The 487,587-nt window shown below is 37.2% G+C and overlaps 1 protein-coding gene, 3 long non-coding RNA genes and 2 pseudogenes across 23 annotated transcripts; 2 read left to right on the top strand and 4 right to left on the bottom strand.

The window, feature by feature from the left end:
* Positions 1-14,119: 14,119 nt before the first annotated feature.
* Positions 14,120-257,691, bottom strand: CFAP20DC (CFAP20 domain containing). 18 transcript variants are annotated; one of them, XR_005374854.1, is made up of 19 exons: positions 256,933-257,080; positions 254,809-254,898; positions 252,041-252,134; positions 243,625-243,697; positions 171,163-171,277; positions 143,026-143,182; positions 127,023-127,187; positions 111,807-111,943; positions 110,967-111,129; positions 109,089-109,205; positions 107,836-107,958; positions 104,884-105,218; positions 94,612-94,986; positions 80,050-80,094; positions 78,324-78,527; positions 69,060-69,121; positions 27,235-27,329; positions 15,027-15,201; positions 14,120-14,382 (listed from the first exon to the last, which is right to left on the bottom strand). XR_005374854.1 is itself a non-coding variant. In XM_038565979.1 (19 exons), exons 5-18 carry the CDS (start codon positions 171,178-171,180, stop codon positions 15,089-15,091), a joined length of 2,109 nt encoding a protein of 702 aa, XP_038421907.1. In that variant the 5' UTR covers positions 171,181-171,277; positions 243,625-243,697; positions 252,041-252,134; positions 254,809-254,898; positions 256,933-257,080; the 3' UTR covers positions 14,120-14,382; positions 15,051-15,088. The 18 variants fall into 18 exon arrangements, 16 of the variants coding, with proteins under 16 accessions (XP_038421907.1, XP_038421914.1, XP_038421918.1 ...); XM_038565979.1 differs by having other exon boundaries at positions 15,051-15,201; XM_038565986.1 differs by lacking the exons at positions 14,120-14,382; positions 256,933-257,080 and adding exons at positions 234,571-234,675; positions 257,410-257,685 and having other exon boundaries at positions 14,691-15,201.
* LOC119877319 lies at positions 70,097-76,925 on the bottom strand. Its single transcript, XR_005374857.1, has 5 exons — positions 76,327-76,925; positions 73,557-73,713; positions 71,877-71,957; positions 70,774-70,886; positions 70,097-70,149 (listed from the first exon to the last, which is right to left on the bottom strand). It is a non-coding gene; the product is annotated as an uncharacterized LOC119877319 (long non-coding RNA).
* On the top strand, positions 75,299-76,925 carry LOC111091301. Its single transcript, XR_005374856.1, has 2 exons — positions 75,299-75,451; positions 76,541-76,925. It is a non-coding gene; the product is annotated as an uncharacterized LOC111091301 (long non-coding RNA).
* On the bottom strand, positions 231,094-231,225 carry LOC119864809 (annotated as a pseudogene).
* A 49,259-nt stretch (positions 257,692-306,950) lies between the features above and the next one.
* On the bottom strand, positions 306,951-307,904 carry LOC102152445 (annotated as a pseudogene).
* Positions 307,905-355,038: 47,134 nt separating this feature from the next.
* On the top strand, positions 355,039-428,754 carry LOC111091299. Of its 3 annotated transcripts, none has more exons than XR_005374852.1 (5): positions 355,039-355,087; positions 361,298-361,340; positions 412,758-412,903; positions 415,278-415,610; positions 428,055-428,754. It is a non-coding gene; the product is annotated as an uncharacterized LOC111091299 (long non-coding RNA). The 3 variants fall into 3 exon arrangements; XR_005374851.1 differs by lacking the exon at positions 428,055-428,754 and adding an exon at positions 426,078-426,129; XR_005374853.1 differs by lacking the exons at positions 355,039-355,087; positions 361,298-361,340; positions 412,758-412,903; positions 415,278-415,610 and adding an exon at positions 426,169-426,230.
* Positions 428,755-487,587: the final 58,833 nt, after the last annotated feature.

Raw genomic sequence — 487,587 nt, 5'->3', positions numbered from 1 at the left:
AAGAAAACGCTCAGGAGGATGGTGACACATCACTTGCACTCACAACTCATCAGTCAGAAGAGATCACTTGGCTTCTCCTAACCCCAAGGAGGCCGGAAGTAGAAACCTACCACGTTCTGGGAGGCAAAGAGCTGGAAGTTTGGTAAACAGCATTCGTGATAGCCACAGTCCACTCTTCCTGCCCACCAGGTGTTTGGTCTCTGTCACTTCCTGCAGATAAAATACCCTCACCCTCTCCCTAGGAGAGCAGTCCCCAGATCCCGTCCTGTCATGATGTCTAGCTTGAATAGTGGGATCTTGGCGTAATGGACCAAGGTGTCTACATCAGGTCTAGATACGGTTTCTGTTAGTTCAGAGATCATGAATCTAAAGGACAAGTTACATAGAATACCCAGAATGCAGTAGTGGACGAAGGACAGAATAACTATGATGACGATGGGGTGGCCTTCAGTTCATGGCAATTCTGAATTTGGCTCCTTGGTTAGGGCTGGTTTCTGAAGCTTCCCAGCCCATCTGGCTCCATCTTCTGGGTGTTTTCCCCTTACCTTTAATCTCCTTTGCCACATCTGAAGTAAGCATTGGAGAACAGGTCTTCTTGGGGACCAAACAGCTTTCTCAGCCTGCTTCCTTCCTGAGGGAGATTGGAGGTCCAAAGGTCATTTTAAATCTTGAACAGTCGTCAACATTTTTAGTCCAGATTCCTGGTTTCTCTGGCTATACCACTCTCTCAGAAACTTAATTGTATTCTTATCTATTTGATTCTGATCAGCTTTGTGTGCCCATAGATATAGATTTTTTTCAAGACATGCCTCTCTCTTGACTGGAATCTATTGGACTTGACAGGAAAGTCATGTTCTCAGTTTCTTTCCCCAAGACCACTTCGATCTCCTCATTCCAGCAGCCAGGCTGATGGGGAAGCCAACACTCTGAACATTGCAGTTACCAGACAGAGGGGAAAAAGCAAGTGGCAAAGTGGGCCAACTCTTCGTCTCCTACCTGGAAGTTGTGCATTTCACTTCTGCTCACATTTTATTGACTAAAGTGAGTTGTGTAGCCATTCTTCACTTCAAGTGGGCAGCAGAATGCAGTCAGAGTGCAGAGAGCTGGAATATTTGTGAACAGTTCATGTGACCACACATTTTTGCATTTTGATGAGCATGTTGCTGTGTAACCAGAAAGTAGGAAGTGAGATTAACAGTAAAAGCCATTGATTATTCTGGTAAGGAGGCCAAGTCCAAAGTAGCATGTTTATGAAACATATAAAGTACCCTGTTTATGAAACATACAAAGAGAACCAGGTACCTGTCTTAAGGGTTTTACATGGGAAATACCTATGATTGCTCTAGTGTGGAGGTAGTTGAAAGAGGGTTCAAGTCCTCATCGTAGAGAAACAACTGCTTAGAAGGAAGGATTCTTGAAATTTGGTTGTTTCATGGAATTTATGTCCATCACTAAAATTTTTTGTGTTTCTTTGTATTATTCAGAGCTTCTAAGTGGATTATAAAGACTTCTTCACATGGTATGTGAGAAAAGATGCCCTCCAAGATATTATTTGGGCTAATGAGGAAATTGGATATGATCTTGGGATGAAATGAAAGAAAGGCACATACTTCTAATTTTTGCTGAATTCACACAGAACTAAATCAGTAATTAAAAAAAAAAAGAACAAGTGGCAGCATTCCATTGATTTTAGACTTCCGATGGTAGAGGAAATTGCATGCCAAAGTTTTGATAAACATGTTGACTTTACACATCATGTTGGAGAGAACTGACATCGTTATGATATTGAAATTTCCAATCCATGAACATGGAACATCCTTTCAATTATTTAGGTCTTTGTTATATCCAGCCTCCTGAAGTTTATACCCTTTTGGAGTCTCTACCCACAATGACTCAGAGGTGGTTTGTGTGACCAATAGAATATGGCAAGATGATGGTGTGGGACATCTGAGGCTCGGTCATAAAAGGCATAGTGGCTTTTGCCTTGGCTGATTACATCATTTCTTGGGGAGAAGCTAACTTCAGTGTTCCAAGATCACCTAAGCAGCCATACGGAAAGGCTCATTAGCCTTCAGATGACTGCAGCCTGAGATGAAATAATTTTTTAAAGATTTATTTGAGAGAAAGAGAGAGAGAGAGAGAGAGAGAGCAAGCACATGCCCAGTCACATGAGCAGAAGTGAAGGGCAGAGAGAGAGAGAGAGGGAGAGAGAATCCCAAGCAGACTCTCCACTGATCATGGAGCCTGGCATGGGGCTAGACTTCATGACTCTGAGATCACGACCAGAATCTGGGCAGAAACCAAGAGTGGGATGCCCAACCAACTATGCCACCTAGGGGCCCAAGCCTGAGATGAAATCTTGACTGCATCTTCATGAGAGCACCCAAGCCTGAACACTTTAGGTAATCCACTTCTGAATTCCTGACCTATAGAAATTGTGAGAGATAATATTTAATCTTATTTTAAGTGACTAAATTTTAGGGGAATTTGTTATGCATTAAGAGATAACTAATGTAGTTTTTAAATTAACACCAATAAATGTTTATCATTTTCTGTGATTTTTTATTAGATTTATTCCTAGGTATTTGATATTTTTTTGTGTCCTATAAATAGTTGTATATTTTATATTTATATTTAGTTTTCCATTTTTCGTGTTATATAGGAAAACACTATATAACAGAATCAGTACTGTTGATTTTGTAGCCAACAACAGTAGTAATTAATTCTCACAATTTTAAATAATTTATCTATAAATTAAGACACTATAAATTTGTTAATTTTAGTAATTTTTCTGTAGATTCCTTGTATTTTCTATGACTACAACAGTGTTATCTGCAAATAATGACAAAGTTGTATCTTCCTTTCCAACATATATGGCTTTTATTTCTTTTTCTGGTTCAGACTACCAGGACTACCAGGACAATGTTGAATAGAAGTGATAATACTGGGCATTCTTGTGACACTCTCAATATCAAGGGGAAATCTTTCTATATTTCAACACTGAGAGTTTTGCTGCTTTTTGTTTGTTTTGTATATCAGATTATAGAAATTCTATCTCTAGTTTCTAAGAGATTTTATCATCAATGAATGTTGAATTCTATCAAATGCATTTTTGTATCAAAGTGATTAGATCATTTTTTCTTGTTAATATACTTAAACTGATTGATTTTTGAATATTAAACCAAACTCACATTCTTTGAGTAACTCTGACTTCATCATGATGTTGGGTTTATTCCTTTTTATATATATCACTGAATTTATTTGTTTTTTTGCAATGGACTAAATGTTTGTGTCTTCCCCAAATCCACAAGTGTGAAGCCCTAATTTCCAGTGTGATGATACTGGAGGTGCGGCCTTTAGAAGGGATAAGGTCATGGGGGTAAGATTGGTATCATGAGGCCTTATGATAAGAGGATGGAGGGGTCACTGGTCTTTCTCTGCTGTGAGAATTACAGAAAGAAGATAGTTGTGGGTGGACCAGGAAGAGCTCTCAAAAGGCACTGAATCTGCCAGTATCCTGATCTCATCCCAGCTTCCAGAACTATAAGAAATAAATGCTTGTTGTTCTAGTCACCCATTCTATGGTATTCTGGTATAGCAGCCTGAATTGAATAAGGCAAAAGAAAAAAAAATTTTTGGAGGCTCCTTGGTGGTTTCCAATGGGAAGCTTGGTCTGTACCAAATTAGTCCACCATTATTAGAAATAAAATTCCCTGGAAAGTTTTGAGCAGATGACCTGATATGTCATATTTCTAGGGGCTGACTCTGGCTGCCATGTTGAGAATAAATTGATGGTGGGGTGCTGGGGCATGGTTGAAGAAAGCAGAACAGTAAGAGAGGATAATGGTATTGGTCCAGGGTGATAGTGGTGAGCATGGTGAGAAGTAGTTGGATTCTGGATATATTGGAGATAAGACCTGTGGGATTCCTGATGGTCCAAAAGTGGAGTGTGAGAGAAAGGGGAGAAGCAAGTTTGCTTCTAGGTTTTCTGGTCTCAGCAACCAGAAGGATGGGTTTATTATTGGTTGAGCTAAAGGAGAATATGGCTGGAGAAAGATTACGAATGGAGCTGGTTTGGTGAATTTTGAATGTTTACGTTTCATGTATTAACTCTTTCAATCTTCCCAAATGACAAATGCAATGTAACTGAGATATTCATAGAATGTAGTTTATGTTTTAAAAAGTAATTCACCATACACTGTAACTGAGGTGGTTCAGTAGTGTGAGTTCATTTTGAAGATGAAGGATGACCACTTTCTTTGCTGGAGGCTGTGGGGTGTCCTTGCGAGCGTGTGTCTAACCCCACTTGGAGATGATGCAAATGCCTTTGTGATCATGCAGCCCAGCTCAGAGGGGCTCTTCTGCTTCTGTCATGACAAGTCCTGAATATAGACTTTATTTGATTGTTAATGTGTCAAAAAAGCCTTGTCAATCCGGTTCTGGAGAAGCGAGAACTAGAGGCTTTTTAGGAAACAAACAAACCAACCCCAAAGACTGACTTTAGAAAAGATAAGTTTCTGAAACTTTCCTTTCTGGGATGTGATTGTATCCCTGGTCAGTTACAGTTTTCATCATGAAAGAAGCAGAAGGTAACGGGCACGAAGGACCCTAGGTTGACTCCCCAGATCCCAACTTGGTTCTTTTTATTAGTTGTGAAGCTGAAAGCTGAATCCTACAACACCACATTTCCTGAGATTTTCTCTCCTCTGAACATGTGAGTTTAACTCAAGATAAGAAATGCTTCGGGTCCTGTTAAACTTACACACTATCTGCTGTGCTATGAATTAGAGGGTGCATTTCAGAAAAAGCGGAGGACTGACTATAAATGATCTTTGAGTGCCAACAGAAAGGTGGTAGCTGAGGGTGCCAGGTTACTATAGAAACACCAGGGGGACGAGAAGAATGAGAAGAATGCCTTGTGGAGAAGAAGCAGATTTTTGAAGTGATACCTTCATGCCTTGGCTAACATTTTCCTTTACAAAACGTGTAAATAACAGGAAGGACTGCTTCTACTGTGCAAAACTATTGCTAATCTTAAAATGCATATATATTAAATTTCTCACAGACCTAGAAAATTTTTTTTAGCATAGACTTTTTTTTTTTTTTTTTTTTTAAGTATACAATGCAACGGATAAACAGGAAAACTGTTTCTCAAGCTGCAACCGTGGAGGTAGCCACTAAGCAGGGTCAGGATGAACAACTTTCCTCTCCTTTTTTTTTTTTGAATTTTTTTAAAATTAAAAAAAATTTTTTATTGGAGTTCAATTTGCCAACATATAGCATAACACCCAGTGCTCATCCCACCAAGTGCCCCCCTCAGTGCCCATCACCCAGTCACCCCAACACCCCGCCCACTTCCCCTTCCACTACCCCTTGTTCATTTCCCAGAGTTAGGTGTCTCTCATATTTTGTCACCCTCACTGATATTTTCACTCATTTTCTCTCCTTTCCCTTTATTATTCCCTTTCACTAACTTTCCTCTCCTCACGAGCCATACAGAGTGCGGCCCTGGCAAAACTGACCGCCTACAGTTGGGTCATGGGCTGTGACTTCAGAGGACTGTCCCCCTCTCCCCCACCACACACACACCTGAGAGATCCCTGCATCCTCGCTCTGGGCAGTTCGCCAACCTGTGGGGCCTCAGTTTCCTAATTTACAAAGTGGACTAATGCCTATTTCAAAGAGCTGTTCTGAGCCTTAAATGAGATGCTTGGGAACACAGTGAGAGCTCGAGAAATCGTTGTAGTGATGACGATCCAGGTGATGAGGACAATTGCCAAGAGAGTTGTTTGCACCCCGTGATAATGGAATTTCTGGGGCAGAACAAAGCACTGAGCAGGTCACAGTCCAAAGCCTACCCGAATGAATCCTTAGGTTAGATGAAAAAAAGAAAGGATAATTTTCCCTTTGATATGGAATCTGATGGTATTTGTCTAGTTCAGGTCAGTAGAAATGCTATAAGAATACCATAAGAATGCATTTTAAAAACCATTGAGTTTTGCATATAAACCTGAAGCGGTACTTGTTTGATAAAGATGTAGATGGTTATGGAATGTGACCATGTGGCAGAGAGACACCAGAGCTTCGGGTGGCCTAGGATGAATCAAAGGATGCTTTAAATGCCCTTTATCACTTTATGCGGATGACATGATAACTTCCAGAAAGCATGAGAAATTTACAGTGTTTTAGACTGTGCAGTGTTTTAGAAGCTGATGGATAACTTTTCTTTTCTTTTCTTTTCTTTTCTTTTCTTTTCTTTTCTTTTCTTTTCTTTTCTTTTTTCTTTTCTTTACAGCTTGATATTGGAAATGGCAATAAAACCTGATGGTGCTGGAATTAACAGGAGAGTAAAGAGAGGAGGAAAAAGTCTTCTCTAACAGGTTTCTAACACCCAACGTGGTATGAAAGCCGTGGGGAAAACAGCCACGGCAGGGGGTAAGGGTTGTGAATTTCCCTCCTCTTCTCCTTCATTGTTGTGGAAGGCAGCAAATGCCACCAAAAGGAATGGGACCCTGGGCTTTGAAGGTGTTGCTATTTCTTTGGTGGACTGTTCTGGGTCTATAGTTTGTGATGAAGTTCTCGACAGAAATATGGGGAGAGACATTTGTGGATGATGGCTGACCTTCCAAAAGAGTAATGAGAGGCACAATGGGAACCAATGATTTCTTTTACTTCTTTACAGAATTTACCCAAATATTAGAAAAACCTCATTAATTTAGCCTAAGGAGAAGAAAGCCAAACTGAAATTGTACAAAATCTGGATTACAGACTCTGTTGAAACAAATGTGATTTATTACCTCAAATTCTTTTCACATGCCCTAAGATAAAATGTATATTGACAGGTGAAATGAGATGAGCTAGAAAAACAGCTTGGAATAATCCACACCACATTATGAAGAGTACAAGTAAAAACCTTTAAGATATATGAGCTGCTTGGCTTGAAATTGATCATTCCTGAAGTTTTGTTTTGAAAAGGAGCCGTTGATTTGGAAGGGAGGAAGGAGGAAGGCTGAAAATTCATAGTAGAGTCGATAATTTCTATATGGGTCAGATCCAAGTTATTACAAATATTGAATAAATACAGCTTTGAAGAATTTCTGGAGTGTCCATTTTCTAACTACAGGAACATAGCCCCGGGCATTAAATCTCTAATCAGTGTCAACGGTGTTTCCTCCAATTCTTAGATAGTTTTCTTTATGGCTTATTGCATGAAATTGATACTCCTATTCTTTCAGAGTACTGAGAAAATTTTTTAAACCTTGTCTTATATGAAATTCTAGCTTACACAGATAAAAGTATATAGGTACCATTCATACTGTTGGGCATAATGCCACAGACATGTATATCACCAGAGGTCCAAATCTGAGAGCCTGTTGTTGACTAGGCCCAGGTATACATAATAATCACAACAGCAAACATTTACTGAATGCTCACTTTGTACTAAGTGCTTTTCCATAGGTACCTCATTTATCTGCATCTTGTATGTCTCTATGTTTGCCGGAATGCTGGGGTCAAACTGTCCCCAGATTAAACAAATAAATAAATAGTCTCAAAAAACTAAGCCACAGTCTCACTCCATTTACATTCTGCAAAGATCCTGGGGCAGGAGTTCCTCCAAATCCCCTCTGACTTGGTAGGAAGGCTTTCTGGTTTCTTAACCTGCTTTCTTACAGTCCCCTCCCCTTCTCTCCCTCTCTGTTCTGCACTTATCATCCCACTAGTCAGTAGTTGTCTTAATTCCTTTATAGCACAAAATACCTCCCATTCAAAGCTGTGTACAAACAGACTTTACAAAAGGCTTATGACTCTTAAGGGAGTGATTTAAGCACATTTTTAAATTCCCAGGGCCTCTCCTGTAGTCTCATATTTAGAAGTATGCCATATATACAGGAAAATTGAAAGGCACTGCTCTACATCTTTGCTCAGTTTGGGAAAAAATTCTATTTTTATATGAAAGAAAAATACATCTGACTCACTGAGAGCTACTATAAATGGAAAGACTCCAAAAGTTCTTAACAGTATTTAACTTGATGATACCAATTCATCAATGGTTTTGTGAACTGATGGACTGCAGTTATAAAATACACACTCAGACACATGCACACATGTAACTGTTTTCCAATAGCCTAAGACAGGAGCTCTAATCACTTACACAGTTGCTTGATATTCTTCCTTTGTTGGCTTGGAAGTTGGAACCCAGATATGTTCATTAACATAACATATAATCTGAGCCAGGAAAGAGGAATGAGTGGTTTAGCTTGAAATGTACACTAGATAGCATGAAGCAAAACAAAACAAAACAAGCCATATTTTCCATTCTAGTGTTCGTCAACCACGTGAAGCTAAAGCAAGTTGTTAGAACATTATTGGATGGCCCACAGATGAAATCCATCAAATGATGGTTTGTTGATTGAAACTATTAAATGTCACTGACACTGTATGCCCTTGGGAATTTTCATACTGCTCAATCTGGCACCACAGGAAGTAAAGGAGAGAGGTTAGAAGCAAGAAATGAGAATGAGTTAGGGCCAGAGGTTCTCAGCCTTGGCTTCTCTGAAACTGCCATGCCCAAGTCACAACCCAGGCTAGGAAGGTAGGAATGCCTGGGGCTGGACCCTGGTAGCAGCATTTTTTATACTCCCAAAACGATGTAACATGAAGCTGGTTGAGTTTTCAGATGTCATGGAAAGTTGACAATTGGTAAAACATGGAAAGGAATCTCAGAAATTATAAGAGAAATGCAAGCAGTGATATCCTTTTTGAATTAAGGCTATAGGTATTAACAGGGAAATGCACTTACTGATCAGAGCAAATTATAACAGGAATCTCTGGAATTAATTCTTTCTTTTTAAAAGATTTTATTTATTTGAGAGAATGCATGAGAGAGCAGGAGGAGGGCTGAGAGGGAAGCGGACTTCCCGCTGAGCAGGGAGCCTGGACATGGGGCTGGATCTCAGTACACCAGGATCATGACCTGGGCTGATGGCAGCTGCCTAGCTGACTGAGCCACCCAGGCACCCCAGTTCTTTTTCTGTTTATCTGGACTTTGAAGCATCCATAGGTCCTTACTGTTAGCTAACAAAAGAAGCTATGATTTTTTTCTTAAATCAAATTTCTTTTGAAAATGGCAGATGTTCTTGAAAACTACCTGACCTAAAAGAATTAAAATGTTTTGAAATCAGTGACCTGAAAGGCATTAGAAGTATATTGTGAGACCTAACACCTACATGAATTTTAGAAATATTTAGATATCAAAGGTCAAAGAGAAGACAAGAATTAAGGGTGAAAAGATATTCTGCTTACTAGAATTCACCCACAATAAGATGCTATTAATTTCTTTGACCAGCCAAAAGGTTTTTTTTTATTTTTTTTATTTTTATTTTTATTTTATTTATTTATTTATTTATTTATTTATTTATTTATTTTTTTTCAGCCAAAAGGTTTTAAAGGAAAAAGAAAATTCTTTTCAATTGTGTTGGCTAAAAAGTTTGTAAATTTCCAGGTTTTGAAATGTATGAAGCACTTCTGCATGTAGCCGGATAAACAGAGAGTGGGATTTTGATTGATTTTCTTTAATTAAGATAATCTTGAGTTTAGGAAGCTCTAAAGCAAAACTGGAAATGGTTTTAATCCCATCTCATGATTTATTTATGGATTATTAAAACTCCATCATTAATTGAAATTATAATTCAGAATGGCCCATTACCAGAAATAAACAAAGAATGATTTTCCCTCCTGGATTTCGTAAGCCAAATACGTCTAGATGATTGGGCTTATCTCAATTATTAAGGTCCCAGGGGCACCCTCCCTCCTACCGCCATGCCTTTGCAAGTACCCTTTACAGGAAATTAAAGATAATTTCCCCCTGATCTACAGGTTGAAATATCAGCAATACTTATTACTACCAGGAGCGAGTTTATATGCTTACATGTTGCCAGGTTCAGTACCAACATTGACAATGATAAGTTGGACTGATGAAAATCGATCGATACCATTTCCCACACTTCACTTCTGTAATGCTTCCCAGGGTTACAGGTGATTAACTACAGAAGAATATGTCATCAGTAAAAATTAGTGTTATCTGTGGCCCGTGTTTATTGGTTATTTAATTCTTATAAGTCAAATAACTTTGACTTAATGTGATTTTAAATTATATTAAAACCACCCAAACCAGAACCAAAATATTTGTTAAGATCTAAAGCTCCAATATTCATGATGAATGAACTTTAGCTTAGATTTATCCTTTGTCTAAGTTAACTGTATTACCTACAGTCATAAGTTTGTAGGATTTAAAACATGAGAAAAGAAATTTCTCCATCTTAGGTGACCAAAGTCTCTGACTTAAGGAAGTTCAGGTGCCAGCATACCCTGTTTTAGATGAACAGTGGGTGTGAAGAATAATAATAGTGTGGTCAGGGATCAGTGAAATATCTGGGCAAAACAAAAACAAAAAGCAAAAAACCCACTGCCATCACCAAACAGTATACACGTACTCTCCCAACCAACTCACCAACTTGGGGACACACATTTCTGGGAGTTGTGGTGGAGGTCAGGGCTCACACGCCTGCAGAGGTGGAAGGTCATCTTCTGTAGCATTTCTTAAAGGAGCTTCTGTGGGTGGATAAGGCCCTTGAGATGTTCTATTGCAAAGGGGTTCTGAGGACAAAGAAATTTAAGACGTGCTATATATTCCACTCCTGCTTGGACATTCTTTCTTCATGTTAATTTATTTTAAAGCCATTGAGAACTTACTTCTCCAGATAAGACAAATGACCATTTCTGCTTCTCCAGTATTACCCAACATTGTTTGACCATGAGCTTCTTCCCCAAGCTCATAAAGCTTATTGACATTGAATAGCATTTGTTTCTTGAAACACATTTTGGGAAACGCTGATCCTCGAAGTGTAAAGGCTGACAATGGAGGGAAGAAAGAATCTGTACAGAGCAACGGAGAAGGAGTCAGAGGGCCCAAGCTTCTGAGAGGGCGCCAGTGTCCTCCGGAGACCACTGTACAGTGTCTGTGATATCCACCTGATTCTGTCATTTGAATCTTCACTTTAATTTCCCCAGGGTGGGAACAGAACTGGGTTGGAAGTGAGGAGTCATGGATTCCATTTTCCCTTCTGCAGCTGAGAACCTTTGGACAATTAACTTCCTAAACTGAATCTCACTTTTCTCCATTATAAAATCAGAGTTTAAAGAAATAATCTTGATTGTCCTTTCTAGGCCCAACTAGATGATTCTACCTCAACTTTTATAATGGGAGAAAAAGGGAAGATAAGATTTGCTTGAATTCTCTTCATGACCAACTTCTCTGGAGTGCAAAAGGAATGATGTATGAAATAGAAATCCTGTAATGCAACCGTGTGTGGATCGGTGATTTCTAAATCCTCATTATTCTGGCCCCTCTGATTGAAGGTTGAGAGTCACAGGGGCAATCTGGATTAAAGCTGGTTTTAGTACTGTATTTGCTGTCACTCAACTGTCTCCCCCCACCCCCAGTAGTCCAGAAACTTTCAGCAGCTAGATCTTTAATTAAAGCCAAAGGGCAACTTTAAAATTAGTTCTTTTAATTAATTGTCCTGCAGGTTGAACAATCTGTGATTGCACTATCCTTGGTTATTAAACACAGTTTGCACTTCAAAAAAAAAAAAGTCAAGATATAGTTGAAATGACGGATTTAAATGAAGCTAATCTAAAAATATGGAGAAACACAATAGGGCAAATTATTATGCAAAAGTGCCTGTGTATTTTGCATATGCCAGTATTTTCCTTTAATATAATATAAAATTAAATTAATTGGAGAGAGCAATTATAATTGCCAGGGAAGCTAAATCATTGATCTGATGTCACATATTAGCTGACTGTTGTTTTTCCATGATTCTCATTACCTAGGTTCAGTAATTAAATAATAATTTAGAGACTAAAGACTTAAAGTCACTTGTTAAGTTGCATCCCAATATATATGAAACAAACTGAGTCAGTCCCAAAACGGACACCAAATTATCTTTAAAATATATTCTCATAGTGCATCAGCCTATTTTTCCAGGATCCATCTGTAATGGTTTCAGATATGACATTCCATACACATTTAATTGGAAAGGTAGAAATCAAGGTCCTGAAAGTGGAAACTAATCAACTCTTCCCTACCGATACATCTGCCATCAGACAAATCTTCTGTCCTCTCATCACGTTGGATCTGATCTCTAGCAGTGGTTCTCAAGCATTATGGCACATTAGAATTGCCAGGGGGTTTAAAAAATTTCCAATGCCCAGGTTGCACCTGAGACCTATTAAATCAGACTCTCTGGGGATGCAACCTAGGCATCGATAGTTTTATAAACTTCCCAGGAGATTCTAATATGCAGCAAAATTTGATGACCAGTGAAGCAGTACAGCCCAGTCAATGAATTGCTAAGTTAATTGGCTGTTCCATTTTGGTTTAAAATTATGTATGAAGCATATCTATTTTTAGTTTTCAACTCTTCAGTAGAAATAGCCTTAAGGGGATCCCTGGGTGGCGCAGCGGTTTGGCGCCTGCCTTTGGCCCAGGGCGCGATCCTGGAGACCCAGGATCGAATCCCACGTCGGGCTCCCGGTGCATGGAGCCTGCTTCTCCCTCTGCCTATGTCTCTGCCTCTCTCTCTCACTGTGTGACTATCATTAAAAAAAAAAAAAAAAAAAAAAAGGCCTTAAGATAGGGACACCTGGATGGCTCAGTCAGTTAAGCACCTGACTCTTGATTTTGGCTCAGGTCATGACCTCAGGGTTGTGAGACTGAGCCCTGCATTGGGCTCCATGCTTAGTGTGGAGTCTGCTTAAGATTTTCTTTCCCTCTCCATCTGCCCCTATCTGACTTGTGTGTGCTCTCTCTCTCTCTAATAAATAAATCTTAAAAAAAAATCACCTCAACAGAAATGAAGCTACTCCTTTAAAAAAGGACAAATATAATGTAAGAAGTGGATAATAAGAGGCCATGGTAGATACCTTTGGGAGTGTTTACTTGGTTCATGAGAAACCCATCCACATCAGAGGGTTCTGGTGATCATTGGACCAAAGTGGTCAAACAGAATGCCAAGTCTGGGATTTTTGAATTGAAATCCAGAATTCATATTTCTTCATGGTTGGATATATGGGTGTGGAATGGCTGAATGTATTGGCAGGTAGACTAAGTAGCTGAGAATTATGGGGGAGATAATTCATTTTGTAGACAAATCAGAGGTGAGTGGCAGAAACAATGCTTCTAGACTCCCAAAGTAGACATCTGTTGTTTTTGCTTGCTTGGCATCCCTCCTCATTTTGTTAGCCGTGCCTTATTCTTCAGGGACTATCTCACTCCCATTCCATGTGGTCCTGGGAATAACTGACAAGTCAAGCCTACCAGCCTTGCTCCTTGAGCAGAGACTCAAGGCAGAAAAGGTGGCACTGTCATTTTGGTGACCACTGTTGGGAGAAACTATGAGTTTCTGCTATAGGATCCCTGGGCTGGCTAGATTGCTGTGCCTTCTGGGGTCTGATTGTTCAACAAGTTTTTGAATTCTGAGATCAAGGGTGTTTGCTATTTGCAATTTAAGAATCCAAACACATTTTTCTAAGGTCCTAGCTCAAATCCACATGGAGGCTTGTAGCATTCTGTTTTGGGGCTCATGAGGTACTCTTGTATCAAGTATTTTTAGCTCACGGTGTTTTTGATATTTGTGGCTACACGTCTTAACTAGCACAGACCTATAGTCAACTCCCCTATTTATGTGGATGGTCCTGAGATGGACTAAAGCAGGTTCAAGGCTCTCTAGGTCCTACTCCAATCTTCAAGGTCATAACCAAGATAGTCTATTTTATCATTCTATAGCTTTCTGAAACATCCATTATTTGTTTGCATTTTGTAAGTATGAACATCTTGGGGAAAAATTCCTAACAAAGGTACGCTCTGTGAACAGTAGGATTAAAAGCTTATCAAACAGACACATGGTTCTAAATAATGTATGATCCCTTGAACAGGAGCCCAAATCTATTCCTGAAAAAAGAGCTCTTATTTCCTCTATCAAGCAACATTAAATGAAATTATAGTACTGCCATTAAATCCAATTGTACACCAGTAATTTTTCATTTCCAATGGTACTCTTCTTTATTAAAAAATCTTTATTAAATAACAAAATATTCCAGCTAATATAAGTACTTCCTTGAGCTCAATATTAATACACTTGGCACACAATTCAAGGCCATCTCCTCGAACTCAGGAAGTGCATGATTTTTTCCTTGTGACGCAGCAAGTAGAGTTACAATGACAGCCTCCTCCATTTCTCCGGTCAAGTCACAGAAGTGGTGAGGTGTGTGGGGTGTTCAAATGGGTAACTTCTTAAATCTGGATCCATGGAGCTAGATCTGGATCACATTATTAGAATTCAGAGATAATTGGTAAAAACAAAAAAACACAAACGCAACAACCCCCAAACAAAAAAAGCACAGCACAGTACTAAGCAGCTTAAGTGATTAGCAATATTGTGATCCTTGGCAAACTCTGGATGAACCTTAATGAAACAGAACAGTGGGGCCTGTGCTAACAAAAATGCAATCAAAGTCTGACCAGTCCACAGTGTTTCCTTTTCTAAGAGTCTAAGGAAGGTAAGTATTATCTTGGAATATTCTCGTAAGGAATGCAAGGTAAATAAACGGAGGCAGTTTAAAAAGTATTCTTTTGCCCATCATACTTTATTTTTAATACAAATAGGTAATAAAGGTACCCAGATATCTTATTAAACAAGAATACATTTCTGTGTATCAAGCCATCATTTACAGATTAACACTGCAAAAAGTTTGAATTAATAACTCTTAATTTGCTTCCATAAGATAAAGGCAATAAAAAAAAGATAGGGTGAGAACTAAGCAGTAAGAACCAATGCAAAGTCCTAAAATCTTGTCTCTGTATTAATTCCTTCACTGCCAAAAAATCACACGCATCTACAAAAAAAAAATGGAGGTATCCTTAACATTGAATGTTATTTACAAAATAACTTCATTTCTCTCACTTGCTTTGGATCCTGTGGGCCCACCTGGACATGGCCATTCTGGGCCCTGAAGCGGGGTCACCTCACACCAGCTCGTAGTATTTCCCCGTCTGGGGATCAAAGTAACAGTTCAGACACGGATCATACAGCAGAGTCAGCACTTCCTCATCCTCCTCCACACTTGGGTCGTCTTCACCTGCGGGGAGGGGAACCACAGACACATTAGCTGCCTGTCAGGCCTGGAGCTCCTGAATCGTGCAAGAGCAGGAAGGGCAAGGAGGCAGGAACCTCCAGCCCTCCTGGGAGAGGCTCACTCTGAGGGTGAACATCGAGGCCAGGATGGAGGAGCACTGCAGATGTGTGGACTCCGTACACGGCCTGCTTCACTGGAAAGGGACAAGAAAAGCTGAGTGTGGGAATGGGCAGGGAGGGCCAGAAGGAAGGGGCAGGGCCCAGGGATGAACAGGATCAGGGATATAGGAGTGGGATTCAAGACTTGAGGGTGACAGCTGCAGACTTCGTTGTGGGCCAGAGCTGTATGAGTGCACCCTAAAAATGCTACCAAGTAAACCAGAATTAAAATGATAATGTTTAGGAACACAAGTGCACAAAGCATAGAACACCAATGGAAAACCATCAGGTGATGCGATGTGCAATTTTATTAGAGGTAGGAAGTTTTGTCAAGTTTGCTAGTAACATGGACATGGCTTCATTTTTCTCTTGTGACCATGATTTAGACAGTTTGGAGGAACTCCTGCTGCCTGAGTGCTCAGCGAGTTTCCAACACATGGTTTCCAACACGTGGCATGGAATGAAAAAAAAAAAACCTGTTCTACTAAGATCTTTCTACTAAGATCTTTCTGTGCCCAGTGTTGTGCTAAGTGCTTGTGTGCTTGATGCTATCACCAGCAAGCCAGTGCCTCTTGAGTACTTCTGAAAACCACGTAATAGGAGCCCAGAAGCCAGGAGGGTAAGACTTTCCTGAGTGGAAAGGATCAGAGTAGGCTCAGGAAGGAGGGTGATTAGGCTAACACCCCTCCCTCCTCCTTAGCCAGGCTACGAAGGACTAGAGAAAACCCAATCCCTGGGGCTATGAGCTCACCAGGGTTACTTTCACAAGGGTTTGGGTGGTGGGCTTGGGACAGGGCTGGCACGAAACAGAGGCTCAGTCAATACTGAATATGTCTGGAAAGGGTGATCGTGGAACAAAGTCTATGATTAAAAGGGTGACCGCCCAGAGTAAGGGAAGGTGGTGGGACTCCATCTTTTCCAAATCAGAGCAAGCTGGTGCATGGACCCTGTCGGGACAGTGACAAACCCGAGTTAAGTCCCACGGAGCGGGGCCAAGATGGTGAAGTCGGGGTCTGAGATTCTACCACAGCCATTCCTCTGACCACCCAAAGACCTACAACTCGATCGCCCCTGCACCAGGCACTGAGTGAGGCACTGGGGATGAGCTGGTCAAAGAAGCAGGCCCTGTTCTCAAGGAGCGTGCAGGGACTGGGGAAAAACACAAAAGCAGCTGACTCTCTCACGGGCTGCATGCAGGGCCAGCAGTCCTTAAAAAGTGGAGCTAATGGAGGAATGGTACACCTCTGCCTTGTTTGCCAACATCTCAACTGGTGGAGACCCCGATGGCGTAGAAGGCAATTCCCCTGGGAGCCCCGGAGGTTCAACTGGTGAAGCACCTGCCTTCTGCTCAGGTCATGATCCGGGAGTTCTGGGATTGAGCCCCCCAGCGGCCTCCCCACTCAGTGAGGAGCCTGCTTCTCCCTCTGGCCCTCACCGTGCTCGTGCTCTCTCTCAAATAAATAAATAAATAAAATCTTAAAAAAAAAACTCATTTAAAAAAAAGAAAAGAAAGAAAGCACTTCCCCATGCAGTAGCTCACTTGAGCCTCTGTTGAAAGAGGAAGGAATTATAGGGCCTGTTTGACAGATGAGGGAAGCAAAGTATGCAGGGTTAACCAGCTCATCTGAGGTCACTTGCTGAGTCAGTCAGGGATGACCTTGGGTTTCCAGACTCTCAGTTCTGTGTTCTCTCTACCATACTGGTGCCCTGCTTTTGTTAAGAAGGTGGTGGAAGGAACACATTCAGTCGGGATCTCTGATATTATGGGAATTTAAACGCAGAAGAGGGTGAAAAAAATTGTCCTACATTTGAAAAAACTCAGGCTTGGAAACAAAAGAAATTTCATTTCTCATGCTTCAAAAATCAAAGATGAGAGAAAGAGAGTCCATGTGGGAGGGCAGAGGCAAAATCTGGGCTTATTAACTCCAGAAAAGACAAAGCTTTGAGGTGACAGCAGCCCTCCTGGCTGCAGGTACATAAAGGGTGATAAATGAAGAGAGAAGCTAAAGAAGATTCTATGGGGTTCCAGGAGGAAGCAAGAGGATTGGTGAGGGAAAGTTCCAAGGAGCCAGGTTTTGGCTCAGCTCAAGGAAGAAATTTCTAAACAGTAGAGCTGACCAGGAAATGGGACGTGGCCCTTGAGGAGGGTGAAGCGGGAGGGGGGGCGCTGGGCCACCACTTGTGTGAGATTTTATTGTGCAGGGCCAGATCCAATGATCCCTGCTGTGCCTTTGATGAGTTCCTGAAACTCTTGGCTGCAGTGGCTTATGTCCTTGAAGTGTGACAGGACTTTGCTAATGACCACGTTAATGGTGGTGGCTGACCTGAGCACCCTGCAAGGTTTCTAATTAAGAACACAAAATCAGAGAAGGCAGGCTGCCTCTCCTTTCCTTTCTATTGTTACCTTAAGAGCAGTCCCTAGGGTCCTGCCTCCACTTTCTTCCTTTAGGTAGGAGAGGTTGGGAATGCTTTTCAAGAGGCTGTTCCTCATGGAAGATGACCCCCTTTAGGTCACTTCTGCACATTAAAAGGAGGGTGTGCATGTCCTTTACCTTCACATATCCAATCCATCATCCCTTTCTTATTTGGGCTACTTCAGAGAACAGAATCAGTAAGTAACTAATGTGTGCCTGCTATGTGACGATGCTGTCTATTAAATCCGTCCTATGTCTAGGTGTGGATGTGACATTCACACATGAAACAAAAGCAGCTACTGAAGACTAATGAGGCGGGGGTGGGGGTGGGGAATGGGAGTTGCAACTGCAGAGTGGCCAAGAGAACCGTGGGCCCTCAGATCCCGCAGACGGGATGCAGGGGAGCTCAGTCACTGCCTACCCGAGCGACCTCCGGGCAGTTAGGGTTATTTTGCTTCACTGGAGCCTCATTTCCTTATTTATCAAATGCAAATAACAATGTCTATTTCATAGGGTTTTGTGGAAGATGAAATTGGACACTGGATAATATGCATAGCACAGTGCACATAGTAGTTGTTCGATAAATGATCGTTACTGTTACTATTAAGGATAATGACAGTATTGAAATCAATCATGAACTAAAGGGTATAAATTGTTTAGTCACTCAGGATAGAAACACTGACAAAGCTGAGAGTCCTAAGATAAGGCTTTATAGAGAGAGATGGGTAGCATGACATCGAGACAATGAAGTCAGACAGATCTGGGTCCAAATCCCATTCCACCACTTCGTAGCTGTGGGACAGGGGGATAATTCAGGACTCTGAGCCTTAGCCGTCTTACATGCAAAGATAGTAAAACTACCCATTATAGTACCTCGGAGAACTAAGTAAGATACTCTGTAACACTCCACACAGAGAATATTCAATAAATGTTGTTATAAATGTCATCACGAAAAACGTAAGATACCGGAGTTAGACACAAGAGGGGTATGTTTGCTTGTATCTTATTCCCTATCCCCAAACTGCGCCTGTTTGATTTTTTGCTACCAAAAGAAGAAATAGTGGATTTGAACAAAATACAAAGCCCCCAATTCGTTTTATAAAGGACATGGCAATTAATGCTTCTTTAAATAAAAAGATTTCTTACAACCAAAAGTCATGTATTTTTCAAAAAGTAAAAAGAATTTTTCCATCAGGTGTAATGTTAAAATCGCATATCACAGAGGTAAATGATCATGAGTCTACATATCTCAGGGGTCTGCTGTCCGATGCTTCCTTTTTACTCCATCCACACATTGGGGGAAATCCACACATTCTGACCTCTGGCAGGTAAGTTCCTTGCCATGTAACTGCTTAGCACACTCTGCGCTGGTACTTTCCAAAAAGATAAAACTTTAAGCTGGCGCTATTAAGTTAGAAGACTCAATACATTTTACGACCAGTTAGGAATCTTTCGAGATGAAAATAACAGTTGTAATGGGCCATGGGTCTTTATCACTGAACTGCAAGGGGATCGAGGTGGATCCAATTCATTAGTAGGCGTTTTGCTACATAATGCATATAAACCGAAGCAGTAACTGCTATATAAATGCATTCGTTCCAATACATATCACTATAAAACTGGAACCTCATGCATTATAACCATGGGACTAAAGCAGGTTTCGTGGCTTTTAGTACTAAAGCTTTAAACGGGTGAATTTTAAAACTCTACCAACAATGATACTCATACAAAAATTGGGTGACATTATGTATAATTTTACATTGAAATAAGTGCTTTAAACTTGCATAAAAGGTTTTGTTTTCATTATAACTTAATTTTCAAAGCTTCCAATTTACATCACTTAAGCCATTGTAATTCCTACGTAATGAAATTATAATATCATTAAGCAATTACCACTATGATGTCAAGCAATGGGAAATGTTTTGAAAGGTAATTATTGTGCATGGGTATGGGGTAATTTTCAATTATATTCTTGGATGGTACAGAGTTTGTTTTTCCCCAAAATGCTAAATTGCTCTATTTAAAGACTGGCTACAGAAACTCTAAAAGGACAAATTAACAAATAAAACCATTCTCTGCTACAAGACTAAGAGCATCTGGACAGGGGTCCAAATTACATTTTTACTCTTCTCCACATAATAAAGTCATTTCCAGTGAAATAAAATTGCCTTTCAGATAATAATCTATTTACAAACTTCCAGCTTTATCCACTTTGAAATTGGTTAACAGCAATAACAGAAGAAGAACCAACGGAGCCAAACCAGATTCAGCAAATTTAGCTGCCCTCCCCTCTGTTAGATTAGCTCAGGCAAATAATCCCTTCAGTTCACCTTTTGAAAGTCTATTAATATAAATGCTTAATTATCTATATTTATTGCATTTTAACCATAGATAATAGAAAACCTATATGCACAGGCTGAGTCTTCAAGCTTGAAAACAAATAACACGGCATCGGTTTATCAGATTTAAAATCTCTGAATCAAGACACTGCACTTGATTTTCGATTTTCTGACGCTGCTATCCAGAATTTTTTTTATAAAAGTTAATGCATTTTCTCTCTTATAGATCTTGAGAAATGATTGACTGTATTTTTATGTGCATACTAATACACTACTGTTTAAACAATTCAATGGTGAGGGATCACCATTCCAAACAGTCAGCCTTAGGATCAATAAAGATGACATTTTAGATAAGATTCTGCTGAGCCCCATGTGCTTGCAGACTTTTCCACTAATACCGCTCACAGTAGGGCAAAATTAACTTGCACAAAACCCCGAGAAAGTCTCCCATGAACTGCTGAATTTTGGGTTTTCAGCAAATATGTGTCCTCAAATGAGGGAAAGATAAATGACCAAGGATGGGATAAAAAGGATGAAAAGATACTTTCTTCTATTAGAAAACTATATTGTTTCTTGGAAGGCAAATAACATGCCATGATTATAGTTCAGGTTTCATTTGGGAAATGAGTACGTCACCTCTTTTGCAAAAACACTGGGTATATTTTACCTGGAAAATGCCACTGAAGATAACATGGTGAAGGATTTGGATGACAGACTGGGAATTTGTGCAATTTCCTTCCTTCCAGGTAGTCTCTACTTACAAATGTGCTGTGATTCAAATGTGGGCTTGTGTATATCAAAGCATCCAGTGAAACTTACACAGTGCCACATCTGAGACTTACACAATGTTACATGTTAATTTTATCTCAATAAAGCTGGGAAAAGAACCTACAAAATAATTGTGCACTTGGAAATACATGGCTTACAACTCTGAATGCATTTTGTTAACACACCCAGAGAAGTCCCTAAACAGACTACTGAGCTCTGACGGCTACAGAGCCCATAATGTCTCAATGGCCTGATTTCAGGCAAGGGAACAGTGCATCTAGGGGAAAGTGCATCCCAATTCCAGCAAGGGAAGCTGAAATCACACCCTGGACTAGGACCCTTTCTGAGGTGTTTCTGGGGAATAAATAGGTGGGGATGGTTTTAGAATAAGAGAGAGAGCTCCTCAGATACCAGCAATGTGTTTACTTCTCTACTACTGGGCTCATTTCTAGTACTCCCAGAAGGAAGGCATCTCTTTATACTAGTGAGAACGTTGATTACCAGCCCCCTACCTCGCAACCACTTTTGTGCAGAGAAGATACCCCTGAGACTGATAGCTGCATTAAGAAAAGATCTCCCTTCCCCAAGGTTAATCTGAGAGCTTTTAAAGGCAACTCCTTGCCTAACAGGGGAAGGGGTGGGGACTCTGGATTCAAGTCTGTCATGAATACTAATAAATCATCATAGGAGCTGAGCACTGAGGTGGGGATGCTGTGGGCTGAAAGAGAGTACTATTTTATCCAGAAAGCTTCAAGAAAGAGAACTCCTAAATTAAAAAAGTTGCAGTGGACACTTCAGTTGTATGGTTCTAATTGACCTAAATGGGAATTCTGTGGTCCCATAGCAGAGTGGGGGTTAAGGGTACAGACTGCCAGGTTGGACAGGCCTGGGTCAGAGTCCTGCTCCACACTCAGTGGGTCCGTGACCCAGGCTGTGACTTTAACTTTGCCTGTACAGGAGGACATAACATAGCCTCACGCCTGGGAGTTTTGGGAAAAGCCATTATGAGGTAATACAGGAAAACTTGACCTTGTCGTGGGCACACGGCCGGTGCTGGCATCTGTTAATACTGCCAGTATTACTTTTGGGGGGAAGGTATCCTTTGCACCTTAAATAAATCTTGAAAATATAAGGACGATCCAAAGAGTAGACCAAATCATCTGTTTTCCACATGCAGATGACTCATGCATTCACTCACTAAATATTTCTGAAGCCTGTACTGTGTCCTACGTGCCAAGTCAAGCACTGGAGGATACCACGGTTTTTCAGGGAGGCATAGTATCTGTAAGGCGATTACAGAAGAGTGCTTTCAGATTCAGAGTATTAGGTGAATGTCGAGTAACTGTGTGGCAGGAGCTAAGACTCTGGGAGAACTCTGTTGGATCCAGAGCACACAGCCAGATTCCCCTCCCTTTGCTTAGCTTCAAAGAGCCATGAGGTTCTCCTAATTTCTCGACTAGTAATTTGGATATTACAGCTTTAAAATCAGCATCTGCTGCCTATTTCTTTTTTTATTTTTTTTATATTTTATTTTATTATATTTTATTTTATTCTATTCTATTCATGAGAGACACTCACAGAGAGAGAGGCAGAGACACAGGCAGAGGGAGAAGCAGGCTCCATGCAGGAAGCCAGATGTGGGACTCGATCCCGGGTCTCCAGGACCACGCCCTGGGCCAAAGGCAGACACTAAACCGCTGAGCCATCCAGGGATCCCCTCTGCTGCCTATTTCTGTCTCGTGGGAGATTAACTGGTGCTCATGAAGGAATAGCCTGTGTGACCTTGCCATCAAAAAGGTACAAGGATGTTATTTCTCTGCAATTCTGGCAACTCCACAAGCACCTCTGAATGTCTTTCTTACTCAGAATCTATGTAAACTGCTTGAGAGGTTTTGCAGGGCCGACGAGAGAAGTCATTATTATTCCATTTTGGACCCGGTAAGCATGAATAATTGAAGGGTCATATCTGTAAAGGAACAAATGTCAAAAACAAATTGACAACTACTCTTCCAGCCAAGTCGGCTTTATTTTTCAAAGGTCAGTTTGTTAGTTCTCTTGAGTAAGTTCTGAAATCATAACTTCCCATTTTTATATTTCACGTGCGCTACAGGAGACCACATATTTGGTATGTGTCAAGGGCTCCCTTGCCCCTGGCAACTGGCAATGAGCAAGTGCACCGGAGGAAGTGCAGAGAGCTGCCTGTGTGTCTCTCCAGGCGAGTGGCACAGAGTGCAGCGCTGCTTCTGCCCCTGCCGGGGGACTGGCTCTGCAGGAAGACGGGCTGTTCTACTTTGAGGTGGCATCTATGCGATTGAGGTGCTCTGTCTTAGTAGACACTGTGGTTGGGACACAAACTTGCACTGAATAAGGTGGGGACTCAAAGGCTAGTAGAATGCATGTGTGAAAACTAACAGAGGGAGACCTCGATTGACATGGGGCCGGGAAGCCCTGAAGAGGGAGTGCTCACATACAAGCTTCCTGTTGCAGCCTACACCACATGCCTGGGCAGCAAGAAGTTCACTTTACTGCCCCAGCAGAAGGCAGGAAAGTTTTTCTCCCTGACAGGCAACAGCCTAGGTGATGAGAAACGTCGCCACCTTGAACTCTTGCTTTAGACTTTGACTCTAACAGACTTTCCTTCAAAGCAGCCTCTCCCAATGTCCTCCTTTTTCCCTACCAAGTAATATTCCTCTCCTTTGTTCTCCAGGCTTGCCTATGCTTTGCTGTAGCCTGTGTGTCCCAAGCTTGCCATTCCTCATTTTGCTGGTAAAATAACTTGCTCTATTGTTTTTAAGGTTAACACAGGCACTCACTCTCGTATGGCCTGGGGTAATTTTTTTTTAAGATTTCATTTATTTATTCATGAGAGACATAGAGAGGTAGAGACATAGGCAGAGGGGAGCCCTGCAGGGAGCCCTATGCAGGACTCGATCCTAGGACCTGATCCTAGGACCCTGGAATCATGCTCTGATCCAAAAGGCAGATGAGTTCAACCACTGAGCCAGCAGGTGCCCCTGGGGCAAGTTTTCTAGAACTATGCATTGATCAGGCCATCTTTCCCTGCTGTTCAAGTGCAGTCATGCCTCTAGCTCTATAGATGCATCTCGGCCTCTCCACCTCTGCTGGAGCTGTGGGGGTTCAGTACGTCACTTCCTGGCCCTGGCCCTAAGTCCCGGTGTCCATGTGTAAAAGGTGGATAATATCAAGAGTATCTACACCTCAGGAGGCTATTATGAGAAGTAAAGGGCACTTGCAGGTGTGGGTCACAGGAAGATGAAATAAATATAAGCCATTATAATTTTTATTCTAGAAGTCTAAAGATGGGGGATCTCCCTTCCAGCTAGCCTTCAAAAGCACCTTAACAGTTTTGCAGAAAGACACACATGTGGAGGAAGGCAGGGTCCTAATCCTAGCTGGGGCTCTGACTGGGGATTCAACCTCAAGCAAGGTCAAGTTGAGCACGTTGGGATTGCATCAGGGTTCTCAGCTGGTTCATCAGAGCCCCAAGGCAGAGTTCTGAGACCCTCACCTCCCCTTGAGCCAGAGCAATTCTGCTTTGATCTCTTTTATATGTTGGAATTTCATATGAAATTCATTTGAAAGAAAAGTTTTCAGTGAAAATAAATACAGTTTAACAGCCACTGCATAAGGTGACATATCTCTGCTTTAGTTGCTAAAGTGCAAAGGTCTAGGTTCAATATTCTCATTGTCAAATTTTAGAAATATCCCTAATATACTAAAACATTGGAATGAGGAATAACTGAAAGTAAGACTTCAGTGAATTACTCATTAGGTATAAAAATGACCAGCTGAAGAACATTTCTCTCCCTCTTTTTCCCCCTTTCTCCCTTCCAGTTTTCCTCCTCACAAAAATTTAGAGAATACCCAATAGCCTACAGAAATCACATAGGGTACTTGGGATCCAGTAGTGAGCAAGCTGACGAAGTCTCTGTTTTTAAAAACTCACAGGCTAGGAAGAAAGACATGACACCAGCAAACAAATCATGAATTACAAACTGTGAAAAGGGCACGAAGATAATGTGCAAGGTGGAGGGAGACTGGCCTACTTAGATAAGACTGGAAAGGCCTTCGAGTAGGTAGGTGACAAGTAAACACCCAGGCCTGGCAGCTGGGTGACCCAGGGATCTTGTCTCTCAGTAACCCTGTTGCTCCCTCAGAGCTGGTCAACTTGGCAACTTCACCTGAGTCCCTCACTTCTGCGGAGAAAATGTACCACTTGTCATTCCTGATGAGCATGGATGGGTGGGGGAGGCAGGGCAGGGCTGAAACAGGGGACCAGATGTCTGCCTTTTTTTTTTTTTTTTTTCCCCTTTTCTCCCTTAAAGAACTTAGCTACTTAGCACTTGAAATGTTTTAATTTGTGTGTTTTTTTCCTCTGTAAATCAAGAACTCTCAGTAGAAAAATAAAATTTCAATTCCTGATTTTACATGTATTATTTTTGGAGTAGGTAATCTAGGTACTTGTTTCAAAAATCAAGAGTGGCTGGGATCTGGGGCTCGGCTGTTTAGATTCACATCCCAGCTCTGCTGACGACTAGTTGTGGGACCCTGGGCAAGGCATTCAAAAACTCTGTAACTTGGTTTTCTCAGCTGTAAAGGACAACGATTACACACCCACACAAACAGTACCTTCCTCATGGTGTTGCTGTGACAGTTAATGTCACAACTTAGCTCAGTGCCCTAAATTCACGGTATTGTGCAATAGAAGCCCAGGAAGAGGTCTGGACTGCCCACAACCACATCTTTTTGCTTCTGGTGATACAAACTGGATACTTAAGCCAATAACTTTTCTTTGACAAACACTTTATTAAGAACACTATCTTGGCATATTGGTATGTTGTCTAAAACTAAACCAGTAACATGTAAAGATAACCAAATAGGAAACACTAATTTTTGATGACATTAATTAGCTACAAACCACTCAAGTATATCAGAAAAGGGGAAACAGAGAGCTGATACAAAACCTAAGCTGACATGCAGGAGGGGAGCCAGGTCTGGTTAACATCAGCCAGAACATTTCTACAATCTTCTGAATTTCATTTGTTAATTTGCTCTCGATGGAAGTTCTGTTTACCTTCAACATAACTGAGCTCCTGCTGTCAAAACATCACTTTGCAATGGTGACTTGAAGCCATCCTTTCAACTACTTATCACTAATATATATCTTGGGTGCCTTTGCTCAAGGACCACACTCTCTGTTCCTGTGGTTTATTTAGGACACTTAACATAACGTATTATTTGTTCTTTCACAGCAAGGTCTCCTCCTGACAGCCAAGATTCTATTTTTCTGTCATAAGTAATTATGAATGTACACCTCTAAAAAGATTCCCAATTTGAGGGGCATAATCTATTTCAGATAGTAAATCACAGAGACATCTCCATCCCTTGGGCGGCCCAAACGTACAACTCAGATGTATGAGCTCTCACTCTGAATTTTCCATACCTGGAGAAAAATGAGATGTTCCACTTTCTCCCTGGGGCAGTTAGGGGAAAAAAAAAACCTGGCACCTTTGTTGGAGCAATTTATATTGGCTTCAGTTCCTTTATTATTTTTTTAACTTCCGATGTAGTACTTCCATCTTCAAAGTCCCAGTTCCAAAAACCATCTCAGGGAGTCCCACTCCGAGGTTATTTGTCACTCCAATTATGTACTTTAGACTTTCCTTTACCCCTTCCATCCCACTCCCTCTGTTTCTACCAAAGGGTCTCTTCCCTTCCTCCTCTATGTACTTCTGACAATCATGTTCCCTGCTCACAACCAAAAACTAATAGTTCATTTCTCTAACTCATTAGCAAAGGGAACCTCCAGCAAATTTTCATTCCTGCTTCTTTCCCATTCCGCATTGCTAACATTACTTGCTGTAACTCGGTGCCAGCCTTATCTTTATTTATTTATTTTTCAGCCTTATCTTTAAAGACAAGTATCCCTGTATTAATAAAAGCATGTATCTAGTGATGTAGGAGTATTGGGTCTGCTTTATAATAATATGAACAGCTAGTATTCTAAGTGCTTTGTATACAGTACATCTTACTGAATCTTCATGGAAAGCTTTCAGGCAGACACTATCTATTATCAATCTTGCTTTACAAATGCAATAACCAAAAGTCATAAAGGCCACATGGCAGAAATTGGTAGAGCCAAAGTCCAGATGAAGGTCATTTTGATACCAAAGGACTTATCAGCCTACAAAATGAGGCACAGCTTATCTCATTTTGGGGGTATGAGCCTAGATGATTAGCATTTAATAAAAACGGTGGCATCTCAAAGTGACCAATTTTCTCTATTTGTAGTTAATGATTTTTATTTTGTTGTGTATAACATTTTCCATTTCCCACCTTGGGCACTCAAGCTTCCAGAAGAATCCGGATGCTGGTCTGTTGGCTGTCGACTGGAAGGAACAATCGGTGGGCTCAACATATTTAACCAGTCCCTAAAAAGGAATGAAGAAAGGAAATAAACAGGTGTGCAATTTCATATGTAAATTTTACCTCTCCCTTGGATTTATAATTTCCTGGGGCTTTTACAAAGAAACATTTTTTTCCCTCTCCTTCATATTTCAGAAAGACAGAATGTCCAGAGTTAATAATCAGTTCTATAAATGGATTAATATAATGCTAATCATTGAACTAGTTGTCCCACAAATACATCTAGATTAAAGACAACTATTTCTTTTGGAAGTTTATTATTATTATTTTTTAAAAGATTTTGTGTATTCATGAGACACACAGAGAGAGAGGCAGAGACATAGGCAGAGGGAAAAGTAGGCTCTCTGCAAGGAGCCCAATGTGGGACTTGAGGCCAGAACCCCAGGATCATGCCCTGAACTGGTCAGACACTCAACCACTGAGCCACCCAGGCGTCTCTCCTCTTGGAAGTTTATTATTGTGACTATTAAACTGTACACTGTTCCTCTCACATAAGAGAGTTATTTCGGTAACTCAGAAGAATGCAGCAGAGACAACGTTCCTTAGGATTTTTTGGGTAAGGAAGCCTGGCAAAGTCACATGTCACCTCTGTGACAACATTCCAAATGTGATCCAAAACAAAAGTTGGTCTTAGAGCAGTCAGGGACCAGCCTCAATGGAGGGGTCAGCACTCAGAGCATTAGAGCAGCAGAAGGCAAAAGAAAGAAGAGTGAGGGGAGCCAGGCCCCCGAGTGACTATTCCTTCTGTTCTTCCGTTAAGAATGGGGGCAAAACCACTCCTACATTCCCTGCTCCTTTGCCTCCAAATGCCAACCTAATTTCCCGAGTTCTTTACTCTCCTTCTTCCTCTATTCTTTTCAGGTCTTCCCAGTCCCTCTAGGAGGTACCTGCATGGGTGTGACACAAGAGAGTCATGCAGAGGGCATGAGTGACTGTGTGCTCTACTTCCAGCCTTTCTCAACTCTAGACTTGTTAGTGAGTTTCTTCAGGGGAGGGAGCAGGAAGGGAAAGTGCAGGCTGTTCCAACGGAAACTCTCTTGCTTGCATTGATATCAGCACCTGTTTTGTTTGCCTTATTCTTCTCAACAGGAGTATGTCCTCGTGACTAAACAGCTTCTTTCTAAATTTCTGTGTTTATTACTGTCTTTATCAATGATGGGAGACAGTCCCAGCAGGAAGTAAGAGTACTGGCTCTCCAGGTCAATCCTGGCTCCATGTTTCCCCATGCAAGAGCTTGGCCATGCCACTTACATCATACACCTCTTCCACAAAGAGGAGATAAGGACTGTACCTCAGAGTTTGGTTGTTAGAATTAAATGAAAAAAAAAAATAAAAGGATGAACAACATTTAGCATGGATCTGGTTAATCACATTCAATAAATTTCAGCTAGGACCACCATCATCTTCATTATTGGTGAAAATCATTGCGTGGCTTTCCCTACAGTGATAAACCAAGGTAGGAGGAATTGGATTTTGTTGGAATTAAACCAATCAAGGATGGTAGCCTGGTTACAAGTCTCTATAGTCAAGATCTTCCACGAAAGTCATTCACTCTTCCTGCAAAAAAATAAGTATCTCAACATAAAATATCATTTAAAGTATCATTTGTGATATTTTAAGAGACTGTCAGCTCCTCCTCACCTTAGCTCTCACTAGATTATGACTAGTGAAATAAGCCAGGTGAACGTGCTGTATAAGTGGATTTCATAATAATACATTAAGAACACCAGAAAGGAATTATCGCAGACGTCCAAGCTAATGGGAAATTTTCTGATAAGTACTTTTCATTTAGTCCATTTCATTAGTCTAGACCCCAAGTTCCCACATTATAGAAAATTACAAGATCACATACAAATTACCAGCCCTGGTGACCTCATTACTCAATAAGAGTATTGGAGAGCAACAAGGAGCACCAACAACAGAGAGCATGTGATCATAGGATGACATCCCCAGTGACCAATCAGAAACTCTGAACACAGGCAGAAGTAGCTCCTACTCATGGTCCATGGGCAAGGGAAAAATAGACGTGGGGGCTGTATGACTGTTATGAAAGGCAAGACATTCACCTCTTAGGCCAATGACTTGATTACTGTTTTTCCTTCTCTGCAGTAGCTATGAAAAGTGCAGTGTTCTTCCTTTTGTGACTTTTTTGGTTGTTTTAAAATAATTTCAGACTTACAGCTTTTCTGTAAGAAAAGCACAAAGAGTACTTCTTTGCAAGAAGAGTACAAGCACTCCTACATATCCTTCATCCAGATTCCCTAACTGAAACACTTGATCACATTTGTTATCTATCATCATTTCTCTACCAAGTGGGATTGGCAAACTCTGGCTTGTGGGCAAAGTCTGGCTCACTGCCTGCTTTTGCACAGCCTGCAAAATGAGAATTATTTTTACATTTTTAAGTGGTTGAAAAAAATAAAATAATAATGTTTCATGACAGATGATAATTATATAAAATTCAAATGTGTCTATATATAAAGTTTTATTGGAATAAAGCCATGTTCACTTGTTATGTATTGTCTATGGATGTTTCTGTATTACAATGACAGAGTTAAGTATTCATTATTTGGCCCTTTACAGAAAAGTCTGATGATCCCTGGTCAATAACTGCAGGCTCATTTCTCCAATACTAATACAATACCACAGATTCATTCTCATCTCTCCTCTTTCTATATTTGTAACTCCTTTAGACAGTGAGGAACCCGGCTCCCATTATCTTCAGTAAATTTACTTATTTTTTGAACTATAGAATATGTCAAAAGTATTTCAGAATTGCCATGCAAACAAAACAACCGTAGAAAACCCCAAACTTACTCTCTAGAGTTCTTTTTATTCCTTCATTAATATTGTATAAAATGGTAAAACAGTATATTCTAAATTTACACGAGTTAGTTTTTCTCTCTGCTCTTCAGTGTGGTTGTATTATTTGTCTGAAATAAGAGTTATAGTCATCTACTTCTGTTTGTATTTTATTTGAGGTATTTTTTTCTCCATTAACTGGTGATTTTTATTACTCTTGTTGAGTACATAAAATGTTAACAGTTCAAAAGTCAAAATACCTAGAAACTCATATTCAGGTAAGTTACATTTCCGCCATACCTCTCAGTCTGTTCCTCCCTCATCATTTCCATGCCATCCCATCGACCTCTCTATAGGAAATAAATTTCATTAGTTCTGGTATCTACTATGTTTCTTTTTGCAAAAAATAAGCAGGCATGTGTCTAATGCAAAAGGTAGATTACAATAACTCTCACACTTTCATTTTTCAATTTAAAATATAACCTGGAAATCATTCACCTCAGTTCATAGAGAACATTTCATTCTTCTTCACAACTGCGTGGTACTCCATGCATGGCCATACCATAATGTATTTCACCATACTCCTAGGTTTGGGCATGTTTTCAGTACTGTGCAATTACTGAAATTAACGCTGAAGTGGATAACCTTGAACTACATATTTTTGTACAGTTGAAGATATACCTTTTAAGGTAAATTCCCAGAAGTGGAATCCCTGGGACAAAAGGTAAATAGATACTTGGTTTTGTTAGATACTAACAAATTCCCTCCACAAGGGTTGTGCCATCTGCATTCCCACCAGCCATTGTGGGTCAGTGCTAGTTTCTCACCAGCCATGTCATAAGAGTATGTTGTAAAGTTTTTCATGCTTTCCAATTTGAGAGATAAAAACTGGTATCTTAAAGTAATTCTGATTTGCATTTGTTCTCAATATGAGCATTATGAATGGAGTCGACTGTCTTTTCAAGTGGCTAAGGCCACGTACTTAACATGTAGGTATATGTATATATGCATTTTATATCTATGTTTTTTTTGTGTATTCATGTCTTTGCTCTTTCTTCTATCAGATTTTTTGTCTTTTCCCCTCACTTTGTTGTATGTCTTTGCTTACACCTTTTTTGCCATGCAAAAGTTTAAAAAAATTTTCTGTAATCAAATGTATTAATTTTTTAATTACCTCTGTACTTTGAGTTATAGTATATATGGTGTGAATATATTTTGGTATAAGGTGGATCTAATTTTATCTTTAAAAAATGACTACAGGTTGGTGGGGTAAGATGGCGGAAGAGTAGGGTCCCCAAGTCAACTCTCCCCACCAACTTACCTAGATAACTTTCAAGTCATCCTGAAAACCTACATATTCAGCCTGAGATTTAAAGAGAGAACAGCTGGAATGCTACAGAGAGAAGAGTTTGTGCTTCTAACAAGTACAACTTGTTTTTAGTCCACTCTGCACTGAGCAAAATGACTAGAAAGAAGAACTCACTACAAAAGAAAGAATCAGAAATAGTACTCTCTCCCACAGAGTTACAGAATTTGAATTACAATTCGATGTCAGAAAGCCAATTCAGAAGCACAATTATAAAGCTACCGGTGGCTCTGGAAAAAAGCATAAAGGATTCAAGAGACTTCATGACTGCAGAATTTCTATGTAATCAGGCCTAAATTAAAAATCAATTAAATGAGATGCAATCCAAACTGGAGGTCCTAACGACGAGGGTTAATGAGGTAGAAGAACGAGTGAGTGACATAGAAGACAAGTTGATGGCAAGGAAGGAAGCTGAGGAAAAAAGAGAAAAGCAATTAAAAGATCATGAGGAAAGGTTAAGGGAAATAAATGACTGCCTCAGAAGGAAAAAAATCTATGTTTATTTGGGGTTCCAGAGGGTGCTGAAAGGGACAGAGGACCAGAAAGTGTATTTGAAAAAATCATAGCTGAGAACTTCCCTAACTTGGGGAAGGAAACAGGCATTCAGATCCAGGAGATAGAGAGATCCCTCCTGCCCCACACCCCTCGCCCGCAAAATCAATAAAAACCGGTCAACACCCTGACATTTAATAGTGAAACTTACAAATTCCAAAGATAAAGAGAAGATCCTTAAAGCAGCAAGAAACAAGAAATCCCTAACCTTTATGGAGAGAAGTTATAGGTTAACAGCAGACCTCTCCACAGAGACCTGGCAGGCCAGAAGGGGCTGGCAGGATATATTCAGGGTCCTAAATGAGAAGAACACACAGCCAAGAATACTTTATCCAGCAAGGCTCTCATTCACAATAGAAGGAGTGATAAAGAGCTTCCAAGATAGGCAGAAACTGAAAGAATATGTGACCACCAAACCAGCTCTGCAGGAAATATTAAGGGGGACTCTGTAAAACAAAGAGGAAGTCCAAAGAAACAATCCACAAAAACAGGGACTGGATAGGTATCATGATGACACTAAATTCTTATCTTTGAATAGTAACTCTGAACGTGAATGGGATTAATGATCCCATCAAAAGGTGCAGGGTTTCAGACTGGATAAAAAAGCAAGACCCATCTATTTGCTGTCTACAAGAGACTCATTTTATTTTTTATTTTTTTATTTATTTATTTTTTTATTTATTTATGATAGTCACAGAGAGAGAAAGAGAGAGAGGCAGAGACATAGGCAGAGGGAGAAGCAGGCTCCATGCACCGGGAGCCTGATGTGGGATTCGATCCCGGGTCTCCAGGATCGCGCCCTGGGCCAAAGGCAGGCGCCAAACCGCTGCGCCACCCAGGGATCCCGAGACTCATTTTAGACCTAAGGACACCTACAGCCTGAAAATAAAAGGTTGGAGAACCATTTACCATTCAAATGGTCCTCAAAAGAAAGCTGGGGTAACCATCCTCATATCAGATAAATTGAGCTTTATTCCAAAGACTGTAAAAGAGATGAAGAGGGACACTATATCATATGTAAAGGATCTAGCCAACAAGAGGACTTAACAATCATGAATATTTATGCCCCTAATGTGGGAGCTGCCAAGTATAACAATCAATTAATAACCAAAGTTAAGACATACTTAGATAATAATACACTTATACTGGGGGACTTCAACACCGCGCTTTCTGTAAATGACAGATATTCTAAGCACAACATCTCCAAAGAAACAAGAGCTTTAAATGATACACTGGACCAGATGGATTTCACAGATATTTACAGAACTTTACATCCAAACACAACTGAATACACATTCTTCTCAAGTGCACATGGAACTTTCTCCAGAATAGACCACATACTGGGTCACAAATCAGGTCTCAACCGATCTCAAAAGATTGAGATTGTCCCCTGCATATTTTCAGACCATAATGCTTTGAAACTTGAACTCAATCACAAGAAGAAATTTGGAAGAAACTCAAACACGTGGAGGTTAAAGACCATCCTGCTAAAAGATGAAAGGGTCAACCAGAAAATTAAAGAAGAATTAAAAAAAAGATTCATGGAAACTAATGAGAATGAAGATACAACCATTCAAAATCTTTGGGATACAGCAAAAGCAGTCCTGAGAGGGAAATACATTGCAATACAAGCATCCCTCAAAAAATTGGAAAAAAACCCTCAAATACAAAAGCTAACCTTGCACCTAGAGGAATGGAGAAAGAACAGCAAATAAAACCTACACCAAGCAGAAGAAGAGAGTTAATAAAGATTCGAGCAGAATTCAATGAAATAGAGACCAGAAGAACTGTAGAAGAGATCAACAAAACCAGGAATTGGTTCTTTGAAAGAATTAATAAGATAGATAAACCATTAACCAGCTTTATTAAAAACAAAAAAGACTCAAATTAATAAAATCACAAATGAAAAAGAAGATATCACCACCCAATATCACGGAAATACAAACGATTTTAAATACATATTATGAGCATCCATATGCCAATAAATTAGGCAATCTAGAAGAAATGAATGCATTTCTGGAAAATCACAGACTACCAAAACTGCAACAGGAAGAAATAGAAAACCCGAACAGGCCAATAACCAGGGAGGAAATTGAAGCAGTCATCAAAAACTTCCCAAGACACAAAAGTCCAGGGCCAAATGGCTTCCCAGGGGAATTCTATCAAACGTTTAAAGAAGAAACAATACCAATTCTACTAAAGCTGTTCTGAAAGATAGAATACTTCGAAACTCGTTTTATGAGGTCAGCATCACCTTAATTCCAAAACCAGACAAAGACCCCACAAAAAAGGAGAAATAGAGACCAATATCCTGGATGCACACAGAATACAAAAATTCTTAACAAGATACTAGCCAATAGGGTCCAACAGTACATTAAGAAGATTATTCACCATGACCAAGTGGGATTTATCCCAGGGATGCAAGGCTAGTTCAACATTCGTAAAGCAATCAATGTGATAGATCATATCAACAAGAGAAAAAACAAGAACCATATGATGTTTCTCAATAGATGCAGAGAAAGCATTTAGCAAAACACAGTACCCATTCCTGATCAAAACTCTTCAGAGTGTAGGGATAGAGGGAACATTCCTCAGCATCTTAAAAGCCATCTATGAAAGCCCACAGCAAATATCATTATCAATGGGGAAACACTGGGAGCTTTTCCCCTAAGATCAGGAACACAGCACGGATGTCCACTCTCACCACTGCTATTCAACATAGTACTAGAAGTCCTAGCCTCAGCAATCAGACAACAAAAAGAAATCAAAGGCATTCAAATTGGCAAAGAAGAAATCAAACTCTCCCTCCTTGCAGATGACATGATACTGTACATAGAAAACCCAAAAGACTCCACCCCAAGATTGCTAGAACTCATACAGCAATTCGGCAGTGTGGCAGGATACAAAATCAATGCCCAGAAATCAGTGGCATTTCTATACACTAACAATGAGACTGAAGAAAGAGAAATTAAGGAGTCAATTCCATTTACAATTGCACCCAAAAGCATAAGTTACCTAGGAATAAACCTAACCAAAGAGGTAAAGGATCTTTACCCTAAAAACTGCAGAACACTTCTGAGAGAAACTGAGGAAGACACAAAGAGATGGAAAAATATTCCATGCTCATGGATTGGAAGAATTAATATTGTGAAAATGTCTATGCTACCGAGGGCAATTTACACATCTCATGCAATCTCTATCAAAATACCATGGACTTTCTTCAGAGAGTTGGAACAAATCATCTTAAGATTTGTGTGGAATCAGAAAAGACCCTGAATAGCCAGGGGAATACTGAAAAAGAAAACTCGAGTCGGGGGCATCACAATGCTGGAGATTTCAAGCTGTACTACAAAGCTGTGATCATGGGACGCCTGGGTGGCTCAGCTGTTGAGCGTCCGCTCAAGGCATGATCCCAGGGTCCTGGGATCGAGTTCCACGTCGGGCTCCCCACATGGAGCCTGCTTCTCCCTCTGCCTATGTTTCTGCCTCTCTCTGTCTCTCATGAATAAATAAATAAATATTAAAAAAAAAACAAAGCTGTGATCATCAAGACAGTGTGGTACTAGCACAAAAACAGACACATAGATCAATGGAACAGAATAGAGAACCCAGAAATGGGCCCTCAACTCTATGGTCAACTAATATTTGACAAACCAGGAAAGACTATCCACTGGAAAAATGACAGTCTCTTCAATAAATGGTGCTGGAAAAATTGGATAGCCATGTGCAGAAGAATGAAACTAGACCATTTTCTTGCACCATACACAAAGATAAACTCAAAATGGATGGAAGATCTAAATGTGAGCAAGAATCCACCAAAATCCTAGAGAACACAGGCAACACCCTTTTTGAACTTGGCCACAGCAACTTCTTGCAAGATACACCTATGAAGGCAAGGGAAACAAAAGCAAAAATGAACTATTGGGACTTCATCAAGATAAAAAGCTTCTGCACAGCAAAAGAAACAGTCAACAGAACTAAAAGACAGCCTACAGAATGGGAAAAGATATTTGCAAATGACATATCAGATAAAGGGCTAGTATCCAAGATCTAGAAAGAACATGAAACTCAACACCAAAGAAACAAACAATCCAATCATGAAATAGGCAAAAGACATGAACAGAAATGTCACAGAGGAAGACATAGACATGGCCAACAAGCACATGAGAAAATGCTCCACATCCCTTGCCATCAGGGAAATACAAATGAAATCCACAATGAGATCCCGCCTTACACCAGTGAGAATGGTGAAAATTAACAAGGCAGGAAACCACAAATGTTGGAGAGGATGTGGAGAAAGGGGAACCCTCTTGCACTGTGGGTGGGAATGTGAACTGGTGCAGCCACTCTGGAAAAACAGTGTGGAGGTTCCTCAAAGAGTTAAAAATAGATCTGCCCTACAACCCAGCAATTGCACTACTGGGGATTTACCCCAAAGATACAGATGCAGTGAAATGGCAGACACCTGCACCCCAATGTTCATAGCAGCAATGTCCACAATAGCCAAACTGTGGAAGGAGCCTCGGTGTCCACTGAAAGACGAATGGATAAAGAAGCTGTGGTCTATATATACAATGGAATATTACTCAGCCATTAGAAACGACAAATACCCACCATTTGCTTTGACGTGCATGGAACTGGAGGGTATTATGCAGAGTGAAGTAAGTCAATCGGAGAAGGACAAACATTATATGGTCTCATTCATTTGGGGAATATAAGAAATAGTGAAAGGGAATAAAGGGGAAAGGAGAGAAAATGAGTGGGAAATATCAGAGAGGGTGACAGAACATGAGAGACTCCTAACTCTGGGAAACGAACAAGGGGTAGTGGGAGGGGAGGTGGGTGGTTGGATGGGGGGATTGGGTGATGGGCACTGAGGGGGGCACTTGACGGGATGAGCACTGGGTGATATGCTATATGTTGGCAAACTGAACTCTAATGATTAATAAAAAGTAATTAAAAAATACATCTGAAAAAAATGACTACAGAATTCTCTTGACAAGTGATGCTATTTTAACTTAAGATTCAGAAGATTTTATACAATTAAGAAATTTTGATCAAAGCATCGTGTTTGTCTGGCTTTTTACTAAGTATCCATTTACAAACATACAAAGTATGTTTTGAAAAAAAGGAGTTCTATGTAACCTGTAAAATATGGAAAATATCAGGTTAAATACAGGACTTTTTCTTGCAGAGCTTTTGAGAGCTTCTAAAACACCTGAGAGGAGGATAGCCCCCATGCGTGCATCTGGAAGTGTCACATTTTTGGGGAACGTAAGTCCAAAAAGCACACCTTGAGAAATGTTGCTTCAGGTTATAATATTTTCCCATCCTGGTGACATCGTTTTTGTGCATTTGGTTTTTATTTTACTTTGTATATGTTTAACAATTTCATTTTCTCAAGAGCATATTTTTGGTGACTTGTTAAGAAGCACAGGTGCATAGTGTAGCACCTGTATCCTCTATGTTCACATTTTCAGACGTGATATGTAGTGCCAATAGACTTGACCCTTGATCAGCTTCTTTAAAACCCATGCCTTCCTAACTCAGGAAGCAGCAACCATCAAACAAAATGGGAGTTTAGCTGAGGCACACTCAGAGCATGCCAGCCCTGGCCAGAGTTCTGAACCTCTCCCTGGGCTGCTTTTCCCCTCACTTTGAATTTGATCTTGTTCTTTATTCCACCATTTTCATATTCACCTTGTCCTTTGCACGTGACATTTGGTTGCTTTCCTCAGCTCTGATTATAATCCTTTTCTCCCAAGCACTGATTCCATCTACCTGTTAAGAAAGCCTCTAACTCCTTTGGTGGATGAGCACCCTCTTCCATCCCTCCTGCTCTCTGAGATTTTTTTTTAAAGATTTTATTTATTTATTCATGAGAGGCACAGAGAAAGAGAGGCAGAGACACAGGCAGAGGGAGAAGCAGGCTCCATGCAGGGAGCCCGATGTGGGACTCGATGCCGGGACTCCAGGATCACGCCCTGGGCTGAAGGCAGATGCTAAACCGCTGAGCCACCCAGGGATCCCCCTCTGAGATGTTTTGGGTGGTGCAGTGTCCTCCCATTCTTTTCATGGACTCAAGCCGGCCCCCGCCCCTGCCTCTCCTCTTCAAACTAGACAAAGGACCTCCCGGCACACCTATGTATGCTGAATACTGTCACCGATGTCTTTTATTTAAAATTCAAGACAATTGATTCACATTAAATACCACATATAAAAATATAGGACAGATGAAGAATACATACCATCTTGTGAATTTTCACAATGGCCAGATTTATCTGATATTAAAATCTTGGCCAAAATAAGAATACCTTACTGTTTTCCTCCCACTCGCATGGTAGAGTTTTTGAAGCGAGGCACTGAGCATTAAAACTAAACCAGATATTTTTACAACTGGGGAGGATATCCTCAGTTAAGATAGACTATGGTTTCAGGTTCTTCATTTAAAAGCAAGATTTTGTTTCCAAAAACAGTTTTACACACATTTATTTCTTTAATGTGTTTCCTATAAGTATATTATGTCTGTACATACATATATATCTATATACAAATACATGATATGAGGCCAACAGTTAGCTTAATCAGCTCTCTACATACTTAGTAACCATTTACTGAACTTCTGTGTGTCAGGTCCTGAGGAATCAGAGCACTCATAGTTGGATGGAAGAAGCATTCTAGCTAGCAGAAAATGAACTAAAACATGGGTTATACACAAAGGCTGCTGTGGGCCAATCACATCATCTGCTTGTTCTCTTCAAAGACCTTCCTTGTAATGAAACCATCTACAATCTTGTATATTCTGATTGAATTTATTTTTTTTGGGGGGGGGTTAATTATTTGAGAAATCTATAAAAATCTAATAAATCTGGAGGAATTATTCATCTAGTTCTCATTTACAGCCCTGAGCTACCTGGTATCCCAAAGCTCTGGATTAAAAGAGGCAGCCAGTCAAATCTGGCTATGGGACATCTTATTTTAGGAATTTAAGAATATGCAGCAATTTCTATCCAATACGTAATGATACTTATCATTTGGTGCCAGTGCGCATTTCTTATTCAATGAGAGAAATGTGGGTTTTAAAAATATCAGATGGCCAGGCAACAAGATAGGGAGAGGCCTGGGAAATATCTTCCTCTGGGGGAATTCACAGATTCATTTTAAAAGCTGATGAATATTGTTTTCCCAGAAAAACATACATAAGTACCAAATTTTATTTCTAATTTCAGGAGGTCAGAGAACATCTAAAGCCCATTCATGGACTTTTAGATGCCCATCTCAGGCACGTCTACACCTTGGAATACTGTGGAGGTGCTGTTTTGAGCAGTGTAAATTCCCTGGTTGGCAAAGTTTTTCTGTGAAGAGCCAGACAGAGAATACACTCAGCTTTACAAGCCATGGAAGTCTCTGTTTTAACTATTCAACTCTGCTGCTGTAGTGTGAAAGCACGCATAAACAATAAGTAAATGAATGGGTATGGCTGCCTTCCAATAAAAATCTTAAAAAAGAATCTCACAATGAACAGGATTTGACTTACAGGCTAAGGCTGAATGACCTCCATCATAGAGGAAGGAAATGTGAAACGAAACATTCTTAGGGCTCTTATGAAAATCCCTGTCAATTTTCCTCCTAAATGTGTGTGTGTGTGTGTGTGTGTGTGTGTGTTTAAACATTTTATTTATTTATTCATGAGAGACAGAGAGAGGCAGAGGCATAGACAGAGGGAAAAGCAGGCTCCTTGCAGGGAGCCTGATGCGGGGCTTGATCCCTAGACTCAGGATCCTGCCCTGAGCTGAAGGCAGATGCTCAACCACTGGGCAACCCAGGCATCCTATAAATGTGTTTTGAATCCACCTTTCACACCAACTCTACTTCCACCACCAAAGCCCAACGATCACCTTGCCTCTTGTTATCTGTAGCAAAAACCCTCATCACCATTTATTCTTGCTTCACTTCTCTACTGTCCACACTGTAGCCAAATTTCAATTTGATTATGTCAACCTTTTGTTTAAATCCCCTCAGTATCATTGGGAAGATATTGCACTTGAGAGTAACACCAGAATCCTTATGCTGGCCTTTGAGGCTTTGCATGAACTAATCTCTATATATTTTTCCAACCTCGTCTTGCATTATTCTCCCTCTCATTACGTTCCAGTCATACTGATCTTCTCTCAAATTCTGGAATATGCCATGCTCCCTACTATCATGGTGCCTTTGCCCAGGCTGTGCTCCCTTGTCTATAGCACACCCTCCTTCCCTGTTCCTACCTGTCCTTGGCCTGGTAAAGTCATACCCAACCCTCCTGATTTTAGCTCAATCATCACTCTCTTGGGAAGTCTTCTGTAACATACCCTCTCCAATCTAGCTGAGTTCCTTTGTTATACTTAATAGAGCAACTGTGATCTTCTCCTTAAGAGCTCTTGTCTCAGTTCATAATTATATCCTCATGTGTTAGATCATTTGATGTATGTAGTCTCCCCCATTGCCTCTTACCCAGCAGAGTGCCTGGCACAGAGTAGGCACTTCCTCCATATTTATCAAATGCATGACTATTGAGTCTCCTTGTCAGTCCAGAAGATTACTGAAAGTTTCCCTAACAATCAGTAATGCTGTCATTGCCACCCACTCTGTTATTTTCCCTCCATATTGCTTTCTCCACCTGCCAGGGGTATGCTATTGTTTATTCATCATGTGCTTGGTACATAGAATTTGGGGTATGGAGACATACAACTTGCTTCTTTATAACCATGACAGAAAAATTTAATTTTCTGCCTCAGAAAACAGAATGCAAGTTCAGAAATATGTTTAACTAGTATAAGAAAAGCTAAGAAAATATCTTTTTTTAAAAAAACTTAAATAGCTTTTCTTCATAGGATTCATCTCCCATTTTATGTATCTCTTCAGATGGACTGGAATAAGTATTAAGATGCTGTTGTTTAATTTTGGTTGGTTTTCCACAAGAGTACTCTGACCTCACTGCTGGATTCTCAAGGTTTGAGGTTTGCCTCCTACAATGTTACCACCGAGTGATTATCTAATCTGTACCTGAGTATCAGTAACTGTGTGTGTACTTCCTTCAAAGACCACATTTCATCCTCAAATAACTTTATTAGAAGTTTTTTCTCATGTTGAGGAAAAATCCGTTTTCTCTTCATCTTCACCTATTTCTCCTTTCTTTACCCTTGGCACTTCCAAGGAACAACTAACTGTAATCTCTCTTCAGGAGAGTAGAAGAGAGCTAATGGACTGTCCAGGACTCCTTACCCTTTTCTTTGAATAGCAACCTGTAACCGCAAGGTTTTCTGGGTGTTCCTAGTAAGCCTACACCTCAATTGATTGGTCTATATGTGGACACTTGACCTAATCTGGGCCAATCGTTGTGCTTCCCTAAAACTTTTGAAACTGGATCTGAAAATGAGAGACAGTTTCCAGTAAAAATGGAAGCCAAAATAAGTAAAATTCAGATGCCACTGGTTACCTTATTTCCTATCATACAGAGGAAGCTAGTCTGAAGAGAGAATGAAGAAGCTTAGAGTCTGGATTCTGGAAATGAAACAGTGTTGGTATCACTGAATGACTTGGGAGCCTGGGGGGAGGAAATTGGTTTGGGATCCAGGAGTTTGGTTTAACACATGAGGAATCTGAGGTCTTTGTAGTTTCTCTAAGGTAAGATGTACTGGAAATATTTAGGGATCCATTACTAGGTCCTAATCTCAGCTCCTATATATGCCACCATCTTAGTCTATGCTTCTAGAATTTCTCCCTTGTTCTTCCCCTAGCCAATTTGGATTTCATCTAACCCAATCCAGAGTGAGTTTTAAAAAATTTGCTCTTAGGAAAAATTCAAAATCACTACATTGGCTTGAAGTTTTTTTTTTAAACAGATATTGAGTGAGCAAGCGAGAGTAAGAGAGACAGTGAGTGCGCACACACAGCGTGGGGAGGGGCAGAGGGAGAGAGTGAATCTCTTTGACGTAGGGCTCAGTCTCATGTCTCCGAGATCATGACCTGAGCCAAAATCAAGAGTTGGATACCTATCTGATTGAGCCACAGGTGCCACCACTGGCTTAAAGTTTTCCATAGTCTGGTCCTTACTATTTCTACAGAATATTTTTGTGCTTTTCCCTCACTCTTACCACCACACTAACTCTAGGTTTCAGAGAGACACATCCTTAGACTCTTTTCTCATAATCGTCTAGTGCTATAGAGTGAATCTTTGTATCCTCCCAAAGTTCTTATGAATTCTAAACGAATCCCCAGTGTGATGGTGTTTGGAGGTTGAGGCTTTGGAAAGTGCTTAGGTTATGAGGGTAGAGCCCTCATAAATGAGATTAGTGCCTTTATAAAGTGAAACCAGAGAGCTCCCTTGCCCCTTTTGCCATGTGAGGACACAGTGAGAATATAACTGTCTATGAACCAGGAAGACAAACTGTGACCAGATTAAAAAACTCCATCAGGGAGGCAATCATGTCTGTTTTCTTCACCTCGGGTTTAACACATAATAGATGCTCAACAAATGTTTGTTGAATGATTATACTGAAATTAAAATTTAAAAAATGTTGAATGAATACTTGTAGGAAGGAAGGTCAGGGCTATAAAAGAAAGACCTACAGGTGAGAGTGAAAAGATTAAGAAATGGATGAATTCCTGGGAAAGATCTGGTAGAGAGGAGGGCAGAAGAACATGCTCTGAGAGCAGTGGGAGCAACAGCAAGGGCCAGGAAAGGCAGCTAGTTGAGAACAATACAGGAATTATTCTTCCCAGATATTTCTTCTTCTCTCCTCCTAAAAGTGCTCAGAGTATGTTTACATTATGGTGTGATCTGGTATAGGATTGCATTTCTTCCATAGCAAAAGCTGGGAGGCACACTGCTTAAAGAAGCACTGTATTTTCGTTTCACATCAATCTATGTTTATTTGGAGACATGCAACAAACACTCACACAAAACAGAAATCATACTCTTTCTTCTTCTGGCCTCTACAAAATCATCTCTCCTACCCATGCCTTTGTCAGAAAATCCATAAAATGGAGAGGACCCAGCTCTCTCCAAGTGCTCAATGCTCCAACAAATCACAGAAATCATTAATTCCTCTTACTCTATTAAATATACTTTGTATGTTTTCTGTAGAGCTGAATATCTTTCCTCTTTGGCAGTATTTTCCCTCAGGCTAAAAAAATATTAATGACATAGCATCTTGGGACCATTTTACAGACATGGACTTATTAGATATGGCAGATAATTCAACTCTGGAGGCAAAAATCCAGGCATCAGCCATCAAATTAAACTACAACATGTGAACAGTAATAGTCCATCTCCTTAAGACAGCATGGAGAAAGGCTGGCCCCTTCCTTGCCTTCTCTCTACTGTTACCAGCATAGCTGCTTTATGATTTCACATTGAATAGATGTTTATTGAGCCCTTGTAAGGTCTCAGACTTTATGCTGAGTACTGAGGAGTAAGACATGATTCTACTCTTGAGGAATTCATGCATTTTCATTAGACCAACATTTAGAAGAAGGTGAAATAAGTATTATTAGATAAAGTTAAGCCCAGGGAACTTTTACATTTAGGAGAAGGTTTCAGATAGGAGTTTCAGCAAAAGTGATGAGTTGTTCCTGAGGATGAGAATGAAGGAGCAAGACAGAGAAAAGATAGGACATTTTAGAAAAATACAGCGTTCACTACAGCAGAAAGGTGTAGAGAGCCAGGAGCACCCCTCACAGTGTGAAATGATGGGCACTGGGCATATCTATGTGTTGGATGACTGGAGTATAGTCAACTGCTAAAGAAGACAGGGGTCTTAAGTGGCAAACTAAAAAGTTCTTACTTCATTCTGAAGGCCCTGAAGATCTTTTGAAGGATTTTAAGATACAAGAATCTTGGATTTGCCTTTTTTTATTTTATTTTTTAACTATTTTTTAAAAAATTTATTTATGATAGTCACAGAGAGAGAGAGAGAGAGAGAGAGAGGCAGAGACACAGGCAGAGGGAGAAGCAGGCTCCATGCACCGGGAGCCCGACGTGGGATTCGATCCCGGGTCTCCAGGATTGCGCCCTGGGCCAAAGGCAGGCGCCAAACTGCTGCGCCACCCAGGGATCCCTTGGATTTGCCTTTTAGAAAGATTGCAGTAGCAGCTGTGTGGAGAATGGATTGATGGGGCATAAGAAGGCGGCTAGAAAGATGAATTAGGATTTCAGTGCTGTATGATTTAGGCAAGAACTAATGGTATTATTTTGGAAATTTAGTACATGTGGGAATGAAAATACACATGAGGAACACAGAACCTTCCCTTTGACAAAACTGATTTCTCATTGAATCAAAATAAGGTCATACTGTACAGAAGGTCTCCTAAGACATCTTGTTTTTGTCATCCTATGAGAGTGAAAGGCTCTAGAGATGGTAGTGTGCCTCAAGTATCTTACAATCTAATTAGGACTGTTTTGATTCTTTCTGTGTGTCCCATATATTATCTAAGTAATATTCAAACAGTTATTGAGGGTCCATGTGCCCAATGCTGTGTTGGGTATATAAGGATACTGAACAAACCTAAGACATGGTCTTAGAAAAGTAGGCAAAGATATGAATGGGCAGGTCAGAAGAAAACACATATAAATACACACCCCTCAATATGGAAAGATGTTGACCATGTATATAATTATAGAAATGCAAATTAAAATAATGAGATACCACTAACACACAGCAGCTTGGCAAAGTTCTGAAGTTTCATGAAACTCAGTGTGAGCTGGTAGGAATGCAAACTGATGAACAGTTTGGGAATATCTATCAAAGTTACCTTTCAACCAAATAATTTTACTGCTAGGAATTTATTGTTGCCCAAACTTACAAAGATATGTGCACAAGGATGTTTATTACAGCAGTGTTTCCAGTAACAAAAAGCTAGAAACCACCTAAATGTCCATTAGCAGAGTACTGGCTAAATAAATTATGGTACATTCAAACAATGAAATAACATCTGGCAGTTAATGAAGAATTTGTACATCTATATGTGCAAAGTCCAAAATCTATTCTGTAAAAATCTAAAAAGCAAGTATAAAACAGTGTAGATTCTTATCTCATTTCTGTTGAAAAAAACATATAAATAAAACATGTATTTCCTTGTAATACACACAGAAAGTTTCTGAAGGATGCCCAAGAAATTGCTAACCATCAGCATACCTGGGAGTAGAAATGTGGGCTTCGGGTTGGGAGGAGTAAGATCTGTTTCTCACTTTCTATCTTTCTGCTCTGACTGAATTTTTTTCCTTTTTAAAGGCAGATTCTCTCTCTTTAGGGCTTTCAGCTTGATGACATCTATAAGAAAACCTCCCTGACACAGCTTCAAAGTATCTTTTAAAAAGTACTTTAAGTGATGAGTGCTTACTGGAAACAGGGGTCTAGATTGGTTTCTCAACCAATAGGGGAGGAGAAGGGAAACAGTGCCGCCTTCCTCATGCCAACATGCACCATCTGAGCTGATCCTAGCAGCCTTCCCCATTGGAAATACCAACTTCAATGATGAAAGCAGAACATTTTGGGTCTTTATAAGTGTTGGTAATGTTCCTGGAAATTGTCAAGTCTTCATTTGCATAAACAACAGCTGCCTTATCTAATGCTGTAGATACGACTAGAAAAATAGGTGGTGGCTTTTTATTATTATGTTTTTTTAACATATCATCCATGAGCCTGATTATTAAAACAAAATGGTTCTGGGCTGAAATCTGCACTGTTAGGCCTGACAACTCAATGATATAACTTGCTAAAGAGTGATTACAATGAGAAAGTTCGAAGATGTTCTGCAATAGGCCTAAAAGCTCAGTGGGAACACACAGACTTCTTCATTCTAAAAGATGTATTCACGAGAATATGGAAAAAGAAGCTTAATATTATGTTTTAATCTGTTTTTCAAAGTCTTTCATTCTGTTTGTTTGTTCATTGCTGGAAGATAAAAGGTCTCGGCACCATGGAAAACTCAGCAGTGACTCTCTTATCCTTTACCTTTCACTGGAGGGGAATCATTTTGGGGTGAAAATTCTCAAGGAAGTCAGTTTATCTCCTCAAAACAGAAAAAACTAATCAAGCATTGTCTGATTAATTAGAGACACTTGAAAAAAAAAGCTATCAAGGCCTACAGCTGTAATCAATTTAATCAACATGCAGAGAGCCAATCTGGTTTCCTTGATTAACAAAGCTGAATGTTAAACAGAGAAGTGTGACATTGTAGTGCCATTAGCTAAGGCTACAAATTGAGCATTTTCCCTAAATGTTCAAAGTCAGGTCAGGATAAAGTGAAAACTCTTTTGTGATGAGGACCAGGGCATAAGCACTGTGATTCTTACTCTTGATATTTCCATGACAGAAGAACAAGTTTCATTTAAGGAGTAGAAATGGGTAATAGCTTCAGAACGCTTCAAGGAAGACACACACAAAATCAACTACTTAAAAAGATCATACAATAATAAACTGAAGACAAAAAAAGTGATGTGAGATTTTTCTCAGTTTAGTGTCACCCAAGTTGGTTATGAAATTCATCAGGAACAGACATGCCAGACATAAAGAGATAAAATTTTTCTTATTACATTTTTAAGATGTGGATGTGAAATGCATCCACATAGTGTCTGAGGAGTAAATTGGAAAATTCAATTTGCTTATTTTATTTGCATGAAGTCAATTTAAATGTCAAGATGTCTAATGCAAGATTGGTTTATTAATGGTTTGTTTCTTGCTCTTAAAAATCACAGTTATAACGATAAAGTGATGATTATATTTTGTGTAGTCGACCTTCTGCAATACAGTCTGGAATTCTGTCCGTGAAAGCAGCAATTCTCAATCTTTTGGGGATAAAGAATTCTTTTTTTATGCTTGGAATTCAGTGAGAGCACAAATAAATACTTGCTAACTAATGTGTTGCAATCAGACACTACATTCGTTGCATGTAATGGTATCAAAATAGTGTAATTATGGCAATACATAAATAATTTACCTAAAAAATAGATTGGAAAGAATTCAAGGTAATTTCTTATTTTTTTATTTTTTTGATTTTTATTTATTTATGATAGTCACAGAGAGAGAGAGAGAGAGAGAGAGAGGCAGAGACACAGGCAGAGGGAGAAGCAGACTCCATGCACCAGGAGCCCGACGTGGGATTCAATCCCGGGTCTCCAGGATTGCGCCCTGGGCCAAAGGCAGGCGCCAAACCGCTGCGCCACCCAGGGATCCCAGGTAATTTCAATATCATTCCCATTCACATGTTTTCTTGAAGAGAGGTGGAAAGGAAAGAGTATGCATAGCACATAGAAATCACTTCATGGGACGCCTGGGTGGCTCAGCAGTTGAGTGTTTGATTTCCGCCCAGGGCGTGATACTGGAGTCCCAGGATCAAGTCCCACATCGGGCTCCCTGCATAGAGCCTGCTTCTCCTTCTGCCTGTGTCTCTGCCTCTCTCTCTCTGTCTCTCATGAATAAATAAATAAAATATTAAAAAAAAATCACGATAGTTCAAGCCTGCCCACTATTAATACATCATAGTACTTTTGATTTTGGTTGGCCACTTTTCCTCTTCCTCTTCTGAGAATGTAGCCCATCTTCCTTCCCTCCTTCCTTCCTTCCTCCCTCTTTTTTTTCTTTTCTCTTTTCTTTCCTTTTCATTCTTTCTTTCTTCTTTCCTTTCACTTTTTTCTTTTTCTTTCTTCTCCTTCCTCCCTCCCTCCCTTCCTCCTCCCTCCCCTCCTGCCTTAACATTTATTTTAAAGATGTGGTGGGGCAGAGGGACAGGGAGAGAGAGAACCAAGCAGACTCTGTGCTGATTGTGGAGCCCAATCCAGGGCTTGATTTCATAACCCTGATACTACCACCTGAGCTGAAACCAGGAATCAGATGTCTAACCAACTGTGCAACCCAGGTGCCCTTGTAGTTATTCTTTCTTATGGGCAACCCACTTCCTGTGGTTTAGAGGGGTGCTAAGCCTTCCTTCTCTCTCAGTATGGAGGCAGACATGAGACCCAAGGTAGGCCAGAGTCTACTCTTGGACTTTTGCTGGGCTTATGAGCAGGACCCTGACTCACGTCCACAAAAATGTGCACATGGGAATTATATTTATTGAGTACACTTTCCCAGCAGAAAATAAAAGATTTAGAAAAACTTTGAAGCTGTGATATTTTAAAAGAGGTCCCTTCAGGAACGTTACATTTCTATGGGAGACAAATACTGTTTTATCTAGCAGAAGGATGCTCACAGAATGAGGACTTCTCATTCAAAATAAACATGACATCTTTGAAGTTGCAGGGCAAACTACTGTCTCCTGAAATAAAGGTTTTTATCTTCCTATCTTTGAAAGAACACTAAAAAAATATCTGAATACCTGCTTTTGCCAATTTATACTTTTATTCTAAGTATTGGTAATAGAATGGTGACCAAGCCACAGTCCCTGCTCATAAGGAGCTGACTGTCTAGAGGTGGAGACAGATAATAAATAAGTATACAAAGAAGTGAAGGGGTTTAGACTATATGGCCCAAAAATGTGCCAATTAGGCATAAGGATTATTTTGAGCTGAAGGCAATGAGAAGTAGACACAAGAAAAAGTCTTTGCCCTCCCTTTCTCTACCAGGAAGGGGTGGACAATTTTCAATCACTAGAGACAACTCTAGACTTACTGGACATGACACCAGAGGTGCTTAATAACTTGCTCTTATTTTCCATTAATTCCCACATATATATATTTAGGCATATATATATATATATATACACACACACACACACACATATATATAGGACTCTACTACCTCTAGAAACTCAAAGTCCCTTTCCTTTGCCTTGTCACTTTTCTACAAAATTTATTGTTTTTTTTTTTTTCTTTAGATGCTGTATGAGCCCAAGTTCTAACCACTCCTTTGAGTCACTCATCACTGAGTACTTCTGTGTGTATGCACATTGCAGTTGTTCATAAATCTGTTTTTCTTGTTGTCTTTTGCCACTTTAATTTTCACGAGAGATAGGGAAGAAAGGTAGAGGGAATAAGTTTTCACACACACACACACACACACACACACACACACACAAAACCAAAAAAAAAAAAATCACAGTTAAGCCATGTTTACCAAGGAAGTCCTATCACTGAGAATTCATAGATCTTTTCAATGAATATGTAATTAAATATGTAGTTACAAGAAGGAATGGGGAGGCAAAGGGGAATCAGAGGGAAGAAGTTCATGATTTAGACTGACTATCTCAACTTCTAGGACTGATTTCCTAAAACCCAGCAAGGTTTGGTTGATCATAAAATGTAATGCTGATGTATTCCCATGCTGCATGTCTGGATGAACAAGTGGCTATTGGGAGTTGGCGTGGAGGGAGACTGTAGCAAAAACAAAAACTATCCCCACCACAACAGAAAACACCTTGAAAATCCAGTGTGGAGCTGGACAATAGACACATATTTGGGGATAGCAACATACCATATTATTTAAATTGCACAGTTTTTGATTTGAGTTTAAATGTCTTTTTTGGCTTGCAACCTTTGAGTTAAACTCTGTGCCTTTCTTACCTGGAATACAGGAATAACAGAACTCACCACAACAGGTTGTGGCAAGGATTAAATGAAGCAATAGAGCCTATGGAAACTCTCACCACTCAGAACCTATTTCAGAGAGGGAGGCAGTAAGTGGCAGATATAGTAATAGTATTAGTAGTTACTCTTATCTGAAATTACAGAAAAAGATTCACTGTCAAAAAACTTTATATAACACTTTTTCCAGAATTCTAAGACAACTATGTGTTAAATGTATATTATAAGTAAATCATTAGCAAATCAAGAGCAGAAAACTTTGCAGCCTTCTCTAACTTTAACTAGAGAATAATTACCTTAAAATTAGAATACAAAATAAAACCATCTAAGCCTTTCTATGGAATGATGGGACTTAATGTTGCAGAAAGAGTAGGTGGGGTTTAATTTAATGCTCTAATTTAGCTCTCTGGGCTTTTGTAAAGAATACCTACAGGGTATCATTTTCATCATTAAGTGTGTCAGATTATCAGATGCCATATTTATGTACTGATTTCCATTTTCCTTTCAAAGTTTGGTTATCCTTTTATGTTCAGTAGTCAAATAAAACAATGATATGCTGAAAAGAAGGCTCTGTGAGGTGAATGACAATTTAATTTTTCCCCAGTGCTGGCTGGTTGCACAAGAAAATAAAGAACTGGGGAAAGTTGACAGGATCTTTAGTTGACTAGATTTATTCCCTAGCAGTTGCAGGGTGTATTAATTGTAACATTTTGGTTAATGAAAAATATTGTGATTGAACACTGAAATGGGTGATAAATGGGCTTTTGAACAGATATGATGGTAAAATGCTATTTTTAAAACACTGGGAGGAAATAATCAGAATTCTTTTGTTGCTTGGACTATTCTAGTGAGTAAACTGGGTTTGCCAGAAAGGACAATTCTTTTGCATCATGAAACTACCGTTATCACCATGATTATTCATGGTGTTACTAGAGCTGTTACTTAACCTAAGTATGGTCCTTGTTCTAAAGAAAGCTTACATGGTAAACTGTAAAAAAAAGGAAGATACAGAGAAATTAAAATACCAGAAAGAGCAAACTGACTATATTAGACTGAGAGTTGTACTAATGGTTCTTATTGAGAGATTCTTTTATTCAAGTGTAATGTACACATAGAAAAGTTCACAGATAATAAATGTACAACTCAATGAATGGTCCCAAAGTGGCGATAACCACCACCTGGACCAAGAATAGAAACTTTCCTCACTCCACCTCCTCATCATTACATTCCCTGCTCCCCAAATGTAGCCCAGATGGTGACTTCTAACATTACCAACTAATTGGCCCGTGTTTAAATTTTATATGAATGGAATCAAACAACATGTATTTGTAAGGTGTCTAGATTCTTTCCCTGAATATTACATGTGTAAAATTCATCCATGTTTTTGAGTGTAAATAGTATTCCATTGTGTAAATATTACCCACATTACTTAGAACTTTTACTATTGCAGGGGACTGGGTTGTTTACAATTTGGGGCTATCGTGAATGTGTTTATAGTGGGAGAAAAAACTTTCCAATTCCAACTTGGGTACAGTGGCTGGGGGCCTGCAGATGAACAGACAATGGCCAGTGGAACAGGGAAAAGTTTATTCCCATGTGCACATGGGAACTGCCCAAAAGTAACTCACTAAATAGCCAGAGATAAAAGTTTGTATGTCAAGTTAACAAAGAGGGTGGATTTAGATCTTCAACAGGCAAGTATGGAAGGTTCTATCAGATTTTTTGTGTCAACAGGAATGGGCAGTCTGTCTTCAAGGCAGCTGTATTTTCAGGAGGCTCTGTTTTAGTGAGAGAAGGGGAGTTCAGATATGATTTCTTTCTGAATCTCCTGTAGTTCACATGTTTTCACTATAAAATAATCCTTATATCAACTCTGGGAGTCTGACTGGGTCTCCACGGTTTATATGCCTTTGGATGCACATATGTATGCATTCTACTGGCCATATCTCTAGGAGGGTAACTGTTGGGTTAAAGAGCATGGTTGTGTTCAGCTTATGTAGTTGCAGCCAAAACAATTTTCCTAGTTGTATCAGTTTTTATTCCCATCAGCATTGTGTGAGAGTTCTAGTTCCTCCAAATCCTCACCAAAATTATTGATATTTTGTATTTTAGCCATTGTGATGAGGTATAGTGGAATCAGTGTTTAAATTGTGTTTCTCTCATTTCTTTTAATGACTGCATACATTTTTGTCTTTGTCATTTGGATACTTTTTTTTTGGAAATGCCTGTTCGAGTCTCTTGGTCATTTTTGTTTTCTTTTGGAATGCCTCTTTTTTCTTACTGATTTGGGGTTCTTTGTATATTCTGGACTTATATATATTTTGAAGCCCTTCCTGTGTTGCAAGTATTTTCTTCTACTCTGTGGCATTCCTTTTCATCTTAAGTAGTGTCCTTAATAAGTTCCTAATTTGGGCAGCCTGGGTGGCTCAGTGGTTTAGTGCCACCTTCAGCTCAGATCATGATTCTGGGGTACTGGGATTGAGTCCTGCGTCAGGCTCCCTGCATGGAGCCTACTTCTCCCTCTGCCTGTGTCTCTGCCTCTCTCTCTCTGTCTCTCATGAATAAATAAAAAAAAAAATCTTAAAAAAAAGTTCCTAATTTTAATATGGTCAATTATCAGTATTTTTTTCATGGTTACTGAAATTTGAGACCTATCCTAAGACCATGAAGCTATTTTTGAAGTTGCTTTCTAGAATTTTATTATTCAATATGGTAATTACCAGTTAAGTCATAAGTGGTTACTGAGTACTTGAAATGGATCTAATCTGAATTGAGATGGGCAGTAAATAAAACACACACTGGTTGTCAGGGACTTATGACAAAAAGAATGTAAAGTATCTCATTAATACAATATTTTATACCAATTATGAAGGGACCAATAACCAACCAGAACGATATAAAAACTCCTTTAAGCTGAAAACATTTGGGCAAATAGCATACGCAGAAAGAAATCTTGTGTGAACTTCCCTTATCTGACTAGAGCAGAGTTTTTCAAGAGTCAGTTGCTGCAAATCCCCCACTCTGGGGAAGTCTTCAATCAGAGAGGTGACTGACCTTTAGTGCCTGGATATTCCAAGAAATTCTGCAAACAAGCCTTATCAGAACCTCCCATCCTTTCCCACTGAAGCCCTAACCTCTCCCCTCCACCCCCGTTTATTAAGCTGATATATAAACCTTTACCCCTGGCTGTTTGGGGGGGGGGGGCTTTCCTTATAAAATGCTTCCACATGCATTTGTATAAAACTTTTCTCTTGTTCAGCTGTCAACAAATTCATAGCTCCCATCTCTCACCAATCACTCAAACCTAAATTGGTAGAGAAAAAGCTTTCTTCCCCCAAATTATAATTGAAATGATAGTATTTTGGATATACTGTGCTAAATAATTTAACAAAATTAATTTTATTTATTAATTTTTAAATGTTACTAGAAAATTTTAAGTTAAATATGTGGCTCACATTCTATTTCAACCAGACAGCAGCTCTGGATGCTGTTTTATTCCTCTAGATGTGATTCTTTTGCTTCTGGCAGGCAATTATGGTAGGGTCAGAGAGCTATCAACAATTACAACAATTCAAAATAAATGTGTCTTAAGTCTCCAGAAAGCTGGTCTATTTCTGGTTAACTTGTTTATCTAAGGTGTAGCATCCTGGGGTTTACTATAGCCTCTTCTCTTCATAGACCCAGAAACTCCAATTTTTGTCCCCTGAGCTCATGAGGCTGTTAGACGCTATGCTAGGCTCCTTAGCTTCCCAGCTGCTGCTTTGTGGAGCAGAATTTTTCCTGAGAAAAGTGGCACAGCATGTAGACCCCTTCCCTTCTCTTCTGGAGCAAGGCCTCATAAATTCTCACTGCTCTGGAAGCTCTCCAATGACTTCAATCAGATGATTCTCATAGTTTTTCTGGTGTTTCTGGTTGTTTTCAGAAGGAAGTTCAGTGTGAAACGACCAAGTCTACTATTGCCAGAGGCAGAACTCATATTAACTAATTAAAAAATATATTATGCCTGTCACTAATGTGGTAGGATTTTAATCATGGTTGATGTGGAGCACTGAGTCAGGGTTCTGAAGAAGGGGCATTCCTAATTTCACTTTAGTCAAGGAAGGTTTTACAGAAGAGTGGGGATGACTTTTAGAACAGGAGATATAGAGAGTGAAGTGATAGTTCCAGAGTTAGGGAGTGTCATGTAGGGCTAGGAATAGATTCTATTTGATAACCTAGATGACTAAATGGACAATATAAATTCTAGCTCAAAGAAGTCAAAATGGATTATAAATCACATGCTAATTCTGATTGGTAGGATTGCTTGGAGTATGTTATTGAGAAGGATTTTAAGTTTGCAGTGGGGCTCAGTGGGCAAGAGGATTACAGTCTACTGGTAGTGTCTGCATGGGACAAAGGATGAGGGATAGCTGCACATGAGTGTGAATCATAACACCCCAGAAATCATAAGCAATGACTGAATTATCATGCACGAGTATACGCTTGAACTGTATGTAAATGAAAGTAATTTAGATTTATCTTTCTGAACATGCCACCCCAAAATATACTGCTTTAGACCATTGATTATTTTGAGCTAAAGATCCTTGAGAAACAAATTCAGGAAGGACTCCCTAACCTTCCTCTTTCAACCTACAAGCAGGGCATAAAATTTCCCAGGAACAAGGTGCCCCTTCCGGTACTTGGTACAATTCAGTCACCAGGGATACCACTGACAGACACCTTATTAACACAACCCTTATCTTCCATTAGTTTCTCCTATATATTTACCCATCCCACGGTTTGTCACCCTAAAAGCCAAAATCCCTTTTCCTTTGTCATGTCACTTCTCTGCAAATATACTGTTTAGTGTTAAGATACTGTATAAACTTTAAGTTCTAACCACTTGTTTGAGTTACCCATCACTGAGTTTCTCCCATGTGTATGTGGTTTGCACACGTAAACAAAATTTGTATCCTTTTCTCTAGTTAATCTTGTCTGTGTAATTTTCAGGGCCCAGATGCAGAACCCAGGAGGGTAAAGAAAAAAAAATAATGTTTTTTTCCGTCCTCTATAATCACATTACTTCAAATTGGCTCTTGATCAATATCAACATGATGGACGATCTTTAATGGAGGACCAAAGGGCTTTATATTCAGCTACAACCTATTTAAGGTTATAATAAATGTCCTGCAGAAACAGTGAGCATACTTTGCACATTTATGGGAAATATTTGGCTGAGAGAGAGAATAGGTTGGGTGACAAAACTGAGATTCAGAATGATCTTGATAGTCAAAAAAATTGGTTCAAACACCAATATTTATTCCACAAGTATCTACTAAGATCCAGTTTCGTGTCAGATTCTAGCACAGAATACAAAAATAGAGTTCCTGTCCTTTAGAACTTACAGCATAGTATGGAGGGTGAGATCAACATCATTCATATAATCACACAAATATGAATACACATAGTGAAGTTAAATGATGCTGTGAGAACACATGAATAGGGACAGGGGATTACCTAGGGGGAGTAATACTTGAGAGGAAATCTAACGGATGAATAGGTTAACTAGTTAAGGTGGAAGGCAATGTAGGGAAAAACAACCTAGGAATGAGCAACAATAGGCAAAGGCCCTGAGGTAGGCAGGTTGGGGAAGGAAAGGCAGCTAGTGTGGCTAACAAATTTCCAGAGGGGAAATGATGCAAAATAAGGTTGGCTCAGGAGGCATGCACCAAACTACTCAAGCCTGGCAGGCCACTGAAAGATTTTGGTCTTTAGCCTATGAACAATGAGAAGCCACTGAAGAGTTTTAATATGGGGGTGTCACAGTCAGATGTGTGTTTAGAAAAGGGTGCTCTTGCTGCTTTGTTGGGAATGGGTATAGGTTGTGATGAAAAGGCACATGTGAATGCTCAGAGATAATTTAGGGGATTATAGCAATGGTCCAGAAGAAAGATGGTGATAGTTTTAGGTGACCAAAAGCCAGAGATAAACCATTAGTGGGACATGGTGCTAAAAAAAAAAAAAAGAAATTAATGTGACTTGAGTTATACTAATATATACAGTGTCCCAGTCAGTAGTCTAACTGTAGTCTGAACTGTTGGATTAGCCTGTTCAATTTAGAAAACCCCAATCTGATAAACTCAAAGGAGTCCAAAACTATACTGAGACCAGGAATAGCAAAGTAGACTTGAGGGTAGAGAAATGAAAGACAGGAGGAGAAAATGGAACACTCAAAAAGCAATATACAAAATTCAAAGAGTATTATGTGAAAGAGTGATGATTCAAATTATTGTTCTGGAAAGAGAACCAGGACCCACAGAGGGGAGGCTATTGGGAAACCTATGTCAGCTCATTCTAAGGGGGATACTCAACAATGGAAGGGGCTACTTTATGCTTTCCTCTCTGTCAAAGATGTGCAGAGGAGATTTTTGAAGAGATGCTGGGTTAAATCATCTCTGTAATCTCTTCAAACTCTCCAGGATTCTCTGATTCTCTCAGAATGTGATCTCTTTTTTGAAAACTTTATATTCCTAATATTCCTATTAATACCCATACCACCACTACCATCCCTTTCTACCATTTAATGAAAATACATATGCTAGGCCCTGTGCAAAAACACTTTAACATATATGTCATTTAATCTTTATAAAAACACTATAAAGAAAGTAGTAAAACACCATCCTTATTTTTTAGATAATTTAATTGAAGTTTAGAGAAGTAATTTTACCATACAAACCTAGCATTTTGATTCCAGAGACAGTGCTTTTAACTAGTGCACTATATCACTTCCTAAAACCACTTATTTTACTATATTCCAATGAATCCCTAAAACCACTTATTTTACTTGGATTCCTAAAACCACTTATTCCTAAAACCACTTATTTTACTATATTCCAATGAATCCCATACTGAGCTCAATGATTTTAACCCATTTCTAAATCTTCAAATATGAGAATATATGAAATGCCATATTTCCTCTTGCAAAATATATTCAATGTCATAGCTAGTGACTGTGTCAGTAAGGTAGAATAAGGTTGTTATGCTTAGTAACAAACAACCTCCAAATTACAGTGTCTTAAAAACAAGAAAGGTTTATTTTGTGCTCATGCTAAATATCCATAGCAGATGAAGCAGGGGACTGTTTATCAAAGTCATTCAGTAACTAGGCTGGCATAAACAACCACTATCTTGAAGGTTGCTGGTAGGTGTCAGAGGGAAAAAGAACTCTGCAGGATCTTATACCTGCAATCAAATGTTTCAGCTAAGCAACAACATAGGCTACTGTGCCCACAATGTGTTGGTTAGAACTGGTTGCGTTAATTGGCTCCATCCAAACCAAGTGGACTTAGAAATGCAATCCAACAATGTGCTTGGCATTGAGAGATCTGGGAATAGCTGGCAAAGCTTGTTAGTAACTGTTGCAGACAGTAAACATGCAAAGAAGCCAGAAAACATGCAAACTGCTTTTGTTGCATACATTTCAGAGTTTCTATCAAGAAGAATTTTTATTATCTCTACATTAGCTTGATTACTTACCCCAAGTTGAGAGTATTACCATATTAGAAGAGGAGAAATATACAAAACATGCTGAATTCTTGTAGAAGTCTTCACTGTATTTGTAAAACACAGTTTGAACCATAATCATGTCGGGAATTCAAGTCCTTGGCATGCCATATTAGTAATTTGTACTTGGGTTAGATACAAGTGTTTAGACAGAAAATGTAAGATTTTACAATCTTATGAGTTTCATTGTACCTAACTGTGTCAAGCCATCATTGGTAAACTGAGAGAAGATATGAAATAACTCAAGCCTTATATTAGGTTTTGAATATTAAAATGTTAGAATAAAAATCATTTAAATGCATTATAGAAATTTTATTCTGAAAATTCTTGGCAATGCCAGTCCATCATTGTCAAATTAACTAAAAGTGTGCTCTTCAAATTCCAATTTTATTTATATAAAAATGCAAACCTCTTAAAAAAGTTTGCCTTCTGGTAAGTATTTGTAATAATATAAAATAAAACAAGTAATTCATCTTATTTTTTGCTGTGACTCAGAGTACTCAATTAAAATTGGAATGGTTTTTATCCTCCATCTGTGGGAAAATACGGTAGTTTTATTCATAAGCCGTCCATGATCTCAACTACAAAACTAAAAACTTGCAAAGAAAATATGAAGACAAATCAGAAACGTCTATGAAGCATTTCATTGGAAATAGTTCTTAAGGAGATAACAATTTCTTGTTGTGAGTGATCTAAATGCCCAAAGAGAAAGTACGTGTGGTGTTTGTATACTTAAAACATAATTAAAATTTGTATTACAAATTCTAGTTTAGGAAAGAACTGGCTTTAAAAGGCAATTTCCTGTAAGGTCATCACTGTGATATTTCAGATGGTACCTTTTTCTAATTTGAAAGCTACATGTTTTAATAGAGAATGGTCCAAAATGTTTTTAAGGTCAAACTGGAAATATGTTGATGATTTAAAAATGCAAGCAAAGTGCTTTATTATATTATACTACCAGAGTGTTATTGTAGTTTAAAAATATCATTAAATCAGCACAAACCCGCACTTATCATTTCCTGCACATTTTTCACACTGAGCTGCCTTCTGACTATGAGTAATCTGTTAATCTGCTCTTCGCCTCACAATCCGTCAAAGTGACAGATTCATTCCTTCTCTAATACATAATATCTTCATTTACTGTATGCCTTGCTGCAACTTGCTTTTTTGCTAGCACTGAAATTTAGAAAATCACAAGCAAATTTAGAGAATGTTACATGGGTGGTTGTTCGTGTTTGTTTCCCATTTCTTCCATTATTCCAGCAGTTAAAACTAAAACTTTTCCTTACTTTTAATGTGAATTAGTAAAGTTTAGAAATGAAAGCAGTTTCAGGTTTCAATAAAGTGTTAAAGAGGTCGGGGTGTGTGTGTGTGTGTGTGTGTGTGTGTGTGGGTGCACCTGGGTAGCTCAGTAGTTGAAAGTCTGCCTTTGGCTCAGCTCATGATCCTGGGGTCCTGGGATCGGGTCCCTGAAGGGAGCCTACTTCTCTCTCTGCCTATGTCTCTGCCTCTCTCTTTGTGTCTCTCATGAATAAATAAATAAATAAAATCTTTTTAAAAAAATAAAGAGATCGGAAGAGGGCAAATGGTAAACACAAAGGAAGTGCGCCCTTCACCACATCAAAACACTGACCATAGTAGAATTTTCTTCCAATGCTGGTGGTCAACAAATAGATTCTCACCCTTCACCCCTACCCCTAGGTGTAAAGAAAAAAAGATCATTAAAAAAAAAAAATCTATCCAGTAGTTTAGGGATGAATTGCTTCCCGCAAAAGACAGGGCTTAATTATCATAAATACCACCATTGGATTGAAAGCTACATTGTGATTTTATTTAAGCTGAGATCTTCACTTTTATCATGATGTTCGTTGACCATTAGGCCAGGCCAGATCTCAGGTTTCTTGCTCATTGTTACTTTTTTTTTTTCCTCATTGTTACTTTGATAATACAAATGGTTCTGTGGTTTAAAATTTGTCCACTGTTTTTTTTTTTTAAACTTTTTTTTTTAAGATTGATTGATTGATTTATGAGAGAGAGAGAGAGTGAGAGAGAGAGAGGCAGAGACACAGGAGGAGGGAGAAGCAGGCTCCACGCGGGGAGCCCAATGTGGGACTTGATCTCGGGACTCTAGGATTGCGCCCTGGGCCAAAGGCAGGTGCTAAACCGCTGAGCCACCCAGGGATCCCCTAAAATTTGTCCACTGTTAATTCAACAGAATATATTCTCTGATCTTGTTTCTTGCTTTGGTTCAGTTGCTTATTAGTCTATAGATTCTGCAAATGAAGAGAATGAAGTCCTGAAAGACAGGAGAACATGGATCTTCTAGCTAGTTTCTTTTCACTTTAAATAAGAGATAAAATACGTCTTCTACAAATCACCATTGGGCTTCACTTGTTACTGATCCAGGTGTTCACATACTAAAACAAAGGTCCTTATTGTGAACCTCAAAAGTCAAAAGCAGGGAAGTTGTTTACAGCAAAACATGCACTGTCTTTCTAATCACCCCAGTTTCAGCACATAAGCAATTTTTTTTTTTTTCTATGCGTACACCCAACACCCAACAGCACTGTCTTGTCCCAGGCACCAAATTGCATCTGATTTGTCTTAATGGATGGCAAGGGAGCTAAAGGCTTTTAAAAATCAATGGACAAGAAAGAGTCAATAGAACAATAATGTTAGTGTTAATTCAATCAAATCAACTAAAAGTTGTTTGCCTTTTCTCCTTTAAGTCATTTTCAATGGGGTGGACGTTTGACTTGTGTGGTATTTATCATACTGAGTGAGTTTTTATATGGTAATGAACAGCAAAATATGAAGCTTGTAAACTCAGGTAAACATAATATATTGTCAGAGTGAAGAAGTATGCATTTTAACATTAATCTATTTCCAAATGTAATGTTTTTCATTAACAAGTGAAACAAAATAATTCCTGGGAAGAAACAACCAATTGCCAACAAAAACAGCGTTTTTGAGTGGGCACAGGTTTGGAAGGGCTGCGATTTCTCTGTGACAGGCTAGGGACTTCCTCCCACGCCACTCAGCACCTTCCCTAAAACATTCACACCCTGCCTAGGGCGGACTGTGAGGTGCCAGCGGGCCTGGAGCTCATAGAAGGCCCGGGGAAGTCACCTATCCAAAGCACTCGGCATGTACTAGGTGCTTCAAGAATACTCAGGGAGCGTTGCTGGAGGCCTGAGCTGCACAGACTTTCAATCATTTCATGCAGGAGTGGTTCCTTGTTTAAATAACAAGGGAAGCTCTTCTGCGTTGGGTTACAAAATGAATGATGAGGCAGTGTGTCTATGCATGTGACTGGCTCTGGCCATTTAACCATAATTACGGTCTTCCATTCCTTAGGTTCATTATCCTGGACCTCAACCTACAAAACCCTCCCTTCCCCCTCAGAATAGAGGTGAATGTTATAAACTCGAATTAGTACTTCGACTTTTTAAAGGTGCTCATTACTCTAGAAGGAAAAGCTGAATCTTTTAATTAAAAGCTGAAACGGTAACATGTTAGGAAGGTAAATAATTGCTTTGGTAATTACCTTCTTTACATTGGACCCTGGGCCAAAGGTAATCTGAGTTCATCATGTGGATGACTAACAGGGGCTAGGGAAGCCTGGGTAATCTCAATCTCGGGAGTTCTTCATTCTGCTAGTTAGAAATGCTAAGAGTTTTCAGGGATCCATCGTTTCAGACACAGCAGCTTTGGGGTGTGTGTGTAGGGGGGAAAGAGGGTGCAATCTGTTCTATAATTCTTATGGAAATGAGTTTCTTGAGTCTGCAATTTTGGAAAATATGACAACTAAAATATTGGTGAGTATTTCCCCCGCCCTGACAGCTTCAGATTCTCTTGTGGAGTACAACTGACAAAAACAGGAGGCTCAGGTTGAAATGCTGAGTCCCAGGGGCCCAAGAGATATCTAGTCAGAGAGCAGGAGGACATCTCAACTGAGAAACTGAAGAGTGGGGCCAGCCGATGCCCAGACTGGCAGGGCCAGTATGGACAAGCCGAGCAAATGAAGAAAAAGAAGTATTGTTCAGGTGTGCAGGGGTGCCGGCCAGTTAGGCCCTGGGACAGGGTGACTGAAACAGGTGTGCAATCTGAGCTAACTGGCTCTGGTAGATAAATGGTCAGAACCAGAACCCAAAGTGGGTCAGCCAGCCAACTACCAAGAGCAGAGGAGGAAGGAAAAGTAATGGGGCAGCAGACCACCAGTTGCCCACCTCTGCTGGTGAACTGCTGGAACCCGACGGGAAGGATACCCTCGAAGTCATCCCTAGACATGGTCCTAGGTTCAGAGCGGTCAGAGAAAAGAAGCAGGATGATTACTGAGGGGTTTGGCTGCCTTTAGCTTGAGTTTTCTCTAACACAGGGCTAAAGAAACTAGAGAAGCCCACTCTAAGCCTGGACTTTGCTTGTAGACCTAGGAGGGAAGGGGCCCAGCTGGGTCTCTTTGTATCAAGTGTTCTTAAAATCTGTTGTAAAGCTTGGGCTAAGGACTAAGGACCTCTTCGGGAACAGGAGGAACAGGGAGTCACTTGAATTTAAAGGACACTGGTACCACAAGCTCAGATCCTCTCTCTGTCTCTCCCTCTCTCTATGCCTTTTTTTGCCTCTTTTCCATTTACCTGTCCAGATTCTGTTAGCCTGAGGGTTAGTTACCCCTCTGCCACAGTGGCAACTCAAGCAGATTTCTAGCAAGTGGCACCTGAGTCCTCTAAATCAGCATGCATAGGCAAGTACAGATAAGCAGTTTCCACTAAGAAACAATAAAAACACAGAAGTTCAATTTCAGAAAACCTGTCTCTTTTGAAAGGTTTAAAATGATACTTTGCCGGAGACTTTAGATTGCGGCTATCTTCTAAGGGATCATTTAAAACAACGTCACGAGAGAGATTTTATTTACTACATATAGTAATAGAACCTGGGCCAGTATAGAACCTGGGCCAGGTTCCAGACACCCTCAAAGGAGAAAAGTAGGCAGGTGCTTCTGGGTTCCTGCTAGCAGTTAAATCTATGGTGAGGTAGCTGGTATAGGGAGATAGGGAAAATTGATTTTTGTGAGTGAGGGTCAATGAGTTCAACACATATTTCCTGAGTGTCTCTTTTGTGCTTGGTGCTGTTTGAGGAGCCAGGGATATAGTGAGCAAGAGAGATAAAGTCCCTAGGGTCAGGCAGTTTACATTTCTAGTGTATTTTGGAGGCGTGTGTGTGACATTAGGCAAACAAGCAAGAAGATATCAGGTAGTGAGGAGTACTGTAGTAAAAACAAAATAGATCACGTAATGAGGCTGACAGGAGCTATTTTAGGTTGGATGCTAAGGAAGGGCCTCTCTGAGGTGATGACATATAGGTGGAGCCCTGAATGAAAGGAGGAAGCTGATATCTAGAGTCTTTTCTAGGGTGAGGGGACTCCCAGCAGAGGGCCCTCTCTTCTAGTGGAACCAAGCCCAGAGTGTCCAGGAAAAAGGGACATGACCTTGGTGTTTGATATTCAGTGAGCAGGGTGCACAGCAGTATAAAACACCATCTGGGTGGTGGGCATTCAGGATAAGGAGCACTATTTGATCCTAGAACAGTGGGTAACCTTTGAGAGGTTTTCCATTGGGCCATGCTTGGCTCTAGTTTAGGTCTAATAACATTACTCTAGGTTCCTGAGTGCAGAACAGACTGTGGTGGTCAAAGGTGCAGAGAAAGCAAGTGGGAAGCTATGGCATTAGTCCAGATAAGGGATGATGGCAATGTGAGCTGGGATTGCAGCAGTGGAAAGAGTGGCTGGATGGGTTGGAGGGCGTATGCTTTGATTGGAGGGAGCACCAGCACAACTTGTGGAGGAAGGACATGGCATGGGTCCCAGTGAGGAAGCGGGAGCACTCTTGGTTTCTGCCTTGAGTAAAAGGGGGGTGATGGTGGCATTTTCTGAGATGGAGAAGACTGAAAGATAAACAAATGTGTATAGGGAAAGAAAACCAAGTTGCTTTGAATGCTTGGGTATCTGTCAAGTTGGCAGCTTGGATAGAGGAGTCTGGAATTCAGGGGAGAGTCAGGACTGGACATATGATTTTCAGGGTCATAGAGTATTGAAGGTATTGGAAGCTATTATTCAATAGCTTGTATAAATAATACATATATTATATTATGTATTAAAGATTAGGGCCATTCTAATGGTTATCAGTGTCCAGGGATCTCTGGTTGGCAGGGAGTGGAACATGCATGGATATAAGATTTAAACTCTATAAATAAGAGGCTCTCATAAAAACACAGTGTTATCCTGCTTATGAATAAAGCAATACCATTGTTATCCTATTTTCAGGAAAGGAATGGTAACTTTTGCAAAGATGTAGGGAAAAAAATTGACATTTAACTGCTTAACATTCAGGATGAAGACTTTAATTTCTCAGTGTTATATGGGCATACTTCTACTTTCCCTCTCTCAGTTCAAATTCTGATGGAGCTCCTACCCATGCCAGGCCAGCTGAACATCACTGGAGGAGAGAAAACATGATGCCATCCTGCCTGCCAGGGAACTCAGAGCTCGAGAACAGCAATGGCGGTCGAAGAGCATGAACCCGACTGGAGGCTCTGAGTATGGAGAATCACAGCCCTCAGATGAGCAGGTGTGAATTTCTGGGAATGGGAGTATGAAATGAGAGGCAGCAATATGGACAGATTTTTTTAAGCTAATGAGAGACATGATGAAAGTAAAAACTGGCATCTTTGGTTTTATGAACAGATCATTAAGATGTAATACAAAAATATAGATAATCGAAAACAACAATAACACAACGTTTAGAGAAACTGTTTGCATAGCTAATCAGGAAATCTTTTGTTGTGCTTTGGTCTGAAGGAGGATTATTTGTTAAAAATCTGACTTGTTTAAAAATGATCCAAATTTAATCATTTGAGGAGAAACATGACATCCAAGTTCTGTATTTAATTTTATTTATACATTTTTCTCTCTTTTGCGTTGGTGGGAAAAAAAGCTTAAGCAAAAGAGAAGCCCATCAGGCTGAGTCTTGACAACTGGGGAGAAAAGAAAAATGAAGCCACAGTGATCAGTCCAGAGCAGAACTTGTAGGTTACGATGACAGGCCAGTTGCCTCAGTCAGGCTGGCTGAGCCAGCGTGAACCGAGGTCAGTGGTTATTAATCACTTGTCAAAGTCTGCAGGGCTTTATCATCTAATTATAGTTATAAGTATGTTTATATCACACAAACATGTGGCAAAGCTGCAAAGGATGCAAGCCTTCATGCAATCGGCGGTGACATTTGAAAAATCTACAGATAAGTGATAAATCATAAAACAAACACTTCAGAAAACCATGCCATTCATTACTGTTTGGGCATTTGGGAATTATTTTCTCCACTGTTTATTTCCATAAACATTTAGAACCTGACGGAGCCTTGGACTGCCTTCCCTCTTCCCCTAATTTTCCAATGAGTTGTAAAAATAGCAAGTATAATCATCATTTGAAATGAAAGACTGGTTATCGACTTCATCCATATGAACAGACAACCAGAATGTAATCACAGCTTATTTTATAAAACCCATTTCTGAATAAAAATATCTTGAGCTGTTCTGAAGAATCTCCATAAACACATAAATGGAGGTGCCTAAGGGACAGCTCTAAACCCCACAAACCAATAGATGGCATTTTCAAATAAATGACTTACGGCTGCAAACAGCATCCATTTTGCTCTATTTGGCAGCATGTACGTTTACATGCTAGGAAACATTTCTCAACATGAATGAACTGTGAAATTGTTTCCTCCTACCCAACACGCCTCTAAATTGTATTAGATTATGTTAGCCATTTCTGCACCTTGTCATAGAGGCTGTCAGTGCCCCAAGAGGCAGCATGGGTGGACACTGGAGGCAAGGGCCCCAGAATGTGAGATGCTGCCGAAATATCAGTCAGCATGTTCCACAAAAATAATAAGAAATATCAGACTCATGCCTAACGATGCGAAGGGAAATGGCTTTGTGGCAAATCTAGACACCAGGGGATATGATTACCATGTATCCCATCTCCATCCAATGTCAAGCATTGCCCTATAAGTGCAAGTGGATGCTTTTACTCTGAGGAAAATAATCTATGAATATATGCAGTGTTTTAGCTATTGGCATCCTGGAGTCAACTCTTCAAAATCCAAATTTGCCTGCTTTGTGAATTGCATGTTATCTTTAACTTTAATCATAAACACATATAACTAAGAAGGTAATTATGTTGCAGAGATAAAAATCTTTCCAGAGCAAAATGTAAACAGAAGACTGTGGGGATAGTGGTTGCTCTGTGACATTAATTAAGTTAATTGAGAACTGACTCTCCAAACATATATGTGTGTGGGCATGAGTATGGGTAGGACTATGAGTGTGGGTACAAATCTTAGGTTCTTAGTTCTCTGGAGTAGTTGTAGATATTTCACTGAAGCTAACGTGGCCACTTCTGCTCCCACAGGGCACCAGCATGTTCTCTCGATGGATCTGCATCCGCACATGTCCTCAACCCCATCATGTCCTCAACCTCAATGCAGATTACTCTGATCACAATTACACTTAATTCAGGAAACCAAGAGACTACCTGCCTCTCATGTGTTGTTCAGAGCCCCCACACGCAGAACTTTCAATCCAGAATTCAGGTTAGATGCTTGTTTATCCAAGGGGTAGACTTACTTGTCGTTTCATCTCTTATATAGTTTTTTTCATATTCATTAGCAGTATCTTTTAAATTTAAATTTTAGTGTACTGTGTTTTAGAGTCTAGATGTGAGATAGTTGTAAGAAATATAAAAAATACAAATTTTAAAAGAATCACAGTTTTCAATTTTAGGTTAACTGACATGTATTATATGATTCAATTTATCCCATTTTTATATGATGATCTTTGCTGACCTAATAATTTTATCATTGTCTTTATTTATGGCCCAATAATGTCTTTCTGCCAATTCTTTCAAGCTGCTGGATTTATGGAGCCAAGAGCCAAACCACATAATCCACAAGTTTTCTGAACAGCTAAATAATAATTTTCTAAGAAACTGTGTGGATAATCTGCTGGCAAAAGGGATTGACAGCATTTTAATTTTTGCTTTGAAAATTGGCTTTTTACTTTATTATGTAAAAATGTAAATTAATTTTCCCTAAATGAATGAACATTTAATTGGCTAAATAAAATATGATGTCTACTTGTCTGGTGAATTTTCTCATATTCTATCTTTGGGAATCAAATATTAAAAGAGATAGTTAAAGTTACACAGTACTACATCTGAACATTAATTAATTAATCCAACATTATGAGATTTGTTTTCTATGTAGGACAATACTCCTTCTGATGGTGGAATTGGGTTTCATATGTAAAGTCCATAATGAGTCTCAATAAAATCACAGAATCATGAAGCTAGAGGTCACCTGAGAGAGCATGTGACTCAAATCCTTTCCTTTACACATGAGGGTGTTCATATTATTGGTGATGTCTGAGATCAGATACTGGGTTACTAGCAGAATTAGGATGAGAATTAGGTCCTCTTTCTCCTTTTATTGAAACAAAAGGCTCATTTGACAGTAATTGGGTGGCTAACATATCTTAACTATATAATATATCTTAACTATCACATTCATTTGTTTCAGATTATAAATACTGATTTTGTTATAATTTGGACCAAAGTTGGATTTTCAGTTACCTTAAAAGTTTACTCATACATGATAAAAAGAGTTTATGAGCTGAAAGATTCTAAGAGATGTATTTACATGTCAAGAGACAATTGATTTTAAGAATGTTGAAACACCTTTTTATGTACTCTGAAATTACAAACTCAATTTGAACTCATTTTTTTTTTTTATGATAGTGGCAGTTCCCCCTACTAGATAATGACCAGATCGTGTGTATAGACCAGGAATACTAAGAAGTGATTACTTCTGATTAATAAAGTGATAATAAGTGATTAATAAAGAACATATACTCTACCTATGTCATAACATTCTGGGCCCCCTTAAAAGTCCTGTAAACCATGTAGGTGGTTTCCTGGGCAGTCATGTTAGTTTTACATGGCTCTGTTGGCTGTTCATTGCTGAGTGGACCGAAAGTGGATACTCGGCCCAACCTAGGCCAATCACATTCTCTCTCCTGGAAAGTAGGAACTGGAATTCAGACATAACCTGTCAAGTTCGGCATGTACTTTGAACTATAATACATAAACTCAAGAGCTGTCAGACAGCCATATGTGACTGGAAATAGAAAGCTGGTGCTTAGAGAGAAGAATGAACAGACAGGAAGAAGCAAGTAGAGATGGACTGAGGATATGCCTGGATGCCCTTGGGTTTCAGGGAACAGCCCTGTATTCTTTTTTTTTTTTTAATTTTTAAAATTTTTAATATTTAATTTTTACATTTTTAAATTTTTTTAAAAATTTGGGTTCAAAAATTCATCAGTTGGGCATAAGATCCAGTGCTCATCAAATCACATGCCCTCCTTAATCTCATCACCCAATTACTCTATCCCTCAACCCACCTCCCCTCTGGTGACTTTCAGTTTGTTTCCTAGAGTTAAGAGTCTCTCATGGTTTGTCTCCCTCTCTGACTTCTTATTCAGTTCCCCCCCCCCCTTTCCCTCTGATCCTCTGCGCTGTTTCCTATATTCCATGTATGACTGAAACCATATGGTAACTCTTTCTCGGACTTATTTTGCTCAGCATAATACTCTTCCATTCCATCCATGTTGATGTAAATGATAAGTATTCATCTTTTCTGATCAGCCCTATATTCTTATTTAACAAATCCTTCCTGTCTCTCTGTTTCTCTTTTAAGACCAGCTAAGTTGTTTTTTATATATTCAACCAATGAGTCTTAATTCAGATACTGTCACAAATATCACACTCTAGGGGTGCCTGGGTGGCTCAGGTCCTGGGGTCAAGCTCAGTGGGGAGTCTGTTTCTCTCTCTCTCTCTCTGCCCCTCCCCTTGCTCGTGCTCTGTCTCTCTCAAATAAATAAAATCTTAAAAAAAAAAAAAAAGGAAGTGACATGCTAGAGTCAGAGCTACACTGGTATGATACAATACTATCACTGGTATTCTTGTCCATTTTATGGGATAATTCACAGTATAGGTGAGAAAGCTGGACAATGAGAAGCACTCTAATAACTGAGATCCTGCAGATAGAGCTCAAGGTGGACTGATTTTTAATAAATTCCTAGCATTTAATAAATAGTTAATAAAATATATTGATTTGTGCTGATAAATGAATTTATTTTTTAGAAAACCATATAATATGACATATGTTTCAAGACACAAACTCCAATTTCCTTGTCTTTATTAGTGAGGTTAAAATGATAAGATTTTTCTATATTGACAAATGATTCATAATGCTAGTGACATTTTTGAAATAATGAAATAATTTTGAGATCAGCTTTTGAAATTTTGGAAAAAAGAGAATGGCTTTTGAACTAATATAAGCTATCATGATAAGTTTAAAGGGATCCGATAATACTAAACAATTCATGCTGAAATGTACTAAACATCACATATTGATTAAAATATCTATGCAAATAGAATATGAAATAAATTAACACTTAAAGAAAGCTTGCCATGTGCCAGAAACTGTGCTATGAGTTTTTCATGTATTCATTCATATGATTATCCCAAAAGAGCATTATGCCTGCATGACCCTGAGTTAAATGGTTTGTTCAAAGTCCTACAGCTAGGAAAAGGCAAAGGTATCATATAAACCTAGGTAGACTGTTAACCACATCATAGTAGTCTAAATAAGAAAAATAGCCTGAATTAAACCTTCTAAGGAAAAGAACTTTGGAAGCTCTTTGGAAGTTTTGGAAAACAATTTTGTGACATGAAGAAAAATGCACAGTCTTTTAAATAATAATAATAAAAAAGACACTTAGCTTATTAATGATTCTTACCGGGGGTTAGAAGGAGAAGGTGGATTCATTTCTTTCTGATAGTGGCGACCCTGGTTGACAGGCTGTAAAAGACAAAATGTTTGTGAGGTACTAATCAGGATAATGTTCTTTTCATACACTGTCCTAAGACTCTCATTGCTGTCATTTTTCTTGAGAAATGATCTGCAAGAAGGGGCTGTTTATTTTACTGAAGACCCAAAGGCTGTTTGGGAGATCCAGCAAAGAACAAGGTGGCACACCTGAGAAAGAGCAGGTTATTTTAATGGCTGGTCACTGCATGAGATAGCATCTATGGTGCAATTAAAGTTCATGTGTGGACTCTTCCTCCTTGTGGAGTTTTTACACTGTTAACATTCATTGATATTTCCAGCTACAGTAAAATAAAAAATATCTCATGGATCTAATGCTGCACAGCAGGTATCAACAATAACTCAGAGATCCAGAGATAAGGATTATATATTTATGTCTTAACGTTAGTAAGTCTGCAAGGATAACTTGCATTTTCGCTAATGGAATTACACGTGTAAATCTTAGGTCAAAGTGGTCATTTCCCCAAGTGTATAATAAAGCTCCAAGCATTATGAAGTGAACTGAAAAAAATGGTGCCAGTACCTAACAAAAATGTGAAATCTCAACTTTTTCCTCTGCGAGAAATGTTTAAATGTTACTATTTCAAAACATCGCTAAACAACTACATCCCCAAAAAAGCTTTCAACTGTTGTCTCCAAAGGAATTTGTTTTTCTTTGTTCTATAAAGAGAGAAAATTCCATTATATCTGATACAAATTCTCTTTTTGAACATCAGCATGCAGTATTTTTCTTATGTGGTTAACAACCATGGAATTCTAATATGAAAATCATTTTTAACATTCTCATTTTATTACAAGGTGGAATTTGGAATACATTCTTGAATTGCATTTAAAGGATTTCCATTACTTCCTTACCCAAAAGGGTTTGTGTTAAGCTTTTCCTAACCTATAATGTGGTCTTATAGTGCTGACTCTAACAGAGGAAAACAGTATAGCAATGGTACCTGTACACATAGAGCACATATTCCTTATTTTCCACATACTCCTTATTTTCACAGGCCCTAAAATATTAAAGATGTGGGTCATGAGAATTCTTTAGAGTAAACTGTCTTCCTCTATAAATAATCTCTTGGAAGTGTTCCTTTAATTTAAATCAAACACACTGTCTGATAATCACAGTCACTTAGCCTGACTCTCTGTGATGCACCATGAATTTAAATGTACTCAGATACTTTGGTAATTGAACCGATATCAATGCATCACCATTTCAGTAATAAGAAACAACAGCTGGGAGAACAGAGGAAGGAAAAACATGTCATAAGACATATTTGATCTCACTGGAGAAATAAGACTTCCAGCAATTTGCAAGTGAAATTTGGTTTTATGATTTAGGCTTTATTATTTCACAGCAAGAAAGGAATTAGCAAGCAAAGGGTCTAACGGGTTCTCTAGAGCATCTCACACTGGTGCAGAAATACTCCCGATAATATGTTCATTGGTATTCGTCCAGTAGTTCAGCTATACTCGGGCCTCCAGTGAATGGGCCTCTGCCGATACACTTCCAGAGGCATTTCCATAGCTCTACACATCACAGTTCTGGCATTCAGGAAATTTCCATTTTCTTAATTTTACATCATTAATTCTATTTACACCTGTCTCCAACCCCCTTATTCCAAATGACTTACTCCATCCTCTGCAGAATAGAAATAGTTACAGAATCCTGTCTTGTTTGTGACTCAGCTCTCAGACTACACAGACTGACCCTTTCCGCATTTGCTCATGTCTATATAAAACAGATCTGGTGATGCAAGGAGTAAAAAAGAACACAGTCAACAAAAGATTCACATTTATAGTGGTTTCTAAGTGTTAGAAAATAAAAAAAAATAACCAGTGGAAATGTTTCAAAATAGTAAAGAGTGTTAACATGAGGGAACAGAAAGGTAAAAGAAAAAAATCCCATTAAAATAATCATAGGTTAATGGAACTCAGTCTGAAGAACCTGGTTCCTTAATTTCATTTTTAGTATTGAAAGCTAATTATCAAGTTGTTGCCCCCAAATATTTTATTCAATAACCAACTTTGATTTAAAAACAGGGTATCATGGCAGAGCATTCTGACTTGCACACATAAGTGGTATAAATAGACTTACATGCCCTAGCTGCTAGTGACTCAGTCAGTGAAGGATGCAAGTCTTTTTTGGAATGGGTATGTACAAAACTGGGTGGCCCCAATTCCCTTTCTCTGTATATGTCTCCTAATTTCATAGTCAGACTCAGAGACAGGAAGGGATTATGGGAATGATGGTGCTAAAAAGCTCCTTCAAGGTATTTCAGTTCCCATAACTTTGCTTTGATGCTTTGAAAGGGCAGACAGAGCTTTCACTTGGATGAGGTCTTTCTGTTTTCCTAGACCCAAATCAGAATGAATGAGAAATGTGCCTAATGGTTTCTAAAAGCTCTCTGAACATGGTGGGGTGGGGCTGGGGTGGGGGAATTGATGGGCTGTCTGAAGCCAGATGTCCCCATTCACAAATGGAAACAGATCTGTTTCGAGATATATGTAGCAGTAAACCTATTTGTACTGTTTCTAGGTAGGTAATATATAATGAAAGCACCAGGTAAAAAAAAAAAAATTGTTTTTGACTTTGGAATTCAGCCATATTCAGGGAATACCTTAAGAAGCAATAGAAGAAGAGCAACCAATACCTACTTTGTAGGTAGGTATATGACAATAATCAAATAACTATGACAATAATCATAGTACTAGTTGACATTTAATCAGCACATACTCTGTGTTAAATCCTTGGTAGATATTATCTCATTTGTTCCTCACAGCAATTCTGTGAATCAGATAGGATTAACAACTCCACCTAACAGAAGAGGAAATTCAGACAATGGGTGTTAATCCAAGGTCATGCCAGCCAACAACAGTGGAACCAGACTTTGAACCCAGTTCACTACAGTTTACCCTCTACTAGATTGTAGTGCTTAATCCAGCTCAGAGTCTCACCTATAGTGGTGAATACTGAAGTTCTTGAAAACACAGGTGACAAACTCAGTTCAGGTTATGGGAGTAAGAAAAAAAAGTGGTCTGAAATATTTATTTGAAATCTATATGACGACCTCCCTACCATAAATTAAATTAATTTGATTTCATTCTTCTGACATGTCTCTATATATTTAAAATTAAGTTTTGCCACATTGCTAAATTTGGGACAAACAAGGTGTAATAGATAATACTCTGAGAATGAGGAAGGTTTATTTCACGGGGTGACTTTCATAGTCACTAAACACAGAACAACTCACATGTTTCAGTATTATACTGACTCTAATATCAGTTTTCATATATCATGTCTATAGTGGTGTAAGAACATCTGCTCATCTGATTTATCTGCAGCTTAGCACAATCAACTAGTTACCTTTCTGGTTCAGGAGAATTAAAAGAAAATTCATTACACCCAAAGAGAGCTTCAAAGTTAATGAATCTGTAGATCAGAACAAATTAAGACCTATTAACTATAAAGAACCTGAAATGCCAATATATTATATATTGGAGATGTAGCAGCCAGTAATCATCCTGTAAAACACTGATATGCTGATGAGCAAAGAAATGGAACAGATTCTAGAAACTGAGGACCTTGTCCTTTTGGTGGCGCTGTTGCTATGCACTAGTGTCAGGAAAACGGAACTCCTAAAATTTGCTACTGAGCACAAGAAGCTTTGCTTTTTCCGTGATCAAGCTGCTAGAAATTTTGGGGTGAGGGAGAGAAGTGAAGGCTAAATAAAAGAACAGGAGATAAGATAATCCTGCCATGTTAAAAGGTAAAGACAATATTTTCATGGTGTTATGTTAAAACCGATGAAAATGGCAAAAATGTTGCAAGGTTAATCAAGACCATAAATAACTTGTCTGAGAACCTCACCATATGCTTGTAATTTTATTAAGTGCATTTTTGCCTCGTTTTTCTCCAAATATTATGCTCTGCAATTGCCATGTTGATGGATGCATGCAATGAGCATTTTTTTTTTTCAAACAAGCTAAGGAGACTTATGTGCTTGATATTAGATTATGGGAATTCTTAACTTGAAGGAATGATGGTTTTAGGGATTCTGCTTACAGGGTAGCATGCACATGAGGCATGCTTTTCTTAAATCACAGGTAAAGGCAGGACAGAGAAATAACGAAATATTGAAATAATAAAATAACAAAAGGGCTTATTTGTAAAGCTCTAAGAGGTTAAGTCTGAATTTTCATGGTTAAGCTCAAATCAAAACAAGCATAACAGAACCTCTACCTATCCTTATAGCCCTCAGTAGTCACAAAAAGGGGAAATATCCTAGAAATCTTTTCTGATCATTCAAGTGGCCCTTTGAGGAGAATAACTTTGGGGGAAGCAGCGGGTAACAGCTATGAGTTTACTCTGCTAGGCACTGGGCACATGCATTCCCTGCACGCATTCAATTCTCACCATGTCAATATGAGGAAGGCCTTTTATTATTCCCATTTTATAGGCGATTGTGCTGGTAAATGGCTGAACTGGGATTTGAGTTCAGGTAGGCTGAAGCAGAGTCTATATTCTTTTGGGCACCACAAAAAGCTGTTTCCATTAATAGCTACATTTTTTCCTTAAAAAGAAAACACACACACACACACACACACACACACACACACACACGACATGGTTTTATGCTATTGTCAATCAAAAGCCCTTACCAAAATAAAATTCACTTAAGAATACATTATAAGCATCTCCTAGCTCCCTTCCTAAGGCTGCCTGGAGCTGAGTTTTTGAATAAATCTCATGAGGGCTACTCCTAACAGAAACCCTCCAAAATTGATTACTTGTAGCCTGGTTTCCACAGAAGTTGTAAAGTATTGTTTTAATTGAATTTGGTTCTAAGTTAGAAACTTTGAAAAATCTGTCTGTCAAAGGCCAATGGATTTCTCAGTAGGTTTGATTTATTTAGCAAGAGATGCCTACAAAAGCCAATTTGCTATGAGAAATATGGTTACATTTAATTACACTTTTAAATGACTAATTTATTATATCTAAACACCTTTTAAACAGTACATATTACTCTAAACTGTACAGATGCTGAGGAAAGCTGAGGAATCAAAACTTGTAGTAAACACAATAGATTTTGCTAAAGACTCTTCATTTTACTCTGCACGGGCTTCCTGGTTTCAGACTGCAGCGTGTGTGAAGTCCTCCGGTGAAGATACTAAATTGAACGTGACCTGCTTAAATCTCCTTTTAAACCACTGGTCATCAAGCCCCGTCTGTATTTTCCTTTGTCTGTATATTTAATATCCACTTATCAAATCTTGAATGTAAAATATTACCTGCATCATTCAGGGTTTATTTAAGCAAAGCAAAGCTGATGTTTATTTTGGATTTTTTTTTTTTTTTTTTTTTTTTAAGATTTTACCCATTTATTCATGAGAGACACAGAGAGAAGGCAGAGACATAGGCAGAGGGAGATGCAGGCTCCGGGACCACGCCCTGAGCTGAAGGCAGATACCCAACCGCTGAGCCATTCAGGCGTCCCTATTTTGGAATTCTGATGAAAACTACCTTATCGTAGAATAAAAAAAGGAATCTTTTCAATATTACTGATTGATTCATTCAATCCATGACTAACAATCAGTGACTGAAAGTGACCTCATGCCAGGCATTGGTACTGCCTTCAAGGAGCTCATAACCAGGCCTGGGGCACATTGCTAACCATGGTTCCCTCATGTGGTAAACGCTAACGTTGAGATTGAAGATAATGGGAACCCACAGAAGGAAGAAATAATTCTGCGCAGGGTGGTTGAGAGTCAGAGAGGGTTTCATGAAGCAGTGACATGTGAGTTGGGTCTTGGAAAAACAAGGGAATGTTCCAGGTAGAGAAGAGGGATGGAGGGTCTTTCTAGGCAGAGGGAAGAGCAAGATGAGCAGTGACACGATTGACATGATCTGGGTACAGGGCATAGCAGTGACAGGTAAGCTGCACGGTGTAGCTTGGATATGGGGGCGTTTGTTCTATGTTGGCTAGGGGTGGGTAATGATGGCAAGACAAGCAAAGATTCATTTCAAGTTCTGTTCAAGGTGATGGAGAAACAAGTAGGCTATCTTGTGAAAGGAGAGACTCTACTCTCACTTCCATGGATTTAATTCTGTTCCTTTTCGGAACTTGGAATTCCTTTTCCCTTTCTTTCCACATGATGAGCTTGCACTCATTCTGGAACACTGGCTTAACTGTAGTTTTCTTTCTCTGTGAAAGTATTCCTGAAACCAACAGATAGGAACAATTGCTTTCTTTGATGTGGGCCTCTCTTCTATATCAATTTGACCTCAGAGCAGATGATCCTCACCACCAGGTGCTCAGATGGGAGGTACAGAGGTACTGGGAGACTGAGGGAATGCAGATGAAAAATCAAGTGCTAAGGTTATGGTGTTAAGTAGGGAGGGCTAAAATCCTGAGGTTTCTTTGGATTTGGAAATGAAGGTGTGGGAGCAGTGAGATGTCTTCCATATTTCTGGGAGTGTGCCACTGTGGATGGCAGCGCCATTGAGATCCACAAAAAGCAGGATACCATTGTGATAAATTTATAAGTTCGTTCCTTTCTTCTTTTTCACTCTCCCTACACAACTTCTAAAGAGAAAGGCATAAGCTCTCAGAAAGACCACAATGGTTCTTGTAAATTGCTCTATTTAAACTCTATATGAGCAACAAGATGCAGAGTTCATTAAGAAATGCAATTTTCCATTTGGTGCTAGTTCCAGTATTGAAATAGACTGAATTTGATGCAATAATAAACATATCTTATGAATACCAAAGGTGGGCTTTTCAATTATTTTCTCAGTCTAAAAAATAGACTGTTTTCTATTTCTCATTTGTTCAAATGGAAGGGTTATCAAGTTCATTACCAGTGGTGTTATTTTTGGCTATATACTTTTAGAGCAGAGTAGTTGTTGTGCATGAGGACTGTAGTCCTTGCCAGCACAGGACAGTGATGAGAACACGGTATCCAGGGCAACCAAGAGCTCAGCCTTTTCAGTCCATAAATAATCATTCCTTAGTTTGCCCTTTGTCACGTTGGTCTCCAAGCTACTTCATGACAGAATGAGCTCGTTCAGGAGGCCACTGTTCTCTTTCTTACTTTCCGTTTAAATGACTGCTGAGGAATATTTTATAAGAAAGGCAATATTTCAATTCCCTTGTAAACTGCATTTGCAAAAATCTGCAACTTACCTTTATGTTCTTAGATCTGGCTACAAGAATACTCTGGCACAGGATATTTTTTTGGTTGGGTAGATAATCTTTGGCACCAAGCTTGCTGGAGGCCTTGTGCATACTTGATCATTTAGTTTAATGAAAAAGTAAGGCAAGAGAAGCCTGGAGGGTGGCAAAGTAGGGATAAAAAACACTCATGAAAACATCATTCTTCTCCTACATCTCCTTAAAGCCAATCTGAATTCTTCCATAAAGACATGTATGTACTCTCCAGAGCAGAAATGACACCATCCACTGGATATCGCGGGCACACATGTGGCAAATTAAGTCACACATTGAGAAGTCACCCTGTCACGGTGGTGAGAAGTTCAGACTCAGGAGTCATGCCAAGCTAAGTCTGAATCACTACACTCAAGAGTCTCCATTTTCTCACCTGGAGAAACAGCACTTACCACCTAAGACAGCAGTAAGGCCTGAGTTAGATGACAATGGGAGTCCTAGTGCCAGAGCCTCTGAGATTTCTAACATCTACAAAGATTCTGGAGACGTGGAAAAAAAAATTCTTGGGAGAGAAAATTGTAAAATTAGTAAATATTTAATTAAATACTTAAAACATATGTTATCCACTGTCAACTACATTTGAATTCAGCCTTTACATAATTTTATATAAATATAGTTACTCAATTTCATATTTCCTTTCACAAATTGTATAGCAAAAAGTGATATTTACTGTTGGATGAAAGTGCATTTTAATATGTTTGATTTGATGTTGAATGTGGGCCTTATAAGTAAGTATAAGTAAATTATAAGTAAATTTCCTATAAGTAAGGCCTATGGAGGTCTTAAAAAGTCTCTAGGTACTTAAGGAAATGGTAGCTCTAATTACCACTATTTTTTTTAAAGATTTATTTATTTATTTATGATAGACATAGAGAGAGAGAGAGAGAGAGAGAGAGAGAGAGGCAGAGACACAGGCAGAGGGAGAAGCAGGCTCCATGCTGGGAGCCTGACGTGGGACTCGATCCCAGGACCCCAGGATCGTGCCCTGGGCCAAAGGCAGGCGCTAAACCGTTGAGCCACCCAGGGATTCCCCCTCCCCCCTTTTTTTATTACCACTATTAAAATACTGATTCTACCATACTGCCTTATGACATTTTTAAAGCTGTATGGGACTGTTCTATCAACGTTTCCACTTTGTCTTTCCAACTCAGCCATAACATCCCCAAGGACAGAAGTGAAGAAAACAGACTGAATCAAAACACTGGGCTCTACTCTGGGCTCTACCACTGACCAGATGTGATGGCTTGGGCCCAGGATAGTTTAGTTTCTTCACCTGAAAGACTTTGACCTGATCCAGGTCCTCTGCTGGTCTATAGTGAGGAGGATGGGCCATATATAAAAGTGCTTTAACTGTAGAAACATATGGGGAAAATATAAGCTGCTGAAGCATCTGCAGTGCCTACCACGGCCCTCAGACACAGGGAGGAGACAACATCTTTTCTGTTCATTCATTTAACAAATACTGAGCCTTCTCTATGTGCCATGGCCTGAGTTAGAAGCTATGGATGCTGTCAGACACCCAGAATTGAAAGTAAAATTATTCCTTTTTGCTTTCATTGTATGTTTATATATATATTATCCCACAATTAACATACATTATTTGAAGGTAAGAAAGACAATTTAAGAAAAGACAATGCCCTCAGATTTAAAACACTATTTCACAATGGGGCCCTGAATATTTCTTTCTTTTTTTTCTTTTTTTAAAATATTTCTTTAGTTTACTTTTAAGTAACCTCTACACCCAATGTGGAGCTTGGAGTTACAACCTCAAGATTAAGAGTCGCATGCTCTACCAACTGAGCCAACCAAGTACTTCTGAATGGGCTCTCAAGATTTCTCATGGAGAGTGTTCTCATGCTGGCTCTAGTTTTCCCAGGCAAGGCTGGGCTTTGTTAGAAAGGCTTTGTCTGACCTTTATTAAGGCAATAAACAAATACCCAATGTCTTGGACTCACAGGTGGCAGGCAGGAGTTCCAAGTGGTTGTATCATCACTGCTGGTACTGATGCTGACGTTACAGTTGTCCACCTGGGATGCACTCAGGCCGTGGGAAGCCCCTGTGTCCTCCAGTTCTTCATTCTGTTGCCGACGCAGGCTTGCCAGCATTTGCAACTCAGATTCACTCATCTGGCTGGGCTGATAGTTTCTCCAATCATATTCCTGATCAAAACAGAAGAAAGTGACATAGTACAGGGTCACTTGATCGTTCTTAATAGACAACCAACAAATGTTACTCTAGAGCCTTCACCCCTTCAGTGGCTCTCCACTGACCGAGGCCCAGACCCCAATGTGCCCTTATACAATGCCTGCCTCACCTGACTCACCTAGTCTTTTTGCTTCTGGCATATCAGCCACACTGTCACTCAGTAAGGTCCTGAAGAGCATCAAGGTCATGTCTGCCTTAGTGCCTGAGCAAATGCTAGCCCTCTAGGCCCATGTGTCCCACATGCTGGCTAATGCCTAGGGACCTTTTAGGTCCCAAATTATGTCATCTCTCTGGGAAGCCTTTCTTGACAATCACAAACTGGGTGGCCCCTCCACTAAGTGCTCTCAGAAGGTGTTCATAAATCAGAAGGTGTTCATTTTTCGTATTTATCACAATTGGAGTTATGTAATGGTTTTTGGCATTCATAGGTAGTCTACAAGCTCTACAAAGGCAAACACAACGACTGCATTATACTCACTGTATTTCCCATGTCTGGTACTTGACCAGTAGTTGATGAAACAAAAATTCAAAAGGTTCTCTTTTTTTAAAAAAGAAAAATTACTTTCCATATAAAAGTCCAGTTTATAAGAATACTGATGAATTTCATCACTGTGAACATTATGACCAAACACATTCAAGTTATAGTAAGATTGAGAATGACTAATGCTGATAAAAGCCATCAAATAAAATCTAATCTTAAAATGGGAACATGTAAGTTTTGAAAGCCAGAAAGACCTCACAGCTATTATAAACACTTATGCTGATATGGACTTTACTATACATGTAGTCTGTCAGGCATTTTTCCCCCAAGAATATTACTACAAATATTTAGAGGGTAACATAAATATTCTTTCAATGTACAGGGAAGAAATTGTCATATAGAATTTTTAAAGCCTTTTCTTTCTCTGTGGTCTAAACCAAATTTGACAGCAAAGGTTAATTTCAACATCACTAAAGTTAGCAAGCATCACATCTGAGTATTGATTTACATCTAGGACTGCCATATAACTTAAAAACAACCTTGAAATTTTCTTATCCATCTGCAAACATTGGTTATGCTCAAAAAGGTTTGTTTCTTTTTTTTAAGATTTTATTTATTTATGAGAGAGAGACAGAGAGACAGAGATAGTGACAGAGATATCAAGAGAACACGAGCGGGGAGGAAATGGAGAAGCAGGCTCTCCGCTGAGCAGGGAGCTCAACATGGGGTGGACTGAGCCACTCAGGTGCCCCTCAAAAAGGTTTGTTTCATGGGGCACTTGGGTGGCTCATTCAATTAAGCATCTGGCTCTTGATTTTGGGTCAGGTCATGATCTCAGGGTCATGGGATTGAGCACTGCATTGGGCTCCACATTGGGCATGGAATCTGCTTGGGATTCTCTCTCTTCCTCCTCAACCCCCACATTCTTCTCTTAAATAAGGGTTTTGTTTCATGACACACTAGAATATTTTAGATACTCAAATCTTTACACTTACTTTCTCGGAGGACCCTTTGATACAGCTGCTGCCTTCTCTTCTTTCCTGCCTCATAGGGATGTAAAAAGTTAAGAAAATATTAATTAAAAAAAAGTCCTGGTGTTCTTATGAAGTTTTAAATAAAGACTATCATTATCATAATTTGGAGTTTATGAAAGCTTGTGATCTAATAATGTGATGTAGAGATTTTCTGGAAAGTTGCTAGTGGAAACTCATTTAAAATTTTAAAACTCATGGCTCCAGTGGCCTGGCACCCTCAGAGGCTATGCAATCTCTAATAGGAGATTTCAGGAGTATTTAATATGTTTTGAGAGTTCCTGGGACAAAAGAGATATCACAAGAAGAACAAAATTTATATTCTAATGAAAGACACTTAAAAGAAAAACATAAATTCATTAATTTACTCTACAAATACTGAGACCCTATTATGGGCTAGGAACTGTAGATGCTAAGTCTGCTCAGAACTCTGAATTTTCATGAATTTATTTCCTACAATAGTAAAATGTATTCTGACAACATGTTGGAAGAGGCAGGCAAAAATGAGCCGAGAGAAAGAACTGACTTTCTTCAGGGTCTGGTGGCAGAGACAGGTAATTAACTTAGTCCCCTGATACATTCTTGATTTGTAATCTTTTAAACCATTTCAAAATCACTGGAAAGGCTAAATCACTTAATATTATATAGTTTTTAAAAGAACGTTTGTAAGAACGTCTTCACATGAAAGGGGACTCTAGCACAAGATGGCATCTAACTAAACTATACAGCTCAGGAAAGGCAAGTGCCTTATCTAATTCTATCTCCAAAAGGCCCAAAATGTTACATACAACCCAATTTTGTCTCAAAATATCCTTATAGGAAAGAAAGGAGACATTATCAGTTGGATTTGTTTTAGGAAGGAGGTAATGGGCTCAAGGCTATACAATTCAGCTGTGCTCAGATTCCCAGGCAAGTCCTTCCCTCATGAAGCCAGTTGAGCTACTCATTTTCTTTGATCTTCAGACATTTTTAGAAGCCTAATACAGTGAAGTCACAAAGACAAGTGAGATGTGGCTCCTGCTTTCACAGGCTTTACAATCTAGTAGGACAATCAAGAAATAGAAAGAAAGGAGCATAAAATAAGGTAGCATGGGGGTGCCTGGGTGGCTCAGTTGGTTAAGTGTCCGACTCTTAATCTCAGCTCAGGTCTTGATCTCAGGGTTGTGAGTTCAAACCCTGCACTGGGTTCCATGTTGGGCGTAGAGTCTATTTAAAAAAAAAAAAGTAGTACATATTTGGGTATAGTACTAGTTAATCATGCAGTGTCTTGATCATGATTAAAAGGAAAGGAAAACTGATAATTCCAGCAAAATGATAAAACACAACAAACAAAAGTAACCTTATAACTTGATGCCCTTCGCCTCTCAAACTCTCAAGATATTAAGGCAGAATAGCTTAATCCATCAAACATGTGCCTATAGAATGTTGTGAGCCCCAGATAAGAACTGGTTTTACTAAGTTCTAAGGCTAAGTTCACAATGGTGGTGTAGAGTCAAAATGAGACACGGGCATGAGTTAGTAAGATCAGGTGAAGAAACTCATTTCATTCTATATGGATGGGAGAGTAATAAAATTGGGAGGAAATTAGGCTGTTATTCTCATTCTGGAACCTAGAAAATCTCTGAGACTCTCTTTCTGAATCAGATTTGCATTGTGACAGTGGCTGACATTCCAGCATAGGGGACATCATGCAAAAAAACCTCTTCATAGAAGTCTACCATACTAACCCTGACTCTTTGTATTCTTTTAAGTTACACCAAGATACAGAAACTGCTACTACAAAGGGGATGGTGGCTGTTAGACCAGAACATAATGTGAAAGGCATGTGAGAAAAGGGAGATAAACCATAGTCTGGCATTTCAGAAAAGAGAGAGGTCACCTCTTGTAGCATCAGTCAAGCCTCCTGGAGGAGACGGTCTCTAAGCTGGACCTCAAAGGATAAGAAGGGTGATATGGCAGCACATTTTTAAAGTTTTTTTTTTAAAGATTTTATTTATTCATGAGAGACACAGGCAGAGGGAGAAGCAGGCTCCATGCAGGGAGCCCGACGTGAGACTCGATCCCAGGTCTCCAGGATCATGCTCTGGGCTGAAGGCAGATGCTCAACCTCTGAGCCACCAAGGGATCCCTCATATTCTTTTTTTTAAGGCATTTTAAAAAAGATTTTATTTATTCATGAAAGACACACACACACACACACACACACAGAGAGAGAGAGAGAGAGAGAGAGAGAGAGAGAGAGGCAGAGGGAGAAGCAGGCTCCATGCAGGGAGCCCGAGGCGGGACTTCATCATGGGACCCCAAGATCATGCCCTGAGTCAAAGGCAGACGCTCAACTGCTGAGCCACCTAGGCATCCAATGGCTGCATATTTTAACCATCAGAACATGGGACAAGCTAGCAGTATGGAGCTTATATTCATAGAAAGCATTAAGTACACTAGAAATACTTATACATACTGTTTCAGAAATGAAATCAGCAATAGAGTTCCAAAATAACAAGGATGAAAATACCTAGAATTTCATCTATAGCTTTTGGCTTCCACTTCCCTGGCCAAGTCTTATTAAAAGCCTATGATTCTGTCAAAAGATATATTCTTATTGCATCATATGATATCTCTATTTTTTATTTTTTGAGTAACCTCTATACTGATCTCTACCCAAAGAAAACAAAAATATTAATTTGAAAAGATATATGTGCCCCTATGTTTATTGCAGTATTATTTACAATAGCCAAGATATGGAAGCAGTCCAAGTGTCCATCGACAGATGAATGGATAAAGATGTGGTGTACACACACACACACACACACACACACACACACACACAAATATTAGCCATAAAGAAGAATGAAATCTTGCCATTTGCAACAACATGGATATATCTAGAGGGTATTAATAATGCTAAGCGAAATAAGTCAGACAAAGACAAATACCATATGAGTTCACTTAAATGTGGAATCTGAAAAAGAAAACAAATGAACAAACAAGCAGATTATTTAATTATTATTAATTGCTGCCACTTTACTCTGGACCTACTTAGTAGGGGCAAAGAAGGCATTTTCTAAAGCTGGGGAGTCAGTTTCAATGCTAGTTTCAAATTTGTATTATTAAGAGTTTTGAATCCGTAATTAGAAAGTTTTGGAAGTTTTTTAAACTCCAACACAATAGCAAGAAAAGTAGCAGAAGTCCATTTTCCAATGCTAATTTTAAACCTCAACTGGCATTTTAATATGAAGACTAATCTCCTCTCTATTGCTGTTTGCAGATAGTGTTTAATTTCTACATTGACATTTTAAATACAAGCTGATGGTAAATTAGTATTGCAGGGTATCTCTTCACCAACTAGTACCCCTTGAAGATTTGTTTCAAATTTCTAAGCATGTATCTCACAGGAGAGTTGGCCCTCATTCACTGGTGACACAGGCCCACAGAAGATAAGAAAGAAGACAGAAATCTCAGGCATGAGTCTCAAGTGACACATGATTGAGCAAATAACTCATTCGCAATGTATGGTAGATTTCAGCATATCTCTTCACAATGCAGAGAGGTAAATCGTATGAAGACCAAGCTGCAGTACAACTTGAAAAACTCTGCTACATTAAAGGGATGCTATGTCAACCTAACAGCAGAAATCAGGAGGCACACTATACGAAAGAAACAACTGGTCAGAATCTAGACTGCATTTTACATCAACGGTATTCGTGTTGACCTAGTATTACTTAACCAGACCCAATGCCACCTCTGAAATGTCTGTCACAAACATTTTGGCTTGTAACCTGGAGACACTTCACAACTCCTGACTCAATTCACACTTCATCATCTATGTATACTAACCCCTTAAGAATGTCTCAGTAGAGAATTCTTGAGTAATTTAAATCCAATAGTAGCAAAAGTCCTTGCAAAGAGGTAGCTTTCTATCTCACAGATATAGCTCTCTTTTTGAGGAGGAAGACCATGAAAGTATTTTTTAAAAAAGATTCTTATTTTGATGTGCCGTATTTGTTTACCCTTTTCAATAATGGCTTCCACACAACATACTTCCGTACGTTTTGTCTCAGTAGTCAGCCTGCTAATTTTCAGAAAGAATTCTCCGACAACCACAGCTCAATTCTTATAAACCTTAAAGGGATTTGATAAACAATTTGTAATTTCCCAGCATCTATCTACCGAGTTCAGGGTACTTCTTGAGTTTAACAATCAACTACAGACGAAAGGAATCTAGTAAAACCAAATGGAACAGGTTTTATATTACATTCAAGGATATGGCATCTCTAAGATGACTGTAGCCTTGTATATGGGATAAGCAGAGTAGTCATTCAATACATGGTAGTTTAAAATATTATTTAAGGAACCAAGAGGAAAACAATTACTGAACCTGCTTATAGAAATGGAAATAGCAGAGGTAAGCCAACTGACGTTTCTGGAGTGGGAAGATAACTTTAAGTTCAGATTGTTTTAGAATGTAGAATAGTTTGGTTGTAATACAGTAATGACAGATATACCAACAACTGTGCATCCTTCTGCATATTAAAATACTGTGAAGTGGGGTGCCTGGGTGGCTCAGGTTAAGTATCTGCCTTTGGCTCAGGTCATGATCTCAGGGTCCTGTGATTGAGTCTTGCAATGGGCTCCCTGCTCAAGGGGGATCTGTTTCTCCTTCTTCTGCTCCCCCCACCCCAGCTTGTGTGAGCTCTCTCTCTCTCTCTCTCTCAAATAAATAGATAAAAATAACGTGAAGCTTAAAGTGGCAATGGAAGTTAAATTGCCACATGATCATAGGATTTTTTAAAAAAGATTTATTTATTTATTTATTTATTTATTTATTTATTTATTTATTCATTATAGACCTAGAAAGAGAGAGAGAGAGAGAAGAGAGAGAGGCAGAGACACGGGAGGAGGGAGAATCAGGCTTCATGCTGGGAGCCCGACATGGGACTCGATCCCGGGACTCCAGGATCGTGCCCTGGGCCAAAGGCAGGTGCCAAACCGCTGAGCCACCCAGGGATCCCTGATCAGGATTTTTTATTTTGAGAGGCAGAGATGGTGCACACGTCCGTGAGTGAGTTTGGGGTGGAGGGGTGGGGGGTGGGAAGGGCAAAGGGAGAGGGAGAGAGAGAATCTCAAGCAGGCTCCACACTGAGGCTTGCTTTCAAGACCCTGAGACCACAACCCCAGTCAAAATCAAGAGTCAGACGCCTAACCAACTGAGCCACCCAGGTGCCCTGATCCCAGAACTTTTTCAGTGACCTTTAATGGGGTCGTGGACTAGGGTAGTAGAAGGTGAACCAACTTTTCTGGCCAAACTCTCTTGAGTTTGACACTCCGCTTTGTCACTTACTAGATGTGAACTATCTAAAGCCTCCCTGCTTCCTGGTCTGTCAAACAGAAATAAGTGAGGCCTCTTATGAGGACCAGACATGGATACTGGATGGAAAGCACTGGGCACCTTGTAGAGGACTTGGCATGTGGCAAGTGCCCTAAATTCTTAAAGTCACAAACAAGGTTCTTGAATCAAAGACCCCAATCTCAATGGGTCAGCAAATATTGTCTGCCTAAGGCCTCTTCCATAAAATAGGAAAATGGCAAGTATGATTTGCTCCTTTAAAATTAGGAAAACCATTGTATATACAGACGAATACCCACCATTTGTTCTGACATGGATGGAACTGGAGGATATTATACTGAGTGAAGTAAGTTAATTGGAGGACAATCATTATATGGTTTCACTCATATGGGGAATATAAAAAATTATGAAAGGGATTATAGGGGAAAGGAGAATGAGTGGGAAGAATCAGAGAGGGTGACAAAACAGGAGAGACTCCTAACTCTGGGAAATGAACAAGGGGTGGTGGAAAGGGAGGTGGGTGGGGGGATGGAGTGACTGGGTGATGGGCACTGAGGGGGGCACTTGACAGGATGAGCACTGGATGTTCTACTATTTTGGCAAATTGAACTCCAATAAAAAAATATACAAAAAAATAAAATAAAATTAGGAAAACCAAGACATCAAAGCGATGGATTTCTGCAATAAACATTTGACTAGTAGGATGCTAACCTTTAAAATACTGGAGAACCGACAGTAAGAAGTTATAGTGTGTTAGCTAAACAACTAATCTGTTTCAATTGCTTCATACTTCTGATAGTCTCAGTTTTTTGTCAAGTCTTTCTATGTACAATTTCTGAAACTTCTGAGAATCTGAAACTGCTCCTTTTCATTAGAGGAACTGGCACATTGTTTGGAGATATGAAAATGTCCTAATGACTTCTGCAGTTCCATATCATCACCCAAAATTTGGACCGTAATTCCATTTTTAAATATTTTAAGATACTTCTACTCTGGACCATTTTGCTTTGGTCAATAACTAAATTAGACACTAGATGCAAAGAGTTTGTTTTACTCAAAGGAGTAAGTTTGGACTGAAAACAAAATTGAAGCAAATTCCACCTGGAAAATTTCTATGCTTAATGCAAATCCTTTTACTGGTAGCACCAATGTTATTTAATCACCAAACTCTGTAGCTCCAGCGATATCCCCAGCAGTGCACTGACAGATAAAATTCAGGTAATGACTCTGTTTTTTTTTTTTTTTTTCCAGAGGCAAGGAAAGAGTATAGTTTTGACAAAACATGAAATCACAAACTCTTCCCCAAAGGCAACTCATTGGTAGGAGTGTCCAATGTAATAAATGACACATTCTCTCCATGGTTAACACTATGGTTTATAGTGTTAAGTGCTACTAGTCTTTCTGTGTTTCATTCACCCCATCAGCCATGAAGGGGTGATCTATAATTTAGCTCTGGGAATAAGGCAGACACACAGAGGGTACTCTCTGGGGAATGACTGGAGAAACACCAGGTCCTGCTTCTAAATATTTTTCTCTCTTCAGTGAACATTGAGAAAATACCAACACGCTACCTGACCATTAATTCATTCTTATGTCAGCATTTGATTCAATTATTAACAGAGGGCAAGAAATGCATATAGCTATCACTTATTGAACAATACCAATAATTAGCTTCTGGAATTTTATTGAATTTGAAAAAGTTTGCTTTAGAATGCTAGGCACACTGGTTTGTATTTCTAACTACTCAGACATGAGTAGAAGAAAATAACTTGTTGGATTATGAACCTATTTCATTTAATACTCATTATGACCCTATGGAATAAGTTTTATTATTTTCTCCAAGGTGATAGATGAGTTAACTGAGGTTCAAGGAAGTTAAGAAATGTGTCCAAGGTCACGTAAGTAAAGAGAAGCAAAGCCAAAATTAAAATCCAGGTCTGTCTGATTTGAGTTGGTGCTCTGAGCCATGGTGTCCACTGCTCTTGACCTCTCAGAAGAATGAAAATGTAGATAGACATGATCTTTTGGGAAGGTCCTGAAGGTAGCAAAGGTGAAGGCCATCTATCAGGTGGCCCAGGAAAGCATGAGGCCAGTGAGCACTTGTAGTAGTAGTCTTGGAATGAGGGAGAGTCACTGGGTGAACTTGCATAGTTGGGCCAGGATGATTGACATATGTATAGCACACAGGGCAACCTAACCCCCAAACAGGTGTTTTGCAACAATGGAATACTGTTGTAATCGAAGGAAGTCAGGGGTCAGAAAGACATTTATGAATTCTTCAAACAATGGGGTATTTTTTGGAAAGACAGCTGCAAATGGCATACTTGCGTGGCAAATTCAAAGAGAGACAGATGGTTTCCCTTCGAATACAGAGTATTATATATCCTAGAAAATGCAGAACTTTATGTAATGGAACAATGCCTTTAGAACTCTAAGATAATTTACAAACTCATTTTCCTCCAAGTTTGTAGAGTACAAACTGCATAGAATAGTAAACCTCTATTATTTAAAAAAAAATATGGGCTCATATTCATCAGGGAGGCAGTCAAACTAATCCTTTTTTCATTATCCAAAGGAAAAGGCTTGACAATTAAAAAAATTATACCATGGCTTAAAACACTTTTAACAGCGTCCTTCCATAATTTAGTTTTTATTTTTTAAAAATAAAAATGTGAAAATTAAACTCAAAAGTCATATGGGATTCATTCTATAGTTTTTTTTTTTCTATAAAAAGTCAAGTCTTATTTTTGCTAAGGAGAATACATGAATTTGTAACTGGTAGCATATTTTGTCTTTCTTTTGAAAATAACCATTCTTTAGTAAGTTCAAACTTTTTCTAGAACCACAAAGCCTGTTATATAGGCCTTTTTGTTTGTTTGTTTAAAAATGCACATAATGACACTTATGGGTTTAAAATGATTCATTCAAAACTGTTTGAATGCAGTCATACATGTGGAAAAGTTTAATTACCAGCTATCTACATGGTTACGATATTACCCAGAGGGCTGTACTTGTTTCTTAATTAAAAATATTTGAACTTAATAATAGGGAACTCTATTTAAAAATGAATAAAACATTGCAAGGAGGAAGTTTACCAAGTAGTTAGCAAATCGATTTCTGTAAGTGTTCCTTAAGAATTACTAGTCCTCTGGCATACCAGGGGATTAGGAAAATAGTTCTCCTGCATCTCCTTTTGTAAAAGCCTTTAATTAATTGTCCTTTGTCATAAAGTCACTTCATGTTGGCACTTTGTGAGAGCAGATTTTATTTTTAAAGACTTATTTATTTATTTGAGAAAGCACACACATGCTCAAGCACAGGGGAGGCGGAGGATGAGGTGAGGAGGCAAAGGGAGAGGGAGAGAGAATCTCAAGTAGACTCCCTGCTGAGTGTGTAGCCTGCTGCAGGGCTCCATCTCACGACCCCTGAGATCATGACCTGAGCCCAAATCAAGAGTCAGACACTTAACCAACTGAGCCACCCAGGAGCCCCATGTGAGAGCAGATTTTTAATGGGGTGTGTCCACTTATAATTCCTGATTGCAGTACCTTGATGGCTGAGTTGATGGCTCAGGTCTGCTCAGTCTTCCAGAACCCAGAGAATTACATAACCATCCTCCTTGTTGCTCAGATCCCAAATCTGAGAGTCATCGTTAATTCTACCCATTTCCTCTTCCCTATATCCTGTCTGTCCTAGCTCCCAGTTATTCCTGGGATCTACTACTTTTCTTCATCTCCACTCTGATCTATCAGAGTAATGCCTCAACTGCTTTCCCTGCATCCACCCTTGACACAGCAAGAGGGAAGTTTTTGAATGTAAATGTTGTTGCGTTGTTTCAAACCTTACAAAGACTTATCATTGCATTTGAAGTAAAGGCCATCCTTCTCACCGTGGCCATCCTGATCTTACATGATCTGGACCCTGTGTGCTGCTCTGACCTCATCCTTCACTACTTTCCCCTTCTTCTATGTCCCAGCTACGTGGATCTTCTCTATTTCCCAAAGATGCCCATTTCAGAAGCTTTGTACCTCCTGTTCCTAATACCTGAAACATTATTCCCAGGTTCTTTGCATGACTGGCTTCATATTAAACTTTAGATCTCAGATCAAATGTTATCTACTCCATCAGATAATATCTAAAGTACCCACCACTCTAGCCAATCCTGTTCTCTATTACATCACCTTGTTTTTGTCTTCCTGCACCACTTATCATAGTTTATAATCACTTTATGTACTTCCTTGTATGTCTTTATTGTCTTAAGCCCCCCAAGGAGACAGGCCTCATCTGTTTTGGTTGATGTATCTCTAGTTCCTGGGAGGAATACCTGGCCTGACAAGCACTGAGCAGAAGAGGAGATGCTCTCACTAATCCAGAAGTAGAACCACAACAGCCATAACTCATCACCTAGAAGTCCTTTATATTAATTAATTAATTAATTAATTAATTAATTAATTTTAGAGGGGAAAGTGGGGGGAAGGGCAGAGGGAGAGGAAGGGAGAGAATATTATGCAGGCTCCATGCAGCACAGGGCTCCATCTCACAACCCTGATATCATGACCTAAGCTGAAATCAAGAGGCAGATGCTTGACTGAGCCACTCAGGCACCCTTAGAAGTCCTTTATTTTAGGAACCCAGCTTAGTGGTAAAACCCTCATACATGTCAGTGCTTTACATATGTGGACTACAATGCCAGCAAAGGTAATTTCGTATCTGCATTCATATAATATTAGACAGACTTCTAGTCCCAGGATAATCATCAAAATTTTCCTCTTGCATCAAGTACATTTCCTATGAGTCATACCAATAGAATCTTTCCAGGCCTGACTAAGTTCATCATGTCTGTGTTAGATTGGAAAGGAAGTAGAACTATCTCTATTTGTAATGACACGATCTTGTATTCTAAGAAAATCCTAAAGAATTCACAGAAACAGTATTAGAACTAATTAATAGCAAGGTTGCAAATTATAGAATCAATATAAAAATAAATTGCATTTCTATGAACACTAGCAATGAACAAATAAAAGATAAAATTAAGAAAAACAATTCTATTCACAATAGCATAAAAAATGTACTTAGGAATAAATTTAATAAAAGAAATGCAAGACTTACATGCTGAAAATTATGAAACATTCCTGAAAGAAAGACACAAATAAATGGAAAGATATCCATGGACTGGAAGGCTTAATACTGTTAAGATGTTAAGATATATCCCCCAAATTGATTTCTAGAAGCAATGCAATCTCAGCTGCCCTTTTTGCATAAACAGACAAGTTGATCCTCAAATTTCTATGGAGATGCATAAACAATCCAGAAAAGGAAGAATGAAGTTGAAGGAGTCACATTTCTGATTTTAAAGCCTACTACAATACTATAGTAATCAAGACAGTGTGATACTGCACAAGGATAGACGTATATATATATAGAACACAACTGGGAAGTCAGAAATAAGCTTTTACATGTATGGTCAACTGATTTTCAAAAATGGTGACAAGACAATTCAATGGGAAAAGAATACTCTTTCAACCAATAGTGCCGGTATAAGTAAATATCCATATGTAAAAAAAATGCAGTTGAACCCCTACTTTCCATTAGAGACAGAAATTAGCTAGAAATGGATCACAGAACAAAATTTAAGAGTTAAACTATAAAATTCTTTAAGGAAAATATTGGAATAAATCTCTGTGATGTTGGATTAGGCAATGGCTCTGACAAATGACATGAAAAGCAAAAACAATAGAAGAAAAACATTGATAGACTGGACTTTACAAGATGACAAACTTCCAGGCTTCAAAAGATAGCCTCATGAAATGAAAAGACAATTTACAGAATGGGAGAATATATTTACATATCATGTATCTGACAAGAAACTTGTATCCAAACCCTTACAACTGGACAATAAAAAGACCAATAATCCAAAGGAAAAATCAGGCCAAAGATTTGATAGGCATTTCTCTGAAGGAGAGGCTAATAAGCATATGAAGAGATGCTCAACATCTTTAGTCATTGGGGAAATGCAAACCAAAACTACAGTGAGATAGACTTCACACACACTAGGACACACTAGGACGGCTTAAAACAAAAAGACAATAACAAGTGTTGACTAAGATGTGGAGAAATCCCCTCAACTCGCCTTGCCCGTGGAAATGTAATACGGTGCAGCTGCTTTGGAAGACAGTTGGGCAGTTTCTGGCAAGTTAAATGTAAAGTTCCATATGACCCAACAATTCCACTCCTAGGTATATAGCCAAGAGGACTGAAAACATATGTCCACACGAAAATGTGCATATGAATGTTCATAGCACCATCTTTTATAATAGCCCAAAAGTAGAAACAACCAACTAATAAACAGATATGATGATGATGAATAAACAGGTATGATGATGATGAATATGAATAAACAGATATGATGATGATGAATAAACAGATATGGCATATCCAGATAATGGAATACTGTTCAGGCATAAAAAGACATGACATGCTACAACATGGATGGAATTTGAAAACATTATGCTAAATGAAAGAAGTCGGACCCAAAAGGCCATATACTGTCTGATTTCATTTATATGAACTGTCCAGGATAGGCAAATCCATAGACAGAAAGCAGATTAGTGGCTTCTGGGAGTTTAGGGGAAGCAGGGAATGGGGAATGTCTACTAATGGGGATGGAATTCTTTTGGGATGATAAAAATGATCTAATATGAGCAGTGATGGTTGTACAACTCCATGAATGCACTAAAAAAGGCAGAATTCTATATTGTGTGAATTAAATATTAGTAAATTATTAAAAGTCACTGCCATGGGTTTCTGGGATCTGGGGGAAAAATCCCATTGTGGAGTTACCAAGCACATAGCACTCTTTTGAGGAAACTGGTTTCAGATTCTTAGCTGCAGTTATTAAATGGAGAGAATGTCAAGTATTAGCACCCTTTCAGTATGATCATGAATTTCTTTTTTAAATGGTGTCTCTGGAAGAACACTACATTCCCCCTATACATTCATTCTGAAATGGGGTAAAGTGCCAATGCCTTCAATAAGTTTACATCCTATTAAACTGAGGTTATCACATTCACAAATGTGAGCGACACAGATTGTAGTGATCACGTGGGTTATTAGAGATCACATTTTATTAGCATGAATTTTGACACTGGGGTCAAAACCTCTCTGCACAAATGGTAAGCAGTGCCTTTGTGCGTTTATCCCCTCAACACAGATAAAACTCCTTCCCTCTTTCATCCTTTTGAAGAGATTGCTCTGTCAATCTTCTCAGCTGTAAAATGGATGAGTGAAAATGGCATATGCTGCCCAGGAGCCCCTGTGCAGAAGGCACCTGGGTCAGTCTGGGCTTGGCAATTGACAGCAATAAGCTGTGAGAAAGATCCTCTTGGAGCAACTGGAATAGTCTCTGTGAACTGGCTTATCCTCAAAGCCTCTCAAATGAAGAGGATGGTGTAAGGGAAAGTTGCCTACTCTCTCTCCAACCTTTCATTTTCCCCTGCTATCATCGGAGAGCACTATTTTTCAGGCAGTGTACTTGGCACAACGGCCAATTCTAAAAAGTTCATTTGTGCCTCAAGCTTCCAAGCTGATTTTCATGCTCTGGCTTTATTTCTATAGAAAGATGGAATGATTCAAAATAAACAATCTTTTGGATATATTAGGATGACAGATTTTACCTAATAGAAGGGTGGTGGCAAAAAAAATTAGCAGGGGCAGGGGTGGGGGGAATGGAGTGGAAGGCTTCTTAGAGACTTGCTTTGGCTCTGTTTTTGGCAGCCCAGTTTTGGCTGCAGTCATATAAAGCAGTGTTGTAGAATAGATCTCTAAGGTTCATTTATTACCTGCATTCCACTTATTAGCACACCAAAGAAAAAATTACAGATAGGTATTAGGTAGAACATCTGTTTTAGAAATATTTCCAAAAAAAAGGATAACATGCAAAAATATTACTGACCACTTTCATCCTAAATCACCATAAAACAAATCCATTTTCATGATGTTAGATGATTCATGCATGCATACACACATGCATACGAACATGAGAAATAAGGGGAACACACATTCCAGTTGTATCTGGGTCTTTCTTGTGGAGGGGTCACCATTCCCATAAGAGCTGGTACATGTTTATGGAGCTCAGAGTGGTGGATCCAGGTAGCAGGTCTCGACTCAGACAATCTCCATTCAAGTTCTAACTCTTCAACTAGCCAGCTGTTGTCCTTGAACACTGTGCATAACCACTCTGAACCTCAGTCTCCTCATCTGAAAAACGAGGATCAAGGTGTCTACCTCTCAGGGTCCCTGTGAGGATTAAATGAAATGTTCCACAGAAAAAGGCTTGGCTGAGTGACTGGCACATGGCAAATATTTAAGACATATCAGCTAATTCTAGTTTGTTAATGATGATGCATATGTCTGTGACTTGTGCAAGGGAAAAATCCACCCTGAATTGCTTAGAACATAATTGAACCAAAGCTTTACACTGTAACACATAGAAAATACTTAGGACATGACAAATAAAGAAAGCTTTCAATGTTTTAAAGAAATGGATGAATATAAGTTCATTTGTTCTGCATGGCTTCATTTGTTCTCTGGTGTTTAAGTATAGGTATGGAGGGACTTAAGGAAGAAACATACCAACACAGGAAGGAAGAAAATCAATCTGATGAACATGAATATAGCCACCAAACTAGCCTAGGGATTTACTCAATGACACTACTTTACTGTTAACCTTCACTCATGCCATTTATTATTTAGGAAACTGCTGCAAAGAGACCAGAAAGTGAATAGAATAATGATGTTTTTACGGCTCCTAATGTAGATTGTTATTGAAAATCTGTCAATTTCACTGGCAAGCCTTTGGCTCAGAAATAAGATCTTCATTTATAATTTGCAGGCAGTGATAACTAGAATTATGAGAAGTAACCGGGAAATAAAAAAAAAAACTATTATGATAATTATCTTTCTCATTAAAAACATGAGGCATTCTATTATCACTGGGATGTGCAATATACTCTTTAACAGCTGCTGCTACTGAGCTAAAACACATCTGAATAGGAAGGCAAATACATTACTGATCACCTAAATGATGAAAAATAGGTCCTGCTGAAAATGCGTGCGAAGTGGAACAGAACAGAACACAGCAGGACGTACTGTCCGCCTATGCAAACCAGAGGGATACCACTTACAGATACTTCAGGAATCAGTCTCAACTTTTCCCCTGAGATCTCCTTGAGCAAGGTTTTATTTATTGAAGCTGGTACTTGATGGGTTGGCCGGTCCTTTGCTTTGATAAGAGGATCTGGAATTTTCTGAGAGGATTCACTTCTTCCAGGGGGAGAAAGGCATGGCGTAGGCACCATGCTCCTTTGAAAGTCTTTTCTATCTATCTGCTTTGCCAAGGAATTCTGGCTTTCTGATGTTCCTGCTTCTGCGTAGGCACTTTTTAGAGGTCCTTTATCTGTTCGCCTTGCAGCCTTCCCCAACGTGCTCTCTAACGTTAACTGAGTTAACCCTGAAGGACTAGCTGCTGGACTCGGGGAGCCCTGGATACTGTTGTTATCCTACATAGGGGAACAAAGTGAAACCATGTTGAGTCAAAATCTGTGGTGAATAAACTACTGATAACAGTTCTTAATAAGTTCATGTATTCTCTGAATAAAAAGCAAAAAAAAATATATATATATACTATTTTATTCTGCAATAAAAATATGAGCAACTAAAACCAGCAACGTAAGTAGGTATATAAACCGTTTGCTAAGGTGCCCTACTATGGTATCTGGTCTTGGTAAGGCATATATTTTTTTTCTTACCATTGAGTTACAAAAGAACCATTTAAGAAGAGGTCACTAAAAATATAGTCCTTTCAAAAAAGCATGTGGAAGAAGAGATCTATAGGAAGTTATCTAAGATTTGTAGACTTTGAATTCCCAATGAGCTGACTCTGTGAGAAGAGAAAGAGCTAGAACTTATAATGTTTAGCTTATTTAAGCCGGGAAATGCTACCTTAAAAAGAAGTGGGCCTATCAAAGTATTTTTGTCTTAAATTATTGTAGGGAAGTTTTATTGTTGAAGAGCAATAGATAGTAGACATGTTTTGTGAAATACTTTTCTTACATGAAAATTTCAATTATAGAAAGTATTTTTTTCCATAAAACATGAGCATCATGAAATATAATTATTTGGAAAGCTACATGAATTTTTCAAGTACATAGTTCTGAGATTATCCCTAGGAAAGCAAAAGTTTTAATTTTTAAATCTGAGAAAGGAGGAAGTACAAACATAAAATCAATGGCTGTGAAAGTAAATAATGAAAATGAGAAATACAGTACTTTTTTAGTAGGTGGATTTTTCTGCTATAAAATAAGAAATTTAAAAAACAAACTAATGTGATCACTGCTTATTCTTGCCAGGGTAGATTTTTCCAACTTGTCTTATTTAAATATATAATAAATAAATGGATATTAAAATGATAAACTCAGGACAGAAAAAAAATCATAAAAGCAGAGTATATATATCTATATAGATTTAAAGATTTTATTTATTTATTTTTGAGAAAGAGAGAGCATGCATGCAAGCCAGTGGAGGGGCAGGGGAGAAGGAGAGGGACAAGAGGACTCCCACTGAGCATGGAACCTGACCCAGAGCTCCATCTCATAATCTTAAGATCATGACCTGAGCCAAAATCAAGAGTTCAATGCTTAACCAACTGAGCCACCCAGGTTCCCCAAAAAGCAGATTGTATTTTAGAGACATTATTTGATGCCTGAGAATATATATCTTACATTCAGTTTCAGAAAGCTATTTCCTATCCTTCCATTTGTAGCCACAGAGAACCAAATATCTAGTTATTCCCCAAATTTGGTTTTTTATTTTTAATTAAAAATTTTTTTAGAGTGAGCGAGAGAGAAAGAATGCATTCAGGATCAAGGTGGAGGTGCAGAGGAATAGGGAAAGAGAGAATCTCAAGCTGACTTCATGCTCAGCAGGAAGCCTGATGGGGCTGGATCTCAAGACACTCATGACCTGAGCCAAAAATCAAGAGTTGGATGCCTAACAAACTGGGTCACCCAGGTGTTCCCCCCGAATTTGGTATTTTTATTTTTTTTAAGATATTATTTATTCATTCATGAGAGACACACAGAGACGGGCAGAGACCTAGAGGGAGAAGCAGGCTCCTTGTAGGGAGCCCGATGTGGGACTTGATCCCTGGAAAGGGATCATGCCCTGAGGTGAAGGCAGACGCTCAAGTGCTGAGCCACCCAGGTGTCTCAATTTTGGTATTTTTAAACAAAATATTTGAGTGACTGATTGAACTTTTCAGTTTCTTCCTGAGTGTTTGGTCATCATCACACTCAACACACAGATTACTATCTGAGGTGAGACTGCCGTTTTAGCATAAGTGAAGCATATGTAAAGGCAAGAAAGCCTGCTCTAGATTGCATACAGGCCAGAAGAATTTATTATGCCTTTTAATGAGAAGGGATCTATCCGCCTGTGTGTCTGTCATTGTTCTGCCAATCTTCCTTTCTTCCTAATCCTATCTAGGGTTATTGCCATAGGCGCTGTGGGTGCTGAGGATATAATGGGTGCCCAGAACTGAATCTCTGTCATCCAGGGCCTTTGAAGGGTCCTTGAGTGATGTGACTCAGGAGAATCAGAGATGTCACATGATAGAAGGCATGGGTGTGAGTTCATGTGGTGTCTGCAGCGTCTGTGGAGATAGCAGAGAGGGAGGCCAATCAGGAGACTGTTGAGCTGTCATGATTAAAAGTGCTGGGGTGACTGGTTGAGACACTGGTAGTGGGGATGGATAGGCTGGGCCGATAGGAGAGTTCTGTAGAAGGCAGAGTATGCTATACTTAAGACTCTGGAAATCTCTAAAATGTAGTTGGCAATCCCTAATCCTGTCATAAAATGATTTTCCCTTGTGGAAAGTAGTTGGGATTAGCAGGTAACTGTACTCTCAAGGAAGGTCCTAGAACACTCGGGTCTCAGAACATCTAAGAAACAGCTTGCCTGTCTGAATAAGGAATGAGAATTGCAGGGTGTCTAAGGATCTTCTTCTTGGTATTTGTCCTGGGCCTAAACTTGCTTTGTCTATGCTGGCTTGATCTTCTCATTCATATATTTCTTTATATGGAGAAATTTACTTTCCAGAGCCCCAGGTAAAGAAAAGATAGTGACTGAATATCGATCCATGGGCCCTTACTTTATGTCCCACGTGAAAAAAATAAGAAAGTTGGGATATTTTCATCCTTGAAACCGTATCGTACAGCCTCAGCTGCAGGCACTGGACACACCTTTCCGCTGTACGCCACTTGCTCAATGAGCTCATCCTTCATTGCCACTCTGAGACCCCTTAGGCTGTTCACATGTTTGAAGAACCCCGCCTTCAGGTAGAAAACTGGAAAGAATGCCAGGGACTCGAAAAATGCCTAGTGTCCTAAATTACTAAGGAATGGAGTGGTGACTCTTGCAACTTTTGTTTCATAGAGACAAAAGGAGAATAAAAGTTTAGCCTTGTCTAGAGAAAGTAAACAGAGAATATAGCAAACATCCCTCAGACCCTAGTTCTAAGAAGGTACTGGTGGGAAGTAGGATATATTTCTTGTTAATTCAGTCTGGCTGTTAGATAGTAATATCTTTTCTCCAGCTTTCAAAAAAAACTCTAGTTTAATTTTCTATAATTGTTGTATATACTGGGCAGTGGGTTTTCTGTGACCAAAAGACTCTCTACTCATTCACTTCCATCATATTTTCATTAATAAAAACTAAACATATGTTGTGTATTTAAAACAGACAGGCCCTAAAAATAGATTCGTTAAAAGCAAGAAAGATATAATTATGAACCTTTGGGCCAAAACCTTTGATCACTCTGGGATTCCATTTTGTATATCACATAGGCAGAAATTAACTTTTGCAATAAAAATTAGTTCAGTAAATATTTACTAAGCTCCTGCTATGTGTAAGGCATTTTGTAGGCACTATAGAAGACACACAAGTAAGAAGGACACAGGCATTGCCCTTGAGAGGCACAAAGTCTCAAAGGCAAAAAAAAGTATAAAGCAGAGAGACATAGATACCTACAAAGGTCACAATTTCATATGGGAGAAGGCAGCAAATAGCATTTCAAAAGTTTTAGATGTAATATTGGAGGGGTGCCTATAAAGCCAGATGTTTGCTACATCATTTTAAAAAAACCTTAAAAATCAAATTATTTTTTGCACTTCTGGGAGAGGGGGTCAGAGGACAGCCTTTTTTTCCTTGTAGTAGTTTACTCAGGTGTAAAATTATTTCTTTTTGCTTGGCATGAGCAGTAATTATACACACAAAAATATTCATGAGATGTATATGGACATTCATCTCACATTTTTCCTAAGATACACCCTGGTTTGGAGATGGGCCGAGGAGGACAGATTTAGCTGTGTTCCCTGTGAGCATTCTCTTGGTTGTACTGCATTTCTGCACTAACACGTTTCTGCGCTATTTTAAATATATGGAAAAGATAAATAACTGGAGAATCTGGACAGAGTATAAAAGGCTTGCTTATTTTGGTTGCCCTAGAACCAATTCTGGTTTATCCCAGATTCTGAAAGGGGAATTATGATAAATGAGAAAGGCAAGAGATACACGAGACCAGTATTTTGACTGGAGTTGAGTTGGCTTCTTTTTCCAAGGGAAAAAAATAGAGAGTAAAACTAGTATTATATTTTCTAAGAGTGGTACAATGGCAAAACTTTATTCCTTTCTTATTTTAAAAAATATTTATTTATTTATTTATTTGAGAGAGAGAGAGAGAGAGAGAGAGAGAGAGAGAGAGAGGCAGAGACACTGGAGGAGGGAGAAGCAGGCTCCATGCTGGAAGCCTGACGCAGGACTTGATCCCAGGACTCCAGGATCACGCCCTGGGCCAAAGGCAGGCGCTAAATGCCGAGCCCCCCAGGGATCCCTCTATTCCTTTCTTAGGCAACACTTTTGACTTACTAAAATAGGTGATATACGTATAGATGATGGTTACTGATTTCACACATACAACACCTTTGGGCTTAATAAGCTCTTGGCTTAATTTTTTTCTTATATAACATGCATTTGTTATGTGCATTAAAACTTAGCTTACTACGACCTGATTGAAAAACAACGTTTTCCCTTTTGGTTTATCATTTAGCTACTGAAAACCTGTACAGCAATTGAATATAATTTGTCAGAGTGGTAAAGAAATTGTCATGCCATTTTCACATTCTGATAGTCTGTTCATCTGTTTCTCAGAAGAACAAATGCAAAATGCTTTTGATTTAACTTAATATATTTTTTTTAAATGTCCCAAATCTCTTGAACCATTTGTCTTCTGGGCTCAGAGGCATTTGTTTGTTAAATATTCAATCACGCCCCAGTGCTGGAAACATCAATAGAGTTTGCCTGATTAACTGTAGCACAGCATATGTACGCTGAAGATGAGAATGATTTCCCCAAGGAGCCAGGACTTCCTCTGTTGAACTACGTTTCTTAAAAGGACATGCAGATGGGCATTTGGACAATAATTTCTGGATGCACAAAATGGATTGCTCTTGCTGAGCTATAATTTTAAAAAGATAATTTTAATGACTCTTGAGGGCCACCTACTTGGAGCAGATGGGACCCAAGCTCTTTGTATCACAACTTTAATGTTGAGCGAGTCAGGGTAGAGCTCTGTTTTAGCCTTTGTAAAAGCAGATGATCATATTTATTTATATTTCAATTGATTTTTTTTAATTCAGTCCACTGTGAAATGAAGTCTTGTATAACATTTTTAAAAGTTCTGTAAAAACACATGTCTGCAAATATTCCAAACATACTTTTGATAACAGTTTTGAAATCTGTAATTGAGACTGAGTCAGCAGGAGTCTTTACTCTTGTCCAATGTTTTAGTGACTAAATGCACGCATTGGCAGCATCCTGAAGCTGGATCTGAGCACCAGCAGACAATAGGGATGATATAGGTATATACTTCTGCTGTCAACTAAAAAGCATAGTTATTTGCATAGATATAGCTAAAGACATTGGTCATAAAGGAATGAGAAAAATCATTTCTTCTTTGATGATAACGAGATTGGCCACTCAAATATATCTTAAATGTCTTCACTAGCAACCATCCCCAAGAAATAGTTCTACTTCCACCTCTTGAATTTTATAGGAAACTGTTAAAGTAATACAGTTCTCTCTGGGTGGAAAAGATAATTGATAGTGGTATCTTATAATGCATTTGACTAGTTTATAAAAAAGTAATGAAAGGAAGACGTAACTGCTTCTAACAAGTAACTAACCTGCAGTAGGCTTGATATTAAAAGGGGTTGGACAAATTTTTAAAAATATCTTTACCTAAAGCCAATGATGCTTCATAGACAAATAGCAGAAGTTAGAAGGACTCTATAGGATGGGTAAACACCATCACATGAATATTTGGGGAAAATGATGAGCCTCCATTAATTGTATAACATATCTTTCTAGAAGTTAAGACTTCATGCTCTTTTAGCTGATAACATTTTAAAGATTTCTTTTGGAAACCTCTATGTACAAAAAACTATTTATCTGTATGATGTTTATCTGATAGCAAAAGTGGTAGAATTATAGTCTAAGCAGACAAGAGTTTTATAATTTTTGTTACTTGCCTATAACAATGAAGAGCCAAGTCATAAGAACCATGGAGCCTGTGACTTTTGCAGAGAGGAACAGAGCTTTATAAGAGAGTAATAAAGACCTAGAGCTGTGAACGGCTTTAAAAAATTTCTCACACACAGTAAATATTAAATTTGCCTGGTGGGTTTAGAGAATATGTTATGTTGTAATCCATAATATACAGGAACAAAAATGCAAGGCAACATATTCAAAATAGTCCTTCCATTTTTTTTCCCAACACAGACATCAACATTTAAACGTTTTAAAAGGTTACACAGAAATATAAACAGGCTCAAGAGTAGTAAATATTCTATTATGTGTATGTACATGTGAGAATGTAATTCAAATTCATTAATCAATTACACAAGGATGAGTGGTTTATAGACTAAAACCAGAAAAATAAACTATGAAGAAAAAAAATGCCATGAAACAGTTTAACTCTGAGGACCAAAAAAATATCTTCAAAGCAACAATATGGGGAAAGCTGAGGAGGAGGACCAAAAGGGTCCTTTTACTCTGTTGTTGGTAAATTCGTCTGCCACAGCCCTCTCTGGAGCTAGATGGGGAAAAGACCTGGAAGCTTCCTAGCTAATTTGAATGCTCTAAGTACTTGGTCCACATAAATCATCTCCAACTAGGGATAATTTTTTGGCTTAATGTTCCAATTTAGATTGTGATACAGGACAAATTACCTGGCCTTGCAAGTATCTACTTTAGTATGTGATACACAGCCAGAGTTTTGGGGAAAAAAAATGACAGTATTTCTAGATGAAAAATTAAATTAGGGAAGTAATAAAATATTAATATAAAGCTAACTATTTCAAGTTGTAAACCAGGTGTATACTCAAAGCCACACTGGAAATAATGGCATAAAATACAAAATAGAGATGATAATAGAAACAGGCTTTTTTTTTTTTTTCTTTTAGATGCTGCAATAGTGGGAAAGGCACTCTGTTTTAATAGCTTTTCTAGGGTAATTCATTTTACATGGTAGTCTTGATTTTATAGCTATCTATTTCCATAGTGTGCTTTTCAAATACGAACTACAAACTCAAAATTAATTGAGTATCAGGAATATTAGTATACATGGCTGTCTGGGGAATAAAATATATAGTAAAGCAAAGACTAAGACCAGAGTATATGCAAAAAAAGAAAATTCATACTTTTGAGGCTCTGCACTGATGAAGATTGCAGATGTGAATTAATGATTAGAAACTTAAATTACAAAATCAATATTACCGAAAGTTGATTTTAATTAGCTTTTACTATTGTATGTATACTTTTCCTCTAGCTATCATGGTAACATGATTTGATTTTACTTAGTTTACATGCTACTGAATATATATAATTTCCCTTTAAAAATACTCAATGGTCTACCATCAAATAGGTCTTTTAACTACAAGTTATAAACTTCAAACATAGTATGTAATGTAATTAGCCTCATTCATCCACCATCATTTATGACATGACACTGTTTTCCTCAAGTATAATTACGTTACTCTAAAGGATATAACATTCTAAAATAATACAACGAATAGTAAGGATGCCTAAATTAACTAAACTGATTTTTCTTCAAAGACTATATGTAAATAAACATTTTAAATATCTAATCCAATTTCCCAATGACTTACATACTTAATCAATTGGAGAAGTAATCCTAAGGAAAAGAAATTACCAAAAACCCCCCAAACAAACAAATTTGATCACCACAGATTATAGAACTTGTTTAAATATAACCCAGCAATTTTGTTTGTCATGTTTTCTATTTTATAGTTTGTATCTTGTTATTGCCTCTACCAAGTATACAAGCTTGTACATTATGGTGAGGCTTCTGCCCTCCTATCTGGCAGCCATTCTTAGCCAGCTCCAACTAAAGGTGGGTCAGGACAGGTATTAGCAATGAGATGGTCCTGATATAGACTCTAGCCAAATGCTACTAGTCATTTTGATGGTTGTGGCATGGGGGTGACCAAATAGCTATGCCACTCAGAGCTTGGGTGATGCATGATACATTTATTTTCAATTTCATGTAATTGGTAATTAGTTTATGTTTGCAATAATAAATGATGAAGGATGTCAGATGTGCAGTAGCTAGTAGCAAAAGAAAGCACATCAAATGATAACAAAATAAAATATTCAGAACTAGTATTGTTCATTTTCTCATGAAGTTCTATTGCTTCCTGTCAAGGCTTATTGTTCTTGTAGACAGAAGTTAAGTTCCCCATGTCATGATATTTAAAGGGCAGTTTTCCACAAAACTTCTCTCAAAGTTTTCCAGGGAAGGAACTAACATGTCCCATCTGCCTTGAAATTTCCACCATTACAGGAATTCTTTTGGTTTAGGTAAGAAAGATGGTGCTGTGCTTATGGGAAGGGGAATGGGCTATCCCATTAATGAAAAAGTACAGATTATTTATCAGATTAGTCAATTAATACTGTAAAAGAATTGACAACTGGGATGGGGGCAGTACTAGACGCTGAGGGTGAATGTCTATTTTAGTTTTTATATCTTAATGTTATTCAGGGTGAAAAGGACAAAGATATCCAGAACCTTTAAAATGTTGGCATCATGTGTACTATTCAAGCATTAAGGGATTTACAGTAGGTTTATGTTTGGTATGACTAGTAGTTTCACCATGCTCAGAAGCAAGGATATTATAAAAAAAGGATTTCCCCATGTACTTTGCAATGGAAACTCATTAAAAGTTGCAAAAACCCGTAATTACTGCCTGAACAATTTCATCATATTCTCAACTGGCTCTGAAGGTAGGAGCAATAATCTACATCCTGCAGTCCAAAGGGGGATCCTTGATCAATCATAATTCTTAAAAAAATGTTTGTAAGCATATACAGTTTTTCTAATTATTATTACATAATATATTATACATATAACCTAATATATAACTGGCTATATTTATAAATATATTATGTATATTTTAACATATAACAAAGTTATATATAATTTTGACAAAGAAATGATTTGTATAACTTAATGAAAACATAACTTGACTGTAATCTGCTTTTGTGATAATTATTTTTCACAGGAAATATGGATGCTTATCATTGAACAAAGCTGAAGGAATTTCACAAATATTAATTCATTTCATATGGAGAAAAGAGTCATCATAATGTATTAAGCTTTAAACAAATGTTTCAGAACTACTTTATGTTTGGTTTATAACAAGTCTTTTTTAAACTTTATGTGAATTTACTAATTTATAAGATATATTTGTATTCTAAATAATTACAAACCGAAACCTTGGGTAAGGCAAATCCTAGCACTAATCCATGATTCTTTATCTAAACTTTAATTGGCACAACTCTTGAAATTCTGGGACCATATGGAAAATAATGAGTCCTAATAGGTCTAAGGTGGAGAGATGGCAGGAGAGTAAGGAAGCCAGAAAACCGTCAATTCAGAAGGCTTAGCCACTGCAGCACAATTTCCCCAGAGAGCTAGAACAATGTGTTCTTAATGTTTTACTGGTCTCACCATCATAACTAAACTAACTAAAGTGCATGTTATTTCTCATGCTGTGAGACAAAAATTAAAATAAAAAAAAAAACAAAAACAACCCCAAAACTGGTTTCCATAATTAAAAATGAAATTGGCTGACTGTTAATAAAAAAGGCAGCAATTTAGAGTTACCATAACAACCTGAGGCAACTGTTGACTGACACTGCAATCTGCTGCACTTTTATAAATAGCAGTTGATTTCCCCTCTTTCATTTCAACTGGTTTTCATGCTTATCAGAGCTAATGGAACAACTGTGCTTAAAACGACTTCACTCATCAAGCAGTGTACCTCTTCGCTGCTGTCACTGCCATAAAAGTCATCCTCTGATTCAGTGTCTCTTCTTGTCATGCTGATATCCTCTTTTAGATCCAAAATAAATGGGCATCCCTCTGGGGACATATTCTGAGTTTTTCCATGAGGTGCTGACCGTGGTCTTGATGAAAAAGTGAAAATGTCCTTTAGAACAACCTGAGTTTCCTCTGCCAGTTGGCCATGTTCACTTTCCCTGTTGGCTTCTAGCCACAGGTGTGAAGTGTGGCAGGAGTCATCATCTGGAAGGAGAGACTGTCTCCTGGACGCCAAATGGGAAATACGATCATGGTTTTCAGGAAATATCCACTCATCTGACATTTGGGAAAGATGACAAAAATTAGAAGAGTGTTCCATCAGTGTCACATTAAAGCAGGGTAATCAGGTTAAAATTTCTGTGTTGAAACAGATTTATCAAATAATGCAGAAGCCAAGGAATGCAATTTATCCACCATCTTGTGACCTGCTAAACATTTAACCTATAGATCAGTGCCTATAGCTACAGGCATCTCATTTGCACTTCCTCTCCATCTGAGTTTCAACACTGGCCAGGAAATTTATAAGTCTGAAATCATTATCACCTATCTTGCAGCAAATTCTTTATAGCACAGTCTCATTAATTTGACATTCCAGGTGGGGAGGAAATCTTCCAAATTTAAACGGGTTTGAGTTACTAATATCTTCTTTCAACTGCAGGAGAACAGAATATTTAACAATTTTTTTTAAATAAAAATTTGGGCATTGTTTGGATTACAAATCATGGAGGAGAGGCAACCATGAAAAGTTAAGAGGCTTTTCCTTTCCATTCTACAGACTGAAATAGGACAATTCATAGACTAAACTGAGTAGACTTTTCCAGTAATAAAATCCACAGAAATACTTGCTAATGTGAGTGGTGAAAAAGATCTGTATGTTAAATTGTAGGAGAGAATGTTTTGATTCAAAAATCTTTTGTGCATCATTATTTGTTTCAGTTAAAAATACTGTATACTACCACTAGGACACATATTAATCAAAACTTAAAAAAATTTTAAACTTTAAAAATTTTTTTGAGACATAGTTGGTACACAATGTTACATAAGTTTCAGGCGTACAACATAGTGAAAAGATTTTAATCTTTTGGGATGCCTGGGTGGCTCAGCGGTTGAGCGTCTGCCTTTGGCTCAGGGTATGATCCTGGAGTCCCGGAATCGAGTCTCACGTCGAGCTCCCTGCATGGAGCCTGCTTCTCTCTCTGCCTATATCTCTGCCCTTTTCTCTCTGTCTCTCATGAGTAAATAAATAAAATCTTTAAAAATAAATTTCAATCTTTTATGTAACATTGAGATAGATTTTTATAACTGCGATCCAGACAAATTGTAACAAATACTTATAATGAGTATCATTAAAAGCATGTTTACTTTCTTCTTTAAAATGACAGCAGGGAAAAGTTGCATTTTCTCAACTTAGTCTATTTTCCTTCAAATTTACTGTTTTTGCTGCATTATGTCAATGGTGAAAATCTTAATAAAAATCTGTGTTCAGCAGAACCAAACCATGGACATGGTAATTTTACCCTGATCTTGAATCCTGCTATATTTATCTTCACAGGAACAGTAACCAAGAGATATCTAAGATTTGTTGATTTGAAACTCTAAAGCCTACAGTACAAAAGCAACAAACAAAAAGACCTTAATGGTACAAATAAAGACATTAATGGTACAAATAAAATCATATTCATCATAATGTATTCATTTCTTAAGACTATCATTATATGACTTGCCTATAAAAAGGGTAGCAGATGTACATTTCTTTAGAGAAAATCTGTAAGGGACAAGGCTTTAACATTTTCAGTAGGTTAGTGGCTAAGAGCAGGCTGAATCTACTTCATTGGACCACCTTCAAAGGTGATGTGGAGGTCAGGTCAGTATACAGTGAGCAGGTGAAATAAACAGATTCACTGGGCTGTCCTCTTTTGGAGAGCAAATCCTTTTGCATGGTGCTAACCATGTAGCAGATGCTTTGTAAACACAGTAGATGCTTTATTAATAAATAAATTTTGAAAAGGATGATAAAAACCAATGTGTTGCATTACGTACATGGATATGTAGAAGAAAACTGGAGGCACAGATACTGGGAATCTTCATTACGCAATTCAACAACTTGCATGACCTGGCAACCAGGTCATGGCAACCATATTATTAACTGTCAAAAAGTCAAAGTAAAAGGAGTGTTTCTACACCAAATGAACTCTAATTATCTCAACACCACATGCTTTTTTGGAATTTGTAGTTTTACCTCAAGTATTTCCATATCAATTGTAATGAATAATTTGGTGTGTTTTCTTAGGAAAATATGTAAATTACTGTGTAATCACAATATTGCAGCAAACAAGATAAATGCAAGAATGATCACCTAAACATCTAATTAGTTTTTCTACACAGTCAGATTTATGCTAGAGACACTAATTGCGCCTAACATTTTAATGAAGGTTTCAACATTGCATAAATAAGACTGACAAACTACAAACAATTTTCATTTATTTTCCCTTTTCCCTTGCTCAAAAACAATTCGCCTTTGTAAAAGTACACACACCTGCTAGGCAAGATATGTTGATGGGTTCAATGCTCTACACTCCAACCACCTCCATTATAAAGAGGACTCTAGACTTGCAACAATAGGTAATCTTTGGGGACAGTGACAATGTCCTGTGAAAACTTCAAAGTTTCAAACTTTCCTTCTGAACACAACAACTGATGCATTGAAACTTGGAAATAAAAGTGTCCTTTTCATCCATTAAAGTCAGACAGGCAGTTGGGGTTAAGAGGAGATTTACCAAAAAATGATAGATTTTAGCAAATCACAACTTCTCAAAATGACCAGGGTTTGAAATGCTAAACATATGGATATTTCATTAGTTATTAATGATTATGGTGGACTAAAGATGCCAACCTGTTTGATCAGGAGATGGCGGTGCTGGAGAGCTGGAATTCATCTCCGTGCTTTGTTGGGACCCGCTGTTCAACAGGGTAGCTGTTGCTTTATCTTCATTCCTGTTATTTCCTGAAGAACTGCCTTTATTAGAATAAATATTTTCCATGAAGTTATCTCTTTTAATTTTTATAAAAGTTCATTTCAAAGAATGCTATAAATGTGGTGTGCTTTTCTAAATGATTATTGAAAAGCATGTTAGAGGTGACAATACAGATTATCTGCAGTTCTTTTCTTTTCCACTAGAATGTTTCAAAGATGAACTCAGCTGCATTTTTGTAGAGGTTCATCTTTAAATTCCTTGATATTTGCATGGGAGCATTTTAGATTTAAGTTTTACAATATATAATAAAAGGAATTCCAAAACTCATTATTTTTAAAGAGTCCTATATTTTTCTCTTTGGTTCCACATAAAATGGAGTGTGTTTTCTTTAAAGTACAATTCTTATACAACCTGACTTTTTAAACCAAGTGCTTTCCTTCAACATCTTAGGAAAACGGACACAGAATTAACTTTTCTATATACTATTTTATAAAAATAACATGAATCCTAAGAAGCTGAATTTCAGCCCATCTAAAATTTTGAGAAATTATGCTAACAGATGCATACAAGATATACTCTGGGCTTGACTCAGGATACACTAATGCATGTGCAGACAAGATTTACATGCCTCATATCCAATATTCAAAGGGGTAATTATAACAGCCACTTATATTTATCTAATGCTTTATTGGTTGCAAAGAGTTGAAGTTTTAACCTATATTCTATTGGATGGCATGAAGTCCAAAGGGAGAGAAAGCAAATGTAAAAAATATATGTATCTGAAAAAGGCCCAATTTAAAAAGAAGAGATATAAATGAAACATGAAAAATTATGAGTTAAGTTCAATTTTAGTAAAGACTGCAGGCAGAAACTTCCTCTATCAAATTTGGGCCATTTCTAAAAAACAATAATTTAAGCTTATTCAGCCTTTGAGAGTAGAAGTAGGAAGTCCTTTACTTCTGTGGTACTGTCTATTTAATCCAGCAAATCTCTGTGAGGGCTCTAGAGCAATTCTTTTGCAGAAAATTTGATTTCCATAATCCCTGTAGAAAAGACATTTATATTTTAAATGAATTGGTTCGTAATCCTTTGAAATTTACAACCTGCAGAGAGAGATTCCATTGCTCTGAATAATATACAGATATAAGATAGTATTGAATTAGTGCCGTACCGCTGTGTGCTTCTGTCCTTTCTCTGCTGGTGCTTTTTAACCGTAATCTTCTCCTGTTATTATTCTTATCTGCTGATGGTTCTTGAGGGGGATGTGGATGCATAACATGCAGATCAGCTGGTACATTTTCATATCAAAGAACAAAAAGCCAGAACAGAAAGTGCTATATGGTTTGAAATGACTCAATAAATATAATTGTAGCTATAATGTTCATGTATCATTGTGACATCATATAAAGCTGTATCAAAACCACAATTTATTCCTTCATGGAAAATAGGTATTTATTCCTATTCCACTATTGGGATTGTATCAGGCTTTCAAAATTACTGAGACATTTTCTTCATGTAATATAACCTTACAGAGAGCTACAGGTAATTTGGTTGTTTATCATACAACATGCTATATTAAAAAGCATAAAAAATGAAGTTGATAGCTAATAACAGAAAAATAATTTCTTCCTTTGAAAGAAGTAGAAAAGAATGATTCATCAACAGCTTAAAAGTAGTTTTCAAAAGAGCCCTGGAGAACTGCAGTCAAACCTGAAAAAGAATTCTTACGTTTAACTTAACTGTGTAATAATCATCATCATAACAACAGCATTTATAGCAGCATCTAATATTTACTGAATGCTTAATTTCTTGGCACAATATGATGTGCTTGACTGGCTTTTTTCGTTGAATCCTCACAATGACCCTTTGAGAGGTAGTCATGGTTTATTACTACTAGTTCCAGTAGTAATTTTATCCCCATTTTACAGATGAGGAAACTGAGACCCGCAAGGTTTAGGAATTTTGATCAAGGTCTTACACACAGTGGTAGAGCCAGGACTGAATATCTATAGTATCTATTTCCTTTTCTCAGTTTTGTACTCTACGGAAAATATAATCTGCAAAAGTGATCATATATCTCCAAATCAAATAAAATAAACCCAAATGCCTTCTTTTTCAACTCTAACAAAAGTCAGACATGCAAGAATGGAAAAACTACAGCGAGTGGTAAGCCTTTGGTCCTGGTCTCAATTCTTTCCAAAGATTACAAATTGCAAATCACTTTACCTCTCTGCTAGCCATGAACTCTCAATATATAAAATGGGACAAGAGTCTGTTCTTCATCAACAGGGTTCTTTTTGCATCAGTGGGAGAAAATAAAAAGCACTTTACAAATGGAAGAGATTAACTAAAAGATAAAATTAAGAAAACTTAAAATGGGGCAGCCCTGGTGGCTCAGCGGTTTAGTGCCGCCTTCAGCCCAGGGCCTGATCCTGGAGACCTGGGATCGAGTCCCACATCAGGCTCCCTGCATGGAGCCTGCTTCTCCCTCTGCCTATGTCTCTGCCCCCCTCCCCGTGTCTCTCATGAATAACTAAATAAAATATTAAAAAAAAAAAGAAAACTTAAATGCACATGGAGTTCCCAAAATGTAGTGATAATAGAATGCTATGTTATTTCCTTACCAGTCATCATAAAATAAAAACACAGGGTATTATGGCGATTTGAAATAATGGAATAAAGAGAATGATAGGTGGGATGACTGGGTGGCTCAGTAGGTTAAGGATGTGACTCTTGATCTGAGCTCAGGTCTTGATCTCAGGGTCATGAGTTTGAGCCCCTTGAAGCCTACTTGAAAGAAAGGAAGAAAGAAAGAAAAAAAAGGGAAGGAAGGAAGAAAGAATTTTAAAATAAGAGACAGAATGATAGGTTTCAGAAGAGAATATATATATAAGAACCTGAAACATATTTCAATATCTGCCATCTTTTTTATTTCTGAATGATAATTCTCTGGACGTTAAGATATAGTCAAGAATATAACTTCAAATTTATCTTTGCAAGAACATTTCTATTTTCCCCTAGTTATCAAAACTTTATGCATGATTCTTACCATGAACAGGTACAGTTTGCTTTATTTGGCAAATATTTTCTTTATCTGCTTGCTCTTCAAACTGAGGCCTCAGTGAGGCTGCCATCTCTGTACTGCTAGCACAGTTATCGGCCACAGACTGTTGGCATGATCGAGTATTTCTGGACCCAACGGATCTTATTGTCTGTAAGGGAGAGGAATTAATCTGCACATTTTAAAATATGGGAGTTGCACTTATTTTCTATAGAATTTACAGAGACTAATAATATTTGGACAAATAAAAAGTGAGAAACAAACTAGAGGGAATGAAAAGGTTAGAAAGGGAAGGATAGAGAGGGAAATCACAGCAGAAAGTCAGCGAGAAATGGAAGGAGAAATATGTGAGACAAAATAGAAGACAAACAAGTCTTCCAGACACATAAATTAAAATGTGCTTATTTGCTACACTCCATCTTTACTAGGTAAGAGTTTTACTGAAAGTCACTATGTGTTAGAAATTCATAGGAAATTAAAAATAAAAATGTAACATTTGAGAATCTGTTCCTTATAAGGTATCTGGTGATGATCCAAATCCTTTTTGAAGAAGACCACAAAATGTGCTCACATATATTTGCCTTTAAGTTTTGTGAACATATTTAATCAAAAGAATACTCAGAAATGTTAATTGTGTTGACATGACAAAAATAAAACAGTTTTGAGGTCTTTTAAAATCCAGAATCTCTGTTCCAAATTTATTCAAGCCTTCTGTTTTTGGCATGTCATCTCTCTCCCTCTTTCCCCAGCCACTCATGCACTGGGAAAAAAACCCTTCTCTTCCCATGCTCCTCATGCTTAGACAAGCTCTTCAAACCTCGTTCCTACCTCACTGGATATCCTCATGTTATTCCTCCTGCCAGAGAGTGGAGGTGGTCCCAGAACTCTGGATCCGAAAGCGATATGACAAACATCTTGGTGTTTGCTGTTCCGCGTACTACCTGTTCCCCTGTTAATGAACTGATCTGTTTTGTTCAAAGAAGGTAATAATAATCTATTAATAGGCATAATGACAAATACCCTGCTGCAATGTTTCTGAAAGTACAACCCAGGTGTCATATAATCTGAATCCCCCCTTCCTACTACAGGGTACTTATAAATAAAGCAAAAAGCAGATACTTGAGCCCAACATCAGATCTCCCAGATCTGTAGAATTAGAATCATGGGGAGAAGCGGCAGAAATGTATGAGTTTAATAAGTTCCCCCAAATGGCTCTTATGTTTGAGAATCACTACCACAAATATTTTACCTCAGAGAGAGAGAAAGAGAGAGAGAGAGAGAGAGAGAGAGCAAGTCAGAGAGAGAAGAGAAAAGAAAGCAAGCTACTAAAAATACATCTTATTTTTTCTTTAAGGAAATAAATAAAACTAACTCAATTGAACAAATATTTGATTGAGCACTCTCGAGAATTCCCCAGAGGTTGTGAGTGACACAAAATAGATAAGACCTATCTCTTGCCTTCAAGGGAGGTGACAGTACAAGTAAACAGGTAACATAGAGCAGACCAGTGGAAATGAAGAACAAATGATCTCTTGTTCCTCACAAACGTTAAAACAGAATTACCCTGCAAACCAGTAATCACATTCCTGGGTATTTACCCACCCCCCAAAATGCAAAAATACTAATTCGAAGGGATGTTTATTGCAGCATTAGCCAAACTACAGAAGCAGCCCAAGTGTTCACTGACAGATGAACAGATAAAGAAGATGTGGTGTATATATACAATGGGATATTATTCAACCATAAAAAAAATGAAATCTTGCCATTTGCAACAACATGGAGCTAGAGAGTATAATGCTAAGTGAAATAAGTCAGTGAGGGACAAATACTGTTTGATCTCACTCATATGTGGAATCAAAGAAGCAAAACAAATGACTGAAGTGGTGGTGGGGGGGGGAAGGAAGGGACAACCAAGAAACAGACTCTTCACTCTGGAGAACAAACTGATGGTTGGCAGAGGGGAGGTGGGTTGGGGTATGGGTGAAATAGGGGATGGGGATTAAAGAGTACACTTATAATGATGGGGGAAAAAAAAGAGTAAGTGACCTCTTGAATGGATTTTGAATGACTGATAAGATTTCAAGAATAAAAGATGAAAGGTGCCCTAGACAGAAGAGAGTATCTAAATAAAGACATGGAAGAGTGAACTGGTCGAGTATGCTTGAGGAACAATGAAATTACCAGTTTAGCTAGGAAGACGGGTTTGGGTTACACATTGCTAAGAGCCTAGTTAGCTAGGTGGTCTTTTTAGCCTCTTCTGCAGAGCTGTAACTTTACTTATGGTGGAGTTAAAAACCACTCCTCTGCAATGGCATGAGAAAAGGCACAAGAGTTTGTGAAAACACACCATGCTTGGGAAGCTCCAAGTGTTTAGATCTGAGTGTAAGTACTACTTTGTGTGGGTAAATGGGTGTTTTCTAGATCTGGTTTTATATTTTCAATAGATGAGGCTGAAGAAACGGGCTAGACTGCTGACAGGATCTGAAAGAATGTTTGATAGAAGATCTAAGGTGGGTGGCTGGCTGGTAAAGCAGTGAGGAGATACACCATTCCAGTTTTCTTCAAATTCTGAAGCCTTGTTAGATAGAAGAGAGATTTCATTTGTTCAAAGGGCAGAATCAGAAGTGATAACAATTTACTTCAAGTGTATAGTCCAACATAAGGAACATCTTTCTTTAACTAACCATGTCTGCTCATGGTGGTGGAGAATTTTCTGTCATTTTGAAGGTGTCCAAGCAGAAGTCTGGGAAGCTATTCCGGCTGTTGTAAAGTGGATTCAGATACCAGAGAACTCCCTACTTTCTATTTCTGGCCTACTCCTCTCTTCTGAGCTCCACGCCTTATATCCAGCGGCTTTCTTGCTCAGTTCTTCTTTGATGTCTCAAAGATGCTTCAAATGGAAAATGTGGTTCAGTGACTGGCACCACACAATCCACTGAGTTTGAAGAGTTAGGATCTGGGTGTCATCCTTGACTTCTCTCTCAACCTTCTCCACAGCCAACCCATACCTACTTCTCTCCACCTCTTCCATCAGTACTGCAGTCAGGTGACCATCAGCCCTCTCTTGGATGATCACAAAGCCTCTCAAGGGATGTCCCATGTCCACTCTGGCTCCCTGTCCCATGCCCTCTCCAAAACGCAGCCAGAGTGGTCTTACGAAAGCATACATCTGATCATGTCATTCCTTTTCCTCACTTACAACTTTTCAATGTCTTCTTTGCTGCATTTAGGATTAGGAAGAAAGCCCTTAACAGTGGCTGCAAAAACCTATGTGTTTTGGCTTCAGTTCACACCTTTTATCCCTCATTTTCTGCTCTCTCAACAGATTGGCCTCCTCAGTTCTTCCTGCCTACCAGAGCATTTGTGAGTGCTATTCTCCATGGATAGCTATTCTTCCAGTATAGGTACTCCCATTACCTTTCCTTCACATAACTTGTCAAAACTGTACTTAAATTTTTTTTTAAATTCCATTTAGTTAACATACAGTGACTTATTATCAGTTTCAGGAGTAGAATTTAGTGATTGATTGGTTGCATATAACACCTGTGCTCATTACATCATGTGCCCTCCTTAATGTATATCACCCAATTACATCATCCCCCCCCCACCCAATTACATCATCCCCCCACCCAACCTCCCTTCCAGCAACCCTCAGTTTCCTATAGTTGAGTCTTATGATTTGCCTCTCTCTCTGTTTTTATCTTATTTTATTTTTCTTCCCTTCCTCCATATTCATCTGTTTTGTCTCTTAAATTCCACATATGAGTGAAATCATATGGTATATTTCTTTCTTTGACTGACTTATTTTGCTTAGCATAATACCCTCTAAGTCCATCCACATTGTTGCAAATGGCAAGATTTCACTCTTTCAAAATTGCACTTTTACATGTGTTTGTGGGATTCTCTGATAATGTGTGCTTCAGTAGATATAAACTCAGTAGCCTAGCTTGTTACCCCTGAATTGCTAGCCTAATGCCTGACACGGAGTTATAGGTCCTTGCTCAGCAAAATGAATGAATCATTAAATATAATAAGTCAAAAGGGATGTTGGATTAAATGACTAAATATTTCTAACTATGGCTAGAATTTCATTTTTCATTTTAAGAAAAATCCATCTGTGGGTTTTATGTGTGAATTGTGGAAGACTGGGCAGGGATGGATAACTGCTGGGATATGGGGGAATGAGGGAAGAGTCCACAATGACTAAGACATTGATAGGTAAATGAGTGGTATGGCTTTCAACATCAGTAGTATTATGGCACCACGTTCAGATGCCTACTTAGGTTATGTGTGAAATGTTCTAGTGTTAGCAAATAGGCTTGGTTGTGTGTGGTATCTGTATTTTTTTTTAGTCGTTATAAATATCTATATGGCATAAACAAAACACTATTAGTCTCTCAGAATCAATAACGGAAAGAAATGACACTCAAATCCCAGGCCAATTGGAAAAATGTATTATAGAATCTATCATCATTTGTACCTTTTGTGACCAAGTAGAAAAAGAATTCTAGATTATTGGTTTTTCCCAAACGTGGATTTTCCCAGAAAGAAAGACCCACTGAAGGGCCTAAAGGGCATGGAATATGGCTTGGGCCTACATGGGAATTTTCACTATCAGATTAGGAGCCTTTTTTTTTTTTTTTTAAAACTTCTAGTCATGGCTATGGACATATATTTTGCATATCTTTCTGTCCAAACATCTTATGGAACAATTTCCTTAACTTTTTTTCATATTCTCTCTCTCTCTCTATGGACATTCCCCTCAACTAATTTAAGCCCCTTTGAGTGGAAAGACCATTTATTTGGTACTGTATGTACCTCCATCTGTGGAGCCCAGTACAGTACATGGTAGACAATGGATAAAGTTCACCACAGTTAGTAGTATTCAAAATTAGCAGAAGGGTTTTTTAGGGGAGATAGTATTTTAAAATCACATGGTATAGTTTGAGCTATATTTTCAACAACATGTACACATTAACTAGTTTGGAGCTATTTAAAAGTATTAAAATTCCTAAATACCTTGAATTTTTTAGAGGAATCTCTTACTTAGCAGTGGATATCCAGGGACCATTTTTTTTTTTAAAGATTGTATTTATTTATCCATGAGACACACACACACACACACACACACACACACACACACACACACACAGGCAGAGACACAGGCAGAGGGAGAAGCAGGCTCCATGTCGGGAGCCCGACGTGGGACTCCATTCTGGGACTCCAGGATCACGCCCTGAGCTGAAGGCAGGTGCTAAACCGCTGAGCCACTAGGGACCACTAAAGATACACCTAAATCTCACATAACATAATCTTCTAAATCACAGAAAATTAGATATAATTTATATATATATATATATTTTTTTTTAAAAGATTTTATTTATTTGAGAGAGAGAGCAGGTGTATGAGGGAATATGAGACAGAGAGCACAGGGGTGGGGGTCCCACAGACGGAAAGGGAAAAGCTGACTCCCTACTGAGCAGGGAGCCCAATGACATGGGACTTGATCCTGGGACTCTGGGATCATGACCTGAGTAGAAGGCAGATGCCTGAGCCACCCAGGTATCCCCCATGATTCTATATTTTATAAGAGCATTTATCATAGGATTTCTTTGACTAAGTAGTTAAATCTTCTTTTTTTAATTTACATATGTTAGTACACTTTATTCACAAACCAAAGTATACCAATACTTCACCATTAAGTATCTCTTTAATTAACAGATTTCTTTAAATTTCTTGGTACAATTAACATATACACATTCGTAAAGACTGTTTCATTTTAGTAGTTCTGCTTATAATCATTAATTGTCACAATTATCTTTATAAACATGTATCAAGCTATTCATCTAGTATAACGAGAATCCTAATTAAACTTACAAGGAGCAGCACCTGGGTGGCTCCGTGGTTGAGCATCTGTCTCTGGCTCAGGTGGTGATCCCGGGGTCCTGGAATCGAGTTCTGTATTGGGCTCCCTGCAGATAGCCTACTTCTCCCTCTGCCTATGTCTCTGCCCCTCTCCCTGTGTCTCTCATGAATAAATAAATATAATCTTAAAAAAAAAAACCTACAAGGAAATGTAATTCAGACTTTTGGTTTCTAAAATAAAAAGTAAAAGGGATAAAGTTTCTATAATGAGAAAAACCTTTATTAAAGAAAACTACAAGCAGAAACACATGCCTTTTGAATTCTAAAGGGAGCTCTTTTAAGAGCTGATATCAATATGCACAATATAAGGTTAAAAATCAAGATTAGATTAAAGTCATACTCTAGGCGTTTCATTTTCTTGAGTTTGCGGAAAATGAACTTGGTGTAGGTCAGAGATGTTACCATTAATTATTTTGCTATTTTATGAGGGGTACATGCCTCTGTAGTGAGAATATAAAACCTGAGGGTCTGCTCTCTAATTGTCTTTTAGAAAAATAAACATTCATTTTTGTCTCAAGATACAATGTTCTAATTATGATAGTCATTTAAGTTTGCAGGGCTTTCAAAGCTTAACCAGAAAAACCTGCTAAATTTTCAACTCTAATCATTGACGGGTCATGCTCAAGACTTACATCTATTATCTGGCAATCAAATCAGAATTAAACTTGCTACCAGAATCCAGACCTTGAATTGGATTAATTTTTATTTTATTATATGTGCACTGCTATAAAGAATGTCAAAAATACAAAAAAGGCTGATCTAGTAGAGCAATATTATTTTAGACAAGGTACTTAACCTTTCTAAGCCTCACTTCCTTTCAAAAGATTAGGATAATAATAGTACTTGAGTCACAGTGTTTTTGTTGGATCGCATGAAACAATGTATATAACATGCCAAATACTGTGCTTAGTAGGGACTAAATGCCCAGTAAATATGTTAATATCTTCCATCTTGAATAGCATTTTACACTTTACAAAGTCCATTCATAATCAGTTATTCCTTCATTCATCCATCCTTTCAGTAGTGAATGGGCACCTGGTCTAGATGGCCACTGCTCTAGGCACTGAGGAAGACTGGGAATAAGGTGAACATGTACCTCCTTCAGGGCGCTCAGTTTCATGGGGGACACAGATGGTAGGGCCAGTCATTCATAAATAGCTACATGATTACCAGTGTGACAAGAGCTATGAATGAAAAGTTCAAAAGATTATTAAGTGTATTTCACTGGGGCTCGAGGTTAAGGGAGAGACATTCAACTTGGAATGTAAAAGATGATGGATGTGATGATGCGTACACGACCTCTATGCAAGTTCTAGTCACTTCGTGTGATATTATCCTATCCCAAAGATGAAGAAATCGAGGCTCCTGATGTTCAGAGATCTGTCCACACAGAGCAGGGGCTCAGAACCCCAGTGTCTCAAGGGTTACCACCCACATAGGATGTTGCCCTCGGTGGGCCAGGGGATCCTTCCCAGGTCCACTATTTATTTTCTGCGCAGTCCTGTCAAGACATCAGATGAAACACTTATCATTCTGCTGTCTGAAAAGTGGGTCTGTGAATGGCTGTATAGATAAGTACCAGAATTTCATGAATATAGTTATGTATGTGATGAAGACAAATGAGGTTTATGAGGAATCTAGTATAGAATATAATGCTGTAATATCCTTTTTCGGAGGTGGGGTGTGGGAGGACAAATTGAAGTGGTTTCAATGCCAAAAAGGTAACACATGCGAAAGGCACGTATTAAATGTGGGCTAGGGGTAAATGGGGCTAACCTGAGTGTTTGTTCTATGAAGAACATTTTAATTCAAAACTTTTTTAGACCAGTTGGAGGATGGTCAGTCTGTAAATTCTAGAAGCATAATGAAAAGACAAGGAGGTGAACGATGAAGGCAGGGAAGGCCCTAGGTGACTAAAATCACTCTTGAACTTTTGCAAAGAATTAAATAAAACCAGTACTTATCTGTAGCTCATTAAGAAAAATTTAAAGATGTTTTTGAAAGTCAATAAAACATATTAGGAACTAAAATTAGAATATTGCTTTCTCCTCTAAACTTGAGTACAACCTTAGACAACATCATCTATGGGTAAAGTTAGGATATGGCAACTTCAAGATAAAAAGTAATAAAGCATAAGATATTACTTTTTCTTCACAGACTCTTAATTTATTAAAAAGCATTCAAAAGCCTAGTTTTTGGTCTTTACTATTAATGAGTAAAGAAACCTTTTCAGGGAAACAATTTTATTATCTCAAGAAAACTTTCCATTTTGAATAGAGTGGAGCTTAAGTATAATATAGGCCTTGGTAGATGATTTCCATCATTCGGTTTTAGAAATAGGGCAGTTTCCTAGAACGTGAGAAGGTTCCGCAAAATAAATCCTTAACACCAGCAGTGAGAAATTGCTTACTGGGAACAAGCAGTTAATGCATCTCTGAAACCAGACCTAGGTCACATTCTAGGTCTACCATTCACTAATTATCTTTTCTCTTTGAGCCTCAGTTTTCTTACCTACAAAATGGTGATTATGATTTCTACACAAAAAGGTATATGAAAGTATTAAATGGGATAAATGATGTATGATAGCTAACTTTATGTATCAACTGGACTAGGCCACAGGGTGCCCAGATTAAACATTGCTCTGAATATAGCCCTAAGGGCATTTCTGTATGAAATTAACATCTAAATCGGTAAATTCCACCCCATGGAGGGCCTGAATAGAACACAAAGGGGGAGGGAGAATTTGATCTCTCTGTCTGACCCTTTAAGGTAGGATATTGGTCTTTGGCCACCCTCAGACTGGCACTTTCACTATCAGCTCTCCTAGATTTGGACAAGAACTACACCATTGGCTCGTCTGGGTCTCCAGTTTGACCACTGCAGATCCTGCAACTTCTCAGTCTCCATAAGTGCCTGACCCAATTACTTATGATAGGTCTCTCTCTCTCTCTGTCTCTCTCTGTCTCTCTCTCTCTCTATATATATATACACCTACACTATAAAAATATCTATCGAGACCTGTATTACATGTAAGTTGTATATATGTGTGTTTTGTTTTTCTGGAGAAACTTGACTAATACACTACGTAAAGGATACAGCAAAAAGTCACTAAACATTAATGGTGGTGATGATGATGATGATTTGCTGCTTAATATACTTACCTGCTCAAATTATATGGCTAGCATTTCATTCACTCATTTGATCACTTAATTAACAAATATCTATTTAGTTCCTGGTAAGTGTTAAAGTGTTAAAGATTGAGCTAGGTGCTAGGGATACAACAATAAACAGGACCCCTGCAGTTCTGAAGCTCACAATCCCCTGGGGAGACATCAATAAGCATACTATTAAGTAAAAAGAAAATATCACCTAAGGATAAGTGCTGTGATAGAAATAAAAGTAGGGTGATGTTACAGAGAGGGTATCTTGGGGGTTACTGGATGAGTATAGCCACTAGTATGTGAACTGTGTGTAAAATGTATGTGAGCATAATTGACACTAGTACAGTACAGATTGTCACATATATATTTTCCAATTATATCATAAATAAACAAGCTTAGTATGCAACTATATACTTAAAAGATTTTCCTTTGTCATTAATTTTGGATTTCCTTCCCATTATATATTTTAAATGAGAATACTGACATTAAGTAAAGAAATGTATTTTAATTTTATAGCAATTCTCTGGGCTTTTCAAAAGACAGAAGAAAAGTATACAGAAGAAACTACAAAAGAAACTAAGTTATACGTTGTGTTGCTCAAACATTATCTATTAACATCACAAATTGTGAATAGATACAGGAAGTTACAAATCTCTAGCAGATGAAGATATGAGAAATGAAAGTCTTATTTTCCTGCTCCTGCCTCTACTAGTCCCTGTTCCTAAAGGTTATTACTAATTTTCTTGTATTTCCTTAAAAAAGGTACATCTACACCATCATCCCTAGGTAACTATCTTGTTTATTTACTATGCCAGTGGGCTCATACAGAGACAACACCCTAGCTTTCAATGTGTTACTGACAGAGACATAGAGCTTTGAGACCTTTCCAGATCATCACAAGCAGATCAGATCAGTGTAGAGCCGCACCTATAATATCTTATTTCTGGGTATTTAATCAACTCCCTATTATGCACAAGTAATTTGTCTCCAGTTTTGTCATTATAAGCCATGCTATAATAGACATGTAAAGGAGAAATGTAAAGGCTGGAACAAGTCAGTTCTGTAAAAGTAGCACAACTATGCAACAGATTAGATGTGTTTTTCACATTTACTATTATATTAATATTTATATATCAAAATCTTCAATATTTGGTGGCAATATCACAGAAAAATTGAAATTCACTCTATATATGGTCTGTGACATCTTTGCTGTAACAAATTTCACAGATACTGATCAATATCCACACTAAATTCCTTTCATATTAAAAAAATTTTAATGAAGGAATGTGACTAGATATGCCTTATTTTTACTAAAGTAGATAATTCAAATGTAAGGGACAGTCAAGTTCACTCTGATTTATTATTGGACACTGGGCAAATTGTGGCATCTTTTTAAACCAACAAGGATTTGCCAAAAGTGTGAGTTCAGAAAAGTGTTTTGTTGGAGGCGTCTAGGTAGCTCAGTCGGTTAAGGGTCTAACTCTTAATTGTGGCTCAGGTCATGATCTCAGGGTTGTGACATGGAGCCCCACATCAGGCTCCATGCTGAGCGAGGAGCCTTCTTAAGATTCTCTTTCTTGTCTCTCCCTCTCCCTCTGTGCCTCCACCTCTACCCCCTTCACACACTCTCTCCCTCAAAAAAAAAAAAAAAAAAAAAAAAAAAAAAAAAAAAGAGGAGAAAAGCGTTTTTTTTTTTTCCTGAAGTCACAATCTAATCCTTTTTCCTTTAGATTCTCCTTTACAGTGGATTTTGTTACTTGAATTGAATTTTGCTTTCATAATGTGAAACCCAAAGAAGAAATTCTAATAAGATCTCACCAGTACCAACTGTAGTTAGATGATTATTTCATTGTTTTGCAAAATGCATTAACTAACCTATTTGCAATTGTACTACGAGATAAGGATGCCAGTCTCTTCTTACTGAAAAAGGAGAAGCCCAATAACACTGCTACTGTGGAAAAGAGGCACTTGGGAAAACTGCCTCCTTATTTTTAAGCAAATCACTAGTTTTGATTTGTGTTTAGTGGACCATTGCATCTTGCCATTAGTAGCCGAATGCTCAACTTCAACGAGACTTGATCTCTGGTTCAATTAAACTGGGATCCCATTAATGAAAATAAGATCATCAGATACCCTGCTGTTCTCTGCAGACTAATAGTCATTAGCTAATGTGCAGTGGGAACTGACAAAATGAACAGGGTAGAAGTGTGGTAACACTGGCTTCTTGGAAACACAATTATCTTATTAATTTTATTAAATGCTTTCAATCAAGTTACATGACATTCAACAAAATGCACTCTAAAATGGAAGTTTCAAGGTTTCCTTTTTTTTGCTCAAATGAACATACCCCCATAGGAAGCAACTACTTCTTTTTGTGGTAGCTTCATTGGGATCTCAGTGTGTGCATTTCTAACAAAGTACCGCAATTTACATAAATATACTGTACAGTCAATTTTAAGAGTGCACAGTCATTTCCTCATGCAATTCAAAAATTCTCATCATGGGGAGTCCATTTCTCAGACACACACAAAAACAAATAGTTAAAATGAAGTAATATCTCCTGGCTTTTCCAAGATTAGCAAGTCTGCCCTTGGGCATTATTCATTAGCTACACCTTGCAAATAAAATATCTCATACAAAGAACAATTACTATTATGTTAATTTATAGTAAGTTTCAAAAACCCACAAATGATGAAATTAGCAACTGAAAAGTCTTTGTAGCAAGAGAACTACAAAATTCAATGTATACTAGCTTCCTCCTATCCCTGTAGGATATGTTCCAAGGCCTCCAATGGATGCCTGAAAATGGATAAGTACCAAAACACATATAAGCTGTTTTTTCCTATACATACACACCTCTGATAAAGTTTAATTTATAAATCAGGCACAGTAAGAGATTAACAACTAATAATAAAATAGAACAATTATAACAATATATTGTAATAAAAGTTAAAGGCTCCCTTGTACATGTAAAATATTAATAAAATGTGTATGCTTTCCTCCTGAAGTAAAAGTTATGTGAATGTGCCCTCTCTCTCAAAATATCTTCTTGTGCTGCACTCACTGTTCTTGTAATGATGTGAGATGATAAAATTACTATGAGACAAGATGAAGGGAGGTGAATGATGTAGGTGTGTGACCTAGTGTTAGGCTACTACTGACTTTCTGATCATCTGCTTTTGAACCACAGTTGACCACAGGTAACTGAAACCTCAGAAGAGGGAGGACTACTGTATTTTCATGTAATCTTATCATAAACCTTATGGTTATCATGGAATAGAAATAAAATTGGGATCCACAGAGCAGATGAAGTATTCTATTAAGTGATGATTATTAATTTTTTCTTTTTTTAAATAGGTTCCATCCCCAGTGTGGAGCCCAATGCAGGGCTTGAACTCATGAACCTGCGATCAAGACCTGAGCTGAGATCAAGAGTCAGATGCTTAACTGAGTCACCCAGGCACCCCTGATTTTTAATTTTCTGTATATGTGACTCAAGTCGACTATTAATATATATTAAGATCCCATTTACGGAATTTGCAAGATATATACTAATATTCTCTACTACAAGTTGGGATCAAATATGGCCTATGAGAAAGTTTCTCTTTAATTATAATATATGGAGTTAATGATGCAATTAATATTTATTCAAATTCCTCTTTAATCTCAAGCATCATACATGTCCTTGAACTTTAAATTAAAAAAAGACACTTAAAATATCTACTTACAGACTTATATTTTCATTTAAAGACATAATTAATTCTTAAAATATTAAGCTAGAGAGAGAAAAGAAGAGCATTCACAATTGCTCTTTGAGTTATATGATGGACTTTACAGCTTAGTCATTTCTATTAATAAAAGCATTCACAGCCTATTAGATACAGATAGAGTGTTTGGTTATCAAAAATATGCTTGCTCCTTTCATTCTTTGGTGAATTTTCCATTGAGATTGATTTGTGACCCAAGGTGTTTACAGTGGTTGCCTGTGGAGTGAGATCTTTTTCATCCTCCTGTATATTTTCTAAAGGTTCTTTAATGAACATAGGCTACATATATTCTCTCTCTCTCAATATAGTATATATATAATAAATATTCAAATTCTCATTACCTGTGCCCTGTGCTACTAAAATGTCCTGCCTAAAGTTGGCAATTGTGGAAACAGGTGACAAGGACATGAGGATCCAATGTCTTCTCTTTACTTTACCGGAAGCTTGAAAATTTTGTAATAAAGAGTTTAGAAATATAGTATTTACTGACACATAGGCCCCTGCCAGGGTTTATATTGAAGAAGTTACAAGACAGATCCCAATTTTCTAGGAATATGCAATTTAGGACATGTAATGCTGATGAAGATTGAGATATGCAAAATACACCAAGAGGGACACCTGGGTGGCTCAGTGGGTTAAGTGTCCAACTCTTGGTTTTGACTCAGGTCGTGATCTTAGGATCATAAGATCAAGCCCTACTTGGGCTTTGTGCTCAGTGGGGAGTCTGCTTGAGATTCTCTCCCTCTCCCTCTTGGTCCGCCCCTCCCCTCACTCATGCTCCCTCTCTCTCTCAAATAAATAAATAAATAAATAAATAAATAAATAAATAAAATCTTAAAAAAATACATCAAGAATAAATGAATACAGGATAAATATAGAGAGCTAAACACTCCATTTCTCATTCATTTGATCATGGCTGTCTCTTTTCTCCAGCTTCTACTTTGACCTCTCTCAAACTTTGAGACTGCTCTCTTCTCCATTTGTTATCTGAGAATCAAGTCCTGCCTGTGTTTCTGCTGCAGCATCTCTTAAGTTCAACACTTACCACATTGCCAGTGACATTTTATGCCCAGATGGCTGCAAAGACACCTGAGTTGTAATTCTTAATCTCTGGTCTTGATTTAAAAATTCATCTTGAATTCCAATGTCAAATTCATCTTCCTAAAAAAGGCATTATTGTGTCTCTACTTTAGAAGTAGGAGGCACATTCTTCTCATATTCTTCTGACCCAGCCATTCTGGCTACTGAGGCCATTCCTTTTACTAATCCCTCAGAAAACTCATCCATGCATTTTGCTGTCTCCTTGTCTTTGCTCAGACTTCTGTACCACCTTATACTTCCATAAATCTTACATTTATAATAAAAACTTACACAAGTATTTACTGAATACTTTCAAGACCTACTCCTTCCTTCATAAGGGCTTTTTACAACCATCACTTTACCTTCCTTGGGGTTACTTTTGTGTTTCTGAGTGCCATCTGAGCCATAGGACTTTTGTTTGGGTAAGTGATCCAGTGGTTCTCAAACCAGGCTGCACATTAGAATCACTGAAGACATTTAAAAAATATCCATACAAGGTCAGTTAAATCAGAATCTCTGAAGATGAAGCAGAGACATTAGGAAAAAATATTTTTTACATAAATTATTTATAATATATCCCCGGTGATTCTAACAAACAGGAAGTTGAGATCCACTCATCTAAATAATGTTAGGTTTCTTGATTTGTATGCACTATTCATTCATTTGGTCAAGAGCTACAGGTGTCTATTACAAAGGTTCAAAACTGGTAGCCCTGGCATGGCTCATTAGGCTCATAGAGTGTTTTCAAAAAATTTTAGAACTTAGACAATATTTTAAAACTGGAAGATTTAGCATTAACATTGAACTACCTAGCACCTCTTGGGGAAAAAAAAAAAAAGGAAGACCTGGTGAGATTGTAAATGAATTCTTCAAGGCAACACGTGGCTAGAATGGAATTGCAGTATCCTTTCTAGATGGAGAATGAGCTTATAATTTGCTATAGTCCTCACCACTCCCTAATGCTCCCTCACAAGGGCTGAGTATTAACTAACATTTATTCTATCATTTGCATAGTTGTTAATGTTACTGTTTGAACAGTTGAACAGTAGAGAACAATTTCTTTGAAGCACTAGCTGACTCCTTTCCCCTAATGACCCCCTCTACTCCCAATAAGGTTCACTGAAGAGTAGAATAGGTTTCTATATGTCAAATATCCAGGCATCCAGCCCACTTTATTCATTTATGTAATCTGACTGGTCTCCATAATAATTTGAATCTGCAGCCCGTGGCATGAAAACATTGTGGCAAATACTGTGTTCGATGCTAGGGATATAGAAGAATGAGGTACAGCATTCTTCTTGGAGGAAGTCACACTTTATTGGGAAAAGCAGAGATATTAAAAAGTATTGTAAAAAAATGAAAAGAAAGGAAAAAAGTCATAGAAGAGAACAGTCCTTGTTAGAATTAGGAAAGACTATACAGAAGAGGTAGCATTTGAGTTGGACCTAGAAAAATGAATTGGGAGTTTTTCCAGGCAGAAAGACAAAGAAGTTGTTTTAGGCAAAGAAACAGTGATTCCCAAATATGAATGTGTGCAAACCCACAGAGGGGTCAGAAAATTGCATATGGGGAAGGAGAGATGAAACTCTGGAGTAAGCTGGGATAGAGGAGGTTGGCTTTGTGTAAGTTCCCAAGGGTTTTCTCATTTTGCCTTCTAAGATAGTAGGAAAGGCATTAAAGGGTCTTTAAATGAAGAGAGGCATGATCATATTTCTATTTCTATTATCAGAAAGATAATTCAACAGTGATATGGAGATTAACTGGGAGGCTAAGATGAGCAATGGTGGGGACTTCATCAATGAAAGCAGCAATAGGATAGAGGAGCAGAGAGATTGGAGAGATGTTTCAGAAGTATAATTGGCTGGGTTTGGAAGCATACAGGAAAAGGAGAAGACTAATTTAGGATGTTTTGATTGGGTATGTATAAACCCAGAAAATATTTTAGCTGCTAAAGAGAAATTTAAAATGATTATCACAGACATGAATTGATGTTAGAGTGACTTAATATTTAATTTTAAGCTATAAAACGTCATTGCAGTGGTTTTTTTTTTTTAACCCTTTTTTTGGTCTTTCAAATAAATAGGATTATAATTTAAGTCCCTGATGCATACCTGATTCTGCGGAACTTAGAGGATGACCACCAAATTTTATTTCAGTTTGGCGGAGTTTAGTCATGTTTAGCAGCTGTGTGACTTGTGGAACATCTGTCGTTAGTTGGCAACTCCGTGGAATAATGTCTGTAGGTTCATCTGTTGGAAAGGGAACAGCTTTCCCAGCTGAAAATAAAGACAAACATTCATTCCCTAAATGTAAGTCATTTCTGCCAAATGGACATATCTTATAAATGAAACCAATTAAAATAAAACATTTTAGAGTATGAGTTTGAATGAGTTACTCAATCTTACAGCCTCGGCTTTCTCATCTGTAAAATGAGCATTGTAATTTTGTAGGGCTTACTTTGTAGGGCTTTAGGAAACAATTAAGATAAAGTATATAACAAACAGCAGGTTCAGAGACTTGTGCAATAAATGAGAGCATTCATTGGATATATTTTACACTTATTTTTCAATACCAGAATGTGACTCAAGAAAACAGCTAGTTAGGTATGCTCTGATGCAGATTTCTGGAAGTATGGTGGCTCATTTATGTGAGATCAATACACACAAAGATGTATTTCAACAAGCACCTAGAGCCATTATATGAGTAATTTTTTAACTTTTTATTTTGAAATAGTTTTAGATCTACAGAAATTATAAAAATAGTACAGAATCCCTAGTACCTTTTACCTAGCTTCCCCTGTTAACATCTTACCTTTGAATACTTTCAAAGAAAGGAACAGTTTATTATAATTAAAATAGTATTTTTATTAGTATAGTTTATATTCTTAATGAGATTTGATATCATTCATATATACTTACACGGATATAATGGATATACAAATTTCCAGCTTAGTAAATTTTCTGTTCATGTTCTGAACCTATTTTCGTGTTAGAACATTATTTTCTTATTTATTTGTATGACCCTCTCTTATGGCAAAGATATTAAGCCTTGTCATATGTATTAAGCAGGAATTAAATCAGTATTAGTATTTCAAAAAGCAATTTTACTATATGTATCAAAGTCTTAAAAATGTATATGCCATTTTACTCAGTAATTTCACTCTACAAATCTTTTTTTCTTTTTTTTAAGATTTTTAAATTTATTTGAGAGAGCGCATGCACGCGTGCATGCAAGTGGGTTGGGGCGGAGGGAGAGGAGGAGATAGTCTTAAGCAGACTCTGCTCTGAGCATCAATGGGGCTCCACAGTGGGATTGATTTGAAGACCCTGAAATCATGACTTGAGTGGAAACCAAAAGTCGGCTGCTTAACCCACTGCGCCACCTAGGCATCTGAGTCCTTTCTAAAGTAAAAAAAAAAAAAAAAAAAAAAAAAAATCAGAAACTCAGATGGATATTTATGTAAATAAGTGTTTATAATTTCTGAAAAATAAACAACTTGATTTATCAGTAAAGAGTCACAAGAAATTCTATTTATGAAGATGGCTTAATGATATGGGAAAGACTCATGATAGAAAGTTAAGTGAAAATAATATAAACAAAACTCTAACTCTACTGTAGAAAATCAGTAAATAAAATGTGTGAGTGACAAAAAGACTAAAATGAAATACATCAAAGTGTAAAACAACTTTTGATGGTTAGCTTAAGCATAGGCTTTATTTTCTTCTACATAAAAATGTGTGTATGTTTTCAATTTTTATAAGTAAAATTTCTAATTTTAGAATCTAGTGGAAAAAATTTGTGAGTGTGTATGTGAATGTGCATAGTAACAAAAATTCAACCAATCATTCCTTGAAAAACATCCTATTCAAGTATAAACTCTAACCACGTTTATAAAGGAAAATGATGTTAGGCTTATATGTACCCAAGTCATGGCAGTTTCCTAATTAGATCCTAATATCCTAATCTTGAAGAGGAAATGAATCATTTAACTAAAAACTTAAATACTCATCAGCAATGTAATGGTTTCTAAGTGTCCTAATGCTCCAGGCATTGAAAATGCAGTAGCTTTACAAATCTTAGTTTTCAGGTGTTCTTTCTTGGTCCATTTCTTATTTGTCATGAGCATTTAGAAAATCATACAAAGTAGTTGAGTAAATAAACTCTCAAAATAGAAAATATTTGGAAAAATAAGTAAACTAACTCCAAATATATCTGACATATTATTTCAAACTCTTCTAAGGTACAAAAAGATAATTTCCACATTAATCCTAATACGGATAAACTAAAGATTTTATATTGAAAGAGAGAATTCTTTTTTTTTTTTTTTTTTTAAGATTTTGCTTATTTATTCATGAGAGAGAGAGAGAGAGGGGGGGGAGAGAGAGAGAGAGAGAGAGACAGGCAGGGGGAGAAGCAGGCTCCATGCAGGACAACGTGGGACTCGATTGCTGGTCTCCAGGACCAGGCCCTGGGCTGAAGGCAGCGCTAAACCACTGAGCCACTCGGTCTGCCCAAAACAGAGAATTCTGTAGGCTATAAGACCCTGAAATAAAATGCTGTATTCTCAATCACATGAAGACAAATCATGGAATTTTTAGCTTATAGGGACTGAATGGATGGTACAGGGTACAATGCCATACAAAGCCTGAAATGTATCCAAAACAAAACCTGAGTTTCAAGTAACAAGAAATACCCAGAAAATCCCTGGTAACCCAAAATCCAAGGCAGAGACTATTACAAAACTCTAATCTGAATTTTATAGGATTGTGGCTGACATGCAAATCAGATTTCACAGTAAAAGGATAAATCCCTTCTGTGCCATTTTTCCTTTCTATACATCTACTCTCCTTTGCACCCACAGCTGTTTCACTAACTCATTAGATTATTCATCAAGGGAGACTGTGAGCAGTATAAAGCCTACAATAAAAGGAGAAATCAAAGAAAAAAGCTATTGGTTTATTATTTTTAAAATAAAGAGGAATTAGTAAGCCCATTTAGCAGCTATTGACTTTCTAAGTGTAGAATACATGGAGAGGATCTTTTGCCTCATTTTTGTGAAACCAAACTATGAAAGAGCTTATGACCTCGTACTTGGATGTTTTGATAGACCGAAGTGGAAGTTAACTCAGCTCCCCACCAGCACCCACCTCACCAATAAACACTCTCTTCTCCATATCCAGTATCTACGTCACTTTATTTTTTAGCATTCATGGCTTAATTAAAAAATAAGAATTCTGAACACAGCATGGATCCTATATAATAAATAAACAGGGCTAATCTTTGAGTACATAGAGGGTATGGTCTACCTTCATGCATTCATTTACTCATTTTATCATTCAGCAAATATTTATTGAGCCTCTACTAGATGCCAGGGAATCTAGTGGTGAGCCAGGGTGACCCAGTTCTGGTCTTAAAGTTTACACCTAGCAGAGAATATGAAACAAATTATATTACAAATAACTAATTATAATTTTGTTAAGTGCTCTGAAGGAAAAGTTCAAGGTGTTATGAGGGAGGTAATATCCAGAAAGTCTATCAGAAAGTCTCTTCTGGGATCCCTGGGTGGCGCAGCGGTTTAGCACCTGCCTTTGACCCAGGGCGCGATCCTGGAGACCCGGGATCGAATCCCACATCGGGCTCCCGGTGCATGGAGCCTGCTTCTCCCTCTGCCTATGTCTCTGCCTCTCTCTCTCTCTCTCTCTCTCTCATAAATAAATTTAAAAAAAAAAAAAAAAAAAAAAAAGAAAGTCTCTTCTGATAAAGCGGCATTTAAGCTGAGTCATAAAAGATAAGCAGAAGGTGGCTTGGTGAAATGAATGGAAGGGATCATTCAGGTGGAGGGAACACAGCATTCGAAGTCTCTAAAGGCAGGAAGACTCTGGTGTATTCTAGGAACTGAAAGAAGACAGTTCTGCCAAAGGGCTGCTAGTGTGGGAGAGAATAGTGAGAGACTCCCAACAATATATTTAGTATAGCATCTGGTTCAGAGGGGATGCTCAATAAATGGTCATGGATGAAGGCCCCTTATTAACAGCTGACCTAGATTAAAAGCAGCTGCCAATTCTTCCACTTTCCTTCTTTAGTGGCTCTTTGCTCTGCCATATGCTGACAAGTATTCCATGCACATTTTATTTGGATATCACATATTTCTTCTCAGATGGCAAATAACAAATCAAGCTGATAATCAGATACTAAGGGACCAGGGCCTATCTGCATTATTCTTCCAGACAAGCTCTATCTTTTGTAAGAGACTGTGTATGGAAACATGCAGATTGCTCGATTAACGTCGGAAAATGACACAGTTGAATTTAAAGTGCTTTTGCTAACAAATCTGAAAGAACACAATGTTGGCTGGAATGGTCAGCTCAGAATGGCAAAATGGTACATGGAGGAAACGGCTAAGAGAAAACCAACAACAACAAAAAAAACCCCAAAAAAACCACAAAAACACCAATAGATTTGCTCATGTAGCATTAAAACACAACCAAATGGTGTTTTTTTGTTTGTTTGTTTGTTTTTTTCTGTTTTTGCTCCCAGTATGAGTTAATATATTAGAATGTTTGAGTGAATGACTTTGTAATCCTGTTCCGCTTTCTTTGGCTATAACACCATCATAAAATGAAGCATTCTGTAGGTGTTGAGTATCTCTGATGAGGATCTTAACTAGCTTTAAAAGTTAAATCACTGGGCACCTGGGTTGCTCATTCGGGTAAGAGTCTGACTCTTGATTTTGTCTCAGGTCATGATCTCAGGATCGTGAGATTGAGTCCTTCATCAGGCTCCGTGCTCAGTGGGAGTCTGCTGCACATTCTTTCTCTCTCCCTCTGGCCCTCCTCCTGCTTGTTCTCTCTCTGTCTCTCAAATAAATAAATCTTTAAAAAAATTAAGTCATCAATTTTAAAACATATATAGAACATTTTATGCATTAGAATATCACTCATTAGCTGTGTGACTTTGGCGTGGTAATTTACCTTGCCATGCCCTGGTTTTCTTATCCTGTAAAACAGGAATTAAAAAAGTAATACCTTATAGTATTGTTGTGATGATTAAATAAGTTAATGTGTGTAAGGGCCTAAGTAAAGTTCCTGATACATAGCAAGTACCATATAAGTGTTTATTATTAATAACAAATACTTATGTCAATTATTTCATTATAATGGAAACAAAACCACTGTATCTTAGTATGTGCTTTTTTTAATAATAAAAGGTCTTGATATTTAAAGGGGCAAATAAGCCTGAGATACATCAAACACTTGGCTATCCTGAAATGAATCATGCCCTTAGTTTTTAAAAAAATATTTTGAGGAGAAATTCACATTTATATCTTAATAAAAATTAAGCATTTCAAAGTGAACAATTCATTGGCACATAGTACATTCACAATGCTGTGCAACCACCACTTTATCTAGTTCCTAAACATTTCCATCATTCCAAAGCAAAATCCTTTATCCATTAGCCAGTTTCTGTCCATCCCTCCAACCCCCAGTCCCTGGCAACCATAAATCTGCATTCTATCATTATGGATTTATCTATTCTGGATATTTCATATAAATGGAATCATGCAGTATGTGACTTTCTGTGTGTATAATATATATCATGTTTGGTTTATCCATTCATCTGATGAACATTTGGGCTGTTTTCACATTTTGGTTATTGTGAATAACACTACAATGAACATGCATGTACATGTATCTGTTTTCCATTCTTTTGGGTATATACCCAGGACTGGTACTGCAGGTTCATATGGTAATTCTGTGTTTAACATTTTCAGGAACTGCCAAACTGTCTCCCATAGAGGGTGAACCATTTTGCATTCCCATTAACAATGTATAAGGATTCCAATTTCTCCATACCCTTGCTAACACTTCTTTTCTATTAAAAAAATTATAGCCATCCTAGTGAGTGTGAAGTGGTATCTCATTGTGGTTTTGATTTGTATTTCCCTAATGACTAACTCTGTTAAGCAATTTTTCATACATTTGTCAACTATTTGTATATCTTCTTTGGAGAAATATCTATAACAGTTAATTCCTTCAACCATTTTTAAATTGGATTGTGTGTTGTTGAGTTTTAAGAGTCCTTTACATATTCCAGATACTGGAAGATATCAGAATATTCTATATATATACTCTTTATATGTAGAATCAGAATATTTATCCTATCAGAGATATGATTTGCAAATATTTTCTCTCATTATGTAGGCTGTCTTTTTAATTTCTTTTAAAAAATGTTTTTTTAAATTTTTTACTTATGATAGTCACATAGAGAGAGAGAGAGAGAGAGAGAGAGAGAGAGAGGCAGAGACACAGGCAGAGGGAGAAGCAGGCTCCATGCACCGGGAGCCCGATGTGGGATTCGATCCCGGGTCTCCAGGATCGCGCCCTGGGCCAAAGGCAGGCGCTAAACCGCTGCGCCACCCAGGGATCCCTGTCTTTTTAATTTCTTAATAGTGTCCTCTGATACACAAAAGTTTTAAGTATTAATGTCCAATTTATCAATTTTTAAGATTTTGTTGCTGTACTTTGGGGTAATACCTAGGAATCCATTGCCAAATCTAAGGTCATGAAGACTAAGCTCTATTTTTTCCTAAGAGTTTTATTTAGCTCTTATATTTAGGTTGTTGATCCATTTGAGTTAGTTTTTATACATGGTGTGAGGTATCCATTCTTTTGCATATGGATATCCAATTGTCCCAGAACCATTTGTTGAAGAGTCTCTTCTCTCCTTAATGAATGTTCTTGGCACCCCTGTCAAAATTAGATATATGGGTTCATTTCTGGACTCAATTCTATTCCATTGGTATATATGTCCATTCTAACTGTATCAAACTGTTTTGATTACTGCAACTCTTGCTCTTGAATTAAGTTTTGAAATTGGGAAGTGTGACTCCTCCAACTTTGTTCTTCTTTTTTTCAAGGTTGTTTTTGGCTGTTTGGATCCCTTGCATTCCATATGAATTTGAGATTGGCTTTTTCATTTCTGCAAAAAGGCCATCAAAATTTGATAGATTGCACTGAATCCCTAGATCTCTTTGGGTCATGCTGACATCTTAACAATTTCAACTCTTTTGGGATCCCTGGGTGGCTCAGTGGTTTAGGGCCTGCCTTTGGCCCAGGGCGTGATCCTGGAGCCCCAGGATCAAGTCCCACATCAGGTTCCCTGAAGAAGCCTGCTTCTCCGCCTCTCTCTCTCTCTTTCTCATGAATAAATAAATAAAATCTTAAAAAAAGAAAAACAAACCCAAGAATTTCAAGTCCTTCAATCCAGATATATTTCCATTTACTTAGGTATTCTCTAACTTCCTTTAGCAATATTTTATAGTTTTCAATGAACAAGTTTTTCATCTTCTTGATTAAATTTATTCCAGGTATTTAATTATTTGGGATGACATTATAACTGAATTGTTATCCTTAAGAGTTTTTAAGATATGAAGTTCTGTTATAAATAATGCTTATAGGGATCCCTGGGTAGTAGTGCAGCGGTTTGGCGCCTGCCTTTGGCCCAGGGCGTGATCCTGGAGACCCGGGATCGAATCCCACGTCGGGCTCCCGGGGCATGGAGCCTGCTTCTCCCTCTGCCTATGTCTCTGCCTCTCTCTCTCTCTGTGTGACTATCATAAATAAATAAAAATTTAAAAAATAAATAAATAATGCTTATAATATCTACAATTGGGATTTTAATCAGAATAAGTCTGTGTCTTAATATATAGATATTCATAACCTATTTTTTTGGGATCTACTATTGGTCCAAAAATAGGCACCTCAGCTATGCTGAGTTCTTACCCCCCTTTTTCTTGCCCTATGGTGGTTTACTAGGCAAGGGCAATCTAAGTTCAGCTTCACTGCAGAAAGGAGTGGGAATGCAGCCTTAAACTAATGAGAGCTGAATTTGATGTGCCTGACCTAGATGGAGATAGAGAGGCAGGAAAATACTCAATAATGATGATTATTAAAAACTCTAAAGGATTCCAGTTATTGAGAAAGGTAAATTTGTATACTGTTGAGGAAGGAATAGGCAGAGGCCTGGCCTAGAGTTCCACCTTCTGTGACCTCAGCACAAGATGCCTTATTTCCATGGGCCTTACTTTCCTCTCTGTATAATTAAGACATTGTATTAGATGATCTCTAAGGCCCTTTCCAGCTCAATTGAGTCTATTAAGGCAATACATCAGTATTTCTAGTTTTTTCTGTGGCCTTTGAAGGGATAATCTTCTTCACATTATTTGACATTCAATAAAGACTTACCGAATACAGAGAGTAAATGAATGAATAATTGAACGAACAATTAGCGAACTCTTACTTCATTAATTCATCAAACATATAAGACAGATTACCAGTGCCAGGTCATGTGCTAGAGGTAAAAATATGGACACTTAACCTATACCCTCAAGGGACTCTCAGTCTGAAATCATACTTTTAATTATTCTCTTCTTCTTGCATTTCTGAACACAGAACACATATGCCCAAGTGCTGATATTTTAGAAAGCACTGAAATGGGGTGTCAGGAGACCTGTAAAATCATCACTGGCAGAGCATAAGTCCACGCCTAGTGGATAATAACATGCTCTTTCCTCTCTTCTTTTTTCTTTCTTCTTGTCTTTCTTATCTAACTATTTATACATATGTTGTTTTTTTTTTAATGTAGAATGATACAAGTTAATCAATAATTCAATCAAACAGATGCCTAAAAATGCCAGTCCGTGTTCCCTCAGGAACCATACAAGTCATAGATTCAATTGAATCAGTGTGCTTTACTACTTGTCCAACATAAGCCATTCCTCTGGACAAATGAAAAACTGGTTAATTTCTTCTTTTAGGGTCCCAATAATTCACTTTCAATTATATCCCACTGTGTAAACAGAACAGCAATGGAATTAGGCAACATTTCCTAGCTTGGGTGAGTTTAAGAGATTCTAGAGTGAAATGCAGCAGCTTAAATAAGCCAGGGACAACAGAGTACTGAGCTTAAGGAAGCATTTTATACAGTATCTTTATTTTATTTTATTTTATTTATTTAATTTATTTATTTATTTATTTATTTTTAAAGATTTTATTTATTTATTGACACACACACACACACACACACACACACACACACACAGAGGCAGAGACACAGGCAGAGAGAGAAGCAGGCTCCATGCTGGAAGCCCGATGTGGGACTCGATCCCGGGTCTCCAGGATCACACCCCTGGCTGCAGGCAGCGCTAAACCGCTGTGCCACAGGGGCTGCCCTATACAGTATCTTTAAATCGAATCTCAGAATGAAATGTAAGAAACAAGTAAATGAGTTTCCTATGATAAAAGTCTCAACACTATGACTAACAGATCTGTCTTTGCAGAAGAAAATACCCTTCCCCCTACCCTCAGTATGAAAGACAAAGGGACATCCATTACTTATTGAACACAGATAGCCTCAACACCTCCAGGCACCAAATCCTGCCATTCTTATTCCATGACATGTCTTGCCTTTTTTTTTTTTTTTTTAAATAATTTCCCTCCCATCCATCCTCCCAAGAGAGGCAGTACACTGTAGTAAGTAGGAGTATAAACTTGAGTCCTATTGTCAGGGTTCAAAACCTGCATTTACTACCTAAGAGTTGTGTGACACTGGGCATCTGACTACTCTGTGTCTAAGTTTCCCTAACTGTAAAGTGGGGATGATAGTAACATCTACTTTACAGAGTCTGTATGAGCATTAAGGTAATATATTCAAAGGGTTGAGAATACCTACTGCTTCTATTAGCATTATTGTCATCACTGTTATCACTTCTGCTGCCAACCTCGTTGACCAGGGACACTCAATTTATCCCATACTATGTTATCCTTTGTCCCCTTTTATAAAATTGTCTTGACAATGAACTCTTGCAGTGTTTACTTTTCCAGTATCTAAAATTATACAGAGAACTCTAAGGATAGGAAACTTGCTCTACCTCTTTATATCGACACAAAGTATGCAGCCAGTAATAAAATATTATTAAATCAAACCTCCCAATCCTGCCACATATCATACTGAATTCCCATGTATCATACTGAACCCTGGTCCTTGAATCCATCAGATCTATTCATGATGCCATGCCTTTATACATACACACTGTTTCCTTTTCCTGAAAGTGCTTTCCTTTCTTGTCCACTTTCATTACTTGAGAAATTATTTTTTTCCTTCAGGATGTAGTTTAGAAAATTTATTTCTCTAGGTAAGTATAGACCAAACACTGCTCTATGAATAGATACTGACCCGTGAAGTCATTTTTACTGATCTGTGGTGAAAATGTCAGCCTTTATTTTGAAATTAATACTTTCCTAATGTGTGTGTGTTTAAATGTCTTTTCGACTAATGAACGGATCAGAACAATTATAGTTTTCCTTGTCTGTTTAAATGCTCTGATTTGGCAAATTCAAAAGTTGGCAACCTTATGTTAGTCAAGTTTTTCCTAACTTGGCAAGTCTGTGAAATTCAAGTGCCTCTCCAAGTGGCTCTCAAGTACGACATAAGTGGTCCAGACTCTCCTCCCAGTGCTTGTTAAAGCCCATTAGGTAAGTTTCCTCCAGGAATAATGATCTACATGTACATGTAAATTTCCCTGAGAAATGTCAAGCTCCTTGAAGCAAAGGCTGTGTCATCTCAGTGCATGATTATAGAAAGCAGATAAATGGTTAGCATCTACATAATGAATTAGTTTATGTATTTTCACATATATTTTTATATTTCATTGGGTCTTCACAATAACCTTATAGTAATTAATGAGGAAACAACACTCAGAGATGTTCAGAACTCACAAAAAGCACAAAGTTGGTATGTGATTACAGCAATGGATTATGGGACCATTAATCTGTATCTTTAGTGTCTACAATACAATTTAACTTCTCCAAGATGTTCTTGGTTTACACACTTTATTCCTTCAGAGGTAAAGTAATAGTATTTTACTTAACCAAGAAACAATTATCCTCATTTTACTGACGCAGAAACTGAAGCATAGAGACAGGGTGAGCACTTGTGCAAGTTTAAGTCCTGACAGTTAAGTGAGGAATACGGGGTTATATTCCACAGCACCCTGACCACAGCATGCTTCCCCAGGCCTATTCAGAACATTTTAGGCAATCTGAGATGCCACACACATGAGGCTTTTTTCAGGCCTTCTGAAAACCTAAGAAGAAATCATACCAATGTTTTTTCTTGGAATTTTTTGGATTATCCATTCACTTAAAAAATTAATTATAGGGACACCTGGGTGGCTCAGTGGTTAAGCATCTGCCTTTGACTTAAGGCGTGATCCCAGAGTCCCGGGATTGAGTCCCATATCAGGCTTCCTGCATGGAACCTGCTTCTCCCTCTGCCTATGTCTCTGCCTCTCTCTCTCTCTTATGAATAAACAAATAAAATTTTAAAAAATTAATTATAAAACAAAATATATGTATGTTGTTAAAAAATACAAATGGTACTATAAAATTATAAGAAAAAGTCATCAATCCCTAACTGCTGCCCTCCCACCTCACTCATCCCCTCGTCCTGCAATGCAGAGGCAACTATTCTCAAGCCTTTCAGCCATAGCTTCTAAATCTGATACTTAATTTCTGTGTTTGGAAAAAATATGGAACCACAAAAGACCTGAATAGCCAAAGCAATCTTGAAAAAGAAAATCTTGTTCCGGTCCAAAGCCGTAACATCACGATTTGGTACTTCAAGCTATGTTAGTGTAGTCATCAAGACAATGGTACTGGCATAAAAACAGACACACAGATCAATGAAACAGAATAGAGAACCCAGAAATGGATCCTCAACTCTATGGTCAACTCATCTTTGACAAAGGAGGAAAGAATATCCAACGGAAAAAAAAAAAGGCAATCTCTTCAACAAAAATGGTCCTGGGAAAACTGGACAGCCACACGAAGAAGAATGAAACTGGACCACTTTCTTATACCATATACAAAGATAAACTCAAAATTGATTAGAGAACTAAATGTAAGACAGGAATCTATCAAAATCCTAGAAGAGAACACAGGCAGCAACCTCTTTTACCTAGGCCATAGCAACTCCTTACTAGGTATATCACTAGAGGGCAGGGGAAGAAAAGCAGGAAACAACAGATGTTGGTGAGGATACATAGAGAGAGGAACCCTCTTATACTGTTGATGGGAATGCAAACAGGTGCAGCCACTCTGGAAAACAGTATGGAGGTTCTTCAAAAAGTTAAAAATAGAACTACCCTACAATCCAGAAATTATAGTAGTAGGTATTTACTCAAAGGATACAAAAATTCAGATTTGAAGGAGGTGCATTCAGCCCAATGTTTATATAATCAAAATATGACTATATTACTGTAGTTATCAAGAACCATCAACAAGAATGAAATCTTTCCATTTGCAGTGATGTGGATGGAGCTAGACTGTATTATCCTAAGTCAGTCAGAGAAAGATAAAGACAAATACCATATTATTTCACTCATATGTGGAATTTAGGAAACAAAACTGATGAACACATGAGAAGGGAAAAGAAAAAGAGAGAAGGAGAGGGGAGGCAAACCATAAGACACTCTTAATGATAGCAAACTGAGGGTTGATGGAAAGAGGTGGGTAGGGGGATGGGCTAAATGGGTGATGGGTATTATTAAGGAGTGCACTTGTTAGGATTAGCACTGGGTATTAATATGTAAGGGATGAAGCACTAAATTATACTCCTGAAACCAATGTTACACTCTATAATAACTAACTAGAATTTAAATAAATATTTGGAAGACAAAAACAATTGACTAGATGGGATAGAATTCTAAGTTGAAAATAATTTTTCCTTAGACTTTTGAAGATATAATTTTAAGGTCTTCTACCATCTAACGTTGTTTTATGAAGTCAGACATCATTATTCTTATTCCTATCCCCTTGTATGCAACTTGAATTAAAAAAAAATCTGGAATCTTAGACCATCCTTTTTTTCCTCCTATTCTGAAATCACACAATGGTGACTCTTCTTTTCTTTCTTTTTCTTTTTCTGTTTTTGATGAGCTATGTCAATGTGAAAACACCTGGCCTTCCTATATATCACCTTCCTATTTTCTCTAGTCTCTCATTTTAGAATCTTAATACTTTACTAGTGGTCCTCTTGGACTACTTCTAATATTCTTAACATTTTGATCCTATTTTCAGTCTCTTGGGATTTTTCTTTTAAAATTTTTGTTTGAATCTAAATCTCTGGAGAAAGTACAATTCAGAGCTTCAAAATAGTTGTACAGGTTCTAAGTTGAAATGTCCAGTATTCACCCAAAACTAATTAGACCTATCAGGATACAAGGACAAGAGAAAACAGGAGAGACAGATACTAGAATTATGAGCCAAGGCTTTTAAAATAACTTTGATTAATGTATTTGAGAAATTAGATAATAAAATAGAGAATTTCAGCTGAGAAATGGAAATTCTAAGAAAGAATCTAATGGAAGTTCTAGGATAAAAAAATATAACTGAAATTAAGAATGCTTAAATATGTTCATTCAGCTCCTTAATATCCAAAGAAAGCCTACCTAGATGCTCCAAAAGAAATGTAGAATGATTCCAGCAGCACTATTTAAAATAGCCAAAAATAGACAAACAGTGGTACCCTCACACAATGACATACTGCACAGTAATTAAATTAGCAATACAGATGAATCTCACACAGTATTTTGTTAAAGAATGTATATATGAAAGAATATGTATTGTATGATTTTATTTAAATAAACTTCAAAAATAGATAAAGTTAATTTATAGTGTTAGAAGTTGGAAGAGTGCTACCTCTCAGAAGAAGAGAGAGGGTCATGATTGGGAGGGGATTATAAATAGGGTTTCTAAGATATTTGTAATGTTCTATTTCTTGATCTGGGTGGTGGTTACAGAAATGTGTTTACTCTGTGTTAATTCCCAAAACTGAATACCTATGATTTGTAAATGTTTCTAAATTATATAAAAAGCTTATAATATGGGGATCCCTGGGTGGCTCAGTGGTTTAGCGCCTGCCTTTGGCCTAGGGCATGATCCTGGAGTCCCGGGATCGAGTCCCACGTCGGGCTCCCTGCATGAAGCCTGCTTCTCCCTCTGCCTGTGTCTCTTCCTCTCTCTTTTCCCTTACACTTATTTAAAAATATTAATCAGGTTATGATTCACCTCCTATGATCTGATATAGAATGCACATATATTTCTATATATTTTGAGGTTTTTTTATTAGATGGGTGGTTTTTTTTTTTTTTTTTTTAAATGAAGGCTTTCACTTTCTTGTATAGCCGCCTTTAAATGCTACATAAGATGAGTGGCTGCACTTCCTGGCTTGTAATCTCTCTGAGGAGCTGTTAATGCACTGCTGTGTTTTATTATCAAATGAAATTTACAGGCACAGTGTCCTGTTCCACAGAGTGAACCACACAAGGATTTCTCAGACGCTTATCCAGATGGAGCATAAGTCTGAAGTCTACTTTATACAAACTTCTAAGACATCACCTTTGCCGTCTTATGTGCTGCCCTGTTTCCTGGGCTTCTAGAAAAATTGATTTTGTTAAAAATAATCCCAGACGAAAATCAAAAGGAAGCATCAGTATTCTTTCAATACTTTCAGTTGCTTAAGACTGTCTTAGCTTAGCAGGTGAATTTATGCCATCTTATAAATTCTAGATGGTTCTGTTGTCTGTAGAGTATTTATTGATCATATAATGAAAAATTAATGTGTATATTTCCTATCTTTCTAGAAATAATATGAGGAGTTACTCATTTACTATTTTACCATGATAGTTAGAAAGTTAATATATAAATGTAATTTATCTCAAATGACTTCATGAAATGTATACAGAGTAATGAAATAGTATGTCCTGGACAATGGTGGAGACCTTTGAATGCTGACTTTTTTTTTTTTAAGATTTTATTTATGAAAGAGAGAGAGAGTCAGAGAGAGACAGAGAGAGACACGATGGGGGTAGAGTCAGAGAGAAAGGAAGAAGTAGACTCCCTCTGCCTAGCTGGGAGCCTGATGCGGAGCTGATCCCAGGACCCCTGGGTCACAACCTGAGCTGGAAGCAGATACTCAACTTGAGCTACCCAGGTGTCCTGAATGTTGAGATCTTTTGAACACCCTTATTAATTTGGTGACTTTGATACACAGTAAGTCCCATCTCCTTAGTCAGGAATCAGATATTCACTTTGCTAGCCACTCTTGCAGCATGTAATCTAGGCTCTACAAATTAGATACAGCCATATCTGACTTCATACAGTACAGAGAAACATGAAAAAGTCTACTTCTGAACAGTGTAGTGAGGAAGAAGACATCCAGTTTTCCAGAGCAGCAATAACAGAAATTCTGGAACCTAGAGCCCAGCATTATGCTGTGTCTTATGGAGTCTTTCTCCAGTTTCAGTAGCTATTAGGGGTCTTCCTTGCGGCAGTCTTGTGGTAGGGGTTGCATTTGTTCTTGGCTGTAGCCCCCAAGCCTGACTTTCTGGATATCCTTGAGATTCTATGAAGGCTAATTTCCTTAAATAAATTCTTTTTTTCTGTTTCAACTACTTAGAGAGGATTCTATTGCTTGCAACTAAAAATCTTGACTAATTCACATGGTAAATGATATCATAAACAACAAAGAAAAATAACCCACACAAAAACATATCTTTGTGACATTCAGCTACAATAAAAATAAACATGATTCAGAGTAAAGAATGACATATGCTACAATTTGGATGAACCATAAGGACTTACGCTAAGTGAAATAAGCCAACGACAGAGAGACAAGTACTATATGCTTTTACTTACATAAGGTATCAAAAATAGTTAAATTCATGGAATCAGAGTGGAATGGTGGTTGTTAGTGGTTGAGGAGAAGGGGAAATGGGGAGTTACTAATCACTGGGTTTTGGTCAAAATTAAGAAGCACTCTCTAGTGTGTACAGCATTACATCTGCTGTACAGCATTACACCTATAGTCACTAATAACATATAGTACACTTAAAAATTTGTTAAGAGGATAGATCTAATGTTCGATCTATCTAACAGTGAAATAAAACAAATTTAGAAAAACCACTACTATGTACTAATACTATCCAAAGGTATGTCTATTTTTAAAAACATATTGGGGATTTAAAAAATCTTGATAGTAGCAACTTCAACATACCATCTTTATCAGCAGTGTCTTGAGGCTTGCATTTTAAAGTGAAGATCTTCCGTAGCTTACAGTTAGCTGAGACAATAATTCCATCCAATGACTGGAACACTGCTCCCTTGAATATTTCACTGGTAAATGCTACCAAGTCTATGCACAGATTGCACCACTAAAATAAAGAAAAGAAGAGTAAGTACTTTCTATAATCACATAGATGAACATGTCATCTACATTTGGATAATTCAGAGAATTGAGGCAATTGTCTGGATCAATCAGACCTAAACCAATATCCTCCCTGAAGCAAAACTCTATTTTGGCTTCAGTTTTCTTAAAAATTGCCTTGATTCTTCCAAAGAAGTCACCATAATCTAAACCAGTCACTGGTCATCTGGCTGTAGAGTTATCATCATGAGGCAAGATTTTGACAACTTTGGGAAATAACTCTGAATCTGTAGGCAGTATGCTAGTGGGAAGCTAATTGCAGGTGCGTTAGACCACTTAAATCCTGAAAATCAGGGATAAGTAGCCAATTGTTACTTCAAGGGGACTAATTTGATCATAATTAGCCACTTATATTTGTTAAAAAAAAATCGTAGATGAAATCGGAAGCTGGGTTTAAATGGTGGCCAGTGCTGCCTACTTATAGCCAATTAACCTATTGTACAGAAATAGATTCTTCCAAAGAATTTGTAATTATGCCTAGTATTTGCCAGTTTTTAAAGTACTCTTGCAGGGACTAATTTCTGCCCATTAAACAATTAGACTCCTCAATACTTCATCAAATGAATTCTCTAAATGGTCTGCCTGAGTTAAAGAAAAGGAGAAAGTAATCATTTAGTAAGAAATTAAGACATATTGAAGACTGCAGGACAACAACAGGAAAAATAATTTTTGAAATTGAAAGAAAGGTAGTATTTAAGGTTGTCTGTACTTCTTTTAAAATATCAGGCTCTTACATTATTTGATTAGAAGAACAGTTTACATAAGATTCATTTTATTAATCTGTCAAAATTGAAAGTTATATTTATTGATAAAGGAAATAATGATGTTATTCCTAAAGGCAAATTCTATTTAGGAAGGTTGATTTTATTATGAAGGAAAAGCCAAAGTGTTTTCCATAGTAGAAAAGTAAGAGAAATTGCAATAAGTTATTAATTAAATACATAAAGATTATTTGTAGGTGTCCCAACAATAAAATTATATTCCCAGACCACGGGAATGCTCTGGTCTTTTGGGTGAAAAGAAGTCTGGCATAACAAAAAGTGGGAAGGGGGGTTCAGTGTGATGCAATAATGAAGACTGGCTTGGCCTGCAGGGTGGTGAGCTCTGGGAAGGTGTTGGGGGGTAATGTGGGATGGGGCAGCAAGGCCAGGTTCTGGAAGTGCTCAAAGATCAGGAGAACCTTAAACTCCAGAGGGTAAGGTGTAGAGAATGTGACAAGAGTGGAGTACTGGGAAGTCTGAACAAACCCTGATACAGGACTATTTGGGGGTGGAAGGAAAGCTGAGAGACAAGACTAAGGCACAGAAAGACCAGTCAGTCATTCAGTCAGTCATTTAAGTATGAAGTGAGGAGGGTCTGGTAGAGGGCTAGTATAGGAGGTGGGATGTAAGGGGCAAATTCAGTAGGCATGCCCTATGCTGAATGAAACATCAGGGCTTGTTGGTAAAACCCAGGTTAGAGGGGATAGAGGTATTGGGGTTTCCAGAAATCCAATAATAATAATTATTATTTTATTCGCATCACTATCATTGTTATGTGGTTCCTATTCCTAAAAGACCTGGTTAAGATTATGTCTCAATTGCAATTATTCAGCTGGTTTGCAATTATTCAACTGTATTCATCCACTCTTCCCCACAGTTGCTAAGCAATTCTCAGGTGTTAGACACTGGGCATGACTCTGACATACAGCGAATAAGAGAGTCCTTCCAGTCTGAGAAGGGAGGCAGACATGTTGCATCTGTTCTATGTGGTTAGTGCAGAAGGGGCTCAATGCAGGAGGATGGGGAAGTTCAAGAAAGGCTTCTTTAAAAAAACATTTTAAAAATGCCCTGATATATGCAAATATAAGCCCAAACATGCCAAATTTTATACAAAATATAGTTCTTGTCACTACTCCTCTAATCAACTGTCAACTCTTAACTATTCTTCTCTCTGCATTTTTAAATAACATCTTTTGATTTATCAATTTTAGACATTATCTATTGTCTTTCTATTTTTAAAAATATTTATTTATTCATGAGAGACACAGAGAAAAGCACAAACATAGACAGAGGGAGAAGCAGCCTCCTTGCAGGGAACTCAATGTGGAACTTGATCCCTGGACTAGGATCACGCCCTGAGCTGAAGGCAGACACTCAACTGCTGAGCCAACCCAGCTGTCCCTACTGTCTTCCTAATATAGATAAGACTTGTAGTTCACTTACACATCCTACTTCTTCCACTGCATCTTCCCTAGGTAATTGTCTCTCATTCATTCTTTTCACCTTTTTCCTCAAAATCCATGTTCTGTGTTTTCCTTACTGTGACTATGTAAATACTGTACACTGCTAAGTCAGGTGATACTCTATGATTACTTGTTATACAACTTCTTTATATTTCTAGAGTTAATGATTGCTTTGAAAATTATCTGCTTTCTTGTACTTGAGAATCCAAGTTTTCCTGTATCTAGGAAAGGCTTGGAGGCCACATCTAAATTTGGTTTTGATTAAGGAATAATAGTTTCCAGATCCAGGGAAGCATGGGAACATGCTGGGTATTTTTTCTCAGGGCCTTTCCCTGTATTCCCTACCTCGATGAACCCTTCAGTGGGCTACATCAGTACACCCCATTACACTCCATAGGCTTGGCTTGGGAATTGCTGTTCACTTCCTTCAAAAGCTCTGAGTCCTGGGCCAGGAAACCAGGCCCTTACCTACTACATACTTTTCTTATCTGTCATAGTCAAGCTGCCATTATTCCCTCTGTTCAGATTCATGCATTATGGAAAGTGTTCAACAAATAATGATCCACATGTGTGTATTTATGACGTACAATGACATACATATATGTACATGCAAATATACATACTTTCAATCTTTCCTTTTATTTTTTTTAAGTTTTATTTTGATTCCAGCTAGCTAACATACAGCATTTTATCAGTTCCAGGTATACAATATAGTGATTCAATACTTTCATACATCATCTAGTGTTCATCATGACACATGCACTCCTAAATTCCCATCACCTATATAACCTACTCCCTCACCCACCTCCCCTCTGGTAACCATCAGTTTGTTCTATATAGTCAAGAATCTGTTTCTTGGTTTGCCTCTCTCTTTTTCTCTTTGTTTTGACTGACTTAATTTCATTTAGTATTATACTCTCTAGCTCCATCCAGGTCATTGCAAATGATAAGATTTCATTCTTTTTTATGGTTCAGTAATATTCCATTGTATTTTTATCCATTACTATTTTTCTATTCATCAGTCAATGGACACTTGGGCAGTTTCCATAATTTGGCTATTGTAGATAATGCTGCTAGAAACATTGGGGTGCATGTATCCCTTTGAATTATTTTGAAGTATTTTTGTATTCTTTGGGTAAATACCTAGTGGTGCAATTGCTAGATTATAGGGTAGTTTTAAAATTCTTTTTGAGGAATCTCCATACTGTTTTCTACAGTGGCTGCACCTGTTTGCATTTCCACCAACAGTGTAAGAAGGTTTCTTTTTCTTCACCTCACCAAAATCTGTTGCTGCTTGTGTTGCTGATTTTAGGATTCTGACAGGTGTAGACTGATATCTCACTGTAGTTTTGATTTGAACTTCCCTGATAATATGTGATGTTGAGCATCTTTTCATGTATCTATTGGCCATCTGTATGTCTTCTTTGGAAGAATGTCTATGCATGTCTTCTGCCCATTCTTTAATTTGATCGTTTTTTTTTTTTTTGGAGGTGTTGAGTTGTGTAATTTCTTTATGTATTTTGGATACAAAGTCTTTATTGGAAATGTCATTTCCAAGTAGCTTCTCCTATTCTGTAGGTTGATTTTTAGTTTGGTTGATTGTTTTCTTTATTGTGCAGAAGGCTTTTGTTTTGATGTAGTCCCAATAATTTTTTTTTTTCTTTTTGTTTCCCTTGCCTCGGGAGACATACCCCAAGGAAGTTGCTACAACTTACGTCAAAAAAGTTACTGCCTGTGTTCTCTTCTAGGATTTTGATGGTTTCAGGTCTCACATTTAGATCTTTAATCCAGTTTTAAAATTTATTTTTGTGTATGGTACAAGAAAGTGGTCCAGTTTCATTCTTTTCCATGTTGCTGTCCAATTTTCCCAACACTTTTTGTTGAAAAGATAGTCTTTTTCCCATTGAATATTCTTTCCTGCTTTGTCAAAGCAGGAAACTATATTGACCATACAGCTGTGGGTTCATTTCTGGTTTTCTATTTTGTTCTGTTGATCTATTTGGCTATTTTTGTGCCAATACCATACTATTTTGATGACCATAGCTTTGCAATAAAACTTGAAGTCCAGAATTGGGATGACTCCAGCTTTGCTTTTCTTTTTCAAGAATGCTTTGGCTATTGGGATCTTTTGTGGTTCCATACAAATTTTAATATTCTTTGTTCTAGTTCTGTGAAAAATGCTATTGGTATTTTGACAGGAATTGCATTTAATGTGTAGAATGGGGTACTATAGACATTTTAATAATATTTGTTCTTTCAATCCATGAGCATGGAATATCTTTCCATTTCTTTGTGTCATCTTCAATTTCTTTCATCAGTGTTTCCTAGTTTTAAAGGTATAGGTCTTTTCATCTCTTTGCTTAGGTTTATTGCTAGGTATCTTATTTTTTGTACAAAGAGAATGATTCCTTAATTTCTCTTTCTGCTGCTTCATTATTGGTATATAGAAATGCAACAGATTTCTGTCTGTTTACTTTGTATTCTGTGACTTCACTGAATTCATTTATCTTTACTGAAGTAGTTTTTTGGTGGAGTCTTTTGGGATTTTTCTCTCCAGCATGGCATCTGCAAATAGTGAAAGTCTTACTTCTTCCTTGCTGATCTGGATGCCTTTTATTTCTTTTTGTTGTCTGACTGCTGTGACTAGAACTTTCAGTACTGTGTTGAATAAAAGTGGTAAGAGTGGACAATCCTGCCTTGATCCTGACCAGAGAGGAAAAGCTTTCAGCCATACCCATATTGGCTATGAGTTTTTCATATATGGCTTTTATTATGTTGAGGTATGCTCCCTCTAAACCTACTTTGTTGAGGGCTGTTATCATGAATGGATGTTGTACTTTGTCAAATGCTTTTTCTGCATCTATTTAAATGATCATATTTATAATTGTTAAATTTTCTTGTTGGATTGTCCTTTTTTATTATGATATAGTGCCCTTGTCTGGGGTTGGTCTTTATTTTAAAGTCTATCCTTTCTTTTATTAATGTGATATATCATATTGATTGATTTGCAAATATTAAACTACCTTGCAACCGAGGAATAAATGCCACTTGATCGTGGTAAATGATTTTTAAAATATATTGTTAGATTCAGTATGCTAGTATTTTATTTTATTTTATTTTATTATTTTATTTTATTTTATTTCATTTATTTATTTATTTATTTTTGTGGTGTCCTTATCTAGTTTTGGTATTACCAGAGTAATGCTGACCTCACATAATGAATTTTGAAGTTTTCCTTCATTTTTTGGAATGGTTTGAGAAAAATAGGCATTAACTCTTCTCCAAATGTTTGGTAGAATTCACCTGTGAAGCCATCTACTCCTGGACTTTTGTTTCTTGGGAGTTTTTGATATTTGATTGAACTTTTTTGCTGGCTATTGGTCTGTTCAAGTTTTCTATTTCTTCCTTTTTAAAAAAATTATTTTTTTAAAAATTTAAGATTTTATTTATTCATTCATGATACACACAGAGAGAGAGGCAGAGACACAGGCAGAGGGAGAAGCAGGCTCCATGTAGGGAGCCCAAAGTGGGATTCGATCCCAGGACTCCAAGATCATGCCCTGAGCCAAAGGCAGATGCTCAACTGCTGAGCCACCCAGGCATCCCTTTCTATTTCTTCCTGTTCTAGTTTTGGTAGTTTATATGTTTCTAGGAATTTATCCATTTCTTCCAGGTTATCCAATTTGTTGGCATATAGTTTTTCATAATACTCTGTTATGATTGTATTTCTGTGGTTTTGGTTGCTATTTCTCCTCTCTCATATGTGATTTTATTTATTTCAGTCCTTTCTCTTTTCTTTTTATAAGTCTGGCTAGAGGTTTATCAATTTTATTGATTTCTTTCCCAAAGAACCAACTCCAGCTTTCATTGATCTATTGCTTCACTGTTGTTGTTATTATTTCTGTATCATTTATCTCTGTTTTTATCTCTATTATTTCATTCCTTGTGCTGGCTTTGTGTTTTGTTTGTTGTGCTTTTTCTAGCTCATCCAGGTGTAAGGTTAGGTTGTTTTATATGAGATTTTTCTTGTTTCTTGAGGTAGGCCTATGTTGCTATATACTTCCTTCTTAGGACTTTTGTTACATCCCAAAGGTTTTGGACTTTTGTATTTTCATTTTCATTTGTTTCCATGTACTCTTTTATTTCCTGGTTGACCCATTCATTGTTTAGTAGTATACTATTTAACCTCCATTTATTTGCGGTCTTTTCAGATTTTTTTCTGTAGTTTCATAGTGTTGTGGTTATTAGAAAAGGTACATGGTATAACTTCAGTCTTCTTATATTTGTCGAGGCCTACTTTGTGCCTTAATATGTGATCTCTTTCAGAAAATGTCTGATGTGCACTTGAAAAGAATGTGTATTCTGCTGTTTTAGGGTGCAATGCTCTGAATATATCTGTTAAGTCCACCTGGTCCAGTGTGTCATTCAAAGCCATTGTTTACTTGTTGATTTTGTGTAGGTGATCTGCCCACTTATGTAAGTGGGTTGTTAAAGTCCCTTGCTATTATTGTATTATCAATTAGTTCCTTTATGCTTGTTATTGTTTTATAAATTTGGGTGCTCCCATGTTGGGTGCATGAATATTTGTAATTGTTAGATCTCCTTGTTGGACTATCCTTTTTATTGGTGCCCTTCTTTGTCTCTTATTACTGTCTTTGTTTTAAAGTCTAGTTTGTCCGATATAAGAATTACTACTCCAGCTTTCTTTTGACATCTATTTGAGTAATAAATGTTTCTTTATCCACCCTTTCAATGTGCAGGTGTCTTTAGGTCTAAATTCTGCACAGCATATTGATGGGTATGTTTTTTTTGTTTTTTTTGTTTTTTTTCTTTTTTATTTATTCATTTATTTTTATTGGTGTTCAATTTACTAACATACAGAATAACACCCAGTGCCCGTCACCCATTCACTCCCACCCCCCGCCCTCCTCCCCTTCTACCACCCCTAGTTCGTTTCCCAGAGTTAGCAGTCTTAACGTTCTGTCTCCCTTTCTGATATTTCCCACACATTTCTTCTCCCTTCCCTTATTTTCCCTTTCACTATTATTTATATTCCCCAAATGAATGAGAACATATAATGTTTGTCCTTCTCCGACTGACTTACTTCACTCAGCATAATACCCTCCAGTTCCATCCACGTTGAAGCAAATGGTGGGTATTTGTCATTTCTAATAGCTGAGTAATATTCCATTGTATACATAAACCACATCTTCTTTATCCATTCATCTTTCGTTGGACACCGAGGCTCCTTCCACAGTTTGGCTATCGTGGCCATTGCTGCTAGAAACATCGGGGTGCAGGTGTCCCGGCGTTTCATTGCATTTGTATCTTTGGGGTAAATCCCCAACAGTGCAATTGCTGGGTCGTAGGGCAGGTCTATTTTTAACTCTTTGAGGAACCTCCACACAGTTTTCCAGAGTGGCTGCACCAGTTCACATTCCCACCAACAGTGTAAGAGGGTTCCCTTTTCTCCGCATCCTCTCCAACATTTGTTGTTTCCTGCCTTGTTAATTTTCCCCATTCTCACTGGTGTGAGGTGGTATCTCATTGTAGTTTTGATTTGTATTTCCCTGATGGCAAGTGATGCAGAGCATTTTCTCATATGCATGTTGGCCATGTCTATGTCTTCCTCTGTGAGATTTCTGTTCATGTCTTTTGCCCATTTCATGATTGGATTGTTTGTTTCTTTGGTGTTGAGTTTAATAAGTTCTTTATAGATCTTGGAAACTAGCCCTTTATCTGATATGTCATTTGCAAATATCTTCTCCCATTCTGTAGGTTGTCTTTGAGTTTTGTTGACTGTATCCTTTGCTGTGCAAAAGCTTCTTATCTTGATGAAGTCCCAATAGTTCATTTTTGCTTTTGTTTCTTTTGCCTTCGTGGATGTATCTTGCAAGAAGTTACTGTGGCCGAGTTCAAAAAGGGTGTTGCCTGTGTTCTTCTCTAGGATTTTGATGGAATCTTGTCTCACATTTAGATCTTTCATCCATTTTGAGTTTATCTTTGTGTATGGTGAAAGAGAGTGGTCTAGTTTCATTCTTCTGCATGTGGATGTCCAATTTTCCCAGCACCATTTATTGAAGAGACTTTCTTCCAATGGATAGTCTTTCCTCCTTTATCGAATATTAGTTGCCCATAAAGTTCAGGGTCCACTTCTGGATTCTCTATTCTGTTCCACTGATCTATGTGTCTGTTTTTGTGCCAGTACCACACTGTCTTGATGACCACAGCTTTGTAGTACAACCTGAAATCTGGCATTGTGATGCCCCCAGCTATGGTTTTCTTTTTTAAAATTCCCCTGGCTATTCGGGGTCTTTTCTGATTCCACACAAATCTTAAAATAATTTGTTCTAACTCTCTGAAGAAAGTCCATGGTATTTTGATAGGGATTGCATTAAACGTGTATATTGCCCTGGGTAACATTGACATTTTCACAATATTAATTCTGCCAATCCATGAGCATGGAATATTTTTCCAGTCTCTTTGTGTCTTCCTCAATTTCTTTCAGAAGTGTTCTATAGTTTTGAGGGTATAGATCCTTTACATCTTTGGTGAGGTTTATTCCTAGGTATCTTATGCTTTTGGGTGCAATTGTAAATGGGATTGACTCCTTAATTTCTCTTTCTTCAGTCTCATTGTTAGTGTATAGAAATGCCACTGACTTCTGGGCATTGATTTTGTATCCTGCCACGCTACCGAATTGCTGTATGAGTTCTAGCAATCTTGGGGTGGAGACTTTTGGGTTTTCTATGTAGAGTATCATGTCATCGGCGAAGAGGGAGAGTTTGACTTCTTCTTTGCCAATTTGAATGCCTTTAATGTCTTTTTGTTGTCTGATTGCTGAGGCTAGGACTTCCAGTACTATGTTGAATAGCAGTGGTGAGAGTGGACATCCCTGTCTTGTTCCTGATCTTAGGGGAAAGGTTCCCAGTGCTTCCCCATTGAGAATGATATTTGCTGTGGGCTTTTCATAGATGGCTTTTAAGATGTCGAGGAATGTTCCCTCTATCCCTACACTCTGAAGAGTTTTGATCAGGAATGGATGCTGTATTTTGTCAAATGCTTTCTCTGCATCCAATGAGAGGATCATATGGTTCTTGGTTTTTCTCTTGCTGATATGATGAATCACATTGATTGTTTTACAGGGTGTTGAACCAGCCTTGTGTCCCAGGGATAAATCCTACTTGGTCATGGTGAATAATTTTCTTAATGTACTGTTGGATCCTATTGGCCAGTATCTTGTTGAGAATTTTTGCATCCATGTTCATCAGGGATATTGGTCTGTAATTCTCCTTTTTGGCGGGGTCTTTGTCTGGCTTTGGAATTAAGGTGATGCTGGCTTCATAGAACGAATTTGGAAGTACTCCATCTCTTTCTATCTTTCCAAACAGCTTTAGGAGAATAGGTATGATTTCTTCTTTAAACGTTTGATAAAATTCTCCTGGGAAGCCATCTGGCCCTGGACTCTTGTGTCTTGGGAGGTTTTTGATGACTGCTTCAATTTCCTCCCTGGTTATTGGCCTGTTCAGGTTTTCTATTTCTTCCTGTTCCAGTTTTGGTAGTTTGTGGCTTTCCAGGAATGCGTCCATTTCTTCTAGATTGCCTAATTTATTGGCGTATAGCTGTTCATAATATGTTTTTAAAATCGTTTGTATTTCCTTGGTGTTGGTAGTGATCTCTCCTTTCTCATTCATGATTTTATTAATTTGAGTCTTCTCTCTCTTCTTTTTAATAAGGCTGGCTAATGGTTTATCTATCTTATTAATTCTTTCAAAGAACCAACTCCTGGTTCTGTTGATCTGTTCCACAGTTCTTCTGGTCTCGATTTCGTTGAGTTCTGCTCGAATCTTTATTAACTCCCTTCAGTTTTTTTTTTTTTTTTTTTTTTTGTATATCCAGTCTGTCGCTCTATGTCTTTTGATTGGAGCATTTAGTACATTTACATTCAAAGTAATTATTAATTGATATGTATTATATTATTTTATTACTTATTTTGTGGTTGTTTCTGGAGATTTTCTCTGATTCTTGACTTTCATGTTTTGATTTTCTTTAGTAGATATATTTGGATTTCTTTCTCTTTATTCTTTGCATGCTTATTAGTGGTATTTTATGTATGGTTACCATTAGGTTTGTACATAACCTCTTTTGCATATAGAAGTCTATATTAAGTTGAAGGTCATTTAGTATGAACCCATTCTTTTCTCCTCTACTCCCCACATTTTAGGTATATGTTATTATATTTTATATCCTTTTTTTTTTAAATCCTTGACTGATGTTTTTATAGAAACAACTGATTTTTACTTAGGCTTTTGTGTTTCCTACCTTTATACTGTCATTTTTGGTCTCTCCTTTCCTGTCAGAGTCCCCTTTAATATTTCTCACAGGGTTTGTTTAGTGGTCACAAACTCCTTTAGTTTTTGTTCGGGAAATTCTTCATCTCTACTATTCTGGATGATAGCCTTCCTGGATAGAGTATTTTCCCATTGCAGATTTTTCCCATTCAGCACTTTGAATACATCACGACACTACCTTCTAGCTTGCAAAGTTTCTGGAGAAAAATCTCCTGCTTGCCTTTTGGGTTTTCCCTGGTAAGTTAATGACTTCTTTGTCTTGCTGCTTTTAAGATTCTTTTATCACTATATTTTGCAAGTTTAATAACATTATGTCATGGTGTCAGTCTGCTTTTGTTGATTTTGATGGGAGTTTTCTGTGCTTCCTGGATCTGGATATCTGTTTCCTTCCCCAGATTAGGGAAGTTTTCAGATATTATTTCTTCAATTAAGTTTTCTGTCCCCTTTTCTCTCCTCTTCTTCTTCTGGGAATCTTAACAATACAAACGTTATTACATTTGATAGAGTCACTGAGTTCCCTGTTCTAGTTTTGTGTAATTTTTCTCTCTCTTGTTCAGCTTGATTACTTTCCATTACTCTGTCTCCTATGTCACTAATTTGTTCCTCTGCTTCTTTCATCCTGCTATTCATTCCATTAAGTGTGTTTCTCATTTCATTTGATGAGTGCTTTATCTCTGTTATGGTATTCCTAATTTCTGTGTTAAGGGTCTCATTCATGTCTTCTACTCTTTTCTCAAGTCTAGTGAATATCCTATGATCACTGTTTAAAATTCTCTATCAGGCATGTTATTTATGTTTCACTTAGATCTCTGGCTTTGGCCTTGTCCTATTCTTTCATTTGTAACAAATTTCTCTGTCTCCTCTGTCTGCTTCTCTATGTCTGTTTCTGTATGCTAAGAAAGTCAGCTATGCCTTCTGCTCTTGGAAGTAGTGACTTTTGGAAGAGGTTCTGTGATACCCTGTAGTGCAGTGTCCCCTGTTCACCAAATCTGGCACTTTAGGAGAGCATCTTGTGTGTGTTGTTTACATCTTGCCGTTGTGACTGAGTCACTTTTCCTTTTGGTGCAGTTGTCTGCACTGACTCTCCACCTGTTGTGGGCTGTGCTTGCTCTCCGTGGTGTTAGCAGGATCCAGGTAGGCCAGCTCTGATGGGGCATGCCTACTGCAGAATTTGGAAGCAGGGTGGCAGTATTAACAAAATTTGTACTAAGCCACTCCAAAATGCCATGGTGGCTGGGAGATGCATGAGCTGGGCACAGCAAGCAAACATGGCTGGGCAAGGCTAGGCCCAGCACATGGGGGTGTTGGGGGCATGTGGTTGGTGCAGTGCAGCGCAGTGACTAGGCCTGGTGGGGTGATGATACACAGTGCGCAGTCACAGCTGTGCACCTGATGGTGGATGGGATGCACTCTCATGTATGGGGGTAACTAGCCGGGTGCAGCCCAGCAGATGTGTGCAGTACAGTGCAGTGGCCATGCACCCAATGGCTGGTCAGGGCACATGTGCGGCTTTAATAAAATTTGTCCTGAGCACAGGGCCAAAGCCAGCAGACTTGGGAGTGTGCTCGTACATAGGAGAGATTGTGGGCATGGCACATTTGCTAGTGGGTCAGGCAGAAGTGTCTATGTAGTACTGCCTCTCAAATGTGCCTCTGTGTTTATGCTGGGGATGGGGGAAGAGAATGGCACCTGCCAGTTCCATTGCTTTTGGAGACATCCCCTTAGCATGCTTCAAAATCAGGATGAAGAGGTCTGTCTCCTGTTTTCAGGACAGGAGATTGTGATTGTGCAAATTGCTGGGTATTTTTTGTTGTTGTTGTTGCCTCTCCATGCAGACTGCTGTCTTTTTAAGGGCGATGACCCAGCTATCACTCATCTTCCCAGTCTGCCCAGTTTGCCTAGTGCTGGGTCAGCTGACTGGTTCCAAGTACCACCGATCTTATAAACTGACAGAATTTAGCTCCCACTGTTTTTTGTTTTGTTTTGTTTTTTTAAGTAAATTCTACACTCCACGTGGGGCTCAAACTCAGAACTCCGAGATCGAGAGTTGTATGCTCTACCAACGGAGCCAGCCAGGTACTCCAGCCCCTCTGATTTTTAAAGCCAAATTTCATGGGGATTAGTTTTCCCCATTTGAGCTCCCTGGGACGAAGGCCCATTTCACTGCCTTCTCCACATGCAGCTCCCTCCATCCTACAGGCAGCTTCCCTCTGCCTTTCTGACCTTCCTAAACTTTTAGCTGCAGCTTTGTCTCTGGATTTAGTTGTGGAGTTTTGTTCTTCCATTCTTCAGATGGCTTTCCAGTTTCCATACAAGTCGGATGTGGATGATATCTAGTTGAAAATATGGGATGGGGTGAGCTCAGGGTCCTCCTGCTCCACCATCTTCCTAAGATCCCCCTCAAGCAAAATCCTCAGTCTTTTATTTTATAATCACTCAACTAGTCCCATAAATGTGTGGGAACTGATAACTTTTAGTGAATCCATCTCTTATGAGTACAGATGGGAGTTGTTCTGAGAAAGGGAATAACTTTCACAAATCTCCTTTGGCTAGAGGAAATAGAAATTATTTTTTGGTTTAACTGGTATTTATAAAGGTTCCACTTTTCATAATGTCCAACAAATAATCATTCATATAAATGCTGTGACATACTTTCTGAAGTTTCAGAAAAGAGTATGAACTCTCTACTCTCAAAATGCGGATTCCCTGAATTACAGCTGATCTTTATAACATATTATTTTCATTATTCTTGGTGATCAACCATTCTTAAAATCCCTTTTTTGAGTTCTCTTGATCTCTAATCACTTTATTCCTACATGTAAATGTCCAGGAGGGAAGAACTCTTGATTTAAAATATTCCTAATTATGAATTATGTACTAGGAAGATAGCAATATGACAGAGAAAAGACAGTTTTGCTTAGGTGTTGCCTGGATTAAAAAGAGAGTTTATGCTATTTAGTTCCAGCATGGAATTCTGCATAAAGAAACTAACCGGCAAAGGGTAAGAGAATAATTTAAAGCATGAATTTCTAGTTTTTACTGACTCATGTTTTGGTCCTATGGCTTTATTATATTGGTAAAAGGCCAGCAGATGGTGTGAACACACACATACACACACACACACAACTTAAATGCATGCAATAACAAGTTCTTGGCCATCCAGCACTTTTTGATCTTCCTTGCCATTACTGCAGCAAAGATGTGACAATAATTGAATTCATTCTGCCAGTAGAGAAAGAGCCTGAGTCACTGACAGTGCACAGCTCTAGCTAGTGAGTGTTGCCAGTGAGTGTTGCATTTCTAAAAGGAAATCACAAACAAGAAACCACAATTGCATAACCCAGCAATCCTAAAGTACATCTCTTCTCACAATTTTAGGAACTCCTTCTGTTTTTGTGCTTCTAAAATGATGACAAAGAAAAAAAGAAAATGATGACAAAGAATGGGGTTTTAGAGCCCCATTTTATTCTTGTGCCTTTTACAATAATTTTTCACATGTTAGCTTTACTATCTCAATAGACAATCTGCTTACAATGACCTTATTCATCTCAATCCACCATCATATTGTTTATTAAATGATGTAAGCAGAGATCAAAATAGTAATTTTATATCTGAATGGTCAAGAGAAGCAATTACCTATTACTACCTTTTTAAAAAGCAATTTCCTCAGGAAAAGCAAATCATGACAAGTCCCTACATGGAGAGAGAGGATATGAGGAGAGGTTAGGGCTACTAGTGCTACATGCAGCTCCTGGCTGAACCACAGACAGGCAAGTTCTGTATAAAGAATCATGATACCTATTTAGTAACTGGCCCCACCTCCCATCCCGACCTGCATTGAGCAAGCAGTTTCTTCCTTAAATAGCAGCCCATCTTCTCTTGCTAATTCTCATGTCACCTTTCACTGTGCTCTCTGAAATCCTTACTACTGAAAAGTACTTTCTTCCTTTGTATTTTTCTAAGGGTCCTACCAACCTTACTTTTACTGAAACTTGGATTTTCTCTGAAATATTACCTCCCCCTCAACTCTGGAATTGAAGTTCAGAAAGGTGGTTCATATGTGCTTCTACAGCCTCCAATTTTGAGGCCATGGGGTAAGATGGCATTGGGAGCAGGCTTGCACTTCTATCTGGGAACCCTATCTTTTTTGAAGCTGGAGGCATTGCATTGACAGGCTCTCCTGCCCTTTTAGCTTCACTGATCTTCAAATCACTCCCTGGTCACTTCTGCTTCTGCAGACACACCCTTGCCAGCCTATATACACATTTCTGAAAAAATACTGGCTGGGACCAGATTCTTCTTACCTTCTAAGATACCATCCAATATCCTACATCCCTTAAATCCTTTCCTTCAAAAGCCTTCTATTCACTCAGCAATCTACTCACATGGTCATATTCTTTTTTTTTTTTTTAATATTTTATTTATTTACTCATGAGAGACACACAGAGAGAGGCAGAGACACAGGCAGAGGGAGAAGCAGGCTCTGTGGGGAGCCCGATGTGGGACTTGATCTCAGGATCCTGGAATCATGACCTGAGCCAAAGACAGACGCCCAACCACTGAGCCACCCAGGTGCCCCACATGGTTACATTCTGACACTTAACTTCCTTTCTCTGAAACACTTAACTTTTATAAAATTTGGAATTAGAAATTATTTTCTATTATCTAATTGTAGTATTTTATTATTTAACCTATCTGGAAATTCCCTCCAGTTAACCCTACTGGCAGCTGCTTTTAAATATATTCCTCCTAGGGATGCAAGATCATGGGCTCTGGAGTCCATCTGCTTGGGTTTGGGTTCCAGCTCCACCATTTACCAGTTAGATAAGCTTTGAAGTTACTTAACCTCTCTGTGCTTCGTTTTCCTCATTTGTAAGATGGTGGTAATAATAATAAATCATCTGAGTTGTTAGGATTAAATGTTTAAAAACATGTAAGCATTTATAATAGTACCTAACATATATGTGCTTGATATATGTTAACCACATCATCTTTTTGATTTTCAAAGCATGAAATGCACAGACCTGACCTTACAGGTACAGTTGGATGATTCTGACCATTTCATTCACGGGCATGCCACAGCCCATCAAAAGGTATAGGACATTTCAATCACCTCAGAAAGATCTTTTGTGCTGCTCCTAGTCAGTCTTAGATTCACCCTTCTCAAGGGCAATCACTAATTTCTTTCATCTTAGATTAGTTTTGCCTGTTCTATTAATTTATATAAATGGAATCACAGTAAGTGGCTTCTTTCACTTGGCATACTACTCGAGGTTCATCCATGTTGTTGCATGGAACACAGTAGTCCATTCTTGTTTTGTTGAGTAGTACCCTACTCTGTGACTGTATCACAACTTAACTGTTCAATATTCTGTTGTAGGGTATATGGGTTATTTCAAGGTTTTCACTTTTATAAATCAAGCAGTTATGAAATTCCCATCCAACGTTTTTTTGTGTAATGTACTTACACATCTGTGGATAGACACCAAGGAGTGTAGCTTTTGGATCAATGGGTAAATGTTTAACTTTATCAGAAACTTCCAAAGGTATTTCCAAAGTGGTTATGCTGGAAATTCTCTGTATGTGTTCAGAATGTATGATAATTGCTTTATATCTCACCAACATTTAGTATTTCCTGTCTCTTTTATTTTTGCTATTATAGTGGGTGAAGTAGAAACAATTGTGTTTTTCATTTGAATTCCCCTGACTGATGTTATGGAGCTCTTCACATGCTTACTTGATTGTACAATCTCTGTGATGTGCTTATTCAATTGTTTTTGCCTTAAAAAAAGTTATTTTTTTAAATTATACAGTTGGAAAATATATTCTGAATATGTCTTTTGTCAAATATATATATTAGGAATATTTTCTTCCTGCCGTGGCTTGCTTGTTCATTTTCTTAAAAATGTCTTTTGATGAGTGGTTTTAATCTTTAAAAAATTTTTGAGAGAGAGTGCACATAAGCTAAGTAGGGGAGCAAGATGTAGAGAGAGAGGGAGAAGCAGACCCTCTGCTGAGCATCAAGCCCAACTCCGGGCTTGAACCCAAGACTCTGGGATCAAAACCTGAGTCGAAAGCAGACACCAAATGGACTGAGCCACCCAGGTGCCCTGAGTAGTTTTAAGTTTTGTTGAAGCTCTTTTTGTCAACTTATTCTTTATTAGGGTTAATGTTTTCTGGGTCTTAAGAAATCTCTTCAACTTGTGTGTATTTTTAGTATTTACATTTATGATTCATCTTTAACTTTTGTAAATGCTATGAAGTATAGGCTGATGTACACTTTTTTCTCCCATATGAAACATATGGGAGAACTCAGAAGTTCTAGGCCTGAAAAAAGAAGCTTCTACCTTTACTGAATTCTGGTGCTTTGGTTGAAGATCAACTGACTATACACATGTGTGTGTCCATTTATAAACTTTTTATTGATATCTATGCCAAGAACACATTGTCCTGATTACTGTAGCTTTATAACATGACTTGAAATCATGAGGCACAATTTTTACATTTTGAAAATTGTTTTGTATCCTAAGTCCTTTGAATTCCCATAAATATTTTAGAATTTGTTTATAAATTTTGCAAAAAATATTTTTAAAAAAGCCTGCTGGAATTCTGATTGGGATTAGACCGAATATAGTTTTTGGATCCAAAAACAACATGTCTCCATTTATTTAGGTCTTCTTCAATTTCTCTCAGCAATGTTTTATAGTTTTCAGTGTAAAGGTCGAGCATGTTTTATTAAATTTATTCCTGAGTATTATATATTTTTGATGCTATTGTAAATATTTTTAAAATTAAAAATAGAATTGTTGAATTACCATACTGTACATCTAAAACTAATATAACACTATGTTAACTATACTGGAATAAAAAAAAAACTTAAAATACTTAAATTATCTTTGGGTATGGTGCAAGAGAGTGGTCTAGTTTCATTCTTCCGCATGTGGATGTCCAATTTTCCCAGCACCATTTATTGAAGAGACTGTCTTTTTTCCAGAGGATAGTCTTTCCTCCTTTGTCGAATTATTAGTTGACCATAAAGTTGAGGGTCCACTTCTGAATTCTCTATTCTGTTCCATTGATCTATGTGTCTGTTTTTGTGCCAGTACCACACTGTCTTGATGACCACAGCTTTGTAGTACAACCTGAAATCTGGCATTGTGATGCCCCCAGCTATGGTTTTCTTTTTTAAAATTCCCCTGGCTATTCGGGGTCTTTTCTAATTCCACACAAATCTTAAAATAATTTGTTCCAACTCTCTGAAGAAAGTCCATGGTATTTTGATAGGGATTGCATTAAACGTGTATATTGCCCTGGGTAACATTGACATTTTCACAATATTAATTCTTCCAATCCATGAGCATGGAATATATTTCCATCTCTGTGTCTTCCTCAATTTCTTTCAGAAGTGTTCTATAGTTTTTAGGGTATAGATCCTTTACCTCTTTGGTTAGGTTTATTCTTAGGTATCTTATGCTTTTGGGTGCAATTGTAAATGGGATTGACTCCTTAATTTCTCTTTCTTCAGTCTCGTTGTTAGTGTATAGAAATACCACTGACTTCTGGGCATTGATTTTGTATCCTGCCACACTGCCAAATTGCTGTATGAGTTCTAGCAATCTTGGGGTGGAGTCTTTTGGGTTTTCTATGTAGAGTATCATGTCATTGGCGAAGAGGGAGAGTTTGACTTCTTCTTTGCCCATTTGAATGCCTTTTATTTCTTTTTGTTGTCCGATTGCTGAGGCTAGGACTTCTAGTACTATGTTGATTAGCAGTGGTGAGAGTGGACATCCCTGTCTTGTTCCTGATTTTAGGGGAAAGGCTTCCAGTGCTTCCTCATTGAGAATGGATGAAAGATCTTAATGTGAGACAAGACTCCATCAAAATCCTAGAGGAGAACACAGGCAACACCCTTTTTGAACTTGGCCAAAGTAACTTCTTGCAAGATTCATCCATGAAGGCAAGAGAAACAAAAGCAAAACTGAACTCTTGGGACTTCATCAAGATAAGAAGCTTTTGCACAGCAAAAGATACTGTCAACAAAACTCAAAGACAATCTACAGAATGGGAGAAGATATTTGCAAATGACATATCAGATAAAGGGCTAGTTTTCAAGATCTATAAAGAACTTATTAAACTCCACAGCAAAGAAACAAGCAATCCAATCATGAAATGGGCAAAAGACATGAACAGAAATCTCACAGAGGAAGACATAGACATGGCCAACAAGCACATGAGAAAATGCTCCATATAACTTGTCATCAGGGAAATACAAATCAAAACCACAATGAGATACCACCTCACACCAGTGAGAACGGGGAAAATTAACAAGGCAGGAAACCACAAATGTTGGAGAGGATGTGGAGAAAGGGGAGCCCTCCTGCACTGTTGGTGGGAATGTGAACTGGTGCAGCCACTCTGGAAAACTGTGTGGAGGTTCCTCAAAGAGTTAAAAATAGATCTGCCCTACGACCCAGCAATTGCACTGCTGGAGATTTACCCCAAAGACACAGATGCAATGAAACGCTGGGATACCTGCAGCCCGATGTTTATAGCAGCAATGTCCACAATAGCCAAACTGTGGAAGGAGCCTTGGTGTCCATTGAAAGATGAATGGATAAAGAAGATGTGGTTTATGTATACCATGGAATATTACTCAGCCATTAGAAATGACAAATACCCACCATTTGCTTCAATGTGGATGGAATTGGAGGGTATTATGCTGAGTGAAATAAGTCAATGGGAGAAGGACAAACATTATATGGTCTCATTCATTTGGAGAATATAAAAAATAGTGAAAGGGAATAAAGGGGAAAGGAGAAAAAATGAGTGGGAAGTATCAGAAAGAGAGACAGAACATGAAAGACTCCTAACTATGGGAAACGAACTAGGGGTGATGGAAGGGGAAGTGGGCGGGGGTGGGGGTGACTGGGTGGCAGGCACTGAGGTGGGCACCTGACGGGATGAGCACTGGTGTTATTCTATACGTTAGCAAATTGAACACCAATAAAAAATAAATTTATAAAAAATATAAAAATAAAAAAAAATAAAAACACTTAAATTAAAAAAATAAAATTTCAATTGTTTATTACTATAATAAGTTTTTATAGAATATAATTGACTTTGGTTATACCAATATTGTATTCTGTGATCCTACAAAACTCACTTAATGTAGGTTTTGTTTTTGTAGATTCCTTAGGATAACTATTATGTTGTCTACAAAGAGAGAAAGTTTTCCTTCTTTTTTCCTAATCTGTATGTGTTTTATTTCTCTTTATTATCTTACTGCACTTTCTAGGACCTCCAATGCAATTCTGACTAGAAGTAGAGTGGATATCCTTGCCTTGTTCCCTATCGTAGGGGATAAGTAGGTAGTAATTCACCAGTAAGTGTGATGTAGTTGTAGGTTGTCTGTTTTTAAATAGAACTCCTTTATCAGATTGTAAAAGTTTTCATTCTTGGTTTGATGTAAGCTTTAATCATGAATGGATAATGAATTCTTGTTAAATTATTTCTCTACATTTATTGAAATGATCTTATAATTTTTTTCATTATTCTGTTAATGTGATAAATCACACTGACTGATTTTCAAGATTATGTTAGACTAACCTTAAATTCCTGGAATAAACACCACTTATATATATAGCTATTTTAACTTTTGATTTCTTTTAGTATCAGTTTTAGTAATTTGCATCTATAGCAGAAATTTCCCACTTCATCTAAATTGTCAAACTTAATGGTAAAATATCGTTCATAATATTCCCTTATTTTCCTTTTCCCTTACTTTCACACTTGATATTAGTAATGCGTGTGTTCTTTTCTTGATTAATCTAGCTAACAGCTTATCATTTACTAAATCTTTTCAAAGAACTTTTGGTTTTACTGATTTTTTCCATTGTCAATTTTTTATTTCATTGATACATTCTCTTCTTTCTCCATATGCTTCAGATGCATCTCACAAACTTTAGTATGCTTTTTCTTTTTTGAAGAATTTACTTATTTGAAAGAGAGAGAGAGAAAATGAGAAGAGGCAGAGGTAGAGAGAGAGGGAGAAGCAGACTCCCCACTGAGCAGAGCCCAACACAGGGCTTGATCCCAGGACCCTGGGATTATGATATGAGCCAAAGGCAGATGCTTAACTGACTGAGCCATCCAGATGCCACTTGGTATGCTTAATTTTCATTACCATTTGAAATTAGTTAAAATAACAGTTAAAATTGTTTTCTAATATCTTTAATTTTTCTTTGACTTATAAGTTATTTGGAAGTATGTTGCTTTATTTCTAACTACTTGGGAATTGTCCAATTATATTTTTGTTATTTATTTCTAATTTCACTCTCTTGCATTCACAGAACGTACTTTGTAGAATTTCAATCTTTGTAAGTTTATTGAGATTAATACAGCCTAATATATCATATACCTTGGGTAAAACATTCATTGTGCACTTGAATATAGCAATGTATTATGCAGTTATGAGATGGTATATTCTAAAAATGTCAAATAGAGCAGGTTGATTAATAGCATTTTTTAAGTTTACTGATTTTCTATCAATATCTAAGAGGAGAGTGTTGAAATCATCCAAAATTGTGAATTCATGTTTCTTTCTTTGGTTGTGTTAGCTTTTGTTTCATATATTTCCCAGAACTGTTATTGGGTGTGTACATATTTAGATTTTTCATATCTTCTACATGATTTATCAATGTTCTCTGGTGTATAATGTAATTTTTTCCTCTGGCTGCTTTTTAAGATTATCTCTTTATCACAGATTTTCAGCAATTTAGTTATGACATACTATGGCATGACTTTGTGGTTTTTTGCTTGTTTTTTAAATTATGATACATCATGGTGGGGTTTGGTGTGTTTTTTGAGAGATATTTAGCCTTTGATTGGTTGAGCTTATTGGATCTGTGGGTGTATTTTGAAAAATTTCAACCATCACTTCTATAAATTTTCTTGTGCTCAATCTCTCTTGGTTCTCCTACTATTACTCCAATTACATACATATTAGACTGGGTGATACTGTTTCTCAAGCCATTCAGACTGTACTCATCTTTTTTAGGCTCCCCCCCTCCTCTTTCTGTGCTTTTTTATTGAAACAGTTTCTATATTCCTGACTTCAATTTTACTGATATTTCCAGTGTTTGACTTGGTGTTAAGTCCATCCAGTGAATCTCAGTGCCATTTTCTGTTTTTCTTTTTTTAAATTGATTTTATTCCTCAAGTATCTTTCATATCTGTCCTCCTCTTCTACTTCTTTGCTATTACACTAATGTAGGTTTGTAAGTCTCAACTGGTCTCTCTGCCTCTCTCTGCAGTCTAATATACTTATTTTCTAGAATGCAGGTCATATTATGAAACTTCTCCATGTTAAAAATTATTTAAAAAATTTCTAACAGACTAAATTCAAACTCCTCAACATGGATTTCAAAGCTCTTCATGGTTCTGTCTAGCCTTCCTTTCCAGCACTCTAACTCCATGCACTTGAATCAGTTAATGTATCAAATATGACATAAACTTTCATACTTTTGTGTGTATTTACAACTTAGCATAAATACCTCCACTGTAACAATCCTCAACTTGGCTTAAACAAGTCTGATATTTTCCTTTAACAGCATTTGGTTCCTAAGACTAGTTTGGTGTTCACCAGAGCACATTACCATTGTTTATGTGTTTGCCTTCTTTGCCATATTGTAATATCCTTGATGTGTCATTCACCTTTGGATTCCTATCATTTGACATAGACCTTGGCCTATAGCAGGGGCTCAATAAATATTTGCCAGTTGAAATGAACTATAAGTTCAGAAGTTTATTGTGACACTATATTCTTAAATTAATAAATATGGATTTATGTCAAAAGAAAATAGTAAAATAATAATATCAACTAACATTAACTGAGCACTTAATAAGAGCCTGGCACTGTTCTGGGTAATAACTCTTTCAATCCTCATAAGTCCTCTAAGAAGCAGGTTCTCTTATTGTCACCACCTAACTAATGAGGAAATGAAGCAGAGATATTAATGGACTTGGCTAAGGGCCCAGAAAGGAAATGACAACCAGAATCCGAACCCCTACAATCTGGCTCTAGATGCCACACTTCAACTCTAGCAACATCCTTCTGCCTGTTCATGTGATTTAAAAATGGGGTAATCATCTGTTTTCCAGAACAAACTTATTTTTGTGTAGTTGTTCCTACTTCACATAACCATTCAGGGCCTCCAGAGGGAGGAAAGGAAAGGCTCTTTTCCCCCAAATTTATTAAATATCTGTATTAGACTGACAGGTGAGTAGAGAGAGAAAAATAGGTGTTTTTAAAATGATATTCTCATGGAGGAGATGAAAACGTTTACAAACCTTCATATAAGTACCATAAGACATAGTGGATTCTAGATTAGAATGATTTCATTAAGAGATATTCTCTAGCATTTTAAATATATACCTAAATGATTTTGGTCTAAATAAAACTGCTTTCTCCATTCCTTTCTCATTCAATGACACTCAAAAAATTAAATACTATTAAAAATAAAAAATTTCTAAATCATTGACTTTATGGGGAAAATGATCTTTGAGGGGAAATTTTAAAAACATTATACCACATGGGATCCCTGGGTGTCTCAGTGGTTTAGAGCCTGCCTTTGGCCCAGGGTGTGATCCTGGGGTCCTGGGATTGAGTCCCACATCAGGTTTCCTGCATGGAGCCTGCTTCTCCCTCTGCCTGTGTCTCTGCCTCTCTCTCCCTCTGTGTCTCTTGTGAATAAATAAATAAAATTAAAAAAAAAAAAACCATTATACCACACTTTCAGTTTGTAATAAAAACGGTAACATCAGAGTTGTGGTTCAAAAAAGTACAACTCCTAAAGAGTAATTTTATTCATTTAAATGACAAACACTGGTAAAATAAATAAATAAATAAATGACAAACACTGGGTATTTGAATGGTAAAGGTTACTAAAAGATTTTGGCATTATAATTTATTGTACCACATCATTATATCTCCAATGGATGATTCATTCTCAATGACATTTCATACCTGAACTTCCTATTCAAATACAATTAAATTTACTGTACATTAATATATACTTTGGTAGTGAGACATTGATGTTCATCTGATACTATCACCAATTAATTGAAATTATGTTGAAGAACAAGTAAGATTGATTTCAGTGAGTCTTGACTAAGTGGCTACCTCCATTGTTTAATCTGATGGTTATTAATTTTTCGTTCTTGACATTGAAATCCCAAGTTAGAAGTATAAACTGTCATAATTTAAGTCTTAAAGTGAATCCTTCAAAATTAAAAGTAAAACGAAAAACAAAATTTTTTATTTGAAAGGTTGAACATTTAATGATAACTGGAATAGTAAGTGACCTACACATAAATATTCATTTTGGTATGGCTATAAGAATATTTATTTGCTGCCTTTGGCTATGTAAAGATTTTAGCTAAAGAACCAAGGCAAAGTGGACCATTTGATAATTATCCTCTAAATTGGGGTTGCAGACTTTATGCCTAGAACTCTATGCCTAGGCAGATAACTGAATGCAGCAGGAAGGGTCTGAGAGCACCTGCATTCATAAGTGGAGAGGACTAAACGCCACAGCAGAGCTTAAAGTTCTGTTAAAAAGTGTACAGTTGCCACTCAGCTCTAACTGCTCACTACACAAAAAATAGAATGGATAACTCCTGGTTTGTAAATGTTAGCTGAAGAGCTATTAAAACACAATATTTCAAAGTTTACCACCAAAATATCTACAATTCCTAAAAACTAGAAGTGAACAAAGTTTTACCAAAAAAGCAGAGAACTAGACCAACACCACACTAATACCAAGTAGGGCCTGAGGGATGGCATTTTGAATGGGTGGAGTGTTCTCTCTTGCCTTGCTTCTCTCTATAGGAGGTTCCCCTAAAACATGGCTCAGCTGTAGTTTGATAAGGCCTCAATGGGAACAGACTATATTAGCAGTAGAAATGAAAGACCCGCTGCTGCTGTAGCATCTCTTTAATTAGGAGGAAACTGAAGGGAAATAAGTACAAGTTTCAGAACTGAATTTCTTAACATCTGCTTGAATAGTACAGAATATTTCTAGAATCATCAGGCACATTTATAAAGGTCCATCACAAACTCATTTATTTTATTTCCCACATTGGGAGGCACACAGTAAGACTTGTCTATTTGTTCAAGAAATATTTATTGAGCACTTACTATGTGCCATGTTCTTAATGTGCCTCAAGATAAAAGTCAAAACATGCTTGTAGTCTAAATGCAGGGAGATAGACGAGCAAATATGATTCAAGTGCAGGGTGAAGAAGTGTTATGAGGATTATAAAATTGTAAATAGCAATGGTTGAACTATACTCAGCATATGTAATCCACAGAGGGGAAATCATTAAGGGCTTCCAGAAAGAAATAGTAATTAAAGAGAAAACTGGATCTATAATTTTTATCTAGTGCTTTAGACTGTGCCAGGCATTGTTATAAAAGCCTTATGTTTCTTTACTTGTGAAATCTTCAAAACAACCTTAATAGGAAATATATCTCATATTACCTGCATTTTATAGATGAGGCAAATGAACACAGGAACTGACACAGGTCACATAACTACTAAGTATCAGAATTTAGATACCATGCTCTCAACCCCTACATATTATTTATATGTTTATATTTAACAAAATATAGGTTAGAACATATTACAAGTATGCATGTCTTGGTGATTTCACCGGTATGTGGAATACTACAGAAAACAAAATACCTTATTTCTGCTTATTGCTTAGGATTGTCTGTATGTGAGCAATTCTTTCTAGATTCAACCACACTCACAAAAAAGTTCTAGATGTTTTATGACTGATTTGACTTTTAAATTTTAGCATGAGCTTAAATTATCTGAAATAATGATTAGTTTGCTTTCTTCACACCAGCATTTTTAAAAACTACATATAACTATTCTCCATTGAGTCATCTGACTGGAGGGTGAGAAGCTGAGGTAGATGAATTACAGAACACTGTCCCACAGGACCTATTTCATTTTTTTTAAAAGCTTAAATAGTATATTTCTTATGTCATTAGATACCTGGTGCCACTGGCACATATTCATCCAACTCATTATTAGAAAGGAAATATTGGTTAGTCAAATTCGCATTCTAGCTCATCAAGGTTTATTTGTAAAGAAAGATAATATTTTATTTTCAAATACTGTAATCCTACAAGTGTCATTAGATGAAAGGAATACTACTGTGGGGGGTGTGGATGATAGCCATGTATAGAATGCTCAGTTCAGATTTTAACAAAATATACAGAACTTCAATTAGTTAACTGACAGAGGTGACTGAATTCACAAAAGCAAGATAATGACAGATTTTATTTATTAACCATACACAGAATACCGTATTGGTCTCATATATGATTTAATTCTTGGAAAAGACCTAACATTGAACTCTAAAAAATTTTAGATGAATAAGGAAATCAATACTTAAACATAGAAGGGTGAATGCATTTAATATTATCATAAATGAATTATGCACCACTATCATCCTATTACAGACTCCAATTCTGACTATACATTTACCATTGTAGCGAGTATTATGCTGCCTTTTTATGTTTTTATGTTAAGAGTTCTTTTATTTCTACTCCAAGAACTCCTTCTAACATTTATAGTAAGGCAGATCTAGTAGAAATGAATTCCCTCAGATTTTGTTAGTCTTTATCCCTATTTTATTTCTGAAAGACAGCTTTACCAGGCATAGTATTCTTGGTTGATTTTTAATTTTTTCCCAATCTTTAGAATATGTCATCTCATTCTCTTCTGGTCTGAAAAGTTTCTGTTGAGAAATCTGCCCATAGTTTTATGGGAGCTCCCTTGTATGTAACTTTTATCCTCTCTTTTCTCTTGTTTCTTTTAAAATTCTTTCTTTGACTTTTGACAATTTAATCATAATATGTGTAGTCCTGTTTGAGGTCCTTTGGGCCTCTTGGATCTGAATACTTCTCTTCCCAGATTTGGGGAGTTTTTAGTCATTATCACTTTAAATATACTTTCTGTCCTTTTATCTTTCTCTTCTCCTTCTGGAATTCCCATAACGTGAATATTGTTTATGTTCCTTGTGTCTCATAATTCCCATAGGCTTCCTTCACTCTTCACTCATTCCTGTTCCTTTTTTTACTCCCAAATGGATAATTTCAATTGTCTTCTAGGTCACTAATTCTTTTTTCTGCATAGCTGAATCTGCTTTCGAAGCTCTCCACTGAATTCTTCAGTTCAGATTCTGTATTTTTCAGCTCTAGCATTCCTATTTATTTTTGATGGCTTCCATTCCTTTGTTAAACATCTTGTGCCATTCATGGTCTGTTTTCCTAAATTCATTTAGTTGTCTGTATGTTCGTGTAGGTCACTAAACTATAAGAAGACTATTCTGAATTCTTTGTCTGACAGGTCACAGATCTCCATGTCTTTTGGATCAGTTACTAAAGCTTTATTAGTTTCCTCTGGTGGTATCATATTTACCTGACTTTTCATGATACTTCCTTATACTGGTGTGCATTTGAGTAAGTGGTTAAAGGTTTCCTTTGAAATAGATGTATTTAAGCCCCAAGAAGTGAGTTGATTTAAAAGGAATGTATCAAGTATATATTAGAACAGGTAATACCCAAGCATGGTAACGTCATGAGAGTAGTAATGAAGTAACTGAAGTTTGAGAAAGACTAGTTAGTCATCCAGGCCCAAACTTCTTGGCCTGTAGCTTATTGTTTATCTACTCATACCTTACTGCTGCTTTAGGTCTTAGGGGTTATACAATAGGCATAAAACCTCCCTACCGACACCTGACTGTTGCAGGACTACTGTTTCCTTAAGGTTATTAAAAAAAAAAAAAAAAAAAAAGAAAAAAAAACAACAACAAAACTAGTAACAATGATTAATCATTCTTTGTTCCCCAAATATGTACCAATTTCCAGCCTTCATGCTTCTGTTCATGCTTCCTTCTGCTTAGAATGCTTGGCTTCCCATTTCTGCTTATTGAAATCTTACAGTCTTTTAAAGGCCCAACTAAATGTAGTCTTCTTCATGCAGCCTTTCCTCATCCTGTAGTCAAATGGATTTCTTTCCTGTTCATAGTACCAAGAGACCATCTCTTTCTACTGTGCTTTCCACCACAGTTTTGGTGATATTCTAGATGTTCAAATAATTATATTCTTCCACCCAGTGGATTTTAAGCTCTTTCATGAGAGAGAAAGGAAGAGCATGAATTCTATTCATTTTTATATGACCATAGTACTTAACAAGTGCTATATACACAGAGTAGGCCCATAATTAATATTTGCTGAGTTGAACTTAATATTTTAAGCAATATGCCTGTGACACTTACAATTTTGCGCTTGATCATGAAGAGTGGGATTTTTGCATGAAGAGGAGTTGAGGACAGTTCCTTATGGACCGTTGATAAATACAATCTTCTTTTAATGTTCCCTAAATCAGTAATTCTGAAAAAAGAAAGGAGAGAGAAAGATTCCCATCAATATAACTACTACTTCGGATAATCATCAAAATGATATAATTTATCATACAGGCCTGTGCAACAGAGAGATCAAACACAGAATTTAAGAATTGCTTTTTTTTTTTCTTTCAAGAGGTAATAAATTTCTTCCTTCAATTTAAAGTGCTCACAAGCCTGAATGTATAAATTCAGTTAATATGCTAATTTATTTCAGTACCTTACACTAGATTTCTACAGTCTTCTAGCCTATGAAAAAATTCAATTTGTATGAACTGAGAAACTGCTAGCCTTTAATAATCAAGCTTGTTCCAGCCCCTTAAGCTTGTGTTATCTTGGGACATACTGTCACCTACTAAATAGGAAAACATTATGGGTTTCTTTCCCTAAAAATGCACCTGTCATTTTATATAGGCTCTTAGTCTGCTTAGAGACAGACACAAAACACTGACTGTCGGTTTCACTTCCTAAGCACATATCTTCAAACCAGAATTATAATACACAAGTTTATTGCTCACTATTCAGGTCAAGCCACAGTGATACCAAGGACATCGAATTTGAACATCTTTAATAGATTTAGACCACAGCCATGATCACAAAGATTAGGTTTGCTTCAAATTGATAGAGGCTCATTTTTATGTTCTGCTTCCTTTAGGTCTCAGAGGTAACAAAGCAGGCTTAAAATCTCTAAACCTGTCTCAGACTGCTATATGGTAGAGTTGATACTTTTTAAAAGACTGTCTTTTTATCAGAGAATAGTGATGGCTCCCTCATTTTTAGCAACTTTATCTAGATGTACAAACTGCTAATTTTCTACAATTAGTAATCCCCCAAGGTGACAACATTTCATTCAAATGAACTGCTACCAATATTTATAGTGTAATTAACTATTTTAAAAGTCAACATAAGCTTTTTCTGTAGCTCTTTCTTATCTCTCCTTGCAGTATACTCTTTTCATTATTTCTTCCCTCTAAAATACATATTCTGTAGAAAAAAACTCTTACTGAACAATGTTACAAATAGGTACAGTATAAAATAGATGGGATGATTTTAGAGTATGCCCCAGACCTAAAAATTCTACCCTATCTGCACTATGAAGTGCCATGAATTTATTTAAAAAGCAATAAATCCTTTCAATATATAGTCAGAGGTAAGGTTAAGATGCAAAAGTGTGAAGTCTACTATAATTTTATATTTAGATGTGTAAGTAAATGTAGTATAATTTTTGCTCCTAGGCAGTGTCTTCAAGTGGGATGAACACATGGGGAGGTGGGGTGGTACACAAGAATCCAATGAAATACAGAAAGAGAATGTTAGAACTATCTTTCATCCTATCCTTTTAAAATGTCGTTTTGGGGCATGTTTCATTATACAGCAGTACCGCAACATATTCCTGTTTTTGAAATAAATAAATGTACCTATGTGGTTAATGTGCTCAAATATTTTACGAATAGGGTACAGGATTAAATATATTTGGATAGCACTGTCATGTTATTAGATCTCTTGTGTGAGAAGCTCTAATTAGGGAGTAGAAGGAAAGACTATATAGGGATTTTGGAAAAGGAAAGGGAAGAAAAAATTCCCTTGCATCATACAAAAGTTTGGTTGCATCAACCAAAAACCCATTTCAGACACTGTTTTATTAAAGGTTTGCTTTGCTTATAAAGCTAAGACTATGTTATTTTCATTTGAATTGGTATAGATCAAACTCCTAACAGGAATTTGAGGTCTACTCAGAGAGTATGAGCAGACGGCCACTTTATCAACATATAAAATGACAGGAACATTCATTCATTCAGATGTTCAACAAATATTGAGCCAGGAAATATCCTGAGAATACACTGGGGGAACACTATGGTGAAAAAAGCAACATATAAAAGGAGAAAGAGACAAAATAAATGTAAATTATCTTAAATCCCATGAAGATGACAAGTAGGAGACTGAACTAGAAAACATGAAGAAATGACTATTTGGACAGTAAACCCAGCAGGGTTAGGTAGGACTTGGTAAAAAAGGGACATGAACTAGAAAGTCTAGGCAAGAGCCAAATCATGTGGGATCTTTTAGCCAAGGTAAGGGGTTTTATAAATTTATTGTTCACAAAAAGAGGCTATTGGAACATCAACATTCTACCTTGCATGATGAATGGATATCATAAAAACCAAATAGTTATAGTATCTTTTATTTCTTTATTGAGGCAAAATATGTCTAACTGGAATGTGGATTTTAGCATACAATCTCAAGTGCTTTGATAAATGTATATACTGATGTTATCACCACTCCAAACAAAATATAGAACATTTTCATCACGCGAGAAAGTTATCCTCCTGGCCCCTTCTAGTCAATCCTCATTCCTGATTTCTATAATCATGGGTAAGTTTTGTCTGTTCCTGAAATTCTCGTAAATGAAATGGTGTAGCTGGGATCCCTGGGTGGCACAGTGGTTTAGCGCCTGCCTTTGGCCCGGGGCGCGATCCTGGAGACCTGGGATCGAATCCCACGTCGGGCTCCCAGTGCATGGAGCCTGCTTCTCCCTCTGCCTGTGTCTCTGCCTCTCTCTCTCTCTCTATCATAAATAAATAAAAATTAAAAAAATTAAAAAAAATGAAATGGTGTAGCTTATACTCTTTTGTGACTGGTTTTTTTCACTTAGCACATTTTTGAGATTCATCCATGCTGTAGCATGCACCAATAGTTCCTGTCTTTAATTGCTGAGTCTTGTATGGCTAGATAATTTATCCATCCATTCTGTTGTTGATGGGCATTTGTTTCTGGTATTGGTTTCTTACAAAAAAAATTTGTGTGAATATGTTCAGAGTGTTTTTGTGAACAAGTATTTTCATTCTCTTGATAAGTAGGAATAATTAGGAAATAATTCCCCAAAGTGGTTGCAGTGGTTCCATACTCTCACCAACTCTTGGTACTATCAGACTTTAAGCATTTTTTGGAGGGCAGAGGGGAGAGAGAGAGAGAGAGAGAGAGAGAGAGAGAGAGAGAGAATGTGTGAGTGCACATGTGGGGGTAGGGGAAAAGGGAAACAAAAAGAGAGAATCCCAAGCAGACTCCACACTGAATATTAAGCCCTATGCAGGGCTTTATCTCATAATCCTGAGATCATGACCTGAGTCAAAACCGAGTCTGATACTTAACTGATCCAGACACCTCAACACATCAGACTTAGATGTTAGCTAATTCTAGTTGGTATGAATGGATATCATTGTGACTCTATTCGCATTTGTCTTACGAATAATGACACTGGCCACTTTTACATGTATTTACTGGTGTTTCTTGTGAAAGGTCTGTTAAGTCAGTTGCTCAGTATTTATTGGGCTGTTTTCTTACTATAATTCTATATTTTGGAATATATATCCTTTGTCAGATACATGCATTGTGATTATTTTCTTGCCTATTATCATAATGGTATCTTTTGTTAACTATTTGGAAATAATTTCTCACAGAAAACGTATCAAGAATAGTGTACAGAAACTCATATACACTTATCTAATAAGCTTAATGATACCTTTTGTTTAGCAGAAGTTTTAAATTTAAGTCCAGTTTATCAATATTTATAATAGGGCTTTTTATGTCTTAAAAAAATCCCTGCCTAGCCCAAAGCTGCAAAGAAAGTACTTTCCTACATTTTCTTCTAGATCTTTTAGTTTTTACATTCTATGATCCATGCAAGATTAATTTCAGCGTATTGTGTGAGGTAGTGGGTGTGGTTCTTTCTGTACTTTTATCCAGTTGTCCCAGCACTATATGTTAAAGACTCTCCAAATTGACATGCCTTGATACTTTGCTGAGAATCAATTTAATATATGTATGTAAGTGTGGATATATTTCTGGGCTTTCTATTGATCTATTTGTTTCATTTATCCATTCTTTCACCAATGTCACACTGCCTTGGTCATTGTAGATTTGTAGTGGGTCTTGAAACTAGACAAAGAAACTCTTCATCTTAGTTTTGTTTGTTTTTCTGATCCCTGTTTTCCATATATTTTAGGATACACTATAATTTTCTATAAAAAAGTTGTTGAGAGTTTTGGATTGTGTTGAATCTACAGATCAATTTGGAGAGAACAATACTGAGTTACTCAATTCACTTACATGATACATCTGCATTTATTTAGGACTTGTTTAATTTCTTTCACAATGTCTTATAGTTTTTATTTTAGAAAGCTTGCATATCTTTTGCTAAATTTACTCGTATTTTGTTTTTTAATATGATTAAAAATGAATTTAAAAAATTCACCAACCAAATGCTACTAGCATATGGAAATTCCACTGATTTTCGTATATAACTATTTCTGTGACCTTGCTTAATTCACACATTCGTTTTAGTAGTTGTTTTGTATATTACTGAAGGATTTTATACATAAACAATTATGTCTTCAGTGAAAAGACTTTCACTTGTGCTTTCCTTCCTTCCTTCCTTCCTTCCTTCCTTCCTTCCTTCCTTCCTTCCTTCCTTCCTTCCTTCCTTCCTTCCTTCCTTCCTTCCTTCCTCTCTCTCTCTCTCTCTCTCTCTCTTCTTTCTTTCTTTCCTTCCAGTACTGTACTGGCTAACACATTCAGCATATACTAAATTGAAGTGATGAGCACAGAAAACACTGCCTTGTTCTTGATCATAGGGGGAAAATGCTCACTATGTTTCTATACATGTGATGTTAGATGTAGGTTCCTATATCAGATTTTGTATGTTCTATTTCTAGTGCTTTTGAATTTTTTCCCTTTAATTTTTGGTCATGAAAGGGTGTGGAATTTTGTCAATGCCTTTTTTTCTGCATTGATTCAGATCCTATTATTTTTCTCCTTTATTCTGTCCATATTTTGAATTATACGGATTGATTTTCAAATGTGAAATCAACCTTGTACTCTTGATATAAGTTTCAATTATGCTAGTAGCATTTTGTTGAAGATTTTTACATATATTTTCAAGAGGGACATTGGTTTGTAATTTTCTCATAATATCTATGTCAGGTTTTGATAACAGTTAAGCTAATCTCACAAAGTGATTTGGGAAGTGTTTTCTTCTCTATTGTCTGAAAATTTGTTCAAAATGGTGTTAGTTTAATGTTGATAGAATTAACCTAAGTCTTAGGTTTTCTTTGTAGGAAGATTTTGGTTATACATTTAATTTAATAGATTAGTAGGCTATTCAGATTTCTGATTTTTGTTGTTTTAGTTTTGATAAATTGTGATTTTATTGCCATAAAATTGTTCATATTATTTCCTTTATTATCATCTTAACATTCGTAGGATCTGTAGTCGTATTCCCTCTCATTCCTGAGAGTTACATTGGTAACTTGTGATTTTTCTCTTTTTATTTATTTTTTAATTTAATTTTTTTCAAAAAGATGCTATTGATTTTATTTATTTATTCATGAGAGACGGGGTGGGGAGGTGGGGGCAGAGACACAGGCAGAGGGAGAAGCAGGCTCATACAGGGAGCCTGATGTGGGACTCAATCTCGGGACTCCAGGATCATGCCCTGGGCCGAAGGCAGGTGCTAAACCACTGAGCCATGCAGGGATCCCCTTCTCTTTTTATTAATCAATCTGCTTTGGTTTATTAAGTTTATCATTTTATTTTTATTTTTTTAAGTTTATCTTCTTAAAGAAACAACTCTTGGCTTTAGAGAGTTTCTCTATTCTATTCTCTGTTTATAAAAATTCTCTAATCAATATTATTGATTCTATTTTTATTTCTTTGCTTCTACTTACTTTGAGTTTAATTTGTTCTCCCCCCTCCCCCCCAGTTTATTAGGATGGAAGTTAGACAATTAATTTTAAACTTTTCTTCTTTATCATAAATATTTAAAACACATAAGCTTTCCTATAAGCATTATGTTAGCTGCCTCCCACAAATTTTGGTATGTAGCATTATAATTTTATCAGTCTGAAATATTTTATTTCCCATATGATTTCTTCTTTGAATCTTGGGTTATTTAGATGTGTGCTACTTAATTTCCAAACAGTACAGTCTTTTCTATATATTGGATTGTTATTGATTTTTAATTCCATTCCATTGTGGTCAGAGAACATACTTTGTACAATTTCCTTTTAAAAAAAATGTTATAAGACATTGTATGATTCAGCATATGGCTGGTGAATGGTCTACATGGATTTCCATTGCTTATTTTTAAAAAACTTCTAAGACATTAAAAACCACTTTCCTCAAGTCTACTCAATATGGACCTATCATTTATTTATCTTTAGGGCATTCTTTCATATTTCTGGGCAATTCTGGCACCTAGATCACAATTTTCTGCCACCATTCTGGATAACTTTATCTACCCAGTGAGCAAAATTTAATTTAAACCTAAACCTATTCCACTATGATAACCAACACATCTATTCCAACTTTAAGATCTTCAAATTTTCTTTCTGATTTCATTAATTCATATTCAACTAGCATTAAGTCAATGCCTTAACAGCACAATACAAGGTACTAGAGATATGGAAATAGCTGAGATGTAGAAATCATACTTCAAGTGTAGAGGAAAAATAACCATTCTTAAGTAGCTGTTTTTAGTACATTTCATAGACATTATCTTATTAAGTCTCACAAAAATCCTTTATTGAAGGCAGTATATATTCATTCTCCATTTTATAGAAGGGGAAACTAGACTCCAGAAACTAAGGAAGCTACTAGTCTATGGAAATACAGCTAGTAAGTAGCACAGTGTTAAATAAAACTCGTTTCTTTAAAATCCACTGCCATTTCAGTGATATGATGGTATGGTCACTACCATAACAGGCTGAAGTTCTTTCATTTGTTTATGCTGCATGGCCGCTACTTGCCTCATGCTATGTTAGCACCTTGGTGTCCATCCTCACAGAACCACAGCTAAACACTTTCAATACAATTCTTGTTCATCTGATGAAAACCACGTACCCTTTCTCTTCTCCCCTTCTCACGCTTTTAAAACCATCTCCTGCTCAATTCTGGATTCCAGTCTAGATCCAATTATCCAATAGGTCACAAACATGTGCTTTACAATCGTAACTCATGTAAAGCCTCCTAAAATGATGATCCAAAGCCAGCAAAATGAGTGTACTCTGCTAGAATGTGGTAATTTATCTAAAGAAAAAAAAATCTATCAAGCATCGGGGTGTTTTTTCCCTTGGCAAATAATCAGAACAAGTGACTTATATACTTCCATACCCGATGTATGCTTTCTCCAAAGGAAAGGTAGTAATATTATTAAATATTAATTACTTATTAAATATTTTCTATATGCCAATACTGTATTAAGTATTCTATATGCATTATTTCACTTAATGTTCCCATAAACCCTATAAGATACCTATTATTATCTCTACTTAACAGATGAGGAAACTGAAGCTTTAGTTCCCAAAGTCACACATCTAGCAGAATCCAGATTTAAACTCAGATCTAAATGATTCTAATACTTACATTTTTTAAAAGATTTTATTTATTTATTTATTAATGAGAGAGAGAGAGAGAGAGAAAGGGGAGTGGGGCAGAGACACAGGCGGAGGGAGAAGCAGGCTCCATGCGGGGAACCTGATGTGGGACTCGATCCCAGGTCTCCAGGATCAGGCCCTGGGCTGAAGGCAGCGCTAAACTGCTGAGCCACCCGGGCTGTCCTAATACTTACATTCTTAATGACATGCTGACTTTCTTTTGGGCAGACAGTGCCTAAAAACACATCCATAGTAGAATAATCTTTGCTCCTGGCAACAAAATATTTAATATCTGGTAGCTAAGACTCCTATCCTTCACTGTGTTTGGATGAACAGAGCCCACAGTTGCCTTTTTGTGTGTGTGAGTTAACAAACACATTCTGTTAACAAATTCTTGTGTGTGTTTTTGTTAACAGACACGTTCTGTTAACAAATTCTTGTGTGTGTTTTTGTTAACACATTCTGTTAACAAATTCTTCCTTTAAAAATTTGTAAAAAACCCTAAAAACTAAAAACAAAAAACCCTCTGAATGAGGACCATTATTTAACAATGAAAAGGTCATAGGCTAATCCCACTTTCTTGTTTTCCATGTTCTTGAAGGGCACTTCACTGTCCCACCATAGGCTTCATACACTTAAAATCTTCTCAGTTATTACTGAGGAACCCTGTGAATCACTGATGGCTCCCTGTTTTAAACATTTAGGCTTCATTATTCCAATTAGCTGTCAGATCCTATCCACAGTCACTTTTCTAGTAGTTTCTTATCTGTTTCTTCCTTGGTTTTCTATAACCACAATGCTTAGTCATTTGTTGCTTTGAACACACTAATCTCTGTGTCTCCACTCTTTTATCTCTCAGTCCATTCTTCATGTGGACCAGCCATGGGGACTGAATGTCACCCCTTAGTTCCAATTTCTTTGGCATCCTATAGCCTAAGGAATAAAGTCCAAGGTTCATTATCTTGTTACTCAAGAACCTCCAAAACCTGACCCTTAGCCACTACTCCATTATCACTTTACACCACATTCCTCAATGTACCCTCTACTCATGTCAGGCTTCATATAATAAGGAGTGTAAGACTGAAACTAGGGTGTTGCAGAGACACCCAGTGAGATCATCAGCAGGGAGTGAAAATGCAGAATAAAGTCAGGGTTAGTTTTGAGGAGTCTTCACATGAGATATCAAGAGCTTGATGGGGGAGATATCAAGACTATATTTGACAAACACAAAAGGATGGAATTGAAGAGCAACATCTAAGTCCCTACCATATGATGCGAGAACCTCCACTCAATTTCACCAATGCTATCTCATTTATTCCTTGCAACAATCTTTTTTTGAAATAAAAGTTAATAATCACATCTTAGCAATGTAGTGAGAGGCTCAAAGACATTAAGCCATTTGTTCATGGTCTCAGAGCTCGTATGTGGCAGCTATCTAAAAAAAAGATAAAGCAAGAAGAATAAAAGGTACATTATTTATAAGCCTATCTGACAATTCCAGAGGATGGAGGTGCATGGCTTAGTGTTTTTGAAAGGTTTCATGCTTACTAGGAAGGAAGGGGTGAGTAACTGGCCTACAATCTATTTAATCCCTTTACAAAAGGGCATTCATTTCAAGAGAAAAGTAACCAGTCATGATCCTTGTAAACATGATGGACCTCTGACAAATATACTAGTGGTGTTGGTTAGAGGGAAAGTCCTTAATAGACTTTTTAAAGGATGTATCTGATCTCTCTAGATTGCTTATGGTTAACAAACTTGGAATCCATGCACTTATGGGGCATGGTTCCTTGGAAAATGTCATATAGGCTAAAAGTGTAAGAATTCCTTTTGAGTGAGTGATACCCTCAAGTGTTGTTCTCTCAAGTATTGCTGAGAGAAGTAATCTGTTGAATTTGGGGAAAAGTGTATTGAGAACGAACTAGAGAGCTGCAATGGTTGTTCCAAATCTCTTTCTGCTTCACATGTGCATCAGTACTGGCTAAGATCTCTGATTCTTGGGAATCTATTTGACAGTTAAAGCCTTTGTGCTATCCCTTTTTTATTTTTAAAATTTTTTAATTTTTTGTGGTTGTGCTGTAGAGTCTCTTTGGGAAGCACACCTTCAAAAGCGGAGGCTGAGAAAAGGACACAGGTGAAAGTGGTTTATAGGAGAGGTGATTCCGTGACACAGGAATGAAGGAAGAGAGAGAATAAGACAACAAAAGAGGAAAAGCCAAGATAAAAATGCACTGTTAACAACACTGCTTAGACCACCAGGGTTCCATTCCAACAGAACATCCAGGACCATGGAGATATGCACAGAACACCTCCCAGAATTGTCCACTTGAAGCATAGGAGATGGCAGCCCATATCTACTAACTCCTAACCCTCAATGGTTAAAGGTTGCCTCCGGGGGGCCTTACCACCCTAGTATTTCCAGGTTATGCTTGTCTGTGGGTAGAGCAGTAGGCTCCCACAGCATCAAAGAAGGTCCTGGATGGCACTGGATATGCGACACTATCCAAGCAAGCTTGCTCCAAAACCACCTACTGCTGTCTCAGCTGACACCAGAGGTGGACCGTGAGGAACACTGGAGTGGGCTGCCACAATGACAATACCAGCATGCTTGCTACTTAAATATACTCCATCCTTTTGTATTTTCATGCCTTTGCTTATGCGTTTCCCTTGGAAAGCCCCTTCTCTCACTCTGCCAACTGAAATTATATTCATCCATCACAGTTTGGGTTGAAATGCCACCTCCTCTTTGAAAAGATCTCAGATCTCCAAATTAAAAATAATTACATCTTTTTTTTGACTTACCACAGCATGTTTTTCAACCTCTATTACTGAATTTCTTTCATTCCCTTTTTGTGTTCTAGGTCAGTAACTATAGTCCATTTTATAGGCCTTAATCTGACGCAAATATGCAAATCTTTTTCTTTGTTTTCATGGGTGAATAACATGTGGTCCTATGTATTTCAGTTTTATCACTTGGTAGTAACATTCTAATTGAGTTTAAAAAGGTTACTAGAATTTGGTATTCCAAAGCCCATTTTAGAGTTTCAAGAAGTCTCTCATTCTAAATTCCACAAAGATATCTGATTGCCTTGAAATATTTGGTAATTTGTTAAAGTTCCCAGTATGCACATGAATAAACACAGATGAAATTTCTGTAGTTTGGCGGAAGAGCAGTTTATTACAAATTCATCATCAGTGTTGTCTTGAGTTGACTGTAGTTTTTGAGTACTGCTACTTTTTTTTTAGTGATAGTTATTATTTTAAAGATTGTTTATTTATTTATTTCACAGAGAGATAGAATGTGAGCAGGGAGGTGGCAGAGGGAGAGAGAGAATCTCAAGCAGACCACAATGAGTGCAAAGCCCCCGACATAGGGCTCAATTTCATGACCCTGAGATCATGACATGAATTGAAATCAAGAGTCAGACACTTAACTGACTGTGTTCAAATTCTGGCTTCACCATTTCTTAGCTCTGTGACACTGGGCATATTATTTAAACTTTTTACCTTAGTTTATTAATAAAATGTGAAAAATAATAGTATTCATAGGATTGTTGTGAGGACTGCCTACATAAGTGAGTATAAGAAAAATGTTTAGAACAATGCCTGGCACACAGAAAACTTTACCTAAGTACTAACCATCAACTTGAGTGGCTGTGTACTCTTAGCTTTTAATTTTCTACTAACTAAAATATTTATTAAGAAAGGTAGCCCGCCCCCCACACTTGGGCTGTAAAGGTTGATAAGAAGAACCACAGAATGGGTACATGGCCTGACTTTGCCCTTGTGGAGGTCAGGGTTTGGTCTGCACAAGATCTGTTAAATCTAACCATCATAGTTCTGATCTCTGGAAAAATTTTTAAAAGCTCATGTGCCCAGTTTAGGACAGAGGTATTAAGACTAAGCCACTCATATGATGATGAGAATTTATTCTACTGTCTTTGCAAAAATAAATATGCAAACCTTCTCTATCTCATAATCAAGAATAGTTGGATTTTGGAGGGAAAACAAAATCATGTGCTAAGCTTAAATGGTTCTGAAAGTACGCTGAATTGCTACTTTAAAAAAAATTAAAATTAGTCATTCATGAGAGATAGAGAATATAAATGCATATGTGTGCCTACTTAAAAGCTTCATTATGCTCATGTGCTTTTTCGGGGACAATTTAGTTGCTGTAAGGAAGGCTGCTTGTAAAACAGCTCTTCAGTTGTAATACAGGCTTGATTTTCACCATCTAAAACCTCCTGTGACCTAACAAAGCAGAAAAAGACAAGCAACACTGGCATTGCTGCTCTTAAACTTAGAGATACTTAAAAAAAAAAAAAAAACCATATAGGAGTTAATACGTTTTTCTATCCATAAGTGAGCATTCATAGCTAAGGGTCAGCAATGTGATAGAAAAAGTAATGAGACCATGTTGAGAAAAAATGGGGTAGTCAACAGGAAAATCAACCTCATTTATTATAATATTCTAGTGATCAGCAGGTGTATAACTCTCTCAGCTATGGTCATTAACGACATTCATTCCACACTTAACATCTACATTTGCAAACCATTTGAAAGTAAAATTACTTTTCAATTCAATTTCCAATTTGCTTTTATATCTTCATCTTTGATTGACAATTTTTTTTCACAATGGCAACTTCAGCAAGTATTTGAGTAAATGGTAGCAACCATCCAATAGCGTAGATAAACTTGTCTATTTAGATTACCTATTCACTTTTCTTCTGTACGTACAATCATTTACAACCACTGAATGTTCAAGTTATAATGAACTTGCAAAACTGGTGTCAGGCTTCTAATGTTTAGATTCACTTATTAGAATTACTTGTTCTTAAAGCCAAAATGGTATCTACTCTTCTTATCATGACCTAAAAATGACCAAATTTGAATGCACCTTCAGTGATGGTACCAGATAACTTCATGTATAAATTACAAGAATAAGTTTGCAAAATAGTATATTAAAGTGTGTACCATGATGTTTGGCTGTGCACTGAAATTTAAAGCCATATGGAAGATGACCCCATGCAGAAAGCCTCCCTTACACATTCACTCCTATGCTTCATCATGACTTCAGGGAATTTTATTCCATCAATTTATCCTGGGTCCCTTCTGAAGAAGTTTAAATTCATTGAGGATTCTTTTGTCCTTTATAAAGAAAAGTAGTAATTCTGAACCTAAGATGCTTTCATATACTTATTAAAACAAGGTAGCCCCTCTTTTTAGAATTAGCATTCAATACAATGCACATTTCACGTGTATGATTTTACATCAATAACTGGTGCTCTTTGAATCTTTCTCTGAATGTCATTTGACCTCCTTTTTAAAAACAGCTTTATTGAGGTATAATTTATATGACATAAAATTTACCATTTTTAGTGTACATTTTTAGTATATTTAAGGAGTTTTGCAACCATTACCAGAACTTGGTTGTCAAACATTCCTAATCATCCAAATAGATCTTGCATACTTGTCTGCAGTCAATTCCCATTCTCATCCCCATCCCCAGGCTATCATGAATCTGGTTTGGGTCTGGAAACATTTGCCTTCTCTGAACATTTCATATAAATGGAATATAAAATATAAATTTTTTGCTTGTGACATCTTTCACTGAGCACAATGTTTTTGATATTCATCCATACTATAGCCTGTATAATTACTTTTTCATTGCAGAACAGTATTGTAATACATGGATATATATTTTGCTTATTCATTCACCAACAGAGTTGATGGAATTGTAGTTTGTCTCCAGGTTTGGACAATCTAAATAATGGTACTGAGAACATTCATATTCAACTCGATGTGTGATCATAATGTTTTCACATTTCTTAGGCATATACTCAAGAAGACAGCCATTGTGGTGGCTATTAGGTGGTATCTCATTTTGTTTTTTTTGGTTTTTTTTTAAAGTTTTAATTTAAGTTCCAGTTAGTTAACATAGAGTGTAATATTCGTTTCAGGTATACAATACAGTGATTTCATAAAACACCCAGTGTTCATCCCAACAAGTGCACTCTATAATTCCTATCACCTATTAACTCATCCCCCAACACACCCTCCCCACCCCGCCCCTGTAACCATCAGTTCTCTAGAGTTAAGGAAAAGTTAAAAATAGAACTACCCTAAGATCCAGCAATTGCACCACCAGGTATTTACCCAAAGAAAACAGTCATTATGGTTTAATTTACATTTCCTTAATGACAAGTGATATTGAAAATATTATCATGTGATTTTTAACCATTTATCTATCTTCCTCTAAGAAATGCCTATCCAAATCTTTTACAAAGTTTTAAACTGGGTGATATGTTTTCTTATTAATAAACAGTAAGAGTTCTTTTTATATTCTGGATACAAGAACTTTAACCATATATACAATTTGCAAATATTTTCACCAGTCTGAGGATTGTTTTCATTTACTTAATAGTGCCTTTTGAATGCAAAACTCTTAACTTTTTATAAAGTCCAATTTATTATTTTTTCTTTTTTTAATTGTGTTTTGGTGTCATATCTACAAATGCTTTGTCTAACCTGGGGTCATGATTTTCTCCTGGAAGTTTTATATTTTTAACTCTTACATTTAGGTCTACAATCTATTTTGAGCTAGTTTTGGTATATGGTGTGAGGTAAGGTTCTAAGTTAATTTTTTTGTATGTGGATATCCAAATGTCACATCATTTGCTGAAAAGACTTTTCTTTTACCCACTGAATTGCCTTAGCAATTTTGTAAAAAAAAAAAAATCAATTGACTATAAACATAAGGTTTTATTTCAGTATGCTGCTTCATTGATCTATCTTCTTTATGCCAGTACCATGCTGCCTTGATCACTATTGCTTTTTAATAAATTTTGAAATCAGTAAGTATAAGTACTCCACCTTTGTTTTTTTCACAAAACTGTTTTACTATTCACCTTTGAATTTCCATATAAATTTTAGGATCAGTTCATTAATTTCTACAAAAAAGCCCCCCCCCCCACACACACACTAACAAAATAAAAAAACAATCATCCACTATTTTTTTTTTATGTTTTAATTTTTTATTTATTTATGATAGTCATAGAGAGAGAGAGAGAGAGAGAGAGAGAGGCAGAGACACAGGCAGAGGGAGAAGCAGGCTCCATGCACTGGGAGCCCGACGTGGGATTCGATCCCGCGTCTCCAGGATCACGCCCTGGGCCAAAGGCAGGTGCCAAACCGCTGTGCCACCCAGGGATCCCAATCATCCACTATTCATTCATCCAATGAATCTTTAGATAAATTTGGGTAGAACTGTCAACATAACAGTATTTAATGTCCCAAAAGAGTGACTCTCCATTTACTTATATCTTTAATTCGTCAGCAGTATTTAAAAATTTTCAGTATATAAATCTTGCACTAATTTTGTTAAAGTTATTCCTAAGCATTTTATTCTTTTTGATGACACTGTGAGTGGAACTGTTTCCTTAAGGAAACATTTTCAGATTACTCTATCTAGTATATAGAGATGCAACCAATTTTTGTATACTGATTTTCATATTCTTCAACCTTGCTGAACTCATTTATTTCTTTTCTACAGACATTTATGCTGTTTGCAAATAGGCAGTTTTACTTTTCCCCTTTCAATATGGATGCCTTAAATTATTTCTTTTTCTTGCCTTATTGCATTGACTAGAATCTCCAATATAATGATGAATAGAAATGGTGACAGAAGACAGTTTTGAATTGTTTCTGATTCCTAGGGGGAAAGCTTTCAGTCTATCAACATTAAGTATGATAAGCTATATGTTTTTCATAGATGCCCTTTATCAGATTGAAGAAATTCCCTTCTTATCAGATTTGTGATAAGGGTCTTTTCTTATTAAAATGGACCAAAGACTTAGATATAAAAGTTAAACCCATAAATATCTTAGAGGAAAACACAGAGGTAAAAATCTTCATGCCCTTCAATTAACTAATGGTTTCTTAGATATGATGTTTAAAGCACAAGTAACAAAAGAAAAGAATAAACATTTCTAAAAAATAGAAACTTGTGTCCTTTATAGGATACTATCAAGAAAGTAAGAAGAGCCATAGAATAGGGGGAAATTTTTATAAATCATTTATCTGATAAGAGTCATGTCCAAACTGTACAAAGAATTCATACAATTCAACAATAAAAGAAATAACCCCATTTAAAAATTAGCAAAGAATCTGAATAGATATGTCTCCAAAGAAGATATAAAAATGGCCAACAAGTAGATGAAAATATACTCAACATTATTAACCAATAGGGATATGAAAATCAAAACCACGAGATACCATTTCATACCCACAGGATGGGTATAATAAAAAAGACAAATAACAAGTGCTGCTGAGGACACTGTGGGGAAATTGGAGCCCACAGACATTGCTGATGGGAATATAAAGTGGTATAATCACTTTGAAAACAATTTAGCAGTTCCTTAAAAGTTAAATGTAGAGTTCCCTATGACCCAGCAATTTCATTTCTATGTATATACCCATGGGGATCGCAACCCTATGTCCACACAAAAGCTTGTACGTGAATGTTTATAGCAGCATTATTAATAATAGCCAAAAAGTAGAAACAACTCAAATGTCCATCAACTGATGGTGAATAAATAAAATATGGTAGGTCCATACAATGGATTACTCAGGCATAAAAGGGAATAGATATATGCTACAACACAGACAAATCTTGGAAACATTACAGTAACTGAAAGAAGCTAGACACACAGACCACATATCATATGGTTCCATTTATATGAAATGTTCAAAATAAGCAAGTCCCTAGAGATGGAAAGAAAGGGCTAGGGGTAGCTGGGAGTAACTACTAATGGATACAAGTACTTTGGGGATGATGAAACATTCTAAAATTACACAGTGGTGATGGCTGTACAACTCTGTGAAATACACCCAAAACCACTGAATCCCATACTTTAAAGGGATAATTTTATGGTATATGAACTATATTTCCATTTAAAAAAAAGCTGTTACTAGTTTAATCACTAATTGGTGATGGGACTTTGGGTAAGTGGAAATATAGCAGAAAGGTACAAAGAGTAAGCATCACCTTTTTTGGTGATGCTCCTGTGCTCCTTGAAAATATTCATTCAATAACCCACAGTCATTGTTGTGAGTTGAACTGTGTTCCCCAGAAAGATATGTTCAAGCCTTAATCCCTGGTACCTGTAAATGCAACCTTATTTGGAAATGGGGTCTTTGCAGATAGAATAAAATTAAGATAAAGTCATGCTGGGTTAGAATGGGCTATAATCCAATCACTGGCATTCTTTTTTTTTTTTTTTTTTTTAAAGATGTTATTTATTTATTCTTGAGAGACATGGAGAGAGAGGCAGAGACACAGGCAGAGGGAGAAGCAGGCTCCATGCAGGGAGCCCGATGTGGGACTCGATCCCAGGACCTGGGATCATGCCCTGAGCCAAAGGCAGACCCTCAACCACTGAGCCACCCAGGCGTCCCACCACCACTATTCTTAATAAGAAGAGGGATATTTGAACAAAGAGAATGCCATGTGGCAAGAAAGGTGGAAATTGGAATGATGCATCTACAAGCCAAGAAATGCCAAAGATTGCTGGCATCTGCTGAAAAGGTAGCAGAAAGGGGCATAGTACAGATTTTCACTCAGTGCTTTCAGAAGGATCTAACCCTGCTGGCACCTTGATTTGGGACTTTCAGCTTCCAGAACTGTGAGATAATACATTTATGTTGTTTTAATCCATCCAGTTTGTGGTGATTTGTTCTGGCAGCCCTAGGAAACTACTGCAGTAATATTTGTATCTTTATTATTAAAGACAAAGCATTTCAGGAAGTAAAGTCAATCTCTGTAATTGGGGATAATAACATTTGTCCATTCATCGTGCTAAGAAAATGATCACGAAAATACTTCAGAAAGTGAAGTACTTGATAAATATAGGATATTACTCCTAGATGTATGCTTTTAATTGATTTGTCAGCTCTAACTTCCTGGCTTTTCTCTTTTCTTTTCTTCAAAATCATCTGTTTTCAAGCAACATTTACCTTCCTTAGAAAAACTATGGCCTGGGTACTAGAGTTCTCTAACATAAAAGTGAGGGATCCCTGGGTGGCACAGTGGTTTAGCGCCTGCCTTTGGCCCAGGGCGCGATCCTGGAGACCCGGGATGGAATCCCACGTCGGGCTCCCGGTGCATGGAGCCTGCTTCTCCCTCTGCCTGTGTCTCTGCCTCTCTCTCTCTCTCTCTGTGTGACTATCATAAATAAATAAAAATTAAAAAAAAAAACATAAAAGTGAGAAGTCAAATTATGGAACTCCCATACCACCCACTCTCCTAATCCCCCCAAAACACATCTTGCCATAAATTGTCAATGAATTTAGGAAATAAAACACTGATGCATTGTAACCTTTTTTTATACATATAGTTAGGGCATTGCTTGTTCCATAATTGTCTATTCTGTTGAATTGAATCATTATAAACGCTCACTTTTTGAAGACCACTATAAAGAAGATATTTGGCACCAAAAGTATATTTTTCACAAATCGCAAATCAGATAAGATGCTCAATTATCAAAATAAAATACTACACAAACTCTGATTATTGAGAATTTCTGATTATTTAGTCTTGAAAAAACTTTTTAAAAATTTTGCTATAAGTTACCCATGGTGGAAATTTGACAGTATCCAACAAGGGGGGAAATCTGTCAAATGTCCTTAAACATCTCCAGATTTTCTCTCCCTTTTCACCTCTGCTTTCCTGAGTGTATCAATATAGGTGTAGGAGATTGTGACCCTTTAGGTAATGTATATATTCTCTTATTCAAATGAAAATCTCACATGTCTTTAAATGGAGAAGATTTTACAAGTATGTAAAGATACAGTTATATAGAAGCTCATAACAGAAGAACAAATGGAAATTTTAGATAAATGCTATGCTATACCCATGCAATGATACATATGGCAGCTATTAAAAAGAATGAGACATTAATATGTAGTAACATGAAAGGGTTCCCAAGACAGATAAAAGTAGAAAGGCCCCTCTGTCTCCACACCAAACAGATTACCAGAAAGTATAAATGGTATGATTCTTTGTGGAAAAAAGGATTGTAATACCACACACACACACACACACACACACACACACACAGAGTTAATCTCTGAAGGTACTCACAAAAAAAGTATTAGATGCAGTTACATTTAGAGAATGATTCCAAAGTTTTATTATGGGCATGGATTGCTTTTATTATGTAATATAATTTATAAATGGAAGAGTTTTAGCCCATAAGGACAAGGCAATGATGAGTAGTTTACTATCTGAAATAAAACAAAATTATCTGCACAGACAACAATATATAAAAAAGAATGTTTAAAAGAATTCTTTACTTCTGGGGACCTCAAAAAAGACATCATGCAACATTTTACAGGTACCACAAGGGAATTGTAGCTAGGTTTGTGCTGCTAGGCCCATACTCGTGTGGGGAATCAATAGACCATCCTTCGAGCTAAGAGCACAACAATTTACTTATAGTGGTTTATCGAGTGCTTAGTTCAATACGAGTGGACATTTTGTCAATAACATTCTAATGGATGCTATGGATGACAGTTCAGTGCTATAATATACAAGCTGGAAGGCCATATACTAAAATTTATAGGTCCCTGGAGTCAGAGGATGATCATTTGTAGAGGAACTAAAGAAAAACACCAAGAAATGTCTCATTGTAAGGCCTAATGATTGTTTTGAAGTAAAAAGCAAACAGATTTGGTTATTATGGATTGCATTAGTGCTAACACATTGGTGCTATTTTTATACATTCTTGTATCTTAAAAAATTTTAGTAAATGAAAGGTGAAATTAGAAAGCTTTCCCTCATTTGAATTAGGCTGGAAGCTCTCAATGTAAACACATTTCCCAATTAAGTTAGACAACACATAGAATTCATCACCTGAATCCTGTTGGTTAGAAATGAGCAGTAAATTAACTCATTCAGTTCTATAGTCAATTCACAAGTTTCCAGCACTAAAGTGGTCACATGAGCTATATTTGTGCCAATTGTCAAAGCAGAAGTAAGGTGATGTACCCAGAAGGCACAAAACTACTGCTCTTTTAAAAAACATATATAATTATAGGGGAAGAAAGAAAATGAGTGGGAAATATCAGAGAGGGAGACAGAACATGAGAGACTTCTAACTCTGGGAAATGAACAAGGGGTAATGGAAGGGGAGGTGGGCAGGGGGGTGGGGTGACTGGGTGACGGGCACTGAGGGGGGCACTTGACGGGATGAGCACGGGGTGTTATACTATATGTTGGCAAATCGAACTCCAATAAAAAAGTATACAAAAAAACCATATATAATTAGATATCAAGATTATTTTATTGGGAGAAGATAATACCTATAATTTTCACATTTAATTTCTGAAGCACTCACTATTTTCATTTTTATTTTCCCTTAAGCTAGATTTATTAATTTATTTTTAAAGATTTTATTTATTTATTGATGAGGGACACAGAGAGAGAGGCAGAGACATAGGCAGAGGGAGAAGCAGGCTCCCTATAGGGAGCTTGATATGGAACTCAATGCCAGCACCCTAGGATCACGACCTGAGCCAAAGGCAGATGCTCAACCACTGAGCCACCCAGGTACCCCTAAAGCTCAATTTATATATTATTTAATATTTGTGGAGGAATTAAAATATGCATTCAAATAGCTCCTATAGACTTATATGTGGGAGCTTCTGGGTTCTCTTCTCTTTTTCTTAAAAATTCTTTTTCTTGTGGACTATTTTCTACTCCCTGCTCTGATTTTAAGTGTTATCTCTGTGTTGACAATTCAATTTAAATCTCTAACCCTGAATCATTCCTTGAACTCTGAACTGCTTCCTTGAAACTTTTCCTGGATATTCCATAGACATTGCAAATGTAACCCATCAAGAGGCAAACAGACTGAAGAAGAACAAAAGAAACAATAGAGAACAAACTGGTGGTTAGCAGAGGGGAGGTCATAGGTGATGATGATCACGCGTTGGGATGAGCACCGGGTGATATATGGAATTGTTCAATCACTGTATTGTACACCTGAGACTAATATTACATTGTTAACTAACTGGAATTTATTTATTTTTTTAAAAGATTTTATTTATTTATTCATGAGAGAGAACAGAGAGAGAGAGAGAGAGAGGCAGAGACACAGGCAGAGGGAGAAGCAGGCTCCATGCAGGAAGCCCGATGTGGGACTTGATCCCAGGACTCTAGGATCATGCCCTGGGTCGAAGCTCAACCACTGAGCCATCCAGGCGTTCCTTTTTTTAAGTTTTTATTTAAATTGCAGTTAGTTGGGCAGCCGGATGGCTCAGCAGTTTAGTGCCGTCTTGCATGAATTTCTCATGTCTTGCATGAATAAATAAAATCTTAAAAAAAAAAAAACTTAAAAAAAAAGAAAAGAAAAACCCTAATTCCCCATCCTCACCACTACCCTGAAGGCACTCAAATCAGAAACTTAAGAGTCATTCTTGATCCGTATTTCCTCTCAGCAAATCTATCAGTTCTATGTTGGATCCACTCATTTCTCTAACTCTTATACTATCACTCTGGTCCAAGGACCATGGTCTTGCCTGCACAGCTTTCCAGCTGGTCTCCTTGCTCCTATTCTTTTCCTCCATCCCCCAGTCAAGACCCTTGTGAGCAGCCAGAGTGAGCATCTTAAATGGGATCAATTATTCCATCTTATTTCAGTAACTTCGTGCTGCTCTGAGAACAAAAACTAAATTCTGAGCTCACAAGGCCTATAAATGATCCTGCCTCACTCACAGGTCCCATTCTCTGTACTCTGGGATTTCAAAGGAAACAAACCACTCTACATGGGTTAAATGAAGGGACTCACAAAATAACTTTTTATAGAGGTATGGGCAGGGTCAGGGGAACAAACCAGGGATGTTTAGACACGGAGACATAACGACAATCGGCAGTCATTACCATTCCTGGGGCAAGGGGAGGACTGGAGCCAGAGAAACTGGATCGTCATAGGATGGGTCCTGCAGATGGAAAGGCAAGAAATACCCTGAATTCTCTCCTCCTGTCCTCTGATCTCCTGCTGGTTCCTCCCACTGACTGAGAAGTCTTGAGATCAAGGGAGCCTGGGTGATTAATATGATGTGATGCGGAGGAACAGAAGGGATCTACCACCCAGGACACAGAGCACATGAGAGAAGGCAGTGCATGGATCTGGAAGGGTAGAAGGGAGATAAATCAGCACACATGCCAGCCTCATTCATGCCACTGTCCCTCTTTCTTGCTCTCCAGCTTCACGTTTGGTGTGTTCTTACAACAGGAATTTGCACAGACTTTTTCTTTCTCTGGATACCCTTTTCCTTCCACTTTTCCCATGGCTACTTATTCATGCTCCTTTAAGTCTTAATATGTAAATATCCTGAATGCCCTAAGAGCAGGTATCTCCTTGGTTAAGCCTTTGCTTGTTTCCTTCAGAGTACTTACCACAATTTGTAAGTATTTTACGTACTTGCTTTTCTCTGCCTTTTCCTCTAGAATCTGAGGGAGGTGGCAATGTGTTTAGCAAATGCCTGCCATACAGTAGGTGCTCAGTAAATATTAACTGAATTAATGTTGGCCAAATTACATAGCAAAATCATAAGACTGTGTCCAGAGACAGTGCACTTCCAGGAACATCTGTATGAATTCTAAACTGAGGCAGCATTTAGGAAAACTCAATCTTTATTTTTCTATTAGGCATGGATTTAGCTTTAAAAATATCTTTATGTAAAGTAAAAGTCTGCATTAAGAGATGCTCCCTTGTTTATTTAGAAGGAGAATGTCTATTATGGCACCAATGGTCTAAAAGAAAATAACTGAATCATTTAAAAGCAAGGTTTATGCTCATTTTTTTTTAACTCCTGTTTCTATAGCAATAGCATAAAATTACCTGTTTTGGTCTGTGATGCTCCTGGTACTAGAATATTAGTCATTTCAACATCTTTTCTTCTTTTTCATTTTAATTGAAGAAAGGGAATAAAGGGACTGGGGGCAGGCAGCTTTAAATGTAGAACACTAGGCTGTAGCTAACATATTTGAGATGTAACAAGATGGCAATTGCAAAGCACAATCCACAGTGGTGACAACACTTCCACATGACTGTGTATTTAAACATCCAAGTCCTTCTCTCACCTCCTCTGAAAGAGGAGCATCATCTGATCCTAAATTTCAGAGCATTTTAACCTTCATTATGAATGACAAGGGCCCATTTGCTTCTGCAGAGGTCTATAAAAAGCAACCTTTGGCTTCACTTATACACCACGTTATTTTTAAAGGCAACTGCATTTATAATGGACTATCTCCACTTAAGAATCATTCAACAAGGTGCACCTCAACATCTAAGCAGTTAGCAGAGATTAAAAGTAACTGTGAGTGTTGGCAGGAGGAGGAAAGCCAGGAAATACCTAATTCTGAAAGAAAGTAAAAGTGGAAGTAAACACACACCAGGAAATAGGGGAGAAACAAGGAAAAACGGAAGGCTGACAGTGGTTGAAAAAGAAAGTTGCCTATACGCTAGTTGCTGCTAGCAGGCCTGATGACACTGTCATCCTTCCTGCAGAAGGAAGAGCAGCAGCATTGGCAGAGGAGAGCTGTCTATGTGACAGGGGCCATTACTATCATCACCTGGCATTCCAAAAGAGCAACTGGAGTGAGCCCTGGCCATGGATATAGGCTGAGCTGGCTTTAAATCCTGGTTCTGTTGCTTACTACCTGTGAAACTTCAGCAAGTAATGAACCGTCAAAGCATTAGCTGCCTCATCTGTAAAGTGGGGCTGGCTAATACCTAATTGCAAGGTTCTTGTGAAAACAGGAGGTTAGCCTCTTTCATGTCATCTGTTGCTAAACTGAACGCCTGCTGCCCTCCTTTTGTCTGATACTTAAATAGGACCAAAATATCTGAATTAGTCTTTTTCAGCTAGAAACTCCCATGTGCATGTATGAAGATCTGCAATCGGAATTAAAAGAGGTGAAACCATTGAAGCAAATATTTTCCATAAGCGAGAGTAATCACTAAATACAGAATAACCTCTATTTTTTAAAAAATATTTTATTTATTTATTCACAAGGGACACAGAGAAAGAGGCAGAAACATAGGCAGAGGGAGAAGCAGGTTCCTCACAGGGAGCCCGATGTGGGACTCGATCCCGGGACTGGGATCATACTGTGAGCCAAAGACAGACACTCAACCACAGAGCCACTCAGGCCCCCCTACAGAATAACTTCAAAAAGATGACATCAGCCATCCTGGGCAAGCACTGAGCCCTCATCATGGCCAGGAAACTACACTGTGCTTGTAGGTGACATACTGGCATTGTGGGTATCCTGTGTGTCACAAACAGTGATCATATGGCAATACTTTGGGGATGGCACAATTCTGGACATCATTTATTCTCTGGTAAAAGTTTTATAGCTTCTTATCAGATATCTGGGATGATAAAGACAAGGGAAGAGGGATGACAGGAGGCAGTGGATTTGAAAACCAGTGGATACCGTGTCACACTCACTCCCCTTGGCAAGGACGAGCTGCTTCATGCTTCCCCTTTTGTCTCTCCCCACTCCACCCTGCTGCCAAGGGCAGCTGGAAACCTGCACAAGAACCTGGATGAGGTGGGAGAAGATGGATGCAAGGAGGGGAGAGGGGCCTGTCACTTACGTGCAGTTTTGCCTGTGGACGCCATGCTCTCAGGGACCTCACGGGGAGAGGCATGAGTGGTTCCTTCCTGGAATTAATGGAGCTCAAAAGGAAAGGGTCTGGAAATAGGTGAGGGAGCACCAAGACCTACAAGGCTCTTTATTCTGGGGTGGAGCAGGGAGAGATAAAACATAAAAAAAATCAAACCCCAAACAAAGAGGATCACAAGGCAGGTTCATCAGGACCCTTACAGCTACCTTCTGACCCTTCAGGTTCTCAAGGTCCTTATGCCACGCCACCTTCTGATTTCCCCACTCCCTTGGCATTCTAAAACCCTCTCACCCCTGACCTTTATGCTCCCATTTTCTTTCTAAGCTTCAGAAGCCAAAGGCTCTTCCTTATTCCTGTTCCTCAACTGAAAGCAATCTGATGACCACATAGTTCAGTTTCCCAGATATATGAATGTTAAGAAAAATCTAACTTTGTAAAATTAAAACAAAGCAATATGGGGGAGATATTTCTGGACTGGGAACTTTCTAGCACTTCTAATGCAGGGGTTCCAATGACCACATTTTGAGAAACATGGCTGGCTTCACTGGAAAAGTACTCCTTGGGGTTTCAATCCTTTATTTTAGAAGATTTTATTTATTTATTCATGAGAGACACCCAGAGAGAGGCAGAGGGAGAAGCAGGCTTCCTGTAGGGAGCCTGATGCAGGATTCGATCCCAGGACTCTGGGATCATGACCTGAGCCAAAGGCAGACACTCAACCACTAAGCCACTCAGGTGCCCTTGGGGGTTTCAATTCTTATAAATCTCTACCTCTTCTTGGCTACCTCTGAAATATCCACTCTAATCCCAGCTTCTAAAGCATTCCTACTATATTCTTTAAGCCTAACTTTAAGTGGGGTTCTTTACTATCCTGGTAATGGTGGTGAGGCTATGATTTACCAGGTACCTTCCCCAAGCCTCAAGCTCTAGAAGTTACTAGCTAGTAAGGTGGCAAAGGGCTTACCTCTTTGGAGCAAGAGGAAGGACTGGATGATATGAACCTTCAGACAAGGAGAATTAGAAAACCTGCAATTCAAGTGAAGGAAAGGCAATGTGGAAGTCAAGAGAACAGGCTTTTCAGTCAGACTATCTGAACATAAATCATGGTTCTCTCACTTATTAGCTATAGTATTTGGGCAAGTTTGGGCTACCTCTTCCAATTTTCTCATCTTAACCCAGGAATAAAAGTAGGCTTTACCATGTAGAGTTGCTATGGGGATCAAATGTGATAATATATGGAAAATGCTTAGCACTGTCTAAAATAAGTCATTTCTATCCTTTATGTGTTAGCTGGTAATTGATTAAGTTTTGTTCTGAGGTTATAACAAAGCATTTATCCACGTACTTCAGCAATAATCAAAGCTTCTGAGAAATGGGCTACTCCTGTTTATCCACCTTTACACAAGAAGAGGATGGCTCTCAGTATGACAAGAATGAAATTCAGGTTCTGAACTTCTATAACAGAACGTCAACTCAGTCTGGTATCCACGGTATATTGATCTCATGTTAAGCACCAGCACTGAGTTTGAATACTTCAGGCACTTGTCAGAAAAAAATCAGCTATGAACTGACTGAATCTAGTACTTGCTAAAGGCTTGCTTGAGACGTCTGATATTCTGAACCATATTATACTACCCCCCCCCCCAAAAAGAAATGCCTTCACAAAGTTGAGATTTAATGTTTTGTTCTCAGGTTTTCTTTCCTTCTTTTTAATGGAGAATCAACATAAGAAAAATCCATTTGAAGAAAATTTTATTATTATTATTATTTATTATTATTATTATTTTTTTTGCAAAAATTGTATCCCAGATGGCAAATAGGTTTCATCTTAAGTGCCAATGTCAAATGACTGGTAGTGACTGGAGTGTTCTGTCAAGAAGGACTGCAAAGTTGCCACAATCGATTAGCACTGTCTGCTGTGGACATCACTGAGGAAGCGTGGTGCCTTTGTGATACATTTAACCATGCTGCCCATTGCCATTGCTAGAGTGTGGTACATGGTACAGCACGCTGCACCTTCTATAAGGACCTGCTCACTGCACACATCCCTTCTGAAAGTCAGTGCCACAGTCCTCTCACCCCCGAGCCTCTGTATTGTTGATCCTTCTGTCAAGATGCCCTACTCTCACAAGCAAGTAGCCCTCAGAACTTGAATAAAAGGTTACTTAAAAGTTACCAAAACCGACTCAGAAAGGGTAAGATTTGAAGACAGATGTTTCTTAAATCAAGGCCAGCAGGGTAAGGTAAGGAAATCTAGTACAGGCTAGATGCTGTGAATGAAACTTAAGCCTGATTAGTGGTATTAACGAACCACAGAAACTCCTAGCTATAGAGAAAAACCTGAGGTGATAAATGTAAGTGGGCAGGGATGGGTTAAATGGGTGATGGAAATTAAAGAAAGCACTTGATGTAATGAGCACTGTGTGTTGTATGTAAATGATAAACCACTAAATTGTACTCCTGAAACTAATATTAACTATATGTTTACTAACTAGAATGTAAATAAAAACTTGAAACAAACAAACACGCAAAAGGAATACACAGATGGAAAGAAGAGGGTCGGAACAGAAGAAGGAGAGCCAGTGGGAGAGAAAAAAAAATTTTTGAAGAAAAATGTTCTAACCATGCGCTATTAGGGTAATGATGGTATTTCAGACAGCTCAAAATGATAAATTATTGCAGTTTCTTTTAAAGAATTCTTTACTAGAACCATTTTAGTGACATTAAATTGTTTAAGTGGCCATCTGTGGAACAGTGCAGCAACTGGGTGGGCCTATGGACAAGTCTGGAACATCCATTAAAATAGCTACACTTGCTACATGGAAGCTGTCTGCAACTTTCTTTCACCAATCACAAATCTGATTAATCCCACCTTTGTAGTCATTTAAATTTTTTCTAGATTACTTAAACCAGAAGTAATGTGGGTGCACTAAATGGTTTCCAATTGAACAAAGAAAATACACTTTTTAAAAGCACAAAAGCCATATTCAATTTAGATACCAGTTTTAGAACTTACAGTTAAGTTTTAAATCTTTTCTATTTGAAAGATTTACACTACAAAATCAGAGCAAAACACTGTAATGGGTAAGCATAAAAGAGACAGTCTATTCTTATTCTACTCAAAAATTTGCTTATTGGAAATAAGAAATCAAACATTTTATTATCTAAGCTTAATAACAATCACCCTAACACACTGAAATAGAAGTTACTGCTTATAAATGTCAAGAATGATAGTAATAATAATAAACTCTTACATAGGGCTTACTCTATGCCAGCCACTGTTCTAAGTTCTTTATATTATATTGTAATCTTCAAACAGCCCCATGGGATGTGTCTTATTATTTCCACCTTATAGATGAAGAAACTGAGGCACAGGGACAGTAAGCAACTTGCTTAGGATCACATGGCTAGTGAGCATCAGAACCAAGATTCAGCTCGAGGCAGTCTGGCTCTAGCATCTGTCCTCTAAACCATTAGGATGTACACTGTCCTCACCCTTTGCCTAGAAATCCAATTTAACTCCTATGTAAGGCATGATAGGAGGAGTGAGCTTGGGCTATTTCTGAACATTATGGTTGCCTCTCAGTGTTCCTTTAGTCCTCATGATTAGTATTTAAGGGAAAAAAAGGAAAGAACGCTTGGGCATTCAGGTGGTAGAAAAAGGAAGAGTCCAGTTGGCAGGAAAGCTGGTCATAGTTTTCCATCTTGCTTATTATAATCAGATCTTTTCTACTTACTCATATAAAGCCTCTCTTTTGAAAAGCCCAAAAGAACTTCTCCTGTGATAAACCACCAATAATTGCTACTGGCTTTCTAGTTCTTCAATTTATGGTGACACCGTATTTGTCAGACATCCCTGAATGATCACTGTTTTTTGAACTGTGAACTAGCTTGGTGATGAGAGCACAGCTTCTGAATTAGTTTCTGATAAATTTCACCAGAGGGGATGGGAATAATTATTACCCTTTGCCCCACCGCCCCACAAACCACATGTCGACCAAGAGAAAATGCAAGGTGCAGAATCGTCACACTGTGAAGATAGATGTAGCCTAATGACATGGAAAGAGATGCCAAATCGTTTTCAACTTTAGAGGGGCTGGCCTTGCAAGATTTAATTAGCTTACAGTTGAGAAGTAATTTGAAGCTTCAAATTATAGTTATTTAGAGACTCTTGAATTGCTCATCATTTCACTTTATAAGACTACAATATGAGGCAGACTTCCATGGAAAAAAATGATTAGAATAATAATAAAAAATTCCCTACAGAGAGGCAGGAGTGGAAAGAATCAAGCCTGGGAGCCAGACAGCCCTGGGTTACAGCCCCACAGGTGTGATGTTGGGCTACTGAGGCTGTTTTCTCATCTATAAATTATCACTTGTCTTACAGAGTACCATGAGCTAAGGGAATTTGGTAAAATGTCTGGCATATGTCACTGCTCAATAAATTTCGGTTTACTTAACACCTTTCTGGTCTCTGTTTACATCAACTCTAAAATCTTCACTGAGAGTCTCCATTGCTGAAATCCACTCCTCCTTACTCTTCACTTCTACTCATGCTTTCTGAAATCCATCATCAGTGGCCTATGACAGCCTCCTAACTTGGCTCATGCCTTCTAGCTTTCTTCTCAGCATCTTAACACATCCGTAGAAAGACAAAACTAACAGCATTACCTTCCTAATTTATAAACACGACAAACCACTTGATACAGAATCAAGTCTGAAAACCTGTGCCTATTTCTCTGGCTTCCTCTGCCACCAGTTCTTTACTTACTCCTAATTCTCCGGCCAAACTGAAGTACCACCAGTGGGATGGCCTTTACAAGTATCTGCTCTTGTCCTAAAATGTCTTCCCTACCTTTTAGAAGTTCTCACTTGTTCTATAACAACTTTTAGAAACATTATTTTATCAAGTATCTCTAACTCTAAAAGGCAAAGATGGGAGAGAACTGGATTTTACTTACAGGCTCCACAGAAATTATACATGCTTCTGTTATCATTTCTCTCACTGTGTTCCATTTGTTCTATATGCTTCTTTCTTTCTTTCTTTCTTTTTTTTAACATTTTATTTACTTTTTGAAAGAGAGAGGGAGGAGAGAGGGAGAGGGAGAGAGAGAGAGAGAGAGAGAGAGAGAGAGAGAGAATGAGAACAAGCAGGGAGAAGGGCAGAGGGAGAGGTTGAATGAGCCACCCAGGAACCCCCGATATCCTTCCTTCCTATAGACTATGAACTCCTAGAGAAAAGACTCTGATCTTATTTATCTTTGTAACTCCAGGATTTAGAGCAGTGTCTGGAATCTTACATAGTACATGCTGAATGGGTATTAAATGAAAGAATGTTTAGGCAGTTTTCCCCAGTTAGCTCACTCTCACTCCTGATTTGGCCTATCAGTTGTTGGCTATTATTATTACATTACTGTATTTTTGGTAACCATTATTCTTCCTTTATTAAAAAGTAAAGGATTCTATCAATGTGGTGGACTGAGCTAATGAATGAATATTCTCTGCCCGCTACAAACACACAGTCTGAAAAAAGTGGAATTTACATGATGGAAGAGTATGTTGATGAGGTGTCAAATGAAAAGGAAATAAAAGCTAGGGCTGATCAGCTATGAGTTAATGCCAAAGTGTGTTGGGTGGGAAAGGGAAGAAGAGATCTGGCCTAAACAAACACAAGGATCAGATCCTAATACATGTGTGTGTATATATACAATTTTGGGCAGAGGTCCCAGGACTGTAATGCCTATGAGGGGACAGCAGACATGGTCTTGGGTTTACCTAAGATGACAAGCTAGAACTGAGACTCCTGCATAAAGTCAGACCCTGAAAGGACTGTCCCCTTTGCTCACTGATCCAGGCAATGAAAACACTTGTCTCTAGCTAGGCTCTGGGCTGAGGAAAAGTCTACTGTGAGAAATCAAAACCCCAGACTTAAAGCCATGCATGTGAGTTTAGTCAGACTTTAAAGACTACCTTTATGGCAAGGAAATTCCAAGCTAAAAAAGGCATTTAAAAACTGGTCCTATATCAGTAAAAGAGCCAGAAGCCAAAAGCCTAGAGGTAGCCAAAAGAAAATGCAAAACTTTTCCAGAGGGATACTTTAGCAATCTGTGTGCTACAGGTATTCTCATGGGTAAAACATCCCTCAGTGAAGACAAACACATATCCCAGTTACTCACTAATGTAAAGAAATCAAATACCATCAGGGAGAGTCAGCAGATGTAACAATCAGAAATAAGAGCTTCTTTAGAAATTGAGATAATAGAGCAATCTGAAAACTACTAAAAATTTTGTTTAAAACCAGAATAAAATAGGATATCATAAATAACAGATTTGAAAAAGAACCAAATAGGATTCCAAAACTTTAAAAAAGTTTATTTCAAAAAAAAAAGTTTATTTCATTAAAAAAAAGATAGGCAAAACAACATATTAGATACAACTAAAGAATTAGCGATCTGAGGAAATTACCCGAAATGGAGAGATAAATGAAGAAACAGTGAGATGAGTGGGGTGCAACTGCAGTTAAAGATACATAAGGTGCTTGCTTTGTAAGGGGATGAGCTTGTGATTTTCAACTTTGTTAAGGTAAATATGAAGATTACAAATTTACAAATGTAAAGGTAACCCCCAAAAGAACAGAAATGGAATGTATAACTTCCAAACTAGCCAAGGTTAAATAAGTGCTACATATAAAAACTTGATTTGGATCTAAATGTATAGCCTTAAATTACTTATTAAAAAAGTAAGATTAAGCTTCTTGAGTTAAACATTAAACTCAAGAAGTTAGGAAAATAATATATTGACAAATTGGAAAGAAGGTAAAAATTAAGAGAATAACAAATAGAAATTTCAGAGTATCAGCTAAAGCAAAAATCTGACTCTTTGAAGAGATTAATAGAAAACTTCTGGAAAGCCTGGTTAAGAAAAGTATACAATATTAGAAATAAAAATATAATATTAACTTTGTCTAGGGATTCCTGGGTAGCTCAGCAGTCGAGTGTCTGCCTTTGGCTCAGGTCGTGATCCCAGCGTCCAGGATTGAGTCCTGCATGAGGCTCCTTGTGGGTAGCCTGCTTCTCCCTCTGCCTGTGTCTCTGCCTCTCTCTCTCTGTATCTCACATGAATAAATAAAATCTTTTAAGAAAATATTAACTTTGTCTAGATATGGTACAGGATAAAAAACTACGTATCTATTTCTCTGTAACTCTATATAAAACTCAACTTTTATAACTCTCTGATATTTAATTTAAAACAAAATGACACTTTTCCAGAATAATATAAATATTAAAATTGTCTCAAAAAATAGGAAGGCTAAAGATACCTATAACCATTAAACAATTGGTACTGAAGGTAAAAAATCCATCCACCAAAAAGTAGTACCAAGGCCCGAAGTTTTAAAAGACAAGTTCTATCAAACTACTAAGGAACTCAATACAGATTGAGATGAGAAAAAAGAGTAAAAGCTAGCTCCCCAACTGAATTTATCAAAGTTGACATTTTTTACTAAAACCTTACATAAGGATGGAAAAGAAAAAATAATACCACCTAATTAATGAACATAAATTTAAAAGTTCTTAAAAAATAGAGAATGGAATCTAGCAATGTATCAAAATACCATATAAGGGGCATCTGGGTAAGCTCAGTTAAGTGTCTGCTTTCAGCTCAGGTCATCTCAGGTCCTGGGACAGAGCCCTGTGTTAGGCTCCCTGCTCAGTGGGGAGTCTGCTTCTCCCTCTCCCTTTGCTCCTCTCCTCCCTATTCATACACTCTCTTTTTATTTCTGCTCTCTCTCAAATAAATAAATAAAACCTTAAAAACATACCATATAAGATGATCAAGAGGAGTTGTCTCAAGAATGGAAAGATGTTTCAATATGACAATAGCTGCAATGTAACCCATGACACTATCAGATTAAGATTAAAAACAAGCGATTCAACAGATGGAGAGAAAAAAAAGCATTCAATAAAACTCAGCACTCATTACTAATAATAAGCCTTAGCAAATCAGGAAAATAAGCACTTTATGATTTATATTTTAAGTCACGGTGGGCTAGCCTATAGTAATTAACCCCTAAATCTCAGAAGCTTAATGTAACAGCAAAAGATTATATTTTGTTTACACTACAAGGCCCATGGAGGGAGCAAGAGGCTCTGCTTGGTCTAGTAACTCAGATAGTAAGAGGACAGTCCACTCTTCCATAACCACCAGAGCACTGGGATGGGAACATGATGCCTGGCACACTAATCTCCAAAGCTTCCTCCTAAAGTGACCACATCACTTCTCATCTTTACTGGATAAAACAAGTCATAGGTCCAACCTAACAAAAGGGGTGGAAAAGTGAAATTCTACCATATGTCTGAAAGGAAAATATAATATTTGGAAATAATCCCAATGGCTGTCTGGGTGATAGTAAGAAATACTTAGTTGGTCCTTGTCCTTGATTCCTGACACAGAGCTTCTAAAACCCTTGCAACTTCTGACAGAAGTGATAGTGGCATTTTTTTTTTTTTTTAATTCATAGCACACTTTCAACCTTACCTGAGTTTATCCTAATAAGGTGGCTCTTGTTGCCAGAGAAACCAATCATGTGATTAAAGCTTTGGAACTTTCAACCACCAAAAGCCAATGATTTAATCAAGTGTGCCTACTTAATTAGGAACCTTCATGTAACCCCTAAACAATGGGGTTAAGAGAGTTTCTACATCAAAGTGATGGGAGGCTATGTGCTTTGAGAGGGCTTGGGAGCTTGGCACCCCATTATCCCATACCTTATCTACATGCCTCTTCCATTTAGCTGTTCCTGAGTTGTATCCTTTATAGTAAACCAGTAGTAGTGAATCAAATGCTTTCTGTCCTAAATTGAGTCATTTTAGCAACTACTGAACCTAAAGGTCATGGAGACCTGGGGAGGGGGGGGTCCACAGAAACCCCCAATTCATAGCGGTTTGTCAGAATTATGGGTAGCCTGGGCACTCTATTGAAATGAGTGTCCAAAGTGTAGGAGGTATTGTGGGACTGAGCCTTTAACCTGTGGTGTCTAACACTAACTCTGGGAGCCTGTGTCAGAATGGAATTGGACTGCTGGGCACCCAGTTGATGCTGGGGAATCTGAGTCTGTCACATACGCCCCATTCCCCCACCACACATACAGAAATTAAAAGCTTGGCAGATGATTATTATATATACTAGAGTTAAAAAACCACTGCATTCAATTATTAACTATTGTATTTCTGTACTTTCAGTTGGTCCTAAGTGGAAAATATAATTGTACAATATTTAGCCATCATTATTTCTCAGTGTTCTTCCTTTTCTATTTCTAAATCATTATTTGTCATTTAACATATACTTCCTATTTTTGTAAGATGTTTTTTGTTATTATTTTGCAAATGGAATCCTGAAGAAAAAAATAATAATTTGCCAAGAATATCAATACCCATGCTTCCAAATGTTATTTTGACAAGTTCTGCCAAAGCTGTAGTAAACTTTCCAGACAGGAATCATTCCTAAAATATTTACATTCTATGCTTTAAAAAAAATTTTTTTTCTTCCAACTTAGATAACAGAAGGTGAAATTAGTAGATAATATATTAACAAGACTCAATCTAAAATTAACAATAAACTGCATAAGTAAAGGAAAATTATAGATGAAAGGTCAGTGAACATTTTAAAGTCTTTCATTTCTCAAATCAATAAAAAATTGAAATTTATATCATGTTTATTTTTTCCCTTTATAGATTTACTGTTGCTAAAATTGAAACTAGTTTTAAAAAAATCTAGCTGACGATGTGTGAGACACAGAGTTCAGGTCATTCGATAATAATTGGCTCTAGATCTGCAGAACTAAGAGTAGCACATCTTATGTAAAGAAAGCAAGTATATAGAATTAAGATAGCAAGGAAGCCAAAGTACTGAGTAAGAACATGCTGTTTTTAGAATTTTTGCTAATGATGATTACATTTTAAATTCTTCCTAGAGTTTCACTAGATACAGCATTACTCATATCCTGTCTTTAAGAGGTATTCAGTATCATTGAAATATGGAAAGAGGACAGTGTAAGTAGTTCATGACCAATGTTTTCAAGATTCGTTAATGAATTTTTCTAGACATTTCCCACTCTACTCAAGGAAGATAAATTTTTATAATATAAATCTCTGTTCCATAATAAACGTATAAATACTAACTTAAAAACAAACAATCCTGTCTGACCTGCATACTATTTCTAATAAAATTAACCAGAACTTAGTTTTCACAAGAAGATGATCCCTTTTCAACACAGGAAGTAAATTCATTTTCATAGTTTACCTAAAACTTTGTAGTAGCAGTAGGATTTTGAGAAAATTTTGAGAAAAAAATTTTAATGAATGCTTGCCATATATGGCTTCACTGGGGTGAGGATAAGAAATGAGCAATTTATTGATTCATTATTAGCAAAGCACAAGGCAAGGCATAAGACATAGCAGAAATAGAAAGAATTATGACCTCTGAGAAAGGTGTTAGTCAAGAGTTTCAAAACTAGCTAATCATGTGGATAATGTATAAAAAATTACAGTAAATGAAAGTAATTTGTATCGAGAAAAACTCTCAGTGGAATTAAATGCCTGAGAGGTGCCTGCAGTGAGCTGATGGATAGCATGTAATAAAGTCAGGAGCAAATGGAATGCATTTTGTGCTCTGACAATGCCTTGGGAACTCTGAACTGCAGCCCTGATCAGCCCTCAGAGAGGTCCTGGGAGGATGTGGTAGTTGATGAAGAAATTAGCCAACTCCAAAGAGGCAGAAATACTGGCATAGTAAATTAAAGTAGAAATGGCCAGGGTTTTTTTGGCAGTCACTTCTGTATTCTTCCACTACAGGTTATAAACAGCTGGAGAAAAGATATAGTGCCTACCACTATTGAGGAGTTCTTCGAAATGTCTGGCCATAGGTACCGTACAGAGGGCATAATCGCTTCCCACCTGCCAGAATGCTCTTCCCAGCCCTCCACAGGGGTTGCCTGTTCTTGCCCTTTGGGTCTCCATTCGAATGGTTCTTCCTTACAGGTGCTTATCCTGACCACTTTTCCTAAAACAGTCCTTTCTGTGTGCCTTCTTAATACTGTATATTTATCCCATAAACATCTAATTTTTAAATTAAATTAAAAATGTTTAAACATGGTTTTCTTTTCTGCTTCTCTATTGGAATGTAAACTTCAGGAGGACAGGGATTTTATCTGCTCTGATCACTGAAAATATTCTCAGCACCTAGAACCACTTGGCAAACAGTGGGTACTAATAAATATTAAATTACTGAATGAGCAAAAAAACACTAAAATATATGTTTTCTAGGTACACAATCACGAATGAATGGATAAAGTCTCTTTTCAAAGGAAGGCATTTATAGTATTTTCTGTATCTTTTGGTCTATATTATAAAAAGTCTGATTGTGTCCCACCCTCAATAATTTAGTCATTTCCCTAAGAAGCAAATACTCACCAGTTCTCCCAGAAAAAATCGTTACTTATGAAAGCCGAGAACTCACCATTGGCAGCAGCATATTACTAATGGATAACTCAAAAGGACTAGAATCTGCTATTCCAAGCATGCTAAGGCTCAGCGGTTGAGCATCTGCCTTTGGCTCAGGGCATGATCCTATGGTCCCGGGATTGAGTCCCACATCAGGTTCCCTGCATGGAGCCTGCTTTTCCCTCTGCCTCTGTCTCTGCCTCTCATTCTCTGTGTCTCTCATGAATAAATAAATAAAATGTTTAAAAAAAAAAAAAGGAAGTGACATCTTTGTGACTAAGAAAACAGATATATCCATCTCCAGCCAGACTTCTTGAACTGTGATCTCTAGAGGCTCACTAACAAACTGCTTACTTCCTTAGGAACCTTATGATGTTCTCTAGAGGCTGAATATGAAAAGGCATGTTCAGTAATTATCCACTGAATATTAAATATTCTTAAATGTTTAAATCATCCATTCATATTAAATGAAGAAATCATACCACCCCAGAATAATATCCTTGACTTAGATTACTTACTTTCATGATCTGTTTGCTTAAAATATATGCCTTAGAAGTAAATTAGGTTTCAACACAATTATTCTAGACAAGTTGGCAAAATACAGGAATTTCACCATAGAAAACTTATGAAAGAAATTGAAGAAGACACAAAGAGATGGAAAAACATTCTATGCTAATGGATTGGAAGAATAAATATTATCAAAATGTCTATGCTACCTGAAGTAATCTATACATTCAATGTAATCCCTATCAAAATAACCCGCAGCATTTTTCACAGAGCTGGAACAAACAATCCTAAAATTTGAATGGAGCCAGAAAAGATCCTGAATAGCCAAAAGAATACTGAAGCAGACAACCAATACCGGTGACATCACAATTCCGGATTTCAAACTGTATTACAAAGCTGTGATCATCAAGACAGCATGGTACTGGCACAAAAACAGATACATAGATCAATGGAACAGAATAGAGAACCCAGAAATAGACCCTCAACCCTATGGTCAACTAATCTTCAACAAAGCCGGAAAGAATATTCAATGGAAAAAAGACAGTCTCTTCAACAAATGGTGTTGGAAAAACTGGACAGCCACATGCAGAAGAATGAAACTGCACCACTTTCTTACACCATACAAAATAAACAACAACAAAAAAAACTCAAAATGGATGAAAGGAAGATCTAAATGTGAGACAGAAATCCATCAAAATCCTAGAAGAGAACACAGGCAGTAACCTCTTTGACCTAGGCCACAGCAACTTCTTGCTAGACATGTCTCTGGAGGCAAGGGAAATAAAAGCAAAAATGAACTACTGGGACTTCACTGGATAAAAAGCTCTTGCACAAGACAGAAAACAGTTGGCAAAACTAAGAGGCAACCTATGGAATGGGAGATGATATTTGCAAATGACATATCAGATAAAGGATTAGTTTCCAAAATCTGTAAAGAAATTGCCAAGCTCGGGCACCTGAGTGGCTCCGTGGTTGAGTGTCTGTCTTTGGTTCAGGTTGTGATCCTTGGTCCTGGTATCGAGTTCTGCATCGGGCTCCCAATAGGGAGCCTGCTTCTCCCTCTGCCTATGTCTCTGCCTCTCTCTCTCTGTGTCTCTCATGACTAAATAAATAATATCTTTAAAAAAAGGACTTATCAAGCTCAACACTGAAAAACAATCCCATTAAGAAAGGGCAGAAGATATGAACAGACATTTTTCCAAAGAAGACATCCAGATGGTTAATAGACACATAAAACTATGCTCAACATCACTCATTATCAGGGAAATACAAATCAAAACCACAATGAGATATCACCTCACACTCGTCAGAATGGCTGAAATGAACAACCCAGGAAACAGCAGATGTTGGCAAGGATGCAGAGAAAGCAGAACCCTCTTACACTGCTGGTGGGAATGCAAATTGGTGCAGCTGCTCTGGAAAGTAATATGGAGGTTCCTCAAAAAGTTAAAAAAAAAAAAAGCCAGCAATTGCAGTATTAGGTATTTATCCAAAGGATACACAGTGATTTGAAGGGGCATATTCACCCCAATGTTTATAGCAGCAATGTCCACAACAACCAAACTATGGAAAGAGCCCAGATGTCCAGATGACAGATGAATGGATAAAGAAAATGTGGTATAAAGATATACAATGGAATATTACTCAGCCATCAAAAGAATGAAATCTTGCCATCTGCAATGACATAGATGGGAGGAAACTGTGCTAAGTGAAATAAGACAGAGAATGACAAATACTGTATGATTTCACTCATGTGAAATTTAACGAACAAAAAGATGAACATAGGGGAAGAGAAGGAAAAACAAAATAAAATGAAAACAAAGAGGGAGACAAACCATAAGAGACTTTCAAGTATAGGAAACAAACAGGGTTGCTGGAGGGGAGGTGGATGGGGGCATTGGCTAATTGGGTGATGGGCACTGAGGAGGGCACTTGATACAATGAGCACTGGGTGATACATGCAACTGATGCATCACTAAATTCTAACCCTAAAACTAATACATTATATGTTAATTAAATTGAATTTAAATAAAATTTATTTTAAAATATAGAAATTTCAAGCAGGTCCAAAATTCTGCGTGGGTGACTTAGTAACATCACTGCTATTAAACAGGTAGTAAGGGAACTTAAGTTACCAAGTTTTAAGGGAAGTCATATAATGCTTGTTGCAACTGTATGAAATGGGTTAGGATTGCTATCCCTATTTCATCAATAAGGAACCTGAGGCATAAAAGAGGTTAAAGGACATGCTTAAGATCTCATGCTTGACAAATGGCAAATCCAGAATCCAAACCTAGGCAGTCCAGCTCTGGACATGTGCTGTTCATCACTAATCTATCCAGTGCTATTCCAAGGTGCTTGCCTGCAAGCATACTGTTACCACCCCATGCCCAGTCAAGTACCAAAACTGAGGGTGAGTATTCAGAAACTTGTATAGCAGTCTGTCAGTTATGACATCCAAGTGTGTGTGTGATCACTGGACTCATCCCACTGGACAGGGTACAGACCAGGTTAGGAGTTGTCAAAGGCATATGAATGGCATTCGGCCCTAACTATGTACCAGTACTATATATAATTAGTCAAACAGTATGTTGATCTTAGACAAGCAGGAAATTAAACAACAAAAACAACAAAATACCTGGTACTTTAAATAGTTTGAGAACCCTGATCTATGCTGACCTCATTTGAATTCTCAGATTATCCCATCTTAGATGGGAAAGAATATTGGCTATCACTTTTTGCCTGCCTCCATCAGACAACAGACATAGGAAGATTTCTGGGATTCATTCAAGTTTGCATTTATAAATTTAGTATGTATTTCAATGAAGATGTTATATAAAAGCATTTCAATATGAAATACATGAATAATTTGTGGCCCTTACTGATGAAAATACAATGCTTAGTAATTTAAGGTATATAAGAAAATGCCTACATAAACATTCATCCAGAACTTAAAGCTTTCATTCCTACTCTCAAAAAAGAAAACATTTATAAAATGCTAAATACAATGAAAAATATTTAATTTACACTTTTATTTTGTAAGACACATAACTCTTTGCCCTCAAAATCAGTTTTCACGAATCTAACTTCTTTTTTTTTTTTTTGGGGATTTTAAATAATTTGGAAAGTCGTTCAAATCAGATCAGAAGACGTAAGGAAAGGGGGTGCCTGGGTAGCTCAGTCGGTTAAGTGTCTGCCTTTGACTCAGGACATGATCCCAGGGTCCTGGGATGGAGCCCCACATTGGGCTCCCTGCTCTGTGAGGAGCCGGTTCACCCCACCCCTCATCGCTGCTCCCCCTGCTTGTGCACGCTCTCTCTCTCTCAAATAAATAAAATTTAAATATGTCTAGAGAGTACCAAGGTATTGAATATATCTACCTTATGGAGGAAAAAATGATATATTGGTATGTAATGATTATTAACTTAAATGATACATATACTTTAAAAGACTTTAAATGAAACTTTTAATGAAACTTTTAGTGAAACTTTTCCTAAAATGTGGCATAAACTTCTCTGCAAAAACACATTTCTAGAGTGATTCTGAAAACTTTTGCTAAGGCCTATAAGCTCTGAAACAGAGACCCAATATATTCAGTGTGATTAACTGGTATACAGTAAATTGTTTACTCTCGATTCTCCTTAAAATGCTGCTGGGCTTCTGGAATCTCTCACGCAGGTACCTTCCCGGGGAATTTCTAAGGAGACATGTGCACTTGCCTCCACCATCCTTTCCTACCTTTTCATTTTACAATCTGTTTTCCTAGGTAGCTACAGAGAAGGAAGAATTACAGCTGAGAAATGCGTGCGCGCGCACACACACACACACACACACACACACAAAACCACACGCAGGTTTTGAATCTCTGAGCTTACTTTACGCACAGTTCCAAGTCAATGGAATTTGCCTTTTCTCAAAGCATGCCATGCTCTCCTCCTGGCTCAGAGGCCCTTTTTCTGCCTGCTTCTGAGATTCACTACAGATGGCTGAGGCTGGAAGCATGATGGCTGGAGAAGTAGGGTATTACTTGATCTTCTATCATTCTGATAAGAATTCTATGAGGCAGAGAAAAGGCATATGCCATTATCCTCATTTTTTTTTTTTTTTAAATGGAGAAACTGCAGCACACAAAGAAAAGTTAAATAACTTGCCCAAGGCACCAAGCAAATTAGTGTCAGAGAATTCAGGTCTTTAAAACCCCTGCTCTTCTCCTCATCAGATAACAATGCTGCCTTTCCCCTCCTCCAATCTTTCTCACACATATTTTACTCAACTGCAATATATATCTAAATTGTACTTTATGTATATGCACTTCCAGACACCTCAACCAAATCATCAAATTATAGTTTCCTATTATGTTTTCTTTGTAATGTCAGCTTTTGAAATGATACCCATAAATCTTTCAAATATGAAATTAGTAGGAAGAGGAGAGAAAGGATGATTGGAAACAAAAAAAATAACAGTTTCAATGACTGCTTGGGTAAAGAACGAAAAGATTAAAAAAGAAAGAAAGAAAAAGAAAATCCCAAGGTGGGAGAAGAAGGTTCTTTTTGATGGAGTGTTTTGCCTCTTTGTCTCTTTATGCAGTAGGTGGAGCTATGGTACTATTCGTTAGGGTTACAGGAAGGCTATCTGTGAAAAATAATCTAATTCATTCCTAGGATAGCCATTTTCTTTTGCATTTTCAAACAGTACTTTTCTGTTTTTGAATCGTTTTTCCTCCATGCTCTGAGAACCTTCAGACTGCACTACCTATTTCCCTTTCTTTTCTGGAATGACAGAGGGTTACCACCTTCACTGTACACCCTTATGATGCCATTTTCAGAAGGATATTAGGAGATACGGTTGCACAAAGCAGCCCACCTTTCTGTGCTCCATCACTCAAAAGGTTTCCTCTATAATCTACCAAATCTATTTTTTAGCTCAGAAACAGGATTCTCCTGAAAACTTGCCAGAACCACCACTGGCATGTCTTTTAAAATTTTCACTTATAGTGCAGCAGATATGGATGTAAATAATGCCTCATAAAAATATGCTATTTGTAGAAATTAAAAAGAGAACAAGTTTTATTCAAAATTAAGGAATTAAAATCCAAAACCATGCTAAGTAACTTAATTTGAGTAGGAAAAAAATTCATAAGAAAGTATACCAGAATCAAAAAAGTCCACCTTTATGGGGCACTGTGTCTAATTTTACAATTATGGTTAATTTTATGTGTCAACTTGATTGAGCCACAGGATGCCAAGATATCTGGTTAAACATTCTGGGTATGTCTGTGAGGGTGTTTCTGGATGGGATGAACATTTGAACTGGTAGACTAAAGCAGATTGTCTGCAGTATGGGTTGCCTCCTTGCAATTTTTTGGAGGCCTGGGTTGAAAAAGCAGAGGAGAGGAAAATTCATTCTCTCTACCTGACTTTGAGCTGCGACACTCGTCTTCTTCTGCATTTGAACTTAAGACTTGACCTTAGACCAGGACTGGAGCTTACTCCATGTCCTGGTTCTCAGATCTTTGGACTCGACTGAAACTATACCATAGGCTCTCCTGGATCTCCAGCTTGAGAACTGCAGATTGTGGAACTTCTCAGGCTCCTTAACCTTATGAGCCAATTCCTTATGATAAATCTCTTCATATATATAACATATATATGATGCATAATATATTAAGTATAAAAGTAAATATAGGTTTTGATTCTCTGGAGAATCTAGACTAATACAATTATGAATTCATGTTAAGTTGCTTTGGCTTTGGTATAAAGGAGGCAAAAAAAAGTGTTGACATAATATTAATTTCTTTCTAGGCAACAACACCATACTTGTTTTTTTGTAAATAGGCACAGTTTCTAAACTTATTTATATAAATAAATCTCACTTGTAAAAACTGCTTTGTCTTTTTACATTTGACTCTAACTAAATGCTAATCATGATGACAAGGGAAAATGGGGGTGTCTCCTCTATGTCTTCCTATTAACTAAAAAACCCATTCTACACTTTACATGATGATTCCACAAGCCTATCTTTATCCTCTCCCTACTAGAAAAGTAATCACAACTTCTATCATAAAGATGGCTGTGTATCCTATTTGTAGCTTTGAAGATACTCTAAATAAGTATGAGAACTTCAAATCTACAAAATTCACTGTATTTATTTGTCTTAATAAGACATCTTAGTTTTTTCAGCCTAAGGTAAATAATTCAAGTTACTGACTGCCTACCACATTGTAGGTCAGGGAAACAAGAGATGTGGTCTGTGGACCTTTTGGTACTATGTACAGAGAAGACAAACAGCCAGAGCCAGAATGCAAATCACCTTCCTTTTCACCAAGCATACAATTTTCCCCTAACAAGAGTTTTTCAAAGAAGGAAGAAGGATGTTGATTTATATCATGGCATAAATTCCTTATTCTCATTGTGGATGGTTACTTTGAGATATCATTGTTCTAGGCAATTCTAGGTACTTTCATATGTGTTATTTTGTTATTCATAATAGCTAAGATTTCCTGAATTCTTACTATGTGGCCAACACTTGCACTAACATTTAATACTCCCAATAACCCTGTAAAATAGGTATTATTACTATCCCTATCCTATGGATGAGAAAATTGATACCCAAAGTTTTCAGACAGTAAATAGTGAGCTAGGATATATACAAGTCAATCTGGGTTCTAGAGCACACTCTTACCACTTCATTGTACCGCCTCTCCTTAAATCTGAATCCTCAATTCAGTTATGCAGACATTAAATACCTCCCTTTTAGAGCTAAGAGACTGTTCCTAGACTATGTGCTGCTCAAAGAGGGGCTGTACCTAATTCATCTCTCCATGTTCTCTCTGATAGCCTGTAATGATGCTCCCCAGCTTGGAGGCATTGTGGGGAAAATGCAGAAGAGTCATGAAACAGGGTCTCTACTCTTGTGAAGCTCATCTCATGGAAGAAATACTTTCAATAAGTGAACCAAGCATAAGGTGGAAGGGCTTCCCTGGCCTGGCTGAGAAGAGTGAACAAGTTCTTTTAAGAAAATGCTCCAAACCCTAAGTCTTGAAGGTAGACAGAGAGGTCTAGCCTCACAGAATTGTAAATGCCCATGTACTTTATTTGACATTTTGCCCACTAATGAGATATAGGAAGAGAGACAAATAGGTAACTTTCTCAATAATGTCTACATGGATTCCCTGTGGGGTCTGGCTTCTGCCTTGGGAAAAAGGCAGGGGAGACCCAGGAAGGAATCAGACAATTTTGATCCCACAGAAAGCAAGGTCGGAGTCATATACAAATTTAGCTCTCCAAATACGTGATTGAGAGAATCCAGGTATCAATCATACCTAGTCTTCCGAGGAATTGACCTCGATAGTGTTTGAATAAAGGAACCAATGACACGAACTCAAATCTGAAGGTCATTAGAACCAGTCTTAAAACTTTGGTAGCTATGTGTCTTTGGATAGGCAAGTCCTTCAAGGTCCCATCAGGGTATAGGGGTGGTGGAGATTGCAGCAGCAGTAGTGAAATGGGCTCATAAAGTCAGGAAGAACCTTCCCAATACATGTTTACTGGAATATTAGAAGGTTAGGAGAAAAGACTCTGAAGTCTGATTGGCCTGGTTTAAATGCCCATTCTGTCCCTTGCAAACAATTTACCTATCTTCTGTAAACCTCATATTCATATGTAAAATGGAAATAATATCAATTTTGAGAAGTAAACTATAAGATACATGTAAGAGGCTTAGCATAGAAACCTGGCATAAGATTTAATAAAAATGACACATGACATCCTGGACCCAGAGTCCTTATTATATGTCAGGTACCCTTCTAAGCTCTCACACCTAATATGAGAGAGCTCTCACACGTATGTGTACTTCACAATAAGGCTGTGAGGCAGAATGGTGGTCTGCATTTTTATGGACATACAACCCTTACCCCTTTCCCTCTGGGAGAATACATCCCTACCCCAATGACTCTAGGGACAGCTATGTAATAGCCTTTGTCAATGGAACTGAGCAGATGTGACCCAACTAGCACAAGTCTAAGATGCACCCAGAGTCTCCATTACAATACTGACCCTGATGATGGCATGTCAACCTGCATCCTGGAATGAAAAAGACAGGTAGAGTAGAGCTGCACTGTACTTGTAGCCTGTATGTGCCAGGAGTGAGAAATGAATGCGTGTTGCCACAAGCCACGGAGCTTTGGAGATCATTTAGTACTTTTAATATCCTCATTTGCAGCTGAGAAAATTGAGGCACAAAACACCAGAAAATCCAGTTTCAACTCTGTAATTTAACGTAGAACTACCAGAGCTGAATTTTCTTTCTTTGCTCTTTTGTATCATATGCTACTTATGGCTGCACTCTCCAACTGCATGAGTTCCCTTGTGATAACCAGGAACAGGGTGTAGATAAAACTTAAGGTAGAGGTACAGGGTGAAGAAGAAGTGTTTCAGCTTCCAAATGCCAGTCAAGATTTTCAGCAGTCTAACTAGGCTGGAGTCAGAGAAACAAAGTTGTGATAATGGTAAAGACACTGATGCTTGTGTTAATTTTTTAGGAGTGGAAACAATGACCTGATGATAAGATCTGGAAGTAAATCATCAAGATGGACAAGGAGGGGCTGTGGCACCTGCAAGGATATTTGGGCACACTGATGTAGGAAACTGGAAATGTATCGTGTTTCCAGAGCCTGTCAGTTTATGAAACAGTGGGACTCAGGGAGAATCCAGGAAGATGTGAGAGGTGGGGGGTAGGGGGGTTTCAGTCAGAAATGGAGACATAAGAATAGGAGGGATATTAGATGTTAGACAGAATGTGAAGAACCATATTAGAGGTTACGTTTCCAGAGAGTGGAGTAGAGAGCTGTGTCCTTCCAAAAAGGAAGGCCCATTTGGGGAGTTCCTGGAAGAAAGTTTAAGGGGCACAACCTGGGATAGTGCTTAGGTGAATAATTTATGGAAAATACCACCACTTCGAACTAAAATTTAGTGCACTGGGGATCCCTGGGTGGCGCAGCGGTTTGGCGCCTGCCTTTGGCCCAGGGCACGATCCTGGAGACCCGGGATCGAATCCCACATCGGGCTCCCGGTGCATGGAGACTGCTTCTCCCTCTGCCTGTGTCTCTGCCTCTCTCTTTCTCTTTCTGTGACTATCATAAATAAATAAAAATTTAAAAAAAATCTTTAAAATTTAGTGCACTAACTAGAAACTCAGCCATGAAAGGGTGTCATCCTCGGAGACAGGTAAGCTGGGTGATGTGAACTTGATGGTGAACAACAAAGAAATCTGAATTTAAATTAGAAGATGAAAAGGAAGAAATCTATTAATTCCAAGAAGCTTAAAAAATTAAATGTTACTAAAACTAGGCTGCATATTGGAATCAAAGAAATAAGCATTAGAAAGAGTCAATTCAAAGGACCAAAGCCTGCTGAATGGAAACAGAAGAAAAGGAAAGAGAAGACCCAGAAAATCTAAATCAATGTTAAAATAATTAACACAGCACAGTAAATTATAATTTACGTGCTTAATCTCGACACTTTATAAAGACTTTGATACTACACTGAAGACAGGGCCCTGGACGCTGCCTCTATAGGACAATGTGGACCGACAAGAAAAGGGGTTAGTAACCCTGATAATTGGAAGTTTGACCTTTGAAGAAGAAAGTCTTCCTCTAATCTCTCAAAAGCAGAGAAACAGTCAGGCAGCACTTCCGATGAAGAGTGGCCCTCCTCAGAGAGGAAGAGGAAGCTCCTGATGTTACTGTCTGGTCTCATAGGAGTCAGGGACTCCCCAGGCCCTCTGCCAAGTAGTGCTGCTTGAGAGGAAGGGCACAAAGGTGATTTGTGGTAAAGACAGGATTCCAAAACTGGAACATTCTAAAGAGAAAAGGTGAACTACTAAACAAGGCCATGGCTTTTGGCATTTTAAAATACCTAAAGTGTACTGAAATGCCAGGTGTCTGGCCACCATCTTAACCACTGCCTAGGAGACACAATAATGCAATTAAAAGCATAGGGACTGTCAGGGCTTAACATAACTGATTGGGATCCCACTTCTTAACCTGCTGAGAAGCCTTGGGAGAAATACTCTTAGAATATCAGTTTCCTTATCTACAAAAGGGAACTAAAAGATCTCTTATCCAGAGTGGTTGAGATGAATGCTGATAGGATCACCTGTCACACACATGTGCTGAAGAAATATTAGCTCCCTTCCTAAGGGATACATGGTCCTAATCCAGGGGTCACATCACCAATTTCTAAATGAAAGTCATTGGAAAAATGAATGTTTCTTAATGTACTTTGTATCCAGAATAATTAAAATGGTGTTATGTGAGAAGAGCTGCTGGAAATATTTTTAAATGGGCAGTCATTCACTCATTCATGCAATAAATTTTATTGAGTGACTACCATGTGCTAGGCATTATATACTATTAATTAAAATCTGACTCAATATTCCAAATTCTAAAAAACATCTACTGAGTAACTTATGCTTTAAGAACTATCATTGATGATGCTACAACTTTAATTATGAGAAATACTGAAGTGCATCCTGGATACCTTGAGAAAAAAAAACAAAAAAACAATGCAGGTTTCTGACAAATTAACACCATAGTGAGCACTGCTGAATTTTATATTCTATTTTTCCTACTCTCAGCCACAAATCTGATGTACCTGGTATGGGCTCCAGGTGTAGTAAGGGATGCCAAATCAATGCTCTTGGGCTTATCAATTGAGATTGGTTCTATTTTTCTTCATCTTTCTCCCTTACCCAAGGGGCTGATAAACTTTAAGGTTATACAAAAAGGACAGTACTTGTGACCTTCTTTTAACAAGAACTAACATTTGTACAGCTTAAAAAACACTTTATTTTTTATCATCAAACTTAATCCTCATATTAAGTAGGCATTTTCTCCTTTTACATATTAAAAAAACTGGGGCTCCTAAAAAGTGAAATCCCTTGCCCAAGGTCTTGGCTACTGACAAAGCTGTAAGACATCCAGGATTTCTGATGGAAAAATCCTGTGTTCTTTTCCTGTGGTTATAGGATGAATCAAAAGATCTATTTTGTAAGCATTTTAAGAGCTACCAGAGCTTGGAGGGGTGGTAAATGTACTGATTATCCAAACTAAAAATGCAGCACAGAAGGGAGGGGGGAAATGGAAGGCTTTTAAGAATTATGAAATGTTGCATATCTGAAACAAGATACTCATTTTATGCATTGTAAGAACCTAGTTTCTTATTTCTCTCTCTCTTTTAAATCAAGACAACAGAATGGGTGGATGCAGGGCAAGCAGGTGTCACAGTTCTAACAGAAGTTCTACATAGGAGAGAAGGAAATGGAGATTTGCTGCACAAATCTTTTAGCCAGAAACTTGCTGGGTGTTTACATGAAACTTACAGGTGTTATGTAACCCATCTATTCAAGAGATTCAAAAAAGGAGTTAATACTTGGAGAGCTGAGTACATTTCACAATAGCAATCTATAGGCTGCTTTCATAGTTGGACTTCACCTTTCTAAACCAACAGTCACATATATGCCAAAGGAGCCCATATATATCCCCATAAAAGATCCAAGTTAAGAACATCATAGACACAGTGTGATGATGGCAATAAGTCTAGACACAGACAGATGAAATCCCATGCTAGTGGGACAAGTCTGAAAACATCTGTTTCTATTTTCCAGACATGACATGAAAATGGAGCACTCAATGCATCTAAGTGACAGACTATGCCTGATGATGGTAAAAATGGGTCAATCCTAATTCTGCCACTATATAGCATTCCAGGAGAGGTGTGAAACTAACTTGTAGGAAGAAAGCAGAGGAGCCTGTAATTAAAACATACAAGGAGGATGGATATTTTTCTAACTTCACTTGCATTGCCCCCAATTATTAACGGCTTTTTTAGTTTTTGCTTAAACTAAATACAAGGGAAGTTCTCTGAACAGACCCATTGGATTAAAGGACACTCTTTGTGAAAATGCCTGTTGGAAGAGGCAGACTCCCGTGTGTAGTCTTTCAGCCCCCCGTGAGTTGGAGTATGAGCCTTGGGCCTGGATCACTTATCAAGAAATAAAAGAGGTCCTCAAAGTCTGTGCTGGACTTGTCCCCTTGTGTGGGAATGCCTTTCCCCGTTTCAGACTCCATGCATGCTCCTGTTCCTTTTGCTTAAGCATGTGTGTCACGTGGCACCTGGGCAACTCCCCTAACTCTATCTGTTCCCTTCAGCAGAAAGATAACATCCTGGTGCTGGAGAAGAGGAGCGGATGTGTATAGGCCAACTGCCCTCTATTGTTTCAAGCACAGCTATCCAGACACACCCAGCTAACATGGTCAACTCCACCCACCCTTAGATGCACAAAAATACATAATCTGTAGCTACAGAAACTTGGAATGGTTTGTTATGCAAAAAAAAGCTAACCAATGAGAAGTCCTCTTATACATCACTGTGTTCTGTGGTCAATACCACTCTACTGAGAGACTATAACATACTCAAAATCTATCATGCAGGAATTTTGATCTCCTGTAATTTTCAAATTTCGCTCTTAAAATTTGTATATAAATTAAACTTCATGTTTGCATTCATTTTATATCACTTTACCCAGTTTAGATAAACTCAACTGATATGAAATACTGATAACATCATGTTTAATATGCCACCACTCTATTTTCTAGGCAGGCGGTAAGTATCACAGCACTATCATTAGCTCATATTGTCATCAAAGTTTCAATATATTAATGTAACTGCATGTTCTCATCATCTGATTGTTCATCTTCTTGTGGTCAATAGAGATTACATTATTTGTGAACTAATCAAATTTAACTGATTGATTATTCTCATTTCTAGATTTGATGAAGCCTAAAAGACAATATGAGCTAATAAACTGCTATTTGTAAAATATCCTAGACACACTGAATTAAAAAAAAAAAAAAAAAAAAGGCTTTTAGTGAAAAGAACCTTTTGTTTCCTTAAGAAAGATGAAGCCATTTCCTTCTACATGTAATTAATACAATAAGAATGTACTTTTTGATAATGTGGGGATGTAGAGGGAAGGAAATGATACACAAGATATAGTGTTATTCATCAATGAAAATCATTTAAAAATATCCCTACATTTATACACACACACACACACACACACACACACACACACGTATATTTGTGTGTGTACATATCTACACAGGCATGGATGAATGAATGGATAGAAGGGGAGAGAAGGAGGTTAGGATGTAGAAAGTGGTTAAACGCTGTTACTCTCACCCCAACAACCAAAACAAGTCTGATAAACTATGAAAACATGGTTTTTAGAAACCCATCAGAGAGCTGGGGATGCAAAGAGACCTAACTGAACTAAATTCCAGAAGTGAATGAACCCTTCATAGGGAAGGAGAAACCAATGGCCAGTGGCTGTTCTTATTTGGAGCATGTCAGAAGGAAGACAGAGAGTTGGCTATAGATGGAGATAAGGAGAAAGCAGCCTAGCTTATAATAGCTCCCATGTAGGCTGAGTGACAGCATAGAATGCTGATAGGCCCCCTTCCAAAGCAAGCCTCTGCCTATCTGTCAACCCTCCCCCATGGGTCTTCACCAAGGGCGGGAGGTGGTATACTGAACGTACAGGGTTGAATTAGAGACTGAAGAGAAATTCATCTAAGGTGCTCTGGGATTTCAGCTTCAGGAAGCTAGGGGTGACTGGGACAGCTAAAAGAAAACTCTGCAAGGAATTCTCAGCTTTCATAGAGTGTAAGGCAGCCTTCCTCAGTAGGCTTGGGTCAGGCAGCAGAGGGAAAAAAGATCTGCCAAGGCACAGAAAGCCAGGGGCAGAATTGAGAACAAAGAGAACTCCCTGGGGGCCCTTCCTACTTGGCATCTGGGCCATAAAGGAGAGAGAGATCTCTTACAGTTTAGAAAGCCATGCGGCTATAAATCTGCTGAATCTTGCCAGTGGTCAGAGCTCAAGCCCTCTGGAAGGCAAAGACCTGAGCTTGTCCTCACAGGATTAGTACACACTGAATCACACGCCCTCACAGGATTAGTACACTGAATCACACGGAAGCTTCAAGCCCAGGCCAACCACAGACTGGCACAGCCTTGGCCTCCTCCACTGGCCCTAAAAGAAGGGGTATGTTCTTTTTGGAGGTGAATGTTATTTACTTCAGGCTTTACTGTTCAGGCTTTGTGCAATGTGTGGTATGTGAGCTAAAAATTAAAGACACACAAAGAAGCAAGGAAGTCAGTCATGGTTCAATTAACAGGAGATGCAGAGATGACCCAATGGACGATTATTTGTTCTTTTTTTTTTTTTAAGATTTTATTTATTTCATAAGAGATACAGAGAGAGAGAGAAAGCAAGAAAGCGAGAGAGAGAGAGAGAGAGAGAGAGAGGCAGAGACACAGGCAGAGGGAGAAGCAGGCTACATGCAGGGAGCCCAACGTGGGAGTTGATCCTGGGTCTCCAGGATCATGACTGGGGCTGCCCTATTTGTTCCATCATTGATAAAGATTCTAATACTGGCAGCGTTTTCTTCAGAGGGATATATTAACAGGTAAATAATCTTAGCACTCAATGAGAGGTGCAGAAAGTTATTTTCTTGTTTGAAAAACATGAAAAAATTCTTAGTATTTACTCCATTCCAGATCTTGACTTACTGAAGCTGCAAAACAAAGGATGCTAGCCATCTCTTCACGGAACTTAATCTCCTCGGAAAGACAGACCTAGAAATAAATATAAACCAGCCCAATAAATGCTATAATAGAAGCCTATAAAGAATGTTACAGAAATCATGGAAGATAAAGCTAGAAGAGCCAGGGGAAGCTTCAAAGAGAAAGATATCTGAAGCCAAGTTTTTTAGGATGAGTGGGATATGTTCATAATGCAGATGAGAGACAGGATAAGGGAGGATATGAAAGAATGGAAGTATGGTATGGTTTCAGGATCCTACCATAAGTCCAGTAGTTTGTTTGTTTGTTTATTTGATTGATTTTGAAGTTTTAATTTTCTTTTCTTCTTCTTTCTTTCTGTTTAGGGTGACTTTTTTTTTTAAGATTTTATTTTATTTATTCATGAGAGGCACAGAGAGAGAAAGAGAGAAAGAGAGAGAGAGAGAGGCAGAGACACAGGCAGAAGGAGAAGCAGGCTCCATGTAGGGAGCCCAATGTGGGACTCGATCCCAGGATTCCAGGATCACACCCTGGGCCAAAGGCAGGCACCAAACTGCTAAGCCACCCAGGGATCCCCAAAAGTCCAGTAGTTTTAAACAGCACAGGGCTGGGGGAGTATGTTGGGAGAAAGGGAGGTGACTGAAATGAACAAGACAGTTGTAGCCAGAATGAAAATGCCTTTAATATTACATCAAAGACTATGGAAAGCTTTTAAGCAGGGAAGTAATAAAATCAGATTTACATTTGTGACAAATATTTGTAGGACCTGTAATGCTACATTATTATTGTTGATAAATTAGCCTCTACCTTACTATGAGAACTTGAAGGGTGAGAAAAGATGACAGGAATTGATCAAAGACGAAAGAAAATAAGATTTGAGAGATGACATTAAGAAAATTCCCTGAGCTTTATCCTGAAATTGTGATCTTTATTACTAAAATTATTGCACAATGCCATTTTTACCTTTATCAATCATGAATTTACTAGTATGGCCATCCTGGTTCAATTGATTTTCACACGTAGACATAAGTTAAAGTTGACTTTTGTAATTCCAAAGTAGACTATGTTTTAAAAAACACAATGCATAATTTCATGAAAACATAGATAGCTCAGAAAGAGAACTATACCAGTTAGTGATGTGTTAGGCTGTAAGTATCACTGAAAAATAGTGGTTTAAACAAAGATGAGGCTTATTTATTCAGTCTAAGGACTGGCAGTTTGGGACAGGTTAATAGCTCAGTAACACCATCAGGGACCCAGCTTTTTTTTCTCCATTTTCCCCTGTGCCACCCTCACATATAGCTTTTGCCTTCATATTCTCGATAAGGCTGCTGCACTTCAATGCATTTTATTCACATCTGGAGCAGAAAATAAGGCAAGAGCAAAGTGCCAAAGAACTTAGGGCTAAAAGAACAAGTTAGCTGAGTATGTCCCTTTTAAAAAGCTTTCCAGGGAGTACTGCCAAGTGAATTCCACTTGCATTTCATTGGCCAGAACAAGGTCACATGGCTGTCTCTAGCTATAGGGGAGTAAAGGAAGATGCAACAGTTTGGCTAGGTTCACTGCCATCCTGACCAAAATTCTGTTATAGGAAAGGAGAGAACAATGGATTTGAGAAGATAACGAGCAGTGTTTCTCACAGAAAGTAACATAAGATCTTGCTCAGCTTTTTCGTTAGGTTGCAACCCAACTGCTAAGACATGCATGCTGAACACCCTGCATGCCTAGGAGGGAGACAGATAATTTTCTCTTTTATAAGCAGTTCAGGTATGCTATTAATGGAGGCTACTTGAAAGGATGTTCCCCCAAATAACAGAATTTGAAGGATAGACTTAAAACAGAAATAGCAATTTTGGAAGTTCACCTATATTCATCACATACAAGAGGCTCTTTGAAGTCACTACAAATGGTTAGTAATTTTATTTACTGTGTATATCAATACTAGTGACAGTATGCCCACTTGTTACCAGTCCAAGTAGCAGAAGCACAAACACCTGCACATGTTCAATATTCTTGATGCTTACCAGGAACGGTAGGACTAGCCAGCTGCTACTTTCCTTTCTGCCCAAATATTTTCCAAATATTAAGCTATTTTTTGTTATTGCAAAGAGGTAACAAAATTCACAGAACTCAGCTTTTAACAATTGGCTACTATATTTATGACAGATGGCTACATTTACAATTATTAACAGTCTTGCTACTGTTTGAATATAAAAACCAAAAATGCTACATAAATTACATGCTCAGTTGCCTTATTTCTAATTTAACTTAAGGGAACAAGAATTAATTTGATCTATTTTAAATATTTGCCAACAGGATGAATTCAATGACGTATGGAAAGATAATACTGAATTCACTGTCTTCTACTTCTTGCCACTAAACAATATATCAGCTTGCTTTTCTACTGAAATTGCATAAAATAGATAGGACAGCTAATTTAAACAGTTGTTTGCACATTCAATATTTATAACCCGAATCTTGCATGACTGACTGGAAGCAGTGAGTTAGAAGGTTTAGCTCAGCTGCTGCCTGGAGTGATGGATGGCCTCGAAGAATTTCTTGTTCACTGACCAGATCAATCACATAACAGAATAAAAAAAATAAGATCAGCCTTAAACTAGATTCCCAACATTTCCATCTGTATGCAAAACTATTGCAGGAAGAAATGTATCATAAAACATAATGTGAAGCTACTTAAAAATAATAAAAATCCACCAGAGAGGCTGTAGAATACAAATAAAAAAGATAGGGTGACAGAATGATATTCTGTGTTTTAACCGAATATTAACTGAGACTTTATTATATCTATAACCCAAAAGTGTTGTCAATTTATAGTGATATTTTGATCGAGCTCAGAGTCATAAGTAAAAGGGTTTACAAATAATTGAAAAGGCTCCAATTCTGGGAGCCATATTTGCAGCTGAATTTTATTTAGTCAAACTAAAAGGTGGTGTTGTGGCAATCATTATATACTGCTATTTTTAATTATTCCAATGGCCATTCTAAAAAGATGGGTCTGTTAAATAATGAGTGAACAAACATCTGACGTTTCAAATGAAAGAATCTGTTAATGGTTAACTGCAAAACATTTGCATTAATGGGAGGAGGCTGGTGAGGCCTCCTTAGTGCATTTGTGGGTTTGACTGGTTTGTGGGAGTCCGTGGTGAGCATGTCTTTCCAGCTCCTCATTCAGTGATATCAGGTTGGTACCCTCAAGGCAGCCAGAGCAGGAATGTTTAGATCACAGAAATTAGCAAATGTTCAACAGCAGGGCTCCTCCCTACCCTGCCTGTGTGGTTACAGGGCTTGCTGGGAAATAGGTACCAGCATATGGCAGTGTGAGCTGTTCCTAGGGTCAGGGTCCAAGGCGGGCTAGGACGCTGAGGGGACCCAGAGCTGAAGAGCATAAGATTGAGGTCTTGCTGAACAGGTGCAGGAGTGAGCAGGCTTGCACCCTCGATAATCCTGAAGGTGCCCTGGGATGGGAGGTTTTAAGGATGGCTGTAGGTGGCAACTGGGAGGACAGTAATGGCATCCGCCACTTTCTGTGGCCCTGGGGCATTCAGTTTTCTCTCAAGCAAGTTTACCCCTCCTAGGAGTAGAAGTGAGAGGAGGAAGAACAGGTGGAGAATTATAAGACATGAGAAGGAAAAGGAAGGAAGACAAAAAAAAAAGAGAGAGAGAGAGAGAGACAATGATAAAGAAAAAAATAGAGTGAAAATGCAAGAATAAAAAAAAGGTAGAAAAGGGAAGGCAAAGAGAAGAAAATGAGAAAAAGGAGGAAGAATGAAGAAGGAGAGAAGATAATGAAGAAACAAAATGGGGGGAAGAGAAAAGCAGCAAGAGGAGGAGAAGGGAGGGAATCATAGGAAGAGCTGGGAGGTGGAGAAGGAACTGGGACTTTCAGCCCTCTGTGCATGGGCAGAAGAATGGCTAGAAATGCTAGATGCACGTTGGGCCCTTTGATCCAAACCACAGAGATGGAGGCTCCAGAGCTGAAGACAGCAACCTTTCTACCACTCAAGGGCCTTTTCTTTTCTTTTTTTTTTTTTTTAGGGCCTTTTCTTCTTTAGAGGCTGGAGCTTAGGTACTCTTTTGAGCAATGGGTGAAGAAAACCTGACCATGTTTTGATAGGAACAGAGGCCAGCAAGTAGACAGAGCCTGGGTTCTGGCTACTTCATGGGTTTCCAGGAGTTCCCCAGGGCAGTGGTTTTCAAATGTCAAGTGCATCAGCATCACCTGGAGGACATGTTCAAACATAGACTGCTGGTTTCTCTCTCAGTACTTCAGGAGTGGGGCCCAAGAATGCTCAATTAAATTCCCAGGTTGCAGATGCTGCTGGTGTAAAACATGGACTTCGTAAAATAAAACATATCCTGGAAATGATTAGGACCCAAACTTAAGCCCTTATTAGTGAGCATCTTAGCAAGAATTCAAATGAGACAGATACAGGCTAATAATGAGCAGCAGGAGTCCCGCGATGGGAAGAAAGGCATCCTGAATCAATTTTTCCTGCTTACAATTATGCTCTAGGCTGGCTGTGGCATTCACAAATGTTTCTCTAGTAGCCAACTCTGGAGAGTCTGACTCATTCCTTGAAATCTCCAAACCCTCACGGCTAGGTCTTCTGAGATCATTTTTATACCAATGAGTGCAACTGAACTGAACAGGGGCGAATACCTGACCCAAACTAATACAATCATATTCTCTCTATAGGTATTCTGAAATTGCCTGGTAGGACTGGAAATGAAGCAGAAACACAGAATAGCTGAGATGGAGGAGTGAGATAGAGTACTTAAGGCTCTCTAATGCTGGCTTCCACACCCAGCTGCACTGCTGTCCTTGGGCTGTGTGTGACGCTCCAACATACCTGTATTTGGTGTCCCTACTGTGTTTTAATTTACTCAAGCTGGTTTGGTTGACTGAAATGAGGTACATGAATCTAGTCCCTCTTTACAACTGTGACAACTTCACTAGCACAAATGAACTCACGGGCCCTTTGATACACTGCACCAATCTTGCCTATTCTGATATTTTAATCCTCTTTAGTAGCCTATTCCAGGGTGTCATCACCAAGCTGGGTGGAAACAAACAAACCCTTATGCCCATTTCTTTTTATTGAGTGTTGAAAAGTTTTATGCATACATCCTTCTTACCATTTTTTAAATATCAGGTAAAACAGCTATGACTATCTATATCTGTTACTAGGAATAACAGTTAGGACTCTATGTCAAAAGTTAACAGAAAACCCAATTCAAGCTGGCTCACTTAATAAATGAAATTTATTAGCTCATGGAGGGCAGGTTTCCGGGTTGACTGATTTAACAGCTCAAAATAGTCACCAATGACCCAATTTCTTTTGTTTCTCCCCTTCTGCCACCTGGGTCAGCTTTATCTTCATGGGTCACAGGACAGGTGCCAGACACAAATGGTACTACTAATCCAGCAACCGAAAGAGCCCTAAAATTCACTCTGATTGGGCTAGAGTATGCCAGAGTCCCACTCCTAAAAGCATAAATGTGGCTAAGTGGATAGAGGGTACTAATTGACCTACCAATCAAAACCCACACCAGCGGCTATGCTGTCATGTCTTATTAAAAGTAGATAGTCTGCCACTAGGCAGGGGGATATACCCAAACAAAACTCAGAAATTTTAAGGAAGAGAAAAATGTGGCGAAGTCTTCTAGGCAGAGAGACCACAGATGCCTACTACCACACTTGTTTCTCATATGTATAATTAGAAAATAACTTTAAAAATTCACTTTATTTTGCAACCACTATAGTCATAATTGGTTCAGGCAAGAATCACACTAAACTAGTAACAGCTTGATGAGGACCACGGTCTCTATAAACTATCAAGATATATCCCCAAAATGACTTATTAATTTAAAGAGAAAAATAGTAACTTCACCATGAGTAAACCTGGCAGACAACACTTTAACCAAGTGATCAAAGTGAACACCACCTATAATGGAACAAACCAACATCATATGCCTCTTCATAAAATTCACTGAGAAAGGGCAGCCTAGGTGGCTCAGTGGCTTAGTGCCGCCTTCAGCCCGGGGCGTGATACTGGAGACCCGGGATCGAGTCCCACATCGGGCTCCCTGCATGGAGCCTGCTTCTCCCTCTACCTGTGTCTCTGCCTCTCACTGTCTCTCTGTGTCTCTCATGAATAAATAAATAAATAAAATCTTTAAAAAAATTCACTGAGAAGGATACAATATCTCTTTCATAGTATTTCTAAAGCCAAAAATGTATAACCTGAGTCTAATAAGGAAAACATCAAACTCAGTGAAAGGGCATGCTACAAAATAACTAGGCTGCACTTTTCAGAAATGTCATTGATGTGAAAAACACAGAATGGCTGAGGAATCATTCCAAATTAATGGAGACTGAAGACAAATGCAAACTAAATGCAATGTGTAATCCTAGACTAAAACCACAATTGCTATAAAGGGCAGTAGGTCTACACCATGGATAATACTGCATCAACGCTGAACAGGCTGATTCTGAAAACTGTACTGTGGTTATTTCAGTGAATGTCTTTGTTCTTAGTAGGTACATACTAATGTATTTAGTGAAGGAATATGAGGTCTGCAATTCACTCTCAAATAGTTTGGGGAAAAATGTGTATGTACACACACACACACACACACACGCACAGAAAGTAAAAGCAAATGTGGCCAAAATATTTAACTGGTGAATCTGGGTAAAAGGTAGTTCTTTGTACTATTTTTGGACCTTTGCTTTAAGTTCAAAATTGTTTCAAAATAAAAACTTTAAAATATTTAAAACTTATTTTAGGCTGCATGTCCCTATGATTTTTCTCAAAGCATGAAGTATTACTGTTTTGCACTGTGTACCACTTAAGTTTCATAAGGGCAAAAGAGCTGACAATAAATCTCAGTTTTCTTTTAACTTATTTATTAGAAACTCAGCTGGTAAAGGATGATACGTCTTGGCCAAAGCCTGTTGTTTCCTTTTCTTCTGGGCACACAGCCAGATTCTATTTCCCAGCATCTCCAATGCTGTTATGGGTGGTGTCTTCTGGCCAGAGAAATATCCTCCCATGTGGTTCTCTAGATTCTCTCTTCTTGTACCTACTGTCCAGATACAGAAGATCCGGCAGAGGACTCTAACGTCCTAGATGGAAGACAGAAGGGGTGTAAGGTCTCTAAATGACTATGGGTGGTCAGAGCCCTACCACTGGCCTGAATTGTGGCAAGAAGAGCAAACAATCTTTACGGTTAAACTACTGAGATTAGATTACCTGTTGTAGCACTTAGCCTACTTGACTAATAAAGCTACCTGATTTATTATTATTTTTATTTGTTTGTTTAAAGATTTTACTTATTTATTCATGAGACACACACAGAGAGAGAGAGAGAGAGAGGCAGAGACACAGGCAGAGAGAGAAGCAGGCTCCATGCAGGGAGCCCAACGTGGGACTTGATCCTGGGTCTCCGGGATCATGCCCTGGGCTGAAGGTGGCGCTAAACTGCTGAGCCACCCGGGCTGCCCTGATTTATTATTTTTAAAAAGATTTTATTTATTTGAGAGAGAGAGAGAGCATGAGAAAGAAGGAGAGGGAAAAGCAGGGAGCCCTGATGTGGTGCTTGATCCCAGGACTCTGGGATCATGACTTGAGCCCAAGGCAGATGCTTAACCAATATTGCCACCCAGGCAGCCCTAAAGTTCCCTAATTTATAAAACAGATTAACACAAGGGGACACTTTAGGAAAATGCACTGAGGATTCATACGTTTGCTTTCAAAATACATACTTTAAAATAGCTGTTCTCAAAGTGTGGTTAAGGGAACTCTTGGTTCTCACAGGATAGTTCAGGGACCCTTGAGAGTCTCCAAGACATTTTCAGGGTCTCTGTGATGTCAAAACTATTTTCAGAGCAAGACTAAGATGTTCTTTGTCCTTTTCACTCATTCTCTTACAAGTACACAGTGGAGTTTGCCAGAGGTGATATGATGTATTATACCAAAAGAGACTGAATATGAAGCAGATATGAAAACACACCTGTCTTCTAAGTTAGACATTAAAGAGATTTACCAAAATGTAAAACAACGTCACTCTTTGCTAATTTTTTTTGCTTTAGAAAATATAGATAATTTATGCTAATTATTCAGAGTTACTTATGTTAACATGTAATGGGGTTGTTATTTCTAAATAATAAATATCTTTTAAATAAATATGGTAAATACTGACAAATATAACCCACATAAGCAAAAACCCTTTGGAGTCTTCAATAATTTTTAGGTGGGTAAAAAGGCCTGAGACCAAAAAAATAGAAGAACCCCTATTTCAAACAAGTATATCTAAAAATCTAAATAAAATAAACCCATATTGCTAAAATGTAAGAGATAGGATAGTGAGTACCCTTGGCTGACCCTTAGTAACAGAAAAGCATAGTCTCTAGGACATGGTAGGTGCTAAATATATAGTTTTTAAATTAATACACTGTACAATGGTGAGCATATCCACATTTAAGAGTGTTGTGATAAATGAATGAGACCACATGCTTATGTGTTTATCATTGTTCACAGTTATTCATTATCACTCTTTATACGTAAGATGTTTGTAAGTTCCCATCCCACTGACTTCATACTTGGCTGTATAATCTCAGTTGGCCAATGGGATGTAAGTAGAAGTAATATGTGCCACACGTATCTGAGAAGAAGCTTTAAATTTAATTGTGTGGTTCTGCTCAGACTCTTGCTCTTCTGCCCCTGCCTTGTGAAGAGCATGTTTGTTGAGTGCAGGTTCTAAAATGAGAAGACACAGGACAGATACATAGCTGGCCTATAGCTAAACACAGCTACAGTTCATCTGCAGCTCTCAGGTAATGTGTGACAGAAATACATAAAACTGTTGTAAGCTATCCTAGCAAACCTGGAAAATACAGTATGAAATGAGCCTAACATACTGCAGATGTTCAGTAAACCTAACCATTCTCATCAGTGCTATTATTCAGTTAAAGTAGCACTAAAAAACGTGCTTAGTCCTTGAGTGACCACACAAAGCAGAGCCTACCTTGATTAACTAGGATAGTTTACACAACACTACTGACATAACCTCAGGATTCCATTAGCAATAATCGCACCTCGGATAAACCTCATTGGCTACGATACAGCCACTGCGCAAAGCTAGCCTCAAGATTCCAAGTAAATGAAGTACATGACATAGGACAGGAGTGGCATCAAAGTAGACTTCACTCTAAGAAAAAATTCTGGCTACCATGTACCCCTAAATACCCACTGGAGAGTCTCAGGAATATCTGTAGAGGTCATTGGCAAGTGACTGAGAAACAAAGAGGTTCTAAGATGACTGGAAAATGCCCAGACTCAAAGGAGAGTGCAATGGGTCTATGAGCTCATCTGCTTGCCTTGCCCACATCCTCTTCTCAGAGCCTCTGAAGCTGAAACCAAAGATGAAGCTGAAACCAGAGATGAAGCCTCTGAAGCTGAAACCAAGTATGTGCTGAAAGCCAATGACTGGCCAATGACTGATCCTGATTTTTCTTTGGAATCTTTGCACTAGAAGATACACCAACTGAATGTGGTCACACAATGATGGGTATTAGAGTTATAGGATCATTGAGGGAGCCATATTTGCCTGCGACCACAATGGCAAGCAATCAGAGAAAGTCAGTCTGCAGGATCAAACAGAACAAAGTGGACTAACAGGGTAAGAGATGAGAGAGTAGCAGCCAGAGAAAGAGAAATTACTGACAACTTTCAACTCTAAAGAGACCTGTATCAACTTGTGTGCAGTTGGGATCCATAAGATTTCTGCATGTTCTTCTTATACTTCTCTTTTTACCTGACATAATTTAAATAAAGTAATGTCCCTAACAACCAAATGATCCTTAAAAGATGTAGGTTTTTGTTTTGTTTTTTTTTAACCTTGCTAATTCTGACCCAAACATAGAATTAAACTGATTTCTGGTTGTTTGTACAGGACAAGGGTTGGGGAGGAACAGAAATCTGGATTACAGTAACAGAATTAACTTTCTACAACTGAGAATCCAAAGTACTTGCAGAAATAACTTCGCTTTCAAAGTGTCAGAAACCATGATTATAAAACTATACTACATCTTTACCTTTTTCCAATGCAAGCACTAAAAGGCAGCAAAGATGTCAAGCAAAGATGCTAGAGAGTCAGGAGTTCTGGATTTAGTATTGCCTTTGCCTCTAAGAAACTTTGTGTCTTGAAAAATGTCATATCCTTAGGAGTCTTAGGGGTTTTTTTTTTTTTTCTATAAAAAATAGGAGTTGGATAAGATTTGTAGATTCCCTAAAATAATAGAGAACTGAACTTTTAAAATGTTTTAGAAGCTTCTCTAACATATCGATTTCTAAAATACAGTGAATTTGTACATTTTATTACAAATTACTATGTTTATGGTATAGCAATATATGGTTTTAAATAATTTATTTTCCAAGTTATAAATCAGTGGCATTTAACCTTAGGGAAAAAAAGGGATGGTAATACCTATGTATAGGAAACAGAACAGCTGTTCCTATTTATTTCTAAAGATTTTTTTTTTTAATTTATTCATGAGAGACACAGAGAGAGAGAAAGGCAGAGACACAGGCAGAGGGAGAAGCAGGCTCCATGCAGGGAGCCCGATGTGGGACTCGATCGCGGGTCTCCAGGATCACACCCTGGGCCGAAGGCAGGTGCTAAACCGCTAAGCCACCCAGGGATCCCTGTTCCTATTTATTTCTAACAAACATAACCAACCTCCAATTATACTGAGAATTTCATATCAATTCTCATCTCTTTCATAGCAGTAAAAAATCCAAGTTGTTTGTCATTGTTTGTTGTCATTGTTTCAGTTTATTATAATAGCTTTTTAAGTCTGAAAGAGATATAAAACATAAGATCACTAATGTGTTCCAATATAAAAGGGCAGACTACTTGGTATTAATTAAAATTCTCTGGGAATTCTGTTATGGGCTTATAATCAGAGTTTTCATGGAAGAGCCAAGTGTGATGTTCCTTAGCTTTAACCCAGCCTTGAGAACAACATTTACTTGCACATACTTCTACCCACAGAATCATTTTGAGAAAACTCAAGAGAATTTATTTCTCCTTACCTAAATTATTCTGCCTTTTCTCATTCTTTGAAATAGTTACTATCCTGCCAGTAGAGGTGTAGCTAAGAGAAATACAGTTTATACTTGGTACAGCAAATTAAAGGTTAAATTAAGGCTTGGTTAGTAGTTTTCCAGGAACTAAGTATTGAGAAGATGAAAGTTGGATACTTTCTTAAATCATGTTCACCTGCTTTTTATTCTAATTCTCATTTCTTTTTCTACTTTTTCTAATCCAAGAATCACCCATATATCAACACATTTCAGTATAATATGATATAACAAGTGTTACTGAGGACTCACCAATGCACTCAGAATTCTTCTAAGTGCTCTGATGATAACAATGATGAATAAGTTGTCCTTACTCTCAAAGGGATCATATACACAAGTATGGGAGTGCTGAGAATTAGCTTTCTACAACTCAGAGTCCAAAGTACTTGAAGAAATAGTTTCGTTTTTGGGCAGCCCGGGTAGCTCAGCTGTTCAGCGCTGCCTTCAGCCCAGGGTGTGATTCTGGAGACTCGGGATCGAGTCCCATGTCGGGCTCCCTGCATGGAGCCTGCTTCTCCTTCTGCCTGTGTCTCTGCCTCTCTCTCTCTCTCTCTCTCTGTCTTTCATGAATACATAAATAAAATATTAAAAAAAAAAGAAAGAACTTCGTTTTCAAAGTGGTTGCAATTGGAGAACAGGAGGAGGATGTACAGAGCATATACATATTTGGGTTTGGCTTTAAAGAGTGATTAGAGTTTCAAAAGCTGAAGAGAGAGGATCAGGTTGGATGACAATTTAAGTCAGAGGCATAAGAGCTATGTGGATATTCAGCAACCAGAGTGTCTATGGCAAGGGAAGGAGTGGAATGGGTCATGGAAGGAGAGGTGTCTGTCAGACTGAGAAAGACCAAGGGTGCCCAGTGACAACCAATTCTGTAGGGCATTTGGATAAAGGAGCTTAGATTGGGGCAAATGGATCTAGGCTGTGTAAGACCAAAAGCGAAAACTTAAAAGTTCAAATATTGATCATTTAAAAAGTAACAGCAAATGTTAAGAGTTCCTGGCAACAGAAGACTTAAATGTAGTTGAAACTTTCAATGTGAGTTTTATTTGCCTATGTATTATGCTATTCAGTTTTAAAGAGAAGGTCAAACCCCATCAGTGGATTTCAACCTTTTGAGGGAGAAGTAGCATCATCTGTTCATATAAAACATATAAACATTATCATCCCAAAATGTATATATTGAAAAAAAGGGAGTACAGACTATTCTGTTTGAAGTAACAAAAGTGACTGGCAACTGTATAAAAATCAGCACATCAGATAATTTAATATGTTCTTTCCAGATACCTCCCAAACTTCATTTCTATGAATGGAAATTCTAAACGGAAGTATCACTATCTTACCAATTTTAAAGCACCTGTATCTCCTTCTTCTCCCAAAAGAAGTATACCACACCACAAACTGCGACCAGCTTAAAGGAGTTTAACAATGCAAGGAATCTGAAACTGCTGAAAAAAGGAAATGAACATTTTTAAAATAAGATTTTATTTATTCATGAGAGACACAGAGAGAGGCAGAGAGAGAGGCACAGGGAGGAGATGCAAGCTCCATGTAAGGAGCCCCGATGTGGGACTCAATCCTGGGACTCCGGGATCATACCCTGACCCAAAGGCAGATGCTCAACCCCTGAGCCACCCAGGTGTCCCAGGAAATGAACATTTACCAAGTATGTGCTACATGCCAGGTACTATGCTAGATCTCTGTGAACAACTGAAAGTCCAATAAAGTCTGTGGCTGCCTATTGTAATACCTGGGCAATTTCTTTTCAAATGGGACTTAATAATTCAAAGTTTGATGATCACTCCATTGAGATCAAATGCATTAGTCCCTGAAGATCTCATGGCCTAGTCAGGGTACAGGTTTGGTTGTAGTGATATATAAATAGTAAGACCATTATGTGATAAATGCCATAGCACACTTATGTGTAAGTGCTATTGTAAGACACATTTGTGATTTACTATATATATTTCAATCTACCAGAGTTATTTCTGTAAGTCCAAATAAAGACTCTAAAATACTTGTTATGTCCAAGTAAGAAACTCTGTAATTTAAGGGGAAAAAATCATAAAAATCAGAGATGCTAGAGATACCAGCCCACCCCACTGGGGGCTGCTCTTTGTAATTATTACTGGATGACTTAATCAAAGCCAAATGACTTCATAAAGTTTCAGGACATATTTTAATTGCTAACAAGCAATTTTTCTTCCATATTAAAAAGTTCTAAAATGCCCTATTAATAAAAATTCCTAAATTATTATAAATTTCATAATGGGGATTACAGGAGTCCCATAAAATACACATTATATTATATCTTGTAGATATTTAAAATTATTTTACTTTGAATAACTGAAATAATTAAGTGCCAGAATAAAAATAGAATACAGTGAGAGGTGGGTGCCTGGGTGGCTCAGTCAGTTAAGCATTTGACTCTTGCTTTTGGTTCAGGCCATGATCTCAAGAGTTGTGAGATCGAGCCTCATATCAGGCTCCATGCTCAGCACCAGCACCAAGTCTGCTTTAGATTCTCTCCCTTTCCCTCTCCCTTTGCCCCTCACCCCATTCATGCTGTCTCTCTCCCAAATAAATAAATCTTAAAAAAAAATACAGTGAGAGGGGAGGAGAACCAAACCAGAAGAAACATTTCTCCTGACAATAAAAAGTGAGCTTTATATCAATGACATTGAAGAAACTTATTTTTCCAACTCTGCCAAATTAAAGAAGTAAGAGCGTTTGGAAGATACATGATTTGTTATGAGTCACCTTTAATCATCCCTGTTAGTGAAGGAGAACATGAACAGCAGTAAACAGCAAAGGCTGTTTATAAACCTCTTACACTTTAAGCACTGGAAATTACATGCTTTATTTTCCCTAGTGCCTGTTTATTCACAGATGAACCTTCCTATCTATCTGTGGTTCTACACTTGGCCTGGTCACCTGTAAGTCCCTTCAAATCAATGCTCTGAAGCTGGGAATTCTTATAGTCATCTTTTAAATAAATCACTAGCATCCATAATCAATGGATGGCAGTCACTTCTTCCCAGGTTTATGATCACTTTCTTCCAGATGGAGAACTTGCATGAGTCAGTAGTCCAGAAAAGGTGCTCTCCCACCTCTCCTCAGGGATGAGTACCATAAAAACTTCACAGGGCAAACAGACATGCCCACTTGTCTCAAAATGTTTGAGAACAGTGGTGCCTGGTTGGCTCAGTTGTTAATCGTCTGCCTTTGGTTCTGGTTATGATCCCAACATCCTGGGATCAAGCTCCATGCAAGGCTCCCTGCTCAGAGCCTGCTTCTCCATTGTCCTCCGCCCCTCCCTGTGCTTCTTCTCTCTCTCTCTCTCTCAAATACGTAAACAAAATAAAATATTTTTTAAAAATGCTTTATAATCTAAATTAATCTAAAAATTAAACATCCTGGCACTTTTTAAAGATGTAAAAATTATGGCATTATGAACTTAATCTTTATAATCACTCAATAAACAGGTATAAATATCACCTCCATTGTACAGATAAGGCTGTGACACACAGAGGGCTCAGCATCTCACCCAGGTTATTCAAGCTAAGATTCTGCAAAGCCAGTGACTCCCAAGCTGCAGGCTGACCCATCACAGGACTCTGACTTATGCTCTGATGGTGTTTGGTGCAATAATGTAACTGCACAGTGCTCTAACAAATTATGATTTTATAGAGTAAGAATACTTCCAAATATTTGCATATGTGCCATTTTCTCTTTCTCATTTTCTCTTGCTACTATTGTGTTTTAGCTCTTTGAATGTATCTAGGTTATCTAAAGAGTACTGTCAAGATAATTTAGAAAAGTAAAATGAACCAAAGTAACAACCAGAAAGAAAAGATTTCCCAAAAAAACATTTATTTAATAGATAAAGAATATGGCATCTGATTTATATACCTACTGCATGTATTATCTAAATCTTCTACACAAAACCTATTTTAAGGCATGCAAATTTAATATATTATGAAACACAGTATGCAAAGCATCTTAAAGTACTCTCCTTCCTAATGCATGTAACAAAATATACTGATTATGCAAGTACATTTAATTGGATATAATTAAAATAATGAGATTTAAATACTGATGATTTTAAAAAGAAAAAATAGAAGTTGGAATCAGCCATGAGATACATTCAAAATATTAATGAAACTTGCAATGTCATGACCACTTCTGTACACAATGCTCTTGCTAGTTTAAAACAGAGCAAGTGCTGGCCATTTCCCCCCTGGGCTAAACACATAGTTTAGAGAGGTATTCACTTGGTGACATAAGATATTTTATTGGATAATAGAAGACTTAGCTCTTGGATAACATCTTTTTTACAAATCACTTAAGAGCTACATAGCAACCACTATTTCCTTTAAAGAAAAGCATCAAAATGACCACAAGAGGTAAGAACACAAATTTTTCACAGGAAGAGTTATGCTCAGTTAAATGGACACAATCTCAGAAGCTCTCGCCAATGTCATTCTGATGTAAAGATATTAAATTTAGGTATTCTCTCGCCTCTGGTAGCTGAAGAAGGCCAATGACATGTGAAAAGAGCAGATCTGCAGCTGTGAGGTCATAGTCCCTTAACTTGGTATAAAGTTTCAAAGGAGTCTACAGTCTCCAATGTTACTCAGGAAGAGACAGGAGCAAAATTCAATAGGGTAGAAGGGCCTGAAACTTCTATTAAACTTGTCTTCTGACCTCTTTGTCTAGCTCACTAGCAACAATACAGAAAAGGTGATACAGGGAAAACTTTTTATTAAATTACCTTGAGGCTAAAGCTTTGTTTGTGGGATGGGTAGGTTTCAATTCTCCATTTTACAGAGATGGAAGAGAAAGCTTTAAGATCCAAATGGACCTAAATCTTCTAAAATTTCTTGGGGAAAAAACCCAACATCACCAATTGACTCTGACAATTAAAAGGAAAAAAAACTCACGTTACCATTTACTGAGGAGGAAATTGAGAGTGCCTGGCATAAAGGGGATATAGCAAACTTGGGGATAGAGCAAAAGGATAAGAGAAAAATTCTGGAATGAGTATCATAAATCTTAGATGGAATTTTAGGTTAAAATCATTAAATTCTACTCAAATATAAATTCAAAATCAGAATACTGCAATAAGGACATCACAAAGGATCAGTTAAAATTTGAAAGGACTGGGGACCCTTTCAGGGGTCTCTCTCTCTTTTCTTTAAAAATTTACCTTATGAGATTCCAAATGAAAGTAGTACTCCAAATAGCTAAAGGTGCAAAATGTGAACCCTTCTGGCAATACTATTTTCCAGGACCTGCAGGCTAAGCCTCCCCAACCTCTCCAAATAGCACATGATGTCCACTGCCAGCTTCAGAGTGCTTTCATCCCATATCCTGAAAAAGCACTGGTTGAGATCAGTGAAAATGAGAAAAATAATGTCAATTCACTAGAGGCATTGGCAGTACAAAATATCTCTCAGAATTCATCAAGATAATAACAAAATCAGAAGAAAGGAATTAATGCAGCTCAACAATATTCAGTAAAATGAAAGCAATTCCTGTCAAAAAATGTAATATTCCAAAATCATTTCATGTGATTGGCAGCATCAGATATAGCAAAATGGATTTCTATTTCAGGATGCAGTAGGTTCTTTTCCAAGAGCTCAGGCTCATGGTGTTCCTCCCATGCACCAGATGTCTGCCCCCAGGCTCTGAAACACCTGACAACCCACACAGGGAAGCCACTGGCTTCCTATCACCATGTCCGGAAGAGATCACAAAAGGAAAAAATTCTTAAAAATCTGTTTATCAAATCATTTAACTTCAGGTCAAAAAGTGAGATACAGGTACACTAACGTACTTTGGAAATGAAAACTGCAACTAATGCTGGGAAATAAGCAAGTCAGAATGAAGAGCTGATGTTTAAAAAGTAAGGTGGGAGATTTTATTTTGTGGATTGATACCAAAAGAACAATCAGAAAGAACTGTTAACTTTATTGCTAAGACACTATGCATTAGTAAAGTAAACAATCCCTTTTCTCTGCACCCAAATGTAATGTGTTTGGATACTTGCTGGTCAGGTTATGAAGCTCTGAAGAAAGAAGAACATCTCAGAATTAAAGACCTTTCATTCCTGGAGCTCTAATAAGAACACTGTATTACACTAAGCCCCTACGGAAGACACAGAAAGCTGAGCACTGTCATCTTACACAGGATTCAAATAAAATATCCCTACTACATATGTCCATATGCATAGTAGTATAGAAAAATAGTATTTTCAAGTGTAACAGCATGGCACGGTGATGCAGAGCAGAGGTTCCACATTTAGACTGTAAGCTTGAATTCTGGCTCTAAGAGTTAGTAGGTCTATAACTTGTGGCAAATTCCTTAACCTTTCCAGACTTCAATCTCCTTAATGGTAAAACAGAGGCAATAATTATGACTACCATAGAGGTTCATTCTGAGAATTAATCCAGCTAAAACAAAGTGATTGAGACAATGTCCAGTATATAGCAAGTGCTTATTAAATGTGAGCCATTATTACTTCCTGTTAATTTTCTCACTGCATTCTTTTTTTTTTTTTTAATTTTTAATTTTTTTTTTTTTTTTTATGATAGTCACACAGAGAGAGAGAGAGAGAGAGGCAGAGACACAGGCAGAGGGAGAAGCAGGCTCCATGCACCGGGAGCCCGATGTGGGATTCGATCCCAGGTCTCCAGGATCGCGCCCTGGGCCAAAGGCAGGCGCCAAACCGCTGCGCCATCCAGGGATCCCTTCTCACTGCATTCTTATGATACACCTGTGAAGTAAATAATCTTAGTCTCACTCCACAGGTGAGGAGAGTTAAGTAATTTGCCCAAAGGCGCACAGATGTAAAGCAGGACTTGAAACTGGATCTGTCCAGGTCCAAGATTATGCTCTTACTTATCCCTTATAACTTCACATGTTACCTGCAGGTCCTGCTCCTATGTCATAGTAACATTTATCAAGATAAATTTAAATTGCCTTTTAACTATCTTTCACCTTAAGAATAAACTCTTTTGAGGACAGGTACTGGGTCCTGTTCATTCATTTGAGTCCATTAGGCCCCACTGCCCACTCATCCAGATTTCAGAGCTTTTGTGCCAGGCATTGTTAGGTCCTGACATATCATGCTGAGTAGAACACATGGGTCCCTGTCCTCATGGAACTCAAAATCTACCACAAAAGACAGATAATCAAGTAAGTATAGAATTACAAACTGGCATAGTTGTAAAGAAGGAAAAAAGAACAGAGTGCTAGAAAAGAGTATATAAGATGAAACTCATTTAGTGGGGCAAAATCCAAAAAGCCTTTCTGAAGAAGAGACATACAAATGGAGATGAGAAGACTGAGTAGGAGTTAGCAAGGCAAAGAAATGGGTATAGAAACCACTTGTGCACATTATCCTAAGAAAAGACCTTTCACCTTAGTGTGTGAGGAAGGGAAAGCAAGGATGGCCAGCCAGGCACCAGTCTGGCTGACAAATGATGAGCTCAGAGCAGAGAGGTATGAGATGAGAAGTGAGAGGTGAAGGACCAGAACACACATGACCATGAAGAACGTTAGAGAGCTTATGCTCAATACAATGGGAATTCCAGTTGGTTTTTAGAAAGATCATGCTAGCTGCAGTGTGGAGACTAAGCTGAAAAAAAGGCAGAAGAATCTGGGAAATCCATGTGGATGCTCAACAGCAGGTGAGGGACAAGGTGATGGCAGTCTAGGGCTAGGAGCATAGAAGAAGGGGTAGGAAAAAGTATACCCCTAACACGCGGCCTGATAGGAATAGGGATTCAGTAATTTATGAACCAACTGAACGAGTGATTACTCAAGCAGAGCTCTTGCTGGTTCTAAGGCAACCACTAACCCACAAATGCATGATCTCTCCATAAACAGTATCACCATCTAAGGGACATGAGACACACAGGATGATTTTGAAGAAATGGCGATTACATCCACAATCCAGCTGGTAAGACTCCACTTATGAAAACCTCTTGATGTATAAATGTATCTTTGTGAAACAAAATGCCTCTCCCATCCTGACAATGGAAAATTTTAGAAGCCAGATATCTTTCTGCTATATGGCTTTTCAAGCTTGTTAGAGAAATATATTATTTAAAATAGCCTGAAGCTATGCTGCTAGAAACACAGTAAAACACTAAGGGTGCTGAAAGGAAGCCCTTTCATTTAAGGAAAAAAAAAAAAAAACTGTAGTTAGTCTATACTCGTCATTCTACTTTCTTATAAAAATATGGTCTCTGTCATTACTTTCTAAAATGGCAAAATATTGATTATCTATTAGCAACAAATTCAAATGCAGAGTTAATGTATTTCCTTATAACCTAATAAATTCATAAGGTCAGGACAGGGAATGTCTTTCCATCTTTCCCATGTTATTTAATAATTTTGACCTTTTGTCCATAAGACATTTATTTTGTTAAAACCAAAGCCATTTGAAAAATCCAAATGCTTGTCCATGCAGATATGAGAAGAGAATCTATGATGATAGATGAATTAAAAATCTAATAAATAGGGAAGCCCGGGTGGCTCAGCGGTTTAGCGCCACCTTCAGCCCAGGGCATGATCCTGGAGTCCCGGGATCCAGCCCCATGTCAGGCTCCCTGCATGGAGCCTGCTTCTCCCTCTGCCTGTGTCTCTGCCTCTCTCTCTCTCTCTCTGTGTCTCTCATGAATAAATAAATAAAATCTTAAAAAAATAATCTAATTAATAATCTCATCAGCCATGAAAATGTTTTCCCATCCCTAAGTTGGCCAAGAATGTTCATTAATAATTGGGTAATCAAGGTGTAGTCAGGCTTAACTGTATCAGCTGCTCTCTTGCTGAGACTAAGTGAAACCTAACATACCTGTCCATTTCTCAATCATTAAAGCCTTAGATACCATTAACATAGATGAAACTGTACATTGCCAAGCCTACGGTAATAGGCTCAAGTATTCATGGGGCACAAATAAAGATTATTTTTGCATAGGCAAAGAGTGCTCATCAGTAAGACTCTGCTCCAAGGTTAAGCCAAGCATCTTGCACATCTTTGATCAGAAGGCCAACTACCAGTGCCCCTACCACTACTTCTGAACACTCTCAAAAGCACAGGTGAAAGATATCAGAAGAGAAAAAGGCACTGCACTAGATTTCTATATAAGGAACTTAATAAGCTTAAAAATAAAACACAGTTTGCCTCCTTCCATTTGGTAGGAAACCACTTTCCCCTACCCTGGAAATAAGGCTTTGTGTGGTATTCTCTGTACCTTTAGAATGCCTTTAGAGTCTTGAAAATGCTTTATCTGCAGAACCAGGGAAAGACACATAAGAGCATCAAATAGTGTTTTGGTGCTGTTACTCTAAGAACTATTTTAAAGAATTATGGTAACCATGGTGGATGACAATAGAAAATCTCCGAAGTTTACTAAGGTTTAAAGTTGAATAAAACGAAGGTATAAATTGTTCCATCCGTCTTTCATCAGTCAAGAAAACAATATTGTATATTATTAACTAAAATTTATATTTTTCCAACATAAACACAAACCATTAATAATTTAATGTGCACAAAGACAAATGAATAACCTCAAATTTATGTTATTCTCATTTTATTAAGAAAGCTCTTCTTTCCCCTCAGTTTGCACCAATGCAACTAGTAAAAAATTACCTTCATTAGTAGGTAAAGTCATTTATTCCAGCAGGGAAAATAAAAGACTGAGCTTAGGCTCTGGACAGCTATTAATTACAAAGAAAAGTGAGAAAACAGCATACCTTAAATCTGATGTTTTATTAAAAGTGCAAATGTATTAATAAAATCTTAAGCAATATTCTATTTTATATGAATGCATAAATCAAATGTTATTTTCATTCTCACAATCATCTCAGACAACAGACAGCTCAACTGAATTAAAGTTGTATATTCTCATTTTTGCTAAACAATCTGTTCATAGCAAGGCTATTTAAAACAAATATATTCCAAGCCATTCAGATGTCAACCAATATTTCTAAACTAAACAACTTTAAAATGAGATATTTTGAGATCAATTTTAATCCAAGCATGGTTTTCGATAGGAGGGAGTACAAAATTACCCCTCATTTGAACCGAAATCTCAAACTTTTGGATTATTTGTTTCTGCATGTTATAGGCTGTTTATTATCAAATTCATAATCCTTTGATATTTTCTTAAACGGATGAAATTTGCCTTTTTCCCCTAGGGAAATGCCAGACTATAATGATATCTGAGAAATACGCTTAAATTAGTTTAATTACTTCATGTCAACTTGATAAGTCACTGCTCTTTAATGCAAAAACTGTCACTTGTAATTAATGACTGTCCATACTGCTTCAATTGATCAAATGTCTAATACACAAAAAACATTGAAAGAAGTTCTGTATATCTTACAGCAATTCAGTGGAGAAGTCTTGTCCCAGGGGTATGTAAATCTGAAGTACAAGAAACCTCTGGATCAATCCAACTAGAATGAGAGGGGGAAAAGTATACATTTGTATGTCTGAACCATTTATACGTGCATGTAAACAAACACAATCACACACCATCAACAACCAGAAGCTTTTCACATTTCAATAACATAGTAGAACTATAACAGCATTACCGTGACTTACAACTTCATTATAAAAGCAAAAAACTTGAAAGACAAATCAAACTCTAACAAAAAAATGTTGTCTTTTAAGGACCCATCTGTAGGTTTGGTGAAATTTTTATGAAAATTTAAAAAATAATAATTTTTTACTGTTTTTATTGGGTTGCAATGTATACATAGGACTGCATTCAATAGAAACATTTAAAATTGTACTACAGATTCCCATTAAGGCAGCCATAAAAGCATGTGGCAATTATTTCTATCCACTGAGTTTTAAGTGTACTAAACAACTTAATAAAAAACTATAGTTCAAGAAAAACAATTCTAATTATGACAACTACAATTGAAGGTTTGATGAACCAAAGCTAGTTCATATGGCTTTAAATGTGTCCACAGGGAGATGGATGCAGGAACATATATTCATTTATAATGCCTTTTGTTAATTTAACATACTTTTAATTAATTCAGTGCTCACAAACTACAAACTGATCACTTCTATTCCTCACTACCAGCTTCATCTGAATTAAAAATATTTGAAGAAAAACCAACCTCTATGGCATTTTTGATAGCTGAAGTCTACAACTGTTTCAAAAATCAATTGATTTTATATTACCTCTTCAGACCCTTTCACTTAATTCCTTTTCTCTTAGGTTTTGAACTTTTGCTTGATTTCTCAATTATGATGCTCCTAATCGATGTTTTAGAATCACTTCCTCCTAAAATATGCCTTTTAGGAACTTCCTCATGTAGGACTTCTATAGGAAACAGAAATGTCCTGACTTTTCTGTGAACCTCTCCTACAAATCTAACAGTACAAGGAAACACTTGGAAAAAAGAAGGCAACTAGTCTAAAATGCATATTATTTTCTATTTATTCCAACTCAGTAGGCTTAACAAATTTAAGTATTTCAAAGTAACAATACATGTTTGTTGGTTTGCTTATTTTTAACAATAAATGTTTGGAGAATCTCCACATACCTTCTGGTTTATAATTCCTTTGGTAAACTGTTTTGCAACATTCCTGAACAATTTATATAGTTCCCATACTTTTTTTTTTTTTTTATAGTTCCCATACTTTAACTGAAATTTAGATTCTACAAAATAAACATATTTGGTCAAATCTGTTTAATTTCTTTTAAATCAAATATCAAGGATAACTTTTACTTATAATGCTAAGCTGACAAACTGCTCCTGAGAGCTATCCATAGAGTAGGAATATAATGGGAATAAGGGATAACAGGCTCTGACTTTGGAAATTTGACTCTAGAACTGGATTTTACCATATTTATGGGAAAAGCCAACAAAGCAACCTGAGTTCTGGACTACAAAACAAAAGCAAGATACCAAAATTAGGCCAACTTAAATAAATCATCATTAATCAATCTCTCTCTGGCATCTTCTGTTGATGGGCCCTATGGCACTTTTCCATTGCACAATGGCCTCTGTATATAGAGCTGAGAGAGCACTGGATAAATGAAATCTGTATTTACAAAGGTCCCTAAGTTGTGTCACAAGACTCACTGAATCAGCACTATTCTCTTCAAACACAATGAGCCACACTACACATGTAGGGCATTTTCCTATGAACATTTTTAGATATGAAAGACACCTGCCCTCAAAAAAAGAAAACTTTGTAATTCAACTTTCTCACATATAGAAGCCCTAGTTTCCAAAAGGCTTCACTCCTAAGATTAAAAGAAGTATGACAATACCATATGGTGATGATCTGACAAAGAAAAAAAGCACTTTAATAACATTTGACACACACTGATCCTGTGTGTCAGAAATGCTAAATAAACTCTATAGCAATATTTTTTTCCAGTGGCCTAGTAAATTTAAAATGACTCTTCATGTCTACATTATGTCGAAAATCACTAAGTAATGCTGAATGTTAACTATTTGTAAAAAAAAAAATGCCCATCAAGTATATAAAATTCATAAAAATTTAGTCTTTTTACTGAAACATGCAGGTTTCTGCAGTTTCATAATCTGTTCTCTGCTGAGATATGCTACCTCTATTTTTAAGAGGATAGACCCTTTTTTCCTTTAAATATTTTAAAACACAGAGGACTGGTAAAACACCATCAGGTTTTTAAACAGTGGTTTTACAGTTGTTCCATTAGAGCCAGTGACAGTTGTATACCTCATGCACATCTCACAAGTGTGTTTTTTGTCATCCAAGGGTTTGAGACAAGAACACAATTACAGTCATCCTTTACAAGTACGCTGCTAAGGTAGACTGAAATGATTTCCTGATTCCTGGTGTGAACAACTCACTCAGGGGCACCTCTCCCACTTCAACTCATAAGGCAGGAAACAGTTATATTTCTAATTTGGGTCATTCTATATTTCTCGGGAAAATCATAAGACCTCTCTGGGCTCTTTTAACTTTATGTGTAAAACTGGGCTAACAAATTAGATATATACCTCATGGGATTATTTGTATGGGTTAAATTAGATCTATCATTCAGAAAAAACTTATTGAGCATCTACTATATACTAGACTCAATGTGAAAATGTTTTTGTAGTGAGTAAGACAGACATTGTCTCTACTCTCTTGGGACTTATATTCTAGTTCCAGGAAGAAGGTCAGGGTGCAATGAAAGTATAAAATCCCGGGTCACTGGAGGGAAGAGGATGATCAGTGAAGATTTTCCGGCAGAAATAATATTGGAATTCAGCTGGGAAGAAAGATCAGGGGTTAACTGAGTGAGGGAGATGAAGGAATATCCTAAGGAGAGGGAATACTCCATGATGTGATGAGAAAAACCATGAGAGTGGATGAATCTGAAGATACAAAGGGCTGATAGACAGAAAGGGAAAAGCAGCAGGAGGGAATTCTGGCAAATAGCTAGGATCTCAATTACTCAGGGCCATGAAGGATATGTGTCATCCTAAGATCAATGGGAATCCATTCATATATTTATTAATTTATTCTACAGAGATTTACTGAATGTTTACCATGTGTTAGGCACTATTCTAGGCGAACAAAATAGACTAATTTTCTATGCTGGGGGTGCTTACCTCTGGCAACAGTGAGAAAAACAATAAAAACAAAACCCTAAGAAACAAATAGCATGTTAAATGTTAAGGACTATAGGGAAAAGTAGAGGAAGGAAAAAGGGACCAAGAGTGTGGGAGGGCTATAAATTACAGGGCAGGGTGGGCTGTCATGGAGAAGATGGCACTGTAGTAAGGACCGAAAGAAGGGGAGATGATGAGCCATGCAGCTATTTGGGAAAAGACAACTCCAGGCAGCCAGTTACCAGCTTCCACACAGGCGTGAAGGTGATAGGTCTATGCTGTGTTTGCAAACAGCAAGGAGACCTGTACAGTCACAGCAGAGTGAACAACAGCAAGAGTAACAGGAGACAAGGTCAGAAAGTTCAGAGGGCACCAGATACTTCAGGGTCCTACAGATCTCTGGTTGTCACTCAGAGGGATGGGGCATTTCTAGTAGCAGAGAGCTTTACATTTGAAAGCATTGTCCCAGCCGAAACTGTAGGGAGGCAAGTAAAAAAAACACGGGTAGGGGGCAATGAGAAGATGAATGCATGAGATGCTCCAAGTATGAGGTTTAGTGGCATTGGAAGTGACAAGAAGTTGGAGTCAGACTCAAAATGTAAGCTGAAGAACCAACAGGGTTTTCCTGATGGACTGAATGAAGAGAAGAAAAATTGAACCAACTGAAGTCTCTTTTCTGAGCTACTGAAAAGACAAGTTGCTAACAAGGGCGATGTGGCTGTCTGTAGCAGTAGGAGTAATTTCTGGGGTAAAGCTGTCCAAATAGAAATGTCATATAAGCAACTGAAAATACAAGACTGGAGTCTGAGAGAGAAGTCTGACTTGGAAATAAATGCAGGCTGGAGTAAGACAGAGATGGTATTTAAAAGCATGAGACTAGCAATGATAACCAAAGGACTAAATATAGATAGATAGTGTCAAGGGTCAGGTCTACAGGCACTGCAATAGCCAACTGGGTTGGAGAGAGGAATATTATGAAAGGAAACTAGAAAAGGAAGACCAGTGAAGTAGAAAGGAAACTCAGAGGATGGGAATCCTAGAAGAGGAGTGAAGAAAATATACCAAGGAAGATGGTGTCAACTTTGTCAAATGCTGCCAATAAGGTCAAGCAAGATGAGGGCTGAAAACAAGCCATTGGATTCAGGAACACAGAAATCACTAGTGACCCTGACAAGAGTATTATCAGTAAAGTGGTGAGGTCAAGGCCATTGAAGGGTTTTATTTATTTATTTTAAAAGATTTTATTTATTTATTCATGAGAGACACAGAAAGAGAAAGAGAGAGAGAGAAAGGCAGAGACACAGGCAGAGGGAGAAGCAGGCTCCACGCAGGATGCCTGACATGGGACTCGATCCCAGGTCTCCAGGATCACGCCCTGGACTGAAGGCGGCACTAAACCGCTGAGCCACCGGGGCTGCCCCATTGAAGGGTTTTAAACAGAGCAAGTCATGGTGACATTCATTTTAAAACCAATACCAAAGTGGGAGTGGGGGAAATTTTGGGAGGAACCCGATAAAAATGTCATTCTCCAGAGCAGCTGAAACTTAGATAAACACAAGGCTTCAGGGATGCTGATCCCAAGAGACACACCATAAAATTCAGATGCCATTGGCAGAGAAAACAATGGTTTCAAATAAGAGCCTCAGATTGAAAGTCCTGAGGCAGACCATCTAAATGAAAGATGCTCATGTGTGACAATGCTGCATCTCATGTGAGCAACTCCATAGCACGATCCAGGATAAAGAGCAGCATGGATTTATTTAGTTGGCTAATTGTGGTCATGAAGGCAAACTGGTTACAATTCGAAATTATAACCCCAATTGTTATAGTTTCTTAATGGGGCAAATTTAACAAACTTCTTAAACACCAACTACATATGATATACTAAGTTAGGGGTTCAAAGTGGATGGTGTTAAGATTCCTGCACCAGAGAAGTATACAATCTGATCATCAATATCACATTTTCCTTTATTTGATAAGACGTTAAGTAAAATACAAACAAAACTGACATTTAGAGATGCTCAAATAGAATACAGAAATATCACTATTTAAAATGAAAAGTTAAGGGGCACCTGGTGGTTCAGGCAGCTAAGCATCTGCCTTTGGCTCAGGTCATGATCCTGGGGTCCTGGGATAGAGCCCTGTATTGGTCTCTACCTCTCCCTCTCCCTCTCCTTCTGCCCTTCTGCTTGTATTCCCTCTCTCTCATTGAATCTCTCTCTCAGATAAGTAAATAAAATCTTAAAAAAAAATTAAAAGTTGAACATACTTTCATCATTCAGCTTTTTTCCTAAGTACCTAATATTGTGAGAAATACATATGGGGTACCTAATGTCAAGTTTGCATAAGTAACGTAGATGTTTACTCCTGAAACAGGAATACATCATGGTAACTGAACTAAATTTAGAAATGTTAATTGAAAACCAATTCTCTACTCAAGACATGCCATTTAATTGAATAACAACTTCACACAGACAAGTAAAAATACCTATAAAGTACTGTTATCAAAAATTGCAAATAATTAATCTTAAAGGCATTTATTCAGGGCAGGCTCTATAAACTGTGTCATTTGTTACAGTACCACACATGCTACAGAAGAGCCAGATTAATTTTTAATTACAGGACACTGTATAAGAAATATTAAAGATTCTTCTGTTTCTTCCAATTAAAACTATCATTTTTCCTTTTAAAAAGTAATTATAATACATTAAATTTGTCTTATTTCTAAAAAAAAATCTTAAATTTAGGAAAAGGGAGTTTTTTAGTCACTGAGTAGTTGGTAGAGGAGAAATCTTTCTCAGATCCAACTGAGAAAGGTTACTAGAACTGATTTGATTTTATCAATAACATGATTACGTGCATAGATACTAAGGGCATTGCATAGAAGTATAGGTCAACGAGAGAATGCTGGTTTAGAACAAAGTCATATTCCTGCAAATCACATGTATCCATCTCACAAAGTCAATATCCTTAATAACAGATGGACCACGTCTTCTGTAACAAGAATAACCCACAGTTTCAAACATATTTCTCTGACTCATTTTAGTTCACCTCATTTATAAGTGTATAAATTTTTGTGGAAATGAAAAAAAAAAACTATTGTTTAAAAAAACAGGAATTATGAGAAAATCATGATTTTAAAATGGTAGTAAATTAATAAAAATGATTTTAACAAAGATTATCCCTTCTCTTCGAGGTTTTGTTTCTTATTTTAGAAAGAAACACTGGCAAACCATTTTAAAATTAATCTTCCATCTATAATTTCTATGGCTCTGTTTATGTCTTAGAAATCTATAGTATGCATGCTAATAGCTTAAAGTAGTAGACAAACAGAGCCTGAGAAAGTTTAGAAAACTGAATTAAATGAGAAAATCAGGTACCAAGAACAGGTCGTTTCATAATACCTGGTACACAGTAGGTGTTCAATAAATGTTCATAATTAATGAAGAAGAAATAAGTAAATGATCAACATAAGAAATAACTGGCTGCTTATATAAAATATATTACCTAAAATCTATAGTTAATACATAGGATAGGGATCCCTGGGTGGCGCAGCGGTTTGGCGCCTGCCTTTGGCCCAGGGCGCAATCCTGGAGACCTGGGATCGAATCCCACATCGGGCTCCCGGTGCATGGAGCCTGCTTCTCCCTCTGCCTGTGTCTCTGCCTCTCTCTCTCTCTCTCTCTCTCTCTCTTTCTCTGTGACTGTCATAAATAAATAAAAAAAAATTTTAAAAAAATACATAGGATAATGTTGATGAAATCTGATTAATTATTTTGAAAAATTGTATTTCTTAAATTGCCATCAGTTTACTCAAAGCTTAATTTGGTGGTACAGCCTTGAATTTTAACCTCAATTCTGCCAATGACTGGGCTCCTGATCATAAATTCAGGTATTCTCTCAAGGTTCCTTCTGCTTTAAAATGCTGATCCTAATTTCCAAAGTAAGAAAGAATTGAAAAATCTACTCTTTGGGCTTTTGTTGAAGCACATATTTGTATCTACATATATTAGATATTAATATTCTTGAAGGTATACAAGTTAATGTGTCACTGAGTAATGTCTTCTATAGTATTTTAGTCAACTTTTTTTTACAAATTTGGTCCTATAATTTAGGAAGTTCTGGGTTTATTTCACAGTTTACCCTTAATTATCTGATTTCTTTTTTTTTTAAAGATTTTATTTATTTGTTCATGAGAGACACAGAGAGAGAGAGAGAGGCAGGAGGCAGAGACAAAGGAAGAGGGAGGGGAAGCAGGCTCCATGCAGAGCCTGATGCAGGACTCGATCCTGGGACTCTGGGATCACACCCTGAGCCAAAGGCAGACACTCAACCACTGGGCCACCCAGGTGTCCCAATTATCAGATTTCTTGATGAAGAACCAACCTCAATGTGTTCATTGCAAAAGAACTGGTATCAGGGTTAAAAGAGTCAATGAATGCGAAATGCTAGACAAGTCATAGGCACATAGTAATTACTCAAGAAATACCATTACTATGATAATCAACGGCGATCAAATAATCTAAACCTTCTTGAAAATACTTCTTGGGGTGCCTGGCTGGCTCAGTCAGTTAAGCATCAGACTCTTGATGTCAGCCAGGTCATGGTTCCTGGGTTGTAGGATTGAGCCCCACATTGGGTTCTGCACTCAGTGCAGAGTCTCTTTGGGATTCTCTCTCTCCCTCTCCCTCTGCTCCAGCTCACTCGTGTGCTCTCTCTATATATAAATAAATAAGATCTAAAAAAAAAATACTTCTAGATTTTGAATCAATGGTGAAGCAGACTACATATATCTATATAATTTAATATATATATTTTAAAAGGTAATTCAAATTTCTTTTTTTTTTTTTTTTTTAAGATTTTACTTATTTATTCATGAGGGATAGAGAGAGAGACAGAGGCAGAGACACAGGCCAAGGGAGAAGCAGGCTCCCAACAAGGAGCCCAATGCAGGACTCGATCCTGGACTCCAGGATCATGCCCTAAGCCACTCAGACATCCCAATTTATTATATATTTATATAACATTTATACATACATAAAGCCTAGTATAAGGTTAATTTCTAAATTAAAAACAAACATCACTTTAAGTTAAAAGATACCAATAAAAGTAAAACTAATGTCTGTATAGTAGACCTAAAAGTATAACTTTAAGAAGCAAATGCTAAGCTTTAATATTAAAAATCTTACTTACGGATTTGCTTATTCTCCCTTGGTAACTGAATTTTGTTTGTTTGGCTGCTGCCTTCCAGGACAAACACAAAACTTTTAACTTCTTTATCAAACTCCTGTAGAACAAATATAAAAACAGTGGTAATTAAAGCATATTTTATTTGGCTTCTATCATAAAATAGGAGGTGCAAACCCACAGGAATAAAGTCCCAGACTCAAATGAGTTAAAAGTCAGGCCTTGATGATACTCTTACCGTGGAAACAGCTGGGAACTGGAACATACTTTATATATACATACTGGAACAAAGACCCACTTTGTCATTTGACAAATCCTCTATCATATCAAGTATCTCTTTCCTCCTAATGATAAGAAATTCCCTAGTTTCAGGGATTCCCAAGTTACTAATTTAGAGTTTCCAGAATTCAGCTACCCCTCCTCTTCTTTAATCTACATATTCCTACCTAACAGCACATGCTGAACATCACTCCACATTACAGTATACAAAACCACCTAACCAATCTTGTATCTGCACCACAAGTTCCTTAGTGTCTGGCCATGACTCATACGGAATTAATCATTGCCTCATCCTACTAGTCTTCTAACCTGAAGTTCTATATATCATCCACTGAAAATCAGTAGTAATTAAAGGGTTACAATTAAGGTGACCTAAAAAACTATGGTAGGAGAAACATAAACACAACAAAACCAAACCTGAAAACAAAAGGCCTTTTTATATGTGACAGTCTGATTTCCATGACTCAAAGTGATAATGTAAATGGTTATTTTTTCATCTTGAAGCAAATTCCCAACCTGAGTATTAAGACCCATTACAGTACTTCACAGATCCTTCCAATCCTCATTTGTATATGTTAAGAAATGCATTGTAACTAATGGTTGCTGAGCATTAAATCACACTTTAATAAATCTGCATTATATCCATCACAACAGAATCTCTCATGTATTTGAAATGAACACACACAGACCGAATGTATTATTTATTCCATCTACACACAAGTAGGGCATATACTTAAAACCTTTCAACAGCTTACCCAAATCATCAACATGGTCCTTAGACCACAACCTAGTCTGGTCACTGCCTGGTTTTTCTTTTTCTTTTTTTTAAGATTTTACTTATTTATTCATAAGAGACACACACAGAGAGAGAGAGACAGAGACAGAGACACAGGCAGAGGGAGAAGCAGGCTTCCTGTGGGGAGCCTGATTTGGGGCTCCATCCCAAGACCCCAGATCACAACGTGACCCAAAGGCAGATGCTCAACCACTGAGCCATTCAGGTGTCCAGCTGCTTGGTTTTTCAAACTTCAATCTCCTCCCTTGCACTCCCTCTTTTCTCTGTATCCTAGCCGTAGTACACTTGTTGCAATTTCTTAAAAATTCTAAGCTCCCTCCCGAAAAAGGAATTTATATGGGCTTTTCCCTGTGCCTGAAACACTTGTCTCCACCAGCCCTACACAGTGCATAGTTAGCTCTCAGAGATCCAGTGTCATCTCCCTGGGGAAGCCTTCCCTATGCTCTCTGCTCTATGCCCTTCCAGCATCACTGATCTCCCATTCACAGGAAGAGCTGTATTATTTTAAGCAAGCTGCTTACTCTCCCCGTGGCCTCAGTTTTAGCATCCAGAAAACTGGCATAACATACCTATCACATAAGGCAACTGTATAAATATATGTAATATGCTAATACTGGGCCTGACATACAGTAAGCACCCAGTTAACAGTACCGTTTTTAGTTACCCATAGAACAAGGTCCACAGAAAGGCATTTTTTTCCTGACTGAATAGAAGAGGAGAGAAAGAGAAAAGGATAGGAATGGATTTAAGTTTTTAGGTCCGGTGGTGCAGGCTGAGGTAGTTTCTATGAGATGGCAACAGTTTTCCCTGTGGAATGGGGCGTGAGGTCTTCTGATGTGTCAGTGAATAGAGCCTGTCCTGGTTGTAGACTGGGGAGGTGAGTAGAGAGTTGGTAATTGAAAATCTGAAGACAATGGAGAAATCATCACTTGAAAGACTAAGAGAACTTCCCAGGCGGTTCGGGTTGAATTTATAGTGTTATTAATCAGAGAGGCTATCAATATTTTCCTGAAAGTTACTGAGGGGCACAGGACCCCACTCAGAAAAGACAGGCGACTGGGGATTCAGAAACGGCTGACCTCTGTGAGGACAAAGAGCAAGAGCCTTCATGGTTTTGCCCCAGAAGTGACCGAAATCACAGACTCTGGATTCTAGGATGGAGAGGAAAGGAAGCAAAGACAGAGAAAATTCATGCCTAAATAAAACTGAGCACAGGGGAAGTAGAAAGGCCAATGGCCTAGTGGTTTCCATTAGGTCGAAGAACAAATATAGTGAGAATAACTGAGCAGGCAGCCTTGAGAACTGAAGCTCGAGGTTGGAGAGGGTCTCATTCATCATTTCAGAGGCCCCCCAGTTTACCAAGAAAGGGTAAAGGGTAAGACAGTGGGATGGGGGCTGACGGAAAGTGAAGAGGTCATTAGCAATGATGAAATCAAGAAACTGAGCAGCACAGGCTTAGCAGAGGTTTTCCTCACAAACACTGAAGTCACCTAAAATAACAGTAGGACTTGGCCACAGAGAAGGGCTACGAGCCATGTGCTCAAGTCTTGAAAGGACTGAAGAATGATTTCTGGAAGAGCTGCAGCCAACAGGGTCATAAGACGGTCTTTGAAAGAACAATAAAAACCGTTCTGAAACCTTATCAAACCCTTCATTCTTTTTTTCCAGGATTTAGGTAGCTCTAACTTCTAACATTTACCTTCCAAATCACAGACGGACTGCCAACGATCTTCCATTTTGCTCCAGGATTTTTGCCCTGAGCGCTAAAGATTTCAACAAATGCACCTCCCTGGAAAACAAAAATGCCATGTTTAAAGTGAAAGGCAATGCTAAGGAGGAAATACTATCCACCACAGTCTGTAACCACTGTTCCAGGCATCTGTCTGTTAAGTAGATCTCAGAGGAAACATTATCCCTATTATAACTCCTACATTATAACTTGATTGTACTTAAGCCCCAACTATTCTGATTTGGGTCACCTTGGATATATGGTTTAAAGAAATTTTTTTTTTTAAAGAATGATAAACATTAAAGTATGCCGTATAAACCCTACAACCTTTCAATGTGGGGTTCATTTACTTGCCACGTATAAATCATGCTTACAAAACATTCTGTTGATCTCTGACTAAAGGGTTTAAACTCGAGAGCTAGGCTAATAAATTCTGATGTTATCCGTGGCTACAAGCTTTCCAGTCATATTGCCCCAAGCTCCAATATCAGCTTTGATATTTATTAACTATCTGACCTTGAAAGTTATTTAACCTCTTGATTCTCCATCTGTAAAATGGGTTGTTGAGTTCCTAGGATAGTAGACATAAACCATCAAGCATGATACTTTGTATGTAGTAAGGGCTCAGTAGTGCCAGCAATAATTATTCAAAAAAAAAAAAAAAGGCAAATTGAGTATTTTGGTACTGGTTAATAAAAAAGCTTGGGAATGAGTAGAGATTGGAGGATGACTGTTATTCTGAGCATTCCTGTAAGATCTTTTTATATATTTAATATAAATTAATTTGGAAATCTGTAAAATTCATATAAGAAAAATAGAGAAGCATTTCTATAGACATGCTATGTGTTCCCTATTCTAAACCTGAGAACATGCAGGGCCATGCTTATGTAAAAATACTAAACACATTACTGAATATCCATAAGCTTTAATTATCAAAGAAAGGAATTAAGATGATTATCTCCGAGGAAGAGTAATTGCAAGAAATTGAGAATCTGAAATGAAAACTAAAGATGGGTTTCTTTTATAGTCTATTTGAATTACAAGCAGCACATGAGCAAATCTGCCTGATTTCTGTAAAGAATTTCCAGCTTTTAAGTCTTCTCAGTAATACAAAGATATTTTTGTTTCTGAGTTTTAACACAATCACTTTAACTTCAGACACTACATTTCTTCTTCCTCGGGCAGTATTATGTGCAAACTGTGTGTGGTTAAGAGTTCTTATAGAGTACTACAGTTTCTGGGGTTAGGTCGGATAGCAATAAAAATCTTAAATTTGAGGCAGCTTTTTTTTTTTTTAAGAAAAGTCCTTGTACCTGGTGAAACACCTGTCCCCCTCCCCCCCCTTCCTTCTGCTTTCTCTTGTTTTCCAAGTTTTCTACTGCGGCCATGTATTTTCTTGTAACAATATATCTCACCTATATTAATTGGGAGGAAAAACTGTCTTAAATTGCTCTAACACATTTAATGGTCATCAAATGGGAGTAGAAGAAAGAACAGCTGACTGCTTGGAGGACACTCCTAAGAAGGCAAGTAGCATTTGGTATAAAGACGTAGAGGCCACAGAGAGTTTAGTTTCAGCACGGGGATGGGGTGTGTGTGTGGGGGGGGGGGGGGGGGGACTGCTGAAAATAACAGCAGGACTACTAGAGTAAACAGATGGTAAACCGGAGAACGTGACCTCAGGTAGAAGGGAGGGAAGGGCAGGAGGCTAGGGTCAAAAAAAGAAAAGAAAAAAGAAAAGAAAGCCAAGCCAACCAGGGAGTGAGGGTCCAGTGAGGTGAGAAGAGCAAGCCCTGTTCTGGAGACACTAGGATCCTCAGGGTGACAGAGGAAGGCCCAGCAGTTTCCCCAGGGCGATGCTTGCGCATCAGCACATCAGCATCGACGGGAGGGAGCGGTTACAGATGCCCTCCCTCACTCACTGGATCTGGGGCGAGGGCCGCATTTTCACAAGTGAGCCCCCAAGTGTTTGGGAAATCACGGACCCCAGTTTTGGGGGTGGGGGGAGGTGGGGGGAAACAACAACAGCAGCAGCAGCACGTGGGCAAAACCGCTTCTGGTTCCGCTCAGGGGCACTTCCACGGGCCCACCCACTCCTTGGCCGAAGAGCTTCCGAGGCGTCCGCGCATCCTCAGCGAGCGCCCGAGGCGCCGGGCTAGAGAACTCGGGGTCAATGGGCGCCGCCGCCCGAGTTCTGACCCAGGAGGTCCCACGCCGGTTGAGGTTTAAGCAAGACGTGCATTTCAATCGGGAGTCGCAGGCAATCCGGACGCTTTGAAAAGAACGGAGCTGGAGATGGAACCCCCCCCCCCAAAAAAAAAAGAAAAAAAAAGCCCAATCCTCTACCCACACCGTCGTTTGCTTAATCTTTTCCTTTTTCTTTTTTTTTTTGGGGGGGGGGTGTGGTCACGACCACTCATCCAGTACTTTTCCTTCTCACCCCCCACCCCCCCAAAAAACCAAAACAAAACAACTCAATTATGGGGAGTGGGAGCTTTGTCCCCACCCTGAACACGACCCAGGTCCCCCAAGAGAATGCTCTAGCCAGGCCGGAGCGCCGTTTCGGGTTACCTGGTACTCATTTTTGAACATTCCCGCGGGGGTCACGCGGGCCCCCGACGGCTGGGAACGGAGGGCGAGAGCCCCCGAGCACGACGGCGGGGACGGGGACGGGCTTCGCGCGTCGGCCCGACCGTCCTCAGCTCCACGTCGAGCCCCGGCCCCGCACCATCGCGGCCCCCGGCGGAGCGAGGGCGCAGCGGTCTGCGCGGGCTCCCGGCGGCCCCGGGGGACCGGCTGGACGCGTAACCTGCGTAACCTACGTAACCGGGGCGCCCTGCCCGAGCCCCCGACGACCGCCCGCTCGCCCCGCCCCCGGGCTCCAGCGGAAAGGGGCGGGGCCGAGCGGCGCCCGCCTTCGGGCCGCACCCATTGGCTCCCACCAGGCGCCTGCGCGTTGAGCTGCGTTGGGCTGCTCGCCGACGGGCCGCGGAGGCTACGCGGTGACGTCGACGTTGCCCAGGCAACTGAGGGACTCTCGGGGAGGCGGTGGCCCGCCCGACCTGTGCCCCGGGCTCTCTTGAGGTCGTGACCTCTGTCTGCGAGGGGGCGAGGAAAAAAAAGCCTAAAACGAGCCTTGTCTAAGAGCTAGCCACCGCAGGTGCTGGACTCTTCTAGAAAACATGTCCCGTCGGCCTGGTCTCTCTTTGTAAACACTGATAACTGGTAGGTTGCTGAAGGGTCCTGGAATCATGGAACCCTCACGTAGCCTTTGGTTTGAAGGTTCCCAAACTCTTGTTTCGTTGAGGCACGAAGAGGGTCAGCTAGCAATTCCCCGTTCGTTGTTTAGAAGGCCCAAGAAGTAGAAGTATTTACTCAAAATCACTGCACGTGTTCCAAAAAAAAAATATATATTTTTTTTTTTTTTTTGTTTTGTTTTCTTTTTGTTGAAAATACATACATCATTGAGCCAGGCACTTTAAAAAGAAAAGTGGTTTTTTTGTTGTTGTTCTTTTTGTTTTTTGTTTTTTTTTTTTTTTTTTTTTGCTGAAAATACATCCCTTATTGAGCCCGGCACTTTCCTAAGTTTATTTGGTTACTTCGTTTGGTTTCTATGTCAGAACCACTCTTAGAATGTAGGTATTATTATCACTTTCTGACTCAGGTGAAATGGCCTCTCCAAGATGACATGGCTCCATAAGTGGTGGAGCTTGTTTAAAGCTCTGTCTGGGGGATCCCTGTGTGGCTCAGCAGTTTAGCGCCTGCCTTTGGCCCAGGGCACAATCCTGGAGTTCCGGGATCGAGTCCCATGTCAGGCTCCTGGCATGGAGCCTGCTTCTCCCTCTTGCTGTGTCTCTGCTTCTCTCTCTCTATCATAAATAAATCTTAAAAAAAAAAAAAAAAAAAGCTCTGTCTGATGCTCTATTACTCAAGGCTGAGTTAGGTCAAGGGTATAGTGTTACTAATGACCAGGTGCCTCTCACAGAGCCCCTCCTCCAGGCCAGGTAGTTCTCATGTTCACAGGTTAAAGATTAGTCTCCTTTCCGTTGAGAGTATTTCGTTTCAGAATTGATTACAAATTTACTCAAGGGCATGATGTTAGTTTTTAGTTATGAGTGAGCCTGATATTCGAACTCACCCAGAAGTCTTAAATATTTGTGTTCCATATAATATGCAATGACTGTGGATCATGTACAGCATAAAATAATGAATACTATCTGGAACCTGCTCCTTATCAGAGCTAAGAAAAACTGATAAGGAACAAACTTATTTGAACACACTAAATCTAATACCAGGTATGTACAAAGGCCAAGATGAAGTTGCCACATACCTGTAAATTGCAGTACAATATCTAGAATCCAGAATCCCTGATTTCTAGAGCTCATACCTAGTACAACAGTAGTTTTTGATAAGACTGTGTGCTGGAGGCTTTGGGAATTATGGCCTATAAACATGGTCTCTTGTCTTATGAGGCTTGTTATCTCCTGGGGAACACATTTATGCTTTCATTCATTTAATGGGTAATTTCTAGGGATGTAATATAGTCTAGACACTATGCCAAAAGCTAGGTGTACAAGGAAGGCCTGGTCTTCATGGAGCTTACACATTAATAGGGGCAAGACCTAATAAGTGAATAAGTATGTACAACTAGTGATAAATCCCAGGAATCTATTGTTAAGGAATAACATTGGAAGGGTCTATTAGTTTCCTGTGGCTGTTGTAACAAGTTACCAAAAACTGGGTGGCTTAACAGAAATTTATTCTCTCACAGTTCTGGAGGCCAGAAGTCCAAAATCAAGGTGTCAGCAGGGTGACACTCCTTTTGGAAGCTTTGAAGGAAAATCTGCTCTTTGCCTTTTCCAGCTTCTCGTGGCTTTTGGCATTCCTTGACTTGTGACTACATCTCTCTCCAGTGTCTACCTCCTTGGTCATACTGCCTCTTCTTTTCCTATGTGTGTTTTCTCTCAGTGTCACTTATAAGGACTATTATGATGGTGTTTAGGGCCCACTTAGATAATTCAGGGTTATCACTTTATTGCAGATTCTTAGTCACCTCTGCAAGACCTTTTTCCCAAATAAGGGAACATTTACATGTGGGCATCTTGGAGGTGGGGGGTGGTCACATTTTTTGGCCTAGTAAAGGGTGACTTGCACAAGTACTTTTAGATAAATGCTTTAAAGATGAATGGATAAAGATGTGGTGTATATATATATATATATATATATATATATATATATATTGGAATATTACTCAGCCATCAGAAAGGATGAATACCTACCATTTGCTTCGACGTGAATGGAACTGAAGGGTATAATGCTGAGTGAAAGAACTCAATCGGGAAAGACAATCATCATACAGTTTCACTCATATGTAGAATATAAGAAATAGTGAAAGGAACTAATAGGGAAAGGAGGGAAACTGAGTGGGGAAAAATTAGAGAGGAAGACAATCCATGTGAGAATCCTAACTCTGGGAAACAAACAAAAGGCTGCAGAAGGGGAGGTGGGTTGGGGGAATGAATAACTGGGTGATGGGCAGTAAGGAGGACACTTGATGGGATGAGCATTGGGTGTTATACTATATATTGGAAAATTGAATTTAAATAAAATATTTTTAAAAATTATAAAAGAAAATGCTGTAGGAGAAGCAAAAGTCAGTGGGAGTACAGGAGGAATCTAGAGAACATCTAAGTCTTTTTTTGTTTTTGTTTTTTTAAAGATTTTATTATTTTATTCATTAGACAGAGAGAGAGAGGCAGAGACACAGACAGAGGGAGAAGCAGGCTCCATGCAGGGAGCCCGATGTGGGGGGACTTGATCCCAAGACTCCAGGATCACGTCCTGAGCCAAAGGCAAATGCTCAACCGCTGAGCCACCCAGGGATCCCCACATCTAAGTCTTCTAGCAATCTATTTGGGTCTCTGAAAAGCATATTTTAACATTATAGCTGAAAAGAAACTCACAACTTTATCCTGTGTTAGTTTCCATTCTACCCTAATCATTATCTAAATTTATTTGTTCATATATTTATCATCTGTCTTTAGTTATCAGAAGGTAAATTTGATGAGGGCAAGGGTTTTTTCTGTGTTCATCATTATATAACTACTTCCAACTACTAAAGTAGTGCCTGACACATAGAAGGTGTTTTATAAATACATATTTGCTGATTGGATTAAAGGTACCTTGTCCTTTCAAATTCACCATGTCCAAAACATAACTTATCTGAACCTGGGCCTTTTCCATACTTCCCAATCTCATTAATACCACAGGGCCTCCTGCACGCTCACTCCCTATCATATAGCAGCCTCCAAAATGACGTTCAGTGATTCCCCACTTTCTGGTATATTTGCCCTTTGTGTAACCTCCCCTTGTAAGTGTCATGTGCCTAGTGACTTGTTTCTAATGAATACAATATGGTGCTGAGATGTCGTTTCCAACATTAGATTACAAAAAGATTGTGATTTCCTTCATGCTTGGTTTCTTTCACTCCCTTGCTCTGATTCTTCTCCCTACCTATCCTTACATGAAGAAAGCCAGTTGCTTTATTGTGAGTACCCCCTTAAAAGGTCCATGTTGCAGGGAACTGATGTCTCTGGTCCACAGTCAATGAGGACTTGATATCAACAGTCACACAAGTATGCTTAGAAGTTAATCCTTCCCTGGCCAAGCCGTAAGGTAAATGCATCCCTGGTCAGTGCTTCGATTGCAACCTTATGACTAAGCCAGAGTCAGAGGCACCCAGCTAATTTGTACCCTGATTCCTGACACAGAAATTATGAGGTATTTATCGTAAACTGCTAACTTTTAAGGTAATTTTTTATAAAGCACTAGATACACTACCCATACCCAATCCATCACCCAAATCTATTTGTTTTTATCTAAATATTTCTGAAATCCACTTACCGTCCCTCCAGTCTGTATCATTTACCTGTGATTTGCTCTTCTCTGAACTACTATGATAGCCTCCTACTTCATATACCATGTTGGCCTCCCTTCAAATCCATCTGCACGTTGCAGAGTCATCTTTATAATGCACAAATCTAGTCATATCAGTCTCTTGCTTCTAACTTTTTTGTGACTATACAACCTGTCTTCCTCTCCAGGCTCAATATACAACAGCATTCCCCCTTTATTTTAGTCACATTGAGTTTTCTTTTAGTTCATGTTCACCATGTGTGCTTCCACTGTAAGGCCTTTGTGCTGTTTTCTTGAATACATTATTTTGCTCCTTTTTTTCTTTGGTTAGGGCTGACTTCTGTAAACAGAGTTTAGATCAAGGGTCCCCTTTTCAGGGACACATTCTCTTTCCTTGACTTGATCAGATCCCCCTATTTATAGGTCCCTTTTTTTTTTTTTAAGGATTTTATTTATTTATTCATGAGAGACACAGAGAGGGAGGCAGAGGAAGAAGCAGACTCCCTCCGGGGAGCCTGATGCAGGACTTGATCCCAGGACCCCGGGATCACGACCTCAGCCAAAGGCAGAGGCCTCAACCATTGAACCCCCCCCCAGGTGCCCCTATTTATAGGTTCGTAGAAAATCATTGCTATTAGCATTACTGAAATAATTGAAATTTTAGTGTGCTTATCATATTGGCCATCTCTGTTGGACTGTCAATTTCAAGAGAGTAAAGACCATGCCTGTTTTGTTTACCTTTGCATCCCTAGTGCCTGATATACTAGTTCAGCCTTGTTCCTAATATAACAAAATAGTAATCCTCCTTTGAATGAATGAGTGAATGAAGAAGGGAGGAGATGAAGGATGAATATTTCTTAAAAGACAGCCACATGCTTTGGTGTTGAGAAAACAAGAAGAAAACAATTGAAAATACATTAATGTAAATGAGTGAATTAATAATTTCTATTGATGGAAAAGCTAGTAATAGAATTGAAATGATTAATCATAGTGCATCATTAAGTCTCATTACTCAGGTGTTTTTGGGTTTTTTTTTATCACCTGTTTATTCAATTTAAGGCTAGAAGGAACCAGTATAATTTATTTCAATCTCCTTATCTCCTGGAGAGAAAGTAATTATCCCAATGCTCAGTTGTCCAAAGATTGGGTCATTGGGTCATTTCCTAATCCTCCTAATTCCACAAGTTCAGGAGACTTATAATTGGACTTTGATTAGCAAATGTAGGATAGGGCCTGTCCAGGCAATGGGCAGTTCTGAAGGCTGCCTGACTCAGATCAAAGTTGTTTTGTCTATGGTGAAATCTGCGCTTAACCACTGACAGTGGTGGCTGTCAAGCAAAATTAGAATGTATGCTACTTTAACAATATGAGCTTAAAACCAGAGATGGGAAGAAGTCCAATTTTCAAATGCTCTTGTTTGATTTGGACGAATGCAAACCATGACTAAAATCTTGGATTTGGCTATGACTTTAAGAATGGCTACCAAGGAGTGCCTGAGTGGCTCAGTCCTGTTAAGCATCTGACTCTTGGTTTTGGGTCAGGTTATGATCTCAGGGTCATGAGAGTGAGCTCCGAGTTGTCAGGCCGTACACTCAACATGGAGTCTGCTTGAGATTCTGTCTCTCCCTCTTCCCCTTCCATTTGTGTGTGCATGTATGTGCATGCTCTCTCCCTCTCTCAAAAAATAAATCAATATTTAAAAAAGGAAAAAAAAGGAATGGCTATCAAATTTCAGCCCTAGCCACCAAAAAAAAAAAAAAAAAAAAAAAAAAAAAAAAAAAAAAAAAAAAACCAAATGAACAAACAAAACCCCCAAATAATAAAAAACCCAGCCTGCCCAACAATTTTGCTTAAACCAAGTTATTTATGTACATTATAAAAGTGAAACATTTTCTCTAATTGCTACAATTTTTAAAGAAGTCAGTACATTTAGTAATTGCGTTAAATTGCTTAATTTGACAACATTAAGTCACTTTACATGCTTTATTTTTTTTTATTTTTTTTTTTTACTTTACATGCTTTAAAAGTGCTTGTCTTTGTTCTACAAAGAAAGTAATTTGGTGGTGTATGGAATGTTATTGAAGGATATTGGATTATATTTAAAATGGAATAGACTACAGTTTTTGAGGGTGGTGGAATCTTTGTATGGCAATGTAGTCATTCAGGTTACATCCTATGATTATCAATTTGACAAGAAATAGTATTCTTTTGACCTAAGAATATACAGCATTTACTGTAGTATAGTTGTAGTTTATATTTTGGTTGCAGTTCCTAATCAAATTATTTAGCATAATAGGAAGGAAAAAAGATATTGATTTGATGATCAGAATTTGTTTTGCTACACAATAATCTAGAAATGTTTAACACTCATATGGTTATTTTTCTGCATTATGGAATAACTTTATGAATGACAGTAATGCCAAGTTGATAGAATAATTTCAAAACTGTAACTATTTTACAGTTCCAAGGGGTTGAGAAAAATTAGTGATACCTGAGTCATTGATTTTGCTTTTGATTTGAGAGTAGTGATATCTTCTTTTTTCAAGCATGTATGGTATGGGGAAAGATTTTGAGGATTTAACTGATGGTAAATATTTTTCACCTCTCTAGTCTATGAGGTTCTAAAGTGATGCTTTGCTGCCTGTATCTTTAGATGACCAAATACTTCAAAATTCATGTATAAATTTGAAATTTCCCAAACTAGCTACTACTGGATGATTTTCCCAGGGGAAAAACAGACAAACAAACAGTTGCATCATTGAATATTTAGGTATGAATGCTTCTCTAAAACAGTTTTATGAAGTAAGCACTGAGATTGAGAAAAATGAACATATTTGTAAAATGCATCTTTGAAAGGATTAAATGAAGTAAGCTGATATTTATTACCAGTTGGTTTTAAAATATATAAATGCTCTTCTTTTGTCAGAAAAAGTTAAGTTAGATCCCAGTAGCCATTTTTTAACCTAACTATCCCTAACCTAAAGCCAGTTAGTTTTGACTCAAGAAGGCTACAAAAAATGGGATACTTGCATGCAAAAAAACAAAACAAAACAAACAAAAACAAACAAGCAAAAAAAACGAGGTTGTACCCTTACCCTATGCTACATTAAGAGAAAGAAAGAAGAAAGAAAGAAAGAAAGAAAGAAAGAAAGAAAGAAAGAAAGAAAGAAACTCAAAATGGATCAAAGACCTAAGCATAAAATGTGAAATTATAAAACTGTTTTGGAAGAAAACATAGAGGAAGAACTTCATGTCACTGGATTTGACAGTGATTTCTTGGGTATGATACTAAAAGCACAGGCAACAAAGTTAAAGGACAAATTAGACAACATCAAAATTTAAAATATATGTGCATCAAAGGAAATGATCAACTGAGTGAAAAAGCAACCTATGGAAGGAGAAGAAATATTTGCAAATCATCTATCTGATAATGTGTATATTTAGAATATACAAAGAACTTCTACAACTCAGCAACAACAACAAACAAGTCACTCAATTTAAAAATGGGCAAAAGATTTGATGAAAAGATCTACAAATGGCCAATAAGTACATGAAAAGATGCTCAACGTCACTAATCATTAGGGAATTGCAATTCAAAATCTCAATGGCTTTTTCGCAATGGGTTTGCCACCAGAACACAGGTGTCATGAAAACCACTGCTAACTGTAAACCAAAATGGGAAAGGAAAAGACTCACATCAACATTGTCATCATTGGACACGTAAATTTGGGCAAGTCTACCACTACTGGCCATCTGATCTATAAATGTGGTGGGATTGACAAAAGAACTGTCGAAAATTTTGAGAAGCAGGCTGCTGAGATGGGAGCCTTTTCAGTATGCCTGGGTCTTGGATAAACTGAAAGTTGAACATGAACGTGGTATCACCATTGATATCTCCCTGTGGAAATTCGAGACCAGCAAGTATTATATGACCATCATTGATGCCCCAGGACACAGAGACTTTATCAAAAACATGATTACAGGCACATCTCAGGCTGACTGTGCTGTCCTGAGTGTTGCTGCTGGTGTTGGTGAATTTGAAGCAGGTATCTCCAAGAATGGGCAGAGCCATGAGCATGCCCTTCTGGCTTACTCACTGGGTGTAAAACAACGAATTGTTGGTGTTAACTAAATGGATTCCACTGAACCACCCTACAGCCAGAAGAGATACAAGGAAATCGTTAAGGAAGTCAGCACCTACATTAAGCTCTGGATTGCATTCTGCCACCAACTTGTCCAACTGATAAGCTCTTGCATCTGCCTCTCCGGGACGTCTACAAAATTGGTGGTATTGGTACTGTCCCAGTGGGTCGAGTGGAGACTGGTGTTCTTAAGCCTGGTATGGTGGTCACCTTTGCTCCAGTCAATGTTAGAACTGAAGTAAAGTCTTTGGAAATGCACCGTGAGGCTTTGAGTGAGGCTTTTCCTGGGGACAATGTAGGCTTTAATGTCAAGAATGTTATCTATCAAAGATGTTTGTCATGGCATTGTGGCTGGTGACAGCAAAAATGACCCACCAAAGGAAGCAGCTGGCTTCATGGCTCAGGTGATTATCCTGAAACATTCAGGCCAAATCAATGCTGGATATGCACCTGTGCTGGATTGTCACACAGCTCACATTGCTTGCAAGTTTGCTGAGCTAAAGGAAAACATAGATCATTGTTCCTGGAGAAAAGCTGGAAGATGGTCCCAAGTTCTTGAAATCTGGGAATGCTGCTATTGTTGATATGGTTCTTGGCAAACCAATGCATGTTGAGAGCTTCTCTGACTATCCTCCTCTGGCCATTTTGCTGTTTGTGACCTGAGACAGACGGTTGCTGTGGGTGTCATCAAAGCAGTGGACAAGAAGGCAGCTGGATTTGGCAAAGTCACCAAGTCTGCCCAGAAAGCTCAGAAGGCTAAATGAATATTATCCCCAATACCTGCCACCCCAGTCTTAATCAGTGGTGGGAGAATGGTCTCAGAACTGTTTGTGTCAATTGGCCATTTAAGTTTAATAGTAAAAGACTGGTTAATGATAACAATACACTGTAAAACCTTCAGAAGGAAAGGAGAATGTTTTATGGACCATTTGTGTGTGTGTGTATGTGTGTGTGTGTGTATGTGTTGTAGTTTTAAGTTATTAGTTTTTAAAATAAGTACTTTTTAATGGAAACAACTTAACCAAAAATCTGTCACAGAATTTTGAGACCCATTAAAACAAAAGTTTAATGAGAAACAAAACAAAACAAAACAAAATCTCAATGAACTATCCCCTCACACCCATTAGGATAGCTCATATCCAAAACACATAAAATTACAAGTGTTGATGAGGATGTGGAAAAATTAGAACCCATGTGCATTGTTGATGGCAATATAAAATGGTGTAGCAACTATGGAAAACAGTATTCAGTTCTCAAAAAATTAGAATTACTGTATTATTCACTTCTGAGTATATATTCAAAAAAATTGAAAACAAGATCTTGAAGAGATATTTCTACACATATGTTCTTAACAACATTATTCACTATATTAAAAAATGGATCAACCCAAGTGTCCATGGATGGATGGATGAATGGATAAACAAAATGCGATGTATACAATCAATGGAATATTGTTCAGCCTTAAAAATAAGGAAATTCTGACACATGCCACAATGTGATGAACCTTGAGGATATTATGCTATATGAAATAAGCGAGTAACACACACAAATACTATATGATTCTACCTATGAAGAATATAGACCAGTCAAAATCATAGAATCAGAAAGTAGAATGATGGTAGCTAAGGAATGGGTAGAGTAGGGAGATGTTGGAAGTTTTTAATGAGTATAGAGTTTCAGTTTTATAAGATAAAGTTCTGGAGATTGTACAACAATATGAATATACTTAAAAATACTGAACTGGACACTTAAAATGCTTAAGATGATAAATTTTATGTTATTTTATTTACCACAATTAAAAACATTTTTGTGGGAAGAGGAGGACTGTAGGAAAATATGTCTAAAAAAAGGCTCCTTAGAAACAGCTTGAGAGTGCTGGTATTAATAATTGTGCATGTGTGCATGCATGTATGCGTGTGTGTGCATGCTCAGGCATGTCTATTTTACCTGAATTATTTAAAGTTAATGTACAGGCATTGTAACACATTACTGCTAAATACATAGCATAATAGCAAGTATCTCCTAAGAACAAGGATAATCTGCTACATACCATTTTATGCCATGACTCTACATGGATGCTATACCTCAATATCATTATCACATTCAAGAAATTTAATATTAAATAGTGTATTTTGATATATAGCCTATATTCATATTTTTCCGGTTCTCCTAACAATTGTTTTTTTTCCACACAGGATCAGTTAAGGATCATACTTTGAATTTAGTTATAATGTAATTATAGTCTCCTTTAATTTAAAAGAATTGGAGTATTTAAAGATATTGGCATTTTGGATAGTTCACACTAGTTGTTTTGTAGAATGTTGCTCAATATGGGTTTGTCTGATTGTTTTCTCATGACTAGATTAAACATTTAGGGCAGGGCAGCCCCGGTGGCTCAGTGGTTTAGTGTTGCCTTCAGCCTAGGGCATGATCCTGGAGACCCAGGATTGAGTCCCATGTCGGGCTCCCTGCATGGGGCCTGCTTCTCCCTCTGCCTGTGTCTCTGCCTCTCTCTGTCTGTCGTGAAGAAATAAATAAAATCTTAAAAAAAAAAAAAACTTTTAGGGCAAAAATCACTACATGAGTGATATAATGCATCCCTTTTAGAGATAAATAATATCAGTTTGTCCCATTGTTGTGATGTCAAGATTGATTATTTGGTTAAAGTGGTGAGGAGATTTCTCTGTTGATTTTTTTTATTTGTTTCTGATTAGAAAAGGCATATATACTTAGTTTAGAAAACTTGAAAAATGCAAAAGGAAAATCATTACACAGTAATAAACATTGTTAATGTTTTGTGTATATCCTTAAACAATTTTCTATTGTTCAACATATAGTTATTCCAATTTTTTGCTATTTAAAATTTTTGTTTTTGTAAATAACCCAGTAGTGAACATCATTGTCCCTCTTCAGATCTTTGTCCAAATTTTAAAAAATTATTTCTGTAGGATTTCTAAGAAGTCAATTGTTTGGTTGAAAGGTATTTATTTTCTAGAATGTTTCACATTTTCTAATACTATATTCTTTCTGAGATTTTTATTTAGGTATATAGTACTCAAAAATTTCTCATCAAATGTAAATTCTGTTTTTTCGACAAAAATATTAGTTTAAGAACCTGGTAGAGAGAGATAGCTAATCCTCATTCTATGTGCCTAGTAGAGAAGGTCTTAATTGTCTTAATCCAGTCTATGGTAAAGTGTTTTTGTTTTTTTTTTTAAAGGCTTATTTATCTTTAGAGAGACAGCATGAACATGGGCAAGCCAGGGCAAGGGGAAGGGAGGGGCAGAGGGAGAGAATCTTTCGGGCAGACTCCCTGCTGAGTGAGGAGCCCTCTCCTAGGAAGAGCTCAGTTCTACAACTGATGAGATCATGCATGACCTGAGCTAAAACCAAGAGTTGGATTGCTTAACCAACTGAGCCACCCAGGCGCCCCTGTGGTAAAGTTTTTCTGAAGTCACTATCCACAGGTAATCCAATCAGCCAAAGACAGGGAAAATAGGGTATTGGGTGAAAACAGCACTACTAAGTGAACAGATTTTTCTGAAGTGATAAAAATATTTGTCATTTTTAGTGTGTTTAGTTTAACACTTGGTTTAAAGAAAAAACACTCTTCCTCGATGTGTTTTTGTATTTGGCACATGCATTCATTAAAGTGTCAATTCCTTCATGTTTTCTACCACAGTTCAGGTCAAAATAATTTCTGATCCTCAATTATGTAGTAATATTTCTACTTACTGTACAAATATGATCTTGTCCCTTCACTGCTTACGTGCTTTTTAGTGATTTTTTATTGCTATTGAGGCAAAGGTGCAGCTTACAAAGCCCTGCGTGGTGGTTGAATGGATGTGCAACATAAGGAAAAGGGAGGATTTAAGGATCCTGTCAGCTTATTGCTTAGATAACTGGGTGAATGGTGAGGTCATACATGAGGAAGAGTATGTTCTGAATTAAATTAAGATGGACTAAATTTGAGGAACCTGTGGGACATATAATTAGAGCTATTGAATAGGCAGTTGAGTATGTGGTTCTAAAGCCCAAAATGAAGATTTGGGCTAGAGATATAGAATCAGGAGTTATCAAAATACAGATGGTAAAGACTCTGAGATAGTGGAATAGAAAAACCAGAGAGACTCTAGAGTGAGAAGAAAAGAAATCTTGACCAGAAATGACATGTAAGAAAATGGGTAAAGGATCAAGAGAGAGCAGTCAAAAAAGTAGGAGAAAGACCACATGTATCTGGTGACTCTTATGCCAATGGTGTAAAGGTCTTTCAAGAAGGGAGTAGGTCAGCAAATGCCTACAGTCCTAAGGTGTCAAATAAGATAAGGCATTGAAAAGTAACACAGAGATCAGCAGTGACCTCTGCAAGATTACTTGTTGGAGCCATTCAGAAAGAAGACAGATTCCCCTAGACTGAGTAGTGATTGGCAAGAAAAGTGCTGACAGCAAGAAAATTGGTAATGAAAGGGAATAGAGAAACTTTAATAACTAGTGCTAGGCAGTTTACAGAGTTTTTAATTATTATTTGTTCCCAATGGGAAAGACTTGGATTTTGAACATATAGAGGAGAGAGATAATCATCAGGAGATCCCTGAAAAGGAAGAAGTAAATGAGATTTAGCACAGAGGTAGAAGGATTGTGCTTAGACAGGAAGAGAAGTGTATGATCCATTTTAATTTTTTTGTTTTATTATTTTTAAAGAAGGCTTATTTATTTATTTTGTGGAGAGAAAGAGAACACAGTGGAGGAGGGATAGAGGAAGAAGGAGAGAAAGAATCTCAAGCAGACTCCTCATTGAACAGTCTGACACCTCTCATGACCCTGAGATCATGACTTGAGCTGAAGTCAAGAGTCGGACACTTAACTGACTGAGTACCCAGGCACCCCTGTATGATCCATTTTAATGAAAGACAATGTATAATTCATAAAGAAGCAAGCATGTAGACTCTTACTATATTTTCCTAGATTATTTGAAATTTAATTTTATATTCTTGAATGAAATTTTAGTATACAGACTCTTTTGAAGGTTACAATTATAAAATACCTTTCCACCAGTATGAATAAGAGCAAAATAGGTGGTTTTTGTTTGTTTGTTTGTTTGTTTGTTTTGTTTTGTTTTTGGTCTGAGAGAGCCTTAAGTTAATGTAGTTTAGTTGAATATTGGAGACTGGTTATATAGACTGTAAATGAATTTTTTTTGTTCCACTATTATGAATAGGAATGTATATGTGGTGAACTTTAGAAGAAATGTTCTTCTGCCATAGTTCTATGAAACTATAGGATAATTTACAATTGAAGGCAAAAATGAAAATTTTAATGCAAAGAGTTACAAAGGTCAAAATTATGCAGCAATTTAATCTTCAAATCAAAGGACAGAGGACAAAATGTATTTGTTACTGTAAGTCTGTTAGGAAACTCACCTTTTTCATGCTTTGTCAAAAAACCTTAAACATTCACAGTTTAAAAATAGCCTATTTTATTGTTTTATAAAGCAGATTATGATTTACTTTTATGAATTTAGTCACTGTTAGCATTGGAGAGAACATTGCATAAGTACCCTGTTATGAAGATGGTTTTACTCATGAACCAGATCATAATGTTAAAAAACAAACAAAAACCAGATTATGATATCCAAAGTTTTGGATCTTGATGGTGTTTGAACTGATTTGGTGATCATGTTATTTGGTATTATATTACTATTTTGTATAATAGGAATTTTGCTTAATTGAGTATATTTCCCAAGTCAGAAGTTACTAATTTACACATTTGTTCTATCAGCACTCTTTTTGTTTAAAGTACTTGAACACCAAACTGAAATTGGCTGAAACAGTAAGTAGTTATTAGTTTATGTAATTTAGCTACTCAGAGTAGATCCAGCTGTATCCAGAACTCCCAAAGCATTGCCAATTTTTTTTCTCTATATTCTTTCCTCTAGGTTAGCTCAATCCCTAGGCTAGCTCTCCTTGGGTTTACAAAATGGCTGCAGCTTTTTCAATCTCATATCCTTATATCAAAGTGGAACATTCTGAGCCAAAGTCCTTAAATTCACCTTCATTTGCATCGACTGGGGTCATATGCCTATCTCTACCAACCACAGTGGTCAGATAACTGTACATCTTAATTGGCTTAAGACTGGATTGTGTCTGGTTTTAAACCAATCATTGCAACTAAGGAAATGAGATATGTTGATTGACTTGGAATGGAGTCTCACCCAAACTCAGACTGGGAAGGTGGAGGGATTGTTTTCATTTTTTTTTTTTTTTTTTTGAGGGATTGTTTTCAAAGGAAACTCTGGGTCCTCTTATAAGAAATGTTGGGATAGATGTTGGGTAGCCAAAAGCAGATGTCCACTATAGTGTTGTCATGTATGTGGTAATTTTGTAGAAATTACAAATATTTTTTATTCAAAGTATGATGAATAATTTAATATAAAAGTTTCTCTACTATTCTTTAAATGATTCAATGTACATACGTTTAATCCAAATGTCATAGGTGTTACTGCCCATTTAATTATTCCAGGTTTCACATTAACTCTTAGATTCTCTAGGACCCTATCTGCATAGACACAGGAAATCCAATATGTTATTGGATGATCATGTAGTTTCCAGGATCTTTTTTTTTTTTTAAAGATTTTATTTATTTATTCATAGAGACACGGGGAGGGGGGGCAGAGGCACAGGCAGAGGGAGAAGCAGGCTCCACACAGGGAGCCCGATGTGGGACTCCATCCAGGGTCCCCAGGATCAAACCCTGGGCTGCAGGCGGCGCTAAACCGCTGCGCCACTGGGCTGCCTAGTTTCCAGGATCTTTAGGGGAATACTAGGTATTTAGGAATCACTTTGGAAGTAATTACTTGGCTGCACTATTCCTTAGACCCAAAATTTTTATGAAGGATTCCATTTCATTGCCTCTATTGCCACTAAATATCTGCCATTTTTGAAGCTGTTGAAATTAGACCATAACTACTTTAGCTAATGTTGTCTCCAGTAAGAAAGAGACATTGGGGAGTTGGTGTACTACTCACAGCTAGGTCTTGGTGGGTCATTATGCATGAATAATTTCACAGAATACCAATATCAGATAAGAGTACTCTGTGACTGTGATAGATCAAATACAAAAACAATGGATTAAATAAAATAAAATAAACAAACAAAAACAATGGATTAATATACAACCATGTCTGAACACAAACACATGAACATGGTCCAAACCATGGAGGTGAACAAATATATCCTGGCTAATATGAGTTACAGCTCTCTCTTTGCCACTTAAGCTAAGCTTTACCCGATTCCTCCTGTTATATAGATAAGATTTATTAATATTCCCAACTGCTGAATTACCTCTGCTTCCTGACAGGATCCAATCCCAAATAAGGCTGTGCTTCCCTTAAACTCTCCCCCACATCAGCTAATATAAGCCCAAATTCTAAAATAAATTTTAATACCCTCTTACCAAGATGCCCATGTTCCCCAGTGGTATGTTTTTCTCCCTGTTTGTAATAAACAAGGAACCCAACTTGTTCAATTACTGATACGTTCCTGATGTTCTTTAGCTCTTGGGAATTGACACCAGTAAATCTAGAACTCTATATTTATTCATAGGAAGCAGATAGAAAGTTTGTAATAAATTCTACTCAATTGCCAGAATTGGAGGTAGGGGAGTCTTAAGTTACTTGGGCCCCAGTGTTCAGTGGTTAGCAATAATAATTTTTTGCTCAAATTCTGAACCTAGTCAAGCCCTAACTTTGAAGCCAAGACTCCCAAGTAGAACTATTTCAGTAGAGTCACCTACACTGTCTTGCCCTGGGTACCACTTACACTGCTTGTCACCATTACTGTTGATGACTGATTTGCTGGTATAGTTCTTCATCTATTCACCCAGGCAAGGATGCTTTTTCAAGATAAGAAAAGGTGTTGGGGGTCAAGAGGGCTCTACATGAAGTTGACTGAGTACTAAAGTGCTCTCATTTTTAAAATTCATACAAATAGCCTCTCTCCCCTCTCCCCAACTGCAGACTAATTCCACTGGAGTGGTTGGGTTGGAACAGTTTGGCTATTCGCCATATCTCCAACCAATATCCTGCTACTATTTTGGATGCTGTTACTGGTCTAACTCATTGTATATTATTCCCTTATGGTGGATCCTCTTCTGGCATATCTCCTCCTAAAATCTAACTTTCATTAGGACCCCCAATTCTCTGTCAGTTAGGTATATCTCAGCCTCAGTAATGGATAGAGTTTAAATGTTTTTTCCTGGAAGGCTTTGGCCCCAGTGCAAACCACAGAATGCAAATGGATAAATGCAGAAGGCAATTTATTCTGCTCCAGTACCCACAAACATCTAATCCTAATCCAAACTGACATATGTGGAGAGGAATGTTGTCTAATCCCACTGACCAAAACCATGTGGGCTCCAACTCTACTCAGGTATCCTTTTACTAGCTTTATTTCACTAACAAAAATATGTGCTGCAGAATGGGATTTCCTTATCCCTATTACCCTTTCTCATCCCATAGGAGTCAGATATGTTTTTAAGTATATTCATTGAAATTAAGCAATGGGTATATAGTTGATAATATGAAGAGAAAGTTTTATCTCCGAAGGTCCAGTCTGAAGGACTTCACCTCCCTTTTGTTAACACAGGGAAAGGACTTGTCATGGAGGCATGGGTAAGGACTGGAAAGGACTATACCATGGAGGCATGGGTAGAATTTAGAATGATCTACTCATTCTACTTAAGCTACTCTTCTAGAATGGAGCTTCAGGGAGTTCATAGGGGGTAGGAGAGGCTACAACAAAGATCATTAAAGGGCTTGAGGCAGTAGAAAGGACTCCAACATGCTCATCTTGCATGGTCTTTTGGTATCTAATGTCTTTGTGTGTTTGTGTTAAGTTAATAGAAAAGATGTTTCTTACTGTTTACAGACTTCTGTGTATGTGGTTATAGTGCATGCATTATGCATATGTACACATGTAAACATAATGATAGTCTTTATACCTTAATCAATTGAAAAACCCTTGAAAAAACAGAAAAGTTCAAAGCAAACATACAAGATAAAGGTTTGGTTAAGACCATCTTTCTTGAAAAGACTTAGGAAGTTTTACAAACTTTTTGTGAAAGTATTTTAAAATGGTCTTCAGGCATACCTAAAGTATATACTAGTCATATTTATTACACAATAATACTTTATGATTGTGTAAATTTGCTATTCTTTCTTAATATAAAAATTATATTAATTAACCAAATTTAACCAGAGATTTAGGGATGTTTGGTTATGTTTTAATACTATGACCCATTTTCCTAATAAAATCCCTAGTATCCCTAGGGGAAGCAAGTTACTTTAATGCACTGACCATAGGACCCTCTGCTATCCCCCCCCCACAACTCCACCCCTAGTCTTCACATTATTTGAATGTCCTTCAGTTTTAAGACCTTATTGCTCACCTCCACCTTGAAAACTCCTTTGCTGGCTTTTCCTTCTCTCTAATTGGAAGTACTTCTCAAGGCCGAATTATTTATTCATTCAAAAGTAGATAGTTGAGAGCTACTAGGTGCCAGGCAGTGTGTTAAATATGGAATATAACTGTCAGCAATGCAGTATTTATCTTCTGCTTTCTCTATAATCAAAAGAACTAAAATTAACAGAATGTGTGTCAGGCCCTATTCTAAGTACTTTATGTTTATTCTTTCTTATAATCCTGACAACCATCCTAAGAGGTAGTTTTAATTTAATCTCTATTTTACAAATTTAATTTAACCCCTATTTTACAAATACACAGAGTAGGACAGAGGGTAAGCAAGTTGCTCAAAGTAATACAGAAAAGGGTAAGCCCATCCTAGGATACCTATACTGCTCTTCTGAAAAACACCATAAAAGAGATACAAATTAGTTTTTTGTTTTTTTTTTTTTTTTGGAGGATATGACACCTCTTGTAGAGTGGATGAAATTTGTAAATGTGGATATGAGCATGGGCATGAGACCGTAGAATGAAAGATACCATTTACATATAATATGTAAGTATCAAAATATATTTACTCAAATATATTTACTCAAAACAAAATCATAATCTCTTTTTGGCTACTGCTGTCATCCATTAGCTTTATTTGGTATATCTAAAATATTTAAGAGATATTCTGTCATTCAGATTCAAAGAAGTTTGAGTGATGCCATGCTGTATTTGCTGGGGTGCATGGTAGGAAATGCACAAGCATTGGTACCGTCCTCCACTGCTGTCTTTGGTCTCTTCCCAATCCTACACTTTCTCTGTTGGCCTGACAAGTTGCTAAACATAATCTTTCAAATAGATAATAATGGATAATGCACTTAGCTAAATTAAAATTAATTATAGCTATATTTAGATAATAAATGGTTCTATTGAAAATAGGACTCATTTCTATAGAACAAAAATTTAATCTCTGTGTAATATTGCTTGGGGAATCTGGTATTCTCCTGATATAGAATTAGAATTAAGTTACTTAATACTTATTGAATTATTTTAGCTTTTGAATTTTCTCTCCCCACTTCTTTGTTCCATTTGTTTATCTCCTTGGTTGACTTGTATTTTTTTTCCAATCCTTGTATTTTTCATAGTAATATTCCTTTTAATACCTGTAAGCTAAAATGTAAACACTACACAGCAAATATGTCTGCAAAGGGACTTTAGCAACTTTGTTTTCTGTTTATTTGCTTGTTTTGGAAATTGTTCTGTAGTTTGCTGAAAAGCAATCCTGTTGATGAATAGTAGAACCAGTATTGGAATTACAATTTTCTTTGAAAGTATAACATACAATCTTAGGTGAACTTTTTAATATGTAAGAACATGAAGGTATTGTCATAAATAAGGTTAATGTAATAAAATACAAAATTTACACATTTTAATTTTTATGTCAGGTTGAAATATACCAATAAATATGCTGTTGTTGCTCTAACAAACCACTGTGTTGCCATCTTCAACCAAAATGTAGATTGTTATAGGTAACTAGTCTCCTATTTTTACTTCAAATAGTTGAACTTAGCTGCAACATGCTGAGAACTGAATGGCTCTAAGTTAGAAGATTCTTTGGTGCATAACAAATATTCAGTGTATGATATTGAGAATCATTTCTATGTAAGAAATCCCATGGATGCATTTTGGCTCTTTTTCTGTAACAAATCATTTAAATTTGAGATCACTTATATAAATATGAATAAGTATAGTATACAAGTCCTGTGTATTATAATACAAATTTTAAATGTTTGAATGTATTGGAATCTGCAAGTTTTCTAGTTGATTATTGGGATAATAGCATCATTTATTCAGATGTTAGAACCTTATAGATAAGTAGGAAAGATGATAGAAATTTACGTAGATTTAGATCGGCAGGTAAGAATTGTGCCATACTTTGTCTTAAAAAGGGTATTTTTTTTTAATTGAAGTTCGATTTGCCAATATATAGGATAACACCCAGTGTTCATCCCATCAAGTGTTCTCCTCAGTGCCCATCACCCATTTACCCCTCCCCCTGCCCACGTCCCCTTCCACTACCAAAAGGAATATTTTTTTTTCTAATTCTTTGGAGTCAAGTCTATGAAAACAAACTTTTCCTTTGTATGTTATGGCCTCCTTAAAGGTATTTAATGAGTCAAAAGGACTAAAATTGTAAGATAGTATAATTGTAAATAATTGTAAAATAGTCGTCATTTTCGTCAACTGAGGCTATGCAGCCATAGCAAAACAATCCTTAAATCTTAGAAGCTTGAAACAATAAAGGTTCATTTCCTGGTCTTTTAGCCCATTTCCCATTGGTCAGATGTAACTCAGTTTGATGTTGTCTTCATTCTGGCGCCCATGCTGAGAGAGCAGCTTCTACCTACAACATTGCCAGTCACATGGTGAAAGTAAGTGAAGAATGCAGTAGAATGACACAATGGCTCTTAAAGCTTCTGCTTGGAAGTCTCATATCTGGCTTCTCATATTTTGGCCAAAGGAAATCATGGCAAAGCCTGATGTCATGAAGAAGCACCAAATATTTTGAACAATAATATAATATAAATCACCATACTCTTCCCTCTTGGTCACAAATATTCATTTCCTTCCCTTTTGCAAGGGAAGGAAATTGTAAAACCAATTCATTCTATACCTAAGGTAGACAATGCAATAGTCCCATCCAATCACTATAGTATAAGGCTCAAGATTCAAGGTATTACAATAGCTTCCCTATAAAGTTTGCATGTAACTCCTTTACTTTGGGGATTGTGAACTGAAAAAGGCAAATTTTCTACTCTCCTTAAATACAAACAAAGATGGAACACAGATGAGTGCTGCAATGAGTATTCCCATTCCTGAAAGGAGAATAATGGGAAACATAGTAGTCATTAGTTTTCTCATTAGAGTCTGAAATGCTCCAGTCTTTGCAAGAGCTTTTTACCCTACCAATGAGAAATATCCCTTCATTGGTCATTGTTTCTGCTTTCTAATAATGTTTCTGCTTTCTAATCTTCTCAGTACATTCCCCACTCCTCCCACCTGCTGCCCCAAGGCTATCTGCTTACCTTCCTTTTTATCATCCTTCCTGGATAGTCTAAAGAGGGCACTGGAGAGTATGCCTTCCCTAGATGCTATCTATCTTCCTTAGTGTGCTACTGAGTCAACTAACTCAGGAACCTACCCTATCTTTGGACTGTCTTTTATATGAGATAATGACGTATACTTTTATTAATGCCAGTGTGATTGAGGTTTCTCTTACATGCAGCAGAAAACATTCTAATTTATAAAAACTTAGTGTCATATTGTTCTGAAATAAATAGAACTCTGAAAAATAAGTTTTTTCAAGCTGGACTATAACTGCATCAAACTGATTATTAAGATACTCTAAAATGGAAACTGCTTCTGAAATTCTTTTCAAGTATTATTTTAATATGAAAAGATAAAGACTTTTAGCTATCACAAACAAATGGACAAACTATTACCATTATGACCTCATAACTTGATGTTTTATTATTTAAGACTCATGATCTTGATTATCATGGTACAAAGATTATTCAATAGGGAAAGAATAATCTTTTGAACAAATGCTTCTGAAACTACTGGATATCCACATGCTAAAGAATAAAGTTGTAAAAAAAAAAAAGAATAAAGTTGTATTCCTATCTCACCCCATATTCAAAAATTAACTCACATTGGATCAAAGACATAAATGTAATGGCTAAAACTACAAAATTTTTAGAAGAAATCATATGTGTAAATCATCATGACCTTGGATTAAGCAATGGTTGGCTAGGTATATCACCAAAAGTACAAGCCACAAAAGAAACAAATGGATAATTAGACCATAAAAGAGAAAAAAAAATTCTGCTTCAAAAGACATAATCAAGAAAATGAAAAATCAAAAAGATGGAAGAAAATATTTACAAATTATCTGATAAAAGACTCATATCCAGCATGTTTAAAACATTATTCCTAACTAACAATAAAAAGATATATAACCCAATTTAAAAATGAGCAAATGATTCAAATAAGATTTCTCCAAATAAGATATACAAATGACCAACATGCATATGAAAGGATATTCAACATTCTTAGCCACTGGAGGAAAATCAAACCCATGATGATATACCACTTCACGCCCACTAAAATGGCTATAATTTTAAAAAGACAAATGTTGGTGAGGATGTGGAGAAATTGCAACCTTCATACACAGATGATGGGAATGTAAAATAGTGCAGCTTTTGAAAAACAGTTTGGTAGTTCCCCTAAAGATTAAATGTAGAGTTATCATATGACCTAGTTTTTCCACTAATAGATATATTTCCAAGAGAAATGAGAGCATATATCCACATGAAAACTTGTACATGAATGTTCATGGTGGTATTATTTATAACACCAGAAAAGTGGAAACAAACCAGGTAATAGTGATATATACTACAACGTGGGTGAACTTTGAAAACATTATGTTAAGTGGAAGAAGCCAGACACAAAAAGCCATATATTATATGATTGCATTTATATGAAATACCTAGGATAGACAAATATTAGAGATTGCCAGAGGCTGGGGGATAAGGAGAAATGAAGTACGACTGCTAATGGGCATAGTGTTTCTTTTCAGAGTGATGAAAGTGTTCTGGAATTAGAGTGATGATGATTGTCCAACTCTGTGAATCTACTGAAAACCATAGGATTATACATTTTAAAAGGACAGGTTTTATGGTATATAAATTATAAACCTATAAAACAAAAAATGCAAAGTTATGTGTGCTAGCTGAAAAAAAATTGTATTTCTAATCAATGATAAATCAGAAAATTTAAAATATTATTCTATTCAAGATAGCATCAAAAAGAATGAAGTACTTCTGGAATAAGTTTAATAAAAGAAATATGAGACTATTACCCTGAAAATTTAAAAACTTTATTAAGAACAATTAAATTAAAAAAAAAGAACAATTAAAGATCTAAGTTAATGGAAGGTCATTCCATGTTCATGGATTGAAAGATTCAGTGTGGTTAAGATGGAAATTCTCCACTAATTACCCCAAATCTATAGATTAAAATCTATATTCAATCTTATTCAAAGAATAAGATAAGAATCTTATCAAAATTCTGGGTGGCTTTTTTGCAAAAGTTGAGGAGCAGATTCTAAAATTTATGTGGAAATACAAAATACCTACACTAGCCAAAACAGTTTTCAAAAAGGCAAAGCTGGAGGATTTTCACTTCTCAATTTCAGAACTTACTATAAATGTAGTTATTAGGATAGTTTGGCACTGACATAAAGCAGATATATAGATGAATGGAACACAATTGAGAGTCCAGAAAGAAATCTGTATATTTATAATCAATTGGCTTTTGACAAATATGCCAAGGAAATTCAATGGCGGAAAGTGTAATCTTTTCAACAAATGAATTTGGAACATTTGGATACCCATATGCAAAAAGATGAATCACACCATACATAAAAATAATAGTCTTAATGTAAGCTAAAACAATAAAGGTTTTAGACTAAAACATAGTAGGTAATCTTTGAGACCTTGGGCTTGGCAAAGATTTCTTTTTTTTTTTTTGGCAAAGATTTCTTAGCTATTTCTTTGCTATACCAAAAGCACAGGCCATAAAAAAAAGAAAAATTAATAAACTGAACATCAAAATCCAAAACTTTTGCATTTCAAAAGTCACCAGTAAGAAAATGGGAATAAACAATAGGGAATAAACACATATCCGATAAAGGACTTGCACCCAGAATTTACCAAGAACCCTTAAGACTTGATAATACAAACAACACAATTAGAAAAATGAATTAAAAATATTAACGGACATTTCACCAAAGAATATACAGGAATGGCTTTTGAGTACATGAAAAGATACTCAATAGCATTAGTTATTAGGGAAATGAAAATTAAAACCACAATAAGACATCATTTTATACCCACTAGAATAGCTATGATAAGAAAGGTAAATGTTTGTGAGGATGTAGAGAAATGGGAACACTTATGCTGCTGGTGGGAATGTAAAATTCTGTAGCCACTTTCAAAAACTGAAAGTTAAAAAAAAAACAAACAAACTACTAGCAGATCAACTCCTGGGTATCTACCCAAGAGAAATGAAAACATAAGCCTACATGAAAGCTTTTATGTGAATGTTCATCGCAACATTATTTATAATAGCCAAGAACTGGAAACAACTCTAATGTCCATTTACTAATGAATAGACAAAATATGTTATATCCATATCATTGAATATTATTCAGCAATAAAAATAACATACTACTTACACATCCTGCATTATAAACCTCAGAAACAATGCAAAGTGAGGTAACACATATTGTGTTGATTGTGAACACATATTATATGATTCCGTTTATAGGATATGTCCATAAAAGGCTAATTTATATATATAGAAAAGATTAGCAATTGCATGGGTCTGGGAGTAGAAATCTGGATTTAATATAAATGGCTATGGGGGATTTTATTGGGGGGACCAAATTGTTCTAAAAATGATTTATGGTGAAGATTGGACCACTCAGTAAACTTACTAAAAATCCCTCAAATTGTTCACTTAAAATGGGTGAATTTTGGGATATACTTTTATAGACTAGTAAAGCTGGGTTTTTTTGGTTTGTTTGTTTCTGTGGGTTTTTTTTAAGACACATGGTAATATGCCAAAACACAGCAAGGAGATGAGGATGTAACAATTAAAAATGGTATTTTGGATTTTGCTGCCAATTTAGAAGGATCACAACATTAGTTGAGACCAAATGTTTAAAAGTAATTTCTATTTTGGTGCTTTTATTTCCATCTTGTAACCAGATTCAGTGGTCACCAGAGAACCTTTGTCATTTAGGAGCCACAAATAAACAGATTCTGATGCTGTCTAAAGATACTGAAAAATGAAAGTCACAGGAAAAAAATGCTACAAAAATTCTCCAAAAAGTTTCACCAGCTGCTACCATTTCCTAAGTCTTTAGTTCTTCATTTTGTCAGTTACTTTATAATTCATATAGTTTCATGTGGTGGTTGTTGACTAAATTTTCTCTAAAGTTATTTTCTAGGATCCAGATGCTGTTTCACAGGAAAGATTTGTGCTTTTTCCAAGTTGAAGTATTTTGATCTAAAGTAAGCTTATGGATATAACTATTTCAAAACAAAGCATTACATTTCTGGAGGGAATATTAATTTGGATGGCTTATTAAATAGTTTGTAAAAGTTAATACTCCTGTTTTGGTCCTCTGAAATATGGTTTGTTTTATTTACTCATTCATGGATCTAGGCAAATATCTATCAAACATTTATTCTTACCTAGCACTAGGCTAGATGCTGGAATTATGCCAGTGAACTCCACACAAGGAAAGGAAAACTAAACTAGGAAACAGTAATTTCACAAGATAAGAGGCCATACAAGAAAGAGTGGCCAAACAACCTATGGTAGACGAGTCTGTAGGTGATCTCTGGGGAGGTAATATGTGACCTATAAGATCTGACTGATGAGAAAAAATAGCCATGTGAAGATTTGTGGAAAGAGCATTTTAGGCCATAATACTAAAAAGACCTCTAGGAGAGATTGTACCTGGATTATTTCTGAGAGTATAGAGCCCAATGTAGTTGGAATGTGATGATGCAGGACTCATGTTTTGTAGGCCATTATATGTAGTACGCATTTTGGTCTAATTGCAACAGAAAAGCACTGTGAGGTTTTTAAGCAAGGTGGTAGCATAATCTGTTGTATATTTCAAATAGGTCACTTAGGCTGCTCAATGGAAAATGGAATGGAGAAGGAGATAGAATGTAAAGTTAAAACAAAAAGACCAATTGAAAGGCTTTTGCAATAGTCAGGAAAAGAGATGGCAGTTCTTGGACCATAATAAAGCAATAGAGATGGAAAAAGATGAGTAGATTTGATATTTTTTAAAGTTAGAGTTAATGGTATTTGTTAATAGGTTAAAGGGGTGGGGAGATTAGATAAATCAAAGAGGACTTTTAAGTATTTGATGTCAGGAACTGGAAGGATGGTGGTATCATTTACTGAGATGGGGAATATTGGAGTAGGAAAGTTTGGGAAGAAAAAAATTAAAAAATTTTCTGTTTTGAAAAGGTCAAATTTGTGATCCTATTCATCATCCTAGTAGTATATCAAGTAGGCAGTTATGTGTTTAATCTGAAACTCAAAGGAAATGTCATATGATTGGACATATTTATCTAAGGGTTATTGGCATATAGGTAGCACTTCAATCTGTAATTTCAATCTCTGGATGAGATTACCTAGTGAAGAGAAAAAGGCTCAGATCTGAATTCTGAGTTTTCCCAACATTTAAAAGATAACAGAGAAAAAGCAAAGTAAGTGAAGAGGGTTGAATGGAGGGACGCCTGAGTGGCTCAGCGGTTGAGTGCCTGTCTTCAGCTCAGGTCGTGATCCCAGGATCCGGGATTGAGTCCTACATTGGGCTTCCTGTGAGAAGCCTGCTTCTCCCTCTGCCTGTGTCTCTGCCTCTCTCACAGTCTGTCTCTCGTGAATAAATAAATAAAATCTTAAAAAATAAAAAGAGGGTTGATTGGAGACTATGCTGCCTAGAAGTACCTCTCCAGCCACAGGCTCTGCTGCTACTTACCTTCACCTGTTGTTGCCAGGCATCACCATGAAAAGCCATATTGGAGCCTAAGACAAAAGGAAAAACTTTTATTTGTATATATGCTTATCAAAATATCCTCCTATATTTTGAACGAATTGAAAAAAAATATTGAAAAGTCTACAGTAAAAATCAGTTCAATCTGTTTGCATAAAACTGTGAACCCTCATAAATCTGCCCAGTGAGAAGACTTGATGGGCAAATGATCCCAGAACAGGGGACTGACTGGTTGAAACGACTGTTTTCATTATAAAAATTGCACATAAATATATAAAACAAAGAAACAACAGCCTAATCTTCATTTAACATTTTGATATTTTGTTCATCATGGATTTTGTGCCTTTTGATTTTTTAGGGATTGTATTAAGACATTATCCTTATTACCAAGTTTTTTGGCATCCCTTGAAAGTTTGTATCCACAGAATGCCTCATTTGCTTCACCCTTATCCTGATCCTGGATCCAAGACAAAATTTCTCCATTTTTAAAGAGAGGCTGACACATTGAGGTTTTAATATGAAATCTCACATTTTAAATATGTTGGCTAGGTAGCTTGGGTTCAAGACAAATGTGTGGAAGGATCCTCAGCTTGCCTCCTCCCCCTGATACAACAATACACAACTACACTTGAAATACTGCCCACCAAAGGAGACCTAGAAACTGGAAGAACAGAGCCTCTACAAAGGGATAGCACCAAGGTGGGTAGAAGAGACAGAGATATGGTCTCACTAAGGAAAAAAAAACACACACACACCCTAGTCATGGTGATCTGTGGTCTGGAGGAATCTCAAAGGTACATACTTTTCCTTGAGGTGTGAGAAATTTGAGCTCCACATCAGGCACCCCAACTCTTAGATCCTGGGCAAGAGTAATGAGTTCCCAAAACATCTGGCTTTCAAAAGCAAGAGAGTATGTCCAGGAAAACTATAGAACTGTAGAGATAGGAAAAACCCCTCTTAAAGGTGCAGTATACATATCCAGTCAGCCTAGGAACCAGTGCAAAAACACCATAACAAAAAGCCCAAAGACCATAGTAAAGAAAATCCACTTACTAATCTTGGCATGCCAGCAAGGTGGCAGGAAGTAGCAGAGCCTCTTTCTGGGGACTGAGACACTGGTGACAGCCACATTTGCCAGCTCATTCTGCTCTGCTGATCTCAGTGTCATTGGACACCATTTTAGAATCTTCCCTCTAGTCTGCTATGTCAGGGAGTGTACCCCACTGAGAGCCAACCCTATGTATTGGCAGGCCTCGCAGCTGGCAGAACAGTAACCCCACCCACCAGCACATCCATAGCAGAAGGGCCAGCACCACTCATTAGCATGCCTATAGCAGTCACTGCTCGGCCACAACAGGAGGGTGAACCCAGTCTACACAGGGAGCATACCTGGCTGTGATAGTAGTGATTGTGGTTCTGGGTCCCCCAGCACTCTTCCTACATATGGCCACTCCTTTCAAGACTGGGAAAACTAAAATAATAGACTGGGAGACCCACCTAAAACAGAAACAAACACAGAGAGTAGGCAAAATGAGACACAGAACTATGTTATACATGAAAGAACAAGACAAAACCTCAGAAAAAGAACTAAATGGAACAGGAGCAATCTACTAAATAAGCCAAAAGTAAAGGTCATAAACATGCTTACCAAACTTGGGAGAAGAATGAATAAACGCAGTCAGAATGTTAACAAAGAGAAAATATAAGAAAGTATCAATCAGAACTGACAACTAAGATAACAGAAATTAAATCTACAGTAGAGGGAATAAATAGCAGATTTGATGACATAGAAGAACACATTGGTGATCTGGAAAACAGTGGAAATCACTACTGAGCCACAAAAAAACTTTAACCGTGCGGATAGCTTAAGGAATCTCTAGGATAATAACAGTCATATTAATATTCATATTATAGAGGTCCTAGAAGGAAAAGAGAGAAAAAGGGACAAGAAACATATTCAAAGAAATAATAGCCCCAAACTTCCCTAACCTGGAAACAGACATCCAGGTCCAAGAGCAACAGAGTACCAAACAAGAAGAAATCCTAGAGATCCATATCAAGACAGATCACAATGAAAATGTCAAAAATTGAAGATAAAGAATCTTCAAAGCAGCAAGAGAAAAGCAATTAGTTACATGTAAAGGGGCCACCATGAGACTATCAGTTGATTTTTCAGCAGAAATTTTGCAGGTCTAAAGAGAATGGTATATATTCAAAGTGCTGAAAGGAAAAAAACTTGGAATCAAGGATAGTCTACTCAGCAGGGTTATCATTGAAAATTGAAAGGCAGATGAAGACTTTGCACATGGTGTTGGGAAAACTGGACAGCCACATGTGAATGAATGAAACTGGATCATTTTCTTTTACCATGTACAAAAATAAACTCAAAATGAATTAAAGACAACTGAAATCATAAAGACCTGAAATCATAAAACTCCTATAAGAAAACATAGGCAATAAACTCTTTGATATGGATATAAGTGATATTTTTTTAGATCTATAATCAAGGACGACAAAAGCAAAAATAAAGAAATGGAACTACATCAGACTAAAAATGTATTTTGTATTGAAGTAAACCATCAACAAAATGAAAAGGCAACCTACTGAATGGGAGAAGCTATTAAAAATGATATATCTGATGGGGTTAACATCCAAGATATATAAAGAACTCAAGATTCAATGTAAAAAAAAAATCTGATTTAAAAATGGGCAGATGATGGGATGCCTGGGTGGCTCAGCAGTTGAGCATCTGCCTTTGGCTCAGTGTGTGATCCCAGAGTCCCAGGATCGAGTCCCACAATGGGCTCCCTGCATGGAATCTGCTTCTCCCTCTGCCTATGTCTCTGCCTCTCTGTCTCTGTCATGAATAAATGAATAAATCTTTTAAAAAATTAGCATATTACTTCACTTATAAGTGGAATCTAAAAAACAAAACAAATGAACAAATAAAATAGAAACATACATACCTACAGAGGAAAAACTTGGGATGCCTGGGTGGCTCAGTGGTTTAGTGCCTGCCTTCAGCGCAGGGAGTGATCCTGGAGACCCGGGATCGAGTCCCATGTCGGGCTCCCTGCATGGAGCCTCTTCTTCCTCTGCCTGTGTCTCTGCCTCTCTCTTTCTCTCTGTGTCTCTCATGAATAAATAAATAAAATCTTAAAAAAAAAAAAAAAAGGAAAAACCTATGGTTGCCAGAGGGGATGGGATGGGGTGATGGACCAAATAGGTGAAGGGGATTAAGAAGTAAAATCCTCCAGCTGTAGTATAAATAAGATGTGAGGATATAATATACAGCATAGGGAATATAGTCCACGGTATTGTAACAACTTTGTATGGTGTCAGATGGTCACTAGAGTTTGATGATCATTTCGTGATATACATAAATATCAAATCACTATGATGTATACTTGAAACCAATACAATATTTTATGTCAATTTTTCAAAAAATGTTGACTATTTAAAATTTAAATAATATAATGTTGGTCAAACAAAGCATCCTTTCAAACAAATAATATAATGCTGGTCAAACAAAGCAACACCTTTCTACCACAAAGCATCCTAGTCTCATGAAAAGTTCATGGACAGGCTGTTAAAGACTTGAGCTCTTGTCTTATTTTAGCCTAGCCAGGCACTTTAACTTTCCCGGCCTTCATTTTTCATCTTATTATAAGTACACCTTCTATGACCCAGTATCAAGCATGATAATTAGAATTTTATGAAACACTAGCAGTGATCCAGTCCTATGGATCTGAAGTGTAAATGTTAGATTTAACTATATGAAATTACCGATAATTGGCTGTTTGGGATCTACAAAAACATTAATTTCATGTTATTCAACCTAATAGTTTTGTTTCACTCGAATCTGAGGGTATGATGAACCAGGCATTGCTGTGCTGAACCGTATTAGAGCCCAAGGCAGAAGGAGAAATGTGTTCCTCCACATTGTATAGCAAGATCAGGAATTTGGCCAGAAACTCGTAGGCAGGGGACAAGAGCATTAATGGAGACAAGATAATGATTTGCCCTTTTTTTCCGCTATAGCAGCAGCTAATTTGATCTGAGCTCCTATTCCCAGGTTTCTCACTTAAGCATTCATTCTCTATCCAGGCCTCCAGGTGGCTCATACCTCAGTCTACTTAGGATTTCTGACTGGGATCTGAATCCTTTATATGTATGAAGGTCACAAGGCTTCATTGTTTGTAAAATAATACCACTTTGAAATAAACAGCTCAAGTTCAAAGTGAAAAGAAATGAATGCGTCTCTATCAACACTTGTACATTCATTTTTATCCAGAACAGTTAACTGAGTTTAGCGTTAACCAAGCATAAAATGTAGCTATGCACCAACCTCTTCCAATCTGAGTGCAACCACTCATGCATACCAGGTATAGGGTACTTACAATGATTATCTTATTATTTTAAAGTGGGCCTTATAGTAATCCACATTGTAGTTTTCTTCTTACTCCCTTAGGCAATTAATTTTAAGCTATAGCTAATGCATGCAAACCAGATGTACATTGATTTCAGGTTGGGTTACTTGTCAAATTCAGTTCTTTAGTGTCAATGCAGTACTTTGTGTTTAAACATGTAGCATATATTGAGAAAATGTGTAGAATTCCCTCATATATATAAGGATCTTAAAGGGTTTTTAGTTCAAGAAACATAATAGGTGGTCACTACAGAATTGTTGAATGAATAAACACGTATTAAATACTTACCGATGGCTGATGCCACACTATCAAAATATAAAAGACCCTGCTGTGGCAGGAAAGTGTGGGAATATCTGAGTATGTGAATGACATTGGTAGGGCAGTGGTGACAGTGGTTGTTTTTCATTCAGTCAATTTTGCAGAGTGGTTTTAGTCCTTTATCATAGAATCTTAGTCTTAAGTCTAGTCCTCCTAGTCCTAGTCACTAGTGCACCTAGCAATTCTGGGAGCCTCCCAAAATATTTTAATGAACTGCTTCTTCTCTCTTTAACTGGCTAAAGTTGATCTCTGTTGCTTGCAACTAAAAGCCCTGAGTGATTCAAGGGAGAACCCCCAGTGCAAGGGAGATGCCCTTAGTAGATAGAATATTTTTGCAATGAACCTGAGGGGAGTATACCTAAGGAATAAAACAGGATGAAGAGTTTTAAAATAACTGGGGCACAAAAGTTTTTTCCCTAAGGCTTTTTAAAAAGCAATGAGACCATCTCCACAGGAGACCTAATTTGTCAATAAAGTCTATCATCTCTGTTGTCAATGGAAACATTTAGTGGGTGGGCAAACTTTTATTCATTTCACTAGCATATTATATGAAATTTTAAAAAAATTATCCTAATTCATCAGCAACTTTTAAATTATGTTCACCTATTTGCTATGATAGTGAAATTTATAAAACCTTATGCAGATTTAGAGAGATTTCAGTAAGAAATAGTTTAAGATAAAAAGTCTCCATGAATTGATTACAACAGGAGTTTATTTGTAAAATTTGATTTCATGGCGTAATTCATTCCTCAACATAGCCAGATAAATCTGCTTGTTGCTATAGTTGCTAGATACCTGATTCATTCATTTTGATATAAATTCACTAGTAAATTTTTGCTAGTAGCCATATATAAACCTTTCATGGATGGTTGGTTTATCTAATGGAGAAGAAATGGATGGTGGCTTCATTGAAGGAATTTACTTTGTTTGCATGTAAAGATAAAAATGGGGATCCCTGGGTGGCTCAGCGGTTTCGAGCCTGCCTTTGGCCCACGTCGTGATCCTGGAGGCCCAGGATCGAGTCCCACGTCAAGCTCTCGGCATGGAGCCTGCTTCTCCCTCTGCCTGTGTCTCTGCCTCTCTCTCTCTCTCTCTCTCTCTTTCTCTCTATGTCTATCATAAATAAATAAAAAGAAATCTTTAAAAAAATAAAAAATTAAAAAATGAATTAAGAAACATTTGTAAACACAAAATTTGTAAAATTATAACTTATTTAAAAAGTAATTTCTTGTTTTTTAAAAATTGTATTTATTCATTTGACACAGAGTGTGTGCCAGTGGGACGGGAGGGGCAGAGGGAGAAGGAGAGAATCCCAAGCAGACTCTGCACTAAGCTTAAGTTATTGTTACTTTTGCTGTCAAGTTAACAATGCTGTTATCAGTGCAACTGCAAATTATAAAAAGATTTTATTTATTTATTTTAGAAAGAGAGAGTGAGTGAGCAAGCATGAGTGGAGGGGATGAGCAGAGGAGAAGCCGACTCCACACTGAGTGTGGAGCCCAATGTGGGGCTTAATCCCAGCATTCCAAGATCATAACCTGAGCTGAAAGCAGACACTTAACCAACTGGCCACCCAGGCGCCCCTAAATAGTAATTTCTTTACAGTATTGACCTATAGGTATAGCTTTAAAATATTTATCTTCTAAAGCATGCACTAAAAATGTTAATGTCCAAAGTGAATCTTCAGAGATGTCAAAATTCCATTATCTCTTTGTTAATAAATATTCAGCATTGATAAGATGTCAGATCTGGCTGATTGCTTGTCAAGAATGCTGTAGAAAAAATTTAATCAATGGATGATAGGATCATTAGACTAAATAAGTGACCTTGAGATTCCTTCAAATCTTGAAATTCTATGAGCATCTACGATACACAGTTAAGAGTCACCAAATTCGGATTCATAGTTTAACAAATACTTTTTATATTTGTGTGATTTTAATTCTATCTCAAATTTTAAAATCTGCATAAAATTATATAGTTATTCTTTATTGAAATTACCTTTATTAAAACAATAGAATTAAATGAATTGAGACTTCCAGAGAATTATCTAGTCCATTATGAATTCCACGTTAATATGAAGCATAATTTTATTTATTTTTTTTAAGATGTTATTTATTTATTCATGAGAGACACAGAGAGGCAGAGACACAGGCAGAGGGAGAAGCTGCTTCCCCGCAAGGAGCCTGATGTGGGACTCAATCCCAGGACCCCAGGATCCCAAGCTGAACCAAAGGTAGATGCTCAACCACTGAGCCACCCAGGCGTCCCTAAAACATAATTTTAAACAATATTTTCAACAAATTATTTTATGTATAATTTGTGTATAATATATAATATATAATAGTACATATAAATATATGCAAATGTTCTATTTATACATATGAATAGAATGTATATCATATACACATGTCTAATATGTATATAACATATATTTATGCATACATCATATATGGTATATATTATATACACACATGCATACATATATGTATACAGTACAGACACACACACATATGTATAAATGTTCTATCTCCAAAAACAGCTCTCCAATCCATTTGTTTCTCTCCAGCGACTGTAACATTTCCTAATTCAGGAAACTATCATGTTGTACCTGGGCTGCTGCTGGAGCCTTCTGCTGCTCTTCCTGCTTCCACTTTTGTTCCCCTCAAGCAGCCACAATGAACTTTTAAACTGTCAATCATATATCATTCCTCTCCTTAAAATCCTTCTGTGGCTTCCCTCTGCCATTCATATATAAACCTCGTTCTATAAAATGGCCAACAAAGCTCTCACGGGTGCCTGCATCTCCAATTTCATCTTTATCTCTAGTCTCTCTTTTGTTTTTTCCTCTCTCAGCATTTTTTCTGGTTACAGGAATATATAATTATAATTTACATGCCATACAACTAAGTCATCTAAAGTGTAAATTCAATGGATTTTTATTTTTAATTTTATTACTTTTTAAAGATTTTATTTATTTATTCATGAGAGACAGAGAGAGAGAGAGAGAGGCAGAGAGACAGGCAGAGGGAGAAGCAGCCTCCCCATGCCTGATGTGGCACTTGATCCCAGGACCCTGGGATCACAACCTGAACCAAAGGCAGATGTTCAACCATGGAACCACTCAGGCTTCCCTCAATGGATTTTTATATAGCCAGAGAATTTTGCAGCCTTCACCATAATCAATTTTAGAACATTTTCATCACTCTGAAAGTAAATACTATACCATTTAATGGTCATCCTCAATTTACCCCAACATTCTTAGCCCTAGTCAACCACTAATCAACTTTCTATAGTTTGCCTATTCTGGATATTTTATTTAAATGCAATAAAAAATGTATGATGTTTGTGACTGGCTTCTTTGACTTAGAATAATGTTTTCAAGGTTCATCCATGTTGTAGCCTGTATCCAGATTATTTACTTTCTATCACCAAATGCTCTATTGGGTAAGATGTATCACATGTTATGTATCCATTCACCAGTTGATGGGTATTTGAGTTGTCTCCATTTTTTTGGCTATTATGAATAGTGCTGCAATGAACACTTGTGTACAAGTTTTAAGTGGACATGTATTTTTATTTCCCTTTGATAAATACCTAGGAGTAGGGTTGATGGGTCATATGGTAACTCTATGGTTACAACAATCCTCCCTTATCCATGGGGGATATGTTCAAAGACTTCTAGTGAATGCCTGAGACCACAGACAGTACAGAATCTTACATATAGTATGTGTTTTCCTTTACATACTTGTAATAGAGTTTAATTTATAAATTAAGCACAGTAATAGATTGACAGTAATAACTAATAATAAAATAGAACAATTATAACAACATTCTGTAATAGAAGTTGTGTGATTGGTCTCTCTCTCAGAATATCTTGTACAGGTCTCACCTTTCTTCTTCTGATGATGTGAAATGATAAAATGTGTGGCAAGATGAAGCGAGGTGAATGACATAAGCATGTGATGTAACATTAGGTTACTGTTGACCTTCTGATGATATATGTTAGGAGGATCATCTGCTTCTGGACTGCAGTTGACCACAGATAAGTTAAACTGTGGAAAGCAAAATTGTGGACAAGGGGGGACTACTGTAATCTTGAGGAACTGCCAAATTGTTTTCCAAAGCAACTGTGCTGTTTTAAATTCCTACCAGCTGTGTATGATGGGTCCAATTTCTCCACATTCTTGCCAATACTTGTTACTATTTGTCTTTTTTAGTATAGCCATCCTAGTGGGATATAATATCTTATTGTGGGTTTAATACATTTCTCACATGCTAATGATGTTGAACATCTATTTTATCTGCTTATTGGTCATTTTTATATCTTCTTAGGAGAAATGTCAATTCAGAAATTTTGCCCATTAAAAAAATTAGATCATCTTTTTCTTAATGCATTGTAAGAGTTATTTATATATTCTAGATAGAAGTTTCTTATCAGAAAAATGATTTGCTGGGTGCCTGGGTGGCTGAGAGCTCTGCCTTTGGCTCAGGTCATGATCCTGGTGTCCCGGGATTGAGTCCCACATCAGGCTCTTCCCTATGGGGAATCTGCTTCTCCCTCTGCCTATGTCTCTGCCACTCTCTCTGTGTCTCTCATGAATAAATAAATAAAATCTTTAAAAAAAATAAATAAATGATTTGCAAGCATTTTCCCCATTCTGTGGATTGTTTTTTTTCCTTTCTTGATCGTGTCCTTTGAGTTAAAAATATAATTTTGGCAAGACCAGTTTATTTTTTCTTTTGTGGCTTGTGCTTTTGGTGTCATATCTAAGAGACTATTGCTTAATCCAATATCATAAAGATTTAAACGTATGTTTTCTTCTAAGAGTTTCATTTTTAAGCTCTTAGAATTAGGTCTTTGATCCATTTTGAGTTAGTATTTGTATGTAGTATGAGGAAGGGATCCAACTTCACTCTTTTGCATGTGGTAATCCAGATATCCCAGCACCATTTGTTAAAAAGACTACTCTTTCCCTATTGAGTGGTCTTGGCACCATTGTTACAAACCAGTTGATCATATATATGTGGGTTCATTGCTGGATTCTCAAATCTATTTCATTAATCTCTAAGTGTATCCTTATGTCAGTACTGTACTATTTGGATTATTATGGTTTTGTAGTAAGTTTTGAAACTGGGAAAGTGTGAATCTTCATACTTTATTCTTCTTTTTCAAGATTATTTTGGCTAGGGATCCCTGGGTGGCGCAGCGGTTTAGCGCCTGCCTTTGGCCCAGGGCGCGATCATGGAGACCCGGGATTGAATCCCACATCGGGCTCCCAGTGCATGAGGCCTGCTTCTCCCTCTGCCTGTGTCTCTGCCTCTCTCTCTCTCTCTCTCTCTCTGTATGACTATCATAAATAAATAAATAAATAATTTTTAAAAAAAGATTATTTTGGCTATTCTGGTTTTCTTGAATTTCCATACAAATCATAAAATCAACTTGTCGATTTCTGCAAAAATGTTACCTAAGATTTTAATAGGTATTGCCTTGAATCTGTTCATCAATCTGGGGATTATTGCCATTTTAATAATACTACATCTTCTAATAATACAATATATTCCAATATGGAATGTATTTTCCTTTATTTAATCTTCTTTAATTTCTTTTTTAATTTAATTTTTATTTTTTAGATGTTCTTTATTTTGTTTTGGTGATTTTTTTGTAGATTTTAGTGTACAAAGTTTTAGACTTGTTTGGTAAATTCATTTTTAAATATTTTCATTTGATGCTATATAAATGAATGATTAATTTCATTTTCAAATTATTCATTGAAAATATATAGAAATACAATTGATTTTTGTATATTAATCTTATATCTTGCAACTTTTATGTATCCATTTATCAATTCTAATAGTTGTTTTTGTGGGCCTGAGGATTTTCTATGTACGACATCATGTCATCTGCAAACAGATGATTTTACACCTTTGTTTTCAATCTGAATGCCTTTTACTCTTTTTCTTGCCCAAGAACATGTGTTGGATGAAAGTGGTGAGAGCTGGCATTCTTGTCTTCCTCCGATCACACAGGAAAAGTTTTTCAGTGTTTTATCAATAAGTGTGATATTACCTGTGGATTTTTAACTGTAGTTTCTTATGCACCAACCACATATGATTTTTAGAATTGCCAAACTTCTTGCCTCAGGGCCTTTGCCATCCTTCTTTTTTTTTCTTTCCATATTTGGCTTCTTCTCATCCTTCAAACTTCATAAAAACCCCAGCTAAGATGGACTGCCTCCTCCAGTTATTTTTCTCTAAAAGAGCATACCAGGGCAGCCAGGGTGGCTCAGCGGTTTAGCGCTGCTTTTGGCCCAGGGTGTGATCCTGAAGAATCGGTATCAAGTCCCACATTGGGTTCCCTGCGTGGAGCCTGCTTCTCCCTCTGCTGTGTCTGTGCCTCTCTCTCCCTCTCTCTGTGTCTCTCATGAATAAATAAAATCTTTTTAAAAAATAAAAAAATAAAAGAGCATACTATTTCCTTCACAGCGCTTACTCCAATCTATAGGGTTTTTTTTTTTTATTTATTTGCTTGTTCATTTTCTGTCTTTTCATCTATGTTTCATGAGGACAAGGACAGCTTCCATCTTGATTGCATTGTGCCCCTTATGCCCAAAACAAGAAGTACTCCATTCGTTCTGTTGAGTGAATGAGTGAATAAATCAACACTCACCATATACCCATGTCTTTGAAGTCAGAAGTCATGTGATAGATTTTAACAAACATGCCTGCACCTACCCACTTAAAGACTATCTCCCAGTTAGTGCAGCCACTTCAGAAACTACTGAGTTGTTTCATGATGGTACTGTTTTTCAAAATGTTTTTAGAATTCTTTTGTTAAGTTCCACATATGAGTGAAATGTTTTAGAATTGGCTTCACAGCCTGTGGCAATTCCTTTGCATCATATTAATTCTTAAGAAGAATATGAAATATGTGAAATAAAATATATATGTGCACTGTTAGATATGTAAATGCATGATGATATGACATAGCAGTGGATTTGGCACCATTAGTATGCTTATTAAGAGAGAAGTCATGTTTCTTCTTCACTAACATACTTGGAAGCTCATTGTATGGTTCTGGAATCAGTACACTTAGATATGTGAAAAAGCAAAAACCTGCAGGTAGCTTTTGTCTGAGATTCATATCATAAATTGCTTTTCACTTAGTTTATAAATAGGCCAGATAGACTTTTAAGTGAGACCTCTGATTCTATCCTGACTCTGATACCTACGTCTCTAGAACCACATTTAACCCATCCAAGCTTGAGCTTCTTTCGTGTAAAATCACTCAATTTGCTGGAATTCTAATAGATGAGATAATGATATTGCAAATGCTCACCCCAGTGCTAAGTACCTAGTAGGCTCTCAATAAATGACAGCTGCTATAATTAGTATAACTACTTATTTAGACCATCTTCCACCCATCTCACAGTTAAGGAAACCAAGAGACTCAGTTGTTTGCCAAGAATAAGGTCAGTTGTTAAAAAAAAAAAACTGAGACTCAAAACTGGATCTACTGGTTCACAGTCTGCTTCTTTCCAATTCAATATGCAGAACTAACAAGAAACAAGTTTTGGCAAGGATGTGGAGAAAAAGGAAAATTCTTGCACTGTTGGTAGGAATGTAAACTAGGCAGCCACTGTGGAAAAGAGTATGGAGGTTCCTCAAAAAGTTAAAAATAGAACTGCCCTATGATCCAGTAATTGTGCAACTGGGTATTTATCAAAAAAACACAAAAACATTAATTCAAAGGGATACATGCACCCCTATGTGTATTAACAGCATTATTTATAATAGCCAAATTATGGAAGCAGCCCAAATGTCCATTGATAGATGAATGGATAAAGAAGATGTGATATATATACAGTGGAATATTACTCAGCCATAAAAAAGAATGAAATCTTATCATTTGCAATGACATGAATGGAGCTAGAGAATATAAAGCTAAATGAAATAAGTCAATCAGACAAAGACAAGTGCCATATGATTTCACTCATACGTGGAATGCAAAACAAACTAGAAAGGGAGAAAGAGAGAGAAAGAGAGAGAAGCCAAGAAACAGACTCTTTTGAGAACAAACTGATAGTTACCAAAGAGGAGGTGGGTGGGAAGATGGGTGAAATAGGGAAGGGGGATCAGGAGTGCACTTGTGATGAGCCCTGAATGACGTATGGAATTGTTGAATCACTATATTACACCTGAAACTAAGAGAACACTGTATGTTAACTCTACTGGAATTAAAATAAATTAAAAAAAACATGCAGAACTAGCATCAGCTTTCAGAGCTTAACAGCTGGGGGAGCAAACTCATTTCTTGGCTATAAGGCAGCCAGGAAAGAATGTGGCATGTATACTTTCCTAATGAAAAATAAACGGAAGGACTTTTTACTCCTTTGGCTGCAAATCAGAATCCTTTTGTGCAAATTGAATTCATTTTCTTATTACTTCAGGATAAAATAGATTCCATTACCATTCTCTGTCACTGTTTCCCCATTTTCTTTGCTCTGAGCATATCCCATCTCTTAGAATTAGAATGGGGGACTTTAGTTGATCACAATAGCAATTGGAAAGTCATAGGGGAAAGAAAGAAAAATAACCTGCACTGATGCAAAGGAAGAAGTAAAACAAATAACTACTAGGTAGCAATAACTTTGTACTTCGAAAAATTTCTGTTAAGATTAGACCAGAAAGTCTTTGTGACCATATATACATATATGTCTAAATAACACATATATTGTATGTGTGTATGACTCTTAATGATTTTAGTTTTACCTGGTCTTCAGGAAAAATCATATATGATAAAGAATAGGTTGAAAAACAATTTTGGGGAAATTTGGTGTTTTTAACATTTAAATACATCCTATGAGGTAATTTTTACAACTATAGATGATATAATTTGTTAATAAAATCTTTCCTGAGGGAAATGACTCCACAAAACAGAAAAGGAAGTTATGATTTTTACTCTTTTCTTTATGATTATTCTGCATTAGACTGAACTAAGGTTGTATCACTTATGCTTTCAACAAAGATGAGGTAGTGGGGGTAGAAATCAGGCCAGTCCTTCACCACCTTCCCAAGCCTTCAAGAGAATGGGACACCTTTTACTTTTATACAAGGGCTCCTCACCTTTTCACCAAGTCACATGTCTGAGGACCTGTATCTTTCCTTAAGGGATACTTCTAACTTTTGCAAAGACCCTGTATAGACTAGAATAGCTCTGATATAGGTATTATAGCCACACTAAAAAAAATGGCATGGTAGCACAATCTGAAATTAGCTTATAGAGCAAAATATGTTTTGTGAGAATGTACACTAAACTTTTGCACACACAAGTTCATAATAGAAAATTAACCCTATGTGAAAACTTAAGTTCAATCACTAGTTAATTCACTCCACTCATGCATGCATCCTTTTATTCATTCAATATATGTAATAAAGAATAATGCCACTGCTGATCTAATAGATAAGGAATTTTGGAGAGAGCTCCACAAATAGCAAAGGAAATTTAACTCATTGCTATTACCTGCTATCACTGTGTGATTACATGCATATTATTGTGATTACCCATTAATTTATAACACTGCACATTTAGTGTGCATTGTCGAAAACTTACCTAGTGCTTTCTGAATATAACTAAGAAAAACCAAGCATTTTATAAAACCATATGATTAGTGCCTAGCGCCACCATTTTCTATTTATCCTTTAAAGAAAACTCTGGCTAAGTGTTTACTACTCTATCAATTGTTAAGTTCTCAGGATGGGTCTTTTTGGGTGGCTGCCTGAGCTCATTAGGCCTCTATACCGAATTCAGGCAGCATTAGCCAGCAGATTTATTTTAATATAAACAACATTACTGAATGTACTTTTCTTTAGTCTTTACCTCTATATGAGTTCTCTTTTTATTTTGTTTATGCCCACAATGAAAGCATATCAGAGCTTTTCAGTGAGCAACCAATTTTTTTTCAAGATCACAGCTCTGATTTCCATGGGTGCCCTTTATGAAATCCTAGAGGTTAGTGCTTTCTATATTAATCATCTCCAGCTTTTACTTCACAAATTAATCTATCCAGTGAAAGCATTGCAAACAATTCAAACTTGCTTTTATTCCTTTCGCTTAAAGATGTTTTTCGGACAGTGTTGAGACTCTCCCACTTAAGTGAGAAGAGGGTGATACTGACATGGAGCTGGTTTTTGTGTGGAAGTCATTACAGATTAACTGGGTTCTGTAACTCTTAGTGATGATGGAGTTACTGATGAAGGTTGTCAAGTAATTCTTGCTTCACAGTACTTATTTTGCTTCTCCTCCTAACTTTATCCCCATTTTCCTTTCAGCCCATGGGGTAGTATTGTTTCAATGCTGGACTTGGTTTGAGCAGGTACCCAGGTCTGAGCCTATTAGCATATCATACTTCCTGGTTACAATGGTTTGTTCAGAGAAGGTCATATGATTGGATTTGAGACAATGAGATACAATGAATCCTTGTTAGGTGGGAATGCTGGAGCGAGAACTCTAATTCTTTTCTACTGGACATGAATGAAGAGAGATAATTCTTTAGACTTCTAGGAAGTCACTTGAGACTACTGCGGGACAGGACCTAGATTTGGATGACTTTGAGCCCCTGGATCAGTCAAACCTATCTAGTCAGATATACCCTTGGATTTTTCAGTTGTAAAAACAATTCTCATTTTGCTTCATCTAGTTTGGAATAAACAACTGTACAGGGTTTTGGGTGTGAGGAAGCATATGAGTTGAGGTCATATTTGCTGATACTGGGGCATCACTGAGATAGTTGGAATCTCCCCCAGTTTCCCAAAATCTCAAAACTCTACCTCTTTAAGAAGACTTTGAAAGGTATAGCAGCTACTCTTGAGCTAATCCTCATTCCACTCTACCCTAGTCCCATGATTGGCCAACTTAGCTCTCTTGCACCTACAAGGAATGTGGAAGAGGCCTCAGGCTCATCGTACTTTCATAGTTACTCCTTACAAGCAGAACTCTGAGTCCATATTGTTGGAATCATCATTAGTATCTGAGGCACCTTTAAAAAGTACATGAAACCTGGAGTAAAAAATCTCACCTCATTTGTATATTCACAAGTCTCATCTTGGAATTGAGTGAGGGTACCTAAGGAAGTAGGATGAGGACATGTTTGACATGTTCAGTGTCAAATTGGCAGGTGATGAAATAATTTTATTTTCTTACATTGGGTCTGACCTCTTAAAATTGATAAGTGAAAGAAGAAATTCAGGAGATAAAAATGGTTACATATTTCTGAGGGTTAAAAATGCCAATAAATGTTTTTTGATAATATTTGAACTTGTCTATGGAAGACTGAAGAGTATTTCTTCAGTTAGATGTACTCATAATACTTAAAGCATGGTTATTTGGGTTTATTCAATGTGGCTAAATCTGGCACTCTTTATACTTAAGACATATGACTACATAAATATAGTCAACTTATCTTGACAAAGAAGCAAATACAGTACAATGCAGCAAAGATACTCTTTTTAACAAGTAGTGCTGGAACAACTGGATATTCACATACAATAAGATAAATCTAGACACAGACCGTATACCCCTCACAAAAATTAACTCAAAATGGATCACAGTATTGAAAAGAAAATGCAAAACTATAAAACTCCTAGAAGACAATGTAGAAGAAACCTCACATGGTCTTGTACTTTTTAGACTTGATAAGCTGGAATCCACTAAAATTTTAAGATTCTGCTCTGTAAAAGGTACTGTCAATGTAATGAGAAAACAGGACACAGACTGGGAGAAAATACTTGCAAAAGATACATCTGATAAAGGACTATTATCCAAAATATAAAAATAATTCTTAAAGCCCAACAATAAGAAAACAATCTGATTAACAAATGAGCCAAGGACCTTGACAGACACCTCATCAAAGATCTACAAATGGCAAATAAGCACATGAAAACATGCCCCACATCATGTGCCCTTAGTTAGGAAAATGCAAATTAAAACCATAATGAGATACTATACACCCCCTATCAGAATTGTCAAAATCCAGAACACTGACAATAGCAAATGCTGGAAAAGATATAGGACAACAAGAATTGTCATTCATTGCTGGCGGGAATGCAAAATGGTACTTTGGAAGACAGTTCAGTGATTTCTCACGAAACTAAATGTACTCTTAGCATACGATCCAGTATTTGCACTCCTTGGTATTTATCCAAAGGGGTTGGAAACTTATATCCACATAAAAATCTGCATGTGGATGTTATGGCAACTTTATTCATAATTGTCAAAACTTGAAAGTAACCAAGATGTCCTTTGGTAGATGAATGGATAAATGAACTGTGGTACATCCAGATAATGGAATATTATTTGGTACTAAAAAGAAATGAGCTATGAAGCCATGAAAAGATATGAAGAAAGCTTAAATGCATATTACTAAGTGAAAGAAACCAATCTGAGAAGGCTACATACTATGTGATTCCAACTATATGACACTTTAGTAAAGGCAAAACTATGGAGATAATAAAAAGATCAGTGGTGGCCAAGGTTAGAGGGGGGGAGGGTATAGAGTATTTCTGGGGCAATGAAAATGCTTTGTAGGATAAAATAATGTTGGGTACCTGTCATTCTACATTTGTCCAAATTCATGGAATGTTCGCTCATGAAGAGTCAGCCCTAATGTAAACTATGGGCTTTGGGTGATAATAATGTGTTAGTGTAGGTTCATCAATTGTAACAAATGTACCATTCTTATGGGGGATGTCAATGGCAAGGAGGGGTTATGCATGTGTGAGACAGGGAGAATATGGGAAATCTTGGTGCCTTTTACTCAGTATTTCTGTGAAAATAAAACTTTTCTAAAAATAGTCTATTAAAAATTAAATAAAAAAAGATGTGTTCTCTTTATATGTATTTCAGTAAAAAGGTTCTTAAAATCCTAGTTATTACAGTATCGAACAATAAAATTATCTGAATCTTTGTATTGATTAAATAATTTAAAATGTAGATATTATATGTGCCCTATCTCAATGAATTATATGGCCCAGCCTATACATCAAATTTGGGGTAAACTTAGAGGTGTGTGTGAATACTGAATTTATTTCACCTAGAGAAAATTACTTGGAAAATCTGAATGTGATAGTTACAAGGTATTTATTATTAGTTAGGAACCATCTAAAATAAAGCCTGCAAGTCCCCCATCTGTTCAAATTTTGGTTTTCTCTTGTTTCTAGCTTGTGATTTTTTACTACTGAAAAAAAGTTTTTGATTGTCTTTTAGGACAGTCTCTGTGTCTTTACAGGTTTCCACTGTAACTCTTCTGTGCTGTATAAAACACTTCTAGGATTTGATTTGGCCTAGTCATTTTTGTTATGTGCTTTTGAGCTTATCAGTTTATTTATTCATGATGCTGATTCCAACTTAATTCTCTGGGAATGGGACTGACATTACATATAAAGCACTTCAAGCTTCTCAGAAATCAAGCGCTGAAAAAACTAGGATGTTGTTTTATTGCAGTTGTTTCACTATTGTTTATTTAAGCACTCAAATATTGTTAGTCTTAGAAAAGGTTTTTTTTTTTTCATTTATCCTAATAGATATTATTAACTGAAGTTTCAGATCTGGTTCTTAGAACACATTTATTTATTTAATCTACTTGTCTGTCTTTACCTAATCTATCATTTCATTTATCTATCATCATTATATTTTAATTCCAGTTGTATTTGTTAGACTGATCTATCAAGTGAAACCTTTCTGAAAAGTTGGGACTTTTTTTTTCTTTCTGGAACTTTTAAATATTAAATGCAGAATATTAGATGCAGAGTTGAGTTGTTTTGCTGGTCGTGATGGTCAGTGTTTACTCTGTGTGCCTTGGGGAGTCTCCTTTGTTGCATTGCTCTGTTTGCTGCTGTGCCTTTACCATGGTTTTAGGTGGTCACTTAACCACGATAAATAAACTATAGGATGGATTAAAATATCTAAAGGTACTGTACAAGAGTCCACCTGTCAGTACCTTAAAACTTTTCCTTCCCATTCTTTTGACCCATGTTTTTCCTAAATCTTAATTTTAGAGTAGTATACATTATTAATTTTTCCAATTAGTATAGTGAGTAGTATTTACCAATGTTTCATTTTACATGTTTTTATACACATTTTCTGAAGTACTCCTAATTGAGGAGTAAAAGGATCAGTTACTAGCTTGAACTCTTGACAGGCATTCAACAAACTTTAGTTTTTATTTTTAAAAATTCCTTTCCTTGTTAAGCTTTTTTGCAAGTTTGACATAATATTTAGAGCACTTTGTAGAAAACTTCCCCCTTGGTAGGAGGCAGTCAAAGGTGAGGAAAACTGGAAATATGAGGAGGGAACTTAATCATCCACTAGGTTCCAAGTATGCCAGTCATCTCTACTATGCAAAACAATGTAAGACTTGTGGCATTCCCCACGTCACTAATAAAAGTTTGTCCATGGAGGCTGCAAACTTTGAGGCAGGAAATAGCATATGTTTGTCATGGATAATGGAAGAGAACTGATTGATATTGATAGATTTCAAGGATGATGGCCTTTCTCATTAGGACCAGTGGTCCACGTAATACTTGGATCAGATAATTACAAAATGCAGTGAACACTTTTCAATTCTTACTTGACCTCCAGACATAGCAATAGCATCTAGTCAAGTAAATGTTGGGCTCTAATGCAGAGTTGATAAGCTAGCCTATATTCCTCACTCCATTAATGATGTTTCAAAACATTCCTTCTTCATCTTTCTGTAGAACCTCCTGCTCCACTGAGCCTCATGCCATCCATCTTCCACACTCATTATATCCGCTATATTTTACTGGATAATATAGGGATTCCAAGCTACATATTCTTCTTCATTAAATCTTTTCTCTTAAATTTTTTATTTTAAATGAATTTATATTTATTAGAGTTCTAAAGAAGTATACATAAATCCCATATACCCTTCAATCAACTTCCCTTAATGTTAACCTCTTATCAAAATAAGGAAATTAGCATTGGTCTGACCCTCTCAACCAAATAACAGGCTTTAGTTGGATTCCACCAGTTTTTACATGAATGTCCTCTAGTCTAAGGTCCTGTCCATACCATGCTGCACTTAGTTGTCATGTCCCTTTAGACAACTCCAATCTGTCTTTCCTTGTTTCACAGCATTTCCTTATTTCTTGTGTCCTTGACACTTTTTAAGATTACTGACCAGGTGTTTTGTAGAATTTCCCTCAATTTGTCCCTCATCATGAGATGTTTTCTCATGATTAGACTGGGGTTATGGATTTGGAGGAAGGCTACTACAGAAGTAAAGTACCCTTACCATCACATTGTATTAGGGGAAGTATGGCATCAGTATGATTTAGGATTGGTGATATAAACCTTGATCATTCATGAAAGTAGTGTCTGACAGGTTGCTCCACAGTAAAGTTACTGGTTTTTTTTTCCCCTTTTCAAACTCTCAAGTAAAAATAAGTCACTAAACCTACAGAATGGGAGAATATATTTGCAAATGACCTATCAGATAAAGGGCTAGTATCCAAGATCTAGAAAGAACTTATTAAACTCAACAGCAAAGAAACAAACAATCCAATCATGAAATGGGCAAAAGACATGAACAGAAATTTCACAGAGGAAGACTTAGACATGGCCAACAAGCACATGAGAAAATGCTCCGCATCACTGGCCATCAGGGAAATACAAATCAAAAACCACAATGAGATACCACCTCACCCAGTGAGAATGGGGCAAATTAACAAGACAGGAAACAACAAATGTTGGAGAGGACATGGGGAAAGGGGAACCTTCCTGCACTGTGGGTGGGAATGTGAACTGGTACAGCAGCTCTCAAAAACTGTGTGGAGGCTCCTCAAAGAGTTAAAAATAGATCTGCCCTATGACCCAGCAATTGCACTGCTGGGGATTTACCCCAAAGATACAGATGCAATGAAACGCCGGGACACCTGCACCCCGATGTTTCTAGCAGCAATGTCCACAATAGACAAACTGTGGAAGGAGTCCTCGGTGTCCACTGAAAGACGAGTGGATAAAGAAGCTGTGGTCAATATATACAATGGAATATTACTCAGCCATTAGAAATGACACATACCCACCATTTGCTTCAATGTGGATGGACCTGGAGGATATTATGCTGAGTGAAATAAATCAATCGGAAAAGGACAAACATTATATGGTCTCATTCATTTGGGTAATATAAAAATTAGTGAAAAGGAATAAAGGGAAGGGAGAGAAAATGAGTGAAAATATCAGTGAGGGTGACAAAACATGAGAGACAGCTAACTCTGGGAAATGAACAAGGGGTAGTGGAAGGGGAGGTGGGCAGGGGGTTGGGGTGACTGGGTGATAGGCACTGAGGGGGGCACTTGATGGGATGAGCACTGGGTGTTATTCTATATGTTGGCAAATTGAACTCCAATAAAAAATTAAAAAAAATAAAAATAAAAATAAGTCACTAAGTCTAGCCCACACTTGAGGAGATTTACGCTTCACTTCTAGAGGGAGAAATACTGAAAAATGTTTAGGCATACATTAAAATCACTACAGTAATTAATGAATATATTGGAGAAGATAGGCTATGTAAATATCCTGTTTCTCCTTAATGTTTTGGTGGCTACTTTTAGCATTCATCTGCAGATCTTACCTAAAGCAAATACTGCTGTGGCAAATTTCTATTTTCCTCATTCCTTCTACATTTATTATTTAGAATTATTCTGTATGGAAAATTTGTCACTTCTCTATTTATTTTATATAAATATAAACTTTATTTATTTATTTATTTATTTATATAAATATAAACTCATGGATATTTATTTTACTTCTGTGGTAGATTCTATTGTTTCATTGCTCAAAAAGCTTTGGCAATTGAAGATTTTTTAGGTTTTTTTTTGTGTCTCTCTGATATCTTTCTTAATTGATTTCTATTTTTTAAGCACTTCTATTTTGGCATTCAGCACAGCTTTTCTACATTAGTTAAAGACAATCTGTTCATTTTTGTTGTTGTTGTTGTTGCAATTTGTATCATTGTTCTGTGTGACTTCCATGCCTATGTGAACAATTTATCCAATGGCTGTAGCATCTCATTTCTGTGACCTTATCAACTCGTGGTCCTTATCTCCACTCGACTTCAGCCACCTACAACGAGCATGCCCTGATTCTTGCTATTACCTGGAATTGCTCTACCTTTGCAATATTAATTTTAAACATCTAATTTTCCAGATATTTCAGTCTCTTCCCCCAACAGTTATTCTTTCTTTTCATAGAAGCCTCAGGTCTCTTCATTTCTTTTTTCCCCCCCAGTCCATAAATTGTAGAGTTCACAACCCACGAGCCAGCACTTCAACCATTTGCTGCCAAAAACCACAGAACCTTGTTATGCTTTTGGTAGAGTTTGGCAAGCCTTCCATATGTATAGAATCAGCTCTCTTTCTCACTCCCCACTCTGCTTAAAGCTGTCCCTCTATACCTTTTTATTCCCACCTCTCCTCAGCTGATGAGCACATTTCTTGCTGCATGGAAACAATAGAAATCGTCAGAGAAAACACCTCCAACTCTAGGCAACAAACTCATTATCTTACATATCCTACTTTTATATTTTTCTCCTTTTCTCTTGTTCCTCCCATAAAGAATATAGATCTCTTCCTATTTAAGGAAGAGATCCCTTCCACATGGTCTTTGAGTCCCATTCTTTTTCTCCTTTATAAGCCTCTCAGTTTCTTTATTTTTGTCATTCTCATATCTTCAAATTCTCCCTTTCTCTTATTGGCTCCTTTACTTGGCTATGTAAACAAAGCAAAATGAAATAAAAGCCCCCCTTCCCTCAAGCCCATGTTGCCTTTCCAGTACATCCACTTTTTTCATCCACATTTATTCAGTGTCGTGATCAGACTATTACATTTAGCAATCAACAGCATGGGTGCAAAAAAAAAAAAAAAAAAAAAACTACATTAAAACCCTTTGTTGGAATGCTTTACACTTTCCACAGAACAGAAACTAAAATAACCTGTTATACAATTAGTCACAAATACAGTCCTTGAGTTTTTTGCCCATACACATGAGTATTATCTAAAACATGTCTTCTTTGTAGCAGCTAGGCCCTGCCACCACTGTGCTTGGCTGAGTTCACAAATCTGTTGTAACCTGTAGCTTCCCTGTCGCTTCACTGGCTCTTCCCTCCTGCGAAGCTTTGTTTCCTGGCAGTAATTGAAACCTTCTGCCACTGCCATAGCTGCTGCTGCTGCTGGAACCGCCATAGCCACCTTGGTTTCATGGTTTGGTAAAGTATTGGCCTCTACCACCATAGGGGCCAGAGCTTCTGCCTCCAAAATTTCCTCCTTTCATGGGTCCAAAATTTGAGGATTGATTGTTTCAATTGCCAAAATCGTTATAGCTTCCACCACCTCCAAAGTTGCTTCCATCATTACCAAATGTGTTATGGCCATCCCCACTGCCACCATATCCACCACCATCTCAACTGCCGCCGAAGCCACCTCGACCACTGAAGTTCCCTCCATGACCAAAGTTGTCATTCCCACCAAAACCACCTCCACGACAACCACCAAAGTTTCCAGAACCACTTCAGCTTCTTTGGCTGGATGAAGCACTAGCCATCTCTTGCTTCCATAGGGCTTTCCTTACTTCATAGTTGTGGCCATTCACAGGATGGTATTTTTTAATGACAATCTTGTTTACAGAGTCATGGTCATCAAATGTCACAAAAGCAAAACCTCTCTTTTTGCCACTGCCTCGGTCAGTCGTGATCTCAATCACTTCAATTTTCTCATACTGTTCAAAATAATCTCTTAGATGATGTTCTTCAGTGTCTTCTTTAATGCCACCGACAAAAATCTTTTTCACAGTTAAGTGGGCAGCAGGTCTTTGAGAATCTTCTCTTGAGCTAGCCCTCTTTGCTTCCACAACTCTTCCATCCACCTTGGGTGGCCTTGCATTCATGGTTGCATCCACCTCCTCCACGGTGACATTCGTGACAAACCCAAAGCCTCTGGAGCACTTGGTGTTCGGATCTCTCATTACCACACGGTCCGTAAGCATTCTCCATTGCTCAAAATGGTTCCTCAGACTCTCATCGGTTGTTTCAAAGCTCAAACCTCCGATGAAGAGCTTCTGCAGCTGTTCAGGCTTTTTGGGAGACTCTGACTTAGACATGACGGTGGTGGGAGGGGAGACTTTAAAGATGCTTACTCAGCGGCACTTAGGGGCAGAAAGCACATCCACATTTTTATCAGCCTCTTAACAGGCACACTTTTTGAGAATTGTCTACCTACCTGCCTCTACTTCTTAATCCACCACAATTCAGCTACTGTCCTCCTACACCATTCCACTGTACTGCTCTTACCAAAGCTGCCAATGACCCCCATGTAATTCAATCCATCAGGTACTTAGCAATCTTCATATTAGTTAATCATCCTTGTTGATCACTCATTCCTTCCTGAAATCCGCCTTTTTGTTTTGCTTCAGTGGCATCTTTTATTTCTCTTCCATCTATTCTAGCCATTTTTCATTTGTTACCTATTCTTTGGGGTTACTCCTTCTCACATCACCACACTATTGGGGAGGAGGATTTGTTCTCTCCAAAGTCCCCAATTACTATTCCTAGGGCTTAAAAATCTGGGTCTCCAGCCCAGAAGTCTCATGAGCCTGAGCTCCAGATATCTACCTGACTTTTAAACACCATCACTTGTATGTTCCTTAGTTACTTTGGATTCACATCCAAAAATAAACTCTACATTTTCCTTTTCGTGTTGGACCTCTCTTTGTTCCCTCTCTTGGTGAATGTTATCACTATTTCTATAGAAACCTAGGAGTCTTCCTTAACTCTATTATTTCTCTTGCCCCCATGCCTTCCTTGACCACCTCTCTACCTCCATGCCCCTCTATGCCCCTCCTTTGTATTTCCTGGAATCCTACATCCTGTTGAAGCAATTAGCTTATTAAATGCTTTGTTTACTTTCTTGTATCTCCAATAAGTAGGAAAGAATACATGAATTCCTTTTATTTTGTTTATTAACCATGACTACTTTTCCTGCTCTTCATTTAACTCTTTTTATAGGCAAAAAGTGATATAAAACAGATTTAATTTCAGAAAACCATTTTAGAGATGTTCCCCATGGAAACATCATTACAAATGTGGTTGGGTTCTCAGATAATCCAATATTCTAATTCATAATATTGCTGAAATGAATTTATAATTCCCCTTAGAACTTTCCTATGTATTATTATTGCTCTAGGGAATCCCATGTTTTTCTTCCTGTCCCTTCCCCATTTACCTGTTATTTTTCCTTCCATATCATCTCATTCATATAATGGGTTAAATAGCCTTTTATGAGTTAGTATGAGATCTCTTGCAAAATTGATTGTTTGCAAAATGGCAAGTTGCAGTTTTTAGCAAGAAGAGAATACATTGGCAAAGATAATGTTAATGCCTATAGTTGAATCCACATCAATTCATTATTCCTTTATTTATGGAAAAATGGAATGGCTGGAGTTTTTGACTGCTGCAATGCCTAGAACCCACTATCTATCAATTACTGAAATGGGATTGCAATTTCTCCATACACATTTTCTCTAGACCATTGCTAAAGCAGTCGATGGTGACCAAGGATAAAAATAATAATGACCTGGATGTAGGCCAGGTCAGCCATTTATATATATATATATAAATGTTGATAAGGTTTACAAACTTGGAGGAGTAACACACATCCATGCACACACAACCCTTTAACCATTAAAAACAATCCTCCTATGATATAATATTACTGCCTGGGCTACCAGTGTAGAAGAACAAGCTGCTGTAAAGCAAAATCTCTTCTGCCTTGAGGTTGTGACTTCTTGATGAGAATCATCCAATTGAAATCTCCAAAACTGAATTTCCAATTTACTTATACCTCAGTGGATAATGTTCAGATTTCATTCAGATGTTGGACTCAGCCCAAGAGTACACTTGGACTTCCCTCCCATTAGCAAACATTCCTGGAACTATGGATATTTGCTGCATTGTCCTTCACCTGGTTAGACTGCCTGATGCTTTTGCTGAAACAGCGAATCTCTTAGGCTGTCAGGTACTATGGTTATCTGTCTCCTCATGTTGATTTCTGGCAGTCAACACGCATGCTGCTGTGCCTCTCAATGTCCTTGTGCAGAAGCAAGGTCTTGGTTGCAGCTGGTCAAACATGAAGGTTGTAAATATTAGTCTATCATGTACCCACAACTACTTTGTGACTCTACTCACCTAGACCTAATTATTCAGTACATATTATTATTATTCAGTACACATTCTTAATGTAGTTTCTCAATCATCTTTATGTTGTGAAGAGTTTATGTTCAAAAGGAATTATTCAGATTTCATATTTCAGTGATTGCAGCTTATCCTAAACTGTAGCTTACATGTTAGAGGTACACTCACTAAGTTGTGTGAATACTAATTGTATACCTAAGCAGTCTTTGACCAGGAAGTGTAGTATGGTAAGAGCAATCATAGCCTGATCCTTTACCTAAATGTGGGAATAGTATTTGATCTAATGATTACAATTTGTTAGTCAGTTAGTGTATATTGAACCTATGAAATACTTAAAGCATAGCCTTAAGCATTTTAAGAAGGTTTGATACTCTTATCTTTGATTTAGCCGTTCAAAACACATACTCATGAAATGGTCCTAAAATAATCCCTGGGCAAGGTTCATTAAGTACAAGCCTATAAATTGAATCTATAGTCAGTGCTAGGGTTAGAGTTAAGGAATGATCAGAGTAAGGAAAAGTACATTCACTCAACACATTCTAGACAAGATTTATTGAGGACTTCCTTTGTGTTAGGCACTCTGCTAGCCTAGATGGTAGGGATACCAAGATAAATCCATACATTCACTTGCCTCAGGATCTTAAGAGGAAGACAACGTGTGAAAAGAACATGGGCAAATTGCCATAGGAGTGCAAAGAAAATTCTGAGGGGCGAAACTTTCAGAGGTTATGTAGAGAATCCATAAAACCCTGCATCTGCAATTCTAAACAGAGCTGCTGCTTGCAATGTTTTGTTCCTAGTTACCTTGGGTAGAAATGACACTTTGTCCCAAGCCCTCTATCAATAAACTGACCACTTGTAATTCAGTAAAGTGAGAAAGCTGAACTTTGCAAACTTTATGTTAGACTTTAAGATATTGATTAAATGAAAGCATAAGGAGGAGCTTTGAAATTCAGTTTGTAAAGATTGTTTGGCCAAGTAGGGCCATATGTTGAACAAATATTTGGGTGTGTGGTGAAATAGCACAGGCACAGCCAAGTGGGACAGGATGACATTGGGAGACAGAAACACATTGCTAGCACAAGAAGAATCTTCAGGGATTTTTACAGTACTCAGATCCATGTCAACAGCTTGTCTCACTATGTCATGCCTATCTTTAGGCAGTATTATCCTGAAATACCACAGACTACCATGGTCTAATAGAAATATAATGTGAGATGCATATATTTTAAATTTCCTAGTAGTTACATTAGAAAAGAAAAAAAAAGAGAGGTGAAATTAAGTTTAGCAATATATTTTAAGTTTACCCAATATATCCAAAATATTACTTCAACAATAGTCAATATAAAAATTTAGGACATTTCTCACATTTCAAGAACTCAATAGCCACATTTGGCTAGTGGCTACCATGTTGTATGGTGCAGCTTGAGACAGATATAAATATATATTCTTTAGCCTTTTTGGGGGACCCCATTCCAAAGTTCACTGATGCTGGGAAAGTGCTCTTAAATGTAGCACAGATTCCTAATGCCAATATTTGACTGTTTCTTCTCATCTCATGCTGTTATCATTCAATGAATATTTACTGAACTTCTGTATACTAGAGTATATATTTGGTGATGAGATATAAGAGCAAATAACACTACTGTGGTTCTTGCTTTCAGGATGCTTACAAGGAGTAATGTAGAAGAGGAATAGTATTAAATTAAATTTAATTTAAATTAAAGTAAATTAAATGTGTAGTTATGACATATATTGGGATGGAAAAATGCAGATAGCACCTATGAGTATTTGTAGCTGGACAACCTGGTCTAGAGGGACTGGGAGACTTCCCCTGAGGGAGTGACCTTTGATCTGAAATCAGAATGATACCTATGAGGGGGCTTTGAGGCAAAAAGGCATTTGACACTTTGAAGGATCTAACAGGAGAATGGTGTGGGTCAAGTGGAAAGAGCAAAGGTGAAAGTGGTTTATAATGAGGTTGGGGAATTAGGCAGCCAGAACACATGTGATCCTTAGGTCATATTAAGAGCCAGAATTCTCCTAAAAGAAAAGAGAAGTCACTGTATGTTTTTAAGGAATAGAGGCACAAATTACTTGATTTGCATGATAGAATATCCTCTGTTATAAACTGGAGAATGGATCTGAGGGAAAACAGGTGAATGTGGAGAGACCTTTCTAGAAACTACTTTATAATCTGAGCAATAAGATTAGGACAGTGGCTAAACTGTCCTTAAACTGAATTGTGGGAGAAGTGGGCTCCTAGCTCAGGGAGGAGGAGTGTCTAGGCTGACTCCCAGCTTTTCTGAACTGTTTAGATAAGTGTGTCCTTTTAAGCTCTCTTAGCTTCCCTCTGGCATGCTGGAAATTTTAAAATGAAGTATCCATCACCTAAAATGGAAAACATAGTGTTAATTTGCCTGACATCTTTCTTTTTTGTCTGAAACAGGAATTTATAATTCTTTGGTGTTAATGTTAGTATAATATAAAGAAAAAATTAACAGTGAGCTTCTGTCCATGTCTCTTATGCTTTTACTTACTGAGTAATCACAGGGTGAATTACTTAAAAATTTTATTGCTTTTTACATTATTGTCTTTTTTCCTATAATTATATGATCTTTGCATTGACACATAGTATTATTACCATAATATTGTCATGAGTAGCTGTTAATAATGAACTTCTCAGACTCAGGCTAAGGGGAAGCAATAAAGGAAATAATTTATCTGATTCTAAAATTTCCTAAACCAATTAAGAAACTACAACAATAAAGCTTTAATTAATTAATTTTTAAAAACTACTTGGACAGATTTGTAATCATTCTAGCTAATCATTAAAAGATTACATTTTGCATAGCTATCTTTTTTTCCCCACTGGTATCTTTTTTAACATTAGTTATTAAATAGTTCATTTATTTCATATTCCAAATCTGGTTGATGTAAAAAATCAAACTTAAATAATTCAAAAGAATTGAGCTTTGACAATAATGTTCATTCATTCATGGGATAATTATTAAGCTCCTAGATGCTTAACAGAATAGATAACCCTTGAGGGCTTTAAAATATAGCAGTGTGGGCATAAATGAATAAATATGTAAATAAATATATGATTTAATACATTACTGATAAGTACTATTTGGAAAAGGGAAAGAAATACAGAGCTTAGAGCAACAATGAGGGCTATGTAGATATGGTGCTGAGGGAAGACCTCTCCATAAGGGAACATGTGAACAGTGTCCTGAAGGCAGTGATGGAATATTAGCTGAGCAAATATCTGAGGTAGGACTCTTTTAGGCACAGGGAAGCAAATACAAAGATTCTGAGTTGGTCATGTGTGTTTTCCTGGAACATTGATAAAGAAGCCAATGATGCTGAACTATTATGAAGAAGGAAGCAATGGAGGAAATGAGATGAAAAAGGTGATGAGGGGCCACATTATAAAGAGTCTTAAGGAGACTTAAGAGTCTTAAATCAAATAAAGATTTTAGTTTTTATTCTAAGTACAATAGGAGCCATTGGAGAGTTTTGAACAGGGACAAATTTGAATTTAGATGTAGATTGTATAAGAAAGAGGAAAATCAGGCTTGATTTTTAGGTTTTTGGCCTGAGCATTAGATACAAGGTGATGCCTTTATTGAGTTGGGGAAAACTAGGGAAGAATGAATTTAGAGGAGAAATCAAAATAGTTCAATTTGAGGCATGTTAAATTTGAAATGCCTCTTTGAAATTCCAGTGGAGATGTTAAATAGACATATATAGAAATTTGTAGTTCAGGGGATAATTGAAGGCTGGAAATATACATTTGAAACTAATACCTAGAATTTAAAGTAGCTGTTGGAATTCTTGTCCATGGATCCCAGAAGGTTTATTCTGCAGTCACTACTATTGACATTTCTTTCCTCTTTCTTGCCCTGCTTTCACTCCTGCCTTTGACCTTGTGGAGGGTCAGAGAACATTCTTCTTATTGGAGAACGATAGTAGTCCCTATCTAGATGATAATGGTAGAAGAGAATGGGAATATTCATCATTAGGAATTTGTTGGAAGCTTACTGTGTGCAAAATCATAACATAGGGAGCAAAAGCAAACAGAGTCCTTCACCAAACTTATAATCTGGTGCATAGTAAGGCATAGAGGCTTAGACCAGACATTAATCAAGTAATAACAAAAACAAACATAACATTGTAATGACACATGTAACAGAACAGAAATGCCTGTTACTAGAGTATATAATAGGAGGAGTTAAGTCTTGGTCTTGAGGTCAAGGAAGGCTTCCTGATGGTATATTAAGAGTTATGTGATGGGTGAGTTAACTAGGCAGTCATCCAGGGAGAGGAAACAGTAAATACAATGGTTCTGTAGCAGGAGGGACTATGGTATATATTCATATGTAAAGAGACTAGAGTGGCAGGAACACTGAGAGTGAGGGGTAGCATTGTGCAAAATAAGGGTGGAAATTCACACAGCAAACAGATAATGGCTTATAGGCCTCATGATTTGTGAAAAATTGTGGTTACAATGTGGAGAATGGATTAAGGCTGGGGGTGGGGATGGAGGAAAGACACACAAAAAAAGGTTGAGGAAGACCATAGGTCTATAGAGAGGAGCCTGCTGCAGTAGTCTAGATGAGGGATGAGGGTGGTTTGGACAAGATAGGATAGAACTAGGGTAAAATCAACTTCCCAGGGGAAGCTGGGTAAGTGGGGGAGCCGAAGCTAACTCAGTCTCAAATAGAGACACCATTGCTAAGAAACAGTACAACAGGGTAGTTAGGCTCTGGCCTTTGGAATCAGACATAGCACTGGTTGGAAACATAGCTCTTCTATCTACTGCTGTGTGACTTTATGTAGATTTTTCTAAATTGGAGGTAATAGTACCTATACTACAAGTTATTGTAGGGATTAAATCAGACTATATGATAAAGTGCTAAACCAGCATTCAATAATTATAGTATTGTCACTCTCCGGAATTTAGCAGTCACCTCCAGAAAAAGATGTTGGGGGAAAAACAGGTTTTTCTATGTTTCTTGGAAATCTTTAGAGAAAACAATCTACAAATCTACAAACTTACTGAGCATTCTTCTTCAGCAATCACTTGCAACAACAGTATATGTTGATTATTAATTATAGTTTTGATTTTGAGATAGGCTTGCCCAGAAAATGGGCCCTCTGTAAAAATATTGACATATATATAAAATTTGTGATCTTAACATCTGCAATCAATGTGATTACAATTTTGTCCATCTTTATTTGATATAATGTTAAAAGCAAAACAAAAACGGAGTGTGTAAAAGAGTCCCTTTAGATTCAATTACATGCCATCATTTTCTAAACTTCATTATTTACTTACTATTAAAGGCTTATGAGTTAATTAATGTCCTGTGAATCGCAAATCAATTATTTCACAATGAAGCATTAAATTAGTTTAAGAGATTTGTATATAGGCATGACATGGTATATTGGCTTCTCTTCAGAAGTGGATCAAATAAAAACATGTGTCAAGAAAAAAATGTAGATGATATGTTAGGTGGTGGGAAACTAATTGTACTTTCAGTTTAGGAGCAAAAAATGCATGACCAGAATTCTAAAAAGCATGCCTTTGCATTTTTGTTGTAAACTTATAATGGCTTCATAAACATAAAATTGCTCTCCAAATGTGATTCAATTGAAGGCCATCTTTATTTTACACATCTAAATGAAATAATATATGTTAAGTGCTAGCCCAATGAGATATCTAGTATTAGATTCTAGTATCTAGAATAATGTTTTTCTTTCATTTAAGGTGCACTCTGCAGTTATTTAATTGCATATTTAACTAAAAGCACCTTTCTTTTCTTTGGTATTATGTGTGAAGTTATATGTGTAATACAAACTCATTGCAGGTAACTAGGAAAACACAGAAAATAACAAAAAGGTCACCTGTAATCTCACCCTTAGAAAGAACTACTTTCGATATTTAGCTATATGTTTTTTAATACACTTTTCTTTTAGAATATTCAATTTGAAATACATAACCTTGGATTTTTAACAGCTTGTTTAATAAAGCACATGAAAAAGAGACTTAGCCAGCTAGGGTCTATATTGTTATTTTTGAAGAACAGAACAGACCCTAATTGCCAAATTGCCAAGCTGTCCAAATATTTTTCATTTGTTCAAATATTTTAAAAATAAACTTTATTTTAAGAAACAGTTTTAGATTTACAGAAAATGGCAAAGATAGTACAGAAAGTTCCCAAGTAGCTTCTACCTAGTTTTTCCTTTATGAACATCTTGCATTAGTATAGTATGTGTATTACGATTAATGAACCAATTTGATATATTATTAATAACTAAAGGTCAGACTTTATTGATATTTCCTTTGTTTTTACATAATGCCCTTTCTTAGTTTCAGAATCCCATCTAGAGTACTACATTACATTTAGTTGTGGTGTCTCCTTAAGGGTCCTCTTAACTGAAAGTTTCTTAGATTTTCCTTGTTTTTAATGACTTTGAGAGTTTTAAAGAGTACTGGTCATATAGTTTGTAGAATGCCCTTCAGTTGGAATATTTTGATGTTTTTCTCATGATTAACCTGGAATTATGAGTCTTTGGTAGGAAGACAACAAAAGTAAAGTACCATCTCATCACATCCTATTAAAGGAAGATATTATCAATATGATGTCAGTGTTAATATTGATCTTGACACCTGGCTGAGGTAGTGTTTGTCTAGTTTCTTTATTGTACCTTTATTCTTTTTATCCCCCTTTTCATACTGTGCTCTTTGAAAAGAAGTCATTGTGCACATCCCATACTTAAGGAGGGGGGAGTTATGCACCCCCAACCTAGAGAGTAGAGTAGCTGTATGAATTATATGGAATGCTCCATGAGAGATTTGTCTATTCTCTCATATGTATGTATGTATGTATGTATGTATGCATATTCATGTGAACGTGTTTGCCATTTATCTATGCCAGTATGGACTCATGGATATCTACTCATGGACTTTGGGCTATAATCCAATACTTCCTTATTTTGTTGTTCAAATTGTTACAATTTTGGCCATTGTGATCTCTTTTAGTTGGCTACCATGTCCTTTTGATATACATTCCTTATTGGAGTCCTATTTTTTTTTTTTTGTGAGTACTTTCTGGCACTATAAGATGCTCTAGATTCATTTAGAAACTTCCTGTCCCTGTCACAATCTGTCTATAATTAAAATCAGTAGGTCTAGAATCAGATGGCCTTATTTCAAATCCTGGCTTAACCATTTGCCAGCTATGAGATCTGGAACTGTTTTACCTTTTGAGGGATAGGTGGGGTCCAATTTCCTCTTATGTCTGAGCTTTTTCAGAGCAGGCACTTTTTTTTTTTGTCTTTTTTCCTCTACTGTATCCTTAGTACCTAGAATTGTGTCTGGTAATAAAGGTGTTCAATAAAGAAACATCTGTTGAGTGACTATAAATTCAGGTAAGCAAGAAATAGAAGTGGCTTTGTTTATTATTTTGTCCTAAAATATTTGTATAACTTATTATTTTAAATTTAATTTCATTATTTTCAAAGTAATATATGCACATAGCTTAAAGATTTAAATAGTTCTTAAAAAATAAATACTTCTTCAAGATTTTAAACAAAATAACCATCTTCTAACTCATTCCCTGAGGCAGCCACTTTTGGTTTCTTTAGCTCATTATTTCCATGACTATCTCCTTGTGTCTAAATAACATGTTTTTATTGTTACTTCTTGATTTATAATTTCTTTATTTATAAATTTTATTTATTGTCTATTCACTTCTGGCTATGGGGGATGAGGATTCAGCAGCACATACTGTATTTTTTGGTCTTTCCATTCTGCTTTCAATATTGTCCAGAGACCATTAGAATCACACCTGAAATCAAGTTAAGTTTACTATTTGCTGCAACAAAGGAGACCCTACATGATGCAGAACAAAAGTGAGTTTCAAAAGGGAGTAGTGAAGGGGTGTTATAAAATTTGGGGTGATCTTAGCAAGGATTGGTCAGAATTTATAAATTAAGGAGCTGATGGAACATCAGTGGTTTTATTTTTTAGAATTAATGAGACTGTGGAATTACCCTTGCATCAATTTATTTGTGGTCTAATATATGAGTCTGAATAAACTGGTGATATGACAATCTATAATGACTATCATAGTTTGGCTTGGTACAGTTCTGTGAATCAGTGTACATTTTACAAGATATAATTTCTGATTTAATTCTTAATTTCTGCCTAACATCCTAGCTTCCAGAAGAGCTGCTTTTCAGTTAATGACTCCCAACATAGTTCTATCAAAACTGTTGTTAAAATAATATTTGATATTCATATTTCTATAACTTCTTTGGAAGTGGAGCTGTGTAATATATTTTTATTCCTTTCCCTTTTCTTGCTTTAGTGTCTTATATGTAGACATTTAGTGGACGGGTATTAGTGGAGCAGGCTCAAAACAGTTCTTACAACCTGGTCTGTAAACTTACAGAAGTCCCTGCTTTCTGGTATTTTTCCCCCCAAAGAGTTTATTTATTTATATGACACAGAGAGAGAAGAGAGATAGAGAGAGCAAGTAGGCAGAGCAGCAGGCAGAGGGAGAGGGAGAAACAGGCTCCCCACTGAGTAAGGAGCCAATGCGGGGCTTGATCCCAGAACCATGGGATCATGACCTGAGACAAAGGCAAGCACCCAACCAACTGAGCTACCCAGGTGCCCCTGCTCTCTGGTTTTTAATTTGTTTCACATTGTATGTAAAAGGTTAAATGAAATAAATCTAACAATATTCCTAAAATTGGATACTTTGCCCCTTAGGCAAAATTAAGCAGTCAGAAGTCTTCCTAAGCTAATAACTAGTCATGGGATCAATTTTGGAATCAATATAACAGGTATCTTTATTTTTATTGGTTGTTAGTCTTCTTATTATTCAGTTGTAGGTATTCCTTGTATATTCTTGATATGAGAGTTTTGTCAAATATATCTGGATCTTATTTTTAATTTTGAATAGTTAATCTGTGGCTAGCAGTTTCACTTTTTAAAATTTGTCTCCAAAATCTTTTTTTTTAAATTTTAATTCCAATATAGTTAACATACAGTGTTACATTAATTTCAGGTACATCTTATGGTGATTGAACAATTCTATACATTACTCAGTGCTCATCATGAAAGTTCAGTGTTAATTCCCTTCACCTATTTCACCCATTCTCTGATCCATCTCACCTCTGGGAACTGCCAGTTTGTTCCCTATAGTTAACAATGTAGATGGAGCTAGAATATTATGCTAAGTGAAATAAGTCTGTCAGAGAAAGACAAATACCACATGATTTCACTCATATGTGGAATTTAAGAAACAACACAAATGATCATTGGGGAAAAAGAAGAGAGGAAAATCGAAAAACAGACTCTTAACTATAAAGAGATACAATGGATTTCTGTATATTAATTTTGTAATTTCCTGTGACCTTACTGAATTTATTTATTAATTCTAATAGTTTTGGGGTGGAATCTTTAGGGTATATATATATATATAGTTTGGAACGGCATATATATACGGCAACATGTCATCTGCAACTAGTGAAAATTTTACTTCTTCCTTATCAATTTGCATGCTTCTAGATCTAGATTTGTTGAGGGTGTTTATCATGAATGGATGTTGTACTTTGTCAAATGCTTTTCCTACATCTATTGAAATTATCATATGGCTCTTATCCTTTCTCTTAGTGATGTGATATATCACGTTGATTGATTTGTCAATATTGAGCCATTCTTCCATCCTGGGAATAAATCTCAGTCAGTCATGGTGAGTGATTTTTTAAAGAAATCATTTATTTGAGAGATAGATAGAGCAGGGGACGGGGCAGAAGGAGAGAGAGAGGGAGAGGAGGTAATCTGAAGCAGAATTCCCACTGAGCAGGGAGCTAAATATGGGGCTCAATCTCAGGATCTTGAGATCATGACTGGAGCTGAAATCAAGAGTCAGATGCTTAATTGACTGAGCCACTCAGGCACCCCTTGGTGAATGATTTTTTTAATGGATATTTGGATAGGTTTGCTAATACTTTTTGAGGATTTTTTTGCATCTATGTTCATCAGACATATTAACCTGTATTTCTCTTTTTTGGTAGCGCCCTTAGCTAGTTTTAGTATCAGGGTAATGCTGGCCTCATAAAATTAGTTTGGAAGCCTTTTTTCATCTTCTATTTTTTGGGAATAATTTGAGGAAAAATATGTATTAGTTCTTCTTGTATGTTTGGTAGAAGTCACCTGCAAATGATCTGGTACTAGACTTTTGTTTGTTGGAAGTTTTTGGATTACTGATTCAATTTCATTGATGGTAATTGGTCTGTTCAAATTTTCTGTTTCTTCCTAATTCAGTTTTGGGAGGTTATATGTTTCTAGTAATTTATCCATTTCTTCTAGGTTGTCCAATTTGTTGGCTTATAGGTTTTCATAATAGTCTCTTTTAATCCTTTCTATTTCTGTGGTGTTGATGGTTATTATTCCTTTTTCATTTTTGATTTTGTTTGAGTCTGCTCTCTCTCTTTTGTTGAGTCTGCATAAAAGTTTATCAATTTTGTTGATCTTTGCGAAGGTCAATCCTGGTTTCACTGATGTATTCTATTAGGTATTTTTTTTTAGCTTCTATTTCATTTATTTCTGCTCTAATCTTTATTATTTCCTTATTTCTATTGGCTTTGGGTTTTGTTTGTTCTTCTTTTTCTAGTTCCTTTAAGTGTATGACTAGTTTGTTTATTTGATATTTTTCTTGCTTCATGAGGTAGGCCTGTATTGTTGTTAACTGTCCGCTTAGAACCACTTTTGCTACATCCCCAAGATTTTGAACCCTTTTCATTTGTCTCTATATATTTTTTAATTTACTCTTTGATTCTTGGTTGACCCATTTATTGTTTAGTAACATGTTTTTTTTAACCTCCTTGTATTTGTGTTCTTTCTAGAATTTTTTATTGTGGCTGATTTCTTGTTTCATAGCATTGTGGTTGGAAAAGATGCATGGTATGCCTTCAATCTTTTTGAATTTGGTGAGATCAGGTTGTTTATGTTTTGTTTCTTAAATTCCACATGAGTGAAATCATATGATGTTTCTCTTTCTCTTACTAACTTATCTCACTTTGCATAATGTCTCAAGATCCATCCACATCACTGCAAATGGCAATTTTCATTCTTTTTAATGACTGAGTAATATTCCGTATATATCACACCTTCTTTATCCATTCTTCTGTCAATGGACATCTGGGCTCTTTCCATATCTTGGCAATTGTGGACATTGCTGCTATAAATATTGGGGTATATGTGCTCCTTCAGATCACTGTTTATATCCTTTTGATTAATATCTTATAGTGTAATTGCTGGATCATAAGGTAGTTCTATTTTTAACTTTTTAAGGGAAATCTATACTGTTTTCCAGAGTGACTGTACCAGTTTGCATTCCCAACCAACAGTATAAAAGGATTCCCCTTTCTTCCTATCCTCACCAACACCTGTTGTTTCTTGAGTTTTTCATTTTAGCCACTCGGACTGGTGTGTGGTGCTACCTCCTTGTGGTTTTGATTTGTATTTTCATTATGATGAGTGATGATACTGAGAATAATCTCATCATGTGTCCATTAGCCACTTGTGTGTCTTCTTTGGAGAAATATCTGTTCATGTCTTTTGCCCATTTCTTACTGGACTTTTTGTTTTGGGGATATTAAGTTTGATTTTTTTTTTTTTTTTTTTTTTTTACAGATTTGGATACTAACCCTTTATCTGATATATTATTTGCAAGTATCTTCTCCCATTCCACAAGTTTCCTTTTGGTTTTGTTGATTGTTTCCCTTGCTGTGCAAGAGCTTTTTATTAAATGAAGTCCCAATAGTTCATTTTTGCTCTTGTTTCCCTTGCCTTTGGAGACATGTCTAGCAAGAAGTTGCTGTGGCTGTGGTCAAAGATGTTGCTGCCTGTGTTCTCTTCTAGGATTTTGATGGATTGCTGTCTCACATTTAGATATTTCATCCATTTTGGGTTTATTTTTCTGTATGATGTAAGAAAGTGAGGATGATATTCACTGTGGGATTTTTGTACATGGCTTTTATGATATTAAGGTATGTTCTTTATATCCCTACACTTCAGAGAGTTTTTATCAATAAAAAATGCTGTATTTTGTCAAATGTTTTTTCTGCATCTACTGAGAGTATTATATGCTTCTTATCCTTTCTTTTATTAATGTGGTGTATCACATTGATTGATTTGCAGATGTTGAACCACCCTTGCAGCCCAGGAATAAATCCCACTTGATCTTGGTGAATAATCCTTTTAATGTACTGTTGGATGCTATTAGCTAGTATCTTGGTGAGAATTTTTGCATCCATGTTCATCAGGGATATTGGTCTGTAATTTTTCTTTTTGGTGGGTTCTTTGTCTGGTTTTGGGATGAAGTAATGCTGGCCTCATAGAATAAGTTTGGAAGTTTTCATTCCATTTCTACTTTTTAAGACAGCTTCAGAAGAATAAGTGTTAATTCTTCTTTAAATGTCTTCTTTAAATATTTGGTAGAATCTGCTGGGACCTAGATTCTTGTTTGTTTGGGTATTTTTGAATACTGATTCATTTTTTTTTTGCTGGTTATGGGTCTGTTCAGGTTTTCTATTTCTTCCTGTTTCAGTTTTGGTAGTTTATATGTTTCTAGGAATTTATCCATTTCTTCCAAACTGCCTAATTTGTTGGCATATAATTACTCATAATATTCTCTTATAATTGTTTGTATTTCTTTGGTACTGGTTGTGATCTCTTCTCTTTCATTCATGATTTTATTTATTTGGGTCTTTACTCTTTTCTTTTTGATAAGTCTGGCTAGTGATTTATTGACCTTATTAATTCTTTCAAAGAACCAGCTTTTAGTTTAGTTGATATGTTCTAGTGTTTTTTTGATTTCTATTATCATTGATTTCTGCTTTAATCTTTATTATTCCTTCTTTCTTGCTGGATTTAGGCTTTATTTGATGTTCTTTTTATAGCTCCTTTAGGTGTAAGATTAGGTTGTATATTTGAGACTTTTCTTGGTTCTTGAAAAACCCTGTATTGCTATATACTTCCCTCTTCAGGCCACCTTTGCTGCATCCCAAAGGTTCTGAACTGTCATGTTTTCATTTTCATTTGTTTCCATGGATTTTTAAAATTCTTCAATTTCCTGATTGACCCATTCATTCTTTAGTAGGATGCTCTTTAATCTTCATGTATTTGTGTTCCTTCCAAATTTCCTTTTGTAATTGAGTTCAAATTTTAAAGCACTGTGTTCTTAAAGTATGCATGATGTAATCTCAGTTTTTTTGTACCAGTTGAGACATGATTTGTGACCCAGTATTTATCTACTTTGGAGAATGTGGCATGTGCACTCAGATGAATGTATACTCTATTGCTTTAGGATGAAATGCTCTTAATGTATCTGTTAAGTCCATCTGGCCCAGTATGTCATTCAAAGCCCTTGTTTCCTTGTTGATCTTTTGCATAGAGGATCTGTTCATTGCTGTGAGTGGGGTGTTGAAGTCCCCTACTATTATTGTATTATTATCAATGTGTTTTTAAAGTTTTGTTATTATTTGGCTTATATAGTTGCCTTCTCCCATGTTAGGAGCATAAATATTTACAATCATTACATCTTGTTGCTTGACCACTTTGTTATGATATAGTGTTCTTCTTCATCTCTTATTAGTCTTTGATTTAAAATCTGATTTGTCTGATAAAGGATGGCTACTCCACTTTCTTCTGATATCTACTAGCATGATAAATTGTTCTCCACCCCCTCACTTTCAACCTGGTGGTGTCTTTGGTTCTAAAATGAATCTCTTGTAAGCAGCATATCAATGGGTCTTGTTTTTTAATCCATTCTGATACCCTATGTCTTTTGATTGGAGCATTTATGTTATATTACATTTGCAATCTATTTACATTCAGAGTAATTATTGAAAGATATGAATTTAGTGCCATTATATTGTATTACCTGTAAAGTTATTCCTATAGATTATCTCTGTTGCTTTCTGGTCTTGTTACATTTGGTCTCTTTTTCTGCCCTTGGGTGAATTTTTAAATTTCTTGTAGGGCTGATTTAATATTCACAAACTCCTTTAATTTCTGTTTGTCTTGGAAATTCTTTGTCCCTCCTTCTATTTGGAATGATAGTCTTATTGGATAAAGTATTCTTGCCTGCACATTTTTCCCATTTAGCACATCAAATGTATCATGTCAGTCTTTCTGGCCTACCAACTCTCTGTGGACAAGTCTGCTGCCAGCCTCATGTGTCTACCCTATTAGGAAGGACAAACATTATATGGTCTCATTCATTTGGGGAATATAAATAATAGTGAAAGGGAATAGAAGGGAAGGGAGAAGAAATGGGTAGGAAATATCAGAAAGGGAGACAGAACATGAAGACTCCTAACTCTGGGAAACGAACTAGGGGTGGTGGAAGGGGAGGAGGGCGGGGGGTGGGGGTGAGTGGGTGACGGGCACTGAGGGGGACACTTGATGGGATGAGCACTGGGTGTTATTCTGTATGTTGGCAAATTGAACACCAATAAAAAATAAATTTATTATTAAAAAAAAAAGGTTAGGGCCCTCTTCTTTGGAGCTGCTTTAAGAATTCTCTCTTCATCTTTGAATTTTGAAATTTCACAATGATATGTTCTGGTGTTGACCTGGTTTTGTTGATTTTGAGGCAATTTCCTTGTGTCTCTTTTACTTGAATGCCCATTTCCTTTTGCAGAAGGGAAGTTCTGCAAGGGAAGTTCTCAGCTATAATTTGTTCAAATAAACCTCCTGCCCTTTTTTCCCCACTCTTCTTCTGGGACTCCAATTATATGGATATTTTGCTTTATGGAATCACTGAATTCCCCAAGTCTACCTTCATGAGCTAATCGTTTCTTTCCCTCTTCTTTCAGCTTCATTATTTTCCATAATTTTATCTTCTATGCCACTGATTCACCCATCCTTGTTTTTGTGGCCTCCACTTGGGACTACATCTTGATTATAGAATTTTTAATTTTGGCCTGACTATATTTTAGTTCTTTTATTTCATCAGTAAGGGATTCTCTAGTGTCTCCTATACTTGCTTCAAGCCCAACTAGTATCTTTATAATCATTGTTTTAGATTCTGATTTAGAACATCTTACTTATATCTTTTTTGATTAAATTCCTGGCCATGAGTTCTACCTCATGCTCTTTCTTTTGGGGTGAATTCCTCTGTTTTGTCATTTTGTCCAAAAAAGAAAAGAAAGAGAAAAAAAGAACTAACAGAAAACAAAGAGAAAAAAAGGAAACAGAAAAAAAACGAAGAAAAACAAAAATATGAAACAAGAAAACAACAACAAAAATGTATCCTGAATGTGTTTTGATCTGCTTGTTAGAAGGATCTAGATCCCAAAATAAAAAAGTAAAATAAAATAAACTAAAATATGAAATGGAATGAAAGTAAACAAATATATATATGTAAAAATAAAATTAAAAATAATAATAAAAGATAAGAAAAGAAGTGGAAAATATAAGAAAATAAATGAAAAAATAATAACAAGAAAGAATAAAAGAAAAATGGGAGCTAGGTACTATTTCCCTTACAGCAGAATCTTTGCAGTACTCTATGATCAAAAAACTTGGTGTGCACTAATTGTTTGTGCTAGTCTTTGTAGGGAGGGGCCTGCTATGCTGATTCTTGGGTGGACTTGCTCTAGTGGAAATGCATCTGCAGGGAGTGAGGGCAGGGCAGAGCTAAGTGTAAGCAGCTCTAGCCTCCACTGGGTGGTCCTGTTTTGTTCCCTGAGACTTTTAATACTGATGGGTGGGATGAAAATGGCTGCACCCTGCTCTCTGGCCTTGGAGCAGTAAGCCCCTGCAAAAGAGCAATCAATCACCTTATTTGTGTCTCTGGTTTCCTTCTGAACACTATGTTCACCCTGCCCGTGTCTGAGCCTTTTTATCTCAGACACATGACCGAGTTTCAAAACTCCAAATTTCAGGGAGCCTGGGGCATGAACCTACACTATTCCTTTGGTGGAAAGTCATGCCACACTTGCTGGCCTGTCCCAGGATAGTGGTTGCATGACTACACAGTCAGTTTATAGCAGATAGCTGGCACCAAGACCCACTGCCCTTCTCCCAGGAAAGTGGTCTCACAACCACTATGTACACAGGGCAGTTTGCAGTTTATAGCAGAAAGCCAGTACCCACCCATTGCTCTCCACTGGCTACCCAGCTCCTGTGCTTGGGAACAGCACAGCACGTGGGCACCACCTGTCTGTCCTGTGACCCAGCAGATCCTCAGATTACCCTGTCACTCCTGAGGTTCTGCGTCTTTTTGCCACCTGAGCACCTTTAAGCCAGGCTTGTTCCAGACAGTAGCAAACTTACAAAAGTTCAGATTTTGTGCCCTGTAGCTCCTAATACCTTGCAGTAGCCACCAATAGCAAGGTACCTTCCTGCTGCCTGATTCATACCTATATCTACCCCAAGTGAACTATGTACCTACTATCTTACAAAAGGTGGTTGCTTTCCTATATATCGAGTTGCAGATTTTGTTTGCTCAGAACTCTGATTTCTTAAGTATTCAGAATGATTTGATAACTACTAGCAGTGTTTGAGGGACAAGACAAGCTTGGGCTCCCCCTACTCCTCCACCATCTAGTATATTTTTAATTTCAGTTATTGAGTTCCTCCTCTCTGATTGGTTCTTTTTAATATTTTCTATCTCTTTGTTAAGGGTCTCACTGAGAGACCCTGCTCTTTTCTGAAGTCCATTGACTATCTTTATGAACATTACTTTAAATTCTCCTTCAGGCATATTTACTTCTCTCCATTTCACTTAGGTCTCTTGCTGTGATTTTGTCCCATTCTTTCATTTGGGACATATTCCTCTGTCTCCTAATTTTGTTTACTATCTGTGTCTGTTTCTATGTGTTAGGAAAGTCAGCTATGTTTCCTGTGGCCTAATGAAGAGGAGGTCCCATAGTGCTCTGCAGTACATTGTCCCCTGTTCACCAATACGTGGTGCTTTACAGATATCTCCTATGTACATTGTGTGCACCCTGCTGCTGTGGCTAAGCTACTTTTGTCCTTAGCAGTGGCTCTCTGCCTATTATAGGTAGGATTTGGTTTCTGTGTTGTTAGTAGGGCAGAGCTTTGTGCTTCAGCTGAGTCAGACCAGGCATTTGCTGTAGATGCGGTATCACTGAACCACAGGGTACTTTCCCTCTTTTTCTCCTGAGAAGCTTTCATTGGTGAGTGGAGCCTGTATTCAGAGCAGGTATCTGCCCTAGCCCATTGCTGGGGCTTCAGTCAGTCTGGTGTGTCTGGTTATCTTCCCCCAGGCAGGAGTCCCTTTGGAGTGGTCCTGGCTCCTGTCAGGGGTGCTTGCACATCACCAGCTTGTGGCAATGCTTTGGATGGGCTCTAGCCAAGAACTTATTGGAGGAGGTAGATCTGCAGAAGTGTACACAGTTTCACTTTCTTGTGTATTTTGAAGACTGGAAGATTTTACTTTTGTAAAGTCCAATTTATCATTTTTTTCTTTTGTGATTAGAGATTTTTGTGTTCGTGAGATACCTTCTGATTCAAAAAAACATAAAACTTTTCTTTTTTTTTTCCTCTTAAAGTTTTATAATTTTAACTTTTAAATTTGAGTGAATGCTTTTTTTTGTGTATGGTGAGAAGCAGGGGTTGAGGCTCACCCTTTTTTCTTCCTATACATATAACCAGTTCTAGCTCCATTTATTGAAAGAATTATAATTTCACCATTGAATTATGTTGGCACTTTTGTCAACAATCTGTAGACCAGATGTGTGTGGGTCAGTTTCTGGATTATTTTGTGCTATTATTCTATCTATCTATCTTTAGGTCATATTTCACTGTCTTGATTACTGTAGCTTTATAAATCTTGAAATCAGATAGTGTAAAGCTGCTAAATTTGATTTTTAAAAATATTTTTCATTATTTGAGGTTCTTAGATTTCTATATAAATTTTTTAAGACTTTTTTTAAGTCCTTTTTTTTTTTAGAGCAGTTTTAAGTTCACAACAGTATTGGGCAGAAGGTACGGAGATTTCCCACACTCCTTCTACCCCCACATATGCTAATCCTTCCTCATTATCAACATCCTTCACCAGAGTGTTACATTTGTTATAATTGAAGAGCTTATAGCAGAAAGCCAGTACCCACCCATTGCTCTCCACTGGCTACCCAGCTCCTGTGCTTGGGAACAGCACAGCACGTTGGCACCACCTGTCTGTCCTGTGACCCAGCAGATCCTCAGATTACCCTGTCACTCCTGAGGTTCTGATACATCATAAACACCCAGAGTCCATAGTTTACCTTAAGGGTTCACTCTTGGAGATGTACATTTCATGTATTTGGACAAATGTGTAATGACATATTCCTCATTCTAGTATCACATCTAGTATTTTCACTGTTCTAAAATCTGTGCTCTATTATTCATTTTTCACCCTAATGCCTAACTCCTGGCAACCACTGATCTTTCTACTGTCCAGATAGTTTTGTCTTTTCCAGAATGTCATATAGTTTTATAGTATGTAGACTTTTCAGATTAGAATCATACAATATGTAGCATTTTTAGATTGACTTATTTCACTTAGTAATATGCATTTACAGTTTCTCCATATCTTCTCATGGCTTCCATAGCACATTTCTTTTTAGCACTGAATAATATTCCATTTTCTGAAAGTCCACAGTTTATTTATCCATTCCTTTACTGAAGGACATCTGATGTAGAAACTATTTTTTAAAAATTTTATTTATTTATTCATGAGAGACACAGAGAAAGGCTCAAACATAGGCAGAAGGAGAAGAGGGTCCCTGGGGGAGCTTGATATGGGACTCAATCCCAAGACTCCAGGATCATGACCTGAATCAAAGGCAGATGCTCAACCACTGAGCCACTCAAGTACCCCCCCCAAGTTAGAAACTATTATTATTAATTATAGATCTTTCTTCTTTTCTAGTACAGGCATTCATGCAATAAAATTCTCACTGCTTTTCCTACAACCCCAAAATTTTGATGAGTTGTTTTCATTTAGTCAAAATATTTGAAATTTCTCTTGAGATTTTTGTTTGATCCATATATTATTTAGAAAGTGTGTTATTTTATGTTCATGTATTTGGGGGTTTATCTGAAATTCAATTTTAACTGAGCATCCTATTTTTTATCTGACAAATATAAGCACATTGTTGTTTTACATTGGTGCTAAGATATTGACCAATGCACCTAGGACAAGAGAAAATAATTAAAAACATGCAGATTTGCAAAAAGAAAAATGATCTATATTTCAAGTGATATTATTTTACATCTGGAAAGCCCAAAACATCAGTGGGACAACTCATACAACTTAATAAGAGAATTTAGTAAAGTAGTAGGTTATAAAATAAATATTGAAAACAATAGCTTTATTATGTAGAGAAATAGACCATTTGGAAGATGTAATAGAAGAGAAGATACCATTTATTATAAACAATATAAAATATCTAGGAATAATATTAAAAAGAAACATCTAAAACATATAATGAAGAAAATGATAAATATAATCCTGAAAGACACAAAAATTAACTCAAACATGTAAAAAGTTTTAGAATATACTTGGATAGAAAGAGGAAACATTATAACAATGTTAATTTTCTCTAAGTTAATTTATAAAGTTAACAGAACTCCAATAAACTATCGAGTGTTTTTTCCCTTGGGTATAGAAAAGTTGATTATAAAGTTCATTTAAATAAATAGTCAAATATGTGTAGGAAGTCACTGGAAACAGAGAGTAATGGGAGTAGAATAGACCTACTTTATATATATATATTTTTTTATTTATAATAAATTTATTTTTTATTGGTGTTCAATTTGCCAACATACAGAATAGCACCTGTTGCTCATCCCGTCAAGTGCCCCCCTCAGTGCCCGTCACCCATTCACCCCCACCCCCCGCCCTCCTCCCCTTCCACCACCCCTAGTTCGTTTCCCAGAGTTAGGAGTCTTCATGTTCTGTCTCCTTTTCTGATATTTCCCACACATTTCTTCTCCCTTCCCTTATATTCCCTTTCACTATTATTTATATTCCCCAAATGAATGAGAACATATAATTTTTGTCCTTCTCCGATTGACTTACTTCACTCAGCATAATACCCTCCAGTTCCGGGGATCCCTGGGTGGCGCAGCAGTTTGGCGCCTGCCTTTGGCCCAGGGCGCGATCCTGGAGACCCGGGATCGAATCCCACATCAGGCTCCGGGTGCATGGAGCCTGCTTCTCCCTCTGCCTGTGTCTCTGCCTCTCTCTCTCTCTCTCTCTGTGACTATCATAAATAAATTTAAAAAATTAAAAAAAAAAATACCCTCCAGTTCCATCCACGTCGAAGCAAATGGTGGGTATTTGTCATTTCTAATGGCTGAGGAATATTCCATTGTATACATAAACCACATCTTCTTTATCCACTCATCTTTCGATGGACACTGAGGGTCCTTCCACAGTTTGGCTATTGTGGACATTGCTGCTAGAAACATTGGGGTGCAGGTGTCCCGGCGTTTCATTGCATCTGTATCTTTGGAGTAAATCCCCAACAGTGCAATTGCTGGGTCGTAGGGCAGGTCTATTTTTAACTCTTTGAGGAACCTCCACACAGTTTTCCGGAGTGGCTGCACCAGTTCACATTCCCACCAACAGTGTAAGAGGGTTCCCTTTTCTCCGCATCCTCTCCAAAATTTGTGGTTTCCTGCCTTGTTAATTTTCCCCATTCTCACTGGTGTGAGGTGGTATCTCATTGTGGTTTTGATTTGTATTTCCCTGATGGCAAGTGATGCAGAGCATTTTCTCATGTGCATGTTGGCCATGTCTATGTCTTCCTCTGTGAGATTTCTGTTCATGTCTTTTGCCCATTTCATGATTGGATTGTTTGTTTCTTTGGTGTTGAGTTTAATAAGTTCTTTATAGATCTTGGAAACTAGCCCTTTATCTGATATGTCATTTGCAAATATCTTCTCCCATTCTGTAGGTTGTCTTTTAGTTTTGTTGACTGTTTCTTCTGTGCAGAAGCTTCTTATCTTTATGAAGTCCCAATAGTTCATTTTTGCTTTTGTTTCTTTTGCCTTTGTGGATGTATCTTGCAAGAAGTTACTGTGGCCAAGTTCAAAAAGGGTGTTGCCTGTGTTCTTCTCTAGGATTTTGATGGAATCTTGTCTCACATTTAGATCTTTCATCCATTTTGAGTTTATCTTTGTGTATGGTGAAAGAGAGTGGTCTAGTTTCATTCTTCTGCATGTGGATGTCCAATTTTCCCAGCACCATTTTTTGAAGAGACTGTCTTTATTCCAATGGACCTACTTTATATTAAAACAGTGTGATCATGGTGTCTGAATAGACAGAATAATAGAACAATAGAAAACCCACAGCACTATAGGTTGTCATGTATACTATAAAGGCACATCCCAAATTAGTGGGAAACGATGAATTTTCAATAAGTTTTATTGGGATAAACTGGATAGCCATGGGGAAATATATGAAATGGAATGTATTCCTAATGTTAAATATAATGATAAATTTCAAACAGATTAGAAGTTTAAATGTTAAAATAAAAGAAATCATATGAGTATTTGGAGATACATGAGTGAAATTCTCATGATATCTGAAATCTAAAAGGGAGAAGATTGTATCTGATAAAAACAAAGACTTTTGCATGACAAAAACATGACAAAAATATATTTTACCATATATATAAAGTCAAAGGACAAATTTTTAAAAATTGCAACTGTTATCACAGACCAATTATTAATATGTAAATAGCATCTGAAATAAAAAAGAAAAAGGGCCAGCAACTCTATAGAAAATGAGTTAGTAATTTGAATAGTCAATTCATGAAAATTACTGCAAATACTACTTAACTATGAAAATGATACTTAACCTCATTTCTCATTTACAACAAGAGAAATACAAATTAAAACCACCTTAAACAAAATTCTCATCTATTCTATTGGCAAAAGTCCAGAAGTTTGAAAACTTACACTATTGGTGAAACTATAGGGAAATAAATATTTTCACATATTGCTGATAGGAATCAAAATAATAAAATAATTTAAAGAAAAATTGTCAACATCCAGCAGAATTACATATACATTTATACCTTGATCTAGCATCTAACTGCTAGAGCTCTAGAAGGTACAGTAGCAAAATGCAATGTTGTAGCAAAAATACATAAAGCATAAGATAAAAGCTCTTTGTTTCAGCATTATTTGTGATAGTGAATGAAATTTGCAAATATTCATCAGTAGGGTACTTTTGGGCACTGTACAATAAATTATCATGCAGCTGTAAAGGAAAATGAGTGATATCTTCTATAGAAGATCTCCAGTATGTGTAGTATAAATACGAAAAGCAAGGTGCAGAAAAGTATGCATTGTATGCTACCATTTTTTAAGGGGAGGATATAGGAAATACATATTTGTGTATGTTTGTATGTATATGTATTTAATAGAAGGATAAAAATATTGATTATTCTTTGGGAGAAAGTAAACAATTTGAAGGAGACAGAGACAGAACTTCTCTGATTGTACTTTGATTTACAGATTTGAGTTTGTATCAATGTAACAACATTTTACATAATTTATATAATTTTATATAATTATAAACAAAATGAAATTAAGAATGATCCTAAAAACCAGAAGCAAAATAAAACAAATGTTTAAATGTATGGAGTTGGTGGCAAAATCACAAAGAGATGAGTTATATTAATTAGATGTATATGTTGTAGATAATTGAATTAAAGTTGGCTGTATTTACCTAGTTGATTATATTCAAAAGAAAAAACAGAAAAGACAAAATAATCTTTTTCATAAACGTTGGTGTAATGTAGGCACTTTTCTGAGACTGGGGAGTGTTTTTGTGGAATAAAGTAAAAGAGATGTAATATAATAGGATGTTTAGATGGCATATTTTGTATAGGAGAAAGGAGATACAGATAATAAGATTTATGAGATTAGGGATGCCTGGGTGGCTCAGCAATTGAGTGTCTGCCTTTGGCTCAGGGCATGATTCCGGAGTCCCAGGGACCCAGTCCTACATGAGGCTGCCTTCTAGGAGCCTGCTTCTCCCTCTGCCTGGGTTTCTGCCTCTCTGTGTCTCTCATGAATAAGTAAATAAATAAATAATATATATAAAAGGTTTATGAGGTTAATAAAAATCTTGTGGTCCTGAATTTGAATTATCAATATGAACACATGCTTTATTCCATTTTTTTAAAAGCATTTTCTAGCCCTTTCCACTAAAATGAGGTGGAAAACAATGATGGACCCATGACAATGAATACCTGTAGAGTCCTAATTGTGGTCTCTACATCTCAATCCCCACTAAAGGAAACCAGAGCTTGATGAAGAAGTGGCAGATTTGAGAATCTTAGGCAGAGAATTTTCAAGATAATTCTGAAATATCTTATTATATCAAAAAGTAAGATAAATGCCAAAGACACCTAGTACTGTGACAGAGGGGTGTTGAAGCTATCTTGAAAAGAATATTTTTTGGACAAAATATGGAACACAGTAGGAAAATAGTTGAAATGATGGAAGAATAACAAATAGGCTTAAATTCATGAGTTTATAATGATAAAAAAATATTGGTCACTTTTGGAGAATTCTTGGTAATCAACTCATTATTCTGAAAAAATAGCTAATAAAGAGAAAGCATCAAATATTTATTCTTCTTTTCCCATTCAAATTGTATCCCTGAATAACTAAATATATGATGAAGGGAATTTCTGTGTTTATAAGAATATTCCAGCTAATAAATAAAGAAGGAAGAATGACAGTATTACTATTTTGCAGTCTTAATAAATTAGTAGATTTCAACAATGATCATCATTAGTTGCTGACATCCTATATAAAAAATCAATCAGGTATTATGTACCTCCTAATGGAAATACATAACATCACTTAAACAGTCTTTGCCAGGTGAAATCAAAATGCTTCTAGATCTAACAGCCAATCCATAGGAGAGACTAAAAGAAGAGGAACATGTTGAGTTACACCATGGGGATGGATTTTAGACATCGGATAAAAGAAATTTCTGAGTTGATGGAGGTATTTACAAGGGAAATAGAAATGTAGAGAAAAAGCTTTTTTTTTTTTTTTTTTTTTTTGCATGCAGGGACACAAAAATATCAGCTAATCAAAGTAGAATGGATTGTAGAATTAGGGAATCCCTCTTTCGATCTATGTAATACTTGAGTTAGGCAATGATCATCAATAGAGGCTGTAACTGTTGGATCAAATGTGGTTGGAAAATAGAATATTCATGCCATAGTGAAACACCTTCTCAGTGTGTGATCAGAAAAGACCCCGAATAGCCAGGGGAATTTTAAAAAAGAAAACCATAGCTGGGGGCATTACAATGCCAGATTCAGGTTGTACTATAAAGCTGTGGTCATCAAGACAGTCTGGTACTGGCACAAAAACAGACACATAGAGCAATGCAACAGAATAGAGAATCCAGAAGTGGACCCTCAACTTTATGATCAACTAATATTCGATAAAGGAGGAAAGACTATCCACTGGAAGAAAGACAGTTTCTTCAATAAATGGTGCTGGGAAAATTGGACATCCACATGCAGAAGAATGAAACTGGACCATTCTCTTTCACCACACACAAAGATAAACTCAAAATGGATGAAAGATCTAAATGTGAGACAAGATTCCATCAAAATCCTAGAGGAGAACACAGGCAACACCCTTTTTGAACTTGGCCACAGTAACTTCTTGCAAGATACATCCACGAAGGCAAAAGAAACAAAAGCAAAAATGAACTATTGGGACTTCATCAAGATAAGAAGCTTTTGCGCAGCAAAGGATACAGTCAACAAAACTAAAAGACAACCTACAGAATGGGAGAAGATATTTGCAAATGACGTATCAGATAAAGGGCTAGTTTCCAAGATCAGAGATCAAGTTCTAATCCCAAAAAGGAAAAGTGTTCTTTCAGCAAGTGACCAAATTTATTACTACCTATATAGGTACTGCTACCAATGACAATATGAGTATACTCAATGACCAATGAGTATATAGCAATATACTCACCAATAACGACACAATAAGAAATACATATTATTTATTCAGTGTTCTTGGGAAAAAATCTAATAGTGAGAAGGTAGTAAGACAACTTCATAATATGAGGCCTGGATTCTTCATAAAAAAAATTAATGTAATGAAAAACAAGCAATTAAAAAACTGTTCTAAATTAAAAGAGACTAGGGATCCCTGGGTGGCGCCGCGGTTTGGTGCCTGCCTTTGGCCCAGGGCGCAATCCTGGAGACCCAGGATCGAATCCCACATCGGGCTCCCGGTGCATGGAGCCTGCTTCTCCCTCTGCCTGTGTCTCTGCCTCTCTCTCTCTCTCTCTGTATGACTATCATAAATAAATAAAAAAAATAAAATAAAATAAAAATTAAAAGAGACTAAAGAGACAAAACAAACAAATGCTACGTATGAAACTTGATTTGGATTCTGCATGTGGGGAAAGGGCCATAGAAGACATTTTGGAGGCTTCCAGGATTTTTTAAATGAGGACAGCATATTAGATGATACTCTGAATTACTTGAGCATGATAATGGTATTGTGGTTATTTAGGAAAATATCCGTGTTCTTAGGAGATTCTGGCTGGAGTATTTAAGGGTGAAGTATTGCAATATCTGCAACCTACTTTTAAACGGTTTGTAAAACACACGTATGTGTGTATATGTATTGAAAGAGATAAAAAAAGTGGCAAGATATTAAAATTGGTGAAACTTGGTGAAGGTGTACAGTGTTTATAGCCCTGTAGATTTGTCTTTTTTATATAGATGTGAACATTTTTCTAGTAAAAAATTGAAAAAATAAATAAAAACAAAAATATTAATTATCATCTGAAGAACTATATGTTTACTTAAAACTTATTAACATGCATTATTTAAAAATCTTTTAATAAAAGGCCAATATGCCTTTAAGGCATAGCTACTTAGAGTTCTGAATCTGTTTTGCATGCATCACATCAGAATTATAGGGATGTCCATTTTCAGTTACTGTAAAACTAAGTACATTCAGTTGCAAAGCAATAAGACAAAATTCTTCTAGGTTTATTTCATTTTTTCCTCTAGTATTTTACATTTATCTCTTCTACAGTACACTTTTATTTGAATCTTTCCAAGTCATTTAAGCTGGTTTTTATAGAAGAAGCAACTCTTTTTTTCTCACATTTACATTTCATTAGTTTACATGACATGTAATTGTTATAATTAAAACAACAAGTACACTGATATTAGCAAGTTTGAGGACAAATATACTTAACTCTTGGTAAATATACAGCTCAAGTTGGTGGGAATTGAAAAAGTACATGGATGTACAAAAGACTAGCCTACCAGTTATAAGATTATTGTGTGCTATAGTATCAGCTGGGATATTTCACAATGACACTATAGATAGTTGGTTAATCTGGTAGATGGCCTGGGGGGGGGGGGGCGCGGTGCGGTTGGTTAAAGTGGTGTACTGTAGTGAAATACTCACCAGGCCTAAGATGCAAACAGGATTCAATGTATTATTCATGCATAGTTAAGTTCTGTCCATAGTCATCCTCTGATGAGATTATCAATAATCTCCTCTGTCTAGGTTACTGTCAAGGCCCTTTCCCCAATCCAGCTAAATAAAATGGCTTCAGACTTTGTTACAGTTACAAATGGGCACATTCAAGTCACTTTTCTTTCCTTTTATCCTATAACCCACCCACACCTCCAGTAATACGATGCTCTTCATTTGGGAATTATGTTACTCAGGTACTCTTTCAGGGTTAGCTGAAAGTGTCACACAGAATCCTGAATCCTAGACTTGTTAGTTAGAGGTACTTATTAGTTGGTTGTAAGGCAACCCCAATGCAGTTCTGACTCTATGACAGTATGGATAGTTCCAGCTCCCACCCTGAAGTGAGGCTCACTGTGAAGGGAATGTTGATTTTCCTACTTCACCATTCCTTCAGAGAGGAGAAAGTTCTCCTGCTTTGTGAGCCCTAAGAATACTGTTGTAAGGAAGAGGACTCTTTCTTGTAAGTGGCATGCTAGACAGCTGCATTAGATTTCTGTCTCTGTTCATTGAATTTGCTGCTCAGTTCTCCGAGGAGGCAAAGATGAGAAAACTGTTGCGGGAGGCTTTCAGAAGATTTGTAAGAGCCAACATTTCTCCCCTCTAGAGCACATAGCGCGTAACTGCTACTCTTCCCTTGGGGGCACCTTTCAGATTCTGGCTTTTTCAGGCGAAGCAAGAGACCCTAATTATTTCACTTTCAATCAATTCTGAAGCCTCAAAGACCAAAATTGTCTCTTCAGATCCACTCAGATGCCGAAAAGAGGTGTAGAAAAGAAATTGCTGCCCATCTACTAGCAGCTGTAGACATCTAAGTTACTTACCTCTTGCTTTCAATTTCTGCACAGTGGTCAAGAATTGTTGCTAACACCCAAATCAGGAAAAATAAAATGTTTCAACAGATACCTTGAGAATACAGACGATTTTGCATTGAAAAAGCTCCTACAGTCACTGTGGCAGCATTTACTACTATTCATTGATCAGTTCACTTTTCCTTCTTCAAGGGAGAATTACATGGGACTTGTGTTTGGCCAGTGAAATGTATTGGAGGTATTTAATTTCCAGGGCCTGAATCTTCACTTCGCTCTTCTCCAAGCTACTAAAAATAGTGTCTTCATGAAACCTTTGTAGATAAACCACCCAAATTGTCAGTCTGATTACTTGTTCCTTTTGTTAACTTTATCTAAATTTATTATCCATTTATACATATACTTCAATTTGCTTGGTAACATTTTTTTTTTCAGAAAAAAATATATAAATGGAATTTTTAAAAGATTCACATGTCCAAAGGAAGTCTTAGGGAATTCTTTTGTATGTCAAATATATCAGTATGCATATTTTCACATTTTCATACATTGACTGTGTAAAGCAGAACACATCAAATATTCTTCTTAGCTCTTTTTGTAGCTTTGGTTTCTAGATGTTTTGTTATTTCATTCATCAAACAAATGCTTACCGAGCACCTGGTACATTCAACATATTGTGCTAAGTCCTGGGTGCATGTGTTTATGTGTACCTGTAGTTGTACCTAAATATTGTGTTGGTTTGCTGCTATGGATTAAATTGTGTCTCCCTAAAGATTTGTATGTTGAAGCCCTAACCTCCAAAGTGACAATATTTGGAGGTGGGACTTTTAGGAGTTAATTAGGGTTAAATGAGGTCATAAGGGTAGTGTCCTAATCTGATAGGATTGGTGGCCTTATAAAAAGGGGAAGAGATCTCTCTCCATCTCTCTCTCCCTTCAAGGAAAGGTCATGTGAGCACACAGTGAGAAGGCAGCAAGCCAGGAGGTCTGCAAGCTTGGAAGAAAGTTTTCATTACCACCAACCATGCTTGTACCATGATCTTGAGCTTCCAGCCTCCAGAACTGTGGGAACATAAAGTTCTGTTTTTTAAGCCACCTAATCTATGGTGTTTTGTTATGACAGCCTGAGATAACTGAAACATTTGCCAAATCCAGGAATTTTATAATTAGAATATCTGTGAGTCTTGTAAGAAATAAATCAAGATCAACAGAATAACAGAACTATACTTTATATGTCTAACTATAAACTTATGAAATTTGTAATACTAAGCTATTAAAGGGAAAAACTAAAAAAGTCTAAAGAAAAGACAGATAAATTCAAGAATGTCAGATTCATGTTGACATACTAAGGGAAGCCAGAATTCTAAACTTTAGAAAGATAAAATAGGGAAAAACAAATCAAGCAATGTAATCAGTTCATTTTTTTATGAACAAGTGCTCAGGCATGCCTTTAGGTAATATATCTCACAGTATGGTCCCAATCGCCTGCATCAGAATTATATGGGTGTGCCTGTTGGATGTGCAGATCTCAGGGTATCCATGGTATATCCATAACCTCAGGATTCAGGACCATGCTGAAGTCATATTCAGTTTCTCTGAGGTGAAGTCTGGGGCTCTTCATTTTAAACAAGCACTAAAAGGTGAGGGAGTGATATGTATAGAGATAGAGAATGAAGGTAATTGGACCCTGGCCTTCTGCCTTTAAGGAACAATAGGCTCATTCTCTAGGGGATTTGAACTGGAGGAGGCTTGACCAGTGACATTAAGCAGAGTGAGTGAAGCACCAAGGTAAGGACTACAACAGAGATTATGTGTTCCATTTATTGAACAATGGAACTCTCAGCACCTCCCCTCTCCCTACTCTGATCTCAGAAATCTGACCGCCAGATGTCTTCCCTCAGGCCCTTCTTAAATCCAAAAACTGATGCTAAAGATTATTGTAGCAATGCCTTCAAAATTATGAGTATATGTCCAGCCTCTTAATCTATTAAGAGATTAATCAAGTAGGATAAGTGCTAGAATGAAGATATTTTTCAGGTGTATGAGTGCTGAAAACATTTACCTTCTTAGGAAGCAACTGGAGGATGTACTTTAATCAAAACAATCAAAACTGAGAAAAGAAGTTCAGCATGCAAGTACACAATTAGGCTTAGAGTGCAGCTGGCACAGACAAGAAATGGACAGGCTGAGGGAAAGGGGACTGAAGGAGAAAGAACATCTGAACTCAGGTCTTTGAGGGTTTAAATCACAGGTGCATTCAATAACCTGTAAAGAGTGTGCTAGAAATGCTCCATACTTCCATTTCCTTTTTGCTTGGCTTAGCCCTGTGTGAAATAAATGTCTTTATACTTATGTTTTTTAAAATCTCTGTTTATAGTTTCCATTTTGGGGAAAGGCATAAGAAGTATACCCTTATTTTAGGGATGATATAGTCACACATTATAAGTGATTAATGTAATTAGCATAGTTTTCACCTCATCATTTGAGTCATGTAACCTTAACTGAACAGTGGAAAAAGCTATGAACATCCATATACAAAAATCTAGGTGATTTTCTGTTACCTTTTATTTGTAGATATTTTAGAAGTTTACTACATTATTCTCCAGATTGCGCACTAACTTGGTAAATTGGAAGGACTGATTTTCCATTTTTATGGAAAAAAACCCAATAACCACCATTTACAGCAAAGAATTTGTACTAGGAAATGCCTTAAAATAATTTTGAAATGTATTTATTTACATCTCAAATATGACTTCTTTCTGAAATGTTCAAAGTCTCATTTCCACAGCTGCAATTAAATGACTTTTTAGGATAATGTTTCATTTGGCTGTATTATGTTAATAATCAGCTAGATGATGTATATCTTTTCCATCTTTATGTACCCATGAATTATTCAGAAGTGTTCTCTTGCAAATGCAGAGTAGAAGAATTCAGTCCTTTTTTCCCCAAAAGGGTCAGACGTACTTTAGAAGAGAGAGAGAGAAGTAGATTCTTTTTCTTTTTAATCCTCTAAGATTTATTGAAGTAAACAGTAGGAATTTATTTAAATATCCAATAATGAGAAAATGCTCAAGTAAACTATAATACATCTACTTGACAAAATGATGCAGCTCTCAAAAACTAATGGTTGAAAAGACAACATGGCTATATGGAAAAACGTTTATATAAAAAACAAGTGAACAAAAACATGATATAAAAATAAATGCACATTATAATTTCAATTAAAAATAGTTATTGGAAAAAATTCTAGAAGAAAATATAATAAAATCATAATGACGGTCATGTTACTATATAGGAATATCAGTGATATTTTTTTCTTCTCTGTGTTTACCAAATTTTTTTAATGCGATATTATTTTTATAATGAGAGAAAGCAAACAGAAAGGTTAACCCTATTGAATTACTAATGTTATCTAGAAACTAGTCTATGTGCTGAGGATATAATGATGAAAAGATGCACTTTGTGATATATAAGATATATCGAGTTTTCCCTGGTAATACTAAAATATATGTAATTAATATAAATTTCATTGAGATCTTATTAAGCAGAAATATCATTAATTAAATACCTAGTAGGTACCTTTCATGTGTACCTTGTCCAATCAACTTAATTATCATGTGAAGAAGATGATTCTCTTTTCACAGATAGGAAGCTATGTCTCATAGAAACTATGCAGCTTGTCCAAAGTGATATAGTTAATAATAAGAGACTGAGCTTGGCCTGGTTAGAAGTCTATTTTCAGTTATTTAACAAGTATTTATTAAGCACCAGCTATATACCAGCAATTGTTCTGGATTAGTGATACTGAAATGAACAAAGCAAAGTCTTCAATGGAGCTTACATTCTAGTATGAGGAGACAAACAAAAATCAATGATAAGTGATATATTGGAAGCTGAAAAGTGCTTTAGGGAGAAGTAACATGGAGAAAGGGGCTAAGGAGGCAGAGTAGAGAAAGGGGTTGCAATTTTGAATAGGATGATCAGGGAAGGCCTACCTGAGAATGCAGTGTTTAAGGAGAAGCCTGAAAGAGTTGAGGGAAGGATCTCAACTCTGTGGGAGAGCATTTCAGGCTGAGGGGACAGTAAATATAAAGGCCTTGAGATGAAAGCATACCTAGAGGAACCATTATCACTAGAGCTATGGAACAGTTAGTAGAGTGAGATAAAGGAAGATAGGAGAGAGCTAGAGACTTTGAGCTTTGTGAGGCATTGACAAGATAGGAAACCACTGGACGGTTTTAAGCAGAGGAATTGCTTTATCTGACTTAGTTTTCAGAGGATCATTCTGGCTGCCATTTGCAGAAAATTCTGTAGGGGAACCAAGGTGGAGGCAAGAGACCCTTAGGAGGCTACTGCAGTGAGAAAAGATGGTCAGTTGTGCCAGGATAGCAGTGGAGGACAGTCAAGAACTGTGAGGGCCTGGGATTTTATCCTATTGCTTACCTACAAGCCGTCAAGTTGGCTAGTTTCTTGCATGCTGGCAGAAAATATGAGATTTATGGATCAAAGATGAAGGACTTTTATTTCTCATGACATAGCAGTCACCCATACTTCATGTTTGTTCCATCCCCTTTGTCCCCAGGTCTCACAGGGTGATGCAGAGTGGCTTTAGTAGACATTGTGTGTACAGTGAATTTGTGTCATAGCCAAGGGACCTAAGTTTAGGATCTCTCTCTATCTTTTATAATGGACTACAAGCAAACTTGCCTAACCTCTGCTCTCTTTATTATATTGGACAGCAAACAAACCAGGTCTCTGTTTCAGAGGGAACACAGTCACTATCTTCCAAGGCTTTTTCCTATCCAAATCTACTTGGGAAGATAGTTTAGAACAAAGGATATCAATGCCTTCCTTTGAAAGATAAGCAGAAATATTAAAAAACAAAAACAAAAAACAACCGATGAAGAATTGTCTCCTAACAAGGATATAGTATGAAATGGCTGCATTTTGGAGGTATTTTTTAGTTAGAGCCCAGGTCAGATGCAGCTTGTAAGAGAAAAAGCCCAGAATGACATTATTGCTTTTTCCAAGCACTGTACTAGGTGCTGGAGATATAGTGGCGAATGAAACATTCCAGGCCTTGGCCACCATGGGGCTTACCTTCCAGCAAGAGAGAGAGAAAGGGTTCAGGAGAAGAGGGAGGGAGGGATAAAGGAAGGGAAGGAAACCCAAAGCCTATAAACATGCCAAATAAGTGAAATTATTGGCCTACTTTATTTATAGTTTCTGAGAATTTTAACTGTGTAAAAATATGCAGTTTTATTTAAATCAGATAAAATTACAAGGGAAGAGATAGATGAGACCCCATAGATGAAGCCAAGAGTACTTGCTTCTAGAATTAATTTTAGCCTTGTCTTTTTTTTTTTTTTGAGAGGTAGAGTTTCCTTAAGTTTATGCTTTCTTGTAATATATATACTTAGCATCATTAGTAACCTAAATGTGCTTAATTTGGAAGACAAACATTGAAATTTTAAAAGATTCTATTTTAGGTATAATTTTTTTTTACTTTACTTGCTTATAGACATATATTTGGAGATTGACTGTAATGAGCTATTGCCATAGGTGGAAAACCATCATCAATTTTACTTCTTAGTGGTTTGTTATCTGTCTCTACCAATTAGAATAGAAGCTCAGGGGTAGATTGTTTTATTTGTGGATATATTCTCAGTTCTTAGAATAGAACCTGGCAAATAATGTGTGTTTAATAAGTAACTGAATGAATAAATGAATGAATGTATAGTACACATATTATTTTGTATTCTGCTTGTTAATAAACAGATTCCTTCCCCTACTATTTGTTTTTTTTTTTTTTTTTTTTTGCAGAATCTTTGATATCTGCTTTATATCACTTTTTTATGCTATAACCATTCTTTAAGCATTGAACATTTGGATGTTTACCAAATGTTTGCAATGATACAAAATACCAAAGTAATGTTTTATGTGTATTAACTTTTACATTTCTTTTGAATTATCTCTAGTATAAATCCGAAGGAGTAGGTCAAAGGTACTAAAATCATCACTATTCTCTCCCTCCATGTTGTTTTTTCCTAAATGGTAGGGATGGGTTTCAGTGGATGAGGGTATCTGTTTCATCTGTAAGTAGAATTCGTTAACATTAGTTGTTATGTTTTTAAACATATTTTGTGTGTGTGTGAATAGACGATCAAATATGCTTTTATTAGCATTTATTTGATGTTTCTTTTTTTTTTTAAGATTTTATTTATTCATGAGAGACAGAGAGAGAGGCAGAGACAAAGACAGAGGGAGAAATAGGCTTCCCACAGGGAGCCTGATGCAAGACTTGATCCCAGGACCCCAGGTTCACGACCTGAGCTGAAGACAGATGTTCAACCATTGAGCCACTCAGTCGTCCCTATTTGATGTTTCTTGATGTTTTATACATTTTCATGTTTATTTATTAGTATTAATGTGAGCTGTCTCTTAATATACTTTGTCTAGTAGAGTTACTTGTTGAGTTATCCAGTTCCTAATTCTAGACAAAATGATGACATTTAGGTTTTTAGCACAGCTTCCTGTGAGGTTCTGGTTGGGCTCAGAGGTGGAAAAGTGAGAAGGAGGGGGCTTTTTGGAGCTCACATGCAGGCCGTGGGAAGCCTCATGAGGAGAGCCTTGTGGAGCCACCACTGATGATATTTCCTCTCTCAACAGGTGCCTATTGTGCTTGCTGCTATATCAATGGAAAAATAAATATCTAATTACAATATGTTAGAAGTATGATAAAAATAGGGTACAGTAAGAGACAATAATGGGAAAGGGATGAGTGTTTGGAAGCCTTCCCCAGATCAGGAGTGCCTTTTTGAGGAAGTGGCATTTTACCTAAAACCTGAAGGAAAAGATACCTTGATGAAACACAGTGTAAAATGCTATGACTAGAGTCTGCAGGAGCAGCCTATTCAGCTGAGCCATAACATCCTGTGGGTCACAAAGTTGCTTTGATCTCGGTATCACTCAAGATGACTGCGCCAGGTCAGGAGGATGAAAGAATGATTGCTCAAGTTCCTTGCATTGCTGACCACTTACTGGGATAGAGCAAATACCTGTGCTTGTTTTGAGGATCAAATAATAAGAGAATCACTGTATGTGATTTCCCCTGTCTTTCGCATATGATTGAAATAGTTAAAATAATTAGAATTCGGAGGAGCCCACTCTCTCCTGATTTTATGAATCATGCTGGAAGAGAAGCTAACACAGCATAATACACAATACAGTCATAATGTAGTCTGCATAAAAGCAATCTTAAGTCACATAAATGCTTCATAAAGTCTCTATCTCTACACAAGGTTTGCTACAGTACATAAGAACAATGAAAATCAGTGTCTGATAGCTGACTTCATTTGGCTTTCTAACTTTGATTACTACTTCTGTCATTTTGTCTTATCCACTTAAGCTGATTCTTAATAAATAGACAGTTGGGGGCCCAGTATCCTTTAGAGGTAAGAAAGGGCTGAAGCCATCTTGCTGTCACTGTTAATTTAAATAATCCTCAAAAGTCCACATTGCAATAAAGCAAGAATACTGCCATGTATAAAATAGATTTTATTTTCTGAACACTTAGCAGTTTATTTCACAATGTGCATGTTATCCTCTATTATACTCTGTAATGTCTGAGGAGGCATGCATGTACAGTCCATTGCCAGAAAAAATATAACCTTACTAGTAGCTGACTGCAAGCAACTCTCCAGAGTATGATGCAAAACATTTTGTTGTTGTTGTTTACTGTTCTCAATATGCTGTTTTAGCCTGAGTCAACTGTAGGTCCCTTTCCCCCTAGTTATCCCCGTTTTACTCCTCTACTCTCCCCAGTGGTCAAAGCTGGGGAAGCCATTATTCTTGGATCTATTTTTTTTTTTTTTTTATGATAGTCACAGAGAGAGAGAGAGGCGCAGAGACACAGGCAGAGGGAGAAGCAGGCTCCATGCACCGGGAGCCCGATGTGGGATTCGATCCCGGGTCTCCAGGATCGCGCCCTGGGCCAAAAGCAGGCGACAAACCGCTGCCCCACCCAGGGATCCCTATTCTTGGATCTATTGTAAAGGTGATGAGGAATCAGAGTTGGTGGCACCTCACAGCCCTCCATGGGATTTTGGCTTAAACTTTTCAACTTTCTTGGAATGGAATCTGTTATATAAAACCAGCCTCTCTGGTGTTAATAGTACAACCCTCGTAGCACAACTTTGATGTCACTATGTCAAACAAACAAACAAACAAACAAACAAACCCAGAACAAAACCTCTCTCCACCAAGAGGGAGGCTAAGAAGGAAGGAAAGGATGCAGGGGAGAGAGAACTTGAGTCTGTCACAGATGATCTGCCAGAGTTCTTTGAAGTCAACTTATTCCATGGTAAACTCACAACCACTTCAACAAAAGCATGTCTTTACTAAAAAATGCTCCCAGGGTTCACACAAGGTAATCAAAGTTTCAACCCAGCAAAGAAATTTAGTGAGGCAAAGATAACCAAGTTATCTGTACATTCAATAAAAATGTCCTGGTTGGGGTGATGGGGTGGCCCAGTCGGTTAAGCCTCCGACTCTTGGTTTTGGCTCATGTTATGATCTCAGGGTTGTGGGGTAAAGCCCCACATAGGGCTCGTTGCTGAAGGCAGAGTCTGCTAGGGATTCTTTCTCTCCTTCTCCCTCTGCTTGCAAGCACTCTGCCACTCTCTCTTTAAATAAGTAAAATATTTTTTAAAAAAGAAAAAAATGAAAAATGGCTTGGACACTTGTTTTTCTAAGTTTTTTTGTAATGTATGTAAAAGAAATTAATCCAACAATGACACATGGTTTTGCTCAGTAGATGGGAAGAAAACATTTATTCTTAGGAGTTGCTGTTTGTTAGTCCTTTTGAAAGGGCCACTTAAAATTGCAGTTGTGCTGATAACAGCATTGTTAACTTGACAGCAAAAGTAACTACAACTTAAGCTTCCACGCTCTATCCAACTCTCCAGGAGCTCTCTCAGTGCAGACTTGGAGTGGAGTTCTGAGTTACTCATTCTCATGTAAGAGACAAACCAGAGACTGAGCTGGATCCAAGCTTCAGGTTTTCTAAGTTTGATCCATCACTGAAAAATGTGTTGGTGACACTGTTTGAACCTTCACATCTTGCTGCATTCAAACTAACTTCTGCAAAATAAAAATTGCTCATCTAAATATGCATTCATGAAAGTCTAATTCTCTAGATTTTTTCCCCCAAAAATGGCATTTTAAAGTTATATCATGGTTAAGAATTTGTACCCACTTCTCTTAATATAATTGTTACTTTTCAAAGAGACAGCCAACTAGGCTTTATATCAAGCTTTACTTTAGGAACTGAAGGACTTTTTCTTTTGTAAACTATATAAAAAGGTGCTACATATTATGTACCAAAAAAAAGTTGTTTTTTTCCCCAAAGTGCCAAAAAATCTCTTTCATCTCCTGGCATGCTCTCAAGCTCATTACTGCTTCAATATTTGAACTTGTCACCTCTCCAAACTCATCTAGTTGCATTTTATGATCTTTTGACAAATCTTAAGCTTTTCTAAAGCTCCTTGGATTTTCTATAAAAGCCTCATTCTTTGAGTTTCAGAAAGCTTCTTTATATCTCATTTTCTTAGCAGACTTTTATAAAACAAACCAATAAAATGATGACCACACTTTAAATAGAATACAGACCCATATTTTAATTTTTATTAAAATTTTTGTTTGCCTCCAACTTTCTCTCTGTTAGAACTTCTTTTTTTCTCTGCCCCTAAGTCTATGAGGAGATGCTAATCTTCCTTCATATCTCATCAGGAACAAGGAGCAGAAAACCATGGGGAGCCAGCATTTCCAGTACCAGATGTACTGAGAAATCTAGTTAGGTTCAGAATTCTTCAACTCAGTGACTCCGCATCTACTCCACCACCTTTTTCTCTTTTCTTTGCCCACTTTAGGAGAATTTCTCCCCTTCAGACTTTCCTTTCATGTAACAGTTAGGATTTCTGAATATAATACTGTGAATTACTGGTGCTATTCTTACACCTTGAAGACAAAGTAAAGACTGGCTTTAAATGTGTTTGTTCAAGTGTTCACAAGCTGGGTCTTCTTCATCCTAAGGAGCCCAGGCCTGCGAGGCCCAGTAAATATTGCTAGAACAGAGTCCAATCTATTCTGCACAGCCTATAGACAACATTTCATGTTCAAAGGACCATTGCTGGGTTCATGTCTTTCTATGGAGGGGCTAGAGCTTTTCATGTGGAGCCCGTCCTGTTGCACAGCTGGAGCAATTCACTTCACAAGGAGAAACCCTCATTTGCTTAACACTTCTTCCCTTCTGTATCATTTGTTTAAATAGATTAGAAGAGCTCTCCTCTCTGTACCAGCTCATCTCTCAATTTAGATAGAAGAATATCAGTTTCAAAGCCTTTGGCTTTTTTCAAAGCTGTACCTCTGTGGTTTGGAATACTGTTTTGAAGATGTGACAGGGTCAGCTGGAAAAACCGAGGGTCCAAACTAGATTCCATTCTCAAATTGCCAGTAAAGTAAAGTACCTTAGGATTCCTTGGTGAGAACAAAGAGGTCCCTAAGTTCAAAGAAGTGTTTCTGGAAGAAATGAAAACATTTTTAATGAAATCACAACATTTTAGTCTTTGCTTATAAAAATTGAGTAAATGTTCCCTCTGTGGAAGGTCTCCTTCTCTGAGCAAGGGCAAGGTCTAGAGAATGGCTCCAAACACCTGGGGAAAACTTATGAACACTTTGGAGAAGTCACCAAAGAATAATAAATACTGCCTTGCTCACAAAGATTTTCACTTCCCTTCTTAAACATCTCCAATGCCTTCTCTGATTTGTCACATAAACATCTGCTCTGGCAAACATTATAATTTGTCTCCACAGAACCAGACTTTCATAAAAATAACAACAAAAGAGGATTATAAAAGAGAAGCAGAGTACCATGCATTTCTTTAAAATTATTTTTTTAAAAGATTTTATTTGAGAGAGCACAAACGGGGAGGGGCACAGAGAGAGGGAGAAGCAGACTCCTTGCTGAGCAGGGAGAAAAACATAGGGTTCTATCCTAGGACCCCAAGATCATGACCTGAGCCAAAGGCAGACAGTTAACCAACTGAGCCATCCAGGCATCCCTTAAATTTCTTGATTCTCATTAGGATTTATTGGACTTGGAGCCCTTAAACATAAATTGCTTATTTTGTATATCCAGTCAACATTCCTTTTTAGAGTTTCTATGTTTTCAGTCTTTTCTAAATGAGTTAAAAAGAAATAGAAAACATGGCCACTACTTTCCCCCTACTCACTGTAGGTGGAAAATACACCTTGCTTGAAACTAAGCATATCAATACATACAATGACTCCTCTGTGTTATCTAGGTAGATGGAGCTCTTAGTGGCCTACGTGCTCCCAAATTTAAAGAACTTCATGACATGCATTGAGGCCCTTAACAAACCTCCGTCTTCTACCCCTTTTACCCACTCCATCAGAATTTCAGATGCCCCAAAACCCCTGGGCCCTCAGGCTAGGTTCAGATCTCATGGTATACCCTTTACTTTGATGTTACAGGGGTGATTTCCTTGAACTTTGAAGCTGCCCCACTTTGTAGTTTGGATTGACAGTTCAAAGGTGACTTGAAGCATGTTAAATAATCAGCTAGAACAACTGCTAATAAGGTATATGATCCTATAAATCCGGACACTGCTGCACACTTTGGTAAATTTTTTTGTGTTATTAATATTGCCTTCAAGGGTTCATATTATCAGTATTATTTTTAAAAGTCCCCTTTGTCTCAGGTTACAAATATAATATGGACTTGCAGTTAAGAAAGCAAACAATATAGTTACATATGTATGTGTGCATGTGTGTATGTGTGTGTATTATATGAAAGAGTTGAACAACTCCTTCACTCCCCTGACAGCCTGAAATGACCCATTCCACAATTTTTCCTTTCTTCATACAAAAATATCCAAGCATATAAGCAAATTTATTGCTTGTTATTGAAATAAAATCATGCTATATGCAATTTGCTTTTTTCACTTCATGGACAGCCTTGCAAGTCACTAGTTATGGTTCTAATATTATCTTTCTTCTTTATGCATTTATAAACAGATATTTTAATTTTCTATAAGTAAGATCATAACACTTCCTAAAGGATATCACCTTTCATTTTATTTTAATTTCTATTATTATTATTAACATTTTAAATGTTCATTTTTATCGTGTTTTACAGATCACAAACTCCTCTTACATATACCATCTTATTTATTCCTAAATAGTCTGTGAGGTGGTTACTATTAACTCTATTTTAGTTGATCAGGAAGCTTAGAGAAGTTGATGTCTTCCTTCTATGATAAAGCTAATAAAAGTAGAGTCAAGATTCAGAGTTGTCTTGTCTTACTCACTCATGCCTTTGAGAACACTTAATCTTCTGATAATGTTTGAAAATGTTTGTGGGAAGGTAGGAAAATCCCTACTGAATGACATTTGAAATCCCCTTCACCATATCAAAAAATTGTCAATATCACTTTTTTATTTGACTTCTAAGCCTCTAGCAACATAACCATCACCTTATCTACCATATCAGTTTGTTCTGCTATGCCTGTTGTATAGACTAGTAAATTTTATGAGAAATTTTCTGCCTTGGTTCTTAAAATAGTTTCTTAACTATTAAGCTGAAGCATTGTTCCATTTAAAATGTATTTCCACATCCCATTATTTGCTCCTAAACTCATTTTATCTACATTTTCTCTGGACTGAGCTCAATTTGCTGTCCATTAGTCCCAAAGCTTGAATGATTCATCTGAATCCAAGTACATTATTTCTCATTGTATCTTGCTTTTCACAATTTAACTTAGCCTGTACACTTGCTTTCCATGCATCCTCCAAATTAATAGAAAAAAAAAAAAAAACCTTTTAAAGTTGAAAACAAAGCTTGCCCTGGCTTCATTGGAACATAAATACTGGCCTGAGAAATGGCTTGGTTACTGTCCTGATATATCTCAAGAGGCACTTCCCTTTTCCTATTTTATTTGTTAATGGTAACATAAAAAGGATTAATTATAATGCTAAGTTTTAAGCATCCAACCTTGGAGATCCAGCCAGAAGTGAAAGTTGGAACTTTTAGGCAAAGATGTTGTTAATTTAAAAAAGCACATGTTTATATAGAGTGTAGGTTGACATTGAAACAGAATGGGCTGTGGAGATGGAAAGACTCAGGTTTGAATTCTTGCTGTAGTATTGCCTAACTCTGTAACCTTGGAGAGGTTAGTTTTTCTAAGCTTATGTTTTTTCAATTGTAAGATAGGGATAACCCTCAGAGACTCCTTGGGAGCTTTAAACAACAGGATGCACCAATTGTCATTACAGAATTTGACATTTAGGAAATCTTCAGTATGTCTAAGTTTAACCATGTATAATTGTTGATTTTAAACTGCTGTTTACCTACCAACTATCTATTTTATACCTGCTATACTTAATGGCTAGTAGACTTATATACCTAATACAACTAAATAGCTAAAAATGAATTAAACATTTTTAGTTAGGTTCTTCTGTGTTTCCGTTAGTTATGTTCTTTGTCATTTTTCCTGACAATATAACAAACTCATGTTTCTTATCTTTAAAAAAAAGATTTTGTTTATTTATTTGAGAGAGAGAGAGAGAGACAGGAGAGAGGGAGAGAATCTCAAGCAGACCCCCCACTGAGCTTGAGACCTGACACAAGGCTGGATATCACAATCTCTGAGATCAAGACCTGAACCCAAATCAAGAATTGCTCGCTAAGGGAAATATCAGAGAAGGAGACAGAACATGAGAGACTCCTAACTCTGGGAAATGAACAAGGGGTGGTGGAAAGGGAGGTGGGTGGGGGGTGGGGGTGACTGGGTGACGGGCACTGAGGGGGGCACTTGATGGGATGAGCACTGGATGTTATGCTATATGTTGGCAAATTGAACTCCAATTAAAAAAAAAAAAAAAGAATTGCTCACTAACCTGACGGCCACCCAGGTGCCCCCTCATGTTTCTTATCTTGAAGACACATTTTTGGTACAACAGTGTTCTTTTTTTTAAGGTTTTATTTATTTATTTGAGAGAAAGAGAGAGAGCGTGTGCAAACATAGGGGTGAAGGGCAGAGGGAGAGAGAGAATTTGAAGCAGACTCCACATTGAGTGTGAAGCCTGTCCTGGGACTTGATCTCAAGACCCTGAGATCATGACCTGAGCTGAAACCAAGTGGTAGATGCTTAGTCAACTGAGCCACCCAAGCTACCCAGTACAACAATCTTCTTAAAGATATATTAATGTTTTCTGAAATTTAATTTTAAGATTAGTAATAATAGTTATGCTATTATTTTTTTAAAGATTTGTTATTTATTTAAGCTATTTCTACACCCAGTATGGGGCTCAAACTCATGACCCCAAGATCAAGAGATGAATGCCCCACTGACTGAGCCAGCCATGTACCCCAATAATAGTTACATTATAAATGTACATATTAGTACTCTAAGGTAATTAAAATACACCCCTCCCCATAACCTTATTCTAGTATGGTGTCAAACTTTGATAATATGACTTACTTGCATAATTTATTATGCACATAAATTCATATTTCACGTTACTCAGCAAAATAAGGTCATATAGTTTGAAAAAATTATTTGAATTTTTGACTTTTTTTTTTAATTTTTGACTTTCTTAAACACTGAATTTAGACCTAAGAAATTGGTATTTAGTAAGTATTTCTTTTGGTTTTAAACTGGATATAAGTGATTTGTTTTGTTTGGTCACATCTGAGCAAAGTGGTAGAATTTATTGAGAATGAATAACTTTTGGTTACCTACTATATCCATAGCATTTCTGAGAATAGAGCACTATATTTCTGTTAAGTAGTTTACAATAATTTGTTTGTAATGGACCAGGTAAGAGGTAAACAAGACAGATGTTCTAGCCTTGATGAACTAAGATTCTAGCTGGAAAGAAACAGAAATCAATATATAAATAAATACATAAATAAGAATTTCAAACCCTGAAAGTGCCATATGAAGATAATATAAGGGAAGAAGCTGTGAAAGGAAGGCCGGTCTTTGAGTTGAAACCTGAATGATACAGAAGCTGACATGTGCTGATCCAGAAAAGCAGGTGGAAAAAACTGTACAATGCTCTGAAATGGGGTAAGATCATGGGCTTGGGGTTCAGATAAATGTACAAATGACTCTCACCAAAAGCAAAAATTTGAGTGAGAACTATACATTTGGAAGCCATTTGCATCCAAGTGGAAAGTTAGGAAATGAAAAAATCCATTTGGATAGTGTCTTTTTTCAGGTACTACATACTCGAGGTTAATGAATTCTTGTTCAACATTCCAGCTGAAACGTCAATTGGGATTCTATTCCTCTAACCTAAGGGAGATAGTGCACTGGAAGTAAAAGCTTGCCTTCTCTTACTGGGGAAGACTGGTGTGCTTACATATATGAAAACAATTTCTATGCCATATATTTCTTTCATTTTAATTAAGTTCAACTGGAAATAAAAAGCTTACATTTCAGGATTGATTCTTTAGAGCTTAGACCTGTCACTTCAGTCAGGCTACATTTTGTCCCACTACCAGGCAGGACATTATAGCTAGAATTAAATGTCTAATAGAAAAACCCCTGAGATGGTTTAGTCTCTTCTTCCTTCTCTGCATTGTCAAAAGATCATCAAAATTTGGTACCAGCATTTTTTAAATGTAGCCAAAAATATTGAAAACATAACTTTAAATTATGTTGTTAAAATTCTTGCTCCTCCCTAATAAAGGACATGTGTTTTAAACTAGGTTAATGCTTTTTCTGGATCTCCAATTATAGTACATCTTCATTTTAGGCATGAATAGCTTACATTTTCATTTCCTGAATTATCTGAGCTGAAAAATAAGCAGAGTTATGCAGTTCAACCAGATTCTCAAATCTTTTTAAAGAAACTTTTCCCCCAAGAGTGAAAAGGAATCAGAAGGATTTGGGGTCTGCATAAACATTGTCATTAGCAAACCTTGTAATATGTCAAATTTTGAATATAAAGAATTTATTATAAGTAGTAATTATCTCTCTAGATTCCTTGAGCAGAGAGAAAGTTTTAACACCAAGACTGAATACAAACTAAAAGCACTCTCAGCTACATTCTGTCCTCTGCCCACCCAGGAGAAAAAAATCATCTGCAAAAAAAATTAATAGCCTTCCTACTGTAATGCATTGAAGCATTATAATCTCATATTCTACTCTGAACTTTTTATTTTCAACATTAGAATTTCTTCTAATAGGCAGTAGAATAATTGGTATTAGCAGAGATGGAAATTAATATTAGATGCTATAGTCAACTATTGTTTGTTTTGGCTGATCTCTGGGCTAGGATATTTGGTATTCCAAAGAAATCCAGTTGGCCAAATATATTTTCCTTGGAATTCATTAAAAAAAGGGAGAATCTGAAACAGTAACAAATTATGTGGTTACCTAAAATCAACCTATCTATGATTTTTCTGATGGCTGCCATTGTTGTAGAAGAACACAGAACAGACTTTTCCTGGGAAGTTGGAAATCTGACACAAACAGGCTGAACCATTTTTGTTTTGCAGTGCTAATTGGCAATCATAGAGGATCACGAATTCCTGTTCCTGAAGGCAGGGATGTGGAAATGAATCTATGAGTAATTTATTCTCAGAAACATGAGAGATGACTAAGTATCATGCAAAATATTTAGGCCTGGTGGATAGAGTTTGGAAGAGAAATTTTTAAATTTATTGTGAAGCTGATTTAATTTTTATTTTAAAACTAATCAAAACAATGTAAAGAGGCATAGTGGAAAGTCTCACTTCTACCCTTTCCCACCTTCCCTGTTTCTCCACTTCTCCCCAGGAGAAGAAACTATACTTATTTCCTGCATATTTATCCTCCTAGGGTCTCTTTATAAAAATTCAAGCAAATGCAGCTATGTATTCATATTCCTCCTTTCTTACTACTGTGAAATATTTTATGAATGAAAAATTATAATATTTATGCTTATAAGACATGTATATGTGACATGTCATCACAGGGTTATCTTCCATTCTTACAACACTCATGAAGTAGATAGTATTTTCTCCATTTTATATATGAAGAAACTCAAATTCAAGAGAGCTAAAACATGTCTCAAGTTTACACATTGTTGGAGCCAGGGTACAGAATCTTCCCTTTTGCACTGATACTTGTTTGTATAACTTCAGCAGTTTAGCACTTCTGTTTGGAAATGTCAGGACAGAATTCTGCAGCTCTTAAACAACAAATTCTTTTTTTTTTTTTTTTTTTTAGATTTTATTTATTCATGAGAGACACAGAGAGAGGCAGAGATACAGGCAGAGGAAGAAGCAGGCTCCTCACACGGAGTGTGGGACTCATCCCCACATTCCAGGATCATGCCCTGAGCTGAAGGCAGACGCGCTTAACATCTGAGCCACCCAGGCGTCCCTAAACAACAAATTTTTTTATTGTTGCATTCAAAGAAAATTTTTTTTATTTTTTATTTATTTATGATAGTCACACACAGAGAGAGAGAAGCAGAGACATAGGCAGAGGGAGAAGCAGGCTCCATGCACCGGGAGCCTGACGTGGGATTCGATCCCAGGTCTCCAGGATCACGCCCCGGGCCAAAGGCAGGCGCCAAACCGCTGCGCCACCCAGGGATCCCCAAAGAAATTTATGGTAAGTTTAATCTTTTACATTTTCAAAATAAAACCTCTTTTTTTCTAATACTATTTTTGTAAATAAAAGAGTGAAACTCATATTAAGTCCAGCTATATAGATAAAAATCACTGATAACATGTGTCTCTCCTAAACTGTTTGGTGGTAAAGTGATATCCTAGCATGCAGCATTTCAGGGGGACTATGGATTGGCAGGAAATGATCGCTCTCACACATATTCATGTACATTATTAGTTCCCCATGTAGTTACTCAAGAATCCAGAATGCTGTTGGTAGTTGATGGACACAATGGGTAGGATCAGTATAACGTATCTTGGCATGATTTTCCCCTGGCCCCAAGTATCTTAATGGGTTGCATAGATGCTGGTAATGATGTCCATCCATGGTAGAGTCCTGCCTCATCTGAGAAAAGAAATAGAAAATTTTCTCTCTATCCCAGCTGTCCTTATACAATTTAAAACATCATTTCAAAATAACTTACCCTAGCAGTCTACATGCTGCCTCTTCTTGATGAACAATGTAGGTTTACAATTTTATAAGCTGTACCTGGTAAATTTATCTACTATAGTTTCTAATATTTATCCCCTTTGAACATCATCATATATTTATGGCCTTTCACAGACTCAAATAATTTCATTCTACAGTTATAAATAGTTTCTTTTTGATTCATGTCCACATTCCTCACATTTTGGCCAATAAGAGCCCTTTTAAGCTAGCTCCTTGTCAACATCACCAGAAAGTTTTGAAAGTATTCTTACTGTCTTTCATCTAAATGTGCCAGCCCCACCTTTAATTTCAGCTTCTAGAAATTAAATTTGGGCACTAGGACTACATATTATACTGTTTCATATAATTAAGGGTCTAGAGAATGATGACAAAGGCCTATAGGGCTTTGATGATAAAACATTTACTTTTTTTTCAATATTAATGAATTTATGTTGCTATGCTCAATTTACCATTTATTAAATATTACTTAAAATGATCATTAATAGATAGTTCATGTAAACTTTTTCTACCATTTTGAGCTACAGTTTTCTCTTTATTCTCTAGCTTTGATTTTCCATGATATATATTGTCTTACCAAACTGTGCTTTTAAATTTCTATGTTACTCTCAAATTTATAGTTTCATTTTATTTCTTTCTGTCTCTCAGCTGTAACGTTCAGGAATTTAGTGTGAAGGTCTCAGTTGTCCCCTATGCCATGCATTACCGCAACCCAAACTGCCTAAAAAGGAAAATAAGGCCAACTTCTTTTCAAGGGGAATACTAAAGAAATAAAGTTATGGGCCAAAAGACAAAACTACAGATATAGCAAAAAGATCAGTAGTTGCCAGTGGTTCAGGAGGAGGGGGGGAAGAAAGGGATGAATATGTGGAATAGAGTGTTTTAGGGTCATGAAACTATTCTGTATGGTACTGTAATGGTGGATACATGTCATTATACATTTTTTTTAAAGGATTTTCTTTATTTATTCATGAGAGACACAGAGAGAGAGAGAGGCAGAGACACAGGCAGAGGGAGAAGCAGGCTCCACACAGGGAGCCCAATGTGAGACTCAATCCCAGGACCCCAGGTTCATGCTCTGAGCTGAAGGCAGGCCCTAAGCTGCTGAGCCACCCAGGTGTCCCATATCAAAAGCCATAGAATGTACAACACAAGAAATAAACTCTAAGGTAAACTATGTGTTGCAGTTAATAATATATTAATACTGGCTCATCAGTTGTAGAAATGTACTGCACTAATGCAAGATGTTAGCAAGAGGGGAAACTATGGAGAAGGAGACTTGTGGAGAAAGGCTATAGTGAGAACTCTATTTTCTCCTCAAATTTTGTGTAAATCTAAAGCTAAAAACCAATGTTTGTTAACTAAAAAAATGTTCTGCGACCTGAGTATTTCAAAGAAAGGAGACAAATAAACTCTCAGGCTATTAGTAGATAATAGCAATAATGGGGGGATTTAAGTCCAGTACAACCCTTTGGGGGTTTTTATCTATATTTATCTTTTAAAAACTTTATTTTTATTTGTTATTGAAGTATAATGACACACAATGTTTATTAGTATCAGGTGTACTACATAGTGATTCAACAATTCTATGCATTACTCAGTGCTCCTGTTATATGTGGAATCTAAACAACAAACAAACAAACAAAAGAAACCTCTTTTTAAAAAAACAAAAAAACAAAACAAACTGTTAAATATAGAGAACAAAGTGGTGGTTGCCAGAGGGGAGGTGGGTGGGGGATGGGCAAAATAGATGAAGGGAATGAAGAGTTATAGACTTCCAGTTATTAAAAAAATAAGTTGTGGAGATAAAAAGTACAGCAATGGGAATAATATTATATATTTACTTTTATTAATCCCATTATTTTTCTGAGCCCTGTTCTCATTACCTTGTCTCTCTGGGCCATAAGTGTTGAACTCCAATTCTTTTTTTTTTTTTTTTTTTTTTTTATTTATTTATGATAGTCACACAGAGAGAGACAGAGAGAGGCAGAGACACAGGCAGAGGGAGAAGCAGGCTCCATGCACCGGGAGCCCGACGTGGGATTCGATCCTGGGTCTCCAGGATCGTGCCCTGGGCCAAAGGCAGGCGCCAAACCGCTGCGCCACCCAGGGATCCCATGAACTCCAATTCTTTATAGCCTTTGAATGACTATCACTCCTTTTTACCTTAGGAATAGACTAGTTTGCATATTAATATATATTTAAATATACAAATAAAATAGATAAGTAGGTAAAATAGGATAGACATTCATTATGCGCACCTATAGGGCAGTCATACACATAGCTTATGTGAATTGATCTTAAAAATATAGTCCTGAGTAAACAGATTAGAAACAGAATGTAATTTATGTGAATTTAAAATATGTATTTAAAAAGTAACAATGTACATTTTTATAATAATACATGTGTAGTTTATATCAGAAATGGTTACTTATGAGAATGAGATGGGGATAAAAGGGAATAAATTAATAAACAAGAGAAAGGCCTTGCTTGGACTAATAAAAAATTTATTATCCAACTCCAACAAGCCTGAGTAATTCTTGATAGATGTCATTGTTCAAAAACCCACCTATGTCACACTTTCCTCAGTGAGTCAGTGGTCTCCTGCCTTAGACTAGTCCATTTACATCCAGGACATCAAATTCCAGGTACCCCTTGGGAAGTCTGGTTGTAGTGATGTGGATCCTAGTCCCACTCTTTACCCAATTTGCATAATTCCCATTATAGATTGGCAGGAACACACACATGCACACATACACCTAATGGGTTCCCCATCTAAATCGAGAATATAGGAAGTAAGATGGCCACACACATCTCGGCAATGTTTGTTCATGGCTGCTAGCTCCCAATCTATGCATAATTGGGGTCTTGCAGACTAGGGCACATTTTTGCTATATGATTTGTCTCTATTGCTCAAAGCTGACATCACTTTTCCAGAAGAACTTGTACTTGCATTTGAGGGAATGTGGATTATGTACAGCATTATGCTGTCCTTCATCTTGAATCAAATAGTGTTAACAGGTCACATTCTCATCTGTAGCAAGGACATAGTCACAGACCAGGTGTCTCTAAATAGGATTTTTGCTTCCAGTTGCTTGTGTTCTGGAAAGTCTGTTTCCATGCACGTTGTTACTTTGATTTTCCTTTTCTGGACGGCTAATGATTTCTGCAAGCTGCATTGCAGGATGATCAAGTTGGACCATTCAGTTTTGGGAAATTATAATGTCAATATCCTTAGGTCTTTCCTCTTGATCTGCTCAAATTCTTCAGAGGACACCCTTTCAGTCTTCTACCTGGAAAGTGAAGTCCTAGTTATCAATTTTCTGGTAACTCAATGGGGGAGAGGTTGGAGGTTTTATTTTTTATTTTTTTTTTTTGGAGGTTTTAATATATAGTACGCATACATTCAGTGAGTTGTTTCCTTTTCACTATGGTACACTATCCCATGCCTTTTTACCCTTTCCAAAAAATAAAAAATCAACTTCCTATGTTTCCCAGGGTAGAAGAGGGAGTCTTGGCATCTGACTGCTGTTTCATTTCTTTCGTATATTTTCTATTTGGTTGTTTGTCTCTTGTCAACTTGTAAGATCATTTGTCTATTTGGGTGCCCAGGTGGCTCAGTTGGTTAAACCTCCAACTTTTGGGTTAGGCTCAGGTTATGATCTCAGGATCATGAGGTGAAGCCCTACATCAGACTCTGCACCTAGTGCAGTCCACTTGAGATTCTCTGTCTCCCTCTCCCTCTGCCATTTACGCTGTTTATGTTCTCTCTCTCAAATAAATAAAATCTCAAAAAAAGATCATCTGTATATTTACTTTATTTAAAATATCTTTTGTCTGTTTTCATTAGGCCTATCATTTGCCTATTTGCTTTATGATATCTTTGCCATCCAAATATTTAAAATTTGTATACAGGTAAATATGTCTAACTTTCCTATTAGTTAACATTAAGTTTCCACCCTTGGTTAAGAAAGTCTCCTCTGCTCCTATATATATATTTTAAAGGTTTTATTTAATTATATCGAGTGAGCAGGGGAAGGGGCAGAGGGAGAGGGAGATAGAATCCCAAGCAGACTCCCCACAGAACCTAGCCCATCATGGGGCTCGACCTCATGACTATGAGATCATGACCTGAGCCAAAATCAAAAGTTCAATGCTTAACTGACAGAGTCACCCAGATGCTCCTACTCCTGTATATCATATGTTAGTCTCCTGAATTTTCTTCTAAGATTTTTGTTTCTTTATATTTTATATTCAAATCTTTTCTATCTGGAATTTATTTTTTAGGAATGCAAGATAGAGGCATTATTTCCTTCCATATGAATAGCCAGTTGTGCCAAATATTTTTCTCTAAATAAACTATTGCTACTTATTAAGTTAAAAATTGTATTTTGCCATGTTTTACTCTTATTTGTAATAGGATATTATTTCTTAATTATCAATTTCTTTCTACTGATCTTTTTGTTCCTGTGAAGATGCCATTTTCATTTGATCACTTTGCAAAGGGAAGCTCCTAAGGATGTCCAGAAAAAAAACAGTCAAATACAAAGGACCCCAAATTAGGACAATTACTAGTTCTGGTAGTTAGAAGGCACTGAGTCAACACCTCTGAAAATGTGAAAGAAAATATTTCCAATGCTTCATTGTAGTAGAGGAAATATCAGTCAGGTATGGTGGCAAAAGAAAGGTGGTTGTAAATATACAAAATTTCAGAGTGTTACCTCATACACTATTTCTTCAGAAGCTACTATACTGTATACTTTCTTAGGAAGCTGTAGTACTTTAAAGGCCCAATGGGGGAAACCAAGAAAGAAGAAGAAAAGGAATATCAGACAAGATGCACTAGAGTTGAGAGGGAAAACAAGTCCCCAGAATGATGGTGAAGGTCCATCAGAATGAGTGTGGTATATCAGGCAGAGGGGAACACCAGTATGATTGTAGCAGGTCACAAGGTTCCAAGAGATCAGGGGAAGGAAACTGATAGGAATCTGATGTGTCTGTCTTGAGAGGAGATTTATAAAACTGACATCAAGTAAGGGCTTGAATTAGTGATACATATATAAAACATTAAGTCAATGATTAAATAATAATAACTATTAACTCTAGAGAAAGCAAAAAGATGTGCAGAAAAGCAATATAGTTCATTTCATAGCACATCTTTGGATGATATTTACATAGTCATAATATCTTCTTGGCATACCTGTATTGGTGGTGAGGAAGTGGCCAAGGGTGTAAGTGTGTGTGGTAGGAGTAGGTGAAAAAAAGGTGATAGATCCACACATTCTGTAATGGGAAGTCAAAAATAAAAGAATAAAAATAATGTGAACATATTATTTAGAGATGTGGAAACAAATTCTAAAACAATTAATAACCTGAAAGATGAGCAAAGTTTGTCTTTGGAAGGGGAAGAAGGAGAAAGCAGGTCAGGGAATTGCTGTTTTTCATAAATAAAGCCCTTGTAGTGTTGACTCCTTAAACTATATTTCAAGCATAACTTTCCTAAAAAATAGCAACTAAAAATAAAAATAATGTTTAAATGAAAAAGTAAACAAAGTGATTTTTAAGTGAAAACCTCCCACATACATTTTGTCTGATTCTAAGTGCATGATTATTCTGATAACATTTCAAAAATGTTTTAAAAACTAGCATGAACTTAACCGGTTCCAACTTTCCTTAATACTAATGTGGTTTCAAAATTTCGAACAGGTTCTTCTTGGATTGTGTGTATGCTTCTTCTCACCTTACTAAGGTGAGTATGTAAATGTCTTGAGAGATCTAAATGGAAGACAATGGCCCCAACAGTACAAGTGATTCTGGGTTCAGAAAAATAGTTCCTCACTTTGGGTTCATTTTTAATTGGTGGGAAAATATATAAGAAGCATACCTTCTCTACTTCTTTTCTTGTTCCATTCTGGTCTCAAGCCCAAGTGCTAAAAATTGATGAACTCTGAAATTTCCAGTGCCAGTGTTCAGATTCAAGACATTAGTAAGTTCAAATCAGTTTGGGGAAAAGCAGCTCACATTTGAGTCAGACTTCTGTCTTGGGAAGGTTGGTTTCTTGCTTTTTATCTTCTCACATCTTTTCTAAAGGTATTTTCTTTCTCTCTCATACCTGTGATTAGTTTATATGAAAGCCTTTTCCTCTTCTTTCAAAACGATCTGTTCCGTGAAGCATTTCAGGAGCGAGGGACCACCTACTATTTTACACTGTCTCATTAAATGGATCTCTGTGTCATCTTTATGCATCTCTGTGGACTTTTCAATCCAAGTCCTTCAATGGTGATATTTTTATTCCCTATTCTCTGGATGACTATTAACCATTTGAAAGCAATGCTACAGAGATATGAAGGGACGGTATGAGTTTATGTAATTCAGAGTTGAGAGGTATAATCCTGACATATAAAGAGGTAATATATGACTTAGGTAAATATTTTAATATCTGAGGAATTATGATGTAATTTGTTTTCACATCTTTTTTGGTGTCTTACACATTTTCTTTCTATCATTTATCAGTTCTGTCATAAGACTTAAAATATTTTTGGGCATGGTTGTTTATGTTCTTATGATTTATTTCTTCCCCCCACCGCCATGTGTGTGGCCAAGTATTTATAATATATAATATGTCACATACCCAAGAAGAAATAATTAGGGCCCATGCAATTCAGATATTTCTCTTTAATGATAACTCTTGTTTGTTGAATGCATTTGAATCCCCACTGTGATTAATATATACAATTGAGTAATACAAGTGGGTTCTGATATTGTTGATGATTTCTTCCTTACTAAGGTAACTGGTGATAATCCTAAGAACTATGGCTAAATGAATGTTGTATTACAGTGTAGGCATTCTATTCTATTTATCTTCTTTTTTTCCAATTGGTCTGTTCTATGTTATGATGTCCATTTCTTGCCTCCAAACCCTTATAGCTGAATACTGTTATGTGTTTGTGGCCTTATGCAAAGTGTGGCCATTATGTCCTGAGATTTTATCAATTAATGTCTATATAAAGCTTTGCTCCTCTCAGGTGTGCTCTGCAGATTGTTCTATGGATCACTGAAGCTCTATGTCCTTCCCTGAGCACCAAATTTATGTTGTTATTTTTTGGTACTGGCCTCTCTCTGCAGGATCAGCATGCTTGGAGGGTTATGTCCTCTTTGCTGTGTGGCCATTGGAGGGCTTGAACACTCCTTTTGTGGAAAGAGTCTTTTCCTACTTGGAGTCTTGTCTTAAAAGTCATCTGTTACTCAGTCAAGCCTGAGCACTTCCTGTGAGTCAACATTAGTTCTGGTTAATACTGTTTAATAACTTAATATTTTTTGGAGCGGGTTATACATACTCACATGTGTTTGTATGAAAGTATAAATGTGTGTGTAAATATGTTTATACACACACATATATATATATACACACATATATTACATTTATATGTTAAATCATAGAAATTCAGAATGTTTTCCTGAGTGTCAGTGCGAATGGATCTTCTGGTTCTGTATTCTGTTTTCATGGCAAGGACTTCAGAGGAATTTTGAGGGAAAGAATATGGTCTTTATTCTCTCAGTTTTACATCTCATAATGGGCAGAACTCAGGACATTCTTTGCTTTTTCTGAGTTACTGGTATGAAACTATAATCTATGGATTTTAAATGAAATATTTTTGAGGTTTTTTTTTACATATTTGAATAGTTTTTAGTTGAATTCATAACTTTTATAATGGGGAATATATGATAAACTTAGCTTCCAACTTACCTGGATTTTTATATTTATTATTTTATATGTATCATTTTATTTATTTTATATTTAAAGTATATTTCTTCCAAACAGCAAAGTCTAGTCTGACAATATTCTCCTTTCACAATGGAATGCTTAATCCACTTTAAGTGAGTGTAATTATTCATGTAGTTGAATTTTAGTCTGTCATCTTGCTATTTGATTTTATTTTTCCTATCTGTTCCTTATTTCTCTGTGCCTTATTTCTTGTGTCTTTTGGGTGAGTCACTGTATTTAGTATTTCTTTTTATTGCCTCTACTGACTTTTTGCCTATACCTCTGTACATTTTTAGAGGTTGCTCTATAGATAATATAATTTAAAGATAAACTCTAAGATCCTTACATAAATACAATTTAATTCTCACCCTGCAGCTATTCCACTTGGTTCTTTCCAAAATTCTTCATTTGTTCATACCTATTGCCCAACTTTTATACTGATTTCTTTAATGTATTGATTTTAATTATTTTAATACCTCTTTGTGATAATACAAATATATAAGCTCTCTCCAGATTTGCTTCTATTACTTTTTTCTCTTTCCTGATTATGGGTCACATATTTCCTGCTTCTTCAGATATCTTATGATTTTAAAAAATTTTTTTCCAGGCATTGTATGTAAAAGGATATTATAAATAATATTTGCCACCATAAAAGTGATGCTGCTTCTTTTTTCAGGCTGTCAGTATGAAGGACTAAATTAATCTGATCAGTAGTGTAGCTGGATTGGGGCTTTGTCCCATATTTGTTTAGTTATATCAGTTGTCACTGGCTTCAAATGTTTTGATGGTGGGATCAAGTCATGTTCTTCAGCAGGGTTTCATGAGATTCTAGAGATCCCAGAAGCCAGCTTTAATTGTCACTGGGAGCCCTCTTTGCTCTCCAGTCCTGCCCCCCCATTTTTTGCACCCCTTTCACCTGGCTGCCTCATCACCTCTGTAGGATTGCTGTAGTACACTATTAAGGCTCCAGAGTAACTTGGAGGGATTGCTTTGGGAATAAAAAAAAACATGTTTTTAGGCATTTATTTATTTAAAAAATCTATTGAGATAAAATTCACAATCTGTAAATTAACTATTTTAAAGTGAACAATTTGGTGACATTTACTACATACACAATGTTGTGCAAACACCACCAAGTTCCAAAATATTTCCATTGCTCTCAAATAAAACCTCTTATCCATTAAGCAGTTTCTCTCTATTAGTACCCTTGCCTGGCCTCTGGCAACCACCAATATATATGCTGTCTCTTTGGACTTACCAATTCTGGATAATTCATATCAATGGAATCCTATAAAATTAATCCTTGAACAACATGGGGTTTAGGTGTGTTGACTCCCTGCACAGTCAAAAAGCCATATATTTTTATTGTCTCCCCCAAAACTTAACTATTGATAGCTTACTGTTGACTAGAAGTCTTACTGGTAACATAGTTAACATATATTTTATGATATATGTGTTATATACTGTTTTCTTATAATAACACAAGCTAGAGAAAAGAAAATGTTATTAAAATCATAAGGAAGAGAAAATACACTTATAGTACTCTATTTATTGGAAAAAAAACCACACATGTAAGTGGACCCGTGTAGTTCAAATCCATGTTGTACAAGGATTAACTGTAATATGTGATCTACTGTGTCTGGTTTCCTTCACTTAGTATAATGTTTTGGAGGTTTCCTTTGGTATTTTTCCCTGCCCTCAGCTTTCAGCATCCATTACCTTCAGCTGGTGAGGATTGAGAGTGACTTCTCTTCATTCTCCTATCTTTATCTTCAGGCTCCAGTAAGTCACTGTTGGTCATTGTATTTGGTGAAGATTCTGTTGCCTCTTCTGACCTATGACCAGGCTTTGACACTCAATGAAATCCTATGGGAAAGAATTGAAAGTTGGGGAACTTGCTTGGTGTTCCTCAAGATCAGATTTATCACATCAATCTTCAAGGAGCTGTTAAAAGTTTTTTCAAAGTTTAGCTAGTTTCTTTTTCATTCTATCTTTAGCAGATTTATCTTCTTTTTGATATTTTGCTAGGGAGTAAAGAAACTGTGGATCTCTTCTCCTGGATGGATTTATCACTTCTAGAATTTAGTTTTCTTGTGTTTCTTTGCATCTTCAGCAATCCTCAGTGGGAATCTTTGCCTTGATCCTGTTCTTAGAGGAAAAGCTTTCATTTTTTTCACAGTGAGTATGATGTTTGCTGCAGGTTTTTCACATATGGCTTTTATTATGTTAAGATAGTCTCTTCCTAGTCCTAGTTTTTTTTGGGGTTTTTTTTTTTATCATGAAAGTGTGTTGAATTTTGTCAAATTCTTTTCCTGCATTAATTGAAATGATCATGTATTTTTTCCTTCATTATGTTAATATGGTTTATTACATTGATCAATTTTCATATGTTGAACACTTCCAGGAATAGATCCCACTTGGGCATGGTGTATAATCCTTTTAATATACTGTTGACTTAGATTTGCTAGTATTCTGCTGAGGATTTTTGCATCAATATTCATAAAGAATATTGGTCTGTGTTTTTCTTTTCTGGTAGTGTCTTTGACTGGCTTGGTTATCAGTGCAATGCTCACTTTATAGAATGAGTAAGGAAGTGTTCCTTCCTCTCCGATTTTGTAGAAAAGTTTGAGAAGAATTAATGTTAGTTCTTTAAATGCTTGTAGATCTCATCAGTGAATCCATAAACTCCACGCCTTTTTTTTTTTTTTTTTTTGCTTGGAGATTTTTTTATATATTACCGATTTATTCCCTTTACTAATTATAGATGTATTCTAATTCCTGTTTCTTTGTAATTCAGTTTTGTATGTTTTGTGTTTCTAGGGATTTGTCCATTTCATATGTTATCCAATTTATTGGTGTACAATTTTTCATAGTAGTCTTAAAATCTTTTTTATCTCTGTAGAATAAGTAATAATGTCCTCACTTCCTTTTCTGATTTTAACAGAATCTTTTCTCTTTATTCTTTGTCAATTTAGCTAAGGGCTTGTCAATTTAGCCAATCTTTTCAAAGAACAAACTTTTGTTTTCACAGATTTTCTCCATTGTTTTTCTGTTCTCTACTTTATCTCTGACTCAACCTTTGTTATTTACTTCCTTCTGTTAGTTTGGATTTAGCTTGTTCTTTTTTCCCCTAATTTCTTTGTAAAGTTAGGCTGTTTATTTGAGACCTTTCTAATTTTTTTAATGTAAGATTTACAGCTATGCATTTCTCCCTTAGCATTGCTTTTGCTGCATCCTATATGTTTTGGTATATTATGATGTGGTTTTTATCATTTCTAAGGATTTTCTAATTTCCCATTTGAGCTCTTTAATTCATAGGTTGTTTTAAGAGTATGTTAATATCCATAAATTTGTTATTTTCCTAATTTTATTCTGTTATCGATTTCTAACTTCATCTTGTTGCTGTCAGAGAAGATACTTTGTACGATCTCTATATCTTTGAACCTATTGAGTTCTAATTTGTAGCCTAAGATATGGTCAATGCTGGAAAATATCCTGTATGCACTTGAAAAGAATGTATAATCTGTTTTTGTTGGGTAAAGTACTCTGTATATGTCAGATCTAGTTTGTTGTTCAGGTCTTCTATTTCTTTACTTATCTTCTGTCTCATTGTTCTATTGTTCTATCCATTATTTTTTTTTTTAATTTATTTATGATAGTCACACAGAGCAAGAGAGAGGCAGAGACATAGGCAGACGGAGAAACAGGCTCCATGCACCGGGAGCCCGACGTGGGATTCGATCCCGGGTCTCCAGGATCGCCCTGGGCCAAAGGCAGGCACCAAACCGCTGCGCCACCCAGGGATCCCTGTTCTATCTATTATTAAAAGGGGAATATTGAAGTCTCTAACCTTTATTGTAGAACTCCCTTCAATTCTGACAATTTTTATTTCATTCATTTTGGTGGTCTTTTACTAGGTGCACAAATGTTTATAGTTGCACCTTTTGCTTTATTGAACTTTTATTAATATGTAATGTCCTTCTTTGTACCTTGTAAACTATTTTGGCCTGAGGGAAAGGAGCTTGCAACCATGGGGAGGAAGTTCAACAATGGCTACCAGCATTATCTCTTTATGCTCTTTCTTTAGGTCATCTTACCCATCCCCATGAATTTATTTACCACTACTGACTAATGACTTCTAAATTTATATTTTGAACCTAGTGTTCACCTTGGACCTCAAAACTCATACATAAATTTATATATATTTCTGCTTGGAATATAGTTGGTATCTCACATGCACTTCAAAATTAACATGACTGTAAAAAAAACAAAACAAAACAAAAAAACAAAATTAACATGACTGTAATTGAACACATAAACTTTTGTGAAATTCCTTGTCTTCTAGTCTTACCCATCTCAATAATCAGTTTAGTTGTCCAAGTCAGAAACCTAGGAATTATATTTTATTCTGTATATTTTCACTCACCATACCCAATTCATACAATTTCCCCACATTCAGTCTTCAAAATCTATCTTAAATTGTTTTGCTTTTTACCATCTCTACTACCAGCAACTTGGTCTAGATTATCAATATCTATTGCCTGGCCTGCTACAGCAACTTCATAACTGATTTTCTTGCTCTGTACTAGTTACCATCCAGAACATTCTCTACAAATCAACCATAGAAGTCTTTCTCTAAACATAAATTTAACCATGATACTCCTCCACTTAATGCGGTTTGTTATAATTAAAATAAAAATCCATATTCCTCATCATGGCAGACATGGCCCTGAATGCTTTCTGCTTACTTCTCCATTTTCTTCTTGAGTCATTCTCTCCTTTGCTCACTATATTGCAGAAACTTTGGCTTATTTTCTGTTATTGGAAGAAATGAGTCTTTTTTCCATCTCAGAGCCTGCCCGTACGTATCTTGTTCCCTGTAATAAGAATGTTCTTCCCAATCTCTTCAAATAGTACCTTCTTGTTTTTTACATCTCACTTAAATGTAGTTGTCTCAGATAGACTTTCTCTGATCATTCCATTCAAGGAACTTCCTCTCCCCATTTACTTTAAATGCCACTTCATATGGCCTCTTCCCAACATTATCTCTGTATTAGTTTCTGTACCTATTATAACAAATTACCACACATTGGGCAGTTTAAAACACAAATGTATTTTTACATAGTTCTAGAGACCAGAAGTCCAAAATCAATGTGTTGGCAGGGCTATACTTTTTCTGGAGGCTCTAGGGACTCATTGTGTCTTCCAGCTTTCAGCATTCCTTGGCTTGTGGCCACATCACTCCAAACCCTGCCTCCATAGTCACATTGACTCTTCTCTTTTGTGTTATCTCTTTTGCATTTCTCCTATAAAGGTACTTGGAAGACATTTAAGGCCCATTCAGGTAATCCAAAGTTATCTCCTCAACTCAAAATTCTTTCATCATGTTTGTAAATATCCTTTTTCCAAATAAAATAACATTTACAAGTTCTAGGCATTAGGATTTGATGTCTTTGAGTGGCCATTCATCCTATTACATGCTCTATCATGACTTTCTGATTATCAGATTTAGAATGCTGTTTTTACATAAATTATATATATATATATATATCTTTAGGTATACGTTTTTTGTCAGTTTCTCTTAGACCAACACTATTCAGTAGAAATATAATGAGAGCTACATACGTAATTTAAAATTCTGGTATCCATATTAAAAGGTGAAAAGAAACACATGAAATTAACTTTTATATTAACTCAGTACATCCAAAATAATATCAACATGAATCAATATCAGACTTATTACTGAATATATATATCATTTTGAATAGTTCTGAAGTTATTACTGGATATATGTTATATATACATACATATATTTACTTATTGAATGAATAGTTGTTATATGAATAAAAGGAGACCTGAAAAATGTCATGCCAAGTCATATTACAATCTTCTTAACATCAAAATAGATATGTATTTTCAGAGTCACATTTATCTGAACTATGAGTAGAAAGTTAAGTATTAGTGATTATGAAACTTCTCTATGTGTCTCTAAACCAACTCACATTTTTGCTTGCACTGTTTCTCTGGATGACAAATTTTACAAGTTTGCATTCTTTAAGAATATTTTATATTTTATTTAAATTTTAAGGGCATTTGTAAATGTTTAATATTCTGGGATTTGGTGAAAATGGATCTTAATACATATTTATTATAATAATTTTCTTAGTTATGGTGAATTCTATTAACCAAAATTGCTGTGGAATTCATCCTCTTAAATATTTATTGTCACATAATATTTTAGATTTGAGCAGTGGGGAAATAACACAGTAGCTCATAGAGAAATTAGAACAGTAATGAAATTCAATCTATAATAGTTTATACATCATTTTGAACTGACTAATATTAGGAAAAGCATGCATATTCTATTAAAATATTAAAAGTTATTGAGGGCAAATTTTTATTTAATATTAAAATATAAAACCTCTTTAATCACTGGAAAGAATCCTCAGAAGTGGAAAGAAAAACTCTACATCAACTTAAACATTTCAGGGACAACCAATTTCACTAATTTAAAACAACTTCCAGAGCTAAGGATCCAAGCAAATGAGCCATTTTCTTTAAAAATTCTGACTCATCTTGGGAGCATTAAAATTAATAGAACTTATGATCTTGAGTTCTGCTCATTTGTGAATGTGTTTTCAGTAAGTACACATAATTGGGGTTGGGATCTGACAGTCCCTTATATATATAACCATCATGAATACACATAGAGTTTTACATATTTCAAGGGGTCTGATTCATGATTTTATGAAATGAAATGAACTAATGCAGAAAACAAATCTTATTGCAGACCAGTGGGATGCTCTATCCCTGTAAAACATTAGGATTAAAAGTACTAAGACAATATTTTAGCCCAAAGCCTGAATCCTTTCTATAGAATTCTAGGGCAAAGAAGGTGATGGAGGGAGTGCAATGGAGGGAAGGTGGGTAGAGTCAGGGAAATCTTGTGATCACGTTTTGCAAGGATTTCATGGATGAGTGGGTCAGTGCTTCATTTCGTAGAGGCAAATTTTTAGCAGTGGTTATCATCAATCTTCCTTCAGGCCTTGTTATTTTTCGAAACACGCAAGCGTAAAGGCTTGAAGGAAGGCATCTCTGCCCTGGACAACTTCCTGGACAAATTGTAGGCAGCCCTCCCCTGCAGCCCGCCACCCCAGGTGGGACTCAGCACAGCCCCTGCACCCGGCTAACTATCGACTGCAGCAACAAGCCATCGCATTCTCCATGACACCTTGAGACTGTCCAGTGGCGCTCCACCTGACAGGTTCTAGGGCCCACTCAGTGCCATCACTCAACGTGAACACTTGATGCCATTTCTTTCTATATGCATTCCAAGATTTCAGAGGCAACAGAAATGCCCTGGCAGCAGGGACTTATTTGGCCAGTGGGGAGGTGGGGGAGGCAGGATGGGACACTCAACATTTTTTTTTTCCATTTCAGAAACTCCAATGTAAAACAAACAAACAAACAAACAAAAAACCCGAAAAAAACAAAACAAAACAAAAACCAAAAAAACAAAAGCACATTAAGAGGCTTATTTGGGTAAATGGCCCATAGTGGATTTCCCCCCAGAAAGGGGGAAGGAAGAAAGGATAGGCCTTTCTTTTTAGACAGAAGCTAGAAGGCAGGAAACTTTGTGCAGTGTCACTGTGAACACCTCCAGCTGTATTAGTGCCATTGGAATAATAAATTTGATATGGTGGTGGAAAAAAAAAAAAGTTTACTGTCCCTAGTCCTTGTCTGTGTAGTTTCTGATACCTTCCTCCAGGAGGCTCAGATTCTGAGCCAGTTCTGTTGAAGGTGGAAGAAATGTTCTATCTACACTTTAACCATACCAGTCAGTAGTGTCAGAATTCAGTTGTGCTGTCTCAGAATTGTTGTTGTGTCTAGAAGGACCTTGAAGGATTGAACAAGCTCACACAAGCTGGCACTTTCATTATTAGTTGCCCTGCTTTGTACTCTGGTTCTGTATTGGGACACTGATACTCTGTCTTTGACAGGCTCTTATTCCTGGAGATGGATATAATATTTTAATGAGAACAAAGGGCAGCAATGATGAAAACCCTAAATTTGTTTCTCCAAGATTTAACTATGCGAGTCTTTGGTTTATAACTCTATGTTTTTCATATTCAGTAATTTATGAAAGTCATATCTAATAATTGGTAAGTGTTGATATCAAAGGGTGAGAAGTACATAGTGACTACTTTTAGAATTGTCTAAGTTTCTGAGTAATAAGGTTAAAATTTAACAGATATCATAGATTTTGAAGTTAATATAATGTCTAGGCATGTTTATAAAAATTAAGTTTGTTTATGAAGATATTTTTACTAAAAGAATTTTAGGTACTTTCAGTATTATATAATCAAAGATTTAAAAGTTTTAAGAACTGTATAATGCTTATCCCTAAGAACTTCTGAAAATATGCTAATGTAAAATCAAATACATCAAGACTCAAATATGAAAGTCCATCACATTGTAGAAAAACATTTATAAAGAAACAAAAATGTCTGAGAATGAAAAGAGAGAAACTGCATAGAATTAAAGAACTAGAACAACACATATTAAGGATCATAAGCTATAATCATGTAGAAGAGCATAATCCAGTAAATTTGTGTTAAAATGTGATTTTATCTTATATTATATAATATGTTTATTATATCAAATATATACTAATAACACATATTATGTATGTTATTGTATATACTTTAAATAATGTAATAAATATGTGACCTCTGAAAAAACTTAGGTCATTGTTGTATATCACACTTACCTAGGTACAAATATACCTTTACTCAGAAGAACATAGTTTCTCATAGCTTTAGCTGTTTCGATGTCATGCAGATGGGTACAGCACCATCACAATTCCTAGAGACAGACTTCTGACTTTCTCTATTTTTACCTTTAAAAACCCATGAGTGTGAATTATTCAAAAGTTTGATTATTGGATTTAGATACTGTATCTAAGGAGAATTAGGTATTTAATTATCCTGACAATAAACTTTATGAATAAGTAACTAAAATACATTCATATTTTATTAATACTTATCAGGATCTGTAAGAATAATGAGTATTATGTAGGTCATCTGAATTTCCATAAATTTCGTTGACTTTTTGATTTCAAGATATGAATGCTTTATAATTAAGAAACTTATGAAAGCCAGTTAAAATTTTTGTGTCATGTCCTTTTCCATTACTTCATCTAAGCTCTTTCACAAAGTTAGACCTCCTTGGAGGTCCACAGGAAGTAGGTTCAAATTGACCAGATTTCTGTGGACACTGTTCATTGGACTATCAACTGCTCTACACTTAGACTAAGCCAACAACTGGATCAGTTTTATTATCTCTCACATTTCTATATGTTTTCTGCTCATTCATCTCCCCTCTAGCATGTATTAATTAGGTGGTGAATAAGACAAAGAATAATACTTTTGTTCTTACAGATTCATCTACTGTCACTAATGCATTCCCAAGCCAGCCACTTGGAATATCTCTGCATATCTCACATCTTGTTGCAGAATTCTCAAGACTCTCAAATCCTATTTAATTTCCATTAATTTTAATAATGCACAGAATGGAGTTCTTCTAAAAGGAGTAAAGGGGATTTTGTTAAATTAAATAAGTAACAATGGGGTGTTAGGATTCCCAAAACCCTAGAACTCATGAGTATTGACAATTTAAGTGGCAAATTACCCAATAGTACAGTGGTTGAGATTCATTTATTTTCAGGGAAGAGAATAGTGAGCTGCTTCTCCTCTCACTTTAGCATTCTCAGTTGGTCCAGTGATAGGGTGTCATGTCTCAGCCACGCTCTTAGTAGTACATATTTTGGAAGGGACCAGGGTTCACAGATGATCAGCAAAAAGGTCTGCCTATTGAGGCTTCCCTGTTTCCCTAAGATGGTGAGTTAGCAATTGATTTTGACATAGCTTGGGCAACCCAGGTGGCCCAGTGGTTTAGCGCTGCCTTCAGTCCAGGGTGTGATCCTGGAGAACCGGGATCGAGTCCTGCGTCGGGCTCCCTGCAAGGAGCCTGCTTCTCTGCCTCTCTCTCTCTCTTTCTGTCTCTCAAATAATAAATAAATAAATAAATAAATAAATAAATAAATAAATTTAAACATAGGTTGAAGAGGGGACCTTCAAATGTGCATTAAGATTTTACAGATTATAAAGTAATATGTTCATTAGATGTCTTCACTCCCTTCTGCTGTCTATCTTATTCCTCACGTCACCACTCCACAACCCATATACTGTATCCTTCAATTCTGCCTTTGAGCTTCATTTGATCTCTATTCTCCATCCAACCCTGAGCCATGTTTTACTCCATCCCCAAATGAGGTGCTGGATATTCAGGGATAGAGTAGGGAGGGATTAGGGGCAAGTTAGGGTGGAGGGTGAAATGAATCTTAATATAATAATATATTGTTATTAAAATTATATTTTTTAAATTCGGAATGTTTTTACCTTCTGACTCATGTCACTTAATATGGCACATTTAAACAACTGTGTCAAAATATCTTGGCATTCAGCTGCGCAAAAATGTCTTTCTTTAGCCATCAGTGACTTCAGTAACACTTCACATTGAATATTGATGGGGGAAAGAATATTGGTACCATTAAAAGTCACTTTATAAATCTACTAAAGAAATAAGGGAAAAGAAAAGTGTTTGAAACTTGCTACCAGAATAACAATATATCTATATATTTATTCACCTGCCTTTGGCCTTTTATCTCATAAATGCTGCCCCACACAGGCCTTTGTATCTACTGTCAACAGTTTGTCTGGTTTGTCAAAGATATCTCCTCCAGGGATAATTATTTACACATAGAAATTTGTTGGAAATTAGGTATCACCAAGAGGCTGCTTTGTATACTGTGGTAGCATGTATGTAAATACATCAGTTCATATTGAACAAAAGTAAAATACAAGTTTAGGTGAGTGGTCAATAGAGCTGGCCATACACTAGGGTTTCCTGAAATAGAAGGGGCCCTAAGAGGCAGAAAGTTGTGCCAAAAACTTGTTTCTAAAATTTGTGCTAAATTCTTTTACAACATCCCCAATAAATGATAAGGCACATCAAGTGACCAGGAATGCCTAACTCACAAGATAGAATACTCCATTTCCAGTTCTAATTCAACTCTTTATTTTGACTGTAATCTGCCTGTCTAATCCTTCTAGTCCTATTGTAGCTTTCTGCAACCACAGGTTGAGACTAGCGCATTTTCACCATAGCAGTTTTGCAGGTTATTTGAAGACAGATATAAATGATCTCTATTTTTTGGTTTAAATGAAATCTTACCTTTAATTTGTAATGCTGAGGGGTAGATAGAATACTTGTGTCCTGAGAATATCTAGAAGAAATGCTAATGATGTAATTGATACAATGTTGTATGTTAACTGTGCTGGAATTAAAAAAAAAAAAACTTGTTCAAAAAGATATGTGTACCCTTATGTTTATTTATTGTTTTAAAAGATTTTATTTATTTATTCATGAGAGAAACAGAGAGAGAGAGGCAGAGACACAGGCAGAGGGAGAAGCAGGCTCCATGCCGGGAGCCCGATGTGGGACTCTATCCCAAGACTCCAGGATCACACCCTGGGCTGAAGGCAGCGCTAAACCACTGAGCTACCCAGGCGCCCCCTGCCCCCCACCTGTTTATTGAAGCATTATTTACCATAGCCAAGACTGGAAGGAAACCAAGTGCCCACTGATAGATGAATGGATAAAGAAGATGGGGTGTATATGTGCAATGAAATATTACTCAGATATAAAAGAGAATGATATGTTGCCATTTGCAACAATATGGATTGACCTAGAGGGTCCATTGTATGTTATGCTATATGAAATATGTCAGACAGAAAAGACAAATACTCTATGATTTCACTTATATATGGAATCTAAGAAACAAATGAAAAACAACAACGAACAAAACCAGACAGAAGAGAGCAGATTGGGCCAAATTATTATTATTATTTTAAATATATTTTTTAATATTTTATTTATTTATTTATTTATTTATTTATTTATTTATTTATTTATTCATGAGAGACACAGAGAGAGAAGAGAGGCAGAGACACAGGCAGTGGGAGAAGCAGCTCCATGCAGGGAGCCCGAAGTGGGACTCGATCGTGGATCTCCAGGATCACACCCCGGGCTGAAGGCGGCACTAAACCGCTGGGCCACCAGGGCTGGATTAGGCCAAATTAAAGGGAACTGAAAAGTATAAACTGGTGTGCCTGGCCTATTCAGTTGATCAAGGGGCCGCCTCTTGATTTTGGCTCAGGTCATGCTCTCAGCGTCCTGAGATGGAGTCCTGCATCAGACTCCACACTCAGCGAGGAGTTTTCTTGAGGATTCTTTCTCTCTCTCCCTCTGCCCCTCCTCCCACTCTTTCTCTCTCAAATAAATGTTTTTTTTAAAAAAATGTTTGAAAAAAGAGGTATAAACATGCAGTTATAAAATAAATAAGTCAGAGAGTGAAAAATATCACATAAGGAAATAGTCAATAATATAATAATGTTTTATGGTAACAGAATGTGACCACACTTATGATGGTGAGTACTGGGTAACATATAGAGTTGTTGAATAAATATGTTGTACACTTGAAACAAAAGATATGCTAATGAAAATTAAAGGAGAAATCAAATATGTCAAGACTCAAACAAACAAACAAAAAGAATCCTGATGTTGACCAAGCAAATACTATGATTTTGACTTTTCTCAAAATGCACCAGTCTACCCATCACAGCATAAAGAGCCACAGTGATGTTTGAAATCAAGTGATTATTTGTAAATTCGCTGATGTGTACAGATTTTCAGAACATATAGTTTAATTTAAAACTCGTTAAATGTTTCATGCTCATAGACGAAGAACTTTCAAGCAATAAGCAATGTTTAGGAGATAACCTGCAGCTCAAGAAATGTGAGGTCTTTGAAAGGTAGATTTCAAATATATCTTTCAGATACTTTAAAATTAAAAATTTACAAATATTACAGGAATATTATTTACATATTCCTAACTTCATTATAATTTTTCACTAAGAGAATTGTGAATTTTATCCATTTTAATAGAAAACATTCAGTTAAAATTGATACATACTATGTTCTAGATATTTTTATTGATTTCTTCTTTCTGAAGTTTCTCATTTTTTGTCTATTTTATTATCTAAGTTAAAATTCTTGAGGTTCTTCTCTAGTCTTTTATATTTTAATGTAGATTAAAGAAATCCTTTTTGAAATTATGATGACAGTAAGCCATGCTGAAACATTTATCAAATATATTCATAATTTCTTATTATGCTACTTTTAAATTTAATAACTAACACTTGTTTTAGAAAGAAAAGAACAGGATTAACTTTTCTCACACAGAGAAATTAGAAGATAGTATTCACTGCTATTGTAATTTATTACTACTCTGAGTTCTCAAAGTTACCAAAGAGTAGCAGTGAAAATAATTGCAAGAAAACTGGAGAAAAGGGCAGCCTGGGTGGCTCAGCAGTTTAGCATTGCCTTCAGCCCAGGGCCTGATCCTGGAGACCTGGGATCGAGTCCCACATCAGGCTCCCTGCACGGAGCCTGCTTCTCCCTCTGCCTGTGTCTCTGCCTCTCTCTCTCTCTCTCTCTGTGTGTTCTCATGAATAAATAAATAAAATCTTAAAAAAAAAACTGGAGAAGAAACTTCCATATTTTGAGATCATGAACTGAAAATGTTTTATTCTTAGCTATTTATAAGGATGGGTAAATTGCTTTCATATGGTTGAACATATATTCCAAATTTTCACAAACTGAATAAGGGGGACATTTTTGAGAAGAACTGAGTCTCTTGGAAGGAAGTTGTGATGCTCAAAGGAAAGTTTATAATATCCATTACTTGTTCAAAATTTGTTAACAACAACAAAATGTACTTCAGTGACACTATATTTTATCTTGTGGGATACTCTTTATATATATGCACAACTTTTATTTCCTTTAGGTGGGGTCTGTGTCTTGTCCATATTTTTACTACATCTGAGATTGAGTACATGGTAGGCATTCACTCAATGCGATTCCTATTTCCATAAACTTTTGATATTGCTATTAAAGTACCATTTCAATATGTTTTTAATATGTGTCCTAAATAATGATCTAAGATGGACTGTCAGTTACAATACACATTTATTTAACTTGAAAATAATTTTAAATGATACATGTGTTCCAGTTTTCAGAATTCATCAGAGTCCTGTAAAATAGAATGCTTTAGAATGTGTTCAACTCATAGTTGTATTCTGCACACTTGAAAGGGGTGGGAAGGACTGATGTTAAATACCAAACCTAAAATGTATTGGTATGAGAATATAGGCAGAATATATTTTCTTCAGCTTCCAAGAGAAGTTAAAAAGAAATTTGAATTCATATGTCATCTCTAATTTTATAAGCCTTGCAAAACCATTTCTTAATTTGGCACCATTAGCAGCCTGATTGGAGGCCACAGTGTTTGCCCAACCAGATCCAGTGAATTGGGAATCAGAGTGAATGAGTATTAAGATAGCAACATATGAGGAGAACTGTATTACAGAAATCACACCAACAAATGACAGAGTTGCTATACTGAATAGTAGTTGGAAGCAATGGTGTAGATACTTTCATGAAAATGATGGGGATTGATTTTTATCTAGATTAACTGATAAAAAGCAGATTTAAGGAAGTAGTATAATTTTAATTCGATGAAATCAAATGACAAAAATCATTGAGCTAGATCTTTTTCATAATAGATGTAATTTTAGGTTTTAAATAATACAGTACATGCTGTTCATGAATGGATGCTTTATTGACAGCAGATATAATGCTATAGGGTGCTAAAACATTACACAATTGTACAATCCAAATGAGTATTGATTAGAGAACAGCTTCAACCAAATTTATGCCACTCTATAGGGATATAGAAAACACAAATTTTTCAATGATTTGAAAACCAAGAATTATTTGAAATTATTATTCCAACAATGAATTTTTCCCTCTGCAATTTTGATGGCTCACTAAGGTATTTCCAGATAAATATTTTGCCAGAGGGGAGACCTATTCCCTTTATGTAGGAGACTCAAAGGAGACAGTGAAATAAAATATATACACATGAAAGAAGTGTGTGTATAAATAAATAGATCATGAAATAAGAGAAGTTGTTTATGTAGCATTCTGGAACATGCAAGTGTTGGGTCCCACAGTACAGACCAAAAGTTATAAAATCATCAGTGTCATGGAGTTGACGTTCCTGGTAGTGGTAGTAGCATGATAAACAAAAATTAAAAAGTGAATTGTATAGTATATTTATTTTTAGAGGGAAGTAAGGGGCAGAGAGAGAGAGAAAGAGAGAATTTTAAGTAAACTCCATGCCCAGTATGGCCTGACGTAGGGTAAGGGGAGAGGGGGCTCAATCCCATGACCCTGAGGTCATGACCTGAGTTGAAATCAAGAGTCAGGTCCCTAACTGAGTGAGCTCTCCAGGCACCCCTGCATAGCATATTTAAAGTGAAAAGCTATATATGGGGTAAAATCAAGTAAGGAAAAATGATGAGAATAAGGAAGGGGGATAAGGAGGAATCATGGTTGCTGTATTGTAAGGGATGGTCAATGAAGCAAGCCCTGGTTGAAAAATGACATTTGGGCAAAGATGTGAAGGGTTGCAATAGCCATAGAGATATCTGGGGGAGGAATGTTCTGCTTCTGGGAAGCAAGAGCAAAGGTCCTGAGACAGCAGTGTGCTTATCCTATTTAAGGGAAAAGTAAGGTGATCAGAATTGTAACAGAGTCAGAGAGGAGGGGGAAGAAAAAGGTAAAGCTATAGAAATAAGGAGCCTGGGGTAAACCACAAGGGGCCTTACAGGCTATTTAATGACATTGATTTCTACTGTGAATGAGATGGGGTGCCATTGGAGATGGAGTGCCAATAGAGCAGAGGACTTAAATTTAAAAGTAGGTCTTATACTCATTTATAGTATCTGAATTATATCTTGTGTTTAAAAATAGTCCTGTGATTTCTGTTGTTGTTGTTAATGCACAGGTTGCACGGATGTCCTTTATATATGTAGTGAAATGAAAACAATTGTTATTTAAAACCAAATGTGACTATAGTTAATTTTGTCTTCTAAAGCAAGTGGCATAGTTCATATCTGTTGGGAAATAAGTGTTTATATTGGTCTCCCATTTTCGGAGGGCATATAGGAAGATGATTCTACTTATGGAATATTGAGTTGAAACTTGGCAGACATTTTATTCAGAAACATCTTATTTTTAAAAACCTGATATTAAAAAAAATCTTATTTTTAAATAGCTTTTCATTGTTTGTATTATATTTCAGCCACTATGTGTTAAATGGCCTTTAATAGGCTACCCTGGAAGCATTTGTTTTATTATTTCTATGAAAAAAATGCAATTTGATTTCTAAACCATTGGCTTATGTATAAACTTTGGGAACATAAGTCATTAACAATCTGGAAATTGCCTTTATAAACAGCTATAAAGAGGTAGATAATGTTAATGATTGACCTTCAATAGATCAAATAGTCTCTATAAATTTTTCAAATAGGACAGTTTTTTTTCTTATGCCCTAATGAATAACTTTTGGGGTTTAGTGTGCAATCTTTGGATACACAACATAGTTTTTCTTGATTGGAACTGAAATGTATACTGCTTCAGAGATTTCATTCTTAAACTAAAAATCTAATACCCAGGATAAAACTAGGTTCATAGAAATTAAGAATAGAGAAAGCTCTCCCCTACTCCCATATTATCTATGCCATTTGTGAAACATTTTCTGGTGCCTTTTCTGAAGTGGTATTGAGATGGGGGCCATCCTAGGCAGACAGGTTATGGCTTTTGGAATGAAAATTGTACCAGTAAAGACAAGTGATGAATCATAACTTCTAAAGGCAGATGCTCTGGAGTCAGGAAAGCTTGAGTCCCACCTCTGCAGCTGACTAGCTGTGGGACTTTGGTCATGTTACTTAACTTCTTTCCTAGGACTCAGTTTCTTCATCTTCAAAATTAAGATTCTACCCAAGTTCCAAGGAGGATCAAAGGAAGTAATATTTATATTGCCTTGTCTCTAGCAATAATGGCTACCTAGTAGGTGTGATAGATTCATTGCAAAATAACTGTGATTCTATACCCTTTCCTGTATCCACACCCTTTGAAAATAGGAATTTGTGTTCCTTCCATCAAGACATAGAGTCTATTTTTCACATCTTGATTCTATGATGGTCTTTTGATTTGTCTTAGCCAACATAATAGTGTTATTGCAAGCCTAGGCCCATCCCCAGGTAATCACTGATCAATTTCTGTCACTTTAGATCCATAAGAATTTTCTAGAATTATATATAAATGGAATCATAGAGTTATTAGTAAAAAAATTACTAGCAAATAAAATACTAAATAAAATAGTATTTACTATTAGTATTATTTACTGTTTTTATTTACTATTTAGTATTTACTAAAAACTACTATTTATTTACTAAATAGTAAAAAAAAAATACTAGTATTTTTTGTCTGGCTTTTTTTACTCAGCATAATTATTTTGAGATTAATCTGTATTGCCCTATGTGTATTGCTGAGTGGTACTCCATTTTATGACATACCATAATTGTTTATCCACTCACCTGTGATCAATATTTGGGTTGTTTCCAGCTTGTAGCTATTGCAATTAAAGCTACTATAAACACTTGCATGTAAGTCTTTTTATGGATATATGCTTTAATTTCTTTGGGGAAATACCTATGACTAAAATGGCTAGATCATATGGATAGTGAAGGCCTAACTGTTTAAGAAACTGTGGAACTATTTTTAAATGTGGTTGTATCATTTTACATTCCTACCAGCAATGGTGTTTGTTTCATATTTTTGCCAATTCTTGATATAGTTAGGCCTTTTATTTTTAGCCATTCCAAATGTATGTAGTAGTATTTCATTGTTATGTTAATTTATATTTCTCTAACAACTGATGATGTTGAGCATTTTTATTTGCTTATTTACCATTTCTATATGTGTCTATTAAATACCTTGCCTATTTAAAAATTTTGATTGCTAATTTTCTTATTTAGTTTTGAGAGTTCTTTATATATTCTGTATATAAATTATTTCATAAGGTATGTGATTTGCAAAAATTTATTCCCTGTCTGGGTCTTATCTCTCATCCTCTTAACTGTGTTTTTTGAAGAGTAGAATTTTAAAATTTTCATGAAGTCCAATTATCAAATTTTCCTTTTATAGGTCATACTTTTGGTGTCATATCTAAGAAGTCTTTGTCTAATACAAAATCATGAAGATTTGCTCCTATGTTTTCTTTTAGAATTTGTCTAGTATTGTTTTACATTTTGAGTTAATTTTTATATATGGTATAAGATGTGGGACAAAGCTGTCCTTCTTTCTTCCCATGGATATCCAAATATAGTGCCATATGTTGAAAAAACTATCCTTTATTTACTGACTTATCTATGCACCTTTGTTAATCAAAGTTTTATATATTTGTGAGTCTGTTTTTGGACTTTTTATTTGATTCCATTGCCTGTCTTTATACCAGTACTATAGTGTTTTTGATCAGTGTAGCTTTACAATAAATCTTAAGATCAGGTAATATGAATTCTTCCACCTTATTCTTCTTTTAAAAAGTTGTTTAAGTTATTCAAGAGCCTTTGTATTTCTACAAAAACTTTAGAGTAAATTTGCCAATTCCTACTTAAAAAGTCTGCTGGGGTTTTTGTTGAGATTGCATTGAACCTATAAACCAATTTAGGGAGTATTGGCATCTTATCAATATTGAATCTTCTGACTCATGGACATATATTTCCATCTATTTTTCTTTAGTTTCTCTCACAAGTATTTTATTGTTTTCAGTGTATAGATTTTTACATAACTTTTCTCAGGTTTATTGTTAATATTTTGCATTTTTATAACATTATAAAAGATATTTTAAATGTTTCCATTTCTGATTATGTATCCCTACTATATAGAAATAGAATTAATTTTTATATATTGATCTTGTATTCTGTAAGCTTGCTAAAGTTAGTTATTTGTTCCAGTAGCATTTTGTATATTTCATCAGATTTTCTACACATATAACCATGTTATCTGTGCGTAAGGACATTTTTGGGACACCAGGATGGCTCAGTGGTTGAGCATCTGCCTTTGGTTGGGGGCATGATCCCAGAATCCTGGGATCGAGTGCCACATTGGGCTCCCTGCAGGGACCCTGCTTCTTCCTCTGCCTATGTCTCTACCTCTCTCTCTGTGTCCCTCATAAATAAATGAAGAAAGTCTTCAAAAAAAAGACATTTTTATTTTCCCTTTCCTATCTTACATGTCTTATTTATTTTTATTGTTTTATTATACTAACTAGAATCTTCAGTGTATTGTTGAATACAGTGTTAAAGTGGACATCCTTGCCTTGTTCCTGATTTGAGGAGGGAAAGCATTCAGTCTCTCACCACTAAGTATTTGTATGTTATAGGTTCTTCATAGGCGCCTTTTATTAGGTTGAGAAAGTTACCTGCTATGTTTAGTTTGCTGAGAGTATTTAGCAGAAATGATACTGTAAATATAAAGACATAAATAAATTAAAAGAAAAAGGATTTAAAAGACATAGCATGTTGTTACTAATGGAAAGAAAGCTGGGATAGATATATCAATATTGAAGTAGATTTCAAAGAAAAGAATGTTATCAAAGATAAAGAGAATCATAGCATAATAATAAAAGTCAAGTCATCAAAAGATATAATAATTGTAAACATTTATAGACATGATGACAACACTTTAAAATACATGAATCAAAAAATTAAAAAAATGTATGAATCAAAAATTGATTGAGGTGCAAGGAGAAATAGGCAAATCCACAATTAATAGTCAGAGTTTGTATGCCTTTGCCAACAATTGAGAGAATAACTACACAGAAAATCCACAAGAAATAAGAGACTTAAAAATACTATGAGCCACAAACAGTTAAAAAATTGAGGAAGCAATAAGATACTGTTTACAAGAAAGTAGAATGGTGGTTGCCAGAAGCTGTGGGAGGGGAAATGGGAGTTGTTGTTTAATGGGTATAGAATTTCAGTTTTGCAAGATAAAGAAATTATGAAGATTGGTTGCACAACAGTGTAAATATACTTTTATTACTGAGCTGTATACTTTGAAGTGGTTAAGATGGTAAATTTTATGTTATGTGACTAAAAAAATTGGCATCTGCTAATAGGATTATAACCAATTTCCTGTAAAATGGGTAATACTTACTATATTATAAAAAAATATAATGTTTACAGTAACACCTGGAAAGCATAACAAAATCTATGCAGGTCCTTCATAGGGAGAAGTATAAAACTTTATTGTGAAACATTAAAAAAGACTTAAGTAAAGGATGGTATGTATCATGTTTATGAACTAAGGATTTAAATATTTTTAAAAGAGCAGTTATCTCCAAATAGATGTATCAATTCAATGCGATTTAAATCAAAATCCCAAAAGGTATTTTTTGAGGACTTTGATTAAGTTGATTCTAATATTTATATTTTAGTAAAAGAACCAAGAACAACCAAAACGCTCTTTAAAAAATAAGGTGATAGACTTGCTCTAGGAGATCCTAAGAATTATTAAAGAGCTGGAGTAATTAAGTCAGTGTGGCATTAGTGTAGGAAAGACAAATCAACCAATTGAATTGAATAAAAATTATATATATATATATATATATATATATATATATATAGTCACTTGATATATGAAAAAGATTCATTGCAAAATAGTAGGTAAAGAAGGAATCTGCACAGTAAAGGCTGCTGTGACAAGTATCTATATTAAAAAACAAAGTTGTATTCTTAAGCAAAATATTATTTTTGGAATAAGATCTATTATGACAGACAAAACAAAATCTTCTAGTGGACAGTACAGTTGGGGATCATCTTAATGATCATAGATTACATAAAAGTGGACACTATTATATACTGATATAACTACTGTAAAATCATTTGGCATTATAAAGTACAGTTGCAGATATGTCTTTTGACTCAGTACTTTTTTTTTAAGATTTTATTTATTTATTCATGAGATACACACAGAGAGAAGAGAGGCAGAGACATAAGCAGAGGGAGAAGCAGGCCTCATGCAGGGAGCCTGACATGGGACTCCATCTCTGGTCTCTAGGATCAGGCCCTGGGCTGAAGGCGGCACTAAACTGCTGAGCCACCCAGGCTGCCCAGTACTTCTTTTCTTGGTATTTATCCTAGAAAAATAAGCAGACATGTACATATATATGTACAAGATAGTTCATAGAAATCTAGAAAGCATCCAAATGTTCATCAGCAATAGAATGGATATATAAATTTGGGACATTTATAGAGTGAAATATTATATAGCAATGAAAATTAAAACCCCACAGCTACATGCAATAACATACATCAATCTTACCAAGATATAGATTAGACAAAAAATAATATGTATTATGATTCTACTTACCTGAAATTGAGAAAACATCACTAAATCTATGAAGAAAGTTAAAGAACTTATTTTCAGAAAAAAATGAGAAATGTAGTTACCTCCAAAGGTAAAGGGGAGTGTTTGTTACTAGGAAGGGAAACATGGAGCCTTCTGCAATAGTAGCAATGTTCTGATTCTTGACCTGTGTAGTGGTTAATGGTTATTGCCTGTTCAAGTCACATACATGCCTTTACTTTTCTATATGTAGGCTATGTTTCACATACACACACAAAAAAATACAAGAATATATCCTTTTTTTAAAAGATTTTATTTATTTATTCATGAGAAACTCAGAGAGAGGGAGAGGCACAGACACAGGCAGGAGAAGCAGGCTCCATTCAGGGAGCCTGACGTGGTAATTGATCCCGGGTCTCCAGGATCACACTCTGGGCTGAAGGCGATGCTAAACTGCTGAGCCACCTGCTATTGCTATATATATAGCAATATATTGCTATATTCTTACCCACAAGAATATATCCTGATGAAGACATTCCCTTCCCTCCCAGAAATGTCAGAATGGCTCACTATTAGAAGATCTATTAATATAAATAATCATTAGATCTAAGGAGAAAAATCTTCTCATTACTCGATAGCTACTAAAAAAATAATTTGAAAAAAAATAAAATAAAAAATAATTTGAGAAAATTTGATAGTCATTTGCAATTTAAAAAATCTGATATACAAATAAACCCAGGTGAATTCTTTCTTAACATGTAGTAATTTTCCATCTCAGCCTAAAAGCCAGCATTTTGCTTTGAGGAAATTTCTAGAGATATTCCTACAGAGGTTAGAGATTAATTATGCCCATTACCATCACTAATATAGCACTATACTTGGCTAAACCAAAAAAATTTTCAAAGGCTATGTAATTACTAATATAAAGGGAAGGCGAGGAAGAACTACCAATGTTTCCAGAAGATAGGTTCCTATACCTGGAAAACCCAGGAAATCAACTAGAGAATTAATACAAACAAAAAATAAATTTCAAAGAGTTGTGGAGGATGGGATGATTTATTCAGAAAGCAGTAGCTTTCCTGTATGCAAACAATTAGCAAACAGAACATTTAATGGGCAAAAAGATATCATTTATGGTGATATCAAAAAGGACAACATATAGGAATAATCTTAACAGGAAATGTTTAGATGAGTGAAAAAGATACGAACTACTCCTGGAAGATAGAAAATAAGCCTCGATCATAGGAAGACTTGATAATATCATAAAGATTTCTGTTCTCAAATTAAATTTTCATCTTCTAAATTTAAATTGTGCTATAGAGTTATACTTAATAGCATTATGACATCAAATAACAGTTTTTAATTTTAACTAGACAAGCTGATTGTAAGTGTGTATGGAAAAATAATCCAACATGAATAATAAGGAAAACTTTGGATGAAGAAGGAAGACTAGCCCATTAGATAGTGTATTCAGGATTCTCCAAAGTAGTAAAGCTAACAGGTGACACATACCCCTCTGTTAGTGGCAAACTAAAAGGGGGAACCTGAGACTTGACCTTTTTTGCCTCGCATTTCCCACTCTCCTTTACAAAGGATAATATTGATTTTTGAGCCAAAGAAAAATAATTCAGTTAAATATTTGGAGATAAATAAATAAATAAATAAACAAATAAATATTTGGAGATAATTCTTAAGACTGTGAACCAGAATGAGGCCTCGGTTCTTGTTAATTTAAGTGAAAACTACTAATCAGTGGTACCTTTAGCAAGAAAGATCCATCTTACTTTTTGAAGATTTTTAACATTTCTTCTGGGATGAGTGCTATCCCCAAAACTGAGGAAAATTAAACGAATGGAGATCTTACGCTCTCCAATTCAAAGCATACAACCTCATGTAAACAAAAAGAAAAGAGAAAAAAACTGCCTACTCCTGCCCCAGCCAGCATTTCTGTCATTCTATTCCATAAACTAAGGGTCACCTGTCATTTGAAACTCCAAACCAGGGATGCCTGGGTGGTTCAGTGGTTAAACGTCTGCCTTTGGCTCAGGTCATGATCTTGAGGTTCTGGGATCAAGTCCCACATCAGGCTCCCCACAAGGAGTCTGATTCTCCCTCTGCCTGTGTCTCTGCCTCTCTCTCTGTGTCTCTCATGAATAAATAAATAAAATCTTTAAAAAGAAAAAGAAATTCCAAACCAGAGTTTCTACTGGTAAGCACCCAGTCTCTTGGATATTTTTTTCAGAAATACCCCCATGCATATGTTTGTAAATCAAAAACAATTCTTCTGAGTCTTTCTTTTTTACTTAATACTGCACCTCAGAGAATTTTCTTTTTTAATGGCTCTATGCATTGCAGGTTGGGAGCAAATTGTATGTGGGGGCTGAAATCCAGGCTGTGCACTTCCTGCATGGGGCTGTGAGAGCTGGAGGGAAGGGACACCTTTGTTTCACTGTTTAACCTGAAAGTTGGTGGAGTGGGAGATGTTCTGCCTTTTTGCAATTTGTCCACCACCAGAAGGCACACATTTCCTAACTCACAAAGGGCATTTTGTTAGCAATAGCCTGTTCTGGATATTTCATAATATATTTAATGGGTCTTTCATTGATTGACACATTTTTTTGGTCACTCTTTCTCCCTATCTCACTCCCCAATACAGCCAGTGCTTTGGTAAACACTTTTGTGATATTTTAATGCCAGGTGACATAGATTAACCTGTGGTGTCTTTGCCAACATGGCCTGAATTATTTGCTAGTTCTGCCAGACTGTAGTTTGCTCACAAAGCATTTCCTAGCATTTCAGACTTCCTTCTACCCTCTTAATCAGTTTTACAGGTCTAAGACCAATTCCCTAAGTTTCAGAGCTGCCCCTAACTTTGGCAGTGGCACAGGAAACTGTGTCTGCACCGACACATGTCTCTCCATATGTCTAAAACAGAAACATTAATAAAAGGAGAGAGGAACGGAAAAAGCATGACATGTGCGACAGGGACGCTTTGGAAAGGAAGCTGCATTTATTGGCAAGGTGATGAAGACAAGGAAGAAAGAAATGCTACCATCTGTATTTCCTTTCTGAAGTGGAGCTGGAAAGAACTCACACACTCTACTGGACAGAACAGTCAAGGCAATGGAATCCATCTATTCTCCCTGAAGGAAGAAAACATCAAATGATTGGGAAATTGCAGTTAAATTAAATGTCAGAATACTTTCAACTGAATTGCCTGGCTGCTCTGCTTTAACTGGTGTCATTCACATCTTCATCCTTTCTTTGTGACCTTGGTTCCCCATACATCAAAGGGAAGAGCACAGACCTCCCACAGGCAGGTCCTTCCTGGAGACCTCAATGTGTATTATCCATAGCATGTGGAAATTTTCTTTTACAAATTCTGGTAAAATATACATAACATACAATTTATCATCTCAGTCAATTTTCAATGGACAGTTTAGTGGCATCAGATAGATTCACATTGTTATGCAACCATCACCACCATCCATCTTCAGAATTTTGTTCATCTTACAAAACTGAAACTCTATACCATACCTAAGCCCTCCCCACTCATTCTTCCCTCTAACCCTTGGGAACTTGACCAGTGTAGTTACCTCATACAAATAAATGATACAATATTTGTTTATTTGTGACTGGCTTATTGATTTCACTTAGGATAACATCCTAAAGGTTGATCAATGTAATAGCATATACCAAATTTCCCTTTCAGGATTGAATAATATGTATGTACCACATTTCATTTATCTGTTCATCTTTAATAGGCATTTAAGTTTTTTCCATCTTTCAGCTATTGGGAATAATGTTGCTATAAACATTTGTGTATAAATATCTCTTTGAATACCTGCTTTCAATTATTTTAGTATACACCTGAAAGTAGAATTGCTGGATCATGTGGTGATTCAATGTTTAATTTTGGAGGAGAATTGACATACTGTTTTCCACAATGGCTGGACCATCTTACATAGCCACCAGCAATGCACAAGGGTTTTAATTTCTCCACAGCCTTGCATGGGACATGTAACTTTTGACACCATTGACAAATGGCTCTTTTCCCACTTCGTTGCTTTAATTGCATGAAACTTAGAGATTTAACCAAATGTTCTGGAAAACTGTCTAGAGTTGCCCCTTAAAGTGCTCTATTCAGAAATAGATAATGTATATACAGTGCCTATCAAAGGAACTAATAAATAAATACTCAAATTGTAATTTTCCTTCCCTATATTTCCTTCCTCTTTCCTTCCCTCTTTTTTGACATCATCACCGTCTCCTTTACAGTGAGCATCCATACCCCATATATAGTAGATACAAAATAGTTAAATTAAAACTACTGAACTCTTGAAAGAAATGTCATGGAATTCTTTTTCTGTGCCTACTGGACACTTTTCAACTTGGACTCTACTCGGCCATTACTCTTTGTTAAGAAGTAGGCAAGGAAACATCCATTATCACAAAGCAAGAAAGAAGGGTGCAAATTCCAGAGGCAGATGGAGTGGCAAGAGACATATGGCAGAGACAGAGAGAGGACCTGTTCTGGCTCATTAACAGAGGGTGATGGTTCCAAATGGCATTTGACAAGCTACATTGGAACAACGCCACACTTGTTATCAATATACCAATTGATACGTATTCCATACCTAAGAGATTGAGACATTTCTGCAAAAGTAATAAATTCCATGGCAGTGGAAATTAGAGTGAGTCAAGAGAAGCTTGTGACATGGGAGGAGCAGCAGCAAGACTTAAGCAAAAACAGTAACAATAACAAAAACAAGCATTTGTTAAACTCTATGTGCAAAGTACTTTATTATTATTTTGCATCATATTATTAGGCACCACCTGTTGATAATGTAAGCGCTTTGAATATATATAATCTTATTTAATCTTCACTACATCTCTATTTTGTCGACGAGGTGCATCTAAATTATGCTACAGGAATAGATCCCCAAATCCCAATGGTTTAGCATGTCCCTTTAAGACTATTTAAATGCACTGTACTGTAATTTAAAGGCTAATTCTGCAACTTTCCACAAAATGTATGTTTTATTTTACAATGAGATGCTTGGGTAGACTCTATTTTTTTGATAATTCTCTGAATTAGGATCCTTTGTAATACCTTTTTTCACACCAGTCATTTATTTTCCTTTCAAGCTTTTGATTGTTTTTAAATTTGGGAATATTTCTTTTTAATTTTTCCTTGTAGGGTTTAGCTTTGACATATATTTTCTCTTCTCCAAAATGCCCAGAGGTGTTTTAGTGGAATCAAAATATGGATTAGGAAAAATAAATATGGCTTATTAGGAAATGAAGATTTTAGGGTCTCCAAGTTGAACTAATAAGGTGACCCTTAGCTTTTATGTGGTGCCTGACCAGTGTAGGTTAGGTTGTCTCTAATAAGGAAAGCCAAAAGAAAAGAAAGAAAAGAAGGAAACAAGCTGTGAAGTGTGTAAAAAAGAAGAAACTGTTTTGATTAGAGGAAAACTTAAAAAGAGAAATTTATTTCCCAATAAAATCAAGCTAAAAAGCCAATTTATTTTACTAGATAACATCTCTCTTTGTTAAGAAATTTTCAGAGAAAGGATGTTATTAAATAGTGTTAGCTATTCTGATTTGAGGTTTGAATTAGATTTTTGTTTGCTTATTAAGTAAAATTTTGTCCAGTTTTATCTTGTCAGATTCTGGTATGGCAAATGGAAGTGCTTGGACATTTTTTCTCACTGGATATTTTATAAAATTGAAAACTACTTGTATCAAAGAGTGAGAGAGAGAGAGAGAGAGGGGGAGCCAGGAGAATAGAGAGCATGAACCTTGGTGATTGGCAAACTGTCGGACAAGCAGATGGGAAGATTAAGTCTTTGGTCTTATACATTCACAGCTGGCTTTTGGCAGTAAATTCTCTGAGGTGGAATGGGTGGCCCTATTGTTCTTTTTTGCTGAAATTTTTTTCTTCCAGCTGAGAGATCATGAGAAAAAGGTAGCGTTATCTTTTCTGATGGTATGTTTAGATGGTCCCTTCAGTTAATTTTAGCTCAATTTTAAAAAGCCTATTTTCATGTTTTGTTTTGTTTTGTTTTGTTTTCGCCTTTCCTATACTCGTGGTCATCTACGATGACCCAGAAAAAGCTAGCAAGAAGGGGTGCAAATACTTGAGGCACTCAAACACTTGAGGCACCACTTCCCTCGAGCCAAATATATTATCCTTTTGGATAGGTCTTGTGAACTTCTGAAAGAGGAAGAAACGAAGGAAAATCTGTTCACCTTTTATCGTAATAAAGTATCAAACCAGAAAGAAAGAAACCTCCAGAGGGAAACAGAAAGATCAGAGTGCTTTGTTTCAACCAACAAAACTCAGCCTTCAAAAAAGAATAAAAATATTTCTGGAGGCATATTGTGCCCACCAGGCATTTTGTTGTAATTAGGGAAAAGTCATACAAGGCCACTCACCAGAATGAAAAAAACTACAGTTATATTGGCTTTTCTCTTTGATGACTTTTATTTTTTTTTGAAATTGGTTTGAGGTACGTGTGTGTTTGTGTGTGTGATCATAACCAACAGTGATCTGACAATAAATGATCTATTTATGCAAATTATGAGTTGAAGAGGTGGTAAACTTGCCTCAAAAGATTAAAAAAACTTCATAGACTAGAACAAATGGGAGCTTATTTCTTAGAAGACCTATTCTTACAGGATAGGTATGTTTGCTCAGAACAGCCAAAAGGATTTTTAAAGCTACATTTGCAGCACAAAGGCTAGACCTGCTTGGGGCAGGTAATGTAATGTTTAACAAATAAGAGAGAAAAGGCAGTGCCTCCTAACTTTGATTTTGCTTTGATTTCTTTGTTTTTCTTGAAGGAGAATGATCTTCAAGCCAGAGGATGGACCAAAAATCAGTAAATTCAAGTCCAGGGGAGATTTGAAGAAGAGCACTTGGCCATTAACTAGAGCTCAGATCAAAAGTCATAGGCAACTCCCATGTCAGGGCCCTGATCAAAGAACTGCAGTTGTTGGTAATCTCAGAAATCATGGAGTGTGGGAGGATTTCCAGAATCCTGGGTAGGGGCTAGCGTCCTAATTTTCAAAAGGAGAGAAAAAAAAAAAAGTTGGTGGCTAATAAGCTTGACCTGGATCTGAAGTAATTCAAAATTACTTTTCGTGAATAATTGGGGGAAAACAGTGGTAATAACTCATTCTGAACACAGGCCTTTTAAGTCAGGCCAAAATAATATTGTTTTTTCTTCTGATTATTCATGAGACCAGTGTACTGGAATACATTGGAAATGCCAATGTCAGAGTCCCATCATTTGGGCTTCTGTGTGGACTGTCACCCCTTCAGAAAGGCAATTCCTAACTGCTTGGTCTAAAGCAGCTATACAGGTTAATAGTCATAAAATGACTTATTGTTTTTATTGAAGACATTTATTGATATATAAAATTATATTGTAGAGACTTTATTTGTTTATTGCTTGGCTCCTTTCCTACTGGAATGCAAATTACATAAAATTGTTGATCACATGTGTCTTAACCTTTACTATACTCCTTCCATCTTAAACAGTGCCCTAGCAGCTTGCTGAGTAAATGAATGTTGCTTAATTACACTTTTTTTTTTGGTATAAATGTTTTCCAAAATATAAATGTGAAGTACAGAGATTATTTTGGCAAGGCATTGACCAAGTGGTCCGTTATTTTCTTGATAATGAAATGAAACAATTTATGGGATGGTTTTATAGCTGCCAATTTGTGTAATAGTTGCCAATTATTGTAGACATTTCAGACCATGTAGGGATAGGGATAGTTGGAAGACAGATTAGGGACAGAGGCTAGCTTCTAATTCCCTTACTTCTTCATTTGTGATTCTGTCTGTAAATACATGAAACATATCTAGCTGATGTTAAAGTGAGGGGCATACACCGATCCCAGAAGGAGGCTTCAATCCATCAAATTAACCTTTGCTTTCTTTTGCTTGTGTATCATGTTGTTCATAACTCTATTTAATGTTTATTTCATTCTACTTATTTCATTCTGATTTATCTTATATAGTTTATAGTTGTTCTTTTTTAATAAATTTTTATTTATTTATGATAGTCACACAGAGAGAGAGAGAGAGAGAGAGAGGGGCAGAGACACAGGCAGAGGGAGAAGCAGGCTCCATGCACAGGGAGCCCGACGTGGGATTCGATCCAGGGTCTCCAGGATCACGCCCTGGGCCAAAGGCAGGCGCCAAACCTCTGCGCCACCCAGGGATCCCTATAGTTTATAGTTTTGACTATTTGACTATGTTTAAAGTTCAAAAGGTAAGGTAGGCAATGAAAAGCTTTCTTTCCACTCCATTGTTTACCAACCCATCCACTTCTCCAGATCATAAAAAAACAATGTTATTAGTTTCTTTGTATCCTTCCAGAGTTAATTGAATCTATATTAGAACACACACAGATACATATTAATATCTTATCTATCTATCTATCTATCTATCTATCTATCTATCTATCTATCTCCCCTCTTATTACACAGAGGGTAGCATACTATATATATTGTTCTGTAGTTTTATTGACCACCAAATGTTGTAGAGAACCCTTCATATGTGTACTTCAAGTATGTCCTCATTCCTCTTTTAGGTATGCATAATATTCCATTTTTGCCTGTATCATAATTTCTACAACCTATCCCTTAATAGTGGACTAAGGTTTTTCCACATCTTTTATTATTATAAACAAAGCTGTAGTGGATAACTGTGGATGTTATATTATTTCACACATGAGCAAGAGTGTGTTTATCTTCAGGGAAAAAAATTTTTAGTGGTGAAATTGCTGAGATATGCATTTGTAATTTTGGTAGATGTTGCTAAATTTTTCTTCAAAAGGGTAGCATCAATTCATAGATCCTGTTCCCCCACATTCTTGCCAATAGAATTGTTGGAATTCCAAATTTTGTCTTTCTATTATAAATAAGGCTGGCCATCTTTTCTGGGTTTGAGAACCATTTGTGTTTCTTTGACTTGCTTGTTTATACACGTTGCCCATTTTCTACTGGATTACTATTTTAACTTATTCATTTTCAGAGTTCTTTACAGTTTCAGGAAATAAGCTTTTTGGGGGGAGATATGGATCACATGTATTTTATAGTAGAATTCAAAATTTTTCTCTATGTGATTTTTGCCATTTTTTTCCTAAGTTTATTATTTATTATTTAGGTGTTTAATCTTTTCTGTCTTACTTTTTTAAGTTTAATCTTTTTTCTGTCTTACTTTTATTGTAAGTACAGTTATAACTAGGTTTTATCTAAGTAATAATTAGGTTTTATTTAAGTAGTATCTAAGTTGCTTACTATACTGTATAAACCAGAGGTTGCAAATGATAGTCTCAGGCAAAATATGACCTGCCATGTTTTTTAAGTAAAGTTTTATTGGAACACTGTCATGCCTATTTGTCTACATATTGCTTATGGCTGCTTTTGAATCCAATAACAAAGTTGAGTGTAGTTGTAATAGAGACAGCATGGTCCACAAAATCTGAAGTATTTACTATCTGGACTATTGTGGAAAAAATTTGCTAACCCCTGCTATAAGCTCCTTCTTTGAGAGGTTATTCAATTGTTTAACTATACAACTTAGTAAGTTGCATATAGTTGATGCTCTGAATAGTACATAATATGTTGAATCAAATAAAGCAAACCTAAAGCATTTTTTTTTGACTGTGTGATATAAATATGACTTTCTCCTAAGTGAGAATGGTGTTCATTTTACAAATATTTATTGGCCATCTACTATATGTTTGGCACTATTCTAGGTTCTGTGGATATAGTAATTAACAAAATACATTAAAAAAAATCCTATATTTAAAAAAGCCACTGGATGGGGTGTGTGGGTGGCTTAGTTGATTAGACATCTGCCTTTGGCTCAGGTCATGATCTCAGTGTCCTGGGATCGAGCCCTGTGTTTCCCTCTGTTGCTCCTCCTGCTTGTACACGCTCTCTCTCTGTCAAATAAATCAAATCTTTTTTTAAAGATTTAAAGACATAACTAATTTAAAGACATAACTAAGCAATTCTGGTTTCAGTTGACAACAAGAATTACTGTTCAATCTACTGTTGTTGTCTAAATAATAATTGTTAATATGTAATTACCTTATATATCATTTGTTGATTAGCTGTCATTAAAATTTATTTATAAAATATTATGACATTTTAAACATTTGGATTCATGACATCATTAATCTTTGATATGTGCACTGTTCAGTAAGGTAGCCTTTAGTCACATGTAGCTATTGAGCACTTGAAGCATGATTAGATTGAATCAAGATGGTATAAAATATGCACTGAATTTTAAAGATTTATTACGAAAAGTACATATATCTCTTTAATAATAAAATTTAATAATATTTATATTATTTAATAATTTATATATTGGAAAATATTTTGGCTCTATTGAGTTAAGTGAAAGATATTAACAGAATTAATTTCAACTTTTCCTTTTTGTTTATATTTATGTAGCTATGAAAATTTAAAATTACATATATGGCTTACCTTATATTTCTATTAGTATTCTTTCAGGAACTTCCTTTTTGTTTAACTGGTATTTCTCAAATGTGATTTTTTAGTAGATGGGGACACTGGGTTAAGCAAAGGTTTAAAAGTTTATTGCTAAGTTCACAGAGTCTTTAGTGTGTTAGTTTGCAATATTAATTTCCATGGGGATAGGCATTATATATAGTGTTCCCCAGATACCTTTCAATAGGAGCTTTCCTGAAATGTCCTTTGCTAGTCTCTGGCCAAACTGGCAGCATTGTGCTGCTCATCTTGGAACCTGGTACAAAAGCATGGAAGAACAATGCTTTAATTCACAATGCCAGTCTTAGTTCATTTTCTGGATTTTTTGTCGTTTTTCTAAATAAAATCAATACCGATTAATTTAAAATTTAATTCTATTGTTTGAATATAATCACCAAACTTTGAAAAGTTTGGTTAATTTTTAAAAAGTCAAGATTAAATAAACTTCTAAAAATTATTCATTTTCAAAATATAGAGTTGTAAATGGGCTTGTCCTTTTGGACGGTGATGCAGAGAACTCCAGTGATGAATGGTATGGAATTATTAACTGAAAGCCATATTTTTGACAGAAGAATATACCATTCACACGACCTACACAGTAGGAAATGATAAATTCCAGAATGTAGTTGAGGTGGGAGTTACTTCAGTGACAAATGTTACCATTTATTATATTTGGAAGTCGTTGTTAGAAAGGCATCCAGGAGATAGCTTAGGTGTAAACCACAGTGTCATAAGCCTTGAATGAGTTTCCTATCATTCAGCCCACTTCAGAGTATGAGAGTGTCTCCTCAGAAGACATCGATCTCACACTTTCAGATCAACAGAATTTCAGCTCTGTACTTGTAGTAACTCAAGAATGATTCTTGGGCCTTTCTCCAAACATTTTCCCCAGCATGTAATCCAATAAGTTATATGGCACGTAGATATACTACATTGTTGATGTTTTGGTAAAGACTACATAGACTATCTTTGTTAACATGCTGAATGTGCTTTTTGGCTTCTGGCAGAAACTAAATGGAATAGAAACTGTCCATCTTAATGATAACACCAACGGTAGCCATTTCCCCACAGTGAGAGAAAAGAATCAATTGCTATGTTAAAGGCCCCTTTTGGATCTCTGCTTGTGTTGTCTAGCTCTTGTAATTGAAACTAAAAAAAGTATAATTCTTCCCTTCTAGTCTTGGTTTTTCTCCTTTGTGGCAAAAAGCTTACCAAATTGGAATAAATGAAGGAAAGTATAAGAAAGCAAGACTGTGGAGAAGCTAAGTAAGGGAACTCTTCTTGCCAAAGGCTCTATCTGGACAGTACATTCAGATTGGACCCAGCAGAGTTGATCTGATTGTTGGTCCTGCTTAATGGTAAATTTCTGCAAAGTCAATTGACTCAGCGTATCAGCGATCTGAATTGACCATTAAACCAGACCAAACCCCTAAATTAGCTATCCTTTGGTTCTCCATTTTTCGGTCATACAGTCATAAATCACTCATCCACTAACAAATAAAACAAATAAAAACAAACCAGCAAAGTATAAAATGGATAACATAATTGAAATACAGTGTTTCTATTCGGTGTTCACATGATAAATCAAAATGAAGTTTTGTTTTGTTTTGCTTTTTCTTTATTCTGTTAATGTGCTGGAGATGCACTGGTGTGGACTTGTAGATAGAAAACATTATTTGCAAGGTTGCATTGAAATTTTAACCTAAAATTGAAATGTGTTGGCTTGCTATGAAGACTGTCATTGAATCCTATTTATATATGTATGTGCTTGTGCATGTGTAAACATATCCACTTAATGAAAATTGCAAAATGCCAACTCAGAAACTAATAATTAAATAGTGATAAATCTGATCCAAGATGACCAATTTCATTTTCAGAGGGAAAGCCATCTTTTAAGTGTGTTTAGTACAAAATAAGACATTTCACTGTAAAAAAAAAAAAAAAAGAATTATAAGGCAAATTAAAGAAAAAATTAGCTGTAATTTCACCACCCAGAGATAGTCCTACTAAGGTATTATGTCCTCAACTTTCTTCTCACATTAGAGCATTAGATTATACCATACACATGGTTTTCTAAACTGTACTTTTTATATAATTATTTATCTTTTCACATTAATATAGACTTAAATTATAAAATTAATGGATGTATATACTTTTCTATAGCATGTATAGACTGTGTTTTTTTTAACCAGACTATATTTTATTTAACCAACAGTCTGTTGTTGGACAATTTTTTCCAATTGTTTGCTATTATAAACTATTTCAAGGAATAAGCTACACATAGTTTTGCTTCCTCTCTCAGTAATTCTTCTGGATATATTTCTAAAACTGAAATAGATGAGTCAAGGAGCAAGTACATTTAAAATATTTTTGGATACATTTTGTGAAATAGCCTTTTAGAAATGATATGTGTACCTGTGCATAATTAATTATCTAATATGCACTGTAATAGAGAAAGAGGCAGGTAATCTCTGACTGTAGGAACCTGACAATCTAGGAAGATGATACTTAGCTATATTTTGTATAGTTAATTACTATAATTTAACAATATTGTCATCACTTTACTTAAACATAAACACATCTAATGTTTATTAATTTTAAGTGTTTTGAAAATAAGCATTTAAAAATAAATATTTTACTTAAATAAGCTTGAATTTTGGTTTTATTTAATGGGTAATACCTACAGTCAATTGACTTAGGACAGCAGAGGTCTAAACTAATCATTAAACCAACCAAACCCACAAACTTGGCTATTTTTTTATCTTGTTTCCCAGTCATATTTCCAGTCACAAAAAAGGTATAATCAGAAAAATGTACAAATTATAAATTTGTAACACTAGTAGCACCTCAGAAACTCTCAATCATCCTCTAACTCCTCTCTCATCATCAATGATGATGACTCTTCATAGGAAATAAAAGAAAAAATAAATAAATATCAAAACTAAAATTTTTTGTGCATCAAAGGACACAAGCAAGAGAATGAGAAAGCAACTCACAGAATGGGAGAAAGTATTTGCAAATCATTTATCTGATAAGGGATTAATATTCAGAATATATAAAGAACTAAATTAAGCAACGACAATTAAAAGACACAATTAAAAAATGGGCAGGGATCCCTGGGTGGTGCAGCGGTTTAGCGCCTGCCTTTGGCCCAGGGCGTGATCCTGGAGACCCGGGATCGAATCCCACGTTGGGCTCTCGGTGCATGGAGCCTGCTTCTCCCTCTGCCTGTGTCTCTGCCTCTCTCTCTCTCTCTCTCTGTGACTATCATAAATAAATAAAAATTTTAAAAAATGGGCAAAGAGCTTAAATAGATGCTTCTCTAAAGAAGTTATACAAATGGCCTATAAATAACATGTATGAAAGGACACTCAACATAAGTGGCCATTAGGGAATTGCAAATCAAAACCACAATGAGATACTGCTTCACACATCATTAGGATGGCTTTCACCAAAACCGAGCCAAACCAAACCAGAAACTAAGGAAAATAACAAGTGTTGGTGAAGATGTAGAAAAACTGGAATCTTTGTGGATTGCTGACAGGCCCATTAAATGATCCAGTCAGTACGAAAAGAATCTGGCAGTTCTCTCAAATAATTAAATTTGAATTATTGTATGATCCAGCAATTCTACTTTTGGGTATATACTAAAATAATTGAAAGCAGGGATTCAAACAGATATTTGTATATCAATGTTTATAGCAGCCTTTTTTTAAAAAAGATTTTATTTATTTATTTGAGAGAGAGAGAGAGCAAGAGCATAGAGAGAGAGAAGCAGACTCCCCACTGAGTGGAGAGCCTGATGTGGTGCTGTGTCCCAGGATCATCCTAGGATCATGACCTGAGCCGAAGGCAGATGCTAAACCAACTGAGCCACCCACCTGTCCCACAGCCTTATTCACCATAGCCAAAAAGTAGAAACAACTCAGATGCCTATTGACAGATGAATGGATAAAAAAATGTGGTATATATTATATTATTTGGCCCTAAAAGTGAAGGAGATTCTGATATATGCTATAATGTTGATGAGCTTTGAAGACGTTATACTCAGGGAAATAAACCAGACACAATAGTTGTCCTTTAATAAATAAAGGACAACTATTGTGGACCCCATATGTATATGAGGTACCCACAGTAATCAAATTCATACAGACAGAAGGCTGCTGGGGCCGGGGGACGGGAGAAAGAGGAGTTATTGTTTAATGGATACAGAGTTTCAGTTTGGGATGATGAGAAGAGTTCTGGAGATAGTGATGATGGTTGCATAATACTGTGAGTGTACCTGATGCCACTAAACTGTACACTTAAAAATGGCTAAAGTGGTTCATTTTATATTTCATGTATTTTATTATACACAAAGAGATCATGACTCTCCTAACTTCTAACTCCTTTATTAGTTTTGTATGTTTTTGTACTTTATACAAGTTGAATTATACAGTATATACCTTTTTTTGTGTCTGAGCCTTTTATCTCAATACTACTCTCTGCACAATACACTCATGTTGTTGCAGGTGATAGTACTTTTTAAAAATTTTAATAGCTTTAAAGTATTTGTTAATAGGAATAAACTGCATTCTCCTGTTGATGGGTACTGATTCCAGTTTTGAACATTCTTTTTTTTTTTTGAACATTCTTTTATATATCTGCCTGTGTTGGTGACACATAAATATATCTCAATAAATATATCTCAACTGAGTATTTATCTATGAGACGGATTGCTGCAGGTAATCCCTCAGCAATCGCAGGGAGTTCAGTGGGTGGGTTGTATATCCCCACCAACATTTGAATATTCTAGTTTGTTTAGTTATTACAGTGGGTTTGTGTTTCTGTCTCATTGGGATTTTAATTTACATTTTCCTGATAACTAATGATGTTTACTATCTTTTAATATGTCCATTGGCAATTTGGATATCCTGTTTTATGAAGTATCTCTTGCCAATTTTTCTATTAGATTGTCTTTTTGTTTTTCTTATTGATTTATAGGACTTCTTTATTCTGGAGCCTTCGTAGGATACAGGAAGTCAAAAAATAAAAAAAAAATAAAAAGCCCACTCAATGTCTTGCTTCTTTTTTACTGTCTTATTGGTACCTCTTGATAACCAGAAATCTTTAATTTTAATGTAGCAAAATTCATCCTTCTTTGCTTCTATGGCTAGGACTTTTGTGTTGTTGAAGAACTCTTTGCTTAACCCAAAGTGCTTAGGATATTATTCTATGTTATTTTCTAGTATGTTTATGCTTGCTTGCCTTTTTTTTCTTTTTGTATTTAAATCTACAAGATACTTAGAATTGATTTTGTGTATGGTGTGAGTTTGGTGGGGGGGTGAGTTGCTACTCACTTTTTCCATATGGATAATTGACCTATAGCATCATGTATTAAAAGGACCAGTTTTACCACCTATACTTCAGTGCCACCTTTGGCATAATCAAGAGACATGAAAGTAAGCATAGGTCCATCCAAAGACCTGCATACCGATATTCACAACAGTGTTATTTATAATAGTGAGAAACTGAAAACAGTTCAAGTGATTATGAATAGATCAGCAGTTAAACAAAATATGACATATCCATACAGTGAAGTACTTCTCATCAATTGAAAGTAATCTGTTTGCAAATTTTAGATTTTATTTCAATTTCATTTTTGAAAGACAATTTGACTGTGATTAGAATTGTTGGTTTGGTAACTTTTTGCCCTGTGGCACTTTGAAGATATCCCATTGTCTTTGGTTTCTATTGTTAATTGGTTTAATTACTTACTGTAGATCCTCCAGAAGTAATGTGACATTTTCCTCTAGTTGTAAAATTTTTCTGTCTTTGATTTTTAGCAGTTTTATCATGTGTCTAGGTGTGATTTTTCTTTGTATTTATTTTACTTGGGATTTGTAGTAGAAATTTTAGAGTCTATAGCTTAATATCTTCTTGTAGTTTTTTAAAGAGAATTCTCAGACATTAGCTTTTCGGATTTTGCTTTTGCTCCCATACTCTCTCTTCTTTGGGGACTCCAGTTATACATATTGTACCTTTTGACTATATCCCACATGTCTCTTAAACTCTTTTTTATATTTTCCCCTCTCTGTCTCTTTTGGCTGGATTATTTTTTTCTATTTTATCTTCCAGTCTACTGATTCTCCTTTTAGCTGGATTGACTCTGCTTTTTAACTGATTCACTGAGTCCTTAATTTCATTTACTGGATTTTGGTTTTCTTTTTTTCTCTTTAGTTCTATAATTTCATTTGACTTTTTTTTCCCCATAATTTTCAGGTCTTTCCTTGAAATTCTCCATTTTGTCATGCATTTTTAAAAGCATAACACTTAGTTGCTTTAAAGTCTCTATATGATAATTCTAATATTCCTATCTTCTGTGGGTCTCTTTCTATTGTCTTTCACCATTTTTATTTTTAGTTAATTTATGTCATGCTTTGTTACTTCTAGTTGAACATGGGTCATTGTTTATAAAGATTATAGAGGTAATTCAAATCTCTGAATCATATCTTACTTCAGGGAGGATTTACATTGTTTTTGGCTTGTGGATACACTAGGCATTTTAGTTTAATCCATTCACAGATGGAGCAGATAAAAAGTTGGGTTTCAGTTCTGTGAGAGCTGTTCTATTTAGAGTTTATACTCCTAAGTGATAGCACTTCACAAATACCAAATGAAGCCTGAAGTATTTACTCAGGCCCCTCTTGCTGGGTGAACTCAGAACCACAAATTTTGTGGGACTGCAGTAAACTCTGTCCAGCTCTACAGCCTTTCAGATATGATTTTCTGTTCAGTTTTTCTTATCTTTCAGATGCTTCTTGAGAATTCACAAAGTCTTCAGAAAGAAGAGTGGTGCCAAATGCCAGTGCACTTTTCTGGGTGATCTTTCTTTTTAAGATCTGGGTCCTTCAAATCCTCACTGTCTTGATAATTCTCTCTCTTCAAATAAATGTTTGTTTTAATTTTCTCCAGCTTTTATAGTGACTGAGAGAAAGAAGGTTTATTTCAAATAAAAATGGTCTGCCATTTTGGGGAATGGAAAAATTGGTACCATTTAGATTTATATGTTGTTATCACTTTTGTTATTTTTTCATATTTTGATCTCTCTTTGATAGTCAAGATAGCTGAAACATACAGAGATTTTGCTTCAAGCAAAATTCCTAGTTAGTGACTCAGCTAAGAATCCAGGATTCCTGACTATTCATACTAAATCTAGTGCTTTTACTAAGTATGCATAATAGAAATATTATAGTAATATTGGAAATAATATTCTGATATTGCATATTCTGCTTAGAAAAACCATTCTTTTCCATTTATAGATATTTAAATCCTGCTTGTGCTATTGTGTGTACTAACTTTTGTTTGGGTTCAAAAACTTTTAAAAAATTTTTTTGTGGGGAAGGGGGAGGCTCAAAAACCTCAAATAATCTCTATATATTGGGTACTTACTCTGTCAGGCACAATACCAAGGCTTTTATGTGTATCAGCTCATTCAGTCCTCACAATAAACCTCTGAGGTAAGGCATATTTTCATGTTAATTTTGAGACAAGATAGCTGCATTTCAGAGGGGTTCATTAACTTGCTCAAGTCATGCTATTAGTAGATAATGGAGCAAGAACTTGAACTTGTGTCACGTAGTGGAATGAGCGAACAGAGGAGTTTAGAGTCAGACAGAACAGGCTTAATATTCTAGAATTATCACTGAGTAGCTGTGTGAGCAAGATCTGAGTCACAGAATCCTCATGTGGTAAAGCTATGACTCAAGTAACAGTGTGACAAAGAAAAAATCAAATAATGTATATGAGTGCACCTGGTGTACATGAGGCACTATCCAAATGCTAGAGCCCTTCCTTCCTTCTTGTATAAAGATGAATATTTGGAAAGAAGTTTAAAGTCTACAGAACACTTTCAAGAATAAGATATTTACCCCTTTCATCAATTCTGAGTGATAGTGTGGACAGGTAGAGAGATGGAAACCACACATCAGAGAAGTGAAGTGATTTGCCTCGCCTTGCTCAATGTGTATGTAGAAGAGTTAAGCTTTATTAATTGCCATGTGGCTAGATTAACACCATAAATATGCCCTGAAAATGGAATTCTTTGTAAATCAGTTAATATTTCAAATGTACAAGAGAAGTCTGCTATTTAAAGGATCCCTGCAGTGAACGCTTTTGTAAAGTCAGGAATACTTCTGGAAATGTAAATTATATCCCTCTAATTTATCTGTTTTACAAGTTTGGCTTTTAATGTTTCTTAAAGTTGGTGGTGTCTGATGTTGACTTTTATATCCTCAAAATGTCTTCCTGTTGATAAGATATTGTTACTTCATTTCTGGAATCTAATTAAAGTTGATAGTACTCTGAGGAACAGCAAATGTCAAAATCCACTAGGGTTAATTGCTTCCAGTGTATTTTAAAAGTAAAGGAATATATAAAATCAATAAAACTGTGGTAGCAGAATTAAATTATCTTGCAACTGTTCTCTTCAAATGTATGATTCATTGAGCATTTTAATATTTTGTTCAAGAAAGACATTTAGGTTATAGCTATGTCCACAACTGGGTGCTACGTGACTCATCTGGCCTTGGTGCACCGGAAAGGTGGTCTTCTGCCAGGCAAGTGCTCTGGAAGGTTTCTTGCCTTGAATAAGAAGATGCCAATTTACCCCCAGGGCATCCAGTTGACTAGAAGATTAATCTTCCAGACTCTTGGCAGAGGACATACTCCAAATTTTTCTTTGTTCTAGTCTTACCAAGCTTAGCTACTTAACTATATTCACACTTAAGGATGCTTAAAGGGGGGGCACCTCTGTCAGTTAAGTGTCCAACCCTTGGTTTCAGCTCAGGTCATGTTCTTGGGGTCGTGGGATCGAGCCCCATGTCAGGGTCTGTCCTCAGTGGGGAGTCTGCTGTCTCTCTCTCCCTCTGCCTCACTTGTGTTCTCTCTCTCTCTCTCTCAAATAAATAAATCTTAAAAAAAAAAAAAAAAAAAGAATGCCTAAGGATCTTTGCTTCATCCATTTATTAACATCAAAGGCTTCCAGTCTTTCTCCTCACACATGAGCAGATGGAAAGCATTCATGGTGCAGCCTACTTGTGTCATTGACCAGCTCCCTGTATGTTATATGGAACAGATCTGGGGTGTCAATCTTGGAGGGCTGCTGGAGCTCCACGTCTTCCTCTACCACGCACCGGCAGCCTTCCAGTGTGTTGAAGACACCAGTATTAAAATAGTTGTGCCTAAACTGTTGTTGAAAATGTGGTAACAAGTATGAGGAGAATTTGTGGGAAAGATTCCTCTTGGATCTCTGAGCAAGTATAGGTATGCTTTTCTTCAGGCACAAATTTATTTTTAGAAGTCTGTGATTATTGTTGGTAATCATATTCCTTCTTTGCTTTGACTGCTAAGTAGCTCAGTTTCTAATTTCTAGTACCTTTCCAGAAAAGAAATGTGTTATAGGATTCATCTCATTTTCCTGCTGTTGTATTTATTTACTTTTCCTCCCTTCCTTTCTCCGACCTCTTTCACCCACTGCATTCCTACTCCCCACCACTTCCTCCCTCCCTTGTCTCTCCTTCCCTCTTCATTTCTTTCTTTTTTCCCCCTTTTCTTCTCTCTTTTGTTTTGTATTGTTGCATATATGGATTTATTTTAGCTATCTATAAACATTTTTAGAATGATGTGGGACATAAAAATAAGCAGCATACTTCTTTGTATATGTATATACTTGAGAGTAACTGATTATTGAGTCTCCCTGCCTTATTTATAGATCTTATCTAGGTATAATATTTCTTAAAGCTTCTTCTTGTTGTTTTTTTTTAATATTTAATTTATTTATTTGTGAGAGACACAGAGAGAGAGGCAGAGGCATAGGCAGAGGGAGGAAGCAGGATCCCTGTGGGGAGCCCGATGTAGGACTCAATCCCAGGACCCCGGGTTCCTGCCCTGAGCTGAAGATTGATGCTCAACCACTGAGCCACCCAGGTACCATTCTTCTTGTGTTAATATGAAAAATTTATGGAGTTAAAATGTAACTTAGATCTGCATATTTATTAAAGGCCCATGAAAAAATTTTGTACTTATTAGGCACCCATGAAAAAAACCTTGAGGAGGAAAATTATTCACTTATTTTACTTACTATATATGCATATTAATTATATATATATATATATATACACAAATATATATTTGTCTCCCCCTCTAGAATGTAAGTTCGAAGAGGGTAAAATGTATCTCAAGTGTTTAACATATGCTACATATTGACATATAAAAGGCATTCAAGGGGGATCCCTGGGTGGTTCAGTGGTTTAGCACCTGCCTTTGGCCCAAGATCGAGTCCCAGGATTTAGTCTCACATTGGGCTCCCTGCGTGGAGCCTGCTTCTCCCTCTGCCTGTGTCTCTGTTTCTTTTTCTCTCTCTCTGTGTCTCTCATGAATGAATAAATAAAATCTTTTAAAAAAAAGGCATTCAAGGAATACTTTTGAATGAATGAATAAATAAATAATTCAAAAATTTTCTAATGCTCAATCGTTATGAATACAGCATTTGATCTTTAGTGATATTATACATACACACATATTTAAGAACTTTCATTTTGTACTTATCACTTATGTTTAAATTCTATTTCTCTAGATTGTAATTTTTCAATTAAATATTCATTGCTAATGACATCTTTTCATTAGTTCTGTATAGAAATATGGTCACACATCATAAAGAGAAGCAAAATGGCATTTTCTACCCATGTGGAAAGAGCAATTATCCTGAACTAAGCCTAACATTTAATACTTCTGCATCTCTCTGTTGGTTCTCATGAATCACTCACTATAATTCAGTTGCTTTATTTTTCCATATATTGGGAAAGGAGAGGGAAGTAACATTTATTGAGTACCTACTATGTGATAAGTGGTTGCAGTATATTTAATTACATTTATTTCATCAATTCCCACAATAATCCAGTGAGGAAAGTACTATTTGTATCACCACTTTATTAGACCAGTAACCGAGCTCAAAAAAGGGCTATAAATTCCCCTCTATCACATCTCCTAGTGATGGAGTCTGGCTCTGCAGATACAGTGTGCTTCTCTGCCACACTGACCTCAATTCCAGACCATGGTTACCTCTCATGAGCATTGGCCTATTGCCTCTGCCTTGCCCTCACCTTTTTCAAGTCTTTCTTTTTTTTTTAATTTTTATTTATTTATGACAGTCACAGAGAAAGAGAGAGAGAGAGAGAGAGAGAGGCAGAGACACAGGCAGAGGGAGAAGCAGGCTCCATGCACCGGGAGCCCGATGTGGGATTCGGTCCCGGGTCTCCAGGATCGTGCCCTGGGCCAAAGGCAGGCGCCAAACCGCTGCGCCACCCAGGGATCCCTTTTCAAGTCTTTCTTACACAGTCTTTTATTCCTTTATTTGACTGGTTAATAATGTTCCCAGTCATTTGACAGGAATACCATACTAAGCATTTTGGCATTCAGTAAATAGTTTTTGCCATTAAGGTTTGGAGAGGAAGTAGAGAGGAACTAGGGAACTGAGAGGAGGATGCATGACAACCACAGGGGCTAGAGATATGTGAGTGGGCAGGTGATAGTCAGGACCCTGGTTAGCAAAATAATGGTCCCCAAAATGTCTGTATCCTAATACCTGGAACTTGTAAATATATGATCTTACCTGGCAAAAGGGTCTTTGCAGATGTGACTAATGTTAAGGAACTTAACCATAAGAGAGTATATTGGTTTATCCACATGGCCCTTTTCTAATCCCATGAATCCATAAAAGCAGATAACTCTTATGGATGTGGGTAGAAGGAGCTGTGACTGTAGACGTGTGGTCCAAGAAATGCAATGTTGTTGACTTTGAAGACGAAGGAAGGGGGCCAGGTGCCAAAGTATGTAGGCAGCATCTAAAAGCTGGAAAAGGCAAAGAAAGGGATTCTTTCCTGGAATCTCCACAAAGTTAATGCAGCCCTGCTGACTACTTGGTTTTAGCCCAGTGAGATCCATGTTGGACAGAATTGTAGGATAGTAGTTGTGTTGCTGTAATCCACTAAACTTGTGGTAATTGGTTACAGCAGCATTAGAAAACTAACATAAGGAGAAATTTAGACTATAATGAAGCAGTGGGAATTTTAGTCTTCTGCTCAGAAATCTGTAGTGTTCTCTCCTTCGCACTGCTTTGAATCTCAACTTTCTAGCCCAGTTCCCCAGGTTCTGTGTGACCTGCCCATGCTGCATTTCTCCATAGTGGCCCCTCCTAGGTCCACTTTGGTTAGGACATTCTCTTTCCTATGCCTTGAATCGACCATGGTAACGTTCCTGCACATGATATCCTTCCAAGAAAGTTACCCCTTTGTCCACTGCTTTTCTTGACTATATCTGCCCTCTTTGAGCCCTCTTCTTTCTGATTAGCTCCAGCATTGGTATTCAGGAGACACAATCAGCAGTTCACCATAGTCATACATTTTAACTGTGCTGTATGTTACCAAATGTTCTTAGTGTTTGACACTAAAAATATGCTATTTTATGTTGGTTGATATTTCTTAAAAATGCCACCTATTATTCTCTAATGTATTAGAAAGTGTGATTTAGTGGAAAGATCATATGCTTAGAGTTCTGAATTAGCACATTTCTAGCTGTGCATCTTTAGTGAGATACTTAACCTCTCCAAACCTCAGTTTCCTTTTCTGTAAAATGGAGATCGTAGTATTTATCTCACAGGATTTTCCTAAGGATTAAAGCATTCTAGAGCCCTTCATTCCTATACTGCTGGACGACAGAGACGGTGTCTTATTTTCCTCCACATACTGTCAACACCCACCACCATAATTAGGCACAAGGTGGGCTTACAGATTGACCTCTATTTGTCAACAAACTTTTGCATATTATGGATTTTGCCATCGCTTTTGTAGTTGCACATCCATCACTAACCTTCCATACAGCATTATATAATGGGTGGTTTGAAAGTCTTAGCTTATTGTATCATCTATTTAATTTCTGGCAGATTTCTAATTTTACAAAATATTTACTGAGACTGACCTCCAGATAAATCTGCCCCAACTACCCACCTATGGTTACTCCCCATGGATTCTCTGCAATTGCCCCACTTCATATTATTTCCTGATCACAACATTATAACTCCACAAAGCTGGTCTGCTACTTCTTGATGTTCTCTTTCATCTTGCATTTGATATGGACACAATTTCAGGTTTATTGCCCATGGATCCAGGTGTTTCTGCGATAGGCAAGCTGTTTTATAATATGCGAGTACTTTCACTGCCTGCCTTCTCAAGATTTGGGGGATGCAGGTATCTGCTTTGGAAACCTTCTTTGCTTTTCATGATTCTCAGTTTCATCTCTATTTCAAGAAACATTAACCCCTGGTTACTCTTTTTTGCTACTTTTTTTCAATTTTAAATGCATTTTTTCCCATGGCCCTGACAAGCCAGAAGAGCAGTCTTTCATTTCTTCTGGAAGCCTCTGTTCTTCCCTCTTCTCTGATTGCATCCTGCTGATATCCCTATCGAGTCTGAATCTTTTGTCAGTGAACTTTGCTTCTTACCATTGTATTTTTATGCTAGTATTATAGTGTCTGATATCTGTTTGGCTTGAACTTGCTGCAAGAAATCTTTATAGGCAAGATGATTTATTGCTAAAAATTGAATCCCAAGTGTGTCTTAGGAAAGCTTGAAGATTTGTGTGTGTGTGTGTGTGTGTTTAGATTTTAAGGAGAGGACTTCTTTCCTGTTTTCATTGATTTTCTGTGGCTGAGGTAATTTTTACAAAGAGTTTCAGACTAACACTTATTTTTGGAAATCAGCATTCATAATTCTTTGAGACTTTTTATCTCTAGAATGTCTAATAATTCTTTCTGTCTGCACCTGGTCAATATAGCTGGTTCTTAACTGGCATGCCTGGGAAGTAGTGTATATAGCAGGGCCCTATATGAATGTCCCCAAACTTTCATCAATGTATAAAATTTGTTTTTGCTAACACTGAGTCATGCTGTTTGCTTTTAAGGTGTTGTCTGTCAGATGAATCATTGACTTGAGCAGACCATGTAATGCACTGTATATTGGAATACAGCTGGTGGCATTTAAAAGTATGGCATAATGTCAACCCAGTGCCAAAGAAAGCGTTCCCATTTACTGAAACATTAATTCTTAGCCTCATTAATTTGAAGAGATTGTGTTCACAGCAGAAAACAGTTCTCAAAGAGATAGATTCCTGCAAGGTGACCAAGAGTAGGAAGATAATTATGGATGCTCTCACAAGATGTGAAACATGGCTAGATTGTGATAATGATGTTTTAGAGATATTGCTGACTTTTTATACTGTTGTTTTAAGTCTTTTGATACTTTCATTTGTAAATTATTTTTTTAAAAAGAGTTTGTTTATTTATTTGATAGAGAAAGAGAAAGAGAACGCACAAGCAGGGAACAACAGGGGTCGAGGGAGAAGCAGGGTCTCTGCCAAGTGGGGAGCCTGATGCAGAGCTCGATTCCAGTACCCTGAAGTACTGAAGGCAGATGCTTAACTAACTAAGCCACCCAGGTGCCCCTGATACTTTCAAATATAAAACAGAAAAAAGGATAATATGTGAAGAAATGATTTAAACATTCCAAATTTTAATATGAGCCTTCTAAAGGGAAGGAAGACTTACTATGTTGTTCCATTTTAATTGGGTTAGGGAGAAATGGAATTTTGCATAATTGATTACTTTTTAGGAAACTGTCCTGATTGTTGTCAATTTTTTGAAAATAGGTGACAGGATGCCTGGGTGGCTCAGTGGTTGGGCATCTGCCTTTGGCTCGGAGAGTGATCCTCCATCTGGGGAATTCCATATCGGGCTCCCCATAGGGAGCATGTTTTTTCTTCTGCCTGTATCTCTGCCTCTCTTTCTGTCTCTCATGAATAAATAAATAAAAATCTTTAAAAAAAGAAGAAAGTAGATGATAACATACTTATAATTAGTTTCAAAAACGGGACTAAGAGTTTCTGAAACTTTTTTTTTTATAAGATGCTCATGCATTTTGCATGGTGCCCTCCACAGGTGGTCTGGAATCAGCCTTTCTTATGCAAAGCTGTTTATGAACTACCTTTTATACTCATTGCTCTGTCAGAGCTAGTGTGCAGAGTTCTTCAGAGTGACTTATGGTAGCCTTCACTTACTAATAAGGATAGCAAGTGGTTCTATATAGATCAGCTTTAATTGCTTGTAAACTCTATATTGATGTTAATGCATGTGTTCAAACTTGTAACAAGAAAGGCAAGGCATTTTCATACTTGCTTTTCCTTTGCACAATACTTTGGGCTTCCCTTTATTGAAACTTTCAGAGCTATTGCATATGGGCTGAAATATAATTGGTTTTCAGATTTTACTGAAAGCTTCAGAAATTTGCTTGATTAATTTATTCAACAAATATTTAGGAAGTATTTGTCACATTTAGGCAAAGCTCCCAGAAAGCCAAAAGAATGGGGTATCAGATGCCCACGCAGATATTAAGTAAATACAGCATCAAAGATCTTCAGTTTTCCTTGCCACCATGTTCACTTAATTCAGAGGGACAAAACTTCCATATGGAAATAAGTTCCACGTTGGAAAATCTCTTTCTTTTGTAATTTAATAAAACGTCAGCAAGTGAGGTCATTGCTATGAACTCCTCATTAGAGGAGGAAACCAGAAACTCTGAGATTATCCCCAAAGAATTAGAAGAGATGGCTAGACTTTTATCTGAATGTTAGTTTTGCATTTTGACCAGAAGGGTGCACTGTTGTATCTTATTTATGGCTTGGGGTGGTGGTGGGAGGGGGGCGAAGAAAAAGAAAACAATGTTCTTTTCAACTAACTTAACTCATATATCTTTGTAATTTGTGTTTTCTTTTGAATTTTGTTAGCATTCTAGTTTCAATTCTTGACTTCCTAGGTTCTTCAGTCCTTTCTTGAAGGCTCTCAGAGAATGGTACCAGCGTACCAAAAACCTGACTCAGCAACATTGTTTTACTGGTTCTGGTTTTCTCTCCTCTGAAGGAGGAATTTATTACCTTTGTTACAGATGGGACAGGTTTGGCTGTAGATGCTTCCAGATGTAACTCTCTGGAATGTTCCCAACCTTGACATCTGGGGTTCAGCTAGCTCATTCTCAACTTTCTTTCCTGCTTTCCTGGGCTGAGGTTATTGTTATGGAGGTTAATTATACTCCGGCACTGATGAGAAAGACATAGTCATCTTCTAGATGTCATTTAGGCATCCCAAATTGGTACTGTTGGGATATTCGATTTTCATAAGAAAACATGTATTTGCTCTGTCCCTCCTAACTAGCTCTTAAAAAAAAAAAAACCCACACAAGTAACATAACAACAAAAAATCCTTTATTCTGAAAGCTTATTGCTAATGAATCATTTTAGGTAGACCATGCAAGAAAATAGCAGGACACACATGAATATTTTTTTCTGAAACTTCTTTGGAGATAGCTATTTTGGTCATAGTTGCATGTAGAGAGAAATGCATGCCTGATCTCAGATTTCTCAAGCATGGAATTGGCATGATAGACTGCTGGCAGTATATTTCTAGTTCTTTGTTAATGACATTATCTCATAGTTCTTCCAAGAAATTTTTTTTCAAGTATACACTATCATGACTTTTAGCTAATAACATCTGCAAATATGAAGTGATTGCCTTTTAAATAAGTAAGCACAAAGGAAATGGTAGTATCAAGCCACGGGGATAATATATGGTCCACCATAATCATACTTGTGTTTAAAATGTAAAGAAAAAGATTGGAAGAAAATATATCTAAATGAACAATGCAGTTGCCTTTGGGTAGGGAGATTTCTTTTTGCCTTTTGATACTTATGTAATGTTCAAGTTATCTGTGTGAGAATATGCTACATTTATAATTAGAAAAAAGGAAGAAAAATAATCTTGTCCTGTACAAACTAAAATAGTCAAAGCAAGTTAATAGGAAGCTTTCTACCAACATCTTGTTGCAAATACCAGATTTTAACATTTAAAAGCAAAAGTTTTAAAATGTAAATGGTCATATGCATTTATGGATCCAACATTTAAAAATCAGCTTAAAGTAAAACATGTCTAATTTCTATGGGATGCTTTGCTATGTACATGTGCATATTGATTTAATACCTGAAGTTTCCATTTTCATAGGAGCCTCCATTCCAATTCAGTATTCTATAAACACAGCCAAAGCACTGACACCTATCTGTCTACAATTTAAAAAATACAGCTAGTATCACTCTTCTTTTGTTGTTTCTTTTTCTCTTTTTGGATTGGCCAGCTCTTGGACTAAATTAACCCAATCAACTGATGACCTTATGTCATGTAAGCACAACTCAATTAACTGCAAATATTTAAACCTATTAATGATCAATCAGAGTCTCTTTAACGCTCTAGCTTCTGTTTCAGCTCTCTTTGGTTTAATATTTTAGGGCAAATGCAAGAAGTTGAGTCTACAGCTGGACAAGAGCAGTAACCCTTATTATTGGGATGGTTGCTACCAGATGGATGGTACAAGTTTGATTTCTGCCTACGTGGATCTACTAACTAGGCTCTTCTCATCTGGGACTTGGGTGAGGTGAGGGAGGCATTTTGGGATAACATTCTTATGGATAACTCTAGGAATAATTAATCCATGAGTATTTTTCATAAGACTTTCTTAAGACTTTTATATGTGTCCATGGGTCAGGCATTGGTGTTCAGACTCCATTGGAGATGTAATCATAGAATATGAACCAGAGGAGTAAAAATTCAAAATGATGGAATGCACAATTAGCACATCATAGTATTTCCTGTATTTTTACAAAACTCCAATATACCACTAATATATGTGTGTTTAACTAGAAAATAATTATATATAGCTGGAGTTTTGATCTTTTTTAGCCCTAACAAATATGAGGGATATGAAACTCTTTCATCAAAGGCAGTAAACCACTATGGCAGTGTTTCTCCCCATCACTTAGTAGGAGGTGGGGGAGGAGTAGGCATATCAGACTTTCCAGTGGGATGTGGTTTGTGTTAAAAAAAAAAAAAAGCATACCCTTCTTCACCTTCGAGTTGAAAATCCTGAGTAATGAGCATTATGGTGCCTCATCTATAGTATATAATTTTTATAATATGTGTATAATACTTAGCTTATCCTTACTAGATAGCAAGCAAAGAGGCACCTACTTGTTCATTTATTTCCTACTTCATTTCACAAAGGCTATGAGATGGTTATTTTAGTCATCTTTCTAGATTTCTAGCCTTAGCACCAAACCTTGCAAACAATTGACGTTTGATGAGTATTTTAGAAATGATATTTGAAATCTGTTAATGAGTTAGAAGTTTACTAGAATAAAGAAAAGCTTTTGAAGTTCAAAGACATTTGAGGCATGAATTCATGTGTGAACCAATAGATGTTGAGTTGAGTAGTTACATGAGTTTGAGGCTCATGGTACAGGGCAAATTGTGTATAAGAACTGTCCTGGCTGACCTCACATACCAACCACTGAAGATAGAAACATCATCATTGTTTGTGAGCACAGTTTATTTCACTTCATTTAGACTAATTGTAATAAACATTTAAAAATCCTCATTGATTAGCTCCAAAATCTGATTCAGCTTAGAGAAAGATTTGGTTGATTTTTTTTTTCTCTTGAAAAAGTGTTCCATTTTCTTGGTTCTTCACATGTTTGCTAATTTTGAATTGTGTCCTAAATATTATTTGTTAAGTTGTGGGGGGCTCTGTATTATATTATTTAACTCACATGACTATTGCCTCTTTTGTTTTAGTAGACAGTTATGTTGACTAGTCTTGCAAATCTTGTTTCTTGCAGTGGTAGCTTAGACCTCAGTTCAGATGTTTTGTCACTAGCTGAGCTGCTTTGAGCTTGTTCCATGAATGTATGGTTCAGGGGTCAGTTAGAAATATAGGTCAGGAATTTGACAGTTCTTTCTCTGGCTTTTTCCCTTCCAGGATTTCCCCACTACCTTCAGCATTCAAGTTTTCCCCAACTTTGTCTTTCTGGTTCTCAAGACAGAGATTTGGCAATTTTCCCAATCGCACCCTTTACCCTGCTCACTTACCTGCTGGTGTCAGCTACACTTAGCTCTAGGATAAAGGCATATAGTATTTTTGTATTCTATTCTCCTCATTCTCCATGCCCTGAAGATTGGTGCTCTTTATAGTATATCCCGGTGTTACTTTGTGAGTGTTTGTGTGTAGGGAAGTTCTTGAGCAGTCTCTTAGTCTTTCATTCCCAGAAGCACAAGTCTTTTTACTTGACTTTAAAAGCATTATTATGGCAACACATATTCACTTTAGAAAAATAAATTTTAATCTTTCCACTTGTAGATAATCACTGTTGATATTTTGAGGTACATACTTCCATTCTTTGTGCTTCAGAATATATATATACATATATACATACATACATAAATATATATATATATATAAATACATATAAACACAGAAGGACATAAACATATATTCAATGGGATCACACTGTTTGGTAACCTGATATCCTTATTTAACATACCATATATGTCTTTCCATGTGTATAAATACACATTTATACTTCTTATTTTATGGTTGCTTTGTTTTTTATTTTATGGGTGTATAATTTATGTACCTAATCTCTTTTTGTTAGGTGCTTGGGCTATTTCCAATTTTTCATTATTATAAAAATTATTTTAGGCAAACATCCATGTTCACATGATTATATACATTATAATTATTAATTGAATGAACTGTTTTATTAGAATACATTTCTAGTAATGATGTTTTTCATCAAAGGTACATACATTTTTAAGCATTTAAATGCAGGTAAACAAATCATCCCTCATAAAGATTGTACTAATTTATCTACTGCAGTATTTGTAGTAGGCTGAACAATAGCCCTCATAAGTATCCAAAGTCCTAATCTTTGGAACCTGTAATATTACTTTATTTGGGAAAATGTTCTTTGCAGATGTGACTAAGTAAAGATCCTGAGATGGAGACGTTTTCCTGGATTATTCAGGCGGACTCCAAATGCAGTTACAAGTGTCCTTATAAGAGAGAGGTAGCAGAAAATCACAGACAGAAGAGGCGAAGACAACACGACCATGGAAGTGAAGATTGGCGTGAAGTGGTCACAAGCCAAGGAATGCTGACAACCACCAGAAGCTGGAAGAGGAAAATAATGGGTTCTCTCTAGAGCCTAAGGGGGACTACATGTCTGCCAACATCTTGATTTCAACCCAGTGATACTGATTTTGGACATCTGGCTGCTAGAACTCTGACAGAATAGATTTCTGTTGTGGTAAGCCACTCAGTTTTGGTGATTTGTTTCAGCAGCCACAGGAAACCAATGTAGTGAATGAGAATGAATAGTTACTCCTCTTTTATGGAAATCCTTGATAGCCTTTGAATGAAATCAAATGAAATGAAATCGGACTTTCTGATTTCATGATTCTTTGAATATTGAAAAATTCATTTTTTTTGCCTACTTTAAATCCTTGTTTTTGCATTTAGTTACTGATGAAACAGCCAACTTGAGCTTATTTCTTTTTTAAATGAAATACCTGTTTTCACAATTCTCTCTCTGATATAAGAATCTAATAAGGGTAGCCTAAAAGTAAAGAGATTGAACTTAAGTTATTTCTGTTCTATGTACATTGTTCTGTGATATTTATCAGTCTTTATAAAGTTCACACCATTTCAGTCATAAGGAAATTTCTGGAAACAAGTGTTTTCTCTTTTCAGGAGTGTGGATATAAGCTTCTGGAAGGTTGTAAAATACTTAAATAATTTGCATCTATTTTTATCTTCTAAACATTTTGAAAGATTCATCCAAGCAGAAAAGAACCAAATAATTTTAAGATGGTTTAAAAAACTGTTTTCCACTGGAAACTAGTAAATTATTTCTCTCTCACACATTCTTTTTCTCTCTTTATGGCACACACATATACACCACACACATATATATACACCACACACACACACACACATATACCATACACACACATACACATTGCAAATACACAAATGGGATTACATGCTTTGTACTTTAAGAATGTAGTATTTTATGCTTTGCTTTAAAAATGTAGTATTTTCTTTTTTGCTTGGCTTCCTCCTCCTTCTTACCTTTCTCCCATCCTCTTGTCCCACATCACCAAACTTCTATCCAGGGAACCTATGTTAACAACCTGGTACATACCCTCTTGTATTATTCTCTGTGGCCATAGAGTTATGAACAAACATGGTTTCTAGGTCATAATCCCATAAAAATGGGATTATGTTATTATATAATACTTTGTGTAATGTCAAAAAGTTATTTAACAATACACATGAATATTCTAAGTGTATTGGCTTCGCTCTAATTCATTCTTTTTGATAGAGACATAATAGTCATTAGTGTGACTTGACCAGAGTTTAACTTCCTGTTATTGAAGGGCACCACTTACTCTGTAGTATTTTGCTATTTCAAATAGTGCTGTTATAAATATTCTTGTAAATACTTTTTTATTTTGGATATTAGTGCTTTTATACTTTAAGAATTTATTAGGGGAGATTCTGAGGTACAGGATTATTAGCTCAAAGGCTATAGGTATTTTAGTTTTAATAAATGCTGCCACACTGTTTCCAAAAGGACCATACCAATTCATATTTTCATTAGCAACATAGAAGATCCATTTTCTTTCATCCTTACAACCAATGGACATTATTACTCTTTAATTTTTGCCTTTCCACTAGGTAGAAAATATTTTATTGATTATTGGTTTTTTCCTTACTTTTAATGAGGTTGAATATCTTTTTTACATGTTTGTGGTCATTTAGGTTTGTTCCTTCATATTCCTTGACTATTTTTCTATTAGAATATTTATTTTTCCTGTTAATTTAATTTTCTTATGGCATTTTATTAGTTGGTTAATCAGCAAAAAAACAGAGCAAAAACAAAACAAAACAAAAAAACACATCCAAATAATGAGGTTGTGATGAAATTTACAGATGTATGTATGTATTTCCTGTTAATTTTTAAAAAATACTTCTGTATTATAGATATTAACCCTCCAAGTTCTTATTTCTATTGGGAATATATCCTCAGACCCACATATGTTTTTGTGGACTTTGTTTGTATCTTTTTCCATACAAATGTTTAACAATTATCTGTAGTGTAGGTTCATCTATATTTTTTTTGTTATCTCTGGGGTTTTCTGTCTTTATTATAAAGGTTTTCTGTACTTTCTAGATTATACATGTAGTCTAGATTTATTATGTTTTATTTTTATGGTTTAATCTGTAGTCTAGATTTATTATGTTTTATTTTTTATGGTTTAATCTTTATCTGAGATTTATTTTTGTTTAAGGTACAAGAGAGAGGGTCGCCTATATTTTCTCCCAGATGAATAACCAACTTGGTCTACATGGCTTAAACCATTCATTCTTTTTTAGCTGAATTGAAATAAAATTTCTGATATATAATCCTCAAATTTAGAGAGATCTGTTTGTGGATTCTCTGTTTGTTATACTGACCACCCAGTGGATATTTTGGTGCCATTATGATTAATTTGATCACAGTAGAATATGAAAGTTCTAATATCTGATAAGAGATGTCATCTTCTATTCTTCATCTTTTTCTTAGTTCCTTTGGGGCCCTTTATTGCCATCTTAGATCTAAACTTTATTTATTTATTTATTATTTTTTTAAATTTATTTTTATTTATTTATGATAGTCACACACAGAGAGAGAGAGAGAGGCAGAGACACAGGCAGAGGGAGAAGCAGGCTCCATGCACCGGAAGCCCGATGTGGGATTCGATCCCGGGTCTCCAGATCGCGCCCTGGGCCAAAGGCAGGCGCCAAACCGCTGCGCCACCCAAGGATCCCAGATCTAAACTTTAATATAAATGAATCTAATTCTTAGAAGTCTCTTACCCCAGTTTTAATTGTATTAATTTCAAATATTAATTTTTAGATTTTTTTGGTGATTTTGAAATCTTCCCATTCAAGAACATCACATACTTTTGCATTTATTCAGAAAGATGTTGAGTTCTGTTTATGTATATGGTATTCAGCTCTTTTCATAGTTTTTCCTTAAATTTAGTAATAGTTTACCAGAGTCTCTTGAGTTTGCAAGGCACAGAATCCTACAATCAACCAAAAAAAGATAGTATTTCTTTTTTCCCCAATATCTATGCCTATTATTTTATTTTCTTGCTCCGTTTTATTTTTTCAAATTGTCAAGTTACTATTACATACCAAAGATGATAACAGGTGTCTCAGTACAGCTCCCAACTTAAATTAAATAGGGTTTAGTATTTCATAATTTAGAATACTATTTTTTAGTCATTGGTAAATAAACTTTATTATATTTAAGTCATTGATGTCTATTTTTTTTTTTTTTATTTAGGTTTTACGTCAGCAATAGTGGCTTAGTTTTATTTAAGGCCCTTAGTTTCATCTAAGGCTCTTTCAACAAAATCATTTGATTTTTTCCCTTTAATTATATGATGAATTTATAATTATAGATTTCCTGATATTAAGCCACTCTTGCATTCCTAGAATATACCTTAGTTGATCACATGGTATTATTATTCTTTGCTGCATTGTTGGATTACATTACATTACAATATGTTCTTTCACAGATTTTATCCTACAGTTTTCTATTATGTGATTTGCAAAGCTCTTCTTTAAAAATATCTGTTAAAAATGTTGTGTTAAAGATTTTGTTAGTTAAGTATGGAGTGAAATTTTTTAATGCAAATATTCATTCAACAAATATTCATCAAGCTCAATTCTATACCACACCCTTTTCTAGGTGCTGATGATATAGCAAGTCAATAGCACAGATATATAACTTTGTTTGTGGGGCTTATATTTTAATGAAATAAAGATGTTCACTGAGAAATAAATATCTTATAAATTTATTATTTCATTTAATTCTTCTACCTATACTTATTTTGTGCAGCAGATCTGTTCAACTCTGGAAAGATTTCCACTGTTATTTGTATTTACCAAGCTCTGCTTCATTTGTAATATTTTTGCCTTTTTTGGTTTTGTGTTTTTTGATGCCTATAGATTTATAACTGTTGGATTATTTTAATAAGTTGTAAAACATGTTATTCTCTTAGATTAGTCTTTAGTAATATTAATATCGCTGCTGCTTTTCCTTTTGTTTGCTTGTTAATCTAATATAAAGTAATTTTATTTTTTGTATATTTTTTATTGGATTTCGATTTGCCACATATAGCATAGCACCCAGTGCTCATCCCAACAAGTGCCCCCCTCAGTGCCTGTCACCCAGTCACCCCAACCCCCCACCCACCTCCCTTTCTACTACCCCTTGTTTGTTTCCCAGAGTTTGGAGTCTTTCATGTTCTATCACCCTCACTGATATTTCCCACTCATTTTCTCTCCTCTCCCCTTTATTCCGTTTCACTATTTTTTATATTCCCCAAGTGAATGAGATCATATAATGTTTGTCCTTCTCCAATTGACTTACTTCACTCAGCATAATACCCTCCATTTCCATCCACGTTGAAGCAAATGGTGGGTATTTGTCGTTTCTAATGGCTGAGTAATATTCCATTATATACATAGACCACAGCTTCTTTATCCATTCATCTTTCAATGGACACCAAGGCTCCTTCCACAGTTTGGCTATTGTGGACATTGCCGCTATAAACATTGGGGTGCAGGTATCCTGGCGTTTCACTGCATCTGTATCTTTGGGGTAAATCCCCAGCAGTGCAATTGCAGGGTCGTAGGGTAACTCTATTTTTAATTCTTTGAGGAATTTCCACACGGTTTTCCAGAGTGGCTGCACCAGTTCACATTCCCACCCACAGTGCAAGAGGATTCGCCTTTCTCCACATCCTCTCCAACATTTGTTGTTTCCTGTCTTGTTAATTTTCCCCATTCTCACTGGTGTGAGGTGGTATCTCATTGTGGTTTTGAATTGTATTTCCCTGATGGCAAGGGATGAAGAGCACTTTCTCATGTGCTTGTAGGCCATGTCAGTGTCTTCTTTGGTGAAATTTCTGTTCATGTCTTTTGCCCATTTCATGATTGGATTGTTTGTTTCTTTGATGTTGAGTTTAATAAGTTCTTTACAGATCTCGGATACTAGCCCTTTATCTGATATGTCATTTGCAAATATCTTCTCCCATTCTGTAGGTTGTCTTTTCGTTTTGTTGACTGTATCCTTTGCTGTGCAAAAGCTTCTTATCTTGATGAAGTCCCAATAGTTCATTTTTGCTTTTCTTTCTTTTGCCTTCGTGGATGTATCTTGCAAGAAGTTACTGTGGCTGAGTTCAAAAAGGGTGTTGCCTGTGTTCTCCTCTAGGATTTTGATGGATTCGTGTCTCACATTTAGGTCTTTCATCCATTTTGAGTTTATCTTTGTACGTGGTGTAAGAGAATGGTCCAGTTTCATTCTTCTGCATGTGGATGTCCAATTTTCCCAGCACCATTTATTGAAGAGACTGTCCATTTTCCAGTGGATAGTCTTTCCTGGTGTGTCGAATATTAGTTGACCATATTGTTGAGGGCCCATTTCTGGCTTCTCTATTCTGTTCCATTGATCTATGTGTCTGTTTTTGTGCCAGTACCACACTGTTTTGATGATCACAGCTTTGTAGTACAACTTGAAATCCGGCATTGTGATGCCCCCGACTCTAGTTTTCTTTTTCAATATTCCCCTGGCTACTCGGGGTCTTTTCTGATTCGACAGAAATCTTTTGATGATTTGTTCCAACTCTCTGAAGAAAGTCCATGGTATTTTGATAGGGATTGCATTAAACGTGTAAATTGCCCTGGGTAGCATTGACATTTTCACAATATTAATTCTTCCAATCCACGAGCATGGAATTTTTTTCCATCTCTTTGTGCTTTCCTCAGTTTCTTTCAGAAGTGTTCTGTAGTTTTTAGGGTAAAGATCCTTTATCTCTTTGGTTAGGTTTATTCCTAGGTAACTTATGGTTTTGACTGCAATTGTAAATGGGATTGACTCCTTAATTTCTCTTTCTTCAGTCTCATTGTTAGTGTATAGAAATACCACTGATTTCTGGGCATTGATTTTGTATCCTACCACACTGCCGAATTGCTGTATGAGTTCTAGCAATCTTGAGGTGAGTCTTTTGGGTTTTCTATGTACAGTATCATGTCATCTGCAAGGAGGGAGAGTTTGACTTCTTCTTTGCCAATTTGAATGCCTTTGATTTCTTTTTGTTGTCTGATTGCTGAGGCTAGGACTTCTAGTACTATGTTGAATAGCAGTGGTGAAAGTGGACATCCCTGCTGTGTTCCTGATTTTAGTGGAAAAGCTCCCAGTGTTTCCCCATTGATAATGATATTTGCTGTGGGCTTTCATAGATGGCTTTAAGATGTTGAGGAATGTTCCCTCTATCCCTACACTCTGAAGAGTTTTGATCAGGAATGGGTTCTGTATTTTGTCAAATACTTTCTCTGCATCTATTGAGAGGATCATATAGTTCTTGTTTTTTCTCTTGTTGATATGATCTATCACATTGATTGCTTTACGAGTGTTGAACTAGCCTTGCATCCTGGGGATAAATCCCACTTGGTCATGGTGAATAATCTTCTTCATGTACTGTTGGACCCTATTGGCTAGTATCTTGTTAAGAGTTTTTGCATCTGTGTTTATCAAGGATATTGGTCTATATTTCTCCTTTTTTGTGGGGTCTTTGTCTGGTTTTGGAATTAAGGTGATGCTGGCCTCATAAAACGAGTTTGGAAGTATCCCATCCCATTCTATCTTTCAGAACAGCTTTAGTAGAATTGGTATTGTTTCTTCTTTAAATGTTTGATAGAATTCCCCTGGGAAGCCATCTGGCCCTAGACTTTTGTGTCTTGGGAAGTTTTTGATGACTGCTTCAATTTCCTCCCTGGTTATTGGCCTGTTGAGGTTTTCTATTTCTTCCTGTTGCAGTTTTGGTAGTTTGTGGTTTTCCAGAAATGCATTCATTTCTTCTAGATTGCCTAATTTATTGGCATATAGCTGTTCATAATATGTTTTTAAAATCGTTTGTATTTCCTTGGTATTGGTGGTGATATCTCCTTTTTCTATTGTGATTTTATTAATTTGAGTCTTTTTGTTTTTAATAAGGCTGGGTAATGGTTTATCTATCTTATTAATTCTTTCAAAGAACCAACTCTTGGTTTTGTTGATCTCTTCTACAGTTCTTCTGGTCTCTATTTCATTGAGTTCTGCTTGAATATTTATTAACTCTCTTCTTCTGCTTGGTGTAGGTTTTATTTGCTGTTCTTTCTCCAGTTCCTTTAGGTGCAAGGTTAGCTTGTGTATTTGAGGTTTTTTTTCCAATTTTTTGAGGGTAGCTTGTATTGCGATGTATTTCCCTCTCAGGACTACTTTTGCTGTATCCCAAAGATTTTGAATGGTTGTATCTTCATTCTCTTAGTTTCCATGAATCTTTTTAATTCTTCTCTAATTTCTTGGTTGACCCTTTCATCTTTTAGCAGGATGCTCTATAACCTCCATGTGTTTGAGTTTCTTCCAAATTTCTTCTTGTGATTAAGTTCAAGATTTCAAAGCATTATGGTCTGAAAATATGTAGGGGACAATCCCAATCTTTTGATATCAGTTTATACCTGATTTGTGACCCAGTATGTGGTCTATTCTGGAGAAAGTTCCATGTGCACTTGAGAAGAATCTGTATTCATTTGTGTTTGGATGTAAAGTTCTGTAAATATCTGTGAAATCCATCTGGTCCAGTGTATCATTTAAAGCTCTTGTTTCTTTGGTGATGTTGTGCTTAGAAATTCTGTCATTTGCAGAAAGTGGCATGTTGAAGTCTCCCAGTATTAGTGTATTATTATCTAATTATGTCTTTACTTTGGTTATTAATTGATTGATATACATGGCAGCTCCCACATTAGGGGCATAAATATTCCTGATTGTTAGTTCCTCTTGTTGGATATATCCTTTTTGTATGATATAGTATCCCTCTTCATCTCTTGCTACATTCTTTGGAATAAACTTTAATTTATCTCATGTGAGGATCGCTACCCCTGCTTTCTTTTGAGGACCATTTGAATGGTAAATGGTTCTCCAACCTTTCATTTTCAGGCTGTAGTTGCCCTGGATCTAAAATGAATCTCTTGTAGACAGCAAATAGATGGGTCTTCCTTTTTTAAAATATTTTATTTATTTATTCATGAGAGACACGGGGGGGGGGAGAGGCAGAGTACACAGGCAGAGGGAGAAGCAGGCTCCATGAAGGGAGTCCGACATGGGACTCAATCCTTAGTCTCTAGGATCAGGCCATGGACTGAAGGCAGTGCTAAACTGTTAAGCCACCTGGGCTGCCTGGGTCTTGCTTTTTTATCCAGTCTCAAGCTCTATGTCTTTTGATGCGATCATTAAGTCCATTCATGTTCAGACTTACTATTGAAAGATATGAATTTAGTGTCATCATAATACCTATTCAATCCCTGTTTTTGTGGATTATTTCTTTGGGCATCCTCTTTCTTTTACAGAGTCCCTCTTAATATTTCTTGGAGAGCCGGTTTGGTGGTCACATATTCTTTCAGTTTCTGCCTATCTTGGAAGCTCTTAATCACTCCTATTCTGAATGAGAGCCTTGCTGGATAAAGTATTCTTGGCTGCATATTCTTCTCATTTAGCACCCTGAGTATATCCTGCCAGCCCTTTCTGGCCTGCCAGGTCTCTGTGGAGAGGTCTGCTGTTATTCTAATATTTCTCCCCATATAAGTTAAGGGTCTCTCGTCCCTTGCTGTTTTAAGGATTTTCTCTTTATCTTTGGAATTTGCAATTTTCACTATTAAACGTCGAGGTGTTGAATGGTTTTTATTGATTTTAAGGGGGGACCTCTCTATCTCCTGGATCTAAATGCCTGTTTCCCTCCACAAATTAGGGAAGTTCTCAATTATGATTTGTTCAAATATGCTGTCTGGTCCTCTGTCCCTTTTGGTGACCTCTGGAACCGCAATTAAATGTAGATTTTTCCTTATGAGGCTGTCATTTATTTCCCTTAACGTTTCCTCGTGGTCTTTTAATTGTTTTTCTCTTTTTTCCTCAGCTTCCTTCCTTACCATTAACTTGTCTTCTATGTCACTCACTCTTTCTTCTACCTTATTAACCCTTGTCATTAGGACCTCCAGTTTGGATTGCATCTCATTTAATTGATTTTTAATTTTGATCTGATTACATCTAAATTCTGCAGTCATGAAGTCTCTTGAATCCTTTATGCTTTTTTCCAGAGCCACCAGTAGCTTTATAATTGTGCTTCTGAATTGGCTTTCTGACATCGAATTGTAATCCAAATTCTATAACTCTGTGGCAGACAGTACTATTTCTGATTCTTTCTTTTGTGATGAGTTTTTCTTTCTAGTCATTTTGCTCAGTGCAGAGTGGCTAAAAATGAGCTGTACTTGTTAGAAGTGCAAACTCTTCTCTCTGTAGCATTCCAGCTGTTCTCTCTTTAAGTCTCAGGTCAAATTTGTAGGTTTTCAGGATGATTTGAAAGTTATCTAGATGAGTTGGTGGGGACAGGTGACTTGGGGACCCTACTTTTCTGCCGTCTTGCCCCCTAATATAAATAATTTTTAACCGTGACTATTTTTTTTTAATTTGGGTGAATGTAGTTGGGCTTTGTTTTTTATTGGGATATGACTATATTATTTTTATTTATTTATTTTTATTTTTTAAAAGATTTTTATTTATTTATTTATGAGAGACACACACAGAGAGAGAGAGAGAGAGAGAGAGAGAGAGAGAGAAAGAGGCAGAGACACAAGCAGAGGGAGAAGCAGGCTCCATGCAGGGAGCTTGACGTGGAACTCAATCCTGGATCTCTAGGATCAGGCCCTGGGCTGAAGCCGGCACTAAACTGCTGAGCCACCTGGGCTGGCCTTGACTATCTTATTTTTAATGTGAGAATTTGGTTCTTTCCTATTTAGTATTATGACTATATAGTTGATTTTATTTCTTTTATGCATTTATTTATTCATTTATTCAGCAAACATATGTCAGGTGCCTCCTATGTGGCAATGTTCTAGGGATTCAACAATGAATACAACAATGAATACAATAGAAGAAATTCCAAACCCATAACATTACATTGTAGTTGGAGGGGCAAGCTAAAATGTAATAAAAATCAGTAAAATATTGAGTATATTAGAAGGTGATAGAAGTTATGCAGAAAAAAATAAAACAGAATAGGTTATAGACAATATTAGGAAGTTTAGAATTTTAGATAGAGTGGACAGGGTGGGACTCACAGAGAAAAGAATTGAAGAAGATGAAGTGAATCAAGTGAGATCTGAGAGAATAGTTGTCTAGGCAGAAGGAATGGCTTTGCACAAGATTTTAGTGTGTCTGGCATGTTCAAGTTACACATAGATGGCTAATGTGGTGGGTTTGTTGGAGAAGGAGGTGAAAGGAAGACAAGTGAGAGAGAAGCTTGATTATTATTTAAAGGCTTATCTAAATGAATTAAAAGCCATTGACAATTAAAAAATGTATTTAATCACATTTATTGAGGTACCAAAGTTATCAAGATATATACAATTTTTATTACCCAGAAAGTTCCTTTGTGCCCATCTTAGTAACCATCTCCTATGTCTGGTTCCAGGCAACCACTAAATTTTTTTTTTTTTTTTGTCACTAAAGATTAGATTTGACTCTTCTAGATCTTTATACCAATGGAATCATATGGTACCCTTAGGAATCTGGCTTCTTTTGCTTGGCACCATTTTTAAATAAGATTTATTTATTTATTTTTAGAGAGAGAGAGAGAGAGGAGGGCCAGAGGGAGAGGTAGAAAATCCCAAGAAGACTACCTGCTGATCATGGAGCCTGATGTGGGGCTGGATCTCACAACCTTGAGATTGTGACCCAAAATCAAAAGTCAGAGGCTTAACCAACTATACCACCCAGGTACCCCAGCATAATAATGTTTTGAGATTTCCTGTGTTGTGTGTATTAGTAGTTATTTTTTTAGTGCTGAGTAGTTTTTTTTTTTTTGTATCAATATATCTTAGTTTAATTAGCCATTCACTGGGTGTAATGAACATTTGGATTGTTTCCAGTTTTTGACTGTTATGAATAAAGCGGTCATAAGCATGCATATACAAGTCTTTGTGTGGACATATGTTTTCATTTTTCTTGAATAAATTTCTAGGAGTAGAATGGCTGGGTCATATAGTAAAAAAATTTTGTATGTGCCAAACTATTTTTTTTTAATTTTTATTTATTTATGATAGTCACAGAGAGAGAGAGAGAGAGAGAGAGAGGCAGAGACATAGGCAGAGGGAGAAGCAGGCTCCATGCACCGGGAGCCAGACGTGGGATTCGATCCCAGGTCTCCAGGATCGCGCCCTGGGCCAAAGGCAGGCGCCCAACCGCTGCACCACCCAGGGATCCCAAAACTATTTTTTTTTAAAGTGAACCATTTTGCATTCCTACCAGCAATGTTGGAGAGTTCCTGTTGCTCCATAGCCACTTCAACACTTGATAATGTCAGGCTTTTAAATTTTATTCAATCTAATGGATGTGGAATGGTGTCTCACTATTGTTTTAATTTGTAATGCCCTGATAATTCATGATGTTGAGCTCCTCCTCATGTACTTCTTACCTATTAATGTATCTTCCTTTGTAGAGATTGTGTTCAAATCTTTGTGTATTATTTTTAATTGGTTTGTTTGGATTCTTTTTACTGAATAGTAAGAATCCTTCTTTTATTGAGTTGTAAGAAAAAAGGACTATGGATACAAGTCGTGTGTATGTATATGTGTACATGTATATACTAATTCATAGCTAATAAAAGCCAATGTCAAAATAAATCAAATAATATGTAACACTAATATGTCAATTAGAAAATACTAATATCTGTTTTGAATTAATTTTTTAAAAATAATTTCTGGGTCAGAACAATTTCTAGGTAAGGTTATATGAGACACAGTGCTATAATTTTTAAATTCCAGACAGCAAGTTACTGTGCAACACTCATTTATGACTACATATTTTGTAACTCACAGTGCAGATGTATTACTGCAAATTATTTCATTTCAAATTTTGTCATTAACTCTCCACTGGGTACAAATGGAAGAGTTTAATTTACCTTGGCATATATCGTTCCATTCCCTTTGGTTGGCTGAAAATGCATAGCATGGCCAACATGTTATACATATAGATATTGCATGTTATAACTCATACTGTTCTTAACAGTCTCTTTTAGCTCTGTAGCTCAATTGATCTATAATTACCCTGATTATCTATCTCGCATGACCTGAATTTTCTCAAGGATGAAGTTATATGTCAGAGTCTTAAAAGATGCATTTACCATTTTAGCTTCCTGGGGGCAATAGGAAGATTTATTTTCCCAACTGTTACTTAATTCCACCATAATATCTTCTTTACCTTGGGAAGAACAACAGTGCATTTCTTTGTGCTCAGATCAGCCTGCCAGCTGAGTCCTCCTCCTCTGTTCTTCCTCCTCCACATCCTCCTTCCTGTATTTGCTTAGTGTACAAATACTAGAAACCAACCTTTCCATCTCCTGTGAATTAGAAAATATTATCACAGCCAGGGTATTGTTGAAAATTAAATTTAACAAATAAAAGTGTAGTGAAGTTTTAAATATAAATCAGACACATCCCTAGTATTTGCTTTTAACTGCACACCTTCTAAGAAATTATATTTTTACTCCCAGCAAATTACCTAGGAGAAAAAAATGACAAGAGTAATCTATTTTTTTCACAGCTGGTTGGTTGGCCAGAGTTTCTCATCAAGGAGTACATGCTGTTTGCTCCCCAGATGGACAGCCTGGATGAGCTACAAATCCACAGAGCCTGGGACACAAGGTGGAAATTATACTGCCAGTGCTTTTCATCTTGCACAGCTCTGCACACTTGAAATTGCAAGTGGCCCATTTCCAAATGAACATCTATTGGGACAATATCCTATATCTTGTCAGAATGAGTCCCATTAAATCCTCAGCTGGAATTAGACCAAAAAGTTGCAATAATTATGGGAAACTTATTAAAAAGTTGAAGCCCTAGACTGTGACAGTGGAAACACTTAAGCCACATTAACAGTAATTGAAATCTCTGTATTTCTTTTCAATCAGTTCTTGTTGATGGCCAACCAAAGAATGCCCAAATGAGAAGGTGTGAAACCCAAACACCCAGCTTCTAAGGGGGGGTAATGTCTTTTGTTTCACTATAAAATGTAGTGTTGGAAAGGGAGTAAACTGCTCTCTTGGGAGCCAAGGCACCTGCCAGACAGCTGCCCCTTGTTCCCACCATGAGCTTGGGTCTCACCACTATGTCTACAATCAGGATGCAGGTTCACTGGCCTCTGCCTAATGTCCTGGGTCTCCTTCCCTCTCTCTCCTGCCACTCTACCCCTAGTAAGTTCTGGGTGTTATGAAAAATATTAAATAAATAGTTTTGAAACCTGGCCTAGCAAATATTTTTCTAGTAAATTTAGGCTTTATTTTGAAAGTAGAAGATATTAAAATAATCTCTTCTGTATTTTAGTCACCAGGATTACTCTACTTTCAATTTGTCCTCAGATGGAAAAGTTTGTGAAAGGAACTTTATCAAGTTAGGAGACTTTTTCAGCTTGTTTTTTAATTTTTTTTTAATATTTTCAAATTTTCAAATTTTTTATTTCAAGTTTTATTTAAACTCTAGTTAGTTAACATATAGAGTAAAACTGGTTTCAGGTGTGGAATTTAGTGATTCATTACTTACATTTAATACTCAGTGCTCATCACAAGTGCTATCCTTAATACCCATCACCCATTTAGCCCATTCCCCACCTACCACCCTCCATCCATCCTCAGTTTATTGTTTATAGTTAAGAGTCTCTTAGATTGGGACACTTGGGTGGCTTAGTTGGTTAAGTGTCTGACTCGTGGTTTTGGCTCAGGTCATGATCTCAGGGTGGTGAGATGGAGCTTCACGTGGGGCTCTGTGCTCAAGTGGAATCTGCTTAAGATTTTCTCTCTCCTTTACTCTTCACCTCCTCCCATCCATGCGTGCTTGCTGTCTCTCTCAAATGAATAAATAAGTCTGTCTTTAAACATTCTCTTATGATTTTTCAGCTTGTTTTTTGAGTCTCTTTTTTCAGTTTGTTTTCAGTGATCTTTATATTGAAGAAGCAATACACTTGATCATGTTTGGCTTATTTCTGTATTGGTGGGAGTGATTTTTTGGGCAACCTTAATTTTGATTTGTTTTGATTTTTATAGTTCAGGATGACTTAAAGAGACAATTTGGACTCGAACAGTAAAGAAAAAACCCTCAAATTTTGAGCTCATTGGAGGGTAGGCCATATGCAATGGCAACTCTGATTTACAAAATACATCTAGTGGATGTACTTGTATCTCTTTTTTTACAAAAATCCTGATGCTCAAAAAATGCTGCAAGTAGAAGGCTTTACCTTCTCTGGGGTACCAGGTTGGGTTGTGGACACCAGATGACAAGAGGAGCGGTAACAGATTGGAGTGACCCAGAATACTGGATCGATTGATGGTGGTGAGAGACTCAAAACTAGACTTTGTGTTCAGGAGTCAAAGAGGGGAACTCTAGGGAGTCCCAATTTGGGGGAGATGCAATGTGTTTGGCTACAGAGGACAGAGATGTGACTTAGGGGTGACAAGAAGGGATATCCAGATGGATTGTTGTCTCAGAACAAGGAAGAATGAGCTACTAAAGATTAGAGTGCATCCCATTTCTGTAGTGGTGTACAGGGAAGGTCTGGGCAACCATTAGTTGGAATTAAGGTGGAAGCAACATACTCAAGTCTGGATGATCAAAGTAAATAAATAACTCTAGGTCCCTTCCAATTCAAAAGTACCATGGTTTAATGAGACTCCATTTATTTTTTCAAGAAAATAAGGCATATTTTGTAATTAGTATCATCCAAATGAATACCAGTGCTCTATCAGAAAATCATTTCCTAAATACAGATTCTACTGTTACAATCTTCATAATGTTTTTCTTAGATCTTATGATATAAATTTATATGACATTAGCTGAATTTAAATTTATCATGGTTTCTGAGGTAGTAAAATTTAAGGAATTTGCTTCTAAAATGATGGATTGTGATGAAGGTGGTAATACCAGTATGTATGTATTTATGTATTTATTTATTTATTTATGAAAAAGATTGAGCTGGGGGTAGGGTGCAGAAGGAAAAGGAGAAGGAGAGAAGCAGACTCCCTGCTGAGCCCAGAGGCCCACTCAGAGTGCAGGGCTGGATTCAAGGATCTCTCTTTTTTTTTAAATAAATTTATTTTTTATTGGTGTTCAATTTACCAACATACAAATAACACCCAGTGCTCATCCCGTCAAGTGTCCCCCTCAGTGCCCATCACCCATTCACCTCCACCCCCCACCCTCCTCCCCTTCCACTACCCCTAGTTCATTTCCCAGAGTTAGGAGTCTTTATGTTCTGTTTCCCTTTCTGATATTTCCCACACATTTCTTCTCCCTTCACTTATATTCCCTTTCACTATTATTTATATTCCCCACATGAATGAGAACATATAATGTTTCTCCTTCTCCGATTGAATTATTTCACTCAGCATAATACCCTCCAGTTCCGTCCATGTCAAAGCAAATGGTGGGTATTTGTCATTTCTAATGGCTGAATAATATTCCATTGTATACATATACCACATCTTTATCCATTCATCTTTCGATGGACACCGAGGCTCCTTCCACAGTTTGGCTATTGTGGACATTGCTGCTAGAAACATCGGGGTGCAGGTGTCCCGGCGTTTCATTGCATCTGTATCTTTGGGGTAAATCCCCAACAGTGCAATTGCTGGGTCGTAGGGCAGGTCTATTTTTAACTCTTTGAGGAACCTCCACACAGTTTTCCAGAGTGGCTGCACCAGTTCACATTCCCACCAACAGTGTAAGAGGGTTCCCTTTTCTCCGCATCCTCTCCAACATTTGTGGTTTCCTGCCTTGTTAATTTTCCCCATTCTCACTGGTGTGAGGTGGTATCTCATTGTGGTTTTGATTTGTATTTCCCTGATGGCAAGTGATGCAGAGCATTTTCTCATGTGCATGTTGGCCATGTCTAGTGTCTTCCTCTGTGAGATTTCTGTTCATGTCTTTTGCCCATTTCATGATTGGATTGTTTGTTTCTTTGGTGTTGAGTTTAATAAGTTCTTTATAGATCTTGGATACTAGCCCTTTATCTGATACGTCATTTGCAAATATCTTCTCCCATTCTGTAGGTTGTCTTTTCGTTTTGTTGACTGTATCCTTTGCTGTGAAAAAGCTTCTTATCTTGATGAAGTCCCAATAGTTCATTTTTGCTTTTGTTTCTTTTGCCTTCGTGGATGTATCTTGCAAGAAGTTACTGTGGCCAAGTTCAAAAAGGGTGTTGCCTGTGTTCTCCTCTAGGATTTTGATGGAATCTTGTCTCACATTTAGATCTTTCATCCATTTTGAGTTTATCTTTGTGTATGGTGCAAGAGAGTGGTCTAGTTTCATTCTTCTGCATGTGGATGTCCAATTTTCCCAGCACCATTTATTGAAGAGACTGTCTTTCTTCCAATGGATAGTCTTTCCTCTATCGAATATTAGTTGACCATAAAGTTCAGGGTCCACTTCTGGGTTCTCTATTCTGTTCCATTGCTCTATGTATCTGTTTTTGTGCCAGTACCACACTGTCTTGATGACCACAGCTTTGTAGTACAACCTGAAATCTGGCATTGTGATGCCCCCAGCTATCGTTTTCTTTTTTAAAATTCCCCTGGCTATTCGGGGTCTTTTCTGATTCCACAGAAATCTTAAAATAATTTGTTCTAACTGAAGAAAGTCCATGGTATTTTGATAGGGATTGCATTAAACGTGTAAATTGCCCTGGGTAACATTGACATTTTCACAATATTAATTCTGCCAATCCATGAGCATGGAATATTTTTCCATCTCTTTGTGTCTTCCTCAATTTCTTTCAGAAGTGTTCTATAGTTTTTAGGGTATAGATCCTTTACCTCTAGGGTTAGGTTTATTCCTAGGTATCTTATGCTTTTGGGTGCAATTGTAAAGAGGATTGATTCCTTAATTTCTCTTTCTTCAGTCTCATTGTTAGTGTATAGAAATGCCACTGATTTCTGGGCATTGATTTGGTATCCTGCCACGCTACCAAATTGCTGTATGAGTTCTAGCAATCTTGGGGTGGAGACTTTTGGGTTTTCTATGTAGAGTATCATGTCATCGGCGAAGAGGGAGAGTTTGACTTCTTCTTTGCCAATTTGAATGCCTTTAATGTCTTTTTGTTGTCTGATTGCTGAGGCTAGGGCTTCCAGTACTATGTTGAACAGCAGTGGTGAGAGTGGACATCCCTGTCTTGTTCCTGATCTTAGGGGAAAGGCTCCCAGTGCTTCCCCATTGAGAATGATATTTGCTGTGGACTTTTCATAGATGGCTTTTAAGATGTTGAGGAATGTTCCCTCTATCCCTACACTCTGAAGAGTTTTGATCAGGAATGGGTACTGTATTTTGTCAAATGCTTTCTCTGCATCTATTGAGAGGATCATATGGTTCTTGGTTTTTCTCTTGCTGATATGATGAATCACATTGATTGTTTTACGAGTGTTGAACCAACCTTGTGTCCCGGGGATAAATCCTACTTGGTCATGGTGAATAATTTTCTTGATGTATTGTTGGATCCTATTGGCTAGTATCTTGTTGAGAATTTTTGCATCCATGTTCATCAGTAATATTGGTCTGTAATTCTCCTTTTTGGTGGGGTCTTTGTCTGGTTTTGGAATTAAGGTGATGCTGGCCTCATAGAACAAATTTGGAAGTACTCCATCTCTTTCTATCTTTCCTAACAGCTTTAGTAGAATAGGTATGGTTTCTTCTTTAAACGTTTGATAGAATTCCCCTGGGAAGCCATCTGGCCCTGGACTTTTGTGTCTTGGGAGGTTTTTGATGACTGCTTCAATTTCCTCCCTGGTTATTGGCCTGTTGAGGTTTTCTATTTCTTCCTGTTGCAGTTTTGGTAGTTTGTGGCTTTCCAGGAATGCGTCCATTTCTTCTAGATTGCCTAATTTATTGGCATATAGCTGTTCATAATATGTTTTTAAAATCATTTGTATTTCCTTGGTGTTGGTAGTGATCTCTCCTTTCTCATTCATGATTTTATTAATTTGAGTCTTCTCTCTCTTCTTTTTAATAAGGCTGGGTAATGGTTTATCTATCTTATTAATTCTTTCAAAGAACCAACTCCTGGTTCTGTTGATCTGTTCCACAGTTCTTCTGGTCTCGATTTCGTTGAGTTCTGCTCGAATCTTTATTAACTCTCTTCTTCTGCTGGGTGTAGGATGATTCAAGGATCTCAATCAAGATCATGACCTGAGCTGAAATCAAGAGTTGAACTTTAACCGACTGAGTCACCCAGCGTTCCTCACCAACCACTTTAAATGCTTAAAAGAATAAGATACCATATTTTAAAGAGTGGGAAGCATCTTTAGAATGGATTCAGAATTTCCTATGCAACATTTGTATTCTAAATATTTTATGTTGTGAGAAAGTAGTTACAATCTCACTAGATTTTCCACTAAAGTTGGCTTCTGATAGAAGATGACTTTAAGCTCTACAACAGAATTGGAATATCTTTTTAGGTAATCCATTATTCCTGGATTATTAAGTGATAGCCATAATAAAATAGCACTTCAGAACCCTATAATGGGTTCTTGGTCAAATACCAATGTAAGGTACAACAAGAAAGTATTGAGTGAGAACACAGAAGATTTTTAACTCTAATTTCATTGAAACCAACAGCTGTAATGTACTTCCCTGCACAGTGAGTCAGTGTGCCCTGGCCTGAGTGTGTTCAGGGGGGGATCAAACCTAAGAGAATCTGAGGGCTGTGATCACTGAAAACAACTTAATCCTCCTTCTAAAGTAAGGGGTATGAAGAGGAAGGAGGCCCTGGGGAAGCAGTGGACATGGCAGCAGTGTGGACAAGATAATTCAGAGGTAAAAGATACATCATTATTTCCTACTAGACACACTTTCCTTTTCCCTGTTGCTGTTATCCTGCCTATCAGTCACTGTGACGTCTTGTTTGGTTTTTGCTTGCATCATTGAAGACCCTTAAGGAATAATTGCTTTTCCTAGATCCTTCAGAGGATAAAATAACAAAATAGTGTATTTCATATTCAATTTCATTGCTTTCTGCACAGTTAACCCACGCTGTGCTTGGCTCTTGACTGAATTTCTTTTCTAAATCTCTCAGTCAGGACCAGGAAGAGAAGTTTCCTCTGTTGATCTCTGTTGATGCCCTGGACTTGCTTATCACCTGGGGGAGCTCTGATTTGCCTGGATTCTTAAGTGCTGTCAGAATTCATTTTCTTCTAGAGTAGACCTTTGGGGAGCTTCACTTACCATGGGAACAAAACCGCTGGGAAAAGAATATGGGGACAGATTTAAAGATTCAGAAGCAAGGTCAGGCCTCAATGAAACTGCAAAGGTGGTTGTGCAGTCAGAGCCTTCAGTACTGTTTTTTCCTGTCCAGTCACATTCTCCTTTGGGTGGCTATTCTATGACTCCCAACTGACTTTCCTTCCCTGCCAACCCCCACTCACTTGTGAGAAACCCACTACTTATGCATTGTTTCCTTTCCAATGAAGACCATCCGGTGGGGTGCCCCACTCTTGGATTGACCTGTACTTCCACATTGACTACCTTCTTTCCTTCATTGAAATCTGACTTTGCTTTCTCATAATATGAGAGCCTATTTGGTAATTACAAAGGGCAGCAGATCTGCTTTCTGGATTACACAGTGGCATGTACTAATCTGCACAAACGGATTAAGTAGTGTACTAGTTTCCATTGTTGCTGTAACAAATTACTGAAAATTTAGTGGTTTAAAACAATATAGCTTTATTTACTAGAAATCAGAAATCCTAAATCAAGGTGTTGGCAGGGCTGTGCTTCTTCTGGAGGCTTCAGAAGAAAGTGTTTCTTACCGATTTTAGCTTCTAAAAGCTGCCTGCATTTCTTAGCGTTTTTTTTTTTGTTTTTGTTTTGTTATTCCTACTTCCTCCCTCTGTCCTCACATCTATCACTCACTCTGATCTCCTGTCTCTTCTTGTAAGGACCTTAATGGTTATATCAGGCCCACTTGGATAATCCAGGATAATCTCCTTATTGCAAGATCCTTAACTTAATAGTACCTGCAAAGTCCTTTTTGCTATAGAAGGTAACATACTCACAGTTTCCAGAGATTTGGGATGAGGACATCTTTGGGTGGCAGTTATTCAGCCTGCAAGTAATATTCAGTGTAGATACTCCTTTAACTCAGTGTTTCTCAAAATGAAACAATATATAGACCCTTTTTAAGGAATAGAATTTTATAGACTTTGCCCTGGGTTGACTTAGACTTATGTTTATTAATTTGTTACATGAATACATATAAACATTAAACTGCTTATAAGTGCTTCATGTTTGTAGCTCTTCTATGAAGATAAAACTAAAACAAATTTAAAAATTAATTTTAATCCATAAGTAAATAAAATTCAAATGAATTACACTAATTTAATGTGACAGATGATGTGGTTTCACTAGAAGTGGAATTGCTGAGAAAATTTGAGCATGGTGCTGACCATGGGAGTTAGATTTCTCCTGAGTTTAAAATGCCTATACTGTTTGTTGTGTGATGACTCAATCCTTCCTTCTCTTCCCAAACAGTCATTGTTCACAGGGGATTCTCTGACTTAATTTGGATTTTACCTTTCTTGAATACTTGCTAATTTTCTTATTTGCCCAAGACAATGAAAATATTACTATGGATCCCAATAAAAATACTGGCTCTGAATTTGCATAGCAGTACTTGACTATATAATGGTCATCCAGGAGATCCAGGGTATGCTTTCTTAAAAAAAATGAATTTTGAGGGTGCCTGGATGGCTCAGTCAGCAAAGTATTTGCCTTCAGCTCAGGGTATGATCCTGGGGTCCTGGGATTGAGTCCTGCCTTGGGCTTCCTGTTCAAAAGGGAGCCTGCCTCTCCATTTCCCTCTGCCGGTTGCTCCCCCTGCTTGTGCTTTCTCTTCTCTGTCAAATAAATAAATAAATAAATAATCGTTTTTAAAAATTCATTATTTATTTATTTATTCATTAGAGACACAGAGAGATAGGCAGAGACACAGGCAGAGGTAGAGACAGGCTCCCTCCGGGGAGCCTGCTGTCGACCACAATCCCAGAACCTTGGGGTTTACAACCTGAGACAAAGGCAGATGCTCCACCACTGAACCACCAAGGTGCCCTAAAAATGTTCCACAGGCAGTGGAGGGAGCATTTTTCATTGAGAATACTCTTTCAGACTATCCATTGGAAGAAAGACAGTCTCTTCAATAAATGGTGCTGGGAAAATTGGACATCCACATGCAGAAGAATGAAACTAGACCACTCTCTTGCACCATACACAAAGATAAACTCAAAATGGATGAAAGATCTAAATGTGAGACAAGATTCCATCAAAATCCTAGAGGAGAACACAGGCAACACCCTTTTTGAACTCAGCCACAGTAACTTCTTGCAAGATACATCCATGAAAGCAAAAGAAACGAAAGCAAAAATGAACTATTGGGACTTCATCAAGATAAGAAGCTTTTGCACAGCAAAGGATACAGTCAACAAAACGAAAAGACAACCTACAGAATGGGAGAAGATATTTGCAAATGACATATCAGATAAAGGGCTAGTATCCAAGATCTATAAAGAACTTATTAAACTCAACACCAAAGAAACAAACAATCCAATCATGAAATAGGCAAAAGACATGAACAGTAATTTCACCAAAGAAGACAGACATGGCCAACAAGCACATGAGAAAATGCTCTGCATCACTTGGCATCAGGGAAATACAAATCAAAACCACAATGAGATACCACCTCACACCAGTGAGAATGGGGAAAATTAACAAGGCAGGAAACCACAAATGTTGGAGAGGATGCGGAGAAAAGGGAACCCTCTTACACTGTTGGTGGGAATGTGAACTGGTGCAGCCACTCTGGAAAACTGTGTGGAGGTTCCTCAAAGAGTTAAAAATAGACCTGCCCTACGACCCAGCAATTGCACTGCTGGGGATTTACTCCAAAGATACAGATGCAATGAAACCCCAGGACACCTGCACCCCGATGTTTCTAGCAGCAATGTCCACAATAGCCAAACTGTGGAAGGAGCCTCGGTGTCCATCGAAAGATAAATGGATAAAGAAGCTGTGGTCTATGTATACAATGGAATATTATTCAGCCATTAGAAATGACAAATACCCACCATTTGCTTCAACGTGGATGGAACTGGAGGGTATTATGCTGAGTGAAGTAAGTCAATTGGAGAAGGACAAACAGTGTATGTTCTCATTCATTTGGGGAATATAAGTAATAGTGAAAGGGAATATAAGGGAAGGGAGAAGAAATGTGTGGGAAATATCAGAAAGGGAGACAGAACATGAAGACTCCTAACTCTGGGAAATGAACTAGGGGTGGTGGAAGTGGAGGAGGGCAGGGGCTTGGGGGTGAATGGGTGATGGGCACTGAGGGGGACACTTGACGGGATGAGCACTGGGTGTTATTCTGTGTGTTGGCAAATTGAACACCAATAAAAAATAAATTTATTAAAAGAAAAGAATACTCTTTCAGGTTAATCTTTTATCACTTAAGTTTTAAGTTTTTAAGTTTTTAATCTTTGTAGAATTCACTAAAGCTCTTGAGAGGAGTACCTTATAAGACTATTCTTTTAGTAATCTGTGACTATATATTTGATAGGAAAAAAGGTTGTTTACAATGGAGAGAGCAAGGGATAGACAGTGAGAATGATGTGTAGGGTGATGAGCTGACAAGAAACTGTAAATACATGAGAGCTCTGGTTTCAATTATGGTGAAGAGCTTTGCTCTTGGGTTACATGATCAGGCCCGGAAAGATAGAATTTAAATGTACTCATAGTCTGGAGAAGGCATGGGCTCCCAATCCTGGCTATAGCTCTTTCTGTGGTCTGACTCTCACAAGGCTATTATTTCCTTGGTTTTCTCCTCCATTAGTGAAGGTAGATAGGATGTGATTTCACAAGCTTCTGAACCAAAATTCTCTTGTTTGCTGAGCTCCATGTTGTTCTGAAAACATTAGTTACAACTTTGCTTTCTTCCGGGAAAATTCTGGGTCTGCAGTGGAATCAGAGTTGATTAGAAATTTGGGCGTCTAGGAAATGCACACCTCTATTTCAGTCCTGCTTCTGATTTCTAATTTGCTTTAGAAAAAAAAAAACAGATAAGTTTAACATTTCTACATTCCCACTAATTGTTTTTCCCTTTCCCTTTGATTGGCTATAAAGGCTGCTGCTATCATTCAGAAAGAATTTTGTTTTCTTGTGAAACAAAACAATTACTCCTGTAATGGAAGAAAGAGATCTTGAAAGAAAAATCAGCAAGGTATACACATTTCTTGCTGTTGCCTTTGGACTTAGCAGTTAATGTATACTTGAAATCATTATCTATATAAGATTTATTACAAGTCATAATCTCATCAAAATCCTATCCGTTACACAGAATTGCCTGAATTCACTTCCTACTGGTGAATTTACTCACTCTTCCTTTCATGCTTTTTAAGTTTTCAACTCTCAGCTTTCTTTTTTTTTTTTTTAAGAGAAAATCTTTTTAAAAAATTTATTTATTTGGCAGAGAGAGAGAGCACAAGCAGGGGGAGGCTATAGTGGGAGAAGGAGAAGCAGGATCCCCACTGAGCAGGGAACCCGATGTGGGGCTCCATCCCAGGACCCTGGGATCATGACCTAAGCTGAAGGCAGATGCCTAACCCACTGAGCCACCCAGGTGCCCCTCAACTTTCAGCTTCTTAACAGAATGTGGCATTTCATTTTTAAGAGTTGTTTATCCCAATCATCATGATGTAATTACAATGGAAATATATTGTTTGTGTACAATAGGTACACAATTAATATTTAGTGAATGAATAAACAAGTGAATGGTGCTAAAAAGCTGATTTTTGAATCTTAATTTCATGGATTGCTTTGATGCCCATTATATGATTTTATTATAAGTAGATTCTACCAAAAACCAAGGGAGGTTTGAGAAGAGATGAAGTGGGATGAGGATGTGGTGGGGGAGGAGCAGGTATGATGCTTTAGTGTAGTACTGAGATTTTTTTTACAGCACAAAAGTAACAACAGGACAAACAACGTATTCACCAGAAATTATTATTTTGAACATTTCTTTTTTCATATTTGCTTTAAGTCTGTGAATCTTAACCAAAAATTAAAAGAAATAAAATTGAAGTGTCCTTTTGCTCCACATCCTGGCCCATTCCCTTTTACTCATCATCTAACTGTGGCTACAACTGTGGATTTGATGAAAATCTTTCCAGTTTATTCTTTTATATTTATGTGTGTGTGCGCACAGGCAGATATAATGTTACTTTCTAGCTTGCATTTTTAAGTTAGATAAATGCAAGCATAGATAGGATTCATAGGAGAATGATGCTTTTTCCTCCTTTTCCCCTTCTTTTTCTGTTTTTGGTTTTGAGTTCGTTTTCTTTTTTTCTATATCTTATCTCCTATAAGTGAGGAAGACATGTTTTTCAGGACCTAGTATTTTCTTTCTTTTTTCTTTCTTCATTTTTAAAATTTTAAGTAGGCTCCATGCCCAATGTGGGGCTTGAATTAAAGGCCTGGAAATGAAGAGGCACACACTCTACCCACTGAGCCAGCCAGGTGCCCCCAGGACCCAGTATTTTCTTAAAAATATACTTTTTTTTTTCTACTTAGGAATAGAATGCAGACTCATTCAGAAAACTTAGAAAACATCACCAGTGCACAAACTGGGAAACCAAGGGAGGGTAGTAAATTTACTGAAACTCCTGCTAGCTACAACCAGTCCCTGTTAGCATTTTGATTTACAGCACTTGCTAGAGCCTGCATCTCATACCACCCCATTTTTTACCTGGAAAAACTCTTCAGGAGAGTCTTCAGTACTTATTCTCTCTGCAATCTGCAGCCACGGTCTCTTCTCCGACACACCACCTGGATCCCCACTTCCAATGCTCAATTCTCGGTCCTCTTCCTATCTGCTTTATCAGGAGCTCATGATGCCCTTGACCCTGGAGTCCTCCCACTTGGCTACCTCATACCCTTGCCCTTGAGCAAACCATGTCAGCTCCAAAGGCAAAAATAACCCAGAATCTGACCCTTCTCAACCCCTGTATCACCCCTACCCCAGTGCAAGCATAATCATCACTGGCTAGGATTATTGCAGAGACCTCCAAACCCCTCTCCTGCTTTCACTTCTTCCCAGCACATTCTCAACGCAGCAGCCAGTCACTCTTTTCATCCTAATAACCGATCATATCCCACAGGTATTCAAAACCCTCCCTTGGCTGCCTATCTCCCTATGGGAAAACTAAACAATGATGGATGGCTTACATACAGGGGAGCTTCTTCCCTGGCAATCCCTGCTTGCCCTACCCTGTTTTATTTTTCTTGATAGCGATAGCAGGTAATATCATCTGAACATACTGTATATTTACATGATCATTTGTTTATTTCCTGTATCCTGTTCCTAGAATCTAAGTTCCATCAAACTGGGGCTTTTCTTTTTCTACCATTATTTCCCCAATATTTAGAATTGTGGCAGGCACCTAGTGAATATTTGTGATATGAATAAATGAATGAATAACTTCAGTACTTTTCATATCATATACATATATCATTTTGTATAAAAAGGCATCATTTAAAACAGCTTGTTTTTTTAAAACCTTGTATGTTGTCAATACTTGCCGTATCAAGAATATTTTTCTATAACACTATAATGGCTCTTTGATATTCTACTTTAGAGTCACATGACAATTTACTTAATTTCCTGTTAATGCACATTTTGATGGTGTACAAAGTGTTGTAATAAATGACACCTCAGGGAAAGATGGGCACTTGACAACACATCCCTCTCTTGCATTCTCTCCTCCATTGTGTGGAATAACACTGCAACTAGAGCAGGTGAGTTGGCTGGCCTCAAGTTCTCCCTTTGGTATTGACAAGCTTGCAGTATCATTTCTGGGCCTCTAGTCCCCTCACTCATAAACTTCACATAACCCCCTAAATATTGGTTGTCATTGTCCTTTTTCCACCTGGTGCGTTTGAATCATACAAGAAACAAGTGTTGTAATTCTTTTCTTATTCAAAGCCATCATCCAATGTTGTGGAGTATTGCATTTCAATATTTCTAATAGGACATGTATCATGGGCTGAATCTATCTGATTTTTTTTCCTCCCTTAAGAGATTTTGGTTGATTGTTCAGGAATATAGCTTTTTTTTTTGTTTTGTTAATTTCATGCAAACCCCTGCCTATCACTTAATCTTCAACACCTCTCAAATCAATTGATCAGAGGTAATTTAGATAAAGCATCCGCTTTCTCTTCCTTCCCAGTGATCAATAAGTGACTATTTAGGAATAATTAAGTGTCCTCGCCTCCTAGCAGGCAACACCTCCAAGTCCTCAGTTACTGGCACACAAACTTGCTGTTATGACCCATGGAGAAATGTTCTCCTTAGGAGGATAAGCTCCTCAGTAATATGAGCCTGAGATAAATCAGTGACTCATTAGCTTCAAGAAATGTCCCTTTTCATCTTCCCAAGAACTATCCTTTGTATTTTCTTGCCTCTATTAGTTTAAGGAGATCCCAATTATTTTTATTTATTCACCCATATTGGCCAGTGTCAGATGGCCTTACTCAAAGTCTCAGAATAAAAAAGTCTTTCAGGAGTTAAAGGTGTTTTACATTATATTTATCTATAAAACATACCCTATTTAATTAATATATATGATAGACATAATGGTAATACTTCCTATTTTTATTGTTTTCACATCTTATAAAATTTTTCTGCACACTCTGAGTCATTTGTCCCTTGCAGCCTGAATATCTTTCTTTCATTGGAGAGGAAGCTGGCTTTTAGAAAGGTCAGTGTTCTGCCCATTGTCACAGTTAGTGAGCGGTGATGTCAGAATTCAGATCCCAAACTGCTGGTCTAATTCTTCTGATAAAGCCTAGGTGCCTAGCACTATCTGGATGTTCTTTACCCTCCTGAGTATTAGAATCACCCAGGGAGCTTATTAAAGAACACAGGTTCCCAGGCTCACCCCTCCCAGGGATTCTATACCATTTGGTCTGTTGCATGGCCAGGAATCACCGTGTTTAAAAAAAAAAATGCTCCCCAGGTGATTCTAATGTGCAGAGGGCTCTCCAACTGCAGTCTCCCTTGGTAGTGATGAAACAATAGGCAGTTAGCCCCTAATCAAGAAAAAGAAACAGTTTGGCTCAAAATATAGCAAAGAGTGATGACTTTATTTTGCTCTCCCTCTGTGTCACTGGAGAAAATCATGGGAGTTTAAAAGTCATCGCAGAGAGATTAAGCTTTTTATTAAGAATTATGGAATAGCAGAAGCTTCTAGCTATGGTATGACCCCCTCAGGGAAGATAGCTGCTTTCCTTCCACTGGCAGGTGACTCTGTTAACAGCAAAGTGTGGCCGATCAATACCTTACCATTACCTTATCTTGACCTATCTCCTTTTGATGATGCAAAAGAATATTAATCAAGTCTGACTCTTTTTTTGGTTCATCAAAAGACTTGACTCCAGACAGTGAATCTTCACTCTTTCTTTAAAGTCTCAAAGTGCAAGAATTTGGCTGTTCTATTTGTCTTTTCTGTTTAATCTGGAATGGGTTCGGCACACATCCAAGGCTTCACCTCTTTGGCTCCTTTTCATACCCTGGTCTCAGAAAAGTGATGGAATTCTCTGTTGTATGCCCACCAGTGCTGTTTAATCTTGAGAGGGCTTCTCAGGGTTGGGTAGTGCCTGGTCAGGAGGTGTATATTTTTAAAGCATTGCTGATGCTTGATTCATTATGCCTTGCCTCGCCACACGAAGAGCTTCCTCAGAATTCCAGTCCTATGTTGTTCGTGTCTATTCATGTGTACTCATGTTGTGTAACTGCCCACAATTTAAATAATTGGCTTTGAGGAGGCAAGAGGCACCCAGGCAAAACTAAGCCCAGTCTTTACAGCCATACCCACCTGCCTTGTTGGAATCATGGGGCTGCCACTCCTGAGCCTGGAGGTCTGGGCCAAAACACTTCAGCTCTTTGAACTTTTGTTTCTTCACTTGATTTAAGAATTAAACAAAATAATTGGTGAAGCACCTGGCATACCATGGGTGTTCACAGTCTGTATTAGTCTGTTTTCCTAGATTTGATATTCTATTTTTATACTATAGCTGCATAGCTAAAGCTGCCTATGTTATCTTCTCCCCTTAGTAAGTAGGTCTAGCTGGTCAACAATGCATTGGGAAAACTGGAATTCTATCTCTGATCTTTCTGATCCTCATGTAGTTTTTTAATGTTGGTGAGGACATTAACCAAGAAAAAATTCTTGAGATGTTTTTGGTGCAGAAAAGGTGACTTTATTATTAAAGCACGGGGGGACAGGACCCAACAGCAGAAAGAGCTTCTGCCCTGGAGTTGTGAGGAGTGGCTGATTATACACTTGGGAGTCGGGGAGGTAAGGAAAAGAGGAGTTTCCAAAAGGACTTTCATATGCTAAAGAAGACTTTCAGGGTACCGGAGGCCTGGCTATTGTCAACCTTAAGTTTTTCCTTCTAGTAAGGCATTAACATTAAAGACAGTTGGGAGCTTCCAGGAGAATTTATACTCTGCCTGCCTAAGTACTTGTCAATGGGTTGCAGGTTATAAGGACATTTTATTTTATTTACATTTCCTTCTATGTTTGTTTCCCACATCATGATGAGAGGGTGATGTTAGGGCTCCAGGAAGATGAGTATGGGTCTCTGGAAGTTAGACTATGGATAAGAATGCTTTTTCCTCTTAAATCCCTAAGCTATTGGTAAACTGGTGGAGACTCATGTCTTGCAGGACTGTGATATCTATCAGTTAACCATTTGCTTTTCCCTTATCTTATTTTTAGGGCAGCCAGGAGTGTCTGAGGACTGTCCCACAGATCCCACCTGTGAGTGGGGGTGGGAGTTGTGGGGTGTCAGGCTGTGCTTTGTCCTCAACTCGCCTTTTGCTCCCTCATTAATTCCAATGTTGTTGCTTCTTTGGTAAGCATCTTCTGGCTTTTAGATAGGGCATCTATTTGGAGAATGTTAAAAGAGATGCTTAAACTATAATGTCCAAATTGTAACCTGCTTTTCATAAGCTCCAATCTTTGCATGAAACATTTGGATAGGGTAAGGGTGTGAGACATATGGTGGTATTGATGGTTTGGGTGGCATAGTTGTATATTTGTGCCTGTATTGGAGTGGGTATGTGTCTACAGAAGGAATGTGGTTATAATAACCAATTCACAAAACTCCTCACAATATCTGAGTGGCAGAGACCTGCATGTTGAGAAGCTCCAGAGAGTCTTTAAATAAGAAACTTCTCACAGGAGTCAAATATCAACAAAACATCTGTGTGCCTAATCAAGGAGGTCCAAGGCCACACTTAGTCAACAAGAAGAGTCCCTGTAGAAAGACATCACTAGAAGAAGTGCCATATGATTTATTTGCTATAACTCAATTTCCATCTGTCTCATAAAATGGATTGTGTACACATTGCACTCCAGGCATCCAGCCAGGGCAGAAGCATACCAAGGAGCAGAAAACTTTCCCCTCCCTCGAGTCGTTGTTGACATGCTCTGCTAAGAGCCAGGCATGGTCAGGGTGGTCTCCAAGGAAATGCATTGGACCGCTCACCGACATTGTAGACTTTTGGAAGTTGGCTAGGTCATAGGCCTTTGAACAAGTCTCCATAGCAATAATGGGGGCCAGGTGGGTTTTGAACATTCAGGTTTTTTCCCAGAAATTCCTTTGACTTGTATTTACAGACTCCAGATGGTAATTTTGCCAGTTCAGACAAGATGGTATTCATAGTTGCATATATTTCTTACATAAATGAAGAATGGGCTAAGAAACAGGAGCAGCGGTGAAAATTTGTAATAAAAACTCTTTTCTTAATTTATAGGTAAGTTTTGGCATTTTTATATCCAATGCCTTCTCCACCCCCCCCAAAGTTCCAACCAAAGGTACAGTGTCACCAAGTGACCCAGCCAGGTGTTCTGAGCTCCCCTCGCGGGCTGCTGTTAAGGCAGCTGGGGGGTTAATTCTTTTGTATGTGTTTTAAATTTTTCACTTTCTTTAAATAATCTCTTCTTTGATTCTTAGACGTTCTGGTTCACAGAGGTGACTTATGGCCGAGAAAACAAAACAAAACAAAACAAAACAAAACAAAACAAAACAAAACAATGTGATCCTATAAAACCAAATCAATTGAGTAAGAACCAAAGAGTTCCTAGAGCCTTCTAAAAAATTGAGTTATTTTGGGTTGAGTACTGGCTTCTTCTTACCTTTTCTAGGTACCAGAAATCTCATCTATTTTGTTTCTAAAGCTTCCTTGTTTAGGTTATTGTAACATCATCAACAGATTTTAAGCAAATATTCCTGTAGATTTCTTCAGACTTCCTCCTTTTATTTCTTTTTGTTAGGCACATCTAACAAGTCAGCTCCATAACATGCTTGCCATGGAGAGGGAGGAAGAGAGGGAGGAAGAAGAAGTCAAAACGAAGGCATCCCCACACAAGTTTTCATATTCTCTCCCCTGGAACCACAGTGTTCTAGTGAATATACTCTGCCCTGTTCTATGTGACTTGGGGCAGTTAGGAAACCACTCAGAGGTTTCACTCCCTCACTCATGAAATGGAAGTAATATACATATCTTTCAGCTTTCTCTGGAGGAATGTCATAAAATTATATAAAATCATGGTCCTACTCCTGTATGCTGAGAGGATGGGGTTTAATAAATATTACTTATAGGGATCCCTGGGTGGCGCAGCGGTTTGGCGCCTGCCTTTGGCCCAGGGCGCGATCCTGGAGACGCAGGATCGAATCCCACGTCAGGCTCCCAGGTGCATGGAGCCTGCTTCTCCCTCTGCCTGTCTCTGCCTCTCTCTCTCTCTCTCTCTCTCTCTCTCTCTCTGTGACTATCATAAATAAATAAAATCTTTAAAAAATAAATATTACTTATATCTGAATCTGAGTGTCACAACCTCATGCTGAGGTGGGTGATAGAGGGGGATAGCTCTTGATCTTTGGGGTTGGAATATCTGCTGGAAGAGGGGGTTACCTCTCCTCTGGGATGGATTAGTCAACAGACCTCTCTGTGAGCCCACTGCTTGCCATGCCTAGAGCAGGATGCTGAGGAAAGCAACAAATAAAAAAAACCCAGGTCGCATGGAGCTTATGGCCTAATCCTAGAGAGGGACATTTAAATTAATCAATCAATCACCATCGAGATACTGAGGGAAGCAACTGAATCATGTACAGGGTAGGGTAGAGAGATAACACAAAGCAAAAGCAAGGATATGGGTTAAATCTGGCCGGCTACATATTTTTGTAAATAAAGCTCATTGGAACACGACTATGCTTATTTGTTTATGTGTTGTCTTCAGCCATTTTTGCCCTAAAATGGCAGAGTTGAGTACAGTCTGTTGTGCTTTAACATGGTACATGTTTCTAAAAATCACTGTGCGTGCAAGACTGTGCAATAAAATCCTCAGGGTATATGGGAAAAATGGCATCAAAAACCAAGTCAAACACTTGGTCAGGGACAAATATTGAAAATTGATAGGAAGCTGATAACATGGCATCACTATTTTACATATGTTAAATGGTTAAGGAACATATACTACAATAAATATGGCAGTTTACCTGATATCTTCCTGAAGGGCTTCAGCCTCCAGTGGTAGAAGGCTATCTGAAATCTAACGGGAAGCTGTGCACCTGTTGATGATGTGGCTTGGAGCAGACATAGTGACTGGAGGCAGATGATAGATGTTTGAGCTACTCGTGTGCGTGCATTTTGCGTGTTCCTGCATGTCTTGCTTCAGCTGGGTGCAGTTATCTGCCTTCACTTAGTGTTTCTCATAGAGAAAATTGTACATAAACAAACATGAAATTTGTGTTTTGCTCATATTGTTTCCAAATATATTAATCACATCGGGACAAATTCATGTTTTTGAACCAAGTGTTATTGATTGTTGTTGGAACAGAGACCACATGGCCCACAAATCCTAAAAGACATACTCTTTTAGTCCTTTCTGGAAAATGTTTACTGACCCCTGGCACAGAGAAAGGAGGGGTTAACTCTGAGGTATCAGGAAGTTTCCCAGAGGGTGTCATGTCATGGCTGAAGAGGAAGAGTATGACAGGGTGACAGGAGAACAGAAACATTTTGCCATTTTTATTGTTATCCGATCCTATCTATACATTTCTTCATCTCTACCTCCTTTCCCAAGAGCATAGCTCTTCTGTGTTTTATATAGAGTGAACTAAGATAAAATGTCCTATGGGTCAGAAAATACTCCTCTGCTCTAGGAGCATTCCTAGTAATGTTTGCGACCAAAATACTCCTCCTAGCAGCCTGCATCTTGGAAAGACATGGCCCTGGCAATCCCTTCCTCATGGAAAAGCAAATGGATAATGAGAAAGCTCAGCTGAGTGGCTCATTAATGTCATTATCTCTAAGTTACATCATCTTCCCATTTACCACCCACTGTGTGAGGTCCTACTTCTTTCCTGGGGTCTGGTCCCCTTAGGCCTTTGCAGCTCCATCTCCCAGAACCACTTGGAACTACTCTCTATTCCCTCTGAGAATTATGAGTCCGGTTAGAGATATACAAAAGCATTTTAAAGAGATGGGCTGGGAACAGTTGTAATTAAAATAATTGACTTAGGGATAAAAGAAGGGTGGGTCAGTCAGAAAGAGGTAGGTTAGTCATGAAGAAAAGAAAAAGGAAAGAAGGCACCTTGGTCCTCTGTACTTGGTAGAGAAAACTTAAGTGTATCAGACATTTTACCCTCATGTTGGAAAACAATCACATTACATAAATCTCCTTGGTCTGTTTTCACGGTCAATCATTAACTTTTTGATTACAATTTGCTTTCAGGGAAAATATACGATGACGAATCTGATGGGATTACTGTAATCTGAGTATTGTTCAAAGGAAACAATATATTGACTATCTACTGTTATATATCAGGCTATTGAATATAGTTAATATGAGTCTACCCTGAATGCCAGCTGCACTGTCAGGCTCCTGAATAAATCAGTTTTCTGAGTCTGCAAAGTGGAGGACTGTATTGGGTCCTTGCAAATATATCAAGAATGTCCATTCCCTATAGGTGTCCTCTTTGCCTGCAAAACTTTTGTTTTGTTTTGTTTTGTTTTGTTTTGTTTGTTTTGTTACATTGGCATCTTTGGGTCAAGGCTAGTGAGTGGGACTTTTATGACTCCCTTTTTCCCACTCTCAGGCAGTGTTGTTTTCTTTAGTCTCTGAAACTTCATAGCACATTATTTATACAAATCTATCTTAGAACCTTATATATTTTATCTTGCATTACAGTTATTTGCCCATGGACATTCTCTTTGCCTAAACCTAAAACTCTGAGAAGTCAGACTCTTATTTTTCTTTTTGTGCCCCAATGCACCCAGCACAGCAAAGTGCTAAATGAACTAGAAGCATCCTGAGAGCTTTGATAAGCATGGCAATTATGATATGTGTGTATGTGTTGAGAGGTTGCATGTGGAGCAAAGAGATTTTGCTGAGAGAAGATATACCCAGTCCTCATGTCATATGGTATAGGAGGATAAAAAGCTAGATAGTCAAACATAGAAAGAGCTCAGATCTCTGGAGTAAGAACTACTATTGTAGACACTGTTCTAAGCACTTTGCACGTACCATCTCCCTTATCATCCTCATGATCCTATGATGCAGGTGAAGTTTAGTCTTCCAATTTTATAGTTGAGGAAACTGAAGCTCAGAGAGATTAAGGAACTTGCTTGACATCAAGTAGGTAGCAGCTAGGCTGGTTCTATGCTCCATCTTCTTGACTGTCATGCAAAATATCCTACTAAACTTGGCCTTGGACCAGCTCCATATAAAAGGGAGGCGGATTAACCAACACTATTCAACAGGTTGATGGCAGATGAATAAAAAGGAAAAGGACTCTGGGGTTCAGACTGCACAGTGAGTTGCCACTGGACTGCTTGTGGAGATGTGCCTTGCAGGATAACCTTTGACCCTGGATCACACCTGTATGCCATCCTGCATCAGACCTTACTTCTATGTAAGACTACCTTTGTGCTGCCCTCAGGACTCGATAGGGCTATCTCTGGAAATAGACCCTGCAAAGGAGTGCCTGTAAGTGGATTAACATGCAGAATAGTGAGCTCCATGTCCCTGGAAGTATCGGTGCAGAGTGACCATGCCTGGGTCATAGGAATGCTTGGCAGGAAGAACATGTGGGTGGAGAGGGTAAACCATATGATCTTTTTTTTTTTTTTTCAAATCATTTGAAAGATCTAAGAGCTTTTGATTTTATCTATTTTTTTCCTTGCAAAAAGCTATAATAAAAATGCAACTAAATGTCATGCCATGGAAAGAGAAGTGGACAATTGTCCAGAGGTAGGCTGGTCCTGTTGAGCTGCTAGTGGCTCCCTAGGTGACTGGGGGGACAAGGAGCTGCATGTTGGCCAGCCTTTTCTTATTTGCAACTGAAGATAAACTGTCTTTCTTAACTGACAAGATATGTTTGGAGGAGAACATCAGATTATAGGTGTGAATGTGTTTTGAGAAAATTGTTGAAAAGGCAACATGGCATGTTCTGCATCTTTTCTAGACAGGGTGATTTTAAAAAGCTTTTCTTACAATGTACTTGAAGGTCATTTGAAATCAAAATGGCATAGAGGCGGGGCCTTTTATGTCAAACAGGTTTGACATAACCTGTACATTCGGTTGGAACCTGCCTGCTCCCCCCTCCCTTTCTTTAAATGCCTGTAGCAGGCTGAATAATGCCCCCCACACCAAGATGTCCATATTCTACTCCCTGGAACATGAGACTATGTTACTTAACATGGCAAGACATTTTACAGATGTGATTAAGTTAATCATCTCGAGATGGGGCACTTATCTTGGATTATCTGGGTGGGGGTCTCCCAGTGTGTTCACCAGTCTTCTTGTAAGAGATAGGCAAGAAGGTCAAAGGTAGGAGGAGGAGATGGGATGAAGGGAGTAGAGGTTGGAGTGATATACTTTGAGGATATAGGAAAAGGCCATGAGCCAGGGAATGCAGGTGGCTGCTAGAAGCTGGAAAAGAGAAGGAAACAGATTCTCCCCATGAAGTCTCCAGAAGGAGCACAATCTTGCCAACACTTTGATTTAGGCTTCTGACCTCCAGATCTGTAAGAGAATAAATTTGTGTTGTTTGAAGCCACTAAGTTTGTGGCAATTTGTTACAGCAGCCCTAGGAAACTGATGTGATTGCCTGCCTCTCTCCTCTCTTTCCTTCCTCCTCCCTCCTCTCTGCCCCTGCCTTCACCTCTTCCCCCTGCAGGCTTCTCCCTCTCCCCCTTTCCTTAGGGGGAGCCCCCTCCTCCCATCATTTTCTACCTCCTTAGCCCCCTCCTCTTAGCCCCCTTCTCCCATCATTTTCTACCTCCCCTTCCCACCAGCTCCCCTTTTACCCTCCTCCTCTGAGAATAAACAAACCAAGCAGTAGTTAGAAAAAGACCTGATGATTTAATAGTGATTATTTTTTGGTTTGTTTATGGGATTTTTAAGTTTTCTGCTGATTATTATGAGCTCTTGGTGAAGAGATTAATTCAGTTACCATGATTTGTTTCCTTGTCTTGACTTCATAAAATCACAGAATACAATAATATAGTTATACATCCCCTGGGCTTGAAAATGCCCAGTAATTACAAGTGATTCACGAGAACAGCTTAACTCGTAAGGGATTGTATTGTGCTCTATAGTAAGCAGTCATTTATTAAGTTTTAAAAATGCCTTTAGAAAGGATACAATGGGCTCATCAATTAAAAGTATGTTTGGAAAAAACTCTGGGGCTGTCAGGAATAATTCTTCTTCCCCCGAACCCTCTTTTCCAAAGCTGCCAACCTGCATGTGGCTTCACCATGCACCCCTCCTTTCCTAATGCTTCCTGATGATGGCAGTTCCACCTGAGGAGAGCCGTGCAGGCCTTCCTTGGGGCCGAGTGCAGCTCAGATGGCCGGGCCCTCCAGGGCCCAGAGACCGTGGTCCTCCTTCTCAGCCTGGCCATCCATCATTTCATTAGAGCGAGGTTCCCTAATTGACACATCCTGGCGAGAGCGGCGGGTACCGCCTTGGAGATGCGGCGGGTCCCCTCTCAGGCAGTTGGGTTGCCGGCCTCGTTACTAATTCTCAGCCTTGCCACTAACAGATGGCCGAGAGGGATCTTCCAGGGGAACTTGGCACTCTTGTAGCAACTGGTGCTTCCAAACACACAACTTCTAAAAGTTCTTCTCCTCCTGTGCCCTAGAATAGGAGCAGGAGAGGTTGCTTTCACCTCCTCTTTTTGCAGAACAATGCATGAAAAGCCTATGGTTACCATTTACATTAACACATTAACATGGATAGAACCAGAGTGTATTATGCGGAGTGAAACAAGTCAATCAGAGAAAGACCATTATCATACGGTCACACTCATATGTGGACTATAAGAAGTAGTGAAGGGGACCATAAGGGAAGGAGGGCAAACTGAGTGGGGAAAAATCGGAGAGGAAGACAAAGCGAGAGACTTCTGACTCTGGGAAACAAAGGGTTGCAGAAGGGAAGGTGGGTGGGTGTTGGTTGGGGTAATTGGCATTAAGGAGGGCACATGATGAGATGAGCCCTGGGTATTATACTATATGTTGGCAAATTGAATTTAAGTTAAAGAAAAAAAAGGCCTATGCCCCAAGCTTCCTTTCTTGGGAACATGCCACCACTTTGCCTTCCCCAGACTAGGCTTACAGATGAAGTCCTCGCTTCTTATCTCCTGGGACAGACTAAGGGAGGCTACATCACAACTACCCCACTGATTCCTCTGTGCCTCTCACCACTTCTTTGTTCCTGTCTCTCTGTTCCCTCTTCTAGCTAGTACTTTCCTGGGAAGCTGTCTGCCTCTACCCTCAGCCAGTCGTCCTGCCAGCATTCCGCCTCTGGTGGTTTCCTGAGGGACCTTGCTTTCTGCCTGCTTCTTGGCCACATAGGCCCTCCCTGGTCTTTTTATGGCTTGCCTACCACCCTCACCTCAGATCACTTCCTCTCCCCTCTCACACAGATCCACCTCTTCCATCTTGAAGCACTTCTTCACTTAATGCTGTGGCTGGCAAGTATTAGCTGATTACTATCTCTCCTCAATTTTCTCTTACATTCTTGCACCTTACATCCTGCACCTGTCCCCAACATTCCATTGGAAACTGTATTCGGTCTAGCTGTCTCACTCACCTCCTAGACAAATTCTCTACTCTTTCCTGAGCTATCCTTCTTGATTTGTGCTATATTGAACACTGCTGATTACCACCCCGCAACACACACCCAGTTTAAAACTCAATTTGTCACCTAGTATCTAGGCTTTCTGTCTCCCAAATCCCCCACATTCTCTCATCTCTGTTGATTTCTTCCTTCTAAATTGTTCTAATTTATCTGGTATTGTCGGTGATGACTACAGTTGGTTCTACATTATCTAAACTGTTCTATCTCTCATCAGGCCCCAGTACACATCCCCTGTTTTACTGGTTCTGGTGCCTGCATACATGAGATTTATTTTTATATTTCTAACTTTGTCCACATATTTATTCATTCAAAAATATTTCTTGAGAACTGATTATGCACTGGACGCTGTTCTAATGAGAATATAATGGCAAATAAAGTAGAGATGGATTATTGCCTTTGTGGAGCTTGGAGTCTGGTGTGGAAAACCAATGTTAAATAAATATACAAATAAGAGTTAAATTTTGCAAATGTAGTAAGGGCTTTGGAAGAGATGGATGTGGTATCCTGAGAGAAAAACATGGGCGGGGTGGGGGGAAGGTAGGGTGAGGGATCTAACTAATTAAGGAGGTCAGAAGAAGGGAGACCAAAGGTGAAGTCTGAAGTTTTGGTTTGATGTTAACTAAATGCAGGGGGTGACTGAAAAGTTTTATGAGCAGCAGAAACAGCACGTGAATAGTCCCTGTGGTGCAAGATATTGAGGGACTTGGTATAAAAAAAATGCTAGAGGTGAGGAGAGACTGGATCATGCAGGGTTTACAGACCATAATGAGAGGTTTTAAGAGAAGTGGAGGAGGTGGGAATGGTCAGACTTGTGTTTTGAAAAGACCCTGTTCATTTAGTCTACTTTTACAGAGTCAGCTCCCTTTCACGGGGCACACATTTTTGAGACACACCAGAGAAGAGAGCCAGCAGACTAGTTATTGTGAACTTTAAATCTGTGTAGAGTTTTCCATGAAGATGCATAAGGTCCTAGGGAACTGGCCTAACAGATGTTGTCGGTAAGTTATAAGGGGTGAGAAGTGCTTTGGTTTAGCCAGATTCCTCTGGGAACCTCTCTTAGACTCAGCTTCTCTGGCTGCCTTACATTGCCCTGATCTGATATTCAAGAATAACAGCTGGGTCTGAGAGGAGGAGGTGGTGGTAGCTGTGTGCAGGTTGCTGTGGGTAATTGGAGGTAAAAAAAGGAAAAGTGGCTCACCTAATTGCATTCTAAATTACAGCCATTGTTCAATTCTTTTCTGAAAAGTACTTGGTGCATTCAAGAAGAAAAGTCCTTTCTGGAGTGGGGAAACAATGTGGGGTGTGGCAGGGGGAGCCAAGAGGAGCTCCTATCCCCTCACTCAAGGTGCTGTGTTTGTAAGTGAGGTTTTGAGTGGCTGGCTCGATTATTTTCATTGCGTGCATGTTAATGGTAATAAACTTAGAAAACAGAAACACATGAGTCTACAGTAATTGTTTTTTAGATAGCATAATAAGTCATGATAATTGCTTGCAAAGCATTTTCCCCCTCCTTGTCTACAGGGGTAAATACATTAAAGCCACGTTCTTGTATACTATTTTACAATCTATTAGCATAATAACCCATTGTAAAATAAGCGCTGCTGCTGTGGGAAAGTGTGGGATATTGGTCCATTAGACACCTTTGTCTTAGATACAAGAAGTTAATGGCACTATTTATGGGCATCATCTTAGCTTGGTATATGCTTGTTATCAACTAAGAGATCCAGAGCACGAGGTACTGTATAATAAAAGTTATCCAACACTAACAATCCACCATGACTCGAGCCTCTTGCTTGGAAATTGCTTTTAGCCCCATGCGAATGGGAAAGTCATCTTGATAAATTTAGCTGCAAGTCAAGTTATAACCAATGTTCACAGAATGTAATCAAATTAGATCTTAAAGCCTTTAATTTCATCATTAGCATGTATTATTTCTTTCTCAAACCCTGTAATTAAATAGCATATTAGGAATAGATAATTTTTTCCTTTTTATACATTTATTAGGTATCTGGGGTTAAATTTGGAGCTCTGTTATGATATACATCTGCTTATTCTTAAATGAGAATGGCTTTTCTTATTGAAATATAATTGACAATACAATATTATATTAGTTTCAGGTGTATAACATAGTGATCCAGCATTTATTATAGGATGCCTTTAATGATACCTGAAGCATTAGAAGAGTATCCGGTTAACTAAACTAAGGGAATTCATGGCAAATAAGATATCATTATGTTTACTCAATTACTGTTATAATTTGAGAGTTGTATAATTAGCCAAATTATACAGAGGGAAGTTAGACACCCATTATTTACTTTTCTTGGACATTTTGTGGATTTGTACAAACATTTTCACTGCACATACAAGATTCATTCTTCATGAGGTTTACATCTGGTTTACCATAAATCAAGAATTTCTGAATAAATATTCCTTTCTTATTTTCACTTAGCAATAAGTTTGCAGTTACAAAGTGATTATTGTAGAAAGTAGAGGGCATAAGGGCTGCACTCAGAGGCAGGGCAGCAATTCTATGACTGCTGAGGGCACAGGTGGCCCTTGTGCAGCCAGGTGGACTGGAAAAAGTCTCCGAGCATGGTCTGGTCTAGAGGCTTCCTCTCTTTTCAGTTGTCCCTCTTGCCATCTCAATCAGGGCCTGCTGTTAGGGTTGGCCTATTGAATTCCCAAGTAGCTCAGCGGCAATCAAACACAACCAAACATCAGAATCACACAGGGAGATTTAAAAATTGCAGATGCCTGCCCCTGACCCCCCTCCAATTGCCCCATTTCCATTTAATGTGTGAGCAGGAGTTGTACTACAACCGGGGTAGAAGATAGGAGTGGCAGGAGTCTGCTGCCGCACTGCAGAGACAAGTGGCATGCTTCCACGGAGCCTAAATTTACCTTCTCCTGGAAGTCACTGGTGACTGATCACATGACACATAAAATAAGGCAGATATGTCATCCCTGACTTAAGATGTTCATTTGCAGGTACCATAGGTAGAGAATTTTCTCATTACTTTGCAAATATCTGATGAAAATTTACCTGGTGGGTGCCAGGTACTCTGGCAGAGTCTAGGGATATAATAGTGAAGACAAAAGGCTTTTGTGTTTTGTTTTTTGAAACTAGTGGGGGGAATAAAAAAAAGAGAAATAAAGGAAAACTCCTACGAAACAGTAGGTTGCTTCCTAGGAAGGAAACAGACATGAAGCTAAGATAGAGAATGGTAATTTCATGTCTTGTAAAGATTCACTCACAGAGGTGGAACCCTGTTGAACAGGTTGTTCGAAGAGGCTCTGGTAGGAGCCAAGCCAGTCCAAAAACTCATTCCGGATAGCCTGGGGCGGATCTTGCCTTTTCATTCACTGTAGTTACATTTGTATCCTGTCTGTGACATGAGGACATTGGTATAATTTGCTCCCCCTAGAACTGACTCTTTGCCACACCCACTTGAGTCTCCCTTAGATATTGGTGGACTGTATGCTTGGGGTCCCCTGTGTCTTCATCTACTCGGGGGCAGGCTGGTTTCAATCTTGTCTACAGAGAGCAGCCACCTAATAAAAGACTCTCAGATTACAAAATGTCCCCTCCTTCTGTCATTTCTCTGTCTCCAGACCCCTTCAGAGCTGAAGCCTCTAGAAGCAGCTTCATTTTTCAAGGATCCTCGAGGGCACTGTCTATTCATGAAAGTAGAATAATGATGTTCTCAAGGACTTCCTTCCCACTCCCACAAGGGAAGCTTTTGGTGCCAAATTATTGAAACTGCCTCATTCTCTGCCACATTGAATAAATATATTTAAAATGGGATTAGTTTGTGAGTCCTTGGCTTGGTTTATAATACATTTTATATTCAGATGTGCTGCTACTGTTTATCTCCACAAAATAAATATTAAAATTGTGTTTGAATCTCACATTAAGTTTATATTCATGCTATTACAATTTTATTTCTGTCAAGTGATAATCACTTTTCAGACATAAGACAGAAGAGCGCATATGCAAATAAAAGTATATTATTTCACCTTAAGATGTCTCCTTAAGTTGTTACTCTGGACTTACTTCTTTCTCATATACAATTTATATAATGAATATTGGGATGAATATGAGCTCATTGGTTCTCACAGTGTATCCAGACAAATTGTTTCTGTTAATGAGGTTTTCCTCCCATTTCTTGAGACCTAGGCAAACAGGAGTAGTGAGTCCTTAGTCATCTATAGTTGTTCCGTATCTGGTTGGTGCCAGAGACCCACAATTGATACTAATGTGCTTTGGATTTGTTTTCAGTAGTGGGAATGGTAACTGCTAGCATTTTCACATTTTCTTACCAATTACTCTTAACAACTAGTGACCAGGAACCACATGTATGGGATGACTAAAGTTGGAGTACAGGTTTGGTCATGGGACAACTCTGTGTCAAAACTGATCTGATCCGATCGTCACACAATTTGAAACCATACTACAGCATCACAGTTCAGTCTACAGAAGCAATAATAATAATAGTGGTGATAATAATAATAAGAATTGTGGTGATTAAACCTCATTAGTTTTGTTTTTATTTAATTTTTTATTTTTTTAAAAATTATTTATTTATTCATGAGAGACAGAGAGAGAGGGGCAGAGACATAGGCAGAGGGAGAAGCAGGCTCCATGCAGGGAGCCCGATCTGGGACTCGATCCCGGGTCTCCAGGACCATACCCTGAGCTGAAGGCAGACACTTAACCACTGAGCCACCCAGGCATCCCTAAACTTTGTTAGTTTTGAAATCTTGGTTGTAGAACTAGTGTGAGGAGAAGAACTATAATTTGCAAATTGCGTGCAGTCTTCTGTCTCTAAAAGTGGATACTAATCTTTAACTTTGGGAAAATTCAGGGATATAACTTTGGAAATTGGTATTGTAGTCCCCAAACCCAGATCCCCCTATGGATTGACTTTCAAAGATTTTTGTTGTTATTTTATTTTAAAGCAAGCAGTTTGATCAGAATGATGCCAAAAGAAGTAGTACTTGTGCCTTTAGCAAGGTATTTGGTGATGAGAGGTACTCTCTCATGGATAATATTATTAAGAATGGGAATTATCACAGCTACCATATAGTGGATACACAAGTACTGTGATGAGCCCTTCACATATATTACTTAATTTTATCCTACAGTAAACCTATGAGGTGGGTATTATTATTGTACTGATTTTACAAATGAGAAAACTGAGCCTAGGGAAATTAACATGTTCAAAGTCATCTCGGTGACTCAGTGGTGGAACTGAGAGATTCTAAAACATATTTGTCTCATTCCCAAGTTGGTGTTCTCACTCGGCATCCTTTATGTCCTGTGGAGAAGATTTTTAAAAACATGGAAGATAAAGTTGAGTGAGTTTATAGCTGTTTGATCAATTGTATCTGAAGAACACTGAGGTAACAAGGGGTCTTAGGTTTCAGTTTTGGATTAATCACTTATTATTTTTGTGTCCTTAAACAAGCACCTTTCAATTTGGGGTCTTAATTTCTTCATCTGAAAAACAAGACTAATGATATCTAACTGAAATGAGAAGGTAAAAAGCATTTTGTAATTTAAGAACACTCTGTGGATGCCTCAAATTCTCTCCTTGGTTCTATCTTACTTAACATATTCATTATCTTGAAAACAAGTAGGCCATAATTATCAAATTTGTGGATAACACAAGCCTAAGAAGGATAACTACTTTGTCAAGTGAGGTAATCAGGACAAAAGGATCATATGTAGACTGAACATATGATCAAGACATTCATGCTGAAATCGAACCACTTTAGAAAGTCACGTAAAGGACAACGGTACTTAGTTCATTACAAACTAATGCCTGAGATTGAGCAAATACCCTGTGCCAGGTGCTATTTTCAGCTCTTTACAGGTAGTATTATACAATCCTTACATCAACTATGTGGATTAGGCACTGTGCATATCCTTCCTTTACAGATAAGGAAACTGAGTCATGAAGAGATTATTTGCCCAAAGTCATACAGCTAGTAAAGGAAGGAGACAGTATATGAATCTAGGAGATCTGGGCTCTTTAATTCTATACCAAAGTGCATTGTGGAGAGAGCTCACACAGTTTTTAGGTATGTTAATAGAAATATTGCATCTAGGTGAGAATTAGTAAGAGTGAGAATTAGACAACATCCTCTTGAATGTTCCACACATTTTATGATTATATTCATACACTGAAGGTCCTTGGCAACAAGATAGCATAGAGCATGGCAACCATCCTTGGCTGTTAGGATGATGTCAGCTAAAAGAATGCTTGTAGGGGTGTGTGAAAATGTCAAGTTTGGAGAAGAGGAGCTATGATAAAATCAAATATTTGCCATAGGGAGACTAGAGTTGAACTCTTCTGTAAGCTCCAAGGAGTAGACCCAAGCATATACATATAGGTAGATGTTAGAGAGGTAATTTCTGTTCAATATAAGAAAGACCTGGCTGAGAATGAGGTCTGCCCACTAGTAGAATGAGCCTCTGCTAGAAAGTAGGCACTGAGTCATAGAAAGTATTCAACCTGAGATCACTTGGGCAGCTTCCCATCAGAAAGCTGAGCTGTTAGTAGATGTCTATATCAGTGGGAGTATACATAGGACAATTTCTAGTAACTATTCCAACCTCAAAATTCAATCACTCATTCATAGGCCTCAAACTTTGTCATGAAATATAGACATTTTTCTTTGGGGTAACTCCAAAGGGCTCATGATTAGCTTCGGTAAAGTTTGTGTGTTTCATTGATGAAGCAGCCACAGTCCATTAGGGCAATGGTGAACACCTGAACCAGTCTAGCTCAGTCAGTTCCTCTCTCTTGGAATTTGGAACTGGTTGTCTTTCTGCAACTAGGAGGTACTGAAGCTGTGGAGCAAGGGCAACTGTCTCCATGCTGTAAGTGGGAAAGCTAAAAATACCAATTGTCAAGGAAATAGATAAATAAAGCAGGTGCACAGTAGGAACTCATGTGAAATGAGAACTCACATAAATCCAAGGAGGGAAGAGAAATTGAGAGATGATGAAACTAGTTACTTTGGTTCCCACTGGCTTGTAGATTCTGTACTTTAGTTCCCCAGGCCTGGCTGGATTGCTGCTTTTGTATTCAAGGACACACTATTGGATGGATACTCCCAGTTAGTTACCACTATTGTGCTCAAAGCATTCTGGATAGGTTTCTATAATTTGCCACCCAAAGTTTTTTTTTTTTTTTTACTTTAGACCATTCTTTTTAAAATAAGGTAACTCTTCATTCTTTGTATTAGAAACTTACTTTCACTGTCTTTGATTGGCCACTTAACAGTGGCAAGTCATTACAGGTACACATTTTCCCCCAAGATATAATGGTTATAATTAAGTGATTCAACAGTACTTTAATGCAGAAGGGCCAGGGCTATCCAAATGTCAGACTAAATTATAAAGTGAGCAGAACTAAAATGCCACAGGATGTAACCATCCATAATTTATGAGTAGTAGGATCAGATCAGTTCATAAAATGAGCTAGAGTAATTTTTTCATGGTTTCATATGTTTTTATTAAAAGATATATCTCACTAGCAGTGAAATAACTGAAGATTAATAACAATGCAAAAGAGTGAAACATTCTTACCATATCTTTGGGACCCCGTGTTTTCGACTGTGTACCAGGGGAAATGTCATTAGTTGAGGCATGGCTCTATCAGCCTTTGGGAATCTGAGCCATGAATATTTTAGGTGAGACATTAGTTCTCAGGAGGATTCCATCCTGCTGTTTTGCTGTGACAGAAGTCTCATGTGTTTTCCAGGAGGGACACCCTCTGAGATGTGAACAGTAAGAGGAATCCTCATAGGCTTCTGGAGTGAAACCCTGCCTGCCAAAAAATAAATCCAAACTGGAGATTGTTTGCCATGGGTCTATGTGACAGAAACATTTGCAATCATGTCACTGAAAATGTTTGTTTTGCTGGGTCTACATGGCAAATAGGATACAGATCAGTGAGTAAAGAAATGGCTTGCTGAGCAGGCTGGACATCGTTGATGAAATGTTTGCTCGAAGCATGTACCATGAGTCTTGCTTCTGCACCCCATCTAGGGGTTGCCACGCTGGCTGACGGCATTTCCAGCTTCAGTGTTTATGAGAAACGAGCTGGAGTATTTGTCATCATTAAGGCTCTAGGTTGTTTTCTAGGAGTGTTAAACCTTCTGACCGTATAGTAACTCATGGAGTTTGACCCATATCCCTCTTGAAGTTTGGATCAGGTGGAGGACAGCTATCCTTTACTTTTATGGAATAGATATGTTCCAAGGAGCTGCCAGTAAAGTACATTGTGTAAAGTAAATCCTGTTTCCCCACTGATTTACTTTAAAAAATTAGAGATGTGTACTCTGGAAAGAAGTCTGCTGCATGTTTGGTAAGAAGGCAGTTTAGGTGGCCTCCACTGTAGTCTTATGGTGGGGCCCTCCAGATGCCATCATTCACAAATGCCTGCAGAAGACAGTAGTTCACCCTTACTTAGTGCCTTAATTTTCTTCTACGAAATTTCCCTGCATCTTCCTAACCACTGGATATCTGCTGTGTATTTCATGTACTGTAGGATTTTCATCTAAGCCAGGAATGTCCTTACACTATACTCATGATTTTAATCTCCCCTTTTTCTTTTAATTAAAAAAAATACCATTTAGCCAAGCTGGATCATAACATTATATACCAGTTGAAATCTCTGAAAATGTCATTGTTGTGATAACAATGCAATTTGGGAACCCCAGCAGGTGTTTGGGTCTAGAAGATACCATACCATCATTTTAAAGTCAAGGAGCAACACAGGAGAATAGTACCTGAGAGATACAGTTGCAGTCGACTGAATAAATCTCCCAGATTAGAACTGTACATATGCATAAGATGTTATGAATGAACTGAGGGAAATGAGTTAGAATTCACTAACACTACAGCCCCCTGCACAAAATTACATAAAACCATCTGTTTACTTTTTAATATGTTGTTTTGAGTCTAGGTAAGTATGAGCTATTAATTACCCTGTGATTAGTGAAATCTATCTTTTCTTCATGGCTGATTTGGGAAGGAGAGGTAATTCAACCTATTGAAGTCTGTGCCTGAAGCTGTTTGGTTAGTAGCAGCCGACACAACATTCCTTTGCCTTATGAGGGAATGTGACTATTTTGAGAAAGGAGGAAAAATAGCTTCTGATGTTAACTAGATTCCTCAGAGGTATAATACCTAGAGTCAGGTTTGTTTTTCTGAATTTTAATAAGTGGTATTGGGGTTTGTTCAATTTCCCTATTTTCAAGTTTTATTATATGCATCCAGAGAGAATGATAAATTTCTATAGTTATAGAGGCTTCACATTCCACAAATTTGGTTAAACTCGTTATAGTGTACCAAGCTCTTCCATGAATCTAGTTCCAGTGCAGATCATGTCCTGTAGCCACATAATGAGGTATAGTGCATTCCTCTCATTATGGCAGAGAAAAGCCTCCGATGTAGTTGTTTCCTGTCCCACCGACAGCCCTGGGACTAAGGTGCAAGGCACCAAACTGGGATTACTTCTTTGACATCCACCACAGCTTACATTTATTCAGTACTTGCCATGTGCCAGACATTGTGCCAGGTACTTTACTTGTATTATCCTAATCAGTTTTCTGTCCAGCTTATAGCCATGTCTCAGATGGGGAAACCAAAGCTCAGCAGGTTAATTAACTTACTCAAGCCCACACAGCTAGTGGTAATTAGCTGAGCAGGAACTTGAAAGCAGATTGGTTCCTGCCAGGGCACAGACTTCTAATCACATTTCTCTACCACCATGTCACATCAAAATGGGCACAATGCAGGCTGTCAAAATAAGTCGTTCAATCAAGAAGTTTGCTGAAGGAATTGTGACAGAGTGTGGTCCTTATCCTGCTTGAAATTCCTGTGCTTTAAGACACAACATGGTAGATTTTTTTTTCTCAATAGACTTCTTTTTTTTTTTTTTAAATTTATTTTATTTATTTATGATAGGCACACAGTGAGAGAGAGAGAGGCAGAGACATAGGCAGAGGGAGAAGCAGGCTCCATGCACCAGGAGCCCGATGTGGGATTCAATCCCGGGTCTCCAGGATCACGCCCTGGGCCAAAGGCAGGCGCCAAACCACTGCGCCACCCAGGGATCCCCTCAATAGACTTCATGATAAGTCTGTCATGTATCACTGACCTACGAGAGGACAATAACAAACCAGAAGGGCACTTTCATTTCTAGGATATTCTAAAAATAACCTGTTTGATTAATAGCTATGTCCAAGGACAATAGGAGTCCCCATTATGGCTAAGGACAGGGATGCAGTTCTCACCCTCACTTCCCAGGTTTTTCTCAAACTGATCCACTTACTTGGATCACCTTACTTTGACTTTTCATTTAGCCTTTGTGTATCCCTGGGATTTAATTTATTCAGGGTGTTTAATCTCAGCTCATGGGATGTTTATGCCCAAAGCAGGACAGAGATAACCATGTCTCTCAGAAATAAATCTCAGTGAACTTTGTACCACAGTTTAGGGTATTTTCAAATCTTTGAGATAAATGCTCAATCAGAATATGGCAAAAAAAGTCATCTTGAGGTCCAGTGACCCTGTTGCTATGGTTTCATCACTCAGTTATCCAGTTCAGAGAATGAGAAAGCTTTTCAGGTGGTGACCATGTGCCTCTATGTAATGTTTAGGTAGTGTTAAATAATAACCCATCAGTTTGGAGCAGGAGAAATGGAAAATGACTTAATTGACCTGTTCATTCAAAAAATTGGCCCTGAGAGATGCCAAGAGTTTTCTCCTTATGGAAAAGAAACTCTGTTTTCAATATTGAGATAAGAACTCATCTATCTGAGATATAATAACATTCTTTCTTAGAGGATTATGGACAGGGTTTACTTACCCATACTGCTTTGATTATATTTTTCAAGCATAACCGTTTATAAAAATATAAGTAGAAAATTTTGAGTACAGTCTTGTAGATAATAATAATAATAGTAGTAGTAATATTAATAGCCTCAGATTCCTCCTATCCTTGTAAACATGCATTTTTGCCACGTGATTTGGCTGCTTTTCCTGTCAAAAGTTGGAGTCACTTTCTCTACCCACTTGAGTCTGACTGGCCTTTGGCTTACTTTGACCAGGAGAATGGAGCAGAAGTGATGATGCTGTAGGAGTTCTGAGTCTAGGCTTCAGGAGATCTTGCAGTTAATCTTCTCATGCTTTTGCTGTCCTGAGACTTCCATGTGAGAAAGCCTGTGCTAGCCTCCTTGGGGATGAGGGCCGACATGGAAAAGAGACGTCACATCTCTGGCTCCAAAAGCCAACCAACCTACTCACAGCCCATTTAGCTCCAGTTGACCTACCAGTTGCCTGTCCCTAGTTGACCCACAGACCTATGAACAATCATAAAATTATTGTTATTGCAAGCTTTTAATTTGCGTATGCTTTTATGTAGCAATGGATAATGGTTGCATATACTGAATGTCATCCTAATACACATATACACACTTTAAAATGTAAATATACCCCTGGGTGGTGGGATTATAGGTGATTTTAATTTTCTTTTTATACTTTCATATATTTTCTAATATACCTGCATTACTTTAATGATAAGATTAATAATGAATGATATTGAACATACCATTGATTTTACCAAAATGACCATTGCAAACAACTAGTTAGTGATGGGGCAACTCAATCACTTCTCTCAGGGAGTCCTTAGAACAGTGTGTTCCAGTTACCCATGGCTGTCTAACACCTCTCCACCCTCTTACCCCCACAAAATAAACCTTAGTGGCAGAAAATAATAATCATTTTACTATGCTCATAATTTTTGGATCAGAAATTTGAGCTAGGCATAATGAGGGTAGCTTATCTCTGCAACCGAAGTCTCAGCTGGGGTATTCAAATGGCAAGAGATGGTTGACAGCTCCACTGAAATTATATGCCCAGGGCGTTGGTTCTAGCTGTAGGCTGGGTCCTTTGCTTCTTGTACATGTTGTGTCTGGTGGAGTTGGAATGTTCAGGAGATCTCCTTCAGTTTCATATTTGATGCTTAGGCTAGAACGGATGGCCTGGGGCTGGTCTGGCATCTCTCTCTCTCTCCTCCTCCTCTTTCTTCTCAACATCTTTCCATATGTCAAGCTTGAGTAGGAAGGCAGTCTCAGAATGGTCAGATTTCTTACTTAAAGGCTGACTTCACCCAGAGTAAATATTCTAAGAGATCTTGAGGTTACCACACAATGATAGGAGGATGCAATATTTAGTATCAACAAGTGAGTGGAGAGGAGGAGGCATTCCAGGTAGTGTGGCTTCACAGTCTTGAACACAGTCCTACTAAAAAAGGCAAAGAGATATGATCTCAAGCACAATGTTTGGATCATTATACCAGGAGATTTAAAGAAATTCCATTGCATATGTAAATAAATGTTCATGGATAGCAGGGAAATCAGAAAACTGAAAAATGTATTCCAAATTTAACATGGACTAGTTTTACTATAAGCATACCTCTCCCCACCCACCTTTTTTTATCTTCTAAAACTATATTCAATGAGACAGATAATCAGCCAGTGCAGCAAGCACTCCCCATATGTCCTCAATTTCTTTACTACTCACCTCCCATCTCTTTGCCATCTTTATGTACTCCTGACCCCCCTGCACTTTTACTTCTAATATCCAGCACCAGGATCCCTTTTTGGAGGACTTCCTACAGGCTGCATCTGCCTATTTTGCTAGTGTGTACCAAGAACAAATGTGCTTGGGAATTTACATCCTCTAACTAATGGCTGAGTTGTGCAGGAATACAGTAGTCTAAGAACAACTCTGAGGAGCAATCTCTACTATTTCTAGACCTCCCTGCATCATTAGTTAACTTTCTATGGGACTTTGCTTGATATTTTACTTTTGGTTGGCCTCCTTCTCTTCACAATCTCATGGCACCCCCAAGACCCCTCTAGTTTTTCCAGGGAATATTTTCCAATAAGTCATCTTCACATAAATCTTAATCTCAGGTCTGCTTCTTTATTAAGCAAGGAATAAAATATGATTCTATATAGAGATTTCAGGGTCCTTACGATAGTTAACAAGTCTCAGACAGTAAATGGAGATATATGGAAAATTCTAAAGGATTCTGCTTCATTATGTGATTCATCTGCTTCTTGGAGGGTCCAAACAAAAACAGAAAATGCAAAGGACTAAAGAAGGAACATGCTGGTATGGTCAAGGAGCATCAAGATCAGCATGTCAGAAATAGAATTAGAGAGGGGGAGAGTGATGTTACCGGTAATGTGGGCAGACACAAAGCAGGGGGCTGAATTCTGAGGGTCTAGTGGGAATCATAAAGACCTAGAGTTTTACCCTGTAAGAGAGGGACACCTTGGAAGATTCCGAGCAGTGAAAAATGTGATCTCACATTTTAAAAGGACCCTTGTCACTGTTGCCGTGAGAATAGATGATAGGAGGAAAGGGCAGAAGCAGGGAGACCAGCTTGGGGGCCAATGAAGGATCCAGATCAGAGATGCTGTTTGAAGGATGTGGGGAGTGAGGGAGGTAGGGAGCAGTGAATGAATTCTAAATATCTTTGAAGATAGAGCCAATAGGATTGGCTGATGGTTGAGCTTGAGACATGGCAGAAAGAGAAGCCAAAGATAACACTGAGATTTTTGGCCTGTGCAAATGGATTTAGCATTTACTGAGACAGGGAAGACTGGGTATTGTGAAATATCATTATAGATTTTTTAGTTTAAATAGGTTTCTCCTGCCTGTGTGCTGCCAATGATGCTTTGTTGATATTTCTACTTCATTACAAATCATACTCCTTATACCATGGTTGCAGCTGCTACTATTGCTACCTGTCAATGAATGCATACTTATTGCCTACTACCCAAACCACTATAGATACAGAACATCTTTATATATAGTTATATATTTATTTTTCCCCCATCTCTCATTTAACCCTTACAACAGCCTCATGAAATTAGCTCCAGATTGGTTTTCTGTTTTGTTTTGTTTTATTTTAGCCTAAGGTTACATAGAAACTTAGTGCCAGACTCAGAACTGAATCTAGAATGGTGTGATTCTAATGCTGTGCTTTATTTTGACGCACTGGGTCTTCTGTAACTCTTTTATGTTCACCACTGTCTCCCTACCAGTCTGTATGCTTCTTGAGAACAAGTTGACATTGAAATCAGCTTTGTGTATGCTACTTCAACTATTAAAACTATTGATAGAATAGGTTTAATAATTGATTGTGGCATTTTGTGACTTGTGTGTCCCTGACCTTCTTTCCACCCATCTTGTAGGTGACTAATAAAACTTTATGGGAATCCCTAAAAAGGATCATATCCACTGGTCTAATAATATCTAGTGGCTTCTGTGCTTGTCCCTTACTTGCCTGACATTGTGTGGCCCCATTCCAAACTTCTGTCTGATTTCAGTTCTTGGTCAGTGGACTCAATCTCCCTGTTGTCTCTGGGCTTGTTCTGCCCCAGAAACTTCAGGGAGAAGACCCTGTCTGAAATCTTGGACTCTGACATCTCATTTCTGATGCTACTCATGATTCCAATGTCCTGGTTTAGAAAAAGATTTAGACATATTTAATTCTTTGCTTATGCATTCTTTTTCCCTGAATATCTGAAGCTCCCTTTCAGCCAGCTGAGTTAGTTATAACTTGGGAACACTTATGCTATTTGACATATATGAATTATATAAGCAGGTTGAGTTTCCACTGAAAAGAAAAGCCAGAACAGCAAAAAAATTGACTAATTGCGGAAACATTTTTTCCTATCCATTCGCAATCTTTTATATAAACTTGAACATTAACTCCTAATTATTTGGCAACAACAAAGTGCACTTGCAAAGATTCACCTTCAAAATGGCCAGCACTTCTGACACTCTCCAGCTAATAATAACTCTGGACTGTGGACATCTGATCAGAATTAATTGCAGCAGACTGGAGTCCTGCAAATGTTAAAATGTCTTTAGTTTTACAGACCAATAGGTGCTATGGTTCAGCAGCTCTGCATTATTAGTAAGCTCCTTGAATCTTGAGGGAGGCAGCCCAACAAACCACTGTAACCTTTATAAATTAAATGAGAATTAGTGACTGTGCTTGTTGACTGTATCAATAACAAGGATATAGAATAAAAATAACACCTTTTTTATATCTACCAAACAATTTAATATATAAAAAGCTCACTTTGCCTGAGAAATAAAAATAAAGCAGTCAGCTAAATATAAAGTATTCATCATATGCAGAGAGATATCTGACATGTAGAGGGAGTAGACTGATAGACAAAGAAAAAGAAACCCTATTAAGAAGGTCAGAACATAATTCCAGAGGTTAATGGTTAGACTATGGTGGCTAAGAAAACATTAGTCTCTAAAACAAGGTGAAAGTCAGTGACATAGCAGTCATATCTAAACTTCTAAAGGACCAAGAGGCTGGGATTTCTACATGTCATTGGTTCTTTCTATGTATGTTCATATGACAAATGGAATAGCTTTATTGTGGAAGACAAATAACAAAATGGATACAGAGAATTTTCCATGGGTAGATTGTCAAACTTTAAAATAGCCAAGGTACCCATAGCTAGCTATAGGGCACACAGTGGTATGTGAGAGGGATGGTAGGTGGAAATGAGAGAGAAACTCAAGAGACTTGGCATGCATTAACAGATTATGGCAAAAACCAGGAAGTAGTTTTTGAAAACTGTTAAATTAGATTGGATTAGTAGAAATGAAATGATCTATTATCATTAGCAATAAAGAACATCAGTTCCAATACTATTGGAACACATTGACTATTGACACAACTATTGACTAACTTGTGTTTAGTATCTCATAGTAAGATATTTGTATTCATTTTTCATTCATTCTGCATCATTTATAACGTACCATCCATGTATTAAGTATTGTGTTAGAATTCTAGGACAAGGTTGGTAAGTCCTGGTACAAGTGCCACTACCTGCCCATTGTTTCCATGATAGGCATCACCAAACAACCACAACACTAACATCACCAGTCAGCCACAACACTAGTTCTGTTGCTTCCAATCATGGCCTCAGAGTCTTCAGCACGGATATGGACCCTTGCTATTGGCAGAGACCACATGGAGTAATTAGGTAACAAAGAGTGAGGACTAGAATGAAGGTAAAACAATGAAGATAGAGAAATGAATAAATTTGAAAGACACTATAACAGTAAAAGAGACAGGACATTATCAATGATAGGATGCTGGCTGGGGATGAAATTTGCTGGGGCAAAGTCAAGAATGACATCAAAGTTTCTAGCTTGCTCAGTAGGGTGGATGAAACACCATTTATTGAGGTTTATGACAGGGGGAGGAACACTCTTAGGGAGAAAGATAAGCTTTAAATACTTTGAATAGTAGTTTCCTGTGGGCCATCCAAATAGAAATTAAGAACCTGCATCTTTGGGTCTGTAATTCAGGTGCCTGATCAAAGCTAGTGAGGAGACAGTTTGGGGGGTTGTCAACAGCACAAAGACACTGGAGTCTCATCATCTGGGTTTGAATCTTGGCTCCACAGGGCACTAGCTGTGTGACCTTGGTCAAGTTGCTTAGTATACCTTAACCTTCAGGGTTTTTAAAAAATTTTCTAACATGGAGATAACAATAGTATTTATCTTATAGGATCATCTTGAAGATCAAATGAATGCTAGCAACACATTGTGAGCATTATGGGAATGCTAGCTCTTATTATCATTGTCATTGCACCTAAACAGCACTATATATTTGTACAATGAATGAATCCATGAGCTCACCCAGAAAAAATATAGAGAATAAGAAGACAAGAAGAATAAGAAAGAAACTTGAATGTGTCATCCCTTAATGCATTAGTAATTTAGTTGAATGAGCATTCCTGTGCTTTAATATGTACATGAATGGACAAAGAAAGATTCAGAATTGAAGTGGTAAGTTCTTATCAGGGAACACAGAAAAGAAATTCAGTGTGACAAACCAAAAGATTGTTTGAGGACAAAATGGGGCAGCCTAATCTTGAACCAGTTAGGTCCTTCTAGAGGAACAAGTCTGTCCAACAAGCAAGTTTCAGCTAGTCAAATACCCAGTTGGTTAAAGGGCAAGATAAGGAAGTAAGAGGCAAGGTTTTGTTGATAACACTACTTGGCAGAGCTGCAGCAAGCAGTATGGTGGCCAAAGCAGTTATTTCCATGTCACTAGAAATGACAACATGAATTCATAAATTTGGTGTTTTCCCACAACAAACATGTTCCTGAAAAATTATACAAGTATCACAGCATTGTAAATCTGTGTTTTGTAAAATATTGTGTCAAGTAACATATTTTATGTTTACTAATATAAGTGGAGTGGCAGGGTTTATAGAAGCAAGGGCTAGTGAATGACATCCCCATCCCATAGGTTCTCATGCCATCCCCCTCTCCCCCAGGTCCTCCTTGATTCCTTTCTTTGCTCTTCATCTCCTACATAATTCATTAAGAGTCCTCTTGACTCTGAATTCTAAGGACATCTTACAACCATTATCCATTTTTTTAATCTCCTCTCTTACTCCTAATACAAAGCAGAATCTTCTATCACCTGGGTGACCTGCAGTAGCTGCAGTCTCTCTGCTTTTCCCTATAATCCATTCTCCACATCAAGCCATGCAACTCCCCAGCTGAAGGTAATACCCAAATTCTTACCTATGAGGCTTTGTATGACTTGGTCCCTACCAACTTCTTTCATCTTGTCATTCTTCTCATCTTCTGATATGCTTTAACTTCACTGGGCTTCTTACTCTTCTCAGATACCTCAAGTTCTTTCTGGCCTGTGGACCTTTATATCATCTACTCCTCCTTTAGGTACTCAGACTTTCAGATTGATTTCTTCTAGTCATTAAGGTTCTCATTTCAAATGTGTTCCCCTCAGGAAGCCTACCATGGACACTCTGACTGTATAGCCCCATTTCCCTGATCACTTTCTAAGATAGCCTGCTCAGTTGTCTTCGTTGCGCTTTTTTGATATTTTTACCTTGCTATATTTGTAACTTCTTTGTTATTGTCTCTCCCAATATAATATAATTTCCATGGTATCAGAGACCAGGGCTGGCCAACTTATCCATTGGATATAATAGGCACAGTGCCTTGGACCCATGATATTTTTGGGGGCCCATGAAAATGTTTTAATTTCTTTAAAAATTAGATGAAAGATTGGATGTAATAATAATGATGATAAATATGAAATAAGGAACCTAAGCTGTGTTAAATTGATTTTTAAATATAGTCATAAAATGCAATTTTTAATATTTTTTTTTATGGTGGAAGGAGCCCATGAAAGTGATAGGTAGCCATGGTGAGGGCTTTGTAAGTGTTGTTCATGGCAGTGCCTCCAGCACCTAGACCCATACTGGGCACAGAGCAAGTCCCAAAAGTCAAAATGAATTTGTTTTTTAGATATATTAGGTAGCTTCGAACTTTTGAGTCTGGGCTAATAGAACCAGGTTGTATGTATGTACATATGTGCCTGTGTGTGCATGTGTGCTTGTGTGTGTTGGATGTTTTCTCCTTGCTCCTCTAGGATGACTGTCCACACTTGTCTACTTGTCTCTGGGCCTGAAGAAACTGATCTCTATGTATACCTATGGTTTCAAATTGAGTTCATCCAGGGGGTGGCACCATTGAGAGATTTGAGAATGGGACAGTGAGGTCTCAGTATTTATTCCTGGGGTGCCCTCCCTGCTGAAGAGCCAAAATGGATCTCATTCTTCCATTTCTCTAATGACTGTGATAATAATAGTAACTAAAATAGTACTAATTGATATTTACTGAGATTAAATCTGGTGTTGATATTCTTATGTAGCAAAATGATATAATAGCATGACATGACAGTTTGCAGCACAAAAATGTAAACTTCATCGATGTCCTCAAAGGTCTCTCTTGATCATTTGATATTCATACTGCTCTCTTCTGGTATCCCTCTTCTGTCACCATGCTTGTAAGCTTTTCTTCTATTGTTAACAGGTCTAGCTTTGCTAGATCTTCAATCATCATTGGATGTAATACGTGATTTGACAAGTTTGCAATGTTACTGTCATTAACTTTATGAAATATTGACTCTTATGCAGTATATGTCATTTTGTGAGCAACACATTTGCTGTCTGGGTTTCCCTGAACTTAGCCCAATTACTGTGTCATAATGTTATAAGCCTTTAGTTTTAAGTGGTCCTTATTTCTGTAAGAATGACTAGCATAAGAGAATCGACACAACACTTAAAAAACATTTTAGTTCCTGCGGGAACATTTTTTTCATGATAAAAATAGATTTATGGTAAAGCCTAAATTCTTGCAATGAGTAAGGACTATGTGGTTCCTGGTTTCTAGGATGTAAAGAGTATGTTTCCACTTTGTTAGCTGCTCTTTGTTCTTACCTTTTTTCTTTTTTACTTTCATAGTTTTCTCTAGAAAATCAAAATTTCAAAATATATAGAATCTAATGCTAAGATATTGGAGTCATTTTAAAGATAAATAATGGATGATTATATGAGACAGTGTACATAAATGTACTTTTAAAATTATTTAAAATTAATGACTCAGGTAAATTTGGTTTTGATGTATAACAGTATTAGCTCTAATAGCTAGGTTCATTATAATAATCAGTATATAAATTTCCTGGTAATATGACAAGTGCTTGGAAGTATGCCTCATAAATTATTAGTGAGATGTGAGATAACTAAGTTATTCATTTTTACATTTATTTTAGACAAGGATTTTTTATCATATTTCTAAGTAGCTTGCAGGTATGTAGGTAAGTTCTGTTGATTTCTTCATTTTATCAGTTCTCAGAATGGCAGTTATATTGTACAATGTTCCCAACATATTTGCTTTGTTAATACATATAAACTATATCTCATGCCTAATCATTAGCATATAATCATAGTGAAACCTAGGTGATTGTTGGGGGCATCAATGTTTAATTTTGATAGTTATTATTTTCATGGTATTCTCACATGGGTGTTCCATCAACTGCTCTGGTCTCAGAAGGCCCAGTTGGACACATTATCTGTTTTCTCTCCTCACGGGTGCTCCTTCAGTATAATGGCACCTTGATTGTTGCAGATGCTTAGAGCAAACATTTCTAGGTCATCTTCTGTTTGTTCCTCTATTGCCATCCCCACCCTCTTCCCCCTCCCCTTCCCCAATCCTCCGTCTAAGAAATCATCTGATCCTAGCTTTTTTTCCAGAAAGGGAACAGGAAGGAACATGTCTGATAGGGAGGTTTGTAGATGCATGGCAACATTCCATGTGGACAGGATATTTACTGACTGAGTCCTGGGGAAAAGCAGTGGTGGAAGATGAGAAGGTTGAGAAAGACTATGTAATGCCTCGAAGGTCTTGCTTAGGAATTTGGATTTTATCCTTTACTCAGAGGGAAGTCACTGGTAAGCAACAACAACAGAAAAATGAAGGATTGGTTATTAGCATAGTGTGTGCAATGGAAGGAAGGTAAGGGAGTTTCAGGTGCTGATAAAAGAATGAGAGGAAAATAGGGAACATGGGCTCATCAGGGAAGGAAGTAAAGCTGAAGGTAGGGAGAGGGGGTGGGCCATACTGGGAGATAGAGGAGTGATGTCAGAGAGCAATTTAGCAAGAATGAAGAAGCAGGACCAGTAGAGGATGTAAGATGGTGGTCAGAGGGAAATTTCAGAGTTGAAGGTTTGAGAAGAATGTGATCCTGGGAGTCAATTTTTTAAGGCCCACAGTGAATCCATTGAAATAGAGGAGGAGCAAGGCATTGGGAAGCTAAGGGCTTTGGTGGGCTATTGACATTATGTGAATGGATGGCAGCCTTCTGGTGGAGAGGAAATTTTCAACATTTGGAGGAGGATGAAGTGGATGTTGGCAGAAGCTGGGAATGGGGCAAGGCAGAAGAGTTCACTGCTTGAGAGCACTGGCTGGGTTTGAATCTTGGCCCCGGCATGTTCTGAGAAAGTTAGGTCTGTACCTTTGTTTCTACATCTGCAAAAAACGGATGATAACAATAATTACTGTTTCACAAGGTCATTATCAGTATCACAAAAGATAAAGCATTAAAGCACTCAGAAAAGTGCCAAGCTCACAGTGGGTGTCCAGTCAATATTAGCCATTATAACTGGGAGATAGAGAAGTAGAAGTTGTTTTTGGCCTTGGAAAGAGACAGGGGAATATTGGCTCTCCCTTCTGATGAGGGCAGGCCTGGGAGAAAAATATATCCATGTTTAAAACAAACTTATAAGAAAAAAACCCATCTCCATGTATAGTGAATACATTGAGAATCTAAAGTAACTTCTTAGCAATGGACTGAACTTCCAGAGTGCTCAGGAGAATGACAGCTGTCCAGAGGATCTGACTCATGGCCAGGACAGTGATGAGAGACGCAAGGGGTTGGGATATAGACATAAGAAACAGGTGGGGTGCTTGGCCTTAGAATTTCAAATGGAACTCTGGAGAGAAGTGGTGGGTAGTAGTATGTTGGCAAGGTCCCATTTTCTGGTGTAGACAGTAGATATGGTTATGACCAGTGTGGTTGGGCTATAAGAGCCACAGAGTAGAGGTTTATTAGGGTGCATTTTAGTTGAGTCTTCTGAGAGATCAGAAGATGTCATGAGGGACCAGGTCATTTAAGCAGATAAGGCAGATTCAGATGTAAAAGATTTATTCCCCTTGCTCTTGGAATTTGCCTTGAAACAATTCTACCTATATTTTAAATCTCAGTTCATTTTGCTGTGGATTATTGAGTTCAGTCTATAGCTTACCTTTTGGATGTAATATACTTTGTCTTCCTGGTTGTAACTATTGCCTCTTTTGGGAATAATTTGGCTACCCTTCCTAAGACACAGCAGTCTCAGACTACTTTGGGTAACCCCCCCATCTTAGATTGGGTTTATTGGAAACATACTTTAAGGTAAAAAGTTAGGTGCAGAAAGTTTAATGGGAAGTGCTCTCAGGAGATACACCTGTAAGGAGACAAGGAAGGCAGGATTGGGCAGTAAGAGAAGCTGATATGCAGTGAGGTTGCAACTGAGGTCTCAGCCAATCCTACAGGGGCTCTAGAGCTGGGATGGCCTTTCAGAATTGTCCTATTTGATGCCAGGGAACCAGATCTTTATATCCCTGCACTGGCCAGTCATTGATTATGGACTGTTCCCTGGGAGTGGGCATAAACTTGGGTGAGGTAGTTCCCCGAGACTGAGGGCATATCCCAGTGAGGGAAGCATCTAGGAGCCTTTATTAGATGACATTTTCAGCTAATGAGGGATGGATGTGTTGGCTTTGGATAGCAGAGCACCACAGTATCTACTATACCCTCTTTCCATGGTCTTCTCTTAGTAACTTCCAGCTGGCATGAGTTTCTTTGAAGTTCAGTCACATTGGGGTGAGATAGGGGATGAGGAAAGGGAAAGGGAATCAAACAGGGAAGGTAGGAGGAGGCTGAAATCTTATTTTACATCCTTCACAATTTTCCTGGGGATACCCACAAGAGGCAAGGCCAAATACATCACAGAGAACCAAGGCTGGTGTAAAAAATGTGGAAGTTACCCCCGTGAGCCATGCAAAAAAGGTTTGGACATTTTATATCACTCTCTCTATCCTTAGCTGCACATCTAAAAACCATCTTTAATATCTATGAGGTCATCATTCCCATTTGGCAACATTACTGTGGAATTACAAAGAAATTGGTCTACATATAAGATGGCTGCTAACAACAAGGAAAATGAGCTTTCAGTGATTATTGAAAAGTTAAGGGACTAATTATGACAAAACTACTGCCTTCTGGAGAAGTTACCCTTATAGAAGAAAGAACAGTGAATCTTCCCACTAGGAGCATTTTTTATAAGATAAGAGCTTGGCTACATATTAAATTAAAGGTAATATAAAAAGTTTTAAACTATGAGAGGCTAAATAATGGCGGTTCTGTTTTAATATATAGAGTTTTGGGATGCCTGATAAAAAAGTACCATCTGGGCTGCACTAGGGCTGTAAAATTAATATCCACTGACCTGTTTGAAATATGCTCTTGTGAATGATTGTGTCTCCAGCAGGTTATTTGGCTTTTCTTAGCACCAAAAATGTGCATCTTCTACCACTGGGATGGAAGGATCTCCTTTTAGGGGTAATTATTTGAGTTATTTCCCCAGTGATCCCAGAGAATTTTTGATCCCCTGACCACCAGGGGGCCGCTTTCAGTACATCCAAAAGCAAAAAGCGAAAGCAAAAGTCACAGAACACTCCTCCTTTTCATTCATTGGGAAAATTTCTAAATGATGACATTTCTCTTATTCCCTGGAAGAGAATAAAAATATATGGCAAATGCGTTAGAAAGAAACTTCAGATATATCCCTCTTCATTGAAGTGTGAATTTCACTCTAAATGTGCTCATTTCCTAAGTTGTAAATTATAGTCAGGAAAAAAAAATACAACCTGGTTATTCCCAAGTTTATGGAATCATGTAGTATTTCCTGATGAAAAACTCCTTGCTCAACAACCAATTTGCCATTAATGATAATAAGGTCATCCAAGTGCACAGCTGTTGGGTTTCCATGGTACACATAGTGACTGATTAAAATTACCCAGCAAAACCATGGAAGTGGGCTGTTACACTGGTTGGAAAGCTGTGCATAGAATGAAGCCTTAGGCATTGATGGGAACTGGTTAGTCAGCCTGCCATTAATTAGCAAGGGAAACCTCTCCTGTTTTAAATAATTTATACCTGCATCCAAAGTAGGTAAAAGAGTATAACAATGAGGAAGCATTACTGCTTGCCAGGAGGACTTCTCCAAACATAATTTGCCAGCATAAAAGGTACCTATGTTTGAACACAGTTCCCCCTGTGACAAAGCTCAGCCTAAACAATCAACCCTTCGAATGAAATCATTTAATATGTTAAACTAGTTAATCTAGTTACTATGTTAAATACTAGGTTATATACTAACCTAGGTATAAGGAGAATGTGGTGCTTTCATATCTTTGATGGCAAACAGCGTCAGACATTTTTTGTTGTTTATTCTGTACTTTTAGGGAAAAGAAATGTATCTTTGACTTAGATCCTAGACCATTCCTTTTTGTGTATTTGGCTTAAATAGCTGACAAAGCCATTGAAATAAGTGCCATTTTATTAAATGGGAAAAATGTAGATTGATTCCATTCATATAAATAATAAATTCTCTGAACATGTAAAATATTTCTGGAGCTGCATTAATGCACATTTGCATTTCTCTTTAATATGAAACAGCTGTTGTATTTTTCATTTTATGGCATTTTAAAGAGAAGGAAAGGATTGGGAACCAACATGAATCACAGGTCCCCACTACATTTCGTTAAAGACAATATCACATTAATTCCCATTGCTCCTGAGTCTGATGGAGAACAGAAACTTGCTTCATTTTTAAAAGCCTGAAAGTTAACATAGAAACTTTAATGTAAGCATTTAAATTATCAACTTGGAATGAAAAAGTGAGTCAGGTCTGATATGCATCAGCTTAACTGTACCACTCTGGATTTAGGAGCTGGAAAGGTATAGAATTTACTTACATAAATCAAATCATCCTGATGAAAGGTAGCCATGTAAATCCCCATTTCTCACCTGGCATTCTCATTTGGATAGAAGAATCAATTCTTTTAGCATTGGAATAAGCTGCCTTCCTTCTTTTGCTAACATGGTTTCTTTACAATTATGCAAACTAAATTTCAGTCACCTTCCTTATCATGGCTTTGGGAAATAAAAATCAGGCTGGTTAAATATGGCTGATGTTTTTCATTAAAGTTTGATAACCTACATTCCACATACAATAACCAAATCTAGATTTTTTTTTTCTGACATCCTGAGCTGAAAATCAAATTAATTTTCAGTCACTCTGGACTTGTGACTTCATGTATTCAATAGGATTCTGAGTACAGAATCTAAGAGGATATTTTTGTTCTTTCTGCCTTTCTCCCATGATTCTATACTTAAGCATTATGGGCTCATGGAAAACAACAACAACACTGTATTTTAGAGTCAAGTATATTTTGACTCTGCTTCTTGTCTGCTGTATGAATTTGGCTAATTAAGTGAACATTCTGAACTTTAGGATCTGTTTATTAAATGAAAATATTTAATTGTTCCTTCCGAGATTTTTATCAGGGTTGAAGGAAATAATGTGAGTAAAAATACCCCATTGTGTAGAACCCAGTAGGAGCTCACAGATGGTGGGCCCTCTCTGTCCATCTCTTTTCCTTCTTTTTCCTCTCACTTCTAGCTCAAAAGGACAGTGGCTGGGTGGTTGTCAAGGACTCTCACAGCTGCAGGCTGAGTGTCTCCCATAGTGTGTCAAGTGGCATGAGAAAGCGTCCTGCAAATGACACAGGTCACTGTAACTATATATATATGACAACATCTCTATCTGTGTAGAAATTTCAACCCCAGGCTCAGCATGACACATCATTTCCTGAAGGCAAATCACAAAAGGCTGCCTGGAGGTCTGGAGAATCCCAAAGTTCTCTAGGGATATTTGAGAGTAGGGCACTGTCCCAGACTTGGGAGAGACAGAATCTGTGGAGTCCCTTTCAGGGCTCTCTTTCAGGGCCCCTGGAAAGCTCTTTGACTGGAAGCGAAATAAGGCAGAAGAAATCTGCCACACTAGGTTGTGGCCATGGTCACAGCCCGACAGCTCACACTTAACAAGATCAAGAATTATGCCAGGATCCAATGGCTAGCAATAGAACATTTTATTCTTACAAACAAGTCTACAGTGCAGGGAGAACTCTTTAATCACCTTGATTCTTACAGCTCTTATGCAGTGGGTATTATTTATCTAATTTTATAAATAAGGAAAGAGAAGCTCATTGAAACAAAACCAGTACCAAAACCGTAGTCTTTCTGTGGCAGGAGATAGTGGTGTGTAGAATGTGCACGTGTGGACTCTAGAATCAAACATGTTGGCTTCAAACCCCAGTCCTGGCACGTCCTTGCTGAGTGTCCATGGCTACTTTATTGGAGTTGCTTAAATTTCAATTTCAAGAACAACCTAAGAATCTTTCTTTTGTCTCTGTCTTTACTCCTCCTCTTTCTTACACAACTCCCAAACCTCTCTTCTTCTAGCCTTTCTCATTTCAACAAAGGGTACGCCATCCACCTAGTAACTGTTCAGGCCAATGACTTAGATGTTGTCCTTGATTCCTCTCTTTTGCCTATGGTCCTCCACACCCGTCAGTCCACCCCACAAGTCTCTGGGCTCTGCCTTCAAAATACTCCATGAATTTGTCCCACTTGTCTCCGTTTACACTTTCAGACACCTGGTCCCTAACTGAGCAATTGCTTCTGCATATGTCCCTTACAGTCGTTTCCCCACATTACAGCCAAAGTGACCTTTTAGAAATGTAAATCATCTTCTATGACCCTAGTACTTAAAATCTTCTAATGGCTTCCTCCTGCACATAGACTGGAAAGAATCTAAACAACTTTCTGGATGGCTTCTGCTTACTAGTCTGACTATACCTTATACTCTTGATTCCCACACCCCTGCCACACGGATCATCCCAGGGCTTTTGAACATGCTGCTCCCTTTGTTTGGAATATTTTCTCTTATTTTTCAGGTTTTATTTATTTATTTATTTATTTATTTATTTATTTATTTTCATTTTTCGGATTTTAGAATTTAAAGTAAAGCTCAATATATGATCTGAGAAATGCCTTTGGGCTCCCTATCTAAAGTTGATCCATCCCAGACACTCTCTATTACATTATTGCCTTCTACCTTTCCCCCCGCCATTATTTATAGCACTTAATTATCACCCTACATTATTTCTTTGTGCTTGTTTGATGGTTTATTGTTATTTGTCTCTGTCCACTAAAACATACTCTAAAGGATCAGGGGCTTACCTTGATAATCAAGGAATAGTTCTGAGACAGAGGAGGCACTCAATAGATATTTGTTGAGTCAATGGATGAGTGAACAAGTAAATGAAAACACCACAGCATTTGCAGCAATTGCTCAATAAATGCTATATTATCCCCTTTACTGAAAGCAGAGGCTAGAAATGGTTTCAAAATTAAGCAGAAAATAAGGGAGTGGTACCCTATGACCCAGCAATTGCACTACTGGGTATTTACCCCAAAGATACAGATGTAGTGAAATGCTGGGACATCTGCACCCCAATGTTCATAGCAGCAATGTCCACAATAGCCAAACTGTGGAAGGAGTCACGATGTCTTTCAACAGATAAATGGATAAGGAAGATGTGGTATATATACAGAATAGAATATTACTCAGCCATCAGAAAGGACGAATACCCACTATTTTCTTTGATTGGATGGAGCTGGAGGGTATTATGCTGAGTGAAATAAGTCAATCGGAGAAGGACAATCATCATATGCTTTCACTCATATGGGAAATATAAGAAATAGTAAAAGGGATTATAAGGGAAAGGATGGAAACTGAGTGGGAAAAATTAGAAAGGGAGATAAACCATGAGAGACTCCTAACTCTGGGAAACAAACAAAGGGTTGTTGTATAAGGGGAGGTGGGTGGGCGGTTGGGGTAACTGGGTGACAGGCACTGAGGAGAGCACTTGATGGGATGAGCACTGGGTGTTATACTATTTGTTGGCATATCTAACTTCAATAAGAACAAAAATTAAATAAAATAAAAAAACAAGGAGGTGGCTGGGACACAGTATTGCATAGTGGAAAAAAGACAGAGTTTGGAGTCAGACTAGGGTTTCAGTTTTTCCTTCTAAGCCTTAGTTTCTTTGTTTGTTAAATGGAAGTAATGATGTCCATGCCACATAGAGTTGTAAGAATGAAATGAAATGACTTAAAAAATGTTTCATACCAAGACTTTTGTAAACTCTAAATAAATGCTTATTTCTGTCATCAATGAGACCTTGATAATTTGGTAAAGGTGAATTTTATTGATTCACAAATACTTTCTTTTTCTCTATCTCCATTCAGAGTTGAGCTTGCTCGACTTGAACATCAGGCTTGTGTTGGTTTAAGGGTTTGCAGGGTAGGGATAATTGCAAAACAAAGGAATAATTAGACAAATTTCCTGTGATTTTCTTCTGTAACCTTTTAGTTGATCCACATCATTTATGGTTTGTTTATCTTGATTGTCAAGGGACTCAAACTAAGAATCATCTTAATTTTATATAATTGGTGCCATGCTGACATATTGGGCAAAAGTAGTCAATCTTCACAAATGAATCTTCTCAACTGAATCAGATCGGATGCCCTTCAATTGCACAAGATACTGATTATTGTGGGAAAAAATGATTTGAAAAGTATGGTTGATTTCATACTCATTTATAAGAGTAATTCAAAGTACAGCAAGTTTATATGATTTGTTCCAGGTCATTTTGTATGTACATGGTATTAAAAAGGGTTGAGCTCACATATTCATTGAGTAGTGGTCAATCAGAGGGCACATGTCCTCAATATTATCTCAGGATCAAGCCTATCATTCCTGGGCTGAAGGCTATTGGTTCCTGCTCTCTTTGAGGCAAACTAGCCAAACTATAACTGAGTAGTTATCTTGAAAGTAATATCCTTTGTGTATTAACCGGCCAAATTATAGCAATTCCATATTGTTGGGTGGAAGGGACTAAAGGCTCCAAAGATGAAACCCCTAACTCATTTTATATGAATTTTTTGAAAAGTAATATTTCTTTTGGGAGAAAATGTTCTTATCTTCCTTATTCAGTTCCCTCTATCTGGAGCCTTTCCTGGTCCACCTCTGAATCTCTGAACTCTGCTTAGTTCCCAATCCCTGCTACTTTCTCTCTGAAGGCTTTCTCTCTGTGGTATAATATATAATATGGTAGCCAGTACGCATATGTGACTAATTAAAATTAAATAAAATTAGAAATTCATCTCATTCACACTGGCCATGTTTCAGGTGCTTGGTAGCTACATCTAGCTAGTTGCTATTCTACTAGACCCTACTGATAAAGAACATTTCCAACACTGTAGAAAATTCTTTTGGTTAGTACTATTCCAAGCACTGTGGATGAACATGAAGTAGTCTCAAGAAGACTTTCTCTGTCTTATTGTAGATACTTCCTTGTTGCTTTTTGGAGCATGTCACTTTCTATCTTGATTGGTTGTATCAGTACTGTTTTCAAACGATGCTATGCAGAGTTCAAGGTGATTCAGGATCCCCCAGTACCATATATATATATATGGTACTCATCTTCTAGTTGAGATGGAAGGCCAAAGTCCTGGATTCCAGATAACTTAGCATCCCTGCCTTGGTACTGGGGGATCCTGAAAAAAAAAAAAAAAAATATATATATATATTTTTGTTTGTTTGTTTTGTTTTGTTTTACCTGGTAGAGTTCTACATGAGATTACTTTTGCTAAAAGTTTGGAAATCACTGCTCTCTTCGCTTCTATTATATTTTCTGCTCAGACCCCTTGAGAATGGGATTTACTTCTGATTTCACCTTTTCATCTCCACACTACCTAGTCCAAGGGGTTGCCACAGTAGACACTTTCTGGTGGATTGAATTAATGAGGAAAACCATAGAGACCATGGCTTAATGCAGCTCCATTCCATAGACCCTACAGTCCAATTACTGAAACTTGTTTGCAAATAGATCCCTGCCCAATCAGGGATTGGATTTTCCCAACATCCTTATCACTGTCATTGTTAGCAAAAATGTAGTTTATGGCATTTTCTGCTCCATCAATTACTTTCTCTTCTAACAATGATTTGGGTTTTGATTTACAGTTTGATTTACCTTTTCTGATCTGTTTGCACCTCTTAACAACCTTCCATTTATCCAATTCTCCCTCTAGGGAGTTTAACCAGATTGGCCAATTAACACTTCTTTTTTAACAAATAGATAAATATTTCAGTCTACTCAAGTATGGAGGACACCTTGTAGTGATGAGATAAATCAGGACTTCTCTATAGATTTTTTTTTCATCTAGAGAGAGTGTATCACTTGAAGCAATTACAGCAGTAATAATAATGCATACAGATATACATATTTCATGGTTATATATCCACTGGGAGCTTTGATTTCTCCTTGGAGTCAAGGACTGTGGGATCACATGAGATTTCTCAATTTGCTTGGTGGTTAGATGGCTTATGTTGTTTGATAATTATAATATATGATGAATGTTAATGCAAAATGGGTTTAGCCAAAATGTATGATGTCTGACATCTGTTTCCACATCTTCACTATAGGATCACTAGAATTATGCAGTATTATTATACATTCTAAAAGTGAATTTATCATTTTTCCATTCCAGATGGTTCTGGCCTCTCTGCTAATTAGCTATTCAAATAAATTGGGTGACAATTCTAGAAAGCACAATTCATATATTAAAGTGTTAGTTTATTCTAAAGAATGAGTGTCACACTTTAATCCTTAGCTCTTTATTTATACAGTTACTTGCTATGTCTCTTAATGAATTACTGGGTTTGCTGAAACACTGAATTGTCTTTGTTTAACTGAGGCACAATGAGTTGGCTTTTGATGCACTACTAATTTATAACTGTGCAGGTGATGGTTTCAGCATCAATCTATGATATTCTTTTATAAAGACTAATTCTAATGTAATATTTCAATTTAGTTCTCATTGAAGCATTCAATTTGCATTTAAAAAGCAGTCAATGGGGCAGCCTGGGTGGCTCAGTGGTTTAGCACTGCCTTCCGCCCAGGGTGTGATCCTGGAGACCCAGAATCCAGTCCCACGTTGGGCTCCCTACATGGAGTCTGCTTCTCCCTCTGCCTGTGTCTCTGCCCCTCTCTCTCTCTGTGTCTCTCATGAATAAATAAATAAAATCTTAAAAAAAAAAAGAAAAAAAAGCAGTCAATGTAGGATAATAAAATGGTGTCAACTGATCACTCATGAGCTGTTCCACTTGTATGATACTGCCCTTCTTACCATGAATTGTCTTGGACCGACATCCACTACTCTCAGGTGCCAGCCAAAGAGACATGTGAATGCTTAATAAGGGCCATACACCCAGGGATACTAAATATGGGTGTACTGAATTGCTGTTTGACTATTTATTCCATCTATGCCAATGTAACTGGGTATGTGGGTGACATAAAAGTGAACACACAATATATAACCTAGTTGGGCAGCCATGAAAACCTCTAATAATAGTATAAAGGAGGGAAATAACTGCCCTCATGAAAGTCAAGACAAGGTGTGACAGGAATCCAGAGGGAAGAGAGCTTGTTTCCCATGGAGATTGGTAAGGCTTTACATATGGCATGATATTAGAGCAAGACCTAAAGAATGAAGTATGGTCTAAAGAGGGTAGAAGAACATTTTTGACAATGTATTGGTTTTCTATTGCTGCTATAACAAAAGACCAAAAACTTAGTGGTTTAAAATAGCATCAATTTATTATCTCATAGTTTTAGTGGGTCAGAAGTGTAGTATAGCATGACTCAGTTGGTTCTTTACTTAGGTTCTTGCAAGGACAAAATCTAAGTGTCTGCAGGACCACGTTTCTTTCTGGAGACTCTGAGGAAGAGTCCACTCTTCCCAATGAGCTTCCAAGCTCGTTTGAGATTATTGGCAGAATTCAATTCCTTGTGGTTGTAGTACTGAGGTCTTAGTTTCCTGCTGGCTGGCAGCTGGGATCCTCTCACATCTTACGGCTGTCTGTATATCTCATTCCATTGCCTTTTCTATCTCAAATCTTTCTGCTGTCTCTTTCTACTGCATCTCTCTAACTCTGACCAAACAAAGTTCTGTTTTAAAGTGCTCATGTGATTAAATTAGATTGAGCCTACCCAGATAATTCAGGATAATGTCCTTCTTTTAAGATGCGTAACATTAATTACATTTGTAAAGTCCCTTTTTCTGTGTAACATAACATAGTCACAGGTTCCAATGATGAAAGCACACAGATATTTTGGGGCCATTATGTCTACCACAATGATGGAAAACAGTAGAAACTGAAGGGCTCTTAGTGACATTGGTTAGGAGCTAGGCATGTACAGAGTGACAGAATAGGAAACCAGCTGGGAAGGCAAAGTTGATCTCTCCCTTCCATGTGTTCCTATAATACTTTGGTTACTCCACTAATAGTACACTCAGACATGTTGAATTGTTTTTCATTTGATCCTTGAGAACAGGGACCTGGCTGTATGCAGTTTTGCACACCAGGGCTAGCACTCTGCCTTCTCTCCTGATGGGTAACTGATACATATTTTTGCAGTTGAGTTGAAGGAAACTGATGACAACTGATGATAGAAAAGTAGCATTCCTTAGGCCAAGGAGTAAATCTTTAAATGAGAATTGTCAGACAGAGGTGGTAGGGGAGATCATTTCAGCGAGGATCTTGTTGGTAAGATAGGAATCGTAGCCTGGAGTAGACTCCAGGTTCCCTTCTCATGCTTGCCATTCTTTCCCTCTTAGACTCTGTGACACCTTGAAACCTGATTTTGGAATAATTGCTGTTCCAGCTTTTGGTATTTTAAGGCAAGTTCATTGATTTTCAGCCTTCTCAGTAGTCCATAGCCCCTCCACAATGTAATGTGTTCATGTCTTGAATAAATGCAGTTTGATATCCGCTTACCATGTAAGAGCCATTTAGTTCACTTGTTGGATTAGCAAGATTAACCTCTGACTATGTTATTTCTTTTTTTTTTTAAAGATTTTATTTATTTATTCATTCATTAAAGACAGAGAGAGAGAGAAAGAGAGAGAGAGAGAAGCAGAGACACAGGCAGAGGGAGAAGCAGGCTCCATGCCAGGACCCTGATGTGGGACTTGATCTCGGGGTCTCCAGGCTCACACCCTGGGCCAAAGGCAGTTGCTAAACTGCTGAGCCACCCAGGGATCCCCTGACTATGTTATTTTTTTGGATTAAATAGGGAGGATATGTTTTGGAAGTCAACTGCTCTGGATTGTGGTTTGTCTACTTCACATAACCTTTATGAGGCTTAATATACAAAATTGGGCTTAGCTACAAAATGGGAATATGACACCTCATAGGTTGCCATTCAGATTAAATGAGAGTATGAAGTTAAGTGCTTGGTCCTTACTCATTAATTAAATTGATTAATGACTTTTGAGTATTAGTCCTCAATCCCTCCTTAAAATGATTGTAGCCCCAGAGCTTATGGGCTACACTAATGTAATTTATACATGAAATACCTAAAATATAAGCAAAAAGAAACGTGGCGGCAATTGAGACCCTAGTGATAAGTTATCACCTCTTCTTCCTCCCAACCAGCCCCTCCTTTTTTCTACTATTCCTCCCTTTGTCTCCATCCTGGAAAAACATGGAAGAGGCTTAGTATCTGGGTTCCTCTGACAACCTGAGGGAGTCCCCAGTCCAGCCTGCAGTGAAATTCCTCTTCTCTAGGATTTGTCTTACTTTTCATTTGGCAACTCACCATGTTCTCTCCTGTGAGACTTCTCTTATTATAAGTAATAAGTGTTTATATCTTATCTCTCAAACTATTGTATGAACTTCTAGTCATCCATTCAAACACATTTTTGAGTACCTGCTATGTGCTAGGTACCAGAGAGGTCTTAGGATCAGGACACACACAGATAGACTAGCCCTTGTATTGGTAGTCTCATGTGGAAGATGCACAGTTAAACAATGGATTATGATCAGTATGGCATATTGTTACAGGAGACAGAAAGGGAGTTATAGGAGGCCATTATCTTTATGCAGTCCACAGTGCCTTGTACTTGGTAGGTACTCAATAAATATTAATAGACTAAAAATGTTTATAATTTTACCCTGTTGGGAATTTGATTCAGCAATATTGTAGGTTGCTATCTCTCAATTTGAGATTAGCCTCCATCAGAGATTTCCCAGTAGATCATGAAGACTATCTCCCTATTCCCCAGTCAGCACCTGTAGTACTGCCTTCACCAGGCCTAGCCCAAGCCTGACTGCCTACAATCTCTTGGTTGTCCTATTAATAGTTTAACCCAGTGACTCAGAACTTACTATGGACTTGAGAATCTATCCATGTACCAAGGGACCCTCTTTATTTTGGTTGCCTAATATATATATATATATATTTATTTTGGTTGCCTAATATATATATATATATATATATATATATATATATATATATATATATATAGTTCTATTTCAGGGACAGGAATGTATTTCAGGAACCAGTGAAACAAAGACAAACTAATTTTGCTTGTCCTTCTTGATTGCTCTGAATTTCTGATTATTTTGTGAAGGATTGAGAGAGGGCTGGCTCATGGGTACCCTCATAGGACTTACAGATGGACAAGTTTACAGGACATGATACCCAAGATAACAGGCCTTTTATTTATGATGCTTATTCCATATGTATGCAGTTTTCAAAGACATCCCCCAGTACACTTGCTCCTTCCCCTTGAAGTCCCAGAACATTTCCCACATATATCCAAGGACAGTGTGCCTTTCAACTCCCCTCAAACTAGCGAGCATTCTCAAGCAGCAGCTCATGAGGGTGCAGGAGAGGAGAATTATGTTACTCTGATCTTTTGCTCCTGACAACCTTCCTTATGTGTGATGAAATATAAATAGTATAAACCATGATTCACTATTAAACCTGGAAGAGAAACGACACTGAGATTCATAAATTAATGTTAAATCTATTTTCCACAGTGATTGCAGGATTAGGGAGAGCTCACTCACCTGTAGTTAGCAATGACAAATGATCACTGAAGAATCATGTTTTTAGTTTTCAGTGACAATTTTAAGAAAAATATTAAAAATACTTTATGAAATCATGAATGTAGCATTTGGTAAAGTGACTTTATACCCAATATCTTTTTTTAAAAAATCACATGGCCCCATAATTACCTGAACTTCTTGACATACTAATTAACTCTGATTTAAAACAGCCATTATTTTTAGAGTTAAGCTTAGTGAACA

This window comes from Canis lupus, chromosome 20 (genome assembly GCF_011100685.1).
Source record: "Canis lupus familiaris isolate Mischka breed German Shepherd chromosome 20, alternate assembly UU_Cfam_GSD_1.0, whole genome shotgun sequence".
In the NCBI taxonomy this organism is placed as follows: domain Eukaryota; kingdom Metazoa; phylum Chordata; class Mammalia; order Carnivora; family Canidae; genus Canis; species Canis lupus.
The sequence above is the reverse complement of the archived record's forward strand: the minus strand, read 5'-3'. Positions and strand labels throughout refer to the sequence as shown.

Bases quoted from the DNA above. Each gene is read 5' to 3' on its own strand.
- CFAP20DC (XM_038565981.1), bottom strand. From the start codon at position 257,430: ATGTTCAAAAATGAGTACCAG. The intron at 171,278-243,624 runs GTAAGATATACA...TTCTTTTTTCAG, and splicing joins GACTTCTCCACTGAATTGCT to AATTACTGATTTAGGGAACA. The intron at 69,122-78,323 runs GTGAGTCCAAGA...TGTCTTTTACAG, and splicing joins GGAACTCCTGCCTGCCACCT to CCTGTCAACCAGGGTCGCCA.